Raw genomic sequence first — 570182 nt, forward strand, 5'->3', positions numbered from 1 at the left:
CTTCTGTCACAACTCTATTCCATCTCACAGAAGCCCATTCGGGGAGCTTACCTAGTAGTTTTTGATTTTCAGAACAGTCGTTAAGGATACTCAAACTAGGAATGTGCATCATGGCTTCTTTGCAGCCTTGTAGGAAGTCTGCAAAGTTTCGTAGAGCTGTGGGATCTCTATTAGAGATTTTTGGCCAATTCTCAAGTTTTTTGCGGAATGCTTGTTGTAAAACAAACGTGTTTCCATACCGTTCATCCAACACCTTACGTGCATTCACAAATGCTGCCTCACTGCCACTATATAGGAATCCTTCAAGGGCTTGTCTGGCTGGACCACTTACATACTTTTTCAAGTAAAATATTTTCTCTTGAGGGGGAATCCCTTTGCGATCTATTAACATTTCAAAGGCGGTTTTCCATTCCATATATTCTATGGGGTCTCCGGTAAAGATACTTGGCTCGGGTATAGGAAGTCGACCAAGGCCAACAGTGTTTGCCAGTGTATCTGCCAAAAATTTAGCATCGTTGTTAGATTGAGGTAGTATGTTTGTAATGTTAGGTTGGAATGTTGGAGCGTTTGATGACAACCTAGTATCAGACACTGTGGTAGAAGAAGTAACAGGCACAGAACTTCGAGTTGAGAACATGCTGGTATACGGGTAGGTAGATGGACGGTGCGAAGAAATATATGGTCCAGCAGTGAGTGGTGCATTTCCTGATACTTCCGTGTTGATAGTTGGCTCAAGGGTTGCAGAAAATGGTGAGGTATATAGGAAAGGCGTTGACGGTGGTGATGAGATAACTGGTTTCGTGCACAAAGAGGAATATGAATTAATAGGTGCCTCAGAGACTGGTATTTCTGGTTCCTCCTTTATTGCCTTGGTATATGCCTTCAGACGCGCTTCAGCGACCTCAATCCTCCGTTTTGATTCTAAGTGTTTGAGGTCGGTCTGCAGCCTTTCCTCAATAGGATTAAAATGTTCTGCTGCCCTTAAGGCTTCTAAATCTGCCGCGGCCTCTGCTATTTTCACAGACAGTCTGGATCTTGAAGAGGTAGATGAGCTTACACTACTGGATGACTCTGATTCACCGAATACAGATTTAGCGTGCCTTCGGAGGTCTGAGAGGCGTCGTGCCTCGAACACGTTATCAAATGTGTCTATGTCGCTAAGTCTTTCATTTAGTATTTTGAGTAAGTCAGCACTTACGGCAACACATGCATCGATTCTGCGCACAATGTCCTGAGCTGGGGTTGAAATGTCCTTTACAATATTAAAGTTCTTTAATACACTTGCCTCAAGAGCCTTAATTTTATCAATCATTTGGCCTAAGTCATTTTCAGAACATTCTGTTTTTAAGTTTGTTCTTATCTCTTTAGCATGAATTTGCCATTTTCCATATGTAGATCGGAGCTTGGCCAAGCGTTTCTCAAGTTCTGTCTCCTGATATGCTGCCATTTTTTCTGTTAGTTTGCGATTTCTTTCCGATGTTCTGATCTCTGTTTGTATGCTGTTTGTCGACTCAGATGTCCCACTTGAGTTTGTTGTAGTACCCTTAACCTCAGTTTCGTCCTTTGTTGTTGTGTCACCGTGGTCGTTTCTTTCATCTGTATCTGAAGATCCCTTATCTTTATCCATGATGATGATGGTTTCGTTAATGGGTTAAGTTTCTACTGTAGCTGGCTTGGTTGTGTATAAATAAAGTTCAAGAACTGATATATGGAATTCTGTTTATTGCGTTTCCCTTTTTCCATACCTCCATATAACGTAGAAACTGAAAATACAAATAACTATATTTTAACTACATTATTAGCAAAGTACATGTACATATATTTGATACCGATTACTAAGTAACCTTAATATACTCCGTTATAAGTACATATACAATTTTAGAATACCTTTATATAATTACAAACCTCAAAAGTGTAACAACTGAGATAAGCGTTAAATTTGTTACACATAATGTTAAATTTGTAATACAAAGCTAGCATGAATATTGTGAAATATGTAAACATAAACATTGACAATTCCAAGAAGTAAAGTGAAACCGGAAGTAGTTCCGAGAAACAGTTGAAATCGAAAGTATAATTTTCCGAGAAAATTATTATACTACATGATCTTATAAATGACCAGAATTAACACTTATATGGCCAGAATTAACACTATCTCAATAAATCCATGCATATGTGAAAAACTAAACATATTTTAGTTACATCATTTAACATCAAATGAAATCTATGCAGAGAAATATCATAACCTTAGCTAAAATGTTGAAATGTTATTATAAACTATCTATGGAGGAGGGGACGTAACTCTTAGACACACATGTTATATGCGCGGGAACGAACGTCAATCCCTTCAACAATAATATAATCAAATATGATAGATACTGAGGAACATACAGGTTCTTTAGATGCGTAAACATTACATCATAATATCTCAAAATAAAATACACATATGTACCTTATTCCCTTACAACCAGCAGCTATTATTTAAGTATAATTCGTTGTGTTTCACTTCTATAGTGCACATGGCCATCTTCTTGTTCCGGAAGTTACAACAGAGCATGCGTGGACAAACTAATATAAAAAGGCATACTATCAAATATCCGGAAAATGAAATTTGCAATAAAAAATATTGAGTGCAATTTCTACAAATAAAAAAAAAAAAAAAAAAAAACAAAAACATGCTATGACTTTATGACTTCGTAAATGACAAAAGTACATGTGAAACTGTATGGGGCATGTCTTCAGAAGAAAGAATGACTGCTAGTCTAAGCTGCCTTTCAAATGTTTCTCAAAATAACTCCACACAAGCGATTAGAAATTCAAATAATCCGTCTATATATCTGTACATGTATGTATATTATCAAAGTGTATCTCAAATGGAACGCGACGTACCAGCAGAGCTGTACCGGTATATGTGGTTCGTTTTCAGTAGAGTACCATTTAGATCCAAGATGGTGAACTCGATATTTTTCGTTTGTCATCGAAATGTTTTCTTTGTTGAAAACAAAATAGAGAGTATCTATATCCGATGTATTTTTAGTTTCAATATATGCCGAAACCATTTTGGTTTTAGTTTTTTATCCATTTATTGTTATCACAGAAAATGGTTTTTTTTTTATTCGAAGCGTATATGTCAAATGGGTGGCACCGTCATGGAAAAATCAAAACGCGTTCCATTAGACGGTGCCTTATCAATTCAGTACTGACCAGTACGAATCTGCAAAATAAGCTCGTGCGAGTTATCTTTCTTTGGTTGCGCTTGGTTCGTCGTCTCGGTCATGCCGATTTTCAGGCCGGTATGGCATTAACTTGATAAAATAAACGTTTAATGAATTATTCTGGTAGCCATTTCATTGAAATGTCTGATATTTCGTTTATTTACAATATTTCCGTCATTTATGCTGAAGCCAACGTCCTCTATTAGACAACGTGACGGCCGCGCGTGTATATGACCACCTAGCTGTCTCAGATTACTTATCGGTTGTCGAAACGAGCAGACCCAATTTCACACGTGCTCCTGGTGTATGTTGAAGTGTTTTGTTGGTGTTTTTACTTCGTACTGTATCCAAATATAGCTGATTATGTTTTACATATGTTTTACTTACACGAAAAATGTGTGTGATATGTAATTAAAATATTCGGAATGAATGTATTATCCAATTCAACTTTATTGCTTCCTTACATCCATACAAAAGGGAACGATAGCAAAACATACATGTACATAACACACAGTAGATCAAAACAACAACTTAAACCTTTATCAAGCCAGCTTTCCTCAGTTCAAATGACTTTTTAACAAAGAGGCCTAAATCCTGCAGACGTTTTAGATCGTTAGAAAACAAGAGTCGTATCAAACTTTCAAAATCTGTTAGATGGTGGTTAATTACATCTTTATGAGTTGTTAAGATGTACCGACATATTACCACATGCCCTCCACCTCTGGGTCATGAGTTCGAATCCCATGTGGGGTAGTTGCCAGGTACTGGCCGCTGGTCGGTAGGTTTTCTCCGGGTACTCCGGCTTTCCTCCACCATCAAACCTGGCACGCCCTTAAATGACTTTGGCTGTTAAGAGGACGTTAAAACTAATCAAATCAAATTATTGAATATTTTATTACAGTGATTGGTTATCTAAAACGACAGGAAAACGTTATTGTATATTATTATCTTCAATATCTGGTTTCTTATTTCGTATGGTATGTATGACTCGCCTGTTTGTTACACAAAGATAAAATCAACGACAAAATGTGTGTAAAGCTCAATGCAAGATTAACATACGATCTGTCTTCTCGTGTCTATCGAACCTGAACTTTAAAGCGAAATAGGGTTTAAAGTTGAAACAAATACAAAAGACATTATACATGCTTCACTTAACGCTAAATTGTATTATAACGGTATGTATGAAACTCATCAAAACTGTCAGAAGGGGTTCCAATATGCGGGTGACCTTTGTGGCAACTTTAGGAGATGGCTGTCACTGTATTATTCACGTGTATAATATCCGATCGGAAAGAAACGCTTAAAACAAAATGCGTACGTAACTCTGAATGTTTAATATAGGAAAAAAGAAAATCGCGGTTATGTTGAATTTTAAAAATAAAACATGAAATATGACTTTAATTGAAATTATCTATTTTTCATTATCAATGTTCAAAAGAAACTTGTTAGGTCAATTGGTTAGCTTTCCACTCCTAATAATAATGCTCCAACGTTCATAGTTCAAAGAATCTAAATTACTTTATCAAATAATTTCTTTTCAGCTTGTGTTAAAATTCTAAAATCCCTGCCTTGATCCTTTATAAAACTACTGAAATAAGTCAATGTATGGCTAATTTCGCCCCGAACTTGACACTCTTGGATTTCCTGAGCTCTACTTTCCCTTCTCTCCCATAACTGTTGAATGTTTCTGGCGTTTAAACCATGCGTAATACGGTTACACTCAATATGGAAAATCTGCATGTAGCCATCCCTTTTATCAAGAGCGTAAATAAAATCATCGATGTCCCTGACCTTCATACCGAGTCTATATAAAACCATACCTAAGAATGCATCCTCAAGTCTGAATGGTATTGTTTGCAGCATATCGTAGTATATTTTTCGAGCAGTATGCATAGTCATTACATAGCCCGTACCTAAACAATATGGAGGGTGTATTCCGAAAGGATCTTCCTCCGTCGTTGTGAAATACTTGGGAGTAATCCTAGATAATATTGAATCTTGTTGACAGGTACCACTTATTACGTCATCTAAAAGATACGATTCATCCTGAAGTTCGTACAGAAAATTCAGATCAAGATACACATCATCGTTGATTTTGAAAACCAGCCGCGGCCCATAGCAATAGTTGGTAGCCCAGTTGAATGCTCCAATTAATTTGTCGGTCAGACTATAAAGATTCTCCTCTATGTCAACTTGTACAATGTCTGCATTTTCATCGTTTATTTCATCACTTATTTTAACGTTGTTGTCTAATCCTAATATGAAATAAATACAGAAATAGTATTTTCTTTGCATGTCAGGATGACCCCATGTCTGCCTGATGGCGTTCCGGCGATCTCTGTTTGAGGCTTGGCTTATCACTGTTATAATGATATTTCCGGCACAGTCTATTCCACATGTTTTTTTGGGATGGGTCAGAATTCCTTTGGGTAATTGTTTTCTCTGCTGGGTTAATTTTACTACAGCTGAAAAAGTTTTTTTGTTGTACCCTTCTCCGGTTAATTGGAAGTATACAATAGCTATAACACCAAGAATTAGAAGACTCGTGCGGCGATTTCGTCGTACATTGATGGACGAAAGTCTCTACGATAAAAAAAAAGATAAATGCACATTAAAAATGATTTTTTTTTTCGTTAATAACTATCTAAATAGAAAATGTATGTTTACTTGTTTTGTTTTTTTTATGTAACCTCTTCATAGACAGTCATTATAATATAGCTTACAATTACTCGTGTTAGGTGTTAGACAAAAATTTTCACTGCTAATGCAATATTTGGCAATACATGTTCTATTATCCTACATAGTTATAACACTTACCAGACTCCGCCAAATTGTTATATGTAGCCTCATGCTTCCGCCCACATGTTCTTTCGCATGGACTTAGTTTCCACTGGTATATTGTACAATCTAGTCACGACATGTTCATGATTTGAACTTTATGACTTTACAAGCATTCGTTAAGTTACTCAACTGTAGCTTGAATTCTTTAACACGCTTAAAAGTCTATATTGTCCGTGTCTATATGGCCTGAACAAATTAGTGCTACCTCCATAAGTCTTCATTCATTGATTCTCCGCTGATTGTTAGTTAAAGATGCTCCACCGCCGACAGAGCATAAATGATATTAATCACTTGAACAATAATTGGTGTTTAATCGTGTATATATATATGTCTAATTAACACAAAAAAATAATATAAAATAATTTATTTTGCCCTCAGTGCATGCGCAAATTCAATCAGTACTTAATTCCATATAGGATATAGTGCCACGGAATTTTTTCGAGATGCAATAAATTATTTTTTGTAACTTTAATTTGAAGTAAAATTAGAAGCTCAAACTTTTCAATGGTGTGAAGTAAGTAACTTTTTTAACTGAAGAAAAATACTAAATCGTCTGCTCGTGTTTTTGATAGTGAAAAAATATCATTTGTCAGCGGTGGAGCATCTCTAAACTTCTCGCTTTATTAGAATAATTCGCCTCCTTAAAATGAATTATGATAAAAATGAAATGTATTCTTGGTTTTCCTATGCTTCTAACATCATAAAGGAAAATAAGATTTCCTAAAACTTTGAAAATGCCAATCCTAGTAGGAAGTTTAAACGTGATCTGAAACTATTATTCAAGAAATCGATACAAGGTACATTCAAAGCCATTTTACAACTAAGATAAATAAGTCAGATAATAACAGTAAAACTTTTTGTATAGTAAATTTAAACAAAGCTTTAAGGAAGAAACATATCTTTCCATTAAGGAATTTAAATTAAGAAAATTGCTCACAAAACTGCAAATTAGCAACCGCAGTTTAATACTGAAAAGTCGGCATATGCAGTGATTCATCGGCACAATATTTTCATGAGTCAATACATGGTATATGAAGATATTTTTGATTGCTAAAATTTTAGGGTACTCGGGGTTTGTCACTGTTATCAAAAGAATTAATAAAAAAACTAATGAAATGAAATTGCTCTATTTTCATGAAAAATTAAGAGCAAAAGTGGAAATTGCAAGAAAACCCCACTAGATCGTTAAAAAGAAAATACGAAATGCTATGTTATTACACCAAAATAATTTATCTTTGGGTTTTGTATGCCTAAATATGATATACCAAAGGCGCACAAGTAGGAATCGGAAGTAAAACTTACAAAAGGTGGCGCTGTAGTCGCATGATTAATCTATTCATGGAATAAGTACTGTTCCGATACGTATTATGTGCCGATTGATGTATTCGCACCAAAAAATTAAAAATCGATCGTGGGCGGCCATGCAACACCTCCTTTGTAATGAAATTGAGGATGAAACCCACTTCATTTTTAAGTGTTCCGTTAACTCTACAATGAGAACAATTTTCTTTAAAGGGACATGAACCTTATTATATATATAAATAATCCATGTAAATTTGAGTAAAATACATATTTAGGACGTGTCAGATACCTTACTAAGTAATATATATCAATTATTGTGCAAATGTGTCAAACAAAATAATTATAATGGAAATTCCATCTTTCTGTATTTTGAACCGACGCCATTTTTTCCTTTATGGGCTGATAAAGTAAATTTTTAAGCCAATGAAAATGCTCGTAACAAGCAAAAATGAATTATATGCATGTAAACAAAATGGTGGGTCAAAAACGTGGGTGAAGCGAACACGAATTCCGATAGAAAACAGTGTACGTCAAGAGTCCGTAACGTGCGCGATTGGGAAAGTAGGTAAATAGAAATGGATCGCTGTAATGCAAGAGACGGGAACAACTCCCCACTTTATACTTGCGTGATGTACATATCTATGCAATAAGTCAGGAACCTCCCTTTGCGGTGCCCTGTCATGATCGAATGAAAAGTCGCGTTTGACTTTTGACTTATCATTCTTACGCTAAATACAAATTGTTTTATAACAAATTTGGCTTAAACTTCGTTTGTCAACCATCGTAAATTAGAAAATAATTTTAAAATGTGGAAAACTAATATTCCTTGTCACGTCAGAAAGGTTGTTGTTTATTATAATCACGCTTTCGGCCAGCTTTCGTTTTGCGTTCCAAAAATAGAATATGACAGTCTATTTTTATCAGTTTTTAGGTAGGTATTCCCTACGTTTTCCTGTCGTTTTAGATAACCAATAAAATATTCAATAAACATCTGAAAAACATATCTTAGCATACAGAACAAACTATTTAAGGTATAAACTTGCTTAATATAGATTTATGACAGGGTTTCTTTGTTTTATCCAAAACGGGTTAAAGGTACTAAATCATTAGATTTACATAGATTTCTTAGGGCTTTTGACTTCCTACAAACGTTCTTATTCCTGAAATTAGAAAGTTTTCAAAATTACAACAATTTATTTGAAATATTGGCAATGTTTATCAACGTTAAAATATCGCAAAACACAGCAGGAAACTGTATCCGTCAGCATTGGCTGTTTATAACGGAAAGAACCGAGTGCATCTTTGAGTTCAAAATCGGGATCGCTAAAATCTCATCCGGCTAATGGATATATATAGATGTTATAACACCACTATAAGAGGCCACTTATATTTTATCGGTTATATTGGTCTGATTCAGTGTAATAGCCGATAAAAACATTGACAAGTAAAACTATGACAAGAAGTGAGAGGTATTTTCACCCGACCGTTAATTATGTATATATTATACATGTATACAGGTGTACATGTACTTTATTAAGAAACCATATACATTTTACATAGGTCTACAATGTATATCAAAGGTATATTTTTACTTTGAATACATTTGATACACATAAAATTTAGATATATAGTTTGGTAATTTTTTTTTAAAGATGCTCCACCGCTGACAAATGTTGTTTTTTTTTTTCAAAAACAGAAGCAGACGATTTAGTAAATTTCTCCAGTTATAAAAGTTACTTACTTAACACTATTATCACCAATTACTTCTAATTTTACTTCAAGTTAAAAATATGAATTAATTAATTGCATCCCGAAAAAATTCCGTGGCACTATATCCTATATGGAATTAAGTACTGATTACGCATGCACCAAAGGCAAAAGAAATTATTTTATACTATTTTTTGTGTTAATTAGACATATGTACACGATTAAACACCAATTATTGTTCAAATGATGAATATCATTTATGCTCTGTCGGCGGTGGAGCATCTGAAGTAAATCAAATGGAAAAAAAAGTTATATAACAAGTGACATGTAGCTACGGGAATGTCCATTAGACGGACAGACATTATACACGTAACTAGGTATATTTATTACATAATTTGTGTACACCAATTTATATTTGAGGAAATATAATATTTTCAATGCACGTCTCGAGATGTTATATTGCACGGCTTTAGGAACACCCCGCTGTTGTATAGTTTTGTAGAAATCTTCCGAGGAACAGCGCGTAACAGTGAGTTACGTTATTATGACGTCACAAAGGTTCACGCTCAATTTCGCGCTAGCTTTACAGATATCGGATCAAGCACGTCATGTAGACGTTTATCGAGAAATATTTACATTTCCGTTTTCACTTTCCTATATAACCTTACTAACCGGGCAATCGTTTACACTTGCGTAAACGCAGAGGGGTTGCTGCGCAATAACACAAACCGAAACACTGACTTCCGCCCTTATGTGAATGCGCATCCGGTTAGGCAAAAATATATGCCATGACAAAGGTTCCATATCAACATCAGTTTGAATGCAATGGAAAGCATTGTGTTAATATTGAAAAATAAAAAAAATGAAAACATATGAAATAAATGGATTAAAAACGATAAAGTTATCTTGGAACTATATTTTACTCACTCCCGGAACTTGACACATTTTCCCGCCAAATTGGAGCCAGCTGTTTCGCGATTACTCAGCTGTTCAACCAATCGTATAACGTTGAAAGAACAAAGGTTTATTTCACCGGAACACTTTATTTAAATGAAATTGTCGATCGAAATGTAAATATAAGTAATGTTTTTATTTTTTTGGTGTTTACTGGTGTGTAAACTGCATTTATTGTACAGATATTTCAACATGACGCGCTGACGCGTGTCATTTAAAATATATGTACAAAAAATACAGTTTACACACCAGTAAACAACAAAAAATAAAAATCATTCCTTAAGAGGACGGACACGGCGAATGTATTAGATTAAAAGGCTGCATACTGGTCTAATAATGTTAAAGAGGACCATAAGACATTCAAACCGAAGATACAACGTGACATACGTGGTTAATTGGGGTGACATCGACAACTAAGGTCATTTAGGGCCAAACTACAAGGCAGGCATTAGTATTAGGATATAAACTGTATCTAAAAGATCAGGATAAGAAAAAGGCAAGTAAAAACAAAAACAAAGTTGTAGATGTTGATTTAATAAAAAGAGTTACATAGGATAAAAATAGTTTTGGCTAAAACACACGAGAAAACTCATGCACAATGTTGACGAAACGATTGATATGAATGTAAGATGCGATTAGAAAACGATCAAATTTTGTTGAAAATGCCGATCTCTTTGATATAATTGAAAATACGATTATGTCTCACGGCATGAAATAAAGTGTACATGTCAGAGACATCGTAGTATTTATCTCGCCGCAACATTACCACCATCTTTTGATCCATCAGTGTAGATCTGAACATGGTCAGGGAAAGCCCTAATGCACTCCCGAAAGGAGGATTGGTGTACTTCGGGTAATGCACTGGATTTTGCTCTCTCATGTAGAGATAAATTGAAATCAGGTGTTTGAATGAGCCATGGTGGTACATCCGATACGGTATACTCGTCAATGGTTTCGAAATTTATATTTAGTTCCAGCAAAAATTTTGAAATTCTGATGCCAAATGTTGGTATGAGCTTTTGATTTTGTGTAGATATTTCTTGATGTTGTGGATTGAATACAAGGTTAAAAGCGGGATTTTTGGTGTTGGATTTCAGTTGAGCAGCATACTGTAAGGATAATTTCTTTCGTCGATCGTCTAGAGATGGCTCATTAGCTTCCACATGGAGACTCTTCACAGGTGTTGTTCGAAAAGCTCCAAGTGCGAGACGCATCCCTGATTCTGTATAGGGTCAAGCATCTGTAGATAGGAGCTGCGAGCCGATCCATAGACAATAGAGCCGTAATCAAGTTTTGATCTAATAAGTGCCTAATAGATACGTAGAAGCATTTCACGGTCTGCACTCCATTCAGAATGGGAAAGAACTCGTAGAATGTTCAGCGCCTTCGAGCACTTATCTTTCAGATGTTTGATATGTGGAATAAAGGACAGTTTCGAATCAAATATTAGTCCAAGAAATTTAGTTTGTTCAACTACTGGAATTTTAATTCCATTGAGTGTGAGTTCAGGATCATTGTGTGGTTTTCGTTTTTGACAGAGGTGAATCTAAAGCCATTTTCGTCAGCCCAATTTTGTAATTTGCCTAAACATTGTTGTAGTTGTCGTTCTATAGTGTGCATGTTTTTTTTTATCTGTAACAGATCAAAAAATCATCCACAAATAGAGACCCTTCCGTAGATTGGCCAAGACATTTATTTATGCTGTTAATTTTTAATGCAAAAAGTGTGACGGACAGGATACCACCCTAAGGGACGCTCATCTCCTGTGTTTCTGTTTCTGAATAAGTTGAACCCGTTCGAACTTTGAAATGCCTGTCAGATATAAAGTTTGAAATAAACTTTGGCAAATTACCACGTATACCAATATCATGGAGATCGTTCATGATTCCATATTGCCAAGTTGTGTCGTATGCCTTTTCAAGGTCAAAGAATACAGCCACAAGATGTTCTTTCTTGGCAAATGCTTCTCGTATAAATGTTTCTAGTCTAACTAAGTGGTCTACCGTTCCCCTGCGGTTACTAAAGCCGCTTTGCAAAGGACTTAAAATATTGTTTTATTCCAGGAACCAAACTAATCTAGAGTTTTACAAATATAACTCGTCAATGAAATAGGACGAAAGTTATTGGCATCAGTAGCATCTTTCCCGGGCTTCGGAAGGGGAATAATAGTAGATTCCTTCTAAGACTCGGGAATTTTGCCAGAAGAGTAAACTTGATTAAATATAGTTAAAAGACATTTTAGTGAAGAGTCTGGTAATTGTTTTAAAAACATATATGGAATTTCGTCTGGTCCAGCTGCTGAGTCCTTTGATTTCTCAAGAGAGTCTAGCAATTCTGGTATCTCGAAAGGCCTATTGTAACTTTCACTATTGGAGGATTTAAAATTAAGACGTCTCTTTTCCTTTTCTTTTTTAAATTTTTGATTTTTTTTGGAATGATTTTTGACGGATGAATTGTTAGCAAAATTTTTGGCAAAGGCGTCAGCTATTTCGGATTTTGAAGAATTTTTTTTTGTTAATCAGGTGGGATAATGGTGTTGCTTCTCTTTTCCCACTGATTTTACCAATCATTTCCCAAACTTTCTTCGAAGATGTATTGGAATTAATTTTTGAGACGTACTCTTTCCAAGTACTTTTCTTGTCGGATTTGATAGACCTTCGAGCTTTTGCTCTCCAAATTTTAAAATTGTTATAGTTTGAGACGGATGGCGAAGCCAAGTACCGCCTCAGAGCTGAATTTCTACCAGATCTATTGATAAATGAATCATTTGAGAGAAGAAACTTTGTAGGTTTTGGCACGGATTTCGGTATGGTTTTTGTAGCGATAGAAGTGAGCGCTTCTGTGAAAATTTTTATGGGGTCATCCAGGTTCAAAAATTTATCCTCGATGGGCTCCTCTGCGCTCAAGGTTTTAAATTGAACCCAGTCCGCCTTATGTAGATTCCAACGAGGAATAGGCTCCTCAAGTTTTGGTAACCCTATGTTTTTTAGTATAATTGGAAAGTGATCGCTCCCACAAAGATCATCGTTGACCATCCAATCATAATTCAGAAGAATTGATGGATGGCACAACGATATATCAATGTGAGTAAGCGAGCCAGAGGCAGAGTGTAAATATGTTGGGGCATTGGTGTTATAACGACATAAGCTGTTTTTATTAATAAACTCTTCGATAACTCTACCTCTATCGTCAGTGCGTGGGGAGCCCCAGAGGCTATTATGACCGTTAAAGTCACCTATGATAATATATGGCACTGGTAGTTGTGATACGATGTTACTCAATTCATCACAACTAAATGGAGTATTTGGAGGTAAATATATAGTACAGACTGTTATTTTACGGTAAAGAGTTGCGCTTATGGCAACAGCTTGTTAGGTGGTATTTAGCTGAATGTGTCTGTGAGGGACGTTTTTATGCACCGCCACCGCCACACCACCTGATGCGCGGCCACCTGTTGTTGGAGTTTTTGTGTATACTGTAAATTGTCTGAGATTGATGGTGTCTTTTAGCATTATTTCTTGAATGCAGATTATGGATGGGTTCTTTGTTTGTATAAGATGTTTTAATTCTTCTATGTTCGCTTTAAATCCGCGTTTATTCCATTGTATGATAGTGTTTGTCTCTATGTTGCTCCCTGAGGATAGTTTGTCGACCGACAGGACTACACTTGAAGTAGGTTATTTGGTGGCGATAAATGTGTTGTCACCAAACTCGCTGTCGTCCGATAGAACATCATAGATGTTACGTCCAAGGATAGGGTCATCTGATCCCTTACTGGGTTTGTTGTTTAGTGCAGGGAGCCTCGCCAGCTTTACCTTGGTGGTTTTGGTCTGGCGTTGCTCCTGCGGTGGTGTTTTTGGAGGTCGCTTGGCTTTATCAGGGAGTTTTTTAACGTCACAAGACGGTGGAGATAAAGCACGTCTATGACGAGCGGCGGTAACTTTTTTTCTTTTTCTTATGTTCGGTGTTTGAATTTGGTGCTGTGTAAGTCCTGGAGACGCCGGTGGGATTGGCGTTTTAGCTCCAGGTGGCCCAGCAGGTGGTTTTTGATGTGGTTTGTGTTGTGGGTAAGATGGACCGGACTTGAACCTGTTCGGGTCCCCCATGATTACTTTGCAGGCCTTAGCATCAGCCATATCTGGGACATCATTGTCCCAGTTAGGCTTGTCAACCAAGGCCTGGACCGACGCATGTTTGACGGTGACACTGTCAACAGGTGTCTTTGCTCGAGTGATCTGAGCATAGGTTGCCACATTCAGGTCTGAACACTCGACTATCCTCCTAGCTTCGGGGAAAGAGACACCTCGGGTATATTTGACCCGTAATATATCCCTCTCCCGAGTCCAGGCAGGACAGGTGCGAGCAGACGCAGCATGGTCACCCCCGCAATTGACGCAGTGACGGTTGACAATGTCACATTCGTCTTTTTCACGGCCACAGTACTGACATACCATTTTCCGTCTACAATTGCTCTCATGATGGCCGTATCTCTGGCAGTTCCGGCACCTCAATGGATTTGGTATGTAGACGGTAACAGCATAACGCTGGTAACCAACAGTTACGCTCTGTGGTAACGTTGGTGTTGCGAACGTCAATATAAAAGTGTGTGTTGGGACCAAGTTCCCACTCTTTCTGGTCATGATTCTTTTCACGTACGTGACCGGAATGCACTCCTCTTGGAAGTATGACAGTATGTCGGTCTCATTGTCATTGCGCAAGGCTAGGCACCTGATTACCCCCTTGCTGCAATTCAATGATGCGTGTGGTTTTACACACACAGTGAGGCCGGCAAAACTGGTGGTTCCAAGGAGGTTCTCCGCTTGTTGTTTGCGGAAAACCTCTATTAGGAGATCACCCGATCCCAAAGGCTTAACAGATTTGACATCGCCGGCAATGCCTTTAATGCCCTTTCGCAATATTAAGGGCGATAAACCTGCAGTGGTCTTGCCACTCTGTTTAGAGGACATGACCAGAAATGGTGGGAATATGTTTGTTGTACCTCTTTTTGTTTGTTGATTTGTGGTTGATTCCTTTTGGGAAGATTTTGGTTGTAGTTCATTTTGTTTGTTTTTGGAAGCCATCTTTTAGAGTTTATTACAATTCGCTAGCTGTGCCCCCACCCACCTCGGAGCCCAACAGGGGGACACTCATGATGACATGGATATCCAATGTCAAAGTGTCATGGATAAACAGGTAGTATACTCGGAAGAATATTTTGAACGAACATAATTCAAGTCAAGCTTGCGACAGCACACTCGCGAGATTAATAATAAATATTAGTCCGGTGTAAGTACACCCGCAAGATCGATCAGAATCAAGACAATCCAAATTAAACTCACGATTGACCCTAAGCCACCGCCTTCTTGGAAATCTACGCACCAAGGGCTCGGCATGACCAGCCGATTGATAATACAGGGCCCATATTACCCCTCGTCTAACCGGAGGCTGCAAAAACCTGTAATATATATGAATATTTACATTTAGAAACTCTTCACAAAACTTCTGCATACGTTTCAACTTAATTAGATTTAACACAGTAACCAGGAACTTGTAGTCGATAAATTGGTGTTTTATGTCGATAGCCGATATGTCCATTAGACAGATGAGATTTCCTTCTGTGAATGTTCCCGCATCGCGCATGCAGACATGGATTGTTTACACTCGCCGAAAGATAATAATATGAAATAGTGACTTGGTCGTTTCTATTTCTTTTCATTTTTTCTCCATTTTGAACAAAATGGTTATACAAACTTTTGAATTTTGTTATTAACACAAAGTACACAACTTTTACAATTATTTTCAGTTCTATAATTCGTTTTATCTTTTATTACATGATTTATTAACGATTTAGTCCCTTTAAAACAGGTTTTGTTGTTAAGTTGTCTGATTTTCTCGCGAGAATAACTACATATTATGAAAATATTAATATTTTAAGTGTAATTTGCACCAAAAATATTTTGTTAAGTTGAAAGTTTATATGGCAAGGTCTTAAGTAAAGCGACATGATTAAATGAGTGTGCTTGTTTTAGATAATTAAACCTTGATGTAACGTAGCCAACAATTATATCTAATTCAATGTCAAATTGTAAAACTTTATATGATTTCAAATAGATTTTTTTAGTGATATTTTGTTAAAAATGTGATTTTTACATGATTAAAATTACAAATCATTTGGATATTTTAAGATCAATATAAACTGTTGTGTAAACATCTCCTATTCTAATAATTTATTTATTTGTAATTATAGAGTCCATTTACAGTGATGAAATTATGTGGTTTGAGAGCGAAGAGTTATCAAGCTCAAGGGATACTGTATAAGCTCGTTGGCCTGTTATATGGATTTCATAAGTAATGGAAGTAGGCCTCATGACCGTATATATTGAACAGTGTCTGCGATATTGGAAATCTTAATATATTGCATGTTTTTATGTACAGTAGTCTTTTAAATTGAGAAATATTTCCTTTGGAGTACTTTATGGTTTAGTATCAGCCGTGAGATGTCTAAGCCCACCTGCTTTAGACTATATACCGTAATCGACCCAATAAGCGCCCATGTCACAATAAGCATCCGTCCCCTCTTTACGGCCTCAATTTCAATTGCCCGGACATAAATAAAGACCAAAACTGTAAAGTTTAGCACTATTTTTGTCTTATTAAGCACCTTTTTATTCTTGTCATTTTTAAATGTCCTTGGGGCTTATTGGGTCGAATAAGGTAATTATGAAATTCACATCTTTGGTATATACAAGATGCTAACAATACATCTGGAGCTAACATTAATCAATTGTGCTAAATCCGGATCTAAAACTCTTAATGATATAAGTTATTTACCATCGGTTCAGGCATGGAGTGTCATTGGCCTTAACGATTTGCTTCAATTGATTATTCTGCGTCGGCGCGTTAGTGTGGAACCCAGCACTCACGTGCAAACTTACTTAAAAATTAAAAGCTGTTTGATATATATCTATCGAAAACAAACTCGCTGCGGATGAAAACTGCGCTAGGCCATGATTGTTACTCTCTTGGTGGGATATTTTACCAACTGTATTCTTGCAGGCAAGTATTTATTCGTTTATCATGATATGTGGATACATAATTGTAGATCTACCCGATGCCTAGAAAAAGGTGCACTAGCCTGCATCTATGAGCATATATTATGATATACTATGATATTTTTTCTCTACGTGTATGTTTGTATTGCGTTTAATCACTATATGCGTAGAATTCATATGTGATTAGATATATTATGACTTATAGACGCTTTACACAATAGTATCAACGGCATCTAGATGAATCTATTAATTACCCTCCGGAAGCATATGACGTCATGCGTAACTCAGAGGACTTGCATGTTACTACATTTGGTCGTAATCTTCTACAGTTATGTAAGTCATTTGGTGTTAAAATTCTTAATGGGCGGACAACAGTTGACTTAGATGATAAATTAACATCTTGTAATTATAATGATACTAGCGTTATAGACAATGTATTAACAGATAAAACATCAATGTCATGCATTAAATCGCTGAATCGCTGTGGTCGGATCGATGTAAGCTAATTCTAGCTTGTGAAGATCCATCGTGGTAATTTAATTACTGGTTACAGTTTCAACTGTCAAAATGTTTCGAAGTAGGTTGTTTCAATGAATATTCTGGTCATTCGCCAATATATTTATCATAAGATTATTTGCAAATGCATTGAACTTTCAAAAGTATAATTTTATAGCTAATGTATATTGTGTATATATTTTTATCAGTGTGTGTAACACATTTCATTTAGATATTGATATGAGAAAAATGTGTCGGCTTATCAATTAGCCATCAATATATTTGAAGTCAATTAATCGTTCTGACCGACACGTATGAATTCAAAAGGGAGATTAACTTCCGGATGTTTCGGTCATCTTGAAATGGCAATCACCAAGGAGTATCACCTGTAGCCATCCAGTGTCAATATAAGAGTAGAGGCTTAAATGGTCAATACCAATAAGCATCTAAACCTTATTGATGGCTTGACTATTATTACAGGTACGAAATTCTATGTTATTGTATACATTTGTGTGTGACCTATTTTTACTTTTTGATTACTTATTAACTGTATATCTTCAAATTGTAAAATGTATTTCAAACTCGATATGTAGTTTATAAATACAATAAGTAAAAAAATGGAATTGATGTTTATTAATTTCATTATCGGCCAAAGTTACTTATATGTTAGAAATCTATCTTAATTATGGAAGTCGATAATATAATTGAAATTAGCCATCTTTGATAAACGGAAACCGCCATATTGTATTTAAACCTATTGAGTACGTCCCTTTACATTGCGTAATGTGTAACGTTAACTTTACAAGTAAATTATAATGGTTTATCTTTGTAAAAAACATACAATCGAAATTAATAAATCATAATTTACATTGTAGTAGTTCAAATACAAGTTATTTTCTTAATATTGAAGTGATTACAATATTGAATAAACAATTCTTTTGCTTTGTGGGGAAATACTCATAAAACTGGGGGAAATAATTATTTTACGGTAGAGTACATCAATAAGGTTCAGAGGTTTATCGGTATTGACCATTTAAGCCTCTACTCTTATATAGACTACAGGTGATACCCATTGGTGATTGCCATTTCAAGATGACCGAAACATCCGGAAGTTAATCTCCCTTTTGAATTCATACGTGTTGGTCAGAATGTTTTATTGACTTCAAATATATTGATGGCTAATTGATAAGCCGACACATTTTTCTCATATCAATATCTAAATGAAATGTGTTACACACACTGATAAAAGTATATACACAATATACCTTAGCTATAAAATTATACTTTTGAAAGTTCAATGCATTTACAAATAATCTTTGGTTTCATAAGGGTAAAATATTCCTTATGATATATCTAACAATGAACTGTCTACCGACAGAAAACGCACAGTGGGATTGTTGTTCTGTTAATGATAAGTATGATACAGTAACCGCAGTGTGGTTTGGTGAGGTTAGTATGAATGTAACGAATAACAAAGCTAAAGTTAAATCCTTGATTGAAAGTTTTGTTGATTCGCTTTCTGACTCGAAAGAAAGTATTGATACCTGTTAAAACAAATTTGTACGATGTATTCGTTCTTTGTTTGATAAATTCTGTCTTTCATGTAGAAAGGTATTGAATTGTTCATGTTCTTGTCGTACAGTTATCTCTGTAAACAGAGAACCGGACAAGCCTCGGTTTGATAACAATTGTAGATCATTGTATAAAAATATAAACGCGCGTTATCAGTGTTTAATGGTGAACGGTCACTGGCCAATAGATTATGTCTTATGCAAACTAAAAAAACAGCATAAAACTTGTGGAAGAAAACTGAAGCGACAGTATCTAAGTATGGAAGGTAATATGCTAGATCTGTAAGAACGTAACAGGCCTAAAGATTTTTTTCGAAATATTTCGAATCGTAAAATAACCAAGACATGTGACATATCATTAACTGACTTTTTTCAATCATTCCAAAGATCTGGCAGGTGAAGCGTATGACATTGAAATTATGAAGGATGAAAACACTGAGTGTACATATCCGGAGTTAGTAGATGTAGATTTTGAAGCTAATGAACTTTTGGATATAATCAAAGGTCTTCCCAGAGGCAAGTCTGCTGGTGTTGATATGTTGCTTAACGAATACTTTATTGAATATATGGAAATATTTTCAACGGTGTTGTTAAGGTTATTTAACAATATGTTACAAATAGGTTATTTCCCAGAGTCACGGGCTCAGGGCGTTATCATTCCCTTGCACATAAATGGTGATAAAAATAATGTAAATAATAATAGGGGGATTACATTGATAAGCCATTTAGCAAAAATGTTTACATTGTTGTTAAATAAACGGCTATTTAAATGGAGCACACGTGAAAATATTATATCCGAAGTTCAGTTCGGTTTTAAACCTGGTTTACGTACCAGAGACAGGTTCATCATATTAAACGCGAACTTTGTAATTAGGGTTTTAGATATATTTGGACTAGGCAATATGTATTCAATGAAAATAATGTTTTGCAAATGTATGCTCAATGTGTCCATGATGTATTCATTCAAGAATTACTCAGTGCCTTTGATGTTTCATCGAAATTTAATTATATAAGCATATAGTTGATGCAATTTGTATCCAGTATTATTTAACTTATGAACTATTATGAAATATACTTATTATTATTTCATTACGTCACATATGTGGTGACGTCACAAAATAATTAAGAACTTGGTAACGAACCTACATAACAATGGATTCTTTATATATTTATGTGTATGGGATTGTCCTCAGCCATCTTGTATATTACATGTGAATTTTGATTATATTTATTTATGTATATTGCTGCCTATATGCTGTATCGTATTTGGTTATGATAAAGACTTGTAAAACTTGATCTATGCGTGTGTATGTTAACACTAGTCATGTATATCCTAGCTATGTAGATGTATTATTCAAATTTCATTAGTTATACAAATATTATTCTATTGTGGTCCTTTCCAGAGGGAACTGTTCTCCTATAGTGTTTTCTGGCGAGGTATAGTCCCCGAGTCGAAGACGTACGTCACATGGCATTCATTATGAGATTATATATTTGGTCGCGTGCTCAATCCGGGGGGGGGGGGGGGGGGGGGGGGGCTATAGTTTAGTATATTTCCCATAGTCAGGTATATTCTACCGTTGTCAAGAAGGACAGGGAACTGTCACAAAATAGGCCATGGCTGTTATGCAATCGCATTTCTAATAATTATCATGTGATGTACTAAAATTTACATAAAAAACCGAACCAGTAACGTTATATCGCTGTTTGAGCTTTAATTTAAAAGCAATCTTTAATAAATTTAATAATGTCAAACCAGGTATCGGTATTAAATTTTAACTCGACCGCGAAACTTACGAAAATAAATCGCACGCGGACGTTAGTTGGTTTACAACACGCCAGTTTATGTGTTTGTAAGCAAGAGTATTTTTATAAGATCGTATGTTTGGTATTTGGTCATCCGCTCCGTTGATACATATTGATGTAGAGATGCGTGTACATGTACCGATAGAAATAACATGTGAAGAACAAACGTGTGATATATGTTTTATCTTAAAACACATGTGTTCACGTCGTTTTGATTTATGAAGGGAGAGCATGAAAGAATGATTGAAAGTTGTAACACTTATATGACACTGTTTGTTGTCTATCCCTGAAGCCTGACTCCAAGGCTCCAGCCTTGGCAGCCATCGAATATTGACATGTTTCGAGGGAAATAAATCAACACCAAAAGCCAACATAAACATCCATTGTCAACTACACTACAGTTATTTTTTATTGTTTTCTTTACTTCGCTCATCGTCCAAACAACCAATAAAAACGATTATTTCCATGGTTTCAACTAAAAACGATAAAAGTAAAATTTAGCGGTTTCTAATTTTCACGATCTGAATGAAAAATTTCTATATGATTCAACTGGTACCGTATGTCCTGCATGGTAGTTGTCTGGGGAAATTATTACTCAATATTTCCCGGATTACGGTTATAGCAATATCACACGACTTTGTCTAAACATTATTATGCAACCGTAACCGACACGGTTATGTGTCTCCCTGATATAACACAGAAAAAAAATCTACTACTTTCAATTGTAGTAAATGGGCTATAAATTAGGCAACAAATGTAACATCAACGCTGCACTTTTAAGTTGAGTGTATTTCCCATGAGACGAAACAACTTCACAAACATTGACTATAGAATAATAACTTGGAATTACATTAATACATAACCGCGCATTAGTTTGTTTGTCTCTGTTTAATCAATAAAATACAATCGTAAGGTCTAACTTAGCCACAGACTAAAACAGGTTCTTTACATATTTCATACCTTTTAGTTAACTATAATTGGTTATTATCTCTAATACACAAAATAATTGTTCCCATCTTCCACCATGCATTGAACGAAACATTGGATTGCTTCATGTTGTTAAATGTAATACATTTTAGCTCCGAAAACTTATTCTATTCATGTTATGAGATACTACAGGATTGTCAATTGTATATGACATTTTATGAAACGAGATCAAGAAGCATTCACGTTTACAATACTTTGCGAATCAACCATATTCAAGCTCTTTTTAATGGAAGACAAAAAGTAGCATCATCCTCTGTCCCAGGTGTACGTCGCACTATAGCTTACTAAAACCCTGGGATCATACACAGTCATTGTTGCTGTTTTTTATAAATATTCATAAAATTCTCCACCAAAGCGTGTATACAAATCTATAGGATTACCCTTGTGTAATAGAAATAAAATATATCAGGCATAATATAATGACGTTGGTCGATCTAGAGATATCTACCCTAGTTGTAAAGTGTGAGAAGTGTTAAGATAATTAAACCGCATTGTGGCTTGACCCCTTCCTCTTGTTTATCAATGATTGCGTTCACCGAAATAAAATGACAGGTACTGTAAATTTAGTAATTTCTCATAATGGAAACAGGGTAAACCTTGTTTGATAGGATATTTTACATGAATCTTTCTATCACAAGGCCGTTCCAACGAACTACAATTTCACATTTAGCCAAACAAAGTCGTGTACCATGTCAATGGTGCTGTTTGATTTTTCACGCAAAACATTTTTATTTAAGTGAGGACAGTTATTAACTCTTGCATTGTTTAGAAACTGCAATCAGTTTGTCACTGAAACGCAATATCTACAAGAGTGTTGCATGAAGCATAGAAGAGACATGAATGATTTCCCAGTCACTGTTGACACTCGAAGCGGGTGTTCTGACGCCATATTTGCTTCGCATACCAAATTACACCTTCGCATACCAAGACACGTCCGACCCCCTGGTACATGAATTCAGTTATCATTCGCATGTGTTTACTGCACCAAATCGGAAATATTTATATGAGATTATCATAAATTACACTATAGCAACATGTTTTCGTCAGCAAAATATGTACTGACAAATCTTGTGTTTAAAACCAGCAGTAGATTTGTATGAACATGAAATGTGTACATGAAAAAACGTGTTGTTTGTAAATCTGATGAATCAATAAACCAATTAATATTTTTAAACTTCGGTGTTTAATCCTTATATGGTCATAAGGTGACTTTACCTGATAAGGACATGCCATCAAAAGCAAAATGCGATGAGTGAGTCATAATATATAAGACGTCTACAGAACAAACCCATTTAGACTTATTCTAGTGCCAATCTTAGAACTACATGGGTCTGGAGTAATCCGGATTACCTGGCGAGGTATAGTCCCCGAGTCGAAGACAAGAGGACTATAGCTCGCAAGAAAACACTTTAGGAGAACTGTTCACGAGGGAAAGGGACATAATATACATTGTATTTGGTCGCGTGCTCGATCCCGGGGGGACTATACTTTATAACAAACCCATTTAGACTTATTCTAGTGCCAATCTTAGAACTACATGGGTCTGGAGTAATCCGGATTACCTGGCGAGGTATAGTCCCCGAGTCGAAGACAAGAGGACTATAGCTCGCAAGAAAACACTTTAGGAGAACTGTTCACGAGGGAAAGGGACATAATAGATTTAGTACGTCACATGACATTCATAATGACATCATATACATTGTATTTGGTCGCGTGCTCGATCCCGGGGGGACTATACTTTATAACAAACCCATTTAGACTTATTCTAGTGCCAATCTTAGAACTACATGGGTCTGGAGTAATCCGGATTACCTGGCGAGGTATAGTCCCCGAGTCGAAGACAAGAGGACTATAGCTCGCAAGAAAACACTTTAGGAGAACTGTTCACGAGGGAAAGGGACATAATATACATTGTATTTGGTCGCGTGCTCGATCCCGGGGGGACTATACTTTATAACAAACCCATTTAGACTTATTCTAGTGCCAATCTTAGAACTACATGGGTCTGGAGTAATCCGGATTACCTGGCGAGGTATAGTCCCCGAGTCGAAGACAAGAGGACTATAGCTCGCAAGAAAACACTTTAGGAGAACTGTTCACGAGGGAAAGGGACATAATAGATTTAGTACGTCACATGACATTCATAATGACATCATATACATTGTATTTGGTCGCGTGCTCGATCCCGGGGGGACTATACTTTATAACAAACCCATTTAGACTTATTCTAGTGCCAATCTTAGAACTACATGGGTCTAAAGTAATCCGGATTGCCTTAAGAATTATGTTTAAAATGTATTAGTAAAACACAAGAATTTGAAAACAGCAACAACATTATGATGAAAGGAACCTTAAAACAGCTACGGCATTACAAAGCCTTTATCAGGTAAAGTCGACATGGGACAGTGTAACGATCAATCACAAGACAAAGGAATATTAATTGGTATACGGATTCAGTAGGTTTTCACTAACAGCACATTTTTACATGTACTCATTTCAAGTACAGAAAAAAAATGCTACTATCATAACACTAGTTATTCGTCAACAAAGTATGTACAAATATTGTTAAAGAAAAACCACTACTATATCATACTTATTAATAGCTTTTTGGTTTTTGACACAAAATTTGTACGTATTATACATATTTTTCTGACGAAAACGTGTTACTAGTAAAACACAAATCTGTCAGGCCATTGTCCGCTTCTGATTTGTACCTGATTATTTTTGTTTAAAGGGACTAAATCGCTAAAAAATCATGTAATAAAAGATAAAAAGAATTATAGGACTAAAATTAATTGTAAAAGTTGTGTACTTTGTGTTAATAATAGGATTTAAAAGTTTGTATAACAATTTTGTTCAAAATGGAGAAAAACTGAAAATAAATAGGACCGACCTAGTCACTATTTCATATTATTATCTTTCGGCGAGTGTAAACAACCCCTATGTGCATGCGCGACGCGTGAACATTCCAAACATCCGATCGAAGGAAATCTCATCTGTCTAATGGACATATCCACTATCGACTGAAAACACAAATTTATCGACTACAGGTTCCTGATTACTGTGTTAATCTAATAAATGTTGAAACGTATGCAAAAGTTTTGTGAAGAGTTTCTAAGTGTAAATAATCCTATACTGTACAGGTTTTTGTAGCCATAAAGAAGGGTTTTCACTATATTATATGGTTTTATACTTGCTTCTACCATTATTTTATTTTCATTTGTCATGATATTATGTACTATTCCGCTAAACCTGCAAATATTATTAGGCTTTAAAAAAATGGCCTAATATATAGACTTTATAATAAGGAAAAAATGGCGAAAAACTAATAATATACATGTAGGCATGTTTAACGGACTAAGTAAACACGTGTATTTCTTTTATCATTATATCAATATTTGACATTCCGTATACATTGTATATCCTTAGTTATAATGTCTGTCCGTCTAATGGCCATTCCCTATATATCTCTAGTTATAGTCTTTATCCGTCTAATGGACTTTCCTTATATAGCCCTAGCTATAACATATATCCGCCTAATGGAAATTCCCTATATATCCTTAGTTATAGTGTCTATCCGTCTAATGGACATTCCCTATATATACCTAGTTGTAGTCTCTATCCGTCTAATGGACATTCCCCTTTATGTCACTAGTTATATAACTTTTTTTACATCTGATTTACTTTAAAAAATCAGCCTAACTCTATATCTAAATTTTATGTGTACTTTTATGTATTCAAAGCAAAAATATACCTTACATATACATTGTAGACCTATGTATATGTATGTTTGCTTAATAATGTACATGTACATAATTAACGGGTGAAAATACCTCTCACTTCTTGTCATATTTCCATCAAATACTCTAAAGCTTCATAGAACTATGCTGTTTTACTTGGCAATGTAGATACAGGGGCGTAGGAAGCGGGTGTGGGAGGTGGGGGTCGGGGTTGGAGGGGGTCAGGTGGGGGGCAATTGCCTCCCCGTTTCCCAGGACGAGGGCAAACATTTCTTGTTGCCCCCCCCTCCATTTTTGCCGACTGAAATGTTCTAAAATTGCATATTTGATCGAAAAAAGGGTCCTCCTGCACATTTTCGTGAACTAGACTTAAAATGTCAATCAGGGGATTCTACGTACTATTTTAAAAAATGTCTCTTAAAAGATTCATCTGTTTATATGACTTAGCAAAACAATTAATTCATAATTATTTTGTGTTAAACAACAATGTACCGATGGTGTGAAGCCGGTATGTTCAGATCGAGTTGCATAGATATGACGGCATTCACAATTACCAATTCTTAAAGCAGGTAACTTTAAATAAAAAAAGTGTTATGTTAAGAACGCTTTAAAATCATTAAAATATATCGTAAAACTCATCACAGCCATTCTAAATCTAATATTTTTACCCGGGGGAGACCCTCGGACCTCCTCAAACACCCAAATCTCGCGCCTTCCGGCGCTCCCACATTCATCAAAATGCATCGTAAAATTCTAAATCGTAATGTATTTCCCGGGGGAGACCCCCGGACCCCTCAAACACCAAATTCTCGCGTCTTCGGCGCTCGCAAATTCATCAAAATGCATCGTTAAACTCATCTTAGCCATTCTAAATCGTAATATTTTTTTTTCTCGTAGGAGATTGTCGCCCCCCCCCCCCCCCAAACACCAAAATATCGCACCTTTGGCGCTAGCATGGCAATTTGGCCACCCCCCTCCCCTATTACGTTTCTTTCTACGCCACTGAGATACGCTGTAAATGTATCGGCTATTACGCTTAATCAGGCCAATGTAACCGATAAAATATAAGTTGCCTCTTAGTGGTGTTATTACATCTATATCCATTAGCCGGATGAGATTTTCAGCGACCTCGATTCCGAACTCGAAGATGCACTCGGTACTTTCCGTTGTAAACATTCGATGCCGACAGATACAATTTCTTGTTGTGTTTGGCGATATTTTAACGTTGATAAACATTGCCAATAGTTCAAATTAAATGTTGTAATTTTGAAAACTTTCTAATTTCAGGTATAAGAACGTTTGTAGGAAGTCAAAACCCCTAAGAAATCTATGTAAATCTAATGATTTAGTAACTTTAATAAGAATATTCGACAGTTTGGTCTTCGCTTAATATCGGCGTCTAACGGAAATAAGTCAGAATGTTGTCGGGTATGTTAATCGAAGTGCACTTTTCTGCCATACAGATTTGTTTACGTTAGATGACGGGCCTTTCCCACTTGACAACCGTTGCTAGGGTAGGCGTGGTTAACGTCTGTCTGGCGATCCATCAATTACATCTAACCCCAAGATCATGAAACATTCATTAGTCGTAAACAGTCTTAAGTTCAGACTTAGCAAATCACAGTTGACATTACAAATGTTACATCATTTTTGATTGGCTAAACATAAACTCAAGTCTAAGTCTGTCACCAAAAAGTCATGTCATTATGTTTAATAGTGTATAGAGCATCTAGTAGGAGCGCTAGTTAGACCAGATTCGACCTTACAGAGACGTACATATTGGGTACTCTAGTAAACATAATGAAATCGTTATTAAACGACAAAATATGTACTTAACTCTGTGGACTTACTAAAATGATTTTTTGTGCTCGAAATGTCCTAGAATCAATGTTGCGGTAGCCATTTTTTAGGACTAAAATTTAATTTTGATAGTCAATCAGAATCGTCGAATTACATAGCTGTATGATTATATAATTAGCTGTTAACATTAACTTCAAAGATAACTAAACATTGATTCTAGGACATCCCGAACATAACTAGGGATATGGTATCTTTAATGTAATGAGTTTGGATGTAGCATATACTAAAGTGAGTGCCAAATGTTTTCTTGTATCTGTCAACACACCTTTGACCCCAAAATAAATCTACAGTTCTACAATTGTCGGCTTTGCAAGAGCAGTAGGCAGCTAACCATTAACAGGCGATCAGTCAGAGCTTTGAGTCTCCTATTATGGTTAGTGGTAGCGGTGTCCTAGACTTGGTCATAATTAGTACGCGGGCACTAAACCCCTAATTAAGCAATCAGAGTTGTTTCCCTTTTCCAGAGTGGCCACACCACTGTTCGGAATACCTCGTTTCCGGTCTGCACGGTGTAGAAGATTCAGCTCTGACTGCCAGTGGGTCACACAAGGATGACATACCAGGCGCCGACTTTTATCCGAAAAACGCCAGGCTCTATGGCGATAAGTCTGCCGGCTGGGAGTCGTCCGCCGCATGGTGTAGCAATGCATTAGACACGAATCAGTTTCTTCAGGTAAGTATGCATACAATATTATAAAGGAAGAACAAATTTTGTTCTTGTTTCAGAATTACAAATATACATAAAATTGAGGGTTTTTTTTATAAATAATAAATAGCTACGGCCCATAACAGGATTAATCACAAAAGATAGAATAAAAAAAAAATGCCGGATAATTTCAGAAAGCACAACCCACCTTCTAATTATGACATCCGTATCGCATATTCTTTACCGTCGTCATTTATTAAAAGGTTATTAAAACTTATTTTTTTTAAAATATATAAATTTGTGTTTTTGCTGCAGTGCATGGCAGCTCGTTTAATATGTCTCTCTGTGTCATTGATGTTAAAAAGGTATTGATGTGGAAAGCAATGGAAAACTCAATTTAATGCTTATTATATTATATTGCTGAATATTCTAATATTTAAGGTAGCTCCATACTTTTGGACAAACCCATATCATTTTTTTCGAACAGGTCTTATTTTCTTGCATTTTTCATGTAGATTTCAAATCTGTAAAGATAAATGGGTGTTCTCGAACTACTTTTTGAGATATTTGAGCTTGAAATATACCATCCATGCAAATTTGCTGGCCGAAAACAGAAAAAATCATAAAATTATGTTTTCTGTAATATTAGGGTGAATGTAGTCTCGATCCTGTTGATTTTTTGTCCTAAATTTCTAACGATAGAACGATATACAAAAATCTTGTATTTTTACAAATGCTAACTATTTTTTGTTATTTTCCAGGACCGTTTCTATACGTAATTATCATGTTTTGCCATATTTTCGCCCGTAAAAAAATCAATGAATAGGCCAAAAAGGAAATAAATACCCATGTCAATTTCACAATATTTGTATATGATATGCCCAAGATAATATATGTTTTAAATATCATATAAAAACATGGGGTCCTCGATCAAAATTTCACAATTTTGTAAGCTTGAAGTTTGTAACTCACAACCCTACCCCCATTTCATCCAGTGCTAAGATGGGTCATATTTGACTATTTTTTTAAAATCATGCCGCAAAAAACATTCCACATCAGTTCATATGTTTTTGTGATAGTATATCTGGTTTATGTCTGTTTGTTTTTATAATTTTCTCCAAATCCGTATGCGATTTTTTTAGAATTCCGGAATTTCGGTTCGGCCGGGTCCCCTCTTATCATTTATAGCGACAAACGGCACTTCCGGTGTTTGAAAATCCATTCCCATTTACGACAGTGAACGCAAAAACCTCAGAGATAGCATATGATTTTCACTTCACTGCTTCTATTTGATTTATTTAATGATTTTAAACATTCAATATAATATGTAGACAATTTTCACCTATTGAAAAAATATCCAAGTGTGATGTCGTGGCGTATCGGAAACCATTCTGGAATTCAAAGCAACCTCCGCAACTTCCGGTATAGCGTCATATGAATTGGCGCGATTTTCAAAAGTATGGACCTACCTTAAAGGGAAAATTCACTCTGGCCAATTCTTTTATATAACCAAGAAACAAAATATGGCATAAATGAATTGTTCTACATTTCTTATGAAAAATGTAACTTAAAATATTGACAAATTCAACGTCATTGTTTAGTATTTTAATTAATATCGTTGAAATATCAAATCGTTGATCAATACGATTAAACAGGTACAATATGGACGCTGTACCCATACCCAAGCCAAAGACACGCACGTTAAACAAATAAACTACATAACCACTGAGAAGGTGATAAAATTATTTTTAGGCAAGACAATTCACCTAATAAGTTAAACACACTACTGTCAGAGCGATTTGAGCAGTTCTAGACAAAAGTTGTTGCATTACTCTACGAGCAAGGGATAGGGTTCGGCATACAAGAAGTTCGACCACAGTGTGTAATGGAGGACAGCGAGCGAGTTTGAACATCTACACACATGTCACAACCATGGGCTTTTCAGGAATATCATAGTAAAACCGACTGGTCTAATTTCCATTAGAACTGGGTTTTTTTTCGATATATCTACAAATTGTAATGTTCTCTTAGACTGAATTGTCCCTTTAATTAATCAGGACTTAAACAATGAAAATGTGAATTTTTACTCTTTTTTACTATGAGCACAGAAATAATCGGATTAATTAACATACAACATGCAGCTGACCCCAAGATACATGTACCTCCATGCAAAATATTTTACTTGTCACTGAGTGGCCGTAAAACGGCCAAAGTGATACCCCTCCTTTGACTTTTCATGCAATGTCCCCTGTTTCTGTGTGGTAAATTACATACTCAATTGAAATGTAATGAATTTCTGTGTAAAAATCATATGTAAATACACACAAGCCCTTGGTTCCTCTAAATAGTTACCCTCTGAAACTTATCATTCAGCCCACTGCTCCTTTTGATTCTTGGCTGTATTAATGTCACCCTATGACCCATCGAAAGCTTCGTCCATCTTTGACCGAACTATTTTCTTTTAATTTGCAAGATTAATTTGCCATGCTAATTAAGAAATGAAATTAAATGAAAATATATACGAATAAGAACTTTTTAGAGAAGTGAGGGCAAACAATTTATAAAAAAAAAATATTAAAAAAAATTTGAAGAAGAAAAAAATATAAATCATTAAAAAATTATGATTTTTTTTTTAATTTATGAAAATATTTAATCTGAGCATCGAAAGAACAATACTTGTGAAAGCATTCATTTATAACACGTTTAAGGAGGGTTAGCCTTCTCTGTGCAGAAAATGGTTTATATGAAAGATACAACAGTACAACCGACAAGCCGATATTGACAATATATAAGGATGATTACGTTCGTAATTAAATATTAACAAATATTAGTGTGAGTTGTACTACAATAAATCAAAGCCCTTATCAGTTATTTACAACTGCATTGATTTTGATTTTCATTAATCCTCCTGGTCCGCTTGTGTCAATATACATAATTTTGTTTAACAAAATTATATTATCAATGCAAGCGTACTCTCTCATTATTGTTTTGTGAATATTTACAGTCGTGATATATACAAATAAATATATGATTTATACAAATATACAGTAACAGCCTATAGAATGAGTTTTTATTGTAGCCCTGTTCGATATAAGGCACTCAGCAGAAATCATTAAAAGTTTTGTAATACATGTATAATGTATTATTCAATATCTGAATCATTGACGTCCTTTTAACGTTAGATGAATTCTCAATCTGATTGAAATACAGATCCTTATAACCACTCCGTTCACTATAGGATCTGACTATATCCGATATGGGGTCACGTTCGGTTGACCTTTTACCACGTGTACTCCAGATCAAATACATTTTCTACACATTTCTACGTGAATTGTTAACGCCATTTCGTCCTAGTAAGCATACACATTTAGCATTGTTGTGCACTTTTGGGTGAGATGACTACGTACAAAATTGTACACGAAAATAATTCGGACAGCTTTTTCAAACTAGTTCGTCCCCAGTCAAGATTCTGGCAGTGGCAATTTGACTGGCCGTTTCCAAAGGTCATCCTGACGTGACCCGTAATGGGATGTTGTCAGATCCTCATATCAAACGTAGTGATAATAAGGAGCTGTATTTTAATTAGATTGAATGAATTCTGTAGATATCTGCAATCATGAACGCCCATTGTAGAGAACAATACCGGTAATGAACTCCGATTTGACTAATTAACCCCGATAAAATGTTAGTTACTTTGTATCCGTATTAATCAAATGAAAGTACATTTGTGATTTGTAAGACCATCTCTAACACAGGGGTACCAATATACGTCATTTTCAGCTTAAAATGTGAGAAGTGTAAAGATATTGGATATTGGTGTTGATAGACCAAATCTATACGTATGATCTGATTTCGTTCACACAATGCACGATTACCTCACCAATATCACACATTTGTCCTCGTCTGGCCCTATTAATGTTTATACAAGAACAAATTCTTGAATTAAAAAAATGATACATTTCCCTAATGATCCAATATTTATATTTATAAAATATCAGTATATGAAAAATATTATCTAGAATTGATATTTAATTCCTGACATGGAATGCTTTTCAGATCGAGTTTCCACAACTGACAGTGATTACTGCTGTGATGATACAAGGCCGTGGTGATGGGTTTGACCATTTTGTCAAAACATTCCATCTACTTCACAGTTCGAACGGTGCAACCTGGACAACGGTCACGGGACCTGACGGAAATGCCAAGGTAATTTTCTTTCTTACTTGTGTATATTTAGGCTTTAATTTCGTTTATTTAGTAATTAAGGGGTATTACTGTGATATTTATAACCAGCCTGATTTAAATACACATTCTTATTTTGTGTTTCAAAGACAACTTTAATGGATGCTTCTTACAAAATATGAGCAATATCCATTCATGATTTTCCGTTTAGAAAAATATGATCAAATTTTGATTCGCCGAACTATTTGTACAATGTTGTGAACTACACTGGAAGACATAAAAATAGATAAAAATAGATAAAAGATAAGTCACCTTCAACAAATTTTGGTTGGTCGATTCAACACAAACATACAATTCTGACATAAGTAAGTACCCACAACGCACATAACCTACTAAGAACCGGAACGTCTGAAAGAACATTTAGTCTAGTCAAACATCAAACCATTCGCTCTTTCATAATATCTTATTACACAATATTTACTTTATTATATTGGATTTATTCTGCAATACGCTCTTTATGACAAAAACTGTTGAGGGGGTATTGAGCATTACATCAACGCATCATGTACATTCTGTACTTATTTTATGGGATTGTTTCTGCAATACACTCTCTATGAAAAAGTATGCTGAGGGGATACAGATGTATTAAGCACTGCATCAATGGATCATTTAGTTTCAAAAATATCGTTTCACTAGTTTAAGAAAACAATTGTGTTAATTAGATATATAAAAATAGTTAATTTGTTGTAAGAGATACTTTCAGTAACATGTTTCCTTGTCCTGTAGGTGTTCCCCGGGAGTCCTCACGACGATATGGATGCAGTCGTAAGGACAAGCGTCACACCAAGTATAACAGCAAAGTTCATCCGCGTCAATCCCAGGAACTGGAACTTCCATATTTGTCTGCGATTCGACGTCAGTGGGTGCTACGTGCCTTTTAAAGGTATAACTATGGAAACATTTTAAGATCAATAAGAATGTACTCCAAAACCCTGAAGAAGAGCAAGAATATGTATTATAGTACGCCATCGTTTTCACCAGGGCTTCCCCTGCATTGTGATTTTTTTCAACTTTTAAGGCTAAAAGTATTGATGAATGGGGTGACTAAAGTAGAACATACCGTAAGTATGACTGATAGGTGAACAATAGGACTGATATGTCATGTGTCGTGGTGTGTGCTATCCATCTCAAGTGACCGAAAAAATCTTGTCCAATAGCGGATCTTTGAATTCTACGAGTGTGTTACGGATGTGCGTCTAAAGCGTCCGTGTATAAATCCATTCTTACCTCATGGTTTGACGTCAGTGGCTAATAACATAACGTCAGGATTATAGGAAGCATTAAAAAAGGGATTTTTTTTACACATTATGACGTTAATATTTTTCGAGATGTAGATTGTTGTAGTTATGTAATAAAAAGTAGCCAAGACTCGTAAACTAAAAAAAGGTGAATCGTGTCATAAAAAGTCTAATAGCTATGAACTGAATGGTTATTCTATATTCTATTTGTATCAGATATTGATATCATTTTAGGATACCGTCGCAGCAAACGATTCAGAATGGCATCTATTAGCAACACAGGGGCGTTGGCGCCATATCGTATCCTGCAGGCGGGCGTGTCAACTTTTGTCGATTGTGCACGTGCATGTACAGAGAACGACAGATGTGTGTCCTTTATCTGTCTCGGGATCACCTGTAATGGTTACAATCAGTATATCAACAGGTCGTTTGTCAGTCAGGAAACACCGTATTACTATAGTACAAGTAAGTATCGGTTGTAAATAAAAAAAATACTTTTACATTAGGTCTCATTATTAATGACATCAGTTTTCACATTCCAAATGGAAGTCGATTTTTAGAATATTGGCTCGTATCAAACTTACAATATAATCATCTGACTTATAACATTCCATGACAACTACATTCCAAGAAAACACATACGATATAGCTACCTCGCATGAACCATTGAACTTTAGGATGACTTCTACGAACATCAGGTGGTTACTTTTTTAGATTGCCGATTACAAATGTTTTCAATGTCCATATTTGAAGAGAAAAGATATGAGTGTTACTTTAATAATTTCTGCATTGGCATGGTTCCCATCCTGCTGAAGCGCTGTTCCTAAGATTACACGATAAAAATAGCATCGAATATATTATGAAAAGTATATCTCTCTTTTAAAGCACTGTTGATTCTGGATTACAATCAGCACTTTTTCTGCTTATATATTGAAAAAAAATGCCAAGACTAAAGTCTAAACAGCCATTTCATAGTAGAATCATACATTGGTAAAAGAGAATAAAATAACGATAAAATCAAATTAGATAAAATCAAATAGCAACAATAAAAGAAAATGATTTAATGATAAGACCATATAAACCAATGATAAATGTAAATCAAATATAAATGTCACCTGATCAAATAATGATGAAATCGATTGATATAATGATGATAGAAAATGATACCGTGACAAATGAAAATATAATAATGGTAGAAGCAAATGATACCATGACAAATGGAAATATAATAATGGTAAAAGCAAATGATATATTGGTCAAATCAAATCAAATATTGATAAAATGATACCACACATTGAAATGATCAAATCATATAATTATAACACCATATAATGAATTGCAAACATACATTTAAGTAATTTGTTTGAACCATACAGACAGCTATGGCGTTCTCTACTATTGACTCTAAAAGTGTCAATTTACATTAGTGCAAAAGCAAAGAGTTTGAAAATTGTATTTTAAAAGTACAACTACCCAAACTACATATGATAGTTTTGAATTGACAATCTACATGTAGTAGGCCCAATGTGTAACAGTTTTATACTGACGAAGTCATTTTCTTTTAAGTAAATACGGATAGGTTAATGTACGAATCGGATCATGATAGAAAAGGCATATACAAGGTGAACGAGATGCGACAAAACCGATCCAGCGCAGCGCAAGGATGTGAGCAGCAGTTTACCAGCCTGATCAAGATGTCTGCACCCCAAATGTCTTTTCTGCAGGCAGTTATTTCCAGCAATAAAGTCATGAGTGAGTCCTACATACCGAAATGCTGGTTATTTTCACGAGTCAAAATTTTCGCATTTTAGTCTAAAACGGAAAACAAAATTTTAGTGGTTTTAATACCTCATGGTTTATATTGTCGCGATCAAAGCATTGCTTCGCAAAATCATGAAAATAATCCTTCCAACGACGGTTATATGGCATTCGTTTGGTAGACATTTACACTGTAATCCTTATGAATCTTGTGCTAGTTGGTTCTCATTGCGGTTTGTTATGTTCTGAAAATCGTTTGGTTGAACCATGTACACTGTAAGCCTAACGAATCGCTTGCTAATTAATCAAATATTTACTCAAAGCGAAGTGTAGATCATCTGATCTATAGTCATCGAGCTTCGTTCGTCGTCGTCCGCCTTCCACATACTTACTTCTTCTTTTTAAAGTTTCCCCTATCGGATTTATCTGAAATAGTTCTGTGTTACTCTATTACTTTTGAAATCGTCGATGGCTGTCACGACAGCCGTCTTGAAAACACATTTTGAACTTTTTATAAAGTCATACTAGTGCAATTTAGCTGCATGATTCTAATATATCCTGATCCGTTATTGTTGGGGAAATCAAAGATGGCCACCATGAGCGACATCTTAAACACACTTTAACACGTGTCTAGCAGATGACCGGTCAAGTTACCCTTTTGTCGTGTTGTTTTACATTTAATGGGAATGAAAACTGGGTACATGAAACAAGAAGGTAAATTAAAACGGGAATATGTCGTTCAAATAAATAGTTCTAATCGTTTTTCAATCCTTTCCTTGCAGTACAAGACTACCGCTTCTACGTATCCGGCCATTACGAGACTGATTGGCGATATGACGACGGAACAGAAATCAGCGACCTCTCACTGTGGTCTCCCAGTCAGCCTGACCCCTCGGATGGCGCATGCGTCATGATGACACAGTCAGGACTATCCAGTGTTGACTGTTCGGAACTTCTCTTCTTCATATGTCATCACTGAGAGAATACAAAAGAAATCTGTTGAAATCCTTTTCCGTACAGAGAACAACCAACTAAATAATTTTACATAGACAACAATGTTAAATTTTGTTGAAGTTTTGTACTGTATTATTAAAACAAGAGATATTAGTCAGCTATTGTGTTCTATAATTAAAGTCTAGGTTATCATATGACACTAGATAGAAAAAAAAGTTTGGGTCCTTCTGCTCAAACTCTAACCAGGGTAGCTTCATTGAAATCAGGCGCATTTTGCACTAAAAAATCCTGAAATTCTAATATTTTTACCTTTTCATTATCAAAATTGAAATTTTGATAATAAATCTCAATATGAATTTCCAAATTCATATCATGGTTATCTAGGAATAATTACCTGTCAAACAATTTTACTATTGAAATTCATAATTAGCCAGCCAATCAGCGGCCGGGTTAAAATTCTATCCTGGACTCAATCTTGTATACACAAGGGCCATTTCGAAGGTCTTTTTATTTAGTTGGTTGTTCCCTACAATACCCTCAGTTTGATATTATGATAGACTGGTGTTCTTGATATCGCAAAGCCATGGTTTTTCTCCCAGCAAATAACTCGGAATTTGATTGGCTGAGAAGGATACAACATATTCTTTACTGGAAATAGTAGTTTTGATATGAGGCGTCCGCACGGAGATTCTGACGATGTCGTCATGGTTGATTGGGACGTTACTTTTAGCATGGCATAATCATACATGTCTGAAATAATAGATTCTAAATGGCCACACAGTTGTGAGGTGAATGTATAATGAATATGTTTCTCTGTACGCGTGTTATTTTTGGGAATGTCAATCAGAAGTTTCATTATGGGCGATATGGGTAAAGTACAAATAGATTGCATGGCGTTTCCCTCGTTGAGTATAAATACAGCCAGTAAACGAGAAGTGGAACTGGTCGTCTGTCTTGTAATATCTTTCTATCGATTGGCGACTCTTAAAGACATAAGTTTCCGAATGAACATCGCTCGGTGATGTGCCAAAGTACATCCATTGAATAGCCATCGTGTTTTGAGCAACGCGAACAAGCAGAAAGCCCAAAATTACAGACCCGTGAGTTTAACCAGTATTGTCGTAAAAATTTTGGAATCAATTTGCCGAAATCATATTATGGACTTTTTGGAAAATAATAAACTTCTATGTGAGGAACAGGTTGGTTTTCGATCAAAAAAATCTACATCATTGCAACTACTTGAAGTTCTAGATGATATCATAAGGGAACTAGACGAAGGCAACAATGTGGACATTGTATATTTAGACTTTCGAAAAGCATTTGACACTGTTCCACACAAACGTCTGCTGTCAAAAATTAAAGCTCTGGGAATTAATGGTAAAATGAACGCATGGATAAAGGCGTTTCTATCAGATAGAAAACAACGGGTTGTTTTAAACGGAACAACATCATCCTGGATGGAGTATCCCAAGGTAGCGTGCTCGGACCTGTTTTATTTTTTATATTTATCAACGACCTTCCAGAAACAACGTATTCCATAACGAAACTTTTCGCGGATGATACCAAAGTATATGGGAAAGCCAATAACATCGACGATTCGGAAAAAATACAAAGAGATCTCAATATTGGACGACTGGTCACAGAAATGGCAATTGAAATTTAATGCTGACAAATGTAAAGTTATGCATTTTGGAAATAACAACACAGAAACCGAGTACAGTATGTTGGGGAATAACGGACAAAGTATATTAAGTATTACACGCGAAGAAAAGGATTTAGGTGTGATATTTGATCCAACTCTCAAATTTAGCACACACGTATCAACTTGTGTCAAGAAAGCAAATCGACTTCTGGGGATGATTAGGAGAACGTTTGGTCCACTCGACAAAGACATGTTTCTGCCATTATATAAATCTCTCATTCGGCCACAGTTTGGAGTCCACTGCTACTTAAGGATATTCAGCAACTAGAAAATGTGCAACGTCGGGCCACCAAACTAGTAAAAGGACTTTCCGACTTAACCTATTCAAACCGATTACGTCAACTTGGATTATCATCTCTAGAGTACAGACGTAAAAGAGCTGATGTTTTACAAGTATTCAGAATTATTAATGAAATTGACATAATCAGTGATAGAGGCCGAAGCATGCTGACCAAACAAGACCATTACAGAACAAGGGGACACAATAAAAGATTACTGAAACCTCATACGAGACTTAACATTCGGAAACATTCATTTGCAATAAAAGTGATCAACGACTGGAACTCATTACCTTCAGAAATTGTGAATTCCGAGTCGGTGAACATATTCAAGACCCTCATAAACACTTATTGGAAGAACTACGACATGAAGTTTTACCCTAGCTGTTATTGAAGACATTACTATAAGCAGGCTAAAACAAGGGACATATAGTGTATATATTGTATATAAGGTATAGAACTAGATGTGCTCAATATTTCATTAGTTAAAGCTTTTGAATTTTTGCGCAAATATAATTATGATTATGTACAGACTATAGATTTAGGTGGTCAAGAAGCTTTGCTTAAAATAGACCGAAATCTGGTGTATATCTGGTATATAATGCGGCTGCTACCGGTTACTTGGTATGTAGGGTAAATTGGTGAGTCGTTGACACGATCACGACCGAAGACCTTGAGCTTTGATTGCAAGTAACAGCATGGAGTTGGGAAAAGCATAACGGCAGACGATCATATGTGGTGTTGTTGTAGGGTAGTTTGTTCAGTGTGCGTGTCGCAGAGGGCCGTGACTAGCACTGGATGTGTTTTGTCCTAATATATCAGTTATTAGCTTCCCGAAAAGCAAAGAAGGCTATCATACAGCATTATCCATTAGGAAGCAATAATAAGAAAGCTTGACACATTGTTCTGTTCACAATTAGCTGCCATAGTTCTTATGACAATTCTTCAAATTTTGAAGAATGATAAATTAAATGCTTTTTTTTAAATTTTTTTAAACATAAAAAGTTTATTCAGAATAGGCATGTAATCATTATACATGTAGTGTCCTCTCACAGGAGGAGATCCATTCATCATTTCCACTTTCATATATAGCTAGGCCTAGAACCTACAGATTGATGTCGTGATACCTTATATTAAGGGAGGTAACTCTTAATACCACCCGGAAGTCAGTAATTTCACGCGAAACACAGTATCCACATGTTGGCGTCTACACGTGGTCCACTTAGCTAGCTATAGTCTACACTTAGGTGGTAAAGATAAACAGTTGTCTACCATTTCAGGTATGTGAACTGCATAATTTATATTATTATAAAAAGACCCTTTTTCCAAAATACATTTTTGTATTGTTATTACCATTTCTAGCACAGGGTCCTGGGAGTCTAGTAAGCTTACACTCTAGCCCTGGCTGCTCTCTACATGTAAATACATCCTTCATACACCAGCAGTCTAAGATACAAACTACCGTTAAATTGTAATTAAAATAATTTCTACGTTAATATCCAAAGTTCCTGTACATTTTTTACCAATTAATATAAACAAAAGTATTTCACAGTGCAACTAAATGTAGTTCATATGCAATAATACAAAATTACATTCAGTTTAAATTAAATGTAATTGACACTATAATTATTTTGATTCATAAAAGTTAAATGTTTTCGCATTCAATGTAAAAGATTATCAACTTCATGATATTCATGAAAGGGCCACTAGGCTACCTTTCTAAAACAAGAAAAATAAAGATTCTTTAAAACAATTATAACATAATATGGCCAAAGATGAGGTTACAACACCACACAAGTTGAAGTTTTGCCGTCTGGCGCAGAAATATTGTCAACTAACGCGTTGTAATTATGACGACGTCGTGAAACATAATACGACCTGCGTTATGAAAATGAACGTTTTGTTTATTTTAAAAAAGTTGTTCAGAAGGTGCAGTGGGCATTTCCTTAATGCATGCAAGTTTTCCGTTTAATAGTACTGTACTGATATGCATGTACATGTACTTGGACAAGTTGGTGTAATACATATCGTACGCATAGAAACAAGCATAATATTTCGGTTAAAACTGCAATTTACTTTAGCGCATAAGGTTCCACAAATATCCCCTTAGTAAAGCCTAACTTTGTTTCATCATCTCCCATATACGAACACTTTTACAAGTACGGTCATGATCATCTAGCTTACAGTACTAGTTAGGCTATATATAGATGCTCCACGCGCTCCCGACAATGTAAACAACCGTCAATTTCTTCGAGGGGATCCAATGCGAACTTATGTTCTATTCAGTACGTGAAGCGCCGCCTTGTGTGATTTCTGAGAATAATGTCCGACAACCAGAAAAAAACATTCGGACTTCTCTGGGTTTATCAAATGATAATTTGTTTGCAATAATTTCCCCACTGGTACCCCTTACACACATGAAATCTTCAACAACAAGTAACCAATCAACACACGTAAATCGTTTTGGCCAGCCAATCAAAGTGAACAGACTCTTTATAACCATGTGAAATCCAAACAACAAGGCGGGCAAAACGACCGATTAAAATAGCTACCAACCTGGGATGGTAGCAATAAGGGTTGTCTCCCTTTGCCTATGTTGTCTTTCTATGAAGTACTGTTGTACATATAACTTTGCATAGTGTTACTGGTACAACGTAGTAAACTACCTTATTTGTATATGCATATTTGTCTGCTGTAATGTAGTGAGTGATTCATAATCAAGTATTGCTTGGTACGAAACCACTGCTCAGCACGTTCCAATAGTCTTTAAAATTGGTAGTTTCTACCCCAGCTTAGCGTTCGACATGATGACGACTGGTTTGATGGGGTGTGCTTGTTCGGTGTCTTCTGTGACATGCCTCATGTATAACATATGTACTTCACTGTACGTGCGCTGCCATCGTTAACATCAGTCAGACGATCTATTTTAGTGACTTAGAGTATTTATCACCTCATATCCATTAGTTTCAGTGACTTAGAGTATTTATCACCTCACATCCATTAGTTTCAGTGACTTAGAGTATTTATCACCTCACATCCATTAGTTTCAGTGACTTAGAGTATTTAGCACCTCACATCCATTAGTTTCAGTGATTTAGAGTATTTATCACCTCACATCCATTAATTTCAGTGACTTAGAGTATTTATCACCTCACATCCATTAGTTTCAGTGACTTAGAGTATTTATCACCTCACATCCATTAGTTTCAGTGACTTAGAGTATTTATCACCTCGCATCCATTAGTTTCAGTGACTTAGAGTATTTATCACATCACATCCATTAGAGTTTACAGCCAAGGTGTTCCGAGATGATTGTCGCTAGTCGCGCTCTTTTCTTTTCAAATATAAAATGCAGTGAGTGATCTGCCGGATTTCTGTGTCTCCTGCAACGCAGGGGCGACATATAGGTATCACTATGTCGGTAAAGTCGGCGTCCGGGAAAAGTTTAACTTTACTATTTACTGTCCGATTTCGATCAAATTTGGTATATTGTTTTGTATAAAGGAGATCTCGGATAGATTTGACGCTGGTCAAAATCCGTCAAACTTGCAAGAGTTACGAGACTTTAAAGTTGTCAAAACAGATAATTTCTAATTTTTGAACTGCTGTGCAGTCGACAATCAATTTCCGTGGAATACCTGTTCCTTTTTAGACCCAGACCGTCGAACTATTCTTAACATCAACATATAACTCAAAATTGGCACTGAAAGACAGAAGATGCTGAATAAGTGTTTCCGTGATCAGTGCCATACCAAGTGACGAGAACAAATTCAAAATGAAAAAAGCACACTAGTCAATATTTTTAGTCTGAGCAATTATGTTATCGATCACATGCAATAACATATTACTTTCCAGGCATGTGAATGATGACATGTGTCGCCGAAGGTGTTAGATGTAGCAATAAATACGAGCCATTGTGACATTTAGTATCGTTGACACGACTGTGTTTTATTAAACAGACAAGTTGTTTATCAACATTTTAAACACACAGAAATAAAATCGATGTACTTTAACATAGATCTACACTACTGGTCTATAAAAACAGAGAAGATTGTTTATCGACGTTTTAAATAGATAATAAGTTAATGTACTGCAATATGCTCAGTTTTGTTATTTTGTGTATACCATAAACCCATTGTGACGTCGTGACTGAAACAATTAAGCGGGTTAAATAAAATGAAGTGACGTCAGACTTTTCGAGATGGGCAGGGTTTTTGCGATTATGAAAAAATTCTAACTTAAATTTGTATTCATTTCATATGAGATTTTGTGAATCGGGTATTGCAAGTTATCAGACTCGATTAATAAAATTTTATATGGAATGAATACTAATTTAAGTTATTTTTGTATAGTTGTGATCATGTGTTGCGTGTATGGATGTCTGTAAGATTTTGGAGGCTGCGGTATATTACTATTTTGTCTCCTTGTAATAGCGTATCACTTGTCTTTTTATAGTACAATCACACTGAAGCATCGTGTACAGCACGCTGCCACATTATACCGACATGATTTTGCATTTAACTCTTTTATTCTATCCTTACCGCCTTATTGTGGGCGTTCAGCGGAACATTCGTCTGTGGTTAAGGCCACACTATAGTATATTATAAGACTCTTTCATATGTAGATATGAAGGATAGGTATATTCTACCCGAGGGTCACAAAATGTAATAAAATTCGAGGCTTGCCGGGGGTCTTACAAAATTTTGTGATTCCGAGGGTAGTATATCCCTATCCTTCATATCCACTTATGAAAGAGTATTTTTCTTTCATACCTCAACGTTTTATTGCAATTTTACATCTATAATATCCCAACATTTTGAAATAAAATTCGAAGAAATCCATGACTGAGAGTCAATTGTCCATACATGAAAAATTGTGTGGTATTTTCAACAAGAATTCCGTTGTTTGCATCTTTTATAGTAAAATGAGTCAAAATTGTGGGGAAAAAGTTAAAAATTTACCGAGAAAATAGAAATTTTGTTGACGCCGTAACGTCACGAAGCCTCAGGCGACATGAGTGTATTGCCCTAGACCAGCCAGTATTACACCCTTAGGTATGAAAGAAAAAGGTTTCTGCACCTGATCAACGTTTAGCAAATATAAAGTGAGGTGATTAAGTTGCCCATTTTCAATGTAATCGGTATCTTTAGCAGTATGTTTCAATGAGGAACACTACAATATTAGCTGGAGTTTCACTGTTACAAAGAGGAAAGGTACGTACTGACGGCTCGATTCAACCAACGAACAAACCGAAAGTATGAAATGGAAGTTATTGCCGGAAAAAAAGAGCTGGAATTAAAATTATGTTGCTAATGGGATTTCTACATTGTGGATGTTTAATAACAACAAATGTTGTCAACAAAAGTCTCTGTAGTCTCGGTAAAGCACAGTGTAGTGATTTTATGAATATCGCCTGTCGCGGTTTGTGATCGGATTAGATTATCACTTCTCGACCAAATATAAATTGTACTTTGTGCTTCCAAATACTATAGCCAGTGTTTCCTTTTCAATTTGGGCATATCTTTGTTGAGTTTCAGTCAAAGCACGCGAGGAATAGGCAATTGGCTGCCCATCTTGGATTAACGCTGCACCAAGGCCTGTAGAACTAGCATCAACTGTAAGTGTAAGCTCTTTACTTGGGTCGTAGTATCTGAGAACTGGTGTTTCGGTCACAAGGCGTTTTAGTCCCTGAAAACTATTCTCCTGATCTTTTTTCCCAAACCCACTCTGTGTCTTTGACGTGTAGTTTTCGAATTGGTGAACTCTCCTCCGACAAGTTAGGCAGAAATTTACCCAGGTAAGTTACAAACCCTAGGAATGTTTGTAGTTATTTTCGGTTTGCTGGTGTTTTCATTTCTTTTACGGCGCGTACTTTTTCGTCATCAGGATTGACACTTTCGTCAGTTAACTTGTGTCCAACATAGCTGATTTCTTTTTGACGAAATTTACATTTGTCTGCGCTCAGTTTCAAGTTGCACTCTCGTACTCGGTCAAGAACTTTCTTTAGTCGAGCATCATGCTGCTGTATACTTTCTCCCCATATCAGCAAGTTGTCAACGATCGCATCACAACCTTCCAGGTCTTCTACCATTTTCGAAATCGCTCTTTGGTATACTTCAGGTGTTGATTTTATTCGTAATGGCAATCTTTGAAAGCTGTACCTCCCAAATGGGCTGTTGAATGTGCATAATTTAGTACTTTCTTCATCAAGTTTTAGCTGCCAAAAGCCTGATGTTGCGTCCAGTTTTGTGAATACTTTTGCGTGTGGCATGTTGGCTATTACATCTTCAACATTTTTCATGGGAAAGTGTTCTCTCATAATTGCATTGTTCAAGTTCTTTGGATCTACGCAAATCCTGATCTTACCATTAGGTTTCACTACTGTAACCATTGAGTTTAACGATTGAGTTCTTCCTGTTTTACGATAACACCTTCTTGCTCCATAAGGTCAAGTTCTTTTTTTTACTCCGTCTTTTAAGGCATACGGAACCTTCCGTGGTGCGTCGACAACTGGCGTTATGGCACTATCAGTCTGGATAGTATGAGTACCTGGCATGCATCCTAAACCTCGGAATAAATCTCCATATTCCTTTATTATGTCCTCTGGAATTGATGTTTGTGAAATCTCATTCACATTTCTGTGTACCAAGCTCATGTCTGAGCATGATTGAGCTCCCAATGTTGGTCTGACATTACCCCTCACAACTTCAAATATTTTAATAGACATCTTTCATTTTGCCCGACACGGAGTACGGACACCGACACGGACTTCCAAAATTCGGGGGTTGTATCAAAAAACAAATTTTCATTCTTTCATTTTTTTTCCAGAATCAACGACTCCTTGTTCTAACTTCACATGTTTATTAGACAACAAATCATAGTCACACAAACACTCACATGACCTATGTAATACTAATTACCGACATGTAGATTATCACTAACAATAACTGACTAGAAATACATACACGACATCTTAAGTAATCTTCAAAGGGCGCATCTCTTCGTGCCCGAAGCGCACAAAGTGGCACATACGCGACACTGACATATCAAGTTTTCGATGGTCATTTTGAATGCTATAGAGAGGATTCGGGGTATAATCACCATGGATTTGATTCTTTGCAGTAAGCTCATTATATTGCCAACCGGTTTAAATGCTCTTGTGTTGTCGATGAACGTAGATATGACTCTCATTTCCAAACGTTCAAGTGATTTAGAAGAGATACGGGAATTTGATTTCATTTTATTGGCATATATATTTTACATTCCTTTATATAATACGATAATCCTTGTCATCGATCGCGATTGATTCAAATCCATATTAATCACCAAAAATATTTGTTTCAGTATTTTTCAACATTTTCGTAAATATATATATATTTGTTGGTGTTATTCAAATAATACACTCCCCCTACCAGCTTTCGGTATATTTTTTACGGAAATGATATTTCTTTCCGGAGCAAAACATAAAGGTTTCTTAATAACCTTAATAACGTCAGAAAATATAAATCGATGGCCTAAGATGAGGTTACAACACCAAACATATGCAAGATTTCCTGCGTACTATATGACAAGAGTGGAGAGTCATTTGGTTTTTTCCGTCTGGTGCAGTGATAGTCAACTACTGCGCGGTATTTAGGACGAAGGCGAGAAACATAACACGACCTGCGTTTTGAAAATTAACATTTTATTTATATTAATAAAATTGTTCAGAAGATGAAAATACGTGTAGTATTAACGGTAAGTTAATAACTTTTCCGACTCTACAAAATTAACAATCTCGTTTTACATTCCCATTTTAAAAATGAAAAGCCGTTTCGGAAAGATAGTGGGCCTTAAATTGGAGAAATACATTTACACACTTAATCTCATTATTTTTGTTTAAAAAATCTTTTTGGTGATGTTCAAATTCCAATCAACTCCCAGTTTAATCAAAAAACGAAATAATTGTTACGGAAAACTTTTTCTTTCTCCTCACATGGGGTGTGGGAAGAAAGATTAAGTGTAAAAGCAATACACGAGTGACAAAGTCGGCTCCAGTAGCTGCATAAAATCCACTTTTTGTCATTTTGAATAATTTTTGTCAATTTTTATTCAGTTACTAAAATTCTGACTGCGCCCTCCAACATTGTCCTCAATCATATTAGCCGTTTACATTACATATATCGATCAGTATAAAGTGTGGATGAAAGCATTTCCCTCCTGTCAATATTTACGTTGTTTCCATACGGGAACCTATGGCGTGGACCGTTCAAAGATGAAAGACAGATCGTGTGGTCATTGTTGACATTTAGACACGCTTAGGGAAAACTCAACACCAAAGCTTCCTATCCGGAATATTCTAATTAATAAAGTACATAATTTATAACGAGCATTGTTACTTTAAAGAGCGCAGCTTGAACGGACCTAAAGCCCGCTCGGAATAATAGCTCTATACATATAAGTTTCAGTAGCGTTACTGTACAAAATGTCGATTTAAGCTTTCTCAGACAGAGTACATTCACATTTACGAGTGATTACAAAAGATTAACTTTGAAATTCATTTCAGCATTAGTATTGCTATTTTTTTAATTTCATCGGGGTATGAAATATTTTTGTTTGAAAACGGTGTGAATCATCGTAGCGGATTCTCACAAAAATTTGTAAACAATTTTTTTCATATCCGATGAAATTAAAAAATATTGCTATCAGTGCTTATAATTATTTTTCTGATCTATTTGATCAAATTAAGTATGTTTAAATGTATTATTCTAGTAGTATTTAAAACAGTATTGGTAAACCAAAAAGCCAGATTTAGTATGAAAACAATGAAAAATAATTGTTATGAAAATATTCTATAAAGGTACCTTCAACACAACATCGTTTATAATGTCACTCTAATGCTTCGGAAAGTTTCGTCTGGTATAGAAAGGGGACATGGGGATATATGTAGCCGCAGTAACGTATTTTCTATGCTATACGCTCCACGTGACAGGTTATTAGCCAATGGAAATGGTGGAAAATCAGAGCATATCTAATATAAATATTTCTTGTTTAAGAAAGATTTATTTATAATTGCAGACACAATAAACATGATAAAAAAGGATACTTTGCAAAATGTCTTTTTTTATTTTAAGTATAAAGCGTTTCCTTTCTATGTGTGCATTTAAATATCACTTATGTTATACAAGGTAGAAAGTAATCTAGACGCACTATCTTAAAAAGGAATACCTACACTAGGTTTTGACTCGGTGTACAAGAAAACAACGACTGTTCCAGGCATTCTTGTGGATAACCAGAGGTTTGAAAAAAAGTTATTACTTCATAACAAATTAATCATATATATTACATGCATGTCTCCTTTCGATGTAAGATATAAGCTCTTTCAGAAGGAAGACCTGCCCGATAATTTAAAATCGATGACGCCTTTAAGACTAGGATAACTGAGACACACAGGTAAATTGTCTTGTGTTTAGAGTTATATATCTGATTACCGCTAACACTGGAAGAACGGTATGAGTTTGCTCGAGAACAGCGAAAACCGATTGGATATAAAGCCTATGGGGCTGTGGTGATGGGCATTTCACTCATCAGCTGAGTGGACGCTGAGGGACTTTCCTCGTGATTGTTTCCACAATGTAAACTAAAAACTACCTGATATGTAATTACATGATTATTTCCTAGTCGTCAATTAATAATTAATGATTAAGCAGACTCAATGTTTACATATCTACATCGGGTAGGACTGGCGTTGACTACGGCGCATTCGACCCAGTAACATGGAGGAGAAGGGCTCGACGGCCGTGTTACTTGGTCTTACTGTAGTGTTTGGATGGTTCAACCACTTATCAGCCTTAAACTCATCAACTACGGAATATGTTATGAATATAGGTAAGTTTATTATAAATATTTCAATTTATCAGTTTTGAAAACACGACTAGAATTCCGAATGCATGTACATGTATGTTCTCATATCTTACATGTTTGACTTGTCTAAATTCTAAATAAAACAGGTTAAGGAGGGAACATTGTCTTTAAATATATATTTCAAAATATTGTTCTCCACATGGAAAATATTTAATTTAAGCAATACCAGTGTCTCTTCTTTTACAAATATTTAGCCTCTCGGCCATCCTTAGAGAACACAATAACAAAACAAAATTATAATTATAATTATAATAACCCGCTATGTAGAATCCATCTTGAATTTCTTGATATGATCATAGCTGATTTTTGTTTCCATGTACCTGAGGATGACCACTTTATATAAGAAGAGGCATTTGTTTCGTATATTGTACGAAAGATGATAACACTGTGTTGTAAAACTATATCATTACACCCCATGTTCATAAAAGTGTTTGGGATTAGTTGAAGCACATCACATGACAGGGAAATAAAACGTCGTATTTCCATGGTAATCGACCGCCTTTCACACGCAGTTATCTCCCCTTCCGATTGAACAACAATTACAGAAGAAGCGTAAAACGCCATTATTTACTAATTATCACGAATTTAAGTAATATTCAACCCAGAGGAGCGAATCTCGAATTTTCGGTTTAATAAACAATTTATGTCCCCGGTGACGGTGTGATATGAATGTTTCTCTCATACCTACTTGTGTAATACTGACTGGTCTATCTAGGGCAATAAACTCATGTCGCCTAAAGTTGTATTGCATGGCTACCTATGTAATAAAGCCTCGTGACGTCACAGCGTTAACAAAATTACTTCTTTCTCCTTACAATTTTAACATTTTTTCAGAAACTATGCTGTAATTATATTAAAATACAAACAATAGAATCTGCGTTGAAAATATCACGCAATTATCATGCATTGAAATATGATTTATATTCACAGATTTTTTTCGTATTCAATTTAAAATGGCGGAGAGTCGCAGCTGTAAAATTGCAATTAAACGTCGTGACCTTCATGTAGAATATCCCTATCCTTCATATCCACATATGAAAAAGTCTTATATTATTTATCCTCGGACGCAAGCTCTCTTGAAATAGCACACCTTCGACTAAATAAACCTTCATATCACACTGCCAACGGGGCCATTAATGCACAGTTATAATTGTACTGTGTTTCTACTAATGACCGGTAAACCACATCTTGTTATAGCATGTTTGTGTAAAATATGTGAAAATAAAAGCATATCGGCGTAGAATAGAATATTTATAGATAATAGCATAATTTATGTAAAAAAATAGTAGCATATTGGTGTAAAATATCTCAAAAGTCATTTTGATGCCAATACTTCTTTCTAAAAGTATCAAAATAAGGACTTTGCTTTCGCTAAAATGTATGTAGTACGTTTTTCCAACTTAGCGACCTATATTTTTTTCCAGTGTACACATTTTCAATTTGGTTTAACACTTTTGATAGAAATCTGTTCGTCAAAATGACCAAATTCCGTCTTTACACATTAAAGACTAGGTATCGATTGTAATGCCATTACTTCCTGAACAAAAATGACGTCGCTTTCACTGAAAAATTGTTTTCGTAATAATCCAATATGGTGATACTATAATAGGTGTGTTGACGGGATGCATGAACATTTCACGGGGAGCAGCTGATAAAGTCCAAACTATTCATATTAACAACGTGACCTTGACCTTGAACATGATTTGGATAAACATAACTACGTTAGAAACATATGACGTCATACAAACAAGTAAGTGCATTCACGGGTCGATCACTCAAGACAATTCAGGACTTGTTTTCCAAAAGATTGGCTAATACGGTAGAACACCATTGATAAAACTAGACGTAACAGTTTAAGCTATAGACACTTTTTTTTATATATTTACTACTATAAACATTTGTTATTTCAAGCTAGTATATCCTTTTCGAAGATGTAAGTGTTGGTATTAAAGCAATCATAATAAAATTATTGTAATCCCAGGGCCATAGACTAACAAGGCCTTGAATGGGAGTTAATAGTTATATTTTGTCTCTCGAGCAGGCCTGTGCCCAATTATTTTTTATACATGTGACATACTGTCTTCATGTACATTAATTATTTTCGTTTAAATTGACAGAAATACCATTTTAGGTTATTGCACAAATACATATCGATGAAGCAACAGAAACTAAAGGAGATTTAGAATATAATGGATGTGGATGTGGAGTGTTCTTTAAGGTGAAGGTGACTTAGGACACTGCAGTATACTCATGCTGTGTCTCCCACCGCTTTCCCTTGTGGGATGCACTACGATAGTCAACTGAATTAATGTTTAACATAGACAAAATATAGATTTAAAGTGTGATTCATACAGAAAAAGTCTAAACTGACTATACTGGGACACAAACACAAAAATATAGATACATTGTGAGTGCAAACGACTCCTGAAAACTACATCAGTGGTCTAATTCAACGAGAAAGAATTCTGATTAACGAGCTTGAATGAAACAGAATAACGAGCAAGTTCATTATCTGAATACGAAACCTATTTACCATTGTTTACAAATGTCTAATTAATTGGGAAAATCCCCTAGTGTATCGTTTATCATTACTGGGGTCGCCATTGAGTACATACGGTATTTCAATTAATTGGTGCTTATGCGATGATTGAGTTATGGAATATTGGTAATGTCCAAATGTGATCAAATTTTATTATTAAATAAACAACCTTGTAATTATAATGTTAGTTTATCCGAAGGAAAATAGCCAATTAAATGTTATTATAACGAAATACAACGTATAAAAACTGGGAATAATATGCAGTTGGTGACTTATATCGTATAGTTGATAAACCGTACAGGATGAAGCAAACATTTTCAGTTCGGATATGTATGTCGATATGTACATGCATTTAAGGAAAATTGAGTACTAATTCCAAAAAATTATATCTTTTCAAATGACTTTCTTTTATTGCCATTTCTATTGCAATAGTTGAAAAGGCTCTATTTCATATAACTATGTTGTTACAAATAAACTATGTTATTTATTCCATCTATCCTCGTTAGTGATTTACGCGTTATTTGTCCATGAGAACTAACGCTTACTCCTGGAAAACCTTGTACTAAGATCCATTTGCTGGTCTGCAAATATTCCGTACATATAATATTTCAATGATATTTTCACCTTTCCTTTAATCGAATTTAGTTATGGTTTCATTACGATCTGAGTATTCACTTCCTCGGCTCATTACCTGTCGTATTATAAAGTGTAAACAGTGTTGTATCGAGGTGCTAAAGAAATGTTGCATACCTTCATTTTAAAATTGTTTCGTATTCAGACAGCGATCCATAACTAATTGAGTCGTCTATAGGGAAACATTCACACGCGCAGACAGGCTTTAATTATAAAAAATTTTCAGTTATCAGTGCAAGTTGTTTTTCTGGTCTTAATATATAAAATAATACTACAAAGGTATACTTCGACACCACCTCGCCTTTGGAATAGTTTCCATTGTTAATTTATAATTCAAATAAATGTGGCGTAAATTCACGAATGAATTTATTCGAGTTTTATTGAGAGTTATTTGATTAGTTCAACTGATGTAAACCACGTTGATCAAGGAATCATAATACAATTATTTACAAAATTGATTTTAAGTAAGTAAATAAAATGTTTGTTAAATTACTGTACTCATAGGGGGACAAAGAAAATTCTGGGAATAAACACAAATGTTCTCCTTATTTAGTTAGTATAGTAGATCATAAAGTCACGAGATTTTCCAACATGGCGATTTCACACCAAACTTTAAACATGTTAAAACGAACAAATTGTTTCTGTGCAAACATTGTCTTTAACGTGGCCTTCATCAGAAACTGGATGATGGCATTGCGGCGTCCTGTGGGTATTTCAAATATTCAAGATTGCGGATAAGATATTTCTATTCGAATTATTCAATCCATCTTCTTACTAAATATTTTTCAATTGTCTTGTTTTCAAATCGGCATATATTTCAATTTGCTCTATTTTTTAGTATTTATATTGTATTCCTACATTTCGTCATTATTTTATGTGTAACCTGAAAGTATATCGTTATATGAATGACAATATTAAGCCAATGGAGTATAATGTTCTGAAATCTTTGCATCATTGCTACTAACGTACCAGTTAGTGATATCCGAAATTGCAAATATCTGCGGTTTCTCGGGTAAAAAATGGTTTTATAACATTGTGCAGATATATTTTATGACGAAAAATGTATTTCTGACCAATTTTTACTTTTCCTGTATATGCAGCATGTGTGCAATATAGACTCTCCTCTCATTGTCTTTTTCTTCTTTAACACCTTATCACGGGGATGAATGGTCAACAGCGGTCAATACTTTAAGAAATCTTGCAAAAGCATTTAATAAATCGGATAGATAAAATTTTCAATCTATCAAATTTTTGAAATTTTCGGAATGAACATTTTTACTTTTTGTAATCCGCCGAAATGATCAATGATTATGGTGGGAGGGTTCGATTAATCTAAGTATCGATGTATTGAGCTAAAAACTATTATTGGATAAAAGATTGGGTATAATTTATTTGTATTCTATAGTTGAACGTACTCGATCAGCCGTTGATCTGTACTTGGTGATGCAGATCCCCTCACCCGCCTCCCAGACGATCCGGGTCCTTCAGAATCTAGGGATACCCTATGTACGGATGTGTGTTCTGATGACGTCAGAAGATCCTCAGACAATCTGTCTTCCAAAATATGGCGATAACCCGAATTTCCGGTGGAACAGTCAATATGTGTTATCCCATCAAATTGCCGATAAAACTGAGACAGACTGTCACGTGATGGGATGTAACGGAAGTGACGATATTGTTTATCCAATCAACCATGATTCGACCAACCACCTGTCACGTATTGTGATGTCATTAATGTCCGCGGCGAAATGGAATAATGTCTTGATATTTCATGAATCTGTATTTGGTGAGTGTATTAAGTTAATTCCTGTGTATTTAATTTTACTTGTATATTACAGAGACAATTCACTCAGGTTAATTCTTTTACATAACCAAGAAGCAAGCTATGGCATAAATGTATTGTTCTACATTTCTTATGAAGCATATAATATAAGATATTGACAAATTCCACGTCAATGTTTAGCATTTTAATTGATACCGTTGTAATTACAAATCGTTAATCAAAACGATTAAGCAGGTACAATATGTACGCTTTACTCATACCCGAGCCAAAGTCACGCGCATTAAACAAATGAACTACATAACCACTGAGGAGGTGATAAAATGATTTTTAGGCAAGATAATTCACCTAATAAGGTAAACACACTACTGTCAGAGCGATTTGAGCAGTTCTAGACAAAAGTTGCATTACTCTACGAGCAAGGGACAGGGTTCGGCATACAAGATGTTCGACCACAATGTGTAATGGCGGACAGCGAGCGAGTTTGAACATTTCACACGCATTTCACCACCATGGGCTTTTCTGGCATATCACAGTAAAACCGACTGATCTAATTTCCATATATATAAAATAATACTACAAAGGTATACTTCGACACCACCTCGCCTTTGGAATAGTTTCCATTGTTAATTTATAATTCAAATAAATGTGGCGTAAATTCACGAATGAATTTATTCGAGTTTTATTGAGAGTTATTTGATTAGTTCATCTGATGTAAACCACGTTGATCAAGGAATCATAATACAATTATTTACAAAATTGATTTTAAGTAAGTAAATAAAATGTTTGTTAAATTACTGTACTCATAGGGGGACAAAGAAAATTCTGGGAATAAACACAAATGTTCTCCTTATTTAGTTAGTATAGTAGATCATAAAGTCACGAGATTTTCCAAAATGGCGATTTCACACCAAAATTCCACGTCAATGTTTAGCATTTTAATTGATACCGTTGTAATTACAAATCGTTAATCAAAACGATTAAGCAGGTACAATATGTACGCTTAACTCATACCCGAGCCAAAGTCACGCGCATTAAACAAATGAACTACATAACCACTGAGGAGGTGATAAAATGATTTTTAGGCAAGATAATTCACCTAATAAGGTAAACACACTACTGTCAGAGCGATTTGAGCAGTTCTAGACAAAAGTTGCATTACTCTACGAGCAAGGGACAGGGTTCGGCATACAAGATGTTCGACCACAATGTGTAATGGCGGACAGCGAGCGAGTTTGAACATTTCACACGCATTTCACCACCATGGGCTTTTCTGGCATATCACAGTAAAACCGACTGATCTAATTTCCATTAGAACTGGGGTTTTTTCGATATATTTTCAAATTCTAATGTTTTACTGAATTGTCCCTTTAAGTCTTCTTTTGGCAAAGTAAGAAATTTGCGAAATTGCAGTAGCGATCTGTTTGAAAACTTGATGAAAAAGTAAGGAAAATTTTTATTTCATGATATAACTAACTTTTCTTTTTCATGTGAGTTTATTCTTGTAATTATATGCCATCGTAATGTCATAACGCAACGTACAAAAATTGAATTAGCTATACAAAACACTGAAAACTGTTCCTATTTTTTTAGCAAAGTTTAGCTGCGAAATTAGCTAAAACTCTTATGCAATCATATCCTCGATACTCCAGGGGTTCCGATCACTTACGATATTTTCACCCCTGGAATATTTCATAGTAAACTTTTAGCAGCTCAGAGGGAAAAAAACTGAACCAATCACAGGCCTGCAAAGATTTCCTTTTGAAGACTACAGAGATATATACCCAACTTAAAGCCATAGAGTCAACCAAAATGTACCGTTATATGACTATTTTGATGTATATCAAATGACAAAATTGCCTCTTCTGTTCTGTTGCCTTGAGTTTTACTATGAGAAAGTCCGAGGGTGTAGAGATTGTTAGTGAATGGAACCCCTAGATAATTTGATGATGCAATCAATGAGGTTAAAATCTTTTATTAAACGACGTATTTTTTTGTTCTCAAACAAATGAAGCAATATTTTCTATTAAATAATGAATTTAAAGAAAATCAAAGACTACTTTCATAATATCTCACGAAACACTCCATCAATCTGAAAATGTTTATCGCTGTGTCTGTTTCTATCTAGAGAAGAATATTGGATCCTTATTTGATGGTATGGCAGAGATTGGATTCGTGGTGATGGGAACTCACATCATAGATTCGATAGGGAAGCAAGAATACCAGGATATATTGGATAGAGCGTCTAGCGTCGGTGACTCGTTACAATTAACCGTGTTGTGTAAGGTCATGTGTGCGGAAGTCCTTCAAGCAGTATGTAGTCGTTTTCTCAACATCCTTTAATCAGAGTTTTACAACATTTTGTGATCCCGCGGGTAGAATATCCCAATCCTTCATATTAACATATCAAAGAGTATTTTTCTCTTTTAAATCGATGTTTTCTTGCAATTTAACAATTAAGATAGCCCGTCCTTTTGAAATAAGTTCTAAGACAACCGCGGCTGCAAGTCAGTTTTTTCTATACATGGGCATTGCGTGATAGTTTTAACATAAATTCCGTTCTTTTCATTTTTATAGTATAACCAATGTAGCATCTGAAGTAAAAACTAGTCTGTATTGGAATTTCATGAGTCGCCATATAATGCCGCCTCAGACGACATGGGATAAATCAGTGTTACATCCATGGGTATGGGAGAATTACATTTTATCCTTTCATGGTCAAATTCGTTTGATCATTAATCTAAGCGTATTTTTGGTGTGTTTTTTTCTTTTCCTTCTTCATCTTTTTGAACGATTTTTTTGACATACAACCAATATCCTGAAGGGCATATTAATAGTATCTGGATTTTGTTCATCCGCTTATCGATATCATGTCGATGTTTTTGTTTCATCATGCTGATATCTAACTTTTTTTCCGCTCTTTTTACTTTATAGATTAAAAAGTATGATAATCATCAGAAGGCGGCCAAGGCGGTATACTATTTTGCGGAGATATTAGTAGTGAACACGGGAACATCAGAAATATTTCTTCACGAACTGAGGACGTCAACGTTCCTTAACATAGCTGTTGTCACACTCCCCCCGTGGGTGTCGGGCCACGATGAAGTTACGGTCAACTGTGTAGAGGTAAAACTAAACACGTCATTCGTAATAATGTGAACAATATTACAATCTTTGATGTGTAACATACATGTATCGAGGTCTTACTTGCCCGCCGCTCTGCAGGCTGAGCTATATGGAACTTCTCCGCCAGCGCGAAGCTTGTACAGTTAAAATCTGCGCTGCAACACTTCCCTCTCCCCTCTAAACAAAAGATGTGCCCCAAACATATACCAACACAGTTTATTTCACGCTGAGTTGTCTATATCACCAAATGTAACAAGGCGAAAGTAGCGTGCCATCAGGGCTCGGATCCGCGAACCCAGGCTTACTGCTCCGCCGCTCTACCGCAAAAACAAAATCGAAAATGGGACCCACTAGCTGAACTCAAAACCTGCTAGAGATGTTCAGTCTCAACTGAACATTTATTTTTTTCCATTAACATTTATTTTATTGCATTTTTAACATGATCAATCAAAAAAATTGTTGACTGGGATAAAAAGTATATATAAACGATTGAACACCATTAACGCGCCCCAAAGAATATATTCTTAGAGGAATTGTTCCATACAAGCATGGGTAATATAAAAGCGGAATTCAATCCCTATATGTTACGTCATAATGTGTCTTACGATATCTATGACATGACCGTATATGATATAGCTGGACGGGCCAGTTATATAATAAAATTAGTTTTCTGGACCAAATGAAAACGTATCAGTTAACTCAAAATGAAAACCGATTTGTATATTGAAAATATTGCAACCCCATTTCCAAGTAAAATTCAAGATATTATCAAAACGTTCAAGATGGATTTCACCTAGCTTTTCTTGTGTTTCTATGTACCTGACGATGGCCAAGAGGCCGAAAATTTGTGGAAGGGATATCTATACTGTGTTTATATATATTCTCCCTCTGGAGAACTAGTATTTGAAAGTTTTTATGTTTTTGGCTAGTGATAATTTTTATTCAACTTAGTTTAACAAGCAAATCCAATTTCCTCTTCACAGGAATATTCATCATTGACACAACAGATACATATAGCATCAGAAACGACTATCGGAAACAACAGTGAAGTAACGGCACTTCCAAAAGTTTTTCAGGATCATCTGGAAAAGGTAGACATATTTTTTTTCGGAATACAGCTAGGTTGACCACCACCCTTCCTGTGTATGAATCTTTTTTGGCTCTTTTCTTCTAAAATATTTTTTAATGTTATATATGTTTTATGTGCCAGCACCAGGCTTCGGCCGCGTTGCTATGGTTCCCAGTTAAGACGCTGATGTGGGATAAGAAAGGACGTTCTCTACAAAGAGTTGGACAGATCCACCTGAGTGCGGGTCAAAAGTTGACAGGACCACTGTTTCCCAACAAACAGTTTGGATTTAATGGTCGTCAGCTCTTGGTCTCAACACTTGCGGTAATCATTTATCTAGTTTCTCTCACCAGTTTCCCATCAGTCTAACATCAATGGAAAGCTTTGCGGCTTGAAGGGTGAAATATTATTATATTTACATTAACGTTAAAAAGCTAGAAACTCGTAATTGTTTAAATTCCTTTATAGTAATATCCTAGGTTGGTATATAGGATTTATTCATGATCACACTTATGTCATTATTTCGGGCATTAATATATGGGATATTAAAAGACAAAATAGCTTCATAGTATAACAGGATTTTAAAATTTACATCAAAATTTATGTGCCGTTAATTTTCATACTCACGAATCGAGAAGAGCTTTTAACATGCTATACACAACCAAATACTGCAAACATTTTGTAAGTAATAGTACTTACAATGCAAAGTAATTTTACAATGTCAAATAAAAAAATATTTCAAAATAAAATTTGGAAGTCATGATATTTAAGTCTGCACTGTAAAGTGAAAACATATGTCATACCAAAAAGCCTTGTTGTGGTCTACCATATTATTACACATTTTTCATCGGTATCAGTAAACATGAAGTGACTTCTTCAGAAATTATTTTATCTTAACATAAATAGTACATAATGAATAAAAACCAAGAACTTTTTACTATAATCATACATAATTTCTATGTTGTAAATTGAGGATCTTACAAAATTTTTATCAAACGAGTTCAATAACTTGCCACGAGCCTTTAGATTTTGATAAATTTAATTTTTCATAGTCTCGAGTGTAAAATTCTATTTATCACATAACTTTTATCAATAGAAAATGTAAGTGAAACTTTTAATTTTTTCTCTCAATAAAACAGTAGAAATCAGGCTCCGATGTGACGTTTCCGTCTACTGAAACAATCATGCGACGTCATATATAGATTATGACGTCAAAACTACCTGTGACGTCACAATAGTGTTATTACACATGTGTCTTACCATATTAATGACATGACCGTATGACATGGCTGGACGGGCTAGTTATGTGATCGATAATGTCTATCCTTTTAATGATTTTCACAGCATAATCCATCAAATATTATGGCTTTCAAAAGTTTTCTAAAGCTAAAATAGCATGTCAATTTCGCTCAGCTATTGCACATATTACTTTAAAGTGAAATGAAATTTACATTCAATGTCATCTGTCATTCTTCTTTTTTTCTATTTCATAGTATTACCCATTTGTAGAAAACCTTAGTAACGGTTCCTATGACGGGCTATGTTTTGATATACTTCGGCAGTTGGCTAAGGATATGAACTTCACGTGAGTTTTAATGGTCAAAGTTTGTATTATTATCCGTGCCTCCCATTTGCGTGCCCGTGCCAATTGAACTGATTATCACTTACTGGAACACGCTTTGTTTTTTTCCAATATGTTGGCATCCATTTGAAAGATACGCTTCGGATTCAAAAACTTATTTTCTATTGCTAGAACATGGGTGGGGGTGGTAATCGAAGAAAGTTGAACTGGGCTTACATCATTGGACATTTGAAAAGAATCTGGATATTTCACTTTAGAGACATACCCCACGCTTAGCCCATGAATTTTTCATTTGCACCGATGTCATTCCATGTAAAAACAAAGTGGCTGCATTTTGTTTCACCCAAAACACGAATATACGATATTAGGTATTTCTCTTTTTTGTAGTTTAATATTGACGTTTTAGCATATACTAAGTATGAACTCATTTTAGCCAAGACAATTTCAAATGCGAAAACCTGCAAATTATAATTTATTAGCGATGATATAAGTTAACGCAATTTTGTGGCTTAAAGTTATATGTGCCGTATTTATCATACTCACGAATCAAGATGAGCTTTTGATATGTTATTCAGCACCAAAAATGACCAACTTTTTGAAAATTACAGTGCTTTCAATGCATAGGTTTTAATTTTACATGTACAAATAAGAGCAGTACTGCCAAAAATCATTTATTTACATCAATAGTGAAGTGAAATGAGTACATACGGTAAGACCATGAAGCCAAATTGTGGTCTACAATTTTATTACACATTTTTACAATGTTTTTAGTAATTGTAAAGTGACTTCTGCAGGTATGTTTTCATTTAAACATATTTAGGGCATAAAACAACAATTTTACAGTACAAAATTTCTGTGTTATAACTAACATTTATAAGTCATCTGAAGCCATTTGAATGATTTCTACAGCTTTATTCACCAAACCTTATGGTTTTTAATAATTAATGATGAATAAATAACATGTAAAAATTATCGCCCAGTTACGGCACATATAACTTTAATACTTGAAAAACAGTATTACAAAATTTAGCGCTGTACATATAAGTTTTACTACCTCTAAAATTAGTACGTTTCTAGTATACCATGAAATGTTTTTCGTAATGTTGGAATAGAGTTTCAGGGCTACAACCAATGATATTTGTGTTATAGGTACCAGTTGACCACTTCTCCTGATCTAGAGTGGGGAGTGACCGACGCCAGAGGCAATTGGTCAGGGCTTATAGGGCAACTCCAACGGAACGTAAGTATTGTAGAGATGATTCTTTATTTGTATATAACAGAGTTATCTGCCTTGTTCGTAAGAAGTGACTGTGACGTCATATGTTTGTGAGTGTAACGTCATAGAGTAGTTTACAGTATAAACAAGGTACCTGCCTGCATGGGAGGCAACTCTGTCATACGCAAACACAGAATAATGAGTTCAAGGATTGTCTTTATATAGATTAATCAACAAGATTTTAATCTCTGTAAAATATATGTTTCTAATAAAGATAGAATATCTTGATTGTGACCTTTTACTTGGCCATAAGTTAATCCTAGAACGTTTAGGTTATCGACATGAAATTTTGAAATATATATCAATTACAACCCCGGTACAATACCAACGGTTCGCACCTATTTTGACGTCATATACTGTTCATCAATACACGAACACTTGAAATATCGAATTAAGAAGAATATTTACTATAACAGTGATAATTTATCTAACATTATTTTACAATATTGAAGTACATAAAGTGCATATTTGGTAGGGAGCGTTCGTACGCGTAACAAACGTACATGTAACATCAAATTACTTTAGACGATACAGACAATTGTTAATTTGATTGATAAATATACAACCAGAGGTAAACTAACCGCGAGTTGGGAGTCATGGACGTCAATACGCTGTTCTCTTAGTAACAGAGTTATCTGCCCTTACGGGTAGGTATTGATTGGGACGTCATGTGTTTGCGAGCGTAACGTCATACTTTTCGGAGAAACGACATGAATTACGCTCACCTACCTGTAGGGAATCTAACTCTGTAATATGATAAGACGAAATATCTCTCTTTACTATTTTAACAGGATGTTGATCTGGTTGCCTCGGCTCTGACCGTTTTAAGTGTGAGGGAGATCGTTATGGATTTTACACATCCGTTCTTTTACGATGCCACCGTTCTCCTGATGACAAAAGAAGATCCGAGTATAAAGAAATGGCGGACTTACATTGATCCATTCCATTGGATTCTACTCACCTCCATCGGTGGCTGTTTACTCGTGGTGTCCATACTCGCTTTCCTCTTAGACAGGATAAGCCCCTACCGCATCAAAGTCGGTCTACAGCCATGGTCATATTTAGATGTTCTCTGGTATATGTACGGCGCATTGATTGGACGCGGTAGGTTTTAATGTCAGTAATGTTAATCTTTCTAAATATTAGCTGTAAGGAAGTGTTGTGTATCATTTTATGTTTAAATGAGTAAAATATACAAGAGTAAATCTGAATATTTTAGCGTCGAGAAGTTTCGGCATTTTCTCGTAACAAAATTGGGTGGTTAAATTTTGGTGTGCAACCAAACAAGTTTGACTTTTTACTATTGACAGGCGGTGGTCGACTCAGGGATACACAGGTAGCGCGGATCCTGGTTGGAAGCTGGTGGATATTCTGTGTAGTTCTAATCGCTACCTACACGGGTAACCTTGTGGCCTTTCTCACCGTTACCAAGGATTTCCTACCATTCCAAGGCGTGGAAGGAATGATCCAGCAAGACCTGTATACATGGGGTGTGGTTGGGGGTACATCGTGGGTTACAATGTTCCAGGTAATATCTTCTACTACATTGTCCTTCGATATATTTCAACCGATAAATATATTGTGAGAAACACTAGTAAAAGATATGAGTTTCGATTTCCATTAAAAAAATAGAATTCTTTGTATTTTCTAACAATTTTTTCCCGATGGGCATCTGACACATAGTCAAAGCACACCCATGTTTTTACTATGACAAGACATCGACACTAAAACTGCGTTTTCGGCCTCAAATTCCTTAATTAACACATTGTGCTGTTATTCGGAAGATGTGGAAAAACCTCTCGTTTTGTTATGATAAATATTCTCCTTGATTCAGTTCCAGGAACCCGTGACTTTTGGTGCATGCTACTATGTATTCTATTTGATCATGCATACGAATTTTCCTATTTTGTATCGGCTTTAGAAGCCATTATTTTAAAGTATTCATGAAGATGCCGTGATCTTTATGACACTTACTTCTCATGCCATCTGTCTTAATTATCTCCCTTGACGTCTCGTTGACCTACAATAATATCGTCATGACGACTACCATTGATCATTGATGGAATCAGTTATACATTGTGAATGATCCTCTACTTTATGAAGAGTCCCCCCCTTATTTCACCCCTCCTTTTGTGAATGGTCCCCTACTTTGTGAATGGTCCCCTTCTTCGTGAATCGTCCCCTCCTTTGTGAATGGTCCCCTTCTTTGTGAATGGTCCCCTCCTTTGTGAATGGTCCCCTACTTTGTGAATGGCCCCTTACTTTGTAAATGGCTTTCTCCTTTGTGAATGTTCCCCTCCTCTGTGAATGATCCTCCTTTGTGAATGGACCCCTACTCTTTGAATGGTCCCCCTATTTTGTGAATGGTCCCCTTCCTTTGTGAATGGTTCCCCTCCTTTGTAAATGCTTCCCCTCCTTTTTGAAACGTTCCCCTCCTTTGTGAATATTCCCCTCCTTTCTAAATGGCTCCCCTATTTTGTGAATGGTTCCTCTCCTTTGTGAATGAATCCCCACCTTTGTGAATGGTCTCCTCCATTGTGAATAGCCACCTCCTTTATGAATGGCTCCCTCCTTTGTGAATGGCAACCTCCTTTGTGAATGGTCCCTTCCTTTGTGAATGGTCCCCTCCTTTGTGAATGGTAACCTTCTTTTTTGAATGGTATCCTCCTTTGTGAATGCTTCCCCTCCTACATATGTATATGCTTCCCCTCCTACATATGTATATGAATGGTCCCCTCCTTTGTGAATGGTTCCCCTCCTATGTGAAAAGTCCCCTCGTTTGTGAATGGTCCCCTACTTTGTGAATGATCCCCTCGTTTGTGAATGGTCCCCTTCTTTGTGAATGGTCCCCTACTTTGTGAATGATCCCCTACTTTGTGAATGGTCCCCTTCTTTGTGAATGGTTTCCTACTTTGTAAATTGTTCCCCTTCTTTATGAATGGTTTCCCTTATTTGTGAAAGGTTTTCCTCCTTTGTGAAAGGTTTCCCTCCTTTTTGAATGGTTCTCCTTCTTTGTGAAAGATTTCCCTCCTTTGTGAATGGTTCTCCTTCTTTGTGAAAGATTTCCCTCCTTTGTGAATGGTTCTCCTTCTTTGTGAAAGATTTCCCTCCTTTGTGAATGGTTCCCCGCCTTTGTGAATGGCTCCTCTCCTTTGTGAACGGTTCCCCTCCTTTGTGAATAGTTTCCCTCCTTTGTGAATGGTTCCCCTTCTATGTGAATGATTCCCTCCTTAATGAAAGGTTCCCCTTCTTTGTGAATGGTTCCCTCCTTTGTGAATGGTTCCCTACTTTGTGAATGGTTTCCCTCCTTTGTGAACTGCTTACTTGATTGGTTAGGCTTAAGACCCTATTAACAGGGTCGCGGGAACCTATATTAGTATGGATAAGATTGTGATTTGTCTCGGTGTCACTGAGAACAATGAGCTGTCAGGTGCGTAGCTGCCATGTAAGCACAAAAGCCTGTGTATACACATCATTTTACTTAGTGCATGTATGTGTATCAAAATCGAGATTTTCCAATATTGAAGGGAAGTTTGGAATGTACATGTCACTAACTTTGGAGTTTTATGTGTATGTTTTTGTGTAGTTCACTAAACCTGCACATATCATTAGACTTTTTTTTAATTTGCATGTCTCAAACCACAAAGAAAAGTACTCACGAATATGATGTTATTCTGTAGATCTAGGAACTTGATATTTATCGACAATTTGATTAAAACACAGGTCTTCATTATACTCTATACCATTGATTATCATCATGAAAATTATCGAACCAAAGAAAAATGTTTTTTCAGATGTCGTCACTTCCTGTCTTTCAAGCGGTATATGCAGGAATGGTTCAGTTTAACAGATCCGACCCGGATGTTCTCAGCATGGACCAAGACGTCCATATAAAAAAGGTTCTGCGGGGGAACTACGTTCATATTGGAGATAGGAGCCAGATACAAGTTAAGATGGCCAACGAATGTTCGCTTTACACTGGATCCTCTGAAATACTACCTGTACAATACAGTTTTGGATTACCCAATGGTTCACCTTTAACTAAACTCTTCAGTCAAAAGTAAACACTTTTTTATTAATTAATCCTTTTATTATTCTATTTTGTCTTTTTATGACCCTTTAAATATCTGGTGTCATTTAAGGTCATCCCTCTATTCAATATATGCTATGTATGTTTTGGGAGGCTGTGGTATATCTATCTTCATACAATAGTGGATATTTTGGATGTTTATATTACAACGTTTTTTTGTTTGTTTTGTTTGGGGTTTTTTGGTTTTTTTGTATTTTTATTATTTTTTTTAATTCCCAATACATTTGTGTTCCTACCAAAACTTATTTTCTGGTCAGTTTCCAATAGCTAATTGAACTAAACATGGACTTACCCTAGCGACAATGCTTCTACTCGCATCGTTTATAAATTTCTAATCCAAATGACTGTTTCTTCTTATATCAATTTGATAGTCAAACAAGTTTGGTTCGGTTTGTTTTTGTTTTACTTTAAGTACCTTTAATTAATTAAACTTTTAGAGAGAGTCTCCTCTAGATCTGCGTGCGATCTGTTGTGTATAGTGAATTTTGAGAGAAAGTGTAAAAATATATTACTTTATTATATGCAGCGAAGTTTTTCATAATATCTGGTTTGTTCCAGAATAATGGCGATGCACGAGAATGGCCTGATATCGTATTGGAAGCGATGGCGTTGGCCGAAGAGAGACTTCTGTCCAGAGAGTTTACAGACGTATACAAAAATTATCTCCCTTGCCGACATCCAAAGTGCATTCTACCTCTTAGGTGTAGGATGTGTACTAGCACTTTTAAGTATTTTGTTTGAAGTAGGTTTTTCTGTTGTGAAAGCCTATAAACTCAAAAACGGAAATAACAATATTACTATGTGACAATTCAAAAATCCAGTACAGAAAGAACATTGAACCTCACCATTGTTTCCGAAGAGATGTAAATTACTTTTTCAGAGGGAGACACGACGTTTTTTTTTTAAATTGATGACACGAATTTATGAAGCAATAAAATTTGTTTATTTAGTGACTTGATAAAATGAGGAGTAATTAAAGATCTATATTTTTTATTTTATTTCTCTCTTCCTTTTGTTGTTTATCGCTTTATTACAAAAATTGGTATGACGTGCAAGTATGTAAATGCCAGTGTATGTACCACATAATCGATATATGTTTAGTGTACTGATGAAGCTGGCGTTTCTGGCCATATTGGAACTACATTGTACTTTTAATACTAACAACAATAGAATATAAATACGCAGGGTATGAATAACATCAAGAATCGGACAAACGATTATCCGGATAGAAATATATCACAGATATCTAGATTTCTTACGTGATTGACCTAATCAGGAAGTGACAATTGTGGCACACGTCTATGATTACAGGAAAAGTTCCATGGTTCATTTTTTTAGCTATTCTAAGTATATGATTTTCAAATAGTGCCGAAAACTTAACAAAGGTGGTTGATTTGATAAAGAAACTAGGAACAGGCTGGTGTTGTTTATAATGTCTTTATTGAGATATAATCACGTACAAACGTAGACCAAAGGAGCTCAGACGTAAAGCTATTTATCTGAAAGAAAACAGTATTTGGAGGAGACTAGAGAATCCTACATTAAGTGCAGGCTTCACGCATCAATGCCTTCGTATACAATGTGTTACATGATAACCTTGTTAGTACGGACATTGTCTGTCATTCGATCCATTTGATCATAACGTCAACAAAATTGTTCAAGCGATATAAAACCAATGTACAATATAAATAATATATTATCGAATATATTTCATAAGTTTTGTGATCCTGTAATTTTTGGCGTACAAACATATCGAGATCAAAACAAAAACTAAAAAATGTGTGGACGCTAAAACATAACTTCAGTTAGTTGAAATAAGTAAAATTATAATTCTCGATATTCGTCAAAATATGTTACCTATAAATACATAATTAAGGATAATGGGAACTTATTAATTGATTTTGATAATGAAATACTTGAATACAGTTTTTGTCTAAAGAAATAGATCACTTTCAATATCCGTACTATCAAGGTTTTCGTAATCAATACTTTGAAAAGTGTTCTTCTTCAAATCAATCATAGGCATGCGTACTTATATATCATGAACATTAAATACAAAACTGATCTACTGTTGGCGAAAAGCGGAAATAGAAATAGGTCATAATGATACAAATTGATAACAGTGCATTATCGATACTGCACGTATGTTAATTAGTAATTAAAATAGACATAACATTAGCAAGGTAAAGTTGGACAGTTACTCGTTATTCGAATAACGAATAACAAATAACTTTCCAACTTTTCCTTGCTCATTACATTGCACGGTCACCATAATATAGGCAAGTTTTCCTTTATCGCCTCTACAACAGACGTTGGTCAATACGAGTAGTTAATATTTTGTTATATTTCGCTAAAATAACATTAGATATAAAAAAATGTGTTAAGTACAGTTTGATTTTCACGAAACAAAACAGGAATTAAAAAAAACAAAGACAATGACATTTCATTTTGTTAAACCTTAAAAAGCAGTTATTACTTCAGAAATTAACTTGGCACTAAATAAAAGAGCATTGATTGGCTTAAATTAGAAAACAGATCAGGGAAGATAACAAACACAAACAAACACAAAAATATGTTTAGGGCCATGACTAGGGGAGTTACCACATAATAAATTTCCCCAATTTGTTTCAGAAATCAGTACAGTACATATAACAACACATCGGAACCCAAAACATTAATAAAACATGACGAAAATCAATCTCAAAAGCGAAACTATTAGAATCCTCGTAAGTGAACGAAAACATTAAAAGACCAATAACGGACAGTTCTACAAGATGTCTCAACGAATCAGATGATATCTTACAACTCTAATAGCGTCTAAACACGATTGTCACAACCAATGCGTTTGAACATTGAACAGTAGATGTGAATTATTACAGATATGAAGATGAATATATCCACGTCTCCTCGGGATTTCATTAATTTGGATTGGCTAAACAATACTTTCTGTTTCATATCATATTTGGCAGCTTTGAACACTGAATAAAGTGGCCAGGTTTTGTGATGACGAAAAGCCACAAAAAGCCGCAGAAACTAAGCTACTATTCCAGTCTAAACGCGAATCTAACGTAACAGACATGTAAACTCGGTCATTCTACAGCTTGATCAATTAACAGTCATTGAACACTTTCAAACACTTCATGGGTTTTTTTAATTACCTTTGTCTAATACTGACTTAGAATTAGGTATATAGAGAAAGTAAATTATTTTTTGGTCTTTTGGACCAGATGAGCTAAAAACAGAAAATATGCAATTTTTACAAGTGTATCACAACGTATTTTAAAAGTTATACTATAGTATATCTAGGGTTTATATCGTAATGACGTACACAATTTGTAAGTTTATATGTCAATGAATTGCATATATCTTGGACTAGGAAGTATATAAAACAATGTAATACTGTAACATTGTCATGACTAGAAAGTTTACATTGCAATGTAATAATAGTGAAAGAAATTTTTCGTATAACAGATTACTAAGATATTATTAGATAAAATGAGTTACTATGTCACTTATTTATCGCAAGCGAACATCTTTTAATCAGGGATTACTAAACTACATTCAATACCCGTCAACAGAAATATTAAATGCATTATTGTACATATATACAGGCATTAAATGCCAACATTTCAAACATAATATAAAAATATGCTAACGTCTTACAATGAAATAATATGATAAAATGGCTCTTCTACTTAACTAGTTGTAATGTTCAGTAATGTAAATATTCTACTACTAGGTAGTTATTTGTCTCCAGTTGTTATTTTGCACTAAAATAAATTCAATTCATGATTTGTCTTCAAAGCTGCTTGAATTAAAAGGCAATAGAAGGCTTCGCTTACCTACATAACATCTATGTGATAACGATAGCTATGAAGTTTTTAATCAATAAAATTTAATCAATGTTTACCTTGTAAATGTGTTCAGTTCTATACCTTCACAGTCGGGTGGGAAACAAACAAAACTTCACACTCAAAAAAAGTCACATTTACTTGTATAAACAATTTGTTTGATGTAAGGAGGGAAAATAATATGAATGTATACACTATTTATATAACATGAATAGTATAGATAATATACAAACCACATTCAACCAAGATAATATGCACTGTATGAAACATAGACACCACCGGAAGAAATCTTTTACTAGAATACTTTTGGTTTTATTAGTTTAACTCCTATTCACAGTCAGGGTCAATATCTGAGGTTAATACTAGAATACGAGATGATTTTTAAAAGTTTCTCGACTAGTGAATAGAAAAGTGAAATTCGATATTACAGGAAAATGAATTTCTTAAAAAAAGAAAATGCCAATAAGATCTGATACCAAAGTATGCTTGCGTACATCCTGACAATTCTCGCAATATCCATCGCAAACCTAGACCACAAGTTAATAGAGTGGGACTAATATGATCTAATGCAAGGAGTAAATTGGACGTTTGATTTGATACTTATATTGCAACGGAGTTGTCAAAATTTTCACTACAGCTTTTCAATCAATCTACATCTCAATATATGTTTGCTCTTTATTAAAGTAATTTATCAATAGAAATTATAAATAGGTGATGTCTGATGTGTGAAAGAAACGAAAATGATAACTGGATTTCCAAAAAGTTACTTCCTGCTCAAGATCAAAATTGGATTCTTATCAACATTCAATATACATATGTAATAATATCACATGACATGGCCTTCGAAACAAGCATTTAAAAGCAGTTTTAACAAATACACAACGCGGCAACGTCTAGTAGATAAATATCGACCTCCTGGGTGGGAGTCAACTGAACACATCCTTGCATATCCATATAGTACAGTACAGATTCAACAAAACTATCACACTCAATGGTCAAAAACATATTCTACTTCAAGGCATCAACAAATCCACGTGTTAATTAACTTTATAGACTTGTATTTTGTTTGATTTTTTCTAACATTATGACTTTCTTAACTAGATTTTCACATCAAATTGAAGAAAGTCTTGCTGAAAGCTTCTAAGCATGAGGAATAATATCATGCTTGATATGTTTCCAATTCTCTTGAATTTCATTTGATTTAAAAAGGGAAAAAAAGACAAGTTTATTTGTCTCTACGGTATAAACCTTTGCTTAAAATAGTAACGATATTTCTTATGCCAATATGTCACTTGCATATGCTGGTAACTTTTGGTGAATTATGCAAAGCATTTACAAGAAACATAACAATATACGAATCAAAAGTAACACCTAAGGTTGGCCAGATACCTTGGGGCTAATAACGTTTTCACTTATTTAATGCTAACAACCCATGGAATGCCGTGTAGGACAGAAATGCTAAGAATTCGCTCAGCAATTTATCTATAGTGAACTTAAATCTCAATCACGGACACTTTGAACACAATTGTGTTTGACCATATACACGATTTTGGTGGTACAACAAGGAATAAACAGACTATTGAATTGTTAAACAATTGCCACAATACGAATTCGACACGTTAATTATTGTTAATGAACACGTGGCTTGAAATCCAAAAGAAAATATGGTTTGGACATTTGACATCGAATGTCGATGCATACATGCATAATCACATCATCGAGCACATAAACAAATACAACACAGCATTGCGTGGAAAGTTTGTGAGGCTCCGATCAGCCCAAACCAGCTATTGGCTGGTTTAAAATGGCATACATTATGTGACGTCATGAGGCCACGCCTACTTTAGCCTCGATGTGGACCTAACACTTTCTCAAACGTGAACATATCTACAATGTGTTGTCCTATCAACATGAACACCCGCCACCTTCCTGTTCTGCGGAATCCAGGGCCTCAACTTTAGGTCGGAGTTCGATATCTGAAGCAGCTGTTAAGGCTCAGATTATTTGAATGATTAACATTTGTACATTAATATCATGTATCACAAACCAGCGCATTAATATTTTGACATGTATATGTATTTCTTGAAAATTGCGATATTTTGAGTATTTTGATATATTGATTTCAAATAAGTTATCCACAGGTTTAAAGCGTATCAATATTAAGGGATGGATATAAAACAAACTTAATATTTAACGAAACCATGTCATTAGGAGAAAAGGGAAAACAGTTGGGTTTTTTTTTATAATGAACATGATTTACATTTGTACATATTAATATCATGTATTACAAACCTTTGTACCAATATCTTGACATGTATATGTATTTCTTGAAAATTGCGATATTTTGAGCACTTTGATATATTGATTTCGTAAACATTTTTCAAATGTGTAAAACGTACAAATATTATATAGATTCACAAGATGTGTAGATAAATCACTCGTTTTTAGTTGTCAGAAAAAAATCACTTCACGTCTCTATTCAACCATCATAAATAATAGCACGCACGTGTTTCACACCATGTTCGATACTTCAGAGGTTACTTTTAGTGACGTTATATCCACCCCTAGACTACATTGTATCTCAGAGTGAATCTGAAGGCAGTTCAGAAGGATAAATCTAGCCAATCATAGACCTTCCAAGACTTCCTTTGAAGACTAAAGAGAGAGACAGAGAGAACGACGCCCAATTTCAAGTCACACAGTCAACACAATGTTTCGTTATTCGGCTCTTTAGATGTACATCACAAAATCATGTTCTTTTTCTGCCGTTGCCTTCAGTTTTACCAGAGATAGTCCAGGGGTGGATATAACGTCAGTAATAGGTACTCCTTGAGTATCGAGGATGGTTTCTCACATAAAATTGGAATATAAGCAATACAATTTCTTAAAATGCGATATCCACATCAAACTATATTTTAGGTATTACTACTACAACAAATGTGTCGCCCGAATATCTCTAAGAAGCAATAAGACATTCTCCTTCTCCTCTATCATCGCTATAACTATCAATAGAGCAATGGAGCGAACCACAAAGCAGTGTATTGTATATTATCAGTCAGACAGTATATTATCAGTCAGACACTTAGGATTACTTACCTGACAAATGCTAAAGACCACCAAATACGAGCGTCTTGTTAAACACTAACAAAGGGATACTTTTTCTTATATATATATATGTATGTATATTATACTTTGTTTTGAGAAATACCAGTCGATATTTTAATTCGTGTTGGCCGGAACTTTGATGTTAGAACTAGAGATCCATGCATATAACTTCCTTTATCTTTTGTTATTTACAAAACTGTTGACATTTCAAAAATAATTAATTGCATCCAGAAAAAAATCCGTGTCACTATATCCTATATGGAATGAAGTACTAATTGCGTGTGCACCAAAGGCGAAATAAGTTATTTTATATTATTTTTGTGTTAATTAGACATATATATACACGATAAAACACCAATTATTGTTTAAATGATGAATATCATTTATGCTCTGTCGGCGTTGGAGCATCTTTAACCGTAGCACCATTGACCAATAGTAACTTTATCAGAATCATTGCCCTCTGTGTGGTACTAAAGAACGGATATAAAGTTACCTTACTGACTACTTCCAGAAGATAAATCGTGATCGTAGATCGAATTGAGGTTAGGTGGCAATTTCAAAACATACCTGGGCCCATTTCAACAAACATTTCTTAATTTCCAAGGAATTTAACATCTCAACTTAAAATTATCCATAGGAAAGCATTACAAATTTAAAGAAGGGCTACTTAACTTAAGATTTTCTTTAATTTCTGCAATGCTTTCTTATGGAGTATTTTATATTAAGGAATCCCCTAAAGTTAAGGAATGTTTGTGAAACTGTGCCCTTGCTGTGACCTCACCACGACTGTACTTGACGAATAACCGACTTACCAAGGTAGAATGAAAGCTGTTGAGAATTTCAAAGTATCGGATTGGTAAAAAGGAAAAATAATTTTTGAAAGGAATCTTTGTCATAATGTAACGTAGCAAACCATGATGCAGCAGGTTCACCACTGCCGAAGACCAAGCATGTAAGGTAAGAATTGTGTCTTCTCGTTAAACCAAGTTTATATCTAGGCGCGATAACCATCGTTAGACAAAATCCCGGGATTTCAATAATCTTACGACTTAGTTTATAGACTTAAATGATGATTTTTGTAACATAACTTGTGGATGGCTAAGTCAAAACATACGTTTCCTGTAATAAAGCTGAAGTGGTACAAATCAAAACGAAATGTCAACACAAACGATATAACAGTTAAATAAAATGGTTTTATTTATGTTTTCATTTTACAAATGAAACCTTCCACAAACATTTCTCACTTTTAAACCCCAACATTTAGTAGGTAACTAAAATATTTGTTCATGCTTTCAAGTCGTTAGACTTATGAAAGCCTTACAAAATGTTATATATACACGGTCATATCTGTACATTTACTTTTTATATGCTAATACAAATTTATGAGGAAATAACAAAAACCTAATTTCAACAAACAGAAGTATATATCTGCATAAATAAGAAAATTATTTACAAAATAAATAAAATTTGCCTACAATCTAAATAAACAGTTGAAAAGTATTAATTTTGCAAATCTTAAATGATGAATTATTGATATCACAATTGCTATATAACCTACTCAATGTTTGTTTCCTTTAGTAATATCATTTAGAGCTGGGGTTTTTTTTAATTAAAAGAATTTAAAAATATATTCTAAGGCATATCGCAACACATGGAAACGTATCTCGTTTTATTTGTGACAAACATCGGTGTTTTTCGTAGTGGAAAAATCATCTATTATTGTATCTTTTTCTTGTATATAACTTATATTTCCTGTGCTAATTACTTTTTGTCAATTTGTGAAAGTCTTTCATCACGAAATCAATTTTTTCGTGTTTTTATTTCTTTTTGATATGACATGGATGTTTTAACGGATTAAATTGCCATCAAATGTTCCACGTAGCACATTAGAATATCTAAGAAATACAATCTGTTTTAGCGGTAATAATATCTTATCGATGTTTACACTGAAATACTGCACTACATTTTATTTGTAAATGTTTTTCTCCTTTTACCAGAATATCGTTACTTTGTGTTTCTAAGAATTTTTAAAAACAAATTACCGATTGTTTCCCACCCATGAATATATAGTGCAAGTTTAACACATACAATTATATTGTCCTACCTATAGCACCACAATGACCTACATAATGATTCATTTTGGCAGCATACGATATTAAGCAAACGTTTACAGAACAATGGGGTAAATATTTAGGAAATGATAAATGATTTGGGGAGAGTATAGATGAGCACTTGGGTTTGTCGGCACGTTTATACAACGACGCTAGAGATTCAAATCCACAAACAAACCTTACATTTTGGGGAGCAAAATCTAAATAACCTTCAACATCAAGCCGTGATTTTCCTAGCATCCCTCTGAATTATTTATCGTGCCCATTTTGAAATATTAGAATGGCGCGCTATAATTTGTATGCAAAGTGAAACCTACAAAAGGAAAGATTCATATGAATTTGATAATGAATGTTAAGCTTTATCTATACAATATTTCAGTACTGTTGTTACCATCTTAACAACAGTACATTCAAAGTGTAAAGTAATTATTTCAATCACTCGACTTATTGATCGATGAAATTTTGATTATGTAAAATCTGGCACATGCATCTACGGTGCAGAAGGTGTAAAAAGGAAAGGGATTCTATTGTTTTACAAAACTAAAAACATTCAGAAATATGCAATAAACTTGAAATGAAAATATCAATACATAGCAAGACAATATATCATGCTTAACTTCAAAATCATGAGTGCAATTACAACATCTTAGGACATTCAGTGAAAGTACATACATATGCTTTTGTCATAGATCTTCTGTGTACCGAGTCATCAAGCCCTGCTACAAAAGTATGCACGCGTAACAAACATGTGTATTTAGATTTCTTATACAAGACAAGTAACATGTTTTCATGACTCGATGCAATATATTTCTAAGAAGTCGATTGTGTTGTATTAAACTTTTTTTCTCGTATAGATTTTTGCAAATAAAAGTTCGCATCATAGAAGAGAATCAAAGAAAAATGCTTTGAGTTGAAACTTAAAAACATGACTAGAGGCAGTATATACTTTCAAAATTTTAAGTACATTTCTTACAATCAAAATGATTAAATCTTATAATTTTACAGTTTAAAACATTTTTTTATTATTATTTCTTTCAGACATCAATGTTATGCACAATCTTGAGATCTTATCACACAAAAAGGCAATTTTGATCTTATTGTGGTAAGTTAAAATCTAAGCATGGTACCTGTCTGAATTCTAAATCATTATGATCAAATGTTGATCCATGGAAAACAAAATTGTGGCTTAAAATACAGGACAAGACTATAAAAAAAATCTGCAAGTGAATTCTACATATATATGAATAGAACATTTACTTTTCAGGTTTACGCCAAATAATCATTTACACGACATTGTACAATCTGAGCAATATAAAGTCATAACCAAAGATCTGCAAAAACCAAATACTACCTATGTCAAAATAATAGTCTAGACCTGTATATCTATAAAATAATTATTTTTACTTCAGACACATTTATGCTAACAGCGTTGATTCTTCAAATTTCAGAATCCTCAAAAAATCTCAAAATGAAAGGAAAAAACATGAAATACAACAATGTTATTGCATAGTTAAACCAATCACGACACACAAAATCCAGAGACATAGGATTAGACTTTTTATCCTTCAATGTAAATAAAAAAAATCAAGACATTTTATTGTTTATTTTATAATACATAAAATTAATTTTCCCATCCCAGAAAACATATTAAGTGATGTTGGATGTATACAATTAACTTTTATTTTATTTCTAAAAATGTGTTTGCAGGGTTAATAAAAAAATCTATTTTCTTCCTCAAGTAAATTTTAAAATTAAAAAAAAATCTATTGCTACAAAACACTATGTTACAATGGCACTTTGTAAACCATGTAAACCATATTAAATGCAATCCAATCAAAATGTGCAATTGAACATGACGATGAAAGCATGAACTATCTTTCATATTAATTTAAGTTGTCAGTATTATATTATTTAGTACTTTTTTTACTTCGTTAACATATTGAAAGGCCAGCTATTTTTGATAGTAAAAATTGAAATTTCCAATTTAAATGAAAAAATAAAAGTTTTATCAAAACAAACTATCGAAATGAGATTTAATAGTTAAAATTGTATGACCATGTCAACATTCTGCATAATTTCTGCTCTGCGAAAATAATCAGCGATACGGCTTACATAGTTACATTCTTCACTTTTTCATGAATTGTATATATATATATATACAGTTATTAAGATAGCTACATTACATCGACCCCCAATAATATTAAAGTTTACTTTTGGCAATTTACTTTCATACCATATGTAATTAAAAGCTACAGCAGTATGACATTATCAAGTTCAGAAATCTGAATTTCTGTGTTTCCTCTGCATTTTGCTCTTTTTCTCTAAATAAATACCCCTTGCTTCATTCACAGAGGTTTACTTTTGGCTATATCAAATTAGAGAGATACTGACTTTGAAGGATTACAATATTTGAAAACGTCTGCTGAACAAGTCCAAACAATTCAATATGCAACTTTAATGATGTAACATTGAATTTGATTACGTCACACAACTGCATCTTTAAAATAAAATATTCTATGATTTATATAATTTATATACATGAAGACAAGTTTTACACACATTATTATATATTTCCAAACAAAAATTTAAACATCGTCACATAGTTGGACTATGATGAACTGAATTCACATGTGCTCCTGGCATATCACAAACATATCATTATTAAAATGAACAGCATGCCAATATTATCTACAGAATGATTTGTATGCAATTTTACACAGAGATGAAACACAGAGGACAGCACTGGACAAAGGCCATATACAGACACAACACAGACAAAAGACAGACAGACAGACGGATTAACTAACATGAACATCCTCCTTCCTTAGCTTCCGGCTCGGTCGGTGTGTCCTTTAACTTTACCTCGGTCACTGTAGAAATCAAAGTTAAGGAAACCAAAAACAAACAAAATAAAACTAACAACATCCATTAGGAAATGAAAATATCAAAAGCAGTAACAGAAGAATTGAAAATTGAAAAAGTGTTGTTTGCCTATTGTAACTCTGATATGAGTTAAGATTCATCTTTTATATTACCGTTTTTAAAACCATGTTGGTTTGCCTAACTTCATGTATTAAATGCAACAACTTGTTTGTTAAATCCTTAGTAGAATTATACAAGTATACAATATTCAACCTTCACCAATGCATCAATAGTGTTCAAGAGAATATAACTTTCTTAAAGCTGACAATGCAAGTTAAAAAATGATTTTTTTTAAAATTAGTTTTCGAGACAGCCGCATGTGTTTCTAAGGACAGGCAGTCACCATTTTGTTTGAACTCTGCTTGGATACAATATGCCCACCGACCCCTATATAAAGTGCATGAATCGACACATGTACGCTCAGTCATGTACATATCCACCTAGCACTTGTCCACTATCACCTACTAATACATAAGCAAACCCCTTACCTGTAAATATGTGTAGGGCTTACTTTTGCAAGCAAACATGTCAACTCTTCCAAGCTGTCATTAAGATATTTCACAAATTGAACTTTCCACACAAATGAATAGAAACTCTAATAAATATCCATCCACATATCTCCACGTATACTATCGTACCCGATATACTCGACTGGCCATGCGCATGTGACCACCTGTCCTGAACAAGTGACGCTTCCATATATAAACTACCGAAGGCACACACGTGTACATGTGCGTGTAATATCTAATGTATATTGAAGTGTTTTATTAGCTCGTATTTGACATATTTTAGGATCTAGCTGACAATATTACTTCAATGAAACCTTGTCAGGTGAGTGCAGAGTTTATTTTTAGTTTGATAATGTTATCTAGGTACTTTTGGAATTTTCGAGTTTGTTTACGTTATATTCAAAATGGATCTCGCACAATACAGTAGATCTAGAGCTGGTCAGGTATTAGTTGCTCCACCTTGAACAGTGAGTGTTCGGCTGAATGCACATGTGTGTTGTTCACGGGTCGGTACCAGGTGTTGTATCTAAGCAGAGTTAAAACAAAATGGCGACTGTCTGTCCTTAGAAACGCAAGGGGTTGTCTCAGAAACGAATTTTGAAAAAAAAAAATATTGAATTTTTCTTTTTTTTTTGTAAATCTCAAATGCATACTTTTTAACTTGCATTGTCAGCTTTAATACTGCAGAAAAGATTGGTGATGATTTGGAAGACAGTTTTTCATTTGAACAAGACTGGGAATGTTCTTTTAAGTTAAATGATGTTCACAAGCAGCTATATTGTATCTCCATGATAAAAGAATTGATAAGTTTATTATGTGACCTAAACTATCTTGTATTGAGTGTAAGAGTTTGATCATTTCAGTATATTTGGAAGTCGTTATATTTAAATCAACAAAACTGTGGCAAACCTGAAGTTATGAACATTAAATTTTACAGAGCCTTTTGAGTAATAGAATAGAATATGGAATTGAATAGCATATTCACAACCATCAATAAAACTAAAAAAAATTATGTTATATTTTGATCGTGATAAACAATCTAATAAAATCATGGTTTTGTTGAAAACTCTCAGAGTAACAGAGTCAGCTGTTTTTAATCAATGAAACCTATGATTATTTCCAGGAAAAACAGTCACTGATATATCAAAATTTTGTCAGTCGCTGTTTGTCCCATCCCTCTCAAAGAATTGTTTTACACTTTTCTGTCATTCCATTAGGAATCTATACTTAAATAAGTGTTGGTAGAATTTCTCAGAATAGATAGTTTGATTTAATGCTTGTATAACACTATAAATGGAAAAAACTAGGGAGATACCACGAACAGATAATTTTCCTAGTACACATAACACTTGTCAGACACAGTCAACACGGCCATCCTTAAATAACCTGGGCTGTTTACAGGACATTTGGCAATGATAAATTCAGTACGAAACCCTATCAGACAACAAAAGAGTACAGTCATCAAGTTGACTGTAATTACACTGATATAAACTAATTAGTGGTCAGAAACTTTTCAAAACATTGTACTTATACAAGCAGCTAACTGGCAACCGAAATCCATTTTGATCAATTCATTAAAAAAAAATCCCTATATGTAGTGCACAGCCTATAGCATATATCTAATACAGTGCATACACTACACATTCCAATCAGGGCAGTATAACACTCAGCTAGTGTTTATTAAGCAGACATTTAATGAAATAAAATTTCATGCTAAATACATGTGTAAAGGGAGGTAACTTAGGGAAGATACTATCACTTATGGAAGACACAATGCAGGTAAAAGTACAAAAATTATGAAATGATAAAAAGCAGTGCATCAGCAAAATGCAGATAAATAGCATCCTAAGCAAGCAATACAGAGCTTTGGCAAGGCAAATCATGCATTTACCTGAATGTTACATAGATAGGGTAGAAGAAATTGTACAATTATGAAGAAGCATCAATTCATTTTATTTTACACTTATGCGTGACTACATTATTTTTATTTATTTAATTCTTGTTTACTTGATCAGTGTTTCCCCATATGGCTCATTTCCTATTTATTTACAGCAGTGGTTCACAGTATATAGTGAATCTGTATTTCAACATTCAGTCGAAAGTCATTTATTTGGTGTTTGTATTATCATGGCAAAACTTGGTAATAATCAATTAAGTCGAAAGTCGTTTATTTGGTGTTTGTATTATCATATCAAAACTTAATAATAATCAAGTTGAACAAATTCTTATCCAAAAGTGTTACCAAAACAATCATGTATGGCGCACTTAACTCACGGTTATAATGTCTACCCATTCATCCAAGAAATTCCATAATGATATAATAAAATTGGATGGGTGGAATCTTTTTTAAACAGTAACTAGGAGTCCAAATTTTCTACATTTTAAGAATTTAAAAAGAAACATGGGAATTTTTTTCAAAAGTTCTTAATTTCCCTTTCCTATAGATTTCATAAATCAAAGAACATATATGAAAGTGTTGAGGTATTTGTATTTGCAAATTACAGAGTTATCTGCCCTTGCGGATTGTGAGGTCATGATCATGTATTCACGAGCGTAACGTTATGCATTTCAGAGAAAACAACATGAATTTCACTCACAAAATGATGACATCACAATGCATACTTATCAACAAGGGAGGTAACTCTATAATGTGCCACAACGGGATATGAAAGCGTTGAGTTGTGAAACTTTCACAGATTATAGCTCAGTACAGTATACACAGATCACACAAGCTAACTACAAGCCTCTACCACCTACCTTGTGAGTTATCTCCCTTGTCCTTCCCAATCTACAGCCGGTTAGTAAACCACATGTGTTGTTTATATTATACGGATTCCTTGTTACTAGCATATTATACTATTTGGTTAAAATATCACCTCAAAATCATGAAAGTCTTTTCAGTGGACAATTATCAGTCTAAGCTTAATTTCCTTGTGATAAAAAGTTATAGGCTAAACTCTAGTGGACAATCAACAGTTTAAGCCAGACGTACTTGGGATAAATATGATATTTGGGCTGATGGAAGCGCATTGTGTTGGGAATAATAACTTGAGAGAAATCTAAAGACTACCTTAAAAGGCTGGGGACAGTTCTTGAATCTTAAAAGACAGTGATCTGTATCATTTCAATACAGATTATTTTGTTTATGATTTCTTATCCTGAACCTCAAAACAAGCAGCTTTCTGTTCAAAATTAATACATATTAATATAATTAAGAGATACTGCTTTCAATTTTAGAAGTGTAAATCTATAATAATTTCAGTCATTTTAAATTTTCAGTTACTGTTCATTAAATACTTATTAGTGATTTCTATAACATTTAAATATAAACTCCCATAGCCTGTATTGTCTTATCTTTTTCACAGCTGTCATATAAACGCTGCACAGTAGTTGACTATCTGCGACTCTTGTTTGATGCTAAATCTTCACCTTATCACTACTGAATTCACTATCAATAACTATTACCTATCATATGAATTGTATTAATGTTTATTTTGAAGTGTTCCTATAGAATAACTAACTTAACGAGGTCTAGTTATCATGGAATGATTACAACTACAGCAATAACTACTTTAACTCATTCATCCCTGAAGACACATTTAGACTCTTCTAAATCTAAGACTAGATCAGTCCATTATGGATTTTCAGGGGTGAATGAGTTAGACTAAGGATTAAAATGATTTCTCTAACATAAACCATCCTGTTTTCCTCACACATGTGGAATAACTTTGATATGTTGTTTACCCTGGAGTATATAAAATACTAAGTATAAAAAGGATACTTTCTCCTTTTTTCGGTTCTGTCGTTTCCATTCCAGGTAGTGCTGCAGCAACTCGTCTGAATAACTGTAAAAAAAACATCATCATTACTCCCCTGTCAAAACTGCATTCCAGAAAATATTTCTTCATCATGATTCCAACGAAATTTTTTTTTTTATAAAAATACATCAATTCACGTTAAAGAAGTTCCAAAATTAGGAAGATATATTTATATTTGAATTTTATCACGTCAAGTAGATATTTAAGTAAGATGTTGATCGTAAAATTTCAATTGGGCAATGAAGGAAATGAGATAGAAAACACAGATTGTAAGACATAGTCTCCACCTGGACAGGGGTGGACAAGAAATCTGTATTCTATATTAGCATATTTAATATCACAAAGTTATCTGCCCTTAAGGATAGGCACTGATTTTGTGACATACTTGGTAATGTTTTGCAAGCGTAATGTTACACGTTTCAAGAAAGAATTTCACTAACAAAATAATGAAGTCACAATTAACACCAACCTGCAAGGGAGGTAAGTCTGCAATATGGAAAGACATAATATGGCCCTATCCATCTGTTTTTAAATCTGATTTTGTGTCGGAGGCTTTAATTTGGGAAAATCAAAGCATCTTGCACAATAATCCAGTTCAGACTTCCATGCTTTTGTTGTGTTTTTAACTCTTGTCAAGTAGTTTACAACTTAACAGATTTAAGGATTCCTGAGATGCTTGTCCTGTTTTACAACTCACCTGTTTAACGTTGTAGCCTGCTTTAGCACTGGTTTCTATAAACATCACATTTAGTTCTTTTGCTTTCCTCTCTCCATCTTCTGTGGTCACTTGTCTGGAAACACAAATTTTCAAAATCTCTTTATTCTAAAGAGGCACAGTGAAGATCAAAGGTCATCTTACATACTATAAAAAGATTTCTTTTTACTTTAACAAAGTAGTTATATAAGAAATAAAAAGTGTTTTTGCAGACAATGTGATTTTTATCATAAAACAGAATTTTGATTAAGATGATATGCTTATACACTGTTTTCTTCATATAATCTTGCACATAGATTAATTAAGAAAATTATGGGTTGTTTTTTCACATATCGATACAAATACTGGAACTTTTAAAACGGATGTATTAGTATTTTTTTAAAAAGTAGCAATACTCTATTGATATCGGCATCCAATTTTATTTAAGAGAATTCTCTTTAACATCGTAGTTGTAGGAAATATTACTAACCAGATTTTGTACAAGCTCTGCTGTCATACGTACCTCTTGTCCGATAGATCTGTTTTATTTCCTACTAACATGATTATAACGTCACTGCCACGCTCTGTCCGTACATCGTCTATCCACTTAGACGTCTGTTGAAAGGAATTAGCATCTGGAAAAATAAACATTGAAATATTGTAAATAATATACAAATTCTAGTCTTCAAAGAGTCACATCAAAACAACCCAAATTTTGATGTCATTATTGCTACCAGTAAATCATTTGGATCAACTCAAAGTACGCAGCTCAAATATGAATACAACTAAGAAGTGATGTTACAAAGGTATGACTATTTGAAATTATCAGAGATCAAGGTTACAAGTAGGAATAAATATAAGTTAAAATATCTCATTATCAATATGTTCTTCATATTAAAAGCAAGTCTAAATGCTAAAATGGGCCATATAGCACAGTTTAAACAAAAATGGTTCTGTTAACTCATTTACCTCTAAAACCCATTTAAGCTCTTCTAAATAAGACTATAGACCAGTCCATTATGAAATTTCAGGGGTGACTGAGTTAACGATTTGAGTTATGTTTAGGACTTACTTGTTATATCATAGACTACCACGGCTACAGAGGAATCCCTAATGTAACTTGGTATTAAACTTCGGAACCTCTCTTGGCCAGCTGTATCCCATAACTGTAGTCGGATCTGTAAGTAAGAAAATTGAAATTATGCTAAATTATATCACTAGTTCTAAACTTTACCAAATAAATATTTCTCATGCCAACGTATATCAAATTACAGAAAGTGATGTAAAATACTAAATTCTTAAAGAATAGCAAAATAAAAATGGCACATTATCTTTTTTTTTAACTCCTTCACTCCTGAAGACACACTTATACTCTTCTTAATTAAATACTTGACAAGTTCAGGAGTGAATGAATTAAGTTTGCATGAGAGGAGTTACCAGATATTGGTAGTGCCAAACTGATGTACACCCTGGTTCAGTATCCCATAGCTTTACAATCCTAAATCTGGGGTTTATTAATCCTACATCACATTATTATGCTGTGGTACTGATGATATTCTCAAACTTATATTCAAATTTACTGAATACATGAGACTGGTAGTTCTTGACAAACTGGTACAATGTATTTCTATCGATGATACAATGGACAGAAATGTCCAGTTCTAATACGAAACAGCAGGAAAGACTATAAGATGAAAATAACAACAGTTTAGAAAGACATGTATATACGTACCGTTCGGTCTTCTAGATACATAGTTTTTGATAGAAAATCAATTCCAATTGTTGCCTGAAAGAAAAGATGAGAATTACAAGAATCACAATCGATTTATCTAGGTAGCCCAAATATTCTCTGAAAATACACTTGGTCAAAACTTGCTATACAGTATGTAATAACATGTATCATATGGAAACAGGTTCGTTTTAATTTCTTCATCATTAAACTTTGGACATCTAAGCAAATCACGACAATAAGCTGAAAAAGTAGTTGGTGTTTCTTGCAGAAAATCCAAAGAAAATGTTCATGAGCAACTGCATACAATTACCAGGTAGGTAACGGGTAGGTTTTTATGACTTACACACTTCAACTTAAAGCAACTGAATAAGCCCTCAGACATTGATTTGAGTGACTGATAACTTTGTGATTAGTTGTTTTAAGTTCCATTAGTTTAATGTCATATTAACAGCCAGTGATCAAAGGACATGCAAGGTTTTGTTGGTGGAGGAAATGCCCCACATGGGATTCAAACTCGCAACCCAATATCAGTCACAAAAATTTAAAATCTTAAGACTCAGCTTCATGAAGCCTTATTACTGCAGCCTCTGCAATTGTTTTTTTTATCAATTTACTTACTGGTATATAATAATAAATTATATAATTATTAAAACATAATTCACTGAAATTACCTGATATGTGTTGTCAAAACTGTCATACATGAAACGTGTGATCAATGATGTTTTGCCAACTGAAATAAAAAGAAAATATTTTTGAAATAATCAGACTTAGACAGACATAAACATCCACTGATGATATAAATAGAATGTCTAGATATTAATCTAGGTATAAATTAATACACAAGTGGTGAATATTCGGTAATTAGTTTCAGGGCTGGGTATCTATCAAAAAATAAGTCTGATATATAATGGCACTTAAACAATACACAATACATATATATATGGATGTTATGTAAATTGTACAAACCTGCAGAATTACTCAACTGAATGAACTTTACAATTATATGCATAATGAATATTATAAATATATATTCTAAACTCAGCTGTACATGTCATAGCACACTGATTACAGACATGCATGTTGGTATACCATAGGTTAATGAGTTTGCCTCGGTCCATTCTATTTTTAGATGTAATCCAAATATAGTTGAATCGGCTAGTCCAAGCAATCCAAAAAAAATAATTAATATTACAATTACTTGAATTGGGCAAACAAAAGGTGAAACTCTTCACTCGAGATCAACGTTTCTGGATCTGATCGATTGCCATGTAGCTCAATAAGTAGACCATCTTTTCAGATATCCAGGGTTCGTACTCCAGGCTGGCTGTTCATTCTCTTACTCCTCTTACAATTTGATACATGCGATCAAATATTGTTTCAACAAAATGAAGTGAATGCCAGACGGAGAGATACCTGGATGAGACTACAGTCTGTCTCACTCTGAGGGAGGGAGTGTACTCATGGTTCTGGATTGGGCAATCGACAAAAACACAACCTGCTGGTTAACATGTTCAAAATACTGTTCAGGGTTTACCCCGGGCAGTCTTCATGCTACGCGACTAGATACACAGGGGTTTCAATATCAGGTAGTTCTGAGTACCCAGTACTTTTTGCTGGTTAAACCTAGTTGTAGTACCGGGAAGTTTCTAGTATAGCGGACCCCGGAAGTTTAGAAACATAATAATCAGTGCGCATGTCAGAGGTTGCTACGGATCATGTAAATATGTCGCCATTTTGAATCACCGCTTCGAAGAGCCGACGGGGGTTCGGGGGTGAAACCCCCGAGAAAAAAAAAAAAAAAACTCAATTTTACATCTTGAACTCATCTTAACTGTTTTTGTAGCATTTTCAATATTTAAAAAACAATTCTAGGACGTTTGAAAGGAACTTTGGCCTCAATGTGATCTTCGATAATGTTTGGACCATGGCCAGCACATGTGAACACCGATTCGCTGTCTTTTCCATGCCAAATTTTCCTCTGTTGAGCAATATTTACCTGACAAACTGAATAATGATCCAATTTCAATAAGCCAGTGGATGGATATTGCCACGTTTTCATTATTTCTGTCATATATCCTTCATTCGAATCGTCACCATCGTAAACTACATGTGTACTTGTGTTTACAAATAAAATCAAAGTCCGTAAAATCACTCATTGCGCATGTTCAGCGCGTGCTCGGCTGACAACCCAAAACGAAATCCCGAATTTTTTTCTCGTACAGTCTACAATGTTTTCTGCATGATCCTTAGTTAAAAACTTTGTTGAAAACTTTTTTAACAAAAAAGGACACGGTAAGCTCAAATTTTAACATTTTTTTGCATAAAAACCCATATTTTTAATTTTTGACCGCCCGCTCACGCGGTCTCTATATATACAGGTCGCCGTCAATAAACTCGTGATATTTCGTGGAAAAAACGGGGTCCGCTATACTAGATGACATACCCCCTGACATTGCAATTGTACTGCCTCTGAAAGATAAATAACCCCTGGATATGTATATAAGAAAACTATACCATTTAGCTCTCCAAAGGTAGCAAGTCTCACTGGACACCTGGTTACAAATTCTGACATGTCAATGGCCTGTAGTTAAATCAATTATCCAATACTCTTTTTCGGCGTGTTTTACATTTCTTCATATATCACAAATCATGAAATGTAGCCAATATAATTTATCTCCAGTCTCTGTCTCAAATGAAATCGCACTATATGTTCCTGTTTGAACAATCTGTGTATTCCTAAAGTGTTGTCACGATGCGTCAAATCTATTTATGACCCCCAAAAAGTGGTGATACAAAAATATACACGTCAGGCCGGGTGTACGATGTTTTACCCGTGACTCACGGTAGGGACGTCGAGATCAGCTGTCAAAATACAATTCCTGCAGACATATTTTATGTCAAAGACGAAACTCGTATTAGCTAGAGGAATATATGATCTTGTAAACACAGCCGTTGTAGTATAAAGGTGTACAGTATGTTTATGATTTACGTATAAAAATTCATTGATTCAATGTTTTCAGATTTGGAATCATCGATTCTGACATTTCCATGTAAACTTACCACTTTGCTCCCCAAGAAAAACTAATTTAAACTTCCTCAAGGGGTTTCCGAATTCTCCAGACGAACCCATTATCTTTCCTTGATGAAACAGTCACCTCTTTACCGGATTAAATGTGTTTATAAATGGAATGACTCCGTCTAAATATTTAATTATAATTATCTTGTCTATACTGACGTCGCCACGTTCGGAGCCTCCTTTCTAATTGCGCATGCTCACTCCAAATAAACGGAAGTACATGTATCATCACTACAACGTTTGAAAATTATATCAGTAAAACGCTTGTATTCCAATGGATTTGTATCTCGACCCAACAAAGGGCCGCACCTGATCGGATAATCTAAGATTGGTAATTTGTATTAGGCCCACTCCGTTTCAGAAAAAAAGTGTATTTAAAACTTAAAACGTTCAAGTGAACACCAAACGTTCACGTGAACACCAAACAAATGACTTAATATGATGACGACGGGAATCAAAGACAACCCGACAGCAATTAGGAAAATTAATATTTAATTAATTTTCATTAATCTAAATCTTTGGTGCTGGTATTATTAACGGTAAGCCAAGGATTTATAATGGAGACTCATATACGTCATTGGTTAAGCAAATATCTTTTGCGACACTACAGAAATTATCAATCTTGTTTCTCTACATGCCTACAGTGTATCCCCATTAAAAAAATGTGTGGTCCCGACATATCTATAATCCGGAATCCCTCTACACTGAAAACCGGAGTTATCTTGGTAATCTTACTATACCTTTCTAACTAATACTCATCAAAATAAACCTGAGTCCACTGTCATCACAAAACGCTCCGCGGATAATTTACACTCAGATTTTTGAGTTATTCATTTGTAGTATTTTGTATATTCACAACATAAACAATCTATTCAACTAAATCCTTAATTAAAAGTACATAAAGTCCGTTGTGACGAGCCTCGTATATTTAGGTTCCTAAAAGTGGAAGTTTCTGCTCCTGTTTAATTATAACATCTACAAGTTAGTGTACATTATATATAACAATATACGCTATTTTTCTTAGTAAATCTAGGGCCGCGGTCGCCGAGTGGTTAAGATGTCCCGACATATTACCACAAGCCCTCCACCTCTGGGATGCGGGTTCGAATCCTATGTGGGGCAGTTGCCAGGTACTGACCGCTGCACGGTGGTTTTTCTCCGGGTACTACGGCTTTCCTCCACCAACAAACCTGGCACGTCCTTAAATGACCCTGGCTGTTAATAGGACGTAAAACTAAAACAAACCAAATCTTAGTAAATACATCTCTATACATAAATAAGACATTTTCACTGCGAAAGTAACAAAGATTAATTAATATTCATTAGGTATATGTGACTGTCTGTTTAATTTTATATCATTAGTTTTCATTCCATATCTAGAATATATTGCGTTTTCAAAAGTCAATATTTTATGGATAAATTGAATTAAATATATATATATATCATTTACACGAAATACAAGCAATTTCACCAGTCAAAAATAACTTTGAATTGCAGCAAAAACCAGTCCTGTTGTGCTTTTGAGACACTTTTTATTTATATAAAAAGCTATCAGTAATACAATCATATCCATTGTAATACATAGCTTTTAAATAAAAAGATTTGATTCATATCAATCTATACACTTATATATTATTGTTCTTTGCTGTTTTAAGTTCTAAAAGTAGTGTACGTAAAAATAGCTTGATTATCCCTTATTAAAACAGATTGCTTATGAAAGATCATGCAGAATTAAATCCAATCAAACTATGTGACATCTTCCACTTATTGCAGGCTAGTCTGCCTAAGTACCCAATTTAGCTTGTTTTTATTTTTTATTACCGGTAAACACAATATTTCTTGACCGTATATTGCGTCATGGTCCAATAATTATAACTTGTCAAACAAGCAGGTAAGCCACTGTATCCAGCTAACAGGTACCTCAAGGTGACCATCGATAGATGGCCAGAGCGCAGAATGGTTGCCTTCTGTATTTCACGGCTTTACGAGAATGGGGGCGGTACCTTTGTAGGAAGTTAGTTAAGACAAATACTTTGCCGTTTAAAGATCATATATAGTTATATGAATTTGAAACACATAAATACCATTCTTATTAGATACATGTACATGCATGTTGGGGAGCCTGAGTAAACATGTACATCGTATCCTGGGGGCAAGGATTTATAAGTGGGGGTAGATTGGGATGAGGTAAAACATAGTCAGTGATGCTGATTACACCTCAATTATATTGTCATGACAGGCAGCCGTAAAGTGGAGCTGACGGGAGCTGGATGCGTAAGTCAAGCATACCTGTCACAACCATGCATTTACCAATAATACATGTATATATATATATACACATATAAATGATCAAAATCAATTTAGGTACTTATTCAACATCATATGGTAGGCAGAATAATCAGGTTTCTGATATATGTATAAAGCCAGTGTCAAGAAAATATAATAATAAAATTAACAAAGAGCAATTGGGTGAAATTTAGATGTTCCAATAATCTAGAAACAAATATTTTTGTTAATTATACACCTGGTATTTTTTTTTAATTTCAGTATACAAAGCTTCATTTTCAAATTAATCAAAATGCAACAACCAGTTAAAATACATATCACTACTGACTTGCATTGTTGCTTATTGTACGTATTTGTGTGATGAGTACAATGTACATATATGTAGAGAGGCTACAACTTAATAAGTACAGCATGCTAAATGGACCTCCTGGGGTCGGGATAAGGTACGTATACAGGTGTTGATAGTCTGTGATACACCTGACTGAACACATTGAAAGGGGCCCAATGAAGGCCCCAGGCTCCAGTACTAGTCTGACCAATGTTAGGTAATTTACATTATCATACCTGTGTAGTTGATCGAACAGTATGAAGTCCAAGTGACCATGGCAACTGCAGTCCTAGATTAGCGATCTACCTTTCGAGCAGGCTTATTGTACAGTAGTCGATCAAAATATTTCATTACACCAAGTATTTATAAGTGAGACTCTCAGATTCAGATTCAGATTCTTTTATTTCCTTGTTTTTTTACAACATCGGAGAGAGTTGACATAAACATATACAATTACAATGCAGACAGTGCTGGACAAACATATAACTACATTTTTCATAGCAAAACAGATACATTGTATGATTAATTATGTATATATACCATTTCATAAAACATAAGATCAATGATTTATAATGCACATTTCAAAACCTTGGAATATTAATTAACTTAAATTAGAAATTAAATTATCTCGTAGCTTTAAAGCCAAATCTATATATTTTCCTAACCTGTTTAATTCCCCTATATTCTGGGTTGATAATAAAAGTAAATCTCTATACCTGTATACTGCAGTAACTAAACCGCGTGGTCAACCGAGACTAATGAGGGGGCTACCCAGATTACGAAAGAAAGGTGTTTAGTGACCTGTCACGCTTTGTTGATTAGCTCGCGTCAGCTGTCAAAAGTAAGATCACAGGTAAGTTAGCGATGGACAATCATGTAATTGTTGTATAATGTAATATTTGTTTACACTTAAAAATCCCTGGTTTACAGTAAAATATACCGTTCTAACATAACATATAACAACTGTATCAATTACTAGATGTACAGTATATGTTTCAGAAAGACTCATTATACATTTGTCTTGTTTATATGTTCTGGTTACACGTAAAGTGTATTTGTCTTGTTTATATGTTCTGGTTACACGTAAATGTATTTTTATAACAAAAACTACAAAATTATTTAAAAATGGCATGTCGAGAAAGAACAATAAAAATATAATGCTCCAATGTCAGAATTTTTATATTTCTGACAGTTGCTAGATTTCGGATATCCATTTTTTACTCCCCTCCTAATTTATGTCTATGATATCTACGTGTATTGAACTATGAAATACATTTAAAACATTTTCTTTTTCGTTATGTTGGTTCTTGAAATCAGAAACATACATACATATATATTTCTGTTGAAATCCATAGGCCTAGAGAGAATTTTTATTTATACAGACACATATTCAAATGAATAATTATATAACCATCATTTTTCTAATTCGTCTCTTTTTAGATCACATTATGAAAATGGAATATTCCCGAGGTTTGAGAATTTAGAAAGTTGTTAAAACAGAGATAAGATCTCTAGTTAAATGTGTTAAATAACGTATACATGTTTCCGCTTATCTAGATATGTATTTAGCCTGATTTCAGTTGTAATATTTCCTATTATATATATAATTAAATCGTCAACATAACTGTATACTGTATATATATTTGTAAAATTCTCGTAAACCCATTTCAGGAATACATATATGTCCCCCTTTTTGCTATAACCCCACTATCAAACACCTCACTGCCGTTGTCCTCGTAACGTCACATCCGGTTATTCCTCAAATCAGCAGTCGATATACAGGTAAAAATCGAGCACTTCGGATGGCTGTATCTCAGTACTGAAGCGGCCGATTTTGATGCGGTTTTCAACATTCTTGTCAGGAGATCAAACAGAATAACATATCTAAATATTATTTTCCGTTTCGTGTACACTTTAAACACACTAGGACGTCTATAATAAATTTTTTTTAAGGTTTCAAAATTGATTTTATTCCCCAGCAAATTAGAGGGATGCCAGGGTTGGGACCCTGGGTTCATCCCTCTTACAACATATAGCCTCTCACAGGAGGTCTCTTTCACTCCTTTTACTCGACCGCTTTCATTCATCACATTTGATTTGCTCCATTCATTCTACAAACTCATTCATACAAATATAGATGTATAACTTTAAATTAAGTGAAAGGGTTTTTCTTGTATTCATACATGTAATCATATATATTATTTATGTTATGTCATCTGTTTGTTAATTATGACATCATATTTTTTTTAATTCTTGTGGCATAAAGTTGAGCACAAATATATATCTACAAATTTAAAATAAGTGAGAGGGTTTCTCTTTTATTCATACATGTAATCATTTATATATATGCTATGTCACATATTCCTTGATTTTGATATCACAATTTTTAAAATTTTAGTGACATAGAACTGAACACTGAAAAAGAATCAGACAAGTCTGTAACATTTGTAGATAGGATCAATTGATATAACAGCTTACATGTATGTGTACAAGAGATAATTAACTTACATTATATATAATAATAATAATAAAAATACTGTAAGAGGTATCTTCATAATTCCAATTGTTCTGAAATCAGAACGATTTTTTAAGTGTTCCAGCAAAATTAATGTAGTGTAACTTACTTACTTTTTGAGAAAATCGTCTTTTTGTGTCCCTATTTCCCTGATGCAAATTTTCACTTGGAAGGTCTTTATCACTACGGTGTTTATTCACGTTGAAAACAAGCGTTCTGACGCCCTTCGCGGGTTAAGTTCATTTTACGAATTTAAAGTCAACAGAAGAAGCGGAATAATATCAAGAAACAATGCATTTTCAGCTCTAATATCGACATTAGTCGGGCACAAAACCCAATATCGGATAATAAGAATTTCCTGTAATAGTTGCAATAGGAAAATATATTACGATGTCAGTAAATAAATGTTTAATTTCTTTCGTTTGATTCAATTTCTAAAATTGTTGACTTGATCCCGAACATTCCAGTGACGTCACTTTTAGTAGGAATGAATGAAACGGCAGTCAATCCCGCCAAACAGTGACGTCACAATCACCGGAATGAACATTCTGTGTAAATAACAGGCAATTTGCTTTCGTTTTGATTACCATCTTCTGTATGTATAATGAAAAAGTTGCAGGATAAACAGAATACCCGGTCGCTATATATCTTACAATACAAGTTTTATTTTGGTGTCGACAGGGAAAACAGAGATGACTCTGCAAAACCTCCTCATCTCATCTCATCGAACAAACGATAGCAGAAGCGATATTAATTATAGCAAAATAAAAATGTCCAACGTTGGAAATATTGCAAGTACATTCATTATTTACATAAACCAGTAATTAGAATAATCATTTATTTCATCTAGACTAAATAATTTGCGAGTCCCATACACGCCTGCAAGGAGACGACCTTGGCATATCGCTACCCACGATGCTCTCGATCGTGGTCTTATATTATGTAACTTTTCCTGGGATATTAATTCTAGATATATCTGTTTTCGACAGTTAAATTTCTTTGAACATGTGTAAAACAAGCAGTCTCAACTGCTTTTCCGAGACCGTAAAATTCAATCTTGATCACCTCAACCAAAACACAGGGGCACGCAAATTATGACAGAAACATTTACAAGTAATTTGATACGTATGTCATTTGAAAGTATTGGAGACCTTTTGATATGCACGTGTATATCATGATGTTTCAAGTGGATGCCCGTATTATTTTTTTATGAAAAATGAATTATATATATTATATATATATATTATAAAATTCGGTTAGCTTTTTTATTGTCATTATTGTTATATACACTGTATGTGATATTTAAACGAAAACACATATTTTACCTAAGAAGCCAATCATATATATAATGTAAGTATCGGTTAGCTTGTAATAATTAACTTACATTATATATAAAAATAATAATAAAAATACTGTAAGAGGTATCTTCATAATTCCAATTGTTCTGAAATCAGAACGATTTTTTAAGCCGCATGATCCGTATCTTTCGGGGTCCGTAAAACAAACAATGACAAGATATGGTGTAATAGCCCTAAAAAGTTATGAACTTTCCCAAAATTACAAGTCTAGAAAGTTAAGAGGTCCAAAGATATAAATATACAAAATTTCATTTTAGACTTATGCGCGGTCCGACAGAAAGTCAAAAGTTAACGCCTCCAAAGCTTAGAAATGCTACTTTGCGCATGTCCGGAAATAAAAGTTGTTTACCGCAATGGAGCGAGCTTTGCAGTGAAAGCTCGCTGGCTTAGCATCAACTGTTGATTCGAAGTGAATAAGGAAGTTATTTAAACTAAGAAATGTCGTGAATTGCTGAGAATATTATATGGAAACGAATTCGAGCTATGACAACAACTATGATTTGTGAATGATCTACCAAAACCACATGAACTGACTTCTCTTCGTCTCTATAAGGTGAGTGGGGCCCCAAAGGGGTAACAGTTATATTATATAAGTGTTTGGTCGCTTTTTGGAATTGGTACCGTAGTAAAATAGAGATTAGAAATCAGAAAAAGTGTTGATAAATTGGGAAACATAGCATTAATAGAGTCGTATTATACGCGTTTCCTTAAAAGATGATCGCATACATGTAGCTACTGTTACAGGCTTACAGCGCCAGGAGTGTGATATCTTTTCTGATATCTATTTGTGTGTTTAGGTATATCAGTGATATATATCCTTTTACTGTATGCTATGGATATTACTGTATTAAAGAAGCCACTTTCAAACTTACTTCATTAGTGCTCGTGTGTGTAAGATTGTATTTTTTTAGACTTACAGTCACTTAGTCACGTACTCGTTATCCTTTCTGCTGGTCTTAATTATATAAAATTCACACCAATACATCATAAGTGGGTTAAGTAAAGAATAGTAATTGACTTTTTTAAAATATGTATTATATATTATGTCCAATACATTTAGGCTACATAAATTCTGGCACTAATTAGTACCATTATTCTTCACATGAAAATGCCTAGACCTCCGTAATTCAAGAAATGACTAACCTAGTATCTAGTGAGGTTTGATTTTGATAAACGTGTTCAAAAAATGTGTAATTGTTATAAATTTGTGTTTGACAGAAAGCAATTGGAACTATTTTGTTTTACATGTAGGCTTACACTGAAAGATTATGTACATGCATGTATACATTATTTATCTATGTACATAACTGACATTTACTCCATATTTTCTTTATAGAATGTATGGGACCTTCATCAAGATGACAGAAGTGCAAGATGTGATGGCAGCTCGCCCAAAAATAAAAGGAAAAAACAACTACATGTTTCTCTGAGATCAAAGCTGACAGTAAAAAATAAAGCCTGTTTGTAATGTACCCATTATGAACCAGAAAGAAATTATTGTCAAGAAGGAAGGACAGAACAAACCTAGCATAATTCTTTACTATTATCACCAGGATATTTTCAAATTATTTATTTCTTCACACAAACGAAAAAAGGAATAATAATGATTATTGCATGTTTACATACCTAGTATGTATAGCTTTTGAATAATTTATATGGAACAAGGATGTAATTCCAATTTATGAAAGATTAAACCAATTAAAATAATATATGTCATTTATCTGAGTTGTTTAATTATGTTGTGTTCATTTTAGAAATGTTCAAATACAGAAAATAAATAGCAAACAAGACTGGAGCTAGATCAAAGGTTATTTGGGTCAAAAGTCAGTGTCAAATCACAAGATTTTGGCTCTATAGATATACATATATCCCTATGTGTAATAAAAAAAAATCTTCTTGTTGTGTAATACACAGACTGCACATATATATAAGGATATCCATATATCTGTAGAGACAATAGCCTGTGATGCATGTTGTTAAATTGCATTATTCATTATTGACTATTTTAAGTTGCAAAGTTTTGATTGAATTAGAAAGGAATAGACTGACAATAACTTCTAATTAGTCCAGGTCAATCAAGGTCTACATGTACAAGCTCTTAGCAACTTCACTTAGTGTTTGGAGCAAGATCACACTAAAGGAATTAGGATTGCTTGAATATAAAACAATAAACTAACAAAATACAACTAATAAAGTTAGATTTTCCACTAGGTTAGACTATATACATACTAAAAAATGAATTTTACTGCAATTACTCTGATGACATGAGAATCACATGCTATGGTCAGCTTATTTACTACTGGATGCTATTTTGAACTCCAGTCATTTTTTATTGACTTCAAATTCAATCAATGTACAATATGTGTACATGTACACTATACAATGTATATGAATGTGCTATTTGTGCATGAATATGATTGTATAAGAAAACACCTAGGTCTTTCATTATACATGTTTCTGATTCATTTGATTCAGAGGCAAATTCACGGCTGGACATCATATTATATGGTTCATTAACAAGCTATCATGTACATGTATATGTACATCACAAATTTAACTAAGGGAGCTGTCTTCATTATCTACACAGAAAATATATACATAATTGCATGTTAGACATTCAGAACTTTTAACACACATTAAACCGCCTTATTGCAACCTCAACCCCATTCTTTCTTTTTTTTTTTTTTAAATTTCTGTAATCCTTGAAATCATATAACCAAATGTTTATAGTTTCACCAGAAATTTATCATCATGTTTTTAACGAACATGGAGCTTTTCCAACATAAATATCAGAAATATACATACAATAACATGTATTAAGTTTTATACTCGTTTATGGCGGTACATGGTGATTTTTTAACTAATAGATATGTATACATGTATACACATATGATATTGAACAAAAATGCATATTATGTCAAGTTTGCTCTCCGTGCATATTTTACTTGATTTATTATTATATTTCATTTGGACCTTTATAAAACAAGTTATATGGTTATCCAAGGCAAGTCAAATATCGTCTGAGATATTTATTTTAAAAAATATCACCAGAGATTTCCATGTAGATAACAATTTTTGTCTCTATCTAGTACGATGTGTCTTGTCTATTTCATTATTTATCAATACCATTATCTGTATATCTGGTACATTTTTGTACAATTTATTATCTTGTCTAGTACGATGTATGGTATCGCAACACGTATTTTATACGAAGTTTAAATACCATTCCCACAAAAATCCCTCCGGTGGCCCCCGGAAATTAGGCAAAGCATAGTCAACCGATCGCCGTATTGTAAACACTCAAAATGACCGAATGGAAGTATTGTTTACACGACGATAATATATATATATATTGTTCTGGGGGACTCTTTAACTTCATCACATAACAAAACATTCACTTGTTCATGATAAGTAACAAGTTCTTCCGTAGAAGTTCCTGCTAACATGAGCGACACACTTTTGACTGGGCAAGCCATTTCGTTTGGTCTGGAAAGTCACGTGATCGTCTACGATTGAAAATGAATATTCAAACACTCTGGATATCGAACTTTTAATCATTCATTTCTTTTGAACTCGGGACTTTTTGGGTGTGTAATTAGGGGAAAGTTGATAACTTTTTATAATATATGTACCCTAATTTTCTTTTGTTGATTTACGGACACTGAAAGATACGGATTATGCGGCTTTAAAGCCGCATGATCCGTATCTTTCAGGGTCTGTAAAACAAAAAATGACAAGATATGGTGTAATAGCCCTAAAAAGTTATGAACTTTCCCCAAATTACAAGTCTAGAAAGTTAAGAGGTCCAAAGATATAAATATACAAAATTTTATTTTAGACTTACGCGCGGTCCGACAGAAAGTCAAAAGTTAACGCCTCCAAAGCTTAGAAATGCTACTTTGCGCATGTCCGGAAATAAAAGTTGTTTACCGCAATGGAGCGAGCTTTGCAGTGAAAGCTCGCCGGCTTAGAATCAACTGCTGATTCGAAGTGAATAAGGAAATTATATCAACTAAAAATGTTCTGAATTGCTTAGAATATTATATGGAAACGAATTCGAGCTATGACAACAACTATGATTTGTGAATGATCTACCAAAACCACATAAACTGACTTCTCTTCGTCTCTATAAGGTGAGTGTGGGCCCCGAAGGGGTACGGGTTATATTCTGTAAGTGTTTGGTCGCTTTTTGGAATTGGTACCATAGTAAAATAGAGATTAGAAACCAGGAAAAGTGTTGATAAATTTGGGAACATATAACAGATTTAATCATGGATTACAACAGAAGCATTAATAGAGTCATATTATACAAAAAAATGTACGTGTTTCCTTAAAAGATGATCACATTCTTCAGTGTTATACATATACGATATACATGTAATGTTAGCTACTGTTTACAGGCTTACAGCGTCAGGAGTGTGATATCTTTTCTGATATCTATTTGTGTATTGATGTATATTGGTGAAATATATCCTTTTACTGCATGCTATGGATATTATTGTATTAAAGAAGCCACTTTCAAACTTAATTCATCAGTGTTCGTGTGTATAAGATTGTATTTTTTTAGACTTACAGTCACTTAGTCACGTACTCGTTATCCTATCTGCTGGTCTTAATTATATAAAATTCACACCAATACATCATAAGTGGTGTGAGTAAAGAATAGTAATTGACTTTTTAAAATATGTATTATATATTATGTCCAATATATTTAGGCTACATAAATTCTGGCACTAATTAGAACCATTACTCTTCACATGAAAATGCCTAGACCTCTGTAATTCAATAAATGACTAACTTAGTATCTAGTGAGGTTTGATTTGATGATAAATGTGTTCAAAAACTGTGTAATTGTTATAAATTGTGTGTTTGACAGAAAACAATTGGAACTAGTTTGATTTACATGTAGACTTACACTGAAAGAATATGTACATGCATGTATACAGTATTTATCTATGTACATAACTGACATTTACTCCACATTTTCTTTATAGAATATATGGGACCTTCAACCAGATGACAAGAGTGCAAAGATGTGATGGCAGCTCGCCCAAAAATAAAAGGGAAAAACAACTACATGTATCTCTGAGATCAAAACTGACAGTAAAAAATAAAGCCTGTTTGTAATGTACCCATTATGAACCAGAAAGAAATTATTTTCAAGAAGGAAGGACAGAACAAACCTAGCATAATTCTTTACTATTATCACCAGGATATTTTCAAATTATACATTTCTTCACACAAATGAAAAAAGGAATAATAATGATTATTGCATGTTTACACACCTAGTGTGTATAACTTTTGAATAATTTATATGGGACAAGGATGTAATTCTAATTTATGAACAATAAACCAATTAAAATAATATATGTCATTTGTCTGAGTTGTTTAATTATGTAGTGTTCATTTCAGAAGTGTTCAAATACAGAAAATAAATAGCAAACAAGACTGGAGCTAGATCAAAGGTTATTTGGGTCAAAAGTCAGTGTCAAATCTCAAGATTTTGGCTCTATAGATATACATATATCCCTATGTGTAATAAAAAAAAATCTTGTTGTGTAATACACAGATTGCACATATATATAAGAATATCCATATATCTGTAGAGACAATAGCCTGTGATGCATGTTGTTAAATTGCATTATTCATTTTTGACTATTTTAAGTTGCAAAGTTTTGATTGATTTAGAAAGGAATAGACTGACAATAACTTCTAATTAGTCCAGGTCAATCAAGGTCTAATACATGTACAAGCTCTTAGCAACTTCACATAATTAGTGTTTGGAGCAAGATCACACTAAAGGAATTAGGATTGCTTAAATATATAAAGATAAACTATCAAAATACAACTAATAAAGTTAGATTTTCCACCAGGTTAGACTACATACATCCTAAAAAATGAATTTTACTGCAATTACTCTGATGACATTATAATCACATGCTATGGTCAGCTTATTTGCTACTGGATGCTATTTTGAACTCCAGTCATTTTTCTATTGACTTAGAATTCAATGCACAAATATGTGTACATGACACTACTACAATGCATATGAATGTGCTATTTGTGCATGAATATGATTGTATAAGAAAACATCTAGGTCTTTTATTATGCATGTCTCTGATTAATTTGATTCAGAGGCAAATTCACGGCTGGACATCATATATGGTAGCTATATGTACATCACAAATTTAACTAAGGGATCTGTCTTCATTATCTACACAGAAAATATATACATAATTGCATGTTAGACATTCAGAACTTTTAACACACATTAAACCGCCTTATTGCAACCTCAACCCCATTTTTTTTTTTTTTAATTTTCTGTAATCCTTGAAATCATATAACCAAATGTTTATAGTTTCACCATAAATTTATCATCATGTTTTTAACGAACATGGAGCTTTTCCAACATAAATATCAGAAATATACATAAAATAACATGTATTAAGTTTTAATACTGGTTTATGGCGGTACATGGTGATTATTTAACTAATAGATATGTATACACATATGACATTGAACAAAAATGCATATTATGTCAAGTTTGCTCTCCGTGCTTATTTTACTTGATTTATTATTATATTTCATTTGGACCTTTATAAAACAAGTTATATGGTTATCCAAGGCAAGTCAAATATCGTCTGAGATATTTATTTTAAAAAAAAATATCACCAGAGTAGAAAAACCATTTTCGTCTCTATATAGTACGATGTGTCTTGTCTATTTCATTATTTATCAACACCATTATTTATATATCTGGTACATTTTTGTACAATTTATTATCTTGTCTAGTACGTTGTATGGTATCGCAACACGTATTTTATACGAAGTTTTAAATACCGTTCCCACAAAAATCCCTCCGGTGGCCCCCGGAAATTAGGCAAAGCATAGTCAACCGATCGCCGTATAGTAAACACTCAAAATGACCGAATGGAAGTATTGTTTACACGACGTTAATGTATATATATTGTTCTGAGGGACTCTTTAACTTCATCACATAACAAAACATTCACTTGTTCATGATAAGTAACAAGTTCTTCCGTAGAAGTTCCTGCTAACATGAACGACACACTTTTGACTGGGCACGCCATTTCGTTTGGTCTGGAAAGTCACGTGATCGTCTACGATTGAAAATGCATATTCAAACACTCTGGATATCGAATTTCTAATCATTAATTTCTTTTGAACTCGGGACTTTTTGGATGTGTAATTAGGGGAAAGTTGATAACTTTTTATAATATATGTACCCTAATTTTCTTTTGTTGATTTACGGACTCTGAAAGATACGGATTATGCGGCTTTAAGTACTGACTGGTAAATGAACAGTTCTTATAATGGTGGAGGAATATTTCCGTACACGTGCACCATCTATTCCACTTTCCTTTCCCTGATAATTACACTGATACATGTTACAGGTGTGCTAAGATTGAGCCAGGTAGCATCAATTGTGTGGCCATTGACGATGAACCTCATAGCCCTCACTCCAGGTTGATGATTGCAACCTTTGTTGGACTGAATCCTGGAGGATCCACCATGATGGCTCGCGACACCACTGTCATGCCTTTGATACCAGGATTGCCCTCACTCATCGCCCTACTGTTCACACCTATCGCAGAATTCAGGTAGTCCACCTATACATTAGGATGGAAAGCTTTGTATTTTCTCCCATACTTCACAGGGATATCCCATGGTTGCTAGGGAAAAGATATCTCTATCTTACACAGGGGGGTGTAAGACAGCTCACACGCGCTAGACAATAATGTGAGGTCATCAATACATGCGGCGCACATTGTAGATGACGTCATCAATTTTGACACATAACGACGTTTCTGCGATAATGGCACGATGAAAAAGCTGGAAACCAAGTGGAATTTCATCATTTTTCTGCTATGTATGGGAGAAAAAGAATCTTACATAGGTCTGTGAAGTGGAAAGGGTTATTTCAACCCGAGTGAAAGATTTTGGCCGTCAACCCTTGGCAAGCCTCGGGTTGACCAGCAAAAAACTTACACTCGGGTCAAGATATCCCTGTCCACTTCACAGACCCATGTAAGATTCCATTAGTCCATCTGTCTAGATTTATCTGTATGTCTGTATATATCTATCTGTATGTCTGTATATATCTATCTGTATGTCTGTCTATATCTATCTGTATGTCTGTCTATATCTATCTGTATGTCTGTCTCTATCTATCTGTATGTCTGTCTCTATCTATCTGTATGTCTGTCTCTATCTATCTGTATGTCTGTCTCTATCTATCTGTATGTCTGTCTCTATCTATCTGTATGTCTGTCTATATCTATCTGTATGTCTGTCTCTATCTATCTGTATGTCTGTCTCTATCTATCTGTATGTCTGTCTATATCTATCTGTATGTCTGTCTCTATCTATCTGTATGTCTGTCTATATCTATCTGTATGTCTGTCTATATCTATCTGTATGTCTGTCTATATCTATCTCTGTCTATATCTATCTGTATGTCTGTCTATATCTATCTGTATGTCTGTCTATATCTATCTGTATGTCTGTCTCTATCTATCTGTATGTCTGTCTATATCTATCTGTATGTCTGTCTATATCTATCTGTATGTCTGTCTCTATCTATCTGTATGTCTGTCTATATCTATCTGTATGTCTGTCTCTATCTATCTGTATGTCTGTCTCTATCTATCTGTATGTCTGTCTCTATCTATCTGTATGTCTGTCTATATCTATCTGTATGTCTGTCTCTATCTATCTGTATGTCTGTCTATATCTATCTGTATGTCTGTCTCTATCTATCTGTATGTCTGTCTCTATCTATCTGTATGTCTGTCTCTATCTATCTATCTCTTATGTCTGTCTCTATCTATCTATCTGTATGTCTGTCTGTATCTATCTCTGTATGTCTGTCTGTCTATATGTATGTATCTATCTATGTCTGTCTATATATCTATTCTGTATGTCTGTCTCTATCTATCTGTATGTCTGTCTGTCTGTCTGTCTATATCTATCTGTATGTCTGTCTCTATATCTATCTGTATGTCTGTCTCTATCTATCTGTATGTCTGTCTATATCTATCTGTATGTCTGTCTATATCTATCTGTATGTCTGTCTCTATCTATCTGTATGTCTGTCTCTATCTATCTGTATGTCTGTCTATATCTATCTGTGTCTATATATATATGTATGTCTGTCTATATCTATCTGTATGTCTGTCTCTATCTATCTGTATGTCTGTCTATATCTATCTGTATGTCTGTCTATATATCTATCTGTATGTCTGTCTATATCTATCTGTATGTGTCTATATATCTATCTGTATGTCTGTCTATATCTATCTGTGTCTATCTATCTGTATGTCTGTCTCTATCTATCTGTATGTCTGTCTATATCTATCTGTATGTCTGTCTATATATCTATCTGTATGTCTGTCTATATCTATCTGTATGTCTGTCTATATATCTATCTGTATGTCTGTCTCTATCTATCTGTATGTCTGTCTCTATCTATCTGTATGTCTGTCTCTATCTATCTGTATGTCTGTCTCTATATCTCTGTATGTCTGTCTGTATCTATCTGTATGTCTGTCTCTATCTTGAATCTGTCTCTGTCTATATCTATCTGTCAAGTCTATATCTATCTGTATGTCTGTCTATATATCTATCTGTATGTCTGTCTATATCTATCTGTATGTCTGTCTATATCTATATGTACATCTCTATCTATCTGTATGTCTGTCTCTATATCTATCTGTATGTCTGTGAAATCTATGTGTCTATATATCTATCTGTATGTCTGTCTTATCTATATCTGTATGTCTGTATCTAATCTGTATGTCTGTCTATATCTATCTGTATGTCTTATATCTGTATATCTGTCTCTTATCTATTCTATTTCTGTCTATACTATCTGTATGTCTGTCAAACTATCTATCTGTATGTCTGTCTCTATCTATCTGTATGTCTGTCTCTATCTATCTGTATATGCTATCATTCTGTGTCTGTCTGTCTATCTGTATGTCTGTCAAATCTTTCTGTATTAGTCAATATCTATAATTATATATCATAACCCTATATAGATCTATAGTCTGTCTGTATCTATCTGTATGTCTGTCTATATATCTATCTGTATGTCTGTCTATATCTATTGTATGTCTGTCTAATCTATCTGTATGTCTGTCTCTAGTTATCTGTATGCTTCTGTCTAATATCATATCTGTCATGTCTGTTATCATCTTTGTCTGTCTCTTCTATCTGTAAGTCTATAATGTCTCTATCCATGTTGTCTGTCTATAATCTGTATCTAGTAAGCTGTATGTGCTATATCTATCTGTATGTCTGTCTATCATCTAATGTCTGTTTCTATCTTCTGTATTCTGTCTATCTATCTATCTGTATGTCTGTCATCTTCCAGCGTCTATCTATCTGATGTCTTTTCATCAAAGGCTGTATGTCTCTCAATGTCATCTATTGTATGTCTGTCTGTCTATCTGATGGTCTCTATCATGTATGTCTGTCTATATCTATCTGTATCTGTCTAATATCTGATCTGTATGTCTGTCTATAATCTCTTCGTATGTCACATGTCTGTCATAAAGTTCTCATTATCGATATGTCTGTCTATATCTATCTGAAATCGCTGTCTCTATAACTCTATGCTGTCTCTATCTATCTGTATGTCTGTCTATACATCTCGTATGTCTGTCTCATCTATCTGTATGTCTGTCTGTCTTCTGTATGTCTGTCTTTTCACTATCTGTATGTCTGTCTATATCTATCTGATGGTCTCTATCTATTGTATGTCCCGGCTCTATCTATCTGTATGTGTCTGTCTTAACTATCTGTCTGTCTTTCTATCTGTCCATGTGTCTGTCTGAATCTATCTGTATGTCTGTCAAGGATCTGTATGTCTGTCTATATTTCTGTATGTCTGTCTATATCTATCTGTAGTCTGTCACTATCTATCTGTATGTCTGTCTCATCATATGGACCATCTGTAAAATATCTATCTAAAGATGTCTGTCTATATCTATCTGTATGTCTGTCTATATCTATCTGTATGTCTGTCTATATGTATGTCTGTCTATATCTATCTGTATGTCTGTCTATATATCTTTATATCTATCTATCTGTATGTCTATCTAAAATCTATCTGTATGTCTGTCTAATATATCTATCTGTATATGTCTGTCTATCTATCTGTTTCTATGTCTGTCTCTATCTATCTGTATGTTGTCTATATCTATCTGTATGTCTGTCTATATGTATCTGTATGTCTGTCTCTGATCTATCTGTATGTCTGTCCATCTATCTGTATGTCTGTCTATATCTATCTGTATGTCTGTCTCTAGGCTAAATTTATGTCTGTCTCTATCTATCTGTATGTCTGTCTCATATCTATAGATGGGTGGGATCTATGGTGTATGTCTGTCTATAAATATCTGTATGTCTGTCTCTTATCTGTCTGTCATCTGTCTATATTCATCTGTATGTCTGTCTTATCTATCTGTATGTCTGTCTCAAATCTGTATGTCTGTCTCTATCATCCAATGTCTGTCTTATCTGATCTGTATGTCTGTCTCTATCATCTGTATGTAATGTCTCTATCTCCGTTTTCTGTCTAATTATTGTTATGTCACCTAGGCTTCTGTATATAGTTTATATTCAAAACGGGTCATGGCAAATGTTTGACTTTCATTTGAACATTATACACGTTAGTTACAAACATTTGGAACGACAACTGAATCGATGAAAACGAAAACGGATTCCACATGGCTTCATATTATCGGAAAAAAAAGGAAAACCAAAATTACACTTGCTGGTTTGGTGTTTTAATGACAGGGACGTTTTAATTATATTCAAATTATGAAAATTATGATACTATGAGAAAAATATATCGTTTAAAAAAAACCGGGAGGGTTGGTACAGGTTAAACTGTATCGCGGGTACAATATTTTTTGGTTGGTGTATTGCGAATACCCCAATATACCGGTGTGTGAAAATGATACCGCGGCAAAGCCCCTACTGTCTATATATATCTGTATGTCTTGTTCTCGATATATATGTATGTCTCTGGTCTCTTAACTATCTGTAATGTCAGTATCTAACTATCTGTAATTGCTGGTTCTTATATATCTGTAATTAACGTCTTTCTATAACTCTATCTGTAATGTCTGTCTCTATCTATCTGTAGGTCTGTCTATATCTTCTGTATGTTGTCAAGTATCTCTATCTATAGTCTGTCTATAATCTATCTCCTATATGTCTGTCACTATCTATTCTGTTAGGTCTGTCTCTAATCTATCTGTAGTTTCTGTCCATATCTAATCGGATGTATGTCTGTCGTATATTTTCTATCTGTATGTCCTGTCTGAATATATCTATCTGTATGTCTGTCCAAAATCTATTTCTCATATGTCTTGTCTCTATCTATCTATATGTTGTCTCTATGTATCTGTATGTGAGTCTATATTTCATTTCTGTTATGTCTGGATCTATATCTCTGTCTGTTATGTCTATCTCTATACTGTTTGTAGCTGTAGTATATCACTGTGTCTGTCTGTTCCTATAATCTATCCTTTATGTTCTGTCTATATCTACCTGTATGTCTGTCCTATTCTATCTGTATGTGTCTGTCCAATATCTATCTGTATGTCTCGTCTATATCTATTTGGGGGTCTCTATCTATCTGTATGTCTCTTGTTTCTTTATTCTATCTGTATGTCTGTCTATGCTATCTGTATGTCTATCTTATCTTTCTGTATGTTTGTCTATAGGTATCTGTATGTCTGTCTATATCTACTCTGTAAATTGTCTATAAATCATATCCCTATATGTCTGTCTCAATTATCTATATGTCTGTTCTCTATCTATCTGTGTGTCTGTTTCTATAATCTCTTTGTATGTCTGTCTATATCTATCTGTATGTTCTGTCATATATCTATCTGTAAGTGTCTGTCTATATCTATCTGTACGAGTCTGTTCTATAATCTATCTGTATGTCAGTCCTCTATCTATCTGTATGTCTCTATCTGTATATCTGTATGTCTGTCAAGATCCATCTGGATATCTGTCTATATCTGTCTGAATCCATCTGTCTATATCTATCTGTATGTCTGTCTATATCTATCTGTATGTCTGTCTATATCTATCTGTAATTCTGTATATCTATCTGTCTCTATCTATCTTGTACAGTCTGTCTAATATCTATCTGTATGTCTGTCTCTATCTATCTGTATTCTGTCTATATCTATCTATGTATGTCTGTCTCTATCTATCTGTATGTCGTCTGTCTCTATCTATCTGTATGTCTGTCTATATCTATCTGTATGTCTGTCTATATCTCTCTGTATCTCCTAGTTCTTATCTATATTGTCTGTCTGTCTATCTATCTGTATGTCTGTCTATATCTAGTCTGTATGTCTGGTCTCTATCTATCTGTATGTCTGTCACTCTATAATCCATCTGTATGTCTGTCTCTATCTATATGTATGTCTGTCTCTATCTATCTGTTATGTCTGTCTCATATCTATCTGTATGTCTGTCTCTATCTATCTGTATGTCTGTCTAATTATCTGTATGTCTGTCTGTCTTATTATATCTGTTATGTCTTGTCTCAATCTATCTGTATTCATGTGTGTCTATATCTAATCTGTATCTTCTGTCTATATCTATCATTATGTCTGATCTCTATCTATCCTGTATGTCTGTCTATATCTATCTGTATGGTCTGGTCTCTATCTATCTGGAATGTCAGTTCTATATCCACTTCTGTATCATCCATGTCTATATCTATATGGTATGTCTGTCTATATCTATCTGTATGTCTGTCTAATCTCCATCAGTATTTCTGTATCAATCTATCTTTATGTCTTGTCTCTATCTATCTGTATGTCTGTCTCTATCTATCTGCTATGTCTGTCTATTTCTATCTCGTATGTCTGTCTATATCTATCTGTATGTCTGTCTATATCTATCTGTATGTTCTGTCTCTATCTATCTAGTAAGTCTGTTCTCTATATATCTAGTATTATGTCTGTCACTATCATAAGTCTGTATGTCTGTCGATAATATCTATCGGTATGTCTGTCCTCTATCTATCTGTATGTCTGTCTATATCTAGTCCGTATGTCTGGTCCATATCTTCGTCTGTAGGTCTCTCTATCTATCTGTATGTCTGTCTATATCTATCTTTTTGTCTGTTCTCTATCTATCTAATATGTCTGTCTCTCTTCTATCTGTATGTCTGTATATATCTATCTGTATGTTCTGTCTATATATCTATGTCTGTATGTCTGTCTATATAAATCTGTATGACTTCTATATCTATCGGTATGTCTCTGTTCATCTCTCGAATCTGTATGTCTGTTCTATCTTATCTATGACTGTATGTCTGTCTGTTCTATCTATCTGTATGTCTGTCTATATCTATCTGTATGTCTGTCTCTATCTATCTGTATGTCTGTCTCTATCTCTATCTGTAGGTCTGTCTCTATCTATCTGTATGCTGTCTCGATATCTATCTGTAATGTCTGTCTATATCTACTGTCTCCTCTGTATGTCTTTGTCTAAAATCTATCTGTATGTCTGTCTATATCTATCTGTTATGTCTGACCTATAACTATCTGTATGGTCCTGACTATATCTATCTGTATGTCTGTCTTATTTCTATCTGTATGTCTGTCTATATCTATCTGTTATGGTCTGTCTCTTATATCTATCTGTATGTCTGTCTCTATCTATCTGTATCGATGTCTGTCTCCTATCTATCTGTATGTCTGTCTCTAGTCTATCTGTATGTCTTGTCTCTATCTATCTGTGTCTATATGTAACTGAATTTCTCTATATCTAATCTGTATGTCTGTCTATATCTCTCTGTAAGATTTTCCTATTTCTCTCTGTATGTCTGTTATATATCTTATCTGTGTCTATATCTATCTGTTATCTATCTGTATCTCTTGAAAATCTCTCTGTAGGTCTGTCTCTATCTCTATCTGTATATTCCTTGTCTCTTTCTTATCTGTAACGTCTGTCTCTATCTATCTTGTTCTGTCTGTTCTCTCTCAATCTTTATATCTAACTCTATCTATCTTCACTTCTGTCTCTATCTATCTGTATGTCTGTCTCTAGCTATCTGATTCTGTCTTTCTATCTTATAACTCTCTATATCAATCTGTGTCTCAATCGATATATCTATGTAACGTCTGTCCTATATCCCTAACTGTACTGTCTGTCTATATCCTATTCTGTATGTCTGTCCTCTAACTCTCTGTATGTCTGTCTCTATCCTATCTGTATGTCTGTCTATAATCTATGCTGATTGATGTCTCTATCTATCTGTAATGTCTGTCTTTATATATCTGTATTCTTCCCTCTGCTTTATCGTAGTCCTGTCTATATATCTGTATGTCTCTCTAGTATATCTGTATGTCTGTCTCTATCTATCTGTTTGTCTGTCTATAACTATCTGTATGTCTATTTATATTAAATGCTGTATGTCTGTTTCTATCTATCTGTATGTCCCTGCTATCTCTATCTGTGTTTATCTATCAGGTATGTATCTGTCTATTTATCTATCTGTATGTCTGTCTCTTACCATATCCTGTATGTCCTGTCTCTTAATATCTGTATGTCTGCTACTGTCTCCTATCTATCTGTATAGTCTGTCTATATCTATCTGTTATGTCTCGTTCTTTCTCTATCTGTATTTCTGTCTCTACTATATTTATGTCTGTCTCTATATCTAGCTGTAAGTCTCTGTTCTATCTACACTGTATGTCTGACTCGATATATCTGTATTCTGTCTCCATCTATCTATCTAGATCTGATCTGTATGTCTGTCTCTATCTAGCTCTGTATGTCTGTATGCTTCGAAATAGTCTATCGATCCTTCACTTGCTTACAGTTTGTCACTGTTTCTAACAGTTATGGAAAACTCTTCCATTTTAACCAAATCTATGAAGCATGGCTGCATGTCCTTTGTTACATTACGTAAACAGTTTCAATCATGCTGAGTGCATCTTCAGCGATATGGTGCATTTTCACAAAGGCCTTTGTTCCTCAATGTCACTTGTCACTGTCAGATTGATGGTCAAATCATGGCTGAACACTCTCAGCAGATCTGTATCCAGGCTTTGTCTGTAATCAGTTGTGTTCGGTGTCACATGTACGTGTAAAGTTCATTATCGATATGTACAAATTCACGAAATTCTCGTATGTACTCAAATAACTAACTGAAAGTTTCATGGCTGCCAACTGGCACATCGTCGTCGGCATCATCAATCTATCTGTATCACTGTGGTTTTCGTTATGTTTTCATAATATCATTATGATGTCCATGAAGGTCTAATTTTGAACTATTTCCTGGTCTTTGCAAATATGACTTACAATTGTCCTGACTTTCTACTTCATACCATGAATTGCTGAACCATATATGGCGTCAAATAATGGTGATTTTTTTCAGGATGTCTGACCCACAGATAGTCGTATGGTCTTTATAACTTCCTTCACCATATGTTCCATCTGTAAATCGTATCCAAAAAAAAAATATAAAATGATTAGGCTATTATAATTTCTATGATTTATAAAGGCTAAATGTGTTGACAATATATTATCTGTAGTTGGTCTATTCAATAATATCAAAATATCAATGTTATGATTATTTTATAATGGCGTTTCCTGAATTTCAATTTGTCTGCACTGAATGATTCCTCTATCTGTGTCCATCTGGCTGTAGTTAAGGAAGTTATATTATCTCTGGCAGAAATAAATTACTGTCAACATTGCTCAAATCTATCAACTGTATGGGATATGCATTGTCTATAAATAACAGAATCTTCCTTTTCTGTTCCATTAACTGTATCTGTTCAATTTAGACCAGTCAATTTGTAAAACTTGCATGGTCGAAGTGACCAATAATTAAGCTTATGCCATACCGTTTTCCGTAAGGTAACGTCTCCGTACAGTCCCGTCGTATGTCCGTCCTGTCATAATGGTCGTCCGTCGTCCCGAACAGTCCGAATAACAGTCCGTTTTTCTTCCATCGTTAAAATTGACTTCTTCTCCAAACCGCTGGTCCATTTCAACAAAATTTGGCTTTTAGCATCCTTATCCTTAGGGGACTAACTGAAAATTGTACAAATGATGGGGCTGACCCCCCAGGGGCCTGAGGGGCGGGGCCAAAAGGGGGTCAATTTGGCTATTTCCATATAAACGACTTCTTCTCTGAAACCAATCATGGGATAGCACCCATAATGCAATGGTAGCATCCTTATAGGGTGGGGATTCAAAATTGTACAAATGATGGGGCTTGACCCCCCGGGGCCTGAGGGGCGGGGTCAAATGGGTCAATTTGGCTATTTTCCATATAAACGACTTCTTCTCTGAACCAAGCATGGGATAGCACCCATAATGCAATGGTAGCATCCTTTATACAATAGGGTGGGGATTCAAAAAATGTACAAATGATGGGGCTGACCCCCCCGGGGGCCTGAGGGGCGGGGTCAAATGGGGTCCATTTGGCTATTTCCATATAAAACGACTTCTTCTCTGAAACCAAGCATGGGATAGCACCCATAATGCAATGGTAGCATCCTTATAGGGTGGGGATTCAAAAATTGTACAAATGATGTGGCTGACCCCCCGGGGGCCTGAGGGGCGGGGTCAAAAGGGGTCAATTTGGCTATTTCCATATAAACGACTTCTTCTCTGAAACCAAGCATGGGATAGCACCCATAATGCAATGGTAGCATCCTTATAGGGTGGGGATTCAAAATTGTACAAATGATGGGGCTGACCCCCGGGGGCCTGAGGGGCGGGGTCAAATGGGGTCAATTTGGCTATTTCCATATAAACGACTTCTTCTCTGAAACTAAGCATGAGATAGCACTCATAATGCAATGGTAGTATCGTTATAGGTTGGGGATTCAAAATTGTACAAATGATGTGGCTGACCCCCGGGGGGCCTGAGGGGCGGGGTCAAAAGGGTTCAATTTGGCTATTTCCATATAAACGACTTCTTCTCTGAAACCAAGCATGGGATAGCACCCATAATGCAATGGTAGCATCCTTATAGGATGGGGATTCAAAATTGTACAAATGATGGGGCTGACCCCCAGGGGGCCTGAGGGGCGGGGTCAAAAGGGGCCAATTTGGCTATTTCCATATAAACGACTTCTTCTCTGAAACTAAGCACGTTATAGCACCCATAATACAATGGTAGTATCCTTATAGTGTGGGAATTCAAAATTGTGCAAATGATAGGGCTGACCCCCCGGGGGCCTGAGGGGCGGGGTCAAAAGTGGTCAATTTCCATATAAATGACTTTTTCTCTGCAACTTAACATGGGATTACGCTCATAATGCAATGGTTACATCCTTATAGGGTTTGGATTCAAAATTTTGCAAATGATGGGGCTGACCCCCCGGGGGCCTGAAGGGTGGGGTCAAAAGGGGTCAATTTAGCTATTTCCATATAAACGACTTCTTCTCTGCAACTAAGAATGGAAGAGCACTTATAATGCAATGGTAGCATCCTTATAGGGTTGGGATTTGAAATTGTACAAATGATAGGGCTGACCCCCGGGGCCTTAGACGGCAATAGATGCGAGGTCAAAAGGTCAATTAGGCTACTATTTTCATATAAATTACTTTGTTATCTTCATAATTCCAATTGTTCTGAAATCAGAACGATTTTTTTAATGTTCCAGCAAAATTAATGTAGTGTAACTTACTTACTTTTGGAGAAAATCGTCTTTTTGTGTCCCTATTTCCCTGATGCAAATTTTCACTTGAAAGGTCTTTATCACTACGGTGTTTATTCACGTTGAAAACAAGCGTTCTGACGCCCTTCGCGGGTTAAGTTCATTTTACGAATTTAAAATAAACAAAAGGAGCGGAATAATATCAAGAAACAATGCATTTTCAGCTGTAATATCGACATTAGTCGGGCACAAAACCCAATATCGGATAATAAGAATTTCCTGTAATAGTTGCAATAGGAAAATATTACGATGTCAGTAAATAAATGTTTAATTTCTTTCGTTTGAATCATTTCTAAAATTGTTGACTTGATCCCGAACATTCCAGTGACGTCACTTTTAGTAGGAATGAATGAAACGGCAGTCAATCCCGCCAAACAGTGACGTCACAATCACCGGAATGAACATTCTGTGTAAATAATAGGCAATTTGCTTTCGTTTTGATTACCATCTTCTGTATGTATAATGAAAAAGTTGCAGGATAAACAGAATACCCGGTCGCTATCTTACAATACAAGATTTATTTTGGTGTCGACAGGGAAAACAGAGATGACTCTGAAAAACCTCCTCATCTCATCTCATCTCATCTCATTGCACAAACGATAGCAGCAGCGATATTAATTATAGCAAAATAAAAATGTCCAACGTTGGAAATATTGCAAGTACATTCATTATTTACATAAACCAGTAATTAGAATAATCATTTATTTCATCTAGACTAAATAATTTGCGAGTCCCGTACACGCCTGCAAGGAGACGACCTTGGCATATCGCTACCCACGATGCTCTCGATCGTGGTCTTATATTATGTAACTTTTCCTGGGATATTAATTCTAGATATATCTGTTTTCGACAGTTAAATTTCTTTGAACATGTGTAAAACAAGCAGTCTCAACTGCTATTCCGAGACCGTAAAATTCAATCTTGATCACCTCAGCCAAAACACAGGGGCACGCAAATTATGACAGAAACGTTTACAAGTAATTTGATACGTATGTCATTTGAAAGTATTGGAGACCTTTTGATATGCACGTGTATATCATGATGTTTCAAGTGGATGCCCGTATTATTTTTTGTGAAAAATGAATTATATATATTATATACATGTTATAAAATTCGGTTAGCTTTTTTTATTGTCATTATTGTTATATACACTGTATGTGATATTTAAACGAAAACACATATTTTACCTAAGAAGCCAATCATATATATAATGTAAGTATCGGTTAGCTTGTAATAAATAATAATAATATGATTTAATATATTTTTTTCTTAAATCAGAGTAACAATTATATAGAAGTATAAAGTGAAATTCATCTTCAATGTCATTAGCATTACATACCTCACACAATCTTTGAATTCTCTGACGATTCCTATACCTCCCTTGTTCAATATTTAAATTGATATGTCTATAAAGAAACCCCTTTGATATCGTTTGCACATTTGAAATTAGTTCTTGTCTATAAACATCGTAAAATCTATTCTCAATAATTTTATAAGTAACTTTATCATCTACTGTCGTATTATTCCAGAGATATGTTAATCCTAATTTATTTAATTCCCCTCGTATATTTAAAATCCAACTGTCATCAGATCGTATTCTATCTTCGTAGCAAGCTCTTAATACACAATTATTTGAGTTACGAATTTTAAGCCAGTACTGAATTATACGTAATTTTCTTAATGTTGACAATGGCAATCTTCCGAGTTCACATTATACTAAATTATTACAAGTGCTCTTTTTTACCCCTCTCATATACGTCTTTGATTACTGTACACGTACTACATCTCAGTATATCCATGTATTGATCACACGTTTACAGCTGATTTTGTTACCACGTAACTCACGCGGTTTGTAATAGAATGTCAGAATCGGATATTGTCAAATAATCAGAGTTTGTAAAATAAAAATTATTGCGACAAATACAGAATCTAATCAACAACTATATATGTATCTACAGTTTCAATTGGCAGATGTTGGATTTATTTTGACTCTGTCTGTTTAATTTATCAGGCATGTAACATGACATTTTAGCGGTCGGTCCTTTGATCAGTGTTGATGCTCGCGAGCAACCATATGCCCGATACTAAATTATTTCTTGCTTAAACCAGTGCTTAGAGGTTCCTCAATCGGTCGACACAATAAAATGTAATTTCTAATACCGACCTTTAATGTCTGTGGACGATTTCTCATATTTCCAATGCTTTGCAACGCGCCAGGTTCCATGTAGCAAAAGTATACATTTGACTGTATTTCACGCACCTTGCCGTTTTGAAAACTATATTCCATACATATAGTTAAGCATTTTATGAAGCACTTAATCTGTTTATGTTTATATGTCCATGCAATTATTATGCCCATCAATATATCTTTTTTAATCAAAATATTTTGCTGATCAAAATATCTCTTGGGCGACGATTTGCCAACACTGAAAATCTCCGACTTCACATTAGTTCATTACTTTATGTGTTCGAACAAGAATTTCATTTACGTCCTTAGTTCGAACTATCCATAGTGAGATTTATTAGATAAAAAGTCAATATTTTAACTATATATCCAGAAATATTATATGTATATATGTTTCTGATATATCACAAGCTAAGAAAAATAGTTTTTAAAGGAAAAATGCGGGTTGAACTATCCATGATAGTGATGAGACATAACCAGCAGTGGTTTACCGTAATTACCTGTATGCAGTTAATTTGCTTTTATATTATTTATAACTTCTATCAAATGTCCTCATTTATAAATTAAATTATATGAGAATGTACTGATACATTTTACTTAAGTCTATATAGACTACAGAATAAATATATCTTTTCTCATATCTCCTAATACATCATGAACCTTGTGCACTCCGTGTCTACCTGTAGTCTAAACCTCGTGCACTTCGTGTCTACCTGTAGTCTAAACCTCGTGCACTCCGTGTCCACTCGTAGTTCACACCGTGTGCACATTGTGTAACCTTTAGTCTACTACCAACTGTATACTTTATTAAGAAGGTTAACACAAAACCACTAAATACATAATGTAAATGACCAATTACAAAGAATATTGATATGAAATTGCAGACTGCGACATTTGAAATAGCCAAAGGTGAAATGTTGATATTTCGTTCGAACGCAATAATTATTTCGTTCCCAATTTTTTGTTCGAACGCAATAATTTTATTTATTTCATGTCCGCCCCCAGCCACCGTTGTGATATATATCCTTTGATTCTTTTTTCAATTAGTCCAAAAAGAACCGAAGTTTAGTATTCATGGAATTGAAAATGAAATTATCCGCCTTCGCAAAATATCTGTTATGAAAGTAAGATTTTTCTTAGTTTAGAACGTTGTACAAAAAGGTGAAGAATATCCTCAGATCGTTCTTTAATAACAGAACACAGATCAATAGTACACATATTGTAAAGTGTATCTCTGGTGAATATGACATTGTGAGAAACTTTGAAATGTACCTCGACACAATTGCTTGGGTAATAGAGTATGTATGATTTGAAAAGCGCGCTTTAAATCAAAATTAGGAAAATTTGTAGATTTCACGTGTAGAGGATGGAACAAACTTCGTATATATATGTACCTGATCATGAGTCGTTTTTCATGAGAGTTGTATACCGTTATTCGAAATTGGATTACATGGTTTCTCGACAGTTTTAATCCATGATTGTAGCACACTGTATTTATGGTTGAATAAAGGGTCAGAAATTCCCCTCTCTAAATATTTGGCCTAAAATCAGTGATGGCAGATTTGGACAGGAATCCCGGAACACATTCGTAAGTGAAATGTTTTAACTGTATTAATCCTGTATTTATTAAGATTTTGTTATATTTCAGCTACCAAGCTGAAGGGATTGCAAAAGGAAAACACGGATGGCAATAAGTTTGTCGAACATTAAAATCAAAATATAAGAAATCACGGCACTCTGACCATGAAGACAGCATTTCTTTATAAAACATGGAAATAGTTGATAATTACTGTACAGGCCGAAAGTACCAAGTTTCATGCCATCTTTATCAAATATGAAATATTTACATGTATCAATCCAAAGCATATTTTCATTTTCATTAATATACAATAATCTGAAAACAAATTTTATTATAAAGGCTTTTTGCTTTAAGTCTATATCGGGGATCTGCAAACCACCAATTCGTTTAATGCAAATGACTGTTTTATATCACACGAGATGTGATTTATATCCCCACAAAAATTCAATACACATATTCTTTAGTTTAGATTTGATAACATCTACCAACAGTTTATAACATTACGACCACTGTCGCCCTACCATGAATCGTCAAATTTCTTTGAGACCATAACTGTAAAATTTCCAATTTAGTTCATTACACAATAATTTATTATGACCCGGATGTACAACAAGAACTACTATAAAATCTTCAAACAATTTATTATAATAAAACTGATACAGTCCTACCTTCCGGTGATGTCATCTTTTGTTAAAAGTCATGCCACGTGCCAGGTCTCTGTGACTCATGCCACATTAAAGTAAATTTTCTTTTTATTTCATTTTTTGGCATTTTTTATGTATTTTGCTTCCATCTAGATTTAGCTAGGTATGTAATTAACACATGATGATTATATAATGACTAAATTATTGATGATCAAACTACTTCATACTATTTATGATATGTTTGATGCAGATGATGATGATGATGATGATTTATCCTTTTTCATTTTGTAGATGGAATCACACATTGGATGATCGGGCAAGACGACCGGAGCCTTATTTCTCGCTCGGCCATAATTGTTGGCTTTATCTGTTTTATTCGTTTATATTAAAGGAACTGATTACCAAAAAAAAAAAAAGATGTTCAAATTTCGCTGTTCTCATATGTTGCGGACCCTTTATACGCAACAGTCTTTCCAATAACTAAAATTATAAGTTGTACATGTGAAACCTTCAAATTTCAAAATCCGAGATGGCTTTTCTTTACCATTCAATAAAGATTACAATTTCGAATTTCACAAGGAAAGAAGGGGACACTGAAGAAACTTACGATTGACACAAACGAAAACAAGTGTGAACTGTGTGGTGGTGCTCGCTACGTTCAACGAATCCAAGAGGGTCCATGTGGTAGAGATATCTTCTGAAAAATTCAGGATCATGTTGTACAAATGTGAATTTTATTCAAAATAGCGGTCACGTTAACAAAATCTCTATCACTGCTGATACCATTACGTAACGGTATGCAAGTGCCGTTAGCGGTCACGTTAACACACTTCTATCACTGGTGGTACCGTTAGGTAACGGTATACAGATGCCGTTAGCGGCCACGTTAACACACCTCTATCACTGGTGGTACCGTTAGATAACGGTATACAGGTGTCGTTCGCGTTCACGTTAACAACACCTCTATCACATCTGGTATCGTTAGGTAACGGTATACAGATGTCGTTTGCGGTCACGTTAACAACACCTCTATCACTTGTAGTATCGTTAGGTGAAGGTATACAGGTGCCGTTAGCGGTCACGTTAACAACACTCTTTCACCATAGGTAACGTTAGGTAAAGGTATAAAGATAACGTTAGTTTTCATGTTTACAACACCTCTTTCACTGGTGGTAACGTAAGGTAACGGTATACAGGTGTCGTTAGCGGTCACGTTAACAACACCTCTATCACTGGTGGTACCATTAGGTTACGCTATACAAGTGCCGGTAGCGGTCACGTCAACAACACCCCTATCACTGGTGGTACCGTTAGGTAACGTATACATGTACCGTTAGCGGTCACGTTAACAACACCTCTATCACTGGTGGTACCGTTAGGTAACGATATACAGGTGCCGTTAGCGGTCACGTTAACAACACCTCTTTCACTGGTGGTATCGTTAGATTAAGGTATACAGGTGCCGTTAGCGGTCACGTTAACAACAGCTATATCAATGGTGGTACCGTTAGGTAACGGTATACAGGTGCCGTTAACGGTCACGTTAACAGCACCTCTATCACTGGTGGTACCGTTAGGTAATGATATACAGGTGCCGTTAGCGGTCACGCTAACAACAGCTATATCGCTGGTGGTACCGTTAGGTAACGGTATACAGATGCCGTTTAAGGTCACGTTAACAACACCCCTATCACTGGTGGTACCGTTAGGTAACGGTATACAGATGCCGTTAACGGTCACGTTAACAACACCTCTATCACTGGTGGTACCGTTAGGTAACGGTATACAGGTGCCAGTAGCGGTCACGTTAACAACACCTGTATCACTGGCGGTAACGTTAGGTAACGGTATACAGGTGTCGTTAGCGGTAACGTTAACAACACCTCTATCACTGGTGGTACCGTTAGGTAACGATATACAGATGTCGTTATCGGTCACGTTAACAACACCCCTATCACTGGTGGTACCGTTAGGTAACGGTATACAGGTGCCGGTAGCGGTCACGTTAACAACACCTCTATTACTGCTGGTAACGTTAGGTAACGGTATACAGGTGTCGTTAGCGGTGACGTTAACAACACCACTATCACTGGTGGTACCGTTAGGTAACGGTATACAGGTGCCGTTATCGGTCACGTTAACAACACCTCTATCAGAGCTGGTACCATTAGGTAACGGTATAAGGTGTCGTTAGCGATCAGGTATCGTTAGGTTACGGTATATATGTGCCGTTCTGTTTGTTCTGTTGGAAGCTATTTTATAATTTGTGAGCTTTTGTTAGTGCTAGGTACATGTACTACCGGCTACAGGCTGTAGTCAAGTCTAGTACAGACGAACAGTTTAAAAACGAATAAAAAAGGGTTTTATGCAGAGAAAAAAACACCAAAGTAAATATGAACTTTTCTCATATGTTTCTGTGCTTTTCTATATTTCGTTTTTATATATAATTCACGCCATCTTACTGTAGCTCTACAAGTTTAGATGATAGCGACAAAAAAACTACGTGTACCAAATTGACAAAACTGACCCCCGGGGGCCTGAGGGCGGGGCCAAGAGAGGTCAAATTAGCTATTTTTTTTTATATCAATGTCTTCTTCTCTGAAACTAAGCATGTGATAGCACTCAAAATGCAATGGTAGCATCCTTATAGGGAAGGGATTCAAAATTGTACAAATGATGGATCTGACTCCCGGGGGCCTTAGGGTGGGACCAAACGAGATCAAATAAGCTATTTTCATATAAACGACTTCTTCTCTGAAACTTAGCCTTGACTAACACTCATAGTCATATAATATTGATAGCAACATTATATGGTTGGGATTCAAAATCAAACTTATCGCTTGGTCAATTTAGCTGTTTCTGATTGTAAGTGTTTTTGCAATAATTAATAAAATCAAAGTGCCAAGGCCATTCATTGAAGGATTCAAACCAAATAATACAGAAATTGGTGTTTCATTTAAATATTGATATTTAGTATACTTTAAGTGTGCAGTGTTGAATTTCGGAGTTTAACAAAATATATTTACGGTATACCGTATTTATGATATTTAAAGTTTTTCAAGAACAATAAGTTGAATAACTTATTTTCCTGAAATAACTGTAATAAATTTTATATCTAATTTATTTCTAAAATAACGATTTCGACACCAATGAAACCGTTCAGAATCTGAGTATCATTTTTATAACAACTTTTAATTTTCATCGCGGAGTGCTTTCATTGTTTTGATGTGCACAGGCTCTCCGAGCGTACCTAAGAATGCTGTTTCACAGCATCAAAGATCCTAATCAACAGTCCAAATTATGTCTGTGGTCATAATTGTGCGAGTGCCTATCATTTTTTCTGCTAATGTAATAAGTATGTGAATGGCAGAATTATTATACTAGATAACTTAAAAAACTCGAAAGTTTTACTATGTGGCAGCGAGCTATTTGCTGATCATATAAACCAAATTATTTTCAGACACGTGCATCAATTTATAAAGTCCAGCAAAAGAATTTGATTTTATAAAAATGCAAATTTTGTATTTAATGTTATTAATATTGTCTAGGTCTGTTGTCTCTTGTCTTGTCATTGTATGTTAGGAGAAGGCTTTTATAAGTTGTAATAACTTTTGTCTGATCCTTTTGTTTTTTGTTTTGACAATAGAATATATTTAAAATAAATCAATCTATTATTTTTAAGTAAAAACATAATAAGACAAGTCACGTGCTTATACTTCATTCATGCTATCAGCCGAAATATAGAAATGTATTAAAGATAACTAGTGATCACGTAATTGTGTGTTTACTTCCAAATATAGTGATAGTTTGCTTGCCATTTCTTCGGAATAATTGATTTATTTGAAAAAATTTAGACTCCAAAATGTTGTTATATAACATTGCATGCATATTTTTTGACTTGCACATATGTAATGTTTTACTATAAATAATGGACTGGAATGAGTAATTAAGCTGTCATTTCTACGTTTTATCTATAAATGATATAATGCAAATTGACATATCCAATCGGACTAACCGTCAAATCTAGGATCAGCGAAGATCGGCTACTCCCGGTTAAATTCATAGAATTCTAAATTGATATATATAAAAATAATATATAACAAAGAATATACATGTATACTAAATATCAGGTCAGAGAAAGCACTAAGCAATATTATCGTATCCTTGTTTAATATCAATATTCTTTCCAAGTAAATAGTTAAGTTTCCGCGTAGACCAATTAGTATTTTGGGAAGCTAATACTTGTCAGTATGTCTTTGATTGACAAGTTAGTGCATTTGAGAAGAACGATAGTGCTTCATGAACGATACATAACATAAGTGTATTGGGTTGTTTGATATGGTTTAATGAAGAGATCTACAAACAAAACAAAAACATTGTTTAACAATTATTTGACTAGAATAGCGTTAGCTCATGATGGTTTCAAATTGAGAAATTACACCTGGGTCTTATCAACTGCTGGTCCATCGCTTACTTTCTGAAAAATAAAATAAAATAATTCAAATTTAACTGAAAATGAGCAAAACTTTTTTTATTTATAAATTTTCATCTAAACATTGTCATTACTACTTTGTTAAAGTATTCATAAGCTTGTTCTCGCTTCATTTAAAAGGGTGCATGGCCCACATCATGCTCGATAATCCAGGGGTTCCGATCACTTACGATCTCTTCACCCCTGGACTATCACATAGTGAAACTAAAGACAACAGAACAGAACAGGTAATTTAGCCCTTTGATTTACATCAAAAGAGCCGTATAATGGTACACTGTGGTTGAATGTGTGGCTTTGAAGAGGGCTCTCTCTCTCTCTCTCTCTCTCTCTCTCTCTCTGTAGTCTTCTAAGGAATTTTGCAAGCTTGTGATTGGTTAAGATGTTTTCCGCTGAGCTGCCTTCAGTTTTACTATGAAATACAATGTAGCCAAGGGTGAAGAAATCGTAAGTGTTCGGAACCCCGAGGAGTATCGTGGATAGGCATACATCTCATTATGCATATATTATTAGACTTTATTATTTTTTCGCCTATACATAAGGCAAAAAAGCCTAATAATATAGGCAGGTTTAGCGGGCTAAATAATCGGATTTAACCCCCTCCTCCTCCTCTTACGTTTCCTAGTTATTATGTGAACTACTAAAAAATATTTCTTCATATCCTTCTGATGCTGGCGACAGAAGAGAAACGTAATTAAGAAGAAAGCACCACATTGATAGGAGAAAGATACCAAAGCACTGGATGTGATGAACTTTAAGTAAAGTAGCGAGACAAGAACAGCGATTAGTACAACTTCGGTCGTCAGCATTGGGAGTGATTAAAAATACATGTACATACATATCAATAAATTCAGTAATTATATATATATGTTAAAATAAACTCTCTCTCTCTCTGTCTGTCTGTCTCTCTCTCTAAAATCTTGTAAATATGTAAATGTATATTTTTGCCATTTTTGTGTTCTTTGTCATATAATTAATTTTAATTCTGTATGGAACCGTGTGCCCAATCCCATGGTATGTAAAATTACGACGTAATTAAGATCAAAACGTATTTTGTTCCGAGTTTAGAATAAATATGGATAATCAGATACTCGTAATACTTTAAAATACTGACCGTTATATTTTGTTTTGTTTGTTTTTTATATGTATGTTTTGGCGTTGAAATTCAATAATATTTTACAACAGATTTACACTTACTAATTTTGTCTATACAACAGACGAATCCATACTTACTTATTTTGTCTATACAACAGGCGAATCCATACTTACTTATTTTGTCTATACAACAGACTTATCCATACTTACTCATTTTGTCTGTACAACAGACGAATCCATACTTACTTATTTTGTCTGTACAACAGACGAATCCATACTTACTTATTTTGTCTATACAACAGACGAATCCATACTTACTTATTTTGTCTGTACAACAGACGAATCCATACTTAATTATTTTGTCTATACAACAGACGAATCCATACTTACTTATTTTGTCTATACAACAGACGAATCCATACTTACTTATTTTGTCTATACAACAGACTTATCCATACTTACTCATTTTGTCTGTACAACAGACGAATCCATACTTACTCATTTTGTCTATACAACAGACGAATCCATACTTACTTATTTTGTCTTTACAACAGACGAATCCATACTTACTTATTTTGTCTATACAACAGACGAATCCATACTTACTTATTTTGTCTATACAACAGACGAATCCATACTTACTCATTTTGTCTGTACAACAGACGAATCCATACTTACTTATTTTGTCTATACAACAGACGAATCCATACTTACTTATTTTGTCTATACAACAGACATATCCATACTTACTTATTTTGTCTATACAACAGACGAATCCATACTTACTCATTTTGTCTATACAACAGACGAATCCATACTTACTTATTTTGTCTATACAACAGGCGATGATGACGAGGAGAATCCCCAGTCCCACCACAGATGGCGCAATGATTACCCTATAGATAAACAATACAAATGATGATAAACATACTGTGAACCAATTTTCTTTCGCGTGCGATTTATTTTCGCAAATGCATATATATTTACATTCAATTCCAAATGGGCGAAATTTATTTTCGCGAAAATATTTTGAAACGAAAATCTCGAAATTTGGTTTACACAGTACCTGAGTATGAAACAACTTGTGTTCTAAGTGGTGGTACGGTTACAGTTCGTATTCACATCATCAATAGGGTTTTTATCTACTGTACAATAAACCTTTAAATGCTAATGCTCAATGCGGATTAATTAGGCTAGGATTAGTATGTGCCATTGTTCTCTCGTGTTTATATAATTTCTTTGATTCCCAAAATGCGACAGAAAGGAGAACAACCACAATCATCCGTAATCAGCTGGCATCACCAAATACAATACTATAACAACATGGTGTCAGCATCAAACATTCAGAACTGCTACTTTCAAGTCTACACGACTTTTTTACACTTAAATATGATGACGCGTTGCAGAAAAAGTACGGACTCATAAAAGCAATGCTACTCATATGATAAAGTTCGGGTTTATATTTGTGATTGACAACTGAAAGTATTAATCCAGAAAACTGCGGTACCTACCAGACGGAGAGACAGGACTCATTGAAGCAGACGTGGTCCTTTGGACAGCAGTAAGTCGTGCAACAAATATCCAGCACGGGGCAGTAATCCGGCTCGCCATTGATGGTACACGGCTCCGGATCTACGGCTGTAATAACACAAAATAATGACTCTGTTGTGACAAGCGTACATGTACTTGAGGTTTTTTGGAGTAAATGTTTGAATTTGAAATGTATTTAGATTATGATATACTGCAAACAACCCTGTTTTAGTGGTTGTTTTATTTTAGCACTATTAGCGCTGTCTTTCATGCGCTGATTTTGAGCCGCTAATTTATGAACAGCGCTAAATTTAGGATATTCCCTTATTTCGGGTATAGAACCATCACTAAGTTTTATCCGCGCTAATATATCATAATTTATAGTTTTTCTATTTGCGCTAAGATTTTACTGCGTTAAAAAAATAATTAAGAATATAATAAATAATCAATTGAAAATATCTAAAAAAAGATGGAGATGACCAAGAAGCCGAAAATTTGTAAAAGATGCATATGGGCAAGAAGCCGAAAATTTGTAAAAGGTGCAGATGGCCAAGAGGCCGAAAATTTGTAAAAGGTGCAGATGGCCATGAGGCCGAAAATTTGTAAAAGGTGCAGATGGCCAAGAGGCCGAAAATTTGTAAAAGAGGCCATGAGCCGAAAATTTGTAAAAGGTGCAGATGGCCAAGAGGCCGAAAATTTTTGTGGCAAGAAAATTTGGTGCAGATGGCCAAGAGGCCGAAAATTTGTAAAAGGTGCAGATGGCCATGAGGCCGAAAATTTGTAAAAGGTGCAGATGGGCAAGAGGCCGAAAATTTGTAAAAGGTGCAGATGGCCAAGAGGCCGAAAATTTGTAAAAGGTGCAGATGGCCATGAGGCCGAAAATTTGTAAAAGGTGCAGATGGGCAAGAGGCCGAAAATTTGTAAAAGGTGGAGATGGCCAAGAGGCCGAAAATTTGTAAAAGATGCAGATGGCCAAGAGGCCGAAAATTTGTAAAAGGTGCAGATGGGCAAGAAGCCGAAAATTTGTAAAAGGTGCAGATGGGCAAGAGGCCGAAAATTTGTAAAAGGTGCAGATGGCCAAGAGGCCGAAAATTTGTAAAAGGTGCAGATGGCCAAGAGGCCGAAAATTTGTAAAAGGTGCAGATGGCCAAGAGGCCGAAAATTTGTAAAAGGTGCAGATGGCCAAGAGGCCGAAAATTTGTAAAAGGTGCAGATGGCCAAGAGGCCGAAAATTTGTAAAAGGTGCAGATGGCCAAGAGGCCGAAAATTTGTAAAAGGTGCAGATGGCCAAGAGGCCGAAAATTTGTAAAAGGTGCAGATGGCCAAGAGGCCGAAAATTTGTAAAAGGTGCAGATGGCCAAGAGGCCGAAAATTTGTAAAAGGTGCAGATGGCCAAGAGGCCGAAAATTTGTAAAAGGTGCAGATGGCAAGAGGCCGAAAATTTGTGTGCGAAAATAAAAGGTGCAGAGGCAAGAGGCCGAAAATTTGTAAAAGGTGCAGTGCATGGCCAAGAGGCCGAAAATTTGTAAAAGGTGCAGATGGCCAAGAGGCCGAAAATTTGTAAAAGGTGCAGATGGCCAAGAGGCCGAAAATTTGTAAAAGGTGCAGATGGCCAAGAGGCCGAAAATTTGTAAAAGGTGCAGATGGCCAAGAGGCCGAAAATTTGTAAAAGGTGCAGATGGCCAAGAGGCCGAAAATTTGTAAAAGGTGCAGATGGCCAAGAGGCCGAAAATTTGTAAAAGGTGCAGATGGCCAAGAGGCCGAAAATTTGTAAAAGGTGCAGATGGCCAAGAGGCCGAAAATTTGTAAAAGGTGCAGATGGGCAAGAGGCCGAAAATTTGTAAAAGGTGCAGATGGCCAAGAGGCCGAAAATTTGTAAAAGGTGCAGAAGGCAAGAGGCCGAAAATTTGTAAAAGGTGCAGAATGGCCAAGAGGCCGAAAATTTGTAAAAGGTGCAGATGGCAAAGAGGCCGAAAATTTGTAAAAGGTGCAGATGGCCAAGAGGCCGAAAATTTGTAAAAGGTGCAGATGGCAAAGAGGCCGAAAATTTGTAAAAGGTGCAGATGGCCAAGAGGCCGAAAATTTGTAAAAGGTGCAGATGGCCAAGAGGCCGAAAATTTGTAAAAGGTGCAGATGGCCAAGAGGCCGAAAATTTGTAAAAGGTGCAGATGGCCAAGAAGCCGAAAATTTGTAAAAGGTGCAGATGGCCAAGAGGCCGAAAATTTGTAAAAGGTGCAGATGGCCAAGAGGCCGAAAATTTGTAAAAGGTGCAGAGATGGCCAAGAGGCCGAAAATTTGTAAAAGGTGCAGATGGCCAAGAAGCCGAAAATTTGTAAAAGGTGCAGATGGCCAAGAAGCCGAAAATTTGTAAAAGGTGCAGATGGCCAAGAAGCCGAAAATTTGTAAAAGGTGCAGAAGGCAAAGAAGCCGAAAATTTGTAAAAGGTGCAGATGGCCAAGAGGCCGAAAATTTGTAAAAGGTGCAGATGGCCAAGAGGCCGAAAATTTGTAAAAGGTGCAGAAGGCCAAGAGGCCGAAAATTTGTAAAAGGTGCAGATGGCCAAGAAGCCGAAAATTTGTAAAAGGTGCAGATGGCCAAGAAGCCGAAAATTTGTAAAAGGTGCAGATGGCCAAGAGGCCGAAAATTTGTAAAAGGTGCAGATGGCCAAGAAGCCGAAAATTTGTAAAAGGTGCAGATGGCCAAGAAGCCGAAAATTTGTAAAAGGTGCAGATGGCCAAGAAGCCGAAAATTTGTAAAAGGTGCAGATGGCCAAGAGGCCGAAAATTTGTAAAAGGTGCAGATGGCCAAGAAGCCGAAAATTTGTAAAAGGTGCAGATGGCCAAGAGGCCGAAAATTTGTAAAAGGTGCAGATGGCCAAGAGGCCGAAAATTTGTAAAAGGTGCAGATGGCCAAGAGGCCGAAAATTTGTAAAAGAGACGATTGTAATGTTTGAGCAAAAACAATACACTATTGCGTTGTTCAAGGATCATCGGCATTATTATACGATGTTTATATATAACAAATGCGATCTTCAAGAATTGAATGTCATACCCAACCAGATGTTAATATCAATTGTCTGTTCACAACAATACCAAAGTTATCGTAGACTTATTGGACAACACATATGTGCATTCTATATACAAACTTACCGGTATATTGCACACAGTTATGTTTAGAGTTATCAGCGCCTGACAATGTATGACAAAAGACGCGAGGATTTCCTATCAAACGGGTTTTACCAATTAATTTAACATCATTTATATATAGTAATTCAAATATAAATGAACTCCATATCACAGTTAATAGGATGATAATTCAAACGTTTTTTAATGGAACGTTCTTTTCAATTCACAATAGGAAAAGGGCATAGCTTTAGATTGAAGTTTTAACATAGAAGGTCACCGTACGAAGCGTTACAGATATTTCACATTACTAAGATACGTAACATAGAGTGTTATCTACTTGTATAGAACTACAGTGCTACAACTGAACGTAGTTAAAGACACCAATATCAAAATCTTACTCGTATATAAGTATAACGTGATTAAAAAGAGTTTTTCAGAATACAGAAATATCTATTGAATATGGGTCAAAATTCTGATAGATATTAACTTTAAAAAAATTAAAAATTGTTCGGATATTACATAATTTGAAACTAAAATCTTATTTACAAATTATATAAAAAAAATCCGGATAGATTTGTTAAAGTATCCTAATAAATGTATGAAATCATTAAATTACAAAAGTTTGGAAAATCTTTATTACACCTGAAAACGTTGAAGCTCATTTTATTAAAAAAATGATATAAATTATTTAAAGTATTGATTATAACACATAACTATGATATCACGAATGCTATTAGAACTGCAGATCGTGGGTTAATATACTTACGCACTCCTCTTGTCTCCTGTAACAGAATCAAGGTCAGTACCACAAACAGGGCATGATGGACAATCTCCATCTGTCAATTCTTAACGAATTCTTTCAAAACGCTTATGCTAGTAAATACCACATGTATGATAAAATCTTAAATCACAAGGATACCCAGTTCACATTTGTGTGTCTATGTGTAAAATATATTTATGTGCGCGTCCGAAACGAGTATCAATGAGATGTAACAATAATACTTGGTTCAACATCTAGATTTAGTCTGTCACAATCCGAGATATACGCCTTCTATGGTGTAGAAGATAGCTCTTAATTCAATATCTGATAGGTGAAAGATAAATCACACGTTGTATCTTCTATCGTTCCAATACGATTTAAAGATCTTTAACTTTCCTATTACACTCTAATATCGTTCCAAAACGATTTAAAGATGTTTAACTTTCCTATTGCCCTCTGATATCGTTCCAATACGATTTAAAGATGTTTAACTTTCCTATTGCCCTCTGATATCGTTCCGATACGATAAAAAGATGTTCAGTTTTCCTATTGTCCTCTGACTTCTGGTATAGGTTCCAATACGATTTAAAGATGTTAAAGTTTCCTATTCCCTCTGATATCGTTCCAATACGATTTAAAGATGTTTAGCTTTTCTGTTGTCTTCTGACTTCTGGTATAGGTTCCAATACGATTAAAAGATGTTTAATTTTCCTGTTGTACTCTGTATTGAGTAACAATAAGGAGCATATTGATACCTTAATCACAGGTGTTATAGGTATGTCACACTTCTGACGGATATATATATATAGGAGGGTAGATATATCGCGTACCTTATACTTTGGTGTGTCAGATAGATAGAACATCCAGGTATGGTAAGTTTTACGTATCTAAATAAGGGACAAATAATTTATAAACCACTGGAACACACGCATCAATGACCTGTAACAATGTTAAGTTTAATTTCATGTCGCAGATAATATGTGTGCTTTCAAATTTAGTATCTTATTATTTTGTAGATCTGACTACATTTAAGGTAAGCTGTTAAAACAGAAACACACAGGTGTGGGTATTTTACAAGTCCTCTACAGATGACGTAGCTGGTCTTTTTTGTAATCAGCAAAAACAAAGATGCTCAGTGAGGCGTGAAGATCGGATATGGGTAGTTTATTATTCTTTTAAACGCCTCCATTGTCTTTATATAGATTATATATAGATCCTGATTCTTATCGAGATAGATCAGAAGAACTAGACCAGAAGTTTCATTCAATGTTTTGTATGTTTGACGAACCTCTTACGAGATGTATACGATATTATGAAGTCCCCTAGTTCTTATTTTTGTTCAATTTCAAGTTCATGTTCTGGTTAGCATATCCGACCTCTGTTATCTTGTTAAAACATAGTTTCATATGAAAAGGTTTTTAAGGATTGGTGTATTGGTGCACTAACTGAGGGAGCATATTAGGGGGTCTCTCCAAATTAAATAATGTAAGAAAACAATTCGCTTTCCATCGGCCTGGAAATGCTATTTTGATAGCACAGTTTCTATAATAGATTTGCTTGAGAAAACAAACTGAAGGAAATATGTCATTTATCGTCATAAAGATCCTGTCTACCTCCCATATATAAAACAAAAGAAAACTTTTAAAAAATGTATTGTAAACTAGAAAACATTGAAGATGCTCCACCGCCGACAGAGCATAAACGAGACCCATTATCAGAACAATAACTGATGTGCAATCGAGTTTATATCTGTCAAACTAACACAAATATATTCATATAATAATTCAATTTGTTTTTGGTGCATGCACACTCAGTATTTGATTCTATATAGGACAACGTGCCATGGATTTTTCCGGGACGAAATCATTTATTTTAAATATTTTTATCATGAGTTAAGATAAGAAGCTCAAACTTTTCCATGATGGTAATGGTGTAAAGTAAGTAACTTTTTTAACTGAAAAAATACTCCTTTTAATTAAAAATAATACTATTTGTCAGTAGTGGAGCATCTTCATTTTTAAGTGCTGAATACAAATTAAAAGAATATTTTGTCTGATTTATATACGGTACGTAACTCAAAAAAAGAAATTCATTTTCGATGTCGAAAATGTCAGATGATTCTGCAAGGTTGGCTTCTTGAATTTATACTTATATGAAGGAGCATATAACGCTATTCTCAGTAACCCTTTGAGTATACATTACGCCAATCAATGGGAATACGTACACGTGTACACTGAAAAAGAAATAAACTAAAAGAAATTTGGTATTTCATTTAGGTATATTTTATCCTATGTATTGAAAAGGGAAAACTCCTTGTCGAAATAATAGGAAATATACCTGTACAGCATATATATAATCTTTGCATGGGTTCTACATGCATGGTAATTTATGTCTTTAACAACAGGTCTGGTTTCCCGCTTGTATACGCTATTTTTCGTATATTTAATAACTTGCAGCAGAAGTAATTGCCCTTTAACTTTTCCTCGGTGTAGGACGCAAGAAAAAAGTATACAAGTTCTTGTTATCGAGATTGGGATTTTCTTTCCGTCGTTTATCTTTTACCATCCACGTTTGGCCACGGGATGAGCAAGGAGGTAAATTAGGATGTTTTGGATGTGGTCATATTTTGGCTCTATGGAATGGGTAAGTACTTCAGAATTACAATGCGATACAACCATAAATTAGGATGTTTTGGATGTGGTCATATTTTGGCTCTATGGAATGGATAAGTACTTCGGAATTACAATGGGATACAACCGTAAATTAGGATGTTTTGGATGTGGTCATAATTTGACTCATTTGACGTTTGACACAAAAGACACCTACATGTAAGTGTCGATATGGCTTCAAATCAAATCAATTAGTTAGTTTTTCATTGTTGACCGAGAGAACTGTTCTACCAATGAAGCAAGTAAATTTTCATAATTTGTTTTTCTCGATTATGTGAGAGTTATGTAATGCGCAAATTAAAAAATCACAGGCAAAGGTTTACACACACTTAAACTTATCCATCCTATTTTCAAACCAAAACGCCAAAATTTTCCGACGCCAATATATTTCAATTTACGGTAATATATTGCAGACCATAGCTGTTTGAAATAAAATGCAAATGCTTTATTTAGTCCTTGTGTTATATAGGGATCTTCCAAGTTATATAAATTATATGTCACGTCTGATACAGAAAATAAAACAAAGACTATCACATACAAAAGAAATCACTTTATTCAAGTAGTAGGACACTGTATTCGACCAAGTAACTATGTACCTGTCAGCTACTCAGCTACAACACCTTATATATACCTGTAGAGATGTAAGGAGACTCGCGGTGGATCATATAGTTACCTGATTAAATATAAGTCATTGGAATAGCTACTTGGCTCAACAGATACACAGGTATATGATTTATTGTCTTCCAATATTGAAAAAAAAATGTTTTCAATATACACCATTTATCATGCTCTTTTTTTTATTTTCGTTTTTTTTCCTTTTTCAATACATATATTTTGATTCATTTTTGCTTTGTATTTCTGTTTTTACAATTTATTAAAAGTTTTGGTTACCAACTTGGGAGTCATTGGAAAGATATAAGGCTTAATCTAGAGCTTTAGAAGTACTTCTTCCTATAAAAAAATGTGAAGAAAATGAACATCAACGTATTCTTTTTGCTTAACACATTTCTTCAAAATATATATTTGCTAGACTCCCAACATTTTTGGCCTTACACTACTATCAAAATTAAGGTCTAAGCAATTACATTGATCTTGTCAAGAAGCAAAATGTTGTCAAAACAAAAAAAGTAATACAAGAGCACATATAAGTTCAATCAAAATTCCTATCTCAAAATTCCAAGTTCTCAAAAACGTACCAAAACATTTGCAACTGATGCCCCAATAGAAATTCTGGATTAATATTTTTCAATAGTGTTTAAATTATAAGAAGAAAATAAGTTTTAAATTTTTCTTAAAGATACCAGCCAAATGCAATAGACTTGTAATGCATATTTATATATATCATACATAAAGTATACAATATATGTCTATATATTAATTTTAGCGAGTGACAAACACATCAAAACATGTTCATTAACAAATGCATAATACAGACACAAGTCAGTTAACTTGCTTAACTTAACGAACATATATATACAAGTACCAGAACCTGGTCAGGTCCTAGCATCTAATGTGTCTAGTATTGTGTTTATATATCATCTAAAAACAACCTCAAACAATATCATGATTAATTCTGTCTTTTCATATTACAGTAACCTCCCTTGCAGATAGATATAGATTATGACTTCATTATTTTGTAAGCGGTAAGTATGACGTTACACTCCCTAACACATGAATTCACAATCAATACCTACTCGGAATGGCAAATAACAATGTCATATGCAAATATAGATACAACTGATACAGTGATATCGAATATGAAGTTTTTGCTTTAAGCGCGAAATATATTAATCACAACAAAGCAATTTCTAATTTAGTCCCAACTACGAAACGTAGCTATATTATAATGCTTTGTTTTATGTCATATGATAACAGCAATGAATGTTACTTGGCATCGTGTCCTTATCCTGGAAAATTGATTGAATATCACCTTAGAACCTAAGCTTAGCCATATCGTCATCTTGGCCAGTGACATACCAGGTTAGCTTGGTCACATCATCATCTTGGCCAGTGACATACCAGGTTAGCTTAGTCACATCGTCATCTTGGCCAGTGACATACCAGGTTAGCTTAGTCACATCGTCATCTTGGCCAGTGACATACCAGGTTAGCTTAGTCACATCGTCATCTTGGCCAGTGACATACCAGGTTAGCTTAGTCACATCGTCATCTTGGCCAGTGACATACCAGGTTAGCTTAGTCACATCGTCATCTTGGCCAGTGACATACCAGGTTAGCTTAGTCACATCGTCATCTTGGCCAGTGACATACCAGGTTAGCTTAGTCACATCGTCATCTTGGCCAGTGACATACCAGGTTAGCTTAGTCACATCGTCATCTTGGCCAGTGACATACCAGGTTAGCTTAGTCACATCGTCATCTTGGCCAGTGACATACCAGGTTAGCTTAGTCACATCGTCATCTTGGCCAGTGACATACCAGGTTAGCTTAGTCACATCGTCATCTTGGCCAGTGACATACCAGGTTAGCTTGGTCACATCGTCATCTTGGCCAGTGACATACCAGGTAACATTTTGTCTCTATTATTTCTTTGAGTATTATAAACAAACGAGCACGCATCAGAAAACTGTCTAGAAAATGAAAAAGTTTTCTAAATTATTAATGTGATATTATGATGCATTAAAATGCGATGAATATTATGCCTGAAAAAAGAAATATTTGTCTTTTCAAATATTTGATACTAGCCTTACTTTGCCTTAAACTCTATCTCCTTAAATAAGGACACTGTAAATCTACAATATGAGATAAAACTTTGCTTATTTCACAGGAAACTAATTCTAATTGATGTTTGAAACACATTCACAGTAGTCTAAATCGCTCGATTAAATCCTTATGAAAAAATATTACACACAGTGTACAATCTTATTTAATTAAAACATCGCAAAAATAAGTTTGTTTACTGAATCTAGGTGATTGAATTAAACAGCTGAATTTGACAGTTGTCGAAGCTAAATCATTCTTATTCTGTTGTTGGTCCCAATCTAACACACTTATTCTTAATATGTTCTATGACATTAACAAAGCATGGATATATACTATTTAGCATCTGGTATTTTGAAATTGATACATGAATTAAAAATACCAAGACTAATGACCCATTAAATGCACAAAAAAATGCTGCTTTAGTGAAATACTTTAATTGATTGGCAGCCTCTACCACTGTCCTCCAAAAGTTCTCTTAGGAAGTCATATACCGTAAGTACAGAAATATGTAAATCTTGTTATTAAAATCCTCAGTATTATTTAACCAACTTTAACAGCTTATTCAACTGATTGATATTCTGAGATATTTTTGGAGACAATATCTCAGCAAAATTGAGATAATTTTAAGAAACAGTGGATTATGTATGATTTGGCTCCCAAATCCATCAAATTTTTAAAACTGACCTCGTGATTAAATTGTTGTATTTTAAATATTTAGTACACCTCTAATTCAACTGTAATGCCTTTTTCTAATTTTGAAAGCTTTAGTTGCTACAGTTACTATCAAAAATATGCATAAATTAAGAAAAAGTTACAATGGCAACTGAAGCTGCACAATTAGAAAACTTTCATAACAAAAATATATGGGATGTACTGAATAGGTATATTCTAACAATTTAAATACTAAATAAGTTTTGAAAATTTGACGGATTTAGGGGCCAAAGGGTCCCAAATTGATTTCTTTAATATTCTGTTAATAACTGTTAATAACCAGGTTTATTTGATGATGTCATAGATACCGCTAACTAGCTGCAGTCAGTACCTTGGAACTGACGCAGAAACACACAGAATGTGACGGGAACCTTTGGAGGGCAGTGCATAGTATGAAGCACTTAAATGAGAACTCCCACAATCCTGATAAATTATTGTATATGTATTTTCACAATTTATAGTACATATCATCAATAATGACTAGCATACAAGTAGAAATTATGACCAGTGTATGAATTTGAAGCTTTAAGTATGATTTGGCTTCAATCACTTTGTAATTGGTATCAAGATGGACATTAATTCACAGATACAATGTATCACTCCTGATCAAGTTCCACTAATTGTGTCAACTAAAGATGGAATAATGTCATAAAATTAATACTGTGAATACATGTTATGTCATACAATTTCAACAAAACTTAAAAAAAACCTCATTAAAACAAAAATAGAAATCATTCTTGTCGAAATATCACAAGTACAAAAACTGCAAATCTGTGCGAATTCAGCACAAAAATCAACAAATCTCTGTGAATTCAGCACAAAAATCAGCAAATCTCTGTGAACTCATCACAAAAATAAATTTGTCTTCTTTGCTGAACCAATCCCTGTTGTCAACCTCGCTGCAAGTAGGTTATGTTTCGGAGAGGTACACAAAAACTATGCATTTGGTTCACGAAGATGATCGTCCATATCACCGACCACGCCACTCTCGCAGCTCTCAATCCACGAATTACTACGATATATATCTTTATTCGCATTGTTGGCACTGTTTCCTTTCCAACAGTCGTTGGCATTGGACACTAGGAACATGAACACTCTGGGTAGTCTGCTTGTCTTCTTCAGGTATAACAACACAACTCGGATAAAAATGTGACACACCAGCATGAGACACGCATAGGCGAACAGTATGTAACATGTGTTGAACAGGAGCTGGCGGAGAATGCTGACCAGGGGCAATAACTCTGCATGCAGGTATTCCATAAATTTCACGTCATTGAAATCTATAAAAAAAAAGTAAGAATATATTGTCAATTAACATTTGAAAAACAAGAGATCCCAGAGGGATCTTGGCGCCCACCAAAGAATGATCTATGTCTGACAACAGAAAGAGGGATCTTTTCCCTGCTTTTCAAACTTTTACTACATACTATATATGAACCTTGAGAAAGATCCTTTCAGTACTTTCTGAGATATGTAGCAGTAACAAACTTCAATTATCAAAATTCAAGATGGCTACCTGTCGATCATCTTGCTGACCGATCTGTCCCAAAATGCAATATGCACAACTAGGGTCGTAGGGGAACCTACATATGAAATTTGAGAAAGATTCCTTCAGTACTTTCTGGGAAATAGTGTTAACAAACTTTAACTATCAAAATCCAAGATGGCCGCCGGTCGGCTATCTTGTTGACCGATCACTCCCAAAATGCAATATGCACAACTAGGGTTCAAGGGGAACATGCATATGAAATTTGAGAGAGATCCCTTCAGTACTTTCTGAGAAATAGCGGTAACAAACTTTAACTATCAAAATCCAAGATGGCCGTCAGTTGGTCGGCCATCTTGTTGACTGATTGGTCCCAAAATGCAATATGCACAACTAGGGCCCTAGGGGAACCTATATATAAAATTTGAGAAAGATCCCTTCAGTACTTTCTGGGAAATAGCGGTAACAAACTTTAACTATCAAAATCCAAGATGGCCGCCGGTCGGCCATCATTGTTGACCGATTGGTCCCAAAATGCAATATGCACAACTAGGGCCCTAGGGAAACCTACATATGATATTTGAGAAAGATCCCTTAAGTACTTTCTGAGAAATAGCGGTAACAAACTTTAACTATCAAAATCCAAGATGGCCGCCAGTAGGCCATCTTGTTGACTGATTGGTCCCAAAATGCAATATGCACAACTAGGGCCCTAGGAGAACCAACATATGAAATTGGAGAAAGATCCCTTCAAAACTTTCTGAGAAATAGCGGTAACAAACTTTAACTATCAAAATCCAAGATGGCCGCCAGTCGGCCATCTTGTTGACCGATTGGTCCCAAAATGCAATATGCACAACTAGGGCCCTAGGAGAACCAACATATGAAATTTGAGAAAGATCCCTTCAAAACTTTCTGAGAAATAGCGGTAACAAACTTTAACTATCAAAATCCAAGATGGCCGCCTGTCGGCCATCTTGTTGACCGATTGGTCCCAAAATGCAATATGCACAACTAGGGCCCTAGGGAAACCTACATGTGAAATTTGAGACAGATCCCTTCAGTACTTTCTGAGAAATAGCGGTAACAAACTTTAACTATCGAAATCCAAGATGGCCGCCAGTCGGCCATCTTGTTGACCGATTGGTCCCAAAATGCAATATGCACAACTAGGGCCCTAGGGGAACCTACATGTGAAATTTGAGAACGATCCCTTCTGTACTTTCTGAGAAATAGCGGTAACAAGAATTGTTAACGGACGGACAGACGGACGGAAGGACGGACGGACGAAGGACGGACCACGGACGAAAGGCGATTTGAATAGCCCACCATCTGATGATGGTGGGCTAAAAACCAGTTTGCTAAAGTTCATGCTAAACTGTTAGGTCACCAATGCAATCATGTTTTGTTAACAACCATCTTTTTGAATGCAATTGAATTTCTCGAAAATTAAATGCTGCAAACAACTCGGAAGTAAAATTGTGTCAAAGAATAGAAGGCATAAAAAGGTTCACTGTGACAGATAACTGATACACCATGAGAACAGACACAGATAAAATATAGCTGACTTCATGGTTTTTGTTTGCCATTGGCACTAACTGCGGCAAACATGGTATATTGAACAGACATTTATTTACTCACACATCCTTAAGACAGCTCAGATTTACTTCTGGATTACAAACATTTGAAGTACTGTACATCCTTTCTCACACTGTGTCTGGGTTACCTACCTTTGAAGTACTGTACATCCTTTTTCACACTGTGTCTGGGTTACCTACCTTTGAAGTACTGAACACCCACTGGGAGGAAGTTACAGCCCAGCAGTGTATCGGCTAGGTGGACGTCGGGAAAGGGCGTGGCACACAGGGTATAGTTGGTTGTACACAGCTGACTCAGGACTGACTCTAGGGCAGTTTTCTGTACGTAGAGAAACACTATTAGAATGTCCATTATGCTTATACAAAATTTATGTTTTTTTTTTTAAATAATAGCATATGAAATATAGATGAAATCAGGAAAGAATAAAATTGCCTAGCTTCTGTCCATGATTTGTCCAAATTCAAAAAAAAAAATGTAATCTTTCTGATGTAATGAAAAATTTACGGATCTTCTTTTTAGCTTTAAGTAAAAGATTAACTCATTCACCCCTGAGTATTCATAATGGACTGGTCTCGTCTTTGATAAAGAAGAGTCTAAATGCGTCTTCAGGGGTGAGTGAGTTAACATATTACTGGACTTACCTGTTGGCTAGCTATATCCTTTAGTAATTGATTACCAAATTTAACCTCTAAATCCACCATAGATTGAAAATCCTGAATAAAATCATTAGTGTACAGATGAAGGTCTGACAATAGGTTATTTGTCACCTCTATCTGTCTATGAAACTGAGGCAAGGTTGACCTTGTGTCCATAAGAAAAGTCGCAGTCTCCAAGGTCACAAGGTCATTTGAGGCTTTGATTACTATACAAATAATCAACACAAATGCTCCCACTAGGACGAACCTCCAGAGAATGGGCGATATCAAATGTTTATATAACAATTTTATAAATCTAATTAAACTGAACACAAAAAAACAATCTTCGTCACTGGTCGCGGTGCCGGTTTGCTTTTGACGCTTTTTGTGATTCCAAATTTCAAGTAAAATATCTTCTTTAGATTTCGGTGATGCTCTACAAAATTTCTGATAAAGATCGTTTTTGCCGTTCCATATATCTTCTTTGTTTTCTATGTAGTAATGGTACGGATTGTCCAACGGATCATATGGATGAGTGGATTCATGACCAGTTAACATAAAGTGAATTTTTTTCGCAACAGAATCGGTCGGAATTTTTTCTTCAGCTCCTAGTTTTGCCTTCTGAAACATCTGTCGTAACCATGTAAACCTGTACAACAACAGAAAAATATCCATGACGACGAAAACGCATATAAAAACGGGGAGTAGGATTCCCTTCATCCCAGACATCAGGTTCGCTTTAGACACCACATGCTCGTTTATGACATTCCGTGTGTTCAAGCTTCCGTTGGTTAAATCTGTTCCTCTTCTGTAAAATACTTGTTGTCGAAGTACAATGTGTTTCTGGTAGACTTGGGATTTTATAGTTGACCAATCAGATGGAGACTTGGCTATCACGCCCACATCTTTGTCCAATGGAATGTCGATCTGTACATTTGGAAGTGATCTCTGAAGCCTAATATAAAACACAAAGAGTATCAGCATTAATTCGGTATTAACATATAATTTCTTCGTGTTTAGCTTATAGTAGCAATTACTGTGCACGTGGGACAAGAATATTGAAGTGTCTTTACCCATTGGTTTTGCTGAACACCTCATTTAAATTAAATTCACTTTACAACAACTAGAGTGACTGACAAAACTTTGATCCCGGCCATCAGTAGATTATATACACTCTATGGCCAGACCAAGAAATTTCAATCTGTTAAATGTATAGTTTTCTAGATTTAAATGAATGAACGTCATCTGCAATACATTTTCAACTAAATATATTTTGATAAGATATACTATTTAAAAAAATAGATTAGAGTGAAATTATGTAACAAAAATTATTGATTACAGTACTTTTTAATATTTCAATAAATAAATATCAACATTACCTAGCAACAAGGCGTTCCTTGACCTCTAACACACTGGTGACCTTCTCTACTTCTAGCCACTCCAGAAATTCTGTGACGTCTTCCGTCAGAGAAAGCCGAGTATCAAATATCCCTTCCTGGTCCATGAATAACGTCCTAGGATTATTGAGCCACGCAATGTTGGTCACATCTCTCAGAAAGTCTATATACTTATCTAAATAATGTTCAAAGTAGGTCTGAATGGCTTTGTTACAGTTCTCAAAATAGACGTCTATTTTCACACGCACAGTTTTCGATCTTTCTTCCAATATTCCGACCAGTAAGTTGTGAAGAGTTCCATTTTGGCTATACATTGCTGTGATTTCTTCTTCAATAGTTTTGTAAACGTCATGAAAGATCTTTTCTGCATTTTCCTTTAAGTGATGAGAGCAAGCTTGAAGCCGATCATGTGTTTGGTTGAACATACCAGTGATTTGTTCAGTTTCAAAATCCTCCATTTCTCGAAAATGTTTTCCAACGGCTTCTTGAATTTTTGCACTTGTATTGGATACAATTGTTAAATTGCTCACCAGGGGGCTCTGTACCATGTAAAATACGCCGAGTAACATAGAAAAAGTAAACACAATGGCATATAGGGCATACAGGAATACTAATACAATCATCACTATTTTAGATATGTTGTGTCCCTGGACACCTGAATTACCATCCGGTTTTAGTCTATCCTCTTCACGAGGTACGATCAAAAACGTGTATTTTGACATGAAGCTCTCGTTTTCATCACTTTGTCTGTTAATTACAAACGCTACCACCAAAAATCCTAACAATATCATAAAAGTCATCACAAGCGTTACAATGATTGGTGTCCATGGAAACTGGCTGGCATGGCGATTTGCTTGATCTAACGTTTCCTGATCTGACGCGACGACTATGGGGCTGTCGATAACGGAAACAGTAAGTCTGTGACATGTTACTGAATCGTTGATATTTACAATAAAAATGTCCGGTATAACACTCGGTGTTTTTGGAAGTTGAACAGTGATGTCAAAATTTTCTGGTGGCATGACGAAGACGTCGTATAATCCAAGGTATGATGTCATAAACTTGTCAAAAACATCCATAGTCAGGTGTGCTGGACAGTTGGTCAGAGAACCTAGAAAACAAACGAACAACTATAATGATTCTATCACTTTTACTGACATGTCTTTTCCATACAATTTAAAATTGCAATATAAATCTGTATGTTTAATCATCATGCATAATGAATCTTCAAGTTATTATAAACACAAGGATGGTATCATGAAAGATATTTGTAAATTCATTTAAATACCTTACATTCAAAAATAAAAGTTACCGAAAATTAAATGACACAAATTAAAGAATTATTATAAATGATCACCATATAGATGTATCATTGATGGTTTTCAACACAGTGGAAAATTCAACATAACATATTACATGAATTGATTTTAAATGATGAAAGAATAAATCAATTCAATATACTAATAGGGTTGCCACCTCTCGCGTCCTTGCTGGGATGCTCACAATATTAAACAATTTCTCCCATTAAGACTTATACCATGCGACTTGAGTGGAAAACTTTTTATGATAATTCCTCACACCAACCAAAAAAATCAGCAACTAATTGAAATAATTTATCTTATGAAATATCTTTAATAATCTATTTCCTACCTTTGATGGTAATGTTCCATTTCTGTGTCCACTGGTCCCAAATCACAGATGCTGTCAGACTTCCGTTTTTAATTGTGGTTTTTAATTCATCGTAATAGTTCAGAACCGATTGGTTTCCACCCAGAGAAAATCGTATATAAGGTGCTCTCGATGTTGGTGCAACCTGGTATTCAAACGTATCCTTGACCTTGATAATGGTTGGCTCCACATCGATTCCACCAGACTTATACATAGGCTGGGGAGCATAGATCTTAGAGAAGTTCTTTGCTAGGCAACCTCCTTGACTCCAACCAGAAGAACTATACAGAAATGGCCTCTCTAACTGTACATGAGTAGAGTAGACGTTATGAGGGAGCAAGTCAGAGCGATGATTCCGTACATTGAATTTCTTTTTCCTGAAATCTTTTGGCTCCTTCAGCTTGTGAAATTTGAATTTTTTTGGTCTACCATCCTGGGAATCTGTTGCCAATGACGATGACCTCATCGTTAATGTCTGACACAGCATCATGGAAAAATGAAAGGTAATCAGCGGTGTTGTGGCCAAACTGGTGGTATGTCTTGTTTTTAGCTCTAATGACCTTGGTCCTGACGGGAGAAGAGAAATTCATGTGTGGTATTGTGACAAAGTATTCCACCTTGTAGAGTTTCTTTGGTGTTTTGTACTGAAGATGGCACATGAAGCGTTTCTCAATGGAGTCAAACCTTGGCTCTATGGAGAACAGGTAGAGATCTCCTGTAAAAGAGGACAACAAATATATACAAGATGGGAAATATCTCCAATACATCAACACCAACCCTTCCATATAAGCAGGTATATTTGGTTACAGCTAGAAGTGTAGACTAGTCAAGGACCATTTGACTCCCTTGTTGGGAATCCCTTTTTCCAAAAATTATCCATGTTTAACATTAAAGAGAAGAGTTGATAGAAAGGGAACAATCACATGTTCAATCTTAGGTTTTTTATCTCTTTTTACTACTATAATTTGGTCTGAAATACTACCCAAGGGTTATAATGGCATTAAGTTTGCTTATATGCTTCAGTTGGGAGAAAGAGAAATTACATGAACTATGCAATCATGAAATATTTATTTGAGTCATGAGATCACATAGATTAGGCATGGATATGTTATTTCAGGTTATAAATGAGTCTTACCTGAAGCACATTTGACCGGTTGAGGTGGGCAAGCCGAGCTGAAAGCCTGGAGACAGGCGTACTTGTTAAAGCAGGACACACTACAGCAAGCATTACCCTGACCTGTAATTCAAAATCAGTTGTTACATCATCAGTATTAACTAGAGCTGTCGCCAGAGTGGACGACTAATACCCCGCTGCACAATTTAGTAATAACTCAATTAGTAGGATTTTGCAGAACCCGATATAGGTTACTCAACTCCCCTTTATGTCAGGGTTCTGTGAACCAAATTTTATCAATATCTGTCAAGCAGTTTAGGAGGAGTTTGTCAGACAAAGTTGTGTCTACAGACAGACAGACAGAAAGACAGACAGACAGACAGACAGACAATTCCAGTATACCCATTATAATACAAAGATATCATCTGTTTCACCAACGATGTACCTGAGCCTGGATTACACGAGTTGTTGTGCACACAACGCTGACATTCCTCCTGGTAACCTTTACACTCGGGGGACGGAAAACTTAGCGGGGTCACATCCGCTGCCACCAAACCGAAAGTCTCCCTCAACAGAACAGTGTCCTCGGAACAGTAGATAATGTTAGGAGCCTGGCGAAGCTGGGAGAAATTTCCAGGCTGGAAATCAAACCAGATATATATTGGATAAATAATTTCGTAAAAAGCACATTGCAGAAATTGCACTACAAATTGTACCATAAGACATACATTAGAATCATGACGGAACAGAAACGCTATATATCTTATGGTAGCTAGGTGCAATGAGAATATACTTCAAGAAAATCAATTTTATATTTTAATAAATTGAATGGGAAATAACTCGTATAAGAAATATGTATACAAGGTAATGCAGTAAGTTTAGATTTTAATATAGTTGCAAACTTTGAAAACTCATGAAAATTGATGAATCTATAAAATATACACTATACAAATGTTCTGATGACCAGTAGATTTACCATATCTGGACATGGTGTTGTAAATGACCGCTCCAAGTACTGGTCATCCTTAAAGTAGTCGGGTGGACACTGGGGTGGGTCAGTGTCCTTAGATGGACAACTGACCACTCGGGCGGCTGAAGTGAAGTCATGAAACCGCTCCAGCATCATTTTGTAGTGATCTGGCATGGGATGTCTGTAATGAAAAAAACACCAATAGTTTGACTTAAATCGTGTCAATTAAAGGAACTTTTTTTATTACTTATTATTCATTACCTGACTTTTTTGGTTAATAACTTTCTAGGTGCATTTATTTTCACAAATTATGCAATTGAATTTTTTATCTAGGAATAAACATTAACCAGATATTGATTGAAAGGCAAATTTTCATTCCAAAAAAAACAACAAGAAGAAAATTTTCATTATTCTCAGAGATGATCATGAACTTTAATGCTTTGAAACAGAAATCAGGAAGTCACTGTATAATTCATATAGTCCATGTTATACTTGGCAGTTAATTAATCCTTAATATAGAGCATCAGAGTGTGTTTATATGTGTTTGTATATGTCTCAAACCATTTATGTGGAAAACCAAGACAACAGTTAGAAAACATTTCAACAAATTCAAACATTAAATACTACCTGTATATATTTGGTCTTTAAACATCACAGAGTTATCTGCCCTTGCGCAAGTATTGATTGTTATGTCATGATGTCACAATACAATGCGGTAGCAAGGGCAGATAACTCTACAACATACAAATACTACATTTCAGTTATCTGCCCTTGTGTACAGGTATTGATTGTTATGTCATGATGTCACAATACAATGCGGTAGCAAGGGCAGATAACTCTACAACATACAAATACTACATTTCAGTTATCTGCCCTTGTGTACAGGTATTGATTGTTATGTCATGTTGTTACAATCACTACTTGGCAGCAAGGGCAGATAACTCTACAACATACAAATACTACATTTCAGTTATCTGCCCTTGTGTACAGGTATTGATTGTTATGTCATGATGTCACAATACAATGCGGTAGCAAGGGCAGATAACTCTACAACATACAAATACTACATTTCAGTTATCTGCCCTTGTGTACAGGTATTGATTGTTATGTCATGATGTCACAATACAATGCACTACTTGGCAGCAAGGGCAGATAACTCTACAACATACAAATACTACATTTCAGTTATCTGCCCTTGTGTACAGGTATTGATTGTTATGTCATGTTGTTACAATCACTACTTGGCAGCAAGGGCAGATAACTCTATACATATACAAATACTACATTTCAGTTATCTGCCCTTGTGTACAGGTATTGATTGTTATGTCATGATGTCACAATACAATGCGGTAGCAAGGGCAGATAACTCTATACATATACAAATACTACATTTCAGTTATCTGCCCTTGTGTACAGGTATTGATTGTTATGTCATGTTGTTACAATCACTACTTGGCAGCAAGGGCAGATAACTCTATACATATACAAATACTACATTTCAGTTATCTGCCCTTGTGTACAGGTATTGATTGTTATGTCATGTTGTTACAATCACTACTTGGCAGCAAGGGCAGATAACTCTATACATATACAAATACTACATTTCAGTTATCTGCCCTTGTGTACAGGTATTGATTGTTATGTCATGTTGTTACAATCACTACTTGGCAGCAAGGGCAGATAACTCTACAACATACAAATACTACATTTCAGTTATCTGCCCTTGTGTACAGGTATTGATTGTTATGTCATGTTGTTACAATCACTACTTGGCAGCAAGGGCAGATAACTCTACAACATACAAATACTACATTTCAGTTATCTGCCCTTGTGTACAGGTATTGATTGTTTGTCATGTTGTTACTACTTGGCAGCAAGGGCAGATAACTCTACAACATACAAATATACATTTCAGTTACTTGTGTACAGGTATTGATTGTTATGTCATGTTGTTACAATCACTACTTGGCAGCAAGGGCAGATAACTCTATACATATACAAATACTGTTTTTCCCCACTAACCTGCAGTAGTACTTCTGGATGTTTAGAAAGTGGGCAGATAACTGATTGGTTTGGTAAACATCGGTGAGGAAGAAGTTACTGTCGTCGGTATGATCCAAGTCTACATATTCTGGGACGAGGAATATATCCGACACTCTGACCTTGACCTGTAACCCTGAGTCACGTGGAAATGTGAACTGCATTGACTGTTGATTGTTGGCTATATATACTGGTGTATCCACGTCTTTCATTCCGCTGATCTTCTCCACAAATACATTCTTGGATGCATGGACCTCCGGCGTAAAGTTACCTTTAAAATAACATGTAAATATCATTTCTGGAAATAACTATGAAAGTTACAAATCAGAAGACTATGTTTAACAGATTTTATCCTGTTTTTTGTTTTTGTTTTTGTCGCTCTTTAAAACCAAAGAATAAAAGGCAATGAAAATCTTACATAAATAAACAATATTTCCATATATACTTATTATCATTTGATCAATTAAATGACCTTACAATTTTTTCAATATATATTCCAGTAAATCAATCTTGAATATATGGATATAAGATTTAACACGGCTTTGACTGGCCTGATTTAAGATAGGTATATATTCAATAAATCAAACTAGAATATTTGGATAAAAGATTTTTTTTTTACTGACCTGTTTTTATGTTGGATGAATTCCACTTTAAATGATCCAATGGAAAGGCCACATCTGTAAGATAAACATTAAATACTTGTACAGCCTGTCATAACAACCACCTCTATATAAGGACCATCTGATTGATAATCAAATTGTTATAATAAATAGGTTATTTTAACCCAATCTGACGTGTAAAATAAATACCACTTAACTATAGAGGCCATTATTTCTTTGATTGTTTGGTTTATACAGGTAAACATATTCTAACAATAAAAGGTAAACACTTATATCACTTTCTAAAATTTAAATATTTTCAGAAATCTGTAATGTAACAATCTCTATGACAACTGAATTCAATTTCAAAGAAATTTTATTTCAAGAATTGGAAAAAGACATTGAACAACGGGCAAAATCTATTTTAAGTTGTGTACAAGAAAAGAATATTTTGATTCAATCAAATGTACAGGTATATATCACTTTCATTCAAAGAGGTAATAAACAGTTCATCTGTGAAACTGCCAAGAAGTTCTAACTATAAATTATTTCCTAATCTTTGAACTCACATTACTTTGAACATCATAAGTTAAATAAACAATCGTAAAAAAAGAAAAATAATCCGAATTCTATCTTTCTTGACATTTAAAAATAAATTCAAAGATGAAAGGTATACAAATATCTAATAAAATCAATGACCTTTTGTCTTCATGACCTTTCACCCCAACCTTAAAATCAATAATCTTTGTTCTTAATGACCTTGCACTCTCAACTTAATAATCATTTACTTTTTTTCTCTTTATACATGTCTTTTTTCCCCTGACATTATAATCATGACCTTTGTCCTTCATGACCTTTCACCCCTGACATTAGAATTAATTATCTTTGTCCTTTATGACCTTGCACCCCGACCCAATAATCATTTACTTTTGTTCTTTATGCATGACATTTCACCCTTGACTTTATAATCATGACCTTTGTCCTTTCAGACCTTTATGCCTGACCTTATAATCAATGACCATTTGTCTTCATGACCCTTCACCACTGACCTTACATATCGATGACCTTTCATCCTTTATGACCTGTCACCTCTGACCTTACCTAGACACATGGTGTTCTGTGTTGTAGTACAGGCGGCCACTTGGTATTCTGACCCTTTACATTTAGAACATTCTGAAAAATAAAATTTATCATGTTCAAAATGTTAATGTTACATCTAAACCCCGGAAACAAAATTTTGTTTTAAAATCCCTTTATGATATTAACATTTTGTAGAATTTTTTTCTTCTTTGCTGAATCAATATCTACAGTGAAAAAAATATTATTTTATGTTGCCTTTTTCAGAAATTTTTTCAATATTCAATTCTTGTAAACTATCTTTATTTTTATGTATTTTACAGTTTTCTTCACATTCTTGACATAACTATTATAAGGGGTACCATTTTTCCGAAAGTTTTGCAAAATTAATGCTAAGTACTTCGGAAATGAATATGGTCAGAGAAAAAATCCTTTTCGTCCCCCATTCCTGTAATTTCTGTGATACTGACCTCTGAATACGACATCACTATCAGCTGTACAGCTTTCCTTCATATAGAAACCTTCAGGTACGGAGGTCGTACAGGCTAAAGGTATCAAACACATTCAGTCCATTATGAACAATCATTATATTATATACATCGATCTGTTTTTTGTATACATATTATATACAACGATTCACAATAAATATTAATTTCCTACAATAATCACTGAAGTATTTTACACATATGCCTTAATTACTTCCTTTGTTGTCTTTAAAACGAAAAATGACAATTTTTACAAAATATAAAGTTATGAAAGCTCTGGAATTATCTCTTAAATAAAGGATTACTGTATATATCGATAAATGAATGACTATTCTGTATATGCATATTACAGAGTTATCTGCCCTTGTGGGTAAAGGTACATATTGTAAAGTCATATTTTTCTGAGAAAATGACACATTTTTTGCTCAAACTATTATGACATTAAAATTCAATACCTCCCTCTAAGGAAGATAACTCTATAATAAGCAAAGACAGAGTAGGGATGTTGAGAAACACTTACGTTGGCAGGTATTTCCCTGGATGTAATATCCTCGCTGACACCGACATTTGAGGGAGCCAAAACCAGCTTCACACAGAGCATAAGTATCACAGGCAGTCAGGTTCTTTTTACACGGCTCTCTCAAATCTGGAAAACATGTACAGCAAGAGTTATTGCTCTTTGGTCATTCACACAAAATAAGCTTTAGTGCATTTCCCAAGGTGTGTAAACCATGTAAAGGTAAAAAAATAAAAGCAAATATGTTCATTAAAGCAGATTGAGAGTGGTAACTTAAAATGCTTGAGAATTTTTTTTCAATTTTGCTTATTTTCATTTGAGTTTTGTTTCATATGATATATTTTCTATTTAATACTTATACAAATTTTGTTGCTAATTATTCTTTCTACTAAATAAGAAAAAGCAATAATGACAAAACATTTTCACGATCAATTTTAATAGAGAAATACAATAAACACTAACTTTCAAATATAATCAAATAATCAGCCCAATTATCATCAAGACAAAAGAAACCTAAATCGGAATCCAATATACAGCATTCAGACTGCATGCTTTAGACATTGATGGATCAGAGATTTGACCAATGTCCAGCACACTTGGCTTCTACTTACCCATGAGCCGGACATGAGTGACCAGGGACAGGCTGGACGTGTTGATGGATAAGCTTGATAAGTCAGGATCATCACTGTAAGACCGCACCCTCCCTAAGGAAATCACAAACACAAAGGATAAAGCCAAATATAGGTACAAGTAAATGTAATCGTTCAAGCATGTCCGTCAAAGATACGCAGAAGAGCGCTCGAGATGATTTTGTTGAATAAGAAGATGAAACAATAATTAAACTCTGTTGGGCACTCACGCCTTGGTTTACGATTACATGTCAAACGGAGAGACATATCAGTATTAAAATAATAACAAGAGACTCATGACTGGGCAGGACCGCGGTTCCCTAGACAGCTGGAAGTCAGAAAGTTGGAACAAATTTGTTCTCTGTTTCATAACTTATCTATAAAATCGCTATCATTATCTCTAGCTGCTATTTGTACAATGACACGGCCGACATAATCTCATTGTTACGCTTGTAACCTGCATTATTCTAATAATGTTTTGACGTATCTTACCAAATTGAAGTAGAAAAGCTTGAGACATAAGATTGAGACGATCTAAACGTCCTCAGATCTAACTTAACAAAGAACAACACCTGTACATTAAGGTGATAACAACAAGGGTATACCCAATGATAAAATAAATTTCATAAGAAAATAAAACCTGGTATCAAACTGGTTTTCTCTGAATGCATGAGTGACCTCCCTTTGTACATTGTATCAACTGTTTTAAGAGCTTTGTCAATTACTCATTTGTTTGAATCCATATAAAAGCAATATTTAAGTCAAATTAATCTGAATTCTTTGAGCCATAATTAAGATGTATTAAAACTAATGAATTTTCATTTTTCATAAACACACTGACTATAACTGTTGGCTTATCAAAACATTATCTTGAGCAATTTTAATCACTTTGCTGTAGTCGCAATGTGGAAAGTTTAATGTATGTAAAATCAAGCCACTACGCATAAATAGTTTATTTAAATGCTTGAGAATGTGAAAGAAAATGCCTGATGATTCAAAATGGAATGTGAGTAAATCACCAGAACTGGTCTTCAGTAGTTACAATATACACCCATCAAATAATCAACATATCAGTTAATTGCTAATTGTATTTCTTCTTTGGAAATATGGTCATGGCTCCAAGTGGGCACTAATCATAACAATTACATGTGAAAAGCTGGTGGTAGAATGTCACACACCTTAACCATTCAGCAACTGTAACTCATATGTGGAGGGCTAGTGGTAGAAAGTCAGGCACCTTAACCACTAAGCTACTGTAACTCAAAGGTAGAGAACTAGTGGTAGAATGTCAGACATCTTAACCACGCAGCCACTGTAACCCAGAGGTGGAGGGCTAGTGATAGAATGTCAGACATCTTAACTTCTCTAACCTACTGTAACCCAGAGGTGGAGGGCTAGTGGTAGATGTCAGACACCTTAACCACTCAGCAACTGTAACCTAGAAGTGGGAGGCCAGTGGTAGAATGTCAGACACCTTAACCACTCAGCCACTGTAACCTAGAGGTGGGAAGCTAGTGGTAGAATGTCAGACACCTTAACCACTCAGCCACTGTAACCCAGAAAGAGAAGGGCTAGTGGTAGAATTTCAGACACCTTAACCACACAGCCACTGTAACCCAGAGGTGGAGGGCTAGCCATAGAATGTCAGACACCTTAACCACTCAGTCACTGTAACCCAGATATGAAGGGCTAGTGGTAGAATGTCAGACATCTTAACCAATAAGCCACTGTAACCCAGAGGTGGAAGGCTAGTGGTAGAATGTCAGACACCTTAACCACTCAGCCACTGTAACCCAGAGGAGAAGGGCTAGTGGTAGAATGTCAGACACCTTAACCACACAGCCATTGTAACCCAGACGTGGAGGGCTAGTCATAGAATGTCAGACACCTTAACCACTCAGCCATTGCGACCCACATGTGGACGGGGAGAGGGCTAGTGGTAAAATGTTAGACACCTTAACAATATGTTCAGTTTACAACTTTTAAAAGATACTATCTACCATTTTTTAATGTTTTAATGTCAAATACCTGTCAGATCAGTACATTCTTGAATTAGCTGTCAACCTCCAGACAGTCTGAAGTGTAATAAACCAACAACACATGCAGACGAACCGTATTTTGTGTATAAATGTCACTCAATGTTGATTTAGGTGCAAGGGAAATCGAATAAAACACAGCTTTTTTCATTCTTCATATCAAAGGTGTGACAGTCTACCTAAGTAAGATGGACACTAAACTATGTCCGACTACAATTGAGGACACAAATCGGAACACTTAATGTTCCTTTAGTCGGAAACATTGGAAACAATAAATGTTTTAAGATGGAAGAATTCTAAATCTCAGACAATGGAAGTAAGAAATCGAAGATTATGTCTTGTTCCATGGAACGATTTAAAGGAGGCGTACATATTTCAATGGTATGTGTGTGTAAATTGGGTCTCATTCAAAGTAGAAAGAATTATTTGGACCCTTTCTTATCAATCTTAATTCAAGAACAAATGCACCTTTAGTTAGTAATGCATTCAGGTGTTGCAAATTTCATACAAGATGAGAGACGGTAGATTTGTCTCTTGAAAATCACCCTGCAAGGCTAGTGGTAGAATGTTGATACCAGACCCAGAGGTGGAGGACTAGTGTTAGAATGTTGATACCAGACCAAGAGATGGAGGGCTAGTGATACCAGACCCAGAGAGTGGAGGGACTAGTGGTAGAATGTTGATACCAGACCCAGAGGTGGAGGACTAGTGGTAGAATGTTGATACCAGATCCAGAGGTGGAGGACTAGTGGTAGAATGTTGATACCAGATCCAGAGGTGGAGGACTAGTGGTAGAATGTTGATACCAGACCCAGAGGTGGAGGACTAGTGGTAGAATGTTGATACCAGACCCAGAGGTGGAGGACTAGTGGTAGAATGTTGATACCAGACCCAGAGGTGGAGGACTAGTGGTAGAATGTTGATACCAGACCCAGAGGTGGAGGACTAGTGGTAGAATGTTGATACCAGACCCAGAGGTGGAGGACTAGTGGTAGAATGTTGATACCAGATCCAGAGGTGGAGGACTAGTAGTAGAATGTTGATACCAGACCCAGAGGTGGAGGACTAGTAGTAGAATGTTGATACCAGACCAGAGGTGGAGGACTAGTGGTAGAATGTTGATACCAGATCCAGAGGTGGAGGACTAGTGGTAGAATGTTGGATACCAGATCCAGAGGTGGAGTGCTAGTGGTAATATGTTGATACCAGACCAAGGTGGAGGACTAATAGTAGAATGTTGATACCAGACCCAGAGGTGGAGGACTAGTGGTAGAATGTGATACCAGATCCAGAGGTGGAGGACTAGTGGTAGAATGTTGATACCAGACCCAGAAGTGGAGGACTAGTGGTAGAATGTTGATACCAGACCCAGAGTGGAGGACTAGTGGTAGAATGTTGATACCAGACCCAGAGGTGGAGGACTAGTGGTAGAATGTTGATACCAGACCCAGAGGTGGAGGGCTTGTGGTAGAATGTTGATACCAGATCCAGAGGTGGAGGGCTAGTGGTAGAATGTTGATACCAGACCCAGAGGTGGAGGGCTAGTGGTAGAATGTTGATACCAGACCCAGAGGTGGAGGACTAGTGGTAGAATGTTGATACCAGACCCAGAGGTGGAGGACTAGTGGTAGAATGTTGATACCAGATCCAGAGGTGGAGGACTAGTGGTAGAATGTCAATACCAGACCCAGAGGTGGAGGGCTAGTGGTAGAATGTCAATACCAGATCCAGAGGTGGAGGACTAGTGGTAGAATGTTGATACCAGATTCAAAGGTGGAGGGCTAGTGGTAGAATGTTCAATACTAGATCCAAAGGTGGAGGGCTATGTGGTAGAATGTTGATACCAGATCCAGAGGTGGAGGACTAGTAGTAGAATGTTGATACCAGACCCAGAGGTGGAGGACTAGTAGTAGAATGTTGATACCAGACCCAGAGGTGGAGGACTAGTGGTAGAATGTTGATACCAGATCCAGAGGTGGAGGACTAGTGGTAGAATGTTGATACCAGACCCAGAGGTGGAGGACTAGTGGTAGAATGTCAATACCAGACCCAGAGGTGGAGGGCTAGTGGTAGAATGTCAATACCAGATCCAGAGGTGGAGGGCTAGTGGTAGAATGTTGATGCCAGATCCAGAGGTGAAGGACTACTGGTAAAATATCAATACTAGATCCAAAGGTGGAGGGCTAGTGGTAGAATGTTGATACCAGATCCAGAGGTGGAGGACTAGTAGTAGAATGTTGATACCAGACCCAGAGGTGGAGGACTAGTGGTAGAATGTCAATACCAGATCTAGAGGTGGAGGGCTAGTGGTAGAATGTTGATGCCAGATCCAGAGGTGAAGGACTACTGGTAAAATATCAATACTAGATCCAAAGGTGGAGGGCTAGTGGTAGAATGTTGATGCCAGATCCAGAGGTGGAGGACTAGTAGTAGAATGTTGATACCAGACCCAGAGGTGGAGGACTAGTGGTAGAATGTTGATAACAGATCCAGAGGTGGAGGGCTAGTGGTAGAATGTTGATACCAGACCCAGAGGTGGAGGACTAGTGGTAGAATGTTGATACCAGATCCAGAGGTGGAGGACTAGTGGTAGAATGTTGATACCAGACCCAGAGGTGGAGGGCTAGTGGTAGAATGTCGATACCAGATCCAGAGGTGGAGGACTAGTAGTAGAATGTTGATACCAGACCCAGAGGTGGAGGGCTAGTGGTAGAATGTCAATACCAGATCCAGAGGTGGAGGACTAGTGGTAGAATGTTTAGTGCTAGAATGTCAGGACATCAGACCCAGAGGTGGATGGTGAGTGATAGAATATTTTGATATGTTTACAGTGACCATGATCTTTGGTGTGTTGTCAGACCTCAGACTGACGTTGTCATGGATACCTACAGTATTGTCATGGATACCTACAGTATATCAATTACACCTAGACAATTTTTGTCTATCTCCGTCTGTCAGGCTGACAATGGTTTTAAACAAACCAAAATTGTCTTCAATCACAGATAATATTGTTACAAGTCTGACTATGGAAGTGGTCCTGGCAGATAAAGTCTTTAAACTACATCTCAAAATTATTAAATGATTTTTTTTTAAAAAGTATACTCGTTGTTCAAGAATCGTTTATGAGACATTCCCCGGTTGAGGACAGCCATTTTTGTTTTACATTCCGACGACTTGCCGACCCCTATATAAAGCGCGTGAATCGACACACGTGCGCTCATTCATGTACCTATACACCTAGCATTCCACAGTATATATCACCTACAAATAGGTAAACAAAACCCTCACCTGTAAAACTATATGGGACCTTTTTTTAGCAATTAACATGTCAACTCCTCTAAGTTGTCATTTAGATGTTTCTCAAAATAAAATTTCAACGCAAGTGAATAGAAATCCAAACAATAATCCGTCCACATATCTCCACGTATGTCATCGTACCCGATGCACTCAACTGACCGTATACACGTGACTACGTACCTGACCCGAACGAGCGACAACTATCACACACACGTGTCGATGTACGTGTAAAACATCGTGTATATTGAAGTGTTTTATTAGCTCGTATTGGACATATGTTGGGATATAGCTGACAACACATTCATCTATTACTTCAATGAAATATTGGCAGGTTAGTGCAATGTTTATTTTCAATTTGACATTGTTATTTCCAATATCGGGGCATGTGTATCTGAGACAAGACATGTTTAGAATGACACACGTGTGTCAAGTGTCCCGTGCTTTATATAGGGGGTTGGCCAGTGAAGGTTACTAAGCAGAGCAAAAGAAAAATGGCTGCCACTTCCTTAGATACCACACTGTCATAACTAGGGGATGTCTCAGAAACAATTTTTGAAAAAAATATTTCGTTAATAATTTTTTTTTTTAATTTCAAATGCATGTTTTTAACTTGCATTGTCAGCTTTAAACTACATCTCAAAATGAATGTGATGGTTGGTGAGTCAATGCCAAATACTATAATGCTGTGTCCCTGTTATTTATAGGACTTTAACAGCCAGTATAAACATTTAAATCTTTCACCCCTAAAGACACATTTAGACTCTTCTAAATCAAAGGCTAGACCAGTTCATTATGAAATTTCAGGGGTGAATCAGTTAACTTATGTATTCATTGAGGTGTTAATGTTGATTTTGTGACTAGTCCTTTGTCACACTTGCCCTAACTTTCCATCTCTAGGCCGAGACAATCTTGTGGCCGAAATCACCTGAGGTCAACATTTCAAGCTCATGTCTAACACAAGTTGCCGGTTCCCTTAAATTTCTCTGCATTAATGTACAATATAGCCAGTTATTTCATGGGTCAAAATGATTGCCATTTGAAATAAAAGTGATTAAATCAAATGTTAGTAGTTTAAAAATTGAGCTGTCTGACTTAAAGGATATACATGACTAAACTATTACTCATTAAATAGTGCATCAAATTTTCATGATCATAGCAATGACCCGCAATATCGCAGAAATGTTATCCTCACAAATAAAACTCCAGCTAAAGTCATATCAACCAAGCCTATTGTAAGGACCTAATTATTCAGTGTATTGATGGTTCTTCATCTGTGTTGTTTTCTTTAATTCTGAATTCACCATTTTTTCAAAATCATGCTTGTTGAATATTTAATGGTGAGGATAGCTACTGGCTATCTATTAGCAAAATGACTGATCAGGATTGCTGAAGAAAAATTCCCTGAAACATTTTTTTTTAACTAAACAAATTAATAGCAATAATTACTGAGTGTAAAAGTGTTCATAAATATTCAAAATGATGAGAAGTATTTTTAGATAATAACATCAATTTCTTAATGGAAGTCTGGCAATTTAGAGGTCTTTAAGAGGTTGTTAGCCGAAGTTGAATCATCAATTAAAATAGGGTTACTGAGTTTGTTAACGTTTGTGTGTAGGTGCTGAAATTATCATCACTGTGTAGGTGCTGAAATGATCGTCACTGTAGCTACAGTGTCTATAGCTTGGTCAGTCATGTGTGTCCAGTCAATGTCTGAGTGATTGTAAAAATGTAGAGATGCACTCTTCGTTGCAGTTTGTTAGTGACATAATATGAAAAAAATATTAGGTCTAAAAGAAACTTGTATCGGGCGAGAAGTTTTTCTTTTGAAAGTGACCATCAGTGTTATCATGCACACAGTTATAATATATTTTCATTTCTCCAACTGTCTAATCAGCACAAAGCACCACTTGACCGCCATTTAGTTGTTTAAGACATTAGGGGAATAGAACGTTAACTCTTATTGTCCTAACCTAATAAGATATTCTACTTACCTAATACGACTTTGATATCACATGATGTCATTTCAACCAATAGGTATGTAAGATAGCTGCCTGAGGCAAGATAAAATGTGTAGTTCCATATAGTACCAACAGGATAGTTTGATCGACATACGACGAATTGTCAGACATCAAATTTAATGAAAGGGGACATAACTATGTACAATTGTGCACGTCTTAAAGGAATGAGAGAATAGGATATATATATGGACTTAGAAACACAACACGGGTGATTGGGTGGTGTAGTGGTTAAGCCGATTGCCTTTCATCTAGCCGGCCGAGGTTCGATTCCTTGGCAGGGATGTGAAAAGGTAAGGTGTCACCTGTCCGATCATGTACGTGGATTTTCTCCATGCAGGTATAGTTTTCTTCCATTTTAAGACATACCTGACTGTTTTGGTGGAAGGATGTAAATTTTCTAGGAGAGATCATTCATAAATTTCTGATATAAAGGGGTGTATATTTGTTCTCAATTTGAGAGAAGCAAAATGGCTAATTCTGTTGTGAAATGTTCATGTCAGAATTTTTTGTCATGTTGTTTAAAAATATGAAATAAAACTTACGAATTAATGAGGTTTGTGGAAGGCTAACTTTGAGGATGTGCTTTGAAGGTGTCCCCTGATGTACAGCATAAACCATAGCCATTGAAAACATCACACAGAAACAAAAAAGGCCGGGTTTGGACAGTCTGCCATGGTTGTTGAAGAGAACTTTCTGGCCGGAACAAACATGATGAAATAACCAGGAGGAGAGCACCTGGGCAGACATCTTGGTCCTTTCTATGGCAACTGAGTTGACAGCAGGATGGTAGTGGCTCTGTGATAGCACCTGGTGGTCATTCTGTGTATGGTCAGACGATTTTCCATTCTGTAAACACATAAACAAGATACATATAATTTAATCGGTATTGGTGTCTCTTATTTTACAAGTTTAAAGATTTGGTGACCTTGCGTTTGCAGATTTGGTGACCTTGAGTTTACAGATTTGGTGACCTTAAATTTATAGATTTGGTGACCTCGATTTTGTGACCTTGAGTTTACAGATTTTGTGACCTTGAGTTTATAGATTTTGTGACCTTGAGTTTACAGATTTGGTGACCTTGAGTTTATAGATTTTGTGACCTTGAGTTTACAGATTTGGTGACCTTGAGTTTACAGATTTGGTGACCTTAAATTTATAGATTTGGTGACCTCGATTTTGTGACCTTGAGTTTACAGATTTTGTGACCTTGAGTTTATAGATTTTGTGACCTTGAGTTTACAGATTTGGTGACCTTGAGTTTATAGATTTTGTGACCTTGAGTTTACAGATTTGGTGACCTTGAGTTTACAGATTTGGTGACCTTGAGTTTATAGATTTGGTGACCTTGAGTTTATAGATTTTGTGACCTTGAGTTTACAGATTTGGTGACATTGAGTTTACAGATTTGGTGACCTTGAGTTTATAGATTTTGTGACCTTGAGTTTACAGATTTGGTGACCTTGAGTTTACAGATTTGGTGACCTTGAGTTTACAGATTTGGTGACCTTGAGTTTATAGATTTGGTGACCTTGAGTTTATAGATTTGGTGACCTTCAATTTGCAAATTTGGTGACCTTGAGTTTGCAAATTTAGTGACCCTGTGTTTACAGATTTAATGACCTTGAGTTTATACATTTAACAACCTTGAGTTTACAGAATTTGTGACCCTGAGTCACCTATTTATAATATTATATAGTTATAGCTAGTCAGTTTTGACTACACTAAGAGACCTTGGAAACTTAAAAACCTGTGTTTAAAGAGGTCTAGAAATTTCGTGGATTGTATCGCATCTAAGTCTGTAAACCATGTAAGACAACATTATTAAAGCATATTTTTGGGAATTATTATTCAAATGTATCAAAAAGATAACACCTTAAATTTCACAATTCTTTCTCACCAATTCCAATAAATACTACCTACAATGGATGATCTGTGACACTCAAAATCAGGATTTAAATGTTTGTTTTAGAAAGAATGACTGACAGCAATTACCTTTTGCGTAAAATGTCACTGAGTTCTGGAAGCCAAAATTGCCCAATAACAGACTCCCTTTGAAGACAAACGCCTATCAGACCATGCTAAGACCTTTAAAGATTTGACTGATTCACACAATGAATCTAAAAGTTCTACAGAATCAGGTTGTCTGCTGAATAATCTTATCTCTCCTTCATAGCCATCTTGTGCAGTCACAGCTTTAATGTTGCTAACAATTTTATAGGGATTTTGTCTGATCAAATGACAGCTACAACCATTTGTCAAAATAATTAAATAACTATACAGAGTGCAGACTAACGAACATAGAACACTAAAATTATTCCAAAGTACGTGGTGACATTCCTGAACTCTGAAGTGACTATTCTGTCTCTATGGATGTAATGATATATATGAGATCTAAATTAGACTTACACTCAGAGCATGTAATTATCTTTTTTTTCATGTGACATCAAAACCAAAAACCTGAAACATTTTTCCCAAAAGCGCCCTAAATGCATTTCAATGTGTCTGGATTTTCTTTAATCTCTTTAACATTCTATTTGATTGAGATGTTAGTACCATATAGAGGGAGTTAGGTATACTTCAATTGGTCACTATGTACTAAACTGTGTAAAGGAAGACAATTAGTGTAAGGGGAGACAATTAGTGTAAGGGGAGACAATTAGTATAAAGGGAGACAATTAATTCCATATGAGATTAAATTACAGTTTTAAGGAATATTTTGTATCAGATCAATTTAAAGTGAATAGTCGGGCAAAGAAGCAAGTTTAAATATATTTGTCAACAAGGACATAGCCAGTAATGTTTTAGGATTCCTATAACATAAATCAATTTCTTGGTAAGACAATTTTGATGGGAGGGAAATTTCATTTTTCTATTTCATAAGGAAATATAATTTACTGGATATATTAACACCATTTTTACTGACTTTAGCCTTCCTTTGCTAGACTATTCACTTTCATGGAATATATTTTTTGATCTGTCCATTTTAATGGAATATATTAATGGAATATTTCTTATTGGTCTAACAAACCTAGATGGAAAATTTGTCATTTATCTTCAAGTACTATATAAAAACAAAACAAATAACTCTATTTCATTTTTATTTAAAATTTTCAAGGCTATTGCAAATCAAGCATTTTTCTACCTGCTATTCCCTGAAGGAAGCATTCATTCACATTTATGGAAAACAGAAGGCTCAGTTAAACTATTATTTCTGCCTAAACTATTTTCTCAAATCCAGTCTGTGTTCACAAAGGAAACATTGACCTTCTGTTTGCACACCAATGTATTTTAAGAACCCATTAAACTGTTATAATCCCTTATTGCTTGTTCCCCATCAATCGTTAACTTTTTTCACATGTAACAGAAATTGTTTTTGAGTACATTACCAAATTTCTGTAAAGTTCAAACTTGTAATACTGCTATAAAAATTTGACAATTTTATTCCATATTCCCTTCAAGATTCATTGATAGAATTCTTAAATTACATATTTTTCTTGAAGCTTAAAGGAGATTTGATCCAGTGTAATAATTTTATGTTTGTGGTTTTGTTGTTCATAAAAAACCTCCGTTTACATCGACCTACTAAAAATGTCCATGTTACTTTAAAGTTAGGTATCACGTCGTATCAGACTTTTGATCACCTCCTATAACAATGAAATCCCCTATCAGCGTCCCAGAGGCTGAATGAACACCTTGAAACAAAGTTATGGTCTCCAGTTTTCAAAGTATCCATGAATTCATTGCACTTTTAGACTGCTATCGAGCACAACAAATTTTATGAACTTCAAATTTCTAATGATTAATGGCTATCTCGAATTCAGCATTAAAAGCGAGTTTGTTTGAAGTCATGTATCATGTATTTGATAACATTCAGTTATCACATCGTACTTATAGCCTCACGGAACAAATATGGTCTTCTAAAACTCGATTTCAAAATCTGATTTTTTTTATATCAAATTGTGTTGCAGAAAATCCAACCAATCAGATACTTTTAAACTGGCTGAAAATTTTGTATTTGATAATCGTTACAATATGACATATTGTACTTTCCTTAGAAAACAAACTTAAGATGTTTATGGATATTTTAACCACTATCTATCTCTCTCTCTTGTTTTATAAGTTTGTTTTGTATAAAACATTTTCTTGACATCACATATATTCCACTTTTTAGACTAAGCGCATTAGGATACGGCAATTATTTTTGTGTCTTTAAGAGTTTATGGTTCAATCAACACCTATAGATGGAAATAATTAAAGTAATAAAAACTCAAAATATCTACCAATATTCGTCTTCATGTAAGCAAGTGTATGTAGATACGATACCACAGAACCCGTAAACAGTGTGATGTCATCAGAATGCGTCAATTTCAATATTGTTGGTTGATTTATTACTTAACTAATACCCTCATGAGCAACAAAATGAAACACAACATGAACCAACATACATGCATGTGTTTTTGATTAATTTGACTCTAGCTCTTAATTATAGTTTCATTATTTTATAGAAACGTCCTTTGTCATTTAGTGTATCAGGCATTCTGATAGATGAGAGAAAATTCAAAATCCTATTTTTGAATTCTGTAATTTAAAAAAAACCCAATATATTTAGCAGAATCGTTTTATAAACTTATCACAATATATGGCAGGATACACTTTTAGATTTGATATATACGTAATTATATGTGAAGTTTAATGCATTTATTCACAAGAAAATAATTGATTTTTCATTTCAATGTTAGCCATAAAGATCAATATACATCTAGAAATATTACCACAAGCTTTTTTTTGTTTTCAGATGACTCGATTGTTTTCATATCGTTTATTTACACAGAAGCACTCATTCTACTCTGGCCTTGCTAACGGTTAAACTGTTTTATTGTTAATTTGGGTACATCCAAACATAATATAAATTCCTGTGAGTGTCCTACAGTATCTATATTAGCATTTTATTGCCCTATATAGTTGAGTGAACCAGATGTTACCTGAGGAATAAAAGCTCTCCCAGCAATGGTTCTGATAAACTCCATATCTATATCAGTAAATCCAATGTTTGGAGCGGAGTCTAAAAGACTTTGTTCTCCTAATCAAATACTCAGCTACATCTGGCTAAAGAAGTGACAGAGCTATGATGTATCAAATGTATATACAGAACAATTACCAACATCGAATGGGGAAAGTGTCTGTCACTTTATTACTTCCCTTGAGACCTCAAGTGTCACCAGTTATTTGATTTGATGTATTTGAAGTAAACCCTCTTAAGGTCCCTAAGGATGTGCGATTGGTTTATGTAATATCATTTCCTGTCGTAGAAACTGGTGAATGAGGTAGAAGCCTATTCTACAATTTGATACCAGGCAATAATAATTTTGATTCTGTAAAGAAATATACAGGGCCGCTAAGAGAAGAAGGCTGACTTCTTTAACATTATTTTAGTGGTTCATTTAAAAAGCAATACTGTATGGTGGTTAGTTTTGTTCGAGCTAAATCAAATTACACATCCTAAGAGAGCTAGAACATATTTATCCTAAGAGTTATTTATAAGCTGAGTTCTGGAGAAAATTCAGTAAATCCCTGAGGAGGTCCTCTTTTATACATGACCATTAAGGGGGTGGCTTATGTGGTATGATTAGTAACGTGGCTCTTTAATTCAGTACTATAATTGTATAATTTGTGGCAGAGTTTGGGTGCTTTGGTATGAAAGTTAAAAACCTGAGTTCTGGAGAGAAAGAGCTCCCTCTGACCAACAGTAAATCCCTGAGGAGGTCCTCTTCATTGACTACATGACCATTAGAAGGGTGGCTTATGGTATGATAGAATAGTAACGTGGCTCTTTAATTCAGTACTATATTGTATAATTTGGTGGCAGAGGTTGGGTGGCTTATGGTATGATAGAATAGTAACGTGGCTCCTTAATTCAGTACTATATTGTATAATTTGGTGGCAGAGGTTGGGTGGCTTATGGTATGATAGAATAGAAAAGTAGCTCCTTAATTCAGTACTATATTGTATAATTTGGTGGCAGAGGGTTGGGTGGCTTATGGTATGATAGAATAGTAACGTGGCTCCTTATTCAGTACTTATATTGTATAAATTTGGTGGCAGAGGTTGGGTGGCTTATGGTATGATAGAATAGTAACATGGCTCCTTAATTCAGTACTATATTGTATAATTTGGTGGCAGAGGGTTGGGTGGCTTATGGTATGATAGAATAGAAAAGTAGCTCCTTAATTCAGTACTATATTGTATAATTTGGTGGCAGAGGGTTGGTGGCTTAATGGTATGATAGAAAGTATAACATGGCTCCTTAATTCAGTACTATATTGTATAATTTGGTGGCAGAGGTTGGGTGGCTTATGGTATGATAGAATAGTAACGTGGCTCCTTAATTCAGTACTATATTGTATAATTTGGTGGCAGAGGTTGGGTGGCTTATGGTATGATAGAATAGTAACGTGGCTCCTTAATTCAGTACTATATTGTATAATTTGGTGGCAGAGGTTGGGTGGCTTATGGTATGATAGAATAGTAACGTGGCTCCTTAATTCAGTACTATATTGTATAATTTGGTGGCAGAGGTTGGGTGGCTTATGGTATGATAGAATAGTAACGTGGCTCCTTAATTCAGTACTATATTGTATAATTTGGTGGCAGAGGTTAAGTGGCTTATGGTATGATAGAATAGTAACGTGGCTCCTTAATTCAGTACTATATTGTATAATTTGGTGGCAGAGGTTGGGGGGCTTAATTAATTATTCCTTTTCAATGCTGGATGAGACTTGAATCATCAATAAACAAGATTAAATAAGAAATGAGATATCCTTTAAAATTTGATAAAATGAGATATCCTTCAAATTTGATAAAATCAGATTATCTAAATCTAAAAGCCTTTATTGTGTGACAAAAAGTTTGGCATTTTATCATCTAAAATCACTTCTAATGCAAATCCACAAAAACTTCACCTATTCCTGCCTTCTTAACATGAAGTGCATAAAATAAAACCAGAAGTCAAGTTCTAAGTTTACGAACTACGCCAATGACCTAGGGCCTTACATTTATGCATGCAACTATAGATGGTGCACACGGGTATAAATATACATATAAAAGGAAGTCTCTATATATGTTACACAGAGGTAAATCAATAAGTTTATCACCCATATGGTGGGTCTTGTGTTACTCTGAATATACATCTGGCTAATCTACTATGCTCGATTATTAAAACCATACTTATTTAAGCATAAACTCGCAAGATAGAGGATGCTGAACTAAATGCCATATCTGTAGTTGGTATAAATACCACTTAAGTACCCCATTGTATCCAGTTATAATACACTTAATCTGCAAACGACCTCGGACACAAAAGTCGTAAAATAAAAATAAATGTCACCTTGCGATAAAACCTTTTAAACACATGAATGAATTGTAATATAAAAGAAATGATCCCCAATATGAATATGATTGTATAGACTTGAGAACAAATTCAAACATTATATTTTTGAAAGCTCAGAAATGCCAATCTATTGAAAAAACCAACATCTACATAAGCCAAAACATCAGATTTCAAAGATGTTTTTTCCCTATAACTATAGACATATCTGTAAGACGATTAATGCCCCTAAGTAGCCTCAATTTGAAATCTGAACAGGGACTTAATATTATGAGAATGACATGAGGGAAACGGGATGAAACGGATGTCCAGATACCACGGTCGCCAATTGATTAATTTTTCATATATTTGCTGTTAAAACTATACTGTGGACATAAGAAGCAACTTTTGAACCATCAAAAAAATTTGATTTGAAATCCGAATATAAAATTTGATAGGACATTTGACATATATCTACAATGACTATAACTGAAATCATTATGTGACTAAAGATATGAAATAAATGTATGCAATAGTATTGCTGGATAAGTATTGTTTTAAATGAATACCAGGTAATTTAATTGACAAATACTGATTGATAAAATTGCATTTTAAGCTACAGAGGGATTGGAAGTGAATTGCATAAAGTTTAGAAATTGTCTGTTGTAGTTTGTAGCTGTACAGGGAAAAATTATAGAAATTAGAAATACTTCAAACAAAACTAGAAAATATCTGATCATTTTTAAGGGTTGAACCTTGAGATTGATAGCAGCTGTAGCTTTATGTAGAAATAGTCTATAATCTCTAGGTACTTCACGAAAAAGGTACACAAATCTTAAGTTTTACACATTCTCATGGATTTATTCAAAGATAACAATCCACCCCCGTTAAAACAGAGGTGTTTTGTGATAAAATTCCGCCACGAAACGACATATCTTTAAAATGTCTTCCTGTCAAAGATTCTTAATACGCCAGACAGATATGTGAGCATTTAATATTGACAGAATTAGCTGTCAGATAAAACTCGAATGCTTGTTTGTTACTGATGCATGCCACTAACATGGAAGGAGCATTATGGTTTTATTTCCGTAACAAGCAGTCGTAATAATTACAGATCAAATCAAAGGATTTAAATATGAAAACAGCAAGAGGCTTTTAAAAGCGATGTTTTCATTTGCATCTGACATCCTAATTTTAACCTTGTGTAACCCAGCTATAACCAAATTCCTCCTTGATCAATTAATTATCTCTGTAGTCGAACAATCCTCTCTATCTAAACTAATCCTTCAATCCGTGGTAATCGTTTCATTCCTAAGATTATCCTTTTATATTCTTCCTGAGTATCATTCCTGAGTCTTCAGTAACGGTCACAAAGCATTGTCATTGTGAAAGTCTATGTTTGCAGACCTAAATTTCTGCAGCCAAAAAAAACAATATTTTTTTTTCCACATGTAATGCTTTACCTGAATTCTGTTGCCACGAATTTCTCATTGATTGAACCTCATTTATAATGCCTCAAAGCCATTTAAAAAGGGAGATAACCACATTGGTGGGATGACAATCCAAGAGAGATAACCACACTGCTGGGATGACAACTCAAGGGAGATAACCATACTACTGGGATGACAACTCGAGGAAGATAACCAAACTACTGGGATGACAACTCGAGGAAGAAAACCGCATTGGTGAGATGACAACTCAAGAGAGATAGCCACACTGGTGGATGACAACTCAAGGGAGATAGCCACACTGGGGGGATGACAACTCAAGGGAGATAACCACATTGGTGAGATGACAACTCAAGGGAGATAACCTCACTGGTGGATGACAACTCAAGGGAGATAGCTACACTGGTGGATGACAACTCAAGGGAGATAGCCACATTGGTGGATGACAACTCAAGGGAGATAACCACATTGGTGAGATGACAACTCAAGGGAGATAGCCACACTGGTGGATGACAACTCAAGGGAGATAGCCACACTGGTGGATGACAACTCAAGAGAGATAGCCACACTGGTGGATGACAACTCAAGGGAGATAGCCACACTGGTGGATGACAACTCAAGGGAGATAGCCACATGGTGTGGTGACAACTCAAGGGAGATACCACACCACAACTCAAGGGAGATAGCTGAACTCAGAGAACCACGGTGGATGACAACTCAAGAGAGATAGCCACACTGGTGGATGACAACTCAAGGGAGATAGCCACATTGGTGGATGACAACTCAAGGGAGATAGCCACACTGGTGGATGACAACTCAAGGGAGATAGACACTGGTGGATGACAACTCAAGGAGATAGCCACACTGGTGGATGACAACTCAAGGGAGATAGCCACACTGGTGGATGACAACTCAAGGGAGATAGCCACACTGTGGATGACAACTCAAGGAGATAGCCACACTGGTGGATGACAACTCAACTAAGGGGAGATAGCCACACTGGTGGATGACAACTCAAGGGAGATAGCCACACTGGTGGATGACAACTCAAGGGAGATAGCCACACTGGTGGATGACAACTCAAGGGAGATAGCCACACTGGTGGATGACAACTCAAGGGAGATACCACACTGGTGGATGACAACTCAAGGAGATAGCCACACTGGTGGATGACAACTCAAGGAGATAGCCACACTGGTGGATGACAACTCAAGGGAGATAACCACACTGGTGGATGACAACTCAAGGGAGATAGCCACACTGGTGGATGACAACTCAAGGAGATAGCCACACTGGTGGATGACAACTCAAGGGAGATAGCCACACTGGTGGATGACAACTCAGGGAGATAGCCACACTGGTGGATGACAACTCAAGGGAGATAGCCACACTGGTGGATGACAACTCAAGGGAGATAGCCACACTGGTGGATGACAACTCAAGGGAGATAACCACACTGGTGGATGACAACTCAAGGGAGATAGCCACACTGGTGGATGACAACTCAAGGGAGATAGCCACACTGGTGGATGACAACTCAAGGGAGATAGCCACACTGGTGGATGACAACTCAAGGGAGATAGCCACACTGGTGGATGACAACTCAAGGGAGATAGCCACACTGGTGGATGACAACTCAAGGGAGATAGCCACACTGGTGGATGACAACTCAAGGGAGATAGCCACACTGGTGGATGACAACTCAAGGGAGATAGCCACACTGGTGGATGACAACTCAGGGAGATACCCATGGTAGAAACTCACATACAATGTGGATGACAACTCAAGGGAGATAGCCACACTGGTGGATGACAACTCAAGGGAGAAACCACATGGTGGATGACAACTCAAGGGAGATAGCCACACTGGTGGATGACAACTCAAGGGAGATAGCCACACTGGTGGATGACAACTCAAGGGAGATAGCCACACTGGTGGATGACAACTCAAGGGAGATACCACACTGGTGGATGACAACTCAAGGGAGATAGCCACACACTGGTGGATGACAACTCAAGGGAGATAGCCACACTGGTGGATGACAACTCAAGGGAGATAGCCACACTGGTGGATGACAACTCAAGGGAGATAGCCACACTGGTGGATGACAACTCAAGGGAGATAACCACACTGGTGGATGACAACTCAAGGGAGATAGCCACAGTGGATGACAACTCAAGGGAGATAGCCACACTGGTGGATGACATCTCAAGGGTAAAAACCACACTGGTGGATGACATCTCAAGGGAGATAGCCACACTGGTGGATGACAACTCAAGGGAGATAGCCACACTGGTGGATGACAACTCAAGGGAGATAGCCACACTGGTGGATGACAACTCAAGGGAGATAGCCACACTGGTGGATGACAACTCAAGGGAGATAGCCACACTGGTGGATGACAACTCAAGGGAGATAGCCACACTGGTGGATGACAACTCAAGGGAGATAGCCACACTGGTGGATGACAACTCAAGGGAGATAGCCACACTGGTGGATGACAACTCAAGGGAGATAGCCACACTGGTGGATGACAACTCAAGGGAGATAGCCACACTGGTGGATGACAACTCAAGGGAGATAGCCACACTGGTGGATGACATCTCAAGGGGAGATAGCCACACTGTTGGATGACAATTCAAGGGAGATAGCCACACTGGTGGATGACAACTCAAGGGAGATAGCCACACTGGTGGATGACAACTCAAGGGAGATAGCCACACTGGTGGATGACAACTCAAGGGAGATAGCCACACTGGTGGATGACAACTCAAGGGAGATAGCCACACTGGTGGATGACATCTCAAGGGTGAAAACCACATTGGTGGATGACATCTCAAGGGAGATAGCCACACTGGTGGATGACAACTCAAGGGAGATAGCCACACTGGTGGATTACAATTCAGGGGAGATAGCCACACTGGTGGATGACAACTCAAGGGAGATAGCCACACTGGTGGATGACAACTCAAGGGAGATAGCCACACTGGGGGGATGACAACTCAAGGGAGATAGCCACACTGGTGGAAGACATCTCAAGGGAGATTAGCCACACTGGTGGATGACAACTCAAGGGAGATAGCCACACTGGTGGATGACAACTCAAGGGAGATAGCCACACTGGTGGATGACAACTCAAGGGAGATAGCCACACTGGTGGATGACAACTCAAGGGAGATAGCCACACTGGTGGATGACAACTCAAGGGAGATAGCCACACTGGTGGATGACAACTCAAGGGAGATAGCCACACTGGTGGATGACAACTCAAGGGAGATAGCCACACTGGTGGATGACATCTCAAGGGAGATAGCCACACTGGTGGATGACAACTCAAGGGAGATAGCCACACTGGTGGATGACAACTCAAGGGAGATAGCCACATTGGTGGATGACAACTCAAGGGAGATAGCCACACTGGTGGATGACAACTCAAGGGAGATAGCCACACTGGTGGATGACAACTCAAGGGAGATAACCACACTGGTGGATGACAACTCAAGGGAGATAGCCACACTGGTGGATGACAACTCAAGGGAGATAGCCACACTGGTGGATGACAACTCAAGGGAGATAGCCACACTGGTGGATGACATCTCAAGGGAGATAGCCACACTGGTGGATGACAACTCAAGGGAGATAGCCACACTGGTGGATGACAACTCAAGGGAGATAACCACACTGGTGGATGACAACTCAAGGGAGATAGCCACACTGGTGGATGACAACTCAAGGGAGATAGCCACACTGGTGGATGACAACTCAAGGGAGATAGCCACACTGGTGGATGACAACTCAAGGGAGATAGCCACACTGGTGGATGACAACTCAAGGGAGATAGCCACACTGGTGGATGACAACTCAAGGGAGATAATCACACTGGTGGAAGACATCTCAAGGGAGATTAGCCACACTGGTGGATGACAACTCAAGGGAGATAGCCACACTGGTGGATGACAACTCAAGGGAGATAGCCACACTGGTGGATGACAACTCAAGGGAGATAGCCACACTGGTGGATGACAACTCAAGGGAGATAGCCACACTGGTGGGTGACAACTAAAGGGAGATAGCCACACTGGTGGATGACAACTCAAGGGAGATAACCACACTGGTGGAAGACAACTCAAGGGAGATAGCCACACTGGTGGAAGACAACTCAAGGGAGATAACCACATTGGTGGGATCACAGTTGTAAATAAACAAAAAAAAATCCACAAGTACAATTAAAGACATTAATGTCATGTCTAAATAAACAAGAACTGATATAATGGGACAAGTAAAAATAAGCTTGAATTGAAACAATGACATTTATTCATTTTAATTTAATTTAAAGGAGTTTTAGTACCCTGACGATATATGTCGTTCTACGCAGGAGTTTGACATTTTAATTCTCACCTTATATACACAATCTACCATTTCTCAACCTCTCTCCCATGGGGAACAGGTGTCACATTCGACAAGGAATGAAGAGATTCCACAACAATTGAGAAATTACCTCACGACTCCTGGAGCTTGACTGATTCACTTGGACAGACAGTATGTAAAAGACAACATAACCAGCCACAATCGGAAAGTCAGTGCTGCGATCTACGGTGTCTGGGGGCCAGGAACAGTAACACAGATTGGATAAATACTGTGACTATGATGGACAGGAGCGGAACAATCAGACATAAACAAAGACAAAATTACGTGATTGTAAAGACAAATGACCACTACTTGTTACGTCAACGATATAAATGGTCACCAGATAGATACAAAGAAATGTGTAGGGCGTTTGTGATAGAAGTCCTTGTGAATAAACATTTGAATTACGAGAAAAAACAAGCGGCTAATGAGTAAACCGAAGCATTACAACATAGTAAATATAGAGAATCTTACATATGTGACTATATATAATGTGAAATTCATTAAACAAGTTGAATAATTTGATATGCCACAAGCCTTTAGATGGATGGCTTATCAAATTATATAACAAGTTTGTTTTATTAAATGTTCTAAATATATACTGTTTTTTATTTATTTATACTATTTCAATAGAAATGTAAATGAAACTTTGAATTACGTCTCTATCAAAACAGAAGAAATCTGGCTTGAATGTGACGTTTCTGTCTAAGTAGACAATCAAGTGGCGTCATTTACATGATAAGTGCCATTATAACATGGCTTCCCATGCAATACACCCTCCTGACATCATCTACTTTTTTTCTCAGTAAAATTGAAATTTTAGTAAATCAACTTTAAGACATCTAGGTTGAATGGGGTTATAGTGGACCTGACACATCAGAATGGGTATGCATGAGATTCACACTTCTATTTTATATTAGAGACATAAAAATAAAACATGAGAGGAGAAATATGGCGTCAAGACTAGGGCTCGACCACCAGACCTCCAATTGAATGCTCTACTAATCAAGCTACTTGGTCATTAATGACAACTCAAGGGAGATAACCACACTGGTCAGATGGCAACTCAAGGGAGATAACCACACTGGTGGGATGACCTGGTCACTGATGGTCGACCCACCGAGTCGAATCCCGCTTGACTTATATATCAATACCGTTGTTAACATTGACACCTCCAAACACATTTATAGATCAGGATACTGAGTCACAGCATGATTATGTGGCAAAGTTAATTATCAAATAGGGCGACATTAACACACAACGCATATGTTAATGAACTAATGACTGGATCATCCTCAGTCTACTGGTCACATGACTCAGTACCACCCATGTTTAAATTGGCAAAACGATCACATTTCACATGATCACGTAACTACATGTCACCAATGACAAAGTACAGGCCGATGCAATACAGTTTACGTTGTACAGGTCGCGATGTTATATTGGAAATGTCTTACATGACGGTGGCATGGTTTGGCAAGCTATTTAACAGATTCGGCTCATACATCAACGTGCACACAAACCTTTTACTCAACGTGTTCAATTTCACCATTAAGATAATAATAATATGAACTATGAGTGTGTCATTGTTTATGTAATTAGGTCGTAACAACTGGAGCCTCATTAATTCACTATTAGATGCCAAATTTACAGACTGAGTAATCTAGTTGCATTTCCTAAAAATGTTTTAGTACACTTATCAGTTAAGAAGAGCATCATTTCCAATATGAATATTTTATTAACACTCTAAATGGAGCACCCAAACATCAATAATACAAAGACTTGTGCTTTAAAGTAAAAGCCATTTGTTGCAATTGGTTCCAAATCAGGTTCAAATTAACCAAACTGAAAGAGTTACCACTCTCCATTCAATGTTTGAGATTATGAGGTTACATTTTATATATTACATATTAATGTCTGCTAATTGATACTGTGTTAATTGATTTCTAAATTGCTTCCTTAAGAATATCTTCAATAACCTGACAATTAAAAGCATGTTTCTTTGTCAGCTTTTCAATATTATCAATAAAATCATTTTTAATGAAGAATTTCACTCTTGATCACATATTAAGGTGCAATGATTTGCAAAGGAAAATTGAGTTTTGCAAAATTTTACAGAGCTATAATGATAATTGCGTTTAGTCAAGCACACAAAATAGGCCTCAATGTCTAATCTGTTTCCAATGAAGTTGTGACTTGAAGCATACTCAGATATTTTTGTAGCACCAAAAACTAAAATTAATGTTATTTTCTTTGTAATTAAAATCTGTCATCTTGGAATAAAGCTATCTAATTTCCCGTTGGCACTATGAAAACACAAATCAGCACCACTAATTCCCTTCAAACAGATTACTGACAGATCGGGGCAAAAGTTGAATACAAACAACAGTATACTTTCAAACAGGAAAAACAAAAGTTAGAAGCATGCAGTCATGCTACACATAGTTTTTGGAAGGGTGGGTTATTGTACTTGCACTTTTGAAAAAGGATCCGTCTAGGTTCAACTCTGCAAACTGCTGTGCAAACCCAAAACTTAACAGAGATATGTTGGAAAAAGTTCCGTAATTGATGACAAGCTAGCAATTATTGTGCAAATATCTACCTCAAACAAGAGCACAGTTGATGCAGACTCTCAAGCATGACTGGAATTCTTCTTTACTTTTCTTGTGAATTCTTCCGATTTTTCCTTTGATTTTGTTTCTGGAGGTAACCGCTCATAATAATTGCATTGTGTATTTACCAAAGTCTTGCGGTAATTAGTACTTGTTCATGCCATTTTTAGGTCAGTAATTGACAAATTTTGTTGGGTATTTTACCCATGTATGCATCTTAACTGGAGCACTGGACCATGTGCACTGAATTTGATTCCAACTCTTCAACCTTTCCCTCATTTTCCTCACTTCCTTGCCTTAATTATCTCTTTAAAAGTCTTTCTTAAGTATTGGAACATATGGAAAGTAATAAAATGTACTAATAGATATTAAGACTAATTAATGAAGAACCTATAAATAGAGGTTAATAAGTGTAATAGCGACCAACTGTTGCTATATATATATATCCCATGATACCTGCACTTTATTTTAAAATTCATATGGAATTGAATAAATAAAAGTAATTTCCTACTGAACCTTTAATTAACAAGATGTAAAATAATTATCCATCAAATCTCGTTAATGGAACATTTCACCGCCTAATTTTACCTAGCGTTGACATGAAATAGCTGAATATCATGAAAGCAGACCACAACGTTTCCTAGTAACCAACACTTTAATTAAACTTTCAAACATTTTTATAATGAAAGTATAAAAATGCAAATTTGAACATTTGATGGCACCTTGATGTTTTCTATACCAAACAGTACTTTTAAATTCCAACCACTATATCCTTTGACATGTCTTTGGACTCTTTTGGTTCAAAGTCAGGAAGAGTCCATTAATGAGATGGGGGGGGGGGCATCCAGTACTAAAGTGACAGTCATATGATAAGGCCTTTATAATTACAATAACGCAGTGATTAAATGTTGGATCACCGGAGAGAATCGGCCTGGGAAATCAGAACATTTGGTTATGACCATATCAGACATTAATATTTTACGGACATGTAGTATGATGATGGGTAGAAAGCATGGTCACATTACCAGATATGCCTGTACAGAATAGTTCTGCATTGCCCATGGGCTTTCATTTTAGAATCTCCATTGCATTGAGAATTTTTTTAAGTACTGCAATCCTGACATGCTTACTAGTTAAGAGGGTTCAATCTTGCGTTACTTCAATAGTGTCCCCTTCAAGGGACACTATTAAATTAGTACCCATGTGTATGGGGAGGGTCACTTATTGGGTCGAATACGGTAATTACAATTACACTAATTAACACCGAGGGAATCTATCACCGTCTACACTATAATATATTACATACCGACGGACTTTACTTATATTACAAAGTCTTCTATATACAGAAGCTATCTGTAAGTAAATGTGTCATTACCACCCAGCCGTCTCTCAATTGATTTTAAATCTGTCCCTCCGTAGGGGTCTAAGGGTCTCAGACCGAAATCTTGGCATTCTTTCCCAGGAGTTACACGTCCTGAACGCTAACGAAAAATGTGCAATACATCATAATTCAAACAGACTAATCCCCAGGAATGTTACTCCATCAAACAAGGGAGACTGGTGATTTGGAAATGAGTCAAAAAAATATTCACCTCTTCCTGTTCCAGGTAGGAGAGATTTCATCACCTTATAGTCATGGTGATAGTTCAGGACCATACACACAAATTCTATAATGATATCAACTCATTTTTTTTTTTTTTTTTTTTAAATTCCACAGATTTATATCTTTCAAAATATCTACATATTAAAAATTACAGCCCATGAAAGTGTATTAACTTAAATTGCTTTTGTATCTACAATTTCAAACCTCCAGCAAAAAAATAAAATGGCGTTTAGATGATCATATTCTTAACCTATCTAAAAATCTGTGCTGTTTCAAATAAGTAAAGAAAATCTGGTATATCTGTCAGTTTTACGTCGAAGCGAGTTAAATATAAAATCAAATTATAAACCCTGATTTTATATTACTCAGCTTTTATGGTATCTCTGATGTTTTGAATCGTATCTTTTATATACTATAGTATCGAATAATCTAATACATATACTTTTATATACTTTCATATTTAATTAGAGATTTTGTCTACTTTCTAACGAGATTTGGTCGCATAAGTAGGTGGCATATACGTGTAATATCAGAAGAAAATACCATATACTACGGTAGGATGCATTTAAAATCTCTCTGGTTATTGCCGACATGTGAATAATTATAAAATAGAAAATGTCTATGGTACTTTTAAAAAGAAAACCATCAATAGATTTTCTATTTCAGACCTTTTCTGTATGACTATTCTGGGTTACAAATAATATAAGTTAAATTTAGTTGAAGTAAGTCACTCTGAATTCAGGTACACATTGTATCTGAGTATCAGGTAGACCTAAAAGTATCCACTCTATATCTCTGACGGTATAAGTATGATGTTTGAGATGGGTCACTTCCCTGTCAAGTTAAAATTGAATTAACACAATGTGTCTGTTTACCTTGTTACTGAAGACTTTGTAACACAATGTGTCTGTTTACCTTGTTACTGAAGACTTTGTAACACAATGTGTCTGTTTACCTTGTTACTGAAGACTTTGTAACACAATGTGTCTGTTTACCTTGTTACTGAAGACTTTGTAACACAATGTTACTGAAGACTTTGTAACACAATGTTACTGAAGACTTTGTAACCTTGTTACTGAAGACTTTGTAACACAATGTGTCTGTTTACCTTGTTACTGAAGACTTTGTAACACAATGTGTCTGTTTACCTTGTTACTGAAGACTTTGTAACACAATGTGTCTGTTTACCTTGTTACTGAAGACTTTGTAACACAATGTGTCTGTTTACCTTGTTACTGAAGACTTTGTAACACAATGTGTCTGTTTACCTTGTTACTGAAGACTTTGTAACACAATGTGTCTGTTTACCTTGTTACTGAAGACTTTGTAACACAATGTGTCTGTTTACCTTGTTACTGAAGACTTTGTAACACAATGTGTCTGTTTACCTTGTTACTGAAGACTTTGTAACACAATGTGTCTGTTTACCTTGTTACTGAAGACTTTGTAACACAATGTGTCTGTTTACCTTGTTACTGAAGACTTTGTAACACAATGTTACTGAAGACTTTGTAACACAATGTGTCTGTTTACCTTGTTACTGAAGACTTTGTAACACAATGTGTCTGTTTACCTTGTTACTGAAGACTTTGTAACACAATGTGTCTGTTTACCTTGTTACTGAAGACTTTGTAACACAATGTGTCTGTTTACCTTGTTACTGAAGACTTTGTAACACAATGTGTCTGTTTACCTTGTTACTGAAGACTTTGTAACACAATGTGTCTGTTTACCTTGTTACTGAAGACTTTGTAACACAATGTGTCTGTTTACCTTGTTACTGAAGACTTTGTAACACAATGTGTCTGTTTACCTTGTTACTGAAGACTTTGTAACACAATGTTACTGAAGACTTTGTAACACAATGTGTCTGTTTACCTTGTTACTGAAGACTTTGTAACACAATGTGTCTGTTTACCTTGTTACTGAAGACTTTGTAACACAATGTTACTGAAGACTTTGTAACACAATGTGTCTGTTTACCTTGTTACTGAAGACTTTGTAACACAATGTGTCTGTTTACCTTGTTACTGAAGACTTTGTAACACAATGTTACTGAAGACTTTGTAACACAATGTTACTGAAGACTTTGTAACACAATGTGTCTGTTTACCTTGTTACTGAAGACTTTGTAACACAATGTGTCTGTTTACCTTGTTACTGAAGACTTTGTAACACAATGTTACTGAAGACTTTGTAACACAATGTGTCTGTTTACCTTGTTACTGAAGACTTTGTAACACAATGTGTCTGTTTACCTTGTTACTGAAGACTTTGTAACACAATGTTACTGAAGACTTTGTAACACAATGTGTCTGTTTACCTTGTTACTGAAGACTTTGTAACACAATGTGTCTGTTTACCTTGTTACTGAAGACTTTGTAACACAATGTTACTGAAGACTTTGTAACACAATGTGTCTGTTTACCTTGTTACTGAAGACTTTGTAACACAATGTGTCTGTTTACCTTGTTACTGAAGACTTTGTAACACAATGTGTCTGTTTACCTTGATACTGAAGACTTTGCAACACAATGTGTCTGTTTACCTTGATACTGAAGACTTTGTAACACAATGTGTCTATTTACCTTGTTACTGAAGACTTTGTAACACAATGTGTCTGTTTACCTTGTTACTGAAGACTTTGTAACACAATGTGTCTGTTTACCTTGTTACTGAAGACTTTGTAACACAATGTGTCTGTTTACCTTGTTACTGAAGACTTTGTAACACAATGTGTCTGTTTACCTTGATACTGAAGACTTTGTAACACAATGTTACTGAAGACTTTGTAACACAATGTGTCTGTTTACCTTGATACTGAAGACTTTGTAACACAATGTGTCTGTTTACCTTGTTACTGAAGACTTTGTAACACAATGTGTCTGTTTACCTTGTTACTGAAGACTTTGTAACACAATGTTACTGAAGACTTTGTAACACAATGTTACTGAAGACTTTGTAACACAATGTTACTGAAGACTTTGTAACACAATGTGTCTGTTTACCTTGTTACTGAAGACTTTGTAACACAATGTGTCTGTTTACCTTGTTACTGAAGACTTTGTAACACAATGTGTCTGTTTACCTTGTTACTGAAGACTTTGTAACACAATGTGTCTGTTTACCTTGTTACTGAAGACTTTGTAACACAATGTGTCTGTTTACCTTGTTACTGAAGACTTTGTAACACAATGTGTCTGTTTACCTTGTTACTGAAGACTTTGTAACACAATGTGTCTGTTTACCTTGTTACTTAAGACTTTGTAACACAATGTGTCTGTTTACCTTGTTACTTACGACTTTGTAACACAATGTGTCTGTTTTACCTTGTTACTGGAAGACTTTGTAACACAATGTGTCTGTTTACACTTGTTACTGAAGACTTTGTAACACAATGTGTCTGTTTACCTTGTTACTGAAGACTTTGTAACACAATGTGTCTGTTTACCTTGTTACTGAAGACTTTGTAACACAAACCTTGTTACTGAAGACTTTGTAACACAATGTGTCTGTTTACCTTGTTACTGAAGACTTTGTAACACAATGTGTCTGTTTACCTTGTTACTGAAGACTTTGTAACACAATGTGTCTGTTTACCTTGTTACTGAAGACTTTGTAACACAATGTGTCTGTTTACCTTGTTACTGAAGACTTTGTAACACAATGTGTCTGTTTACCTTGTTACTGAAGACTTGTTTAACACAATGTTACTGAAGACTTTGTGACACAATGTGTCTGTTTACCTTGTTACTGAAGACTTTGTAACACAATGTGTCTGTTTACCTTGTTACTGAAGACTTTGTAACACAATGTGTCTGTTTACCTTGTTACTGAAGACTTTGTAACACAATGTGTCTGTTTACCTTGATACTGAAGACTTTGCAACACAATGTGTCTGTTTACCTTGTTACTGAAGACTTTGTAACACAATGTGTCTGTTTACCTTGTTACTAAAGACTTTTTTAACACAATGTGTCTGTTTACCTTGTTACTGAAGACTTTGTAACACAATGTGTCTGTTTACCTTGTTACTGAAGACTTTGTAACACAATGTATCTGTTTACCTTGTTAATGAAGACTTTGTAACACAATGTTACTGAAAGACTTTGTAACAAATGTGTCTGTTTACCTTGATACTGAAGACTTTGTAACACAATGTGTCTGTTTTACCTTGTTACTGAAGACTTTGTAACACAATGTGTCTGTTTACCTTGATACTGAAGACTTTGCAACACAATGTGTCTGTTTACCTTGATACTGAAGACTTTGCAACACAATGTGTCTATTTACCTTGTTACTGAAGACTTTGTAACACAATGTGTCTGTTTACCTTGTTACTAAAGACTTTTTAAACACAATGTGTCTGTTTACCTTTGTTACTGAAGACTTTGTAACACTAATGTGTCTGTTTACCTTGTTACTGAAGACTTTGTAACACAATGTGTGTCTGTTTACCTTGATACTGAAGACTTTGTAACACAATGTTACTGAAGACTTTGTAAACACAATGTGTCTGTTTACCTTGATACTGAAGACTTTGTAACACAATGTGTCTGTTTACCTTGTTACTGAAGACTTTGTAACACAATGTGTCTGTTTACCTTGTTACTGAAGACTTTGTAAACACAATGTTACTGAAGACTTTGTAACACAATTGTTACTGAAGACTTTGTAACACAATGTTACTGAAGACTTTGTAAACACAATGTTACTGAAGACTTTGTAACACAATGTGTCTGTTTACCTTGTTACTGGAGACTTTGTAACACAATGTGTCTGTTTACCTTGTTACTGAAGACTTTGTAACACAATGTGTCTGTTTTTACCTTGTTACTGAAGACTTTGTAACACAATGTGTCTGTTTACCTTGTTACTGAAGACTTTGTAACACAATGTGTCTGTTTTACCTTGTTACTAAAGACTTTTTAACACAATGTGTCTGTTTACCTTGTTTACTTAAGACTTTGTAACACAATGTGTCTGTTTACCTTGTTACTTAAGACTTTGTAACACAATGTGTCTGTTTACCTTGTTACTGGAGACTGTGTAACACAATGTGTCTGTTTACCTTGTTACTGAAGACTTTGTAACACAATGTGTCTGTTTACCTTGTTACTGAAGACTTTGTAACACAATGTTACTGAAGACTTTGTAACACAATGTTACTGAAGACTTTGTAACACAATGTGTCTGTTTACCTTGTTACTGAAGACTTTGTAACACAATGTGTCTGTTTACCTTGTTACTGAAGACTTTGTAACACAATGTTACTGAAGACTTTGTAACACAATGTGTCTGTTTACCTTGATACTGAAGACTTTGTAACACAATGTGTCTGTTTACCTTGTTACTGAAGACTTTGTAACACAATGTGTCTGTTTACCTTGTTACTGAAGACTTTGTAACACAATGTGTCTGGTTACCTTGTTACTGAAGACTTTGTAACACAATGTGTCTGTTTACCTTGTTACTAAAGACTTTTTAATAACACAATGTGTCTGTTTACCTTGTTACTGAAGACTTTGTAACACAATGTGTCTGTTTACCTTGTTACTGAAGACTTTGTAACACAATGTGTCTGTTTACCTTGTTACTGAAGACTTTTTTAACACAATGTGTCTGTTTACCTTGATACTGAAGACTTTGTAACACAATGTGTCTGTTTACCTTGTTACTGAAGACTTTGTAACACAATGTGTCTGTTTACCTTGTTACTTAAGACTTTGTAACACAATGTTACTGAAGACTTTGTAACACAATGTGTCTGTTTACCTTGTTACTGAAGACTTTGTAACACAATGTGTCTGTTTACCTTGTTACTGAAGACTTTGTAACACAATGTGTCTGTTTACCTTGTTACTAAAGACTTTGTAACACAATGTGTCTGTTTACCTTGTTACTGAAGACTTTGTAACACAATGTTACTGAAGACTTTGTAACACAATGTGTCTGTTTACCTTGTTACTGAAGACTTTGTAACACAATGTGTCTGTTTACCTTGTTACTGAAGACTTTGTAACACAATGTGTCTGTTTACCTTGTTACTGAAGACTTTGTTACACAATGTGTCTGTTTACCTTGTTACTGAAGACTTTGTAACACAATGTGTCTGTTTACCTTGTTACTGAAGACTTTGCAACACAATGTTTACTGAAGACTTCGCAACACAATGTGTCTGTTTAATTACGAGGTACACCGTCCCTGCTAATGACCAGTTAAGTGTTAGCAAATCGTTCTGATTACAACTATTCACCTATACCTCTCTGTTACACTCAAACGGTCCAGTTACACATTACTCAACCTCTCTCTCACCCTTATAAACTATAAAACAATCAATACGTCAGCTGTTGTAGAATTTAAGTGTGTATTAAGTTACAGAGAGTTTTTTATGATTTGTTGTTGCCTTATTAAGCTACGCCTCTATGCGAAGCACATGCACATGTACCTATTTAATGTTGTAGAAAATGTTGTAGTCTTACACTCAACAAAATGCAAAAAATCCCATGCTATATGATTGACAGTTTATCTGTTGTCAACTTTGTGCACTTTTCTGGTTATGGTAAACCTCCGGTTAATTTGAACCGTCGGATAGTTCTAACACACAATTTTTTCCAGAAAAATGGTAATTTTTTAGCTAGTGATAGTTCGAACACTGACTTTTTATAATCAATCCTATTTCGGATAGTTTGAACACTTCAAATTATGAACGTAAAAGTAAGATTTTTGTCGGCAAACCGGCGCAATGGGGTCCCTAAAAATGGTGATATATTTTGCATATTGCAACAGTTTTGATGTTTGGAATAAAGATTGTATAAATGATCATTATAATGACCATACGACAGATAAGTAATGAACATTTTAAGCCATAAATAAAAATTATTTATGCCGATATATCTTACACAAAGCAGCAAGGCCAAATGTTTAATCTTAGACCCCGACAATGTATATTTATATTCGCTGTACCTGATGGAAACACGTGGAAGAAATCGCCAATGTTTGTTAAGTCCAATCTAGATACGGATATCAGATTAAGTCGACATTAAAATATGCATTCAATTTATCTTTAATCAGTCAATCAAGGTGTTAAATTACCTGTAAACACGTGCCTCACGCTGGCTTGGACAGGCCAGTTACGAGGTGCACACGTGTCACAGCGAGCATCAAAAGCCAGCCGCTAAGTCACAGCAAGTGGGTGTGATAATACATATTCAGCTCCAGCCAAAACAATCCACGTGTTGGGTAATTGAACAATAGATACGTAGCTTTTCATCAGGTTAAAAACTAGTTACATAATTTTAGAAGCAGACAATATGCAATCAGATTTTGGACAATCTGACAGTCACAGTGCGCTTGTGACCTAATTTTAAGAAATGAATATACCGGTAAACAAATATTTTCAACAGCAGTTTTGTAAATGCAACCAGATTTTCTTTAACTAAAAAAGTAAATAAATAAATTTAAGTTTGTTACAAAATATAACAAAGATCTAACTAGATTTTCTGTGGTTTAAATAAAGTTTCTATCTCAGTTAACGGGTCCACGTGCACATATGCATGCGGCTTCTGCTACGCAATTAATTATAAATTCACCAATTAAATGCTCATGTTTACGAGAAAATGGTTGAATATAATATCTTCAGGAAACTAAATACTTTCCCTATAGATTTTCTGCCTTACATTGCTTATGCCAGGTACATCGGTACAAAACTGGTTTTTACCGATTTCAACTCTGGGATAGTTCGAAATCACGATTTTTTTTCCTGAAGCTTAATTTCGGATAATTTGAACTGGTCCGTCAAAATTTATTTAATTTTGTTCGAACTAACCGAAAGTTTACCGTATTAAACTGACAGAACAGATGTAAAAAATAAAACCCCATCAACTAACAACAAAATTGTATTGAGATCAAGGAACTAAAAGAGATTTCAAAAACAACTTTTTTAGCATAATCTAAATAAGAAATTCTTCAATATAGATCTGTTGTATGTTAAGAATCCTTTCTTACAGTCAAACAGAAAATGTACTGACTTCAGATCTGCACCATTAAAATCCAACATCTTTTGTCATTTTTCTAGAAATCAAGATTTGATTAGAATGGCTTACATATTTATAGGTACGCTTCAATGAAATTGGCCAGAACTAACGTGATGTATGTTACGTTTGTATAAGGTTTAGATTGATGGGAATTCGCAGAGACATGCATACATTTATGGTAAAAACACAATTAATGCAGAGTTATTGTTTTTCCACCAATGAGAACTGAGATACTGTCTCACTCCAAATCCATCAGACAATCTGACTACAACTGTAACGTTGTCATGTTCCAACAAATTTCTTTGTAATATCAAACTCTATCAGTGATAGACCCAAACATGACTTTACATTCAATGTATTATAGTAAAGTACATTTGACCATGCATGCAATGACAAGATACATACTAAAAGCTTCAGGAGTATCCATTCAAAAAATGTTCATATGTGCTTAGTATCCATTCATTCATTGTTGAAATAGTCACTCAAATCACAATGGAACATTCTTCAGTAGTGACATGATAATAGAAATGCTTTCATACTACTTCAATGATAGTCATAGATTCTATATTTATTTTTGCTCAATGGTCTTATAAGGACATGATGCAGTCACATATATAAGGGCTCGTGAAATGATATTTGGTCTCCAGTGACGGAGGACGGAGGACGGGATCGTAAATCTATATACAATCACACTACTTTGGTAAAATTACGGAAAGTAATGGAAATGGTACTAGTACCAAAGAGAGCTATTTATGTCCATAAGACCTGCTATATATGTGTAATCATGGCCTGATTGATATGGAAGTTACCATAATGATATACAATTAGATCAGGCCATCAGTGCAGACATTATGCTGGTCATCTCCAATACTGACCACCAGCTTGTACTATAACTTAATATACCAGTCGATTATGTGTAATTTAATAACGTGAAAGCTTGGATGTGATTGATATTGGCAGGCAAAAATAAATTAACCATGAGAGTTCTTCTCACTAATACATAAGGGATGGGGGGGTCTACCTAAAACAAATTCTGAAAGTACCGTATTGGACCCAATAATTGCCCATGTCCCTATAAGCGCCCCTCCCCCTTTTTAGTGCCTCAATTTCAATTTCCCAGGCATAAATAAAGACCAAAACTACACAAAACTATATTTGCAATAATTTTGTCTTGTTAGCACCTTTTCATTTTTTCTAACGTCCTGGGTACTTATTGGGTTGAACACTGTAATATGCCTTTTTGATTTGTAAAAACATGATGATATTTCCAACAGAATGTTACATTCAGTATTAGAAAAGATGATACTTTTTTATATATAGATATAAAGGATGCAGAAATTCTACACCGATGGTCACAAAATGGTGTGCAACCATTAGGCTTAAGTGACAACTTTCTATTGCAAGGATACTGAATCAATTTCTTTCTAGTTTGCAGCTATAATGATAACATATATTTCCACTTTGTAAATGATGACAAGCATTTCACTGTGACAAACTGACACTATAGGTTTTTTATTTTAGTGGTACCCGAGATTCTTTATCCATGGCTTTGTTTATAGCGAATATTGTAATTCTTGTGTTGGATTTTATATATGAACCGAATCTTCAAAATCATACTCTATTTACCAATTATCCCACCTCAAGATTGGAATATGTCAAGTAAACACTCAGAAAGTTTAGTGTCAATGAGACTGATGAAAGAAGAGTTATAAAAGATGGAAAAAAGGAAAAAAAGAAATTTTTGCAGGGATCCAGAAAACAAAGACAAATGTATGACGTCACAGAAGGGATGGTGTACGTTAATTAATGTTGACCTAATTTAATGGCATTCTAATGAGAAAAAGTGCAGGCATAAATCTCCTGTACAACATAACGGGTAAAAAGAAAGGAACACTTATAATCATTAGAAAAGCTAAAAATACCTTCATCACGTCTAATGGAGCACAAATTACAAAATAAACAAGTAATGATTGTAATAGAGGACCATTACAGATGTCCCCTAACAAACTGTGCAGTAGGAAATGATCACAAAGATCAGGTTGTGTAATATATGAACAAATAAGATTTTATGGCAATGAATACTTTTGATTGCTGTCAGAGCAAATCTTTTCAAAGATGGCAGCTTAATCTTCCTGATATTCAGCTCAATCTGTAAGCTTTAAAATTTTGAGCAATCCTACGCATCCATTTCGTTACGATGGTAAAAGAGCTTAGCAACACAGCTATTCAAAATGATGCCATGTTGTTCATCATACCTCATAACCATTGTGTTTTGCTTAAAGTGTACACGGAATGGTTTGGTATATAAGGCTTGATAAATGCGTCTTAGGATAAAATTTAGAATGGAGAAAGTATGAGTTTCATAGCGATTGATTAGAGATAATGCGTTTTAGAGAGGCGATTTTTGGTGTCTGCCATCTAAAAACTATCTGTTTGTAAATATCAATTTTGAAGACACAAATACCTGCTGTTCATGTCCGATACCTATTAAATATTATCCTTAATCACAGATATGAGTTTGAAAAACGCTTTGAAAACAGGGATTTATGCTTATAACCTGTCTTAGATAAATGAACATCTCTATACAATTACTGCATAATTTTACACAATAAAATGTTCATAATAATCCACGTACGTTGTATATCTGCGGTGGTTGGAACCACATATATGTGAATATTATATCAAGGATTCTTGATTATGTTATCCAAAGCCCGACTCGGGTCTTTGAATGTCTACTGGTCAAACCCGCTTAACAGATTTCTGACTTTTTTTTTTTATAAAACCTGCCCATACGATTAAGTTATGATTCCAAACAGAATTTTTTGCATATATGTAAATGCATCTACATCTGAAATCGATCTATTTGTTTTTTGACGAAATATATTCAGCTTACATATAAATACAGTACACTCGACGACTTGTTGATATTTCGCTCAAGTTCATTCATTATGTCTTTAATTGAAAAATAAATCATGCACGGGTCAGACGAAAACAATGAGACTGAAGATGTCTATGTGACAATTAAGTCTAATCCAAGAAGCAGATATCAAATACAGAACAAAAACAGAACTGTCATTCCGAATAGGCAATGTCGTGCTGCGTTAATCTCTATACCTGTATACTGCAGTAACTAAAACCGCGTGGTCAACCGAGACTTAATGAGGGGGCTAACCAGATTACGTAAGAAAGGTGTTTAGTGACCTGTCACGCTTTGTTGATTAGCTCGCGTCAGGTGTCAAAAGTAAGATCACAGGTAAGTTAGCGATGGACCATCATGTAATTGTTGTATAATGTAATATTGTTTACACTTAAAAATCCCTGGTTTACAGTAAAATATACCGTTCTAACATAACATATAACAAGTGTATCATTTACTAGATGTACATTATATATTTCAGAAAGACTCATTATACATTTGTCTTGTTTATATGTTGCTGGTTACACATCGTAAATGTATTTTTATAACAAAAACTACAAAATTTATCTACAAATGGCATGTCGAGAAAGAACAATACAAATATAATGCTCAATGTCAGAATTTTGATATTTCTGATAGTAGCTAGATTTCGGATATCCTTTTTTTTACTCCCCTCCTAATTTATGTCTATGATATATACGTGTATTGAACTAAAACTATGAAATACATTTAAAACATTCTCTTTTCCAATGATTGTAATAGAGGACCATTACAAACTGTGCAGTAGGAAATGATCACAAAGATCAGGTTGTGTAATAATATGAACAAATAAGATTTTATGGCAATGAATACTTTTGATTGCTGTCAGAGCAAATCTTTTCAAAGATGGCAGCTTAATCTTCCTGATATTCAGCTCAATCTGTAAGCTTTAAAATTTTGAGCAATCCTACGCATCCATTTCGTTACGATGGTAAAAGAGCTTAGCAACACAGCTATTCAAAATGATGCCATGTTGTTCATCATACCTCATAACCATTGTGTTTTGCTTAATCTAACAAAATCTAAATTTCAACCAATCAGATGCCTCCATTAGGTAACCATGACAGCACAGCTTTTCAAAACTGATTCCATGTTGATAAGCATACCTCAAAACCCCCAAGTACCAATGTTTAGCTTATTCTGACAACATCTAAATTTCGACTAATCAGAGGCCTTTATTTCGTTACCATGGCAACTAAACTTTTTGAAAACGCTGCCAACTTATTCGGCATACCCTTTAACCCCCCGTGTACTAATTTTCAGCTTAATCGGACAAAATGTAAATTTCAACCAATCAGATGTTATTCGGTGTCCCAAATAACCACTATATACTAATTTTCATCGAAATCCAACTCCAAATTCTCAAAACAGGAAATGGGCTCTGGCGGCCATCTTGGACTTCCGATTGGGAAAAAGAAACCTTTATGCACAATCCCACACCCTAATGAGTAAGTATGTGAAGGTTCCTGATAATCGACCCAGTAGTTTCTGAGAAAAGCTGGGGAAACCAGCGCGGCGGAAGAAAGTAGAAGAAATAAGAATTAAAAAAATAATAATAATAATAAGAAGAAGAAGAAACGGAGCAAAAACAATATGTCCCCCCAACTTCGTTTTGGGGACATAATTATTTTATTGTCCTTTTATACAATTTACATTGGTGCAATAAGTAATGTGGGGATCCCCTAGGTTGATCAATATTGATCTCGAAGACACCAGATCTGAATGATTTAAGATTTATCTTTGTCTTTTTCATCAGTGAAAACTTCAAATTATTTATTAATACCATAAAAGTCTGACACTAAACATTGATCATTTATTCTTATCATAAAATTGAAGCATTCTTGTTTCACCAATTACTTAAAATAGTAATCTACCATAAAAAGTAGAGTACAATATATATGATCAGGTAGTAACATGTACAAGCCTAAAGCGGCATGTTTTTGTGAATAGTTGTCTAATCATAGTGCCATGGAAAAGTACATCGCTGCATCAATATTTGATGATAGGCACTCATAAACAGTTGATCGCTTCATTGAAATGGTGGCCAAACTCTCTTGATATTGCCCATAGTCTGAATAGCTGCCTGAACTCTGGACCTATAGTATCAAACACAAAGTACAGACTCATATAGACAGCCTTGTAGCAGTACCGATACAGCTTCTGGCTCAAATCTCCGCCACATAGCTGTCCCAATGTACTACTCACGAGTAGACGCACGATGGTACCAAAATATGGCCAATGGATGTGTTGGTTTCATCATATTTTCCTTAAATTAAATCACCTGGAGGTTTTAATTCTACCTGGAGCTATAATCATCTTTATGACATTATCAAACGATAAATAACTATTTTCGTGGCATTTAAAGAACTTTAAAATCAATTAAGAAAGGCCAAATTCTGTTAAGATGTTACTAGCTGAACTATTTCGTCATGTGACTGCGTAATAAAAAAATAATTCATTTACAGGAGTTTGTGGTACTTGATACTAATTCCAAAATGGTTATACTTAACAGAGAATTATGTGAATTAACATTTAATCAATTGTTTCATGGAGTTTTAAGGTTTTTCTTAAACACAGTCAACAGATTATACCAGCTTTATAGAAATTCTACTAGAATCAATAAATAAGTCATTTAAAAGATAATATGTTTGAGTAGCACTTAAGAATTGCACCTGTAATCTAAATTCAAAGATGACAAATATTATGTTCTTTCAAAGAAGGATTATAAATGCCTCGGAAACATTTTTTCATTAATCAGCAACTGAAAAATCACATGAAACCAAGACGGATATGACACTATTTTTTCAATGATTATTTTAATGAATATAGTTGCTGCAATGGTCACATGACCGTATGATGTCACATGACCATGTGAGGATAGGAGCAGCAGCTAAGACAATGTCCTGATTGGAATCGTTAAATATCCAATAATGGTATTCATATGTGAAAATAGGTAGAATTGTCTGAAAGATAGTTATGACCACCGTATTTATCTAGTAACATTAATAAGTGTTTTTTGTTATTTTAAGTGGAAAAAGCAACAATAGGTCACATACATGTTTCTGCGCAGACACATTGTAAGTAATGTATATCTAACAGAAATTATTGATTTACTCTGACAACTCATATATATTAGCTTCACTTCTCCATAATATGATGAAATTTTTCTAATTCCTGCAGAGAATTATATAACATCTGAGCTTGTGAATACATAACTGTAAGACCTGTAAATAGAAACCTTGACTATGGAAATGATTTAATCTTGGGGACTTCTGTAAGTCAAGCTTGGTCTGGGAACACTTCGAATGTGATACTTCGAATGTTAGAATCTGAAGTATCTCCTTCTGCATAGCAGTACAATATAACATATATAGGTCTGATTTTTAATATTAATAATAAAATATTGTAAGCCATTGGAACCTTATCTGTGCCTTTCATAACATTGTAGGCCCTGACCTTCTATTTTCTATTAGCAAAGACCTTGAACTTTTGTCCCCTTTCCCATCCCTTCCCAGTAGAACCTCTAAATGTGGGCAATGTAAACCTTAAAATTGCAGGGCTTGACCAATTGAAATGCTCATACCACACATATTCTATTATATAAACTGTATGTCGTTACAAAAAGTCTAAGAAGGCAATTAACGCATTGACAATGTAAAATACTGAAAACTTCAGGTTATATTCCAAACCCTAACCTAGGTAATTCTTTAATCTAGCTTTGACCTTATTAATATTCGAAAGCCTGACCTTGAAATATATGGCCTTGACCTTCTAAGCTGTACGATTCTGTAATGATATTTGTAAGGCCCTGGTATTGAGAATGATAAACTAGCATCAATTCCATTGCAATCATGCAACACCTTACGTGTCAAATTACCAGTTATGACCTTGGCAATACTGCATGTCCACTGCAAATGGTTCCTTATATTTTAATTAAAATCAGACATAATTTGCTCGAAGTCTCCCTTATGACCATTATTCAATGTCTCTGTAATAAATCCTTTAGTCTCACATCCGCCTGGCCCGATTTGCACACAGAATCACAATAAGATACTTTAATGGGGATATTTTATTACCGCTAAACCTAATCGTTACCGAGCAATGACATAATGAGATCAGTATCGCCTTTTTACTGATTGATAGAGCATGAAGTGAATGATGGTTTTGAACTATTTTTATTAACTCACTGTACATCTAGTGTTGTAATCCCCCCATACCATAATTCTGTTAAGAGTACAGTACAATAGCTAACACGTTTTTCTCTACAAATCCATTCATTTCCTGTCCAATAATATGTTTACTATGACTCACTTTCGATGATGATGCTGCTGATGATGGTTTCGATTTTTATATCTGAAACTAGTCTTAATGATTGAATGACCATTAACACAAATCCCCGTACAAGAATGTATCTGACCAAACTTTTTGTATGCACAGGACAAAGCAAGCATGACAATGAGCGCTACAAAAGAATTATCCATTATTATTGTCAATATCATCACCAACTTATACCATTTCTATTCTAGAATTATTTTATCAGGATCTTTCTGACAGTTTTGAAAAATAGAGAGAAAATAAATGTAAAAGTAATGTTAGCATAGGAAGAATTGATAAAATCTGTAACAGGAAAAAGGGCATGGTGTGAGTTGGTGTGAAGGACGATGTGACAGTCATTATCAATTACACATTTACATGTGTACATGACAAGAGATAATTATTACATGTCATTTACTGTTAAAGAAAAACTTTCAGAATTCAAAAATAAAGTTGTTCATCAATTAGCTACGGGCCGTTACAAACATTTCCAGTAATTATTAAGACAGAAAACATGTCTGAAGCATATTTTTTTTTTTTTAAATCATCCTTCATGGTTTCAATCAAGAACATCGCTTTCAATATTGATTTTAAACAGATTTTTGTGTAAACTACTAAACTGTATTTAATTCAATACACTTTCTCAATTTGTCATCATTATCTGGATTTTTTTTACCTGGTAGAAAAGTTATTTATTTAAGTGAACCTTTTAGAGTTGTCCTTTCAAATTCCTTGAAATATTAACGAATGTCTCAGTAATTAATATTTGTGCACATTTTGAATCTATCATCATCAACACTTCAGTACCTTTCAAATCAGTTTTGAAAAGTTAAAAAGAAATCTTCAAATTAATATGTCACGATAATTTTTCTGTACTTGGAATTGTAAGTCTTACTTAAGATTCATAATGTGTATTTATAAATCATCTTTTTTGTATCATCAAAAACCAAGTTCACCGGAAAAGTCTAAAGCTAATCCCATGATACCTTTGTTTTACTTAATTCATTTGTTGTAAATGAGAAAGAATTGTAACAGATAAAGGTAGCATACAGCCTTAAGTCTCTTGTAACAATCTGAACTCTTCAAACAGAAGGTAGCATACAGCCTTAAGTCTCTAGTATCAATCCGAACTTTTCAAACAGTAATAGCATACAGCCTTAAGTCTCTAGTATCAATCCGAACTTAGCATACAGCCTTAACATCACTATACTAAACAATAATAAAGCCTTAATCATGTTTTCAATGAATGGATGTTATGTTAGCAAATTGCAAAACTTATACAGTCTGCTGACCATGGGAGACAGAATCTTGGCAAATGTAGCATTATACATCGCTTGAAATCTCCAATCCTTATTCAAGAACTCAAGCCTGTGATATATGAAATTGCACTCAGTTGTAGCGTAAAAGACATCCACAAGTCTGTATGCTTCGAGTTACTTAGGTTACCATGGCAATTAGCATCTACTTAGCCAATGGTTGTCAAATGCAACAAACAACTAGGAACCACTTGAATTATTAGACTAAACCTTTATGTCAAAGCCATGTACACAATATACCTACTTTATTTGTAAGGATCCTAATTCAGTGAGAAGTCGTCTGGATTAAGAGCTGCATTCATGTAAATTAAACTGATTCACTTTGGCTTCTTTAACAACCATGTGGAAGTGTTTGTTGGCAAAACACCTTGATTATAGAACAGGACCTACAGACAATGTGGCATCAGCTTAAACATAAGGCTAAAACTCTCCTGAATAATTCACATCAGGGGAGTCCTAACTTAGCACTGTGATCTACATCAAAGGTGGAAAGTGTTAAAAATTTCCAATCTGAGAAGCTATTGTTTAGTAGAGAAGTGAGGAGTTTACATATCAGGGTGGGAAAATATTGGGGGGTGGGGGCTTGTGTGAACACCATACCTGGCTGGGTGGGGTAACTTCAAGGTAACTTTAATTAACTAAGATGGTTATTGGTGGGGAGAATGGAAGGGTGGAAAAAGTGATAAGAGTCACAGACTTAGCCAAGGTCAAAGGTTATAGGGAATGGATTGATCTGGTAAAGGTGATAGGTAAGATGCTTATTTGGTAAAAGTGATCGAGGGTTTCAAATTGAAAGGTGGATAAGCTGTCTTGTTTAGATCATTGCAGGGTGAGTTAGAGCAGAGATGTGGAAATGGGGAGGGGCATGTCTGCCCAAGTGGACTGAATTGAGGGTCATGTTCGGGACTGGAAGAATGACAGGGGCAGAGAGGGATGAGAGAATACAAGACAGGGGGAGCTGGGGTGGGGATATGGGAGGACTGTGGGGCAGGGCAGATACAGGGAATGAGCAGTAATATGGATACTGACCTCGGGATCATGAAACAGAGTTAAGTCCAAAATTGTCTTCATTTTACACTTATAGCCAATCAAAGTTGTCTTCATTTTACGCTTATAGCCAATCAAAGTTGTCTTCATTTTACACTTAGCCAATCAAAATTGTCTTCATTTTACACATAGCCAATCAAAATTGTCTTCATTTTACACTGATAGCCAATCAAAATTGTCTTCATTTTACACTTATAGCCAATCAAAGTTGTCTTCATTTTACACTTAGAGCCAATCAAAGTTGTCTTCATTTTACACTTAGCCAATCAAAATTGTCTTCATTTTACACTTATAGGCAATCACTTAGCCAATCAAAATTGTCTTCATTTTACACTTATAGCCAATCAAAATTGTCTTCAATTTACATTCATAGCCAATCAAAGCAATCAAAGTTGTCTTCATTTTACACTTATAGCCAATCAAAGCTGTCTTCAATTTACACTTATAGCCAATCAAAGCTGTCTTCATTTTACACTTAGCCAATCAAAGTTGTCTTCATTTTACACCTAGCCCATCAAAGTTGTCTTCAATTTACACTTATAGCCAATCAAAGCTGTCTTCATTTTACACTTATCCAAACAAAATTGTCTTCATTTTACACTTAGCCAATCAAAGTGTCTTCATTTTACACTTATCCAACAAAATTGTCTTCATTTTCTTAGCCAATTAGTCTTCAATTTACACTTATAGCCAATCAAAGCTGTCTTCATTTTACACTTATCCAAACAAAATTGTCTTCATTTTACAATAGCCAATCAAAATTGTCTTCATTTTACACTTAGCCAATCAAAATTGATGTTACAAAATGTTACATCATTGATGACTGGCTTTAAAGTCTAAACTTAAGTCTAAGATTCTTTGATGAACCTGAAGCCTGGTATCTAATGTGTATTTGGATGGAACAGTACAGAGATTTAAACCTAACTTATCTTCTTTTTTTCTCAACTCTGTGAGGGGCATTTAACCCTAGCACATTCATTTTTACCGCAAAACTAATGTGATTGAAGGTTTATAACTTACAGCAGGCACAACACACACTAGACAATTACTGCTTTAAAAGACAAAGGGAATGAAGTACAATACAGCTAGCTATGATACATCAAATAGTATGTATCATTTCACATGGGAACAGTTCACCAAAGAACTTTATTTCGCACTAGTCAGTAGTTTTATTGATATGCCTTCACCTTAACTTACTGTAACCAATTTTCGTTCAAATATTTATGCGTCGATTCAGATAAATAAGACTTCAAATGCAATTTCTCTGCTGAATTTATAGTTATTTTTTTGTATCATTTTAAAGGTGTGTGGAGTACAATGCAACTCCTATGTAGAGCTAATAACTATAAAGGAAATCTTGTGTATCGGGGATACCTAATGAGTGCGAGAATAAACCTATTGCTCTTCACACCCTGTAATTATCTACATGCTATCTCATCACTGATCTATCGATTTCAACCGTGAATACTTTAATGAATCCTTAATAGGCAGTGTAGTGTTATAAACAACACAAGGAGTACAAATCTTGAATTATTGGACAATATGACACTGGATTTAAATTGTACAAATCTGATTTGCAATGCTGTGGAGATTAGAACTGATTTGATCATATTCTCAGCACTATCCTGTACATATTTTATAAAATACCAACGGTTACTATTTACCTAGCCTTCTGAATTCTTTTATTGGTCGACCCACACACTGCCAGCTCCTCTAGCACCATATTCAGTGCCTTGTGAATATTACTTTGTAAAATCTATTTAAGCATTAAACTGTCTTCCTATGGAATCTATGGTCTATATAGATGCAAGAGCTTTGCAGACAATCTTCATAATGCACTAGCACATTTTGAGATGATTGTCTGCAAAGCTCTTGCATCTTTATATACCATGGATTTCATAGGAAGATATAATACTTATATTTACTGTCCTTAAATCATTTTCGGGTATTGGTATTAACATTGTTTAAGTTAGACCAGGAAAACAGTTTATCGAGGACAATTTAATACAAATTAGATAGAACAGCCATTTTGACGGTGACCAGTTGACGTTACCATGTCAACATTAGTGACATCATAATGGTCACGTTTTGGGTGTCTGAGTTATATCCCAGTAGACTTCACTTTGTCTTGGTTAGTTTATATAGAAGAACTTGCGAATGAATATAAATATGACTTTGTAAAATCTAAAATCCTTATGTGCCCTTTTAGGTACAATTTATGCTATGATATGAATATATTTACTTACAGTGTTTGTGACTTGAGCTGTAGTCTGTTCATGTGTCTGAAATGACAGGAAAAAACATCATAAGATGGCTTTTTCAATCTTTTGTTATACATTAGATAAATAATATCTATAACAGTATTTAAATCTTACTTCTGAAACAAAAGTTTAATCAGGTTCCTAAGTGTTTCAGGTAAAAGACAAAACAAACCAACAAACTATAGATAGACCAAAGAAAATAAAATGCTTCAATCACACCAAATATATGTCACAAAACAAAAACAAACATAAATTTGGACTTTAGACCCCATTAGGAGATGTCAGTAAGTGTTAAAATTTCACACGACAGCTAAAACATCAGTTTTTATTATCCCAAGGTAACTGCTGAATACATGGACAAACATTTATGCTAACAAGGAAATATTCACTTAGTTCGACAGGGGAGATAATCTAAATTGTACATTTTAACAAATTCCTGCAATTATTAATATCATTCATTTATTTTCCATTCATATGTAATCATTATATGTTTCAAGCAGAAGAAGTTCCAGAGCAAAGTGAAATCTACTTTATTTTCTTGAGCTAGATATTTGGTATAGACCAAAAGTTCCAAATGGTTTGTTCTTTGAGCAAGGTGGACCAATTATTGTCAGTTTTCTGAGAAATACGGACCAAATATTGTTGGTTGTCTAAGCAATATGGATCCAATGTTCTTGGGGACATAATGAACCAGAAATAAGACAGAAGTTATACATGTAGCCCTGGTGTGTTAGTTGTTAGGGAATATGGTCTCAGAAATCAGAGATAAATGTATTACAGCTGCCATTCCAATAACGACACAGGAAATGGGAGGATCTTTAATTTGAAAATCTTTTTTTTAAACAATTAATAAAAAAATCTATTTAAAATGAACCAAAATAATGTGGAAATTGCCATAATTTTTTTTTGATTATTTTGTAGCCCATTGTGCCTGCAATAAATTACTATTAGATCTAGGAGTGACCGCAATGACTGCCAAATTCTACTGCCTTGAAAACACCCACTAAATGGTTCATCAAGTTCATAAAGATTTATACCGACAGCTTTTCTCAATGAAACTGTGATATTGAGTTAATTTAGACTAGGGTTTGTAACGATGGATAGCATGTGTACTCCATTAAAGGGAGATAACTACGACAGAAAGGCCATCCTACACGAAATATATACACCGATTTGACAGCTGATGGAGAAACAATTAGGAAAATCTAATCACCCACATTTAACAAATTAACAAGTTCAAAAATTTATGGCGGCATGTTTTTGCTCCCATCCTTTACCACCGGGTGGCGCCACAGGAAGCTATCGGCCAGGGTAAGGTTTTTATCGTGTTTCTGGTTCATTTTTCCATATTAACATGCCGACATGTTTACGAGACCCACTGTTCTGTTGTAACGTGTTGATATATTTATGTAAGTCGTTACTATCCATCATGTACCCATCCTCCACTAAATATTTCTAACATATGTTTTTATTTTTAAAAGGTAAGTCAAAGGTCATGGCCACACATTCTTCGTGATCTCTATCAACCAATTCCAATGTTTATACAAGTACAGACATGACAGTGCATTAAAGGCACATTAAAATACTGGTAATGTTGAATAAAACAGCTCAGAACAAAGTTTGACACCTTAACCACTTGGTCACCACATCCAAAAGCAAGAAGACTTGAGGTAGAATGTCAGACACTTTAACTAATCAGATACTTCAACCCCAGGAATACTGGTAGAATGAGCCCAGGAATACTGGTAGAATGTGCACAGGAGTACTAGTAGAATGTACCCAGGAATACTGGTAGAATGTGCCCAGGAATACTGGTAGAATGAGTCTAGGAATACTGGTAGAATGTGCGGGGGATACTGGTAGAATGAGCCCAGGAATACAGGTAGAATGTGCCCAAGAATACTGGTAGTATGTGCCCAGGAATACTGGTAGAATGTGCCCAGGAATACTGGTAGAATGAGTCTAGGAATACTGGTAGAATGTGCGGGGGATACTGGTAGAATGAGCCCAGGAATACAGGTAGAATGTGCCCAAGAATACTGGTAGTATGTGCCCAGGAATACTGGTAGAATGTGCCCAGGAATACTGGTAGAAGTCTAGTTAGTAGAGATACTGGTAGAATGTGCGGGGAATACTGGTAGAATGAGCCCAGGAATACAGGTAGAATGTGCCCAGGAATACTGGTAGAATTAGCCCAGGAATACTGGTAGAATTAGCCCAGGAATACTGGTAGAATGTGCCCGGGAATACTGGTAGAATGAGCCCGGGACTTATGGTAGAATGAGCCAAGAAATACTGGTAGAATGTGCCCAGGAATACTGGTAGAATGGGCCCAGGAGTACTGGTAGAATGGGCCCAGGAATACTGGTAGAATGGGCCCAGGAGTACTGGTAGAATGGGCCCAGGAGTACTGGTAGAATGGGCCCAGGAATACTGGTAGAATGGGCCCAGGAGTACTGGTAGAATGGGCCCAGGAATACTGGTAGAATGAGCCCAGGAATACTGGTGGAATATGAGCTATACACAATGCTATAGTTTGTCACTTTTTACTTTGGAACCTTTAGTACAGTACTATGGACTGCATGGGCTTCATTTTATTTTTATCTTCACAGTCAATCAAGCTTATAAAACATTCTAAAGACAATATTTCTTTTTTTTTCATTTCAATTTCAAGCATAAGTCAACCTACACATCTGCAAAATGCGCACCAATATTGCATTCCTATGAAATCAATATTCTAAGCATGTTCTTGCATGTCTAAACACATAATATTTCCTGCTAATAATTTAATATAAAGTTAACTTTGGGAAAAACTTGAGTTTGTATACTTGATTATAGACAAAAGTATTTTCTTATTTATAGCAGAATGACAATATAAATCTACACAAGAAATAATAAATCAGAGACAAAGATTTGATATTCAAATGCAATTCCACCAAGTGGATATAAATGTAGCCATTAATGTCCCTGTAAATACTGCTGCAAATGTTTCTAGAATCATGACTAGAATTCCAATCTGTCTTACAATCATTTGCAGTTTTTAACAAAACATTCAATTTATAAAGTTGTCTACAAATTATACAGGAAAATGGGTTTTCTGCATCTTTTTCGAAGGCTGCATTATATCTACTTGGGAATTCATCAGGGCGCCACAATGGCCAAAGTGTCTAGATACATCAAACCCTCCATCTCTGGTCCCCTGTACCTGAAGTGAGTGGGGAGTGGTAGGATGTCAGATACCTTAACTACTGACCCACCACAACCCAGAGGTGAGGGTGTAGTTGTAGGGTGTCAGACAAATTAACCATTGATCCACCACAACCCAGAGGTGAGGGTGTAGTTGTAGGGTGTCAGACACCTTAACTACTGATCCACCACAACCCAGAGGTGAGGTTGTAGTTGTAGGGTGTCAGACACCTTAACCACTGACCCACTACAACCCAGAGGTGAGGGTGTAGTTGTAGGGTGTCAGACACCTTAACTACTGACCCACCACAACCCAGAGGTGAGGGTGTAGTTGTAGGGTGTCAGACAAATTAACCACTGATCCACCACAACCCAGAGGTGAGGGTGTAGTTGTAGGGTGTCAGACACCTTAACCACTGACCCACCACAACCCAGAGGTGAGGGTGTAGTTGTAGGGTGTCAGACACCTTAACTACTGATCCACCACAACCCAGAGGTGAGGTTGTAGTTGTAGGGTGTCAGACACCTTAACTACTGACCCACTACAACCCAGAGGTGAGGGTGTAGTTGTAGGGTGTCAGACACCTTAACTACTGATCCACCACAACCCAGAGGTGAGGGTGTAGTTGTAGGGTGTCAGACACCTTAACCACTGACCCACTACAACCCAGAGGTGAGGGTGTAGTTGTAGGGTGTCAGATACCTTAACTACTGACCCACTACAACCCAGAGGTGAGGGTGTAGTTGTAGGGTGTCGGACACCTTAACCACTGACCCACTACAACCCGGAGGTGAGGGTGTAGTTGTAGGGTGTCAGACACCTTAACCACTGACCCACCAGGAGCCAGAGGTGAGGGCGTAGTTGTAGGGTGTCAGACACCTTAACCACTGACCCACCACGACCCAGAGATAAGGGTGTAGTTGCAGGGTGTCAGACACCTTAACCACTGACCCACCACAACCCAGAGGTGAGGATGTAGTTGTAGGGTGTCAGACACCTTAACCACTGACCAACCATGACCCAGAGATAAGGGTGTAGTTGTAGGGTGTCAGACACCTTAACCACTGACCCACCACAACCCAGAGATAAGGGTGTAGTTGTAGGGTGTCAGACACCTTAACCACTGATCCACTACAACCCAGAGATTAAGGGTAGTAGTAGTTGTAGGGTGTCAGACACCTTAACCACTGACCCCCACAACCGAGGTGAGTAAGGGTGTAGTTGTAGGGTGTGTCAGACACCTTAACCACTGACCCACCACAACCCAGAGATAAGGGTGTAGTTGTAGGGTGTCAGACACCTTAACCACTGACCACACACAACCCAGAGATAAGGGTGTAGTTGTAGGGTGTCAGACACCTTAACCACTGATCCACCACAACCCAGAGATAAGGGTGTAGTTGTAGGGTGTCAGACACCTTAACCACTGACCCACCACAACCCAGAGATAAGGTGTAGTTGTAGGGTGTCAGACACCTTAACTACTGACCCACCACAACCCAGAGATAAGGGTGTAGTTGTAGGGTGTTAGACACCTTAACTACTGACCCACCACAACCCAGAGATAAGGGTGTAGTTGTAGGGTGTCAGACACCTTAACCACTGACCCACCACAACCCAGAGATAAGGGTGTAGTTGTAGGGTGTCAGACACCTTAACTACTGACCCACCACAACCCAGAGATAAGGGTGTAGTTGTAGGGTGTGCAGACACATAAACCACTGACCCACCATTGACAGAGATCAGGGTGTAGTTGTAGGGGTGTCAGACACGCTTAACCACCTGACACACGCATGACCCAGAGATAAAGGGTGTAGTTTGTAGGGTGTCAGACACCTTAACCACTGACACACCATGACCCAGAGATAAGGGTGTAGTTGTAGGGTGTCAGACACCTTAACCACTGACACACCATGACCCAGAGATAAGGGTGTAGTTGTAGGGTGTCAGACACCTTAACCACTGACCCACCATGACCCAGAGATAAGGGTGTAGTTGTAGGGTGTCAGACACCTTAACCACTGACCCACCACAACCCAGAGATAAGGGTGTAGTTGTAGGGTGTCAGACACCTTAACTACTGACCCACCACAACCCAGAGATAAGGGTGTAGTTGTAGGGTGTTAGACACATTAACTACACCACAACCCAGAGATAAGGGTGTAGTTGTAGGGTGTCAGACACCTTAACCACTGACACACCATGCACCCAGAGATAAGGGTGTAGTTGTAGGGTGTCAGTGACACACCATGACCAGAGATAAGGGTGTAGTTGAAGGGTGTTAGACACATTAACTACACCACAACCAATAGGTTAGAAGAAGTGGTAGAGGTTTCTGTTCACATATTTTTTAGCTTGATACATTTGCATTATGTTATGTTTATGATGTCCATGACAAGAGTCATGTCAAGTCAACATTATTCGAAGACACCAACTGTATGAAAACCCAGACACATGCAAGTGAAGTCACAAGACGAAGGCCAGATGTACAATGTAAACTTTCAAGGCCAGAAATGATGTCTCAATTGGGAAATAAAGAAGTGAAAATATCACATGATTTTGTAAGCTTACATGCTACCACATGTTTAAAACTGACAGCAATTGGTACGATTATGGGGTCTGAGCGTCTCTTTAAATACTCTCCCGACATATGGAATGTACCAAATGGGCCTAAGAATTAAATTTTAATTGTGTTAGGAAAGGAGAGATGATAGAATTGCAGGCGTCATTGAATCGCTGGAGTATGGCAAACTGTCATATGCTCACATGATAAGCAAAACGTATGTAATTACATCTTAAAACGTGCATGTTGTAACTGCGAGTATCAGACAAAAGGATCTACAGTTATGTCACATTACAAAACATTGATCAAGTGAAGACATTCAATCAAAAGTAAAATTGGAAAGATTATGCATTTTTTTTTATCATTTTCTGATTTTCAAATCTTTGTGGAAATCTTCATATTCAAATTTTACTACTAAATAGTTATAGGATGAAAGTAATTTGAGTATAAAACATCTAATTCAAAGCCTTAAAATTTTAATCTTTTCCTTGAATTAAATTTTATTATATTGAATTTTATTGAATCTTAAATTAAAATTTCAGAGTAGATTTCAGAAAGAATAAACAAAAGTCATTTCATGAAAGTTTGTAAAAAGGCAACTGACAAAAAAACTCAATAATAAATATAGATTTAATTTCTGATCAAAGAATTGATCGTTGGAATAGTTTTTGTACCATCAAACTATTTCACTTTTCAAACCTACCGTATTTGACCCAATAAGCGCCCAGGGCACTTAAATCAAAGTACTCAAAGTACTGCAAATACAACGCAACAGAAACAGAAAAATAAAATGAAATCAAATGAATTTCCAAAATCAAAATATATAAACTATATTATAAAGACTTTAACATCAATTATTTCAAGAACATTCAACTGATCACAGAAAATACATATGTTTTGTTTGGCATATTTCTTAATTAAAGTTCCTACATGACCCATAAAATGACCTTAATTGTCGATGGGCGTAAAAAAACTCAAACAAACAAACAAACAAACAAAAACAAAGAAAACAAGTCTTCATTAAAATGAGTTTTTATCCTTATATACTCTTGTTTCTTATGTTGCACATACACTTATTTTGGTAAAACGATGCACATTATGAGGGCAGCCTTATAAGTTATTTTGCCTTAATAGAAACAAATTTGGACTTGCCTTTCATAAATGTATTCTACAAAGTAAGCCAAAAATCAATTGCAAAAAAAAATTGGTAAGAAAACCAACAAAGTCTTCATATTTTCTGTCTGCATTTAATTCAAAGTAAGTGAAACTGAAGCCTAAGAAAAGCGGAGGGGTTCTTTTCTATGGGATGTGGGCACTTATTGGGTCGAATACGGTATTTAGACTGACAACCAGGCATTTCAATTTGATACTATTTACTCAGATAATTTTATGACCTACTTCTTTCAAAACCAAGATATTGTAGGAATAATTCCAATCAAAAAGCATTGATCTATAAGTAGTGTGCCTACAATAGCTTGAAAGTTATGGAGCACAGCTTACAAATAATGGAAATGAAGAAGACAGTTATACAATTCCTATACTTTTACTTAATCCTTAACTTTGGTGAACCCCAAAGAAATGAATGTTGATTAATAAGGTTTTAGAGCAAATCCTTGTGGCAGTACTCATTTGTTTTGGTCGAAATAATAGTTTGAGAATATCTATTTTATAAGATTTGACGTCATTCAAAGATAATCTAAACCTTGAACAATTTTTTTCCTTCATCTTCTCTAAAACTTAAAGACTCAAAGATTATTTCTTACACTAAATCAATATTGAAGGGTTTGGTTTCACATTTCTTTTAAACATTGATTGCCTTTTAAAGACAAACATTAGATAAGTTAGTGAAGGGAAGCCAGAATTCCAGGAGAAAAACCATCAACCAAAGATCTGCACCCTACATTCACTTAACATGAAAGTCAAACTTGCAATGAGGGAGGGCAGAAAGTCAGACCAGTAAGCCATTTTTTTAATGTGACAAAGGGCAGAAAGTCAGACCATTAGGCCATTTTGTTCATGTGATAAAGATTGCATGGTAGCAAAGAATCTCTCAGTCAATCAATTAGCCTCTGCACCAATCTTGAAAAGACATAATTTTCTTAACTGGCTAAATATATATTGGCAGTCATCATTTAAAGCCTTTGTCAGACTGGTTTTGATTTGATTTCCTTAAAGTTTGATCAAAATTTTCTTCACCAGACAGAAATCTTTCGAAAACTGCAGAGCAATTGTTAAAATCTAAGCAGATTTAAAACTTGTCTGCACTACATAGAAGGAATGCGCTGTTTGATGAGATATGACAGTAGGTATTAATGAACAAATCTCAATGTTGCTCATTGCATGCTGATTTCATTACAGAACCACCATGACAGATAAACCATTTTTCAACAAAATAAAGTTTAACAGTACTTACAGCAATAGGAAACATTATAGATGTCAACAACCCTTAAAATACAGTATTCATCTTTTCTTGAAACATCTTAATTTTGACCAATTAGAAATCAGCCAAACAGAATTCTCCATTTTGTTATCAAGGCATTAAACCAATCGTTTTGAAATCATTTTCTTGTTGTTTGGCATCCATAAGTAAACCCTTAAGTAATTTAGGAGAGTCTAAATGTGTCTTTAGGGTTGAATGAGTTAGAGAATTTGATTGACATTTCATTTGCATGAAAGTGAAAATATTGATGACAATATCTTCAGAGATTGTGCAAATTTCAGAGAGATTTTTACAAAAAATGGTTAGTGACAGGATAGCAGATTGATAGTCATACTGTACGCTATTGCATCATTCTACACGCATTAATTAAAGCCATCATTAGGTGGCGTTACTGCTGAACTGAACGCACTTTGTCCTTTGAGCAATGTTAAATAAACACTACGTAACATGCATTATCTAATTTACCACAAATATCATCCGGGTCATGCAATGTGGGAAATATTATATCTAGCTGACTAAAATGTCAAGAAACACATACCACATATTTCTGCTAAATCTATCTTGCCATTGCTTTCTTTTGTTTTTGTTTTTTATTATTCTTGTTATTCCAAAAGAAATTGTTTCAACTGCGATACAATCTTTTCAACCAACTTTGTTAAAATTAAAACAAAATTAATTTGACATAACCAACTTCATTGGTTATGATGATATTTGGTCTGTATGAGCATTCTAATTTCTAGACTGTTTTATGCATCAATTGTCTGCAAACGCTATCACACGGCAAATTAAATTTGTATTCCAAATTTTTGGTGTGTTCATGTTATGTTAACGGTTCCTACACATACACAGTCATCTACATGCACCAGTAAACTTGTGCTCGTTAGACTGGAAGCCTAATTAGCTAGCTGTTTATGGGCCATCCTGTGGAACCATTACACATATAACAGTGCCAGAGACCCAATTTGTAAATGGTTCTAAAACTTCCAGGTGCGGCAGTGCCAGTAGCCCATCAAATAATTTGCACACTTTCAGTGTCAGAATTTCAGGTTTTGTGCAGTGCAGCTACCGGTGGCTAGTTCTAAATGAACATGACACACATGTATTCTGTAAAGTGCTGTGCATTGATCATGAGAAGCAGAAGTAAATTAAGAGTGTCTTTTTCAGATATTGGTTGTATGTGTAGTAACTGGTTACCTAACTGGTTACCTCTGGCACTGGGGCAATCGAAATATGTCACATTCATTTAGTTTTTGAAATCTGAATTCCTGTCTATCTAAAATACATGGCAGGAGAATATAGTTTTATTTGAGTCTGTATGAGTTTGGGTTTTATTAGTTAAATGTCCTATTAACAGCCAGGGTCATGTAAGGACATGCCAAGTTTGTTGGTGGAGGAAAACTGTAGTACCCAGAGAAAAACCACCAACCAGCAGTCAGTACCTGGCAACTGCCCCACATGGGATTCAAACTCAAGACCCAGCTAGAGGATAAGGGTTTTTGGAAATATGACGAGACATCTTTAAACCACTCTACCACCATGGCCCCTTTAGAGTCTGTATGAGGTATAAAACTGATATTAGCTTGATCATCATTGGCTTACTCTTATTGGTATGGTAAAAAGATAGAGAATTGCCTGATCTTTCAAGCACACAACAAAAACATAATCTATGTTCCATTGCTAGTTCTACTGAAAATTAACCAGTTATAGGAAGAAATGCAATCACATTAGTGAAACCTTCTTCTTCTCTTGCACAATGCTGATTTCATCAAAGTTTCTCCTAAAAGTTATACCTAATACATCATCATAAAGAAGCATATACACTCTTCCTATTGCACATTTTTTCATCCAAATTAAAATTTTCCCCATATGTTGTTGTGGTTAATAGATTTGAAACATATAGAGTTTTAATTCTGATTTTGGCATTCTTTTTCCCACCACATGCTTTTTCTCCCTTGCAGGTAGGTAAAGATTGTGACGTCATCATTTTGTGAGCAAAATCTACATTATTTTCTCTGACTTTACTATCACAAAAGCATGACATCAAAATCAATTCCTGCTCACAAAGGCAGATAACTCTGTAGTATGCAAATACAGAATATCTGAACAGACTTACAATGGCAAAAGGTTATCCCCTTTACATTAACATCTACATTTATATTGATAGTGATTTCCATTCAAATTTTAAATTCGCGAATGTTAATTTTGCGAACAATGCGGACTGCTTACATAAATGACTGGTTCTGATTTACCCCACAACATGTTGTTTTTACATGTAACAGTTGTAAAGCATGAGTGATAGACATATTTGTTCAGGTAGCATCGGTGGCTTATACATTAGTCTCATTAGCGAGAATGGTTTTCAGGAGAAAGAGAAACTGGATGTATATATATGATGTGAGTGTTAGGCTATAAAGTAGGCGCTAATTCTGTAACAGGTCAGCTTCATTTTAAAATACAATAAGGGCATATTACCCTCATGTGCATAAAGTGATTATGATTGTTGAATATTTGGTTCCAGCTTTAATTGGAGGTAGATGAAAGAAAATGAAGGTGTTAGCAGAAAAAACCCACTGACCAATGGTTTTGAACTTTGACCTACAGGACTATAAGAGGTCAGTCTTTTCTGCTAACAATGGTAATGTTGTAAAACTTCTCAAGAACGGATCAGAAAGGAGGATTTTTTAGGCTCAATTCAGGCCAAGAGTTTCAATCTTAACTTTTATCGAATAGCCATGTCTGTATTTTTTCTTTTGTGCCAACTTTTTGCGGAAAGGACGAAGTATATATTATATTACAGAAGATTTATGACAACACAATGCTGTGTGAAATCTCCCTACCTCTACGAATCTAAAGGTACATTGTTTTTCTCTCAATGATATCTTTTACAAAATGCATGCTTGCCAAAAGTTGCCTGAAAGCTTTATGTAGCTACGTTCATCCATCAAGTCTAATTGCAGGGGAATGCAAGTCCTTTTCCAAGAATTGCAAAAACAAGTTAATTGTTTTTAAGCAGAACTACGTACACCACGGGCAGAAACAGGAACTTTTGTTGTGAAGGAAAAGCAAAAACCTTCATGTGGAAGAACAGGGGAAAAAAGACCATGAGACACCTAACATCCTTTATACTTCCTAGCCATTTCCTTAATGCAGATATCCTGAAGGCAATTTAAATGGCAGTCGGTTCCTGAGAATTTATTCCAGATGTAGAGCCTAGTCTATGGAAGGTATCGAAGCCATCGAATGCAAACTGATGAAAGGTTCTTTTCTAATCATCCTACTCTATTTACCACAACATGTAACATGATATATAGCTAGACCAAAACTGTTAACGACAATCATAATTTACATCTTTTGAAAGCATCTAAAAACAGATAGTTGTACTTTTGTCTACCTTTGAGAACACTCAATAACAAACAGAAATTAAAAGATTATTTGAATTTTATCAATAGAAAATGAAGTCTTCTACAGCAGGTATAAGATAAAGATGTAAAATACTAAAATCTCATGTTTATGTCCTATGCTTGACAGGAGATATTTCCCTCAATGTCACACCTTGTCGTTCATGTTACAACTAACTCAGCTGAATCTCAGCAACTCACACCTTGTATGCAGTAAAAACCAGTAGCATTAATTATTGGAATTTTGATAAACACAGCCCTGTGAATGATGGCTATATATTGGAGTGCAAAATGTTGATTCTAAATGTATTTTTATCTATATCCATTCCATGCAAGGATACTTTCTGAAATCTGAGTTTCTACGGATAAAGTTGCGTGTCAAACTTTGTCTCATAGATAAAAAGAAACTTCAAGAAATAAAGCTGAGAATAAAAGTTTTGAGGAAAAATATCTGATAAAAGGAAAATGAGAACATGAATTACATAGCTGGTGGTTATAGTATTAAAATGATGGCCCTGGGGATGAAACAATTGTTTTCAAAGAATTCTAAAGACCCATTCTATATAACAAAACACTAAATAATACCATTGTTGAATGCCGTTGCAATTAAGATTTTTTATGTCTATTCTAATTTACAATCTTAATAAAAATGACAAAATATCATTGGCACTTCAAGATTTCTCGACAGTCATTCAGAGACACCCCATATTTGTGAATTGAGCAAATATATTGGTTTCATTACACCTTGCCTTCCGAATACATTTTTTTTTTAAACAAACTAAAAAGTTCATTTGCTCAAGTAAAAACATATAACGTGCCAGGAGAAATCAAATCAAGACCCCATTGAGTATTCTAGGAAATCATTGCCTTGTACAAAACGTTTGTTCATTTAACGCATCTTCACAAAAAAGTCACAGCCGAAGGTTGCAATGAGGAAAAAAATTCTCAATTTCAAAGACAGCTGCATGGCTCCCGTTTGAAAATGGCAAATAAACTTTGAGAAGAACGAGGGTTGAATTGACTTGGAAACATGTCTTTATCGTGAGCGTTGAAGCTAATACCCCAGACAGCGGCCGTCCTAACAGCAGTTTTATTGGTTCTTTTTAAACAATAATCAAGGATAAATGTAGCAACGGCACCACATGCTCTGTAACAATAATTCTCAATAACTCTTGTACAGAATACAGCTGGTGCAGGCTATTACAAGCTTTCTCAACACATTGACTGTTCACATTCAAACGGAATGGTAACTTTAGATTGGAACTCTTTATTGTTATGTATTTCTTTCTCAGATCACAAGTTATACTCAACGTTTCATGCATATGACAACATTCCACTTCCAAATGAGATTAGATCTTTTTTTTTTTATTTAGAGAGCATTTGGCAAACAGGATGAAAATTTAAGGTTTTTAACAAAGCTAATTTATTAGAATAGGATGTTTCTTTTGCCATATTTTAGATTTTTTGTTTCTTTACAGAGATCTAATACGGTGCTACTTTAGGATACAGCATTAATGTTATTGCTATATATTTGTAGCAATTTCAAGACACTTTAATGGGAATTGCATTTAAAACTTTAATTCTAGAAATAATTTTTTTAAGCCTAAAAGACAATCTAAAATCAATCTAAGACAAAATGTCTCAGCCGTTGTGACCTAGAGGTGGAGGACTAGTGGTAGAATGTCACACACTTTAACCATTCAGCCACTGTAACCCAATGGTGAAAGGTTAGTGATAGAATGTCAGACACCTTAACCACTCAGCCACTACAGCCCAGAGGTGGAGGTCTGGTGGTAGAATGTCAGAAACCTTAACCTCTCAGCCATTGTAACCCAGAGGTGGAGGACTAGTGATAGAATGTTTGACACTTTAAGCATTTCCCTACCATGTACGTATTATACATGTACATGTATTTGTTGGCGAATTATGGAATTGAAGTAGAAGATTAGAACAATTCCCAAATGAGCAAAACAATTTCGAGACTTAAACTCTTAACAGCACCCTCAAGTCATATTTTGTCCCCTGTATTACCTATACGAGAGTTTGATTGTCACATCCAGCCTTTCGAAATTCCCATTAACTGTCCTGCCAGGGACACATTGTCCTCTTCATTAGAGCCTCTGATAATCTCTCACCGTATTATTGGTTTCTATAACTGCTGCGCCAGCTAGCAAACCTAGATCCAATATCTCTGAATGGCCATACACATTCCTCACCCACCAGCGATTGCCCTAAACCAAAGCTCAGGAAATTATGGTTCATTCTCCACGATGGACTAGAATAGGTTTTTGTACAAATTAGGTGCTCATATAAACTACAAGGGCATAAAGCCAATGCGGAGAAAAGACGCTGAGATTTGTAGACAGTGAGAAATTAAGTTTCTACAACCACTCACTAATTGATGATACCATGACGGTAAAGTCATATCTACAACAGGAATGGAAGGAGAAGTAGAGAAATGTTCTGGCACGATCCTCTGACAGTAGAATCACATTGTGAAAATTGCTATATGACATCTCAAAATGAGTTCTATTACCAGAGGCCCTGAAGGCCTGTACCTGAATTCACCTGAGGTCATTTTTGGTATCATGTACTTCTAATTTTCAATTTGAGATAATTCACAACAAATTGTTCCTTTATGCACAAAATCCTTCATTAAATTCAATTTGGTTTCCATTCCATCCATTTTATAATGCTTCAGAGTATCTAGCTATTAAAAATTAAAGCTTCAGTTTTAATGAAACCAAAGTTGTAAGATAAAAGCGTCATATTGTTGCTTATACAAGTTTAGTTGAGCCAGTTTGTACAATTCACAATGGCAGACGGACATTAGCCAAATAAGATATTTTTGTTATTGTCCACTCACTATTTGAGTATGTAAGCAGTATACAATCTTCAGCAATAGCAGCTCCCACTGGTCCCATGGATATAGGTATTTTGATGTATAGTAATAAGAAAGGTCTCGGAGATAAGCACATAAAAAGAAGCTAAAATGAACTTTAGTATTCAATGGGTTACAGATCTAGATAAATAAATGGAAATGTGTCTACTTTGGAAAAAAATTACATTATTTTTAGTTCTGACTATTGTCAACAGATGTTTTCCATAGCCTATACGGTTTGGCAGCCATTTCTATCCTTTTTTCATACTTCAAAACCTGAACTCCAAAGACTTCACCGAGAACACATCTACATGGAGTAGCAACATGCTATCACCCATTAACATCAATCTTCAGCTTTTTCAATCTGTCTTTTCCTTTTTTCCATACTTTTTGTCCAGCCTAATGAAGACAAACAGTTGGAGAAGAACAACATTCTGAAGAACATACAATTTCTCATAACTGTCAAGCGATTGTGGAATTTTTAGGCCAACACTACAAGGACATCCTTTGTTAAGTTTTGATTCAGACGAACGCTCGGAGATTTCATCGCCAGTAAAAGAACATTGCTTGAGCAACATATGCTATTTAAAGCACACATTGTCAATTTTTTTTCCTGTGATAAAAAAAAATACAAATGTAGTTTTAGGGGGCAACAAGGACACATACATCCTTTGTTCACTATAGACTACAAACAAACCCTAGACTTCACTGAGGGCGAAGAGGGCATGCTATAGAGCAACATGTGATCACTCTTTACTGTCCATTGTCAATATTTTTCTTAACCCCAACCCCTCCCCAACACACAAAACAAAACAATTGTGCCGGTTGTGTGGAATCAAAAAGTAAAATGTGTTTGATATGCAGTTTCCAGAGTTGACATGTCAGCCATTTTTAGTGCCTGGCTATTGATAGAAATACAGTTATACAATGACTGAGTTCAGTAATAGAAAAATATCTCTTCTTATTATAAGCAACATGCCCAAAACATTATACATTTCTCTGAATAATGACCAATGAAAATCAAAGAAATCAAAGTCAAGGCTGCTCATAGATGCTGTGAATGAAGGACTCAAACAAAGGAGTAAAGGAATTGTTTTTTCATTTCAATATTGAATTTAGTATACTAAGTGTGCAGTGTTGCATTTCCGAGTTTAACAAAATATATTTATAGTATACCGTATTTATGATATTTAAAGTTGTTACAAGAACAATAAGTTAAATAACTTATTATCCTGAAATAACTGTAATAGATTTTATATCAAAATTATTTCTGAAATAAGGATTTCAACACAAATGAAACCATTCAGAATCACAGTATCATTTTTCATAATTCTTTATTAATTACTAAATTATCAATTTCATCAATGTCTCTTCAAAGACAAAAAATAATAAGTTCACATATCTGTATCGTAATATCCACTTAACATTTAAGAATATTTTCGGAAAAATATAACATTAGAAATATTACCATTTCCGGGTATGTTTAGGTTTCCTTTTAAAAAAACTAACATGGGTTGCTTTGACAACTTTTGACTTATAAATCATGGCAAGATACTTTTGCCAAATAAAAGGTACATTATTTCATTACGTATATCACTAGGATTTCTTTTAAATCCACAAGAATGCTAACGTTAACATCAAGAAAAATTCATGTAATGTATCGTGATTTTTGCTTCACCGACTTTTAACTAATAATAAATCATGGTCATGTACTTTTGTCAAATAAAATGTACGTTATTTGGTTATTTATAACACTCAAATTTCTTTTGAATTCATAAGAAGGCTAACACCAAGAAAACTTCATGTAATGCATCAGACTTTAGCAAGTCTTCATAAGGCTACCGTATATTATATAGCAATATAAGTTCATTTGTCACTTTAAGTTGCTCGTACATATATAGATCTATACCGTGGAACCTCCCGAAACCGATCATGGTCGGTGCATATAATTTCGGCCGGTTTAGAGAGGGTTCAGTTTGGAGAAGTGAACCGAATACTGATCATTATGATCCGGATTTAATCGATCAGAACTCGTTTTTTACACTAGTGTACCGCATGACCGATATTGATTGTTAATGTGAATTTTATCACAAAAGAGAGAATCATACGTTTAAAAGGAATGGATTACAACAATCTTGACTTTGTTACCGCTTATAAACGTAGTTTAGTTAGTTAGTTGCGTGAATGTTCTTGGGGATGTTCTCGTCTGCACTATATAGGCAGCCGATCACTTCCTGTTAACAGTAAAATCAAGAATCAAATTATATGGTCTAATTACACGATGATCAGTCGATGCCGGTCATTATATGACATAGTCATTTTCTAAAACAAGAAGCTTCGGCTTCTTCATACAGATAATTTACGTTATCCGACAACTACATATGTAAATAAAAAAAAACCGTGTGATTTGAATACGAAACTTTCTCTTTATTACTGGCTCTGCTTGTTTTCTTACAGTAAACAAACCGTGTGCACCTGGTAGACCTTCGTTAAATATCTAAACAATAGACATGATTAAATAATAACACCACCATCTCGGGTATAATTACCGTGTACCTATAGCCTTCACATCTGTATACATGCCCCAGGACATGGCATGCGACAACTATGGTACAGCTACGTGTGTATTTCACGGTCGATTGATCAGACCTCAATGCAATCTATCGTTGTCGCTCAGGTAAGGCTGGTTTTCAGAAGTGTATTTTAGTTACATTAGACTATTCCGATCTCAAAATCGGTCCAGTATTCGGAATTGGGAGGGATCGGTTTTGGGAAGTTTTATATACTATTAATAAAGAGGAATTCATGACATGACATCCATGTTCGGTTTCTAGAGGTGACCGGTTTTGAGAAGGTTCAGTTTTGGGAAGTTACACTGTATTATCATTTTATTTTGTAAGTTTATGTTGATAAATTTTGTACTTTTTCGCTTTCAACATAACGCAGTTGTCGATAAACAAAAGGAACAACTCCCAGTGACAGATCAAGGGAGGAAACTCGATCGTACTCAAAACTATTAACTTTTACTGCGCAATAATATCATCAGATATAGTTCGTCAATGCAACCAACACAAAAACGTTATAAGCTTTATAAGAACTTTTTTTGCATTTACCTCCCTAACATTTGATTACATTAATTGATCAGTAGCATCAATTACGTAAAATTTAAATAAACATACACAATCCAAAATCCACCGAAAATCTTTCACGGAGGAAGACAGCGAAGATGGCGTTGTTCGTGATTTTCGGGAGACTATTGATCTTGGAGTAATACAAATATCATAGAGTCCCAATTGAACACTTAAAACACTCCATCTATGGTGTATATGTATGTACAAATTCAATGTCTGTGGTTTTGAATATTGGGGTTTTATTTTTTCATACCATCAAGTATTACGTGAAATGAACAAAACAACTTTTAATTTTCAGGGCGGAGTGGTTTCATTGTGTTGATGTGCACAGGCTCGCCGAGTTTACCTCAGAATGCTGTTTCACGGCATCAAAAATAAACAGCATGTCCAGAACATTTCACATTTCTGAAAACATCATTTGAAAAAGACCAAAGAAAATTTAAGTTTTAGAAAAGATGCACTTTGATCTTGTCATTATAAAATGTATTTAATATTCTTTCCTTTAATAAATGTATTTTATTTTATAAAAAAAATAACTAGAAATGTCTTAAGATCTTGTATGACCTCCCACCCACCAATGTAATACAACAGGACGATATATAGGTAACGATATATGTCACTTCACCCCACCCACATTTCATGGTGGTGTTGATTTTTTTGTAAAAATCGTAGTCAGAGTGGATGAAATAGTAATCAATATAAACCCATGATACTTTCCTTACTTTGTGATATTTTGCTCTGTTTGCTTCAAGTCTGATACTAAAACTGTGAATGAGAAGTTTTTCTACAATCACTTTATGACACTAAAGATTGATTTTAACACCAAACTTCACGCATTTATCACCTAAATTTTTAGAAATAAAATGTTGTAAATAGAGAATGTAATGTAAGCCCTTTGTCTAAGGCCATCCTAGTATTTCTAGTCCTACATGAGACTGACTTTTACGGTTTGATATTCAATAGTTGAGACTGACAGCTTTTTATTGTTCTTTTTTACTCCTAACCTGCGAATTGATACATTTTTAAGTCATATCAGATAGCAAGCTTCAAAACATCATTTTTTTGTGTGAAACATACCAGGCATGAATTTGTTTAGAAATGCAAATTTGACTTTACAGACAAGCTTTCATTGAACCATGCTGTTGTTCTGAAACTCTGGCACACATTTGAGGAAGATTTAATGTGTGGGATTGTAAGTGAAATGGCCTTAGATATTGGGGACAATCTGAGAATGGAACCTACACCAGTCTGTGTCTAATCTCTGGGAATCAATGAGAAGCTAACAGAATCAATGATATGCTTCACTGAGACACTAACAGAGTAAATAAAAAGCTTCAATGAGACGCTAACAGAGTCAATAAAAAGCTTCAATGAGACGCTAACAGAGTCAATAAAAAGCTTCAATGAGATGCTTACAGAGTCAATAAAAAGCTTCAATGGGATGCTAACAGGGTCAATAAAAAGCTTCAATGAGACGCTTACAGAGTCAATAAAAAGCTTCAATGAGACACTACCAGAATCAATAAATAGCTTCCATGAGACGCTAACAGAGTCAATAAAAAGCTTCAATGAGAAGCAGAAGCAATGAGACTCTAAGTCAGAATCAATGAGAAGCTTAAGAATTTAGCTGTAATAGAGTAACTTGAGGGGCAGATCTTAAGGCTGGAATGAGACTCTTTTAGCAGTTATACTAAACAATCTATATACACTTGATGCTGATACAAAATCACAAGGCAGAAGTATGTCAATCATGAGATTAAAACTAGGAGCCAGTCAAACTATTGATCACCAGAGATCTTATAGCAACTTACATCAATATTTATCTTAACCATGGCCATGAAGGAAAAAACTTCAGAAATTGCAGACACTACAATGTTCAGGGTTATATATATGTTCTGATGCTGTCCAAAATCATAAATATCTATTTCATCAGTTACACAGGACTTCAGTAATACCTTACAAAACAGCATACTGTAATTCATGCAAATTTGACTTGCAAATTGCTCTTTTTTTTAAATGAATTTTTGGATGATTTTTAATAATATATATTTTGCCAGCTTGCAGTTTACATGGAGAGTCATAAACTTGGTCATCCTATATCAAGTTTGACATCCATTTCTATCGAGAATTGTGCTGGTATTAAACTAGAAATAGGAGATTACAAGTCTCAGTAGACCCCAACTTATCATGATTTTGGATATATCCTATCCTGAGAGACAATTCAAATTTAGAATTATTTCCCATAAAATGTTATCGCATAGTTCTTGTAATGTAATATATATATAAAGCAATGGTAAAAGGTAGTGTTGTAAACCATGATATTTGAAAATGACTACAAATAAAACGGTATCACCGTCTCCAAAACATGGTTGAGATGAATAAAATTCAAACTGTATATATAAGCCTACGTAACCTAGTTATTAATCTCCTTCCGGTGGGAAAAAACAGATTTCAAATCCATCCTTCTTTTAAACATAAACCATTGTTTAAAATTGAAATTTATTCATAGCTGATAAAATCCTCCACGTCTGAAATATTTGGAGAATTTAGTTAAAATTTTCATTATTAATAATAAAAATCAAAGTGCCAAGGCCACTCACAGATGCTGTGAATGAAGGACTCAAACAAAGGAATGAAGAATTGGTTTTTCTTTTAAATATTGAATTTAGTATACTAATTAAGTATGCAGTGTTGAATTTTGGAGTTAAATAAAATATATTTACGGTATACAGTATTTATTTCACGATTTTTAAAGTTGATTCAAGAACAATAAGTTGCATAACTCATTTTCCTGAAATAAATTTCATATTAAAATTATTTCTGAAATAACGATTTCAACACCAATAAAACCGGTCAGAATCTGAGTTTCATTTTTTATAATTCTTTATTAATTACTAACATCATAAATTTCATCATCTCTTCAAACCCCCCCAAAAAAACATAAGTTAACATAGCCGTATCTTCATATCCATTTAACATTTAAGAATATTTTCGGAAAAATATAACATTAGAAATATTACGATTTCCGGATAGATTTTGGATTCCTGTTAAGAAAATAACATGGGTTGCTTTGACGACTTTTGACTAATAAATCATGGCCAGATACTTTTGCCAGACAAGAGGCCCATGGGCCTTAACGGTCATCTGACTATTAGTACAATACAACATAGTCGTTTAAAGATTTTAGCCTATTTGACCTCTGTGACCTTGATTGAAGGTCAAGGTAATTCATTTGAACAAACTTGGGAGCCCTTCATCCCAGCATGCTACATGCTCAATATCAGTACCCTGGGCCTTCTGGTTCTTGAGAAGAAGTCATTTAAAAATTTTAGTCTATTTGCCGCCCGTGACCTTAAATGAAGATCAAGGTCATTCATTTGAATAAACTTGATAGCCCTTCATCCAAGCATGCTACATGCCCAATATCAGTACCCTTGGCCTTCTAGTTCTTGAGAAGAAGTCATTTAAAGATTTTAGCCTATTTGACCCCTGTGACCTTGAATGAAGATCAAGGTCATTCATTTGAACAAACTTGGTAGCCCTTTATCCCAGCATGCCACAGGCCTAATATCAGGTCTCTAGGCCTCTTAGTTATTCACAAGAATTTGTTTAAATGATTTTAGCCTATTTGACCCCTGTGACCTTGAATGAAGATCAAGGTCATTCATTTGAACAAACTTGGTAGCCCTTTATCCCAGCATGCCACAGGCCTAATATCAGGTCTCTAGGCCTCTTAGTTATTCACAAGAATTTGTTTAAAGGATTTTAGCCTATTTGACCCCTGTGACCTTGAATGAAGGTCAAGGTCATTTATTTGAACAAACTTGGTAGCCCTTCATCCAAGCATGTCACAGGCCCAATATCAGTACCCTGGGCCTTCTGATTCTTGAGAAGAAGTCGTTTAAAGATTTTAGCCTATTTGACCCTCGTGACCTTGAATGAAGGTCAAGGTCATTTATTTGAACAAACTTGGTAGCCCTTCATCCCAGCATCCGACAGGGCAAATATCAGTACCCTTGGCCTTCTGGTTCTTGAGAAGAAGTTGTTTAAAGATTTTAGCCTTTTTGACCCCTGTGACCTTGAATGAAAAAAAAACTTCATGTAATGCATCAGACTTTAGCAAGTCTTCGTAAGAGCTCTACTGGTTGGCGACATATTATCGTGATTTTTGCTTTGTCGGCTTTTGAATAATAATAAATCATGGCCAGATATTTTTGCCAAATAAAAGGTACATTATTTGGTTACTTATAACACTCAAATTTCTTTTGAATTTATAAGAACGATAATATCAAGAAAACTTCGGACTTCAGCAAGTCTTCGTAAGGCTACCGTACATTACACGCCAATATAAGTTCATTTGTCACTCTTAGTAGCTCGTATATATACATAGATCTATATTATCATTATATTTTTAAAGTTTATATTGATAAACTTGTACTTTTTCCCTTTCAATATAACGCAAAAGGCACAACTAGCTCCCAGTGACAGAACAAGGGAGGAACCTCATAACCATTAACTTTTACTGCGCAATAATAACATCAGATATAGTTATATATATAGTCACTGCAACCGAAGGAGGAAGACATCAAAGAAGGCGTTGTTCGTGATTTTTGGGACCACACATGACGTGTAGGTATACATAAATCATAGAGTCCCTACTGAACAATTAAAACATACTATCTATGGTGCATATGTATGTACAAATTCAATGTTTGTGTTTTTGAATAGTGAGGTTTGATTTATTCATACTATCAAGTAATATGTAAAATGAACAAAACAACATTAAATTTCCATCATGGAGTGGTTTTATTGCTTAGATATGCACAGGCTCTCTGAGCGTACCTAAGAATGCTGTTTCACAGCATCAAAAAATTCAAGAAGGATCACATTTTTTTTAGATGTAGTTATAATTTCCATAGAATCTTAATGGTCACATGAATAAATTGGTCAATCTTGACGTTAGAAGTTTTATGAATATTCCTAAACCAAGGACATTTTCTATATTAAAAAAGTGTTTTTGGAAAGCAAAACAACAAATTAAGCATGGCTTAGTTTATCTTTTATGTATAGAAAACAACATTATTCCAATGTATATATATGTGGAAATGCAATCACCCTTGTAAAAATCCATGCAAAAATCAATAAGCCAACACACATAATTTTAAAGAAGTACCAAATTCTGATCTTCTTTAAGATATTAGGAAATAAAATGATGAGAAAACTGCCAAGACAAAGGTCATAAAGGTCAAAACAGTACAGTTGTTCTTCATCGTCTTCTGTTAGCTAAAAATAGGTCTAGAATTATTGGTTTTTATAATGTAATAATGAAGTATATAGGTAATAAAATAATCATAAAACTATATAAAGCCAAACCATTTTGATAACATCCGTTGTGGATTTTCTTAAACAAAACAATATCATGCCACACTGAACATCTTCACACCTGGTTGTCAATTCCTGGCACAAACCTGATACTACCATTTTACCCAGGGCCCCTTGGGAGCTAGATAAAGTGTCTTTTGTCTAGACTTGGGGCTGAAAATAAGCTGTCCCCAACTAGATCATACATCACTGTAAACAGATAACAAATAGAAATCCAATCTAAGGCGAGAGTCTAAGTCTGTGCTAACTAAAACTATCTCTACAGATGAAGAAACATGGTCAAGCATCAAACTCAAAATTCTGGCTGATACATGCAGTCCTCTATGTACAAGTTTTCTATACTGTCTTTATAGTGAAAAACACAGGAAATTATCGTATTCGCCGTAGTTACCACCCCTCTCTCTATAAGCTCCCCTCCCATTTTCTGAAAAAGGAGTTTAAGTTGTATAAACACATATATCTGGATTTAACGATGTTTTACAAGTGTCATGCCTCTAACAACAGCATTGTATCCCATATGAACTTGTGAGTCTTTTACATGTGAATATCATGACATAAACAATGTGTCTCAAGGTTAAAAGGCATATATATATACATGTTTAATGTAACAGATTAATGTATCATGAGTACAAAAAGATTTAAAAAATAGATCACTTTTTTTCACCCACAAACTTACAATTTGGTTCACTAATAAGTGTCCAAATAATTGTTATAATTTTTTATGTGTGCCCTGGGCACTATAATTACGGCGAATAAGTTATATATGCAGGTATAGGTTTCAGTATTATAACCTTGACATAACGACTACAACTTTCATTTCACAAATTGCCACTGCAGTCATGGTGCAAGGTTTTCGACAAATCTTTCAATTTCTTGCTCCATAAAAGAAACATTTTCATATGTTTTCATTTGCCATCGTGACAGAACTAATGCTTTCATGTGAAACACAAATTTTTACATGATCATGTCTCGAATCTCTTAACGATTTGTTCAGAATGGCAGGTTTGAAACAACCAATTTTGTGAAAGCTTTTAATAACAGAGAGCATTTTAATTGGCATGTCATGTTACAATCAATTAAACCACGGATTATAACATCATGACAAATTTGATTTGTCTTCAGTCATGACCTTGACATTTGACTTGATCAATAGAAAATGGGTTGATGACAGATGGGGGAATCACTGTCAGACTCAGGTCAGAGACAAAAACGTAAAAAAAACAACACTCTTCACTTCCATCCCATTGGTGTAATAGTCAGATCTAGTAAAAGCTGATTGGTTTATCAATTCAGACACACAGCTGATTGGCTAATGAGCAGTGGTGACGTAACTTGTCACATGAAATCCTTCCATGAATGTCAACTTTAATTTTTAAGCATTTTGATGACCATATGGATTTGTGTTACCTCCTAATAACAATCATGTTATTTAAGAGCATGCCAACTACCTAGCTAAGATGGAGAAGGAAATTCATATTACACAGAGTAAAACCACAGACCTAACGGTCAGTACCCAGCCACTAATACACCACTACACTACCATTAAAAGAACAGAAGTTTGAATCTCACTAGGAAAATGTTGCACAAAGTTCACTTTTTTCTCTTCATCTGTTTTCATTACTATAACATATTTGCTGTAATTAGCGCCCAGGGTGATTAAGACAATTCATAACAAAAAGGGGTGCTTAGGTAAACAAAAATGTCAGTTACAGACAAATTTTTTTTTCTAGAAAAGTCAGCCATATTTGAACTCTTTCACATACTCATAGCACATTAATCTGTCTTGCAGTTAACATGCATAAAACATACATATATGCTATCTAATGATCTAATTGTTGAGAAAATCTGAAAAATGGGATGGGAGGGGGGGCGTTTTACTTCATTGTCAACGCTTTCAGCAGAGGGGAAGGGGCATTCGACTATGGATGGGAATATGGTAACGTATCTAATACAACCTTCACTGTTGTGACAGGATTACATGAAAAGAATGCAGTTTCCTGAAAAAAACCCTTACAGATACTAATTGAGGACGGACAATAAAATGTCCACACAATCTCTTAATATACCTGCTGCACACAAATCAAAAGGAAAATGGCAATAAAGTTATATTTATATAAAATTTATAATGGTGACATAAAATTGAATTTCATATTAAAAGCATTAACCGAAAAGCTATGTCAGGAATGCAGTAATTGTTTTCCATGATTAGACGCTTTTATTCTGATGCCTCCCTTAGGAAATAGCACACAATGAATTTAGCAGGACACAGATAAACAAGAAATTCAATTTAAACTATTGGTCTCAGAGGATACGAACTGATCGGTTTTAAACACTTCGACTTTCCTGATAAAACATGTGCATTGCCCACGCAAAGATTAGTTTCGTACGAGGCCCATATCCCTGGGTATGAAAGTGCAGATCAAGTCTTTTTTATTCACCAGTCTGCACTGACCAATCGGTCAATAGGCAGATTTGGGGGATAAATCTGTACATTAATTGCTGATATGCAAACACATTGTTCAGAGCAAATTGGTCTTGAAACTCTTTTTTTAAATACTTCAACAAAGTACCTCTGATGGAATCAATTCAGTTGTCAGAAGATGACCATGTCTTGGGTTTGGTGGTGACCATGCTGTGCTACTAGCACATGTTTAAGTAAAGGATTGCAACTTCTTTGGACTGTGTTATAAAGGCCACTTAAAGGCCCCAGAGGGATCAATTTTAGAGAATTTGACTGTGTATAAAGGGCACTTAAAGGCCCACAGAGTGATCAATTTTAGTGAATTTGACCTGTGTATAAAGGCCACTTATATCAGGACACCCTCCACTGGAGTGATCAATTTTTTAATGTAATTTGACCTGCTGTGATAAAGGCCACTTAAAGGCCCACTGAGTGATCAATTAGAGAATTTGAACCTGTATACAAGGCACTTAATGGCACCACAGAGTGATTCTAATTTTAAGTGAATTTGACCTGTGTATAAAGGCCTCCCTTAAAGGCCCACAGAGTGATCAATTTTAGAGATTTGGACACTGTGTATAAAGGCCACTTAATAGGCCCACAGACCGTGATCAATTTTAGATCGACATGTGACCTGTGTTTAAAAGGCCACTTAAAGGCCCACAGAGCTGATCAATTTTAGAGATTTTGACCTGTGTATAAAAGGTCACTTAAAGGCCCCACAGAGTGATCAATTTTAGAGAATTTGACCTGTGTATAAAGGCCACTTACAAAGGCCCCACAGAGTGATCAATTCATGTGTTATAAAGGCCACTTAAAGGCCCACAGAGCGTGTCAATTTTAGGTGATATTCTGACCTGTGTTAAAGGCCCACTTTTAAAGGCCATCACAGACTGTGATCAATTTTAGAGGCCAATTTGCTGTAACTTGTGTGATTTAAAGGCCACTTCATAAGGCCAACAGAGTGATCAATTTTTAGTGAATTTGACCCTGTGTATAAAGGCCAAAAATGTCAGTTAAAGGCCTCAGAGTGACCAATTTTTAGAAAGTATCAGCCATTTGAAGTTTCACTGTGTAGCACATTTATCTGGCCCACAGAGTGATCAATTCATGCATAAGGCCATTGCACATTCATGAGCATACACGAATGGGGGCGTACTTAAATGCCCACATGTTGATCAATTTTAGTAGAATTTGACCTGTGTTTAAAGGCCACACATTCAAAGGCCCACCAGAGTGATCCTCAATGTTGAATAGAGGCCATTTGATCTGTGTATCAAAGGCCACGTTATGAAAGGCCCACAGAACTTGATACAACAACCTTGACTTTGTGTTACAAGGCACACTTAAAGTGCTACAAGAGTGATCAATTCCTTTTGAAGAGTAGGCCATTAAAGGCCCACAGAGTGTGTATATAATGTGCCACTTACTTAAGGGCCTACAGAGTGATCAATTTTGAGTCACCAATTCTTTAGAGAATCTTGCTGACATGTGTATAAAGGCACACTTAAAGGCCCCACCAGAGTGATTTCAATTCATGTGTGATAAAGGCCACTTAAAGGCCCACAGATGCTGATCAAATGTTTAAGTGCCACTTAAAGGCCCACAGAGTGATTCATTTAAGAAAAGCCACAGAGGAATGCAATTTTTTCTGTGTATAAAGGCCACTTAAAGGCCCCACATGAGTGATCAATTCATGTGACACTTAAAAAATAAAGTGCAACTTAAAGGCTAATGGTCCATCAATTTTGATCAATTCATGTGGGCCCACAGAGTGATCAATTTTTTAGAGTGATCAATTTTAGAGAATTTGACCTGTGTATAAAGGCCACTTAAAGGCCCACAGAGTGATCAATTTTAGAGAATTTGACCTGTGTATAAAGGCCACTTAAAGGCCCACAGAGTGATCAATTTTAGAGAATTTGACCTGTGTATAAAGGCCACTTAAAGGCCCACAGAGTGATCAATTTTAGAGAATTTGACCTGTGTATAAAGGCCACTTAAAGGCCCACAGAGTGATCAATTTTAGAGAATTTGACCTGTGTATAAAGGCCACTTAAAGGCCCACAGAGTGATCAAATGTGTATAAAGGCCACTTAAAGGCCACGAGTGATCAATTTAGAGAATTTGACCTGTGTATAAAGGCCACTTAAAGGCCCACAGAGTGATCAATTTTAGAGAATTTGACCTGTGTATAAAGGCCACTTAAAGGCCCACAGAGTGATCAATTTTAGAGAATTTGACCTGTGTATAAAGGCCACTTAAAGGCCCACAGAGTGATCAATTTTAGAGAATTTGACCTGTGTATAAAGCCACTTAAAGGCCCACAGAGTGATCAATTTTGGAGAATTTGACCTGTGTATAAAGGCCACTTAAAGGCCCACAGAGTGATCAATTTTAGAGAATTTGACCTGTGTATAAAGGCTTAAAGGCCCACAGAGTGATCAATTTTAGAGAATTTGACCTGTGTATAAAGGCCACTTAAAGGCCCACAGAGTGATCAATTTTAGAGAATTTGACCTGTGTATAAAGGCCACTTAAAGTTCCCTTATCCTCTGAGTGGTCTTATACAGATGTTTGATAAATATATGATTGGTTGTTTTGTATGTTCTAAGTCACATAGAGATATGTAATGAGGAATGTATGCGTTTTTGGAGAAGAAAGTTCCAGAGGTCTTAAAGAAAAGCACTTGAGGCCCTAGTACAGTACAGCTGAACCACATGGTTTCCAATATACAAGTTTATAAAGCTATCAGCAGTGAAAACAATCAAATAACAAAGACCAACTTGGTCTTCAATCAAATAGAAATAAAGTAATAAGAAAAAGAAAAAAACATCAAATAATTTCACTTGCTGATATTCACCTGTTAGGAAACATCCAAAACTACAAAACATTGAAGTGTTTAAACCCTCAATTTATAAATACTGAACCCTCAGATTTTTATTAAATCGAAAGGCTTCAAAGGTATTTTAGAGAAAACGGTTATTTACAAAAACTGTAAACATATAAAAGGATACTGAAGACATTTGTTTTTGAAGAAAAAGATGAGACATTTGTATTGTTAATAAATCATATAATTTTCTCCCTTATGATATCATTTAATTAAAGAATGTTGACTATTGCCATAATTAATAAGAACCATTGTCTAAACCATTAAGATATAAACTTTCACTGCTGATAATCTAATCCATATTCTCGCCTCTCAGTCTAGTGAGACGGATGAAATGTGATAAATAGTTAAATTTCATCCTAGTTAGCTAACTGAGTTTGTGTTCTTTATATATATACAGGGTCATGTGACCTCTCATCAGTAGTAAAAGAAAACCCCCGATTGGCTAATCTAGCCTCACTGCCGGAGAAATCCTCGGAATTGATTTATCAGATTACTGTGAGTTAAACGCTACAATAATTTCTGTAGGTCTGTTATATATCCCAGTATGTGTATTTTTTTCTTTAAAAAACGTTTTACCATTTGCTTCATTAAATTGAACTGTATCAGTTAGCTCCCAGTGTAAAATTATGTGAAACCTTGTCAGTACGATATAACGTAATTGGCCCTGCAGGAAAACTTTGCCTATTATCTTTAATCGCTCACAGCAACTTACAAATTACTCCACACTCTGGCGCATCATCAGTAAGGAGGCCTTTCTGTCAGCTGTTTGTAGTTTTGTCATGATATTTTTTAACACTGAGAAGCTTTGCTAATGTTCATTTTCCCAAATTTCAGGATATCATATGAAAGGTATTTGTCTTAGCAGATCAAACAAGTTTTAAGATGTGTATGGCTTACATCATTTTTTCCAAACCTTTTTTTTTAGTAAACTTATAATTTCACAGGTACAAAAGGGTTACTTACATTTTTTATCCGAGTTTTGTATGTACATTTTTTATCCGAGTTTTGTATGTACATTTTTTATCCGAGTTTTGTATGTACTTTTCAACATCATGTATATAACACAATTTAATCAAGTGAATCTTTAGATTGCTTTCTTTAATACCCTTTTTTTTTAACTTTTTTTTCAGATGTTTGGCAGTGCAGTATAAAAAGTGGCACAAATATTGTTAGTAACATTGCCATATAATTTTATGTAATTCTTGACTCCATGATGATTTCAATCAGTAAAAATTAGCAAAATTATTCTGGGCATTAGTTAAAAGGAAGGGTAAACACTACCATATATAATTTTATGTAATTCTTGACTCCATGATGATTTCAATCAGTTAAAATTAACCAAAATATTCTGGGCATTAGTTAAAAGGAAGGGTAAACACTACCATATGATTTTATGTAATTCTTGATAATGACTCATAAACTCATACATAGATAGTAAACAAATAAGAGAAATAGCTGTGCTACTGGAATATGTTTCAAAGCTTCAACCAAATGCAAGGACTTAGAGCATTAACACCTTCACCCCTATAGACACATTTAGACTCTCCTAAAACAAAAACTAGAACAGTCCATGATGAAATTTCAGGGGTGAATGACTTATTGCTTCAGAATATGGCAAGCAATTACGTTCATTAGACTCATCATTATAAAACAGAATGGAGATCGCAGACTTGAGCGGACATAAACCACCGCTAGATTCCTAGCCAATCAGTGGTTAGAGGTGGAAGGTCAGAGGTTAACTGCCTGAAGAACATTAAATGTCGAACACTTACCACTGTAAGTAGGTATATATGTTCATTGATCTGTGGACCTAATCATGCAAGGGAGAGGAAGATTACAGGTCAAAGGTCAACCCTTCCGAACATTAAATGTCTGTTGGAATTGATCCAACATGCAAATTTCCTAATTTAACTTCTTCTCCCATGGACAAATTTCCTAGTTACTTCTCTCATGGACAAATTTCCTAGTTTAACTTCTCCCTGGACAAATTTCCTAGTTACTTCTCTCATGGACAAATTTTCTAGTTTCAAATAAATGGACCTAACAGCGAAACGAAATAGACACAATGCAATTGCCGTCCGAGCTGTGTAGCGCCATAAAGGAAAGAGGAAGGGAGACCACTCTATGTTACTCTCGTCGAGTACGAGATGAGGTACGGTAGGGAGACGGGATTCTCAAATCTTATGTTTGTTGGGGCTACAAAGATGGGTGTAGGTAGCGTATTTGCATACTAAAGTTATGGTAACGTATTACTGAAATGAAATTTCTAGTTGGACAAATCTCCTCGTTACTTCTCCCATGGACAAATTTTCTAGTTACTTCTCACGGACAAATTTTCTAGTTTCTTCTCTCATGGACAAATTTCCTAGTTACTTCTCTCATGAACAAATTTCCAAGTTACTTCTTTCATGAACAAATTGCTTCAATTGGTATGATGACAATTAGCACATTGGAGCCAAAGTCAAGAAATGGTCAGCAATATTGTATCATCAATATGCTCAGCAAAATTGTATCATAAACACGGTCAAACAACATAGTATCACAATAGATTCAATCTAATGAGAAATTTCCTGTTTATTTCATATCAATTGAAATTCGAATTCAATAATGACCAGACCCTGAGATTATGGGAATTTTTTGTGGGAAGGTAAAAATGTCCACCAAGGCGTAAATCGGGAATCTGGACGGAACATGACAAGGAAGATATAGATCTCTTTGTGCTCCCTTATTCCATTATTGGGGGCAAAACTAGATCTTCAAGTGAACCAGATTTTGTAGTACTACCTAAAACGTTATATAGAACTAAATGCTTTCATCCTGAGTTTCAAAACCATATTAACAACCTTTATTTTAATTTCCACCATTTTCTTTTGGAACATATGGCATATATACATTTGTATAGAGCACTGCTTTCTGTGTATCTTCAGGATCAGTCATGTCAAAATTCATTTCTATTCTTATTCCAATTATATCTGAAGACCAGGTTCAGTCAAAAATTGAATTGCTGGTATGTTCTTTTTCTACCACGAGGATTGTCCATAATTTTTGCACAAATCATGGTCTATTTCATTTTACCATTATTGAAATGAAAGTTGAAACAACCCTGCTGTTAGGAGAAATAAGAAGCTTTGATTATACTTAAATCAAATTTGAACTGGAAGACCTTTTAGTCAGCGCATGGAAACTAGAAACGGCTCATCCGATGGGAATCCTATACAACCTAAGTCCTCCGACAGCCAGATGAGGGTCTCATCAATATAGACAATTTGATGTACTAAACTCAGAGATACTTTAGTGTACAGAAGTTAATCACAAACATGTAACAAATTAGAAACAGTGAACAGTCTGGACACCAGTTATCATTGAAAGACGGTGTGAATGTTGCCCCCTGCGGCGTGATAATCTCAGTTGAAATGAGACATCGATGTATGGTTAAGCCATGACTGTAGGTCTCACCAGAGTTATGTAGACAGGCAAACTATATCTGAAATCACTCCCGGAGCTGAACCAAAATTCCTTGGAAAGTGAATTGGTAAAAAGTCTAGCTTCTGATGTAGACAATTAAGTCTTGAAAGTTAAACTACATACAAGTGATTTGTACCCCTGTGGACTTTCCCTGTGTTTTATTTAGGTGTTGCGTTTCTACACTGTAGAGGGAGTGTTTGTATGGGAGTTAAACAAGTATATTAGGAGACACAGAATATTTAACAAGACCTACATTTTATTTATTTTGTTAGCTCTAACCACAGACCACTGCAGGAGATCTACATGTAAGCATCCCTAACCCTTTTGAGTCATTAAACTTTTTTTCCAGCACAGCCAGTTGATACAATGTACCTTGCGAACTACAAACAGAAGAAAATTTAAGCTCAATAGATCTGAACCGCATTACATTTCCACCATCTGAATAAGGAATTTCGAGATCCTAAAAAGACACTGATTAGTTCCATAAATACACTTTCCCCAGTTTAAATATGTCATTACAAAAATCACATACAAATAAGAGGTTGCAATAGCCTGAATATGAGACTAATCAATGATAAGTTCTACTTTACCCATGGCATTTTGGGATCTTGAAACTCCTGTATTGCTTTGTCTATAGTTTTGCCTTTTTTAACATTTATAATGTTTATGACCTAAGCTATGATCATTTAAGATTGACTTTTCATAGCCCAATGCAGTTTCTGATACATTCAGTTTGATATTGAACACATCAATCCAAGTTGGAAATCTAATTAGGTTATGTTGGCATCACAGTTTTAATTTCTTTACGGGGTTTATCCTTAGAGGAAAGAACCAAGTATTAAGCACATCACACAATGATTATCCACTCCTCTTGATTCTTGAGACAAAGCTCTGTGTCAGCTCCATGTTACTGCATGTATCAATTATGAACACTTACCTTCAAAAATGAAGATATTTCTTCTTCTTTGTTATCATTTTCCTGTAACATAAAAGAAAAGAAAATTCATTCAATAATGGAAATCGCAATACCAGACTATAGCCTTCTGAAAATTAGTGTTTTCTTGACTAAAAAGCAAGTTCACACATAAATATAATGTAACACCTCAGAGCGGCATGCAGATGGCATTTGGTCTGAATGTTTCCCAGACCTGGAGCAAGCAGCTATCATTTTGTGCTTCGTTGGACATATCACAGGTTTTGTGGAAGGAATTTACCTCAGAGGTTTTGTGGAAGGAATTTACCTCAGAGGTTTTGTGGAAGGAATTTGCCTCAGAGGTTTTGTGGAAGGAATTTACCTCAGAGTTCCCAAAGAAAAATCACCAACCTATTCCACCAATTATCTTACTCCCCATTGTGTCAAACTTATAGAGTCTAGAGGGTAATCTATTTTAACACATGTGTTCTTAATTTTTTACAGAAACCATCACAGCAATATAAACAGAATCATCAACAACACCATATTCTGCTTTTTGATACCTTAAAATGTTAAAACCATGCGACCATTTTGTCCTCCAAGTATGACATTTGAAACCTTAGGACATAGTCAGACAAGTGTACCTTATATAGAACAAGGTTATACCAATCTTTGTTGTTGTGGTCCATGCTTTTATATACGTATAGCTATATACATAAACCTATTGTATACTTATAGTTTATAATTATATTGAGGGCGTCCAACATGTCATCTTTTACAGTAAGTTTCTATACAAATATTTCCTGAATTATTGTGCGATTAGTTTTTACAGTCTGTATTAATATGCAAACAAAATTAGTTTCATTTGTTCAGTTTAAGGATCTATTTACAAGATCATTTAAGGGCACGTCTGAGTTTTAAGAGATGGAGGAAAGCCAGAGCACCCAGAAGAAAGCCACCAACTTATCGTCAAAGCCTGGCAACTGCCCCACGTGGTATTTGAACTTGAAACCAAGAGGAAGAGAATTTGTGGTAATGCTGTCGCGACATCTTGCTTTAGGCACTATGGCCCCTTGTGACCAAGAGGTGGAGGGCTTGTGGTCAACGTCAACTTGATCACTTGGGCACCACTCCCCCCTATTGCAGGTAAGTATTGGTTGTGATGTTGTGAGTTTTCAAACAGAACACTTTAATTATTTAGAAAATGATGTAAGTTGTTTATCATGGTCAGGGTCAACAAGGCAATATAAAAGAAAAGTAAACATCATTTATAGACCAGGTTGAATATAACTAAACAACCTATATAAGCTTTATTAGTCTCCAGACACAGTACACAGTATGGAGGGACCAAGGAAGTCTGTTCAAACCCCAGACATTCTCAGGATATTGTATCAATATGTCACATGTCATAACTTATCTATATATAACACCATGTGGGCTGGAAGAAAACACAATATCATAATAACACACTTCAAGACCTTCCCCTGGCGAGACCTCCTCCTGGCGAGACCTCCTCCTGGCGAGACCTCCTCCCGGCGAGGCCTCCTCCCGGCGAGGCCTCCTCCCGGCGAGGCCTCCTCCTGGCAAGACCTCCTCCCATAGTATATTGAAATGTCATAGTGACACCCCATGAGACCTCCTCCCGTAATGACACACCCTGAGACCTCCTCACAGCAAGACCTCCTCCCTACGAAAACTCCTCCCGGCGAAACCTCCTCCTATAATGACACACCACGAGACCTCCTCCCAGCGAGGCCTCCTCCCAGCGAGACCTCCTCCCTACGAAAACTCCTCCCGGCGAAACCTCCTCCTATAATGACACACCACGAGACCTCCTCCCAGCGAGCCCTCCTCCCAGCGAGACCTCCTCCAAACAAGACCTCCTCCAAGCGAGACCTCCTCCCATATAGTATATTGATATGTATAACTATGCAAGTGGTAGAAGCTGAAAATATCTTCTAACAATATCTGTTGGGAAGCTGGGATACACATCATAACAATAACAACAAAACACATGGTAAGTTACCTGGTCACAGGGATTGTCTTTACATCAACTATGATTATTATTATTCATGCAATTCCTCATAAAAACCCTCTTTCTTTTTTATTTCATACTGGTGAAACAGGTAAGCAGCAAGTTAAGTGTCACTAATTGGGTTATCACAGTGTAATATAGTCCGGATGAGGAGTGGGATGGTACTAACATATCCTTTATAGGTATAGGTACTGCCACCTCCTGTTGTATAATTATAGATGTATACATACAGAATTCACCATCTTCCTTTGTCATGGCTGTGACGATACCAACATGTACATTTGACCTTTCCTGACATTTTAATACAAAGTTGTGGAGAATCAATGGAGGAAATCTGAATTCGGTAATCAACAGCCTTATAACAATAATAGCTATCGGTCTTAAATTCACAGAGTCAAACATTCATGAAAAGTGACCAAAGGCATTACAACAAGGTATTTACCTTAGAATCATCTGAAACCCAAGGTTAAAAAACATGGTTTTGTGATAACATTCACAATAACAATAATATCGATCATCTTCGACTCACTTCTCCAAACCGCACCCTCTCTAAACCAGCCAAATTATATGCACCGACCATGATCAGCTTAGCAAAGCTCCACTAAATGATTTGACCTGTTTTTGAGGAAGGAAAAAATGCTAAAACACAAAAGCTGAGTTTAATTATATAGTCTGCCATACATTAACATGGAGGATGATTAGGGATAATCAAAACTTAAGGATATAAATCACAGATTTTAGATATCAACACTCAGCATTGTTAAACAAGATTATGCTGAATCAGAAGATTCATTAGAGAGACTGTGCCAAGTTAAGCCAGTATCATACCAACAGTATAAAGGTACAGCTCTTCAGTTAATTGGGATTTCATGAGATTGACACCTCTGATCCCAAGTCATGGATGAGTCGGGTTGTGTCATTAGGACCAGCTTAGCTTCTCCTGATGGACCTCATTTGTTTTCAATTTCTCAAACACACTTGTCAAGTAATACCATGGAACTAAATTATCGGCAATTATCTAAAACTTACATCACATAAATTCTTATCATGAATGGTTTTCCAAAACTACCATTTGGTACTTTGAAGATAAAAAGAACAAAGTTTTGAATTCATGAAATACAATAAGTTTCATGACAAACAATTAAAGTCTCATTTTCAAACTCATTTAGCTGAAGAATCAATGATTAAATTTTTGAAGATAAATTAGCTATAATGAGTAATTAAGGAATATTAATGAACTAAAATCCCCTTCACCTCAGTAGAGTCATGATAGTCAGATCTTCTCAGATGAAACAAGATGTACTAGCACTTAGACTATCAGATATCTACAGCTATTGATCTGAATGTACAGCTTCAGATTAATGTACCAAGTCTGCTGTCATAAAATCCAAAAAGGGGATGCAGTTTGGCAGTAAGTTCTAAAGTATATAGGACATTGATTTTGATAAAAACTGTAGTATATGTTTTGTATTTATTGTGAAATTTTACCACCCCAATTTCCGGTGCTGTTAGAGTTGGAACTGTTTGAATAATTACTACTGTGATAAAGCAGGCTGATTTGTTATGTCAACATAATCCTTGTCCAGTGTCAGTGGTGATAAATAGGACCAGAACAGCCAACAAAAGATCAATGGACTGATAGCTTCACTGGCGCAGCTACAACATCTCCCTGGCACCACCAGTTATACTACAGGAACTGTAATATTGTAATACAGTATGGAACCAAAACCTTGTACTAGAGTTAGGCACCAAAACCTTGTATCAGAGTTATAGGCATCAAGTCATTGTACCAGAGTTAGGCACCAAAACCTTGTATCAGAGTTAGGCACCAAAACCTTGTACCAGAGTTAGGCATCAAGTCATTGTACCAGAGTTAGGCACCAAAACCTTGTACCAGAGTTAGGCATCAAGTCATTGTACCAGAGTTAGGCACCAAAACCTTGTATCAGAGTTAGGCACCAAAACCTTGTACCAGAGTTAGGCATCAAGTCATTGTACCAGAGTTAGGCACCAAAACCTTGTACCAGAGTTAGGCACCAAAACCTTGTACCAGAGTTAGGCACCAAAACCTTGTACCAGAGTTAGGCACCAAAACCTTGTACCAGAGTTAGGCACCAAAACCTTGTACCAGAGTTAGGCACCAAAACCTTGTACCAGAGTTAGGCACCAAAACCTTGTACCAGAGTTAGGCACCAAAACCTTGTACCAGTCAGTTCTAAACTAATGTTAATAAAGCATTAAAGACAAGAATATATATATAGTTACAATGACACACATTTTAACCCCTGAATATTGAAATATGATTAATTCATAACAATCGTGTTTTTTGAGCAAAAGTGAAATTCCATCCTTTGTAAATGGGTGCTAGTCTTGGTTAATCCACAGATGTCAGAAATTAATACCATAAATCGCCTGTTGGTAGCTATAATACATTGTATGTAAACATGCCACAGAGGGATAGGACTATTAGCGTCTACGGAGATCGTATTTCATAAGTGTCCATCCTAATTGTCTCTGCCATATTGGTTTTCATGGAGCTGCTTGTCATGTCATTACACTGTCATGGGTTATTTTAGGATTAACGTCAGTTAGTCACAAACTGACGTCACTTCACCGAGGGTGTAATTCATTTTCAATACATGATGAAATGTCTGCAGAACAGCATGTTTCATGTTTATATGTTTGAGGGAAGAGGTGGTTCCTTTTCCCCATTGGTCTGTAAGCACTCATGTGATTACCATTCTTTTTACTATAGTGAAGATATATACTACTGTATATAACAGCTTAAATGATAAACATTATAGAACTCTAAAATTTCTAACTAATATGAAGTCTTCTCTGGAATGTGAGGACAAAAAATTCTCCAATGAGAAAACCTCTTTAGGCAAGCTGGCTAAATTTCATATCCTTATAATCCCGCTGTTCAATAGACAATCTGACAACATCCCATAAGGGGTCATATGTTCTGGTGACCTTTCTACCACCTGTAATCAATGCATTTTCTACACTTTGCTTCATTCATTAAAAAAACAAAAATATCAATGATATATGACATATCCTTTCAGATAACTTTTTTCTGGTATCAGCAAAAATCTGATACCTAACAAATATCCAATACCGCATAGGTTAGTTGGAAAATTCTACAAAAAACATACAAATTGGTTAAAGGAATTTACCTTGGAATTTCATTAGTAAAATCCATTAAGTCTTTTAATGTAACCTTGCCTTGTTTTGGATATCTGAGATATTTTGTGAGTCTTCAGTAGATGGTACACAGAGTCACACAATGATGGGCTCACTGTCTTCTTTTCATATAGTATCTTCCGTGTATCTTTACAAATATTTATTTACGTTGACAAGTCATGAAATCTCTGATACATACACAGACGACTCATCACATTTCCCTAATGAATGTGAAAATACCATTTTTCTTCCAAAAACTTGAAACCTTAGATAATTATGTGAAACTTCTAATACAGCCTTCGCTTTTTTCAAAGTTTTGTCTTTTAAGATTCCAAATAAACACATTCAAAAGTCTCTCTTACAAGTAAATTAAATTAGAATTTGAGATAGAAATTGACACAATGCCTCCGAATTTTTTTCTGTTCAGTGAATATTAAATGTTCCCATCCCCAATCTAACAATTACAGGGGAGGTCAGATTTCAGAGATGATAAATTCCCTGTAAAAAAAGGAAGGCATTATTCTTTTTTTTTCTTTTTACAATTCTAGACTAATGACATCTTTAGAAAGATAAGACTACCTCAGGCCTGTGCTGATTGGCAGAAAAAAAATTGACCCAACCAATGAAAATCCTGTACAATTACAAATGCTGCTTGTTTTCATACAATTGTTTTTTCATCAATGATTCAAATGATTCTTTGTTTCTTCTGTACCACACTTTCAAACTTTTAAGTGGAAGATAGTTTGTAATTTTCTAGGAGAATACCAAGTAGAAAGATGCTTCTTAAGTAAGACCTCATTAGCACATTTGTTTCTTTGATCCAAGGTTTTTGTTTGAATGTTTTATATAACTTACATTACCTTTTTTTCTGATCTGAAACTAGTTTGATACTTAAAGGAACTTTAAATTAATTAGATAATTGATGACAGCTTATGTAGAAGTACAGTCAATTTTTGTTTATTTATAAATTCCAGATATTAACACTAATTAACATCATCAATACTCTCTTTGTAAAGTTCAAATGGACTGGTACTCAACTAAAATGTTCACTTAATAACAATAACAAACTACTCTCATTAACAAACCACTTTTCTATGTCTTTTCTGTATTTCTCTGGTAACAAATGTCTCCTTTAACAACTTGTGTCTCCAATGCATCCATCCACATAAGTATTTCCTATTACCAGGATCAAGACAAAATCACCAAATATTTCTTCTTTTAATTAATAATACCCATAGTTATGGCATTCCTCAGTAATTAGCCGGTTTTACAATAATTTAGAGACTTGTATAGAGATAGAATATAGTTCATCTCACACTGGAGGATATTGTACCACAAAGTGGCTTTATCAAACCCTGATTCTTCCTTCTGTTCATCTTGGATTCAGATTTGTAACAATCCAGATATCTATATAAAACAATTAACATAAATTTCATTCAAAGGAAGACCAGTTAGCTAAAAGCTGTTGTAGAGATAAGGTTATCTTGCATTAAGATCATAGTACTTATGATCAGAGAACTGCAATCAACATGGCGGCAGGGTCATCATTCAGGGGAGATAACTTCGTAAGTACTTAATATCTCTGAAGTGGCAGACAGGAGTGGAGCCTACTTTCATCACAAATCTGCTACTGTTTTAAAACGGTTTCAAACCATAAGCTTAAAACATTTGGCATTCTGATTATGTATAAGACCACTTTCTTGGAATCTAAAATGACCGATTTGGCATCTAGAATTACTGATTTGACCGCTGTATAAAGTAGATGGTTTCTAAAGATAGGCTTGATGAGCATCTACCTAAAACTCATGATTATATAAAGATGGAACTGCTGCCGTCGACAATTACAAGTTTTCAGTAATAAATGTGTAATTCCTAATCAAATTCCCTACTTTATTTAATAGCAATGTTGTTCACGTCACTTAACACCTTCCATTTCCATTCCAAAGTGATTGAAATGATTGATTGATTTAATTATTTATTCTTTTAACTTTTAGTATAAATATATGAGATTTTAAACATCTAGAAAGAAAATCCTTCAATTTTAATTGTATTGCTAAATTTCTAAATTGTTTCTTAATTTCTAAATTGTGAACTTAATTTCAGAGTTGAGAAACAATCAAGGGAGATAATTAAACTGAAGAGTAAGAATGAAAGAGTTTAGCAGTAATTCCAAAACCTATTAAGACAACGTAATTTTCAAAAGCTGTCTTCACCAGGAGATGGAATTGTTTCCATTGAAATCAATTATCATATAATATTCTCTTTCTTTAAGTCTATGTGAGCTGCGTGGCTGTTTCCTGCGTAAACAACTTTGGGTATAGATATCTACTGTATGACTGTGTTTTCTAGTGACTGAAGACTATTTTAGGTATAGAAACCTATTGAATGAATTAAACTAGTATTAGTATGTCACATGGCATTAAACTGGATTCTGATTGGTTACACACATGGGTACTATTGGTGATAGTGCCCTCTCGACCAGTCAATGATAGATAATTTTATTTCCCTGTTTTTGATTAATTCAATATGAAATATGTGTTCTATAAGTTATGTAATGGTCGACCTGATAAACATTCTTAGATCTACAAACAGGATAGGCTAAAATTAACCTTCCCATGTGTAGCACATTGTGTAATTGAAACCTTTGACATTTCGAAAGTAATATTTTGACGGGTGTACGTAAGCGATCAACGATTATAGCCATGACTTTTGGCACATTGTGTCGATATTCATATTGAAACTTTTGGCTTCCCTTGCCAAAGCAAACAAAGAATTCACCATGGCACTTGTCATTTTTACAAACCACATATTGTTACCCTTAACACTAAAATCCATATAGACAGATTTCTGCAGCTGTGGATCTTTTGAAACAATTCAAGCTTTGAGAATATTTCGAGTGGAGAACATCTTGATCTTCACAGTTCTAGCCTAATCACAAATATTTACACAGCTCTAACATCTGGTTTACAGTATAGAATCAAGTGTAGTACTTTTACCTTACATACATCACCAACTATCTACTTCAAAATCTAAACTTTAAAACAAATGAAATTATTTTGGTTTGAATGACAGTTTGAACATATTCATGCAGGCTTCCACAAGGTTTTTTTCAACACTTTTATTCTTGCCTGAAACATTAATTTTACCTTAAATTAATTAGACAGATGAATCTGAGATAATTCATATAGCTTGAATTTAAGTGTATTTGATAGTTCCTACTACCCTATATATTAAAGTACATTTTTGATTGTATACAGTGAAGATGTAAACCTGGTCCCATGGACTTCCATTCAACATTGGTTTTTTGTCTGTAGTTTGAATACAGAACACAACTTTTGTGTGTGTTTTTAGTTATCATTGTTTAAGGTTTATACATCTGGTACATTACTTTTTTCATCTTTACTACCTTTTCATTACATATCATATCTTTTAAACACTTTTATGGAGATGTTTTTGATGTAAAGCTTTACTAAACTGGCCAGTAAAAAGATTTTCACAAGTGAATCATGATGTAATAATGCAAAAAAATTGTCTGATTTTGGTTTTTTATCCATGTCTAAGTTGCACTGGTGTATAGGTTGCACTCTCGATTTTCGTGACTTTTAATATACCCTGGAAAATAATGGTATCTCTATGGACCGTAACAATACCAGAATATCCAACACAACACCTAACTTCATGAAATCTGTACCATAATCTTGTAATATTTTAACTTCTAGAGGTGCTAATATGTTACCTTAGACAATGACCCAAAGTGTTACTACTGTGAATCCAACAAACTCTGCCTTACCAATCAGTAATTGTCTCGACCTCAACACACCAGCTAATCTCTACAGCTAATTCCAGATTTTGGGGCCGCGGTTGCTGAGTGGTTTAGATGTACCGACATATAACCACATGCCCTCCACCTCTGGGTCGCGAGTTCGAATCCTATGTGGGGCAGTTGTCAGGTACTGACCGCTGGTCGGTGGTTTTTCTCCGGGTACTCCGGCTTTCCTCCACCAACAAACCTGACACGTCCTTAAATGACCCTGGCTGTTAATAGGACGTTAAACTAATCAAACCAAAAAATCCAGATTTTGGTGTCAAGAAAAACTCAGAATGATAAAAAAATATTTTGAGTGAAGAGGAAGACACATTCAGCCTGCATGGTGCTTCACATTTCTCCAAATGTCTAATAATTGATTCCATGCTGGTTTAGATTGAATACGTTGACGTCTCAGCAAATGACACATTATTTTAAGAAGCTGTGAAGTTTGAGTATCATGTGTCCCAAAGCTAAGGTATCAATTTCTACAACTTGGCCTTAACTTGTAACTTATGGTAACAAAGACGTCTATCACAACACCACTCTTGGTTACATTTACCTAAATCCCCTATCACTACATTCTCTTGGTTACATTTACCTAAATGCCCCTATCACTACGCCATCTCTTGGTTACATTTACCTAAATGCTCTATCACTACCCTTCTCTTGGTTACATTTACCTAAATCCCAATACGCCATCTCTTGGTTACGTTTACCTAAATGCTCTATCACTACGCCTTCTCTTGGTTACATTTACCTAAATCCCCAATCACGCCATCTCTTGGTTACGTTTACCTAAATCCCCTATCACTAAGCAATCTCTTGGTTACGTTTACCTAAATCCCCTATCACTACGCATTCTCTTGGTTACATTTACCTAAATGCTCCATCACTACGCCATTCTTGGTTACGTTTACCTAAATGCTCTATCGCTACGCCATCTCTTGGTTACATTTACCTAAATCCCCAATCACGCCATCTCTTGGTTACGTTTACCTAAATCCCCAATCACGCCATCTCTTGGTTACGTTTACCTAAATCCCCAATCACGCCATCTCTTGGTTACATTTACCTAAATCCCCTATCACTATGGTTCTCTTGGTTACATTTACCTAAATGCCTATCACTAAGCAATCTATTGGTTACGTTTACCTAAATCCCCAATCACTAGCCTTCTCTTGGTTACATTTACCTAAACCCCAAATCACTACGTTCTCTTGGTTATGTTTACCTAATCCCCAATCACTTATCCTTGTTATGTTTACCTAAATCCCTATCACTACGCCTTCTCTTGGTTACGTTTACCTAAACCCCCAATCACTACGCCCCTCTTGGTTATGTTTACCTAAATCCCCAATCACTACGCCATCTCTTGGTTATCGTTTACCTAAATCCCCAATCACTACGCCATCTCTTGGTTATGTTTACCTAAATCCCCAATCACTACGCCATCTCTTGGTTACGTTTACCTAAACCCCCAATCACTACGCCCCTCTTGGTTATGTTTACCTAAATCCCCAATCACTACGCCATCTCTTTGTTACGTTTACCTAAATCCCCAATCACTACGCCCCTCTTGGTTACGTTTACCTAAATCCCCAATCACTACGCCATCTCTTTGTTATGTTTACCTAAACCCCCAATCACTACGCCCCTCTTGGTTACCTTTACCTAAATCCCCAATCACTACGCCATCTCTTTGTTATGTTTACCTAAATCCCCAATCACTACGCCCCTCTTGGTTACCTTTACCTAAATCCCCAATCACTACGCCATCTCTTTGTTATGTTTACCTAAATCCCCTATCACTACGCCTTCTCTTGGTTATGTTTACCTAAATCCCCAATCACTACGCCATCTCTTGGTTATGTTTACCTAAATCCCCAATCACGCCATCTCTTGGTTATGTTTACCTAAATCCCCAATCACGCCATCTCTTGGTTATGTTTACCTAAATCCCCAATCACTACGCCTTCTCTTGGTTATGTTTACCTAAATCCCCAATCACGCCTTCTCTTGGTTATGTTTACCTAAATCCCCAATCACGCCATCTCTTGGTTATGTTTACCTAAATCCCCAATCACGCCATCTCTTTGTTATGTTTACCTAAATCCCCAATCACGCCATCTCTTGGTTATGTTTACCTAAATCCCCAATCACTACGCCTTCTCTTGGTTACGTTTACCTAAATCCCCAATCACGCCTTCTCTTGGTTATGTTTACCTAAATCCCCAATCACGCCATCTCTTGGTTATGTTTACCTAAATCCCCAATCACGCCATCTCTTTGTTATGTTTACCTAAATCCCCAATCACGCCATCTCTTGGTTATGTTTACCTAAATCCCCAATCACGCCATCTCTTGGTTACGTTTACCTAAATCCCCAATCACGCCATCTCTTGGTTATGTTTACCTAAATCCCCAATCACGCCATCTCTTGGTTATGTTTACCTAAATCCCCAATCACTACGCCTTCTCTTGGTTACGTTTACCTAAATCCCCAATCACGCCTTCTCTTGGTTATGTTTACCTAAATCCCCAATCACGCCATCTCTTGGTTATGTTTACCTAAATCCCCAATCACTACGCCTTCTCTTGGTTACGTTTACCTAAATCCCCAATCACGCCTTCTCTTGGTTATGTTTACCTAAATCCCCAATCACACGCCATCTCTTGGTTATGTTTACCTAAATCCCCAATCACGCCATCTCTTTGTTATGTTTACCTAAATCCCCAATCACACCTTCTCTTGGTTATGTTTACCTAAATCCCCAATCACTACGCCCCTCTTGGTTACCTTTACCTAAATCCCCAATAACTACGCCATCTCTTTGTTATGTTTACCTAAATCCCCAATCACGCCTTCTCTTGGTTATGTTTACCTAAATCCCCAATCACTACGCCTTCTCTTGGTTATGTTTACCTAAATCCCCAATCACTACGCCTTCTCTTGGTTACGTTTACCTAAATGCTCTATCATGCCATTTACCTAAATCCCCAATCACGCCATCTCTTAGTTATGTTTACCTAAATCCCCAATCACGCCATCTCTTGGTTATGTTTACCTAAATCCCCAATCACGCCTTCTCTTGGTTATGTTTACCTAAATCCCCAATCACGCCATCTCTTGGTTATGTTTACCTAAATCCCCAATCACGCCATCTCTTGGTTATGTTTACCTAAATCCCCAATCACGCCATCTCTTGGTTATGTTTACCTAAATCCCCAATCACGCCATCTCTTGGTTATGTTTACCTAAATCCCCAATCACGCCATCTCTTGGTTATGTTTACCTAAATCCCCAATCACGCCATCTCTTGGTTATGTTTACCTAAATCCCCAATCACGCCATCTCTTGGTTATGTTTACCTAAATCCCCAATCACGCCTTCTCTTGGTTATGTTTACCTAAATCCCCAATCACTAGCCATCTCTTGGTTATGTTTACCTAAATCCCCAATCACTGCCTTCTCTTGGTTACGTTTACCTAAATCCCCAATCACTACGCCATCTCTTGGTTACGTTTACCTAAATCCCCAATCACTACGCCTTCTCTTGGTTACGTTTACCTAAATCCCCAATCACTACGCCTCTCTTGGTTACGTTTACCTAAATCCCCAATCACTACGCATCTCTTGGTTATGTTTACCTAAATCCCCAATCACTACGCCATCTCTTGGTTACGTTTACCTAAACCCCCAATCACTACGCCATCTCTTTGTTACGTTTACCTAAATCCCCAATCACTACGCCATCTCTTGGTTACGTTTACCTAAATCCCCAATCACTACGCCATCTCTTGGTTACGTTTACCTAAATCCCCAATCACTACGCCCCTCTTGGTTACGTTTACCTAAATCCCCTATCACTACGCCCCTCTTGGTTACGTTTACCTAAATCCCCTATCACTACGCCCCTCTTGGTTACGTTTACCTAAATCCCCTATCACTACGCCCCTCTTGGTTATGTTTACCTAATCACTCGCCCCTCTTGGTTAGTTTACCTAATCCCCATCACTACGCCCTCTTGGTTATGTTTACCTAAATCCCCAATCACTACGCCCCTCTTGGTTATGTTTACCTAAATCCCCAATCACGCCATCTCTTTGTTATGTTTACCTAAATCCCCAATCACGCCATCTCTTGGTTATGTTTACCTAAATCCCCCAATCACGCCATCTCTTGGTTATGTTTACCTAAATCCCCAATCACGCCATCTCTTGGTTATGTTTACCTAAATCCCCAATCACGCCATCTCTTGGTTATGTTTACCTAAATCCCCAATCACTACGCCATCTCTTGGTTATGTTTACCTAAATCCCCAATCACGCCATCTCTTGGTTATGATTTTTACCTAAAAATCCCGCCATCTCACTCACGCCATCTCTTGGTTATGTTTACCTAAATCCCCAATCACGCCATCTCTTGGTTATGTTTACCTAAATCCCCAATCACGCCATCTCTTGGTTATGTTTACCTAAATCCCCAATCACGCCATCTCTTGGTTATGTTTACCTAAATCCCCAATCACGCCATCTCTTGGTTATGTTTACCTAAATCCCCAATCACGCCATCTCTTGGTTATGTTTACCTAAATCCCCAATCACTACGCCATCTCTTGGTTACGTTTACCTAAATCCCCAATCACGCCATCTCTTGGTTATGTTTACCTAAATCCCCAATCACTACGCCATCTCTTGGTTACGTTTACCTAAATCCCCAATCACGCCATCTCTTTGTTATGTTTACCTAAATCCCAATCACGCCATCTCTTGGTTATGTTTACCTAAATCCCCAATCACGCCATCTCTTGGTTATGTTTACCTAAATCCCCAATCACGCCATCTCTTGGTTATGTTTACCTAAATCCCCAATCACGCCATCTCTTGGTTATGTTTACCTAAATCCCCAATCACGCCATCTCTTGGTTATGTTTACCTAAATCCCCCAATCACGCCATCTCTTGGTTATGTTTACCTAAATCCCCAATCAAATCTCTTGGTTAATTTACCTAAATCCAATCACTAAGCCATCTCTTGGTTACGTTTACCTAAATCCCCAATCACGCCTTCTCTTGGTTACATTTACCTAAATGCCCTATCACTACGCCAATCTCTTGGTTACGTTTACCTAAATCCCAAATCACGCCATCTCTTTGTTACGTTTACCTAAATCCCCTATCACTACGCCTTCTCTTGGTTACGTTTACCTAAATCCCCAATCACGCCATCTCTTTGTTACGTTTACCTAAATCCCCTATCACTACGCCTTCTCTTGGTTACGTTTACCTAAATCCCCAATCACGCCATCTCTTTGTTACGTTTACCTAAATCCCCAATCACGCCATTTACCTAAATCCCCTATCGCTATGCCTTCACTTGGTTACGTTTACCTAAATCCCAATCACGCCATCTCTTTGTTACGTTTACCTAAATCCCCTATCACTACGCCTTCTCTTGGTTACGTTTACCTAAATCCCCAATCACGCCATCTCTTTGTTACGTTTACCTAAATCCCCTATCACTACGCCATCTCTTGGTTACGTTTACCTAAATCCCCTATCACTACGCCTTCTCTTGGTTACATTTACCTAAATGCTCAATTTGAGCAGGTGTTATGAGCAGGTGTTATGTAAGTGTCTATAGGTCATTCATAAATTTGTTCATTTTCTTCTATCTTCCCCTAATGATATTGTCTTTGATATTGTACTTATTTCCATGTGATTGTATATATATATATATATGTGTGTGTATTTTGTTTTGTTTAAGTTGTAAACTTAAAGAAAATAAAAGAATTGAATTGAATGACCTTGAAAATTTGACCCATCATAGGCAGATGACAATATACATCTCAATAAAGTTGAGAAATATTTGTAAGTTGCAGTCTGATGATTGTAGCCTTGTCTTTTTGTTGCATACTACTTGTAACAGGTAACACATACCAACAGTGCATAGTGAAACAACAAGACTAGGATTTCCATAAAACAGTTTTTACAGAATCAAGTTTTTTATACATTAAAGAGTTCCACATTTGACCAGAATCGAAAACCATTAAAACCCAATAAAGTTTGGTGTACTTCACATCCCATATTTCTCTTTATATACTTGGCACAAGACAAAAATGGTGGTGATAGCGTGCTAACTGCTTTAAAGTGCTCTACTTTCAACTGGAAACAAAGAATCAAATGAAATAAATCCCTATAAAATTTGCATGCTGTGTTTCAAATGACAAAGCACAGAAATGCAATTTCCCTCATTTGCAGTAGCTTAAATCCTTATATGGCTATCTTTCATGTCGATAAGCGTCTGGCAGTAATAGCGTAAACTGGTAAACGCCGCAAATACACATATCGGTAATCTGTCAATAAACATGTTTTCCGACCACCAAACAAGGATCCACCATTGACACAGCTCGTTTCTTTTTTCTTCCCTGTTATCTTAGCGTACATTATCTTCAGAATCCTTCAACAGATTACATCAGTCGCTATCGCCAGCTTTTTATGCTGACTGCAGAAAACGCCATACTTACACAATTTGCTGTCAGCGTTTGGGAAGCATGTGACAATATGAACAGTTTACTTGTAGTGTCGGCGACCATTAGAACCATGATATAAATCCAAGCGATTTTTCTGAAGAGTTTTTTTTATCTGACAAGTAGTACTGCTATACCAACCATTTTATGCTGTAGGTATGAAATAGCTACAAATGGTACACCAATTAATAATATGAGTGACCAAAAAAAATGTAATTTTCTCTTTAATAGATATTGTTTTGAATTATGCTTTTGCCCTAATGACCTTTAACATTTGTTCATAATATCAACATGAACAAAATTTGCTAATTTTCTTCTGTCTTTCCCTAATGACTATGAATATTTGTCTATAATATCAACATGACCCTAGATTGCTCGCTTTCTTTCAGAAATACCTTATTTTATCCCCCCTTCATTTCTTGACCATACATTATCTGCTAGACGTAATCTGCTAGACGTATAATTGATGTAACAGTTATAAAACAGACCTTTTCTTGCTCATTTGAGTAATTAACTTATAGAAAATGAAAAAGGAAGTGTTTAAGACATCAAATAGATTAGCTGTCTCTATATATATATGGCCAGGACAGAGGTAAAACATATGTAAAATTATAAATGTTCCAATTTCATTGCATAATTTGAAAGTGATGCTAATTCTTGGGTGTCAAAAACTTGTTCTTAAAAGGAAAATCTTTAAAGTTGTATAACCACAACACACGCATAAAAATAATAAAAATAGGAATGCTGTTGTAATATTATGCTTCCACAGCGAGTAATTTCCAAATATAGCCCCTGAAAAGTGGCTTGTTTTTTAAGCCAGAATGAAGCATTGCATTTCCCACAAGTGTTGAGTTATGTGTGAACTCTTCAATCTTTCCCTACCAGAAGTATATATATAAAGCAAGGCAAAATGCCTACAAGAGCTAGTTTGAAACATTGTCTAAGACAAAGGGTTTTGAGAAAACCCAATAGCCATTCAACAGTTTTTCTGAATGGAAGTTTTGAAAATTTACTTACACAAAACTCAGTCTTTATACAATTAATATGATGGCAGTTTATGATGTATAAGTATCCATGATTTTGTTTGTTTTACATCCTGAAATATGGTGTCAGGCTTAGAAGGTGGAGGGAAGCCAGAGTACCCAGTTAAAAACCACTAACCTACTGTCAGTTGGAGGGTACCACATGCAGCTTTTAAGGAAATAATGTTGGTAGGCTGCATGTGCAGCTTTAAAGGATCTAAAGTTGGTAGGCTGCCCATGCAGGTTTAAAGGATCTAAAGTTAGTAGGCTGCACACGCAGGTATTAAGGAACTTAAGTTGGTAGGCTGCATTTGCAGTTTTAAAGGAACTAAAGTTTGAAGGTTGCACTGCGGCTTTAAAGGAACTTAAGTTGGTAGGCTGCATGTGTTGCTTTAAAGGAACTAAATAATAAAATATAAACTTTATTTATTTTACATCGATTACGAAACAAGATATACAACTTATGTAAATCACTCTCGATGACCCAGATGAAAGCGTGCGAGGGATCTTAAAGGAACTAAAGATGGCAGGCTGCATTTGCAGTTTTAAAGGAACTAAAGTTTGAAGGCTGCATGTGCAGCTTTAAAGGGACTAAGTTGATAGGCTGCACAGGCAGCGTTAAAGGAACTAAAGTTGGTAGGCTGCATGTGCAGCTTCAAAGCAACTAAAGTTGGTAGGCTGCATGTGCAGCTTTAAAGGAACTAAAGTTGGTAGGCTACACACGCAGCTTCAAAGGAAATAAAGTTGGTAGGCTGCACACGCAGCTTCAAAGGAACTAAAGTTGGTAGGCTGCATGTGCAGCTTCAAAGCAACTAAAGTTGGTAGGCTGCATGTGCAGCTTTAAAGGAACTAAAGTTGGTAGGCTACACATGCAGCTTCAAAGGAACTAAAGTTGGTAGGCTGCACACGCAGCTTCAAAGGAACTAAAGTTGGTAGGCTGCATGTGCAGCTTCAAAGGAACTAAAGTTGGTAGGCTGCACACGCAGCTTTAAAGGAACTGAAGTTGGCAGGCTGCACATGCAGCTTTAAAGGAACTAAAGCTGGTAGGCTGCACATGCAGCTTTAAAAGAACTAAAGTTGGTAGGCTGCACACGCAGCTTTAAAGGAAGTAAAATTGGTAGGCGGCACGTGCAGCTTTAAAGGAACTAAAGTTGATAGGCTGCACACGCAGCTTTAAAGGAACTTAAGTTGGTAGGTTGCACATGCAGCTTTTAAGGAACTCAAGTTGGTAGGCTGCACATGCAGCTTTAAAGGACCTAAAGTTGGTAGGCTACACACGCAGCTTTAAAGGAACTAAAATTGGTAGGCGGCACATGCAGCTTTAAAGGAACTAAAGTTGATAGGCTGCACACGCAGCTTTAAAGGAACTAAAGTTGGTAGGTTGCACATGCAGCTTTTAAGGAACTAAAGTTGGTAGGCTACACACGCAGCTTTAAAGGAACTAAAGTTGGTAGGCTGCACACGCAGCTTTAAAGGAACTAAAGTTGGTAGGTTGCACGTGCAGCTTTAAAGGAACTAAAGTTGGTAGACTGCTTAAATAAAATGTACATAGGAAACCTGCAATTGTCATTCAGGAAATGAAAGTGGATCTGATTTGAACCTAAAATAGACAGGAGATTGGTAGCAGTGAGTTTAAGCGGGTAAACAAGTCTGGTGCAATCGGTGCAACTGTACCGTATCAGTAAAATTACTTTCTGTATAATCGAAGATAACCGCCTAAAATTCAATTTCCTTGCCGATTTCACAGTTTGGTTTCTCTGATGAAGATGGTATAAACACGTATGTATTTGAGATTTGTATCAAGCATAAGCAATCATATTTTTGTTGAGTATATACTGTTTTCTTCATCTTCAACAAACATATCAGAAAATGGTGACTGCCCCCTTGAGAAAAGGAGTAGGGTTAAAAATGCAAGACAATGGTTTCCACATCAAAGAAGAATTGAAATTCTAATATCTACTTAATGTGCCATAGAGAAATATGAAATTTATCAAATTGTACAGATAAAGATCCATAATGTCTTGAAATGATACCACATCTTTGTTGTAGCAAGCACATCAGAAATAGTCTGATCGACTTTTACAACATCTTTTTGTTTTTATGGTTTTGCTGTAAGATCATTGCAAAACCACTTACTTATCATCCAAACAAAAGTTGAACACATTCTCCATCAAAATTCCCTATGTTTTTTGTTAAGTTGAAAATTCTCAAAGAACTTAAATTGATTTTCCGTTACGATGTACGTATGATTATAAATGCAGCTGCCTTATCATTCGGACCACACAAGGATTAAAGTGAAGTTTTCTTGATTGTTAAGCTTAACAACATAAGTATTTAAAATTTTCCAAACCACTTCAGGTATCAGATATGTGTTGGACTAACTGATTCTTCATGATCAAAAACATCTCTATATTGCATTTAATTTGAGTTATGCATAAGTGAACTGGTTTACAACTAAAGATGATCCTAAGCTGACAAATGGTATTTTTTCTCTATCAACAATAGGAGCAGACGAATTACCGGGTAGTATTTTTCTTCTGTTAAAAACTTTGCTAACTTTACACCATTAACATCATAACCTGTCTGTAGAACTCCCAAAGAAATAACACTTGTAGTACAGATAAAGAACCCCTTGCCTGTAGAAATTGTAGAACTGAAGACTCAGACAGACTGACAACCTTTCTGGGATTTATTGTACATCACTACCTGATTTAACTGCTCTATAAATTGCCAAAGTTGTCAATATCATGCTATCACAGAATAAAATCTGGTTTCTGTAACCACATGTATAAGTGCAATTGCCATTTAGAGAAAAACTTTATTTCTTTTTTTTTCTCTCTAAAATTGAATGATACAAAAATTAAACAGAGAACAATACGATTTCATGGAAAACCCATTGGAAAATGGTCAAACTACTTACTAGTGGAGATCACTCATTATTTTGAATCTTTACTTTTGAACTAAATTCAATACTGTAAGTATACTTTAAAGATGACCTTGAGGCTAATCTTCATAAACAAAAGCAGTTTAATTGACACAGTTTATAGCATTAAATGTATTAGTTCATCCTAATGAAGCATTAAATATGCAATTGTGTAAAAGCTTAAATTAATATCATAATTTAATGTTTTTGAATTAATCTTTTTTAATCTATATCAAGCCTAAAAAGTATATCAAGATTATGAAATATAAAATTAAATATTGAATAAGAAAAATATTTGTCTTAGATAACTAATGTTGTATTTATAAAAGGCAAAATATTGACATTATATATTAGGAAACTACGCATAAGAAAGACTTCTCTAAAATTCAACAAACTAATGGTTTCCTTAGACATCAATGCTTTAATGTATTTCTGAAATACACCCAGCAGATTCTTCCATCCACAGCTATCACCCAAAGCTCTAAAAACCTGACAAACTTCAATTCTATATCAAATTCCCAACACAAAAACTTGCCTTGCACATCTTGTAGACTCCACTGCATGTTAAAGCTCATTAGCACAAATTCCAGTTGTAGATCAGACAAGTAGATCGAGCTCTGTCAGGCTCACTGGGACCAGGCTCTGTCAGGCTCACAGAGACCGAGCTCTGTCAGGCTCACTGGGACCAGGCTCTGTCAGGCTCACTGAGACCGAGCTCTGTCAGGCTCACAGGGACCAGGCTCTGTCAGGCTCACAGAGACTGAGCTCTGTCAGGCTCACTGGGACCAGGCTCTGTCAGGCTCACAGAGACCGAGTTCTGTCAGGCTCACTGGGACCAGGCTCTGTCAGGCTTACAGAGACTGAGCTCTGTCAGGCTCACAGGGACCAGGCTCTGTCAGACTCACTGAGACCGAGCTCTGTCAGGCTCACAGGGACCAGGCTCTGTCAGGCTCACAGAGACCGAGCTCTGTCAGGCTCACAGGGACCAGGCTCTGTCAGACTCACAGGGACCGAGCTCTGTCAGACTCACAGAGACCGAGCTCTGTCAGGCTCACAGAGACCAGGCTCTGTCAGACTCACTGAGACCGAGCTCTGTCAGGCTTACAGGGACCAGGCTCTGTCAGACTCACAGAGACCAGGCTCTGTCAGGCTCACAGGGACCAGGCTCTGTCAGACTCGCTGAGACCGAGCTCTGTCAGGCTCACAGAAACTGAGCTCAGTCAGGCTCACAGAATCAAGCTCTGTCAGGCTCACAGAGACCAAACTCTCTCAGGCTCACAGGGACCAAGTTCCGTCAGGCTCATAGAGACCGAGCTCTGTCAGGCTCAGAGAAAACAAGTTCTGTTGGGCTCACAGACCAGGCTCTGTCAGGCTAATAGAGACCAAGCTCTTCTGGCTCAGAGAGACTGAGCTCTGTCAGGCTCACAGAGATCAAGCTCTGTCAGGCTTACAAAGACCGAGCTCAGTCAGGCTCACAGAGACCGAGTCTTTGGGCTCAGAGAGACTGAACTCGGTCAGGCTCACAAATGTTTTAGATTCTCTTTCAATTTTTACAGGACCAAGAACACTTTAACATGATCTGAATGCAAGGATGCAAATCTACAGAAAACAATATGAATCCATAATGTAATCAACACAGAACCCATTGTTCTCTAGACCTCTGCTGGTTTTCTCTTTATCAAGACAGTGGTAGGTTGTTTGTTTATCACCAAATGATGTCAATGTTCAGTCTGGTACAACTCAAGTAAACATCTCTGTTACTATATCATAAACAGTAGCATGTTTCCTTACAGAATTACAAGTTTTATTTTCCCTACTTTCCGAATAAGGTTGTTTTGCATCTATCAAAGAACATGATAAAACATGAATTGTCAATCCTGGTGACCTTCAGATATTGACCTTTCAAGGTCAGCAGTCATCCTATACCATAAGGTCAAACTAACTATAAATACCACGGACCTATAAATAGTGACATACTGAGATTTATCAACCTAAAGTTCAAGGACAAGTGACAGAGTGGAAAACTGTTTCTAATCAATTTGTTCACGTTGATTTGAGCTCGGGATTAAGATTCATATGGTGCTAAGGTCATTGAGCGCCATCATTGTTACTTGTCCCATTAAATGTCAATAGTTCTTCTAATAGTTCTACCATGAGGATACCTTATATTGAATACACAGACATCATGAAAACCTTTTAAGGCTATATGCTATTTTGCCTCATAGATGACAGAGTTACTCCTCTTTATTAAAATCAAATTACATTTTTTCTTTACTTTAGTAATATGTTGCCAACTACACCAATATTAGAACCCCACCAAACACAAGATTTATAGAGATAAATCCTGTCGCTCTACCATCAGTCATCTTTCAATTGACAAGAGTGGTCTCCCTTCCGCTTTCCTTCATTGAGCTTTGTAATACATGTATTTGATCTACATTCTAACATCTACCGTAGTCGACCCAATAAACACCTAAAAGATTGGAAACATGAAAAGGCACTTTGCAAAAGAAATCAAACAGAGAAAGCTACAGTTTTCATAGTTTGAGTCTGTATTTAAGCCAAGTATGTAAGTGAAATTGCGGCCTTAAAAAGGGGGAGGGACGTGGGCGCCTTTTCGTCGAATACGGTATATATATTTAATTTACCAATTAAGTCTAATAGATCTTCTGATATAAGACTATTACTTACAGGTCACAGAAATTGTTATGAACAAAATTCTATGAATTCTCTAAAGAAATCGTATAAAATGGATTCTTCAAAGTTGAAGCTTGTCTTTCTTCCTGGTTCATAATGTGGACTGTATTTGAAAATTTCATTAATTTATTTTCTATTCTAATATCTCTGGTAAATGTCAATATCTCATAAGAAAATATTTCTAATTCTTCTAATGTATGATTTTTGTTGATTAATGCCAATCTATCAGCTGTCAATTCAACATAGCAAATCATTGTTCATCGGAGCTGCACAACATTAAAAGTCCCTTGAATTACAACATTAGGAAATTATTGGAAGAGTTTCGATAACCAAGGGAGATAATAGTTGCTAACAAGCAGCAGACAATTATACTTGTTTTATTGGTGTCATGCTCTCCCATTTCTTGTGTATTTTTTAATACATGGAGAATTTATTACTTTAATTAAGGCTACAAATCAACATCAATGTGACTAACATTTATACCAACACTGTGATAGGTGCCCCAGTTAAACTCAATGCCACCACTGCACCTAGTGGCAGCAACACTCCCTGGGACGGAAGGGAGATTTAAGTTTATAGGAATGACAATCAAAGATTTACATCCCACCATGGGAAAGTACACAAGTCAAAACATACTTATCAATTTTTTATAAAGCTCACTAGTTCTCATTTTTAGTTAAATTCTTTATCAAAATCAAGAATAAACAATTGGAATGACATTTACCATTGAAAAATGAGATATAAAAGAGACATTTTCAAGATGTTAACTAAACAAGAGATTGAATCTTTTCCGAATTCGAAGTCTGATAGTCCAAAATCCAGGCATCTGGTTTTATATTCTGATAATTCGAATAAAAAAACATTTTCATCATCAATACCAACTTTTTCAATTTATCTGGACAATTTAACTCAAGTTAGATCTTTCACAGTAAACAAAACAATGGGCTGTATAAATATCAGAACAGTTTTTTCTTCAAACTTTTTAACAATCCAACTTTGAGAATATTTACCATAGCTAAGGTACCACCAGAATATGTGGTAAATATGAACGAGCAAGTTAACAAATAAAGGACTGGCTGCTAGTCTAAGGCACCTACTTAACACCAGATTTTACAACATAATTCAAGATAAAAACGTCAGCTTTGATCTTTATCTCAAACGGCTCTCAAACCAGCCTAAGGCAAAAAAGGCAATAACTGAAAAATTCCTCGTCTTTTAGTTACGCAACAAGTGGCAATAACTCTGGAGATATTTACTCTAAGATAGAGATGTGTGGAGTCAGGATAAAATTTATAATGGACAGTCGTTAAATAGCAGGACACCATCTTTATCTGTTAAACCTCCCACATCATCCTGACAACAGACTGATGCTTATATACAGGTTTCTTATAGACATGTTTTAATGCAGAATACATTTATATTGAATTTAATGTAGAGAAATAAATAAACTGATCAGTCTTTGATGCTTCAGTTTGATTTTCGGTATATTGTTAAATAGAATCAGAATTGATTCCATACTATTAATTTTATATCAAATCTAGACATATTTTTAAAACAACATTAATTGGTGGCAATTAATGTGATGATGGAATTACATTAGGTACCTATGCCTGACCTATAAGAGACCATATCTATATCAATCCCTCTATACAAATTTACTTAACCTTTATATTTTTCTGAAGAAAACTTTAACCTATACTAAATCTAAGTTCACATGTAATGGAAGGATCGCTATTTTGAAAATAAAGCAGTATTGAGACCCACAATTTCATAAAATCCTAAAATAATAAACAATTAAAGAATCTTATATGCATGGTATATTTCAAATTTATTAAATTAAACAATTTCAATAATTTTATAAAAAAATTCAATTAATCAAAGGCTTAAAAATTTCTGAACTTGAACACCGTATTCGACCCAATAAGCGCCTAGGGCTCTTAAAAAATAGATAAAAATGAAAAGGTGCTAATAAGTCGAAATTATTGCAAATCTATACCATTTTATGCAATTTTGGTCCTTATTTATGCATGGGCAATTGAAATTGAGGCCTCAAAAAGGGGGAGGGGCGCTTATAGGGACATGGGCGCTTATTGGGTCGAATACGGTAGGCCAGTTATGGAGTAAAATCATTAAGTAAAAAAACTATTATATATTAGTCCATTGTAAGATATATCTGAGGGTGGATTGTAATAGGATCCAAAAAATTCAATACCAAACACAATCCCATGGCCATGTATCAAATCCCCAGGAACAGATCCTGACTATCATAGTCAACACTTCACTGGGCCACAGTAACACCTATTGGACAGCTGACCTTTAGTGGTATTAGTTTAGACCTAATTACAGTCACAAGGACTTATATTACAGTCCAGCTGATGTAACTGAACACTTCTCTGGACAATTGTCTCCTCTAAACTCTGTTAATATGATAGCACTGGTCTTTGATGGTCAATCTCATATCATATAATGTGCCAGGGTCAATTTGTTAGGCCTCCAGTGGAAGTCAAGCAGGGCATATTAGGAATTGGGGTATATGGTCCAGGAAATGTAGGTCAGCTACCTGCCATATTGTACTGGTAAGGGGAGGTAATTCAGTCCCAATAAAGATTAGTAATAAACTAAATATATAGTCAATTCAGGAAATGTAATAGAAAGGTAGGTCAGGATATCCAGACTGTAGGCCATATTGTAAGTTAGGGGAGATAACTCAGTAAATAAAGGGGATAAACCTGCATTGCATGATAAGGTTTAGCACAAGGGAGATAATCTAAAATTCAGGGGAGATTATTCAGTTTCAATAAAGCAGAATAAACTTGCATTGTATGATAAAAAGGGATTTATTCAGTTCAGCACAAGGGAGATAATTTGAAATATCATAAATATTCATGGAAAATGATTCAGTATAATGATGAGAGATTTCAAGGATAGAAGAAAATGTGACAAGATGTCATTGTTTCAATTTCCATCAACTGTATTCAAAACTACAGAAACTGTAATAATAATCGAAAGTCATGATATAAATCAAGGAGAGGCTACAGAGTGGAATTCTGAAAGGGAGCACGACCCAGCAATATGACATGGAGGGTGGAAGCAGACTGGAGGGGTCGCAGGGTCAAGGTCAAGGTCATAAATAGAGGGAAGGGACAAAATGGACATAAGGGTGGACATGGGCCCATATCACTCCATCAAATTTGAAGGATATTTGATGAATCATCTACTCTGATAAAATATGTAAACTCCTGACAGAAACTGCTGTATAAAGAAAACATGGCAATTGTCTATGATAGATCACATGTGATGGCCTCCAGCTGATGGCTGACCAATACCATTACAGATATGCACTGCTAATAGGCCATTTTGTCTGACCAGACCGCACCAATGGGAGGCACTCCGGCTGACAATTCTGTGGTAATACGATGCTATAGGAGATAAATATCCCTGTATTGATGATACCTTTGGGAATCATGCTATATAGAGCAGTCCTATGATCAGGCCGGGAACATTTTCCCATAGGATTGGTCCCTTAAAGGGGTCATCTGTCAATATTAGGGGCTGTCAGATTAAAACAGATTCATTTCTTGATTTGCATTTTCATCATGATTGCTATTATACTAGATCTATTATTGAATCTAATGATTTTTTTTTCTAATTTGAGTCTGAATAAAATTCCATGAATTAATTAAAACTTGTGAAGTAATGAACCATATAAATCGGGGGATTCTAAGATATGACTAAACCAGTTGGTCAAAAATAGTTCCCATGCCAAATGGGATAGAAGTAGACGGGGTTGGGAGTTTCCATGGATGTGTTGCTTTCAAATACATAGAGAAATGGGTCGGATGATTGTTGGATTATGGGGAGAAAATACCCAGTCAATTAATTCTTTTACCCTTAAAGACACATTTATACTCTTTTAAATCAAAGACTAGACCAGTCCATCATGAAATCTCAGGGGTGAATGAATGAAGTCTATTGTCACTTGAATCATCTTGCTTAAATATTAAACAAACACACAATCTGTACATTGTTTGTTGCATGAATGTGCAAAAAAGTTTTTCAAATCAATTTGTCTTATCACCTGCTTCTTAAAATTTCCAAATCATCACATGGATTTCAAAATATACAATTTTGAGTATTTTTTATTTTTTAATGTTTTAAACCACATACTTTTTTCACCAAAGCATATGGTATCAACATTTGGTAAATCCTAACTCGACAGTCTAATTGATACATTTCATATCAGACCATCCCCTTGAAATGCGATATATTTTTCTAAAATAATTTTGACATGAGCAGACATGTCAATTTCTGGTGTGATTTAAACAAGATTTCAGCCTTTCATTTATCATTTTATACATTAAGTTCATCACATAGTTTATCATTATTTGTAAAAACCTGAGGTGGCAGCCCCAGAGATTCTAACACTAGAAACGCCCAATACACAAAAGCCTATCATACAAAATCTAAATATCTTCATTATCAGTCACATCTCCGTATCATTTCAAATGACCCTGCAAATAAAACTGACGAGAAGAATTTTTGCAACTGGGCGGAATACAACGTAGAATTTTTCCAACCATTAATGAATATTTATGTCAAATAGATTCATTTACATGTACCAAACGACCTTTACCATTTTTTAACGGCCCAGAAGTTCTATGTCAGCTGGCTCTATATCCTACATAGAGAGATAAAACACGATATTGGTTCATCCCGACTGTTGTATTGAGTTTGACAGATAATTAGGATTTATATACCTGCATCAATGTTTCATAGACATACTGCACTTTCTAATGCAATACAGCAGATTTTATGGTTGTCTAATTGAATCCATGGAAATGTTTGAGTGCAGTCTACAATACCAGTTATATCTCACAATTAGGCCTTATTCTCCAGTTTCTTGGTAGAAACGTCTGTACCACACAAAATGGCCTCGTGTCTACTAAGGCAATCAGGACAAGGGTCAACTGGATGCCATGTAACAGTTTAGACTTTGGTCAAAAGGACAGGGTTTGGCGAGACGCGCGGCGTAACAGTTAAACTTTGGTCGATTGACCACACATGCCCTACCACTTTGGGTCAAAATAAAAGCTACAAGAAAGACAGATATGGAATGATTTACAAGATGATCTCATTGTGAATGAATTGATTGATAAACAAACAATTGTCACTTTAGGATTCAGTGCTGATATAACTGAAAACTTGTTTTAATACTAAAACATTTTTGTGGTCATATTTCATAATAATTTCATCTTATCCCATTTATTCAAAATTGAAAAAATCTTGCAATGAATACACTGTTTATTTCTGGGAAGAAACAAGCTATGAATAAATATTTTAAAATTATTGCCTTCAATGAATTTTTGGCAATGCATATACGTAACTGCATTAAAGATACCTGTTTCAATGTCTGGAAATTTGGAGAGAGATGAAATGCCAATTGAGAAAAAGTCAAGTCAGATAAGGTCGACCACTAATAACATGTCATCTTGACAGAAATATTTTAAAGAACCTAGAATGACTTTCCATCCTCTTTCAATCAGACCAAATGGAAACTTGCAGACACTGCAGAAGGAATGTATTTATCAAGATTACAGATCGTGTAAATAACAAAAGAAAACCAATCAACAGCAAGCTCTTCATGCGAGTCTAAGACAGCAGACGGTCAAGGTAAATCAAAGTTTACACGAGTGTTTCTACCTACATCAGCCATCATCTGATCACTGCCGACTCCGATCCTTATTAATGATCCCGGAGAAACCCTACCATAGTTAGTCTTTTGTGCTTCAGAAATACTCAAAGGGCTTAAACCTTCCGATTTAAAGAGGTTTTATCTGAATGTAAATGCCACTGTCCATTTCATGAATAATCATCAGTTTAAATGTGAATCTGTGACCTTGATGTTTTCTAGGAGCGTTGACCTTGAGACAATCCTCTAAGCAGGATGGCAGCGATGAAGAGGCCTATTAGCAGAGAAGGTACAATACAGGGTACAGACTCCTGATACATTATGTATGCCACACTATACAACAAGCAGGGTTCATAAATCTAGGTTTGATATGGTCATGTTTAATTAACAGGTTCAGTAGCTCAACAGGTAGTTACAATGGTAAGAAGTACATGCTTTAGTAATACCAGATTAATGCATTATACAAGTACTTACACAACACCAGATCTAAGCCTTACACTTCCGCATGTAGGCCCTAACCTAACTATTAAACTGGCAACCAGTCTCTTTAAGAATATTAAAAACGTCACTAAAATTTGACTTGATAATTTTTGCCTCAGTGACAATGTCTAAATAAAGGGGAGATAATTTAGTATTAGAATTCTGGTGAGAAATTTGTACCTCAATAATTTTGGGTCTGGGGACTAGTGTTGTTTAAAGTCTAGCTTATATAAACTCATTTTTGTACTGACTTCCTTTTTGCTTCAAAGCTTGACATCTTTTTATGGATTTTTTTTATTTCTAGATTTAAAGCTAACAGAACATTATGATTGAAAGTATATAAACATTTTTTTAGTCTGTTGTCCAAACTGGAATGTATCTTTCATAGCCAAACATCAATAAAATGACAGTTTTACAACTATGAATAAAATATGTCACTCAATTAGATGTGAACTGGTGATATTCTAACTTCAAACAATTACTTCATACAATTCACTGGCCATTTGACATAATTTCATCACTGATCTTTTATTTTTCATGGTGTACTATACATACTGCCATATAACAGATGAAAACATGCTGAAATCAATTTGTCTCTGATAAAAAAATGAAATTGGCATATAAATGAATTAAGGAATATTCCCTCTAATAGACAGCTGTCCAGTAATCCCTTCCCAGATTCATTCACTCATATAGACATATTTGAGCTCTTCTAGATCAAAGGATGGAACAGTCCATTATGCTTTTTTAGGGGTGACTAAGTTAAGGTGTGATAACTTGCAGTATATTGTTCTGAAAGAGCCTTTACTCCCTTCATTTATGGTAAAGAAGACAAATCATATCAAAATGTAGCTATATTTTGTACAGGTGAAACCTTCCACAATGTTCACTTTTTGAAAAAAAAAAATCAATTCATTTGTAACGAAATTTAACAATTTGAAATCATCAAAAGTAATTATTTGATGAATAAAATTTTCACTACCATGTACAATATCACACGTTAACTGGTTAATAAAGATATTCACTATCTGGCAAGTTTTTGCAAAATACAACAGACAGATGAAACAACTAATGAAGTAAGATTGGCACAAGTACATCAGCATGGTTTTATTCTGAAATGGGACCATTCCTGCTTCTCAATGATTCACACAAATAGTACAATTCAATTTAATGTGGAGTGCATCGCTATTTAGATGTTAACTTTCACCTGCCAAAATAAATACTCTGAACATCACATAAAGTGTTTTAAAGCTTTAATCTGATTGAAAGATCTTTACCTCGAAGATAATTAATGCAATATTCGTTTATTTTTACAATTTACTGGATGGGTAATTCCAATGACAACTATATTTTCTTTTCCTCTATAACAGTAAGAAAACTTCACCAATGATTTCACATCATCTTAAAATTTGTAACGTTGTCAATTTTTCTAAAATAGCACTTTTGCAAACTATCTTTCTTTTGCATGTGATTTACTTTCGTGAATTTCACGTTGTAAATAAATTCGCAAAAGTTTATATTTGTGAACTTTTAAACATCTATTTCATTTATATTGAAAGGAATTAACAGCATTTTTTCAAAAATCTGGCGAAGGTAATCTTGGAGAACTTGAAATGTAAATTGCGAAATGAAGCAGACACAAAAGATATTTGGTTAACAGTATCAGTTGTATATTCCTCGTTGGCTTTCATTATAATTCCATCTAATACGTTTTTATTTGATATGCTATCGGAGCTACTGCTTGCCTTAGAGCCCCTATTTTTCACTTCCTGCAGTAATCCTGTACTACACTAGCAGACAACCCCACTGCAGTTAGAGTAAATGACATACATGCACTTTTGAATAATGAAACTCAAACGATACCAATTCCATGGTACATGTACTTAAGCCTGTACATAACTTTTGTCTTTATTAATACAGTATTGTTACAGCTATTTTCACATTATATAGGACAAATAATGACCTTCTAGGAGCCAGATTTTGTTGAGAAAATTTAGAACAAGTAAACATAAACCCAGATGTGGAAGGCAAGGAATAAAATGTCCAGATACTGTAAGACCGAAGGTGGAAGGTTATATGTAGAATGTCAGAGAAAATAATCTTATGAAACGAAAACTAGCTAATAGAATGTCAGACACCTTAACCACTCAGCCAGTGTGACCCAAAGGTGGAGGGTTAGTGGTAAAATTTCAGACACCTTAACCACTCAGACACTGTGACCCAGAGGTGGAGGGCTAGTGGTAAAATATCAGACACATTAACCACTCAGCCACTGTGACCCAGAGGTGGAGGGCTTGTGGTAGAATCTCAGACACATTAACCACTAAGCCAATGTAACCCAGAGGGATGAGGGCTTGTGGTAGAATCTTGGACACCTTAACCACTTAGCCACTGTGACCCAAAAGTGGAAGGCTAGGGGTAAAATGTCAACCACTTTCACCACTCAGCCATTTCAGAGAAATTGAAGAAACGTTAGAATAGCCATATGATTACCTGATAAACACCTACACAACTTTGTAAGATATAAGACAATTAAAACACACTGAGAGACAGTAACATTGACATCACAGTCATAGTCCCTGATGTTTTTGAGTCACATTGGAAAGACATATCAATAACTCAAAGAATCAAGCTATGGTCACGATAGAATTACCTTTACTGTGTGGAAATCACATTACTATCTTCCCATAGGACAAATAATTTGATAGAGGATTTCCGGGAGCTTAGGAGGTAGATGTCATTCCACAAGCTCAGGAGACAAAAAGACAGATATTTTTACCTGTGTCAACTTTACATGAAGATAAATGTTGAACATGTGCTCTAGTGGCTATAAGTCAGCGACAGATACAGTTTTTGGTTCATTGGTATTGACACGAGTATTACGACAGGTATTACTAACTTAGAGCTATGTCTATAAGACAAACCCGCACCTCCATACACAATGAAGACAGCACACTGTCTGTGACATGATAGGATATAAGACATTGTAATGGTGAGGGCATAAAAAGTTGATTTTTTTCTTTTCACTATTTGTAATATCTTTCTCACAACCTATCTCTATAAGAAACTGTTTACTATCTAAGCTCCCTCGCATTATTTCGTCCCCCCCCCCCCCCAAGAAAAAAATGAAAATATCTAATTATTGAACTCTAATTAGATAAGTAGATATTATATATATTCAACTCTAATTTCATCTCTCTTATATAAAAATGAAATTGATAGTTTAGTCTGTACCTAAAAAACTAGAATGAAATATCTTACACATGTTGTTGTATAATTTGAAATTTGTTTTATATAATATCATTCACTACTCGCCTAATGGCTCATATGGCAAATCAAATTACTGAACTCGTTTAAGGAAATTCATATAACTACTTAGCTTCTCAAATATAATATCCTCTATGTAGGACTTTATTTAACTCATTCACCCCTTCAGACACATTTAGACTCTTCTAAATCAAAGACTGGACCAGTCCATTATAAAAGCTCAGGGATGAATGATTTAACCAGCTACCTCTTTTTAGCAGTCAATTTTTCTTTGCCTGCCTACTTAATACAAGTTGGACAATATCATATATTTTCTCTCAATAAAATTGTTCATTTTCAGTTTTTAGAATGCATGATTTTCTTTTTATATACATCTGTATAATGGCAATGCAATACTGTCAGTTATATGGACTATGCACCTTAGGATTAAATGTAAAGAAACCAATGTAAATTGTCCCATTCTTCAAAGATAATGGCCAAAAAATTGAGCTAAGTGGTTCAACAAATAAAAACAAATTGAAGGCATTATGTGGTTATATTGTTGGTGAAATACCGTAGACAGATGTAAGGGAGAAAATCAAATCCATCTTAATGTCAACAGATATCACAGAGTCTGGGCTATCGTTTAGAGAGTAGAGACTTCTCCATAGAAGTGTGTGACCAAACGTTGATAGAAGATTCTAGTCCGATGGTGATCACTGCTGACAGGTCACGGTATTCTCTATCAAACGTTTTATTAACCACAAATTATGTTCTCAACGAGAATACTTTAAGAATATTATTAGCTATGTATATGTAATGGGACAGTCTGGGTCAATCTTCAGTGACATTAAGTAACTTAACTACAGAGGTTTTTATTGAGTTCATAAAGTCCACGTTTCAAAATCCCTGTTTGCTTTTATTGTCCATCCCAGTTATATGAGAAAAATATGAATGTTGCTAAAATAATTTGATATGAGAAGCATAAACTCTCAGTTTGTCAACCTCCAATCTTCATTGTTCACAAGTCTTTCAATTGATTGCAGAATACACTATGATAGAAAGACATGACCACAAGCTGCTCACTCAATGGAGGAATGATGATTCAAACAACTACTCCTCTATACAGTTCTATAGGCCACTGGCTCTCATTTCTCTACATTGCATAATTGCAATTTATTAAGCATTGAACTGCATTCTGTTGGCAATTATGGGAGGATGAATGCCAACTGGACATGGCTGCAAATTTAATGAACTGCCCTATAAACCAAATGACAGAGTGGGTACAATAACATACTTTTGTATTGACTTGGTACTAGTCAGTGTCCTGAAATCAAGCTGAATGAAGTTTCTATCCTTCTGTAGAACAGACAATTCCAGGACTCTTCAAACCAATTCATTGCCACTGTGAGACATTGCATTATATAGAGCAGTGCTATGGTGAAACATGTAATCAAGACCTGCAGAGAGTTGATCGTCTGCTGCTGTTAGTCTGTGTTAGGTTTGTTGGAGAATTCAGTTCAGATTTACTGGTATTGCACTGTATAGGACCAGTGGATTGCAAGAATCTTTAAATAAACCACTTACACGACAATTCCAGGAAAACATGCAGACAACTCTAACTCAAGCAACAAGTTGCTATCATCTAGCTTTTAGAGATCTATAGTGCAGGATTACAACACACACTTATAAACTAAACGTCAGCTCTTTTTTATATGTCCTAATCCAAACTAAATGTCAGAACTTTTTTATGTAATTTTTAACTTTGGCCAAACTAAGTTAAATGTTGATACTTTTTTATTTTTATATAATGTCAATCTTTGCCCTAATCCAAACTAACAAAGTAATCTATCATAATTTCACTGTTTCTTCGCATGTTTGTTTTAGACTTGTTCGCCATCAACTTCAGAAAAATTCTACTCCTGACATAAAGGTCATTTAGATAAATCTATAGTATTATCGCACCAAAATGTCACCATCTAGATGTGACACAAATGTTCATAAAGAACTGTAACGCTATCATCCTAGTCACAGCAAAGGTCCTTTGAGGGTCTTGTAGTTAAAATATTGAAGAAAATCCAGCTTTTCAGAATGAAACCATCCACCAATATCACATGATCTTCCAAGGCACTAATCAGCCCATACATAGATTCCATATTCATGACGGCTATAAGGTAAAGAAATGTAAATGTTCATTTGATTATTTGATATTCAGAATAACTATACGTTTCTCATGGCAAAGGAAATAAATATTCTATGGCATAAATACAAGATCAAGTTTGATTTTGACGTACCTTTAAATTTCTAATAACTGTTACTGACATTGAACCATATTCTTCGATACCGAAATTCCGTTTTCTGTTGACATCAAATGATCCTAATTCCAAGTGTTTTAGTCCCTTTGCCATGAGAAACGTATATTTATTCTGAATATCAAATAATCAAATGAACATTTCCATTTCTTTTTGTAAAATAGAAACTGACTCTCAGAGTTTTTGCTGAATTTCTATGCAGTCACAATGTTTAGATTTATTGGCAGAAAATTCAGAATTCTGTTCAATTTTAATGCGTTTTAAGCACTCAGACATTGACTGAGAACACTTCAGCTGTCCGCAATACAATAGTAGCATGCAAATCAATGTGCCTAGCAGGATATCTGCTTTTCTAATTCCATCTTCAGGAATACAAATTATCTCGGCAGTAGATTTGGTATCATTGTGACGGAGAGTTATTGTTACGACTAAAACCTCCTACATCTTCAACACAACATCCGGGTCAGGAAAAAGCTTGGCAGGCTGGCCAAAATCAAGTTCCTTCCAATTGCTTTCAGCATACACAAAACATTTTGTCTCCCCATCTTACACCTCTCGGAACAGAATTTGTCGACAGGACTTGGCAGGGTTTTTGACGTCTCTAGCCACGCTCGTGGGGTTGTAGTTTTTGGGATTAAGGTTGTTCAAGTCTTTCACCCACAGGCCTATAACTACACACATGTTCATGACGTAACAGTAATTCCGTACAAGGATGTTGAAATATGCACATGACCTATATATCTGAAAATCTTGACTTGTTTCTTCACTCTGTGTCTATAATTTTTATGACTGTTACACAGGGGTAAATAGAATGGATAAACTAACACATTGTTTGTTTTTTTTTTTTTTTTTTTTGGGGGGGGGGGAGGAAATAACATATAACTGAGGTTATATGGAAGTACAGATGAAATAAGTCTATTATTTGTTAGAAATACTGCATATCGGTTAGCTTCTTGTTCTTACCCTGCACAGCAATTATAGCTGCTATATGCAGTGGCATTTATATGTTACGGACAAATAGTAGTTCATTATTACGTCAAGCGAAGCTAAATATAGACAACAAAAATAGAACAACAATATAAATCAAAACAACATGCTAATAATATCTTCCTCATAACGTCTAGATATAATAATCACATTCAGACATAGGCATACTGATATATATATATGGTACATTCAGTTTGATGCCACACGTTTCTCTTTGATCGTGATTTTGATTAAGACTGATGCATAATTTCAATATTCTCCTAAGACATGCATTTACTGACTGCATCAATAGGCTACTAAATTTAAGTAAGACTTTACCATACACCTTGAAAACTTATTCTACTAAATCTGAATTACACATCTTCACAAGAAATGACGTCATTTAAAATTTAAAGCCTGGAGATAATTGCAATTACGGTTTCCCTACCAGTCGATTTGATTGTGGATTTCTTTAGTGTTTAATTGTTTTTTGAAAGCTACCACATGTCTTGTATTCAAGTATTACAAGAAATAAACGTCAGAGCTGGTAAAACTCGCGTCACTGCTTGTTCAAACTCAAATTCTCGAATTTCCCCTAAAAGCCTAATAATAATTGCTGTCTGATTTTTTCTGCAAAGGCATAGAGCGTTGTCCTTGATAATGAATTGAATAAACTGATAACCTGATATTTGCATACACATTTTTATCAATAATTGATCATAATATGGCCATGATACAAATGTGGAAGCCTATGAAAAACCAATACAATTTCCATTTTGAAAATAAATTCCTGCGGCGATGCACAATGCAATTGAGCCGGCGGGCCAGGTGCCACGAAATCAGCCTCAGGGAGCCGCCCTGTTTGTTTTGCATAATCCCAAGGTAGGGCCTATACCAATAAAACATTTGAGTGATCATGATTTTCACATTTGACACGCTACAATAAGGTTTTTGATACTGGAGAATATGGAACATCTACACATAATAAATACACTCCTGGGGAATATACTGAATGGGGCCGCATCTTTATTTTCTCCGTATTTTTTGGCAAATTGTCACTTGACAGGAGAGTACACTCTTGACTAACTTATACCTCACACCATATTGAAATATTAATTAAAATGACTTGATGGATTTTTTCCTTGTGTAACCCTTCCCCAATCATGTCAATCTGCCGGATGGTTCCAAATCCCTTGTGGCTCTTTGTTACGACATTTTAGCCATGGGAGAATTCAGTTCATTTTATTGATATTGATGAAGGTTTATTACTACCGACGGCTTACAGGAATAATTAAAGCGTACATGCAATATCCTAGAGTTTTGTAATGTACATATAACCACCTGACCAAACATTCAATAATGACTTTCATGAAGGACTATGAATACATGGTTTGGGTCCTTTTAGGCCTGAAAATTAGTCAAATTTTCAAACCTGTCATAATGTGATAAATTATTCAATTTCAAATATCAAATACATCCCTGATACAATTCAATATGATATTTATATATTATTGCTGATGTAGTTGCCACAGAAACCAAATGAAATAAGCATAAATGGAGCAATTTGAAAAAATAATTGTCATTTTTGGCCCATTTTTGTTCCAAGAATCATAGAGCACATCTTTACACAACTTTTTATTTACTATTATGACGTAACATTTTCTATTTATTATTCTGATGTATCGTAAATGCTTATATGTTCTCAGTTAATGTTGAGTTAAAACCCAAACTAGTATAACGTGAAGAATACTCATGCAAGTAAGTTGAAGACGCATTGTAGTTCCACTGAGTAAAACTAAAGGAGCTGCATTGGCTGAATCCATTGAAAGGTCACCATTTATAAGTCCTATTAATATGGGTACATAATCATCAGTTGTGTCATTAAAGGTTGGCTGTTTTTCTCTTAGTACTCAGGTTTTAAAGAAGACATTTGACTTTAAACAAGGATCTTTGGAATGTTATTAGCCAATATTGTCTGTTCAGCTTCACAATAAATCAGAAACAATGCGTTGAACATCTAAGGTGAAGGACGCAAATGAAAATGTATAATATAACGTGCAATATGAGACAAATGTAGGATATATTAGATTCTCATACTTCTTCACAGAGACCTAGAGATTTGTTGGGACAAGCTAGCAAATAAAGGTAACTGAATCTTCTCATACCGCTTCATTAACTCAGGGACCTAGAGATTTGTTGGGACGATGATCAGTAAGTATTCTACAAATACAGTTATGTTAGTAACAAATTATCTATCTATACGCTGAAATTCTACAGGGAAAAAATTATCTTCAAATCTCCATTGTTCAAAAAAGGCAGAAATAGAAAACAAAATTTATAGGAAAACTGAAATCTAAATATAAAACAGGACTTGAATATGCAAATGGTATTAATATGTTTATTTTTGTTGAATTTATTAATTAATTTTGAAAATGTTCTGACATTAATTGATAAGACATATTAGTGCTAATTAGGCTATAATGTCACTGACGTGGGTGAAATATCTGTGTTTTCCTACAGAGAAGAAGCTTAATCTAATGAGGCACTAATTTACTTCTAACCATAATTTGTCAAACGATCTTCTAACCATAATTTGTCAAACTATCAAGCAAGGTTTGTCCAAACTATGTCAGAATCCAAACTTCTGAGCCTTCCAACTTCAAAAATCAGTCATAATGTAAAACTCCTTATATCTTCAAATACAGAATATCACTCAGTAATCATGTAGACTTAGTTTTTATTCCATATAGAATGAACTTGTCAACTGTTTCAAACATTGAGCACATCTCCGATACAATTAGTATATGATATCATTCCAGATGTAGTTGTCATGGTAACCACAACATGGATAGATTTTAAAAATTGCTTCCAGAAACCATAACCAAACTTAACATTTTTATAAAAGACGCATCTTAAGTACATGAATAATCACAACAAATGATGAGTTTGTTCAATATTGCATTCTATTGTTTCGTGCAGAAAAACTTTTAAAAATTAAATCAAGAATGGCAAAAATTTCAAATTCATCTGTAATTTATGCATACTTTGGATGTCAATTTGAACTGTAATGATAGAAAAATACCATCATAGGTGCATCAGGGATGAACTAAATTTGTCATATACAATAGCTTAAAAACTTACCACTTAGTTGACAAAAAATGATAAGGTTTAATTTGTATAGCTTGAGGTCCTATTAACACTACAGTCATTTAAGGTTAAAGAAGGTAAAGCCAGAGCACTCACAGAAAAAGCACCAACCATCATGATTGTCTGGCAACCGCCTTGCTCCACATTGGGATTCAAACTCACGACCCAGAAGTAGAGGGTTTGTGGTGATATGTTGGATTATCTTAACCGCTTAGCCGTTAAAAGATTATTTTGTCTTTTATTCTATGATTTGATAATATTACCAGGTATACACCAGCTGAGAAGTGAGGCAATTTTCTGTATAGGACACAAGTTTGTCCTGTTTCAAAGAAAGATTCAATTGACTTAGATTTATCTAGAAATAAACAGAAAGAAATTAACCAATTCCATTAAGTGAAGTTTCGTTTTAGGTAAGGATTGAATAAATACTAAGGATACTATTTACCATTTCTATTGAATGGGAAGACATATCTAAAGTCTACAAAAATTGCAAAACAATACCTCTATAATATACCAGCTACACAAGCACAGAACTTTATTGGGAAACTAATACTCTCCAGGAAATAAAACAGATGCTCTTATCCAATAAAAAGAAAGTTGAGAAATCCAAATTGCACATGAACCTCCTCCCTTCAGGAGGTGTACACAGAGCATTGTAAGCCTTGCACGAGTCCTCATTTAAGGAGCAATGAAAAGATCAAGGAAAGGTTCAGTTCAGAATTGAAAATAACATTTATAGTAATGTTTGGAATCGAAACCTTCGAGCATTAAACACCAGCTTAGTGTATCCCACACAGAAAAGGCCTTATCAGGCAGACATTGGACTGAACTCTGAGAGCTCCTCAAGTCAAAAATGTCAGAGCCATATACCACAGCCTTCATAGACGACAAAAGTCCCAAAGGGCCTGCCATGCTCACAGTCTTCTTGAATCTTGAGTCTTCAAGTAAGGACAGAAAAAGCTGAGATTCTTCATCATGCAATAGACATTGTCTGATTCACAAGATTTTGCGTTCATAGCGGAATAAAGGTCATAATGTTTAATGCAGTGTTTCATATTCGGAGTTGTGATTTATTTAACCATATTTGCTAGAATACAGGTGACCTGGGGCAGGTATATTACATTCCGATGGTTCCCAAGTGGTATACACTGAGCAATCCTAAAATAAAAACTGAATTATGTTACGTACAATACCCTGTGGTCTATCAGATATGTCTACCATCTACTATTGTCCAGCTAGTGTCTTGTGTGGACAAGAAAAGTCACATAGGGCCTGTCATTATATTTAACTGCATCATCATATACCAACTATAGACCTTGTTTGTGGAGAAAAAGTTCAAAAGGGCCTGTAGCGATGCCCATGCAACTTCATTTTATAATACAAGGGTTTCGAGATCCCAAAACAACATGTACAAAGCACGAGTTACCGTTGATTAGTCCCACCTTCTGGTAAATATGATGTCACAAAATCACGTCAAATCATGACGTCATAATCACCAGATGTGGAACTAATACACGGTAAATCATCCACAACGTTTTGGTAAACTTAAAACCCTTGTATTAAAGCTTATTATATATTTGTCTCCCTTGATAAAAAACAGGTCCCTAAGGGCCTGTAAATTGTTTTCAGACTTCCCATGTTAATTACACTCTCTAAAACAAATACAGCAGCAAGCATGTCTTTATTTGATATTTAGAAGAATCAAACAAAAAAGTTGATTTTTTTTAAAATAAGAATGTTTGAGAACAAAGATCTTGGTTCAGCCTTGATTTCCAGAGTTCATCATATCTAGTCACAAATCAATATGATATCTAAAAAGTTCTATGTTTCGCAAAGAAACCTAAACTGCTTTTTGTGATAACACTTCACAACCTATAGAAAAAATCTTATACAAGTTACAAGTATGGGGAAAATTACAGTCTCCTGATCGGAGCATCAGATCAAATTTAAATCAAAAAACTTGTTTTTAAATCTGAAACAAAGTCCACAGTAGGAGAAAGAGTAGCAGTGACGAGGTCGTTTGGTGCACATCAACATGATGGACACCGAGTGGGAACAGACAAAGATTAACTGCCTATAACATGTGTATAATTCATTGTTAAATCAATTACAGCTCAAATGAAAGTATTCTAGTGAACTTTGCTGGTCTATGAGGAGCCAATGGTTTCTAAGGCTCAAAGGTACAACGACAGACATTGCCAGATTTAAGTACCAGATTTAAGTACCACCTCTGGTTACAGATCTATGTTTTTGTTGCTATTGTCCTCCATACTTGTGCCAGAGTCACTTAGAGGTTCATTTAACTATAAGCCTTCAACCTCCAAATATTGGTGACTGAGTGGTTAAGGTGTCTGACATTCTACCACTAGCCCTCCACTTCTGGGCTGTGTTGGCTGAGTGGTTAAGGTGTCTGACATTCTACAACTAGCCCTCCACCTCTGGGTTGTGTTGGCTGAGTGGTTAAGGTGTCTGACATTCTACCACTAGCCCTCCACCTCTGGGTTGTGGCAGCTGAGTGGTTAAGGTGTCTGACATTCTACCCCACTAGCCCTCCACTTCTCTGGTTGTGTTGGCTGAGTGGTTAAGATGTCTGACATTCTACCTCTAGCCCTCCACCTCTGGGTTGTGGCAGCTGAGTGGTTAAGGTATCTGACATTCTACCACTAGCCCTCCACCTCTGGGTTGTGTTGGCTGAGTGGTTAAGGTGTCTGACATTCTACCACTAGCCCTTTGCCTCTTTGTCTCAGTTACTGAGTGGTTAAGGTGGCTGTCATTCTTCCACTAGCCCTCCACCTCTTGGTTGTGTTGGCTGAGTGGTTAAGGTGTCTGACATTCTACCACTAGCCCTTTGCCTCTGTGTCTCAGTTACTGAGTGGTTAAGGTGGCTGACATTCTATAACTAGCCCTCCATCTCTGGGTTGTGGTGGCCGAGTGGTTAAGGTGTCTGACATTCTACCACTGGTACTTCACCTCTGTGTCTCAGTGACTGAGTGGTTAAGGTTTCTGACATTCTACAACTTGTCCTCTAACCCAAGGTGTTGAAGAAATGATGCATTAATGACCCATTGATCAGAGTATTGGCTATGGTCAGTGTACTTTCAGTAGACAACTACAAATTGTTTTACAGTTGTAAAATGAAAATACAAAATATTATAGAATAAAACAAAAATCAAAATGTTTTTTAAATTGTCTTTCCTCACCCCTAAAATTTCATATAGCTGGTCTAAGTCTTTAATTTAGAAAAGCCTAAATGTGTCTTCAGGGGTGAATGTCTTAACTCATCTGTACATTATGTAATGCAATGATGTTGTCACAGAACTTTACATCTGTTTTCTTACATCCTCACCTTTTTTAATCGAGAAAGTATCGAAATTAAAAATAAGACAAAGTTATTTTTACAATTGTTTGCTTACACAGAGTGCCACCAGAATCCCACATCCTGAATGTCTGCTTTTATTTGTGCTGTGGGATGAAATTTGCCTAACTCTTGCAAAAATGATTAAAAAAGTCGATGTAGAAAGTATTACTAGTAAAGTTATATGAGCTCTACAATATATATCCCCAGTACTTGTAAGGATATATCAATACACACTGCATCATCTATCTTGTCTGCAGAAGATCTGTAATCGGGTAAATGAAAATAGGTGCAGACCAATTCAATTACCAGTACTAGGAAATCAGCATCTGTAACTCATGTTAAATGATTCCAACTGTACTAAACCCTATGAGCCCAAATTATATGATCATGGAGAAATTGACATCTGCCCGGAGTAAAACACATTAAAGTTTAAGTGTTGAAATTTACACAAACTGACATTCAAAACTGCAAGCAAGCCATATGAAAGCAATAAAACCAAAAAAAGCGTGGATTGATTTTGATTGACATCTCAGTAACACCCAATGATGCAAGCAAGTATGAGAGGTTTTGGGGGTGGAGGAATGTCGGAGTACCTAGAACAAAACCACTGACTTGGCAACTGGTCCCCATAACTCGGAGGGAGAGAAGGGGCTGGTCGAAGGCGGGGCATGGCAGGGCGGGGCAGGGAGGGCAGGGCGGGGCAGGGCAGGGCATGGCATGGAATGGCGGGGCGGGGCAGGGCATGGTGGGGCGAGGCGGGGCAAAAGCGGGGGGTAATGGTAGAATAGTATAGGGATGCCAAATTGAACTCCATTGTAATTGCTCTTTAGCCTAAAAGACAATGAAAATTTCGTTTGACCTCAGAGAAAAGTTTGCCCTTTGACCTACCCTAAAAGACAATGAAAAGTCATCTGACCTTAGAAAAATTTTTGCCCTTTGAGCCTATACAAAAAGACGATGAAAAGTCTTCTGCACTCAGAAAAATTTTTGCCCTTTGACCTATACAAAAAGACAATGAAAAGTCTTCTGCACTCAGAAAAATTTTTGCCCTTTGACCTATACAAAAAGACAATGAAAATTTTGCGCTTTGACCTACAAGAAACAACTTAAGTCTCTCAACATTATAGATAATCTAAAAAACAAAAAATGATCAAACACTTAAACAATCTGTTCCAACTTAAAATCTTTAATTTACAATCACCTCCAAGTCAATGGAATCTCATTCTTTTCAATGATATTTGCTTTTTAACTTCCAAAATAATCAGCATCCAACTTCAATGTCATATATATCTATTCCTAGGTGCCTAAAGGCATGTATTTCTGAGGCTCCATGCATATTTACTACAAATTTCTATTTACAATAAATACAAAATTCACTAGTTTGAAAGCAAACAATTCTTTAACCATTTTTTCCAGAAACAAAAGTGAATTTATATTGCCATGCAAACTCAAAACACTGTATAATTCCTGATCAGTTCAATGTAAAATAAGCACAAGAATTCTAATAGAAAATGTTTCAATATGCACAATCGTACCAACCATGGGCATGTTCTCAAATCAACTTGGCTAATTTACATATTGTATAATTCTTACACAGACCTTGAACACATGCAATCTATACAAAACATGTGACATCTTCTCTTTGTTTTAATCCTACAGAGACAAACATCCTCAGAGAAAATCGTTAATATGATTTATTCTAAACACATGACAAGACTCGTCAACAAAACTATCAAATACCCAATACAGATAACTGTTTTTCAAAAATGAAACAACAGCTAGAATTTGTCTGAAATTACTTTTCAGTCCAATTTTGAAGGGAAAGATCAAGGTTATTTCTAGACTTATACATATAGTACAATTAAAGGACAAATATGTGTCTTACAACTAGAACTTCCACCAGAATGGCTAACTCAGATAGCTGCAACATTTAGTAATAACTCCATTAGTAGGGGAATTGCAGAACCCTATATAATTTACTCATTTCCCATTTATGTCAGAGTTCTGTGTACCAAATTTTATCCAAAAAGTAATTTAGGAGGAGTTTGCTGGATAAAGTTTTGTCTTCATTATTTCACCTATACTCCCCCCCACCCCCCTTAAATTTGCTTAAGTTGACTAATTTGTCTACTTTGAACTACTAAACCATATTTTGCGTATTTCGGGTCAATTATACACTTACGATTGAATACACACTTTATATTATTCAATCTGAATCATTGTAGGCACTCTTTAAGAATCACTGATGAGATATCTGATAAAATTCACAGAATAAGTGACAGATTATATGAAATTCACAAAACAAGTGACAGATTTTGTAAAATTCCCAAAAGCAAGAAGTGACAGACACTATCACCAGGCTAAACAGTTTTATAGCCACATTTTTACTATACATCTTACATTAGGGCTTTTGTAGAATAAGTATATTTTTGTCTCTGTAAATGATATAAGAATTTTCCAGACTGGACAAAAAATGAAACATAAACATTAGTTCAACATAAAATGTAGGTCACAGTGACTTGATTATGATGAAATCAAATGTTATAACCAGGATTTGGTATGTGACACAATCGTGTGCAAGTAAAATGATGATGACCTTTGACTGACACCCTAACCCCCCATCCTAAATCCCAATCCTAACCCCCGGCCGGAGTATGGCATTTATACATTTTGAAACAGTCTTTAATTTTTTTTTTCTTCTAAATTTTCTCGATTATTCCAGCTGATTACGAAACACATGCATTATAAATCAGGATAAACATTTCACTGTCAATAACAAATATGAACATGTTGTAACATGGGTATCTAATTCAATAATTCAGGTACATCTTTTTTTTTTCATTTTGAGCGTTAGTAAAAATTAATATGTGCTATAAAATATAATTACTGTTTGATATTACATAAGATTGTGTCCATGTTTTCATACATCAGATAAAACATCATCATCTGGTACAAATTGTTTAAAGAACATCATGAAACTTATATAATACATATATTTTTCAAGTTATTTCAAATTGCCTATAAAAAACGCTTATCATAAAAATTCCCTACTATTATGCACGCACATACTCTTTACAGATAAGGGTGAGAGTTATAATTAAGACATAATCTTACCTGTGTGTCACCTGTACTGATCTCGTCACGGGGTGTGTCTATATCCCTGGGGTGAGGCTCTGACCCCCAGAGCGGGGCTAACATGACAGAGTTAGGTGTCGTTTGGTCAGAGAGTTGATCACAGGCTGGTAGCTCTCCCACTAGAAAACACAGATGTTAAATCTCCATGAAACAATTATCACCTAGTCTCCAATATACACAGAAACTAAACCAGCCGATCCCCGAAACCTGGATGTCCTAATGTCCTAAACATCCAGAATATATATCACAAATTCCTGATTTTTTATTCAGAAGTAAGGTCTGTCATAGTACTACGATCCCTCACTTCACACTAATGTATCCAATGTTTCCACGGGGCAAAACTTGGCTGTGGCATCGGGCTACTGTACAGCCTCCTTACACAGGAGTTTCCTAAAGAGCCGGTGTGTCTATGATATTCAGAAACCTGGGGCTTTCTCCACCAGGCTGGGGACATCCACGATACCAACACAATGTACAGTATGGTGTATCGGATGTGTACTCTTTAATACCCAATGTGATTAATACCATTTCACCAGTCCATCACGACTAAACAGGTAGGTCGATTTGTATACATTCACCATCTTCCTTTTCAGAGATTTTTTTTCTCGCCTTTAATTTTTTCTGTTTGCTTATTCACATAATTTATGAATGGTAGAGGGGGAATGGGTATTGATATGAGGCTCCTACCATTGAAGATACTCTCTCCAAAGTCAATAGTGTTCTCTTTATATGTAGTGCAAATACACCACCCACTTAAACATACAGAGGTATTTTACTTTCGTGTAAACGAAAGTGAAATCCAATATCAACTTAACAGGAAAAAATATCACTTACAATGTGATATCTATAAAGAAGTGTGAACATTCAGGTCTAGAATGAAAATAATACGGGTCAGGTGTGATGTTTGTCCTTCCTAACGAAGTTACAGGTATGGTATCTACCTGTGCTAAACCCTAAACATGCAGGAGCATAAAAATGTATGTAATAATAGACTTGAATATTTATGATATATATTTGATCACCTTTATTCAGCAGGAGCTGATCATAACATGAGATTTAGGCTCTGTGATTTATGAATGATAATTCTCAGTTAGTTACTGGAGACAAACTATGTTGTGGTGCCTGTAAAAGCCTGCGGGATGTTGTATATACATATACCTGGTATATGTTCTGTGTTGTAGAATCCCTCATTCTCCGGAGATTTTATCTCCGACAACAAGCTCTGGAACTTTTTCCAGGACACAGACCCAGGGTGTAATAAGACCAGCTCTACAAAGTACATCTGATATCAGATGTAATTTTCATGGACATCATGATGTGCTGCTAGATACCATGCCTCTATATTTATCCACCCGCTTGTTTCAGTATATTTTATACAACCCATTGTAATAATTTCTAAAATCAACATTTTCTATTAGGTTAACACAACACCAGGTAAAGTAAAACTTGTCTTACTTACCACCTGTGTAAAGTGACCACCTGCTTAATAAGACCATTTACTTTACACCTATAACAACTCATTTCAAATGACCTGTGTAAAGTGACCACCTGCTTAATAAGACCATTTACTTTACACCTATAACAACTCATTTCAAATGACCTGTGTAAAGTGACCACCTGCTCAATAAGACCACCCAAAACAGCCCATTCCAAAAACTTGTACACAGGACCACCTGTCTATAAAGACCATTTTCCCTTTATACCATGAGTGACCTTTATCAGCAGGTCTGAATGCCTATAAAAGTAATACGCCCTCCAATAATTAACATGAGTCTGTTCTCTGTTGATTGGTCCATTATAGATATTAATGAAGGCTGATCGTTTTAATTACCGTTTTCTCTGTAATTAGCGCCCCTCACCTTATATGAGTCCTCCCCACTTCTGGAGGAGGAAGCATATTTAAGCATTAAACTGTCTTCATATGGCATCTATGGTCTGTTAAATGCCAGAGCTTTGCAGACAATCTTCATAATGCATGCTAGATGCTGTATGCTTTATATAGACCATAGATGCCATTGGAAGATAGTTATATACTTATATTTACATTATTAACTCATTTTGGAATCTTTGTATCAATAATGCTTAAGTTATAACAGGAAAACACTGTTTATGAACGATTATATGCAATTATAGAAAGAGTTCAAATAAGGTAATTTGATTCGTCTACGTCAACTTGTATTTTGGTTCCTTAATAAGCGCTCCCTTAATTACATATTTTTTGTAAGCTATGGACGCTAATTTAAAAGTTAATATTTCAGACAGGGGTAGACACTAACTTTTTCACCTTAGCTGACCAGAGGGCTGCCATGTTGTTATCCTTGACAGCCAGGATTCTGTTGTGGGGGCCCGCGGATATGTGTGCCGAAGACGCAATATAATAATGTAAGGGGTCTGAGGAATTCACACCCAGGGAAAATTTCAATTTCTGTATTCAATTTTCTGCATTCTAGTGAATTTCGGTACTGAATTTGCAGATCTTAAAGCGAACATTTTTCCTTCCTTAACTAAACATGTACATGTTCGAAATATAACAGGCAGCCTGCAGGGCTACCGCACTTTGATAGTCTGGCAGCCCAGTTTTTTTTTTGATGTTTTGTGCCAAACTACTCTTTTGACTTATCGTTAGATTTATATGGTGCTACTACACCTAGGCTTGACCTATTTTCATGGTAGTTAATTTTGCACAATCTTTATTTCTATGGTGAAATATGTGAAATTTATTCACATGTATTCAGGTAGAAATGATTGCATTATGCTGAAGAAACATCCCTGAATTAGCAGGTAAAATAATAGTAGTTCTGATACACTATCCTTTACAATATTGGCATGGTACATATACTAGATAATCCCACGTGGTAGGACTGACCTTTCAATAGAGTGTGAAATCAATACTGTAACTGACAATCGACACGCAACGTGATCATTATTACCTTAGATATTTCACCTTATAATGCTAATGTTGATTACCTGGTATTTGGACCCCCATCAGAACCTCTCCTTACAATGCATGAAGGATAATGTCTTATCTTTCTGAATATGCTTCAGTCAGATAGCACTATAATTCAATGAGCTTAAATGTAAGAGTGTATATCCTGGGCCAGAGGGATAAGCATTGAAAGTTTAGACATCTTGATCACTAAATTACCATGAACCAGAATTTTATCGAGGGCTTGTAGTAGAATTCCACTGACCTTCACCAGACAGACTATATAATACTGAATCACATCATTTTATTAAACCTCAAAAGTTTCAAAGTGGGTTTTTTTGTGTAACCTCCAAAAGTTTCAAAATCTCTCTCAAATGTAAAATACTACCACAATCAAATGGTGATTTGTCATATTGATTTGTAAGAAATGTAGAAGCTAAAACACGAGCCCATTTGAGAGCAGACTTGAATGTTTTATGTGTAATTGTCTGACTACCAATCATAACTGTAGTATGTTATACAAATGAATACAAACTGCCATTTCTGTACAAAACAACCAATTTATTCTAACATAAAGAAAAAGACCTGTTATTTTTCTATGTAACTATGACACAATAAGTAATCTGAAAACACACTGAGCACACATGAAATGGCCATTATAGCGATAAGTAAGATTGGATATACCATAACATTAAACAACCAACTCTCTAATGGGAGTCTACTTCAAGGAACACAAAAACAAACACCAGTGTCGGTCATCTTTCTTGTATTCAAATAAAATATTTTTTTTTAACAAACAAATATTTTTAATTTTGTTCAAAAACCTCTTTATTTTCAAATATTGATCCATTATACATTTTTAAATGTCTGTTATCTCATTGATGCTGATTTTAGAGATCTTTGGAATTTTTTAAATACCCAAGGTGAAAAGACTAAATTAATGCCTTTATTTAATTAATTACTTTCCTCATTTGAAAGAATTATTGCTCTTTGTAGCAATGAATTATCTTTTTCATAGAATTATCTTTTTAGGTTCATTGAGTTTAGAGTTATCTTTGGTTGGTCTATGGAGATATCTTTCTTTGTTTCAGTGAGTTTTCTTTCTTTGTCTCAGTGAATTATCTTTCTTTGTTTTAGTGAGTTATCTTTCTTTGTTTCAGTGAGTTATCTTTCTTTGTTTCATTGAGTTATCTTTCTTTGTTTCATGAGTTATCTTTCTTTGTTACTGAGTTACTTTCTTTGTTTCTTGAGTTATCTTTCTTTGTTTCAGTGAGTTTTCTTTCTTTGTTTTCAGTGATTATCTTTCTTTGTTTTAGTGAGTTATCTTTCTTTGTTTCAGTGAGTTATCTTTCTTTGTTTCATTGAGTTATCTTTCTTTGTTTCATTGAGTTATCTTTTTTTGTTTTAGTGAGTTATCTTTCTTTGTTTTAGTGAGTTATCTTTCTTTGTTTCAGTGAGTTGAGCTATCTTTCTTTGATTCAGTGAGTTATCTTTCTTTGATTCAGTGAGTTTTCTTTCTTAGATTCATCGAATTATCTTTCTTTGTTTCATTGAGTTATCTTTTTTTTATTTAAATGAGTTATCTTTCTTTGCTTCATAGAGTTATCTTTCTTTGTTTCAGAGTGAGTTATCTTTCTTAGTTTCATTGATTATCTTTCTTTCATTGAGTTTTCTTTCTTTAGATTAGTTTCTTCTTTGTTCATTGAGTTATCTTTCTTTGTTTCATTGAGTTATCTTTTTTTGTTTTAGTGAGTTATCTTTCTTTGTTTCAGTGAGTTATCTTTCTTTGTTTCATTGAGTTATCTTTCTTTGTTTCATTGAGTTATCTTTCTTTGTTTTAGTGAGTTATCTTTCTTTGTTTCAGTGAGTTATCTTTCTTTGATTCATTGAGTTATCTTTTTTTTTATTGAGTTATCTTTCTTTGTTTCATTGAGTTATCTTTTTTTTTTTGTTTCAGTGAGTTATCTTTCTTTGTTTCATTGAGTTATCTTTCTTTGTTTCAGTGAGTTATCTTTCTTTGTTTATTGAGTTATCTTTCTTTGTTTCAGTGAGTTATCTTTCTTTGATTCAGTGAGTTATCTTTCTTTGTTTCATTGAGTTATCTTTCTTTGTTCATGATTTTCATTGTGAGTTATCTTTCTTTGATTCATTGAGTTATCTTTCTTGTTCATGAGTTATCTTTCTTTGTTTCATGTTATCTTTCTTTTTTTCATTGAGTTATCTTTCTTTGTTCATGAGTTATCTTTCTTTATTCATGAGTTATCTTTCTTTGTTTCAGTGAGTTATCTTTTCTTTTTTCAGTTGTTCATGATTATCTTTCTTGTTTTCATTTTATCTTTCTTTAGATTCATTGATTATCTTTTTTGATTCAGTGAGTTTTCTTTCTTAGATTCATTGAGTTATCTTTCTTTGTTTCATTGAGTTATCTTTCTTTATTTGAGTTATCTTTCTTTGTTCATGAGTTATCTTTCTTTGTTTCAGTGAGTTATCTTTCTTAGATTCATTGACTTATTTTTTGGTTTTCTTGATTTTCTTTCTTAGATTCATTGAGTTATCTTTCTTTGTTTCATTGATTTTCTTTTTTATTAATTGAGTTATCTTTTTTCATATTTCTTTCTGATTCATTGAGTTATCTTTCTTTGTTTCAGTGAGTTATCTTTCTTTGATTCATTGATTATCTTTTTTTTCATGATTATCTTTTTGTTATGAGTTATCTTTCTTTATTTCAGTGAGTTTTCTTTCTTTGATTCATTGAGTTATCTTTCTTTGTTTCATTGATTTATCTTTCTTTGTTTAATTGAGTTATCTTTCTTTGTTTCATTGAGTTATCTTTCTTTGTTTCAGTGAGTTTTCTTTCTTAGATTCATTGAGTTATCTTTCTTTGTTTCATTGAGTTATCTTTCTTTGTTTCATTGAGTTATCTTTCTTTGTTTCATTGAGTTATCTTTCTTTGTTTCAGTGTGTTATCTTTCTTTGTTTCAGTGAGTTATCTTTCTTAGATTCATTGAATTATCTTTCTTTGATTCAGTGAGTTTTCTTTCTTAGATTCATTGAGTTATCTTTCTTTGTTCATTGATTTTATCTTTCTTTTGTTTCTTTTCTTTTTTATGAGTTATCTTCTTTGAGTTGTTATCTTCTTTTTTTTTAATTGAGTTATCTTTCTTTGTTCAGTGATATTATCTTTCTTTGATTCAGTGAGTTTTCTTTCTTAGATTCATTGAGTTATCTTTCTTTGTTTCATTGAGTTATTTTCTTTATTTAATTGATATCTTTCTTTGTTTCTCTTGTTTAGGTGTTATCTTTCTTTATTTATTGAGTTATCTTTCTTTGTTCAGTGAGTTATTTCTTTGATTTTGTTTCAGATTGATTTCTTTTTTCATTATTATCTTTTTTAGATTCATTGAGTATCTTTCTTTTTCGTGAGTTTAGTGAGTTATTTTTCTTTGATTCAGTGTGAGTTTATCTTTCTTAGATTCATTGAACTATCTTTCTTTGGTTCATTGATTTATCTTTCTTTATTTAATTTTGTTATCTTTCTTTGTTTTCATTATTTTTCTTTGTTTCAGTTAGTTATCTTTCTTTTATTGAGAGGCTGTAAAAACTGTGATCATTGGAATATTTGATTTCCAACAATTTATAATCATACAACCATGTTGGCACAGTGAACTTGGGAATGGTGAACAGTATTAATTTCTATGACTATTGAGAAAATTGTGTTGCCTGAGCTATCTTTTCTTGTCCACCACACTTTAAGCCCGATTGTGAGATCAAGGCAGTTGAACGTCCCTGAGCTCTGAGAATCCGTACCCAGTTTAAGTCCCCAGTTGGATATCATCAGTACAATACCTAAGAAACAAACTTAATTAAAGTCACCAAGGTATACTTAGAACCTTGTAAACTCTATTAGGATCAGTGAATTACAAATCACATGGAACACTGGTAGATATACAAATTCCCAGACCGGAAGGATAATTGCCTTTTGAGTTGTTAATTAGGTGAAAGAACAATTACATAAAACACGTAGTAGTACAACGTAAACTCTTTAAAGACTATTGTGAATTTGGTTATATATTTATCACTTTGTTCAGAAGAGAAGAGTTTTAATTGTCTTACTTGATCATAGAATTCATTTAGGATTATAAGTTACCAGCATTAGTTTTAATGCAAGATCGGGGACCAAACTGTGGATGTTTTGGTGAGAGACAAGTACTTAACCTTACTTAATGGGCGGATACAATCCTCAGATCTCAATACAGCATGATATAACTACATCAGACCAATAGATACATGTCAGACACACTACCTCTAAGCCTTCTTGACCTCATTGGGTAGGCATTTCCAGTCCCTTTGTGACAGCAAATTAGCCGGTCGTTAGCAATATGACGCTAGTTCTCTCTTTTTTTTTTTAATAATTTTCTTTTTTGGTTTTGATTGAGATATAACATGCCCATGCATGCCACACACCTCCCTTACAAGAACATACACCTCCCTTACTAGAACAGAACCACTGTTCATCAATACATAAAAGTCATCTCTCTGATATAGTTCAGTACAGGTGAACTTTGTATCAGTGCTTTTTGAAGAGGAATATTGAGGGCAAATGCGTGACAAATTTATTCCAAAGTTGACCATAGGAGGTCTCTACACATTAACACTCAACCAATATTGGTTGAACTTTCTTAAAGGACAATATAATTTCTGGTGAGAGTTCCAAAAAAAGTGCAAACTCAAGCCACAGTGGCCAAACAGTAAAGCTTTGACAAATTTTAGTTCTTAGAAAGCAGCCATCTTTGTATTTTGCAGTATTTATACCGTTGGTGTACCTGAATCAGACATTGAGTTGGTAAAGCTCTCAAGCCCTTCTCTGTATGCATCATTCTACTGCAGCAAAATTTGTGTCATGGTGATCAAGAGTTAAAGATGGTTGACATTCTATTCTACCATTTAAAAAACATTGCATCCAAACCTTGTGAAACGTAAAACATTTCTGATATTCTTCTTGTTTCCATAGCTTTGATGGTGACTTTAAATGTGAGATTATACTGCCTGGCTGTAGGTCTGAGATTTTTCTCCAGGATGGTTGAACTGAACCATATTTAGATTCTGATCCCTCTTGAGTACAACTAACCCTTAGGTTTGACCTAATTAGTGACCTTGATAAATATTTTAGCATGCTTATGACCTTGACCTCATTTCAAATTTGGACCCTTCTAACTATGACAATTAGACATGGGACTGCACCTATTCCAATCAATACAATGCACCAAGAAAGCCAATCCTACACTCAACATGCAGATCAGTTCCCGGTGTTTGCAATTCTGCCCAACTTGTCCTTGGACCGCAGTGAAATGTTGGCTTTGATACCTGACCACTGTATATAGACAACAGCAGATTATATCTCTAACAGACATCAAGTTTTTTTCCTTTCTATGGACATGAACATCCAACTTATTCCTCAACTATTGTTAATGTCCAATTCTGTTCATTTTTATTAAAGGTTTTTTGTGCTATATTTCAGTGCTACTAATCATTAATTGCAAATATGTTACCTAGAAATAGAAATCGATAAGAAATTTGATAAAATATATCTATCTGAATCATGCATCCAGTAGTTTTAAATTTAATCCGTATAGTTTTGTGACCATTCCATAGAATTCTGACTTTTCTGGTATGACTTTTTTACCTAAAGGAACCACTCCTTGAATGTTTTAATGGTTAATTAATTGAAACATAACATAAACTTCACTAATGGCTACCAGGGAATGCCAATGAGTTCAGGTTTTTTAATTGGAAATTAATAGGTTTAAAGTTGCTCCAGCGCTTACAAATGATGTTTTTTCTGTATCAAAAACAGGAGCAGTTAGAAACGTTACTTACTTTACACTATTACTACCACAGAAAAATTTGAGCCTCTAATTTTACTTCAAAATAAAAATATTAAAAATGATTAATTGCATCTCGAAAAAAATAACTGGCACTATGTCCTATATGGAAAGAATACTGATTGAGCTTGCACCCAAAGTAAAATAAATTATCTTATATTATCTTTTGTGTTAATTAGACATATATATACACGATTAAACACCAATTATTGTTAAAATGATGAGTATTGTTTATGCTCTGTCGGCGATGGAGCATCTTTAAAGAAGTGTTTCGTTAAAGTTGAATATGTTTGCTTGATTGTTGATCTGTGCGATTCTGTTTGATGCATCTGTAAAGTTGATTTACTAAATACACAGACAAACTCCAAGGTTAAATATAGCCTGAATCCCTAAGATGTCTAAGCAGGAAAGAAATCATCAAAAATTCAGTAACTTGTTTGGCCAGCGAATCTTTTCGTCTAAAAGTCTGATACGGATGCAAACTTAGATTTGACCTCCAAAAAGGTCAAACATGATGATCGATGGACCAGCTTGACCTTGTCGACCTCTGGCGAGTTTTGGAGACTCTGATGGAGGCCTTTCCTGTCCAGACTATCAAACTCTCTGAAAACAACATCAACAAGCCACTGAGATGGAAACTTTATCAGGAAAAAAGCCATTGAGACCACATTGTGTATTAGACACTGTGTATTATATAATGTCAATTTTTGACAAATTTTGGCCAAACCCTCAAATTAAGTGTTTGAGCTACAGACAAACGGTGAATCATGCTGAATTAAAGGTCTTATATCCCCACCAATCATTTGTCTATTCTGATAACTCAGAGACAGGGCACAAAGTACATCAGGACCAGCAGTCCAGCAGCTTGGTAAAATTTATTTTGACCTACGGAAAGTGGACATGGCTGAAAGCCAAAATGTCAACTGAAGTCAGCTTCATCCAAATAGCCAATAATCTTGAGATTTGATTAAATTCTATAGGTCCGAATCCTGTTGTAGTTATGTCCAAGACAAAAACTCAACGCTAAATTCTGTTTTATCTTAAAAAGTTTTAACATGTTTATAAAAGCAATTTTGCCATACTTCTAAAACCAAAGCCACTAAAACAGTAAAACCTGCCTAAATGAACACCTCTGTATAAAGACCACTTGATTAATTAATATGAGAATTTTTCTATGGGGTCCCAAATGACTAATTTCAATTCAATTCAACCTCTTTATAAAGACCACCTGACTATAACGATCATTTTCCCTCTGTCCCTTGGGTGATCTTTATAGACAGGTTTGACTGTATGTCTTTCTGAGAAAGGAATAAAGATTATCTTTATCTTCTAAAAAAAATCCTTTTGTAAAAGGAATATGTTATCCTCATAACACGTTCAGACATTGTGGTTACCACTGAAATATTCACTGTCATTTGAAATTTCAAATCTTTGTTTTGAGGTACTAAGATTTTACTTTTGTCAAATTAAGGTTCATAAATTCATTTTAAAAGATTTGAACATTAACTTGCACCAAATGAAATTTCTCTTTGGCATTTTTAATTCAGTCTGCAATTATAAAATGACAACATTGAACTGAATTCACTCCCTTGAGCAATAATTGGTTTGTTCCTCAAACAAAGGTTGGCCAGTATGATGAATGTCTGACACAATATCGTAACTCTGTTTACACTATATCCACACAAGTGCTGGCAGTGATACAACATATATATACTGTCCAGTAGAAGACTAAGTCATGTCGAGCACGATTAAACTCAATCACCATTATCTACACCTTGCTATCCACAAGGTATTCACGGCACTGTCTGAAATATTCATAACAACATAACAAGCATGAATGAGTCGGACCCCTACTGGCAAACAATCTGCTGGCTCCTATTGTTTATTCAGCCAAATACACCAGTCAAGCATTGTATTTGTTTTTAATGACAAAGCCAGCTTTGGTATTTATGTAGATTGTGGAGTTTTCTTTTAATTAATTTCTAGAAATTCCCACTGATATATTTTCACGCCTCATTAAACATTCAAACAGGATCAAAAGTGGCTATAGGCTATGGTAGTGTCATGTTACCTCAACTTTGAGTTCTGTCAGATCTCATATGTCTTAATGTATACTCGTCTATCCACAAATCAGTAGGTAGGATGACGATTCACTATAGCATATACTATAGTATATTAGGACAATGGTATGTGAACTATTAATTACTTCATTCATTACTTGAATTTAAAAGCAAGTAAAGGCCATTTAGGACATGTCAGGTATAGAGGGTGAGAACAATAGTGTTTGAGAATGAGAAATATCACTAAAAAATCAGATACCTCAACCATTAAGCCATTTGGTATGTGGCCGAATACTGATTTATTACACTCACAGGTAGATGAAATTCTCATTGCTTCAAAACGTCATGGATTTGTCTACATGCAATAACCCATACCAAAATTAGATATAAAAAATTATTTTTTTAAAGGTACAAAGAAGTCATAACTTTTACTGCTAGAATGGAACCACTGACTTAACTTGATTCCAAACTTATATCAAAAGTTATGACTTTTACAACTTTTTGTGCCTTAGTTTTCAGTATTTGATTTAAAAGGTATATGAAATGACCATGCAGATCAATGTAGGACAATGTCCATCAAACTCTACAAGACACGCTAGCCATTGCATGGAGTCTGGCAGGCTCAACCCAGATTGGTTAAGCTTGGTGCTTTATAGGTATAACTATAAGTTGTATTTTCATCCAATGTTGACACCTAAGTACCACAACCCCTATCTATCATTAAATGTAACATCTATTTTAAATGATATGGTATGAATGAGAAAAGCCAGCGTAAATTGAAATATCTTAGACGTGATTATATCAACTGAAGAGACCCCTAAAGTACACTGACCCTGGTTCAGGATACAACATGGTCCACATTCCATTAAGGCAGCAACATGTCTGACTGATCTCAGGTAAAATATTTACAGGTAAGCATGTCACACATCTGTCACCTTACCTGTAAGGTCATCCAGTCTCATCAACAAAACCTGGCTCCGATTTCTCAAAACTAAAATTTTTGACATAAATGAGAAAATATCATGACTTATGTCAAGTTTTTTATTAATAAGATTCTTTTGAGAAATCAGGGCTTAGTCCTTTATGTGTGGTGAGAATAACTGGCACTATACTATCAACTGAAGACACTATTGAAACAAAAGAGTTCTGGTCCCAATCAAATCTTTTTCAGTTTTAATATGGAGCTTCAGTGGCAGAATGGTTTAAAGATGTCCTAATATATTAACTTAAGCCCTCCACCCCTGGGTCGTGAGTTTGAATCACATGTGGGGCAGTTGCTAGGTATATACCGTCTGGCCGTTGGTTTTCCTCCAGGTACTCTGACCTTCCTCTCACCTCCTAAACCTAGCATATCTCCTTAATTGACTCTGCTGTTTACAGGACGTTAAAATCAGAATTCATTTTTTATACACAGCTGTTGGTGTACCTGATGAATTCAAGGACAATTCAATCCTCAGTAATAGTCAACAACATTTTCAAAACACATTGTTCAATCAATTTAAATTATTTCCTTATTGTTTTAGCTTTAATTGTCTGCTATTTTTATTTTTAAATCATGATTACCGTGTAAAAAAATAAAGACTGCAAATTTCATTGTTTTACTTACATTCAATGATTTCCTTTATCATTTGTGAATTTTGTTCTTGGGTGATGTCCCTTCATACAAAGGTGTATAATTTGGGGTGACACAGCGGCATTGTCTGTAATGTCAAGACTCAGGGAGCAGAGAGACAAATGAAGTAATGTATGTAGCAATTAGTAGGTGTCTGAGCTAGCTAACATTCGACCTTTCATCGTACCACAATGATTCAGTATAACCATGACCTTTACCATCTCGTAACATCCTCCCTTGTATATATATAACCTCATTTTCATCACTTTTTTTCATTTATCTAGCCAGACACAATCAATCCACACAAAGTTCACAAGCTGAGTTATAAATTGATTGAATTTCTTAACTGTTCTTATTTCTTTTTAACCATTAAATTGCGGCGACATTTTTATAGCATTTCGTTTTTATCGTTTTTGATACCTACCAAAGGGAGATAAATAGAACCTTACATGGATTTGTCAAGTGGACAGGGATCAACTCGAGGCAACGATTTTGGCTGGTCAACATGGGGGTTGAGATATCCCTGTCCACTTAACAGATCCATGTAAGATTCTTTTTCTCCCATACTTTACCAAGAAATAGTGATGACAGCGTAAGAAAATGTGTTTAAACAACTGAATTTCACATGTCACATATCTAGCATGTGTGAGCTGTCTATTCTCTACACTGGTATAACCCTGTCAAGTATGGTAGAAAATATGAAGGTTACTTAAAGAGACTAGGATAGACTGTCAACAGAATATAAAGAAAGATTCCTTTTGAAATAAAGCAAGAGGTGAGGAAAGGATGGGGGTTAGGATAGAGGAAAGTGGAGCTAGGGGTTGGGGAAAGGTAGGGGTTGGGGGTGTGGGAAAGGTAGGGGTTTGGGGGTTGAAAAGGGTGGATTGTGGGATGTGGTATTGTGGTTAAAGGTGAGGGGTCTGAATTGTACAGCATATGATGAAAGTAATTTTAAAAGATACTAGTAAAAATGTCCTTACATCATAATGTAGCATCATCCTACAGCATTCCCGAAAGACATTTTTTTTTGAAAATTTCATCTAATTACACATACTGTTTTCTTATAACAATATTATATTTCTGTGAATGTTGGCATTTTCTATGAATGGTTTCTATCACCAAAATGAATTGATCTTATAGTAAAGGGCACAGTTATACAAACTAAATGGTGGCACATTTAAAAGAAAACCTACGAGAATCTCATGATAGAATTACATTGGGTTTCAAGCAGAATTCCAAAAACTGTATTGTTAGCAAAAAATCAAAATGGTGGAAGATGTCTGTAAGTCATAAAATGGCTTAATCTTTCTTTAATTTAAACAAGATCCGCCATTGTCAGGAAGCAGACGTCTTAGATGCTTGATCCAGTAAAAACATAACAAGACTATAAGCTCGACAGATGATGAGTGTGGTAAGACTCCAGATGAACATGGACACCTTTATTGCATGGGCATTAAAATCACTGGAAATTTTAAACCATACTTGATATAAGGATAGGCGCCATTTTTTCGTAGCGACATGCATAAAGGCAGTCATTGGGCGAGTGACTAAGATGTTCAGTCAATACAAGTTTTAAACCAATGCACACATGTGTGGCAGTTTTCAGGACTGCAGGTAGGTGGTTTTCCTCCTGGTACTTCAGCTAAATTCCACCTCACCTTAACCTGGCATGACCATAAATAACCCTGGCTGTCAATGGGATGTTAAACAAATTAAACTCCAACCATTTCATGTGCTATGTTTTTGTCGCTGTAGGTCACATGATTTTTAAATCTGGTGGATAAGAAATAGAAACAACAGCAATAGACGGCCAGACCACCCTGGTGTCAGCGTACACAATAATGGAGTAAAAACATTACTCTGTTAACAACGTGTTTACATTAAACCTGCTCTTTGTCGTATTTCTAGTAGGTGTTGTGTGTTTATTTAAGCACATCTTTTCGTGTTAACAGGAAGTTTTCAGCAGTATATATCTTGATTACAAGTACATAACAAAACAGGAGTGCTAATCTATGGTCAAGTTACAATCCATAAATACCAGAATTCCTCAAGGTTTTTTGCTGGACATCTCCTTCCCTACTTTAATCTAATTAGTTATCCCTTATTTTAGACCATAATTCACAACACTTAGTAGGGCTTATAATTCCACCTGGTTTTAAAAGACGAATGTAAAAGTGAACAATAAATGAACACTTCAAAAAATGGCAAAGGGGGATAACTGCAGTCGATTTAATTCAATGTATGATCTCAGGGGAAGCTATAATAGGATTTATCCAGATAATAACTGCAACTTCAAGGTGAAATATATTATAATAAGATTTGTTTGGGATGGATCAGTCAATAGGGATTTATCTGCCAACTATAGCCGTTTTTATAAATTCAACATCTGGGAAAATATTTCTATCATGTGAAATTTGAGACTTCAGACAATTGTCACCACATGTGAGTTGTATTTTCTCGACCAGAAGTAGGATGGAAATTGATCCACTTTTTAAACGAAACATATTGCAATTGATTGCAAAATATTGGAAATCAATAAAAAAAATTATAACATAATAGAATTATTCAACATTTGAGAAAATGCTATTTCTATGTGAAATTCTAGATGGTGGATGGTTTTCATATCAATTGATCGTAAGTCATCAGTGCCCTAGAATAGAATGGAACTTCGGCGGTTATTGTTAATCCATTTCTCTCAAAACAAATATGCTACTATTGATTGAAATATTGGAAATCACTGGGAAAAATCTCTAATCTATTAACATTAAGTTAGAGTATATAAAGCAGTCTGTCATGTCAATTCTGATCATATGTAATAGTGATAAATCTTGTACCACAAAAAAAACTCCCTGAGAATAAATCTTCTCAAGAGGTTGTGATGGCTGAACAAATATCCGAAAAGGCAAACCCAGGTTATGGTTCAATAAAATTTTATAGAGTTAATATTAGCATATCTCTGTACACAATAAATAAATCTTTGTCATTGCACAGATTTGTTATGTTGTGTTAAGACGGTCAGATTCTGCCCCGGCCCAAGGATCAAAATGAAACAGATTTACCGCTAGACTGAAGTTTTTGCTTAGCCAATCAAATATGATGTAAATTTTTTTAACATCATCTGTGATTGGCTTAGAGTCTTAAAACTGAAGACTGTTTTAGACTGAAGACTGTTTCATGATCATGAGGCTTGAATTAAAAATGTGATGGTCCTTATTATGGCAGCACCTTGGTGAATACCCCTAAAGATCTTATTGACAATCAAGTAAATTTAAAGTTACTGCTGACATGGAAAAACAGCACATTTTCTAAAATTAATTAAAAACAAGTGAATAATTACTTCAAAGATCTTTAAATAATTCACCTCTGTGTATGCTGGAGTCAAAATGAGTTCATCATAACAGGTGTGCAAAAAGTGAATTTGCTTTAGTACTTTTGGAGACCATGTTGAAAAGGTGTGCAAAATTTAAGCAATTTTGCTTCAGTAGTTTTGGAGACAATATTGAAAACGTAAATTGTTTATGGCATACATAATGGATGCCGACAGAAAAAAGGCAATAAGAACAGGTCACAATATGGACCATCCTCTCAGGTGATCGACCTTAGAAATGACAGTCTGCACAAGATATTATTTGAATATTGAGAACCAGAATCTATTAGAATTCTAAATATAACATAATCTCCTTCAATTCTAGGAAGAGACATAAAAATCACAGACAAAATCCACAGAGCAGCAATTAAGACTATACAGCTATCATCAGTATCATCTGTCCAACACATTTCACAAACTTTATCAGCCAAAGTGCTTTTGCCACATATCTTACCCCATCAAAGATCTTACATGTAAAGAATGCCACAATATTGTATTTACGAGGTCATATTTTATTGGCCTTTTTACTGCAAGAGTGAGGAACCCACCACAAACTAGCTATCAATTATACATACAAATCTACACAATCGTACGCTAAAGCCAATGTCTTCTGAGAAAATCAGACCATATTGACCAGTTGAGTTGTGACTTAGAGCCAATTCAATCTGAGTAGGATCATGCCTTGTGTGTTGTAGCTATATAGACATTATACTACATCTGTTTGGCTATGGTATGAGAAGAAAATCAATCAAAACCTGTTGGATTATGAAGCAGAACTCCAAATACTATGAGTATATTCTATAGAATCTTGTTCCTGGTCTGACTCTATTATTTGGTAAAATACTACCAAATCCTTTCTGTGTAGTTACCACAACTAATGGTGAATCTATACTGGACAAGCATTTTCATTCTTCTTTCAGCAGTTTTTAAAAAGCAACGGGATACTCTTCTTCATTTTAACCCAAGAGAAAATTTCACCAGGAAACGCAGCGGTATCTGATCTCAATTTGTATTAATTGCAAAGCTTTGCCAATTTGTTGTTTCATCAGAAAATTCAAAAACATTATACTTTTTATGTGAAAGTTACTTTATATTCAAACTTTGAATTATAGAATTTCCAACATGAGGATTCGTTTTGAAATTTACTATAGCTTTGCCGCCAACAAGAGGCCAAAGCAAATGCCCGACTTTGGCCTGAACGCTCATTTGACAACCTTGGCACCATTTGTCAAGGACATTGAATTAATAATAGAACTGACTGTTTTTCAATATAGTGACCTTGATATCCATATTGGATTTCGGACAGAGCAACGTTTTTTGTGAAGGTCTAAAAATAACTACCTTACACTTTTTTGGCTGCTCATCCTTTGAATTCAAATAAACGTTCATGCAGCACCAATAACTGTAGAAGAATTTTTGAAAATGTTTTCAAGATGGCAGCTGTCTTGGATTTCGAATTGATCAAAACATAACAACACTTGGTCGGGACTAAGATCAGGATTATTTCAGGCAAGTTTCAGATAAATCCCACTAGTAGAAAATTCGAAAAGTTTACGGACAGCACCTTTACACAAGATTTTAAATTGATGTACGATATCAGTAACAAAGTCATACATTATTTAAGGGAGATAACTCATATAGGAAAATAAAAAATTTAAAATACATATATCAAATTTTTTTTCCCACAAACATATGTTCTGCATCGTCTCTTTTGTGACTTTATCCTGAACAAGTTTTTACCGACCATGTTATAAATCACTCTCTACAAACACACTCATAACATTATTAATTGATCCCTGATGTGTGGTCGATATGGACTTAACATGGAGATTTATAGATTAAATCCACAGAAATATGGTGGAGCGTTTTGGGTTAGGCTTTTTAAAATCCACACTTAACAATTCATCATATTCTCCAACAACTAAAATATCATTTGGCATACTGCAATATAAAATATTTTGGCATGCTATCAATTTTTTTTTAAGTCAGTTTGAAAATGGGTTGATGAATTGTAGCACACATGAAATTGACCAAAAAATAATTCTAGAAATCAAATTTCTATAAAAAAAATTCACATCAAAAGAAAAAGTAAAAAGTTTGGAAAAATGATTAATTTGAGGTGTCATGCCAGTGAAAAGAAATTCTACACAAAATAAAAGAGATTGTAATATCGATCTTCCCTCAAAAATAAAATATATACAGGAGACAATTGTCCATTTCTGTAGAATACCTTCAGTATATAAAGCTGAAGAGCTGTAGAATCTATAAATCGTTGATGTTAACAGCTACTTCACGTTACATTATCCTTGATTGATTACAATTATCCCGACAGAGTCTGAGCCTGATCTTTTCTGTAATAACATCCAATAGCCCTACATGACCCCATCAGATCCCATTGACAAGACTAAATGATAAGAATATACCAATAACTTCTCCAATTAGCACTTCATTTAACCCAGAAATGGTATCTGTAATACCCTTCAGATATGATCTGTAGTGGAATTCATTATAACTACACTGTTTCACACTGAACAGTTGAAGGTGGCATTCATATCGATGTACATTGCCATAGGTGTTAATTTCCTATCCTTACATTGTATGATATTGTCTATGATATTAGGCTTGGTGTAAACAAATGCACATAATATGAATAAAATCAAAGTAAAATTCAACATCATTTTTCTTAAAACATTTCATTTTTGACAACAAAATATATTTTTATTGTGAAATTGATTCCTATTAAATGGTGCATATAATATGGAAAAATCTTTTAAATTTGACCCAAAATCCTATATTTCAAAATCTTATATTTACATTTTCACTGCAACACACCACATTGCCCTTGTCTAGTTAGCATTCATACTCCCATAATTATCAACTGAATGCAGATCAATGCTTAAATAACAAATAAAAATAACAAAACTCTTTTAAATCATTAAAAACATTGACTTCTACAGTATAATTTGTGTTATTTCAATATTTTCTGGTTCAGCTTCAGGTTCTGTAGCTGTGAGCAATATTAATGACCTTTAGTAATTATTGTGGGAACAATTTAGTGATCACCATTTTTGGGAATGTTCCATCAAACAGCAATAAAAGAAGCTTCATCACTGGACAGAGCTCTGGAATCTAGATGTTGAGATAAAGATTAGTGCACTTCAGAGCGTGGTTGATCACGGTGCAGGATCATCTCCAAAAACTTTAATGTCTCATTGATTTAACTAATCACTGACGATGTTTCACACACAAATAAAAGCATATGCATGTTAAACAAATACATTTATTTTGTAAATTTCAATATTAATTTTTATCTATTTCATTTCTGCTTTCTATTTACACCGACAAAAACAAGTCCTATGTGTGTTTATCAACATTGTAATTTATTTGTTTCATCTGCCTTTGTTTATCTGTTGTGTAATTTTCATTAAATGTGTGTATACTTGTAATGTTTCAATTATTTATGTCATTTTTGATTATTGTATGAAAATCTTAGCCATGCAAGTTAAGTCAGTCCTAAATTATTCACCTGATTCCAAAACTTGTTGTGAACAAGAGTTATCTGCCCATCATTCGTTCCCCTCTGCTATTACATAGTTAGAAGATGATAGTAAAGGCTATGCCCAATCAAAATTCAATCTTTTGATTCAATAAAATATGAATTGAAAAAGATTTCTATTCTAGCAATAAAGACCAAAGTGCATCCAGCGATGTTACTAGAATTGTACCACCAACATTGAAGAGCTCTACTTACCCAACATTGAGGATATATTAGTATACCATTATCAATGGCAAAAACACAAGGATTTACACCACACACTTTTGTCGGTGATAATGTATTTTTTGGAAACTGCTACTGTCTTCAAAATTCCTTCACTGAGGTAGACTTGTAAGCTGATGGAACATATTAAATCAGTACAGACAGTGTACCCTACGTAATATTGTAATAATCTAAATAGTTCATGTTGGAACTCATCTAACAATACTTGACCTAAATCAGGAAAAAAAATATTTTCTATTTTTTTTTTTATTATTTTTCAAACGTTTTCAGTATGAAAAAGTTCAAAATCAGAAGGTATTACCACATCAATAAGGCTTATATAAGGATCACAAATTACTTATGGTTTTAAGGATTTTTTAAAGTTTATGTTTCATCTCGTATATTCAAAGATTCTAGGAAAAACATCCGCTAACCATAAAGGCAAAAGTAAAAGTATCATAATATTTGGTGTCTGCTATTTAAGGAGCATCCTTTGTCAGTTGAGTGACAGAGATACTATTTTAGGCCCTGTAAAAACCTGAATACATGACCTAATACTTGTTTTTTAAGAAAATAATATTTGTGCTACCCTAGTATCTTATAAATGATTAAGGTAATGTGATTTCAAATAGACCTATCTGTAAAATATATATAGTATACTCAAATTTATGCTGAGCATGATGGGTTTAGGATCGCGATCGGCTCATTCTTAGACAAGTCTATTTCTAGTTATTAATTAGAATTCTCAGACAGTTGACATACAAATCATCAGTAAGCTGTGAAGAAAACATAAATTCCGCTCATCATACCTAGCTAATGATACAGAACACTGGTTCATTTATTGTTAAGGAGGCCCGACAGCTAAAAATCAGGGGAGTTAACTCTGGACAAACAACTGTCCTTTGTTATACTCCTCTTCTAATCCTAAATATTTAGCAATGTTTGTCAAAGCAAGTTAAAAGTGGCTTAATATTCCTTCAAAGTTTTATAAATCACTTTTTTCCCTTAATTTTTACAGAATTTGTCATGGTGTATCATGAGAGACCACTTCACTAAAGACCATAATTGCTTTGTTCTTTACTTCCAACACCGCAGTCGGTCATTACATTAGGTGAGCTTTATTAAGCTAATGTAGATATATAGTATAGTATCCCTCATAGGAAAACGTCAGGTGCATTGTCAAATGCTAGATTTGTAAAATATTAAAAAAGAAGCTATTTTCCAGAAATCCTGATTTTATATTGTATAAGCCGGATTTAAGTTATCTGAAAATTTTACCTATGAATGATATAGAAATGTAAAGGTCATGGCGTAATATCCAGCATGTAATATCTATATGTGGGTATAAAATTAAGGAGCACGATGCCGGCACCTTGTAATTACTGTCTTCATGAGCGATCAAGTGATTGTCGTACTGGTGATGAATTTACCAAGTTCATGACGACATTAATCAGGGGATTCAAGCCCCTCGAGACAAATCAGTAACTTAATTAGCGACACTTGTCATATCGAGTGTGAGATCCGATTCGGCTTTTGATGAATGTATATAAGATTTCTTGTTCGTATAGCTACTATGACGGTGCTTTGCCCGGGACCACCACTATTGGCCGGCCCACTAAAAAATAATCTCCTTAAGAAATGAAATTATCATACTTAAGACGGCCTGCAGACATTTCATCTATCAATACAGTGACTTTAAGCTGAACATGCAATATCTTTAAGAAACTCTTTGCTCGTGATCAGTATTACGTGATGATCAGAGAATATTACTACAGCTGTCACTGAAAAAAATCAGTTTAAAACTACAATTTCTAATTTAAAAATACTTAGTTACGTTATCTGGATTATTATCATGTGGTACTAACCATATATGGAATTTTATCACACTAACTGGATTAGCATTATAACAGAAAATATCTGCATGTACATTATCCAGGACAAAGAAAATAGCGAATAAAATACAAAATGGGTAAAGTTCTCAAAACATAAAAGCTAAAGGGCAGAACATGCACGCAGTATTACATTTGGATGTGGAAAGGCAATCAAATCTAAGGTATCTGTTGCTTCACTCAAACATCCTTAACAACATTGAGGCTGCTGTGCACAGAATCCAGCCACCCAATCAATGACCTCACTATATAGAGGTCACACAAATCTAACCAATCACAATGATATGACCTTTGACCTCTATATAGCGCTTTAACCCTCCCACATGCTGCCATATACACTAAACGTATTGTACCCCTAATCAAATAAGTCACGGATGAGGACAGCAAGAGACGGAGCATCGCTTGATGATGCAGAAAGGTCACAGAAAATATAATTAGGATATCGTAAAGACTGCCAACTAATCTGGTATGTTCAATTGGCCATATTTATAGTAAATTTATTTTGATTTGTATGGACTTTCCAAATACCTTACTGAATGGTCAGTAATATACAGTCCTGCACTGGCCACTGTTATTGGTCCGAGCAATATGGTCAGTTCTCCTCGAGGCACTGCTGACCATTGATCAGTACAAACAGTAAAACACTTGATTCTATAATCTGTAGCTTAGAAAGCCTTGAATTGTTGATAGAAGTGAGACTACAATAGTCTAATTTTGGGCCGCATAAAATGATGTTAACGCTTAAATATTCCTGAAAATACATAATGTAATTAGAACTACATAAGAACAAATTACAAATAGAAGTCTTAAACCTCTAAAAGTTATTTTGATTTATTGTGAAACATGATTGACATGTATCCCTAAATCTTGTCAATGTTAATTACTATGAGAGAGTTTCTGCTGGGACATTCAGTACACATGAAAACAATTACTAACGTGGAGTTAATCTGGGACATTCAGTACACATGAAAACAATTACTAACGTGGAGTTAATAAAAGTCTTTAAAATGACTTTAAGACTGCAGCTAAACAGGAAACAGTAAAAAGTCATTTCTAACTTTAGAACCATCTACAAAATAAACATACTGGCATGACGTCAAGTGTATGTGTTGTCTTGACGACAAGTTATTTTAGACTGGACATTTATTAGTAAACAAATAGTTATTTTATTTATACCTTAGAAAAGTACAAGTGAAATCTTTAACATTGTTTACTTTACATTGTAACATGAATAAACAAACAGGTACGACACCCAAAGTTTTAGTAATGTTCCCAGAAATAGATTTTATTCTGTTTCCTATTTTAAACTGGGTATTGAAGGCAATTAGATCAATTTTAGACTGTTTCTAGAGACAAAGACAGAAAAATATTCACTTCATCAACGTCAGCAACAAAACCTTTCCCACAAAGAAAGTAATGTTTTATTAATAAAAATAATTTAATTTAAGTACGATTAAATCAATTCATTTTGATGATGAGATAACTCCATTTTTTTAAATGATAATATAACCTAGCTATACTAATACAAAACTTTTTTTGGAAATGTACCAGATATATTTTCGTGTTAGTCATTAAGCTAATTGAGCTCTGAACAATAGAGTAATTAGATTATGAAACCCTAACTATTGTTAGCTGGAAGAATCTCATGGGATGAAAGCCTTAATTTGATTGTTCTAACATACTTATATTTAGAGCCAAAGTTTGGCTTTAAGTTCACACCCCAGTAAAAATTATACCTCAAACTTGTGTCCTTGCTCTGCACTACATTTACATTTATTTGGCTATAATGGCAATCTTTGATATTTTTTTACATGGCGGATTGAGCCCATATAATAATTGTGACATCAGGAAAATTGACGACAATCTTTGATATTTCATATCGTGCTGGTTTAACATGATAAAAGAGTCAAGCAATGTGACAAAAGATATTTTCAACAACAAACGGATACTCCAACTTATCATTTGAATGGTAATGGTTCACACCATCTGATATAACAACAAGCTGTTATCCAATAACAAGGCATACAGGTTGCCATGACAACAACGTCCAAGGTCTTGTTTCCTTATGGTATTTCCACACTTTCAAATTACACAGCAAGATCATGAGAAATTAACACTATATCCTGTTCAATGTAAAATCTTTAAAACAATTCAAAATCTGAGAAAAAGAAACTGTATCTTATTGGGTAAAAAGAATGGTTTTACAGAGTGAAAAGTTGAAATTGCACAGAGATAAGGAGTTGTCTCATAACCTAGAACGATTTTTTGAATTCTTTGTTTGACTGCACCATATTTGTTGGCTGCCTTTGAATTGTTCCCCAAAGAGAAATGTCACCCCATGAGATCTGATGCCCACTGTCACTATTTTTACCTCTGCAGTGTCAGTGTATAATTTAAATCCCCCAAAGGTCCATTTATCGGTGTCCAATACTAACATTAACTGAAAATTTCCACGTTATATTCTGCAGTTGTAATAATGAAACCTCTTTACAAAACTCTTCAAACAAAACAAAAAAACAAAGAAAAAAAATCAAATTAAATTAATGGATTTCCTGATGGCTTTGTCTGATCACTTGATTTGGTGACAGTACTGGTGCCTTCCTCTTTGATTTTAGAACTTCAAGTTATGTGGAGCATTGAAAGCTCGAATAGAAGAGAAAAGCTAATGCAAATTTGTCTAACCTGATAGCCTCTACTTCCAGCATCAACTAATTCACAGATTCTTCAAACCCAAATTCTTTAAATGTGTATGTACTGTAAGAAAACTATCTATAGTATGACGAATATCATAATCCATTCTTTTTCTCTTTTCATTGATAAGTATGCATTTTACAGTTTCACACTTAATTACTTTATAATTGATTTCCAGAAAAAACCTATTCAAAATTCTTCATGTGACTGTTAGCAGACATGAACATGTATTTTCTGAAAAGAAGCCATAGAAATCTGAAATTGATTTAACAACATTGCCAATAGAAACATTCATTATAAAGCTTATCTGCAATTTACTGCCAAATTGAATAGGCAATCATTGTTGCCACGTATCTCAACTGAGTTTCTGACGGTAAACGGCCGACGAATAACAGAAATCAACAGCATCTGAAAAATTATCTCGTACTTAACGTAGAATATTAATACAAATTCACAGAATAGTTCTGTAGAAAGTCAAGTCGTTACATCATGCGATCAAATCTACTGTGTTACTTGCACTATTAACAGTCTATGAATTGTCGAGATATGCCGAGGCGACATATTGTATGTCAATATCGGCTCCAGGAAAATTACACATTTTCTATAATTTCACTTCAAAAACTACAAAATATGTCATTATGTGACAACAGGAGAATTTGATTATGACAATAATGATATTTTTTTTCATTATATACACTGACATTGCATTAAACAGATAGGATGGCCCATTTACTAGGTTAGTTCCGTGTAAATACAATAAATCTGTAACAGATCTAAATAGCTCCCATATCACTTAAGCTGTTACGATATTACAAAAGACATCAATTTAAAGATTTAATTATGATCTTTGTAGACTCCAGAACACAGGCAGGGCAGAAAAATTTTTTAAGCAATATTTCCTGTATGACATCAAGGCATATCAAAGAAGGAATGAAACACTATGGGATTAACTTAAGTTTGATTGGTGCATCTGTTTGGAATGCATAACATCTTATAGTCATTTAGGCGGGTCTTTGAAAGAGAGAAAAGCCAGAGTATTCAATGGAAAACCATCGAATGAAGGTCTGGCAAACATCTTAACCATTCAGCTAGCACTGCTCAAAGATGGAGAGCTTTTGGTAAAATAGTTAAAACTTAAAACCCAAAATCTTCTGGTCCCACAGTTGACAGCTAGACAGACGGACAGATGGACGGACAACCCGATTCCACTATACCCCCCCCCCCCTCCCATTTAACTTTGTTCCTTCTGAAACTCTGTAACATTGTTCTGATCAAGAAACATATGAATCAGTCGATCATCATGCATGAAATTATAAATTTTATCACTTTAAATAATCAGAAGTTAAATCTATGATCTAGAACTGCTACGATTATTCTCATAGCAGGATTTTTTTTTCTGTGATTACATCTTTTCAAAAAGCCTTGAAAATATATGCCAAACTAAGTTGTTATATACTGTGAAGTAATATTATCTCTGTCATGGCCGCCATTTAAAGTTCTCCATCAAAGAGCACATCATCCCTTTGTCGTCAGCAGACAGGAAGAGACTTCATCTGTTAATTCTGTAATTCACTACAGTATAGATAACATGTATTATGATCTCATCATTAAAACCTATCATGATCATAATCAGACTACTAATGGTACAAATTGTCCTCTACATATCTGGTCTGTGATTCAGAAAATTGACAAGCTGCAAAAGGATTGGTCATAAAAGTATGTAACACTTACTGATGCCTTGATTTGAATCTCTTTCACTGCGGAGTAGAATTAATCTCTATGGCCAATAGTCTAGACCCCCTAATGACCAATACTAAATCTTGACTATCATCATAACTGGGCCACATCAGATTTTCTGTCTGATTGGTTGCTAAATATATCATAATTTCAAACCTGATAATTCCCGAAAAAAAATCATGTTGGAAACCCAAAACATACTTACATGGTATTTATTTTTCCCTATTTTAACATTTAATTTTTTTTTTCAATGATTACTTTTGACAAACATCCAATTGGTATTAATAAGAACGCTTACTGAAGAGATAAAAATCTTTTTTTTTTGTTGATGAATGTGAAGATAGCTGGCAAAAATTGACATTTATATAAGACAACAAATAGGCACATCATACCCCTGTTATGGGTGAGACAACATCAGAGTCATTATAGTAACAATCATCAATAATTAGAGCTTTAAATAGACTGCATAATTGCCTCTCCTACCAGTCACTCATTTCCTCATTTTCTGTAATTATCGCAATTTTCTACACCAATATGGCTGCAGTATCTATGTGATAAAATGTCTGAGTAATTATTCTCAATATTTTCTCTGTTGGACAGTACATATGATAGACGATCTTTCCTTTCTTTCTTATCTTTGTTGCGACACTTGCAATGTTTCTAGCATATTTTATTAACTTACATGAAAATCACTATTGTTTTCATCTTGTATCTACATTTAATATAAAAGCTAAAATAAAATCATACAAAATTTCAAGGTTATCCCTTCCTATCTCATCACTTTCTTAATTACAACTATAACCTAAGTCTAAAAAAACTAAAATTTCAATGATTTAAGATTTTCTAGAAAAGGCTGCTTAATTACAACATTCATGTAAGAATTTAATTATTTCATTACAAATTGAATTTTCAGGAACCTTATTGAATACAACTTCATAATTGCTACATATATCAACTAAAAACACATACGATATTCATCACCATACAATTTCAGGAAGAAAGCACAAAAATAAGAAACAAAACAAAATACAATTCCTCATCAGAAATTGCAGTCATGCATTCGGCACCCCTAGTTGGTACACTGAATTAAATTGACATTTCATTCTATTTCATCCTTAATTATACGGATGTTTCCCTTCTATAATTTTCAACATATCATGGCTTCAATAGGAAGGCACATACATTTGGCACGCATCACGGATTTAACCATATAACCAATGGTACCTTTCTGAACAATAGAGCGTTTCCCCATGAGACTATTACAGTAAGAAGAAACCCTTCAAAAGTTTCTCCCTGCATAATTTATCATTTTCAAAAGTGTCAAAACAGTAACACACAAAAATAACTACCCATAACACATGGTCAGAATTATGCCAGTTCCCATCTGCTGATAACATTCTTTTCGCTGGGTCTAAATGTCAAGAAGCACAGGTATCTAGGTTGAAGCCAAGTGGTTAGATTTGCACTAGTCCTCAATGTATATAACTTTTGAAAACAAAAACTGGTCTTCATTCTAAATACGATGGTCAAAGGATTGCTAATGGTCAAAGGGGAGGTTGGCATGAATTCTTAAGACAATTGTTAAAGGATAGCCAATGGTCAAAGTTTAGGCTAATTAGTTCTTAAGCCATTGATAAAAGGATGGTCAATGGTTAAAGGAGATGGCCTGGCCTAAATTTCTAGAGACATTTGGTCAAAGGATAGCCAATGGTCAAAGGGGCGACTGGCCTAAATTCTAAAAGCCAATGGTCAAAGGGGAAGCTGGCCTAAGTTCTAAAAACCAATGGTCAAAGGATAGCCAATGGTCAAAGGGGAGGCTGGCCTAGGTTCTAAAAACCATTGGTCAAAGGATAGCCAATGGTCATAAGTTCTGAAGACATTGGTTAAAGGATATAGCCAATGGTCAAAGGAGAGGCTGGCAGACTAAGTTCTAAGGACAATGCTCAAAGGAAAGCCAATGACCAAAGGTCGTACAAATGTTAAATGTTAAAGAATATTAAAGTCAACACTTAAATTTATCAAAAGGTTTGGGTTACTGAAAGAAGCCGAGAATCTGCAATGAAGGCAATAGGGGTTATGGAAAGTACTTTTCCCGCAATAAACTGAAGTCTCAATTTTTACCAAGGAGAAATACTTAAGTCTGCACTTTTGATTGGAGAAATCTGAGCTGATAAGTGTTGTTTGAAGATTCATTAGTAGTAAATGTTTTGTTTTTTTTAGAATTAACTAGGTCAAGGGAACTTCGACCTACAATAAAAAGACTTATAAGATGAATATGGCTCACTTCAATGTCGTCAAAGTGAGCAAGGGAACAATGACCTGTATACTTAAGACTTACTGCTACAAACAAACATTGAAATCTCAGAGCTGAGTAGCTGTAATTGCTGTTTTAATTCACATCTTGGCAATGCCAGCCTGATCTTCCCATTTTTGGCCAATTTAGGGATGAATTACAAAACGTTTCCCACAGATTTTAAATCCCCGGTTTCCACAGTAAAATTCAGTTGGTACATTTTGTCTAGCTAGAATTTGTGTTGGGACCCTGGGTAATTTATAATAAGTCTGCTACTGGAGTGTGGTATAGGCAGTCAAGATACTGATTTGTGTTGGGACCCTGGGTAATCTATAATAAGTCTGCTACTGGAGTGTGGTGTAGGCAGTCAAGATACTGATTTGTGTTGGGACCCTGGGTAATCTATAATAAGTCTGCTACTGGAGTGTGAAATAGGCAGTCAAGATACTGATTTGTGTTGGGACCCTGGGTAATCTATAATGTGTCTGCTACTGGAGTGTGAAATAGGCAGTCAAGGTACTGATTTGTGTTGGGACCCTGGGTAATCTATAATGTGTCTGCTACTGGAGTGTGAAATAGGCAGTCAAGGTACTGATTTGTGTTGGGACCCTGGGTAATCTATAATGTTCTGCTACTGGAGTGTGGTGTAGGCAGTCAAGGTACTGATTTGTGTTGGGACCCTGGGTAATCTATAATAAGTCTGCTACTGGAGTGTGGTATAGGCAGTCAAGGTACTGATTTGTGTTGGGACCCTGGGTAATCTATAATAAGTCTGCTATTGGAGTGTGGTATAGGCAGTCAAGGTACTGATTTGTGTTGGGACCCTGGGTAATCTATAATGTGTCTGCTACTGGAGTGTGAAATAGGCAGTCAAGGTACTGATTTGTGTTGGGACCCTGGGTAATCTATAATAAGTCTGCTACTGGAGTGTGGTGTAGGCAGTCAAGGTACTGATTTGTGTTGGGACCCTGGGTAATCTTAATGTGTCTGCTACTGGAGTGTGGTATAGGCAGTCAAGGTACTGATTTGTGTTGGGACCCTGGGTAATCTATAATGTGTCTGCTACTGGAGTGTGGTATAGGCAGTCAAGGTACTGATTTGTGTTGGGACCCTGGGTAATCTATAATAAGTCTGCTACTGGAGTGTGGTGTAGGCAGTCAAGGTACTGATTTGTGTTGGGACCCTGGGTAATCTATAATAAGTCTGCTACTGGAGTGTGAAATAGGCAGTCAAGGTACTGATTTGTGTTGGGACCCTGGGTAATCTATAATGTGTCTGCTACTGGAGTGTGGTATAGGCAGTCAAGGTACTGATTTGTGTTGGGACCCTGGGTAATCTATAATGTGTCTGCTACTGGAGTGTGAAATAGGCAGTCAAGGTACTGATTTGTGTTGGGACCCTGGGTAATCTATAATGTGTCTGCTACTGGAGTGTGGTGTAGGCAGTCAAGGTACTGATTTGTGTTGGGACCCTGGGTAATCTATAATGTGTCTGCTACTGGAGTGTGAAATAGGCAGTCAAGGTACTGATTTGTGTTGGGACCCTGGGTAATCTATAATAAGTCTGCTACTGGAGAGTGTGGTGTAGGCAGTCAAGGTACTGATTTGTGTTGGGACCCTGGGTAATCTATAATAAGTCTGCTACTGGAGTGTGAAATAGGCAGTCAAGGTACTGATTTGTGTTGGGACCCTGGGTAATCTATAATGTGTCTGCTACTGGAGTGTGGTGTAGGCAGTCAAGGTACTGATTTGTGTTGGGACCCTGGGTAATCTATAATGTGTCTGCTACTGGAGTGTGGTATAGGCAGTCAAGGTACTGATTTGTGTTGGGACCCTGGGTAATCTATAATAAGTCTGCTACTGGAGTGTGGTGTAGGCAGTCAAGGTACTGATTTGTGTTGGGACCCTGGGTAATCTATAATAAGTCTGCTACTGGAGTGTGGTATAGGCAGTCAAGGTACTGATTTGTGTTGGGACCCTGGGTAATCTATAATGTGTCTGCTACTGGAGTGTGAAATAGGCAGTCAAGGTACTGATTTGTGTTGGGACCCTGGGTAATCTATAATAAGTCTGCTACTGGAGTGTGGTGTAGGCAGTCAAGGTACTGATTTGTGTTGGGACCCTGGGTAATCTATAATGTGTCTGCTACTGGAGTGTGAAATAGGCAGTCAAGGTACTGATTTGTGTTGGGACCCTGGGTAATCTATAATAAGTCTGCTACTGGAGTGTGGTGTAGGCAGTCAAGGTACTGATTTGTGTTGGGACCCTGGGTAATCTATAATGTGTCTGCTACTGGAGTGTGGTATAGGCAGTCAAGGTACTGATTTGTGTTGGGACCCTGGGTAATCTATAATAAGTCTGCTACTGGAGTGTGGTATAGGCAGTCAAGGTACTGATTTGTGTTGGGACCCTGGGTAATCTATAATGTGTCTGCTATTGGAGTGTGGTATAGGCAGTCAAGGTACTGATTTGTGTTGGGACCCTGGGTAATCTATAATGTGTCTGCTACTGGAGTGTGAAATAGGCAGTCAAGGTACTGATTTGTGTTGGGACCCTGGGTAATCTATAATAAGTCTGCTACTGGAGTGTGGTATAGGCCACAGGGACTTGTAACGTAGGTTGTGAGAAAGTCTGTTGTGTATACATGTGTACTAGGCCTATATACTATATAAAAGGACAAGGGAACCAACGGCTCGCTTGGAAGAGGTACACCTGCCTCTACAAAAGTCGCCTGTATTCCGTCAAACATGGATAAATATGTACATATATAATACCAATACATTCTTAAATAAATTGAAAATGGAAAACACAACTTTAATCACGAATTAATATATTAACATACCTTTATTTCACTATGAACGTGGAAAATGCAGTCAGATTTCATTGCTGTCGTTTTGCTTGTCCACTGAAATCTAGGTTAAACATGTTTGAGTGGATATTGTGTACCCCATACCCGGACCCGAACTGGAAACCCCATATACACAGTGCCTGTATACTAAAAGCTACAATATTAATGTGGTAACGGTAAAGTAAAACATTAGAGTCTCGACTTAAGTTAGATTCTTCAATTAATGATACGTGTATTTCAAATAAAGGTACTTCTAAGAACCTTAACCATGAAACATAATTTATACAGAGTCTGGGTACAGAATTTCAGTGCAGTATCGGGTAAGGGCGAGCACACTAAAAAGGTACCCATCATCAATTACAATATGGCGGATTATACGAACAAGAGTCAAGTGCTGGATAAAAAAAAGTGTGATTCCTCGCTTATTTGTTGGATTGGATTAATGAAAGCGTTATCGGAGATAGCCTATTTGTATTTGCAATGGGAAAATATCACCAGAAAGTGAAATGAATGCATACAAAATTTGTTACAAGGGAATATGAGTGCCTTTGACCTAGATTTCACTGGACAGGCATAACGACAGTGAGGATATCTGACTGCATTTTCCACGTTCATAATGAAATAAAGGTATGTTAATATATCAATTCGTGTCTGAAGTTGTGTTATCCGTATCGCAAATTTATTTAAGAATATATTAGTATTAAATATATACATATCTATCCATGTTTGACGGAATATGGGCGACTTTTGTAGAGGCAGGTGTACCTCTTCCAAGTGAGCCGTTGGTTCCCTTGTCCTTTTATATAGTATATAGGCCTAGTACACATGTATACACAACAGACTTTCTCACAACCTACGTTACAAGTCCCTGTGGTATAGGCAGTCAAGGTACCGATTTGTGTTGGGACCCTGGGTAATCTATAATGTGTCTGCTACTGGAGTGTGGTATAGGCAGTCAAGGTACTGATAAGGTCTTATCCTCTCCAGTACCCTGTCTTATAAAGTGCATTTTATTCCTCAATAGAAAATCAATATCACAGATTTCTTCCCTCAATAAAAGTAAAAGATGATATAAAAGATTCCTGTCATGACATTGTTTGCCTGTAGACCTATGTAGGGTTCAATACCCAAAGATCACTGATACATTATCAAATTAACTTCTTTTTAACACCATTTTCCCAAGCTTAATCAGAGGCACCTGGTCAATGATTATCTTGGTCACTCTAAAGCTATGTGGCTTTGTTATGTCACAAGAAGTGTCATCTTATCCCAAAAGGCAAAATGATAATTACCTTTAAAAGCGGCTCCACCGACGACATAGCATAAACAGTACTCATTATTTGAACAATAATTGGTGTTTAATCATGTATATATATGTCTAATTAACACACAAAAAGTTATATGAAATAATTGCCTTTGGTGCATGCGCAATCAGTACTTCATTCCATATAGGACATAATACCACAGAATTTTTTCGAGATACAATAAATTATTTTCAATATCTTTATCTTGAAATTAAATTAGAAGCTCAAACTTTTCAATGGTGGTAATTGTGTAAAGTATGTAACTTTTCTAACTGAAGAAAATACTGAATCGTCAGCTCATAATTTTGATAGAGAAAAAATACCATTTGTCAGCGGTGGAGCATCTTTAATGGATATCAGAACACTTTTATTTCACATTATATCATCTCGCTGTAAAATAAGGCAGACTTGTCAGTCTAGTTTTATCATAGCAAAGATGCTTTTTTCTAAAAAAAAACTCACCATATTAATTAGTTTTGTATCAGTTTCAATACCTTGATCCTGGTCACAGCACTATTTTTTCTTTCAATTTTGTGGAAACTTTTTATTTTCTATGAAAAGAAGAAAACAATCCCAATTGATCAGAAGTGTATGTGCCTTTTGTCCACTATTGATAATTTTATTTTAAACAATAAGTGTGAAGTGAAACTAAAATGTATACAAAAATCATAAAATGAATGAATGATAATCTATCAATTACTATGATTTTATCTAAAACTGAAGACTCAATGGCTACACATACATATCAAAGGATCTATGTTCAAATTTGCAGAAAGGTCATCTCAAAGGTGAAATATCTGTTTGTCAGAGGGGGGGGTTTTCAACTCAAAATTTATGTTCGCTTCAAATACACATAAGATTGGAGATTGGAGATCTTTAACTTATATAAAGTCTTAGATATACCAATTGAAATGCTATCCTAAGCATTAAACGATGCTAGTGAAAATACCAGCCAAACTACACACCAGTAGCACTTTACAGCCCTGAATTTTTCTGAGACATCTGTGAAAAATGTACGACAGCTATAAAGTTTCTTCAGCCTCAGATCTATGACATGTTAATGTGTAATCCTCCCACTGGTGACATTTGATTTTTTTACTACAATAGCATCTTTAATGCCGAGTAGCTTCATGGCTTCGAAGACATACTAGGCTTAGGATGCACATTGTAAACAAAAATGCAAAAAGCTTATTATATATATATATGATTGCATATCATAACTTTAACATAAGGCCAACAAAAATATTTGTGTGTTTAGGGTTATAACATTGGCATAAAAAGTAGGGTCGGTAGGTCAGGTTTTTTTTTTTTTTTTTTAGGTGTCTCTTGCTCTAAAATAATGGCCAGAACCAGAGTCTGAGAACGAAATCCAGTGGGAAAAAATAATTAGGGTCGGGGTTAAAAATTAGGGTCGGTTGGGTAACCTTAAACAGATTTTTTTTTGGCCTAATGTACATGTGTACAGTAATTTTCCGTTTATATTGTTGTGAGAAGAAAAAAATGCCAGCGAAAATCTCTAGATAATGAACAGGTCAAATTTACATGAACAGAACTTATGATTGTATGTGATTCAACAACTAAAATATCAACTAAATCTCAACTCAACTTAAACTAAACAGTATGATTAATTCTCCCCATCGGACCCCTTAATCAGTTTTACCAAAGTTATATGAGCTTCAGCGATGAACTTCACCCTTCACAAAATCAGATTACTTTATTATTATACATATAGTACCTGTACCCATCTTTGAACATTAACAAATTTCCCTCTGAGATGAGTTGTAAATGTAAAACCTTCTATGTCACTATAAAATCTTCAGTACCAATAACACTTACAGTAGCGCTCCCAGACTGTGCTAAAAATAGCCCACGATCCACATACAATGCGTTTTGGGTGTCAGTTTGAGTTAGACAAAAAGAAAATCAGCACACACTGACAATAGGTATACTACTCTGTTAGCTTAACAAATCTGGCCAAAACAAAACACTCCTGATTAGATATTTTACATTTGGAATATCAACTTAAAAATAATTCAAAAGCAAATGTAGAGTGGTAAAATGTTAGACGCCTCAACCACTCAGCCACTGTAACCCTGAGGCGGAGGGCTAGTGGTAAAATGTTAGACACTTTAACCACTCAGCCACTGTAACCCTGAGGTGGAGGGCTAGTGGTAGAATGTCAGACACCTTAACCACTCAGCCACTGTAAACCTGAGTGGATGGCTAGTGGTAGAATGTCAGACACCTTAACCACTCAGTCACTGTGACCAAGAGGTGGAGGTCTAGTAGTAGAATGTCAGACACATGAACCACTCAGTCACTGTAACACAGAGGTGGAGGGCTAGTGGTAGATTGTCAGACACCTTAACCACTCAGTCACTGTGAACAAAAGGTGGAGGGCTAGTAGTAGAATGTCAGACATCTTACTCACTCAATCACTGTTACCCAAAAGTGGAGGGCTAGCGGTAGACTGTCAGACACCTTAACCACTTAGCCACTGTATCCCAGAGGTGGAGGGCTAGTGGTAGAATGTCAGACACCTTAACCACTCAGCCACTGTATCCCAGAGGTGGAGGGCTAGTGGTAGAATGTCAGACACCTTAACCACTTAGCCACTGTATCCCAGAGGTGGAGGGCTAGTGGAAGACTGTCAGACACCTTAACCACTCAGCCACTGTATCCCAGAGATGGAGGGCTAGTGGTAGAATTTCTGACACCTTAACTTCTCAGCCACTTTAGCCCAGCCACAGGGCTATGCTGGTAGGCCACTTGGCTAGGATAGCCTCTAAAGCCTATAAAGTAATATGAAGAAAGGCAAGCCACTTTAACTGATTAAGTCTACCACTAAATACAAAATGAAGAATGTGTAAAAGCCAGAAAGATTTTGATCTCTTTTTTTGAGTCATGAGAAGCCAGACATTCCTTGAAGCTAAAACTCTTACTTTTCAAGGCACAAGGCATTCATCTTAAACAACTTGCTGCACAGTTGAGGTTTGTGATGAGGTGTGAAAAATCAATTGTTAGTTCTGCATTAATTTACCCGGGGCAATACAGGAGGGTAGGAAAGGACACATCAAGTTAATAAAGGGGGAGGGGAGAAAGAACAGGAGGGTGGGGAAGGGACACCAACTTAATATAGAGGGGAGGAGAAAACAGGAGGATGGGGAAGGGAAGAGAAAGGAAACAGGAGGGCAGGGAGATAGAAGAATACCAATGATAAAGGTTGCTGTAAGGGAGGGGGGGGGTTAGGAATGCACACCACTGGATGTGCTAGAACTCCCAATGTATATTACACACCAATGCATGTCAAAAATATGACAACCAATGCTTAAATAATCCTTCACACAGCTAATATTTTAACCATTTTATTATATCATAAAGATAATTACCTTATTTTAAAGAACAAAAACCTGCTATTTCTGTCATGTTTTGGAATCAATGGAATTCTACACTTAAGAAACGAAGTACTAAATGTTGATGAAAATTTCAGATTACAGTTAGAACAGTGCGTAAATTTTTCGAATACTTGACAGATTCACATGTTTTTGATTAGGTCTGTTGTATGATAGCCATTATATATATGTGTGTGTGTCTGATGCGGAATGTTATCATCGCTGTGCACCGATTTTCATTGCCAAGGGGAGGTAACTCTTGGGTGATGATCAGCCAACAGGTAGGAAAACCACTTGGCGTGTGAACAAAGATTGTTACGTAGACAATAACGAACCTGCTTCAATGTGTTATCAGTTTATACCTACAATCTACACCTAAACAACAATTCTATGATTAATGAATGATGTACATTTATATATATTAATGAGATTGGTAGCTGACAAATTTACAAAACATAATTGGAGAATATTTTTCTTTAACACATGAACTTGTGAGTCTTTCACATGTGAATCATGATGTAATATTGTGTATCAAAACAAAGAAGACACATGCATGTTTACTTCCACAGATTAATGTGCAATGAGTACGGAAAGAGTTAAATTATATGGTTGACTTTTATCCACAGCTCACTTTTTGGCTTACATTTCGGCAACCTTTTCTATAATTTTTCAAGCACCCTGGGTGCTGATTACGATAAATTCAGTATATAATGTATACATATAAGTATTTTAGATAATGTTCCCTTTGGAGCAGTTGAGCGAGATATCAATTCCTATAGACAGTTTTGATTTTATTTGATGGAAAACCTGCTAGAGGCAATCACTATAAAGCTTCAATAGCACCACCAATGGTAAATAAAAATATATACCAACTTATGATCTTATCATTTCTGATGTTATTGCAAAAATATAAAGTTAAAAATGTAGTGTTACCCGTGTGAGCAACATAAATCTTATCCTATTACTATATCTATCAACAAAGACAAATCATCGTAAGCAACGAAATGATGTCGTCTATAAAGTAACGTTACCATACCCCCCAGACAGTACAGGTCAAGAAGTCAAGGCAAACTCTTATCCACACGGACTACTTATATCATATCATTTTTGGCCTGATATCGTGTAGTAAAAGTAAATTTGGAGAAAATTTCTCTCAGATTTTATGATGTATGAAAAAATAAAAGTAAATTTGATGAAATGTCTCTCAGATTTTGATTTATCTATGTATAGTGTTTTTGATCACCACCAGTTTTGATATGTAATGATAAGTCCAACTACAGTTTAAGTACAGTAAAACACGGTTATAACAAGTACGAGCTACATATGCATACAGTAAAACACGGTTATAACGAGCATCTGAGGATCGATGAAATCACTTCGTTATAAACATAATTCGTTATATATACACATTATAGACATCTTACAAGAACATCTTTGATGGAGAATGAAAATTATTATGTTATAACCAAAGAACCGTTGTAAGCGTGTTCATTATAAGTTCGTTATAAAAATGTTTCACTGTAACACTACATATGTTTTACTGTAACACTATATATGCATCTTTAATATCTCTAAATGTGTTCTGTATGGCTTTTCACAGGTATACACTTACATTTTCATATCTAAATACGTAAGATTATAATGTGCAAAGGATATCAACATTTTAAGTAATTTTATATATAGATTTCACTTAAAAAACCTAATGATTAATCTCTGCATTGTCGATGCCTGTCAACATCTCTCATGTCGATGCCTGTCAACATCTCTCATGTCGATGCCTGTCAACATCTCTCATGTTGATGCCTATCAACATCTCTCAAACGTATCTGTGGTCAAAGGTTATACAAAGCCTGTATTATAAGTTATAGTTATACCCATATATGGAGTGTGGCATCAACAATGAATTCTTTTGGTATTCCCCTTTCTTTATTACAAACCTGATAAATTCTGTACTTTTCATTAATTTATCTTGTTGTTAACTTATCAATTATATCATTTGGCAAAAAATATGATACTTTTTTATGATTAGCAATATTACAATAACAGAATTGGACTTTATTAGTTTGAGATGTATAGTAATTAATGGATATATATAAGGCAAGGCAGTCATGATTTTAATAGTTTTTAGGCCAGAAACATAAAATATAATAACGCTAAATGTCTTTCTGAAAGCCTTTGATAAGCAATTATTGAGAATGTGAATTCATCAATGCCACTATCAATTCTCTGCTTAAAGTTGACTGTACCAAAATAAGTCTATCCATTTGTCGAGTATCATTGGGTTGTCAAGCACTTTTAAGCTACATGGCCCCATTTAGCTTTAGGACTTCAAGTTCTGATTAACAAATCATTTTACTCATTATTAATTACAAGTAATTGTAACAAATCTAATGTACTTTTCATTTGGTTCAAAACATGCTGGTATGAAGTTATCAAGTCTGTTAGAGTTACCTCCCATCCATCATGTTGTAAAATTTATTTTCTCACCTTCAGGGTACACACTGATAACAAACAACCACAAATTAAAATTTGGCAGGTTTTCAAGTGAAACCTGGATAATTACTTGAGTAGGAATTGAGCATCAACATCATTAGAAGCTACTCACATGATAATAGTGTACTTAAAAGCCATACTTAACATACCTTAATTCCTTATTGGCCCCAGGGTAAGCCTTTGATTTGAAAAAATCCCAATGATGTGGATGAAACATGTGATAGAATAGCTATGTATAAAGATAGATTGTTTATAATTGCTATGTCAGCATCCATTGGCCTCGGAGGTAAAGGTGACACTACACATAGATTAAGGATACACTCATCTGACACATTAAATGGACAGCAGACATCAGCTCACACTTGTATTTCCTGTAGGAATCTACTGTAACTTTATAAACCACATTTAACTCATCCGCAACATTTTAAATAATAACAGAGAAGATATATAAAATGTCTAATAAATAAATGTCCCCAACTCACAATAGAAATAGGATTGGGACATGATGGGACAGACATAGACTGGGACAGTCACTGGAAACCATGTCCCCGCCGTAATCTGGCTCTCATAATTCTAAAGCTAAGTCACCTAATCATTATTTTTGTAAGGATTTATTTCAGCAAGTCATGAATTTAAAATTCTTAACTTTCACAATTTTTAGTGTGTTCTCAAAATTTGAATGTGTTCCAAAGAAAAAGAACATTCATTTTTTAAAAGAGTTCAAAATACAATGTATATGATGCAGTTGAATTGATTTTTTCTAATCTAATGTGAGATAATATATATCTCATCCTTGCTTTAATAGTTTGCAATATAAATATCATATCAAAGGTGGATATTTAAAATCTATTTGATTTAAAATTAATCATATACTGTACTGCTATTTATCAATTATCTAAAAACAAGATGAATTGACATCAAGTTGAAGTTTTAACAGGTTATTGGTCAAAGGGAAGTAACTCCAACATCACTACATGCGCTGACAGTAAATTGATGGATTTAGATCTCAACATTCTTTGACAACATTAGTCAGGCTAATAACAAATACTAATATGCAATTACGTACTCAAAAAGTACAGACATCAAAAGATATACATACTATGTATATAAACTTGCATGTGTGTATCTTTTGTATATTCTTTACTGTTTCATATGGAGAACTCATTCTTGTATTTTTTCAATATTTTCCTTATCCCATTTTAACAAAACACATATGCTGTTTAAAAATATTGTCTGTTCTTTCTTTCTTTTTAATCTCGATCGTGAATGTTTTATCACGAATACCTTTATTAAATCTTTCATTTATGAATTTTTTATCAATCTTTGTTTTCAATCTCTTACAAAGCCTTCATTTTAACTTCCTAGACAAATTGTATCACCATCTTTGTCTTCTTTTGTTTTTTCTATACTTTTTCTGTCTTTTTTAACTTTCTAGACTATTTTACTTCCATGAATCAAAACTTAACACCATGACTCTGTACTTTTATTTAATTTGACACAGAATCTAGATATCTCTTACACCTTAGTCGACTTGCCCTCTGGTCTATCTGTTTGACTAGACACCATTACAAACTTCAATATCTCGTTCACATCTCCTCCCATTCGCTTCCAATTCTTATTTACACTACAAAGTACCTGTAGCCTTATATAAACAAAATTTAATATGTAGATTCTTCATCCATTTTTATTCTTAAATTAATTTTCCAGATGAATGATGGCTGTCCATACCTGATGACGTTCGATACTGACCACGGTCGTTTACCTGAGGGGCGGTACACCTGATACCCTCTTACCTGTGTTGATTATCTGTTCCACACCTGAGATGTTTTGTAAGTAAACATTTGGCTGCCTGGCTGCATGGCTAGACCTAATGTGGTACTATCCGTTAAAGTATCACATCAAACGTTCCAAGTTCACCATGGCAACTTGTATTTTTATCCCACTCCGTCAAAAAAATTTATTTCCTTTTTTTTCCCCTTTACTTTATAGTCAGGTTGGGGATAAATCTTTGATTTCATCTCCTTACTGTAAACATCGGTATTTTTGGTGTGTGTTTAATATCGCGATTCGCATAGGTAAACATTTTCACTATGTTATTAATTTCGCGGTTAATACACCTGTTAACACTTTGCTACAAAGTTTCATACATATACTATATATCATGTTAAGGATCAAGTGTTGTATGGAAAACAACCATTGGTATTACTTCATTGACTAATATACCAAATCTTGTGGGCAGGAGGAATTTTCACGCTAAAACATCCTTCTCATAATTAGAGTAAATTTCCCCCTCCAATATTTTTTCATGTTCAATATCAGTTATAAACATTCTTACTATAACTTCACACCCAAACAATGCTATTCAGAGTTATACAGCCGTTATAATAGAAGCTGTATCTCTTGTACTTTTTATATGGATTCCTATTTTCTTAACTAGCTTCACTATCAAACATAAATAAATTAAGGAATAAGTTATTTGGTTTTTATAGCCATGCTGAAGGTTGTCAAAATACAAAAGTGGCTAAATATAGGTTTAACAACCTTACAGAGCAGAGAATCACTTGTATTTATTATCTTCAATGTTCATAATAAAACTACAAGACTAGTAGATAAGGCTTCCATGGATAAAACTTCTATCCAAATGTAGAGATCAGAATATACTGGACCAGGAAGCTCAAAAGATAGAGTGTCCTGCTTGTGTTTTGAGAATCCAGGCCTGAACTGGTCTGCACATGCATTTTACTGCATGTCTGTAAAATCTAATCAAAGATACAACTTACCTATGGTACATCTTTTCCGTTTCTTCTTTCGATGTTGTATTCTCTCCCCTTGACAGAACAGGGCTATACATAGTAGAATGATTACCACAGTAACAAGTCCTTGGGTAACCCCCGGAAACTGAGGATGGCTAAAAGTGGAACCCTGCAGACCACCAATAAATAATTGAATGTGTATAAATGTTACATTAAACTCATGATAAATCAAGGAGTATGTTTCATTCCTAATTTGATATGCAATAAAAAGAAGATTACAGTCAAATGATATTGTAACTTCTGTGTAGAACGATGGGATATTTGATAGTTATGGCTCAAAGACACGTAACTTTCAATTTTAAACGGGATTTGATCCATGTTTAAGTCTCGCTACACCTGTCCCAAAGACTTCTCTTAACCCTACCTACAGACATCAGTAACTTGTAACACAAACCCACAGGTAAATCAACTACTATTTCAATTAGTTACACAAGACAAAATTTCAGGTAACATGTTGGAACTTACATAGCAGTAAGTAATTCATCCAGATTTAGTTTCTTGAAAACTACTTTTTGTTTTCAATTTTGAAATTTCAACAAAATTTTGGTCCAGTTTAAAATGTCTTAAAATACACATCAGTCACATTCATACAATGATCTAGAATTTTACATTTATATTTTTCAAAAATAAATAAGTAATAATGTGTTCGACCCAGGGAGCTTGAACAATTGGAGCAAATCAGGGGGCGCTTAATAGAAACAAATTTGGACTTGCCTTTTATAAAACTAATCCACAAAGTAAGCCATAAATTAATTGTCAAAAGAAATCATTAAGAAAACCAATAAAGATTTCATATTTTCAGTCTCCCTTTAATTTAAAGTAAATGAAACTGGAGTCTGAAAAATGGGAGGGGCACATATAAGGATGTGGGCGCTAATTGGATCGAATACGGTAAGTAGTTCACATTCAACATCTGCTATAGCATGACCTAACCAAATACAAATTGACACTTAGAGGATATGTTACAGAACGAATGAAGTGTTTGTGGGGCATAACCTGTGGTAATTTACTGGAAAGGGGAGGTTTTTTATACTAGGTAAAAATAACAATAGAAAAGGGTAATACAAATCCCAAATGGATCTAATGGCGCCACCATACAATGATCTATGACGGTTATTGGAAAGAAGAACTATTGAATATACGGGAACTTCCCAAAAAGTCTATATAGCTGAACAGCACAATTCAATCATAAAATTAAAAAATATGGCCACTGTCTGTCATGTTGTGCTTGTATTTGTACCAAAATGAACATGTAAAACAAAGGACCAAGGCCTACAAGTTTAATTTGATGAAGATTTCTTAAGTACTAACTATTAGACATGCTGTTTTCACAAATTGCAACTGGCAGAGCTTAGGTGATAATGTAAAAGGAGCATACATCTGATATCTTAGATAGATCGGTCAGTCAATACTTTCTGAGAAATAGCGATAACAAAATTCAATGGTCAAAATCCAAGATGGCTATATGCTACCTGTCAGCCATTTTGTTTGATCTGTCCTATCATGCAGTATGCATAACTAGAGGCTTAGTGGATGAGGATATCCAAATACCTTTAGATCACAAAAACTTCATTTCACGCAATGGGAATAATTCACGTACCATGTGATACCTGATAACATTTGTGCATGACAATTGTTTATATTGGTGATTGAATGAACACTAAAAAGCGATATACTGCGGTAATGTCATTTTAGCGGGTAATTTACGAAGAGTTACAGTTACATTACCATGGCAGATAATAGTCCCGAACAAACATTATCAGGTATCACATGGTACACAAATTATTCCCACTGGTCCTTTTTCTCATGACAATCTCTACATTGTTTGTTATAATTAAATTGTTCATACCACTTGTAAGGTGATGTGTTGTGCCCTGCCTGTTTCTGAGACAACATGAGACATCTTCACATCTGGTTCCGCGGCCCCAGCATAGGGGGAGTAGGTAAATAGTTCAAACTGGACATGGTCTTCTGGCCACTCCTCAACTAGTAACTCCACCTAGCAGACAAAAAATACACATTAAAATTCACATTAATGACCACGAAACAGGTTAATATGAGTTTGAAGGTAATATCCTTATTGCCAAAATGAAGGCCAATTTGAAGGATAAATGTGAAGGTTATTTTAAGGGTAAAATTGACACTAATTCTAAAAGATCAACATTAAGGTCATTATGACGGGTCAATGTGAAGGTCATTCTAAATAAATGATCAATGGTGATGGTCCTTCTGAAGGGTCAATTTAAGGGCCAATCTGTCATGGGCAGTGTAACGGGAAGGGCCATTACAAACAGTTCAATGTGATGTAGTGAACAGTCACTGTGAAGGTCATTGTAAAGTGTCAATGTGAAGGTCATTGTAAAGTGTCAATGTGAAGGTCATTGTAAAGTGTCAATGTGAAGGTCATTGTAAAGTGTCAATGTGAAGGTCATTGTAAAGTGTCAATGTGAAGGTCATTGTAAAGTGTCAATGTGAAGGTCATTATAAAGAGTCACTGTGAAAGTCATTGTAAAGTGTCCATATAAAGGTCATTGTAAAGTGTCAATGTGAAGGTCATTGTAAAGTGTCAATGTGAAGGTCATTATAAAGAGTCAATGTGAAGGTCATTGTAAAGAGTCAATGTGAAGGTCATTGTAAAGAGTCAATATGAAGGTCATTGTAAAGAGTCAATGTGATTCTTACGTCAATGTAAAGAATCATTATGAAGGTCGTTCAGTAGAGTCATTGTGAAGGCCATTGTGAAGAGTCAATGTGAAGGCCATTCACGATATTATTGATAAGGTTATGCTGAAGGTAATTCATTCTGACAATCGATCTACAGGTCATATTATTCTTCATAATATCCTTTTTACCTCTTCCAAAATAGTGCTCAATTTTAAACATGTGCAACGAATACAAATTTTCAGTTAGAAAACTGATTTGACATATCTAAAACCAGGACAATCTGTAAATACATGTAATGATATCTAACAATGTGGTTGTATACAGAGATAACACATAACCATCTGCCAGGCAGAAAATGTCACTGTGACAGAGCAACAATTTAATGATACATAATTGTGACAATTACAAACATTATTAAATACTCGAGATTCCAGAGTTATCCACACCCAGAGAAATATCAAACATTATCAAAGTAAATCTTTCTAAATATTGTATTTCTGCTTTTACCTAGCTGCATCTATTTCACTTGGAGTTTCTTGGTGACCTAATTTATGATCCACTGTGCCTCAAAACTGCAGAAGTGTAAGAATATTTTGTGTATGAAGTTACAAATAATGGCTTAGTTATGTATTGTAACTCATATGCAACACTATTTTTAGCCATTTTTTTTACACAATATCTAAAAATTGTAATAAAAGGAGCAAGGGTCAATATCAAAAAGATAGATAGAATATCTGACTGTCGGTTACTTATACCCCAAATATACACAAATTCTGTAACAAATCAAATATTTTGTGTTTTCATATTTACTGTTTAAGATGAGTTTACATTATATGAAATAAGATTTTAATAGTACATTAAATGTTCTTATCTCTCCATACAAAAACTAGTGTATGGTTTAATTCTATGATAATATGTAAGATAATTACTTTTTTCTCCAAATCTTCATAATATTTTGGAGTATATATATTTGATGACACTTATATGGTAATGAACACTGATAGAACGCCTTCACGGCAGGAGAGGGGTATATGTACAAGTGGAGTGGTAAATATTAAAATTAATTTTAATTTAATTGAACATGTATTATCCATTAAATTTAGTGTAGTGGGTGAAATCAATTACCTGAAATTGACGATAAAACTCTGATCTATCTTGTCAACAATACCTGTAGTGTATTATCACTAGTGAATTATATGTTAATACACCCTGAAGGTCACCTAAAGGTCGCCACTGTTGTGAGTGACAGTGATATATACGCAGGCTTTGTGTGTCTATATAAATTGGTTCAGAGACAACTTTGAAAAAGATTAAACCACAACACAAACCAAACAGACTGAGCTATCATAAGTAAGCCATTGTGTGTCAAGTAGCTCTGTCCATGATCAGCTACAGAAAACAAAATCTCCTAATAGTATATATTCAATTTGCCTGCTTTGTATATGCATGGGTAGCTCTTCTAGTATAGTCCAAGCTCCCCCATGGCTTGTTAGGACAAAATAACTCCCAAACTTCACCATGTCGGGCCAAATGACAAGCCCAAATGACAAGCCCTAACGATTTCAAAAGACAAACCCTAACAGTGTTCAGGTCAAAGACCAAATCTAACAGTGTCAGGTCAAAGTACAAACTCTAACAGTGTCAGGTCAAAGGACAAACTCTAACAGTGTCAGGTCAAAGGACAAACCTAACAGTGTCAGGTCAAAGGACAAACTCTAACAGTGTCAGGTCTCTAACAGTGTCAGGTCAAAGTACAAACTCTAACAGTGTCAGGTCAAAGGACAAACTCTAACAGTGTCAGGTCAAAGGACAAACTCTAACAGTGTCAGGTCAAAGGACAAACTCTAACAGTGTCAGGTCAAAGGACAAACTCTAACAGTGTCAGGTCAAAGTACAAACTCTAACAGTGTCAGGTCAAAGGACAAACTCTAACAGTGTCAGGTCAAAGGACAAACTCTAACAGTGTCAGGTCAAAGGACAAACTCTAACAGTGTCAGGTCAAAGGACAAACTCTAACAGTGTCAGGTCAAAGGACAAACCCTAACAGTGTCAGGTCAAAGACAAACTCTAACAGTGTCAGGTCAAAGGACAAACTCTAACAGTGTCAGGTCAAAGGACAAACTCTAACAGTGTCAGGTCAAAGGACAAACTCTAATAGTGTCACGTCAAAGTACAAACTCTAACAGTGTCAGGTCAAAGGACAAACTCTAACAGTGTCAGGTCAAAGGACAAACTCTAACAGTGTCAGACCAAAAGGACCTATACCCATCTAAAATCTGTAAATGTGAGGCGAAAATGCACTGAATATACCTTGCCCTAAATGTACTCCTGTTTATACAGCAAAATGTACTTTTGTTTGTAAATGTTGTAACATGTACTTTTATCCTAAAATGACATTTCCCCCAATATAATATGATAGTGTCAAGATGGTTAGAAAATCAATTAAAGTTTACTTATAGCCATCAATACATCCCCCTGCCAAGTTTTTTATTGACAGGTGATAAAAAATCATCATTAGAAATCAAATATAGGTATAGCCAAAACATTACGATAATAACGATTTATCAAATGTCAACATGTAGGCCTCAGACCATTCCATCCCGCTGATCCCTAAGTAGCCTATAAAATCTACTTAGGCCAACTTATAGGTAAGCATAAAACACACATATATGATAATATGTCTTTCAGGTAGACGTATAAGTCTGTAAGTATTAAAATATGATTATATGACCCACGACACACACCACCAATTTAAATACGATGTCTCGTCATTCAAAGTTAAACCCACTATGGGGTCAAAATTTCATCCCTTAAAGCCTTGTCAACTTACCAAATAGAAATGACAAGAGCAATTAAGCCCATCTCGATTGAAATTAAATCTAATATTGAAATCAAATTTCTTCCAAAACCGCTTGTCAACTTTTGTAATAGACACAGCAATAAATCATTTATTTATCAAATATATAAATCCGTTGAGGTCTGTTTTTAACCAAAATGGATTAATTCGAGTTATAGCATTAAACGTCTGAGAGGTTATACACTTAAGTTAAATAATATTTACCAAATAAAATGGATCCCTCTTGGATTTTTATTAAGTAATGTTTTTTTCTTTCCTTCTATTAACTTGATTTGTCCATATTGTTGACAGATGACTAAGATCTAGTTAAACCTGTAATATGGCTCTAATTTATTACTTCATAAAGGGTACTTTTTATATCATAATACCTGGAACCATCGTTTTCCTTCTTTTTTTTTCTTTTTGATATCAATTCTTACATATGACCAGTGGGAGACATTATAGAAGTCCTTTATCAATAGACATCACAGTAAAATGGGAATCACAAGTGAAAAGCGATAATGATGATCAACCATTTATACCTATCAAGTATGCTAAGTGATTCAAGGAGTCGGCACACGACGTCACGCTTGGCTTGTCCGCGATCATTCTATTGTATAGTACAATGGATATAATGGATTCGAAATTAAACTCCTATTACAATGAAAGTTCACAGGTACGCCAAATCTTTTCTATCAGATCAAAACCGCTTCAGTGAAATTGCATAAAAACATTATCAAATGTCCTGATCATTTCTACAATTTTCTACACGATACAAATTAATAAACGATGTATATTCAATTGAATCTAATTAGGTGAATCATCTAACGATCAAAAGTGTCCAGGTGAACTGTACAGGTAGTGTGTATACACCTTCACATCAATAAGATGAAATTGACGAGTTGTTATCGTCAATACACAACCATGTATATCGCCATCACAAAACATCTTTACCGACAGGCTTTTGCGACACCAGACGTGTACAACGCCGTGTTTGAATCGTAATTTCTACATGTGTAGTGTTTTGTAGATGGTATACAATTGATCTAATATTGCCTTGAGGCTTTTACACAAACTCTCTGCGACCTGATATATGCACCAGTATAAAATTGATGGACGTATATTGTCTGTAATTTGCTTGTTCAGCAGGATTTAACTTTAAAAAGAAACATGCACATACCGAGTGACCTCAATGATATGATTCTTTAAAGGTTACGTCAATTTGAAATTTCAGGAATTTTTACGTGTTTTCTTTGGTGCTAAAAATGTTTGAATAGAATGGTCCAAGACATAAGTGTTTAAAGACTGTGATATATGTTCAGTAAATTTGACTCATTTCAATAATGAATTTTATTTTAACAAAAACCTGAAATACATATGTAAGGTAAACTATATTTGTCACAATTTGCGAGAGAAAAACAAATTTCTACTTCAGTAAAACTTGTCTATAAAGGTTATCCAATCAATCAATCAATCAATCAATCAATCAATCAATCAATATCAATCAATCAATCAATCAATCAATCAATCAATCAATCAATCCATCCATCAAAAAGAAAATAATTTAGCCATGTGTATATAAATAAAATGCTAGTCAAATTATGCCGGGTCTTAAGGCCTTTGTCTTACATTTAATACTTGAAAAACATCCAGGGGGCAAGACTTCTACTTTGGGGACGATATCCCCAAAGAATACATTAAGTATGGAAAGAGCTTAAAGAAATGTTACAGTGCAGTGATAGACACTCAAACATTAACATATAAACAGCTATTATCACTATTATTTTAACCCTTAAATAAATCTTTATTTTGAATAATCCAATCTGATACCTCATTATCTTATCAACTTACTAAGCACACAGTTTTTTTCATATCTAAATGAACTAAATGAAGATGTAATCTTTGAAATATATTCTTAATGATGACATGCAAAATATTAACGAGCATAAACAAAACTGTGCCAAATAAAACCGTCGTAAATATTGTCGAATCAAAGTGATAAAATCACCTGTAAGCATTTAAGTGATCAAGATTCTTTGGTCTCGGACAATACAACTTCAGGTGTAATGGGACCTTATGGTCTTGTCTGAAATAACAGTTTTATACAAGTACTAGCTACGATCTCACGATAACATAGCCTAATAATAACGGTCAGGACCTCTACCCAACACTGTCCGACTGTTGTTCGTCAGTAAATATAAATCCCGGGTATTTAATCTACCTATTTAGATAATCCGTTTATAGCACCCCAAACAATATCGTCTGATTAAACATAAAGATTTAAAATCAAGGCGTCGATGAACTTAAACACAATGATGATCGATCAAACAATGGATTTACGTAAAACGCTGATCACGATGACATCTTAGATAAGTGTGGAACTCACAACGTGCCTGAAGTACGAGACAGACTTTTTTGTTTGACCGCATTGACGTATAATTAGTATCTGTAATGGAGAAGAGGGTTTGATTTATTTTTATTTACATTCCATTTGAAGTATTTGTCTACTCAGCTAGGACTTTTTCTGCAGTCGATAACGGACCCCATGGCATTAACAATCGAAAATATTTCAAATTTTAGAAAAAATTCCCAAAATACGCAGGTTACTCCAGTGAATTCCTTTCCCAATTCATAGTTTTATTCCCGAAATAAAGTGAAAAGGTACTTTTCCCATTCAGTGAGAACTAGTCCTGTGACAGCAGGAAATTTGCCAAAGTAAAACTCTTATGATATTGTGATGAAATCTACACTTAAGGAAAAAAAATTATACAACTGAAGACAATGTGATCAACAAATGGAAAAATATCCACAAGAATGAATCAATTGTCTCCCCTCTAAAACAGGATAATAAAAAAAAAATAAACGACATCCACAAGAATAAAGTTTGTCCCCTCTAAAATCATGATATCGGCTTTCTGTCCGTTCTTTATAACTTCCTGCACTGTGAAGAAAAATGACAGCAGCGCAATTTTTTTAACTCTAAAAAAATGTTGAATCTCAAACTAAAATTTCCAATCCTTCAACATGTCAATAGACAGACCTTGATATATGGGATTCATGTGGCTATACCCAGGAATAAATCAGCTCTCCAATAATCCTGACAAATAGAAAATGTCCCGGTATTTCGGTATAATGATGTATTACGTACTCTCTATTTACCTTTCTGTAAAACTGTTGAAAATTCTCGTAAAATACCATGAAGTGAAATTGTTCAAACTCCTTATAAAAGTCTATCAAATTTGTAGCCACTTAAAGAATCTTTAACAGTGCTTTCAAACGTCTTAAACACTTGAAGATCTTAAAAATATTGTCTCCATTCAAAGTTTTTAGAGAGTGATTGTTCTATGCAATGTGTGATATCTGAACACAAGGAGTGCCAGGGTGACAAATTTCTCAAATCCTTTTGTCAAGCAATTAAATTTCTAATTCCACTTAATTAGAGGGACTTGTTTAATGGCAGTCAGTAAAACCAAGGCATAATGCTACCATGAGATCAATTTAAACAATCCTCATTCCTAATCCGTTTTTTTCTCCTAATACAAAACACTGGGTCTTTGAGGAAAATCAAATTAACATTCTTGGTTGAAACTGTTGTCGGTTACAGTAAAACATATTTTATAACGAGTCTCTGTGAACCAATAAAATCACTTTGTAATAAGTATAGTTTGTTATACACATATTACAGTCATCAGAACCTTAATGGACAAGGCATTACGATATTATATCCATGAGTTTGTTTGAAGTGTGTTCATTTTTGTGAATCTACACATGTTTAGCCAAAAATACTTCAAAAACTAAGAGAGAGTAAAGATGTCTAACAGCGTTGTTTTGGTCGCCCAGAGAGAGTAAAGATGTCTAACAGCGTTGTTTTGGTCGCCCAGAGAGAGTAAAGATGTCTAACAGCGTTGTTTTGGTCGCCCAGAGAGAGTAAAGATGTCTAACAGCGTTGTTTTGGTCGCCCAGAGAGAGTAAAGATGTCTAACAGCGTTGTTTTGGTCGCCCAGAGAGAGTAAAGATGTCTAACAGCGTTGTTTTGGTCGCCCAGAGAGAGTAAAGATGTCTAACAGCGTTGTTTTGGTCGCCCAGAGAGAGTAAAGATGTCTAACAGCGTTGTTTTGGTCGCCCAGAGAGAGTAAAGATGTCTAACAGCGTTGTTTTGGTCGCCCAGAGAGAGCAAAAGATGTCTAACAGCGTTGTTTTGGTCGCCCAGAGAGAGTAAAGATGTCTAACAGCGTTGTTTTGGTCGCCCAGAGAGAGTAAAGATGTCTAACAGCGTTGTTTTGGTCGCCCAGAGAGAGTAAAGATGTCTAACAGCGTTGTTTTGGTCGCCCAGAGAGAGTAAAGATGTCTAACAGCGTTGTTTTGGTCGCCCAGAGAGAGTAAAGATGTCTAACAGCGTTGTTTTGGTCGCCCAGAGAGAGTAAAGATGTCTAACAGCGTTGTTTGGTCGCCCAGAGAGAGTAAAGATGTCTAACAGCGTTGTTTTGGTCGCCCAGAGAGAGTAAAGATGTCTAACAGGTTGTTTTGGTCGCCCAGAGAGAGTAAAGATGTCTAACAGCGTTGTTTTGGTCGCCAGAGAGAGTAAAGATGTCTAACAGTCGCCAGAGAGAGTAAAGATGTCTAACAGCGTTGTTTTGGTCGCCCAGAGAGAGTAAAGATGTCTAACAGCGTTGTTTTGGTCGCCCAGAGAGAGTAAAGATGTCTAACAGCGTTGTTTTGGTCGCCCAGAGAGAGTAAAGATGTCTAACAGCGTTGTTTTGGTCGCCCAGAAGAGTAAAGATGTCTAACAGCGTTGTTTTGGTCGCCCAGAGAGAGTAAAGATGTCTAACAGTTGTTTTGGTCGCCCAGAGAGAGTAAAGATGTACAGGTGTTTGGTCGCCCAGAGAGAGTAAAGATGTCTAACAGCGTTGTTTTTGGTCGCCCAGAGAGAGTAAAGATGTCTAACAGCGTTGTTTTGGTCGCCCAGAGAGAGTAAAGATGTCTAACAGCGTTGTTTTGGTCGCCCAGAGAGAGTAAAGATGTCTAACAGCGTTGTTTTGGTCGCCCCCAGCCCAGAGAGAGTAAAGATGTCTAACAGCGTTGTTTTGGTCGCCCAGAGAGAGTAAAGATGTCTAACAGCGTTGTTTTGGTCGCCCAGAGAGAGTAAAGATGTCTAACAGCGTTGTTTTGGTCGCCCAAACATGGTAACATTCTGACAATTTTTTCTTAATCTTGACAGCAATATCCACACTTCCTTTGTCAGTATAAGCTATTACTATGTGATGGATGCAAGGCAAGACAGCCTGTAGCCACAGAACAATTATATGACGTCATGATATCAATACTATATGACATCAGTACCATGACGTCATAACATCAATGACATCATTTCATCAATACCATTACGTCAAGACAATATCATTCCAATGCACGACGTCAACGTCGTAGATGCAATGCGAGCATTAAATTCATTAAAAAGCAAATGCGGAAAAAAAAATCATTCATCCCAATGAGACAAGGAAAATATCAACTATTGGAGTGAAAACAAGGCATGCCTCTTGTGTGACAGTTTGATATTGGTACCCATCAGGTGGAGATTTGTTGGTTTCATCCTCAAGGGGATGAAAGATTCTACTACCCATCAGCTACAATGTATATAGTTCTGCATCTCTGAGATGTCATTAAGGAACTCTTCCCATATTTAGTTGAGTTTTTCTGTGGAATGTCTCGCTGTTTTCCACTAAACCCAGGTGCTGGTGTACTATAAAATGGCTATAGGTCTTGAAAGACTAAACAAAACACACTCAGAAAGTTTACATATGATAAAGGTAAGTTATGTGACTGTAGACTTAAGGTTAAAGAACTGTACACAAACCCCTCTATTATCAGTAACATGTCCGACTTTACCATTGGCAGGGATAGCCAAAGAATTTTCCCAGGATTTGATCTTTTTAAAGTTTTTTCTACAAAAACTATTGAAACTATTGAACAACACTTTGATAGACATGCAAGGTATTGTATTTAACCTTCAAATAACGTTTTCACTCCGACTTCATAAATTATGTTTAAAAGGGCCAAATTAACACACTATGTGGCATAGAAGTTAAATGTCTGACTTTTATTTCCACAGTTCAAAGTCAATACCTATAGCAGTTTATCAGATCTTATGTCACAACTGGGTTTTTTTTTCTTTTCTTTTTTTTCACATGAAGAAACTTTGGCTAATAAGTACAAGAAACCAGCTATCTTGGCAGGACTGTTAAACCTGGGTACAGTATAACCAAACTTCTATGATCGGCAGTTTTAATGTTCCTGAAAACTGTCAAAGTAATTGAAGGAATCAAAGTGAAAAATAAGACTGGCGAATGGAACTTAAATACAATTCATATATATTTCTTTTTAATTAGGTAAAATACTCATATCTATTCATGTAAAATACATGTACATGTATTTCAAAAGTGTTTAAACAATTGAAACAAATAAAAGAAAGCTAATAATTGAACTACTAGTCTACGTTTAGACTAGCCTTTCGTAATGAATTTGGACTAGCCTTTCATATAAGGATTTCACAAAGAAGGCCATTAATCATTTTGCAACAAATTTCAATTAAATACACAGGTATTATATTTTCAATGAAACTGATACATAAAAACAAGAGAGAGGGGCTTATTGGATCAAATACAATAATTTTACAATTGGATATCCACTTTTATATTTACCAACAAAAGACTCTAAAGGTCATTTATGGGTGTAAAAATATTTGGCATTGGAAGAAAACGATGAGGTGTATGGGGTGGGGGGTGGTGGGTGTTGTTTGTGTACTATCACAATGAGACACACTATGATATATCAGTCTCCCAAAACACAATATCACAAGGAGACACAATACTAACATACCACAGCCTCCCAAAACACACTATCACAAGGAGATACAACACTAACATACCACAGCCTCCCATAACACACTACCACAAGGAGATACAACACTAACATACCACAGTCTCCCAAAACATAACATCACAAGGAGATACAACATTAACATACCACAGTCTCCCAAAACATTATATCACAAGGAGACTCACTGTGACATGCCAAAGTCTCCCAAAACACACTGTCACAAGTAGACACAACATTAACATACCACAGTCTCCAAAATCACACTATCACAAAGAGACTCACCATGATGTGTCATAGTCTCCCAAAACATACATGTCCACAATACACACATACACATCCCAGGCCCTCTCTATGTTATCTTGGCTCTTAATAGGATCTAAATAATATAAATCTAATTTATAGAATGTACACCTATATAGACATTAGGCTGTATATTATATCTAGTGTACGGTATTTGTATTGTCAAGTAGAACAATGAATCACAGGGATAATACCTTATTACACCTGTATCGTTGTTCAAATATGATATCTGCAGTATCCTAATCCTAGAATAAACAAATCCGATTAGACCAAGTAATCGAGGAACACCTGCATCTGTAAGACAGTCACATGTATACACATCTATCTTATCTAATCAAACAATTTGCTTACAGTGTTAAAGCTGAAGAATAATTAGATACTTGTTGGGAACACAAAATAATTAAATTATTCCTATGTAGAAAAATTCAAAATTTTTCTGCTTTACTGCAAAATAGTCCCATGGTCAGTCGGTAATTGTTTTCAGTTTAACAGCAAATTTTGTAGCATGGAAAATTTATAATGCAAAAACAAAGTCACATGCAGTATTTTACATAATTTGGATGATCAAAAGCTGGAGAACTGTTGAAAGATTTAGGTGCATATCAGATTTTGGCTACGCTTGTCAATACTGTCATGTCAAAGATGCACCAGACTTTGGAGGTTGAGGAAATCCAGAGTTCTAGAGTAAAACCTCAAATCCTGACCAAATGTACAACCTCTCAACTGTGCTACATATGACCCTGAAGTAGTATATATATACATACTGTAGGTATAACTCAGGGTGCCACATTGTCTCATCTCTCTTTCATTCATATCTATAAATGAAATTATTCAAATGACAATATTTTTTTTTATTTTTTTGGCTCTCCTGTAATATTTGACTGTGTATATACCTGTAGATAAACCTAATAATGTAAACTTGACCTGGGTCAAGGTCAAGGTAGGATGCTGGACACTTACCTGAGGATATCACAGGTAAATGGACAGGTGTGATGAGGTAACGAACACACCTGACCTATCTAATACACAATGTTTATCTTAAATACCACTTGTAATAGATAGCAAACATCTTATCACCAGATGTTGGTGCAGAATTGCCTTGACAAAGGAGGGGACATCAGTTTTATATATCTAATAATACAATGTTTGGAGATAAAAACAGCTGACATAACTAAATATCCCTGCTTCCATATGAAATTACCCAGTGGGCACATAACGTCCGGACAACGTTTTGGCAACGTTTTATTTAGGTTGCGACGTCGGGGACATTCTGACAATGTTGTGAGAACGTTTTTCTCCTAACGTCCTCACGACATTAGCATGTGACGTCCCGAGAATGTTTTTATATGGTTAGGAAAAAAACTTTGACAATAATTTAATATATTTCAAAAAGTATTATTGTTGGAAACAACTTTTAAAGGAAAGCGAATGAATCTATTCAAATAGTGATACATACAAGTAGGCCTTATATTTTTTCAATAATTATTAACTAATTAAAAAATAATTAATCATTTTTTGTACTTGTAAATAGTTTTATTTTTTGAATTACAGATACTATAGGTATTAATTGAATAGATGAAAACAAAACAAAAAGTATAATTATGAATACCAAGTTTACATACCGATTATTACGTCAAATATGTAAACTACCGAGTTATGATAAAAGAGTTGTGTTACCTCCCTTTCATTTTAAAATTTATCCGCTAGGGGTCGGTATTAACTATTTAAAACAAAAAATTAAAATCATTATAATAAAGCGTCTTTTTATACCAATAAATTGGGATTTTATTTATATGATATTTTACAAATTTACCCGCACACTACAGAAACTAGGAGTGGAAACTCGTAAAGATTTGTTTGGTGTTTGCGCGGTTATTTTCACTTCCGGTTCTTTATTCATTCAAACTTTAAATTGTGTACACATGTGCTTCACACGGATAACATTTCTTAGGCTCGACAGCATATAAACAAGCTAACTTCCAGATATCGACAGATATTTCAAGGTAAGTCTTTGTTGATTCCTATACAAACTTGTTTTTAAAAGAATGTGTTTATTATATTATATCGCGTTAAGTTATTTTATCTATGTGTGTAGTCAGTATTATGAGTATGTATACACATATACATGTAACTTATACAATTCCCTGATGTGCCTGTATCCTATTTATGTTTTTATTTATGTAATAACGTACCGGTTTATGAAAAATATATCGTCTAAATCATTATATAGACGTTTAATATTTTATTCTGTTTTTCTTTTACAGATGAAAATGCTTACATAAGTACACACGGAAGTACGTGAAATGGCTCCTACACAAACAGTCTGGGTGGAAGTTGATGCGCCTAATTCATGCAGGATGAGCAGAAGACATTAAAATATCATATAAACACTATATTTTGTTGTTATTGTACTTCTAAATACTAGAATAATGAAAATAAACAACGTAACATACAAACGTTGTGAAAACATTATATGAAAACATTCGGCGGACGTTGTCAAAAAACGTTCCCCAAACTTTCATTTGCAACCTTTTTGCAACCTAAATGCAACGTTGCGATCGGACCTAATAAAAACGTCCTCCGGATGTTGTGTGCCCACTGGGACCGGTGCAACACAATGAAATAAGACAGACTGATAATGCAAACTCATTCACCCATAAAACACATTTAGGCTCTTCTTAATCAAACACTAGACCAGTCCATTATGAAATTTTAGGGGTGGATGAGTTAATTATCACTACACGCAATCCTTACCCATTTCTTGATATAGACTTACAAGTCATTTACACAATCATAATAATACTATTTGTGATAACATACATGTTTACATAGATCAGCTTTCACTACTAATCTTGAAATCTTAATCATCAATGAAAATGAAAAGAAAACATAATTTCTACATTTTGACCATTTTTCAGTCCAATATTTGTAGATAGATATTTCCCCCTAAAATCTTTGTCCACTTTGATATAAATCGTGTGTTGGCTGACACTGACCACACCCAGTCAGATGTTGTGATATTTATCAAATTGCCTAACCATGTATACGTGCATGTAAAGGTGACATTTTCCAGTAACTGTCCCAAGAGAGGTTTACTGACTCATGAGCTGCCAATCTGATTTCTGAAGCAATACTGGAATGTTGCAGGGACAGCCTAGAAGTAATGCATCTTTGGAAATGTATAGAATCTATACAGGGTGGAGCACAGTAACAACACATTCCTTCACACGTTAATTATGCTATCTTATAGTATTACTGTAGTGATATTTATTTAATACCAAAGAAATTTTAGGAAGACTGATACCAAGATTTAGCCAGATTTTTCAGGGTCATGTAAGGACGGTCTTCCATGTAAGCGGTGTGTAGCATGTGTGAAGTGTGAGGTGCGTGTTTTGGGAGACTGTGGTATTTTAGTGTTGTGTCTTCTTGTATAGTGGAACTTTTGCCTTTTTTATAGTGCTATATTACTGAAGCATGTGGCTGAAGACACCAAGACACGGGTGAAATTAAGGCTATATGCTACCTTACATACTGTATAGCAATTAATTTTTGCAGGCCAATCATATTTTAAAAATTTTAAATTTTCTCAATCTGGCTTAGGCATTGACAAAGGTATATGTCATTCAAACATTTTTCAATATTTTGCTGATCAAATTTTCGCGGCCATAGCAATGTCTGTGATATTTTGATAATAATAATTCAAACCTGCGAAAAAATGACTTTACAGATTCCTACCTGAGACTTGAACCCTAGGTACTACTGTATTTACAGGCTGTGTGCTTCTCTAGAACGGTCTTGAGCTACATATACAATAAAACTCCACATGATATAACAGGGAGACCTTTAATTGTCTTCTTTTTAGCACATTGCTGAGACACAAGAGATGAGAGCAATAGCATAAAGCCTTGAAGCTATTTATTTATCTTTCTTCAAATTGCATTAATAATGATCTCACCCATTTAAACATTCAATATCAAAAAGTACCAAACATGAAAAAAAGGAAAAAAATCATTAAGGTAATTTCTTTCATGTCAATGAGATCAAAAGACAGCCTTAAAAGGCCAAAAATAAGATTGATGTAGACAGGAACATCACGCTGACTCCAGCAGGGATTTGGTCTTGACTCTAAGTGATCCACCTTCAAACAAAGAAACTGATAGCAAACTTCAACCCCTCTTTCATTTTCTTTGTCTTTTTTTTCAAATACTTATTATTAATTATCATTGCATGAGGTAAGACTTATCATGCTATTGCATGACTTAACGCACTGCTCTAAGTCTGAACTCAATGCCCTACTTCCTGCATGTAAAATAGTTTCTTAACCAGAGAGCTATAACCCTCCTCCAATAGAGCCTCACCTATTCGATGATTCCACTAAAGAATCTAGTACTTACTGCTATAACCCTCCCCAATAGAGCCTCACCTGTCACATTATAATTTACTAGAACCAACAGGGACTTAAGCATTCATCTTTTGCATATGATGATGTTTGTACTGAGCTAACCTCCCAGGGCCGTCACATCCCTGACAACATGGCAGGCCATGTCATACACATCAACACAAGGTCCATATAATATTACAGTTGTTTTTATACACCAAAACATCAACACAACGTCCATACAATATTACTGTTGTTTTTATACACCAAAACATCAACACAACGTCCATACAATATTGCTGTTGTTTTTATACACCAAAACATCAACACAACGTCCATACAATATTGCTGTTGTTTTTATACACCAAAACATCAACACAACGTCCATACAATATTACTGTTGTTTTTATACACCAAAACATCAACACAACGTCCATACAATATTACTGTTGTTTTTATACACCAAAACATCAACACAACGTCCATACAATATTACTGTTGTTTTTATACACCAAAACATCAACACAACGTCCATACAATATTACTGTTGTTTTTATACACCAAAACATCAACACAACGTCCATACAATATTACTGTTGTTTTTATACACCAAAACATCAACACAACGTCCATACAATATTACTGTTGTTTTTATACACCAAAACATCAACACAACGTCCATACAATATTACTGTTGTTTTTATACACCAAAACATCAACACAACGTCCATACAATATTACTGTTGTTTTTATACACCAAAACATCAACACAACGTCCATACAATATTACTGTTGTTTTTTTAGCCGATTTGTTTGTTTCTTTAATTTGTATATATAATTGGACATGCTTAATAGCACAGGTAAAATTTAATCAACTGTTTCACTGTATAACCAACAATGTCTGAACTCCTAATTGACTAAAACCATTTGTGAGATGTTAATGATTTGTGTCTGAAGCATGATGATGACCCTTCTGCATGGCAAGAGATTGACCCTACAATTTAAACTTTGGCACGTTCCACAGCACAAACAAAATTTGAATTATTAACTGTGCCCATAGCATCTATCAATTAAAATTATATCAAACTTTTATATCTTTTTTACAATAATTAGAGTTTCATTGTTCTTCACTTGACCTGGATCTTTGAAAGTGAGGGATTTGCCTTGGTCAGTATTTTTTCTGACATATTTTTTCTGGGTTTTTTTCTTCTAGTATATAATAACTATATATGCCACATTAACTGTAGATATTTACAAGAAAACCTAAAAACACGATAAGGGAAAATGATGAATATCATATCAGATTTCTTGAGCAAAATTAGTAAAACTCTCACAACATTGTATGCTAATATAGAGAGGTAACGGTAGTTTTTAAGCCATTTCCATCACTCTGAATAAACAAATCTCATTCCAGACTCGAGATTTGATCGCAGATGTGTTACAAAATTCTGATGTGTAAGCTTTTTTTTTGTTATTGTACTGTCAGTACGTTTGTATTTTTATTTAAATGACATAATATGGATAAAAGGTTGATGTACAAGCACACATCGCTTTCACGAAAACTGCCTTTTAAAAAAAACTTTTATTCATTTGTCTGTGCATCAATGTGAATAATCTGAGCTAGTGTGACCTTCGCACGAGCCAGAATGATGAACATTTACACGATCCTTTTATCCGGTCCATTGTCAGAGCCAAAATTATATGTGTAAATGTAAAATACGACCAATATGCTGCATTCAACCTTTTTACATCTGATCTTATCTTGATCCAAAAAGCTACATTGTAAAATAACATTTCATGCCTTATTGAAGTTTGTGTATGATTGCCTTGTTAATACTGTCACCAGGGTTGAGATTTAGCTATACAGGGGAGAGTAGAGTTTGAGCCATACAGGATCAAGTTTTAGTCATAATGGGCCGAGTTTTAGCCAAGTTTCAGCCATACAAAGTCAAGTTTGAGCCATACAGGTCAAGTTTTAGCCATACAGGTCAAGTTTGAGCCATACAGGTCGAGTTTGAGCTAAACAGGTGCGAGTTTTAGCGATACAGGTCAAGTTTTAGCCATACAAAGTCAAGTTTGAGACATACAGGTAGAGTTTTAGCCATACAGGTCGAGTTTGAGCCATACAGGAGCAAGTTTAAGCCAATCAGGGTCAAGTTTCATACAGGGTGGTTACTACCTGTCAATAGCAGAACCTGGCTAACATGAATAAACCTGTCTTTACTGAACCTTTAGGAAAATATCTATGGTGTATCACTCTTCTAGTATTTTACAGGAATCACCAAGGACTACTTGCAGGTATTTTAACCTTGACCCAATTACTTCATGGATGTTAACAGTTATCAAACATCTAGAAGTATATATATACCGTATTTAACCAAATAAGCACCACTTCCTGCCCTTTTGAGATCTCAAATTCACTTACCTCAAATTATGTAGGATTCTTTACCTGGTTACAAATTGATTTATTGCTTATATTTACTGAGCGATTATTCTTTTTATAAAAGCTGAATCCTATTAAGTGTCTCGTCATTTTTTAAGCACCTGCATGGGCGCTTATTAGATTGAATAGGTAGGTACAGGTTATGCCTAGGTCATCAATATTCAAGGTTAGATGTAATCCTTTTAAGTTGGGGGACTTTCGGACTATTTTTATATTGTGGATCAGTTTACCAAATAATTTATACTACTTGTTATTCATACTATATATAAATCACCCACCGAGAGAAGTACTGATGCATAAAAATTGCACCTGAAATAAAATCTGTCCCCTCAAAAGTTGATTTAATGTTTGTGACGGAAGTCAGTAGCTGTAATTCACCATTTCATTTTGTTATTTAAAACTGAAAGTCAGTCCCAGACAGTAGACTATTTATATATTCGTAATAACCTCATGACCTTTCGGGTGACAAAGGTTGATTTCCGTCATCTAAACAACTAAACTAGTTTAATATCAGTTACAGGGATGATTAAAATGAAATCCAACTCGTCATTAAAACCTATCTAATACTCACAACTGTCAATCAAAGTTGACATAAACAAATCTTTTAAAATCTATAAATTTAATGAGATGAAAAGTATCCATTCTCATTATGTCTGAAACACGAAAGAAAGTAGCTGTTTTTAAAAGTTCATTTTACTACAAAGTTGTGCTTACAATTTGCATTAACAATTATATCAACCATGAATGTATTATTAGTGTTAGGAGATGAAACCAGAGTTCCTAGATAACAATCAGAAACCTACACTCGTATTTTAACTTATAGCCATACATATGTCTCTAGTTTGGGTTGACAAATTTAGGTACCACTAAGCAGGAGATCCTTTGTATATCACCTTTATAAGTTCACTTTATATCACCACTTTCAGATGTTTATGTATCAGTGGAAGACATTATGCTCAGTTTTATCAGAGATTTAATCCTGATAATTCACACTAATATTCAAGTTTCCATATCCAACTCAATCAACACCCCTATTTTTATCTCCTTTTTTGGGCCTCATTTTCACTGATCTCCTATTAAATAAAGATTGAAAATATAAAAAAAAAACGTGAAGATTTCTTTATTTGATTTCTTTTGCAAATTGATTCATGACTTACTTTGTGCGTTAATCTTATGAAAAGTTCCAAATTGGGTTCTATGTAGTGCCCCCTTATTTTTTCATTTTTCAACCGTGGGCACTTACTCAGGTTTCAGAACCTGCAGTACCAGGTATGTCACTGGTTACAGTCTTGTAACATGCATTATAAAAGGATAGGCAGACTACCACGTCAACCTCAAATCTGACCACATGGAGTGGTGAGAAAACACGTTTTTACATGCAACAGGATTCTATCCATAAAAAATATTATTATAGGATACAAAACAGCCACATGCATCTACGGTCAAATTTCATATTTTTGCGATTTCTATATGACGTTCGTACTTCCGCTGTTACCTGGTATTTACATATGTTTTTACCTGCCTACGACGATATATTATACCTACCTATAAAATGTCTTCAGATATGCAGTATCATACACCACAAAATTTTGTACTGATAGGGCGTTCTATATTACGGTTAGAGACTTAAGTAAAAAATTTCCGTAAAAAAAACTTTCAAAAACTCACAGGTTTTCTCAGGTAACCTGTATTAACTGTGTTAGGAAAAATATTAATCCATCACAGTAGATGTATGTATATCTCTTTATTTCATGCCTTTGATATTCATCAAGAATATTAAGGTTTTGTAAGTTTAATGTCCTATTAACAACAAGGGTAATTTAAGGACATGCCAGGTTTGTTGGTGGAGGAAAGCCAGAGTACCCAGAAAAAAACCCACGCTTAAGTGGTCATTTAACCTGACAACTGTCCTACATGGGATTTGAACTCGCGACCAAGAGGTGGAGGGCCTTTGGTAATTATAATATGTTGGGACATCTTAACCACTTGGCCACTGAGGCCCATTTTTTGTTAAGAAATTTGAGGAAGAGTCCTTATGTAGTAGTTGGTGGCTACACAAGGTAAAGTCATGGGTCTATTTTGATCACATAAATTGTGTTTATGTAGCATACTTTGGGGGTGAAACTCGTGAATCTTATAAAAAAAAAAAAAACAAGAAACAATATAAACCGAAAGGTTAAGCTAAAGTACTCTTTATCAACTACTCAACTGAAAAAGGCAAATCTTACTGAAAAATTGGAAAGAAAAACTAATAATAATACACTGTGGATTGAATGATTTTTTTTTTGTTTCTTTTAACTAAATTCTGAACGTGATTCTTTTTGATGGATTAGAATGTTGTAGCTTTCCCCAGACATTACAGGGTTGATGATGCTAGAAACAATTACATGTGTGAAATGTCAGGTAGCACAGCCTAATCCCCATAGGAGTTGTACTGGGGAAAGCAGAGGCAAATTTCCACCAAGTGAACATCATATATACAGGGAACACTTTTACATAAATACTGGGTATCCGATTTCTATGTATGGTTGAATATCTGTCTTTCTTTCCCTATAAAGGTTTCGTATGAAATCCTATCTATCTTGGGCGTGTTATGATGTCAAAACGTAATTTACGGCTGACATCTCATTTAAATAAAATATTGGTAAGCAAAAAAAAGTCAGCTTTTGTATTTAGGTTCAGCCTAGGTCATTTAAATGATACAAGTATATCCAACGTTGTCAATTCAAAATCAGGCTACAACTGTCATAGGACACTAAACAATATAGGCAACTTGATGCATAAAGACATTTGTACACTAGATTTTTTTTCTTTCTCTTTAATCATGGCTGGCAGGTGAAATTCATCATCCTTTTGATAAATGCTTCATATTCTCATATTCTGATAACTTTATTTCACATAAAATTCAATGACCAACCATATTGATGTAAACATCATCATTGTTCTGGACATCAAAAAGTTGACAGGAGGATAATAGCAAAAAAGAAAATGAGTTTCTACTAAAACAACAACTTCATTCGTTGTCGTCTCAATTTGGTATCCAATGAGTCCCGAATGGTGTGAAACGAAATGTCAACATCAACAATGATGTTTTTTCAGTAGCAGCAGCAGGTTGTTCCTTGTAATGTTTTGATTTATACCGTGGTAAATTACATTGTGTGAATTAGCCATGATAGAACTGTCTTAGTGTTAGAAATTTGTACTCAACAGGCAATATGTTATAGGAGTTCACATAGACACTCAAACCCATAGCTAGCCAACAGCTTATTACCAGACATGGGCTTATAACCAGACATCGGCATATCACCAGGCTTGTGCTTATTGATAGACATTGGCTTATTACCAAACATGGGCTTATTGACAGACATGCGCTTATTACCAGACATGTGCTTATTGACAGTCATAAGCTTATTGGACATGGATTATAAACTATCTAGATTTCATTTTCTAGATATCTTAACTTTCATTTAACTATTTAAACTGTTATAATGTAATGTAACACATTTTAGCTACATTTACAAGACCTCAATAAAATATATTCTGTCAATTCATTGACATATAATATACCTATATATATGCATAAAAGTGAATATATATATATATATCTCATTGCATTTTATTTTATTTTCCATCAAATGAGTTTGAAAATCATAATAACTTAAAGCACCATGATTTGTTTCCCTGATTTTTCTCTTTAAGTCTCTGTTTAACAATCTCTGTTTTTAACGTTCCTATATGTAGCTTCTCCATGCCATTCCCTTACACTCCCTCAAACTTTTCACCTTTCACCTTTTTAAACGACCAATCAGATTTGATTTTAAACTGTCCACTAGATAGTAAATCAACACTTAATATCCATGTACTTACAAAAAAAAGTAGAATCACAAACCGTAAACAAATTCACCCATGTGGAAAATAATGCAAATTTATCAAGTAGTAGGTGACCTTTAAATGTTAGTAAGGTTTTCAATCATTGGCAGACAATACAAGCTCCCTGGACATGACAAAGGAAAAAAATACCAATTGTATTTTAAACTACTTATGAAACTGAATATAGATTTTATCAAAAACAATTATGGTAAATTTGACATCTAATTGATGAAAGAAAACATTAATCCAGGTAATTTAATTGTGATAATATATTTTTTTCACATGAATTCCTCAGGACAGATCATGATAATTTAACTGTTAAAAAAATTGTTTATGACAGGAAAAAACAATCGATAGCAATTATAGTGATTTGAAGCAAATGCGGACTCCGGTATGAACACTAACTAAGGTTTAACAGTTGAATTAAATGATGAATTTATCTTAAACACATGTACAGGTCACTTTAGCACTGCATCTGTATCCCACTTGAAATTCTTCAGGTGATAGAATTTGACCTTGATTTCAGAAAAGTTTGACACTTAAAATTTTGTGCCAGTATATATTCTATCAGTATTTGTTAAAACAAATAAGGTTACCCCTAAAGATGGCCCCTGAGGGTTCCACATGGAGTTGAATACCCCTAAAGATGGCCCCTTGGGTTCCACAGGGAGTTGAAATCCAAACAGTGACCCATAAAGATATATGAAGATAGAGTTCCGTGAAATCTGTCTTCTGATTTCTTCCACTTCAACAACTTCAGACATTTCTACTTTTGACCCTTAAAGTTGGGGTCATTTAAGGGAGTTATGACCCCTGAAAGTGATCTCGAATAGCAGTAGTTGAATTTAGGTCAGAAACTACAGCCTTACAACATATTGTATACCAAACACCCTTTAAAACGATCAACCCTGACAACAGTAACGACTCTTCAAAATATCAAGTAACTTTGACCCGAAAATGGGCCCTTAAATAAGGGGTCAAATATAATCGCACCCTGTCTAACCTCCAGAAGTCATTTCATAGGTAGGAATGAATCCCTAAAAAGGGGCCACTCCTTTGGGAGTCAGTAGACCTTGCTATCCAGACAGATAGTAAAGATACTTGAACCCTGAAACTTTATCTCTCAACAAACTCAAATATCTACTGTAGTTATGCTAAAGACACCCCTGAAACTTTATCTCTCAACAAACTCAAATATCTAATGTAGCTATTATAATTATGCTAAAGACGCCTTTAAAATGATCAGAAACCAATTGGAAATCAATCCTTTATATTGAAATTGGGAATTTTACATAAATTCTTTTTAATTGTCACAAATAGAAGCAAAAAAATATTGCAAAGAAAATTGAAAATTATTGCAGATCTTCTTTAGTTTTTTAAACAAATAAGGAATCCATTTGTGAGGAATTGAAGCCTTTTGGATGTATCATTTTCGTTGATGTGGTCTAAAGAGGACTTTTTGCACTTTTCTAGGAAGATCTCGATCTTTGACCATATGGCAGATAATTGGTAATTGAAAGACATCACCTGGTATATAGTACCAGGTTTATCACACCCTAGAATCCCATACCTATAATAGCCAGAAAACAATACCTAGTATCGAGGGGAACTTCTGTGACAGATCACGTGTTCCCCTGATGGAGGGCGCTCACATTCATAAATCTATAACAAACAGAATTATTTTTGACATTTGTTTTCATCAATGGTCACATTAAACATTCAGAGATATCCTATTTTGGAGTCCAATAGTAACGACCTTCCTGACATATAGTTAACACATTTCTCTAATGACATCTGATAGCTGGTATATTTGTTACAGTTATATATAGTAACCATGGTTTGTTAGGTTTAATGCCCTATTAACTGCCTGGGTCATGTGACTTTTACCAAATTACAATCTCTGTATCTGTAAATGTTTAATAAATATATATATTTGTATAAAAATGTTTTGGTTATACTTCTAAAATTGTTGTAAATCATGAGAGAAATTTATGATATGAATATTCATATATTCTATATGTAAAAGAAAGTATAATTTGAAAACATGTATTTTACGATATAAATATATATAATTGTTTTAAAAAGTTTTTGTAAGTTTCTACAATGGTTGTAAATCATCAATGAAATTTTAAACATGAATGTTTATGTATATTCTATATGTAAAACGAAAGTATAATTTGAAAATATGTTTCATATGACATCAATATCACTTAAAACTTTGTGTTTATATCTATTTTTGAGATAAGTCTCAACCTACTGATTAGATCTATCATGATGTTTCGTTACCAAAGGAAATTTGAAATATTAGGACAGAAGTTTTACTTTAAATGTGTACAATGTTTAAACATATATCTACATATGTATAGTATATAAAAATGAATGAGAAACCCACAAATATATATAAGTATTAGCAATAATTTCATGATTCCTAAAACTGTCTAGAAACATGGAATATGTTAAATTATCTATGACAATGATATTGTACATATATATCAATTCAGTTATAATTTTAACACTTCATCATGTCAAACATATGAACAAACTTTATTAAGATAAACTGCTGCACTAAATGCTAGCTCAGTCCCTCCAAAATTTTGTTTCTTATATATCCAACAGTTTGTTTAAAGATTATTCAATATGATCCCTCACAGGTATCTGATCGTTAAGAAATAAATTCTTCATGAACTAAATGTATCTTCTTGCAATTATAATTCTATAATAATCATAATACCTATGTGAGTCTGGTCTTTGCTGTGTTGGTTGTGCTCTTAAAGACATTTTTTCCAAAACAGGAGTTTTCTAGATGGCATAATGAAGGTTTTCCCATATTTTGTTTAGTCAGTTACTAAGTCCAAGGTGCTTCGAACAAATACTACTAAATATATGATTATAAACTAGCAGGTGATCATGTTTTTGAGTACTTTAAGTATAAACCACTTATGTTTATTTAGAATTTCTCAGGAAACCAAAATTGTTGTGTCAGAATATTTTTCTTGACGATATTTTTTTTATTTTTCAGATAATTCGGTCACTTCAGCAGGAGAGTAGCAATCAAAGTATCAACTTGAGTAATCTGATTTATCTAGGATCTTAGAGAAGGTAGGTATTGACTTCAACAAACCATTTGGGATCCACCAATCAGCTTGGGTTTAACGTCATATGCCCGTATAGCTGACGAATGAAGTTACAATTTGAAAAAAAAATTGAAGCCTAATTAGGTGTGGTTTAACGATATAGGACATGTAAAGTTGTGGGAGTCACAAGAAATAAATCATATATCACTCTTAGTTATCAATACTAGATGCCCAATATATAAATGTATTACACTAAAAGGGTGACCACAATTTTTCTTATACGTTATTCACAGTAAAGAATTAATGAGTAAGCAGACTAATACGATTGGGGAAATGATGTCACACCATTTTTTACATGGCCTAAGGGGCTATCTAAATTTTTAGTTCAAAATACATGCGACAGGTTATTCAATTGTCATGCAATATACCTGTATCAGTAATACATATGCAGGTTTCTCTGCTGTTTTTTTATAATAGGTGTATATCATATTGAGTAAACAAAACGGAATAAATCCAAAGTTTATATAATCAAGATATTAAAATGTGAGGAATATAGATCACCTATGGCTGTCAAATAATCCAAAAGTCAAATACCCTCACGACACACAGATGGAAACAAGCGTTAATATGGACTTGACAGTTCATCTAAAAACAAACTGACTTGATACTAAAACTTGACTCTTATCAACTACATCTGGCGCAGGAATCACAGCTTGGAGCTTTATGGAGTTAATAACGGTACTGCATTAAAATTAAGTTTCACTTTTTTTACAACACATTAACGAAAGTGAATTTCAGCCATCTAAAACTGAAGGAAGACTCCTTGAGGATCCATTATAATCTGTTCAAGAGAAATGCAATAAAAATGGTTTGATAATTTATTGAAGTCCAAGACCTTGACAACGTGCATTAATTTCTGGTGATAGTAACAATAAAATGTTTTATAAAGTTCTATAGGACCATGTCAACAATTAGTGAGACTTAATTAGCATGCGAGATTAAATGTGTAAAAATATTACAACAAGTCACTGTAATAATTTCACTAGTGGTTGCTGGATCCTCTTTGCTTGGGGGAGATAACCAAGTCATTAAAATATCCCAACATACTATAACAAGCCCTAGTCCACCACTGGGTTGTGATCCCATGGAAGTCAGTGGTTTTTCTCTGGGTACTCCCGTTTTCCTCCACAAACAAACCTGCCCCGACTTTAAATGACCCGGTGGCTTTTGATAGGACGTTAAACTAACAAAACCAGAAAATTTTAGCTGCTACAAAACATTTAAGACGGAATGATTCAACTTGTGCAGTACACTAGGTGTATACATTTATATCTGTGACACCCTCGAAGATTTTGTTGACATTTTTTATCGATTATTTACACAGTAAAACTCTAGCTGACTCACTCTTTGTCCAGATTGTACACCAGTTATATATCATAGAATGCAGTGTCATTGCACAAGGGTGTACATGATACTCAGCGAAAATGCTGCATAAACTTAAAGAATGGTCATAAAAACGTACTACACAAAAGACATCCCATTTCAGGCCGTTTATAGATGTTAGCTATCTTCTGACTTCCAAATAACGCATCACTTTCAGTATATAATGTGCAATTATCTTTAATTTTGTCAACTAAACAGAACACTTATATGGAGACGAGAGAGTTACATTGGTGCATAATGCTGACGAAAAGATATATTTCAGCAGCAGAATAGCTAGTTCTAATTTCTTTACAACGATGAATAAGTATCATTAAAACCATTACAAAGCTTTGTTAAAGTTCACACCATAGTTAATTCCTGCCAATTTTCTCCAACCACCCATGTCAGAGAGAGTTGGAATGGTAAATTTCATCAACTGGTGTTAGACCTGAAATGCAGGATTTCTCAAAAAACATTAAATACCAATTTGGATGGTGTTGAGGAACTGTCGAACAGGATTTAATGAAGATTAATGATTTTTGCTCAAAAAGTACATTTTACAACCTCTTAGAACACGTGTAACATACTGAAATGTAGCGACAAATAGGGGTCCAGAAATAATACAAAGCCTAACTTGAAATATGGGTTCATAAGATGATATTTTGTGTTAAAAGTTTTGTTTTTTGTCAAAGAACACCGTAAACTAACTTACTATACCTACAGCAATACCTGATATCATTAGGGGACACTTCACCCCACCTATCAAAAGTCATGTCTAACTAAGTTAACTTGGGTTTCCGGTTGAAATAATCAATTTTAGAGTACATGTATGACAACTCTGCGACCAAATTCCTTTTCCTAAATATCAAAATGTCATGATTAACCATGCTAACTTGGGCTTCCTGTCGTAATAATCAATTCTATAGTATGTGTATGACAACTCTATGCACTTTTACACCAAATCAAAGACCAGCAGCCAAAGACATGCATTCCTGTACTTGTAAGTCCTCTGCAAAACTGCCAAAATATATAGGACTTATCAAAATACTGACCTGTATTGCACAGGCTTTATTACTGGGCCACTGTAAGAAACTTGTATATCAGAACTAATAAGTACCATCCTAAACAACAAGGACACTGATATGTTAGCCCTAAGTATCTCCAACATCTCCAAGCACCTGCCAGTACTAGAACAATAGATTAGGTAAATATGTGGTACTAGTTCTATTAAATAGCCTATTTTAGCTTGGTTTCCAATTATTTTCCTATCAAACGTTTCCATAGTCGACCAGGTGGCCGTTTTATATATCAATATTACTCACAATTCTGGTTTGTTTAATAACCATACATCACTTTGTGAAGATATTTTCAGATTGAAATATTCTAGGTTAAATTTCTAACAAGATTTGAGACAAATTTAGAGTTATTTCCTTGATCATATGGCTGTCTTTTTACAAGGCTGTCATTTCATGTAATCATATCTTTGAATTAAATTTCTTGATGAAATACTAGAGATTATTAAGAATGTTCTAAAAATTCATAATATTAAGTTAATTAAGAGTAGTAAATGTAAAATAAGTTTTCTACACTCTCACAAGGTAAATCCACAAATTGTCTATTTTTGCGTTATTCGTAATATGTGTCACATATATATGACAAACACCCAGGATTAAAATTTACATGCGACAGCAAAACATGGTAATAACAAACTGCTGGGGGGACCCAAAAAATCACTTTGTTAGCATTGTTTCTTATACACGCATCACAGACATCTTATAAGAACATTGGAATGGAATGAAAATTACTAAGTTATAAATATAACCATGAATTCACTGTAATTGTGTTTGTTATAAATAGATTTTACTGTATTAACAGTTACTTAAGGATTAACTTGAATAGATTTTTTATGTTATGGAGATATAACACAAAAATCTGAATGTACTCTAAATAAACTGCGAAGCGGTTTATGATGAGAGAACACTAAGATTTTTGTGTTATATCTCCATAACATAAAAAAATCCTTATACAGAGGACTCCACATAATCGAATAACGGTTATTCGAATATTTCGGTTATTTGCATAAAATTCTGCGGTCCCGATTTTTTCCTTCTTTATCTTTGTTTTTCAACTCCGTGTATTTGCATAGACTTTTACATGACCTCCGGTTATTTGAATAAAATATTTGGGAAATTCTAAAAATAAAATCGAATATTTTTCAATTTTGCAATATATTTTTAACGAAATTCGCCGATATATGTTTCAAGATACTTCGCTTTTACTAGAAATCATCCTGGTAACAGATTAACGTTATAGTATGGCTTGTTATTTTATGCATGAATCTGCAAAGGTATTCGACGCTGTTACGATTTACATCAGCAGCGGTTGATCATAACTTTAGTATATTCACTGACTCAAACATCTAATTAAAGCATTTGCACATTCAAATATGTTTATTCATTAACGTAACGTACCTTAGTTCGCGATCGGTTGGAGAAACCATGCTTCCTTACAACAATCGCCATTCATGAGTAGTCTCGTTCAACCAGAGTCTTGTTGACTACGACAGACATGTGCGTATCAAGCGTCTCGTTGAACGAGACATAAAAGCATGCAAAGTCGGCGTGCAATGACTACCGCAAGTTTCGTACAGTATGTAAGCTTAGGATACAAAAGATACTTGCTACGTTAATTGTTTCATTGCTACTTGAATATGCATTAATTTCTGAAATGTTATCAAGCTATTCGCCGCATAGATCAACAATACAGGGAGAATTCTCAAAAGACATTTAGGTCGAGTGAACGCATGGCTTCATCACCTGCCGCCATTTTCGAATTCATATGCACATGTGTAAAAGCAACACTACTAGTTGATCGGCACTTTGAAGTTTAATCACGATCGTAAGTTCATTTTGCCAGGCAAATGTACGTAAATTTGTTTATTATTTAGGTTTAGAATTGTAGACACAAATCCAATCCTGTTTAGTAGAATCTAATTGCATTTGATATCGATCGTTTAGCTGTTTCTCAAATATTCACGTGTCGATCTAACGTAAACAAGAATCTAATATTGGAATATTTTTTGTTATTAAACAATTAAAATCGATTTACAACTTCGAAAATAATTACTTGTGGTTCGTTTTAAGTGTAAATAATTTACGTATTTATCAAGTAAACGAAACGATATCTATTTGCCTATTCACATACATATGTGTGGAGTCAAACGGAGGTGCAAAATGTCATCTCCGCCTATTCGAATACTCCGGTTATTTGCATATTTTCCTCTGGAAAATGACCTATGCAAATAAGCGGAATCCTCTGTAATTCAATTTACTAAAGATAATCTCTTCAATATTCAAAATTCATTTTGAGACTCTTTTGTCTATGAAATCATTAGTCGTCATCTCAGCCAATCAGAAGCAACATTACAAACAGCGACAGCATTTTTTCCTTTTGGGCTGATAAAGTAAATTTTTAAGCCAATGAATATGCTCGTAACAAGCAAAATTGAATTATAGTAATCTAATCACTTGCTCATATTCAAAATGTTATATCTGAAGTTTCCAAGAAAACTCACCAACTAACAGCCAATACCTAATAGCACAACCATAGACACTTAATAGAACGATACATGTACTAAAAGCTCATTCGCTTTGTCACCATGACTCTGAACTTAATGTACTAAAATTATTGAAAAGTACGCATAAGAAATGTAAAATCTGAATACTGTTACAGACCGATCAATATAGTAATAAAGTAAGAAGACTGTAGCGGTGTTTTGATTGATAGATCACATGACAATTATCTACTACCATTGATCAATGTAACACTACATCATCTCGCAACAATGAGGGCTGAAGGCGACACCCTTGTCTTACACCTTGCAGAAAAATTAAATACATAGTAATTAATATACATTAAGATTAATTATCATAATCTTGTAAAATTCAATAACATGCCATAATTTCCTTCACTGTAGATGATTTTGTACGAACTGACATGGACTTGTATATGATAAATATGATATATATATACATTAATTATAATGTAAGTGAGCGAAGAGACAAATAAGGTGTATACACAAGGCATTCAGGAGCTTTGACATCAGCGGAGTATGTAATACTGTATAACAATATGATCTGTATATGCACCAAATCAACCACAAATTAAACATGTTTCCTCATTAAAGGTAAATTATATTTGAATTAACCAGAAAAAAACCCAACTGATTATTTGTTTTGTTCTAACAAAAATGAAATCAAAATCATCAAACTGAATAACAGTATCATTTGATTTCAATGTTATTCAAATTTTTACTTAATTATAATGAGTGAAGAGTGGATCTAATGTATGTAAGCTTATGACATGGAACATTTAGAACACAGCAATTTTTTTTTAAATTATCAATTTTGAATTTTTCTCAACTCCTTATTCACTCACTAGGAAAATATTCAATCCTCTTTGTGGGGAGGAGGTTTACAGAAAACTAAATCCCCATTATAGAATGAACAGAGAAGCTAATCCTGGCGTCTTGGCAGGTGGTAAAATGAAACAAGTTGTCATGTTTGCATTTCCCTTCTTATACCAACTGCTAAGAAAATAATTTATCTTAAAATCTTTCAAAGCAAAAAATGTGCATTTTTATAAGTTTTTAGAGCTCTCGTCATACAATCACCCATTCATTGTACATGGACGATAGCTTAACCATATACATGCTTAAATTTTTTTTATTGTAACTCAAAAAGGTTTTTCGAGGGTTTGATAAATGGCGTCCCACTGATAATGCCTTAAGCAGACCTCCTACCACTAAACAAAACGTGACTTTCTCCAGAATGGTGCTAATGTAAGGATTTTAGTCTGATGTATTAATGTATGCATAAAAACAGTTTTCATATCAACATATCAACTTTGTTCTTCCTTCCCTTTTTAATGTTATATTTCAAAACAGTTATATAGTTAGAATTGTAAACGGTCATACAATTGCAAAATTTTGAAATCCGATTTAGAGGATCACAAAATACAACATTTACTCTGAACAATGTACCTTTAGTCAGGTGGTATTTATAAACAGGGCTGTTGTATTAACCCTGGCCAAAAAGTGGTCTTATCAAACAGGTGGTCTTTATACAGAGGGGGTCACTAAGGCAGGTTTTACTGTACTTGTATCAAAGACAATTGAATCACATTGAATTTGAGAATTGTATACCTTGAAGACCTAATTTAGATAATGCTTTAAGAAACCATTTAGTTGGATATCTTAAGTTGTACAAATATCCATTGGGCTCTTTGATAATAGGGTTGGAAATAAGACAATCTCCTGTTCTTCAAAAATTTTAATGATTAAACAATTATTTAACTTGACATTTTTATCTTTAACTGCCTAAGATTTCTCTAAATGGTTGATTTCTTACAATTTGAATTTGATGGTCACCTTGATGACTAAATAACAATTAATATGATATAAAGTAATAATCAATTTCTAAGATCTCAGGGTGTGAAGACACAAACCAACCATTATGAACATCTCTTACATCAAGTTCTATAACTTTTCAACTTTTGAATGTAAAAAGCAACATAACGAAATGAAAAAAAAATCCTTGGTCAAGTTAACCAAACTTGGAAACTCAAAGTAAATTTATGAACAGTGCTTTCCCATGGTTCTGCTAAATTTCGAGCCTGATAGCACCGATAAATACCATCCAAAAGGGTATCTCTGGTTTCTCTCACCTCCACGATATAAGTCACTACCTACAACACTACTCTCCACTGACTCCACCAGTCCATTTATCCCAGACGGGGACTGACAGGGGCGACATGGTTATCCCTTGGATTGGGGAGGAATCCAAAAAAGAAATACCCAGTAATCAGTTCCTAGATTCTGTGTGGTGCAATTTAGGGTTAAGGGACAAAAACTGGGACTTTTTCCTTTCAATTAATTTCTAGCAAAAACATGTCCGAATTCCGCTTAAAAATATCAAATTAAAAATTGAAAAGATCCCTTTCCTAATCAGAGACAAAATAAGCCCTGGAAACTGTCCATGTTTTGAAAATCAGATTCAAGCAAAGCATTAAAACCTTACATCGTAGAATGTTTGGAGGGAATGAAGAATGAAATGAGAAGTGGAAGTTTATCGATCTAACTGACCCTTATAATTGAGGGTTGGGACTCAACTCATGTCTTGAATTCCTTAAACGCTTCGCAAGTGAAGTTTCTGTGTTTGAGTGCATGTGCACCGGACTTTAACATCTTTATAATTAAGAAATGAACCAGATCTTGGTCAAGTCCATGTAGCTTATCCCTGATAACCATTAATTTACATGTGACATTTAAATTCACTGTTTTATTTTAAAGTTTAACTTATCATTTCTATAAACCGATTTTCTTTCACGGCTACTAAATTTTGTGATTTCCGATTCAAAAGATTTTAGCGGGGATTAGGTTTCGCTGTTTTAATTGAAAATTAAATTGAGATATCTTTTAATTGGATTTGATTGTGCAAGAATGGTCTAAGATATAATTTCATGGACATAAACATTCTGGAATTAACCTTGATCGCGAAATTCACGAAAATAGATGGCACAAGAAACATTACTTAAAATATAATTAAGTTTGGTATAGGTGAATCGGTCAATCAATCGAAGTATTTCATCTACCAAAACAATTTACTTACGTTAACCTCTCTCTTCACAGATTGATATTAACATTCACCCCTGAAATTTCATAACTGACTGATTTGATTTATAAGAGTTTATATGTGTCTTCAGAATTTTGAATGAGCTAAACTCAATTTTTATATCCACTTGACCAGTTGGTCATGACTGTGCCCTATATCATATCCTGTAAAGTCATGACTATGCTCTAATATCCTATCCTGTAAAGACATGACTGTGCCCTATATCCTATCCTGTAAAGACATGACTGTGCCCTATATCCTATCCTGTAAAGACATGACTGTGCCCTATATCCTACCTGTAAAGACATGACTGTGCCCTATATCCTATCCTGTAAAGTCATGACTGTGCCCTATATCCTATCCTGTAAAGTCATGACTGTGCCCTATATCCTATCCTGTAAAGTCATGACTGTGCCCTATATCCTATCCTGTAAAGTCATGACTATGCCCTATATCCTATCCTGTAAGTCATGACTGTGTCCTGTAAATGACTGTGCCCTATATCCTATCCTGTAGAGTCCTGATTATGTTCTAATACCTACCCGTAAAGTCATGACTGTGCCCTATATCCTATCCTGTAAAGACTGACTGTGCCCTATATCCTATCCTGTAAAGACATGACTTTGCCCTATATCCTATCCTGTAAAGTCATGACTATGCCCTATATCCTATCCTGTAAAGTCATGACTGTGCCCTATATCCTATCCTGTAAAGACATGACTGTGCCCTATATCCTATCCTGTAAAGTCATGACTATGCCCTATATCCTATCCTGTAAAGTCATGACTGTGCCCTATATCCTATCCTGTAGAGTCATGACTATGCTCTAATATCTATCCTGTAAAGACATGACTGTGCCCTATATCCTATCCTGTAAAGACATGACTGTGCCCTATATCCTATCCTGTAAAGTCATGACTATGCCCTATATCCTATCCTATAAAGTCATGACTGTGCCCTATATCCTATCCTGTAAAGTCATGACTATGCCCTATATCCTTATAATCCTGTAAAGTCATGACTGTGCCTTATATCCTATCCTGTAAAGTCATGACTGTGCCCTATATCCTATCCTGTAAAGACATGACTGTGCCCTATATCCTATCCTGTAAAGACATGACTGTGCCCTATATCCTATCCTGTAAAGTCATGACTGTGCCCTATATCCTATCCTGTAAAGACATGACTGTGCCCTATATCCTATCCTGTAAAGACATGACTGTGCCCTATATCCTATCCTGTAAAGACATGACTGTGCCCTATATCCTATCCTGTAAAGACATGACTGTGCCCTATATCCTATCCTGTAGAGTCCTGACTATGCTCTAATATCCTATCCTGTAAAGACATGACTGTGCCCTATATCCTATCCTGTAAAGACATGACTGTGCCCTATATCCTATCCTGTAAAGACATGACTGTGCCCTATATATCCTATCCTGTAAAGACCTGACTATGCTCTAATATCCTATCCTGTAAAGACATGACTGTGCCCTATATCCTATCCTGTAAAGACATGACTGTGCCCTATATCCTATCCTGTAGAGTTCTCATCAATGTTATTCAATAAGATCCCTAATTACGCTGTAAATTACACTATTAAAGGCCTACCACCCAGAACTATCAACCTTATATGGTATAAACTCCCTTTGAAGGTCTTTGCTTTCATTGGTTGGATTTACTGGTTCTGTGACAGGATACAAAGCTAATCCTTATTTTCAAAGTCAAGCCTAGATTTTATAACCAGATCTAGGACTTCATTGAAACTCCATAGAAAGGCTTAGGTCTATCTGCTTTATTTATTGGTGTTGTAAAGATCATTACAAGGTCAATCTCAAGGTCAAACTTCTTACCCCTACCGAGAAATCACATTATCTTGTTAAAACCGATCAGGATCTACATACAGGCTTTCTCAAATTGAATTTAAATATTCCCAACAGGAAGTCGAGTTGAGGTGCTCCTGAAATTGGATACATTTTATTACTGTTTTCTGGAAGAAATTCCCACAGTTGCAGTAAAAAGTGAAATTTCGGAAAGTTTAAAGTGGGTTCAGAGGTCAGACATTTGGGCTGATAAAGGCCTTAAATAGGGCCATTGTAAAGGACTTTGTACCACACAACCAGTTTGTAACAGATATAGCAGAAGGAAACAGCCCCGGATCTACACCAACAAATAGTTGTTACAAGTTTTATTTGAGCAAAATAATTCCATTTATCTTTCTATGTAATCTTCAAAAAGCAAAGGTATCCTGTATTTTTCTAACTTAAGCAAAATGATTCAGTATTCTTCAAATCTAAGCAAAGAAGTTCTATATTCTTCTAATTTAAGCCAAATCATTATAATCTGTAATCTAATATTTTAAGCCAAATGATTATCATCTGTAATCTTCTAATTTAATCAAAATGATTCAGAAATACCAGTGTTCTTTTAATTTAAGCAAAGAAGTTTTCTATTCTTCTAATTCATCTCTATTCTTTTAATCTTAAAGCAAAGAGGTTCTCTATCTTCTTCAGATATAAGCTAATGAGTTTAACAGATCAAACTTGATTTCAATTTTATTTCTAGTCCACTCAGTGATAACAATGCACATTACAGTACATCTGTCGTGAGATTCTTTTCCAAGGTATTCAAGGAAGCCATTCAACATGATACAGAAATGCTCATTAAGCATTAATAAAAAAAATCTGCTTTTGGATTTCTATTTTCAATATGAAACATTGTTTAAATTGGAAGCGAAATTAAATCAAAGAAATCACCCTAAAGTACATGTGTCAAAATCAGATGATTCTTAACCTGGAGATTTTATGGTAAAAACAAATACCAGGAAGTTGATTTCTTCAGAAATCTGATAGAGCTGTTGTTTTATCCATTAAAACGTTGCATAAACCACAACAAAACATAAATGGAACGCTGTGTAAAACTGCACCCTTGTGGTGTTGGTGCTACATACAGCCACAAAAAGATTTCCCCAATATCTGCCATATCCTGAAGTTCTTCCCATAACTAGTTTTCATTAATCAACTGTAAAGCCATCTGACATTTCCCATTTTTTTTTTTTTTTTTGTTGGAAAAGGAAAATAGCGTGGGTGATGTTGTTATCATGCACTGCTAAGGTTAGGGCAGGTAAACTTGATGTACATACAAGCGGTTTGGTGAAAGGAGTAAAAAGAAGCAGACAAAACGTCGTATGTCTACATCTTTTGTTAAAGAGGTCTCCCTTTTAATCAGACAACATTCTATTCGTTACACCTCAGTTGTTAAATCACTCATGCACGTCATTTCGTTGAAAAGTATCACTTTCGTGGTGGTTTTTACAAGCTCACTCAAGCATGTAACCTGCCTCAATATATAAAAACAGCATTTTCGACTTCAATCATTTTAATTTATCAACCATGGCTTTCAAAGAAATCAGCTTCCATTTTATGGGCAAAATCATAACAATTTCGAAATTGTAAAGGTGAACGCCATAAAAGCTTTGTTACAATATTTCTACACGCTACGAGTATTAAGTTTGGTAATTTGTGTAATGATGTAGATGGCGTCCTTATGAAATATATTGTAGGTTACAGCTACTGCCGAAACATATCAGTTTAACGTTATTTATAAGATGTCTTTCCATCTTTTCTCTATTTAGTACATGGATGCTCTATGTGGTAACAGTAAAATAGATAGGTATGGTCCTCGTATAAACCAGTATGGTTTCCCACTCAGGTAATCATGGAGAGAACTCATCATTTTGTTATTTCTCCAGATACATTTATGAGTCACTAAAGCCATGGTTTGTAACAATACAGTAATCAGTATAAAATGGAACATTTTCTACACTTTAATACTCAATATAGAAGACAATATTCAAACAAACTCAAAAAATAAAGTACAATATGTAGTACTCGATTGCTTCCTCACTTAACTTTCAGGAACTTTCCCATTTATAAATTTTGAGCTAAACTATGGCAGCTCTAATAAAATTTTGCCTTTATCAAATTTTCGCTATGTCGTTCGTACAGTAATTCACAAATCCAACATGGCATTGCAATTTTCACTTTTATCATATTTATCCATGTATGGTAAAGATGGCACCAAAATGAAATATATATGTTTACAACAGTATAAAACTAGATAAATTGCTATGCTCAAGCTACAACAGTACAGCCAGATCCATTTCTCATCCATTCAATCATCGAGTAACATTTTTTTTTTAAATTTTGATTTTGATTTGAAAATATTTTATTGCAATATTTTGTATACACTGGGATTGGGCACAAGTTTTCCAACTTATATGAAGCCCTCTCCCAGTAAACGATAAAAGTTGATTTTAAGAAGAGCCAGATTCAGCAACTAGTAAATGATTCATATTGGTAAACTCTGATCTGATGAAGTAAATAAATAAATACAAGCTTTACTCATTTTGCATCGATTGCAAAACAAGTTATACAACATACACAAATCAATTTCGATGACTTGGATGTAAATGTGCAAGGGGTTTTAGGAGTCAATAGCTGAAGCTGATATTAATCTTGATTTGTAAATTGCAAAGAAAAACAATCAGATTTAAAAGTGAGATTAGAGCTTGAAAACCTTGAAAGCAAAATGAGAAACAAACATAAGAAATCTAAATTTCAAGCTTAGAGCTATAAAACAGTGTAATCTGCTGAACGATTGAAGATTTAAGACAAACGACACAGTTGACACCAAACTTTCCCCAGATTTAAACATTTTAGAAGTTTTTAAATCAGACTGTTACACATCTAGCTATTCAACAAATCCACAAAATTCACACAAAAAATTTAGTTGTTGCCATGTTTGAAAATTGTAGCCAAAATATTGACATTTTATTGAAATCAACCATATGTTTATCAATTTCTTCAAAAGGCACTGAGGTTAGCATATCTAAACACAAATACCCATTCTATTAAATTCACAAAGCTGTTCAAATCTTCAGACCAAACTCTCAATGTTTAATACAAACAAATCTTTTCTGAAATCCCAAATGGGCTGTCCCATCTATTGAAAAACAGATCTTGTGTCTGGGCAAAGTGCATCCAAGAAAAGAATCTCCAAAGAAAACATCGCCCAACAAGACGTTGATGCCTTTATTCGAAGCAGATCAACCAATATATGATATGATCACATAACTATCAATTAGATTAAACCCGTTCTGCATCACTGAACACACAATAAGTCTGTCACATTCACCTTTTATACCCTTCATTGCGGTTTCGCTACCTTTTCACTTTTTTTTCCAGATCAAATTTCAAATTGAACACCAGACAGATTTGACTGTTTGATTTTTAACTTATTTAATCCACTTACAAATATAACTATTTGATTTGCTAGAATATAAAAGAAATTTATTTTGGTTGCAATATGGAAACAGCATATATGACAATGTACCTCAGTTTTTCGATAGCAAAGATATAACATTCACTTCCAACAGGTGTCAATAGTACATGTTTATTCCTTGCCATGATGATATTGCATATAATGATAGATAATGCCAAAACAAAATATGAAGAGATCAAATTTTCTAAACATCCCTCAAGTTGCAAACTTTTCATGATAAAGTAAAGTGAATCTGATCTGATGAGAATAACATTTTCTAAAAAATCATTACCCTTTTTTAAGAGTAAATATAGTTACTTTCTCCCTATTAAAAAAAACTCTTTCACTAAAGTGAGAAAACAGAGGATTATATGGATTTTGTCTTTATTTGCAAGCTTAAAACTTTACAGAATCTAAGCCGAGTCAACCTTTAAAACTAGGACAGCGTGACCAAAACTGATAATTTTTTTCCACTAACGGCTACAAAAACATCAGACTCAATCTCCTGGTGTCATTTTGAACGAAGTTGATATCCTTCTCATAATGGTCGTTCTCCCCGAGTGGTCCTCCAGTGTTTCACATAAAGGTTCCCCCGTATGTTTTAAAGTTTAAAGGGCCGATTTTAAAAACGACCTGATGTTTACGATTTATCTCCTTTTCTTGATGTAACACCTTAGATCCATTTCACATAAAGATATATATTTCCTATACGATGACACACAATTAATTAGCGTCAGTATAGGTTTCCATATCAACCCTCTACCTGTACATGTGACAGTAATTTGCGGTTACCCAGGGCAGATAATATTACTTAAAGCCCTGGTGAAATAACCACGAGGAACATTGGGTGGCGATAGTTTATCTACTGAAGAAATTGTTAGATATTCTGCCTTGTGGCAAAAATCCAATCCCTATATTATCTGTTGACATTTTGTCCTGAATGCACTTCTGACTGCCTCAGTGGGTTTTCTTTTTTATCATTTTTTGTACAAAACAAAGCTAAGATCTTCAGAAGAATGCAGAGATCCAAACAACGCTATGAGCTTAAAAAATACAGAGATCTTGTATCAATGATCCAATGATTTAAATCCATCTCCAAGTACAATCACCTGGTAATACTGTACTAACCCCTTCACACATGAAGTTTCGTCATGAACTGTACCAGCTTTAGTTTTAGGTGAGTTCAACTGTGTCTACAGGGGTCAATGAATCAATAAGGCACCATTCAGAATTAACAGGTATATAGTCACAAAACTCCCTAAAATCATCCTTAAAATCTATTAGCGAAGATTTATATTTAACCTCCCCCCCCTTTCAAATTTTACTGCAAGATGATTAAAGTTACGACATACATGCTACTAGGTTCATATGAAATGGAGAGTGTGCCCAAGGTGATGGGATTGAAATTGTCATGGGTAACAAAATCATTTTATATGGTATGCCCCACCCCCTCCCATCGATCCCCAACACCTTCCACTGATTCCCATCCACTCCAATCAATCCCCACCCACTTCATCAATCCCAATCCACTCCCATCAATCCCCACCCCACAGATTTGTTACCAAAAGTGTATACTCATTGTATGAATGTTGTACTAAAATTGTCTCCATATTAAATGTGCAAGAGAAATCCTAGAAATCAAACAAGTGTATACTTTAGTAAATTCCAACAATATATTTAGTTAAGTTACTGGTTTATCGCCTGTATGACTACACCTATTACTAGGCTGTGTCTTCACCTTGTAAGTTAGCACAGCATGTGACATGGACTAAATGTCCTGAGTGTAGCAAATAGACATTTAATGCTACCTGTTTATTAGGCGGCATTAACACTGCAATCAAACTGATGTCCTTCATGGCATTACAGTATGTGTACAATGTCCTTACAGAGAGCATCAGTTAGTTCACTTGTAATGGAACATCTCCGATGTGCTTTCACAAAATAAACAGGAATAAATTGTTTACTATAGTTACGGAGTTTATCACCTTGTAAACAACATATCTTGTCACATCTCAAAATCTCCCTTTACACAGTGATGAATGGAAGTTTTGAAAATCTTTACATTAAAAGTAGATTTATAGATGATGATCTTTATCGTAACATGAAATGTATTCTTCTTAGACAGGTAAGTGTTCACAGGTGCTCGACCTTAATTGACTGAAGCAGTACAGTATGATGTTGTCCTAGGTTGGCCTATCACCTTGATTTAGCTACGTAGGTCTGTTTGTAGCAACTGGTGGCTACATCACTGAGTGTCACATAGAAACAGCTCACCACCTAAGATCCAGGATAAGAGTAAGGTTCAGAGACACAACTATGTCAGCACAGACCAGACTGTTACTCAATTTACCAAGAAACATCTAACAGTAGCTGATCTAGTTACTAGTTACTGTTTGTAAGCTGTCTATATATAGATCTACGAGTTCTGTCTACTAAAGTGATGTATGCAAGGAGGTTGTTAAAATTGTCGATAACTTTTCAAGTTTTTCAAATTTGAATTATCAGAGTTTTTTAAACAAATTTAAGAAAAAAAAAAGGAATTTGGCCGGAACCAGCAAAGTACTTTGTATTAAGCCAGTTTGTGGAATTTGGAGTTTGGAGTTCATATCAGCCAAGTTAAACTGTAACTGATCACAGATCAATTGATGGGCCGTAGATCCGTAAAGGTTTTTTCTTGGTAACTCTGGTTTTCCATCACCTGGTACAACCTAAACTGACATTGACTGTTAGTACGACGTAAAATAAACACCCCCTCCCCTCTACAATCAATAGACAAGAAATATCATTACTGATCAGTAGAAACTACCATTGTAGGTAATATATATTACATATATACATGTAATAAGTCATTACCTAACCTACAACGACATAAAGATGTCATCGGATGACAGTCAGTGGGAAATTGAATTTCACTCAACAAAAAACAAATATGATACATACTTTTCTTCTCTCTTATGTAACTCCAAAATTATTGGAATTTTCACAGGAAAGACTCAAGATATATTGAGACAAGTTAGATAGTTTGCGCAGACATAATATCAAAAGCTATTAAATATGCATCCAAGGAAACCGTAGGTACGAAGTTGTGAATACATGTACTAATTCCATATATTATACGCAGCCAGGCCAACGTGCCTCAGATAACCTCTTCCTTTTACTTACTTTTGCTTCTGGAAAATAAATAATACATTATTGGCAATCCAAAATCATTTCAAGTGTTTGATGTTCACTGATCTGTGGAATTTCAATGTACAGAGGACTCCACATAATCGAATAACGGTTATTTGAATATTTCGGTTATTTGCATAAAATTCTACGGTCCCGATTTTTTCCTTGTTTTTGCATAGACTTTTACATGACCTCCGTGTATTTGCATAGACTTTTACATGACCTCCGGTTATTTGAATAAAATATTTGGGAAATTCTAAAAATAAAATCGAATATTTTTCAATTTTGCAATATATTTTTAGCGAAATTCGCCGATATATATGTTTCAAGACACTTCGCTTTTACTAGAAATCATCATGGTGACAGATTAACGTTATTGTATGGCTTGTTATTTTATGCATGAATCTGCAAAGGTATTCGACGCTGTTACGATTTACATCAGCAGCGGTTGATCATAACTTTAGTATAATCACTGACTCAAACATCTAATTAAAGCATTTGCACTTTCAAATATGTTTATTTATTAACGTAACGTACCTTAGTTCGCGATCGGTTGGAGATACCATGCTTCCTTACAACAATCGCCATTCATGAGTAGTCTCGTTCAACCAGAGTCTTGTTGACTACGACAGACATGTGCGTATCAAGCGTCTCGTTGAACGAGACATAAAAGCATGCAAAGTCGGCGTGCAATGACTACCGCAAGTTTCGTACAGTATGTAGGATACAAAAGATACTTGCTACGTTGTTTCATTGCTACTTGAATATGCATTAATTTCTGAAATGTTATCAAGCTATTCGCTGTATAGGTCAACAATACAGGGAGAATTCTCAAAACACATTTAGGTCCAGTGAACGCATGGCTTCACCTGCCGCCATTTTCGAATTCATACACATGATCGGCACTTTGAAGTTTAATCACGTTCGTAAGTGCATTTTGCAAGGCAAATGTATGTAAATTTGTTTATTATTTAGGTTCAGAATTGTAGACACAAATTCGATCCTGTTTGGTTATTGCATTTGATATCGATCGTTTAGCTGTTTCTCAAATATTCACGTGTCGATCTAACGTTAACAAGAATCTAATATTGGAATATTTTTTATTATTAAACAATTAAAATCGATTTACAACTTCGAAAATAATTACTTGTTGTTCGTTTTAAGTGTAAATAATTTCCGTATTTATCAAGTAAATGAAACAATATCTATTTGCCTGTTCACATACATATTTGTGAGGTCAAACGAAGGTGCAAAATAGTCATCTCCGCCTATTCGAATACTCCAGTTATTTGCATATTTTCTTCTGGAAAATGACTTATTTAAATGCTGTTTAAGAGAACAAGTCTCCATACGAAATATGCTGTTGGTGATAAGTTATTAAAATTATTCTAAACTATTACCAGCCAGTTTTGGTTTACTTAAGCATTGAACTGCATTCAGATGGCAATTATGGGAGTATGAATGCCAACTGGACAGCAGTATCTTTAATAAAGCGCATTAATTATCACTATACATGTTAAATTTGATGTTGTCAAGTTGGCATCCTTAATTCCACATTTGCGAAACTGAATGCAGTTCAATGCTTTTATTTACATTTGATAACAATCTTATGATGAAATCTCAAGAGATTTTGCATCTATAATAAATAAAGAATATATATTGTCAAAGATGGAAGAGCCATTTGAATCTTCTGTGATCACTCGCACAACAATTATGACATCACAATGATAATAAGCGGATGGCAGTTCATTGACTTATGAATGCCAATAATTGTGCTTGGTAAGGTTACATTAGTGAGACTGCAGTGAAAATGTAAATATATATCTGAATGATTAAAGAAAGCTTTCGTGTAAAACTGTTTTAGGTCATTGTAAATATCTCAGAAATAAACAAACACTAATTAAAGGCTGGTGTTGTATGTAAGTTGTACTGGTCTAGAATTATGTATATCACAGCTATTCTGTATAGAAGCCTGACTCATGATCTCAGCCACAAGGACAGCTTAAAGATTAGTATGGCTTTACAAGGACTATAGGTAGTATACCTGTGATTGTAAAGTCACTGGATTAAGTCTGATTTTCTTTATTTACTTGTGGGTTCTAGTGGCCATACCCATTAAAGGCTGTACGTAATATCATTGTGGTTCTGTTGGATTCAACAATCAGTTTTTAAATACGCCAAAACAAAAACAAAATATTTAAATGTTTTAAACAGGTCTTTAACCATTATGCCAATATACATACAGAACTTGTTTCTGTAGGCATGCACTCTCCATCACTTAAAATCCTTACCCCCCTACCCCCATTATTTAATTTCTTTTCCTTTGTTACTCTCTACCACAACCCACCCCCACCCCCCACCTATAGTATTCTGAAGACATCCTCCCATCTGTACTTACCCCTCCCCCCAATTTAAGTTGTGTACATTCCCCCCACCTTCCTTACCCTTTCCCTCCCTCAATCAAGTGATGTCCCCTCCCCTCCTATTCTGCAGGCCCTACACCTGTATAAGCATTACCAACCACATATTTGTACAACACCTGAGCGGGACATATTTGTTCGTTATTATCCTGCCCCAATTATGATCCACTACCTGTCCAGACCTCGTTAGTGAGGCCAGAACACCTGTGTACAGGTACATCACCGTAAGTACATCACCCCACCTGGTTAGGACTACTATCTATTATATGAATGAGACACCTTCAGCCTATTTACTGAGATTTTTTATCTCTATACCGTATACACATGTAAGCTACAGAAACAGTACAGTTAAACTGCTACTGTATTAAACCACAAAGTTTTTTATCAGTTGCCATAGATACAGGGATATACAATTAATTGAGATGTAACGTCATTTCATTTACCTCTCAGCATAATTTGTGTTTCACAGGAAGCCGAGAATATGAAGATTTTTTTTTTGCTGAATCTGGATACAGCCATTGGTCTTATAACAAGAACACGACAACCAACTACCGTATTCGCCATAATTAACACCCAGGGCACTTCAAAAATTTTAACAACGGGAGGGGGGGGGGGGTTGCTTATAATTATGAGTGAACCAAAATATAAGTTGTGGACAGAAAAAGTCAGCCATATTTAAAATCTTTTTGATAGCACATTAATCAGTTACAGTAAACAAGCATATATTATATGCTTTTTATCTTTTGAGACACATTATTATGCCTTGGTTCACATATAAAAAACTCATATGCTCATGTCATATGGAATACAATGCTGATGTTGTATCTACACATGTTGTAAAACATAGTTATACAAACTCTGTCTGCAGATAGGCCAAGGGGAGAATTACGGCAAATACAGTACTACCAACTGCCATTTCATTAATATTGTGCACCTTGCCATAATTGTAGGTGAACACTGCATGATAAATCAAAACTTCCTTAGTACGATAAAAGTTCATTCTAAACTGGTAAACTTATAACTGTTCAACTTGAACAGCAAACGTTACCGTTGATATAGTTGTAATGACGAATGGAAAACCCGTTTATCATTCTATCTGGCTCAAATGTGGAATCGGAATCTCATCACATTTTTCTTCTGAATCAAAAGTTATAGCTTTATAACTGCCGATGACAGCTAATCAGTAGCTCTGGAAATGATACTCTTGTTTCCAAACAGCCCCATATGGAAACAATAATATTTCTTCTATTTGAAATTGTTAGGAATTACGAAAGGAGGGGACTTGGAATAAAACCGAGTATAATGAGATAAAAAAATGGAATTAAGGAAAAGGGCTCTTCTCTGAAGAAAATGAGACGCAGCTAACAGAATAAGAAGGCAAGCGTGCATGAATTATAGCATTAATGAAGAATCATGTAGCCAATATGGACCATAAAGGATATTTACTAGACATGAGACATATCACCACAGTACAGGGATATCATGTGATGTAATATCGTCGTACACACGACATACAGGTCCTTGTGTCAGATTGAGCAACCAAATATGGTTTTCTACAGATTCAGCCCCAGCTCTAGCTTACTATTAGTTTACATTGTCTGTTATATAATATCTTGAAAGACCTCCTAACAGCATACAGAACAAACTTCATCCCAGAGGGAAGTTTATAATGAACTGTTACAGTTTTGGGTTGGAAGAGTTGAATATATAGCTTTAGAGGTAAATGATTAAAATACACAGGAAATCGTAGAAACTCATAGATATCAATAGGAATGTCTAAATTGTTTTGTTTAAATGTGAAATTCGAAATTTATTTTGCTTATCTCTCAATTGTGAGAGAAAAGTCTGGTAATTTCAACAGCAGCTTGAATGAACTGCTATTCTGACCTTTCAGCTATAGTCATCGACTTGGGTTTGATATACCCAAAACTGGCATTAAAACAGGTTAGGGGTCGAAAAGTCCTGCCCTCTATCCCCCCAGGTTTTCCCAACACTAAGTTCCAGCTAAGTCAATTGAAAGTGATTTCTTTATCTAAGTTGAACCACCGCCGACAGAGCATAAATAATATTCATCATTTGAACAATAATCAGTTTTTAATTGTGTTTATATGTGTCTATAATTAACACACACAAAAAATAATATAAAATAATATATTTTTCCTTTGTTGTATGCGCAATCAGTACTATAAAATAATATATTTTTCCTTTGTTGTATGCGCAATCAGTACTTCATTTCATATAGGATATAGTGCCACAGAATTTTTTTTCGGGATGCAATTAATTATTTTTTACATTTTCAACTTGAAGTAAAATTAGAAGCTCAAACTTTTCAATTGTGGTAATGTTTGAAAATAAGTAATTTTTGTAACAGAAGTAAAATACTGAATCGTTTGCTCCTGTTTTTAATAATATATGAAAATATACCATTTGTCAGTGGTGTAGCATCTTTAAAATAAATAAAGTTTGATGTTCATTGTATTGTATTTTATAGTCTCTACTTTAGCTTTAATAATTTTTTTTAAACCCTGTATTATATATATGACAAGGCCCTTGCCAGGGATGTGTCCTGTCTCATTTTGTTTTATACATGTACTATAAATAGATTCCACTGCAGATATTGATACCATTATGAAAAAAATACAATTAAAATTTTACTTATATTATATATTTACACTTGCTAGGCTTGTTCACTATACGTAAGTACTAGTCGATTTTGTTTACCATAACTGCATGGTAACATTGAACTTTGAACTTGCGTATGAAAATGTTCTATGCAACGTAAAGGGGCTACTTTTTTTTAAAAGAAACACATGGCTTTGTTTACATTTTGACGTAACATTACGTGTATATTGCTGTTTTTCATAGAATTTGGGGAAAATGTAAACAATACATATATGTTTTATATTTATATATGATACAAACATTTTTGAAATGAACAATTGTATAAAGAAACGGGAAAAAATATCCCGACCGGGGCGACGTGCAGCGCTTTCATTTTTGTTAAAAATGATGGATGTCAAATGTAAACATTACCTCTGTGTCTGTGTCCTACGATCGAGTCTTTGGGGTTGACGGGCGTGGGACCCTCTGACAGAGCTAGGTCAGTTATAAACATATTCTCTTGTATTTGTTCTTTGAGAATTTAATCATGTGTATTATAAAACATGCACCGCTAGTAATCCACGTGTTGACAGTCACACGTCACCACAAATACAATGTATCCATCGAACACAAGTGAAGTTGTTCCATCTATAGATGGCGATGGATCTAAGCGTAGATTATATAATCACATGGCTTCGAAGGATGTAATATCGTCAAGTCAGACGACAATCTCAAACAAATTTAGCTACTTGAACATCGGTGTTTTGACAACTTCGGAAAACTCCAGTGTGTAAGCGCGCGTCAGCCTCGCCTCAGTGCACAATTACGGTCACCGAGTTCACACATGTGGCCGCCGTACAAATACTTTATGTTATTACGCTATATATTAACTTTTAGCAAAATTGAATACCTATTCAAAGTTCTGATATGATTAAATAAAATTATCTCTGAAATTTACTTTGTTTGTCATGTTTATTTTACACTAAAATATTGATCTTTTTTTTCCGTCGCGGATGAATAATTCTATCTTACGTGAAGAGTCATCATTCGCTGTTCAATTGAGTAAGCTCCTCCCACTTTTGACCGACTTTTATTGAATAATTACGTCACTTTCAAATGACGATTTTATTGCATAAAATGTAAATAAAAAGTTGTGTGAGTGTAAATATAGGGATTGGATTTCGTTTTTATGTTAACCATGCTTGTATGGAGCAATTCCTCTAAGAATATATTCAATATGGGGCACTAACGCGCCCCATAGAATATATTCTTAGAGGAATAGCTCCATACAAGCATGGTTAACATAAAAACGAAATCCAATCCCTATATGGTCTTAATATATATATATATATATATATATATATAATTGGTTTTATTTCATTTCACTTAATAACAAGTAATTTTTCATATCATTATCTTAAATATTATGGGGTTATCATTATATGATCAAATAGACTTATTAAAATTTCAACTGATTTCTAAAATTTGTATTAATTAAAAGACAAGGTTATTTTCATAATGAGTGGCGTAGTGATACCTCTTATATTACAACTTAACCTTTGACCTTTAAAAAGGATTATTATTATAACGAAGAGATTTAATATGTATACATTTATACTTCAGACATAGAACTAAACCTACCCAAGGCATCTGACTTCATATTAACAGAACAAAGGAGAGATTTTTTTCATGAGCAGTCAAGGTTGAAAGAAAACTATACCTGGAGCAATTTTACTGCTTAGAGGAGCGTAGCTAATTCAGTAATTTTTTATGACTTAAATCGGATTGTTTGAAGGAAAAAAATGTATGCTACAGGCTATTATGTAAAGTCCAGACGAAAAAGCTACTAAAATTGTTTAAATATGTATCACTGATGTCATTTGCATATTATCATACGACTGTGTTATAAGGATTTTAATACAGAAATAAAAATCTAACATTACATAGATAATAAAAAAAAATAAAAATGACAAGAGATTATGACTAAGGAAACCTCTGCAATTTTTTTTTCAAATTTTATCTGCACTATCATAAATTTATACATGTCATTTTCCGAGAAGGTTTTCACACACAAAATACATAAACTATACAAATATCTACATGTTTGTATGTTAACACCGAGGATTTGGCCTACACTAAAACAGCACAAAAACACTTTAAAAGATACTCAAATGTTTACTTTAAAAGTTATCTCCTAAAAATCTATGATATATGATATGTACAGTCACACATAGGTAGAGATAAACGGGCCACCTGTTTCTGTGACCAAGTAAAAATGTCGAGCTCATGCATATGGATCATATTATAGGTCACTTCTACTGATCCAAATAGCAAATACAAGAAATCTAAGCAATAAAGGCTTTGAAATATAATCTGGTATCATAGTATACTTTTACGTCACCTTTGCCTGAAGAATGCACCAGAAACATTACTATCAAGAATAGGCGAAATGCATCTGTAACGACTGCCTGGGTGAGATTAATGTATGGAGAACTCAGACTCTTAATCAAATCTGTCTCAATTTCATAAGAAATATATATTATTATTCATGAGGATGACTTCAGAAATTCTTCCTCGTTCAGTTTTTATGAGGATGTCTACCCACATTGCACATGACAATTACCACAGTTGAAATCTTGATCAGTACTTCTGATACCATGATCCCTTGTTTTAAGCTGGAAATGTTTACCTCTATATATAAGAATAGGACAGGGCATTTTGATGATGATAGAGCATTTTTAAGGTCTTCATGTTGAAGAGATCTGGTTCTGTTGTAAAATTAAATTTTTATAGGAAAATTTCCAATATATGGTATGATATAACAATATACAACTGTAAGTCATGAGCATTTTAGCAGCTCACCATGGCTGTATTCATTGGCTTTAGCCATAGTTGACCAGGGTTGATTTGACTAAATAAAGCCTTAGTTGACAAGGACTGAAATGGCTTTAGCCATAGTTGACCAGGGTTGAATTGGCTTTAGCCTTAGTTGACAAGGACTGAATTCGCTTTAGCCACAATTGACCAGGGTTGAATTGGTTTTAGCCGTAGTTGACATGGGTTGAATTGGCTTTAGTCACAGCTACCATTATTGCTATACAGGCTGGCTTTAGTCGTAGTTGACCATTATGAAATAGCCTATTACCTATACTTAATGAAAATGTAACAGAATCAAAGTAAGCAGATTTTCAAACTACACTTCAAACCTAGAGTGTTTTGTCTCAATCCTCTGTCAAGTTCTGTTCAGTAAGAAGTGCCACTGCAGTAGTTTAACAAACAAGGTTTGATAGAGATGTTTATTCCTGCTCTGTGCATCTGTAGAAATAGATTCACTCCTGAGGTCTCATTATATAAAGTCATTTCTTTGAGAGAATTGATACTGGAGAAGCTGAAATGAACTAGGAAAATTCAAATGTATGTACTGTGCCTGTTAATTCCTGGCAGCAGCTAGGAGAATCTCCGACCTTGCTATTGTTTACATAAAACCATTACAATGAGTTTAAAACAATGGATGTTATAGCCGAGGTCGTTGTTTTATACCTATCACATTAATTTTGTTTTACTGTACCTAAATAGGAGTCAAGGCCTGTAGCATCTGTCATGGAACTCAGCAAGAGCTACTATTGTCAGTAGATATTTAACCCATGGATTTCATTTGAATCCTAGTGCAGTTTGATGCACTCAACCATTTCTGCCCAAAAAGTTCCAAAAAGACAAAACCTTGCCAAAAAGCATTGTATTAAATATTATCAGAGCCCAGGTAAATCCAGTTTAATATGTTCAAACATGTTTGAACCAATTTTTAATGAGGAGAAATGTTTTGGGCATGAAACTAACCAAGATGTATTATGTAAGCCACTTGAACATGATCCAATACTATAGACAGAGATACCTGGGAAATCCTATAATCAGTCAGGAGGGGACAACAATGAAACAATGACAAGAAATTTAACCTCTGACCTCTGCAGACAGACTTCATAACCAAATATGGCAGCACAGACAGCTAAATGACCAGCACAGCTCGATATTATCCTTATATTTCTAACAATCACCATGTCTTCGTCTCAAGAGTAACCTTTGTTCCCGCCGAATATGACAGGATTATTAGTTACAGTGGAGTCTGGCTGTATCAGAAATACTCAAAATAACGAAATAAGCTGCCTTTTATTCCATGTTTTGAAAATCACAGAGCTATAAGTCATTGATCTATACCTTATTATATTGTCACTGTGACAACAATGTCACTTTTCCGTGGAAGAGTGTGATGTTACGTTAGGTAGCAAACTTTTCAGGAGAAGACTAAGATAGGATATATGTCTGATATGTCAGATCCTATTGACAATTTAACATCTTTTTGTCAATAAAATATTAGGCAATAGAAAATTGATTTTTTTCAAAAGTATAGACATTTAGTCATATGATATAATATTGCAGAGTACAGAAGTAAGTTGCTTTTTTCATTTTTTAATACGGAAATGTTGGTAATAAACACTATATGGTAAAAGGAATAAGGTCTTTTTTCTCTCCTTGTGATATGGGCACTTGCAGATTATTATATAATATAGCTGTTATAGATATTACCCTTGGAGTACAACCCTGGCTACTGGTTAAAAAGATGATTCTATAAAGTAACCAGTAGCCAGTGGCATACTCCAGAGGTAAAACCTATAACGCTTTATTTTAAACAAAAATCTTTAAGTGCCTGTGCTTGTGACCTAGCTGTTCTGCCTACCTCCAGTACATTACCGAGCCTTTCACTGTCATATCCATGGCACTGTGGCTGATATCATAACTAATATCCATGGCACTGTGGCTGATATTATAACTACAATTCTGGGCTGCTTGATGCTACCAGCTGGTAACCTTATAATTGACACACAAAGATTTTTATATTGTGTGAAAATACCAAAATTTGTCTGACATACAGCTGTTGCATCACATCCAACAGTCTCCCTCTATAACCCTACCCACCCATTCCAATTCTCAGCCAGTCTACACATATGGTAGTTGCTAAATTTGGCATGGCCCTTGTTGTCAAAGAAACATTTCTTTATAGCATCATAAACCACAAAACTTTCAAAAGTTTGTAAACAAATAGCATTTTAAGTTGGGTTTCAAAGCTTTCTGTTGCTGCTTTAAAACATGAGTTCTATCGTTTTCCCTGCTTTTTTGATAGAATGATTAATAGTTGAATAGGAATAACAGACAGAACTGGAGGTAAGGTTCACACTTCTGTTGTTTCATCTCCACAATATCCTCCCTGTATGTAACAGCTGGTGCTGATGGTCCATTCCATCGTTACAACACTACAACAACCTGTGACCAGGCTTCAAACTGCTACCCTGGCAGGAGAACACACAAAACTCTTCACTACATTGATGATAAAACCATTTGTTTCCTTCAGCAATTGTCAATTCAGCTTATAAAGCAGAATTTTGGATTATCTGAACTCATTAAGTGCTCTCAACCTCAGAGACACCTGTTCCAAGCATTTGTCAGGTGTAACTGACCTTGAATTAGCTAAGGTCATCTATTGACAGTCCCCCCATCATCACTACTCCTCCCCCTTCCCCCATGCATGCCATGAATTTTGTATAATGTGTGCGTTTTGGGAGACTGCTGTATGTTTCTGTCATGTCTTCTTGCTATATATAGTAATTACCTTAGGTTTTTCTCTGAGCACTCAGGTTTTTGGCCACCACTAAAATCTGTTATGCTCCTTAATGACTCTACCTATTTGATATGACATATGCCTGATACCATTGATCTATTATGATTGCTTTCTTCACACTTTGATATATAACTGATGACAACTCAAACAAGCTGATAACAAAATGTCAATATTTCATTATTCCACAAACTAGATTCAATGCCTAGGATTCACAATGAAAGACTAAGACAATTGTTATTCAACAGACACCAATAGCATACATCTATATATGGTAGAGTATAGCTATTCTTGTGACAATGAAGTAATCTAACTCAATCACCCCTGAAGACACATTTGAGCTCTTCTGGTTCAAAGTGTAGAACAGTTCATTTTAAATTTTCAGAGGTGAATCAAAGTTAAAGGACAACAACAGGAAATGGCAAGGAGTAACACCTTAGCTCAGATCCTGTTAGATCTGACAAATTATTAATTATGTGGAGGTGTAAATTGTTCCCCAAGACTGACCACTAAAACAAACGCCATACTGTCTTGACAGACATATTCAGGCCTCAAAGTAGCACTTGGGAATGACTGGCCAAGTGGCTAGTGACCTCTAAATTTTACTCGCCAAATGTTGTCAAGAGAAATTTATAAGTTTCACATATTGATTTGATGTGTTAAGAGCTTTATTGAGACACCTTACACTATTGAGCAAGCAGATACACACATGTACAAGTATTAAAAACATGAAAAACATAATTTTGTGTTGGTTTAAACTCTTTTTATTCAACAACTGCAATGTCCCACTAAACAGCCTTTGTACTTCAGATTCGTTTTTGTTTTAAACCATTTTTCAATCTGTTTACATTTCTATATACGGTAATATAAGTAATTTATATATAAATGTATAGTAGTTATCAATATATCTCGAATTTATTCAGTTACTAACTCATATCGCACTGATTAGGGTTTTTTATATTTGATTTTAAATTGAATAAATTGGGCCTAATACCTCAGGCAGTCATGTAAACGCTTCCAATAGTCCGTTTTTCGTTGCATATGTCTACCAGCGGCTTGGAATTTAGTTCTGGCTTGGCTATTCTATACATGTATGCATTGACGAACTTTATGTGCATATCTTGCAATGTTTTTGCATCACAATGTTTGCGTTGTTTGAAAGTTGTGTCCGACTGTACTTTCGTTTGAACTTGAAGCGATAACATTTTCATGAATGTCTTACTGTCTGTCTGTGTCACACAAGGGTCTGTCTCTTTCGTAACAATCAGTAGTTTGACACAAAGTCTGTTTTGCCGGCCATTGATCAATTAATAATCTGTTCACACATCTTTCAAAACATCGTACCTTTGTCATGTCTTAATCACAACATTTGTTCAGCCATGTCAAAGCGTTTGCTTCCTGTCGATGTATTGGCTTCAGTCCCTTTTTTTCACATGAATCCCGAGTCAAATCTTCCATTTTTCTCTGTTTATTTTGACTTTTTAAAGCCAAAACAAGTCAGGGGGATTTGCCCCGGCCTTTTTGCCGCCATATTGCTACTGATACATGAGGTAGGGTCATCAAGACGCTTTACAGCAGGCAGTGATTATGCTTTTAAGCGCTTTTCTTACACAGATTAGATATGTGTTATTACTAAAAGAACGGAACACAAAATATTAAGGAATTTTTTACTCGCCGTTTGGCGATATATCGTTAATTTTAACTCGCCTTTGGCAAAATTTACTCGCATATGCGAGTAAACAAACGCCATACTGTCTTGACAGACATATTGCTAATTTGACACACTCTAAAACCACATCAGTCTCCGATTATTGCTTGCACACCTATATACCTATAACATAGGGCACAATTGGGGCTGAATAGTTAGGCTTACATACCCATAGGAACAGAAATTTAGAATTTTCTCCCCTTGTGAACAGAAATTTAAATGTACCTGCTTGTATCAACATGAATTTAAAGTGCTCTCCTCTTGTACCTGTGAACAGGAATTAAAAGTTATATTCCCTTGTGAACATATAATTTAGAATTATCTCCCTTTGTGAATAGAAATTTAGAGTTATCTCCCTTTGAGAAAGAAATTTAGATATATGAACAGGAATTTAAAGTGATCGCCTGTTGTACTTGTGAGCAGGAATTTAGAGTAATCTCCCTATGCATTATCTGTCCTTGTGAACAGTTCTTATGGGTAATTGCTCTTGTTGGTAACAAGGATTAGGAGTTATATCCTCTTCCCTTATTATCAAGAGAATTAGAATTCACTTCTCTTAATGAGAAGAAATAAAGTTTTCTGCTCTTGTCAACAGGTATCGATTTAACTTTGTCTTTCGTTTGTGAGTACAACATCTTCAAAATTGGTAGAGAAAATGACTTCTCCATTAATGACTTAAAGAATCTAATTCAAATAGAAAACAATAAAAGTCTCACCAGCTCATATGGGTTGTCTTCATGGGAAGGTTCAGAATTGAACAAACAAATTGAGCAAGATGACAGCAACAATACATAGTTCTATGCAATCTAAAGGAAGATTTCTCTCAGGGCTTTATCCAAGTGACTTTATATATGTTGTAGATCAGCTATTGGTATGCCAGTAATTCTGCTATAGGTTTGCAGCAATTTTATCTTATTAAGCACCCTTTCATTTTTTTTTCAATTTTTTAAACGCCTTGATTGCTTATTGAGTCAAATACAGTACATGCATCAAGAGTTATCTTACTCAAAATAGGCACAAGAATGAAAACAGTAGAATGTGTTAGAAACATTAAGTATCACCGATACATGTGTGTGTGTGTGTAAGACAGTCATGTCACTTATAGACCCTCAAATCACAATAATGATCGTCTTACCTGTGTCAATTGTACAGGAATGGTCAAGGTAATTAGCATATTGTCTGGACATACACCTACTCTTTGTATACCTTTCATGAGTTAGCAGAGACATCATTCAGAAGCAGTGAAGAATGGTAGAATGTTAGAATGATAACCATCTGATAAAAGACACTCTGTCACTGTAACCCAGAGGTGGGGGGCTAGTGGTAGAATGTCAAACACCTTGACCCCTCAGCCACTGTAACACAGCTAGAGGTGGAGGGCTAGTGGTAGAATGTCAGACACCTTAACCACTCAGCCACTGTGACCCAGAGGTGGAGGTCTAGTGGTAGAATGTCAGACACCTTAACCACTCTGTCACTGTAACACAGAGGTGGAGGTCTAGTGGTAGAATGTCAGACATCTTAACCACTCTGTCACTGTAACCCTAAGGTGGAGGTCTAGTGGTAGAATGTCAGACAACTTAACCCCTCAGCCACTGTAACACAGAGGTGGAGGTCTAGTGGTAGAATGTCAGACATCTTAACCACTCTGTCACTGTAACCCTAAGGTGGAGGTCTAGTGGTAGAATGTCAGACACCTTAACCCCTCAGCCACTGTAACACAGAGGTGGAGGTCTAGTGGTAGAATGTCAGACGCCTTAACCACTCAGTCACTGTGACCCAGAGGTGGAGGTCTAGTGGTAGAATGTCAGACGCCTTAACCACTCAGTCACTGTGACCCAGAGGTGGAGGTCTAGTGGTAGAATGTCAGACACCTTAACCACTCTGTCACTGTAATAACACAGAGGTGGAGGGCTAGTGGTAGAATGTCAGACGCCTTAACCACTCAGTCACTGTAACCCAGAGGTGGAGGTCTAGTGGTAGAATGTCAGACACCTTAACCACTCTGTCACTGTAACACAGAGGTGGAGGTCTAGTGGTAGAATGTCAGACACCTTAACCACTCTGTCACGTACTGTAACCCAGAGGTGGAGGACTAGTGGTAGAATGTCATACACCTTAACCACTCAGCCACTGTGACCAAGAGGTGGAGGGCTAATGGTAAAATGTCAGACACCTTAACCACTCAGCCACTGTAACCCAGAGACAGTAAGCTAGCTATAGAATGTCAGACAAGTTTGTAAGTCGTGGTTTGACACTAGTCGTGGTCTGACACTTTAACCAATCAGCCACTCTGACTGAAAGGTTAAAGCACCAATATTAAAATTTTACATTAAAATTAATGAAATAGCATCAAAGATAAATACTACCTACAGTTTGAACTTCTTAGCAGGGAAACGTTTGGATCTTTTGACACATGATTCTTAAATACACAGCCATGCTCTGTTTCTGGTTTAAGTCTGCATCAAGAAAACGAATTTCACATGTTGTTAATGTTAAGAAAACGGAGCGATATTTGGCGTTTCATTACCATCAAATTAACAATAAATTAAGACGAATCAAGTCATTTCTCAAAATGATGGTGGTATTTTCTCATACTTAGCATTCAGCTACCAGCATAAGGGGACCGATTCTCTAAATACAGTAAATTAAATACTCAACCCAACATCGGGCTCTATATTATGTGAATTCAATTGACTTGCCCAATACCATTTTTTATCCATTCAAACGTAAAATTCTCTAACTGTAGCTGAAGTTCAGCAATGCTTGTTAAATAATCATATCTAAATGCATTTTAAATGGTGTTTTATAAATCGTCCACAGTTTTCCAATTACAGCGAGAAGCAGCAGAAGATTAGAAATTTGTTTATGGTTGCAAAATCCTAAATCGGAGAAAAAACTATTGAATTTACTCTAAAGATTAATCTACCTATTTATATTCAATAACCAAAAACATAACTCACAGCTAATTTTACTCAATGGAAGGAATAATTCTTCCACTATAAAGATACAATGTTTTCCACAAGATCAAGGAATATGTTTTTACATGGATCAACCAATGCCTATAGCATCAGCAACTTGCCCAATCATTACCAGTTTTTTTTTGCTTTTTTTCAGGTAATAAAATCCTTGAACAAGTAATTGATTACAAATTAATTGATACAAATAAGGCATTTATATAACTGACCAATCAAGGCATCAAAAATCTGACCAATCAATATAAAACATCAAAACTTCTGACCAATCAATGAAAAGCATCACAACTTCTGACAAATCAATGCAAGGCATCAAAACCTCTGACCAATCAATGCAAGGAAACAAAACTTCTGACCAATCAACAACTAAGTTCATTTACGTTCACAATGAAACACGTAGGTTTTAACCAATCTTGTATTAAGCCTCTGATCACCAATGACATAGCCCACACTCATCAAAGGCACACCCATCAGATGTCACCATTTTCAGCATCTTATGTCAGCTCAAAGATAAGTTAATTACACCTTAGAAACATTACATTGTTCACCAACATGCTGTATGTATAATCAACTCAGAAGATCGACATCCAATACGATTGATTCCAGTCTATGTTCCTTATACATGTACTAACACCTCATAAGTAATTAACAAATTGTAACTCATTTACCCCTAAAGACACATTTAGACTCTTCTAAACCAAAGACTAAAACAGTCCATTGTAAAATTTCAGGGGTGAAGGAATTAATTTAAATGCATATATGGCATTTTTACAGCAGCATATATGCATCCTGTCTCTTATATGTTAGCAAGGATATATATATATTGCAAGCATTTTTCAGTTTTATTTTATCTGAAGGCATATTTCATGCAGATTAAAACAAATGCTAGCATATTCTAGTTTTGATACAAAAGTTCCATCATATCTAAAGCCAGCATATTTTCAGACAGTAGCTTTCTGGGGATCTACCAGTAATACAGAAACCTGCATATAACTTTCAGTCATGATTTCAATCTCAGCTTTAAGGACACCTTGACTTTCCTCAGTATAAAGAGACAGCAGAGAACCTGCTACCTCAATTTATATTAAAGGTTTGTATCTGTCAGTGTAGTCTAGCTGACAAGGTTGGAAATGTCCACAAATCTTTATCATTATACCATATTCCACCCAATAAGTTTATCATTATACCATATTCCACCCAATAAGCACCCATGGTACTAAAAAATTAAAACAAATAAGGGGATGGGAATAAGAAATAGGTCTAGTCTAGTTTTTATAAAATTACTGGACAAAGTAAGACATCAATCAATTTGCAAAAGAAATCAATTAAGACACTTTAATTGAAATTTAGGGCTAATAAAGGAGGAGTGCTTATAGGGGGCGCTTAATGTGTCGGATATGGTAATTAGTTAGGGAGGGCTATGTTAGATATGGTGGGCGAGTTTGTGTGTGAATTGGTCTTCAGTCACATGTATTTTGTAACCCTAGTCTGCTTTATATTCACTTTCAGACGTCTACATACACTCCCTATCAACTAATAATATGATTCATAACTGTTATTACCTATATACTGTACTGTGTTAATGAATTATCATAATACGAGAAAGCTTTGAATATCATTACAAAAATATATATATACAGTGCATGTCAATGTGTGTAATGGTTGGGCTATACAATCTGAGAAGATCACTGTCGATTCATGTGAATAAGCCATTTTCAAAAATACAAAACATTTTTTTCTAATTTAAACAGTACTTGCCAAAATATTAATTAATATTTAATAGTTCAATTTATTTTCAACCTTTTTGTGTTAAAGTGTCAAAATTTAAAGGGAAAAATAATTTCAATTCTATAGCTATTTCATATTACATGCATGAATAGTCCTTTTGTGAAAATAGAATCGAAAATCAGATTTTAAAGTTGTCCATTTGTATGCTGCAATGAAATGTAAACAAAACCAGCATAATTTAATAATAAACAATTTAATAGTGTTTACTCCTATGTAGCACAGGTAGAAGGAATAATGCAACATTTCTGTTTAAAATGCACACATCATGCAATAACAAATCCATTTTTTCACAATCATGACTTTCTGTTACGTTTAAATTATAAGTTGGCTACAACTTCTAGATCAACTTGATCAAATAGAGTAAACACTAAAAGTTCATTACCAGTTCCAAAGTAAACATGCATGATTATAATTAATTATACAATCATTTTGACTTTTTACACCAAATATCCTTGGGAATAATGCTGTCATGTAATATACAATAAAATATATTTTAAATTTCCTTTCTTGCTCCGACTCGAATCTCAGTTGGGCGCAGTGTGTCACAGTATAAAATGTTTATCGCATATGCAAAATAAGTTGGGGTCTCGTCGAGAGAGACACACATAAATGAACATGTACGTAAAGATTCAAAATAAAATTGTAATTTAATTTAAACACGCTTACCTTGGTATTTAATTCAAGGTTGATATCAAGCTCCATGGACGATTTTGACGGCACATTTAAGATTTGGTAGTGTCGATACATTTCCATAGCACGTTCGTAATCTTCATGTAGACGATTCCCCATGTAAGGTTTCAATATCGTACTCCCGAACTTTAAACCGTCGTTGTTGGTGATAGGGTGCAACTTTGCCGTCGAAATACTTTTTTCCGTGAATGTCAACTGTACACAAATACTCGAATAAATCCACAATATAATTCCAAGTCGACTAGTGGTATCCATGTTTCCAAACTTTGGTTTTTGAGGTGGGAATTTTGCCAAACTGTTATAACGATACAGCGGACTAGTGACACTAGCATGGGCCGTCACAGAACATGTTTTAGCCCTGTGTAAGCGTATATTTGACCCAGAAGGGTACAACACGGCTGTGCCTTCTACCGAGCTCACTCCTTCCACCTGTCTATATATAGCCTTCTTGATCAATTAAGTATCCAAATTATTTATCGCGAATTGTCTAGAAATAATCTTATAGATAAAATGAGTATAAACAGAGCGGAAATTATGCTTCATATGCAAAGACAAATGAAGATATTTTAAAGGTTTGTCGCTCGACGAAGGAGGGAGTTCAATTGATTTAACTATCATGTTACAAGTTCTGACTGCTGTCTCCAATCCCCGAAAAATTTAGCGGCTGCTAGAATTCTGACGAAGGTCATCGTTTCTTGTCATGTAGACGAGCTCAGATGTGTTGTCATCGATGGAGACGAGTAAAAAGTTGCTGGATTTTATTTCGGATAAAGGGTAAGATGTTTAGAATCGAAGGTAAATTTTATCTACACCGATATTTTATTTATCTAACATAGACTAATATATACCATAAACCACAGCGACTCGTGTCGGTCGCATGTTCACGAAAACCTTAAGATCATAGATCCGAATAATTTGTATGTATGTGAATTTAGCGTGTGTAGATACGTCTTGTCAAAAGTAGAAAATGACACTGTAATTCTCGTCTCATCTAAACCGACATTTCGTAGACTAGATAAGATTTATTTTGTCGGAACGTCGAATTTGAGGGTGCAGAGGGAATCATTATACGTGAAACAGTTGAAACATTATTGCAACATTTTATGTCAGTATATTAGCTAAATGTATTAGTTTGTTTTCCGTAACATTGTTTAGTTTTTACACAGGGATTAGACGGGATAAACATTGTTATACAATGTTACAAAGTTTAAAGCACCTTGCTGGTGTATTGGTGTATTTAGAACCTAATTAATTTAAATGAAGACTTACTCAAGTGAAGAGGATTTATGTGTGGTAGTTAAATGTTGACCAGTGGTTTTGTTGAGAAGTGACATAATAGTACGTTTACTGTTTAACCACAGGTGATCAGTGGCTATTTCTATTCAATAAGGATCTCGATTAACATGAGACCAGTATTGTTATTTACACTGTATTCAGGTGTGTAGCCACTTGAGTACAGAGGGGGGAGGGACTGATTTGTTTAGGGGCTGCCCCAGGGGGTCAGTAGGGGCTGTATCAGTGATCATACACACTAAGGAGATAAATAGATCCCTTGACCCCATATATAACTGGGTTCAAAGGTCACTGAGCTCTTTGAAGTTTAAGGTGCCAATCATGAGGTGTGGGAAGACAGCCTAATACAATGTATACTGCCAGACAGGTGAAATTGATAGGTGTGCAGTAATCAACAGGTAAACAGAGGCAGCAGTTGTTCATGATAAGGTGTGTGTATGGTGGGGAGGGGGGGGGGTTGTATACTCACTGATAAAGTTGGAAAGGGGTGGATGAAAAGTAATGTCGAGGTAAAAGATGAACCTATATAGTATTCACATTGAACACAAGCACAATATTTCACATTAATTAATACATTAGATATTTACCTACTTTATAAAATTAAAATGCCTTTGTAAATTGACTAAATTTAAATACAAACGCAGAATGATTGTTGTCATATGTACAGTTTCATATTTAATGCTTAGTATTGTGTTCATTGTTTGATTTTCTTTTAATTTTTACCATAATGCACTTGCATGTAGCAAAATACTAAATGTATAAGATGTTTATAAAGTTAATAATTGGTCCAATAATTATGTTTTAATTAATAATTAATACTACAATTAATTACCTATCTTAATGTGACACACACTTCTTGACTATTTTGTATTCTAAATTCTTTCTTGAACTGTTATAAATGCATTTTAGATAAAATTTTAAATATTATATTTCAAGAATAGTTATCCTAGCAGTACATTTGAATTCGAGGTTTTGAATCAATCTTGATTGCATTTAGATAGGATTAAGATTTTAACTAATCAAATTGGATAACAAGTATTGATCGACATTTGTTGGGTTTTTTCTTAACAATTGAAAATCATGTGCTGGTAGTCAAAGAATAATTTAAGTATTGTAACACTATTATTTATTATCCCAATATTGCTGAAATTGAAACTGGAAATTGTTAAATTTGAAAGACAAGCAATTATCATTCTTTGTTTCAAGCTTGTAGTTTTTTTTAAGTTTTCAAAAAAAAAAATATTTTAATCCATAAATTTCATCATCACCATCATTATCATTAAGAGAGAATCAAATATATTTAGTACCGTATTTGACCCAATAAGCGCGTATGTTCATATAAGTGTCCGTCTGCCATTTGAGGCCTCAATTTCAATTGCCTGGACATAAATAAAGACCAAAATTGTATAAGTTTGCAATAATTTTGTCTATATTTTAAGCACTTTTTCATTTTTTTTCAATTTTTTAAATGCCCTGACCATGGACGCTTATTGGGTCAAATACGGTATAAGTATCAGAAGAGAAGCGAGATGTGAGAGCAGGGCCTTTTGTTTAGAGAGTGTAAAGAATCAAGAGTGTTTAAGATTCTAAAAATAAAACAAAAGTGGAAACATTCACTCTGACAGTAATTTATGGAAGCAGGTACAGATTGTATACAAAAATTCTTCTCCTCTTTAACATCCTGTAGAAGTGTTCAAGAATGGAACATGCCTGCATGCCAGCTATATCATTTTGTCAACATGAATACCAAAAAGTCTTTCTAAATTAAATCTTAAAGAATGATGAAGTTGGCAGTAAAAAAAAAATACTGATTGGCCTTCCTCAAAGGGGAGAGCATTCGACTTATGGCCAAATGAGGCAATGTCAAGCCATTCAAAAGCAGAGAAAACATCTGATCTTTAGTCACCTTTTAGGATCACGCAGTGGGACAGCATGTGCATGAATGACCGGTCTGTAAGCATTATCAGATGATTTAGAATTCTTTCCATCTCCATAAAACAATTTGTTTCCCAATCCAAATCATCATATGTGTTCTTTCTATTTCAAGGCAATTATAGCAGAACAGATCAAAGATCATACTGTTAAATTCAATTAAAATTAGTGTAATAAAACAAAAAGTGATTTGAAGATGTTTTCTTACAAACTAATTATTTGAGTGCTGGATATTATGCTGGTCTGAGACCGTGATCTCCCTTTAGTCTATTGGGTAAAGTGATCTCCATGTAGTCATTTGAGTAGAGTGATCTCCCTTTAGTATATATATTTTCAATAAAGTGATCTCCCTTAAGTCATTTTAGTAGAGTGATCTCCCTTTAGTCATTCGGATAGTGTAATCTCCCCTAAGTCATTTGAGAAGAGTTATCTCCCTTCAGACATTTGACTAGAATGATCTCCCTTTAGTCATTTGGGTAGAGTGATATGCCTTAAGACATTTGGGTAGAGGGATCCCCCTATAGTGATTGGGTAGAGTGGTATCCCTTTAATCATTTGGGTAGAGGGATCTCCCTATAGTGATTTGGGTAGAGTGGTATCCCTTTAATCATTTGGGTAGAGGGATCCCCCTATAGTGATTTGGGTAGAGTGGTATCCCTTTAATCATTTGGGTAGAGGGATCCCCCTATAGTGATTTGGGTAGAGTGGTATCCCTTTTATCATTTGGGTAGAGGGATCCCCCTATAGTGATTTGGGTAGAGGGATCCGCCTATAGTGATTTGGGTAGAGTGGTATCCCTTTAATCATTTGGGTAGAGGGATCTCCCGATAGGCATTTGGGTAGAGTGATCTCCCTTTAGTCATTTGGGAAGAGTGATCTCTCTTTAGACATTTGTTATTAATTTCTATTACGGAACATAAATATTATTGATTTCTTATTGTAAATCTGAAATCAGAATTTGCATTGATCAGATTTGTTTCAAGTACTTCTAAATTAATCTGATGCTGACAAGAGTGGAACCTGGAAACTTCTATACACACTATGGTCGTCCTTTATACATGTAGCTTATATACACTGAAGGCTGTGTTAAGTTCCAATATACATTATATCTACTTTGGCTATAGATGGTGTGTTTCCATTCAATACGTTATATTATCAGTTATAGATGGTCATCCCTCAACTTCATGGTTGATTGATTTTGCTTTGTCATGCTTGTCCTTACCAGACCACCTGTTTGCTGACCTTACCTGTGATTCTGATACATGTTAACGACACTTGTTAACGACACCTGTACTGTGTCCACAGGTGTTTGTATCGTAAAACAACAATGAATGTTATCATGTCCTGAATGTACATCAAATTGATAACAATATGTCAATGGATCAGATAATTTTTCTTTTTTATGCTGCATCAATGAATGTACTCTAATTCTACACAGTTTGGCTTTCCAGAGTTGTCTGCCCTTGTTTTTGCTTGACTTTGAATTATTCAATGAATCTGAAGTAAATAATATCATTAGAAAAGTTTCAAGTATGGTGTCTTAGATATGTTGAGACTGATAGCGAGCTAGCTAAAATATATAGCTATTTCCATTCATTTGATATTTATATCCACATATTAATGTAGACCGTCCCTTCTGTGACGTCATACGTTTGTAACATCGCTTTCCAGATCCCGGCAAACACATTTTATTCCTTCGTACTCACCAATTATTTCCCATTAAAATCGCTCTGCATTCAAAGAAATTAATTTTTATCACAGGAATCCTACAACATACTCCCGGGATAAATTCATTGTTCAAAATTGGACAACATCAGTAGAACTTGACCATCGTTTTGATATGTAAGGACTTTTGGATGACCAATAACTGCATTTAAACTGGTTTTCTTTGCCGACTGTTCACTTTAAGTTTCAGAGGAAACAGTTTGAGTTGAAGGTACATATACACTGAATATGTGTTTTGGAAACCAATCATGAGCCAGCTAGATGTCTGTAACATCTCTATTCGTATGGGAATCAAATGCCATGATGACACCAAATGTATTAGTCATAAAACTGTCATGGAATCTATGTTAAATCAACATGATAACAAAATTCAACAAAAATGTCAGTTGGTAAGGACTTCAGGGATATGTTTCCATAGCTGAAAGCTTCAGACCTGATTTATAGCCTTGTTAATGCTGCCATTACTAGGATATGGTACCCGCAGGTAAAAACACACACCAGCATATATCTATTTATCTGCAATTAACAGTCTTCAATGTTTCAAGATTTAGAATTTAAATCTCTTTGAAATCTCATGATATTTCACTATCGTCATAATAATGGTTTTTTTTTGTAGACAATATCTTACAAAAAAAAAAAAGTTTTTTGAGAAATGTTGTATTCAGTGGCACAAGGAAATGTTACTTAATAGATTTCTGTTAATTTTCTTGTAAAATGCAGGTAAGGTGTTAAAATTATACCTGCTGCCACCATTGCATGGTCATAAAAGGCAACTAAATTTAGGATCCTAGGAGTCACAACACTAACATACCACAGCCTCCCAAAAATACTATCACAAGGAGACACAACACGAATATACCGCAGCCTCCCAAAACATACTATCACAAGGAGATACAACACTAACACACCACAGCCTCCTAAAACACATAATCACAAGGAGACACAAATATACCGCAGCCTCCCAAAACATACATGCCCTTGTTTTACTACTCTAATCAAATATGAAGATACAGATTTATAAGTTATAATATTATGTGTATTTTAAGTTTTATATAGCTTCCATTGAAATGCAAGAAACAGTCAGCAATGGAGACTTCTACTATCACAAATTCTGATTCAATTTAAAATCTCCAGGAATAAAGATCAGAACACCAGAATAAATCTCTATATGGGGAAAGGCCAGAAGATTTCAATCTCTAAGTTGATTTCATCATGGCACCAGCTCAACAGAATTGTGACTGTTGAAAGTGCATGTACTATAATTCACGCCTAGTTTCCGTACAGTACAGTTTTCAAATCTTCTTTATGCGACAAATCTGACAAAATGTAGCAATACGTAATACATTTACATCCAGATCTTGCGGATTTTGTCGTAAACTCTGAATGACTGTAGTGGAAAGACATGGTTTTAATTGGAAAGAGATTTGTGGCCCAGTCGATCTGCATTGTGTCATGTACATAGGAAATATATCTTATAGAGCTTGTCAGCAATGCATGTATAAGAAAGCCTTTTGATCCGCAGCCTCCCAAAACATACTATCACAAGGAGATACAACACTAACACACCACAGCCTCCTAAAACACATAATCACAAGGAGACACAATACAAATATACAGCAGCCTCCCAAAACATACATGCCCTTGTTTTACTACTCTAATCAAATATGAAGATAGATTTATAAGTTATAATATTATGTGTATTTTAAGTTTTATATAGCTTCCATTGAAATGCAAGAAACAGTCAGCAATGGAGACTTCTACTATCACAAATTCTGATTCAATTTAAAATCTCCAGGAATAAAGATCAGAACACCAGAATAAATCTCTATATGGGGAAAGGCCAGAAGATTTCAATCTCTAAGTTGATTTCATCATGGCACCAGCTCAACAGAATCGTGACTGTTGAAAGTGCATGTACTATAATTCACGCCTAGTTTCCGTACAGTACAGTTTTCAAATCTTCTTTATGCGACAAATCTGACAAAATGTAGCAATACGTAATACATTTACATCCAGATCTTGCGGATTTTGTCGTAAACTCTGAATGACTGTAGTGGAAAGACATGGTTTTAATTGGAAAGAGATTTGTGGCCCAGTCGATCTGCATTGTGTCATGTACATAGGAAATATATCTTATAGAGCTTGTCAGCAATGCATGTATAAGAAAGCCATCTGATATAGATCCGATAGCATTTATTGACAGGATTTAGAATGGATTTGGAGAAGGAAGTGGTGGAAAAAATAATTTTTGATATAAATTATTTATGCATTGGTTAAAGATGCTCCACCGCAGACAGAGTATAAATAATACCCATCATTTGAACAATAACTGATGTTTTATCATGTATAACTATCTGTCTAATTAACACAAACGCAATAATTTATATTGCTTTTGGTACATGTGCAATCAGTACTTCATTCCATATAGGGCATAGTGCCATGGATGTATTTTTGGGACAAAATTAATTATTTTAAATATTTTTATCTTTAAGTAAAATAAGAAGTTCAAACTTTTCAATGATGGTAATGGTCACATGTAAAGTAAGTAACTTTTGTCTGCTCCTGTTTTTGATAGAAAAAAAATACCATTCTACAGCGATGGAGCATCTTTAAATATGAATACTAAGTAATAATGCAGAAGAAACATATAATTGATACCATTTCAAAGTGAAAGTTGACTTACTTTCAGAAAAATATCTCGGCCTATATATTATAAATGGAGCACATAGATAATTTTGAATAAAGGAGAATAAACCATATGTGAAGGTAAAGAAGAACCGGGGATTTATACAATATAGCATTCACGCTGTGTAGGAAGGGGTTCATGGTGTCATGAACACACCTTGGAGCAACAGCTATTACTGGGTCCAATGGCCGATTAATCACTTACAGTTTTCCAGAAGGTAAACAAAGACGCAGAGAGTCAACACTCACGTCTGTATATAGGTAATACAAGGGGCTTTCCTTCTCAGATTTATCAATTTCATATTCCTCTTTCATTCACTGGTCAGGCCAACAATGTCTAATCACTTAATCTTGGGGAGATTCAATGGGTCGAGGGCAGCTCTGACTTTAAACGCCAATTATAACAGATAAATACCTGTCTCTTACAACAGGTTGTCTTCAGGATTGAAGTGCGATTGAGCTGTTCAAAGCTCTAATTGTAAGGTTGTAGGTAGTTTCCTGTCTCGTAGTAGTCCCGAAGCATGTCGAGATGTTAATCAGCGTTGAAATAATTCATAAGTGTATACATTTAAAGCCTTATTCATTGATTATAATTCATCTAAGGAAAAATCATATGTATTACAACTGCTTTATTAAACAAATCAAACACGCTTCATTATGTCTGTAATAGTGTATGTTTGAAATTGAGCCAGTACAATCGTCCCGAGGTTTGTTTCCCTGTTCCGTTATACGTACAAACTCACAAAGAGTCAAAATGTGACTTAAAAGGTGACAAATTTCCGTCTATTTCCTGATACGGGAGTCAAAGAGGATGAAGCGTGCATAGCGCAGTATGTGTACATTGTCTCATACCAGACAAGGCATGCTTTGTAAGCCAAACTTGGGACAAAGTTAGTCATTTACGACAAAGTAGTATATTGGGTGTAACTTTCTGGAACTTTGTCTACACATCATCAGTATTTCCTCCTCTGACACAAATTGATGAACTATATATCACCAGCTCCTGTAGACAAACTATAACACTGTAAAGACTACCCAAAGGACCTAGAAAAATTGTCTTTATAGCCATTTTGGGACTATACATGCCAGGTCATATTGTGTTGAAATTTACTTTCTGAGTCCAGAGTCCAAGAATGTGGACTAATTAGCCAGGTGGTCGGTATTTATAGGTTGTCACAGATTTTTTTGTATCCCAATATCGGAAATAAAGCTTGCTAAGAGTTCTGACATGGGGGTAAAGACTTAGATCGTTAATAATAGGTGAATTTAAGGATTGAAGCTAAACCTGATTTTGATAATCATAATATACATTGACCAATAGGTTTTGTTCCACCATCATTCAAGGAGGTCACTAAAACCTATCTAGGGATTATCACATGTATATTAAGTAATACAACAATACAATTGTTTGTCTGTTTCCATGGATATCCAGACAACAATACAATTGTTTGTCTGTTTCCATGGAGATCCAGACAACAATACAATTGTTTGTCTGTTTCCATGGAGATCCAGACAACAATACAATTGTTTGTCTGTTTCCATGGAGATCCAGACAACAATACAATTGTTTGTCTGTTTCCATGGAGATCCAGACAACAATACAATTGTTTGTCTGTTTCCATGGAGATCCAGAAAACAATACAATTGTTTGTCTGTTTCCATGGAGATCCAGACAACAATACAATTGTTTGTCTGTTTCCATGGAGATCCAGAATTCCTGATGTTTAATCTGATATTTCCACCTCCTCCATTCTTAAAAGCAAAGTTGTTCTTTATATATAGTATCTCCAATTTTGCTTTATGCTTTATTTTACAACACTAAAGAAACCTATCTAAATCAGCTAGGTTCACATTGCACTTTAACTGGCTTAATATAGTATCAAAGGTGAGACAGTAAATTATGTCGGAAACCTCAAAGTGAGACTGTTATGCTATGGTGATATCTTTGACCACACAAACCACAATATTGACCATTTTTAGAAGGACGCCTTCCATATTGAAGTGGTCACCTGTGTAACGATTTACCTGTGCATTGATACACCTGTAAATTACAATTAAGACAGGTGAAAAAGGGGGGAGCACTGTGGATCCTGTTTGAAGGTGGATCTGCATTGTGTGTGCCCTGCGGTGAGGGACTGTAAATCTAACCTGCTAAACTGTTTGTCCAGATAAACTCCAAGTGTTTGATCAACAATATGATCTGTGTGTTACAGTCGTCTACCGTAAGGCCACAAACACTCCTCGCCAATATTTGTTTGATACAAGTTCAAGTAGTTGATTATCTATCAGCCTTGACATATATATAACAATGTCAAAGAACTTAACTTAAATGCCATCTAGTTCATCAAACATTTTTGATCTGGTGTTAACTGATTATATATCTATATCAACATGAATTAGAGCCCCTACATCTTGGCCCGCATGGAGATGAAGGTGTCCTATAAGGCAAAAAAAATAATATGTCTGTTTAGGATTACCCGACTTACCCCAATTTTTTACCCCGACCCTAATCTTTTTTCCTCTTTTCTACGAAAAAAATTTAAAAGTAAGGATTTCGATCTCAGACTCCAGTTCTGGCCATTATTGTACAGTGAAAGACACACACACAAAAAAAATCCTCCTGACCCTATTTTTTTTTGCCAATGTAACCCTAAACAAACTTTTTCTTTTTGGCCTTAGTACATTTGTAATTAGGTGGTTTTTCGGTCTGTCCATCTCACTGTGTCTGTTGTTTATTCTTTTGTATAAATACGATAGAATGAAGTTGAGGATTCCACATGGTGTCTGGATCTGTTGTGTAACTTTGACTTACTGGTTGGTCAATCACTTGGTAGGGCATGAACATTAATTCCTGACTTGTCTGTATTCTTAACATTCTATCAATACAAGCTTTCATTCTCTCAGTTGGTCAGGCGTTCCTTCTCTCAGTGTCTCATTAAGCCTTCATCCATTCAGTCTATCAATACAAGCTTTCATTCTCTTAGTTGGTCAGGCGTTCCTTCTCTCAGTGTCTCATCAAGTCTTTATTCTTTCAGTCTCAATCAAGCCTTCATCTACCCAGTCTCTAAAGCCTTCATGCTCTCAGACTCCCAAGATTTCATTCTTTCATTATCTCTCAAGTTTTCATCCTCTCAGTTGCTCAAGCCTTCTTTCTCTATAATACTCTCAGATGTTCAAGCCTTCTTTGACTCTCAGATGCTCAAGCCTTCTTTGACTCTCAGATGCTCAAGCCTTCTTTGACTCTCAGATGTTCAAGCCTTCTTTGACTCTCAGATGCTCAAGCCTTCTTTGACTCTCAGATGCTCAAGCCTTCTTTGACTCTCAGATGTTCAAGCCTTCTTTGACTCTCAGATGCTCAAGCCTTCTTTGACTCTCAGATGTTCAAGCCTTCTTTGACTCTCAGATGCTCAAGCCTTCTTTGACTTTCAGATACTCAAGCCTTCTTTGACTTTCAGATGCTCAAGCCTTCTTTTACTCTCAGATGTTCAAGCCTTCTTTGACTCTCAGATGTTCAAGCCTTCTTTGACTTTCAGATGTTCAAGCCTTCTTTGACTCTCAGATGCTCAAGCCTTCTTTGACTCTCAGATGCTCAAGCCTTCTTTGACTCTCAGTTGCTCAAGCCTTCTTTGACTCTCAGTTGCTCAAGCCTTCTTTCTCTATGATACTCAAGCCTTCTTTGACTCTCAGATGCTCAAGCCTTCTTTGACTCTCAGTTGCTCAAGCCTTCTTTGACACTCAGTTGCTCAAGCCTTCTTTCTCTATGATACTCAAGCCTTCTTTGACTCTCAGATGTTCAAGCCTTCTTTGACTCTCAGATGTTCAAGCCTTCTTTCTCTATGATACTCAAGCCTTCTTTGACTCTCAGATGCTATAGCCTTCTTTGACACTCAGTTGCTCAAGCCTTCTTTCTCTATGATACTCAAGCCTTCTTTGACTCTCAGATGCTCAAGCCTTCTTTGACTCTCAGATGCTCAAGCTTTCTTTGACTCTCAGATGTTCAAGCCTTCTTTGACTCTCAGATGTTCAAGCCTTCTTTGACTCTCAGATGCTCAAGCCTTCTTTGACTCTCAGATGTTCAAGCCTTCTTTGACTCTCAGTTGTTCAAGCTTTCTTTGACTCTCAGATGCTCAAGCCTTCTTTGACTCTCAGATGTTCAAGCCTTCTTTGACTCTCAGATGTTCAAGCCTTCTTTGACTCTCAGATGTTCAAGCTTTCTTTGACTCTCAGATGTTCAAGTCTTCTTTGACTCTCAGATGCTCAAGCCTTCTTTGACTCTCAAATGCTCAAGCCTTCTTTGACTCTCAGATGTTCAAGCCTTCTTTGACTCTCAGATGCTCAAGCCTCTTTGACTCTCAGATGCTCAAGCCTTCTTTGACTCTCAGATGCTCAAGCCTTCTTTGACTCTCAGATGCTCAAGCCTTCTTTGACTTTCAGATGCTCAAGCCTTCTTTGACTCTCAGATGCTCAAGCCTTCTTTGACTCTCAAATGCTCAAGCCTTCTTTGACTCTCAGACGCTCAAGCCTTCTTTGACTTTCAGATGCTCTAGCCTTCTTTGACACTCAGTTGCTCAAGCCTTCTTTCTCTATGATACTCAAGCCTTCTTTGACTCTCAGATGTTCAAGCCTTCTTTGACTCTCAGATGCTCAAGCTTTCTTTGACTCTCAGATGCTCAAGCCTTCTTTGACTCTCAGATGTTCAAGCCTTCTTTGACTCTCAGATGTTCAAGCCTTCTTTGACTCTCAGATGCTCAAGCCTTCTTTGACTCTCAGATGTTCAAGCCTTCTTTGACTCTCAGATGTTCAAGCCTTCTTTGACTCTCAGATGCTCAAGCCTTCTTTGACTCTCAGATGTTCAAGCCTTCTTTGACTCTCAGATGCTCAAGCCTTCTTTGACTCTCAGATGCTCAAGCCTTCTTTGACTCTCAGATGTTCAAGCCTTCTTTGACTCTCAGATGTTCAAGCCTTCTTTGACTCTCAGATGTTCAAGCCTTCTTTGATTCTCAGATGCTCAAGACTTCTTTGACTCTCAGATGCTCAAGCCTTCTTTCTCTTAGACGCTCAAGTCTTCATTCTCTCTAGCCTTCTTTTTCTCTTTCTACAGACTAGAAGACTTATTTTGAACATCAAGTATGTCTCTAAGATTTTGGACCCTTTCCTTAGAATTGTTAATGTTTGTTGTAAAATCTCAAAATCATATTTTTGACTCATACTATATTTGAAGATAGGTGAATTCATTGTTTGGTGTAATTTAAATTGATTCTTCACTGAAAGTTGTGGACAGCTAGACGACTTTATAGAGGTTTTGTTCATTAGGAGTCTTAAAGGTCTACATAGCCAGTAGTGCATTGTAATGATTTACATAAGCGTAAAATATTGGATCTAGATTATACTGACAGTCACAATCATCGTCTATATCAGTATGATATCTCTAACTGAGGAATGTATGGCCAGTCAACATGGCTCCTCTTCCCAAAATTAACATGTACCCGCTGCCACTTAAGAACAATGGCCGCCACTTTTGGTGACATGTCGTAGCTAAAAACCTCCTTAACACTCTTAAGTACATTGTAGACGACTATGTGTAATACAGGTCATATCTTTTGTAGCTATCTGTGTTAGTATTATCAATCTTAGACAAGGCAAATTATCTCATCATCACTTCAGGTATTTAGAACTTATGTATGTTATTTTGTGTTATTGAATAAAACTCTAAAATGACTATATATATCATCAAATCCTGGCCTAAATCTTGAAAACCTGTTCCATATAATTTTGGATACATTACGATGCATATTTCTTACAAGTACAAGAATACACCATATTGGTCCATTGTGAAAAGACTTGATCGGGTCACAGGATATAATGACAGGTAACATATATATAGATACCCTTGTTGTACAAGTACCCATCTCACCATGTTTCTGTACTCCATCTATTGAAATTGCTGGTAAATATAGTCACTCCCTTATTTAGGTCATTATGTAGGGAAACTGGTCGATGAATAGAAGGAGTGATAACGTATGCTAATTACACGGCCCACTGTATGCCATATCTGGGATGAAGATCAGACTTGTGTGTATCTCGAGCGGTCACCCATGGCTGGCTTTATTGAGTGGACAGAAGGATGATACTTCAGTTCTGCAAGCACCTGTAATATTTGTAAATAGAGTCTCTTAGAGGCTCCTTAACATCTATCACAAAGGTGAACATAAAGAAAAACTCCAGAAGGAGAAATTCTCAAGAACCAAATCTATCACACAAAGGGTTTAGCATAAACATCACTCTCTGTGACTGTTTAAAGTTTCCTTGGAAAGCTGAGAAATGAACTGGTCTTTGTTGATGTGGTTGCATTGGACTTTTCAAAGTGCAAGGCAAAGTTTCCTGGGAAAGTTGAGAAATTAATTTGTTTTGCTGATGTGGTTGCATTGCACTTTTCAATGGGCAAGGTAAAGTTTCCGTAGGAAGTTGAGAAATGGACCTGATCTTTGTTGATGTGGTTATGACAAGTGTAACCTTGCATGAGTGAGACCTAGTTTCCTTGGAAAGTTGAGAAATGGACCTGGTCTTTCCTGATGTGGTTATGACAAGTGTAACCTTGCATGAGTGAGACCTAGTTTCCTTGGAAAGTTGAGAAATGGACCTGGTCTTTGCTGATGTGGTTATGACAAGTGTAACCTTGCATGAGTGAGACCTATTTTCCTTGGAAAGTTAAGAAATGGACCTGGTCTTTGCTGATGTGGTTATGACAAGTGTAACCTTGCATGGATGAGACCTAGTTTCCTTGGAAAGTTGAGAAATGGGCTTAGTCTTCACTGGTATACAGTATTCTTATTTCATTTTATGATCTGAATTTGAAATGTCTGTAGCACCAATAATGTACGTTAATACTCTTACACAATATACTGCTTTACCTCAGCAATAAGGTGCTGTACAATAACAATATAACTATATAATCTTGAATGTTCATTTTGGGATTTTGTTTTCCTCAAATGGGCTGTTATCATTGGTGTGCAATCCAAGAATGATCGATGCCATCTTGGTACATTTCTGTTTAATTAAATTAAAGAAAAGTTCAGTCTATAATTAGAAAGAGTAGTGAAAACCACCTTCCACTGTTTGAAGCTACTCTTAATTTTTTGTGTGACTTCTTATACAGTGTTTTTCCTCTTAAGACACCAATCAGCCAGACTTGATATAATGACACGGAAGCTATTCAACCATATTCTCATATAAGTTCACCAAAACTCAATCTAATTAAAATTAGACTTGTAATTCCACTCCACTATGATACTTTACGTTACGCTCCAATACAAGATCTAACACAACTTTCCGTTCATCAGGTCACCTCAGTATGACCTCTGGCTTAGAAACAGAAAATCTCGGGACGTACTCTTAGCCGTTTACACTTCCGAATGAATCAATCACACCGAAGATTCTGTAGGCGACACGCTGATTGGCTAACCGTAGGGGTCATGCTGAGTCTAATTTTAATTAGGTTGACCAAAACTATAACGGATTGCAGTCTGACCGAGATTCATGTGGGTACCTACAGTTATTACAGTAATTATAAATTTAGTTATAAAAGGCTCTACAGCTGAGCTCATCGAACTGATCAGTTCCACTAAATATATAGATTTCATTGACATACATACTATTTATGCGATAGAAAGAATCTTGCAGTATGTGGTGGCCATTTCATATATTGAATACCGGGTAAATTATGTATAATATTGCTAACTGAATTTCTTTAATCAAATCTTTGATTGACACTTGCCTATGATCAATTTCTCCTTGACACATGTTTGAGATTCTGTTTCTCATACTAAATCATGTGAGTGGGTTAATGCTGAAAGAAAGAATGTTCTTCACCTCCACAAAATCTTATGAATGCCAACTCAAAGTCAAGATTGATAAAAAAAAAAGTGCATGAAAAACCGTTAACCCACAAAAATTACAACCTCAATCCATTTGAATCCTTTTAAAATATAGTGTTGTGTTTTTTAAAATCGATCAAGATCATTACAGATATATTTTTGTCAGAATTTTGTCCTGTGTAAATCTATATAGATCTATATCGGGTCAGTATTGCAAACATATACCAGGTTAATAAATGTGTAAACCTGATCAAGCAGCTAGGTCAGCATGTGTAATATAAACTATTATAAATCTATCCTGCTATATCATAATCTTTTTATACTGCCACTCTAATAATAAACAGCAATATAGACAGATGGAAATCACCAGAAGGATAGGTATATGATCCCCAAGACAGCAGTACCAAAATATCATGACATTTGTTCCAATGCTTCTGATAAGACATAGTTTCAAAATGTCAAAAATCGCCACATACACTAGTACTGTAACCATCATTGAAATGAACCATCAGATGATTGTACATGTATTTCATCACAAATAAGCCTGAACCTTTAGCATGCCTAAAAACTCCTTCTTAAGGTAGTTTTCATAGAGTTTGTGTTGTATATGTTTGAATAGGTAATGTGAGTCCTTAGCCTTTCTATGGGCACAAGGTTGAGGTCATCTTGGGACAGTGTGCCAGGTTCTGGATATAAGTCAATGGTTTTGCTCTCAGTACTAGCTCTGGCTATATTATTTGCCACCAAAAAGAGGGCCCAGTTTCTCAACAATTAAGATTTCTCAACATGGTTAAAAAAGAAAATGATCAAACTTTTTCTAAGTCAATGTTCATAGATCAAATGTTCTTAGCCTACCAACTTTGCAAAAATTCCAAAATTATTGGCTATTCAAGATTGGATTATAATGTAACAAAACTATTGCTTTTTCAGGAATGGTCTAAGATGACGCTGTTCCCCCTTTTTCTGAGGGTGGTTGCCACGGTGACGTGGCTGTGTATCCATGGCTACAATGGTGAAGAGAACCCTCCCATCCATCACCTGGTTTTACTGGAGAATCTTCCATCGGAATTCAACCACACCTCCAACCCTGAAATCGTCATCCGTACCAACTACAGCGTAAGTTTTGGGGGTTTTAAATAAGATCAAAACTGTTTCATGCTCAGCTTTAAGGAAGTGAGAGGACTGGTTGTCTATTGTCAGTATGTGCTTGATTTGTGTTTTCAGCGATATGCTTCAGTGGGATAGCACTATAAGAAGGGCAAGAGATCCTCTATCACAAGAAGGCACAACATGAATATACCACAGCCTCCCAAACACAATACACCACATACATTGGAGGCCGTCCTTAAATCACCCTGGCTGTTAATAGGATATACTTTAAAGATGCTCCACCAATGACGAATTATACTTTTCCTAAATAAAAAAATAGGAACTTTTTTTAAGTTACAAAAGTTCCATACTATACACCATTACCACCATTGAAAATTATTAGCTTCTCATTTTATTCCAAGATAAATATATTAAAAACAGTTGCGTCCCGAATAACATCTATGGCACTATGTTCTATAAATGGAATGAAGTAATGATTGTGCATGGACCAAAAGCGAAATAAATTATGTTATATTGTTTTTGTGTTAATTCAAACAAATATATATATGATTTAACACCAATTAATGTTCAGATGATGAGAATCGTTTAAGCTCTGTCAGCAGTGGAGCATCTTTAATAAAAATAAAACAGACCAAAACTGCTTTCTTTTCCTTCATTCAGAGAATATTTTGTCAACCCTTTCTATTTCCATGACTGATTAGGACACATTGTTAAACTTTGGTCTCTCTTGAAAGATATTTATTTTACCAATTAAGGAACAGAATGAAAAGAAATATGATTTAAGACTTTTAATTCAATATATAAAAAGTAACAGACTCCATTAAATAAAAAAAAATCTATATCCTGCCGTCTGCTAAAACATGCACCACATTGTAGATGGAATTCGCTGTACAGCTGGTCTTATAGGTGAACCCAAAGTTACCAAGTTTTACTACTGTCTCCCAAGACTCAAAATCCAAGATCGTGTTTTATATCTGTACCGGGGCATTTCTTTAGTAGCTGAAAAGTTATAAAAATGTTCTGTGATGAAACAAGATTCAGTTATGTCACTAGTTATTAAAACTAATCGTATCAAAGAGAAAGGATTGCAAAGTATTTCTAAGGCCCACAATCTACAGTAAGGAAGCATTAATGGAAAAACTTGAGATAACCTTGTGAAAAATATTTTCAGTAATCCGATTCTTACCCACTTTTAAGACCCAAAGGTTAATAAGAGATTTTCCATTGTCTTTCATGGTCGCACTCCAACATTTCTTATTTAATTTTCGTTCTTAAACCCTTTCTATTTGTCGTGTGATATCATTCATGTTTTAAATTGTTCCTAAATGGTTGGTCGTGGGATGTGTTGTTAAGACTAAATGTAGTTATCTATTTCAGTAATTTGTGAGCTGGAAGACGTCTGTAAGAAGCATGATTTGTGTTCTGGAATCCATCATTATATAAAGAGTAACAGTGAAAGTTTGTCAGAATGATGAAATAGAGAAGAAAAAAAAACAGCAATAAATTGGCTTGTGTTGAGATGGATATTTAAAGAATTTGTCATAGTTTAAGACTATATTTATTTGAATTTATTCTTGTAAGCGGTGTCTATGAAATTTAAAGAAATTGTCATAGTTTAAGACAATTTTTTTTCGAATTATTCTGCTAAGCGGTGTCTAAATAATTGACAAGATGTATGTTCCGATTGAAATCGTCAGTGTTCCTTTTACAGCTATGTAAGAGTTAGACAGAGGGAAGGCATCGGTTACCATGGCGACGGACAATTACTTGGTCCGGATGATTCCTCAGGCACTACTTACCATGTGATGTCTATAAACACTCTGTAGCATTGTCTTCAACAGACAAACAAATCACTCGATAAATGCTAAAAAATCACCCTGTAAAAGATTCACTGTTACAGCCACTTTACACTGTTAAACAATCTCGTGACTGAACTCGTGTTCGGCTGGGGGGGGGGGCATCTGAGATCCAGATTTGATCTGTTAACTTTGACACTCATTGTCTGTTTTACATGGAGTTTTACTTAAAAGCTTCTTCTCAAACACTAACAGACCTTGAATCGTTATATCTTCTATAAGGTTTATCGGATCTGGTAGTCTAATGTCATTGACTCGCATGGAATCTGTAACTGGTAATACTTTAACCTTGTTACTAAGGATGAATGTCAATGCCCAGGATGAATTTACTGAGAGGACTTTGAATTCAGCAATTCAAATAAGTTAATTCATAAAACTAATGGAAACAAAACTTCATCTTGAAAATATTATCTTTAAGACATTGAGAAAAAAATCCCTACTGTATATCATGCAGAATAGGACTAAATTGAAGTCAAGATGGATAGTAAATTACGATACGGAAAATTTTAATTAAAATCAAAATAAATATTAAATATGGCTAAGTGGATCCCATTTTTCAAAAAAGCTGAAGTTTGAAACATGGTGACTGAGAACACTATGTAACTACCATAACTATGTAACATCATTCCGAAGTCTTCCAAGAACGACTTTCTGACTTCCGTTCATCAACAATCATAATTTGTTCTCTTCTTAGAGCGACTTTTTGACTTCCATTCAGCAACAATCGTAACTTCTATGGCAACCAGTTTAAAATGAAGGCATGTTTAATTTACAAGCATTGACTATCAACAACTGCTGTACCAAAGTTAATAAGAAATCATTATAAATAATTTAATTTCAACTATATCTGCAAATACATTGTACTAACAATATCAGAGTCAAATCTAACTTGACTTTTGCTGCTAGTTATGTATAATAGTGTGACTTTAATACCAAATTGACATGGTATGTGATTTTCATTATAATTAAAACATACACTCTTCTATTGCCTCATTTGATTCATCAGCTGTAATATTTTGTAAAACTATTTGATTTTGATATAAAGTTGTAGAATATGGCATAATTTCCAGCCACAAATCTTCTGTAAAATATTGTACTGAATTCTCCCATATCCACAAACTAGCCATGCAGCTTTTAAATGTACGTCACAGATATGAAAAGCAAGTTGATTCCTATTTACATATGTAGGTTTCTTTTCTATATGACCTGATCAGGACAAGAATATCTTGTATGTGATGTTAGCTTTGGACCACTTTAACTCCAGCCATTTGTAGGCACTAGGACTTACTCAGCTAACTTTATACTGAATTAGTACTGCCTGAAAGCAATTCCTGCTGTGACCCAGTCTATGAATTTAACTGGAGTGACAGATTTAAGGCACATTTATATATTATAATAGTTCTTTTAATTCGTTTATATGATATTTTTGTCTTACCTGCAGAAAAATATAAAAAAAATTGAAACACAATTTTGGTATAATGGTCTTTGTTAGAAATGGAAATCTAAAGTAGCTTTTTACCTGTGCTAATATAGTTCTATTATTTTCTTATTTACCTGAGAATTTACCTGTTAGTTTGCAAATATTTATTTTACATCCATTGTACGGTGTAGAGGTTAGCCACAATGAAAGTATACCCTGTACATGGGCTGAGCTCGCACTGACTTGTCTGTGTATATTTGTTAAGACCTTCGGAGATTTCACTCAATTATCTTTATAGAATTCTTATTTAATTTAAAAGATTTCTGTGGTAAAATAAACACCAGATTCTGTTTAGGTAGTTCCTCTATGGCAAGTGTATGTTAAATACATAATACATACAACATAATGGGCCTACTTTTGTACGAAATTTTGGGTGAGGAAGGATCTTGAACTATACTTCAAAGTAATGCTAAGGAAAGCAGGTTCTTGTGTAGTTTGTCAAACGACCAGATATTTTTATATATAATTACCTTCACATAATGTTATAACTTAGGATAACAGTTCAAGCCTGATTACGAATCTATGGTAAATAAAATTAAAACATTATGAATGATATTTTGGTTAATTCTGGGCCATGTTTCACAAAATTCCCTAAATTTAAGAAATCTCTTAGTTTAAAATTCCTCATAGGAAAGCATTACAGACGTTAAAGAAACAATATGAAGTTAAGGAGCCTTCCTCTGGTATGCTTTCCTATTTTTTAAGTTAAAGAATTCTTTAAAGACAAAGTTAAGGCATGTTCATGAAACTGACACCATAGAATTTTACAAGCATTTTTGGCAAGATTATTCTCATTGTTAGGTTTTCTTTTGATTGAGAAAAGCGATATCTAGTATGTATGACATTTTAACATATATCCTACTTAACATCTTAGATCTCGAGCTTTACCACCAAAATGTGTTCAGTTGGTTTTCTCAGATATATTTTTGCAATTTATTGGAAATCAACATGGCTGCAAACATTATATCCATAAAACAATAAATATTCTTGTTGAAAAATAACAAAATTTCATATTCCTGAAAAAAGTTTACCTGCAAAAATTGAAAATTATGAATTTAATTGTTAACCCACAGAAATGAAACTGACGAAATGGTAATATGTTCCTAAAGTTATATCGAATCAAGAAGAGCTTTTGATATGTTATTCAACTCCAAAAGTTACCAACATTTTGAGAATTACAATACTTTCAATGCATAGGTTTTAATTTTACAAGTACAAAAAGGACTGAAAATGATTTTTGGCAGTACTGCCAAAAATCATTATATTAGCATCGTCAGTGTAATGAAATGAGTACATACGGTCAGACCATGAAGCCATCATGTACAGTATTATCAGTGTAATTGTAAAGTGGTTTCTGAAGGTATATTTCCATCTAAACATGTATAAGGCATAAAAAACAAGAATTTCACAGTGCATAACCAGTGTGTTCCAACTAATGTTTATAAGGCATTATATATGTTTGTCTGTCCATTTGAATGATTTTCACAGCTTTATTCATTAAAACTTATGGTTTTAAATTGATAATTGAAGAAAAAATAACATGTCCAAATTTTCAACCAGTTACGGCACATATAACTTTAACACTTACAAGTGTGATTTAAAAGTTGAAATGTCAATATTTGATGTTTTTTCTTATGGCAGCTAAATGATATTTCTCCTATGAATGGTCAAAGCTGAAATTTTGCGCTTGAGGCAGAATAAAGGCAATCTGGATCTGCCTCTAAATACCACACCCCAGAGTTTCAGTAGTTTAGACTGTACAAAATAGCTATAATCATCATAAAAACTCCATCACTTCAACTGGCCAGTAGTTTAAAAGGCCATTCAGGATTGTTTGGATAATCATTAAGCTAACTGTAGATAAACACTGAACCATTCAATCTGTTACTTTTATTATCATTTTAACAAGCACCTGCTGGCTCCAATCCTTCTGATGCTGCATCACGAGTGAAAGCTTTGCAAGGCTTCGAAATGTGCAAACAAACTGTTTTAAAATCATTTATAATTTTAACTATAATTTCAATGTATAAATCTTAGCTCTATTTAGAATAATTCAAAAGGTTGTACATGATTTATATATTTTTGGGGACTTGAGACATTTTCGAAGATTTTGAGAAATTTGGATTAAGCTAACAATCCTTTTTAATGAAATTTTTTCCTGTGTCTATTTCCGTCCCAGCTGAGAACTAAACTCGTCACTTTCCCTTGTTATATTAAGGGGCTTTAACCACCAAAACGTTACCTGAAACTGATATTTTTCCATAAATTGAGCAATTATCACTGGAATACTGAAATCCAGGGACAATTTGGAAACTTTGCTGTACAGAATGATGCTTGAACTTTTGGGACTTTTATTGGTGAGCTGACTTTCACAAAGCACGTCTTGCCCTGATGATGGCTGCATTATTATTTCACTGTTAGCTTAACCGTCTTTTCAGGGTATTTTAGCATGCTGATGACAAATATGTAGCCAGACAAAAAAAAGGAAATCAACAATTCCAAAACGGTTATGAGGTTTAAAAACATTTTCTTCTCAATTCTTTTATCATAATTTAAACTTCTGATTCTATGAAACTACAAATATTTGTTTCCAATCGTAGATCAAAATGTTCATTAGGAAAACTTTCAATCCAGTGACATTACAATAATCAAGTGTTATGTATTGAGACATCATTCTATCCCAAGATACGGCCTCACTGCGGTATGACCTTTCTCTTCCTAATTGACTTGAAACTTGTACTTTCAAATCGACTAAAAATAGTGGAACTAAGAATCTTAAATTTCATTGCATGTCTGGAGCACCGGAAACTTTCAATTTTCCCTGATGATGGTCAACTAAGTGCACAATACGAACTCCAAAGATTCAAATATTTTGGTCTTTTTTTCAAATAAAATACATTTATTTTTCAATAATTAAATTTTATATGTTACACTTATTTACATCGGTTAGAAGTTTGAGGTTATTTTTGCATGCATAGACTGAAAGGATTCTACATCATAGAGAATGTCCTTTCATATATTGTCTATGACTTCATAACCCCATAATATATTGAGAATAATACAAAGCCGAGTGAGATTATTGCACACTATGTATTTCATAGAAACGAGTTAAAACATCGGTATTGAAATAGCTGCGAAAGGTGTATCAAATACATACCAAATGAATGAAATTGAAAAAGTAGATTGAATTTCGTTAATATGGTAAACAATTAAGAAAATCTATACAAGTAAGTAACACGCAGAGTAGGTATATAGATATTTAATCAGGCGCACCATCTTCACGTTAATTAGTCTTTGAAATATTTAACACTGTTGATTAGTTCTGTAGCCTTAATTAGCCGTAATACTTTTCCCTATTAACTCTAACTTTCCACAGATGGTATTTTTATCTCATTTTGCTATCGTTTATAATTAAATTAAAACTTTGTCTTCTGTGGTTTATGTATATCATTAAAAGTTATAGGAATAGCAAGTTGAATTCAGAATATTTACCAAATTGTTTGTCCTTTCGTTGCCTCTACAGGGCGACTAGTGGTGACTACATCAAATTTGTGCTCAGAAGCTCCAGCTGTGAAAATTCTCATTTGTCTTTCACTCTAAGATTGCGCGATATGATTGCAGTATTTCTGTCGCAGTCATTATAAGCTGACTGGGTTGTTTTATATTTACCAAACCTTGTGGAAGTGGAAAAACCCTGCTGGTACTGAAAGTGTTACACCACAAGAGCACATGTCAGCCTAAGTCAAAGATCTGTTATCAAACAACATCTTGTGCAAATTAATTTTATATCTTAGCAAGCAGCATGAAGCAAATGCTATAGTTTTCATGTAAAAATAATAAGTTCTAAAATTAAAACTCTGAGGGGAAAAAAGGCTTCAAGTGAGGAATTGTCAGACATGTTGAAAGATCATGTTGTACTTCAATGCAATCCTAATTATAAGCACATTCGTAGCTTAGTGATAGAATATCCTGTGTGATAGATTTAAGGCTTCAATTTATTTCTTGGATTTCTTATGTACAGCATTAGATTGGAATAGGCTAATTACTGAGTCTGGGTTTGAATTTTATTAATTCAAAACATATCCTATTAACAGCCAAGGTTATGTAAGGATGTGCCAGGTTTGTTGGTGGAGGAAAGCCATAGTACCCAGAGAAAAAAAAACACCGACCAGCAGTACATGGGATTTGAACTCGAGACCCAGAGGTGGAGGGCTTATGGAAATGACACGTCTTAACCTCTTGGCCATGGTGGCTACCAAATAGGCTTATACTGAGAGTGACAGTAAATTTGGTAGATTGACTTTTAAAAAACTGAAAGCTTTTTAAGTGTGATACCCACACTAGAAAGACGTATTGATTAAATATATATAATAATTAGGGAAATAAGCAAACCTATTAAGATTCAAAGGCAACAATTTTTAAAAGAGAAATTAAATAATTGCATCTTTTAGTGTAGACATATTCACATTTTACTTTACATAATTTTAATTAGGTTTTGCCATAATTTATATCAAAAAGTGTATTGGATCAGTATTGTATTCTCTAATAGCTTCTTTCGGCCATTTTGAAATGATCTTCGACTAATTTAGAAAGCTTGTGTGCTTAACAACATGTCATCATCCATATATGGATTTCTGCTAAGGAAGCAGAGAAACTTGTAAAAGGCAATATAACAGATAATTGGAATCACACGTTGAGGAATTCGGGGAAAGTTTGACACACAAAAGTTGAATCACCGAGAGAGTGTTAATAGAGACTTCAATTATCAGTGAAAAATTCCAGTCAATTAACCATGTGACTGGTGTGAAGACATTTGCCAAATGTTACGAATGATAACGCATATCATTCCAGATTACACCATTCCATATGGAACATGTGTTAGAGGAACAAGTAACCTCAAATTTCATCCTTTCATTTTCTCACCAGGTTTTCAGTGTTTTAGATAAGACTGAAATTGTAAAAATCAGGTGACCTTGGTTAGGCTGTTTATATTCTATGAACAATTCTATTGTGTAAACCAACTTAAATTTGTGTGCTATTAAATTTTAATTTGTGTATTGCAGAGATGCAATTAAGCAAACAAGTTTTTTGTAAACATACTTTGTAATACTTCAACTATTTCCTAAGAAAAGTATGAATATGTTTTGTCTTTTGTCATATTATCGTAATATGATTTGAAAGAAAGGTAATTTTGTATGATTTTTAGAAAATAGTTTTTAAATAGGAAATAAAAATTGACTTGTATGAATGTGTGTGCATGTGTGAATATTTAAAGTGAATAGTCGGGCAAAGAAAACCAGTCTAAATGCGTTCATTGGCCTTCCAAAAGTTCTCACATATTAATACGACGGCCAAGTTCTGCTTAGTTTCCCAGTTCTGACCATTAAAGTAAAGAAAAGTTGAAAGCATTGAAAGCGAGGCTGCGTGGAAATGTAACCACAGACATAGTGAGCCGGGAGGACGTTTTTGAATTTACATACTTTAAATTAATTTCTTCGTACGCAGACAGATTTTGACGAGAGATTTTATTTTTCCATTTCATAAGAAATTATACTGGATACATTCAAACCATTTTTACCGACTTTAGCCATCCTTGCCCGACTGTTCACTTTAAATATTATGTATGTTTTGAAAATCTCAATTTTTTGTTTGTTGGGGTGGGGGGGGATTTGAAAAAGTGAAATACATGTAAATTAAAATAATAAAATGGCGTGATTTTCCACTTGGAAACTAATATTAGTATTTAAGTCTAATTTCCGAATAATCTTGTGTTTAATGGATTTTTACAGAGATTCGTGTGGTTCTTGATATCCTGTCTGTTAATTGTGCCATTAGCTATTCTGTAACGCATACATCATCAAATTTTCTTAACTTGCTGCTTTAGCGGCAAATTGAAGCTGATCTAGAACCAAAACTCTTTGACTCAGACTCATTTAGATAGGTCAGATGTCAAGTGTATTCTCGTGAGGAAAATACAGTCAAGATAGAAAAAAAATTAGCTGGTGCTTTAGATATTCCCAAGATTTTATTAAAGACTGCTGCATAACTCCCATATGCTATATTATCCATCCTAATTATTAGATAACTACTTGAATTTCCCAACTTTGCTCAGAAATTTTCAAATGTCATAGGTGGCCTACTACTATGGAGTTGTTTATGTGGTTTGATCATTCTAGGAGATGGAGTAATATATATAGGACCTTAAATGATTCTTGGCTGAGAAACAGACTGGGCAGTGCTGCTGATGTTGATCTCAATGGTTTTTGACCTTCCTGTATGTTTTTGCTAGCAATGTAGCCTAACGATTCAAGGACTCATTCTGAAACTTTTTATTTCTTTTTAATGAAATAATTCAATTTGACATAACTTCATTAGATCCACTGTTATAATACTATATTGATGTAATCTTACCTTGGCATTTAACCCTATAGATAGGTTTTTAATTCTAATTATTTTCTTTTTGCTGATCATAATGGTCTCCACTTACAGAGATTTACGATAGTGTTTGTATTGTAAAGATATATACACCTCCATATCTCTTACAATTGTAAATCCTCATAACAAAGCATTATAGAAAAGGCTAACAATAATACTTTTTACACATTTTGGCTTTAAATTCTTAATAAGCTTTTTAAAGACATAATTTCCGTATATTGAAGTTTTATGAAAAAGAAAAATGAAACTAGCATTTAACCTAAATGGCTTTTGTGCAATCGGAACTAAACTTTTAAACTTTATAAAAAGTTAATTGTTCCGTACTATTCTTTTATGAATGGTACATATATATATCGCAAGGGTGTCCAATTAGTGAAACTAATCTATCCACCCTGTAAAGCATAATAGAACAATCCATATCAAGGTTATAGACTAGTCCATATGTCACAGTTAGGGGAGATGAAAGTACTTTAAAAGGAAAATTAATCGCTTGATCAAAGTTAATGATTAATACAAACTTCAGAATTGATAGCCGATAGGGCACAACGGGCTTGGTGTCCAACAGAGCGTGACATCTTTGAATGACTCTTGATAAAATGTATTATAATTTGACGGGTGTCTAATACTATTTATCCCTATTAGGGTTCGAGACTAAGGGTATCACTGACATTGTGTAATTAGGATTATTGGCTGTGTGATGTATTACACTACACAGGATTTACCGACACTCCACCGACACCCCACGTAGCACGGAAATGGCTCCTGATAGCTGCCAAAGTTTTTCTTCCCCGGTGTAGCTGACAGTCTAACAGCTCAATTTGTCTTTTAAATGACTTACTATGTCTAAAAGTGTCTGCTACGGTCTTCTTGGTGAATCTGTAAAACAAACTTAATGATAACATTTGGTAAAATCATTGAATGTTAGTGCAGGTTTTGATTGCTTGGAAATTGTGAGAGATACCGAGCAGTATCAAGACGATATAGTTACTTCTACGAATGACTATTGATAATTCAAACATTTGGTGTCAATAGATTTTTCAGAGTCTGTAAAGACATTAGGTGTCAATGAGGCTACATTGGTTGAGTGGTTAAGACGTTTTTACCCTTGATCCATGTCTTTGCCCCAAGTTTGAACCCCATGCAGGGTATTTAGCTGTTATAATTACTCTCAAGTTATTTTCATGTGTCAATACTTAAAAACAAGATAATTAATTTTTGGCAAATTGAAGTTTCACAATCTAGCTACACTCATATATAATTCATCTATTTCTAATATTTAATGAATAATATATTTTGCAACCATAACAATGTCCAGAAAAATGGCTAAAAATATCATCTCTGCAAAAATACCAGGGCGTAAGGTACGTTGTTAGGTATTTTGTTCATTACATTACCAAATACTGGCATATATTTACATTTACTTGTCACTTCTACTATCTACCGGTATATAAACTAACCAAGGCAAAGTGAAGTGTATGTGGGTATAACTGACACCCAAAACATGACTATTATGACGTCACTAATGTTGACATGGTGACGTCAACTGATCACCGTCAAAATGGCTGTTCCATTTCAAGGATTAAATCGTCGTTGATAAACGGTTTTCCTAGTCTAGCTTAAACAATGTCAATGCCGAGACCTCAAAATGAGTTGATAATGTAAATATGAGCTTTTAACTATCTTCCTATGGCATCTATGGTCTATACAGATGCCAGAGCTTTGCAGACAATCATCTCATAATGCGCTAGAGGTCTATTACTGCCAAGCTGGTGTCCGTAACTCATTCACTCCTGAATTCACATTTAGACTCTTCTAAATCAAAGACTAGACCAGTCCATTATGAAATATCAGGGGTGAATAATTCAATATTAAAGTCAAGATAACTGTTATTAGATTGTATTGTTCTTTATGTGTAATTACTGGAAGAACTTTATACAATGGTAAAGGTCATATTGAAAAGGAAAATATGCGGGTGCAAATTTTGAAATGCCTCTCTAAAGGCTGAAAAGAAAGAGTTATCTTTTCCTTCTCAAGAGTTCTTTTGAGTACATTAGTATATGTTATTAAAACAGCATTGTTTTCTTAATTTCAAAATATTGTTTCCCTCCATATAGATCCAAAATATGAATACCTTTCCAAAATCTAATATTTGAAAGTGTTTTTTGTTGATAAGAGCGATATAGTTTTTGTGAAATATTCAGTATGGTTATGGTAGGAACATGTTCTGTTTGATTATTATTGTTTAGTTTTTAGAAGGCAAGTTAATTCTGTCACAAATAAAGGTGTCCTAAATTCTCAAAAGGTAGATAGGTGTTCATGTATTGTATGATTTGAGAAAGTGTGTTCAAGCAAGCATCATGTTTCTCTGGGTTGTTTACAAAGTCTGATTTCGCAGTTGACAACTGGGCAGTATCTTCTGCCAATTTAACAAAAACAAAAGCACAGTCTGAGTTGTCTAGTCATTGTTGTCTTAGGGAGACATCTCCAACTCTTACACCATAACATCCATTGTCTATATTATTGTACTCAAACATTTCTTAGATTCCATACTCTGTATTTTCTAGTTATGATCATTTTACAAGATATGCTAAAAAAAGAACTTCATAGAATTGAATTTTTTGTGTTGCATTTTTTGACCTGGTTTAAGTTCAACTGTACTTCCCATACCTATTCTTTATGAATGTGTGCATTATTAGAATTACCGTGTTTGTACCAATAAGCACACTGCAATAATCACCCAGAGCACTTAAAATTGAAGGGAAAAAAAGAGAGGATGCTTCATCGGACCACATTTAGACTAAACATTCACAAAATATTGCACAAAAAAAGTTATTTTTCAATTTGCAAAATAAATATCAAAGCTAAATTAGGCCTGAAAAAGGAGGAAGGGTGCTTATTTGGGTGTGGGCGCTTATTGGCAAGAGTGTGCTTATTTAGTCGACTATGGAATATCAGGCAGCTTAAGTCACCATATCACAAGGCTTAGACATTGACTATAATAGAATGTACACACAATTAAATGAGATTGATGGTGATGAACAACTTTATTTACTGCAATTATAGGCTTGTGAACTCCATGTCAATATTTTACAATTTCAGGGCTGTTCTTAAAATAAGGTGTAAAGCTTGATCCTCAACACATTGCTGCAGAGGAATGGATTAATACTACAGTATTAATTGATTTTATATTTACTGGCCTAATATTCTGTAGAACTTCGACACTTCCACTGGCATCACTGGTTAATTGTTATATTCCCGTTTGTTTTCAAAAGAGATGATGTTTATTTCGATTTTATATTACCATAGCAAACTAAATATAGCAACAGTGCTTTTGGAATGGAAGAAGGCTGTGAATTTGAAATGTCAAGTTTTGTCAGGGAACATGATGTAAAGCTGTATCAGAAAGAAAATGTCACAATTATAGGTTAATTACATCCTGTCTATCATACAGGTGTCAATGTTCTAGTCACTTTAGACCTGTTGTCTTTTGTAGGACAGATGTGGCCATCTTTAGTCAGTCTTTTGTGTCAATCTTTGGTCAGTTTTTGTGTCAATCTTTGGTCTGGTGTATCCATCTTTAGTCAGTCTGATGTGTTCATCTTTAGTCAGTCTGATGTGTTCATCTTTAGTCAGTTGGTTTATCCATCTTTAGTCAGTCTGTATATCCATCTTTTGTCAGTCTGATGTGTCCATCTTTAGTCAGTCTGTTTATCCATCTTTAGTCAGTCTGTTTATCCATCTTTAGTCAGCCTGATGTGTCCATCTTTAGTCAGTCTGATGTGTCCATCTTTAGTCAGTCTGTTTATCCATCTTTAGTCAGTCTGTTTATCCATCTTTAGTCAGTCTGTTTATCCATCTTTAGTCAGTCTGATGATCTTTAGTCAGTCTGTTGTGTCCATCTTTTGTAGGACAGCTGTGTCCATCTTTAGTCAGTCTGTTTATCCATCTTTAGTCAGTCTGATGTGTCAATCTTTAGTCAGTCTGATGTGTACATCTTTAGACAGTCTGTTGTGTCCATCTTTAGTCAGTCGGTTTATCCATCTTTAGTCAGTCTGTATCCATCTTTAGTCAGTCGGTTTATCCATCTTTAGTCAGTCTGTATCCATCTTTAGTCAGTCTGTTTATCCATCTTTAGTCAGTCTGATGTGTCAATCTTTAGTCAGTCTGATGTGTACATCTTTAGACAGTCTGTTGTGTCCATCTTTTGTCCGATGTGTCCATCTTTAGGCAGTTGAATGTCTATGAGTCAGACATGACTGTCCTTGTTCACTCTGTGTTGTTCAGGACAGAGTATTAACAGATATTTATCACCATATAGAAGGTTGTTTGTGCCATTTGTCAATACTGTCTGTAGTCTACCTATCCGTACTCCATGTCTGCTAATGTCTTCCGTGCCAAGTTTAGTTTTGCTTTGAATCGTGATAAATAACATGAAATTAATTCAATAACCTGTCTTCAATAGATATTTAAGAAAAACATTTTATGAAAGGTATGACAATTTCACATGATCGGGATCTGAATAGCTATAACCTAACATTGATCACAAACCATTGCAGACAGCCAAGTCTAACATAGCACTAGACTCTAACGGACAAGGACTGAGTTTTCAAAATACCATTATAGTTCAATGTGTTCAGGTTTTGATCCAGTGTCTGCACTAGGAAGTTATAAAGTTATGTAATAGGTCTATTATCTTCATACAAATCTACTGAAAATAGCAAGTTGATGAACTAATACAGAAGTTGAACTCTTAAATCATCATTATAATGTTATGAGGAATAACTGCCTTCGTATGCCTGTGTTATGAATAAAAAACAACAAAACAATGGTGTTTTATTTTGTTAATTGTTTATGATAGAATGTATTTCCATTGTTATACCGTTCTGAAATCTTCTTACCTATGACAGAAGTGGTGTGGAGTGCCAGAGAAGGATAAAGCTTTTTTATTTCTCTACTCAAATTAAAACTCAAATCACCTTTCTAACATATACACATATCTGATTCTGGGGATTATGCAAATTTTTCTGCTTTGGTAAATTTGACCAAAATTTAAAAAAAAATAAGACTAAAACCCTGTTTTTCAGTTCAATATCTGTTCATTATACAATTGTGGGTTAACTTGATATTGTAGATTGAACAGATACCCAGGCTCAGTGCACCGAGTAACTTCGAGCTTCTACATTCACAGACTGCAGTTCCAACGCAAGGGTGAAGGTCATCCGAGATTTTAACCAGGATAAAGTTACTATCAGGGGATCAATTTACAATGACTCAAGCGTCAGTTTGAAATGTGAAACTTGATTAGACGGCTATTATGTTCCAATCTTGATACATTTCAATAGTGATTGGCATAATTAATGATCAATCTTAATCAGAAACCTAACCTTTTTCCCTGTACAGGTTTCTGGCAGTTTTGTTCTATTACGATTAATCAAAATAAAGGGTTTTTTTTAATGTTTTATAGGGACTGGTCCACTTTAAGGAATCTGACGATTTTAAAGTTCTGCTCAATATTACGGCACCAACTATTGACAAGGCCTATGGTGTTCACTCGCAGATGGTCGCAGATAAGGGGAGACTACTCATTCAAGTGGTAGGAAGTGTTCCAATCCATGGTCTTGTTTATCAATAAAATTCATGAAACCCTATAACTTATTCACCCTTAAAAACACCTTTAGACTCTTCTAAATCAATGATTAGATCAGTCCATTGTGAAATTTCTGGGATGAATTAGAATAGTACCACAAAAATATCATCCCAGAAAATTATTACAATATTACTCATTCACCTTGAAGACACATTTAGACTCTTTTAAATCAAAGACTAGATAAGTCCATTATGAAATTTCAGGGCTGAATAAGTAATAAGTTTTGGAGTTAAGGATAAAGCATTATTCTTACGCATGTCTCTCCATTTTAGACTATAATCTCACCAAATATGTCACATCCCAAATAATTCATTTAATTTACATGTATAATTCTGTTTTGACCTTATCATAGCTTACCACATTCTTATCCTGTTATTTTCAAACCTCTTATAACATCTTAGATAGACAGAGTGATGTCTCATCGATTTTGACCAAACTCAAATCTTATTAATGTGTCCCGTTGAAATTTTTCATTTTAGGTCAAAATAAGACCTTTTTATTGACATATATAAGGTAATAAAAGAATTGAATTGAATTTATTCAATTCTAAACTTGTTTAATTATGAAGATAAGAATGTTAGTTATTGTATACATTATGTCCTTATAGTATGAAGAACCTTCAGTGGCACGGCCCATAAGTCTAGGATGGATATTCCTCTTGGTTGGCGTGGCGACTTGTATCGTGGCTTCCTTGGCGATCCTATACGCAGTTTGGTGGTACTGTAGTAAGAAGTACATCGATATAGAACAAGACAAGTTCAGCCATGGAAATGTCATGTACCGGGCCAGAAACAGCATGCATCTCTCGGCGGCACAGGCCGAGGAGATTATGTTGTCTCGAGGTGATGACGACCATGACACCTTTCCGAACGACGATCCTTTAAGAGGCGTTCCAGAACTTCCGGAACAGGAGGAAGCTGAGGCCATGGAAATGGTCAGTATATCATTCAAAGTATTCATAAGAATGTTATACAATTTCTGTCTTAACTATCACACGGTTTTTTTAATGCTAACTTTATTTTGATATAAAAAAATATTGACTTAAATTTGCTTTTTCAGTTTGAACTTTTAATAATATGTATAAGTTCATGACAAATTACTTGTTCATACATTTTTGTGTCATTAAGATATATATGTTAATAATTTTAAACATCCTGATGCCATTCTATTCAAATCCTAATTTCTCTTCTCATTCATCTGATATTTTTTCTTCTATTATACATTTGACAGGAGGAACTACAGGCCACAGAAAAACACGGTATTGATGGCGACAGTGACAATGATTATGAGAAAAGAGTTGCTAAAAAACGCCTGCAGGCCCAAGCTAGAAAAATCCACAAAGATTATTATAAGAGAGATATTGCCAGACGGAAGAGACATCCATCCTTGAATGACCCTCCTTCATACGATGCTGTGATGGAATATCCCAACGAATCAAGTGATGACTCGGATGATGCTAATGATCACGATACTAGTAACCGACGGCTCCTACCAACCATCGAAGGCTCCGATACTTCACTAGGAGACAGAACATACCAGAATGTGTACAGAGATGGAGCCATCACTACATTCCGAACGTTAGACACACACATTCCTGTGGCACATTCAGATGGCGATCTCACTTTGGCTAACTTAGCCAGCCGTAGAGGGCGACACTTACCTCGACTTGCTAAAGGCATGGTAACGCCTCCCGTAGCTATGTCTGAAGAATTAACGCGGGGACCGTCCTTCCCGAAAACTGACAGTATTGGTATGGGTAGGGACAGCAAGGAAACTGTGGTAAATCGGGAAGATAGTAACGCATCTCCGTTTAGGGTGACGGCGGTTGTACACCAAACCACTCCACAGTCTCCAGAACATGCTGGCTCTCGCCCAGGGAGTACAACGGGATCACGACCTACAAGTGTGACAGGGTCAAGGCCAGGGAGTGGTAAGGGGTCGCGACCTGGCAGCAGTACAAGTTCAAGGGTCGGGAGTAACTCCCAGCTAAGGCCAGCCTACGCTACAATAAGCCAAGCACATCCCGTGTCCACCATGGACTCAGGGATCTATACCCTGGAAAAAAATCCCATGGACATACCGCTGACAAGCTTTAAAAGGGGACCACCCCCGCCTATCCCTGTCAAACCCCCAGTTGTGCCCACGCACAGGAGCACACCAGGTACACATTATTTATAGCATGTTATAGTGGCAGCTACAGACTTGATAACGGACCCATTATGAAATATATCATAATATAAAATTTCAGCTCTAAAAATAAAAAGTAAAAATTCTAGAAATAACCTTTCCAATTTACAAATATTTTCCTAAAATGAGCTGAAAGCGTCCTTTTCAATTTAGACGAAAAAAAAGTCGCAATGAAATGCCACTGGTTAAAGACAAACCATTATTTAAGCAGCATTTGCCAGTTAGGTTGATTATGACAAACATTTGACATATCTACATGTGTTTTATTTTAAATTGTTACAAAAATTTCCTTTTTTCCCCCGAGCTCACCTGGCCCAAAGGGCCGGTGAGCTTATATCATGGCGCGGCGTCCGTCGTCCGTCCGTCCGTCCGTCCGTCCGTCCGTCCGTCCGTCAATATTTCCTTTAAATCACTACTAGTCATAGAGTTCTGCATGGATTGTAACCAAATTTGGCCACAAACATCCTTGGGGGAAGGGGAACAGAACTTGTATAAATTTTGACTCTGATCCCCCGGGGGCAGGAGGGGCGGGGCCCAATAGGGGAAATAAGGTAAATCCTATAAAATCGCTACTTGTCCTAGAGTTCTGCATGGATTGTAACCAAATTTGACCACAAACATCCTTGGGGGAAGGGGAACAGAACTTGTATAAATTTTGGCTCTGACCCCCCGGGGGCAGGAGGGGCGGGGCTCAATAGGGGAAAATAGAGGTAAATCCTTTAAATCGCTACATGTCCTAGAGTTCTGCATGGATTGTAACCAAATTCGACCACAAACATCCTTGGGGGAAGGGGAACAGAACTTGTATAAATTTTGGCTCTGACCTCTGGGGGGCAGGAGGGGCGGGGCCCAATAGGGGAATTCGAGGTAAATATTAAAATTCCTACAGAAAAGAAATAATGAACCTGTATTCAAAACATTACTTGGCATCACAAACCAGGTGAGAGATACAGGCCCTCTGGGCCTCTTGTTCCCCGGAGTTATACAACTTGCATAGATTTGAGTTACCTAACTCACAGCTAGCAAAAGTTTAATCAATTAAATTATTTTTGCATATTTTAGATTATATACATATATATCAAGATAAATTTCTTATTTATAAATTACAATAATTTGTCTGATTTGTCTATACTGGTAAATTATGGCCACTTTACTGCAATTTCAAATATGTTTTATTAGTTTCAGGTACTAGAAGCCCACAAGCAACTGAAGCACAGGACTTATACCAATACGGGAAATTGGAGAATTCTGGTAACCCTTATCCTCCGTCACTGATGACATCTGATAACTTAATGAGTCCGGGTGGTCATCGTTTCAGTCTGATGAGCGAAAAAACATTCTCTCTTTATGGTAGCAGTGAGATATTTGATGCTAACCAACAACAGCGTGACAAGGACTTTGATGAAAATGATAGTGAATCCGATATCGAGGTAGAAATTCCACCGCTGGGAGACTCTGACGCGGATATCCTTTCTGATGCTAGTCTACCCCTCCCCAGTCCCCCAGCATTCATCCGACCACAGGGATCTAATTACACGTTTGACGGAAGTCCGATTAGTCCTGCTGCCAGGAAGTTCCTGTATGGTGACAGTCTCCATGGCATCTCGGCCATGTCTCCCGGATTTGATGATTGGGACGACATGAGGGGTAGGATAAAGACTGATTCTTGTAATGAATGCAAATTCAAGTTGTAAACAAGACACAAAAACCTGATTTTCTGCTTATTTTATTGTGGATAGGTTTTGTTTTCAAAACTATGATTATTCAAGCCTTGTGTTCACTGAAATATAATGTTTAATGTCTATACTGTACCTGTAATTGTATAATGTGCACTGATTAAAGAGGATTATGGTGCATCAAAAGAAATCAATAGAAGGGAAACAATATTTGATTCAAAATTTATAACACCCAAATTCTTCAGATGACCAATCATATGACTTGTTACTTTTGACCTTTTTTCTTTTTCACACTTTGACAATCATATGACTTTGTTAATATGCTGTCTCCACACATCGACCAATCATATGACTCGTTACTATGATCTTTTCTCTTTTTCACACATTGACCAATCATATGACTTGTAACAGTGCTGTCTCCACACATTGACCAATCATATGACTTGTTACGGTGCTGTCTCCACACATTGACCAATCATATGACTTGTTACGGTGCTGTCTCCACACATTGACCAATCATATGACTTGTTACGGTGCTGTCTCCACACATTGACCAATCATATGACTTGTTACGGTGCTGTCTCCACACATTGGCCAATCATATGACTTGTTACTATGATCTTTTCTCTTTTTCACATATTGACCAATCATATGACCTGTTACTGTGCTGTCTCCACACATTGATCAATTATATGACTTGTTACTGTGCTGTGTCCACACATTGACCAGTCACATGCTTTGTTACAGGTGGTCGCCTGATAGCTGCTACGGCCTCCCCAACAAACACATTAGACAAACACTTTGTGTTCCCACCTCCTCAACAGTCTCAGGATTCTGGGATGTCTGACGGACCAGACATGGCCACATTTAACGATAACAATGGATTGTCTACTCCTCCCCCGCCTCTCCCTCCTCCGAATCCGGTCGGTATACAGGTCACGTAGGTGACAGCTATATCTGTTTAAAAATGCTTCACTGCGCACAAAGCATAAATGATACCCATCATGTGAACAATAAATGATGTTTAATCTTGTATATATTTGTCAAATTAACACAATCAGTAGTTCATTCTGTATAGGCCATAGTGCCATGGATTTTTTTCGTGACGCAATTAATTAATTTTGGTAATTTTATCTTGAAGTAAAATAAGAAGCTTTTCAATGATGGTAATTGTGTAAAGTAAGTAACTTTTGTAACTGAAGAAAAATATGACTTTGTCTGTTCCTGTTCTTGATAGAGAAAAAATAGCAGCGGCGGAGCATCTTTAATTGACAGTATATACTTCAAAGTAATTCAGCCTTCTGTGTCATTGATGTTCACCTTTTCTGTCAATCACTTCCTAAAAAAATTTTACTAAGAGCAAAATTTTCGTTTTAGAAGTGCGAAGTATCCAAGAATTAATAGTTATTTAACAATTTGTTCTTACAGGTTCAAAGAAGTATATCGGATATACAAGGGAATCACATTAACTTACAGGCCCCGCCCACCAAAGCCTACCACTCTCCTCACCGATACTCCACATCCCGGGAGGAAGGACGGTCACCGCATCATCTTCATCCTGATGGGAGGGAGTACGCAGAACAGAACGGCCACCGAGAACGACAGCGTCAACTGTCAGGAGGAAAGCAAGGCCGAGGGAGGGGAGGCAAGCCATTGATGGGACCTAAAGTGTAGGTATAGTAGGAAGCTCAAAAGCTAGAGAGTAATTGTCTAAGTTTACTTTGTTTCAAGCTCTATTAACATTTAGGGTTATTTAGCGACTTGTAAAGGCTAGAAGGTAGAGAGATACTGAAGTACTCGGAGAAAAATATCAGACCCACAGTCAGTACCTGGCCATTAGCCCAGAACTCACAACCCAGAGGCAACTGATTATAAATTTGACTTAAAAACATGGATATTAGAGTTGACAGAAAACATATTTTGTGTTACAGTTTACACCTGACCATCTTGTCGACGTTCTGTATACTGAGTGTGCTGGGTGGAGTCTACGCCAAAATGTCGGAGCCGGAAACGGAGGTTTATATGACTGTATACGCCCCACGAAACTTCCTGGCTGCTCATCGCATCAACGTCTTCTTCAACCAGGACAAGAAAGCGGATATTGAAGCGTCCCCATTCGATGTGCAACCCTATGGTAAACACAAACACAACATGAGTATGGGGTCCTAAGTCCTACTGGGATCACTACAAAGACAGGATTTGATATCACTGTTGGTTTTTACCGTCTCACAGAATACTCACAGGTTTACTAGTGAGACAATGGATCCCAGTTATACCAGGCTAACCAGTCCCAGTGGGTCACAAATGTGTCACCTTTCTTGCTTTGATACAGTTAATTCAAGATTAAAGTTGAGGAGCACATTGTTTTGTTCAATAGTTCATCATCTTTGTGGATAAATATCACTCTTTGAAAGAATTAAAACTAACATATGTTATCAAAGTCATTTTATTAAAAGAAAAAAATCATTGATTTCATTCTTAGCTATGTGCATGTACTGTCTTCATTATGTAAATGTCTTGGTTGATTAACCAAAGAATTGTTTCTTGTTGTAGTGGCTTCTGATCCTATTCTGTGGCGTATGAATTCTACCTTGTGTACAAGAAACCAGTGTGCCCAGGGCTGCGACGAGAACACTGGACGCTGTATATGTAAAAAGGGCTACAAACTGGACAAAGATGGAATCTGTAAAGGTTAATATCAAACAAACAATAAAGCTAGGCGGTATGATCACGGGGATTGATCTGAGGGAGTAGGGGGGATGAACTACTTTTAGGACTTAACTGAGAAAGTCTTATCAAAATCTGACTGTCTCATGAGCAATTTCTTTACTGATATATGTAAAAATAATCTAAACTCAGTTTTATAGTATAAACATCCTTGCCATCTTCAGGTACAAAGAAACACAAGAAAAGCTAGGTGAAATCCATCTTGAACGTTCAAGAGGCCGAAAATTTGTGGAAGGGATATTTATACTATTTAATGTTTATATATTCTCCCTCTGGAGAATTAGTATTTGAAAGTTAAACTCAGTTTCATCAACATTTCTTCACTTTAAGAAATTTCTTAACTTCAGTTTGTTCCTTCACTTTAAGAAAGATCTTAACTTAAAGATGCTCCACCGCTGACAAATGGTATTTTTGCATTATCAAAAACAGGAGCAGACGAATTAGTATTTTTCTTCAGTTACAAAAGTTACTTACTTTACACCATTATCATTATTGAAAAGTTTGAGCTTCTAATTTTACTTCAAGTTAAAAATATGAAAAATAATTAATTGCATCCTGAAAAAATTCCATGGCACTATATTCTATATGAAATGAAGAACTGGTTTCGCATGCATCAAAGGCAAACCAAATTATTTCCTATTATTTTTTGTGTTAATTAGGCATATGTTTACTCGATTAAATACCAATTATTGTTCAAATGATGAATATCATTTATGGTCTGTCGGCGGTGGAACATCTTTAAGATGTTTGCCTTAACTTTATGAAATTCCTTAACTTAAGATGTTTTCATTAACTTTAAGAAATTCCTTAACTTAAGATGTTTTCATTAACTTCTATAATGTTTTTGGGTGGAGAATGTTAATCAAGGAACGCCTTAATGTTTGGGACTGTTTATGACACACTGGGGCCTGACAATATTTTCAGTCTCTGGTGAAGTCATCTAATCAAATCTTCTATTACTTCCGCTATAGCTTTGTACTGTCAATTCTGTAAAAAAACTTGGAAATCATAATCACTGGAACAGAATATTAAACAGTTATCTCCCTTAGATCAGAGATATTAAGATGCTTCCTTATAAACCCCTTAACTCCCAAGAAATTTTAGCAAAGTTCTCGAAAATCTGACATTTTCTTTCAAAGTGATTTTTCACCCTTTTGCAGCAATATTTTTGGTTATCAACCCATATATTTTTGGAAACTTAAGATCACGACCTTTTCAAATTTTGTTAGAAAAATAATGTTTTCACATTAATTACGTTACCATAGCAACCGAAATTTTGGACTTTTACAAAAAAGTTAATGTTTCATACATTGATAAATCTTAAGACAATGAAAGTCATTTAGATGTCAATTTATCAACCTCACAATCAAGTATATTATTGCAGAAAGGTTAAAGACTTTCATTGTATCTATAAGTTATGTCAGGTTGGTGAGAAAAAAATGGTTAAAACTGACCATATATTGCTATGTATCGCGTAAAACCACACATCACACATACTTTTTAGATGAAATCTTTGTTTTTGAAAAATAATTTGCAGATATTGCAAGATAAATATAAAATTCGGATACTAAGTTATCAACAGTATGAAGTTCAAGCATTGCTTTTCAGTACTTTTTGATTAGCAAGGGATTCCATATCGGGTCCGTGCACTGAATGTTACGCCGACAGAAAGACGACGTCATCATTTTTTAAATGTTCCATTTTTCAGTCTGCATCTTTTTTAAACTCAAAAAAACATCATGAAGACATTGTTAAATGAAAATTTTATAGAACACAAAATATTACTTGTTATCTCTAGTTTTAGCAGATATAATCAGTATCTCGATAGCTCCTGAAATAAGGGAGTTATGACGATTTGTTCAACACCGACACGTTATTGGCGTAGTTTGGCGTATCTGGGAGTTAAAGGGTTAAAATATTTTCCCTGTATTTTCACAATAGACTGTTTCAGTGTTTGGATTATAAGAGTTCGACTTTATTATCAAGGGTGATGAGTTAATATTGAGACAAAGTTCTCCTGTTTTATTATCAAGGGTGATGAGTTATTATTGACACAAAGTTCTCCTGTTTTATTATCAAGGGTGATGAGTTATTATTGACACAAAGTTCTCCTGTTTTATTATCAAGGGTGATGAGTTAATATTGACACAAAGTTCTCCTGTTTTATTATCAAGGGTGATGAGCTAATATTGACACAAAGTTCTCCTGTTTTATTATCAAGGTGATGAGTTAATATTGACACAAAGTTCTCCTGTTTTATTATCAAGGGTGATGAGTTATTATTGACACAAAGTTCTCCTGTTTTATTATCAAGGGTGATGAGTTTAATATTGACACAAAGTTCTCCTGTTTTATTATCAAGGGTGATGAGTTAATATTGACACAAAGTTCTCCTGTTTTATTATCAAGGGTGATGAGTTATTATTGACACAAAGTTCTCCTGTTTTATTATCAAGGGTGATGAGTTAATATTGACACAAAGTTCTCCTGTTTTATTATCAAGGGTGATGAGTTAATATTGACACAAAGTTCTCCTGTTTTATTATCAAGGGTGATGAGTTAATATTGACACAAAGTTCTCCTGTTTTATTATCAAGGGTGATGAGTTATTATTGACACAAAGTTCTCCTGTTTTATTATCAAGGGTGATGAGTTAATATTGACACAAAGTTCTCCTGTTTTATTATCAAGGGTGATGAGTTAATATTGACACAAAGTTCTCCTGTTTTATTATCAAGGGTGATGAGTTAATATTGACACAAAGTTCTCCTGTTTTATTATCAAGGGTGATGAGTTAATATTGACACAAAGTTCTCCTGTTTTATTATCAAGGGTGATGAGTTAATATTGACACAAAGTTCTCCTGTTTTATTATCAAGGGTGATGAGTTAATATTGACACAAAGTTCTCCTGTTTTATTATCAAGGGTGATGAGTTAATATTGACACAAAGTTCTCCTGTTTTATTATCAAGGGTGATGAGCTAATATTGACACAAAGTTCTCCTGTTTTATTATCAAGGGTGATGAGTTAATATTGACACAAAGTTCTCCTGTTTTATTATCAAGGGTGATGAGTTAATATTGACACAAAGTTCTCCTGTTTTATTATCAAGGGTGATGAGTTAATATTGACACAAAGTTCTCCTGTTTTATTATCAAGGTGGTGAACAAAGTTCCTGTTTTATATCAAGGTGATGAGTTATATTGACACAAAGTTCTCCTGTTTTATTATCAAGGGTATGAGTTAATATTGACACAAAGTTCTCCTGTTTTATTATCAAGGGTGATGAGTTAATATTTTATACACAAAGTTCTCCTGTTTTATTATCAAGGGTGATGAGTTAATATTGACACAAAGTTCTCCTGTTTTATTATCAAGGGTGATGAGTATATTATTGACAAAGTTCTCCTGTTTTATTATCAAGGGTGATGAGTTATATTGACACAAAGTTCTCCTGTTTTATATCAAGGGTGATGAGTTTATTGACACAAAGTTCTCCTGTTTTATTATCAAGGGTGATGAGTTAATATTGACACAAAGTTCTCCTGTTTTATTATCAAGGGTGATGAGTTAATATTGAACAAAGTTCTCCTGTTTTATTATCAAGGGTGATGAGTTAATATTGACACAAAGTTCTCCTGTTTTATTATCAAGGGTGATGAGTTAATATTGACACAAAGTTCTCCTGTTTTATTATCAAGGGTGATGAGCTAATATTGACACAAAGTTCTCCTGTTTTATTATCAAGGGTGATGAGTTAATATTGACACAAAGTTCTCCTGTTTTATTATCAAGGGTGATGAGTTAATATTGACACAAAGTTCTCCTGTTTTATTATCAAGGGTGATGAGCTAATATTGACACAAAGTTCTCCTGTTTTATTTAGATGTGAACGAGTGTCATGAGATGACCTTCAGATGCCACAAGGATGCAGGTTGTCTGAATAGTAAAGGGTCCTACGACTGTCGCTGTAGTTATCCATTCTTTGGCGATGGGAAATATTGTGAAGGTAGGTCAAGTAAGGTTAAAGGTCAAGTAAGGTTAAAGTAAAGTCTGTTACAGTGGTTAATGTTTCTGACATTCCACCACTGTAGCCCTCTGGCACACACTCCAACAAAAGGCCCACTTGTAATAGTTGCCAGATGGCAGTGGATTTTCTCTGAAACTCCGAATTTCCTTCACCAATAAGTAAATCAAATGAAAAGAAGTACAGCATTAGATATTATAAGACTCTTTCATATGTGGATATGATAGGGATATTCTACCCGAGGGACATAAAATGCTGTAAAACCCGAGGCTTTCAGGCGACATGAGTGTATTGCCCTGGAACAGCCGGTATTTCACATGGAGGTATGAGAGAAAAATTTCCCTGCAGCCTATCATTAACTGACATAAGAGTAAAGACGGTTAGTAACATGGTACAGGTCTCTACACTTCTGATAGATGTTAGAACTACCTGAACTTGATGTCATTTAGTCAGGCATATCTTTTATTATGACAGAAATTAGGTGAAATAGCTTGAAGATACTCAACTGAAACAAGGAGATGTAAACAATTTGTAAATACCAATCCGTCAAATGAATCCATTTTTTATCATTTATCTTCATTTATTGCATGTTCTTTCAAATGTATTTTCAGAATGTACGAAGGGTTGTCCAAAGAATATGTGGGAAGTGCAGGGTTGTACGAACAAACAACCAAAGATTTGTCGGGGTGAGTGTATATATATTCTCTAGTTATATGTGTAGATGTCTTGTGTTGTGTGTTCGTGTTTGTCCTCAGGAATGATATGTTGCATTTTCCTGTCATCATTGTTTGAAATAGGTGTCATTGTTTTATGTATTAAAACTTTTCTACTCCAAATAATGTGCTAATGTAACCATTTGTCGGATCAGAAAATACTGTAGGCTACTTGAAATGCTGTATTTAGGAGACAAATTTTTAAAAAAGTGAAAAGTAATAATGTATTTAGAGTCAATTCATCGTATGAAATTCTAAATTACTCATACATAAGTTTTGTTATGTACGAGTCCATCAAGATGAAATGTAAATTTTCACTGTGGCCAAGATATTTCAACATCCATGCACAGGCTCTCTATAAGCCTTAATTTACATTATATATGTAGGGCAGTTGCAAGGTCCTGACCATAGCTTCATGGTTTTTCTCCGAGTACTGCGACTTTCCATCCTAGGGTCATGATGGCTGAGAAACTTCCATAACTTTCCCACAAACAGTCCTTCCTTGAGGAATACAGTTTTCATTCGCCTCAAAAACCTGGCATATCTGTAAAGGACTCAAAATAACCTAGTTAAACAATAGCTTTATCAACCCATTATTTTGTCAAAATCATTTGTTGTGTCCTGTATTATCATTGTCATTTGTATTGTTGTCATCAATACTATCATTTTATGGTTGAGTATTTTAATTAAACATCATCAAGATTTTTTTTATCAAGTGTGACATGAATTTATATAACAATATTAACAATTTGTTTCAATAAGAGTCAAATATATTTTTACAAATTTTTAAATTATTCATATCTGTTACTGAAATTTAAGTGTAGAAGATTTGCATGTGATAATTTAGTTTTATAATTCATTGTGATCTTTTACATTGACTTTAGTATGGATCAGACAATTTGTTACACAACAGGGTTTCCATGACAACATCATTCATGTACAAAACATATCTGATATGTGGCAACAGTTTTCCCTAAAGTAGTTTTAATACATCTGTGATTTTTCAATGAAATACTTAATTATCTACTTTTAATTATTGGAAAAAAACGTTTCAGCATGGCTATAGATATTACTCACTATCATGTAAGCATGGCAACGCTAATTTCATTTGTTTATCACTTTTTAAGTGACAAAATAAATTACTATGTCTAGTGTTTAATGCATATAAAAAATAATTTTGATGATATATCTGAAATGTTTCAAGATAAATTAATTTGAAATCACTGATGCTATAATATTTTGCAAACATATATCTTGTTTGAAGTTTTATAAAGAGATGGTTTGGAGGTTGTGTTGTTGTATCCAGTGTCTGATACCAAATCCAGCCTAGTGATCAGCACTTATCATTTAAGCTTAACTTTTTATTTTGTTTTTGTATTTCCCTTAGCCTGCACTAAAGTGTGTGTCGATGGCTTCTACTTGCTGAGTCCCTGCCAATCAAACAATGACATCAGCTGTAGGAGTAAGTAACAAGGGGATAACTCCAATAAAGGAAAGATAACTCTCCTCATTCTTTATTATCAAAAGGGAGATAATTCTTTTCTCATTGCAAACCATTTGCATAGACTCATTCTTGTCTTTTGTTTTGTGTAAATTACCTCATTATATTTATGTATATGAGATTTTGGAGGTAATTCATTTACTAAAATAAACTCTCCTATTCATAAGCTCTTTCTATACATACACTTGATAATATTTGACTTCTCTTCATCTCTTCACATGATAATTTCATCTAAAAGAAGAATCATTCTCACTTTTATCTGCCTTAATTGCTCTGCATGATCTGTTGTCAAATGTGCATAGAATCCTTTCATTTTCTTTAATTTAGAAATCCTGTTTTTCTTTAAAAGATTAAATATATATTTTTCAATTTTATTATCAGAGAATTATTGTATGATTTGAAGTTGCTAAGGGGAAGTAATTAAAAGTAAGTCAGTAGTATTCTATGAGACATTGTTCATGTTATTATAGCCACACATATTTTCATAACAAGATGTTTTTACATCAAGTTTAATTCTAATATTCTCGGGAAATATGTTCCGTATTTATCAGGACTGCATGATATCTACCATATCTCTCATTAGTTACGATTACATCCTTTTGATATGGTTAATATATGGTTTTGATAACCTTACAAAGGATATTGACATAGGAATGCTTCAGTGGAGTTTCAAGTTAATAAAACACTGTATCAACTTCAACCAAAATAGGTCTATAATGAAAAACCAATTAATTTTAGATATTTTATAATATCAATAGCATGTTATTGTTTTAGCATGCCAGTTATTTTCTGAGCTTTTAGATTCGAGATCTGGCTCTGATATTATAATTATTGTATTTCTTAGCATCTTATTGATCAAATTTGGCAGCCATAACTATAGCGTATGAAATGTGGCAGACATCCCCTGTGCTCAATAATAATTGGCTATATAGTATGTTAATACAAAGCTAAATGTGTTGTGTAAACTTACAGTGTGTCACCAGAAGTGTGCCCAAGGTCGATACGAGTACAAGCAGTGCACCCGCAGGCAGAACCGAGAATGTAGAGGTAACATTTCATTTCATCCAACGCCTACAGAGCATAAACGATTCTCATCATTTGAACAATAACTGATGTTTAATCGTGTATATATATATATATATATATGTCTAATTAACAATCAAAAAAAATATAAAATAACTAGTTTTTGCTTTTGGTGCAGTACTTCATTCCATATAGGGCATAGTAACGTGGACTTTTTTCGGGACGCAATTAATCATTTTTAATATTTTTATCTTGAAATAAAATAAGAAGTTCAATTTTTTTGATGATGGTAATGGTGTAAAGTAAGTAACATTTGTAACTGAAGAAAAATACTTATTCGTCTTCTCCTGTATTTCGTAGAGGAAGAATACCATTCGTTGATGGTGGATCATCTTTAACACACATCTAATTCATTGTATAATATGTGATAAAATTGCTGCACTTTTTATGCATTGCTTGGTCGAATCAAAGGTCAAGGTCAAGGTCAGACCTTAGCTTAAGAGTCAAGGTCAAGGTGACATGTGTTAACCACCATACATACCATACAGACCTTAAGAGTTATGAGTCAATGGACATAAAAATTCAACATTCAACAAATCTCAATGAATCAGTTTTATTAAAAAATAGTTGTAAGGCCATTCCAATTTGATTTCTTTTTCTTCAGGTTTTGGAATTTTAAAATAGCAGTTAGTGAGCGAAATTGTTTTAATTCTAAAAATATTTTGAAAGCGGAAAAAATTGTAGCGAGCGAATATTTTCGCAGGACTTTTATGTTTATTCATGAAATTACACTTTATAACCAAGTTTTTATGTTAAAATATTAGTTTTGCTGTTTTCAACTGTATCAAAGATGTAAAAAAACAGGAAGTCTAGTATTTGTGCAGCTACTGAAAAATATGCTATTACACAAAATGCTTTAATGCATGGTATATTTCAATTTTATGACAAATTATAACAATTTTAACACTGAATAGCAATGTTTAATACTTAAAAGGAAATAGTCAAGAAAGCTTTTCTTATTGTCAATAATTTCAATGATTATTTTGCTGAGTTATCAGCAAAACTAACAAACTAATAGAAACAATCAGCGATTAGCATAAATGGAAAATCTTATAACCCAATATAACCTCATTCCACATGTGCATTCTTTTTTAGTTGTCACATAATGACTGACTATTTTTTATTTAGCATTTTACTTATTTAGCTTCTCATACTCAAAATGAGATAATGTGTATACATGTAACTACCAAAAATATAAACACAAAAATTATTCATCTTAATTACATTCCTTCATTGTCTTTAAAAAAAATATTTGTATAATATGGACAGTATGGCTAAATGTGTCACCACATGTAAATCAGCATTCATAAAAGAAATATTCTAAATTCATTTTTTTATGATTTTCTCATGAAACGCTTCGGGTAAATAAAAATATGAAGGCAAATGTATGTTATATTGTTGTAGAAGTCAGAATGAATCATAAGTAACACTAAGTTTGGATTTGGATCCCAGTAAAGTGTGTAATTTACTCAATTTATACCGATATTTGACTGAATAGCAGACGAATCATCACCGAGCTGTTACCAAGCCAAGCAGGCAAAACATGTTGGCAAATACAAGCTATGTGGACAACTACACAGTGTCAAAATACACACTGACAGGGTCTTAAGATATAAAGTAAATGAGGGGATAATTAATTAGCGATTGTCATCAAATAATTGACATGCCTGATTACTGTTTTTCGTTGGTAAGTCGGCCAGTCAAATCACCTGTCACGGCCGCATTTTTTTGAAAGAGTTGCGACATCGGCAAAAACAGACTGAAATTGGGACATGTCCTATTAAAAAGTAAGCGTCCCTCAGTCTCTATCTCTAAGTGCCACTCTGTCTGCACTTGGTTGCGGAAAAACTTGACATTTAGGTATGTTGTTTTAAAGGTTTGTAAGATGTTTGCGTATTCGAAAAGACAATGCACGAATATTTCAAACATCTGAGTGACCAGGAAATGGTGACTAGCGAAAATTAACCCTATAAAAATTTGCCGGAGTTCGTCAGATTCATTTTCGGAAAATAGGAGCGGGAAATCCGACATGAGAAATCAAATTGGAATGGCCTTATTTCATAGACTTTTAACCTCAAGTGCATACCCTGTTTTAACTAATCTGGAACAGCCATCTTGATTTCAAGGTGGTTATTCATTGAAACAATGTGACATATTTTATTTAAGTCTTCAATTTTCTACCAATATCCGTATGTTTTTAAACATAGAACGGTCAGAATTGCATGAGCCCTCGACCAGTGCGAATGTTGTGTTTGAGAACCAGCTGGAAGTTGCAGACGAGGAAGCCAAGATGCCATACACTCAGTCTGACTTAAGTGAAGTTCGTAGGCTCTCCTTCCAGAGAGGTCAGTATATAGGTCAAGGTCATAAATATGTAAATTAAGACTGTTTCTGTAATTCTTTGAGAATTTAAAGACGATTGGAGTTAGTTAAGCAGGAATAACCGACAGAAACATTTAGAACCTTGAGCACAAGGTATACTGGAATCGGGTTGTCCATCCGTCCGTCTACTTTTGTCTGTCTGTCTGTCTGACTTTGTCCGGCGAACTCCTCCTAAACTACTTGACAGATTTTGATACAATTTGGTACACAGAACCCTGACATAAAGGGGAGTTGAGTAAACTGTATAGGGTTCTGCAATGTCCCCTGTTAATGGAGTTATTACTAAATTTGTGCAGCTGGGGGTATTAGTCGTCCACTCTGGCGACAGATCTAATTTATTTTAGTCCATTTTTTGCAAGGTTGGCAATATTATGATGTGAAATGTTTCTACAACAGGATCTGGATTCTACATCAAAATGGCCATCAAACATCTAAATCCAATGTTTGTGTTTGAACCTGTGGATCATGGCGACAACAATGACTTGAGGTCGTTTCCAGGGAAACAGATGATTACTCGACAATACTGTCCCTATCCCGTACCAGCTCATTACGAACTCTTCTATCTGAAACATCAGGTATTAAAGGAAGAAGTTTTATAAAAGATTTAATGTTTAAACCTTCAATTGTTTATCTGAAACATCTGGTATGAAATAGATGTTCATAGCAAAAAACTTAAACCTGTTAAAATTGAATTAAAAATATCTGCATATGAAATGAAATGTAGAAATAATGCAAATATTGCAATGCATTTATATGTGAACACACATGTTTAATATGATGTGTTATAGAATGAAAACAAAAAATGCATATCTCAAAATAGGATAAGTTATTGGGACAATTAAGGTTACTGTATTTGACCCAGTAAGCGCCTAAGGCAGTAAAACATTAAAAAACGAAGAAAAATGAAGGATTGTATGAGGCCAAAAAAAATATGTCTGTTTAGGGTCATATGAGGCCAAATAGAGTAGGAAGGTCGGATTATTTTTTTTTTTTTTTTTATTTTATATAATTTTCATGTCACAGATTTATTGCCTGATATGTGTACTTGCATGATATTTTAAAATATATGCATTAAAAAGTCAATTCATATTGTTCACCATACTTTAACATGCTGCTATACATTGTCTCTTTCTCTTTTACAAATAATTGTCTTTTAATTTTTCTTTTTTTTCTTGTTTCAATTTTGCAATATATGTTAAATTCTACTGAATCTTTAATCTTTAATAATGGAAATACTTGCCTTTTTCATTTTCGCTTTATAGACTTGTAGATATACAGAATAATCTACACGCAGACTGCATATTGTCAAAGAAGTTTGAAATATAATAAATATGTACACAAACTTTGTATTGAAACAAAATATTTAATTTACAAGCGATATTTAACCCAGACAAAACCTCAACATTTAGCGCTGTCACTCATCGGCACTGCAGCACTGACACAACACGCTAGCCATACCATGCTGAAAGTGGGCCACATGCCAAAAATACCCACTGACAGGACCTAGAATATTGTGCCTGAGGTGTTAATTAATTGGTGGTTACCATTCATAATCCAGTTGTCATGTCTGCTTGGCGTTTTGCGTCTGTACCTCGGTTAGTTTGCCTGCGCTTGGCCAGCCGGCTCATCTGTCATGGCCGCCATTTTTCAGGTGCAATCCATTTCAAAGTCCCAAAAGTTTGGGGACTTCGCCACGGACGCAAACGAAAATGTTGCATCACAAGATTTTCAATTTTTATCAATAAAAAGTTTATGGTCGGGGGGTAAAATCTAGATAGGGTCGGAGGACCCTAAACAGACATTCTTTTTTTTTGGCCTGATAGGATCAAATTTTGGCTAACATTTCACAAAATTATTGCAGTCTGTAGGTCATTAATCAATTTTGAAAAAATTGCATGAAGAAATCTTCACACTTTTCATAGTTTCTTTCTGTATTTAAGTCGATTTAAGTGCAATGGAGGCCTCAAAAAGGGGAAAGGGCGCTTATTGTTTCAAATACAATAATTTAATACATTCTGTATTTGCATATTACAGAGTTATCTGCCCTTGCAGGTAGGTATTGATTGTGACATCATGTGGCGAGCGTAACGTCATACTTTTTGGAATAAAGGATGTGAATTGCGCTCAGAAAATAATGACGTAACAGTCAATACCAACCAGCAAGGGAGCTTACTCTAAACATACAAAAGACGGAATACCTAATGCATGGACCTGCTAAGATGATATAACAGCACATGAATATTTCTTTAACAACAGAACCAGAAGTACAGAACCTATATGACAAAGACAGGCACAGTGATTGAGCCGTGCGATACCTACATGCGACATGGATCGTATCCTGATCTGAGTCACCGTGACTCAGGCTCAATCTTATGCTCAGAGCCAGGACCCGTCAGTAGTGTGTACGCCATCCAGCGCGAGTTCGGTACCAGCAAAGATACTTGGGTGGAAAAATCGGTCGAGTACGTATTAGATTTGAATTCTCTTATTAAATGTTTGAACCACATACCATATACTATAGTTTTTTTCGTGTGGTGATTTAATTTTGCGATTAAAATAAATTTACAAAAATTTGTCTCCACAAATATACACATACCTTTACTTAAAAAAATAGGTAAACTTTCCATTTTTGAATAGGCAAAAGTTGATCGCAAACTTGCTCGTGAAAATAAGTAGCCATGAAAAATAGTTTAGGTTTACAGTATCGGATATTAATGGTAGAATGAGTGGTACTTCTCAGGTTTTTTGGTGGAGGAAAGCCAGAGTACCTGGAGAAAAACCACCAACAAGTGGTCAGTATACAACTTTAAGTGGATCAATTTCAGAGTATAAGATAACTCTAATGAATACAATCAAACTCTGTTTTGTCATGAAATAAAAAAGGGGGTAAGAACACTTATAGGGATAGCTATACTGGTGCAATGAAATAAATATGATAACTGTTTTCCAGTAATTGTATTATATTTGTAGAATCTGCTTGTTTTTATGTTCTAGTTGTCACCACGGTAATGAGGCTTGTCTCAATTGTACGCTGCGATGTACGCGCCAGATGATGAAAGACCAGGGCCAATGTAGTGTGCGAGAGTCTGACGGTGACGGAGGTTCTCCACGGTTACCAACATGCTTTGCCTGCTGTATACAACAAAATTGTACAGACTTATGTCGGAACTACCATGATAGGGGATGTCAGACAGTCAGGTAGCTAGACTATATCATCTATGTGGTTTGAAACTAAAGATTTCCTAAATTGAGTACAGATGGATATTTCAGATATGTCTGAGGGATATCTGTATAGGAATTGATTGAAGGTTTTCCTCAAACATGTAACATTTGCTTATTTTACAGAAAAAAAAATGCTAAAAAATCACCATGGTTAGTTAACATCTATGGGGAATTCCTGTCTAGATCAAAAGCAAGAAAACAGATATAAAAGTTAACAAATGCAATGTTCAGACACCTCTAATTAGGGACTAAGAAATGAAATAGCCTGTGTTTGTATTACGGTAGCATTATGCTTTAAACATTGTCCTAAAATGACCTGGGAAGTTTTAAATATATTTTATCCAACTATGAGATTGTACAAATTTTCACTAAGATGTCAAGAAGGCAACCTGATTGAATTTCGTCTCCGGCCGGTTTATAACAATGGCGAAGATTACCTGTGCCATGTGAGTCCAGTAACCAATCAGAACCTGATCGAGTTGGAGTACACCATCATGCATTTTCACAAGGAGTTATACCGCAGCAACATTAGTCTCTATGGTAACGATGAGTGGATGACAACCGGCAAGACACATCACAGGTAGGGGTCTAACAGTACTACCATTCATTTGGGGATTTTTATTTCTATATCGAGACAAGTACACTTTGTAGTTGTAGCAGATTCAAAACATTTAAAATTTGAATGCCAATCAATATAAGTAAAGTGTATACGTAAATGTATTTTCTGAGATAAACTCTTGCGAATTTACTTTTATTTGATTATGAAATTCACGGAAGTAAATCGTCCAAGAAAGAAAGTTGTTCACAGTACTGCTATGCTGTAAACAATTAAAACTTTACCTTGAAAACAATTTGTTTTCTTCTTTCAGTTCGTAAAGATGCAAGTTATTTGTTTTTGGTTTTCAGGGTTATTTGGGTTTTTTGTTTCTTTTTCGTGATCGGGGGAGTGGACAGAACTTCCTCTCATTCTAAAAAACGGCTTAGATAAATTTGAAATTTTAGCCAAATATAATTACCTTTTAACAGCATCAATTTTATAAATTTATGAATAATGTCAAATGCCTTTGTTACAGGGATCAAATTGTTAATATAGAAATTGACTCCAAACTCGGCAAGATGCCCAACTTTATCCAAGGGACTCCGAGTACCGGTACAATGAAAGTGGGAGTGTATAAAGAGGCAGGGTCAAAGGTCAAACACGCCCACATTACAGGATCATCAGCATTAGCTCGGCCTGTGTGGCCGTTCAAAGTGACATCGTCTATATTTGGTAGGTTTTGCTCTTACTTCACCATGTTTCTGTTAGAGAATTCATACTTACACCATTGTAGCAGAGTGAAAATTGACTTTGTGACCACATGTGTATAAAGATCACTTTTCTTGAGTTCCAAATGGACAATTTCAACACAATACAACCTGTGTATAAAGACCACCTGGCTATAAAGACTATTTTCCTCTGTTCATTGGGTGGTCTTTATAGACAGGTTTGACTGTATAAAACAAACACACCTTCAAATTGAGTTATCGCTATTCTATGAAAATTACACTTCCATCTTTAATCCAAATTTGATCATTTTTCCTAAATTACAGGTTAAAATAAATGCTTGCACCAGAAGGCTTACATTACAAGTCCTACATGTTATTCACACATATATACGTGATCCTAACATTGTTTATATCTTCTGGTTCTGGTAATCACAGGAAGTAAATCGTGTATAGATACGTGATCCTAACATTGTTGATATTTTCTGGTTCTGGTAATCACAGGAAGTAAATCGTGTATAGATACGTGATCCTAACATTGTTGATATTTTCTGGTTCTGGTAATCACAGGAAGTAAATCGTGTATAGATACGTGATCCTAACATTGTTGATATTTTCTGGTTCTGGTAATCACAGGAAGTAAATCGTGTATAGATACGTGATCCTAACATTGTTTATGTTTTCTGGTTCTGGTAATCACAGGAAGTAAATCATGTGAGGACGAAGCTCTTGATGATCTTGTCCTGGCGACAGGGTCAGAGGATCCTTATGACCCGATAACAGATCTACATGGGAAATACCTGGGAAACATGAGCTACCTCATTACCAACTTCACGACGCATCCACGTGTCCGGATAGCTGTCGATAAACATGTGTCTCTTCTTAGTGTCCTCTACCCAAGCACTGAGCTCATCTTCAGTCATCTCCATGGCAACATTACCCATAATTCTTCACATTGGCTGGTAGAGGTGTATGGAGCTATTAAAACATGCCCAGGTGAAAACGATTATTACCTAAATGTCTATCAAAAATATTACAAAGGATGTCTGTTTGTGGTATAAATTATCTTTAAATCTTTTAGATTATTTGTAAATTTTTTTTTTTTCTAAAAAAGTTTGTGTTTCTGTAGATTTCTTTATATAACATGATAATTCTGTTCTTGCAAACTGAAAACTAGAGTCTTTTTATTAGCCCACTATCATCAGATGGTGGGCTATTCAAATCACTTTTTGTCCGTCCGCCGTCCGTCCGTCCGTCCGTTAACAATTCATGTTACTGCTATTTCTCAGAAATTACTGAAGGGATCTTTCTCAAATTTCACATGTAGGTTCCCCTAGGGGTCTAGTTGTGCATATTGTATTTTGGGACCAATCGGTCAACAAGATGGCCGACAGGCCGCCATCTTGGATTTTGACAATTGAAGTTTGTTACCGCTATTTCTGAAAAAGTACTAAAGGGATCTGTGTCAATTTGCATGTGCAGGTTCCCCTAGGGGTCTAGTTGTGCATATTGCATTTTGGGACCAATCGGTCAACAAGATGGCTGACAGGCCACCATCTTGGATTTTGATTGTTAAAGTTTGTTACTGCTATTTCTCAGAAAGTGCTGAAGGGATTCTTCTCAAATTTCACATGTAGGTTCCCCTAGGGCTCTAGTTATGCATATTGAATTTTGGTACCGATCGGTCAACAAGATGGCCGACAGGCCGCCATCTTGGATTTTAATAGTTAAAGTTTGTTACCGCTATTTCTCAGAACGTCTTGAAGGGATTCTTCTCAAATTTCACATGTAGGTTTCCCTAGGGCCCTAGTTGTGCATATTGCATTTTTGGACTGATCGCTCAACAATATGGCCGACAGGCCGCCATCTTGGATTTTGACAATTGATGTTTGTTACCGCTATTTCTCAAAAAGTACTGAAGGGAGTTGTCTCAAATTTTATGTGCAGGTTCCCCTAGGTCCCTGGTTATGCATATTGCATATTGGTACCGATCGATGAACAAGATGGCCGACAGGCTGCCATCTTGAATTTGGGTAGTTGAAGCTTGTTACCGCTATTTCTCAGAAAGTACTGAAGTGATATGTCTCAAATTTTATATGTAAGTTCCACTAGGACCTTAGTTGTGCATATTGCATTTTCGGACTGATCGTCAAAAAGATGGCCGACAGGTAGCCATCATGGATTTTGATAATTGAAGTTTGTTACTGTTATGTATCTCAGAGTGTACTCAAAGGATCTTTCTCCATATGTAGTAATATGTAGTAAAAGTTTGAAAAGCAGAGAAAAAATTCCTCTTTCGTTTGTCAGACATAGATCATTCTTTGGTGGGCGCCAAGATCCCTCTGGGATCTCTTGTTGATCATTATATCCAAAAACAAATTAGTTAATTCGTTAATTTTTGTTTTTCATTTCTTTATTATGCATGAAATAGGACAAAATACAAAGAATGAGAACATGTATAGCCATATGACTTAGCTATAGCATCCATATATGTAACAATCTCGAAGAAACAAAATTGAATACAAATTCTTTAACTATTATTGCTATTTTTCATCAACAGGTTTCTTAAAGTTAAACATCTCCGATGCAGACTATTCCAGTGATCCTTTATTTCAATATGAGCTTGGAATCAAATGCCCCAAAACATTTAACATTTCCTTCTCTGTTCCAAATGGGGACAAGCCTTACTTTGAGAAAGATTTTATTGTCACTGTCAAGGACCGAATAACAACCTACCATCTCAATATCTACAAACCAAGGTCAAAGGTCACGCAGGTTCCAACTAAAGGTAAGGTCGGTCTAAGTCATTGCAAAGCTTGCCATTTAATCTATTATCTAAGCATTCAAGTGTTTAATCATTTTCTGTGCATTGTTGAAGCGTTATTTTTTTTATTCAAGAAAATATTGATGTGAAAGCTAATTCATGATAGTTCAGTGTTTTTTACGAAAAAGTTAAATGTAAAATATCAGCAATGCATCACTGTTTCTTAAAACACCTAAACTTTAATGTTTTCAACCTAGTGTTTGTCAAGCCTAACAAGTTGTCTGCAGGTTCTCAGTTATAAAATGACATAAGTATAACACTGAGTCTAAGATTTAACAAAAACTTGTTTTTTAACAGGAAAGACGCGCGGCCAGCTTCTGAGTCTATCCTCAACAGAGGATGTCACGCCTCCACACTTCTCGATTCCATTCATAGCCTCAGTGTGCGGAGGAACTCTCCTCCTTATCTTCATTGCAACCTTCGGCATTTGTGTCAAATTCAGTAAGTATCTGATATTCCGTATTTACATATTATAGCATTACCTCCCTTGTGGGTATAGGAATCTATTATGAAGTTATAATTTTTTTAGCAAGACTCACATCATTTTCTCTGAGAGGTATAAAGTTGTGCTGCCAACTTGGTGACTTCGCAATCAGTACCAACCCACAAGGGCAGATAACTCTGTAATATGCAAATACAGAATACTCATGAATTATTTATTCACAAATTAAAAAGTTACAATTAAAAATATTGGTATGTTTTTGTCATTAAAATTATAAGACGCTCTATGACATAATTCAGACTTGGTGTAAATAGATGATAGAAAGGAGAAATAGAACTTGACAGATCCGGGTTTGAACCCAGGGCCCTCTGAACTATAGACAATTAGACTGACCTTGTCTTTATTCTCGGTGTTATAGTCAAGATAAATGCACAAAGGCCAGTTTTTGTTTTGATTGCTGCTTTAATTGCTTATTAAAGGCAAAACTTATTCATTTACGTAAGTGTATATGCTGATCATGATAACATCTTACCTTCCCCAGACCAGCCGCGGTCGGACGTACTTCGATTCCACTGGTGTCACCTCGTACTGATGGTCGGTTACATCGTGTTCCAATTTGTGTTCGCTGTGCTTGCGTCCATGACTGTGTTTGTTCTCATCATCATGGCGGTCAACAGGTATGACTCACCCCTTAACACTCCTTTGAACTCTTCTGATATCAAGAGTGGAATGGTTCATCCTGGAATTACAGGGGTAAATTAAAGTTAATAGTTGGGATTATACAATCATACTGCCCATGTGAGCATGCATTTGTCATTGTAAGGATAGTTTGTCAGTCGAGGTCAAAATTTTTTCTTTAACTTTCATTATTGGTAAATGTAACTCATTTTACGTCTTTGTTCAAATCGATTCTCATAAAAATAGGGAGTGGAAAATCAAAATTTTTTACTAATTTATACTAATTTCCTCATTAAATTGTGCACTCTATTTGACCCAATATGTGCCCAGGTCACTTAAAAATTCTACAGAATATCTTTCTTTATCTACTAGTGATACGACGGCCTTCCTACAGAATTACCAACAACAGCGGTCAGTGAAATCCGCCTATAGTCACCTGGAGCTTGACCACATGGAACGACACCTAATGACTGAGATAGCCCGACAAAATCAACTTGCGAATACTTCAAAAGCTATGTGTGAACAACAAATGCACAAGATCACAGACGATTTCGCTAAGGTGTGTTAAGATTGTGTTTTGTTTCAAAAAACTTTTTTTTTAAGCTCAATGCACCATACAAAGAATATTTCTTAGTGTTATATCCTATACTGAACTTTTATAATGTTAACAGCTAAAGAGAGATATGGAGAGTGAAGTGAAGACTAGGATGGAACAAGAAAATCTAAACAACCTCCTGGCAGATCATACACAACAGTTGTTACAGAGCTTCACCAATAGTCTTGCTATCTTCAGGTACGTCCTCAGGTCTCAGGTACATTTATGTGTTGACAAGATGGCTGATTCCCTAAAGATTTAGGAGATTCGCATCTGTTATGTTTAGCATCCTTTTGTTTATTTGTTTGTTTGAGTTTTACGTTCTATCAACAACTAAGGTCATTTAGGGCCAAACTACAAGGCAGGCATTAGTATTAGGATATAAACTGTATCTAAAAGATCAGGATAAGAAAAAGGCAAGTAAAAACTAAAACAAAATTGTAAATGTTGATTTAATAAAAGGAGTTGCACAAAACTGTGTATGAAATGTAAATTCATTGTACAGAAAAACTACCATGTATATAATCATCTATTTGATTTTATTTACAGTAAGCAACATGCAAAAAATGAACCGGTGGTAGGGGGTACATTTTAAGCATGATGCAAAAAATGAACCGGTGGTAGGGGGTACATTTTAAGCATGACACCGATCAGATTATGCATTTTTAGCCAAATTTGACATATAAATACCCCCTTTAGGGATAATTCTATGCTTGTTTTTGTTTATTTTTAGCTATCGGTACAATAACTACCTGAAGTACACAAGGCAGGTTTTTACGTCGGATATCCGTGACACCTACGACAGCGTAGAGAAAAACAAGTGGCTATCAGGAGCAAATTTCCTGCGACGTAAAGTGAAGATTCTACGTGACATGATGAATCTACCAACCAAACCATTCATCGATTGGATGGGATTGAAGAACGACCTTATTCACACTACTACAGGTAGATAGGCATGTTTATTATCCCCCATTAATACAATGACAACAATACTTTACTGACGTCATACAAATAGAGAGTGAAACAAGGTAAATCGCATGCCCCAAGGTAATTTCTTAAACAGTCAAACAGTCAGCTAGCCTAAACATCGGATGGTGGGACTAATCTACAGTATATTGTACTTTACCCATGTCGTTTTGGGATCTCAAAACCTCTGTATTCACTAGTCCAGTAATCAAGGAAAATCAAAGAAAGAAGTCTCTCCTAATTTAAAAAAAAAAAAATTAAAAAAATAGATTTTGTTGAGGGTAAATGATTTTGATGCTTCCTCTCTGACAGATTCACAGATCCCGACCCCCGACTTACCGAGGTTTAGTATGGCTGACACAGTGATGGGTGGAAACAGTGACCCGTCGCCACGGATACAGACAACAATCAACACAGAGAAAACTCTTGAGAGTCATAACTACTGGATCTACAACAACAAGCCTCAGGGCTACAACAAACCTCTATACGAACAAAACACTACAGAGACCCAGAACGATGGTCACCAGATCTCCGAGTCCACTTATAATGGATACTATGTGTTTTTCGGTGTGATGCTATTTATAGACTTAATTTGGTTCCTACATCGAATGTTGAAGGCCTTAGGTGTGAGCCAGCTTCTGTTGTTTGGTTATCCCATCTATCTGGACATACGGGACAAAACAGGTAAGTCAAAATAATCAATGATATTAATGCCTATGACATTGTCAGTGTGTTTACGCTCTGTCCAATTTCTTATGAAAACATGGTCATTTACATCTGACAGTTTTTTTCACATTTCAAAATTGTCTCAACTTGGACAAAAAACAAGGAAACTTAAATATTAGCAAATCAAAATTTTACTATTTGGCTTCAAGGGCATATATATAAATCAATCGATTCCTATTATTTCAAAATTTTGGGATCATGTTTATGACCCGCAAAAATATCATTTCAGCGAAAATAAGCTTCGATGTGGTAAATTTTTATTTCGATTGTATATTGTTGTTTTTTCCAATTCTAAAATAAATACAGTCATTTTATCAGACATGTAATTTATTATTTTGCAGTGATACACCCTTAAAGCTATGCTTCATACACTTTACTACAAATTTTAGTAACAGATGATTACAAGTAACAACATTTTCCTGATGAAAATATTTTTTCCGATTTGTTAAACATGATTGATTTTGTTGGTTAACAGCTAGATCTCGTCACCCAAGTGAAAGTGAGGCCTATATGAAGAAGAGGAAGAAATGGTTCAAACAAGGATTCTTTCATACCATGAAAGAGTTCTTCTTTAAAGTAAACATGAATATTCTATTTACGTATATCATTATTGTTCTATTTATATCATTATTGTTCTATTTATATCATTATTGTTCTATTTATTTATATCATTATTGTTCTATTTATATCATTAATATTCTATTTATATCATTATTGTTATAATTACTGCTATTAAATGTGATCAACTTTCTAGTATTCTGTCTTGGTATATTACAGAGTAAGCTGCATTATAGTTGAAGTCATTGTTTGAGAGCGAATCTTGCCTCTTTTTCACTGAAGAGTATACTGTTACACTCACAAACACATGATGTCAAAATCAATTCATACCCACAAGGACCAATAACTCTGTAATATGGATAGATGCAATTGATGATTGATGTTTTTAGCCCACCATCAGCTATTCAAATCGCCTTTCGTCCGTGGTCCGTCGTCCGTCCGTCCGTCCGTCCGTCCTTCCTTCCGTCCGTCCTTCCGTCCGTCCTTCCGTCCGTCCGTCCGCCCGTCCGTCCGTTAACAATTCTTGTTACCGCTATTTCTCAGAAAGTACAGAAGGGGTCTTTCTCAAATTTCACATGTAGGTTCCCCTAGGGCCCTAGTTGTGCATATTGCATTTTGGGACCAATCAGTCAACAAGATGGCCGACTGGCGGCCATCTTGGATTTTGATAGTTAAAGTTTGTTACCGCTATTTCTCAGAAAGGTTTGAAGGGATCTTTCTCAAATTTCACATGTAGGTTCCCCTAGGGCCCTAGTTGTGCATATTGCATTTTGGGACCAATCGGTCAACAAGATGGCCGACTGGCGGCCATCTTGGATTTTGATAGTTAAAGTTTGTTACCGCTATTTCTCAGAAAGTTATGAAGGGATCTTTCTCAAATTTCACATGTAGGTTCCCCTAGGGCCCTAATTGTGCATATTGCATTTTGGGACCAATCGGTCAACAAGATGGCCGACTGGCGGCCATCTTGGATTTTGATAGTTAAAGTTTGTTACCGCTATTTCTCAGAAAGTACTGAAGGGATCTTTCTCAAATTTCACATGTAGGTTCCCCTAGGGCCCTAGTTGTGCATATTGCATTTTGGGACCAATCGGTCAACAAGATGGCCGACTGGCGGCCATCTTGGATTTTGATAGTTAAAGTTTGTTACCGCTATTTCTCAGAAAGTTTTGAAGGGATCTTTCTCAAATTTCATATGTTGGTTCTCCTAGGGCCCTAGTTGTGCATATTGCATTTTGGGACCAATCGGTCAACAAGATGGCCGGCTGGCGGCCATCTTGGATTTTGATAGTTAAAGTTTGTTACCGCTATTTATCAGAAAGTACTTAAGGGATCTTTCTCAAATTTCATATGTAGGTTTCCCTAGGGCCATAGTTGTGCATATTGCATTTTGGGACCAATCGGTCAACAATGATGGCCGACCGGCGGCCATCTTGGATTTTGATAGTTAAAGTTTGTTACCGCTATTTCCCAGAAAGTACTGAAGGGATCTTTCTCAAATTTCATATATAGGTTCCCCTAGGGCCCTAGTTGTGCATATTGCATTTTGGGACCAATCAGTCAACAAGATGGCTGACCGACTGACGGCCATCTTGGATTTTGATAGTTAAAGTTTGTTACCGCTATTTCTCAGAAAGTACTTAAGGAATCTTTCTCAAATTTCATATGTAGGTTCCCCTACGACCCTAGTTGTGCATATTGCATTTTGGGACAGATCGGTCAGCAAGATGATCGACAGGTAGCCATCTTGAATTTTGATAATTGAAGTTTGTTACTGCTACATATCTCAGAAAGTACTGAAAGGATCTTTCTCAAGGTTCATATATAGTATGTAGTAAAAGTTTGAAAAGCAGGGAAAAGATCCCTCTTTCTGTTGTCAGACATAGATCATTCTTTGGTGGGCGCCAAGATCCCTCTGGGATCTCTTGTTACTATCTTCCTGAACAAAACAATGGCCCAATAACATTTAATTCTAATATCTATAAATTATTTTGCAGATTTTGTCGAGCATGTTTATACCAAAAGTAATAGCCGCCGTCCTGGTGTGTCTCATCATGTATGTGTTGTCCGTGGCAACGTTACACTTTGTCAACCGAGAAACATTTAGTTACCTTGGTTACTACAACAACATCGTAAGTACAGCATTTCAGTCCTGGTGACCTCATTTGTCAAAGGATTTTAATTTTCCACAGTAAATATTTAAAATGGACCGAAGACTTTTCAGATAAACTTATCAATATAAGATATCAAATCATAAGTTGAATGTGTATGATTTGCAGTCAAACCTCATTGTAAGGCAATCCTCATGATAGGAGTCATGACTTTTGAATTTAAAAGTTTGACTATTAAAGAATATTGTGTGAAGGACAAGGATAAATAAATAAAATGTATAGGGTCTTTGAGTGACTTGTGTTAACAAAATTCACAGCGATAATTTCTTATTATCTTTACTTACTGAAGAAAATTTTATCGCTTACATTTCTTGTGATCTACTGGAAGTGAATGAAGCCTTCATAAATAATTATTTAAAGAGCCTTTTGATGCAAATTATAACACTTATCGACTTTATATATCTTGTGTCAAGATGACTCGTAAGAGATGATGAAGCCTTCATCAATAATCATTTTAGGACCCATATGATGTATATTAACATTTATTGACTATAAAGTGGAACTTGGTTGATACGAACTCGGATAATTTGACAACCAGACTTAATACGAAGTACTTTGCCGGTCCCTGCCGAATTCTTTGTTTAAAGAACTCGGATAATTCGAATTTGGAAAACTCGAAGATCTTGGATAATTAGAAGTAAATTTTGGTTTCTGAATGACAAAAATCATACATAAAATGTTCTTATAACTCGAAATGAGATTTTTTGGACAACGAGATCGCTAAAAATGTTGATTTCTTTTTCATAAATCTGTTGTAGAACAGCATTTCAATATATACATCTCAGTTTCATTGCTATAATTTTGCAACTACCATCGGCGATATTGACATCTCTCTTGCACACATTGTTTTACGACATGGAAATTGTCTATATATACCAAGTAAAGAGGTCGTCAGTAGACATGAGAACTCGCTTAATTCGAACTCTCGGATAACTCAAAGTTCTATCTCGGTCTCTTCGAGTTCGTATTAACGGAGTTCCACTGTACCGGGGTATATCTTTTGTCAGGATGACTTGTTAGAGATGATGGCGCCTTCATCAATAATCATTTTAAGAACCATATGATGTGTATTATAACACTTATCGACTATATATATCTTTTGTCAGGATGACTTGTTAGAGATGAACGAGGCCTTCATCAATAACCGTATTAAGACCCACGCGATGCGTATCAACATGATGGAGTATCCGACGTACCAGGAGCTGGTGAATCTACACATACAGCGTCATCACTACGTTTATAAAATGGTAGAGAGACAGTGGCAGGTGCTAGGAGACACCCACGCCCAGTTGTACTGTCAGTACCTCCAACAACTCGATGTCAAGGCCCAGTGTAATAAACCACTCAGTATGAGATTTAGTGATCTGCAGATCTCAGCTTGTCACTTCCAACAGGTCGAACCCGAGTTGTATGAGGGGTAAGTCACATCCTTATCATGCTCCGTCTAATTCACACAAGATATCCTCCATACTTGACAGAGATTATTATAACTCCTGCAACGATGTTAAGGGGGTATACTGGAATCAGATTGTCCGTCTGTCTGTAGACACAACTTTGTCCGGCGAACTCCTCCTAAACTACCCAACAGATTTGGATAAAATTTGGTATACAGAACCCTGACATAAAGGGGAGTTGAGTAAACTGTATAGGGTTCTGCAATGTCCCCTATTAATGGAGTTATTACTAAATTTGTGCTGCGTGGGGTATTAGTTGTCGACTCTAGAGACAGTTCTAGTTTCTCTATGTTACTCTAGGAAAGACTCTGTAGCCAACATAATTTCATGTTTTCAGACATCATAATTTTTCATGGCGATTTTCTTTCGCACTTTAGCATTTAAAACTATGTTCTTTATAATCGTCTTTGTAGAGATTTATTTTTCTTAATTCTCATTGCCCAAAAAATATGCAAATTTTAATCACTCTCGAAAATACATTAGCTTCCAGTATCTTACAAAGGAGATAGTAAGTTAGCTGACATCAATTTTGATGGATAACCACAAGCTTGTGATGATGTAACCATTGTGGAAGAGTTTGGCAGGTCAGCATTCGACAAGCCTTCTGCTGACTAGTCAAGCGTTTTCACTTCAGTCATGATATCTATCTATTTGACTGACACCTTTAAGATTTTATCATACCTAACATTGATTATCATGGGTCAGAGTAAATTAAATTTAGTTTGAATACATGTATGAATCTATTTATGTCAGACAGCCAGATTCCTTGTATACCTGTAAACATTTTTAACTATTTTTACTAGACATTCGGGTCCAGAGTCAACTGTAGCCGAGATACAAATGGATGCCTTCCTGAAAAGCATTCGACAGATGATCTCTGACACTAGTTACATTGTCCTCATCTACTTGTCTGTCATCATTGTTAAGGAGTTACTGGGCACAGTTCTCTGGCTTTACATGAAAAGGTGGGTATAACACCAAACTGGCTTATGTTTTAATCTTCTGTAGAACTTTTCTTTCATATAGAATCAGACACTCTTTCTAAATATGTTTTATCATTCCAGATTCTTAAAAATCTTTTGAGATTGCAGCTTGTTTACAAAAAAACCTTCATGGTAGCAAGAGTTGTCTCCCTGCCTCCCTATTCCACTTCTACAATAACGAACCACTTCTCTATTGCAGGTCTGGTTTTATGAACCTGCGTATAATCTATGAGGCAGATGAACCACCTCCACCAGCGTCTAGAACAACGTAGAACCCACTGGAACAATGTAGAGTCCGCTGGAAATAACGTAGAGTCCACTGGAACAAATGTAGAGTCCACTGGAACAATTTAGAGTCCGCTGAAACAATGTAGAGTTCGCTCGAACAATGTAGAGTCCACTGGAACCTTGGAGGTTAAATCAGATTAGTGCTGAATGGACAAGTCTAATATAAATAAATTTGATGTGAAGGTTACACACAAAATGTACCAAGGTCAAGGTGATTTATATTAGCATTTTTGAACGTCAAAACTTTGTGGTTGCAATATTGCTCATGATTTTCAAGAACACTTGAAGGACACCTTGTCAAGGACACTTGAAGGTCACCTAAGGTGTACTATATGTGATGTGCAGGCTTTTAGCTTTAGTTTAGGATCAACTTTCCTGAATCTCATTGTCATATGTCGAACAGAAAGCATTTTGTGATAAATGACTTCGCCTGAAAATTCAGAGTGCTGGTCTTTTACTTCTAAATAAGGAGGAAACAACTAGAGTTCAAACTTAAATGCTTTGTTGAAGCTGACGAAGAGTGTTTTCTCTGAGTAACAAAGTGAATCATCGACAAGTTTTCATTGTTTATTTTAACTGCATTCTATGAAGACATTGTTGTATGACATTGTTCCTTATTAAATATATCTGTTTGTGAGTTAGAGAGAATGTGATAATTAGTTCTCTGTGAACATGAGTTATGTCCCTGGTGAACTATGTTTGTTGTATATGAAAATCACGCTGTGTTCTGTTGCCTACTTCAATGAACTTCTGCTGTGAAAACCAGTATTCTGACAAGGGTTGTCTCCCCCTCCTAGAGGTTTCAAGGGATTGCATCTCTTGGTACATAAATCATTATGATTTTGTTTAAAAACAGAAATCCTACATCTGCTGATTATTATTACACATTGAACCCAATGGATATGGGTGGAAATTATACTGAACATACTCGAAAGAGGGTGTGCAAACATGTCATTGATGAAAAGTTGGTGTGATTGTACTGAAAGATGGGTGTGCAAACATGAAATGTCATTGATGAAAAGTTGGTGTGATTGTACTGAAAGATGGGTGTGAATAAGAGTTAATGGCTGCAATACTGATATAACCAATTTTACATTTATGACACGTTTCTAAATAAATATATCTAGTCGCAAATGTTCTTCATATATATATATATAATATATGAAATATTATAATTATATCTTGTACATTTACATTTATATCTTAAATGAGTTTGATAACTTATTTCCCCTGTTTTACTTGTTTGAACTAGACTGATGATTGTATTGGACAGTTCATTATGCCTAACACGGGAAATAAGTTCTACTGCTCTTTGTTCTAACCAAATTGATCTCATATATGATAACTCAAAAGATGGAGTTATCTCCTTCTATGTTGTAGTTACCTCCCACTCTTATGGAGTTATCTCCCTCTACATAGGAGTTATCTCCCTCTTTTTATAAACAGAAGCACAGCTTTTACAGGAAATCAGCATAGTTTTCCAAAATGCATTTACCCCAAAGAATTATATTCAAATAAAAATGATTTCTATTTTAATGAAAATCAATTGACTTTCACAGGTAGCTATAACATTTCTTTCATTTAATGATTTTTTTTTCTGATTAAAATGCCAGTACCTTAATGGTTTGCTTGATTATTTTGGGGGGAATGAAAAATTATATTAATTTTTATGTTGTCATCTTTTCAAAATGTCAATGTGTGACTTTGTATCAAAATATTCATTACTGGATAACAAAATCATGTTGATTTTATATTTCAATGTCTTATTCTTAATGTTCAAGTATAAAAGAGCAAATTGAGACTCTAAGAACAAATTTGGAAAATTTGAGCTTTGCAGATATAATTGTTGTTAAAGTACACTGTAAAAGTTGAGAGATTTTAATTTGAATGTAGCTGCAGTCAAACTGTAGCCAAATGGATAGACCAAATAAAATGTGGTAATACCAACATGTGTCTGTATTGTTTTTTATCACTACTTGAAGAGGTATGCTATCTAAAATTAAAGGATTATCTCCCTTCAATATTTTAAATCAAATTAAAAGTTGATACTGAATTAAGGAATTCTTATGTGGTAATTTCCTGTAGTACAGTAGACATACATATTATATAACGAATTATCATGTCCCTATGGTACATGCAATCTACTGAGTGTATCACTAATTATCAAGTCCCTGTGGTACAGTCAACATACAAACTATATAATTAATAATCAGGTCACTGTGGTAAAGTCAACATACAAACTATATAATTAATAATCAGGTCCCTGTGGTACAGTCAATGTACCTGTTAAAGCGGTCTAGACCAATCAGAAAACAGCAAAACTCGCAATCTTATAACAAAACTAATTATCAGGTCCCTGTGGTACAGTCAGAATATTTAGCTAATTATCGGGTACCTGTGATACAGTCAACATACAGATAATATTACTAATTATCAGGTCCCTGTGGTACAGTCAACATACAGAGTGTATAACTTATTATCAGGTCCCTGTGGCATAGTCAACATACACACTATATAACTTATTACCAGGTCTATGTGGTACAGTCAACATACAGAGTGTATAACTAATTATCAGGTCCCTGTGGTACAGTCAACATACAGAGTGTATTACTAATTATCAGGTCCCTGTGGTACAGTCAACATACAGAGTGTATAACTAATTATCAGGTCCCTGTGGTACAGTCAACATACAGAGTGTATAACTAATTATCAGGTCCCTGTGGTACAGTCAACATACAGAGTGTATAATTTATTATCAGGTCCCTGTGGTATAGTCAACATACACACTATATAACTAATTACCAAGTCCCTGTGGTACAGTTAAAATACAGAGTGTATAACTAATTATCAGGTCCCTGTGGTACAGTCAACATACAGAGTGTATTACTAATTAACAGGTCCCTGTTGTACTTTCAACATACAGAGTGTATAACTAATTAACAGGTCCCTGTGGTATTGTCAACATACAGTGTGTATAACTTATTATCAGGTTCCTGTGGTACTGTCAACATACAGAGTGTATAACTAATTAACAGGTCCCTGTGGTATTTTCAACATACAGTGTGTATAACTAATTATCAGGTCCCTGTGGTACTGTCAACATACAGAGTGTATAACTAATTATCAGGTCCCTGTGGTACTGTCAACATACAGAGTGTATAACTAATTATCAGGTCCCTGTGGTACTGTCAACATACAGAGTGTATAACTAATTATCAGGTCCCTGTGGTATTGTCAACAGGTCCCTGTGGTATTGTCAACATACAGAGTGTATAACTTATTATCAGGTCCCTGTGGTACTGTCAACATACAGAGTGTATAACTAATTATCAGGTCCCTGTGGTACTGTCAACATACAGAGTGTATAACTAATTATCAGGTCCCTGTGGTACTGTCAACATACAGAGTGTATAACTAATTATCAGGTCCCTGTGGTACTGTCAACATACAGAGTGTATAACTAATTATCAGGTCCCTGTGGTACTGTCAACATACAGAGTGTATAACTAATTAACAGGTCCCTGTTGTATTGTCAACATACAGAGTGTGTAGTCAACAATTATCAACTTCCTGTGGTACAATCAACATACAAATTTTATAACTGATTATCAGGTCCCTGTGGTACTGTCAGCATACAGAGTGTATAACTTATTATCAGAATCCTGTGGTATTGTCCAACTACAGAGTGTATAATTATTTATCAGGACCCCGTGGTACAGTCAACCTGCACAGTGTGTAACTAAGTATCAGGTCCCTGTGGTATTGTCAACATACAGAGTGTGTAACTAATTATCAGGTCCCTGTGGTATTGTCCAACTACAGATAGAGAGTGTATAATTATTTATCAGGACCCCGTGGTACAGTCAACCTGCACAGTGTGTAACTAAGTATCAGGTCCCTGTGGTATTGTCAACATACAGAGTGTGTTACTAATTATCAGGTCCCTGTTGTACTTTCAACATACAGAGTGTATAACTAATTAACAGGTCCCTCGTGTGGTAGTCCTGTTGTCAACAACAACTTTATCAGGTCCTGTGTATGTCAACACAGTGTGTTAACTTATTACAGGTTCCTGTGGTTACAGTCAACATACAGATTGTATTACTATTTAACAGGTCCCTGTGGTATTGTCAACATACAGAGTGTGTTACTAATTATCAGGTCCCTTTGGTACAGTCAACATACAGAGTGTATAACTAATTATCAGGTCCCTGTGGTACAGTCAACATACAGATTGTATTACTATTTAACAGGTCCCTGTGGTATTGTCAACATACAGAGTGTGTTACTAATTATCAGGTCCCTGTGGTACAGTCAACATACAGAGTGTATTACTAATTATCAGGTCCCTGTGGTACAGTCAACATACAGAGTGTATTACTATTTAACAGGTCCCTGTGGTACAGTCAACATACAGAGTGTATAACTAATTATCAGGTCCCTGTGGTACAGTCAACATACAGAGTGTATAACTAATTATCAGGTCCCTGTGGTACAGTCAACATACAGAGTGTATAACTAATTATCAGGTCCCTGTGGTACAGTCAACATACAGAGTGTATAACTAATTAACAGGTCCCTGTGGTATTGTCAACATACAGAGTGTGTAACTAATTATCAGGTCCCTGTGGTATTGTCAACATACAGAGTGTGTAACTAATTATCAGGTCCCTGTGGTATTGTCAACATACAGATTGTATTACTATTTAACAGGTCCCTGTGATGCAGTCAACATACAGAGTGTGTAACAATTAACTTCCTTTGGTGTAATCAACATACAAATTATATAACTGATTATCAGATCCCTTTGGAACAATCAACATACGGAGTGTATAATTAATTATAAGGTCCCTGTGGTACACTCAACCTGCAGAATGTATAACTTTAAATCAGGTCCCTTTGGTACAGTCAACATACAGAGCGTGTAACTAATTATCAGGTCCCTGTGGTACAGTCAACATACAGAGTGTATAACTATTTATCAGGTCCCTGTGGTACAGTCAACATACAGAGTGTACAACTAATTATCAGGTCCCTGTGGTACAGTCAAAATACAGAGTGTATAACTATTTATCAGGTCCCTGTGGTACAATCAACATACATTGTATATCACTAATTATCAGGTTCCTGTGGTACAGTCAACATACAGAGTGTATAACTAATTATCAGGTCCCTGTGGTACAGTCAACATACAGAGTGTATAACTAATTATCAGGTCCCTGTGGTAAATCAACATACATTGTATATCACTAATTATCAGGTCCCAGTGGTACAGTCAACCTGCAGAATGTTTAACTTATAATCAGGTCCCTTTGGTACAGTCGACATACAGAGAATATAACTTATCATCAGGTACCTGTGGTATAAACAACATTCATAGTTGATAACTATTTATCAGGTCCCTGTGGTACAGTCTACATACAGAGTGCATTACTAATTATCAGGCCCTTTGGTTCAGTCAACATACAATTGTGGACCTCTTCTTAGTTTTGTGAAATGGTGGGAAAATAAGGAAATTTTCAGTTTTTTACAAAAAAATCGATAAATGACATAATTTTCAACACATGGAAAAAATGATGGACAAAACACCTTGTAACTGTCATTTCGAATTGAACTAACCCTTGATTAAAGTAAACACATGTGTACTATAAAAAGTTAGATCGCATGCGTAAGGTGGGAAAAAGATAAAATAAAAAATAAAATAAAAACTCCAAATATTCTGGCAAAACACATTTTAACGGGTATTCTGAATTGAATTGACTCTTGTCTAAACATATGTGCATTATAAAAGTAAAAGTTTATGATTTTTAGAAGACGAAGCGAGATGGACTCTCCAACACCACCATTCATGGAGAAAAAATCACATAATTACAAAAAATACATATTCCAGGAGCCAATAGACATCTTAAGGCTAGTTCACATGTTTCATCTATAATCACAATGTTCCCAATTACAACTACAACGTGGTTAGCACCGTAATGATTTCTTTTTAGTGAAAACAACTGGAAAACAAAGAATTTTTCATAAACTATCGCCTTGTGGCAGAACGAAAAGTATCAATGAGTTCGAATTATACTCCTTGAATTTTTCGTCTTGAAGCCACGATAGCACAGCTCATTACCACAAAATTAATTCCTGTCGGTCTCACGACTGCTCCTTGGTTTTCACCAAGCTGCTGCAGGTTGGTGAAGGGTTTCTGTACTCCAGAGGAATAGATGTCCACATCTATCTCGACAATTCCGTCATGCTCCACCTAGTTCGGGAATCTTTGGCGTTGAACACCCGTCTGGTCCTAAAGCTTTTGCTCAAAGTCGACTTTATTTCTTCCAGAGAGAAGTCCGAGGTTCCCAGATATCTGACCTTCATCGGCTGGTCACACCACCAAGTGCGTTGGTATGTCAGTTTTCTGGATTATTTCAACTCCCTGGCAGATGTGGTCCCTCTAGAGAGACTTCATATCAGACCTCTCCAGATGTTCCTTCTCGCAAACTGGGTCACTCCCAGCAGGGAATGGGAGGCGTGGCTTCCTGTCAACCAGTCCGTTAAGGGGTTTTCGTGGTGGTTGATTCTGAAAGACTGTGTTCTCCAGCGGTTTCCGTTGTCCAAGCCAGCTCCCACCATGACCTTGTTCACGAATAAAAGGTAACCGTGAAACTTAATTTATACAGAGTCTGAGTACAGAATTTCAGTGTAGTATCGGTAAGGGCGAGTACACCAAAAAGGTACCCATCATCAATTACAATATGGCGGATTATACGAACAAGAGTCGAGTGCTGGATAAAAAAAAGTGTGATTCCTCGCTTAGCTGTTGGATTGGATTAATGAAAGAGTTATCAGAGATAGCCTATTTGTATTTGCAATGGGAAAATATCACCGGAAAGTGAAATGAATGCATACAAAATTTGTTACAAGGGAATATGAGTGCTTTTGACCTAGATTTCAGTGGACAGGCAAAACGACATCGGTGATATCTGACTGCATTTTCCACTTTCATAGTGAAATAAAGGTATGTTAACATATTATTTCGTGTTTGAAGTTGTGTTTTCCATGTCGAAAATTTATTTAAGAATATATTGGTATTAGATATGTACATATTTATCAATGTTTGACGGAATACGGGCGACTTTTGTAGAGGCAGGTGTACCTCTTCCAAGCGAGCCGTTGGTTCCCTTGTCCTTTTATATAGTATATAGTACACATGTATACACAGCAGACTTTCTCACAACCTACGTTACAAGTCCCTGTGGGTTGTGTGACTACGGACAACTCTACAGTTTTCGCGTATCTGGAGTGATAAGGGGAAGGTCTCACATCTTTTATGCTCTCGCCATCCGTATTATTCTTCTCTGTCAGGAAGTGCAGTTGACTCTTTTAGTCAAGCATCTTTCAGGCAGATTGAATGCTCTGGCGGATAATCTTCCCAGGCGCCGCCAGCCGGTTCTGATAGAATGGCAGATAAACTCCTCGATCTTCAAATGGCTTGGGCTGCTGGCGTTCTATCTCTAGATTGGGAGGGGATGCATGCTTATGCATTCCCTCCATTCAACCTAGCGGGAACTGTATTCTTCTTCTGATAGCACCCCTGTGACAGAGGCAACCCTTGTTTCCGGAGCTTTTGTCGTTTCTGGCGGATGTTCCTTTGCTTCTCCCACTCAGAATCAATCTCCTGCGCCAGCTTCGGTCCCGAGATCCTCCACCTTCACGCGTGGAAGCGATCTCAGGAGGCCTCTCTCAGACAGACTTTTCTTAAGACGTGTCAGCTCGCTTCGCCTGATCAATTAGGTCTTCATCACCTGCCGTCTACCAACCATGGAAGATCTTCTGAGATTGGTGTATCGACAGTAAGATCGATCCGGTCAAGGCATCTGTCCAGCTGATTGCGGATTCCCTTCTTTATTTGTTTAGGGATCGCAAACTTGCCTCTGGTACTATTGCACAGCTATTGCCAGTGAACTGTCGTTTGGTGTTAGACCAGAGTTAGGTTCTTCAACCTCTTTGTCTGTCTTGATAAGGGTGTTCAGTCTGGACAGGCCTAGGGTACGGCAGTTAGCTCAACAGTGGAACCTAGCACTTGTGTAAAATCAATGAAGGAGACTCCTTATTTGCCTATGGGCCTTTGGTGTCGGTATCCGTTAAGTTTTTGTTTTACTTTTAAGACTGTCTTCCTACTTGCTCTTGCCTCAGGCAAGGAGTGACATCCATCTGTTCACTATTCGTGCCTTCGTTGGGCTAAAGATAGCTCTGTCGTTACCCTAATCACTGATCCTGCCTTTTTGTCAAAGATTCCTTCCTTGACAGTCTCTATTGAGTTTAAGGAGAATGATCGGTTGTTTTGTCCCTGTCGGGCGCTTAGGGTTTATCTTGATAAAACTAGAGGGCGAGGTAGTATTCTTCTGGGGTCAGAAGAATTTCTCCTCACAGTCCATATCTGGATTATGAGCAAGCTATTGATCAATCTCAGGCGAAATGCAAGGTTAGGGCTTATGAGGTTGTAGTCCTTGTGGCTACGTTGGTTTTCCTTAATGGATCCTCGTTCCTGGACATCATGTATGCTGCTTTTTGGCGTGGTCAATCTACTTTCACTGACTTTTACCTCCGGTCCCTGTCCTTTCATTCTAATGGACTGTTATCCTAGGGTTCGGTTGTGGCGGCTCAGTCTGTGACTGTTCCTCCTCAGCAGACATTATATTTATCTGTAGTTTTTAACTGTATGCGAGCAGGCATCACAATGATACACCTCTTTTCACGGGGAGGTATATCCAAAAATTCAAGGAGAATGATTCGAATTCGGTGGTACTTTACGTGAAGCGATAATTTATGAAAAATTCAATATTTTCCAGTTGTTTTCACTAAAAAGAAACAAATTATTACGGTTAATGGGAACTGCCTGAATCATGCATAAAACATGTGAACTAGGCTTTGGATGTTTACTGGGTCTGGGAATATGTATTTTTTCTAATGATGTTATTTTTCTATATGAATGGTGGCGTTAGAGGGTCCATCTCGTATCTTCTTCTAAAACCATAATTTTGTTCTTTTATAATTCACATATGTGTAGACAAGAGTCAGTTCAATTCAGACTTTTACAATGTCTTTTTCCAGAATATTTGGAGTTTTAATGTATTCGATGGGGGGTGTCCCTCTCTTTTTCCCACCTTACTCATGTGATCCATCTTTTTGTAATACACAAATGTTTACACCAGGGTTAGTTCAATTCAGGATGACAGTTACAAGGTATTTTGTCCATCAATTTTTTTCTTGTTATGAAAATTATGTCTTTTATCGCTTTTTTAGTGAAAAAAAATGAAAATTTCCTTATTAAAGTTATTATAAAATCATTATTAAGATTTTATCGTGTTCAGCATGTATCAATTATATAAAAAAAATGTGTTTATTTGCCTCTGTGTGTTGTCTGGTTCTCTATCTATGCGCGTATATGCGAATGTGTGATTTTGGTCATTTTTGATAACTGAAATCCAAGATGGCCGCCATATGACCCCCATGAGACATTAGTTGTCAATGGCAACAAGCATAAATTGAAACTAGACATCATACCGGTCCTAAAGAAACATGTTTCGAAAAACTGCCAGAGGGGTACATAGGAGCCTACTTCTCCTTCCCCACTAAAATGACAAAAGTGGATGTAAGTCTAGTACCAGTCAACTGTCACAGTCCAAATTATCATCAGTGTAAAGGAGGAGCTTTGATTACACCTCAACGCACCGGTGTTTGAAAAGCACTACTTTTTATATGATCATATGAGAGACCGTCGATCTTATTAAGGACTCGTATTTTCAATAGCTTCTTACTTATTTTTTACGTATTAGGTATTTTAATACAATGGTGGGTTTTTTTGGATTGGTGAATATTCATAATAAGTAAGATTGTTTACCTTTACGTAAATATAAATATATTGTTTTAGTTAATTTTTCTGTAAGTATATTGTAGATAGCTCTATAGACATGTAAATATATGAATATGTATATTGAGAAGACGAATTAAAGTTAATCAGGTTATCTGTATAAGTATACTAATCCATGTTAATTATCGCCGTCGACAACGGCGACTGACCACACAGGTACAGGGGACTGTTTGTCTCCAGTACTGTGACAATATTACATATATAAGATGCAGAGAAAAATGTCTTTAGAGCCAAGCGACTGTGGTATAACCAATACCAATCACAGAGGAGTTTAGTGACACATATTGAATCATAATCCTTAAATTCCTCTTTCATTAAATGACTCAGTACAATTTTCTAAGCATCCTTTTTCAGCATGGGAGTCGAACAAATCTTCAATATTGACTCCATTATCTTCTGATTTTATAACAAGTAAGTTTGATGGTACGCTTCACATTTTCCAATGTTAAAGAATATATGCTAGCCTACAACATTTTGTACATGTATAACATTACAAATGTCCGTTGACAAAAGTTGTCTGTAACAGATACATTTTTGTATCAATGATCGTCATAACAAACATTCCAGACGGCTGTTGTCGAAAACCAAAAATCGACTGAATTTTTTGAATTGCGTAACTGCTACGTAAATTGTATGCTCAAGTCCCTCCCGTCAACTTTGAACTCGTCTCCCCCCTATTGACCCCTAATATAAGGGTCTAGACACAGACGTAGAACCCCAGGCGGGAATCCCGCGGTCTTTTAATTCTGGAAATATGTTGTGCCCAACTTTTATAAAGTCCAATTAACCAGAGAATGTAAAGTATGAAAATGTGGAACGAATTTACTTTTTATCTATAAGTAATGCATGTATCACAGTTTAAGATACACGTGTTTTTCGCGTGGGGTGGAATTATGTCACGTGCGGCTGGTTGTCTATAATTACCTCACAGCGGTCTGGGTCTGAGAAAGGCTTGTTACCTCACAGCAGTCTGGGTCTGTGAGAGGTTTGTGTTGAGTTTGGATAATTAGACCGAGTGATTAGGGTTAATAGGTGCATACTCCACAAACATCACTCAAAGTGGTTCTTACACGTGCAGTTTGTAAGATATTTCAGAAGTAGAAATACAACATGTTTGCCAGTGTTACAAAGTATTGTTTTTACAATTATCGCTTTACTGGAGTTTTGTAAAGTCGCAATATATCTGGAAGGTGGACCCAAACCGGAGTTTGCCGGGGTAAAACACCGACCTTTATTCGGTACCTTGCAGCTGTCCAAGGACGCTCTCAAACTTTTGTTCATGTGAAATGGATAATGGTACTATTTCATGAAGCCAGACTTTGAGACTTAAGATAGCACGACTTGAAATGACGAGACTATTGCCAGGAAATCATTAATAAAAAGATTCAGAAGCAAACAAATATAAGTACCTAAACATATTATTTTATTTCTGCATCACATTTTAAAATCAAAAGACACATAAAAACATAAGCAAACTTTTATTGCTTTGGTCCTATGGACCACTTCACAATATTACTAATTACATTATATAAAAATCACAACTTATGTCGGGGTTTTCCGAGAACTTGCAACTGATTGTCTCGGTCTTTTCCGGCATACTCCGAAACTTCACGTAAATGACCGAAGTACAACTACAACTGGCATTAAAAACATCTGGGAGAAATTTCCGGCAGTTTTCGCAAATTTCTCTGAAATGTTTCGATTGCTACAACTGACTATTCTGTTCAGAATATCTGCATTTTACAGAATTGTCTGCCACTGTGGGTAGGTAATGATAGTTATATCATGTATATGTGAAAAAGTCATATTTTTCAGAACAGCGTAATTATTCATTCACAATTTAAGAGACGTCACAATAGATACATCATACATGTATAACTACCAGTAAGGACAGAGAGGGAATATTAATTGACTGGTTTGTCATTGTTTGATTGCTTAAAACAATTTTCATAAAATTGATTACAAAAAAAAATGTCCTCACTTACTGAGAGGGTCAATGATCTAAATTTTATGACATGTAGAGATATAGAAGGGAGCCTCATTTTTAATATCTGAGTAAACGACGTAATACATTTGTCGAATTGTTCGTTTTCCTTCATATTGATGATGCTTTTTTGACCTTAACATATAATAATTGACATAATGAATCGTACACTGAAAAATAAATGTTTAAGTTTGGCAAGATCTAACAGGTTTTAAGACAAGGGTTTTTACACAACACCACTTTGTAGATTTTACACAGCACCACTTTGTAGATTTTACACAGCACCACTTTGTAGATTTTACACAGCACCACTTTGTAGATTTTACACAGCACCACTTTGTAGATTTTACACAGCACCACTTTGTAGATTTTACACAGCACCACTTTGTAGATTTTACACAGCACCACTTTGTAGATTTTACACAGCACCACTTTGTAGATTTTACACAGCACCACTTTGTAGATTTTACACAGCACCACTTTGTAGATTTTACACACCACCACTTTGTAGATTTTACACACCACCACTTTGTAGATTTTACACACCACCACTTTGTAGATTTTACACACCACCACTTTGTAGATTTTACACACCACCACTTTGTAGATTTTACACAGCACAACTTTGTAGATTTCATACAGCACCACATTGTAGATTCCATACAGTACCACTTTGTAGATTTTACACAGTACCACTTTGTAGATTTTACAAAGCATCACTTTGTAGATTTTACACAGCACCACTTTGTAGATTTTACAAAGCACGACTTTGTAGATTTCATACAGCACCACTTTGTAGATTTGTGCATTGTAAACGTTACACTTCAAGACTTTGTAATTTAAAATAAATCCATGGAAGTTTTACATCACCTATCTTACAAACAGGGACAAACACGGAAAGCAGACATTTATGATAACTGTAGTTAAGAAGTCCGTGGCAAACCCGATACTCCAGGGGTTACTATCACTGTTCTGGGAATAACGACAGTGATAGTAACCCCTGGAATATAGAGGATGTGTTAGACCTTCATGTAAATAGGTCAAGATCATGTTCCAATTTCCAACTACAAACTATCAGAGTTGCATCACTTTCATCCAGTCAGTGCTGTCGGAGTAAAACCAAGGGAAATAACTATGACGGAGTAAAGCAAAGGGAAGTAACTCTTTATCATATAAAATTACAGTCTAAGGTCTATAAATATTTAGCATATTTTCGGAATTCATGTAAAGTCATGGTAGTTTCACAAAAAAGTATGAATAAGAGATTCTGTCTTTTATGCAGGTAGTATTATAGCAAAAGGCACTGTCCATCAATATCATCAAATTAAAATATATCACAATTAGTTACGTTATAATATATTAGATTCTATAAGAAAACATGTCTGTTTATTTCAACAATTTTAACAAATATTGATAAAATATATTTTTACGTCATTAGTATGGCGTTTTATATTATGTAATTCTACTAAACCGCCATTTTCTTTATGACGTCATATAAAATTCGTAGCACCAACTGTTGAGAACATATCACTTCTACATTGAAACATCCGCCAGAAACGTCATACACATTTGAGATTATGACATCATATATGACGTCACCACCGATCGAGACAATATTCGCAGCCACATCTTAGAATATATCTATATGACGCGTACACGTGTTCATCATCTTCACATTTAAGTTTTATAGCCTTCATGATTGACAGCCGATCCCTGCAGCACGTGCAGTGATATTTGAAAGGTCTATAGAGCACAGGAGAAAACGAGACTTGAGGTTCCGTACGAGATTTCCGACAGTATCCCTCACACCTTGCGAGTAACACATTCTGTAACAGAGAAAAATTCGTTTTTTTATATAAATAGACACATACGTTTCATATAAATGAATATATTATCAGGTAATAAACGAACGATTGATTGATTGGTTAAATTCATTTAAATTGTTTGTTTACTTTTAGTTTTACGTCTTTTTAACAGCCAGGGTCATTAAATGACGTGCAAGGTTTGATGGTGGAGGAAAATCGGAGTACATTGAGAAAAAAAATACCGACCAGCAGTTAGTACCTGCTAACTACCCCCACATAGGATTCAAATTCGCGACCCAGAGGTGGAGGGTTTGTGGTAATTTATCGGGACATTTCAACCATTCAGCCACCGCGGACCCAAGAGGTCATTGCATGCAATATATAAATTACTGTGGTCGATTCACTAATTCATTTGTAATAAATGTTTTCAAACTGATCCCATGTCACCTTTCTCTCACAGTTTTTATTTGGATGATCAATGGTATGGACGAAGTAATGCCTCATACATCGGTTCTCTCTCCTGACGCCATCAACCTCCACCAGGTGGAGCATGTGTAGTGCCCACATCATAACGAGACCATCAGGCCAACCACATGGCCGCATCGTACTGAAAAATGAAAGCGTAAAAAATCGTGAATATGTTATAAAATATTATTAGCCTAAACTATTATGTAGCCGACCTAGGAAAGTCTCAGTACTTCAGTACTTTGATATGTGAAAAACGTCTGGATTGTGCACAGAACTTCAGTACTTTGATATGTAAAAAAGTCTGTAATGTGTACAGTACTTCAGTACTTTGATTTGTAAAACGCGTCTAGTATGTGTGCAGTACTTCAGTACTTTGATATGTACAGTACTTCAGTACTTTGATTTGTAAAAAAAACGTCTGTAATGGTACATGTATGTGTTACAGTACTTCAGTACTTTGATTTGTAAAAAACGTCTAGTATGTGTACAGTACTTCAGTATTTTGTTATGTCAAAACATCTGTAATGTGTACAGTACTTCAGTACTTTGATTTGTAAAAAAAACGTCTGTAATGGTATATGTATGTGTTACAGTACTTCAGTACTTTGATTTGTAAAAAAACGTCTAGTATGTGTACAGTACTTCAGTATTTTGTTATGTCAAAACATCTGTAATGCGTACAGTACTTCAGTACTTTGATATGTAAAAAACGTCTGGTACGCGTATGTGTACAGTACTTCAGTACTTTGATATGTAAAATTTGATTGCATTATGTAACCATGTCATCCCTGACAATACTACACAGGAGAGCAACCATTCCACATTTCAAAGGCCAAGGGACATAACCGAGATATACTTCTTATAGACGCCGACGCTCAAATCAAAACCGGAAGTGAGGCAAATTGTAGTAAGTTAATGGGAAGAGAACAAAAGATTTGTGCCATTGTTTCTTCTCGTCCCAAAAGGACGAAAATTAACAATTCTGTATCATGGTATTGAGGCGAAAAGACGAAAAATAAAACACGAAATGACGAAATTGATGCAAGAATAGGCGACTTTAATTTTTGCCTTTTCTAATTAAATTTTTTTATGTATGGAAATATCAATGTTACTTATTCTCACTGGAGTTCCGAAGATATGACGAAACATGAAAAAATATTATGGGACCGCTTAACGCTTCTAAATTCTCTGTACCAATGTTTGGTGTGTCGGAATAGTTCTATCGACCACATTCTTCCATAAAGACATTTAATGTTAATTTACCATTTAACAAGTCCATAAATACGCTGGAACACGCGGAATGCACATGTATTTTATTTGAGGTGTTCCGAATAAAACATGTTTTCGTTAACGTCAGTTTACGTAAAGTTTGCCTTAAACAAGTTTTATTTTCCGTAAAGAATTCGGACAGGAACATTGAGAGTGTACCAGCCCAGCCCAAATGTAAACAATATGAACGATTCAAAATATACAAATACGATTTATACAGGCATTAATGTCTCTATTGTCGGCGTGGATTTCTTCTAATCTGGGTCACAGTAAAATCCCCAGAGAGGTTTGGAGGTTTTGCACAAGGTTTTAACACCTTGTGGCAACCAGAAAAAATATAGCAACGGGTAGTCAACTGCACGTTTGTTTGTGCAATAAAATGTAGTATAATTGCGGAAATGGCAAATAATTATTTATAAAGCGTTTCTATCGTAAATTCATCAATCATGATCGATACCCAACCGGATTCCCTCGAAAAATTTCCGGCAATCTTCGGAAATATTTCCGAAGATCAACAGAAATTACTCCGAGATGTCGCGATTGAATCGATACCCTTATATGCAAGAGCAGATAACTCTTAAAATGATAGGAAGGTTTCACGACACATCTGTGTGTATATAGAAACTTAACTAATTATCAGGTGTTTCAAGTGTACCTAGTTATACAGGACAAAAAAAGCTTATAGAAATAGTTAAAATAGATTTAGCGTTGACATTTGACATCACTCGTCGAGTCTAATAACTTACATTATATGTACACATTAGAATAGACTACAATGTATGGCATTACCTTAAACCAGACAATATTTCAGTCGTTAAATGTTATTCATCCATAAATAACAAACAATTCTACTTTAGACAATAAGTGAAACTAAATAAACAATTTGTTTGCTAATACAGTCCTTAGTGACGCACGTATCGATATTGGGTCATTCGGTCTGTTTAATCACAGGCGTTTGGCTCTATAGACATTTTTCTCTCTCTGGATATGCAATACTATATATATATATAATGTTTATAGAAAAATGTCTATGGAGCCAAACGCCTGTGGTTGAATCAAGTGATAGATCCCATCGATCATTTTAAACTACTTCTAGGGAGCAAATTATATGAAATATTGGACTATTTCATGAGGGCAAACATCTGAAATATTGGACTATTTCAATAGGGGGGTTAACATTTGAAATATTCGACTATTTTTAGGGGGCAAACATCTGAAATATTGGACTATTTCTTTGGGGACAAATATCTGAAATATTGGACTACATGTATTTCTAGGGGCAAACATTAGATATATTTGATTATTTCTCATTAGATTCTCGGGTCCTTGTAATGTATCAGACCCAAGGTCACCTTCGTCCAAACAAGTGTAGTTAAATATAACAATTGGCTAGAATATACAGCGAGCCACGCCCCAATCATTACCGATACCAGTCACCTATACACACTCGCTCACCTCCGATTATCATATTAATTTCACATACTTCAACTGAGTGCTGTCAAATTATCACAAAGCACGCATACTACAAATAAAAATAGTTTTTCCTTAACCATTTCAACATTTCCCTCCTATCGACTCCTAACGACAGTTTTGCTTTGGTACAGATTAATTAACTCAGTCGTATAGGAGTCGGGGCCCGATTTCACGCACGGGGATCTGAGAAATTATGACAGTTTATATCAATATCGACCAACCAGTTCATATTGATATAAACTGTTACTAATTCTCATATCCCTGTGATTTCACGAACCATCCTTAACTTTAAAGGATTTATATAATTATCTCTACAGTGGAATGAGTAAATACAGTCAAATCATGAAGCGATGTTGTGATCTACCATTTTATTTCACAGTTTTTCCATTTATACATACATAAGGCGTCAAAACAAGAATTTCATAGTGCATAAATTCTATGTTGTAAATCATGTATATAAGGCATCATACATGTTTGTCTATTTGAATGATTTTCACAGCTTAAGTACCAAACCTAATTATTTTCAATTGATTAATGAAGAAAAAATAACATGTTTTTAACCCAGTTAAAGCACATATAATTTTTAACACCACCGACAGAGTTCTAAATACCACCCATTATTTTAACAATAACTGATGTTTAATCGTGTAAATATGTGTCTAATTAACATAAATATATATATAAATAATATATTTATGCACAATCAGTACTTAGTTCCATATAGGGCATGGTGCCATGGAATTTTTTCGGGATGCAATTAATTATTCTTGATAATTGTATCTTGAATAATTTAAAATAAGAAGGTCAAATTATTCATCGGTGGTATAGGTGTTCAGTAAGTAACTTTTATAACTAAAGAAAAACTTATTTGTCTGCTCCTGTATTTGAAAAATACCATTCGACAGCGGTGGATCTTCTTTAAGGAAAAATCATAAGTTAACGAGCTAGACATGAAGAGTGTGAGAGAAGCGTTAATATTGGAGCAAACCAATCAAGGTAGTAGGAGTAAAATTTACATAGGCCCATACCTTCAAATGTCCGATTATAGAACTCAGGCCGGTAGAGTGACCACCGGACATTAAGTAGTCGATATTCATTTAAATATTTTTATCGTTTTTCTAAAGATTTCCTTTTTTTTTGTAATTACAACGTCTCATTTTGATGGCAATCATCGGAATTTTTCCGAAATTTACCGAAAATTTTCCGGGTATGTTGTAATTAAACTGTCATAAATATATAGGTGTAGTACTTACACCATAGAATGTCTTTTCTATAAATAACCGATATGAACAATATGTGGGTTTTTTCAATCCACAAATGTGCATGCAATTGAAATACACCTAGAGAATATATAAACGACATGAATATAAAATGTTTTCTCTCAATATTATCCAAACGTTTGTTCTTTGCAAAGCCATATGAGTCAAATAGAGTTATCATTGAAACATTTGCTGAGAAAATAAAAGCCCAGCTGAGGATTTTTAAGAGTAAACAAGTTCTTCCGACTGTCTATTTATACAACATCACACGTGTAAGTGTAACAGTTACGAGATACATGGCGACTCCTTAATGGAGAATCACAAACATCTTGTGGTAAAATATCTTAATGAGAACCTTGTGTGAGGATTTCTGTAAATGTTAATAGTTTCGCTTGTCGATACCATATATTAAACAGTTCGCCATGTGACAGCTTTCTCTCTGTGCATCTAAAGAATAATCAGATCGAGATGTCATGATTTGCAATATTATTGATCTATAATATGTTCGTGTGTGTGTGAATAAATTCGCAGAGATTTAAATCTTAATGAAAGCAAAATTAGAGAAAATTTTCAAGCCTTGAATAATTCCACGTGTACAAAAATGTATAGCATATGTGTACCCTTCCTTTGACTGTTCTGAGAATTTTCAGCCCCATTCAGACGAAATGAAATGAGGGGACGTAACTCTGAAAGGCCAGATTTGAAAGAAAAAAACAACGTTTTTCTGTTGTGGTCATCCAATCGCTTTGGTAATTTTAATTAAAGAGTTCAGTCAGAACACAGAGGATTGACATGAGTTGTCTCCCTTGTCTTAAGTCAATCGCGACATCTCGGAGTAATTTCCGGCAATCTTCGGAAATATTTCCGAAGATTGCCCGAAATTTTTCCGAGGTGATCCGATTGAAGTCGAGGGAAAAACGAATATATAGGAAATACATTGCGGCCACTTTACGTACAGACATATGGACGCATCTCACATTGAACTTTCTCAGAAAAGCTGTATAACAACTGATGAGGTTGTATGTGAAATTGTTTTATTTTTCTGCATTTTTGTTTTCTTACTTGTTATCAATCTTGATGGGATTATAATAGTATAAATAATATCGACAGGAGAATGGCGCCAGTTTGTGTCTAGTCTTTATAACTCGGCCTTTCTCCTGAATGGGGCGATGAAGGTCGCAGCGCCTGATAACGTATGTCATTATAACGTCATAATAGTGTTTTATTGCGAGAAATCAGAGCAAGAAACCAAATATAAGATTGTTAATTTCTCATCTTCATACTTCTACATGATATTTGTGGTTAACTTTGAGACAGTGATGAAATTTACAGTTTACCTTAGTGGCTGAGAGCCGAATGATATCCTAATCGCTAACATAGGGACTTGAGAAGTTATACCAGTTTATATATTTAAGGAATAATTTCTATTGTTTGTTGTTTACTGGTGTGTAAACTGCATTTTTTGTACAGATATTTTAAATGACGCGCGTTAGCGTCATTTTGAGCATCGGGAATTAGTAACAAACTATCCTTATTTGAGCATTTTTAGTATAAAGACCTGTGAATTAGTAACAATCTATCCTTATTTGAGCATTTTTAGTATAAAGACCTGTGAATTAGTTACGGTCTATCGTTATTTGAGCATTTTGAGCACTATGATCTGTGAACTAGTTACAATCCATATTTGAGCATTTTTAGCACCAGGGCCTGTGAAATAGGTACGATATACCCTTATTTAACCATTTTGAGCACCGGGACCTTTTAATTAGGTACAATATATCCTGATTTTAGCATTTTGAGCATGGTGACCTGTGAATTAGCTACAAATATATCCTTATGGTACATAGCAGGTCACGGGTCAGGTGAGATCGTGAGATTGCGAGGCGAGATTGCAAGATTGGCAGCCTCGAACCTCGCGACCTGCTTCGCAACTTCGCTGCCTTGCATTGCGATCTCGCAACCTCGCGGCCTCGTCTCCTGATCCCGCATCCTCGACTAAGAAGTCGGGTTTGCGAGGTTACGAGATTGCGAGGTGGTCCTAACCGGCCACCATATGTATCTGTTATAGAAAACGTAGATATCTTACCAGCGGGTGTATAATTTACTCCATGATGTGACAACACATATTTACAGGTACAGAAAAAAGGTTATGTGGGTGCTCTTCCTGTACCACATGCAACTTTTTAACGTTTCTCGAATCCCTCTGAAATGTTAAGGAAGTGCATTAGGACTGAGAACAATAGTAAGTAGGTATTAACGTACCTTCAAGGCCGTTTCCGCTTTGTTTTCGCCCCTAAGCCACATCAATGTAGGTATTTTACTCGTGTCAAGTCAGAATGACAAACTGTGCCCCCTAACCCCTCCCTATTGAGCGTACGTCGAGTGTTTAACCAAACTTACCATAATCTGTAATTAATATTGTTAGGGGAGACAGATCTGATGGGGCCCCTCGAGTGGTGATAGGGGGCTGACACATTGGATTTAGGGACTAATGTCGCTCACGTGTTGAATCGTTAAGGCACCAAGTGTACACCTGACAAGTCTAATCCTGGGTACATGTCTTAACTAATACTACAAATCTAGTACAGGTCAAAGGTCAAACTCGCGCCCATTTATAATTCTATCTTAACGTACCCAGCATGTTACGAGCTATGTGGCTTGGAACTGCTACATGTTAACTGTTTTATGGTGTGACATATCGACAGTGAACTTAATCATTTACAAAGCATTAAAGGTTTGCCATATTGCCGACAAATCAGTCCCCTAGCTGCTTAGCATGACATTAAAACAATAGGGTAACTTGATTTGGTGTATTATAGGTATAGCGTCTCATTAACAACCAGGGTCATTTGAGGACGACCTCTCCCGTCTACAATACGTGGTCTGTGAATGCCTGGGGTATGTGGGGGAGGGGGCTGCAGTCAAAAGGATCTGAGAATTAGGTACAGTAGAAATATCAATATGGACCCACCAGAGTGTCCATAGACTATTTTAGACGTTTTAGGAGTTTAGATCAAAATTCGGTCATCTGAGTGAGCAGACGACATCTCCGTTAGGTCGTCTGCTCAGATCAGAAAGCGTGAACACAGTATATCTATGTTTAGATTTGTCACACCCGGGCCGTTTTCGGAACAACCGGTTCGACCGTTTGTAAAAGTCATTATTTCAAGTATAAATCCTGACGGACCTGCAGTTTATGATACAGGCCTGCAAACGATATAAAATCATCAGGTCCGTCTTTAAATCATAAACGAACAACTACATTGTAAGTAGTCCGCTAAACCTGCCTATATTATTAGGCTTTTTTATTTTTTTTTGCCTAATATATATTAGGCAAAAAAAAAATGCCTATATTATTAGGCTTTTTTATTTTTTTTGCCTAATATATATTAGGCAAAAAAAAATTGAAAAAGCCTAATAATATAGGCAGGTTTAGCGGACTACATTGTAAGGTCCAACCAGTTAGACCGCATAATCGAAAACGGCCCCGGAGAAAGTTATTGAAATAGGTCCCTGTGGCTGCAGTATATATTCTCGCATGTTTCTTTGTCACTAGTCTCTTATCTTTATTGTGTTTATAGATTTATTCATTTCACATAAATAACATCATTTCAATTTTAAATAATGCAATCATTACTTTCTGATAGATAATACATTTTCAGTCATAATCTATCAGACAAGCGAGAAGGTCAGATAAAAGTCGAATCACGATAATCAAGATGACGGAAAAATGATCAACGTTATGTCGTCTGCTCCGACCAGAACGCGTGAACACGGTATCGCAATGTTTAGATTTGTCACACCCGGATAATCCCCGACTTTGTCAACTTAGGGGATCTCAGGTAGACAAACATCGTCAACTATGGGCAGCTTTGCTCTTAATCTTTCCGGATACATTACATTATCATTTTCGTGCATTTTCAGATAGGCTGGGGATGTACACAAAAAAGATATACAAAAGCATTCTCTCATACCGATAAAACTATCACAATTCAAACTCTACCTTTAAGAGTTTTTTGATAAAGTAGCTATAGGTGTTACTGGAGTTTTTATACATACATCTCATGTTTATATTTACTCCATACTTTAAAGATCTGTCTTTCAATCATGTAATGCTGTTATAATAGATACCAATGTCTAATCGAAATACCCGAATGAAGTATCTAAAACAGCCATCCTAAAATTATAAATCTAGGGTTTCTAAAAATCTTCACTCAATTATTGTTTATAGATAACGGGAGCTATGGTAGGACCATAACAAAGGGTTCTGAGTTTAGTACTATGTAGAATAGCTTTTACCGATTTTTGACCTATACCTCTAAAACGTCTCAAAACGGTCTGTGGACATGGTGGTGGGTCCATATTGATATAAACTGTAACTAATTCTCAGACCCTGTGGACTATAAGTCTATAATGTACAATGTGCATACGATACCAAAGCACTGCAATGTACAAGATTTGTAGTAAAAACTTACAAAACTTTCTAACACAAATCCTGCTATTGCTTACAGTAGGTAAATTAGTGTCATCTTATAAAGTGCATTTTTAGGGAGTTGTATCAGAAACAAGCCTATTTTTCTACCATTAATCAAGACAGTTTGTCAAATGTGTATGACCCCTATGGCCAAACAGGTTAAAACAAGCATCTTTGTAACCTAGACTCGTATCCAATCGTCCTCTAGATTAAGAGTCGGAACCTAACCGGCACACAACTTCCGAAATCTTTGCCCACTCGCGTTCTATACAAAGCTTATAATGCCTGAAATACCTGAAAACCGTGTTATGAACGTTAAGAAAGGAATAAGTGCGCTTTTTAAAAGTCTTAGCAGGCGTAACATTTTACTGTTATTAAAACATTGAACTGTGCACAATGGTTTTCCATGGGCCGTAAAACTTAACCAAACAAACAAAAAAGTTTTGCTAGATACATAAGCATTGATTGTCATAATTTTGATATGCATTGGCGTGTAACATATATCGGATGTACCGACATATCCAATGGTGCGCGTTAGCGCAATGTGATAAATATCTGACAGGTTCGACTGGCAAAAGAATAGATTACCTTTGTTGGTTGTCGTTACAGACAGGTTTGACTTGAGGTAATACCCATTGAAATATCTTACCTTTGTGGGTGGTCGTTATATACAGGTTTGACTTGAGTTTATACACCTTGGGATATCTGACCTTTGTGGGTGGTCGTTATAGACATGTTTGACTTGAGTTAATACACCTTGGGATATCTGACCTCTGTGGGTGGTCGTTATAGACATGTTTGACTTGAGTTAATACACCTTGGAATATCTTACCTTTGTGGGTGGTCGTTATAGACATGTTTGACTTGAGTTAATACACCTTGGAATATCTTACCTTTGTGGGTGGTCGTTATAGACATGTTTGACTTGAGTTAATACACCTTGGGATATCTGACCTTTGTGGGTGGTCGTTATATACATGTTTGACTTGAGTTAATACACCTTGGGATATCTGACCTTTGTGGGAGGTCGTTATAGACATGTTTGACTTAAGTTAATACACCTTGGAATATCTTACCTTTGTGGGTGGTCGTTATAGACATGTTTGACTTGAGTTAATACACCTTGGAATATCTGACCTTTGTGGGTGGTCGTTATATACATGTTTGACTTAAGTTAATACACCTTGGAATATCTTACCTTTGTGGGTGGTCGTTATAGACATGTTTGACTTGAGTTAATACACCTTGGGATATCTGACCTCTGTGGCTGGTCGTTATATACATGTTTGACTTAAGTTAATACACCTTGGAATATCTTACCTTTGTGGGTGGTCGTTATATACATGTTTGACTTGAGTTAATACACCTTGGAATATCTGACCTTTGTGGGTGGTCGTTATATACATGTTTGACTTAAGTTAATACACCTTGGAATATCTTACCTTTGTGGGTGGTCGTTATAGACATGTTTGACTTGAGTTAATACACCTTGGGATATCTGACCTCTGTGGGTGGTCGTTATAGACATGTTTGACTTGAGTTAATACACCTTGGGATATCTGACCTTTGTGGGAGGTCGTTATAGACATGTTTGACTTGAGTTAATACACCTTGGAATATCTTACCTTTGTGGGTGGTCGTTATGGAGAAGTCACACTGGAGGTAATACCCAGTGGGATATCCTACCTTTGTGGTTGGTCGTTATAGACAGGACTGACTTGAGTTAATACACCTTGGGATATCTTACTTTTGTTGGTTGTCGTTATAGACAGGTTTGACTGGCAGTAATACCCAGTAGGATACCTGACCTTTGTGGGTGGTCGTTATGGAGAGGTCAGAATGGAGATAATACCCTATTGGACATCTGACCTTTGTGTGTATTCGTTATAGACAGGTTTTACCGGAAGAAATACCCCGTGGGATATCTTACCTTTCTGGGTGGTCGTTATAGACAGGTTTGACTTGAGTTATTACACCTTGGGATGTTTGACCTTTGTGTGTATTCGTTATAGACAGGTTTTACCGGAAGAAATACCCCGTGGGATATCTTATCTTTGTGGTTGGTCGTTATGGACAGGTTTGACTTAAGTTAATACACCTTGGGATATCTGACCTTTGTGGGTGGTCGTTATGGAGAGGTCAGACTGGAGGTAATACCCAGTGGAATATCTGACCTTTGTGGGAGGTCGTTAAAGACAGGTTTTACTTGAGTTAATACACCTTGGGATATATGACCTTTGTGGGTGGTCGTTATAGACAGGTTTGGCTAGAAGAAATAACACGTGGGATATCTTACATTTGTGGGTGGTCGTTATAGACAGGTTTTAATTGAGGTTTTACCCAGTGGGATATTCGACCTCTCCGACTCATTGTTGGTAATGACAATGACTGGGCTTGTGTACCTCGTTTGCTATGTGAGTGATAATAAATATGAATCTAAACATTTTTTCCCGTTCATTTTCCCTTTTATTTCAATGGAACCGGAAGTGTTAAGCATAAGACACGGAGACTGAACTATCGGATCACCTTGTCATTGTCTCCGAAACTGCCCAGAAGTTGGCGAGGTGTTTCAATTGGGGTACGGATTACCATAAAGAAATTATTAATTTTAAAAAAAACCGACAAATTCTGGATTTTCTACTTGTGGTAAAACAATACAACATACCTTACATGATATGGTTTATTTGTGGAAAAATCAGTGTATTGTGAAATCCTGAGCCGCTTGCGTTAGTGACGAGGTCTTATCCTTTCTTGGGGAAATGAAATATCGGAGAGAAGGTTCGTTCTTACATGTTTACGTAGCTGCTCAGTACATTTGAAAAAAAATATACAAGTGAAAAAATGCATGTCAGATTTAACATGCCAGGAGCATATTGGAGTAATAATGATACATATGCACAGAAATGATAAACACCACAACGATGCACCAAGAACTCCCCTTCTCTGAGTGGAGTTGGAAATTCAATTAAATCTATCGACAATTTTAACCAATTAGAGGTACTGGCTGGAGTTCAAGCTCAACCACAAATCATGCAATTAGATAAAATGCCATTTTTATGAGAGAAGTTGTAAGTCAGCCAACACGTCTGTGCGGTCCGATACCAATATAATGCTAACTCTCGCGAAATTCAGTGTCATCCAATATATTGGGTATAGCGGCCCAGACAAGGAGGATTCCTTGTTTTGACGGTCTTGAATTGATCTATGTTTACAGATTCCACATGTAGGGTTAGATCATACACGCCTAAGACTTGCACGTGCCAATTTGCATCAGACAAGGACTTGGTGACGTCACAAAAAGCCTTCTCTTCCTGTCCGACAATGTTACGTGTTTAATTGTGTCCTATGTACGCGGATACATCTCTCAAGAATTGTCAGGTTTAGTTAGCGAAGAAAAGCCGGTTTTACGTTATAGACAATCCATCGACAAACAGTCCTTTTCTTGTTTTGTTTGTTTGTTTGTTTCTTTGTTTCTTTTTTTTTTGTTCACGAAATTGCTGTATCTAATTATCAATACGATTCCATTGTTTAATCAAAATAAGATAAAAAAAAAATCAGTAGATGGATACATGTTATGAAAGGACTCGAACCACTTGACGGAGATGATCAATCAATGGTTGTATATCTGTTTAATCAATGTTTTCACAACTCTACTGGCAGGCGACCAATTCTTACCAAGTACCAATTCTCGCAATAGCATGCGTATTGATAAAGTCATATTCTGATAGAAGACGCTACCATGAAGGTTTCCACAAAACATTACTTGAAAATTGGTGTCTAATCATACAAATACACATGCGATAGCGAGAATTTGTACTTAGCGAGAATTAGTTGCTGACCAGTACGTACTTATCAACTAATTGTTGTCTCCCATCGTAATTAACCGAGTTCTGTTACAGATCACGCGCTAACAAGTAATATTACTGAAGACCATTAACTATTTGCCAACAGACACATTCTTTGTCGTTTGGATAAAAAAATGATTTTCAGCACGCCTCTAGAAGAGTGGGAGGGATTATAGAATCATCCACAGGGATCTGAGAATTAGTTACAGATTATATAATCATGGACCCACCAGAGTGCCCTAAGACCATTTTTAGACGTTAAAGAGGTCTAGATTAAAAAACGATAAAAATCATACTCTACATGGTACTATATACGAGAAGGGTGGAAAGCCTTAGACTCCAAATTTCTAAACCGCCTACCTTTAACGAAATTCAAATTGTACCAAATTAGCCAAACAATGAACGTCAACATAATTTCAACTTCGACAAATAAATATACAAAATACAAATATTTTCAAACATCGTCTACCTTTCCGAAATTTTGTAGAGTCTCAAAAGATATTAGCTAGCTTACCGTTAGTACTATACTTATCATCGCCTTCTGAATAATTTGATTAAAATAAATTAAAAAAAAAATCATTACGCGGGTCGTCTTAGGTTTCCCGCCTTCGTCCTAAATACCGCATGGTAGTTGACTATCACTGCGCCAGACGGAAAAACAACGAAATGACTCTCCACTGATAAGTTTCGTATGAAATCTTGCATGTGTTTGATGTTGAAAGCTCATCTTAGGCCATCGGTAACCGTATATATTCTCTGATGTTATTTATGCTTCTAAGAAACCTTTATGTTTTGCTCCAGAAAGGTGGTGGGCCTTTAAAAGTTTATATATAATTACAATTATTTCCTAAATTTGATACATTGTAACTCCTATGAATTTTTATGCTAAACAATTGTATCAGTTTAAGTATCGATGATTTTCTGTTATAAAACTGCTTAATTAATCGGCGCATAAGATCAATGTCAAAGTGAATGGACAATCAAAATAAAGTGAAACTCATATTGTGTATCCCTTAAATTATGCTTGCTACAAATTCTGTTTCTTCTGATCACATTGTGATGCCATTTAATTTACGAGCTAATATCCTCAACTTAGTCAACATTTGATTATGGATTTAGGAAATTTTAAAAGGCAGACTAGGCCTAAATTGCCAGGTTAGTTCAGGTTTGGGTGCGATTTGTGAAATTTAATACCCGACATGGATTTTTTGCGTTTCAGAAATGGCAATATATATGTATGATAAAGTTTTATTAAAGTTTGTCGATATATATATCAGCTTATGAATTACATTTATTTCTACCGAAATATTATATAGGACTGCTCCATTTACAGTTAGTATTAGTGTAGTTATGGTTATCGACAAATAATTTATTCTATACTAAAATCATTTAAGTTTAAATTTATAATATTGGAAATAAAAAGAGCTTCTGATTTCAACAGATTGAATTTTAGCATCCATTTTCCTGTCAATTGTTTTTCATTGTTTATTATAGTATGGAAGTTAGGATAACCGAAGATATAGTTCCGATTGTTGAATGTTATAGCTGCAGTTTGATTTGAAATATAACAATGACACCTTCCAATTATTTAAAAAAAAATAAAAATTCAATTTGAGATGTCGAGGGCCATCTACCGGATATTGACTATACATGTAGACTGGCGGTGGACGTAAAAACTCGAGACATCGTTGGCTATATACCAGATATTTAGTATAGACTGGCGTTGGATGTAAAAACTCGAGATATCGCGGGCTATCTATCAGATATTGACTTAGAACGAATAATCATACCCTGCCTCCACTCCGTTCACGACGACGATCTGTCAGGAATCTTCCGTCCGTCGTTCAGAGCTACGTCATCGCAGCTAATATTGACTATAAACCGGTGGTGGGAATAAAAAAAAATCGAGATATCGTGTGCTATCTACCGGATATTGGCTATAGAGAGGTGGTGGATATAAGTGGTCGAGATATCTTGTGCTATCTACCGAATATTGGCTATAGAATGGTGGTGGATATTAAAACTCGAGATATCGCAGGCTATCTATCAGATACTAAAAAAACTCACCAACATTATCAAAGTTTCCTCAAATGACCAATCAATGTATCAAACAATCACGGCCAGTGATGACGTCACGCCGATCCTTTCCGCATGTCGCCGCTGCGATAAGGAAGCAGACGTCCGCGAGACTCTTGTTAACATCCAGGAATTAGATTTTTACCACTCTGACTGCTAACTCAGCACGTGTTTTACGATAGAATGCACTCAAACCTTCAACCCGTGAAGTTTTACGACGTCGAGGGCACACAGGTCAAAAAATCATTTGATTTAAACATTACATGTAATTGGACCTAATAAAAATCAAAAGCGTTGGGGATTGTGTCGACGTTGATTTGGGTTAAGTTAAAATGGATAGAGTTGGTGGAGTTGGTGGGCCATCGCAATCCCGCAATGATTCGATTAACACTTGATCTGTTACACTTAGGCCTAAAGTTTTGCATCATAATTTTACCAAAACCACAATGTCATTTTGATTGTAAAAGCGAAGATCATCACCCTGATTAGCCTGTATTCATTTATTTACATGTTTTGAATTAGTACTGCATTTCCGGTTTAAATCACCGACCTTGGTAAAGTTCCTCGGTCCAGAAATGTATGGCGCTAGTGTATGGTGACCAGTCATTCCTAACCAATCGGCCACCCCGGTTCGAGGCAATCTCGATCTCCCACGGTTCATTGCGGTGGAGCAGGAAACCGCAATGGACCCTGGGATATATTGGGTCCGAGGTGAATAGAATAAGTCGGACACTGTTACTCTTTGGCCATTGGAATCCGAAGACGGAGTGCTGGTGAAAACATTACATAAAACTGTATGATTATTATTCGATAAACACTCAAAATTATACCCAAATTGGGAACCATCGGCATTTTCCGTAAACGGTATTCTCGTTTACGGAAAGTGCCGAAGCTCCAGATAGAACTATACCCGTATACAATTCACAAGCAATCACCATTGTCTAATCAAATTGTTTTATCATGAGAGTAACACGTTTAATAATAGCCTGACTTCAAATAGTCCATTAATGGCGTCCTCGATATATATATACATATATATATAGATATTGTGTTTATCATTTTGTAGGTAATAGTAGATAATTTTACCGGCAGTCCGAAAGGGCACATATAAGCTCATCATCAACTGATGCTGTTCAATTAAACTTTAATTCAACACATACATGTATTTGTTGTTAGTATATAGTCAATACGAAGTCAATATTTCATAACGACAGGAACTTCTATTGTATAATACCCGATGCCTCTTCTTGGACGTCGATCAGAAGCTGATATCAGCTAATTCTGGCGCGTTTTATAGGCCCGGGTTGGATTCCCTCTGACTTTGCTGTACTCGACTTGAACTGACAAGTTCATTTGATATTCCCAGTATAACATGTTTATTTACACAGACACAACCACTATTTCTAGCTGTAATGCTGTGAGCTATGCATATAATAAACGAGACAAATTCTGTCTGACCAAAGTTTTGTCAACTTGGCTTGGATTTGGTAGAGAGAAGCAATCATTGATAATTGGAATCTTCGACACTTTCAGTAAACGAGAAAATACTTGTAGCTCATATCCATATCGTGAACGTCATTGTCAGTTTCCGATTCTAATCATTTACAATCGGGAACGTTCGACACTTTCCGTAAACTTATCCTCTTATTTGCCAACAAAGATCTAACTTTCGTTGGGTATTATCACTATTTTATGTTAAATTCCCAAAACGTAACATTTTTCATAGTTTACTTCGATAAAGTAAACGATAATTTATTTTCTATTTTTCCCCGGTTCGTTTTATTTGAGCTAACAAGAGCATGGTGGCATATACTTATCCTCATTTTAACTTAATTTTAGACAAGTCTTTTCATTATATATTACAAAAAAACTCTTTCTTCGAAAAATCTATACTGATTTTAATAAAAAAAAAACCATTTACTACGGTTACTTCAGCTGAAGCGTGATAAAAGCGAATGTCAGTAAATGATAAACTAATTAATCAAATCAGTAATGATGTAGTTGACAATTTCCATTTATACAAAAATTGATATATCACTTAAAGGATAAAAATATAATGTACATAAATTGTTTATTCGTTGTTTATTAACTTATTTTTATCACTAAAATAAATAAATAAATAAATATCATATAAGAAAAATAACAAAAAACGACGACATTTCTTGCTAGACCTATCGTCGTGTCAAAATATAAAAATATATAAAAGAATACTTAAGTAGATAGCTGTTCAAGTTTGAAAATGAAAAGTAAATTGAGAGATGCACCAACACAGACATTGTATGCTGACAATGCTTTTTATCTGTTCGCTTTACAAAAAACGTTAACAAATAATCAGGGGAGATATCATCCGCTAATTTCTCGTTCTGACACTCATCATATCCCCCAGGGACCTAATGATGATATACGGCCTACCGACGGCTCAGTCCCGATAACTTCTTCACGGGATCGTATATATACCAATCTCTCGTGTCATATATAGGAAACGCTTGTTGCAGTTTATAAGATAATTCTTATTAAACTGCTCACTATTTCATCAGTGAGAAACCACTTCCATGTGAACCATGACTTGCATGTTTTCATGACATGTCAGTTTTTTTGTGGGGAAGGAAAGTCAGAGTTCTGGAAGAGATACATCGACTGACGATCTGTAGTGACAATTATTCTGTGTGCAATTATTAAGCACAGCATCGAGAGTGAAGGCAGACCAGTAGCAGACCTTCAGACACCTTAACCACTCAGCCACTGTGAACCAGAGGTGTGAGGCTAGTAATATAATGTCAGACACCTTAACCATTCAGCCACTGTGACCCAGAGGTGGAGGGCTAGTGGTAGAATGTCAGACATCTTAACCACTCAGCCACTGTGACCAAGAGGTGGAGGTCTAGTAGTAGAATGTCAGACACCTTAATCACTCAGCCACTGTGAACCAGTGGTGTGAGGCTACTGGTAGAATGTCGATCTCTCTCTGTAGCCTTCAAAGGAAATATTTGCAGGCCTGTGATTGGTTCAGATTTTCCACCTAGGTTGCCTTCAGCTTTACTATGAGATAGTCCAGTGGTATAGAGATCGTAATTAAGTGATCGGAACCCCTGGGGGATGGAGGATGTCGTAGGGTTTACACGGCAAATGATGATTTATCTAAATGTGAAAAGTATGAATGTGAAAGAGCGGAAGATCCTATGATTCAAATTAAGATAAATCTTGCGATTTTCAATAAAAAAATTATAATCTGGTGGATATGTGTTCGATTCTTTTGAAGCATGATTTACGATATCCACAATATCCCAGTGGTTACTATAACTGACGTTATATCCCCGCTGGAGAATCTCACGGTAAAACTGAATGCATCTCGGGAGAATACATCTGAACAAACCACAGGCTATAATTATGAGATAGCCAAGGGGTGGATGTAATGTCAGCTATAGTAACCCCTGGAGTATCGAGGATGAATTAATTATGACCCTGCTAGAGTCAGCTAGACCATAAGAATAGTCAAGCATCGGTAATCTCGTGGAATTATACAAAAGCACCAAAGATTTCCGGTCTATTTTGAAATTAAATTGCTATTTCAAATCCTATCAGAATATTTACTTATTGAGTATCTAATTGCCAACAGTGTAGCGACTTCTATTGCGGTTCTGTAAATCCGTACGTTAAGATTCGGTTTACACGGATTTGTTATAATATAAACAGCACATTGAACGGAGTTTAAAGACTGAAATCGACACGGCATGAAGGGAAATATAATCATGAAGAAGAGAATCGCTACAGAAAATATTCCACTCAAATTAAGTCTCCACTTACGATCATGCAATACAGCAGACAAGCACGATAATTACAATTTTTCCATCCGCCCGAAGAAAAATCCATTTGCAACTATATATTAAGGTATTCCGGTGTAATACAGATCGTTTCATAAAGACAAAACATCGACCTACGGTAAGCACATAACAATGACCCTACGTGGATTGGATAGCCCATCCTCGTTACTCCAGGGGTTACTATCATTATCATGGATATAAGGTCAGTGATAGTGACCCCTGGAGTATCGAAGATGCGGTAGTTCGACTTATTCACTGTCGCGGTCCGAAATTTGACAAAACTACACAAATAAAGATTTCATATTATAGTTACGTAATCATTACTAATCAAACATTAATTAACTGCAACTTGTAATCAACTCACCTGTATCAGATGAATGGCACTAGGTGAAAATTTTGTCGCCTCTTCTGTTTTTCATGTTATCCATTACATTAATTATCCATCCGAAAGAATTCCACTTTAATCGTCACTGCCTTAAAATATGTAATTAACACTGATATAACACGAATCTCGCTTTGATGTTTCTTAACGTCTTAAATAAGCACAGGTGAAAATCCTCTCAACAGGCTATCTAACATGGATTTCACGTCACTCTTCTGTTGATTTCAGATTTAATTCGGCTAATTCACGAAAATATCAACAAAATTGAAAGACACCATTGTGTCTCATTTATAAAAGACACGTCCACAAGATCGAGTGCATTAAATCCAATTTTAAGTTAACGATGTTTTCAACATTTCATTTCACAATGTGAATGATCCGTACGTTACAATGTTAGAAAGCGTTATCAGTAGTTTAACAGGCAGTTTGTATTTAACACGAAACTTGTCGTCGATAAGAGCGTGGATTGTTATTGATACCAGAAGGTATCCTACTCGATCCTGTAATGTTGCTTAACTCGATAAGTTCGCCATACTTTTTAAATTGATTAAAAAAGATGGTTCAACTTTGACCTTTACCTCTCGCGCAGCCCTCGTGCGGCGCGCGTTTACAACAGAGCGTGCCTAAATGCGTTCAGATGGAGCTCTCGGAATAACATCAGAGGGATGGCTAAAGTTGTAATTTACTTAAAACGAGCAATCAGGTGGAGACTGCCAGCAGAGGGAATATCGTGATATTCTCCATAAAACATCATAATGGGTTTATACGCTCTCGCAGACGTGTTAAAAAACGTCCCGGGCACCTTGTCCAGATATTATGACGAGAAATCCGGATTTCACTGGCGCGTGCCTTTTTCTGAAAGTTTTCCGGCAATTTAATAAAATGTCTCTGATATTGCAACATACTGGTATTTTATAATTGTGTATTTGGCGAAAACGGCTATAGCTATAGATTTACAGTTAGTTTTGCGGGTCATAAATGAAATGTTTCATGTCGAACACAAGTTGGACGGTTATTAAAAGTCAGCGGGTTTCTCTTTCATGTAAATGGACATTTAAGTTAGCAGACGGACACATGTTTTCTTCCGAATTCAACTATCCATATTTTTGTTTTTAGTGTACCTTTGTGAATAAAATGCATTTCTTTCTCCGTTAAAATTATATTTTTTAATTGTCAGAACTTCTCGAAAACCGACATGTTATTATTCCTTCAGGAATGTTGAATACCATAAGTTTGATGAATAAAGTTGTGATAACCATTCAAATGGCAAACATGGTTTTCGGGTCAAATTGATCTTAAACTATTTTAACTGTGTAACTTCTGTTTCATTCAATATGTGCCATATCTTCATGTGACACCATACTTGTATCTTTGGGAATGACAATTAGAAGTTGGGAAATGATGACATCATATTGTAGTACATCATCTATACGACATCCTCGATACTCAAGGGGTTACTATTACTGTCCTAATATCTATTCTCGATACTGCAAAGGCTACTATCACTGTCGTTATATCCTAGATACTCAAGGGGTTACTATCACTGTCCTAATATCTATTCTCGATACTGCAAAGGCTACTATCACTGTCGTTATATCCTAGATACTCAAGGGGTTACTATCACTGTCCTAATATCTATTCTCGATACTGCAAAGGCTACTATCACTGTCGTTATATCCTAGATACTCAAGGGGTTACTATCACTGTCCTAATATCTATTCTCAATACTGCAAAGGCTACTATCACTGTCGTTATATCCTAGATACTCAAGGGGTTACTTTCACTGTCGTTATATCTTCAATACTCAAGGGTTTACTATCACTGTCGTTATATCCTCGATATTCCAGGAGTACCATCACTGTCGTTATATCTTCGATACTTAAGGGTTTACTATCACTGTCGTTATTCTCGATATTCCAGTGGTTACTATCACTGTCGTTATATCCTCGATAATCCAGTGGTAACTATCACTTTCGTTATTTCCTCTATACTCCAGGGGTTACTATCACTGTCGTTATATTTCGATACTCCAGAGGTAACTATCACTTTCGTTATATCTTCGATACTTAAGGGTTTACCATCACTGTCGTTATGTCTCGATACTCAAGGGGTTACTTTCACTGTCGTAATATCCTCGATACTTCAGGGGTTACTATCACTTTCGTTATATCCTCGATACTTCAGGGGTTACTATCACTTCCGTTAAATCCTCTATAGTCCAGTTGTTACTATCACAGTCGTTATGTCTCGATACTCAAGGGGTTAATTTCACTGTCATTATATCCTCGATACTTCAGGGGTTACTATCACTGTCGTTATATCTCGATACTCAAGGGTCACTATCTCTGTCGTTATATCCCGATACTCCAGGGGTTACTTTCACTGTCGTGATTCCCGATACTCCAGAGGTTACTATCACTGTCGCTATATCCTCGATACTCAAGGGTTTACTATCACTGTCGTTATGTCTCGATACTCAAAGGGATACTTTCACTGTCGTTATTTCCTCTTTACTCCAGGGGTTACTATCACTGTCGTTATTTCCTCTTTACTCCAGGGGTTACTATCACTGTCGTTATTTCCTCGATACTCAAGAGGTTACTATCACTGTCGTTATATCCTCAATACTCAAGGTTTACTATCACTGTCGTTATATTCTCGATACTCCAGGGGTTACTATCACTGTCGTTATATCCTCGAAATTCAAGGGTTTACTATCACTGTCGTTATGTCTCGATGTTCAAAGGGTTACTATCACTGTCGTTATTTCCTCTATACTCCAGGGGTTACTATCATTGTCGTTATTTCCTCTATACTCCAGGGGTTACTATCACTGTCGTTATTTCCTCTATACTCCAGGGGTTACTATCATTGTTGTTATTTCCTCGATACTCAAGGGTTACTATCACTGTCGTTATTTCCTCTATACTCCAGGGGTTACTATCATTGTTGTTATTTCCTCGATACTCAAGGGTTACTATCACTGTCGTTATTTCCTCTATACTCCAGGGGTTACTATCATTGTTGTTATTTCCTCGATACTCAAGGGTTACTATCTCTGTCGTTATATCCCGATACTCCAGGGGTTACTTACATTGTCGTGATATCCCGATACTCCAGGGGTTACTATCACTGTCGCTATATCCTCGAAATTCAAGGGTTACTATCACTGTTGTTATATTCTCGATACTCCAGGGGTTACTATCACTGTCGTTATATTCTCGATACTCCAGGGGTTACTATCACTGTCGTTATATCCTCGATACTCAAGGGGTTATAAACACAGTACTGTTTTGATTTTTAATGTATATCAAATAACCAACCTACCTACACATTTGTTGTCATAACACAGAGACTTCGGTTTTGCTCTAACATAGTCCAAGGGTGGATATCACGACAATGATAGTAACTCCTGGAATATTTGGGACGAACGCATCATAGAAGGGTCAAAATAAGACTCTGCTTATCGAAGCATTCAGATTAAGGTCTCAATGACTTGAAAACGATGTTCTTTATATATACCAGACAGATTTAGACCAGATTTGGGTGACGCAAACACACCGGATGGTAAGTCTAGATAAAATTAACGGTTTACAAAGATATACTTTACGTATCAAAACGTATAAAGACGTATCAGCAGACGGCTATATCTGCCTAGTATGGAGGCTGATTACGGCCATCTCGTGTTGTTGTGTTGTCGCCTTGTCGTGTTGTCGCCTTGTCGAGTTGTCGCGGTCTCAAACTGCGACAACCCGAGATTTAACAGTTAAAATGTCGACATGTCGCGTTTTGGAACCGCGACAAGTCGACAACACGACAAGTCGACAACACGACAAGTCGGCAACACGACAAGTCGACATTTCAAACACGCTAATTAGCGCGTACAGAAACACGACAAGGCGATAACACAACAACACGAGATGGCCGTAATCAGCCACCATAACCTAGCATGATTTGGTTCATCTATCTAAATTCCCGCACTGCGCCACCTGCTGGATCAACGCAGTTGCGCCCCTTTTGTTTACGTAATAATTAAGTAACCAATCAAAAATATCGTACCACTGATAGAGAAAATAGCAGCACTCTTTAAACAGATGCCTTGATAGACTAATGCGACTGACAGTGGTCTCCCTTAAGGAAGTTTTCCAGCTGGTCCTAAAACCAACTGACCCTAAAAGTTAGTGGTCCTGTCTGAAAGTTAAATTACTGGTCCTTACAAAGTTACAATTCATCCTTGTAGTTTATATACTAGCAAAGTAATAAATAATCCATATATCTGTTTTATCAAGGACGTATATGATTATAAATCCTTTGTTTTCGTATCGTACGCTCTCAACAAAGTTGACTGAAAACCAAAATATTACGAAAATCTGTTTTGTACAATTTGATCTTCAACCTTGCTACAATGCTACTGCTGTTTTTGTTTTGTATATCTTAAGTAGTCCATCAGAACTGGACCAAAAAGTAGCCGGTTGCATGGCAAACATTGTCTGCCTTACTATTAAGTTGCCGGTCATGGGCAGACGGAGAGGCGTCAATTACGAACGCAGGCAACCGATTCAAAATACCACAGATTCGCATACGGTGTGTTGTTTGTTTAATTGTTCGGACACCAATTTTTGTGTTTCAAAAGATCTATTTTTGCGTGTCGATCTTTGCATAATTTGTTTAATTTTGTCAAACAGAAACCACGCACGTATTTACTTTACTTACTATCTGTTTGGAGAGAAACGTTTATAATAACTTCATTCAGCTGATCTAAAATACAAAGTATTTAATAATAGACGAAATATTAAATACGACTTCGCTGCCATGGAGTTGTTGCCGACATGGCATGTCTCAATCGTTACTGCCACCACTTCTGATTCGTATTGTTGACATACAGGAAAAGCATTTTCATCGTTCAACTGAGTCTAGCTGTATCACTTTTGATGAGAGGTTTCACGGAGAGTATCATACTGGGTAACATTAGCTAGTTGTAGTTGCAGTTGCATTATTGCACTTACGTTTGAAAACATGCTCGGAATTATATCAAAGACTTAGAAAACAATGTTTTATTTATAAATGTTTACAATTCAGCAAATGAAAGAGACATGCCCTGTCAAACACCAGGAAATGTGCACGGAATTATATCAAAGACTTAGAAAACAATGTTTTATTTATAAATGTTTACAATTCAGCAAATGAAAGAGACATGCCCTGTCAAACACCAGGAAATGTGCACGGAATTATATCAAAGACTTAGAAAACAATGTTTTATTTATAAATGTTTACAATTCAGCAAATGAAAGAGACATGCCCTGTCAAACGCCAGGAAATGTGCAACAAGTTGTCCATTGCACACTATTCTGTAAAGTTACATTATCTAAACCTATAGAGAAGGCTTATAATAACTGTATTGTGACAGAACCTCAATTTAAGCATCAAGTTTAAGTGATCGCCGAGCCTGATACGTGCTTATTTTAGACCCAATATTTTCCCGTATTAGGTCACTAACAAAGTTAACGAGTTTATCGCGTAGATGACCCTTTCAATTAAATTATCGCAAAATACATCATGTATGGAAACCAAAACGACTCAAAACAATTTTCACATCATTGGTTGACTCGATTACGTTGTCATGGTCCATTTCCGATTTCGTTTTGCTCTTGAAAGTGGTCATCAGCGTTATCACACACATGTTTTGTTTCCACCTTTCCGAGTGCCGTCGTAGCAAAGCGTTACTTGACCGCCATCTTGTTCTAATGACGTTAGAGGTAAAGAAAGATAACTCTAACGTCCAGACCTAATACGATCGTCATTTTAACCAATAGGAATGCAAGATTCTATTATTGTCTGAGGCTAATCCCATCATTATCATAAGCATTCACATATATAAATACAACAATGTATGTATAAATAGGCCTGCACTGTCAATATTAAAACTAACACTGAAACAAATCGTCGGGTCTTCCCGTCAAACACCGATAATTTCCGTTGCGTTACGTATCGGTCAATCGGCAATGTCCGTATCTTCTAATGACGTTTCTTGGAATTCAAGTTTGGAGCGAAGTTTCCGGTTCTGGCGGCATGTACATGTTGTTTGATAGAAATAAGATCACATGCGATGATTCCAGTAACCATGAAGCCAAGAAACACAGCTCCCATGTAACCGAGACCAACAGCGGAAGTGCGATCGTCTTTGGCGCTGACGTATTTCCGGGTATTGGAAGAAAGCGTGGTTGTGTTAACTGAGAGCTTTTGTTTAGTATTTTTAAGTTCATTTTTTGCCTCTTCTGCTTTTTGCTCAGCGGTGATGTTCAGACGTTTTTCTTCTTCGGCCTTTTCCTTCCATTTTTGGAGTTTGTCGTAGTATTCGCATTCGCATTCACACATAACTGGATCTGGCGTGACCAAAGCTATAGAATGGAAGAACACTCACCGTCAAAACTTATAACAATATTTAAACCTCTTCATGATTAATACTTTCTTTAAAAGCCCACTACTTTTTCCTTGCAAAACATAAAGTCTTCTTATTTTTTTAAATAACATAAGAAAATACAAATCAATGGCCTTAGATGAGGTAACAGCACCAAACATATGCAAGATTTCCTGCGCAATAAATGGTAACTGTGGAGATTAATTTCGCTGTTTTGACGTTTGGCACAGTGATAGTCAACTATCGCGCGGTATTTAGAACGACGGCGGGAAACATATTAGACGACCCGCGTTATGAAAATTAACATTTTATTTATTCTAATTTTTTTTCAGTAGATGATGATGAGTGTAGTATTAATATTAACTTAATAACTTTTGCGACTCTACAAAATTATCGATCTCGTTTTATATTCCCATGTTTTAAAAAATGATAGCCGTTTCGGAAATGTAGTGTGCCTTTAAGTATTAAAATGTGATCACTTTCCGAACAACAACTAATAGCCCTACAGATTGCACCTGTTTAAAATACGTGTAACTTAAGATGAACGACAAACAAGTTGATTAGGTACTGGACGAGTATCACCAAATCTTCAACACCTGGTTCGTCTTTTAAAGAATTATTCTCTACTTAAATTTTCCATTGGAAATCTCAGGGATCCGAGTATAAATTATTTTTATATATATATATGGACAATGTCGAATTGTCAATAGTCCATGAATAGGGTTCTACATTGTAGATCAATCATTGGTAAATCTACAGGGTATATAACACATTGTCCATTTTGGGGGTTTTAGGTCCTAGTATAAAAATAAATCATACACTAGATGGATGTATGTAGATTTTTACCGACTAGACCCTTATCAATTCTAAAACTAGAACAGATATATATAATGGAACTAATTCTCGGATCCTTAAGTTTGCAACAACTGAAATATTCTTAAATTTCACACATGGTTACTTTCTTTGTTAACAATATGTTGCTTGATGACCCCATGCCAGGTAAACTATGGACCTTCAAATGTACTTCACGTGTCGCGTCCCAGTGTTTTTCTCATCACATACCTTGAACATATGTCAGTTGGAAGACGGAGCAGTAAAAGATGACTAGGACAGTCGAAGACAGACAGAAAGTGCCAACAGTTACCGTCTTCATCTTGTCAGAATGATTTCGCTACTGATGAAGATTATCAATAACAGTTGGACTGTCTCATCCAATATGCAGTGTTACCAGAACGACACCAAACACAGATAATAAAATCAATGAGAATATAAAAGTTTAATACGTTTTATTTGGAATCGTTTGTAGAGGTATACATGCTACCGTTTTCTAGGATAATGGTGTAAAATAATCGATACGTTACAAATGACATATAATGAAAAATAGCACGGTCGGTACACAATTCTATGATTGCACAGATACACGTAAGCAATCTTCCGTGAAGCAGCTATGCAACATTTATGCATACGTATTGATTTTTTAAAACAAGAAATAAGATCTATTTGAATTTTCTGTTTTATATAACAACAGTTAGTAACTACCATTAAATATTGTTTTGATATATATTTGATTTCAACCTTTATTTGAAAACGAAAATCAAAAAGTGATTTTTAAAAACTCATTATTGAGGAATCACGACGGCGGATTGCCAAAATTATTACCCGACATTCCACCACTAGAACTGCAAATCTCGTTGAACGAAATGCAGTTGTCAGTATGTTGTGGATCGGCGATTTTTTTCTTGGTTGTTTTGTTATGATATTTTCGTTAAAATCTGTCTATTCTCATTTTACACAAATGACAATCCTTGTTTTAAACCAATATTTCATTAAGTTCAAAACTGAATGCTAAAAAAATTATTACAATTCTTATTATGTGTGTTACAACATTCTTCAAGGCGTATTTTGTGAACACATGATCTTGAAACAACAAATTCATATAACATGAATGCATTCATACTAGAACCATGTGAAGTGGACAGCCTTTGGCTTGTATCTCCTTCTGTTTTTGGTAAAATACAAAATATTTGCAGATTATACTTATCATTAACGATGACTCATTTTTATTTAAGCTGCTATTACTATTTTCATGATTTACATTTTATTGCAAAATAGTTATAACATTCTTTATTTAAATAATAATCCTATCGGAGTTATCTCCCTTCATTTTGCTTTGTGTTTTGTGTGTCTGTATTTACCATGGTGTTGTTTTGTAGGTAGAAGAGATCTACATAGACAATGCCTTCTATCTTATCTCTTTGACATTCGTCAATAAAACTATTTGAAACACTCTCCGAATCAAGTCTAACTACTAAGGTGTATGATATAGACTAATTAAACATGACAACTTAATTAGTTTAGGATAAACTTGAATAGATTTTTTATGTTATGGAGATATAACATAAAAATCTGAGTGTACTCTAAAAAAACTGCGAAGCGGTTTATGATGAGAGTACACTCAGATTTTTGTGTTATATCTCCATTTTAGAGTACACTCAGATTTTTGTGTTATATCTCCATAACATAAACAATCTATTCAAGTTAATCCTTATAATTCAATTTACTAAAGATAATCTCTTCAATATTAAAAATTCATTTTGGGACTCTTTTGTCTATGAAATCATTACGCCGTCAATTCAGCCAATTAGAAGCAACGTTACAAACGGCGACGCCATTTTTTCCTTTATGGGCTGATAAAGTAAAATTTTAAGCCAATGAAAATGCTCGTAACAAGCAAAATTAAATGATTCAGATATATCGTAGTGAACGCTCTTCATTATAGAATTATTTAATAAAGACTAATGACCTGTACGAGTTCAAATCTAGCCACTGGTAGTGATCTAAGTATATATATCCTATTACAAAGTGTCCGTGGCTTTGAGAGTACAATAACTATAGCTTAGTGTGATATTGAAACAAATGAAAATTTTACTGATACGGAATTTTTCATTTGAATTTGATAATCGTTAATTTGCGGTAGTAAAATACAATACAGTGTAACATTAAGTTAATGGAAATCAGGTTAATGAACATCAGGTTAATGGACATTATGTTAATGGACATCAGGTTAATGGACATCATGTTAATGGACATCAGGTTAATGGACATCAGGTTAATGGACATCAGGTTAATGGACATCAGGTTAATGGACATCAGATCAATGGACATCAGGTTAATGGACATCAGGTTAATGGACATCAGGTTAATGGACATCAGGTTAATGGACATCAGGTTAATGGACATCATGTTAATGGACATCAGGTTAATGGACATCAGGTTAATGGACATCAGGTTAATGGACATCAGGTTAATGGACATCAGGTTAATGGACATCAGGTTAATGGACATCAGGTTAATGGACATCAGGTTAATGGACATCAGGTTAATGGACATCAGGTTAATGGACATCAGGTTAATGGACATCAGGTTAATGGACATCAGGTTAATGGACATCAGGTTAATGGACATCAGGTTAATGGACATCAGGTTAATGGAATCATCAGGTTAATGGACATCAGGTCAGTATGGACATCAGGTTAATGGACATCAGGTAATGAATGGACATCAGGTTAATGGACATCAGGTTAATGGACATCAGGTTAATGGACATCAGGTTAATGGACATCAGGTTAATGGACATCAGGTTAATGGACATCAGGTTAATGGACATCAGGTTAATGGACATCATGTTAATGGACATCAGGTTAATGGACATCAGGTTAATGGACATCAGGTTAATGGACATCAGTTAATGGACATCAGTTATGGACATCAGTTAATGGACATCAGGTTAATGGACATCAGTTAATGGACATCAGTTAATGGACATCAGGTTAATGGACATCAGGTTAATGGACATCAGGTTAATGGACATCAGTTAATGGACATCAGTTAATGGACATCAGGTTAATGGACATCAGGTTAATGGACATCAGGTTAATGGACATCAGGTTAATGGACATCAGTTAATGGACATCAGGTTAATGGACATCAGGTTAATGGACATCAGGTTAATGGACATCAGGTTAATGGACATCAGTTAATGGACATCAGGTTAATGGACATCAGGTTAATGGACATCAGGTTAATGGACATCAGGTTAATGGACATCAGGTTAATGGACATCAGTTAATGGACATCAGGTTAATGGACATCAGGTTAATGGACATCATTAATGGACATCAGTAATGGACATCAGGTTAATGGACATCAGGTTAATGGACATCAGGTTAATGGACATCAGGTTAATGGACATCAGGTTAATGGACATCAGTTAATGGACATCAGGTTAATGACATCAGGTTAATGGACATCAGGTTAATGGACATCAGGTTAATGGACATCAGGTTAATGGACATCAGGTTAATGGACATCAGGTTAATGGACATCAGGTTAATGGACATCAGGTTAATGGACATCAGGTTAATGGACATCAGGTTAATGGACATCAGGTTAATGGACATCAGGTTAATGGACATCAGGTTAATGGACATCAGGTTAATGGACATCAGGTTAATGGACATCAGGTTAATGGACATCAGGTTAATGGACATCAGGTTAATGGACATCAGGTTAATGGACATCAGGTTAATGGACATAGTTAATGGACATCAGGTTAATGGACATCAGGTTAATGGACATCAGGTTAATGGACATCAGGTTAATGGACATCAGGTTAATGGAATCAGTTAATGGACATCAGGTTAATGGACATCAGGTTAATGGACATCAGGTTAATGGACATCAGGTTAATGGACATCAGGTTAATGGACATCAGGTTAATGGACATCAGGTTAATGGACATCAGGTTAATGGACATCAGGTTAATGGACATCAGGTTAATGGACATCAGGTTAATGGACATCAGGTTAATGGACATCAGTTAATGGACATCAGGTTAATGGACATCAGGTTAATGGACATCAGGTTAATGGACATCAGGTAATGGACATCAGGTTAATGGACATCAGGTTAATGGACATCAGGTTAATGGACATCAGGTTAATGGACATCAGGTTAATGGACATCAGGTTAATGGACATCAGGTTAATGGACATCAGGTTAATGGACATCATGTTAATGGACATCAGGTTAATGGACATCAGGTTAATGGGACATCAGGTTAATGGACATCAGGTTAATGGACATCAGGTTAATGGACATCAGGTTATGATATCATAATGAATCAGTTAATGGACATCAGGTTAATGGACATCAGGTTAATGGACATCAGTTAATGGACATCAGGTTAATGGACATCAGGTTAATGGACATCAGGTTAATGGACATCAGTTAATGGACATCAGGTTAATGGACATCAGGTTAATGGACATCAGGTTAATGGACATCAGGTTAATGGACATCAGGTTAATGGACATCAAGTTAATGGACATCAGGTTAATGACCATCAGATTAATGAACATCAGGTTAATGGATATCAGGTTAATGGACATCAGGTTAATGGACATCAGGTTAATGGATATTAAGGCTAATGGACATCAGGTTAATGGACATCAGGTTAATGGACATCAGGTTAATGGACATCAGGTTAATGGACATCAGGTTAATGGACATCAGGTTAATGGACATCAGGTTAATGGACATCAGGTTAATGGACATCAGGTTAATGGACATCAGGTTAATGGACATCAAGTAAATGGAAATCAGGTTAATGGACATCAGGTTAATGGACATCAGGTTAATGGACATCAGGTTAATGGACATCAGGTTAATGGACATCAGGTTAATGGACATCAGGTTAATGGACATCAGGTTAATGGACATCAGGTTAATGGACATCAGGTTAATGGACATCAGGTTAATGGACATCAGGTTAATGGACATCAGGTTAATGGACATCAGGTTAATGGACATCAGGTTAATGGACATCAGGTTAATGGACATCAGGTTAATGGACATCAGGTTAATGGACATCAGGTTAATGGACATCAGGTTAATGGACATCAGGTTAATGGACATCAGGTTAATGGACATCATGTTAATGGACATCATGTTAATGGACATCAGGTTAATGGACATCAGGTTAATGGACATCAGGTTAATGGACATCAGGTTAATGGACATCATGTTAATGGACATCAGGTTAATGGACATCAGGTTAATGGACATCAGGTTAATGGACATCAGGTTAATGGACATCAGGTTAATGGACATCAGGTTAATGGACATCAGGTTAATGGACATCAGGTTAATGGACATCAGGTTAATGGACATCAGGTTAATGGACATCAGGTTAATGGACATCAGGTTAATGGACATCAGGTTAATGGACATCAGGTTAATGGACATCAGGTTAATGGACATCAGGTTAATGGACATCAGGTTAATGGACATCAGGTTAATGGACATCAGGTTAATGGACATCAGGTTAATGGACATCAGGTTAATGGACATCAGGTTAATGGACATCAGGTTAATGGACATCAGGTTAATGGACATCAGGTTAATGGACATCAGGTTAATGGACATCAGGTTAATGGACATCAGGTTAATGGACATCAGGTTAATGGACATCAGGTTAATGGACATCAGTAATGGACATCAGGTTAATGGACATCAGGTTAATGGACATCAGGTTAATGGACATCAGGTTAATGGACATCAGGTTAATGGACATCAGGTTAATGGACATCAGGTTAATGGACATCAGGTTAATGGACATCAGGTTAATGGACATCAGGTTAATGGACATCAGGTTAATGGACATCAGGTTAATGGACATCAGGTTAATGGACATCAGGTTAATGGACATCAGGTTAATGGACATCAGTTAATGGACATCAGGTTAATGGACATCAGGTTAATGGACATCAGGTTAATGGACATCAGGTTAATGGACATCAGGTTAATGGACATCAGTTTAATGGACATCAGGTTAATGGACATCAGGTTAATGGACATCAGGTTAATGGACATCAGGTTAATGGACATCAGGTTAATGGACATCAGGTTAATGGACATCATGTTAATGGACATCAGGTTAATGGACATCAGGTTAATGGACATCAGGTTAATGGACATCAGGTTAATGGACATCAGGTTAATGGACATCAGGTTAATGGACATCAGGTTAATGGACATCAGGTTAATGGACATCAGGTTAATGGACATCATGTTAATGGACATCAGGTTAATGGACATCATGGTTAATGGACATCAGTTAATGGACATCAGGTTAATGGACATCAGGTTAATGGACATCAGGTTAATGGACATCAGGTATAATGGGACATCATGTTAATGGACATCAGGTTAATGGACATCAGGTTAATGGACATCAGGTTAATGGACATCAGGTTAATGGACATCATGTTAATGGACATCAGGTTAATGGACATCAGGTTAATGGACATCAGGTTAATGGACATCAGGTTAATGGACATCATGTTAATGGACATCAGGTTAATGGACATCAGGTTAATGGACATCAGGTTAATGGACATCAGGTTAATGGACATCAGGTTAATGGACATCAGGTTAATGGACATCAGGTTAATGGACATCAGGTTAATGGACATCAGGTTAATGGACATCAGGTTAATGGACATCAGGTTAATGGACATCAGGTTAATGGACATCAGGTTAATGGACATCAGGTTAATGGACATCAGGTTAATGGACATCAGGTTAATGGACATCAGGTTAATGGACATCAGGTTAATGGACATCAGGTTAATGGACATCAGGTTAATGGACATCAGGTTAATGGACATCAGGTTAATGGACATCAGGTTAATGGACATCAGGTTAATGGACATCAGGTTAATGGACATCAGGTTAATGGACATCAGGTTAATGGACATCAGGTTAATGGACATCAGGTTAATGGACATCATGTTAATGGACATCAGGTTAATGGATATCAGGTTAATGGACATCAGGTTAATGGACATCATGTTAATGGACATCAGGTTAATGGACATCAGGTTAATGGACATCAGGTTAATGGACATCAGGTTAATGGACATCAGGTTAATGGACATCAGGTTAATGGACATCAGGTTAATGGACATCAGGTTAATGGACATCAGGTTAATGGACATCAGGTTAATGGACATCAGGTTAATGGACATCATGTTAATGGACATCAGGTTAATGGACATCAGGTTAATGGACATCAGGTTAATGGACATCAGGTTAATGGACATCAGGTTAATGGACATCAGGTTAATGGACATCAGGTTAATGGACATCAGGTTAATGGACATCAGGTTAATGGACATCAGGTTAATGGACATCAGGTTAATGGACATCAGGTTAATGGACATCAGGTTAATGGACATCAGGTTAATGGACATCAGGTTAATGGACATCAGGTTAATGGACATCAGGTTAATGGACATCAGTTAATGGACATCAGGTTAATGGACATCAGGTTAATGGACATCAGGTTAATGGACATCAGGTTAATGGACATCAGGTTAATGGACATCAGGTTAATGGACATCAGGTTAATGGACATCAGGTTAATGGACATCAGGTTAATGGACATCAGGTTAATGGACATCAGGTTAATGGACATCATGTTAATGGACATCAGGTTAATGGACATCAGGTTAATGGACATCAGGTTAATGGACATCATGTTAATGGACATCAGGTTAATGGACATCAGGTTAATGGACATCAGGTTAATGGACATCATGTTAATGGACATCAGGTTAATGGACATCAGGTTAATGGACATCAGGTTAATGGACATCATGTTAATGGACATCAGGTTAATGGACATCAGGTTAATGGACATCAGGTTAATGGACATCAGGTTAATGGACATCAGGTTAATGGACATCAGGTTAATGGACATCATGTTAATGGACATCAGGTTAATGGACATCAGGTTAATGGACATCAGGTTAATGGACATCAGGTTAATGGACATCAGGTTAATGGACATCAGGTTAATGGACATCAGGTTAATGGACATCAGGTTAATGGACATCAGGTTAATGGACATCAGGTTAATGGACATCAGGTTAATGGACATCAGGTTAATGGACATCAGGTTAATGGACATCAGGTTAATGGACATCAGGTTAATGGACATCAGGTTAATGGACATCAGGTTAATGGACATCATGTTAATGGACATCAGGTTAATGGACATCAGGTTAATGGACATCAGGTTAATGGACATCAGGTTAATGGACATCATGGACATCAGTTAATGGACATCAGGTTAATGGACATCAGTTAATGGACATCAGGTTAATGGACATCAGGTTAATGGACATCAGGTTAATGGACATCAGGTTAATGGACATCAGGTTAATGGACATCAGGTTAATGGACATCAGGTTAATGGACATCAGTTAATGGACATCAGTTAATGGAATGGACATCAGGTTAATGGACATCAGGTTAATGGACATCAGGTTAATGGACATCAGGTTAATGGACATCAGGTTAATGGACATCAGGTTAATGGACATCAGGTTAATGGACATCAGGTTAATGGACATCAGGTTAATGGACATCAGGTTAATGGACATCAGGTTAATGGACATCAGGTTAATGGACATCAGGTTAATGGACATCATGTTAATGGACATCAGGTTAATGGACATCAGGTTAATGGACATCATGTTAATGGACATCAGGTTAATGGACATCAGGTTAATGGACATCAGGTTAATGGACATCAGGTTAATGGACATCAGGTTAATGGACATCAGGTTAATGGACATCAGGTTAATGGACATCAGGTTAATGGACATCAGGTTAATGGACATCAGGTTAATGGAACTAATGGCATCAGTTAATGGACATCAGGTTAATGGACATCAGGTTAATGGACATCAAGTTAATGGACATCAGGTTAATGGACATCATGTTAATGGACATCAGGTTAATGGACATCAGGTTAATGGACATCAGGTTAATGGACATCAGGTTAATGGACATCAGGTTAATGGACATCAGGTTAATGGACATCAGGTTAATGGACATCAGGTTAATGGACATCAGGTTAATGGACATCAGAATGGACATCAGTTAATGGACATCAGGTTAATGGACATCAGGTTAATGGACATCAGTTAATGGACATCAGGTTAATGGACATCAGGTTAATGGACATCAGGTTAATGGACATCAGGTTAATGGACATCAGTTAAATCAGGTTAATGGACATCAGGTTAATGGACATCAGGTTAATGGACATCAGGTTAATGGACATCAGGTTAATGGACATCAGGTTAATGGACATCAGTTAATGGACATCAGGTTAATGGACATCAGGTTAATGGACATCAGGTTAATGGACATCAGGTTAATGGACATCAGTAATGGACATCAGGTTAATGGACATCAGGTTAATGGACATCAGGTTAATGGACATCAGGTTAATGGACATCAGGTTAATGGACATCAGGTTAATGGACATCAGGTTAATGGACATCAATGTTAATGGACATCAGGTTAATGGACATCAGGTTAAATGGACATCAGGTTAATGGACATCAGGTTAATGGACATCAGGTTAATGGACATCAGGTTAATGGACATCAGGTTAATGGACATCAGGTTAATGGACATCAGGTTAATGGACATCAGTTAATGGACATCAGGTTAATGGACATCAGGTTAATGGACATCAGGTTAATGGACATCAGGTTAATGGACATCAGGTTAATGGACATCAGGTTAATGGACATCAGGTTAATGGACATCAGTTAAATGGACATCAGGTTAATGGACATCAGGTTAATGGACATCAGTTAATGGACATCAGGTTAATGGACATCAGGTTAATGGACATCAGGTTAATGGACATCATGTTAATGGACATCAGGTTAATGGCATCAGTAAGTTAATGGACATCAGGTTAATGGACATCAGGTTAATGGACATCAGGTTAATGGACATCAGGTTAATGGACATCAGGTTAATGGACATCAGGTTAATGGACATCAGGTTAATGGACATCAGGTTAATGGACATCAGGTTAATGGACATCAGTTAATGGACATCAGGTTAATGGACATCAGGTTAATGGACATCAGGTTAATGGACATCAGTTAATGACATCAGGTTAATGGACATCAGGTTAATGGACATCAGGTTAATGGACATCAGGTTAATGGACATCAGGTTAATGGACATCAGGTTAATGGACATCAGGTTAATGGACATCAGGTTAATGGACATCAGGTTAATGGACATCAGGTTAATGGACATCAGGTTAATGGACATCAGTTAATGGACATCAGGTTAATGGACATCAGGTTAATGGACATCAGGTTAATCAGTATGACATCAGGTTAATGGACATCAGGTTAATGGACATCAGGTTAATGGACATCAGGTTAATGGACATCAGGTTAATGGACATCAGGTTAATGGACATCAGGTTAATGGACATCAGGTTAATGGACATCAGGTTAATGGACATCAGGTTAATGGACATCAGGTTAATGGACATCAGGTTAATGGACATCAGGTTAATGGACATCAGGTTAATGGACATCAGGTTAATGGACATCAGGTTAATGGACATCAGGTTAATGGACATCAGGTTAATGGACATCAGGTTAATGGACATCAGGTTAATGGACATCAGGTTAATGGACATCAGGTTAATGGACATCAGGTTAATGGACATCAGGTTAATGGACATCAGGTTAATGGACATCAGGTTAATGGACATCAAGTTAATGGACATCAGGTTAATGGACATCAGGTTAATGGACATCAGGTTAATGGACATCAGGTTAATGGACATCAGGTTAATGGACATCATGTTAATGGACATCAGGTTAATGGACATCAGGTTAATGGACATCAGGTTAATGGACATCAGGTTAATGGACATCAGGTTAATGGACATCAGGTTAATGGACATCAGGTTAATGGACATCATGTTAATGGACATCAGGTTAATGGACATCAGGTTAATGGACATCAGGTTAATGGACATCAGGTTAATGGACATCAGGTTAATGGACATCAGGTTAATGGACATCAGGTTAATGGACATCAGGTTAATGGACATCAGGTTAATGGACATCAGGTTAATGGACATCAGGTTAATGGACATCAGGTTAATGGACATCAGGTTAATGGACATCAGGTTAATGGACATCAGGTTAATGGACATCATGTTAATGGACATCAGGTTAATGGACATCAGGTTAATGGACATCAGGTTAATGGACATCAGGTTAATGGACATCAGGTTAATGGACATCAGGTTAATGGACATCAGGTTAATGGACATCAGGTTAATGGACATCAGGTTAATGGACATCAGGTTAATGGACATCAGGTTAATGGACATCAGGTTAATGGACATCAGGTTAATGGACATCAGTTAATGGACATCATGTTAATGGACATCAGGTTAATGGACATCAGGTTAATGGACATCAGGTTAATGGACATCAGGTTAATGGACATCAGGTTAATGGACATCAGGTTAATGGAATCAGTTAATCATAGGTTAATGGACATCAGTTAATGGACATCAGGTTAATGGACATCAGGTTAATGGACATCAGGTTAATGGACATCAGGTTAATGGACATCAGGTTAATGGACATCAGGTTAATGGACATCAGGTTAATGGACATCAAGGTTAATGGACATCAGGTTAATGGACATCAGGTTAATGGACATCAGGTTAATGGACATCAGGTTAATGGACATCAGGTTAATGGACATCAGGTTAATGGACATCAGGTTAATGGACATCAGTTAATGGACATCAGGTTAATGGACATCAGGTTAATGGACATCAGGTTAATGGACATCAGGTTAATGGACATCAGGTTAATGGACATCAGGTTAATGGACATCAGGTTAATGGACATCAGGTTAATGGACATCAGGTTAATGGACATCAGTAAGGAATTAATGGACATCAGGTTAATGGACATCAGGTTAATGGACATCAGGTTAATGGACATCAGGTTAATGGACATCAGGTTAATGGACATCAGGTTAATGGAAATCAGGTTAATGGACATCAGGTTAATGGACATCAGGTTAATGGACATCAGGTTAATGGACATCAGGTTAATGGACATCAGGTTAATGGACATCAGGTTAATGGACATCAGGTTAATGGACATCAGGTTAATGGACATCAGGTTAATGGACATCAGGTTAATGGACATCAGGTTAATGGACATCAGGTTAATGGACATCAGGTTAATGGACATCAGGTTAATGGACATCAGTTAATGGACATCAGGTTAATGGACATCAGGTTAATGGACATCAGGTTAATGGACATCAGGTTAATGGACATCAGGTTAATGGACATCAGTTAATGGACATCAGGTTAATGGACATCAGGTTAATGGACATCAGTTAATGGACATCAGGTTAATGGACATCAGGTTAATGGACATCAGGTTAATGGACATCAGGTTAATGGACATCAGGTTAATGGACATCAGGTTAATGGACATCAGGTTAATGGACATCAGGTTAATGGACATCAGGTTAATGGACATCAGGTTAATGGACATCAGGTTAATGGACATCAGTTAATGGTTAATGGACATCAGGTTAATGGACATCAGGTTAATGGACATCAGGTTAATGGACATCAGTTAATGGACATCAGGTTAATGGACATCAGGTTAATGGACATCAGGTTAATGGACATCAGGTTAATGGACATCAGGTTAATGGACATCAGTAATGGACATCAGTTAATGGACATCAGTTAATGGACATCATGTTAATGGACATCAGGTTAATGGATCATGGACATCAAGGTTAATGGACATCAGGTTAATGGACATCAGGTTAATGGACATCAGGTTAATGGACATCAGGTTAATGGACATCAGGTTAATGGACATCAGGTTAATGGACATCAAGGTTAATGGACATCAGGTTAATGGACATCAGGTTAATGGACATCAGGTTAATGGACATCAGGTTTAATGGACATCAGGTTAATGGACATCAGGTTAATGGACATCAGGTTAATGGACATCAGGTTAATGGACATCATGTTAATGGACATCAGGTTAATGGACATCAGGTTAATGGACATCAAGTTAATGGACATCAGGTTAATGGACATCAGGTTAATGGACATAATTGCTTAATGGGTTTAAAGTCCATCATGTTAATGGAATCAAGTTAATGGAACATCTGTTAATGGACATCAGGTTAATGGACGATAACATGGCTTTGTTGTTTTAATGGTCCTATTGTTGTATGTTGGTATGTCCTAATTTTTGTATGTTTTTCTTTGTTGTATGTTGGTATGTCCTATTGTTGTATGTTGGTATGTCCTATTGTTGTATGTTGGTATGTCCTATTGTTGTATGTTGGTATGTCCTATTGTTGTATGTTGGTATGTATGTCCTATTGTTGTATGTTGGTATGTCCTATTGTTGTATGTTGGTATGTCCTATTGTTGTATGTTGGTATGTCCTATTGTTGTATGTTGGTATGTCCTATTGTTGTATGTTGGTATGTCCTATTGTTGTATGTTGGTATGTCCTATTGTTGTATGTTGGTAGTTGGTTTGTCTATTGTTGTATGTTGGTATGTCCTATTGTTGTATGTTGGTATGTCCTATTGTTGTATGTTGGTATGTCCTATTGTTGTATGTTGGTATGTCCTATTGTTGTATGTTGGTATGCCCTATTGTTGTATGTTGGTATGTCCTATTGTTGTATGTTGGTATGTCCTATTGTTGTATGTTGGTATGTCCTATTGTTGTATGTTGGTATGTCCTATTGTTGTATGTTGGTATGTCCTATTGTTGTATGTTGGTATGTCCTATTGTTGTATGTTGGTATGTCCTATTGTTGTATGTTGGTATGTCCTATTGTTGTATGTCCTATTGTTGTATGTTGGTATGTCCTATTGTTGTATGTTGGTATGTCCTATTGTTGTATGTTGGTATGTCCTATTGTTGTATGTTGGTGGTATGTCCTATTGTTGTATGTTGGTATGTCCCTATTGTTGTATGTTGGTATGTCCTATTGTTGTATGTTGGTATGTTCTATTGTTGTATGTTGGTATGTCCTATTGTTGTATGTTGGTATGTCCTATTGTTGTATGTTGGTATGTCCTATTGTTGTATGTTGGTATGTTCTATTGTTGTATGTTGGTATGTCCTATTGTTGTATGTTGGTATGTCCTATTGTTGTATGTTGGTATGTCCTATTGTTGTATGTTGGTATGTCCTCTTGTTGTATGTTGGTATGTCCTATTGTTGTATGTTGGTATGTCCTATTGTTGTATGTTGGTATGTCCTATTGTTGTATGTTGGTATGTCCTATTGTTGTATGTTGGTATGTCCTATTGTTGTATGTTGGTATGTCCTATTGTTGTATGTTGGTATGTCCTATTGTTGTATGTTGGTATGTCCTATTGTTGTATGTTGGTATGTCCTATTGTTGTATGTTGGTATGTCCTATTGTTGTATGTTGGTATGTCCTATTGTTGTATGTTGGTATGTCCTATTGTTGTATGTTGGTATGTCCTATTGTTGTATGTTGGTATGTCCTATTGTTGTATGTTGGTATGTCCTATTGTTGTATGTTGGTATGTCCTATTGTTGTATGTTGGTATGTCCTATTGTTGTATGTTGGTATGTCCTATTGTTGTATGTTGGTATGTCCTATTGTTGTATGTTGGTATGTCCTATTGTTGTATGTTGGTATGTCCTATTGTTGTATGTTGGTATGTCCTATTGTTGTATGTTGGTATGTCCTATTGTTGTATGTTGGTATGTCCTATTGTTGTATGTTGGTATGTCCTATTGTTGTATGTTGGTATGTCCTATTGTTGTATGTTGGTATGTCCTATTGTTGTATGTTGGTATGTCCTATTGTTGTATGTTGGTATGCCCTATTGTTGTATGTTGGTATGTCCTATTGTTGTATGTTGGTATGTCCTATTGTTGTATGTTGGTTGTCCTATTGTTGTTGTTGGTATGTCCTATTGTTGTATGTTGGTATGTCCTATTGTTGTATTGGTGTTATTTGTTGTTATGTTGGTATGTCCTATTGTTGTATGTTGGTATGTCCTATTGTTGTATGTTGGTATGTCCTATTGTTGTATGTTGGTATGTCCTATTGTTGTATGTTGGTATGTCCTATTGTTGTATGTTGGTATGTCCTATTGTTGTATGTTGGTATGTCCTATTGTTTTATGTTGGTATGTCCTATTGTTGTATGTTGGTATGTCCTATTGTTGTATGTTGGTATGTCCTATTGTTGTATGTTGGTATGTCCTATTGTATGTTGTATGTCCTATTGTTGTATGTTGGTATGTCCTATTGTTGTATGTTGGTATGTCCTATTGTTGTATGTTGGTATGTCCTATTGTTGTATGTTGGTATGTCCTATTGTTGTATGTTGGTATGTCCTATTGTTGTATGTTGGTATGTCCTATTGTTGTATGTTGGTATGTCCTATTGTTGTATGTTGGTATGTCCTATTGTTGTATGTTGGTATGTCCTATTGTTGTATGTTGGTATGTCCTATTGTTGTATGTTGGTATGTCCTATTGTTGTATGTTGGTTGTCCTATTGTTGTATGTCCTATTGTTGTATGTTGGTATGTCCTATTGTTGTATGTTGGTATGTCCTATTGTTGTATGTTGGTATGTCCTATTGTTGTATGTTGGTATGTCCTATTGTTGTATGTTGGTATGTCCTATTGTTGTATGTTGGTATGTCCTATTGTTGTATGTTGGTATGTCCTATTGTTGTATGTTGGTATGTCCTATTGTTGTATGTTGGTATGTCCTATTGTTGTTATGTTGGTATGTCCTATTGTTGTTGTATGTTGGTATGTCCTATTGTTGTATGTTGGTATGTCCTATTGTTGTATGTTGGTATGTCCTATTGTTGTATGTTGGTATGTCCTATTGTTGTATGTTGGTATGTCCTATTGTTGTATGTTGGTATGTCCTATTGTTGTATGTTGTTGTATGTCCTATTGTTGTATGTTGGTATGTCCTATTGTTGTATGTTGGTATGTCCTATTGTTGTATGTTGGTATGTCCTATTGTTGTATGTTGGTATGTCCTATTGTTGTATGTTGGTATGTCCTATTGTTGTATGTTGGTATGTCCTATTGTTGTTGTATGTTGGTATGTCCTATTGTTGTATGTTGGTATGTCCTATTGTTGTATGTTGGTATGTCCTATTGTTGTATGTTGGTATGTCCTATTGTATGTCCTATTGTTGGTATGTCCTATTGTTGTATGTTGGTATGTCCTATTGTTGTATGTTGGTATGTCCTATTGTTGTATGTTGGTATGTCCTATTGTTGTATGTTGGTATGTCCTATTGTTGTATGTTGGTATGTCCTATTGTTGTATGTTGGTATGTCCTATTGTTGTATGTTGGTATGTCCTATTGTTGTTGTTGCTATTATGTTGTTGTATGTCCTATTGTTGTATGTTGGTATGTCCTATTGTTGTATGTTGGTATGTCCTATTGTTGTATGTTGGTATGTCCTATTGTTGTATGTTGGTATGTCCTATTGTTGTATGTTGGTATGTCCTATTGTTGTATGTTGGTATGTCCTATTGTTGTATGTTGGTATGTCCTATTGTTGTATGTTGGTATGTCCTATTGTTGTTGGTATGTCCTATTGTTGTATGTTGGTATGTCCTATTGTTGTATGTTGGTATGTCCTATTGTTGTATGTTGGTATGTCCTATTGTTGTATGTTGGTATGTCCTATTGTTGTATGTTGGTATGTCCTATTGTTGTATGTTGGTATGTCCTATTGTTGTATGTTGGTATGTCCTATTGTTGTATGTTGGTATGTCCTATTGTTGTATGTTGGTATGTCCTATTGTTGTATGTTGGTATGTCCTATTGTTGTATGTTGGTATGTCCTATTGTTGTATGTTGGTATGTCCTATTGTTGTATGTTGGTATGTCCTATTGTTGTATGTTGGTATGTCCTATTGTTGTATGTTGGTATGTCCTATTGTTGTATGTTGGTATGTCCTATTGTTGTATGTTGGTATGTCCTATTGTTGTATGTTGGTATGTCCTATTGTTGTATGTTGGTATGTCCTATTGTTGTATGTTGGTATGTCCTATTGTTGTATGTTGTATGTTGGTATGTCCTATTGTTGTATGTTGGTATGTCCTTTGTTGTATGTTGTATGTTGGTATGTCCTATTGTTGTATGTTGTATGTTCCTATTGTTGTATGTTGGTATGTCCTATTGTTGTATGTTGGTATGTCCTATTGTTGTATGTTGGTATGTCCTATTGTTGTATGTTGGTATGTCCTATTGTTGTATGTGGTATGTCCTATTGTGTTGTATGTTGGTATGTCCTATTGTTGTATGTTGGTATGTCCTATTGTTGTATGTTGGTATGTCCTATTGTTGTATGTTGGTATGTCCTATTGTTGTATGTTGGTTGTCCTATTGTTGTATGTCCTATTGTTGTATATGTTGGTATGTCCTATTGTTGTATGTTGTATGTCTATTGTCTGTATGTTGGTATGTATTGTTGTATGTGGTATGTCCTATTGTTGTATGTTGGTATGTCCTATTGTTGTATGTTGGTATGTCCTATTGTTGTATGTTGGTATGTCCTATTGTTGTATGTTGGTATGTCCTATTGTTGTATGTTGGTATGTCCTATTGTTGTATGTTGGTATGTCCTATTGTTGTATGTTGGTATGTCCTATTGTTGTATGTTGGTATGTCCTATTGTTGTATGTTGGTATGTCCTATTGTTGTATGTTGGTATGTCCTATTGTTGTATGTTGGTATGTCCTATTGTTGTATGTTGGTATGTCCTATTGTTGTATGTTGGTATGTCCTATTGTTGTATGTTGGTATGTCCTATTGTTGTATGTTGGTATGTCCTATTGTTGTATGTTGGTATGTCCTATTGTTGTATGTTGGTATGTCCTATTGTTGTATGTTGGTATGTCCTATTGTTGTATGTTGGTATGTTCCTATTGTTGTATGTTGGTATGTCCTATTGTTGTATGTTGGTATGTCCTATTGTTGTATGTTGGTATGTCCTATTGTTGTATGCTATTGTTGTATGTTGGTATGTCCTATTGTTGTATGTTGGTATTTGTCCTATTGTTGTATGTTGGTATGTCCTATTGTTGTATGTTTGGTATGTCCTATGTTGTTCCTATGTTGGTATGTATGTCCTATTGTTGTATGTTGGTATGTCCTATTGTTGTATGTTGGTATGTCCTATTGTTGTATGTTGGTATGTCCTATTGTTGTTGTATGTTGGTATGTCCTATTGTTGTATGTTGGTATGTCCTATTGTATGTTGGTATGTCCTATTGTTGTATGTTGGTATGTCCTATTGTTGTATGTTGGTATGTCCTATTGTTGTATGTTGGTATGTCCTATTGTTGTATGTTGGTATGTCCTATTGTTGTATGTTGGTATGTCCTATTGTTGTATGTTGGTATGTCCTATTGTTGTATGTTGTATGTTGGTATGTCCTATTGTTGTATGTTGGTATGTCCTATTGTTGTATATTGGTATGTTCTATTGTTGTATGTTGGTATGTCCTATTGTTGTATGTTGGTATGTCCTATTGTTGTATGTTGTATGTTGGTATGTCCTTTTGTTGTATGTTGGTATGTCCTATTGTTGTATGTTGGTATGTCCTATTGTTGTATGTTGGTATGTCCTATTGTTGTATGTTGGTATGTCCTATTGTTGTATGTTGGTATGTCCTATTGTTGTATGTTGGTATGTCCTATTGTTGTATGTTGGTATGTCCTATTGTTGTATGTCCTATTGTTGTATATTGGTATGTCCTATTGTTGTATGTTGGTATGTCCTATTGTTGTATGTTGGTATGTCCTATTGTTGTATGTTGTATGTTGGTATGTCCTATTGTTGTATGTTGGTATGTCCTATTGTTGTATGTTGTATGTTGGTATGTCCTATTGTTGTATGTTGGTATGTCCTATTTTTGTATGTTGGTATGTCCTATTGTTGTATGTTGGTATGTCCTATTGTTGTATGTTGGTATGTCCTATTGTTGTATGTTGGTATGTCCTATTGTTGTATGTTGGTATGTCCTATTGTTGTATGTTGGTATGTCCTATTGTTGTATGTTGGTATGTCCTATTGTTTGTATGTTGGTATGTCCTATTGTTGTATGTTGGTATGTCCTATTGTTGTATGTTGGTATGTCCTATTGTTGTATGTTGGTATGTCCTATTGTTGTATGTTGGTATGTCCTATTGTTGTATGTTGGTATGTCCTATTGTTGTATGTTGGTATGTCCTATTGTTGTATGTTGGTATGTCCTATTGTTGTATGTTGGTATGTCCTATTGTTGTATGTTGGTATGTCCTATTGTTGTATGTTGGTATGTCCTATTGTTGTATGTTGGTATGTCCTATTGTTGTATGTTGGTATGTCCTATTGTTGTATGTTGGTATGTCCTATTGTTGTATGTTGGTATGTCCTATTGTTGTATGTTGGTATGTCCTATTGTTGTATGTTGGTATGTCCTATTGTTGTATGTTGGTATGTCCTATTGTTGTATGTTGGTATGTCCTATTGTTGTATGTTGGTATGTCCTATTGTTGTATGTCCTATTGTTGTATGTTGGTATGTCCTATTGTTGTATGTTGGTATGTCCTATTGTTGTATGTTGGTATGTCCTATTGTTGTATGTTGGTATGTCCTATTGTTGTATGTTGGTATGTCCTATTGTTGTATGTTGGTATGTCCTATTGTTGTATGTTGGTATGTCCTATTGTTCCTATGTTGGTATGTCCTATTGTTGTATTTTGGTATGTCCTATTGTTGTATGTTGGTATGTCCTATTGTTGTATGTTGGTATGTCCTATTGTTGTATGTTGGTATGTCCTATTGTTGTATGTCCTATTGTTGTATGTTGGTATGTCCTATTGTTGTATGTTGGTATGTCCTATTGTTGTATGTTGGTATGTCCTATTGTTGTATGTTGGTATGTCCTATTGTTGTATGTTGGTATGTCCTATTGTTGTATGTCCTATTGTTGTATGTTGGTATGTCCTATTGTTTTTGTTGTATGTTGGTATGTCCTATTGTTGTATGTTGGTATGTCCTATTGTTGTATGTTGGTATGTCCTATTGTTGTATGTTGGTATGTCCTATTGTTGTATGTTGGTATGTCCTATTGTTGTATATTGGTATGTCCTATTGTTGTATGTTGGTATGTCCTATTGTTGTATGTTGGTATGTCCTATTGTTGTATGTTGGTATTGTCCTATTGTTGTATGTCCTATTGTTGTATGTTGGTATGTCCTATTGTTATTGTTGTATGTTGGTATGTCCTATTGTTGTATGTTGGTATGTCCTATTGTTGTATGTTGGTATGTCCTATTGTTGTATGTTGGTATGTCCTTTTGTTGTATGTTGGTATGTCCTATTGTTGTTGTATGTTGTATGTTGGTATGTCCTATTGTTGTATGTTGGTATGTCCTATTGTTGTATGTTGGTATGTCCTATTGTTGTATGTTGGTATGTCCTATTGTTGTATGTTGGTATGTCCTATTGTTGTATGTTGGTATGTCCTATTGTTGTATGTTGGTATGTCCTATTGTTGTATGTTGGTATGTCCTATTGTTGTATGTTGGTATGTCCTATTGTTGTATGTTGGTATGTCCTATTGTTGTATGTTGGTATGTCCTATTGTTGTATGTTGGTATGTCCTATTGTTGTATGTTGGTATGTCCTATTGTTGTATGTTGGTATGTCCTATTGTTGTATGTTGGTATGTCCTATTGTTGTATGTTGGTATGTCCTATTGTTGTATGTTGGTATGTTCTATTGTTGTATGTTGGTATGTCCTATTGTTGTATGTTGGTATGTCCTATTGTTGTATGTTGGTATGTCCTATTGTTGTATGTTGGTATGTCCTATTGTTGTATGTTGGTATGTCCTATTGTTGTATGTTGGTATGTCCTATTGTTGTATGTTGGTATGTCCTATTGTTGTATGTTGGTATGTCCTATTGTTGTATGTTGGTATGTCCTATTGTTGTATGTTGGTATGTCCTATTGTTGTATGTTGTATGTGTTGTATGTCCTATTGTTGTATGTTGGTATGTCCTATTGTTGTATGTTGGTATGTCCTATTGTTGTATGTTGGTATGTCCTATTGTTGTATGTTGGTATGTCCTATTGTTGTATGTTGGTATGTCCTATTGTTGTATGTTGGTATGTCCTATTGTTGTATGTTGGTATGTCCTATTGTTGTATGTTGGTATGTCCTATTGTTGTATGTTGGTATGTCCTATTGTTGTATGTTGGTATGTCCTATTGTTGTATGTTGGTATGTCCTATTGTTGTATGTTGGTATGTCCTATTGTTGTATGTTGGTATGTCCTATTGTTGTATGTTGGTATGTCCTATTGTTGTATGTTGGTATGTCCTATTGTTGTATGTTGGTATGTCCTATTGTTGTATGTTGGTATGTCCTATTGTTGTATGTTGGTATGTCCTATTGTTGTATGTTGGTATGTCCTATTGTTGTATATTGGTATGTCCTATTGTTGTATGTTGGTATGTCCTATTGTTGTATGTTGGTATGTCCTATTGTTGTATGTTGGTATGTCCTATTGTTGTATGTTGGTATGTCCTATTGTTGTATGTTGGTATGTCCTATTGTTGTATGTTGGTATGTCCTATTGTTGTATGTTGGTATGTCCTATTGTTGTATGTTGGTATGTCCTATTGTTGTATGTTGGTATGTCCTATTGTTGTATGTTGGTATGTCCTATTGTTGTATGTTGGTATGTCCTATTGTTGTATGTTGTATGTCCTATTGTTGTATGTTGGTATGTCCTATTGTTGTATGTTGGTATGTCCTATTGTTGTATGTTGGTATGTCCTATTGTTGTATGTTGGTATGTCCTATTGTTGTATGTTGGTATGTCCTATTGTTGTATGTTGGTATGTCTATTGTTGTATGTTGGTATGTCCTATTGTTGTATGTTGGTATGTCCTATTGTTGTATGTTGGTATGTCCTATTGTTGTATGTTGGTATGTCCTATTGTTGTATGTTGGTATGTCCTATGTTGTTGGTATGTCTATTGTTGTATGTTGGTATGTCTATTGTTGTATGTTGGTATGTCCTATTGTTGTTGTATGTTGGTATGTCCTATTGTTGTATGTTGGTATGTCCTATTGTTGTATGTTGGTATGTCCTATTGTTGTATGTTGGTATGTCCTATTGTTGTATGTTGGTATGTCCTATTGTTGTATGTTGTTATGTCCTTTGTTATTGTTGTATGTTGGTATGTCCTATTGTTGTATGTTGGTATGTCCTATTGTGTATGTTGGTATGCCTATTGTTGTATGTTATTGTTGTATGTTGGTATGTCCTATTGTTGTATGTTGGTATGTCCTATTGTTGTATGTTGGTATGTCCTATTGTTGTATGTTGGTATGTCCTATTGTTGTATGTTGGTATGTCCTATTGTTGTATGTTGGTATGTCCTATTGTTGTATGTTGGTATGTCCTATTGTTGTATGTTGGTATGTCCTATTGTTGTATGTTGGTATGTCCTATTGTTGTATGTTGGTATGTCCTATTGTTGTATATTGGTATGTCCTATTGTTGTATGTTGGTATGTCCTATTGTTGTATGTTGGTATGTCCTATTTTTGTTGTATGTTGTTGTTGGTATGCCTATTGTTGTATGTTGGTATGTCCTATTGTTGTATGTTGGTATGTCCTATTGTTGTATGTTGGTATGTCCTATTGTTGTATGTTGGTATGTCCTATTGTTGTATGTTGGTATGTCCTATTGTTGTATGTTGGTATGTCCTATTGTTGTATGTTGGTATGTCCTATTGTTGTATGTTGGTATGTCCTATTGTTGTATGTTGGTATGTCCTATTGTTGTATGTTGGTATGTCCTATTGTTGTATGTTGGTATGTCCTATTGTTGTATGTTGGTATGTCCTATTGTTGTATGTTGGTATGTCCTATTGTTGTATGTTGGTATGTCCTATTGTTGTATGTTGGTATGTCCTATTGTTGTATGTTGGTATGTCCTATTGTTGTATGTTGGTATGTCCTATTGTTGTATGTTGGTATGTCCTATTGTTGTATGTTGGTATGTCCTATTGTTGTATGTTGTATGTTGGTATGTCCTATTGTTGTATGTTGGTATGTCCTATTGTTGTATGTTGGTATGTCCTATTGTTGTATGTTGGTATGTCCTATTGTTGTATGTTGGTATGTCCTATTGTTGTATGTTGGTATGTCCTATTGTTGTATGTTGGTATGTCCTATTGTTGTATGTTTATGTCCTATGTCTATTGTTGTATGTTGGTATGTCCTATTGTTGTATGTTGGTATGTCCTATTGTTGTATGTCCTATTGTGTATGTTGGTATGTCCTATTGTTGTTGTATGTTGGTATGTCCTATTGTTGTATGTTGGTATGTCCTATTGTTGTATGTTGGTATGTCCTATTGTTGTATGTTGGTATGTCCTATTGTTGTATGTTGGTATGTCCTATTGTTGTATGTTGGTATGTCCTATTGTTGTATGTTGGTATGTCCTATTGTTGTATGTTGGTATGTCCTATTGTTGTATGTTGGTATGTCCTATTGTTGTATGTTGGTATGTCCTATTGTTGTATGTTGGTATGTCCTATTGTTGTATGTTGGTAGATGTCCTATTGTTGTATGTTGGTATGTCCTATTGTTGTATGTTGGTATGTCCTATTGTTGTATGTTGGTATGTCCTATTGTTGTATGTTGGTATGTCCTATTGTTGTATGTTGGTATGTCCTATTGTTGTATGTTGGTATGTCCTATTGTTGTATGTTGGTATGTCCTATTGTTGTATGTTGGTATGTCCTATTGTTGTATGTTGGTATGTCCTATTGTTGTATGTTGGTATGTCCTATTGTTGTATGTTGGTATGTCCTATTGTTGTATGTTGGTATGTCCTATTGTTGTATGTTGGTATGTCCTATTGTTGTATGTTGGTATGTCCTATATGTTGGTATGTCTATTGTTGTTGTTGGTATGTCCTATTGTTGTATGTTGGTATGTCCTATTGTTGTATGTTGGTATGTCCTATTGTTGTATGTTGTTGTATGTCCTATTGTTGTATGTTGGTATGTCCTATTGTTGTATGTTGGTATGTCTATTTGTATGTTGTATGTCCTATTGTTGTATGTTGGTATGTCCTATTGTTGTATGTTGGTATGTCCTATTGTTGTATGTTGGTATGTCCTATTATTGTTGTATGTTGGTATGTTCCTATTGTTGTATGTTGGTATGTCCTATTGTTGTATGTTGGTATGTCCTATTGTTGTATGTTGGTATGTCCTATTGTTGTATGTTGGTATGTCCTATTGTTGTATGTTGGTATGTCCTATTGTTGTATGTTGGTATGTCCTATTGTTGTATGTTGGTATGTCCTATTGTTGTATGTTGGTATGTCCTATTGTTGTATGTTGGTATGTCCTATTGTTGTATGTTGGTATGTCCTATTGTTGTATGTTGGTATGTCCTATTGTTGTATGTTGGTATGTCCTATTGTTGTATGTTGGTATGTCCTATTGTTGTTGTTGTATGTTGGTATGTATGTCTATTGTTTGTATGTTGGTATGTCCTATTGTTGTATGTTGGTATGTCCTATTGTTGTATGTTGGTATGTCCTATTGTTGTATGTTGGTATGTCCTATTGTTGTATGTTGGTATGTCCTATTGTTGTATGTTGGTATGTCCTATTGTTGTATGTTGGTATGTCCTATTGTTGTATGTTGGTATGTCCTATTGTTGTATGTTGGTATGTCCTATTGTTGTATGTTGGTATGTCCTATTGTTGTATGTTGGTATGTCCTATTGTTGTTGTATGTCTTTGTTGTATGTTGGTATGTCCTATTGTTGTATGTTGGTATGTCCTCTTGTTGTATGTTGGTATGTCCTCTTGTTGTATGTTGGTATGTCCTCTTGTTGTATGTTGGTATGTCCTATTGTTGTATGTTGGTATGTCCTATTGTTGTATGTTGGTTGTTCCTATTGTTGTATGTTGGTATGTCCTATTGTTGTATGTTGGTATGTCCTATTGTTGTATGTTGGTATGTCCTATTGTTGTATGTTGGTATGTCCTATTGTTGTATGTTGGTATGTCCTATTGTTGTATGTTGGTATGTTCTATTGTTGTATGTTGGTATGTCCTATTGTTGTATGTTGGTATGTCCTATTGTTGTATGTTGGTATGTCCTCTTGTTGTATGTTGGTATGTCCTATTGTTGTATGTTGGTATGTCCTATTGTTGTATGTTGGTATGTCCTATTGTTGTATGTTGGTATGTCCTATTGTTGTATATTGGTATGTCCTATTGTTGTATGTTGGTATGTCCTATTGTTGTATGTTGGTATGTCCTATTGTTGTATGTCATCAAAATTAACGACAGGCAGCCATCTTGGAATTTAACAATTGAAGTTTGTCACCGCTTTTAACTCAGAAAGTACTTGGTACCGTTTCACAAAGCTTCGTAACTTACGAATTTTAGTAACTTTTGCGTAAGTCATATTTACGAATTACTAAGCATTACACAAAACTGCACAACGTAAGTTACGTCAAAAATATTGCGTAACTTTACGCCAGCTCTACCCTGTCGTAACTTCTACGCATTTTCATGTCGGTGTTGGAGAACTCGTCATATCTCCTTCATTTGTGGATCTATCGCAATACTATATACACTTTGTAAAATAATAGATAAAAACGAAGAACTTTTGTTCGAAGAAAAATTTCATTTGGCAATGTCCACTTTCTCTTTCAGTGAGTTAAAAAAATCGTGCCAAATTAGTCACGATTCTCATAATTCTGAGCATTTTTAAATTGTTGACGTCGGGTGGTGTAATCGCCGGAGCGGAAATCACATGAAGATATTGAGTTTCGAAATATTAATAAGTAGCTAGAAATAATGCATGCTTGTATGTCACAGGTTTAGTAGTTGATTATTTCTATTTTATGTATGACCAATTACATAGAAAAAAACACTGTAAAAGTGATTTTCTCGTAAAATTAATACATGCAATAGGTACCCTGTGCACTACACATAAAACTTAAACAATTTCTAATATAAGATAACCAAAAATAGCAATTTATTATACATACCATGAAAGCCGAGAAAACACTGGTCAAAATAATTCATTTTATAATTCATTACGTACGGAAATAAGTTTTAACTTTGACGTCATCGGTACAAAATAAGAACCTGTGTGATGGAGATGGACAAAGATTTTAGCGAACATTACAAGGGATATTAATTGCTTATAGGATAATGATTTTTAAAACTTTTTTTGACATATGTAAAAAAAAAGAAAGAAAAACAAATATATCATGCTGACGGTCCAGTGATATCTATTTATAGTAGTAGGCCCAACCGGGATGCATGGATGATCACTTTCGATTTACAACACGTACGAACCATGTGTAAATGCATGCGGTATGTTTTAGCTATACAAAGTAAACTTGTTACTTAAATATGTGTGACCCACATCCTGATGTTATTTTAACAAACAATTTCGATGTGATATTGGCGTTGTAATCATACAAGCCTTCATAGTACATGTAAAACTTAGTTGTTAACCCCCACCCCCACCACCCCCCACCCTGCCAGACAGATGATACATTTTGCAGATGGGCTAGCATGTACAATGCACATTGGTTCACACAGGTATGATCCCCCTTTTTGTTTGTTTCTGTGTGTCATTTGTTGTTCTATAGAGATATTCAGGGCAATCTTATTCCTGTTGACCCTATTACTCTCTCCCAAGTGAATTATGATTAGGTATCAAACCTCTCTAACGATTTCCTGGTATTCTGAGAAACAAAGTTACAATGTACTTACCTTTATATTGCAAGTGTAATTTGCATAAAGTTGGATCTTTACACTAGTGAAGAAAACCCATTTCATTTTTCGACAATTTAATTGACACTCTAGCCGTGCTATTCAGTATTTGAAAATAGCCAAATGGACTCCTTTTAGCCCAAACTTCATGGATCAGCCATAACGTTTGTACAGGTTTGAATTCCCACCTCATAAGGATTTTTCCAATGCAATAAGTGTTTCCAATGCTTAGTCATCCATATATATTGATATAGTCTCGGCTACTTCCGACTAGTGGTTACGAAGAACTATTGTTGCTGCTCCTTTACTCTGGACCAGGCTAAATCATAGGATCAAGTGAGCTAAATACAATTGAATACAATAGAATTAAAATTTTCAATTTACGATAAGTGTCTGTCGATTTTTGTTTCGCGTTTAATAATATACAATCGTATTAAAATTCAGATCCTTATAACCACTCCGTTCAATAGAGGATCGGACAACATACCATTAGGGGGCATGTTCGGATGAAAATTACATCAACCGTAGCTTAGATCAAATGCATTTTATCCAACTGTCCAATCTACTGCCCGATAACTACTGGCGGATAAACTTGTGCTTGTAGTGTAAAGTAATTCTTTAACGAATGTTTATTATTTTTTAATATTTTCATTTTGTTTCAGTGAAATTAAACGCTGAATAGAATTACGGATACTGTTTGCGAATGTGCTTATTTATTTCCAACGGCAGTAAAAAGGAGTGCACTCTCATTCGGTTTAGTGAATGAATCCTTACCTCTGCATCAAAGAAGCGTCCCGTTTCGAGCGAAACCAAGTAAATGACTGGCAATTTGCTTTCGTTTTGAATGTAATAATAGTTGCAGGATAAACAGAATACACGGTTAGTATCTATACAAGGTTTGTTTTGGTGCGAGACTTAGGAAAGCCGAGATGACGAGTCTTTACTGAGTCATCTCGGCTTTACGTGTCCAGCATTGTAAGATACTAACCATGTATTCTCTATTTCCACACCTTCCTTCATCAATTGAAAACGTCATTTCGTCCCAATATATACATAAGTCTTTACCTTTGTTGTGCTCTGGACGAGATGACTTCAAATACATAAAATGATTATGACAGCTTTTTGGAACTATTTCGTGCCCTGAAATTCACCTTCAATACGTTGCAGGTAGCAATTTGATTGGTCATTTCCAAAGGTCACCAGAACTTGACCCCTAATGGGATGTTGTCAGATCCTCTTATCAAACGTAGATTTAACAAGAATCTGTATTTTAATTACAATAAATTATATCAAACACTTTTACATATGTGGGTATGAAGGATATGGATATTCTATCCTAAGGCCACGAAATATTTGAAAATCCCGACAACATTTGGTGATCTCGAGTGTAGAACTAATAGAATCTTACATGGGTCGGTGAAGTGGACAGGGATATCTCAACCCGAGGGAAAGATTTTGGCCGGTCAACCCGAGGCTTGCCGAGGGTTGACGGCCAAAATCTTTCACGAGGGTTGAGATATCCCTGTCCACTTCACAGACCTATGTTTGATTCTTTTTTCTCCCGTACTTAGAAGAAAAAATGACGAAATTCCACTTGTTTTCCAGCTTTTCCATCGCGCCATTATCGCAGGAACGTCGTTATGCGTCAAAATTGATGACGTCATCTTCAATGCGCGCCGCAGTTACGCCCCATGTATTGATGACGTCACGTTATTGTCCAGCGCGTGTGAGCAGTCTTACACCCCCCTGTGTAAGATAGACTGGTTCCCTTCCCTTAGTTCTCTACTCTCCGCCAGGCTGCGCTCCGCTCACTAGGGACCGGTAGCGAGTAACCATGATGATTTTTTTAATGACGTTATTTTCTCTTAACGGAAGTAGCCGTCTCCATGATGACATATCATGCGCAGAAATGATGCGCACTACTCTGGAGTTGGAATTTCCACTCAAGATGGCTACTCGCTACCGGTCCTCAGTGAAGCGTACGCAAGGGAGGTAACTGAGGCGGGAACCAGTCTATGTGTAATATAGAGATATCTTTTCCCTAGCAACCGCGGGATATCCCTGTGAAGTATGGGAGAAATTCCTATCCTTTACATCCACATATAAAACAGCACTTTTTCTATCACACTTCGACGTTGTATTACAAATATGATTTCCCACCATTTTGAAATAAGCTGCAGGTCAATCAATATATATATGAAAATTACGTCATATGTTAACGTAAAAGCCCGTTGTTTACATATTTTTTGAGAACAAAAAAGATATAAAATATTTTACAACGTTACTGGGATGTACTGCATGGGTAGCCATGTAATACAGCCTTAGATAAAACGGGTGTATCGTATGGGATAAACCAGTATTACAGTATGGAAACTATCGACCCTTTGTCACTATGTTATAACTGTAATACGGTCTTATGTGAAAACGTTTAAAAGGCGTTACTGTTAGCCAACTAGTGTTCGCGGTAACTTATTTGCGTTTTCATGATTTCTTTTCATGGTGATTCGATTTCGAGATATACTGATCTTAACCCTTTGAGTGCCACAGGAATCCTCTTAGAGAGTGCCAAGCCGTGTTTCGATCAAAATGTGATTTGAAAAAAATATGACGTAGAACAATTGAACAATAGAACCAGCGATGACGTCACGTCATTATCACGGCAAGCCTGGAATTCCTCTCGTCACAAAATGGATATTGTTGTGCACAACTGATAAAAGGACATGTTTGTGTACAGTTCCTAGCCAAATGAATCTTTACCAAATTTGACATACTAATGGGAAATTTTCTACTATTTCAGCTCATGATATTTGCATAGTTTCTCGTCACTGATTCTTTTGAGAAAAAACATATTTTATAAACAAAAAAAACCATCTTCATCGCCATGTTTAGCATAACAAGGAAAGGAAGATGTCAGCTTTGAGCACAAAACTAATGATATCTTAAAAAAATAAATATTGGAGAACTATGCAAATATAATGAGCTGAACATATAGATGAATTTGGAAAAAAATCCACTAATAAAGAGATAAAAAAATTCAAAGATAAAATGAAAATAAAACAAATATATAGGAAAATTTAACAATGCGGAAAGACTTTTGACCCGAAACTGTTGATGTAGCGTTTAAGGTCATGTGCTATATGTCTATTTTCAGATATTTTAACAGAAGTTTTTAAATAGAATTATATGAATCGTTGAAATAAAAAACAATGTATCGTCTCAAATCACATTTTATTTCAAACAGAAAACCAAACAACATTTATTCTTCGTGACGTCATCTGTACATGTATACATGTGTCTTACATGTAATGTACGGAAATGCCTTGAACGTACCGTATTCGCACATTTGTATCACTCTAAAATGTATAAAAAAAACTAAGAATGATATAGGAAAAACAGACGGTCAGCCACCGAGATACATTGTATATCCTTTCGGTAAATAAATGATAGCGGTGGATGGGGGAACGAGCGAATGGTACAGCGATACGGTATAAGCACAGGGGTTTGGCTCTATAGATATTTCTCTCTCTCTCTCTCTCTCTCTCTCTCTCTCTCTCTCTCTCTCTCTCTCTCTCTCTCTCTCTCTCTCTCTCTCTCTCTCTCTCTCCCTCTCTCCCCCCTCTCTCTCTTTATATATATTATACAAGGTAATACTGTGTCACATATATATATGTAATAGAGAGAAACATGCCTATAGAGCCTAACGCCTGTGGTATATATAACCGCAACATAGCAAACCAAGTACCCAAAACAGGGATAGTATCGTAATGGCTAGCGAGGTAGGTGTAATCGATAACTTCACTTTCACATATTTCTTTATTTTAAGATAAGGAATTCGAACAAATGATATAATTTTTTCCCCGGTGCAGACTTTCTGCATTTTCAAAATCTATTTTTTCAGAAAGATGAATAAGGCGGACGAGTCCGCATAAAATCGTATGCATGTATATGTGTTAGCTATTCACATTAATCGGAGACAAATCTGAAGAGTATTGCCAGCCGCGCGTGTACACCAAAAAGCCCGCGAAAAAATATCCTACAATCGACAAAAGTTGATTTGTTAGTTACTTATTTTTGGTGATGTCGATATGTATTGACGTACGTTTGATATGTCGGTAATTATTAACAGTCAAGCGAACGAGAGCTATTTGTCTAAGCATACATTTGTATTTATGTTTTGTGCCTGTGCTTATCTCAACAGATAAGAATGCAACTGACAATCTATGTTCTCGTATATTTATGATATTGATATATTGCGTTAATACTTGTGCATTTTATGTTGCTCTTAAGCATAAATCCCTTAAAATTTAATTATATAACGTAAATTTTATATACATAATTATCGCCTTTTGTCCGTCGTTCTTCAGCCGTCCGTAAGCATTCTTTTTACCGCTACAGGTAATTCTCGGAAAGTATTTGAGGTGATTTCTTTTCATTTATATCTCCCGCTTCCTATGAACATGCATATTGTAACTTAGGACAAAATGAGAAAACAACATGGCTGACAGGCACCAATGCACATGCACTTGGAATTTTAAGTATTTTACTGCTACGAATAGACTTCTTATGCTCAATTTCGGCTGAAACGTCTTTTCACGTGGTCAATTTTGCAATATAGATCTACCTGATTTTATTTATTCATTGATTCTAAACAAGTTGCCAAACATCCAGAAAATTATCTACTCTTACAGATCATACATCAGTAATTTTAATTGATATTGTTTTTTTAGAAAACCGTGTCCTATGAGCAAGCATTTTCACGCTATTTGTAAAAAAAAAAGAAAGTGTCATGGAGTTTTAACGGTGCAAAAATAATGATATTTTGAAAATGAAACATCGAAAGACTCAGCAAATAGTATGAACCTGAGAGAGCAGACAATTTCGTATTGTTATACTAAATTTGGTAAAAATCCGTGGATAAATAAAGCCATTGTTCTTAGGTGAAAAAAGTCGAAACCTTGGAGCAAACAATCACGTCGCCATTTTCCCGTCGAGCCGATCTTCTTGAGCGCGAAAATGACGTTGCAGAATAGTTAGATGACGTCATCGCTATTGTTAAACTGTCGAATTTCAGAGAGCCTAAAAAAAGGCCCTTTGGCACTCAACGGTAGTATCATAGAGCCTATAAATAGGCTCTGTGGCACTCTAGGGGTTAATAGCTTAAAAACAAGCACGCGGACATACAAATTTATGTTTTTCTTCCATTTTTTCTATGGCATGTACTCCTATTTCCAAAAATCTTTATAAAAAAGATTTATTCAAGAAAAATCTGACTTCTCAGAGGTGTACATACTTAAACGATTAATTAGTGTTTCTAACGAGTGCAGGAAATTATTGCCCAGGAAATGTATAACATATTCGGCTAAAACTTACCTAGATTTAAGATGATTACAGAAAACATGAGTATATTCCTTAACATATGAATAATATTTTGATCAATCAATTTTGAATTCGTGGTGAAAATTAGTCGGGGTTGTGAAAAAAAAACCAGTGTTCAAACTATGCAGATATTCAAACGGAGTTTATCTGGTTGATCAAAAATGTCAAATTAAATAATAAGGTACTGATTTATAAAAATAGAGTAGATAGTTCGCTTGATATCAATATTGAAGGAAAGATGATAGATTATGTTATTATTTACGATATATCTAAGCATTATTCTCAATATCTTATAGATTAATGAAGTCATAGACAAAAAATGGAAGGACATTCCCGTTCATGAAAGTCCGTCTGTTGATTTGTCTATGACCTTATAAACACAAAAATATTGAGAGTAATGCTTATAATTTAAATCAAATAACTCAATCAGGTACTTATTAGACATAAATTTCCGTGATTTTATTTACTTTCACAATAAAATAAATTGCGTTGTGGCGCATTGACATCTTATCCAATATTTAAATTTGGCCAATGACAGTGCCGCTTTTAAAATATCACACGAAAACGTTACGTATGTATGACGTCATTATACATGACGTACAATTAATTAGGTCTATGGAAAAATAACCTCAAAGATCTAACCAATAGAGATGAGTGTAACATATGAAATTAAATTAATATAGGATAAACGATGTTGGATTAGTGAAATAACCCAAACAAAAACAAATTCCAACGGAGAGAATTAAACAGTGAAAACTCTGCAAAACAGCAGTTAAGCATCAAGCAAAATATTTTCTGTTTTAAAACGCATACACGGTATCTTATTGAAATTTCAAGTCTAAAAATAAAGAAATAGATATGTATATGAAATAGGCATTTCATAGAAATTCATTTTCCCTACAACTTATTAATTATGGAAAAGGAGCTTCAATATTGAATATATACAGCCTTGAATAGCTCTAATGAATTTTATTTTCGGTCAACTAAAAGATAATCAACATAATTGTTTTAGATGGAAACTATATCGTTATATTATACCACCTAAAACACACTTAAAACGATGACTAATTGAGGAAAATAACCTTTGTAACGTGTATCAGGTAGAAGAAACTTCATTATTTTACTATATGCAAATATTTTGTTGATTTTTGGAAGAACATAAAAAAACCAATTAATTCATTTTGATACACTGTTATAAAGAAATCAAAATAAATCATAACTGGATGTAAAATAAGCTGATCAGTTCAGTACGAAACCAATATGGTGTTAATATCAAAAGGATATTCAACAGTTATAAGGTATTTCATACCTGTGATAAAAAAACCCAAAAATGTTAATGAAAAAATTAATTAAGAATGGACTACGATTCTTAGGTCACATTGCAAACAAATCACGCAACAAACTGTTTAAATAATTCATCTTGGGATGGAATGTCGGGATTTAGATTTATTATAACTATTAGAGATCATCGTAATTATGTCTATGTAGGGATATGATTAGTAGCTAGGTAGGGCTCACCCCAATCACTCTCTTCACTTCTCCAAGCATTTCATATCATCTAATCATTTGAATAGTTTGGAGCTAATGAGTTAAATAGTATAGTAGATCTGAAGGTGACGGGAAGACGTGTGTGAGTACGGGAGGTCTTAATCAGATGTAAAAAAGGTACGATGAATATATTGTTACTTTGGGTACTGACAATAAATATGCTGGCACTAATGATCCTCTGAATGTAAGTAAAAAAGAGAATGTACCTGTGAAACGATAAAAGTTGTGAAATAGCAATCCTTCAAACAATAAAAGTATGTGAAACTCCATGGCATGTCCATGTGTATTCTGTCCTGTCGATACTGGTGCTGTTCGTAGAACAATCGACAGACGATGGAATAGTATGACAGTAGAAGACAGTGAAATGCGAAACTTGAATCAAGTTAACATAAATTAGTTACATCGAAAGACCGACTGGAGCCAAATAGACTCAATTTGATATTTTGAAAAAAACCAACAACATTTTGTTGATAACGTCATGGAGCATGACCGAATACTTAAAACTTAATTATTCACTGAAATCGGTGGTTGGCTGGTTATTGTATTCCTAATGGTATTATTAATCTGTATGCTATAATATTAGGACGGTTTTCTCTTTATGAATTAAATTATGACGGCGTTTTCTGTATGTTATAATATAAGGACGGCATTTTCTGTAAGTTATAACATAAGGACGGCGTTTTTTGTAAGTTATAATATAAGAACGGCATTTTCTGTGAGTTATAATAATAGTGCGACGTTTTTGTGTAAGTTATAATAATTCAATTTTGCTTGTTACGAACATTTTCATGGGTTTAAAAATTTACTTTAATCAGTCCATAAAGGAAAAAATGGCGTCACCGTTTGTAACGTTGCTTCTGATTGGCTGAGATGACGGCGTAATGATTTCATAGACAAAAGAGTCCTAAAATGAATTTTGAATATTGAAGAGATTAGCTTTAGTAAATTGAATTATAAGGATTAACTTGAATAGATTTTTTATGTTATGGAGAAATAACACAAAAATCTGAGTGTACTCTAAATAAACCGCTATTTCTAAATAACATAAAAAATCTATTCAAGTTAATCCTTAAATATAAAGGACGACGTTTTCTGTAAGTTACCATAATATAAGGACGGCGTTTTCTGTATGTTATAATATAAGAACGATGTTTTCTGTAAGTTATAATATAAGAACGCATTTTTCTGTAAGTTATAATATAAGAACGATGTTTTTCTGTATGTTATAATATAAGAACGATGTTTTCTGTATGTTATAATTATAAGGACGCATAAGGACGCATTTTCTGTAAGTTATAATATAAGGACGGCGTTTTCTGTATGTTATAATATAAGGACGGCGTTTTCTGTAAGTTATAATATAAACGACGCATTTTTCTGTAAGTTATAATATAAGAACGATGTTTTCTGTATGTTATAATATAAGAACGATGTTTTCTGTATGTTATAATATAAGGACGCATTTTTCTGTAAATTATAATATAAGGACGGCGTTTTCTGTAAGTTATAATATAAGGGACGGTGTTTTCTGTAAGTTATAATATAAGGACGAGGTTTTTCTGTATGTTATAATATAAGGACGAAGTTTTCTGTATGTTATAATATAAGGACGACATTTTCTGTAAGTTATAATACAAGGACGGCGTTTTCTGAAAGTTATAATATAAGGACGGCGTTATCTGTAAGTTGTAATATAAGCACGGCCTTTTCTGTAAGTTATGATATAAGGACGACGTTTATCTGTAAGTTATAATATAAGGACGGCGTTTTCTGTAAGTTATAATATAAGGACGGCGTTTTCTGTAAGTTATAATATAAGGACGGCGTTTTCTGTAAGTTATAATATAAGAACGGCATTTTCTGTAAGTTATAATATAAGGACGACGTTTTCTGTAAGTTATAATATAAGGACGGGGTTTTTCTGTAAGATATAATATAAGGACGATGTTTTCTGTAAATTATAATATAAGGACGGCGTTTTCTGTAAGTTATAATATAAGATATGGCGTTATCTGTAAGTTATAATTATAAGGACGGCGTTTTCTGTAAGTTATAATACATTTTATAAGTACGGCGTTTTCTGTAAGTTATAATATAAGGACGCCTTTTCTGCAAGTTATAATATAAGGACGGCATTTTTCTGTAAGTTATAATATAAGAACGATGTTTTCTGTATGTTATAATATAAGGACGCATTTTCTGTAAGTTATAATATAAGGACGGCGTTTTCTGTAAGTTATAATATAAGGACGGTGTGTTTTCTGTAAGTTATAATATAAGGACGATGTTTTCTGTATGTTATAATATAAGGACGCATTTTCTGTAGGTTATAATATAAGAACGATGTTTTTCTGTATGTTATAATATAAGGACGCATTTTCTGTAAGTTATAATATAAGGACGGCGTTTTCTGTAAGTTATAATATAAGGACGGTGTTTTCTGTAAGTTATAATATAAGGACAATGTTTTCTGTATGTTATAATATAAGGACGAAGTGTTTTCTGTATATTATAATATAAGGACGGCATTTCTGTAGGACGGCGTTTTCTGTAAGTTATAATATAAGGACGGCGTTTTCTGTAAGTTATAATATAAGGACGGCGTTTTCTGTATGTTATAATATAAGGACGAGTTTTTCTGTAAGTTATAATGTAAGGACGGGTTTTTCTGTAAGATATAATATAAGGACCACATTTTCTGTAAGTTATAATATAAGGACGGGTTTTTCTGTAAGATATAATTATAAGGACGGCGTTATCTGTAAGTTATAATATAAGGACGGCGTTTTTCTGTAAGTTATAATACATTGTAAAGGACGGCGTTTTTCTGTAAGTTATAATATTAAGGACGCCTTTTCTGTAAGTTTATAATATAAGAACGGCATTTTCTGGTAAGTTATAATATAAGGACGGACGTTTTCTGTAAGTTATAATATAAGGACAGGGTTTTCTGTAAGATATAATATAAGAACGGCATTTTCTGTAAGTTATAATATAAGGAGGACGTTTTTCTGTAAGTATTTAAATATAAGGACGGGGTTTTCTGTAAGATATAATATAAGGACGCAACGTTTTCTGTCTGTTATAATATAAGGACGGCGTTTTCTGTATATTATAATATAAGGACGGCATTTTCTGTAAGTTATAATATAATGACGGCGTTTTCTGTATGTTATAATATAAGGACGGCATTCTTTGTAAGTTATAATATAAGGACGGCGTTTCTCTGTAGGTTATAAAATATAAGGACGTCGTTTTCTGTCAGTTAATAATATATAGGAGGACGGCATTTTTTCTGTATTGTTATAATATAAGGACGAGCGTTTTCTGTAAGTTATAATATAAGGAGACGGCCGTTTTTGTAAGTTATAATATTCTGTTTTCTGTAAGTTATGACATAGGTCGGCGTTACTGTAAGTTATATTAAGGACGGGAGTTTTCTGTAAGTTATAATATAAGGGACGGCGTTTTCTGTAAGTTATAATATAAGGACGGCGTTTTCTGTAAGTTATAATATAAGGACGGCGTTATCTGTAAGTTATAATATAAGGACGGCGTTTTCTGTAAGTTATAATACATTATAAAGGACGGCGTTTTCTGTAAGTTATAATATAAGGACGCCTTTTCTGTAAGTTATAATATAAGGACGGCGTTTTCTGTAAGTTATAATATAAGGACGGCGTTTTCTGTAAGTTATAATATAAGGACGGCGTTTTCTGTAAGTTATAATATAAGGACGGCGTTTTCTGTAAGTATATAATATAAGGACGGCGTTTTCTGTAAGTTATAATATAAGAACGGCGTTTTCTGTAAGTGTATAATATAAGGACGGCGTTTTCTGTAAGTATATAATATAAGGACGGACGTTTTCTGTAAGTTATAATATAAGGACGGACAGTTTTCTGTAAGTTTATAATATAAGGACGGACGGTTTTCTGTAAGTTTATAATATAAGGACGGGGGTTTTCTGTAAGTTATAATATAAGGACGGCGTTTTCTGTAAGTTATAATATAAGGACGGACGTTTTCTGTAAGATATAATATAAGGACGGCGTTTTCTGTAAGTTATAATATAAGGACGGCGTTTTCTGTAAGTTATAATATAAGGACGGGGCATTTTCTGTAAGTTATAATATAAGGACGACGTTTTCTGTTGGTTATATTTATATGGACGGCGTTTTCTGTAAGTTATAATATAAGGACGGCATTTTCTGTAAGTTATAATATAAGGACGGCGTTTTCTGTAAGTTATAATATAAGGACGGCGTTTTCTGTAAGTTATAATATAAGGACGGCGTTTTCTGTAAGTTATAATATAAGGACGGCGTTTTCTGTAAGTTATAATATAAGGACGGCGTTTTCTGTATGTTATAATATAAGGACGGCGTTTTCTGTAAGTTATAATATAAGGACGGTGGTTTTCTGTAAGATATAATTATATAAGAACGGCAATTTTCTGTAAGGTTATAAACATAAGGAAGGCGTTTTCTGTACTAAAGGAAGTTTTCTGTTTATATAATATAAGGACGGCGTTTTTCTGTATGTTTATAATATTAAGGACGGCGTTTTCTGTAAGTTATTTAATATAAGGACGGCGTTTTCTGTAAGTTATAATATAAGAAAACGGTTATATATACATATGTTATAATATAAGGACGGCCGTTTTTCTGTGTTATAATTAAGACGATGTTTTATGTTTGTTATTAAATAAGAACGTTTGTTTTCTGTAGTTATTATATAAGGACGCCTTTTTCTGTAAGTTATAATATAAGGAAGGACGGCGTTTTCTGTAAGTTAAAATTTATGGGACGGGCGTTTTCTGTAAGTTATCAATATATAAACGTGGTTTTCTGAATGTTATATTTATAAGGACGGCTATTTTTCTGTAAGTTATAATATAAGGACGGCGTTTTCTGTAAGTTATAATATTAAGGAACGGCAATTTCTGTATGTCGGGTTTTCTGTAAGTTATAATATAAGGACGGACGTTTTCTGTAAGTTATAATAATATAAGGACGGCGTTTTTCTGTAAAGCCTTTTATGTTAATATAAGGACAGGCGTTTTCTGTAAGTTATAATATAAGGACGGGGTTTTTTGTGTAAGATATTATATCGGACGACGTTTTCTGTAAGTTATATAATATAAGGACGGCGTTTTCTGTAAGTTATAATATAAGGACGGCGTTTTCTTAAGAGTTATAATTTAAGGACGGCACGTTTTCTGTAAGTTATAAATATAAGGACGGCGTTTTCTGTAAGTTATTAATATAAGGACGGCGTTTTCTGTAAGTTTATAATATAAGGACGGCGTTTTCTGTAAGTTATTTAATATAAGGACGGCGTTTTTTCTGTTAGATTATAATATAAGAACGGCATTTTCTGTAAGTTTATAATATCAAGGACGGCGACGTTTTCTGTAGAGTTTATAATATAAGGACGGCTTTTCTGTAAGTTATAATATAAGGACGAGGCGTTTTCTGTATGTTATAATATAAGGACGGCGTTTTCTGTATGTTATTATATAAGGACGACTGTTTTCTGTAAGTTTATAATATTATACGGACGGCGTTTTCTGTAAGTTATAATATAAGGACGGCCGTTTTCTGTAAGTTATATATAACGGACGAGCGTTTTCTGTAAGTATATATAAGGACGGCGTTTTCTGTAAGTTATAATATAGGACGGCGGCGTTTTTTGTAAGTTATAATATAAGGACGGCGTTTTCTGTAAGTTTTGACATTTATAGGACGGCGCGTTTTCTGTAAGTTATAATATAAGGAACGGACGGCATTTTTCTGTATGTTATAATATAAGGAACGGTCGTTTTTCTGTAAGATATAATATAAGGACGGCGTTTTCTGTAAGTTATAATATAAGAGGACGGCGTTATTCTGTAAAGTTATAATATAATTGTAAAGTTATATTTTTATGGTTTTTCTGTAAGTTTATTATATTATAATATAAGGACGATGTTTTCTGTAACGGTTATAATATAAGAACGCATTTTTCTGTAAGTTATAATAATAAAGGACGGGTTTCGTTTTCTGTAAGTTATAATATAGGGCGTTGTTTGTTCTGTAAGTTATAAGATATAGGACGAGGTTTTCTGTAAGTTATAATATAAGGACGGCATTTTCTGTAAGTTATAATATAAGGAGGACGTTTTCTGTAAGTTATAATATAAGGACGGGGTTTTCTGTAAGATATAATATAAGAACGGCATTTTCTGTAAGTTATAATATAAGGACGGCGTTTTCTGTAAGTTATAATATAAGGACGGCGTTTTCTGTAAGTTATAATGCATTATTTGTAAGGACGGCGTTTTTCTGTAAGTTATAATATAAGGACGGCGTTTTCTGTAAGTTATAATATAAGGACGACGTTTTCTGTAAGTTATTAATATAAGGACGACGTGGTGTTTTTGTGTATAATATAAAGGAACGGCGTTTTCTGTAAGTTATAATATAAGGGACGGCGTTTTCTGTAAGTTTATAATAAGGACAGGCTTTATCTGTAAGTTATAATATAAGGACGGCGTTTTCTGTAAGTTATAATACCTTTATAAGGACGGCGTTTTCTGTAAGTTTTATAATTATAAGGACGGCATTTTCTGTAAGTTATAATATAAGGACGACGTTTTCTGTAAGTTATGATTATAAAGAAACGGATATTTTCTGTAAGATATAATATAAGGAGGACGTTTTCTGTAAGTTATAATATAAGGACGGGGGTTTTCTGTAAGATATAATATAAGAGAACGGCATTTTCTATTCATTCTGTAAGTTATAATATAAGGACGACGTTTTCTGTAAGTTTTAAAATATAAGGGACGGTACGCGTTTTTCTGTAAGATTATAATATAAGGACGACGTTTTCTGTTTGAGTTATTTATAAGGACGGCGTTTTCTGTATGTTATTATTAATATAAGGACTGCATTTTCTGTAAGTTTATAATATAAGGACGGCGTTTTCTGTAAGTTATAATATAAGGGACGGCGTTTTCTGTAAGTTATAATATATAAGGACGGCGTTTGTCTGTAAGTTATAATATAAGGACAGCGTTTTCTGTAAGTTATAATATACGCGTTTCTTAAGTTATAAAAACGACGGCGTTTTCTGTATGTTATAATATAAGGACGACGTTTTCTGTAAGTTATAATATAAAAGGAACGGCATTTTCTGTAATGTTATATTATAAGGACGGCGTTTTCTGTAAGTTATAATATAAAGGACGGCGTTTTTCTGTAAGTTATAATATAAGACGATGTTTTTCTGTTTGTTATAATATAAGAACGATGTTTTCTGTATGTTATAATATAAGGACGCATTTTCTGTAAGTTATAATATAAGGACGGCGTTTTCTGTAAGTTATAATATAAGGACGGTGTTTTCTGTAAGTTATAATATAAGGACGAGGTTTTCTGTATGTTATAATATAAGGACGGCGTTTTCTGTAAGTTATAATATAAGGACGGCGTTATCTGTAAGTTATAATATAAGGACGGCGTTTTCTGTAAGTTATAATACATTGTATAAGGACGGCGTTTTCTGTAAGTTATAATATAAGGTCGCCTTTTCTGTAAGTTATAGTATAAGGACGGCGTTTTTCTGTAAGATATAATATAAGGACGGCGTTTTTCTGTAAGATATAATATATAGGGACGATCGTTTTCTGTAAGTTATTAATATAAGGACGGCCGTTTTCTGTAAGGTATAATATAAGGACGGCGTTTTCTGTAAGTTATAATATAAGACGGCGTTTTCTGTAAGGTTATAATTATATAAGGACGGACGTTTTCTGTAAGTTATATAATATAAGGACGGGTTTTCTGTAAGTTATATTATAAGGACGACGTTTTCTGTAAGTTATGATATAAGGACGGCATTTTCTGTAAGTTATAATATAAGGAGGACGTTTTCTGTAAGTTATAATATAAGGACGGGGTTTTCTGTAAGATATAATATAAGAACGGCATTTTCTGTAAGTTATAATATAAGGAGGACGTTTTCTGTAAGTTATAATATAAGGACGGCGTTTTCTGTAAGGTTATAATATAAGGGACGACGTTTTCTGTAAGTTATAAATATAAGGACGGCGTTTTTCTGTAAGTTATAAAATATAAGGACGGGCGTTTTCTGTATGTAAGTTATAATATAAGGACGGGCGTTTTCTGTAAGTTATAATATAAGGACGGCGTTTTCTGTAAGTTATAATATAAGGACGAAGCCGGTTTTTCTGTAAGTTGTATTTATAAACGGCGTTTTCTGTAAGTTATATATATAAGGACGGCGTTTTCTGTAAGTTATAATATAAAGGACGGCGTTTTCTGTAAGTTATAATATAAGGACTGCGTTTTCTGTAAGTTATAATATTGTAAAAAGGACGGTACGTTTTCTGTAAGTTATAATATAAGGACGGGGTTTTCTGTAAGTTATAATATAAGAACGGCATTTTCTGTAAGTTATAATATATGAGGACGGGCGTTTTCTGTAAGTATAACATAAGGACGGCACGTTTTCTGTAAGATATAATATAAGGACGACGTTGCTCTGTAAGTTATTTAATATATAAGGACGGGGCGTTTTCTGTATGTTATAATATATAAGGACGGCATTTTTCTGTAAGTTATTATATAAGGACGGCGTTTTCTGTAAGTTATAATATAAGGACGGCGTTCTTCTGTAAGTTATAATGATAAGGACGGCGTTTTTCTGTAAAGTTATAATATAAGGACAGCGTTTTCTGTAAGTTATTATAATATAAGGACGGCGTTTTCTGTAGTTTTTATTATATAAGGACGACGGCATTTTCTGTATGTTAATATAATATAAGAATGAGGACGCACGTTTTCTGTATGTTATAATATAAGAACGGCGTTTTCTGTAAGTTATAATATAAGGACGGCGTTTTCTGTATGTTATAATATAAGGACGGCGTTTTCTGTAAGTTATAATATAAGAACGATGTTTTCTGTATGTTATAAAATAAGAACGATGTTTTCTGTATGTTATAATATAAGGTCGCATTTTCTGTAAGTTATAATAAAAGGACGGCGTTTTCTGTAGGTTATAATATAAGGACGGTGTTTTCTGTAAGTTATAATATAAGGACGGCGTTTTCTGTATGTTATAATATAAGGACGGCATTTTCTGTAAGTTATAATATAAGGACGGCGTTTTCTGTAAGTTATAATATAAGGACGGCGTTTTCTGTAAGTTATAATATAAGGACGGCGTTTTCTGTAAGTTATAATATAAGGACGCGTTTTCTGTAAGTTATAATATAAGGACGACGTTTTCTGTAAGTTATAATATAAGAACGGGGTTTTTGTGTAAGATATTATATAAGGACGACGTTTTTTCTGTAAGTTATTATATAAGGACGGCGTTTTCTGTAAGTTATAATATAATGGACGGCGTTATCTGTAAGTTATAATATAAGGACGGCGTTTTCTGTAAGTAATAATACCTTGTATAAGAACGGCGTTTTTTTTTTTCTGTAAGTTATAATATAAGGACGGGGTTTTTGTGTAAGATATTATATAAGGACGACGTTTTCTGTAAGTTATTATATAAGGACGGCATTTTCTGTAAGTTATAATATAAGGAGGACGTTTTCTGTAAGTTATAATATATGGACGGGGTTTTCTGTAAGATATAATATAAGAACGGCATTTTCTGTAAGTTATAATATAAGGACGGGGTTTTCTGTAAGTTATAAACATAAGGACGGCGTTTTCTGTAAGATATTATATCAGGAACGACGCATTTTTCTGTTTGTGATTTATAAGGACGGCGTTTTTCTGTAGTGTTATAATATAAAGGACTTTCATTTTCTGTAAGTTATAATATAAGGACGGGGTTTTCTGTAAGTTATTAACATAAGGACGGCGTTTTCTGTATAGATATAATATAAGGACAAACGTTTTCTGTTTGTTATTTTAAAGGACGGCGTTTTCTGTAAGTTATTAATATAAGGACGTGCGTTTTCTGTAAGTTATAATATAAGGACGGCGTTTCTGTAAGTTATAATATAAGGACAAGCGTTTTCTGTAGAGTTAAGTAATACAATGTAATAAGGAACGGCATTTTCTGTATGTTATAATATAAGGACGACGTTTTCTATAAGATTATAATATAAGGACGATGTTTTCTGTAAGTTATAATATAAGAACGGCATTTTCTGTAAGTTATAATATAAGGACGACGTTTTCTGTAAGTTATAATATATGGACGGCGTTCTCTGTAAGTTATTATATAAGGACAGCGTTCTCTGTAAAGATGTAATATAAGGACGGCTTTTTCTGTAAGTTGTTTTATAAGGAGGACGTTTTCTGTAAGTTATAATATATGGACGGGGTTTTCTGTAAGATATAATATAAGAACGGCATTTTCTGTAAGTTATAATATAAGGACGGCGTTTTCTGTAAGTTATAATATAAGGACGACGTTTTCTGTTTGTTATTTTATAAGGACGGCGTTTTCTGTATGTTATAATATAAGGACGGCGTTTTCTGTATGTTATAATATAAGAACGACGTTTTCTGTAAGTTATAATATAAGAACGGCTTTTTCTGTATGTTATAATATGAGGACGGCGTTTTCTGTATGTTATAATATAAGGACGGCGTTTTCTGTATGTTATTAAAATAAGAACGATGTTTTCTGTATGGTTATTATATAAGGTTTTCGGTCGCATATTTCTGTAAGTTATAATATAACAGGACGGCGTTTTCTGTGTAGGTTAAAATATAAGGGCGGTGTTTTTCTGTTTATAATATAAGGACGAGGTTTTCTGCGTATGTTATAATATAAGGACGGCATTTTCTGTAAGTTATAATATAAGGACGGCGTTTTCTGTAAGTTATAAATATAAGGACGGCGTTATCTGTAAGTTATGAATACATTGTATAAGGACGGCGTTATTCTGTAAGTTATAATATAAGGACGCCTTTTCTGTAAGTTATAATATAAGGACGACGGTTTTCTGTAAGTTATAATATATGGACGGGGTTTTTGTGTAATATTTTTTATAAGGACGTACGTTTTCTGTAAGTTATTAAATAAGGACGGCGTTTTCTGTAAGTTACAATATAAAGGACGGCGTTATCTGTAAGTTATAATATAAGGACGGACCGCGTTTTCTGTAAGTTATAATACCTTGTATAAGAACGGCGTTTTTCTGTTAAGTTATAATATAAGGACAGCATTTTCTGTAAGTTATAATATAAGGACGACGTTTTCTGTAAGTTTATGATATAAGAACGCATTTTCTGTAAGATTTAGTAATATAAGGAGGACGTTTTCTGTAAGTTATAATATATGGACGGGGTTTTCTGTAAGATATAATATAAGAACGGCATTTTCTGTAAGTTATAATATAAGGACGATGTTTTCTGTAAGTTATCAACATAAGGACGGTGTTTTCTGTAAGATATAATATAAGGACGGACGTTTTCTGTTTGTTATTTTATAGGGACGGCGTTTTCTGTTATGTTATATATATAAGGACTGCATTTTCTGTAAGTTATAATATAAGGACGGACGTTTTCTGTAAGTTATAATATAAGGACGGCGTTCTTTGTAAGTTAATTAATATAAGGACGGCGTTCTCTGTAAGTTATAATATAAGGACAGCGTTTTCTGTAAGTTTATAATACATTGTAAAACGACGGCATTTTCTGTATGTTATAATATAAGGACGACGTTTTCTGTAAGTTATAATATAAGGACGATGTTTTCTGTAAGTTATAATTATAAGAACGGCGTTCTCTGTAAGGTATAATATAAGGACGGCGTTCTTTGTAAGTTATAATATATGATGGACGGCGTTCTCTGTAAGTTATTGTATAAGGACAGCGTTCTCTGTAAGATGTAATATAGGAGACGGCTTTTTCTGTAAGTTGTTATATAAGGAGGACGTTTTTTTGTAAGTTATAATATATGGACGGGTTTTCTGTAAGATATAATATAACAACGGCATTTTCTGTAAGTTATAATATAAGGACTGGGGGGTTTTCTGTAAGATATAATATAAGGACGACGTTTTCTGTTTGTTATTTTATAAGGACGGCGTTTTCTGTATGTTATAATATAAGGACGGCGTTTTCTGTATGTTATAATATAAGAACGACGTTTTCTGTAAGTTATAATATAAGAACGGCTTTTTCTGTATGTTATAATATGAGGACGGCGTTTTCTGTATGTTATAATATAAGGACGGCGTTTTCTGTAAGTTATAATATAAGAACGATGTTTTCTGTATGTTATAAAATAAGAACGATGTTTTCTGTATGTTATAATATAAGGTCGCATTTTCTGTAAGTTATAATAAAAGGACGGCGTTTTCTGTAGGTTAAAATATAAGGGCGGTGTTTTCTGTAAGTTATAATATAAGGACGAGGTTTTTCTGTATGTTATAATATAAGGACGGCATTTTCTGAGTAAGTTATAATATAAGGACGGCGTTTTCTGTAAGTTATAATATAAGGACGGCGTTATCTGTAAGTTATATACATTGTTTAAGGACGGCGTTTTCTGTAAGTTATAATATAAGGACGCCTTTTCTGTAAGTTATAATATAAGGACGACGTTTTCTGTAAGTTATAATATAAGGACGGGGTTTTTCTGTAAGTTATAATATAAGGACGGCGTTATCTGTGTTAAGTTATAATACATTGTATAAGGACGGCGTTTTCTGTAAGTTATAATATAAGGACGCCTTTTCTGTAAGTAATAATATAAGGACGACGTTTTCTGTATGTTATAATAAAATGGACGGCATTTTCTGTAAGTTATAATATAAGGACGGGGTTTTCTGTTAAGTTATAACATAAGGGACGGCGTTTTCTGTAAGATATAATATAAGGGACGTACGTTTTCTGTTTGTTTTATTTTATAAGGACGGCGTTTTCTGTATGTTATAATATAAGGACTGCATTTTCTGTAAGTTATAATATAAGGACTGCGTTTTTGTAAGTTATTAATATAAGGACGGCGTGTTCTTTTGTAAGTTTATAATATAAGGACGGCGTTTTCTGTAAGTTATAATATAAGGACAGCGTTTTCTGTAAGTTATAATCCATTGTATAAAGGACGGCATTTTCTGTATGTTATAATATAAGGACGGCGTTTTCTGTATGTTTATAATATAAGGACGGCGTTTTCTGTAAGTTATAATATAAGGACGGCGTTTTCTGTAAGTTATAATATAAGGACGGCGTTTTCTGTAAGTTATAATATAAGGACGGCGTTTTCTGTAAGTTATAATATAAGGACGGCGTTTTCTGTAAGTTATAATATAAGGACGGCATTTTCTGTAAGTTATAATATAAGGACGGCGTTTTCTGTAAGTTATAATATAAGGACGGCATTTTCTGTAAGTTATAATATAAGGACGACGTTTTCTGTAAGTTATAATATAAGGACGGGGTTTTCTGTAAGATATAATATAAGAACGGCATTTTCTGTAAGTTATAATATAAGGACGGACGTTTTCTGTAAGTTATAATATAAGGACGGGGTTTTCTGTAAGATATAATATAAGGACGACGTTTTCTGTTTGTTATTTTATAAGGACGGCGTTTTCTGTATGTTATAATATAAGGACGGCGTTTTCTGTATGTTATAATATAAGGACGGCGTTTTCTGTAAGTTATAATATAAGGACGGCGTTCTTTGTAAGTTATAATATAAGGACGGCGTTCTCTGTACGTTATAATATAAGGACAGCGTTTTCTGTAAGTTATAATACATTGTAAAAGGACGGCATTTTCTGTATGTTATAATATAAGGACGACGTTTTCTGTAAGTTATTAATATAAGGACGATGTTTTCTGTAAGTTATAATATAAGAACGGCGTTCTCTGTAAGTATAATATAAGGACGGGCGTTTTTGTAAGTTTTATAATATATGGACGGCGTTCTCTGTAAGTTATTAATATAAGGACAGCGTTCTCTGTAAGATGTAATATAAGGACGGCTTTTTCTGTAAGTTGTTATATAAGGAGGACGTTTTCTGTAAGTTATAATATAGGACGGGTTTTCTGTAAGATTTAATATAAGAACGGCATTTTCTGTAAGTTATAATATAAGGACGGGGTTTTCTGTAAGATATAATATAAGGACGACGTTTTCTGTTTGTTATTTTATAAGGACGGCGTTTTCTGTATGTTATAATATAAGGACGGCGTTTTCTGTATGTTATAATATAAGAACGACGTTTTCTGTAAGTTATAATATAAGAACGGCTTTTTCTGTATGTTATAATATGAGGACGGCGTTTTCTGTATGTTATAATAAAAGGACGGCGTTTTCTGTCAGTTATAATATAAGAACGATGTTTTCTGTATGTTATAAAATAAGAACGATGTTTTCTGTATGTTATAATATAAGGTCGCATTTTCTGTAAGTTATAATAAAAGGACGGCGTTTTCTGTAGGTTAAAATATAAGGGCGGTGTTTTCTGTAAGTTATAATATAAGGACGGCATTTTCTGTAAGTTATAATATAAGGACGGCGTTTTCTGTAAGTTATAATATAAGGACGGCGTTATCTGTAAGTTATAATACATTGTAAAAGGACGGCGTTTTCTGTAAGTTATAATATAAGGACGCATTTTCTGTAAGTTATAATATAAGGACGACGTTTTCTGTAAGTTATTATAATATAAGGACGGGGTTTTTCTGTAAGTTATAATATATAAGGACGGCGTTATCTGTAAGTTATAATACATTGTATAAGGACGGCGTTTTCTGTAAGTTATAATATAAGGACGGCGTTTTCTGTAAGTTATAATATAAGGACGGCGTTTTCTGTAAGTTATAATATAAGGACGGCGTTTTCTGTAAGTTATAATATAAGGACGGCGTTTTCTGTAAGTTATAATATAAGGACGGCGTTTTCTGTAAGATATAATATAAGGACGACGTTTTCTGTAAGTTATAATATAAGGACGGCGTTTTCTGTAAGTTATAATATAAGGACGGCATTTTCTGTAAGTTATAATATAAGGACGGCGTTTTCTGTATGTTATAATATAAGGACGGCGTTCTTTGTAAGTTATAATATAAGGACGGCGTTCTCTGTAGGTTATAATATAAGGACGTCGTTTTCTGTCAGTTATAATACATTGTATAAGGACGGCATTTTCTGTATGTTATAATATAAGGACGACGTTTTCTGTAAGTTATTATATAAGAACGGCGTTTTCTGTGAGTTATAATATAAGGACGGCGTTTTCTGTATGTTATAATATAAGGACGGCGTTTTCTGTAAGTTATAATATAAGGACGGCGTTTTCTCTGTAAGTTATATATATAAGGACGGCGTTCTCTGTAAGTTATAATATAAGGATGCGTTCTCGTTTTCTGTTTTTAGTTAAAATATAAGATTGGCGTTTTCTGTAATATAAGGACGGCGTTTTCTGTAGTTATAATATAAGATGCGGCGTTTTCTGTAAGTTAATATATAAGGACGGCGTTTTCTGTAAGTTATAATATAAGGACGGCGTTTTCTGTAAGTTATAATATAAGGACGGCGTTTTCTGTAAGTTATAATATAAGGACGGCGTTTTCTGTAAGTTATAATATAAGGACGGCGTTTTCTGTATGTTATAATATAAGGACGGCGTTTTCTGTAAGTTATAATATAAGGACGGCGTTTTCTGTAAGTTATAATATAAGGACGGCGTTTTCTGTAAGTTATAATATAAGGACGGCGTTTTCTGTAAGTTATAATATAAGGACGGCGTTTTCTGTATGTTATAATATAAGGACGGCGTTTTCTGTAAGTTATAATATAAGAACGATGTTTTCTGTAAGTTATAATATAAGGACGGCGTTTTCTGTAAGTTATAATATAAGGACGGCGTTTTCTGTATGGTATAATATTAAGACGGCGTTCCCGGTATGATATAATATTAGGACAGATTTCCCGGTATGGTATAATATCAAGACGGCGTTCCCGGTATGGTATAATATTAAGACGGCGTTCTCGGTATGTGATAATATAAGGACGGCGTTCCCGGTATGTTATAATATAAGGACGGCGCTCTCTGTAAGTTATGATATAAGGACAGCGTTCTCTGTAAGTTATAATATAAGGACGGCGTTCTCTGTAAGTTAAAATATAAGGATGCCGTTTTCTGTGAGTTATAATATAAGAACGGCGTTTTCTGTAGGTTTTGACATAAGGATGCGTTTTCTGTAAGTTATAATATAAGGACGGCGTTTTCTGTGAGTAATAATATAAGGACGGCGTTTTCTGTAAGTTATAATATAAGGACGGCATTTTCTGTAAGTTATAATATAAGAACGATGTTTTTCTGTAAGTTATAATATAAGGACGGCGTTTTCTGTAAGTTATAATATAAGGACGGCGTTTTCTGTATGGTATGATATCAAGACGGCGTTCCCGGTATGGTATAATATTAGGACAGAGTTCCCGGTATGTGAAAAAATCAAGACGGCGTTCCCGGTATGGTATAATATTAAGACGGCGTTCTCGGTATGTGATAATATAAAGACGGTGTTCCCGGTATGTTATAATATAAGGACGGGGCGTTCTCTGTAAGTTATGATATAAGGACAGCGTTCTCTGTAAGTTATAATAAAAGGACGGCGTTCTCTGTAAGTTAAAATATAAGGATGCTGTTTTCTGTTAGTTATAATATAAGAACGGCGTTTTCTGTAAGTTTTGACATAAGGACGGCGTTTTCTGTAAGTTATAATATAAGGACGGCGTTTTCTGTAAGTTATAATATAAGAACGGCGTTTTCTGTAAGTTATAATATAAGGACGGCGTTTTCTGTAAGTTATAATATAAGGACGGCGTTTTCTGTAAGTTATAATATAAGGATCTGCTGTTTTCTGTTAGTTATAATATAAGAACGGCGTTTTTCTGTAAGTTTTGACATAAGGACGGCGTTTTCTGTAAGTTATAATATAAGGACGGCGTTTTTCTGTAAATTATAATATAAGGACGGCGTTTTCTGTGAGTAATAATATAAGGACGGCGTTTTCTGTATGGTATAATATAAGGACGTCATTTTCTGTATGTTATAATATAAGGACGGAATTTTTCTCTAAGTTATAATATAAGGACGGCGTTTTCTGTATGTTATAATATAAGGACGGCGTTTTCTGTATGTTATAATATAAGAACGATGTTTTCTGTAAGTTATAATATAAGGACGGCGTTTTCTGTAAGTTATAATATAAGGACGGCGTTTTCTGTAAGTTATAATATAAGGACGGCGTTTTCTGTAAGTTATAATATAAGGACGGCGTTTTCTGTAAGTTATAATATAAGGACGGCGTTTTCTGTAAGTTATGATATAAGGACGGCGTTTTCTGTAAGTTATGATATAAGGACGGCGTTTTCTGTAAGTTATGATATAAGGACGGCGTTTTCTGTAAGATATAGATATAAGGATGGCGTTTTCTGTAAGTTATAATATAAGAACGCCGTTTCTGTAAGTTATAATATAAGGACGCGTTTTCTGTAAGTTATAATATAAGGACGGCGTTTTCTGTAAGTTATAATATAAGGACGGCGTTTTCTGTATGGTATAATATCAAGACGGCGTTCCCGGTATGGTATAATATTAAGACGGCGTTCTCGGTATGGTATAATAGAATGACAGCGTTCTCGGTATGTTATAATAATAGGACAGCGTTCTCGGTATGTTATAATAATAGGACAGCGTTCTCGGTATGTTATAATAATAGGACAGCGTTCTCGGTATTGTATGATATAATGACAGCGTTCTCGGTATGTTATGATATAATGACAGCGTTCACGGTATGTTATAATAATAGGACAGCGTTTTCGGTATGGTATCATATTAGGTCAGCGTTCTCTATACTTATGATATAAGGACGGCGTTCTCTGTATGTTAGTTGTTGAGACCCAGTGAACAACTTTTAGGTGTATATGTACATGTATATATTATACTCTATGCGCATGTGTGTATATATGTGCGATATATTATGACATATAATGACAAAATTATCAATATACATGTATGTATATGACCTTTACCGAACTTTATTCATGGTATATGACAGTGAACCCTCAATAGAGTGGACAACATCATTTTCAGACGTCTGGATTGTGAATTTTGCTTGTAAAACCGACACGTTTCGCCAGAATCACAGATAGTCTTTACAATACATTTGACAAAGGGGGATAATCCGTGATACCTTATGAGTTCTAGTATAGCTACTCTAATATAATTTTCATAAAGGACGATTTTCATTTAATTCACGTTATCAAAAATGTATTGCATTATCTTATAAATATTCAATCCAATGGATGTAATTAATTCAGCTGATTAGTGAGGTATATTGAACTACTTTAGCACGAGTATTATTATCATTAGTTCCGATTAGCACAATCACCATAAAACATACAATATTGCATGACTAGAATTAAAACAAACTATTCAACTTTGTAACTTTCAGATAACAGGAAAATATACACTTTAAACATAACGACTATAATTTAGACAAAAATTCGTGAAAACCCTAATCCACGTATTCTCAGTAGGTACTTTTAGCACTTCTGATAGACTTCTTCACAATATACGTAATCTTCGAACATGCTGCTACATTTGTTCCCTAACTTTCACTGTACCTGGCAATGTTGTCTGCCATGCTTGCTTATATTATTTCTATTGCCCGATCATCGGCAATGCTCTATTTTGATTGGTCAATATTGTAGGAGAGACAGAGAATTATCTGTGTCTATTTATAGCCAGGTTACCAGATTTGCAATGTCAATCTCTGAACAGGTGTTCATCGGTCTCAGGTTGACATTACATTTTGTCAAGACCTGTTCGAGCGATCTAGACCCATCTGAAAACGGCAAAAATCCAAGTCATATAACAATTACATATTTAGCCTTTTTGGTGCTTTCTCGACCTGGTTACTACTGGTCATTTGTTATAACTTTAATAGTTTGCTCGAATGTTCCGTTTTGTGTCCTTTAGTCTTCATCATTGGAATTCGGTGCAGGACTCGTGGGTACTGTTGTTTCTTGGAGATGTTTAAGGTTTCTTTTCAAAATTTCCCGTTTCCACTAGTCGTAACTGTATAGTATAGTATATAGAGAACAACGTCCTAATATTACAACATACAGAGAAGGACGTCCTAATATTACAACATACAGAAAAGGACGTCCTAATATGATAACATACAAAGAAGGACGTCCTAATATTATAACATACAAAGAACAACGTCCTAATATTACAACATACAGAGAAGGACGTCCTAATATTACAACATACAGAAAAGGACGTCCTAATATTACAACATACAGAGAAGGACGTCCTAATATTACAACATACAGAGAAGGACGTCCTAATATTACAACATACAGAAAAGGACGTCCTAATATTACAACATACAGAAAAGGACGTCCTAATATGATAACATACAAAGAACAACGTCTTAATATTACAACATACAGAGAAGGACGTCCTAATATTACAACATACAAACAGAAAAGGACGTCCTAATATTACAACATACAGAAAAGGACGTCCTAATATGATAACATACAAAGAACAACGTCTTAATATTACAACATACAGAGAAGGACGTCCTAATATTACAACATACAGAGAAGGACGTCCTAATATTACAACATACAGAGAAGGACGTCCTAATATTACAACATACAGAGAAGGACGTCCTAATATGATAACATACAGAGAAGGACGTCCTAATATTACAACATACAGAGAAGGACGTCCTAATATTACAACATACAGAGAAGGACGTCCTAATATTACAACATACAGAGAAGGACGTCCTAATATTACAACATACAGAGAAGGACGTCCTAATATTACAACATACAGAAAAGGACGTCCTAATATGATAACATACAGAGAAGGACGTCCTAATATTACAACATACAGAGAAGGACGTCCTAATATTACAACATACAGAGAAGGACGTCCTAATATGATAACATACAGAGAAGGACGTCCTAATATGATAACTTACAGAGAAGGACGTCCTAATATGATAACATACAGAGAAGGACGTCCTAATATTACAACATACAGAGAAGGACGTCCTAATATGATAACATACAGAGAAGGACGTCCTAATATTACAACATACAGAGAAGGACGTCCTAATATGATAACATACAGAGAAGGACGTCCTAATATGATAACATACAGAGAAGGACGTCCTAATATTACAACATACAGAGAAGGACGTCCTAATATTACAACATACAGAGAAGGACGTCCTAATATTACAACATACAGAGAAGGACGTCCTAATATTACAACATACAGAGAAGGACGTCCTAATATGATAACATACAGAGAAGGACGTCCTAATATGATAACTTACAGAGAAGGACGTCCTAATATTACAACATACAGAGAAGGACGTCCTAATATTACAACATACAGAGAAGGACGTCCTAATATGATGACTTACAGAGAAGGACGTCCTAATATGATAACTTACAGAGAAGGACGTCCTAATATGATAACTTACAGAGAAGGACGTCCTAATATACAACATACAGAGAAGGACGTCCTAATATGATAACATACAGAGAAGGACGTCCTAATATTACAACATACAGAGAAGGACGTCCTAATATGATAACATACAGAGAAGGACGTCCTAATATGATAACATACAGAGAAGGACGTCCTAATATGATAACTTACAGAGAAGGACGTCCTGATATGATAACATACAGAGAAGGACGTCCTAATATGATAACATACAGAGAAGGACGTCCTAATATTACAACATACAGAGAAGGACGTCCTAATATGATAACATACAGAGAAGGACGTCCTAATATGATAACATACAGAGAAGGACGTCCTAATATGATAACATACAGAGAAGGACGTCCTAATATTACAACATACAGAAAAGGACGTCCTAATATGATAACATACAAAGAATAACGTGTTAATGTTATAACTTAAAACATAGTTGTAATGTCATCTATTGTTGTTTCTGTACTTAAACTCCCGGATTATCGGACCATTACCCGTAACTGTCCTATATGTAATTTTTTAATGTCTTTTGATGTCTTATATGTGACTCCTTACTATGAATTCACCATTTAACACTTATCTACAGGATTAACTCCAATTTCCACTTTCTGAAACCCTTGTTGTTTTTGTACATTACTTTTGATTTTGAATTTTAGCAAAACGCTTTCAAACAAACGCCTAAAATGCTAGTCTAGTTTCATATGTCATTTGTTTACCACATCAGACTTTGGCAAGAAATATCCTTTTAGTAATAAAAGTCACTAAAGTCACCTTATTATATCGCTTAAATTAAGAAAGTAATATCTCTTCATCACTGTCAGTGTGTATGGTGAAAGTGAATTTACAGATAGCTGTCCAACCCAAAAGCATGCTTCATGCATTCCGTTCATGAAAGCTATTCATCACATATAACACAGTCAAAGATAATTCTATTTTACCATTGTCCATATTAGATTTGTCATGGTTGAATGCACATTGGTAGCGTTACCTGAGCTCATAGACAAAGGCCAAAAACTGGCTTATATTAGAAATAAAAGTGTACTTTATTAACACAAAGATTTGCTATTTTTTAGTTAGAGATAAGCCGAAAACTGTACAATATGTAGGAGAGACAACAGATCTCGGCCTTGACGGGCCTCGATACAGTTCTCTCTCCAACATACATGTATTGTACAGTTTTCGGCTAATTTCCATAACATACAGAAAACGCCGTCCTAATATTATAACATACAGAGAATGACGTCCTTATATTAAGGGTGTACACCCTTGAGAAGTTAAAAATTTCTTATATTAAACTTTTTTTCTCATAGAGATTTTTGGAAGTAAGAGTTCATACCATAGAATAAAATGGAATAAAAAAAAACATGTCCGTGTGCTCGTTTTTGAGCTTTTGTCACTCAAAAATACAGAGTTGACAAAATATTAGATTTTATGGGAATTTTGCCGTTTGTCCTTATACACCAGAGATTAAAGCCATAATTTCCTAATGAGGTGTTGTATATGCATGGATGTTTGCATAATTTATATCCCAGTGGTCTTCTTAAAAAATATAGCAGTTATGATTAATGAGACTATTTTTTTCTCAGAATAGCGACATATGCTACCCTTACCCCTTATTTTTGAGCTACAAAATGCACCATTGATACAGTTAAAATTGCCCCTGCAGTGATGATTTAAGTAAAAATAATTTAAGCAAAAATGTTTAAATTTGACTCTACTCAAAGCGAAAAAATGCACATTTTAAAATAGCCGCCAAATGGGTCATTTCTTAAAATCCCCGTATTTGAAAAATCTGTTAAGCATAGAAATGTGTTTTTTGACAAAATTTGCAACTGACAAATTGCTGAAGATATTGATAATTTTTATTTGCAAATCACATAACTTCTTTGATCTTTAGTATTTGTATCATTTGATAATAATTCATAAATGCTCCCTCGGTATACTTGAAATATGCATGGTATGCTCCCTGCGCAGTGAGAGTAATAAAGCAACCGGACAACAGCAATGGCTTTGTTTTATGTGTTTAAACACGACTGATTAGATTCGAATCAGAAACCATCCCAGATGGAAACACAATAAATGGCGACGAGGATGGAATCTCTAGTTTTCAAGGAACATATTTTGAATTGGCGGCGTCTGTCAATGCGGATATCGGAGGGATTCCCCAGTTTGAGTGTCATGGTGAACCAACGTCAATCGGGGCAAGATGGAAAAAATTGGCGTAAGGCATTTGAACTGTTCTTGACAGGTAAGAGGGTTACAGATCCTGAACAGAAGAAAGCGTGATTATTGCATTGCGGAGGAATGCAGATGAAGACATATTTACACGTTCCTTAATATAACTACAGGGAACACTCAAACTATTTATTCTGTGGCTTCAGCTAGACCAGTATTTCACCCCAAGTCAATTTTCCTTTTGAGAGTCATTCATTCAAAAATTATTTCACAGCATCCCTCGGAGACAATTGATCAGTTAATAACACGATTGCGTCAACGAGAAAATTCGGAATCAGGTTATGAATCAGGTTATGGTGAGCAGGTCAATAGAGTACACCAAACTAGCAAGCGTCGGAGTGATCCTGATCGCCTAACCGGAAACCGGAAGCGATGTTTTCATTGTGGAAGTAATGAACACTAGCAAAAGTCGGACTCGTGTTCTGGATAAGGTATGTTTCAAGTGTCACAAGGTAGGACATTACTCCAAAATGTGCAAGACTAAACCCGAAGTGTACAAGTCTCATTGGGTAACATCGGTAGGTCTATAAGCGCTGAGTTCACTGTATTTAAAGAAATGGTCAAGCCCTGCTGGGTTACAAGACAGCAACTGAATTGGGTGTGTTGAAAATTGGTGTCAACGATGTAAACACCGTACAACAATTGAGCCTGATGAACTTGTACAGAAATACAAATCGTGCTTAAGTGACCTTGGGAAACTGAAATCTTTTCAATAAGACATTCCTATCGATGAGACAGTTAAACCAGTAGCACAGAATATGCGGATGATACCGTTTGCACTCAGAGATAAACTAGAAGCAAAAATTGAGGAACTATAGAAAAACTTGATGTGATTGAGAAAGCTGAAGGTCCCACTCACTGGGTTTCTCGAGTCGTGGTTGTTCCGAAACGTCAGTCAGACATTCGTCCGTGTGTTGATATGAGAAGAGCAAATGAGGCGATCATCATGGAACGACACCCTATACCTACAGTAGAAGAGGTACTGTATGATTTGAACAAAAGTGTTCAGTAAGTTGGACATTAGGTAGGCATTCCATCAACTTGAACTTTGTGAAGCGTCCAGGTCGATTACTACATTTGTTACTCACCAAGGGCTTTATAGCTTTAAGAGACTCATGTTTTGGATTTCTTGTGCACCTGAAATGTACAAACGTGTCATTCAGCAGGCTCTACATAAATGTGCTGGGGTACGCAATATCTTTGATGATATTATTGTACATACTCCTACAGTTGAAGAAGAACACGATGTAAGATTAGAGGCTCTACTCCAGACAATTCAGGAAAAAGCTTTGATCTTGAATAGAGACATGTATGAGTTCCGTATGACAAAACTGATATTCATGGGACATTTGTTATCAGCCAGAGGAATTGGTCCCGACGAGAAAAAGGTCCGAGCAGTAATTGAGACTAGAGAGCCTAACAGTCCAGCCGTAGTAAGAAGTTTTCTCGGACTAGTGAACTATGTCGGAAGGTTTATCCCTGATTTGTCTACAGTGGCTGAACCACTTAGTAGGCTCACCAAGAAAGTGATCCATTTGTATGGGAAAGCGCACAGGAAACTGCGATTAGAGAGTTGAAAGCTAGATAAGTCAATATTAAGACCTTGGGGTACTTTGATTGAAAAGCCAAGGCTATTTTAGTCACTGATGCCAGTCCTGTCGGATTGGACGCTGTCCTTGTGCAGGAGAGAAATGGTGAACATCGCGTTATATGCTACATCAGTAAATGTTTGACCAACACAGAGCGTATATATTCTCAGACGGAACGAGAACTCTCTGGTCATAAACCACTGGAATGCATTTATTCTTGCTTGTAAACACATTTGGGTTCTGAGACATCAACCCTACCATTACACTGTGAAGTACATACCTGTGTCCAAAAACATAGCAGATAGCGTGTCAAGGCTGATTAGCGACAAGGGCATGGGAGACAACTCCGGTAACCTTAAGGACAGTTTCACAGCAAGTGATGATGATGAATATGTGAGATTTGTGGCCAAGACTGCAACACCTAGGGCTATTACTACTCGTGAAATAAAGGAAGCGTCTGCAGTAGATCCCAGATTGATCGATGTGATGAAATGTATAAAGAATAATCAGTGGCACAAGTTGGAGAACAAACACTTTCTACCTATCAAAGATGAGCTGTGTGTTACAGGAAAACTTGTTTTTTCGCGGCACCAGAATTTTGATTCCAACCAGTCCGTCGAATAAGATACTCGAGATCGCGCATGAGGGACACCCTGGTGTAGTTTGTAAGAAACGATTTCTCCGCACTAAGGTGTAGTGGCCAGGAAGAGACAAAGATGTGGAATTTTTTTTAAAAACATGTCATGCATGTAAATTAGATGGTATGCCTAAAGCACCTGAATCAATAAAACCAAAAGAGTTACCTACGGGCCCATGACAACACGTATCAGCAGATGTCATGTCACTCCCATCTGGAGATTACTTATTTGTGGTTGTAGACTATTACAGTCGATATTATGAGGTCTACACCATGAGGATGACAACTACGGTAAGGATCATCCGGAGCTTGAAACAAATATTCATGATTACATGGATTACCAGTCTCTATAACTGCAGACAACGGACCACAATTTATCAGTGGATTGTTTGCTGATTACCTGGCAGAACACGAGATACGCCCCTTTGGCCTCAAGCTAATGGGGAGGTAGAGATCTCTACTAAAAAGAGTAAGGACAGCCCAGATAGAGAAATGAGATTGGAGAGAGGAGATAGACAAATATTTGATGTGTTACAGAACAACACCTCATTCTGTTACTGGTGTGAGTCCAGTTGATCTGTTATTCAAATGCAAGTTGAGGGCGCGTTTACCAGGAATTGAGGAGTATTCAGGAGAGGATATCGATGTACGCGATCGCGACAGTGAACAAAAAGGAAAAAGTAAAATATATGCGGACACAACGCGAAATGCCGAAGTTAGAAGTGATGTTAACACTGGAGACACCGTTCTTCGAAAGCAGGAGAGACAAAATAAACTAACTCCAACATAATCTATGTCGGAACGAGACTTCAACGAGACAGAAACCTCAGAAGAATACATCCTTAATACATACAGAAAGAAATGTTGTCCTAATGTAATAGCATACAGGGAACGCTGTCCTAACATTGTAGGATACAGACTAATAGGGACCACAGAATCAAACCAAAAATAGATTTCTGGAAATCTCCTTTTGGGCACAAGATTTTATAGAGCGGTGAATGTTTCGGAGCCTGCTGATTGGATATTCAGGGCGCGTCAGTTTCAAATGTTTAATGTGTGGGTTGGGCAATACATGTAGATATAAAATATGTAAAGAAATCTTACAATTCTTTCAAGTGTGTGTCTGACAGGGGGAAGTAATCAAATTCATGAATATTTTGGTCAATTTTTGGTGCGAAATTCAACATAAGATGGCACCCCCACATAAAAGTCTAGCAAGATGCTAGATATTAATTTCTTTTTATTCACAGGTATGGCATTCTTCAAAATTAGTGACAGGTGAACAGACTTGAAAACTCCATTTAACCTGGACAGTGGCAAACGTTAATATATCGTGTATAGCGAAATCATTTGGTTCTGGGGTCTCAATAATACCATTAGGAATACAATAACCAGCCAACCACCGATCTATCTGGAGAACAAAACAACACGTATTAGTGAATAATTAAGTTTATAGTGTGATCATTCGGTAACGCTCCATGGCGTTATCAGTAAGATATTTTATTATTTCATTAATATACACGTACCATTGTCTGTCGATTGTTCTACGAACAGCACCAGTATCGACAGGACAGAATACACATAGACATGCCATGGAGGTTTACATACTTTTATTGTTTGAAGGATTGCTGTTTCACAACTTTTATCGTTTCACAGGTACATTCTCTTTCTTCACGTTATTGTCCTGTTCAATGATTTTGTTTGTCAAGGGGATTAAAAGGATTAAAGTGTTATAAAGTATTAAATAAATGGAGAGACTGGATTATCAACAGTTCTCAAGTAAAATCTAATAGGCCCGTTGTGTTTCCGAAACAATAAATAAATGTCCATCAATAATGATTATGTAGTGTTGTACATCAGTATTGATGGACTAAAAATGATGTTATAAATCCAAATACATGCCTGGTGTAAATCAATGTTAACAAAGAAGAATCGTTTCGTTTTTATCGTGCAGCGTAGTGATAGTAAACTACTGCGCGGTATTTAAGATGACGCTGGGCATCATAGGCATAGTTACAATTATTTCTGCTTATATATATATATCTAAATCCCGACTCTCAATCCCAAGATGAAATATCTAAGCAGTCCGTTGCGTGCGATTTTGGTAGCTTCCCAGTTATTCCAAAATATTTTTGTTTCCCTTTTTTCTGTCCAACCATAATTCTTCTGTTTGACTTTTGTTAGGTTTTAGGACAGATAATATCTTAAAACTCACCTCAACTTTCTAAAGTGACTTAGTTATGTTTTAAGAAGAGTGTAGTGTCGTCCATAAACTGGGCAATTGCAATGTTTTGTCTATTTCTAAAGTTAAATTCGCTAAATATTTTATCATTTCTTATTTTCTTATATTCTGATGAGCCACCATGTTCTATACTTAAAGTACAAGCTCTCATATAACAATAGATAGAAAAAAAGAGAGGGTCCTTCCGCTCAAACTCTCATCAGGGTAGCCATTTTGAAATGGGGTGCATTCAAGACTGAAAAATCATGAAATTCCAATATTTTTACCTATAAATTATCAAAATTGATATCTTTAACTTAAATTTTAATCTGAATTTCCAAATCCATATCATGGTTATCTAGGAATAATTACCTGTCAGAAAACATTTTAACTTTTGAAATTCATAATTAACCAGCCAATCAGAGACCGGGTCAAAATTCTATCCTGGACTCAATCTATTTTGTATACATATCGAAGGTCTCATTTTCATTCAGTTGATTGTTTCTAGGATAATCGCTAGTTAACCAGATATCCAGTGCTGAATTTGTCATGTATATCTTAATCGGTCCATAATCCTGTTAGTAGTGTGTCCCTGTTATTATGTCACGTGCTCGTGAGCCTCGTTTGGATTAATAAATGATGCTGGACCTCAGCCATGTTGGTTGTTTTAATATGCTAGATTAGGCATACATAACATGGTGTCAGAAGCGGGATTGAGGATGCCTGAAGAGTAATCCGTCATACAAAGTAGCCCGTAAATATCTACAACCATGGATTTATCCGGTGGGGCGCCATAATTTAATTGCGATAGCGCAGACCTTCCGACCACGTGGAAAAAATTCCAACAACATGCTCAGTTTATGATCGATGGCCTGTTAAAGAACGGAGGAAGAACGGTGCAACTACATAATGTTGTGGATTGGAGACAAAGGTAGGGATATATACAGTACCTGGACACTGCCGGATGCAGACAGAAAAAAAACCTTTCAGTTTTGTACGATAGATTTAAATCTTACGTGGAGTCCAAGTCAAACAAAGTATTTGCGCGCTATAAATTCCAATGCAGGATTCAGACGGAAAGTGAAGCAACCGAACAGTTTGTGACAGCTTTAAAAATTCTTGTTAAAGACTGTGGTTACGAAGGAGGTGGTGATGAGATGGTGAGAGATCGGATCGTGTTTGGAACGAGACATGTGAAGGTGAGAGAAAAACTGATAAATCAAGGTTCAGATCTTTCACTAGATAAAGCAATAGAAATTGCTAGATTGCATGAACTTTCACAAGCTCAGTTAAAGAAAATGATTCGGATTGGAATGAAACGTTTTGATAAATGAACATCCGGTCAAGGTTCAACTGGACACTGGAGCAAAGTATAACGTTATTGCATATGACGTGTTCAAGTCGTTGGACTACAAAACAATACTGAGGAAAGCAGCCTGTTCATCAAGATCATACTCAGGACATTGTATCAAACCAGTGGGGATGACAACCATACCGTGTCAGTACAATGATGTAAACTCGCGTTTACAATTCTATGTTGTGGACATCAAAGTACCGAATGTACTAGGTGGTGAAGGATGTAAACACATGAATTTGGTCAGGAGAATTAATATGATTGAATCTCCCCAAGAGATTCAAAACAAGTATGCAGACTTGTTTCAAGGAATTGGATGTTTACCAGGTAAACACAGGATCCAAATTGACCCAACAATTACTCCTGTAGTACACCCACCAAGGAAAATACCGGTCGCGCTTAAGGACCAGGTCAAGGACGAACTGAAACGTATGGAGGAAATCGGTGTTATTGTCAAGGAAACCGAACCAACGAAATGGGTAAACAGTATGGTTGTTGTCACAAAACCAAACAAAATCCGTATCTGCATAGACCCTAAGGATCTCAATCGTGCCATATTAAAGGAACATTTCCCCATGAAAACCATTGAGGAAGTTGTCGCGAACATGCCTGATGCTAAAGTGTTTTCAAAGTTGGATGCGACATCTGAATTTTGGCAGGTGAGGTTGGATGAAGCCAGCTCAAAACTATGCACACTCCCTTCGGAAGATATCGCTTCACACGAATGTCTTTCGGAATTTCATAAACTCAAGCTCATGACTACCGAAGCACCGATTCTCAGATTCTATGATGCGAAGTTACCGCTAACCCTATCGGTGGATGCTAGCTCTAAAGGGATAGGCGCAGTAATCGTTCAAGAGGAAAAACCCATAGCTTACGCGTCGCGAGCTCTCACACAATCACAGTAAAATTACGCGCAGATAGAAAAGGAAGCATTGGCGGTCGTATATGGCTGTACCAAGTTCCACCAGTATGTTTACAGTCGTAAAGTCGAGGTGGAAAGTGATCATAAACCACTACAAGCCATATTTTCAAAACCACTTTACGAGGCACCTGTGAGATTGCAAAGACTTTTACTTACCATTCAGAAGTATGACTTGAATGTACAATACAAACCTGGAAAGCTCATGTGGATTGCGGATCATTTGAGTAGATCATTTTACCGGAATCACTGAAACAGCTATTATTTGAAGTACGGGATACCTACCCATATCTCCTGGGAGATTTGTAGAGTTTCAGCGGAAAACTGACAAGGACGTGGTGCTACAAGAACTACAAAATTTAGTGTTAGATGGTTGGCCAACGACCAAAGACATTATATCTTGATAAGTACGAGAATATTGGGGATTCCGAGATGAGATTGCCTGCATAGATGGTGTCTTATACAATGGACCAAAGCTGATTGTTCCCAAAACGCTTAGACCAGCAATGATGGATATCATTCATGATTCACAGGAGTAGTCAAGTGTAAAGACAGGGCTAGAGAAGTTCTGTTTTGGCCAGGGATATCTAGCCAGATAGAGGAAAAGGTCTTAAGTTGTTCAATATGTGCGGAAGTACAACGGAACAATCCAAAGGAACCAATGATACAGGTAGAACTACCATACCGCCCATTGTCAAAAGTAGCAGCAGATATTTTTGAGCTCAACTCAAAACATTATCTACTCACAGTAGATTACTACAATCTACTCAAAGTGGCCAGAAGTACAGCTACTAGACAATCTGACAGCAAAAAACATGATTGTCCGACTGAAAAGTCTGATATCAAGATATGGAGTTCCGGATGAAATATTTTCGGACAATGGACCAAAATTTTCATGCGCGGAGTTCAAAGATTTTGCGAAAAGCTACGGATTCGTGCATAACACAAGTAGTCCATACTATGCTCAGTCGAATGGGCAAACAGAACGAGCAGTTCAGACTGTGAAAAACTTGATGAAAAAATCAAAGGATCCAAACAAAGCTCTGCTCGACTATAGGAACACTCCTCTGAACATAGATATATCTCCAGCCCAAATTTGTTTAGGACATAGACTGAAAACCATGCTACCAACTACGTCAGGCCTTTTGAAACCTCGTGGTAATGACGAGATCAGCAAACATCTACAAAAACGACAGGAGAAATACAAGTCCTACTTTGATCCGAGAGCTAGTAGGAACAGTCTCAAAAGCTTCCATCCAGGTGACACAGTCATGATTCAAACTCAACGTGATAAACCGTGGGTAAGAGGAACAGTTGAGTGTAAACATGAAAGTCCACGATCGTATGTGGTAAACACGGACAACGGTAGACGGTACCGGAGGAATCGAACAATGTTAAAACCTACTCGCGCTCCAGAACTAAAGCAATATAGTTCCCATACAGGATCTGATATGTGTCGCGAGTTCAACATAGACCCTCTAGTTCTGGTTCAACAGCCATCTGCGAACGTACCATGCACTCAGGATGATACAGGTGATCATCAGACTGTGAAGGAGCCACCAGCTACTACCGTGGAGAAGCCATTACAAAGGACAAGCGGCAGAGTCACCTCAAAGCCTGGGTATTTGAAAGACTGTGTTCAATAAATATAAGATTTTGTTTAAAGTTAAGTTTTCAAGTTAACACGCGAAAGACTTTAATTTGTTCGAGTTTGTGTTTTAAAATTTGTTAAATTCCGTTTGAACGGTTAGTGAGGAATTGCTTGGATGAACCCTAACCTGTTAAGCTCAAGGTGAATGTAAAAGCTTGTAGATAGGCTATAGATATAGTGATCGGTTACAGTAACTGTATTGATATATGGACTTGGCTAAAAGAATATTTTAAAAGTTCTTGAGAAGGGGGATGTCATGTATATCTTAATCGGTCCATAATCCGGTTAATAGTGTGTCCCTGTTATTATGTCATGTGCTGGATTAATAAATGATGCTGGACCACAGCCATGTTGGTTGTTTTAATATGCTAGATTAGGCATACATAACAGAATTCATAAAGAGTGTTTGTTGACTATTGTCTGTCATGGAAAGACCCTATTGACTTTGTTTGTAAGAAAATATCACTGATACTTAAAAACTGGATTAATTTTGATAAGATTACTATTAGTGCAAGAAGAAGCACTGTGGGTACCCGTACACGGGATATTGGTATCGACGAGGCGGTGGCCTGTCACAGCAAGGGAAAGTTTTGCAATATTTTCACAATTTTAATGTAATAGATGTATCTGTAACTATTGGTCAGTTCAAGCTTAGTATATATCGCGTCCGTATGCGATCTGTGAACCCCCAGAGTCATATAGTTATTGAGGAATATACAGGAATCCAGGGTCACATGCAGGGGGTACCGCAGTGAAAAAGGCGGTTCAAAATAAATCACTGATATTAATATTCAACGTTTTTCTGAAAACGGAATTCATTTTCTATGGCTAATTCACAACATAGGAAAGCAACTTATGCCCCGATGACAAATTTTGAGGTCATGAAGATTGCGAAATAAATCAGTGAAAATCACGTTGTGTACGGGGGCTTGCTTGTTGTTAAAAATCAAGTGTACGGGGGTTTGGATGTTAATTGTACGGCAGCATGGTTGAAGATTGTACGGCGAATTGATTGATGAGTTGAGAAACGCAGCTTTTTAAGCAAAATATTCCTTTCTAGATATAAATATATAGCGTTCTATATGATTATCAAATTGCAGATTGAAACGATACGCATTTTGATTTTGATCAATTCAGGCAAAAACTGTTGTTTTTTTTCAATTAATTTTTAAGTCTAGGCAACTTAAAGTATTAACGTATTAAAACATTATCTTCAGATAAAGATAAATAACAGCAAATGATAAACAATAAATCTGACAAATAATTTAAAAAAATCAAAATTAAAACGGAAAATGTATGAAACGGAACCATATCAGTAAAGGGTGACATCTGGACAAGTGTACATTAAACTGAAGTTCCGTGTTGTATTCTCGAATTATAGAGTTCTTTGGCACGGTATTTAAAACTGTAATTACGAGTTTTGCAGCTGCTGAGAGCCACAGACTTTCCGTCAAACATTGCACCGTAAATATCATTACATATTTCAATTAACTATGCTAAAATATACTACTCACCTTTGTTGTGTTGGAGCATGGTGGAAAATACCTGATTGGAGTTTTTCTTGTGCAAACGCGATGTCAAAACAACGCTTTGACAAATATGTATTCGTAGCCATGGTTTACAATTCAAAAGTAAAATTACTTGAATCCCACCAGATGAAGTTATATTTCTTATCGAAATCGGCGCTATATGGTTGTGTAATACAAGTACAGGAATTCCTTCCTCAAAATGATCCCCTCCGTTAAAGAATTTAACAAATTTGCCAGCAAACAAACAAACTGATCTTGTATACAGAATCTACAGACCAACCAACATTCATCATCTTCGTCTGGAAGGCCTACTATTCCACTGACATCTTTACATGAGATCTACGAAGACATAGACGTCGGAAGAAAACTTTACATCTGTCGTTTGGACAACTAGACGCTATCTGTTTTAAATATATTGTTAAGTTTGTCATTTTAATTATGCCAAACCCCCGTACTCTATTTTTATCACATAAACCAAGTCCCCGTACACCAGTTTAGCAAGCCCCCGTACAAAAGCTAAATTTTCAGTCTTCTTGTTGAAACATCCATGGCCACGACAATATGAAATTGGCCTAAACATAAACTTCCATATCATAACCCGTCTATACAACCCTAAAATGATAACCTTGAACAATCTAGTCATTCAATATCACGACAAATAGTTCACAGTCGTTTTCATTGCGGTACCCCCCTACAGGTGACCCTGGATTCCTGTCTGTTTCTCCATAAATATATGACGCTGGGGGGTTAACAGATCGCATACGGACGCGATATATACTTAGCTTGAACAGACCAATAGTTTCAGATACATTTATTACATTAAAACTGTGAAAATATTGCAAAACTTCCCCTTGCTGTGACAGGCCACCGCCTCGTCGATACCAATATCCCGTGTACGGGTATCCACAGTGAGAAGTATCGGTCTATAATTTGAAGATAACTGTCGTCATTTTGTTAATAAAGGTATGTCGATGAAAGACTCGCTACCTTTTAAGATTAAAATTTAAAGATTTCTTAAAAATCATTAATAACATCAGAAAATACATATCGATGACATCACAAAAGGTAACAACACTGTGATGTTCTTGCTGTTGTTTATAAATGAGACCAACGAACCATGCTGTCGTGCATTACTGTATTCACAGGAAGCCGCGATACATGCCCGGATGTAACATATAATAGTTATATCTAAGGATCCGGTGCCGGGTAATCCAGATACGGACATTACAAACACCAAATATATGGACGATTTCCTGCGTAATATATGATAACTGTGAGATTCATTTTGCTGTTTTGTCGTCTGGCGAAGGGATAGTCAACTACCGCGCGGTATTTAGAACGACGGCGGGAAACATAAGACCACCCGCGTTTTGAAAATTAACCTGTTGTTTATTTTTTTTTTCAGAAGATGACGATGAGTGTAGTAACGTTAAGTTAATAACTTTTGCGACTCGACAAAATTATCGACCTCGTTTTGCATTCTCGTTTTAATAAATAAAAGCCGTTTCGGAAAGATAGTAGGGCTTTAAAGCTGTTTTCCATCGATGTTAATGAAGTCGGATATTTTATCAATACCGATAGCATATTTTATGTCAATTTTTTGTATAAATTTCAGCAACGGAATCATTAAGTTAAAAAAAAGAACATTCAAAGAAAGAGCAAACATTTGCATTATGGAAATGTAAAATGAAAAAATATCATTACAACTTCAAGAAATTCTTTAACTTCAAGTTTTATATCTTGTAATTTTCACCTTCGCAAACTCTCATAAAACCTACTATGTGAATATGGATGCTAATATATAATGGTTCAGATCCATAAAAGCACCAATATACTATTGACGTAGTGGTAGATGTCGCAGGAAATATCACACGTTTTGAAAGAACCGTCACAGTCAACGCCATGTTTCAAATTTTCGGATAATATCGGAAAACCGAGTTGCATCACTTGACCGACATCGGCGATACCCGTATAGATCGGAACCTCTCGAGCCGTACCACGTGGTCAATATCGGCAATACCCGCACAGATCGAAATAGATCGGAACAGTTCGGATACTTCCGAGCTATTTTAAACGTGCACACATTTAAAAATCAATATTTTGATTTAATTGATTAATAATTTTGCGAATACGAACTTAACAAAAGTTGGTAAATATCGAAAGTTTAAACTTCGAGAGCCAGAGAAAAATATGTAGAACACTCTAGATACATTTTCTATGCCAAAACTACAACAAGTCACAGACCATACAACTTTAAATTTCCCCACAGAAAAGCATTACAAAAGTTAAGGAAAACATATAAAGTTAGAGAGCCTTACATTCAATCTGTTATGTGTTGCTATGGAGAAATTTAAGTTAATTGGTTTCTTAAATTTAATGAATGTTTGTGAACTGGGCCCAGGAATTACATCATTTGTCACATTATATGAAACACAAGTAAATAATATTACTCAACACCTTTTCACCTTCTTTATCTCCTACCTAAAGTATGGATTTTTCAACGTAACCGTAAGCGATAGACCTAAATGAATAATGACTATAAAAAAGATGAGACTACAACTTACATATTTATACTATAGTTTTGTTCAGGTCTTGTAGAAACTGTGTTTAATTATTTACACTTGCTGTTGTACAAATATAGGTCGACAGGTACATGTAAGTGATAATCAGATGACAACCTCTGTACCTGTACAACCTAATTGGTACAGTAAAGTGAACCAGTCTACTTGACCAAATGTGATTTTGTTTAATACACTCACATTTATCAAAATGTGTTTATTCTTTCAATTGAAAATGATTGTTATAATATAGTTTTGTTCTCAACATAAAGATGATGTATATACAATAATTATTTTGTATTCAGTTTTTATTTTATTTAACTTTTTTACCGATTTTTATCTAGACCCCTAAAACGCCTTAAAATGGTCTTAGGACACTCTGGTTGGTTCATAATTATATAATCTGTAATTAATTCTCAGATCCATGTGTGTAAAGTAAGAAAATTTTGTAACCGAAGAAAAAATCTTTACGTCACTATTATATGTGCACATAGTTTGATATACGTAGCTTATTTGTACTGAGTGCAGAAAATTTGAAGATATGAATATGTTTTTAAATACGATTATAGGTGGAAAATTCCTAATAGATTTAACAAATAGATACCATAACGGTCATGTGATCAGTGAAACAATTTGTTTGCAGATGCCTGTCCTGCTAACTGTAAGATAGGAGCAGTGTGTTCGGGCCCGGAGTGTCCGGAGTGTGAGCGTGCTTATTGGGGCCAATATTGCGAGAGACGTAAGTCACTACATGCATTAAAACAAAAATTTTTCTTAAACCTTTACGATTTTTCTTTTCAAATTTATTTCGCGAAAATAACTTTTAATAAATTTAATCGAACGAGACTAATCAACGAACCACGTGATACCTGATAACATTTGTGCGGGGCTAGTATCTCCAGTGGTGACGGGACGTACATGTAACTATTTGTAATGTTCCCACTGAAATGACGTTAGCGCGGGATATCATCTTTTCATTATTCCATTTTATAACACTATAACACCATCTCAGCGAAAAGCTTCAACCAATTATAATAGATCTTTTTTAAAACTGTAAATATCGAAATCAAATCGCCATGATAAGAAGTCATGAAAACGCAAATAAGTCAATGCAAAAATGGGTTGATTTACAGTAACGCCTTTTAAAAACAAATCAAGTTCAAGTTCCCACATCAGAATAAGGCCTCGTGAATTTTACATACTGACAAAGGGTCGATAGTTGTCATGCTTTACTACTGGTTTGTTTCTTGCAATACACATATTTCAACTGAGGCTGTATTACATGGCTACCCATCCAATACGTAAGGAAAAAACTGTTACCAAATGGGACATACAGTTGATCAGGAAGAAAGATATAATAGAATGGCGACCGTTAGGCAACCATACAACTGTATGTCTGGTAACAGTTTATTACAGAAGCGAATGATTGTACGATACTTTGATCAGAGTTATTTCCCTTGATTTCCGGAAGAGTATAATGATTCTTAAATTAATGATAACTAATTAATGGGCAGGGCTGGAGTGTTGATAATAATTTCTAAATTTACAATTATATGTAGGGAAGATATATGACCAAATGCGAAGATGATTACAGTTGAAATAAACAAGCATTTAATTATTGAAATTCTGTATACCAGGAATAGTCTACTGATTCTTACTTTACTATGAGCGAGTTCGATGACAAGCTATCTATTTATTTATTTAATGTTTTTTTTTTTTCAAAATTATCCATACATGCACTTTCGGCTCAACACCCTCTTTCTATAATAACTTCCTATAGTCGTCCTACTAAAATTCTCTACTCCCTCACAAAAACTAATGTCACAATATGCACAATCATACTTTAAAAACGTCGGAATGTACAGTATTATGTGTCGAAAGATAGGTATGGCAATACAGAAAGCAGAGACATTGACAAGATGAACAGTTTTTGTAAGGAATCAGTCTTGGTTTGTGTTTAAATGTAGGGACACCAACAAATTCACAAGCACACGCACGACAACCACTAACTACTAACACTTAGTCCGTCGGATGGGACTTAAAGACGGTGTCCCGTGTGAGGATGCCCAGCCTTGCACGATAAAAACCCCTCTGCGGTCTTTCGATGACGAGTAGGTGTGAAAACGCCGGCCCAGAGGTTAGGTATAGGTACAGGTCATAACTTAGATATTTTCACATAGATAAATTAGAAGGGCTTCAAAATTATAGAATCTATATACCAAATTGATAGATTAGGTTCCTTCCTTTCCCTCTGCTCTTGATGGGTAGGGCTAGTTACTGCTAGACGATGCCATGGTAGGACATTTTAGAATCTAGGAGTCGTCTTCCAAATTAATAGATATATAGGTATAGCAGACGACTCCTCACTCTATGCTTTCTCTATATACTCTGCTCTTCCTACTCCATTTCCTATCTTTTCTCGTGCCCCGAAACGTTATATTTAGCGTCACGGTACGTTAAACTCTTCATTCATTCCTGACAAGCTATAGTCACCGTAGTGAAACTAAAGTGTGATCGAACTTACTTTAGTTTCATGTTGTGCACATGTGCACAGAAACAAAAAATTGTAATGCGCATGTCTTATCGACTAGCGCTCAACCACCGATTTCCTTTAGTCGTTCAACGTTAACTAAACTTCTTTTGTGCATGCGTCATTTTTTGAAAACACGGCAGTGATTGGTTGTGGCTTACACGCATGTTTAATCTCAATAAATAGAACAGCATGACCATAGTCATTAGTCAGTGATCGAACTCGCTCTACTTTAGTAGATTTTCTAGATCGCTATGCAGGGAGGTGAGTCTAAGCTCTGGCCAGATTCGGTCAGTGATCAAACTGAATAAGTTTGGGCCCAGCTTATTAAGTTGTGTTCCACTGTCGCTATCACTTCGTGATTTACGTTACGGGGTACTGCAGTACAGGGCGACAAACTGACGGGTACAGGGTACATGGTGCCAGCTCTATACGAGGAGTTCAGTTAACAGGGTGACGTGTTGCTTGAGCAGTGTTAGAGACAAGGTTTTCCAAAACACTCGTTGCCACGTTAAAAGGGTGACTCGGTCACAGGTGTCGCGGTACCGTATACTTTGTACACAGGAAACTGACTTGCAGTTATAGTGAAGCAGTCTCTATACCTAGGTAGTATTACAGATAGTTAAGAAACATAGGATGTTCATAGTGATTCAGTGTTATATTTACCAGGTTTAAATGAAACAGAATACAGTTGTTAACATGTGATTATGAGTAAAGTAGACTAGCCATTTATTTGTATATATTGTCGGCAGCATTTAGTTTGTGCGTAACAGTGCCTGAGTTCAAGGTAGAACTTGGTAACGGACCGTACTACAGTTGCAGTTGTAGCACGTTTATAGTAGCAGCAGGCATAGTCGGTCACGCAACCGTTACATTACTTATATTTTCATTACGATCATTCAAATTCAAAACCTTACACGTATATCCTTTGAATTTCCCGCTTGTGCTAGTGTTGACGTCACCAAGTTCAATAAATGGAACAGCCATAACATCAGCTTCTGAATATAGTTCAACACTAAACGGTTTGAAACAAGCGAACAAATGAAAATTTTACGGTGATATTTTTTTAACATGCTATTTTGTCAACACGATAATACTATTAGATTTCATAGACCGCACCACTTTAAAACCACTTTTTAAATTATTTGAGCGTCATGTATAGGCGTAAGTATACATTGTATACATTGTCAGTGACGCGACGGAAACGTTAAATGTCCATACGCTTGACTAGATTGGAGTTCATACATGTAGCCTGATATTTACACTTGCTAGGCTTTGTCACTATACTCTAATACTAGTGGATTTTGTTTACCATAACTGCATGGTAACATTGAACTTTGAACTTGCGTATGAAAATGTTCTGTGCAACGTAAAAGGACTACTTTGTTTACATTTTGACACAACATTACGTGTATATTGTTGTTTTTCATAGAATTTTGGAAAAATCTAAACAATATATACATGTTTTATATTTATATATGATTCAAACAATTGTTAAATTAACAATTGTATAAAGAAACGGAAAAATATCCCGACCAGGCCGACGTGCTTTCATTTTTGTTAAAAATGATGGGTGTCAAATGTAAACATTACCTCTGTGCCTATGTTCGTCCTACGATCGAGTCTTTGGGGTGGACGGGCGCGAGACCCTCTGATAGAGGTCAGTTATAAACATACCTCTTGTCTTTGTTCTTTGAGAATTTAATCATGTGTATTATTATAAAACATGCACCGCTAGTAATCCACGTGTTGACAGTTACGCGTCACCACAAATACATACAAGTGAAGTTGTTCCATAGATGGCGATGGATCTAAGCGTAGATTATATAATCACATGGCTCCGAAGGATGTAATATCGTCAAGTCAGACGACAATCTCAAACAAATTTAGCTACTTGACCACTGGTGTTTTGACAACTTCGGAAAACTCCAGTGTGTAAGCGTGCGTCAGCCTCGCCTCGCTGCACAATAACGGTCAGCGAGTTCACACATGTGGCCGTGAACAAATACTTTATATTATTACGCTATATATGAACTTTTAGCAAAATTGAATACCTATTTAAAGTTCTGATCTGATTAAATAAAATTATCTCTGAAATTTACTTTGTTTGTCATGTTTATTTTACACTAAAATATTGAACTTTTTTGTCGTCGCGTATGAATAATTCTACCTTACTGTTCAATTGAGTAAGCTCCTCCCACTTTTGACCGACTTTTATTGAATAATTACGTCACTTTCAAATGACGCGCCCCATATTGAATATATTCTTAGAGGATTTGCTCCATACAAGCATGGTTAACATAAAAACGAAATCCAATCCCTATATATTGCCCATCTGGTTTAACATAGATCAAAAGGAAAACTCAAAGTAGAATAGAAATATGTCCTCTGGTGTCGTAAAATCTTAACGTTATATGTGCCGTAACTGGGCGAAAAAATTGACATGTTATTTTATTTTCAGTAATCAATTGAAATCAATCAGGTTTGATTAATTTAAAAGATGTGAAAATACTTGACACATGGTGATACTTACCAAAATTAACAAGATGAGTAATACAGACCCTCTGGGTCTCTTGTTATTATTAAATAGGAACTGAGTGTGTTTTTGATGAACTCGGGAGAGGATATAGAGGTACCAAAAACACTACAGCGGAAGGTTTGGATTGTCAGTACTGGTCTTCTCAATCCCCACACCAGCATGAGTTTGTGGATGAGGAGGACAATTATTGCCGTAATCCTGATGGCTACGATGAACCCTGGTGTTATACGATAAACCCAGACAAACGCTGGGCGTACTGTGGGGTGCCCATCTGTGGTAAGTAAAAAATCATTTCAACAGTAGTTATTCACCTACCACGTTATACCGGATAATGTTTGTGCGGGACTATTGTTTCTATAGGTGATGGAATGACTTTAAAAATTACAAAGAGTTACATTCCATCGTTACCGTTATCGATACTCCGGAGGTTACTATCACCGACGTGATATTTAAACAGTAAAGGGGACACAGGTTATCTGATTGTTTTATGCACATCAAAGAAACTGAGTAACAGTACACTGTCGTTGATTGTGTTAGTCTGAAGTCGGGTGTCGCTCTCTCTGTAATCTTCAAAGGAAGTCTCTACAAGCCTGTGATTCTTCAGGTTTTTTCCTCGTGAACTGCCTCCAGTTTTATTATGAGATAGTCCAGAGGTGGAAATGACATCTGTATTCAGTGATAGTAACCGCTGCAGTAGCGAGGATGCATCACTGGAGATACAAGTCTCGTAGCCCAAGATGCTCTGGCCCTGACACCAGACTTAGACATTAAGACAGATAGATATCTGGTTTAGGGCCAGAGCGCATTGCCATATCAAAACATGGAATAAGCCGACACCGTTTGGTATCGGGCCAGGTCATCTCCAATCCAGACTAACCACCGAGAAGCACCACTCACCTTAGTCTATTCAACAAGCGAATATTAGATCTACCCAAATATAGCAATCCGTCGAGATTAAAGGTGATTTGCATACTACTAGAAAATGGCGACGACGACAAGGGGAATTTAAAATCGCGGAAAAGAAACTACTGTGTTGATACAGTAGAAAGTGCATGTGTGATGAATTCATTTGTTGAAAAGACTAAAGTAAGTGGCGATTATCGGTGGTAATATTTGTAAGAAGTCTGAATCGGAGATGACCTGGCCCGATACCAAACGGTGTCGGCTTATTCCATGTTTTGATATAGACAGTGCGCTCTGGCCCTAAACCAGACATTTATCTGTCATAATGTTAAAGTCTGGTGTCAAGGTCAGAGTATCTCGGACTACTAGTCTCGCAGAAACGTTATCGGACACCACGTGGAACATGAATTATTCAGACTTAGTTGCAATCCGTACTAAATATGGTTGGATGATTCAGTGTAAAGTTCCGGTGTCAAAAATAGACCACATTTTATTGTTTGTGAATTCGTATTGATTTAATTGTATTTGTCAGTATACGCCAGTGAGGAAGCACTATAAAAAGGCATCTTTGTCGCTATCCCAAGGAGGCACAACCCGATTAAAGCATGTTTGGATATGTAAGAGTTCCACTTTAAAGTTATATGGGTCGTATTTTTTATACTCACGAATCAAGATGAGCTTTTAATATGTTATTCATCACCAAAAATTACCAACTTTTTGAAAATTACAGTGCTTTCAATGCATAGATTTTAATTTTACATGTACAAATAAGAGCTGAAAATGATTTTTGACAGTACTGCCAAAAATCATTTATTTACATCAATAGTGAAGTGAACTGAGTACATACGGTGAGACAATGTATTTAGTAATTATGAAGGGACTTCTGCAGGTATGTTTTCATTTAAACATATTTAAGGCATAAAAACAGCAATTTTTCAGTACAAAATTTCTGTATTATAACTGATGTTTTAAGTCATCTGAAGCCATTTTAATGGTTTTTACAGCTTTATTCATCAAACCTTATGGTTTTTAATAAATTAATGATGAAAAAAAGCATGTAAAAATTATCGCACAGTAACGGCACATATAACTTTAAGATTTAGTCACAGCATGAGAATACTGTATTCTGCTTCAACACGCATGCACTTCACACACGCAACACACCGCATACATGGTGATAGTGGTGTGTCGTTAAATCATCTAACCAATCATTCAACCAATAATATTATATTTATTAAAAAATGTCCAAATATTTAATTCATAATCCGTTTAAGTAACTTCACCCTTGTAATATGTGTGACCAGTGTGATATTACATCGGATGCTTTTCATTGGCTGGATATTTATCGTAACAGCCTGACTTGTCAGTGAACATTATTGTTATACCTCTATAAAATAGTTTCTGTATAAACTCTATTGACAAAATGCCAATAAATAAACTGTTTCGTCGAGCGGTCAAAAGACCTGTTAAAATCGACTGTTAAATGTGTTGTTTGACCGGGGTGACGTCACAAACCATTGCCATCGGCCTTCGGCCTCGGACAACAGTTTGTCTTCAGGTCAAACAAATCATATGTTGCCCTCAATCTCAGTCAACAACTGTATACTGTTATACTGGTGTGATAAACAGTATCTAAAGGTGTTCGTTTCATATAAGATTTTATAAAGCAAAAGACATTAGATTTCAGAGTTATACATTTGTATTACGTGGGGAAATCGATATACTATCTACGTAAGCAGATTAAATACAGTTCTTGTGAATTGAAATATCAAGGAAATACATAAAAAATCATAAATATTATGTTATATCGTTTTCCTCAGCCAGTACCACCGTTATGACAACATATTCAACGGAAGTGACGTCAGGGTCTGTCACCTCACAGCATGCTTCGTCATCATCAGGTAAATGTTAAGCAAGATTTTTTCAATTTTGATGAGAATGAATCACTTTCTCTTTCATAATGATTTCCTGTTTATTACTAACATATCCATTTTCACCACAAAATGCAAGCTTCGATCGCTCAATACCCACGTATTTAATCCGAATTATATTTTTTATAACATTTTGAAAGAACGCCATAATATAAAATTATTTTTCAAGTCAGTCCTTATTATGCAACCTACCTCACTGAAGTCTGAATATAGAACATTTTCCGTCTGATAAATCGTATTAATGTTCAAGGACGTAGGTGATCAATTTTAGACTAATGTACTAGTCCGTCAGAACAGCAGAACGAACCAATCAGAGACAGCCTAACAAACGAAAACAGTATTTTGTCTGTTATCGGTTAAAACATCATTTTAAATAAACGAAAATGCTCTTTACAAACATGAAATTGAATTATGTTTATAAACAATGAACATAGCAACTTGCCGCCAAAAAAGCATTTTGGCCTAGAATGCAATGTACATTCCTAATGATTTAAGCAAAATCGGATGTTCAAAGCGACTCATCGTCGCCAAGTCCCAATTCTCGCCATCGTATGTGTATTTGTATGATTGCAAGAATTGGTACTTAGCGAGAATTGGTACTTAGCGAGAATTGGTCGCCTGCCAGTGTATAATAGCATGTACAAATATGTTTGCATATTTTGTCAATTTATTTTCATCTCTTTGTATACCGTATATCTACAATTGTTTCTTTATGTGTAAGTACATTTTAGTGTTTCAGTAACTTAAGATATAATCATAGTTCATAATTTCCGAAACTCGTATTCATTGTTTAATCAGTTTGAAACGTCCCCTGAAACATCGACAACAATATACATTTTTTTTCTAGCCAGCAGCACTCCTACGTCATCGCATGAAGCGGAAGTGACGTCAACATCAGAAGTTCTCACATCAGCGTCAGAACAACTCTTAACACATCAGGTAATGTGTGTTTAACTGAATTTGAACAGGGTTCTACCATAACAACATACCCTCTACTTACCTTTACAAAAGCACCAGGGGATATAGGGCTAAGGTAGGTCGAGTAAGGGCGATGTAGGCCAAGGTACATGTAGGCCGAGTAAGGGCGATATAGGCCAAGGAAGGTCAAGGAAGGCCGAGGTAGTCAGAATGTCCCAAAATTTGACCACCAGTATTTCTCCTCGAAGTGTCTGACAAGTGTGAACCTCACGGTGAAAGTTACCACATAGGCTGATACATGTAGTTATCCTTTCGACATTCCCCCACCTGCACAGTCTGATAAATTGTAAAAATCACTGTTGCGGTATCTTCGATATTTCAGGGGCTTCTAGTCTTCTACATCGGATTATCCCACCCCTGGACTATGATAGCAAAAGTATCGAATAACGAATTGGGATTGATTTTTGTGATTTTGGAGTTGCGCTCTGTAATCTTCAAAAGAAGTTTCTGTTGGGCTGTGATTGATCATTTTGTTTTTCTCTTGAACTGCTTTCAGCTTTGATATGAGATACTAAGGTATGGATATGAAGGTAGTGATAGTAGCTCCTGGAATATCTAGGATGCTATTACAGATGTAGGACGTTGAACAAAATAAGCATATTTTTTAGCGTAAAAGGTGTAGTGTAAATAAGGCAATGAATATATTAATTTAGGTACTGTAGACATTCATTTAGGTACTGTAGACATTCATTTAGGTAATGTAGACATTTAGTTAGGTACTGTAGACATTCATTTAGGTAATGTAGACATTCATTTAAGTACTGTAGACATTCATTTAGGTAATGTAGACATTTAGTTAGGTACTGTAGACATTCATTTAGGTAATGTAGACATTCATTTAAGTACTGTAGACATTCATTTAGGTAATGTAGACATTTAGTTAGGTACTGTAGACATTCATTTAGGTAATGTAGACATTCATTTAAGTACTGTAGACATTCATTTAGGTAATGTAGACATTTAGTTAGGTACTGTAGACATTCATTTAGGTAATGTAGACATTCATTTAAGTACTGTAGACATTCATTTAGGTAATGTAGACATTTAGTTAGGTACTGTAGACATTCATTTAGGTAATGTAGACATTTAGTTAGGTACTGTAGACATTCATTTAGGTAATGTAGACATTTACTGAGGTATTGTAGACATTCATTTAGGTAATGTAGACATTCATTTAAGTAATGTAGACATTTAGTTAGGTACTGTAGACATTCATTTAAGTAATGTAGACATTCATTTAAGTACTGTAGACATTCATTTAAGTACTGTAGACATTCATTTAGGCAATGTAGACATTCATTTAAGTACTGTAGACATTCATTTAAGTAATGTAGACATTCATTTAGGTAATGTAGACATTTAGTTAGGTACTATAGACATTCATTTAGGTAATGTAGACATTCATTTATGTACTTTAGACATTCATTTAGGAAATGTAGACATTTATTGAGGTATTGTAGATATTCATTTAAGTACTGTAGACATTTATTTAGGTACTGTAGACATTAATTAGGTACTTTAGACATTGATTTAGGTAATATAGACATTCATTTAAGTACTGTAGACATTCATTTAGGTAATGTAGACATTCATTTAGGTAATGTAGACATTCATTTAAGTACTTTAGAAATTCATTTAGTTAATGTTGACATTTAGTTAGGCCCTGTAGACATTCATTTAGTTGATGTTGACATTTAGTTAGGTACTGTAGACATTCATTTAGGTGATGTAGACATTCATTTAAGTACTGTAGACATTCATTTAGGTAATGTAGACATTCATTTAGGTAATGTTGACATTTAGTTAGGCCCTGTAGACATTCATTTAGTTGATGTTGACATTTAGTTAGGTACTGTAGACATTCATTTAGGTGATGTAGACATTTATTTAGGTACTGTTGACATTAATTAGGTACTGTAGATATTCAATTAGGTACTGTAGACATTCATTTAAGTACTGAAGACATTCATGTAGGTAAAGTTGAAATTAATTTAGGCCCTGTAGACATTGATTTAGGTACTGTTGATAGTCGTTTAGGTAAAGTAGATATTCATTTAGGTAAAATAGAAATTCATTTAGGTACTGTAACATTCATTTACTGTAGACATAGAACTAAATTTAGCCTTAATGCTGATGAAAACGTATACCAAATTAATGTGAGTAAGAATATGAAGACTGAGACAGCTGTCTGTGTGCAATTGAAGGTTTAAATATGTGTGTTATAAAATGAGTGACATTGACTTGATAGAGTACTGAATCATCGATCTTCGATAACAGAGACCCGAGGTGAACTGGAGTTATTATTTTTTTAATGATGTTCGTCATACCATTTTAACACAGTGTTCTAACGCACTTTTACTAAACAATTCGTCACGCATACACGATTGTCACGGTTTCAATTTATATATTCATGTTTATGAAATGTGTTGTCCAAATGATATTTTATTATTCGTATCAAATGGTTTCTGTGATAAACAATCTACATTAATATCACCCAAATGGTCTCATAACGAAGCAGGAATGTCAGAGAACGCATCAATCTTTTTTTGCTATTATTAAATTATTTAGAGTTTGTGTTTGTCATCAATATATACAATAGAGCTTCTGATTATATCGACACTTTACTTGTTACCAATACGTCTAGATAATTGTAGTGGGATTGGACTGGGTCGATCATCAGTAACGTGGTAGCTAAGCGGTAGATCATTCGGAGGTCTCGGGTTCGAATCCCGGTCTGGCCGCTACATTTTCTCCTCTCCTGTAACATAAGTATTAAAGGTACATTTTCTACAAAAAGTTGATCGGACGTTTAGACTTAAAGATTAAAGATTTGACAAATGGTTTTTTCACTATTAAAAACTCGAGCAAGTATTTTTCTTGATCATTGAAAAGTTTGAGCTTCTAATTTTACTTCAAGTTAAAATATGAAAAATAATTAATTGCATCCGAAAAAATCCGTACCACTATATCCTATATTTACTGACTTAAAGATTAAACACCAAATTGTTCAAATGATGAAAAATAGCATCTTAAACAAAATAGAAAAAAAAATACTCAACACATTTAAATAGAGCGTAAGAAAGGGATAAATATATTTTGTGTAAGATATCGCTCTCATTAAGATCTTGCTTATTTTTTATTTTGTCATCATTTTGACACGTTTGATTACCATAGGATCAAGACTATATGTATGGAAATATGATTTTTAGCTAATGACACTATTACAGTTTTCCATGGCCCGGAAGTGACGTCAGTATCAGAAGCTCTCACCACAACAGCGTCAGAGCAACAGTTATCGTCGCCAGGTAACCCGCTATTTACTTCCTGTCTTAATATGCTTTGGTAGAGCAATCGAAACTCCTCGGATGTATAGCATGACCTCGGATGTAATAAGAATGTTTAAGAAAAACAAAACTTTTTTCGCCGGAAAACCTATAGTTACGCCCAAATTGCACGTAAAAATGATCATTTATGAAAATATTGAACTATTATATCCGTATTTTAATAAATTGAATGTAGTGTGACGCACAGCACACAGTATCGATGAACTGACGGTTTTTGACGAGAGGTAGTGCCATGTTGTTATGAACGTAGTCCCATAGTTTCAAAATAGCCTCAGTTAACTCCCTTGCGGTAAAAAGCAGAGCGCAGCCTGATGGAGAGTAGATGAATAAGGGGAGGAAACCAGTCTAAATTTTAAAATGGATGCTCTCGTATCACAACCGAGATAAACGAAAGTTACATCCGAGGAGCTCCGAGTGTTGGTGGAGTGCAAGACTGCCCTAATGATCTCATATTTCATCAGTAGAATTCACAAATAGTGTTTCTCGAGAACGTAACATCTACCTGTGAGTAACTAGAAGTTAGGATTATTACCAAGACATATACTTCATAAAACATATTAGCTTAACACAGTGATATAGGAGAAACACGAAAACGAATTTCTGAAATACATTTAAACAAGCTTTTATATTGATGCAGAGAATTTATGACATGATTATAAAAAATGTTTACCAAACTTGATCTATAATATAAGGTATGTGTATCATTGTCCGGTCGAAATGTCGTCTCGGCTCTAATGGGCACATCAAGAACCAAGCCAAGAGAAGCGTTCCGAAGAACAAATGAACATGGCGGTGACGGTTAAAGTAAGTGAGCTACACGATGTTTAAATGAAGTTTCTACAAAGTACGGGTCATGACACCTCCAAAGGAGATTATGGATGAACACAGTTATGGGTACTGTTTACTACCACAAGCGTAGATTTTGTGATTTTGACTTGGTTTTTGGAGTACCCATTAGAGCCGAGACGACATTTCGACCTGACAAGGAAATGTCTACCTAGCATATTTTACGTAAATTTCCCGATTCATCAAGCCATAACTTCGTCAATACTTGGCCAATTTTGTTCATCAAGCACTCAATGGAAAGATAAATTATTACTCTTTAAGGTAAGATATCCGTCAATGTTGTATAGAATCCATTTATTAAAATAATCACGGTTTTAAAAAAATAGGTCCGTTTTTCCCGACCGCCGAGTTCATACCCTTGATACTATAATATATATATGTATACTAATGGTTAAAAAATTTCGTGCCAGATCTCTGTGCTACAGATCAAGTATCCATTCTCCTAGGCCTTTCAGAACTTTTAAAAACTTTTTTGGCCCATGTGACCTTGAATGAATTTCAAGGTTATTCATATCAATACCTGTGGTAGTCCACTATATCGTATAACAGGTCTCGAGGCCTTCCGGACCTGAGAAAAAATATTATTTAATGATTTTTTTTTCGAATAATCGCAGTTTTAAACTTTGACCCGTATTTCCATCCTGAAGTTGACGTTTTTACAGAAAAGTGTTACATTAATTGTTTGTTCCATTTTTATTCTACATAACATAACAAAAAATGGAAGAAATTCGGGGAAGACGTTAACGAAATACTGTCATAAGTTTAAAACCGGAAGTGATGTCACAGCGGCCATAATGTATATCTGTACAACATAAAACTGCCGTTACGCCTTCAACTAATGCCCTACAATATTATGACACGTTCATTGGCATATCTCGTACCATTAAGGTGATCCTTTACAAATTTAGAGGCATAATAATAATAATAATAATAATACAGAATAGAAACAAAAGGTCTTTTAAGCAGTAGGTGAAAAACCCTAAATATAAAATAATAAAACTTACTTCAGAACAAAATTATCTTTTCAGGTACCAGTAACAGCGATCAAACACGTCAACACGACTGTGGCCTATGTCAATGCAGGGATCATGCCAACAAGACCATGTCTACGGAAGAGTTGAAAATGCTATTGGTAGAAACAAAAAGATCTTTAAGTGTTAATAAGGGTACTCTGTCATCAGTCGTACGGCGGAAAATAAGCGCCAGAGACGATCGAGCATCAGCAACGTTCATCGGCTATATAGGGGGCCTCGTCATCGTATCTGTTGTGCTGCTTATTGTTGGAAGTGATATTTTGTCACTGATACAATACTGCTTACACGCTAGGAAGAACAAAGTGAACAATATAAGGGATGACAGTTTTATTGAAAGGGATTAATAGAATCTTACACGGGGCTGCCAAGTGGACAGGGATCTCAACCCAAGTGAATCTTTTACGAGGGTTGAGATATCCCTGTCCACCTGTCAGACCAATGTTTAATTATCTTTCTCTCATATTGTAAAAGAAAAGTTCGGAAAAAATAATGACGTCCTCGAAAGTACTCTCCGCATATATCAATGACGTCATTCTCAAGCGCGTGTGAGCTGTCTTTTCTCTACCCCGGTAAAAAACAGAGTTATCTTTTCTCTAGCAACCTTAGAATACGTCCTAGGTCGATAATTTCTCTTTTGTTAATAAAAAATCATGTATAGACCTCATCAAAATGCTGTATTTAGATATTATTAAACATTTACAATGTCACGTTACATAACCGTATAGCCGTCACGGTTGAGTGAACCGCACCTGTTGGAAAGTGGCAACCATTAAGGCGGATCATCGTAATTTTGTATCTTAGCGTTAGGTAAACATAGACTGCAAAAAAAAAATCTGTTATCCAATATATATGTTTTAATGCCAATAATAAATTAGTGGTGTAAAAAGTAAATCTGACATACGTATATTTTAGCTAAAATTCCAGCTGTAATAACTATACCAAAAGTCATAAGGTCTCACGAGTTATTCCCTTTTTGTCAAATGTATTGTTAAGCGTCTCTCTGACTCTGACGATTAGTGAATATACTGTGTCCAGTCTGAAACCTGTCATACGAACATTACATGGTGTTAGACAATTGAAGATTGAACCCATCATGTCAGGAATTGCCTTCGATTAACTGCGTTTGATTTGGGAGCAGAGGATAAGTAGCAGGGATTTCTTCGCTTCAGACAACACACGGAGTTATGTTTCAAAGGCCAAAGGTGGATTGGCAAGATTAGGCAATTATTCAAAACTTTCACTTGGGGAAATGATGATGATAAAAATGACCGAAATAAAATCCTAGACCGGTATGATGTATGCACAATGAGGACACGATTGAATACGACTCCGGCTGTTTGTAAGTTTTCTGTCATTATATTGTGCCATTGTTCCACTGAAACTAATTACGTGATTCAGTTTTGAATTCTTGACAATCCTACACAAACTGTTATTTCAAACTCTCGCCAGAAAAGTGTTTTTGACTCGTTTTTATTTGGTGACTTCGTATATGTGTAACGTAACCACACCATAGGAGCGTGTACGTAACAAACAAACAATGTCCGAGTCGAGCAAATATTCCTGTACTGACTTCACAAGCATCAGTAAATGTTTCCAGTAACTTGAAAAAAGCATGACAAAACATTTTGAAAAATTGGAAGACAATATTTCAAGTATGAATGTCAGAGTAAATAAGGCTGAAGACCAATTGAATCATTGAACTTCTCAGTTGAAAACTTGAACGACTCGAACAAATCCATCCAAGAAGTTACAATTCCCCATGTAGAGGAAAAGGTTAATAAAGAAGCAAATGAGCGTTTGGCGCTCGAGGTGTGGGGTAGAAAGTGGAATCTTGTAGTGAGGGGGGGGGGGGGGGGGGTGAAAGGGGATACGAAGGAGAAACCTCAAGACTCCTTGATGAAAATACGCGACTTCTTTAAAGTCTATCTCAAAATAAATGATGACGTCGTCAATCTCATGGTGTTCCAAGCCGTTCATAGACTGCCCAATGGCCCCGAAGGCAAACGGAACATCATTGTAAGATTCCTGTCACTTATGGACCGCGAAATCGTTCTGAACCAAGCCCTATCGGCTCATGGATCCAAATCAGGATTTTCTGTCGTGCCCGACCTTCCACCTCCCTTGGCAAGACTAAGATATGAACTACTTGGAGAAAGAAAATAGATTAGTCCAGAAGAACGGTCAAAGCACAAACTAATATATCTAAAGGAATCACCATTTCTGAAGTTGTCCAGGAAAAGGTAAACAGTGAAAATGGAAACGGCGCAATACAAATTATAGACAACTTATAATAAAAACGCAATGTGTGGTTTTTTTTTCTCATCGAGTTGTGAAATCGATTTTTATTCATTTAAAATTTGACCCTATTGGAAAAAAATGTAATGTATTCTATATCCCACATTAATCAATTGTAGATCAAGGCGCGGAAGCTAATAAATATGCATGCAAATTTTATGGGGTTAACGATAGTATGATTGAAACTTAATACAATAATTACATATGAATGAAGATTGTTTCCACAGTGCTAACACACATGCAGGCTATGAAATGTTCATTTAGAGTCTAATCTTACGGGCACGCTCCCACAGTGTGACAAATATTTGTTCGCCTGTACTCAGGTATGTTCCTTTACAAAATACCTTTAGCCGTTCTTGTATGAAAAGCACGTGTTTTTGTTCGGGTAGCTGCTACACAATCTTATAACAAAACATAGTAAACAGGTAATTGAGATGTTTGTTGATAGTGATCAAATTCAATAAGAAGTTCAAACTCATGCTACACAAATGGCACAAACTTACAGGATACTTAGCGAACTTACTAGGCGCATGTAATATATGTTATAAATACATAAATATTTAAAAAAAAATATATAGAAGTTTATTATACACTATATTATAGAATACTAAATAAAAACATGCAAATGCCTGGTTCACCTACCAGATATAAAAAACTAGATAAATATATATAGAAAAATGAAGTATACTAGTCTATATTTCTATGGAATTGGATACATTGAAACAACATGATTTGTTCTGTCTACTTTATACTAGGTATACAACAGATATATAGAAAATTATTTACATATATAAAAATTACAAAGTGCTTGCTAAACGATATGTATATATACATTCAATGACTAAGCATTCTGCTACACATGTTAGATGGTTACCAAAATAAAAATCTGCCTTAAAAATTTTAAAAATTACTTTGCAATCTAAGTAATTGTTCAAAATTGAAAAAAGTAAATGTTATGAATTACGTTTCTTATAATGAATATACATAAAGTGACTTTGAAACTGGGAAAAACTATGATATTGATGGAATTGGTATTGGTAGAATTTTGGTATAATGATATAATGTACAATACATTTTACATAATTTGGCAGTTTTCATCTCTGGCATATTTGATATGAAAACATCCTCTAAGATACCTTCGAATTAAAGTCTTGTTTTTCCTTGAAGTTGAATTTGATAAAATGTACTTTGAATTATCAATAAAACCAATTGGAACATAGTTGGTTATTTGCTGAAGAGTTGAAATGCCAGAGTATGTAATGATTACAGAATTGTTTGTGATACGTAATATTGTTTTATATTTCTTTTTCTTCTAAATATCAACGAATGTGACGAATCAACGTCCACAGTCTGTACAGTTGAAAAGCCGTTTTGCATATATGGCGTTTGTGTAGACATCTCTATTGGTTTAATTTTATCAATTTTGTTGAAAATAAGACATTAAAAAGAAACAGATAGTTTTAATATGCCGGGGTATTGTATTTTGATGGTGTATCTCCGAAATGTATTTTGCTGTATTTATTTTAATAATTTACATACTGGTATTATACCGGTTTATTTTTAGTGAAAAGGAGACAGAAATTTGTCTTTTTTTTGCTCTTTATATGTATTAAAGCAATATTGCTTGTTCTTTTTTGGGTGGGTAACGGGGATGCATTTCATATGTAAAATAAGTCATATTCTATGTTTTTGTCATGTCAAGGAAGGAACGTTGTACATAATGTTTACATCAAACTTTTAAAACTTTGAAAAACACACGCAAATATGTATATTTTGAAAACAATACTTATAGTAATCATATTGTTGATGTTTTGCGACTGAGGGTTTGAAAATATGTAGTGTAAATTGTAGGGGTTTATCTTCAGATCCAGTAAAAAGGCGTGACATTTTCGAATGGTACGAAAATAAATATGATATATTTTTTTTAATTGATACTCATTCAAAAACAGAAGTAGAGAATAAGTGGAAATCTGAATGGGGTTATGAAGCTTGGTTCAACTCGTACACATCAATGAGCCGTGATGTTGCTATACTTTTTAATAATACATTTAGTTATAAACTTTTATCATTAACAAAAGACAGGACAGGTAATACTTTTATCTTATATATAAACATCATCTCAAGTATTAGCAATTAAACACTTGTGGCAGTTTATGGTCCGAACGACACAGATAGCGAATTCTTTAATTTTCTGTTTGATCAATTGCTTCTTCGTGAAAATACACCTATAATTTTAGGGGGTGACTGGAATGTACCACAGAGTTATACAATGGACACTAAAAATGACGTTAATAGGAATAATGAAAAAAAATCGAAAGGAAATTGTCTCAATGATTGAAAAGTTTAATTTAGTAGATATACGGAGGGAGCATAATCCAGATAAAAAATATTTACATGGCATGGTCCCCACAGAAAACAAGCTAGACTTGACTATTTTTTGATTTCATCAAATTTTATTCCCTTTGTATGTAAAACTGGTATTGGTACACGTTATAGATATGATCAATGGCCAATTTCAATAATAGTCTATTAAAGGATATTGAATATATAAATCTTGTCAAAAATTGTATTAGGGACACTGTTGAACAATATGCTATCAATCCTGAGGAAGAAGACATTAACAATGTATTATTATCAATAAGTGATCAACTTTTTTGGGAAACTTTGAAATTAATGATTGGGGGAAATCTATTGCCTACTCAACATTCAAGAAGCGTGAGATGAATAAAATAGATAATGAGATAGAGTTAAAACTAGAGAAATTACAGCAAGAGGAAAATAGAAATCAAAATGAAATTGAAGAAGTAGAAAATGAGTTGAAATTGATAAGAGAAAACAAAATTAAGGGCATTATACTGAGAGCCAAATCAAAAGGGAAAATCGAAGGCGAGAGAAGTTATAGTTTTAGAAAAAAAGGCATTATCAAGAAAAGTTAATCCCAAAGCTAATTATAGAGACAGGTGACGAACTTACAAACATACAAGAAATTTTAGAAGAGCAAAAATATTTTTATCAATCACAATATTCCAGTTCAGATGTCAGTGCTAATACTGTAAATGAAACATTTTGATGATGGAAATCCTTTCATAAATAAATAAACCAATGAACAAAGTAGTAGATTAGAGGGGGAAATAAATTACCAGAAATGTCTGAAATGTCTGAAAAATATGAAAAACAATAAGTCACCTGGAATGGATGGGTTTACTGTTGAATTTTATAAATTCTTTTGGACTGATATCAACAGGTTTTTAATTAATTCTCTTAATCAAGCTTATGACGAGGAGTACTTTCTATATCACAACGCGGGCTGATTACATGTATTCCAATAGAAGGAAAATCTAAATTATATTTTAAAAAATTGGAGGCCGATAACTTTATTGAATGTAGATTACAAAATAGTTACTTCAGTTATTTCAAATAGACTCAAAACAGTTTTAGATAGTATCATTAGTGAAACATAAAAGGGCTTCGTCAAAGATAGATATATTGGCGAATGTACAAGGTTGATATATGACATTATGACTCTTTAGAATTCAATTTTATCTATAAAACACCTATTTTTATGGCTTTGGTCCATTATTTATAAAATGGATAAAAACCTTTTATAACAATAATTCATGTTATGTATTGAATAATGGTCATTGTTCTAATTTCTTTAATGTATGTCGTGGAGTATGACACCCTATTATTCCTTATATTTTTATCATATGTGTTGAAATTCTAAGTTCAGTCGTTCAAATGAATCCGAATATCAATGGTATCAAAATAAATAACCCCGAGTACTTGATAAACCAATTTGCAGATGACACGTCTTTTACTTTATCTGATGATCCCAACTCCTTAAATAGTATACTTGAAATTTTGAATGGTTTTGGTAATATTTCTGGTCTTTAAATAAATGCTGAAATAACACAAGCATTTCTTTGCAAGCACAACCAGGATTGGGACAAAACGGGGTTGTGGCGAGGAAATCCTGCCAGAAAGAAATTTGAGTTTGTGATATTCAGGTAAATTAAAACTATTAGGAATTACTTATAACCTTCAGTCCGAAAATATTTTTGAAGATAACTTCAGACAAAAGTTAACTGCTGTCAAAACTCTTCTGCAAGATTGATCATTCAGAAACCTCACATATATAGGGAAGGTAACTATTATAAAATCGTTAGCATTTACCTATCTTTATACAAACTTTTACTGTTTTACCAGATCCACCCAAAAAATTATCAGTGAATTGCAAAAATGCTTCTTTGAATTTCTATGTAATGAAAAGACTGATAAAGTAAAGCGCACTGTTATGTATAGCGATTATAATGAAGGAGGTCTTCGAGTACCACATATTGTTTCTTTTTGCCATGCTTTAAAAATGTGTTGGATCAAAATAATACTTGATCCCTTAAATTCTTCGCTTAGGAAAACACTGTTTCTGGATAAGATTAAGCCATATGGTGGCGACAAAATTTTTCAAATGAAAAGAGAAGGTCTTTTAAAAATTTCAAAATCACTAAATATTTTCTGGAAAGAGATTCTGAACACTTGGGCAGACTATCTGGTGATAATCTCCCCACAACCCCTGACAACGTTGCATCTCAGCCAATCTGGTGTAATAATTACATAAAATTGATAATAATATAATATAATATAAACAATGGTGTGAAAATGGTGTATACTTTATTGGTGACCTTGTTGGGAATAATGAATTTTTATCATACGATAACTTTTGTGTTAAAGATAATTTGAATGTTAATTTTACTGAATTTCATGGAATTTTGAATGCAATTCCTAGATCTTGGAAACATATTTCATACCAAAATAATATACATTCAATACCTAAAAAGTCATGAAAAGGTTACCAAATTCTATTTTAATTGTTTATTAACAGAAGTTACAGAAGTACCAAAACAAAAGTCAAGATTCCTGGCAGGACATGTTACATGTCAACATTCCCAAAGAATCCTGGTCAGAGTTTTACTTAATTCCAAGATATATTACAGACGACACAATTTTGCAAAATTTCCAATTCAAACTTCTTCACAGAATAGTATATACAAATACTAAATTAATGCAAGTTAAAATGAGCGTGACGGAACGGTACACATTTTGCGAAGAGGGGAGAGAAACGTTAATACATTTGTTTTGGGAATGTTTTCATGTACAATCCTTTTTGTCATCTTTTCTATACCTATTAAGAACAAAATATCACATAGAACTGCCAAGGACCCCAATTATTATGTGTCTAGGAATTTTGGATAATAAATACAAAGATGTTATCAATTTTTTATTCCTTATGATAAAATATTATGTATACTTATGTAAATTGAAGAAGAAAATCCCTACAATTAGGGACTGGAAAACATACATGTTTTGTTATAGAAATGTAGAAATGGATGGGTTACAAACTTATTCAAATAGGAAACAAAATATTATAAATCAAAAATGAAATTCATTGAAGGTCTTTTTAGTGTTTTTGTTCAAACAAAAATCAAGTAAATTTTATAATATCATCTAATAAAAAAAGGTAGACAATGAGAGTACAAATAAGGCATATATATGTATATTATATAAAAAAAAACACTTTCTTTTTATTGTAATTCAAACTATATAAGACAAATGAATGTGACATCAAAAATTGAAGAAAAAAATCAATAAAAAATAAAATCCTAGACAACTTCGATGTGTTCATCAGGCCAAAGAGCTACACCAGAGAAAACAGACAGACACAGCAACATGTGTTAATTTTGTCAAAGATTTGAAACTTCTAGTCATTGATTATGAATACATAAACACAGACGATGTATTGATAAACCTAATAATCGCAACAGTCAAACACAAAAAGGTCCAGGAATGGTTGCTTAACCAGGGTCAGGGAATTACCCCTATACCATAATAAAGCTATAAATATTGGTCAGCAATTTGAGCTTTCACATGCACAGGTCAGATATGAGGCGAGGATATCTGAAAATATTTTTTTTCAAAACAAAAGAGGAGAAATTACACAATAGCAAAACCAAAACAAACATCCAAATCGACTACATCACGTGTACATAATGACCATAACAAAAACTACAAGGCAAAGTCTACAAGCAACACCTGTGGGAAATGTGGTTTTATTCATGACTATGGCAAATGTCCTGTAAAGGAAACCATGCCACCTGTAAGCATTGCAAAGGTCAGAATCACTGGTAAAAGATGTGTAGGCAAAATCGAGAAACAAAGTACACCGAATACAACGTAGAGGACGTGAGATGTACATCTGTATCAGAAGATGACCTGTTGACAATAGATGTGACAGACTTCGAAGTATACCGGTATGTGTTCGGGTCCTAGCCAGGAGAGTAATTACAGGATAGATGTGTATTTCTATGGTAAAATGTGTGAATGATTTATCTAAAATAGCGCGGGCTATGCTTCCACCCGTACGTCAGTTTTTTATATTCGGGCAAGCGATTGGCTATTGGAAACACAGCCTTGGACGTACAGACTATAAAAAGACAGTGTATACCTGTGCGCGTGGCACATCAAAGCGATAGGCTTCTAGTGCGTTATATGTGATTTTAGTATATCACGTGACAGAATAACGGATTCTGATTGGCTTAACGCGCGGGTACTATTTGTAATAGTGCCCGGACAAGCGGGCACTAATAACATGGCTCGAAATTGAACGCGAATCTTTTATTAAGAACATACATGTACTATGTAAATGAGGATAGCGATGCGAGGTGTTCGAAGAGTTTGTGTTACGATGAAATGAAAAGATCTCATACACATGTGATTGTGATGTACTAAACCCATTATGGCCTGATTTAGAGGGCACTATTTATCTATTTTAGCCTGATTGAAAGGGCACTTTTTATCTATTACGGCCTGGTTGAGAGGGCACTATTACCTCATAGTATTGTCGAGACAATACTGTGAGGCAATAGTGCACTCTAAAACAGGCCATAATTGCTTCAGTACATAACCATCACATTAGACCCGTTTCCATGTAACAGAAGCACGTCAAGCGACACCTCGCATCGCTGTCTTCTTTTCCACAACACGTTGTTACATTAAAAGTACAACATATTAATTGTCGCGGAAATATGTTTTTCTCTAAAACGGGATTCAGCTTCATGAAGATTAAAAGTAGATTGATATAGAACTTGAGTGAACTGTCTTCTGTAGAAAAGCAGCATTTGCTTCCATCCCAGCACACAACAGCCTGTCCACCATCTTGACGTCTTAGTCGAAGAGCAACGTTATAATGACGTCATGTAATGGTGACATCGCAATACATTCACGTTCAATTTTGCGCCATTTCAATAGTGCCCGCTTGCCCGGGAACTTTTGCAAATAGTACCTATGTGTGTAGCCATGTGTGTACACATGTCTGTCACGTGATGTACAATTGCCTAATATTATTGTCGATGGATGGAATAGTGCCCGAGCCGAGACAATACTATCACATCACGAGACAATACTATGAGGCAATAGTGCGCTCTCAACCAGGCCATAATGGGTTTAGTACATCACCCTTACATGAGACCATTTTATGTCATCGTAATAGAAACACGTCAATGGATGGAATAGTGCCCGAGCCGACATAGGTCTGTGGGTTGACCAAGCGTCGCAGGAGTGATTAGAAAGATGTGTGTTATGGATTACATTGACGGCACGTCAGATGCATGTTGAATATCTGTAGATTTATGTAACATGCATACGTATATTTGCATGTGAGAGATTGTGTATGTTTTGTTGTTTAGTATTTGTCCATAATATATTATTCATCCTGCCACACGTGTCGTTCTAATTGACAAGTACAGAAAGACGGAACCCTAGGGCCAGAACCTGCGTTACCCGACGTAACATTTATACCGTGGTGATAATATTGGTAAATGAACAGCGTTTATCATAAACGATAATGACATTATTGACTGGGTGTTGCTTCTTGTATGTGATGATGATATTGTTAAATGATTGATTAACATCACCTATGAATGCGAATTAAAACAGTCAAACCTGTTTTTAAAGGTCACACAAGGAACTTAACAACATATTAATACGGTCGCTAAGGTAGGTAGTACTGTACCCTCTGTATCACGACCGATACTGACAGGATTTATTTATCTATAAGTCTAACAGCTTTCATATAACCCTGATAACTCATAAACCCCTAATGACACAAATATGTAAGATATGCCCTCAAACGAATTAACATGAAAGGAATGGTTATCAAGACTTATTATCGGAGGAACAAAAAATATTTGTTGACCTCCCAGTCTCAAAAGGAAAAAGTTGGAGCGAAATCCACGAAAGAAAGATGGCAGAGTATGAGTTACCACTGATTCAGTGCATTAATGACAGTGGCTGGCAGAGTCATCCAGTTGAGTCTGAATGCACATGCTTCCCTACACAATTTATGTGAATAGTGCTATCTGCATAAGGATAGTCGGGCAGGACTAGAAGGACAGCAGTACAAAGGATAGTGAAGGCAGCATAACGCTCCTCGTGCTGGACAACAGTACAGAGGATGGTCAAGACAGCAGAACGCTCCTCATGCTTGACAACAGTACAGAGGATGGTCAAGGCAGCTGAACGCTCCTCATGCTTGACAACAGTACAGAGGATGGTCAAGACAGCATAACGCTCCTCATGCTTGACAACAGTACAGAGGATGGTCAAGGCAGCATAACGCTCCTCGTGCTGGACAACAGTACAGAGGATGGTCAAGACAGCAGAACGCTCCTCGTGCTTGACAACTGTACAGAGGATGGTCAAGGCAGCTGAACGCTCCTCATGCTTGACAACAGTACAGAGGATGGTCAAGGCAGCAGAACGCTCCTCATGCTGGACAACTGTACAGAGGATGGTCAAGGCAGCTGAACGCTCCTCATGCTTGACAACAGTACAGAGGATGGTAAAGGCAGCAGAACGCTCCTCATGCTGGACAACAGTACAGAGGATGGTTAAGGCAGCAGAACACTCCTCATGCTTGACAACAGTACAGAGGATGGTCAAGGCAGCAGAACGTTCCTCATGCTTGACAACAGTACAGAGGATGGTCAAGACAGCAGAACGCTCCTCGTGCTTGACAACAGT

The 570182-nt window shown here is 35.3% G+C and overlaps 7 protein-coding genes across 12 annotated transcripts in view; 3 read left to right on the forward strand and 4 right to left on the reverse strand.

Annotated features, from left to right (window-relative positions):
• Window positions 1–2671, reverse strand: part of LOC138307324 (uncharacterized) — an 8223-nt gene extending 5552 nt beyond the window's left edge. For 2 of the 3 annotated variants that reach the window (XR_011205965.1, XM_069248004.1), the window contains exons 1-2: window positions 1906–2671; window positions 1–1763 (exon numbers count right to left, since the gene is read on the reverse strand). The exon at window positions 1–1763 is cut by the window's left edge. Coding sequence is in view for 2 of the 3 variants with exons in the window: in XM_069248004.1 (XP_069104105.1) it covers window positions 1–1627 (1627 nt within the window). In the remaining variant the exon portion in view is untranslated. The remainder of the gene's footprint in view (window positions 1764–1905) is intronic. The other variant, XM_069248005.1, reaches the window with a different exon arrangement.
• Window positions 2672–33171: 30500 nt separating this feature from the next.
• On the forward strand, window positions 33172–38293 carry LOC138307137 (uncharacterized). The gene is made up of 4 exons (XM_069247766.1): window positions 33172–33301; window positions 33891–34121; window positions 35223–35408; window positions 36197–38293. Exons 1-4 carry the CDS (start codon window positions 33172–33174, stop codon window positions 36391–36393), a joined length of 744 nt encoding a protein of 247 aa, XP_069103867.1. The 3' UTR covers window positions 36394–38293.
• A 9559-nt stretch (window positions 38294–47852) lies between these two features.
• Window positions 47853–65344, forward strand: LOC138307815 (glutamate receptor ionotropic, delta-2-like). Its single transcript, XM_069248713.1, has 13 exons — window positions 47853–48215; window positions 49861–50001; window positions 52829–53209; window positions 55332–55516; window positions 56138–56329; window positions 57313–57420; window positions 57540–57722; window positions 58892–58983; window positions 60130–60220; window positions 61048–61360; window positions 61567–61784; window positions 64051–64316; window positions 64905–65344. The coding sequence occupies exons 1-13, from the start codon at window positions 48104–48106 to the stop codon at window positions 65149–65151; spliced, it is 2529 nt and encodes an 842-aa protein (XP_069104814.1). The 5' UTR covers window positions 47853–48103; the 3' UTR covers window positions 65152–65344.
• Window positions 65345–65767: 423 nt separating this feature from the next.
• On the reverse strand, window positions 65768–86362 carry LOC138307623 (ras-related protein Rab6). 3 transcript variants are annotated; one of them, XM_069248429.1, is made up of 8 exons: window positions 86149–86362; window positions 83760–83818; window positions 83089–83142; window positions 82429–82534; window positions 81880–81991; window positions 81360–81453; window positions 80626–80689; window positions 65768–70173 (listed from the first exon to the last, which is right to left on the reverse strand). In XM_069248429.1, exons 1-8 carry the CDS (start codon window positions 86216–86218, stop codon window positions 70103–70105), a joined length of 630 nt encoding a protein of 209 aa, XP_069104530.1. In that variant the 5' UTR covers window positions 86219–86362; the 3' UTR covers window positions 65768–70102. The 3 variants fall into 3 exon arrangements, with proteins under 3 accessions (XP_069104530.1, XP_069104532.1, XP_069104531.1); XM_069248431.1 differs by lacking the exon at window positions 86149–86362 and adding an exon at window positions 85603–85818; XM_069248430.1 differs by lacking the exon at window positions 65768–70173 and adding an exon at window positions 72476–76283 and having other exon boundaries at window positions 86149–86361.
• Window positions 86363–130004: 43642 nt separating this feature from the next.
• Window positions 130005–371471, reverse strand: LOC138306924 (uncharacterized). Its single transcript, XM_069247495.1, is given in 22 exon segments — window positions 130005–134184; window positions 136169–136307; window positions 136631–137579; window positions 138004–139132; window positions 139672–140132; window positions 140134–140404; window positions 140825–140926; window positions 141249–141441; window positions 141780–141954; window positions 143796–144084; window positions 144437–144490; window positions 145514–145585; window positions 145960–146034; window positions 146495–146620; window positions 147103–147195; window positions 155014–155317; window positions 191820–191855; window positions 224573–224614; window positions 269058–269197; window positions 310109–310250; window positions 311991–312140; window positions 370992–371471. Coding segments are annotated over 22 exon segments (5565 nt in total). The 5' UTR covers window positions 371271–371471; the 3' UTR covers window positions 130005–133840.
• On the forward strand, window positions 269510–437467 carry LOC138306923 (uncharacterized). 2 transcript variants are annotated; one of them, XM_069247494.1, is made up of 35 exons: window positions 269510–269632; window positions 309036–309157; window positions 336528–336607; window positions 387455–387640; window positions 402870–402998; window positions 403660–403986; window positions 404283–405213; window positions 406419–406886; window positions 407663–407838; window positions 408344–408585; window positions 408847–409049; window positions 409469–409606; window positions 413531–413653; window positions 414283–414357; window positions 415772–415846; window positions 416858–416932; window positions 419176–419313; window positions 419747–419925; window positions 421607–421812; window positions 422345–422548; window positions 422946–423152; window positions 423646–423842; window positions 424538–424831; window positions 426396–426623; window positions 426957–427100; window positions 427643–427778; window positions 428152–428338; window positions 428451–428572; window positions 429108–429319; window positions 429653–430024; window positions 430542–430642; window positions 432622–432756; window positions 433902–434212; window positions 435053–435214; window positions 435432–437467. In XM_069247494.1, exons 4-35 carry the CDS (start codon window positions 387467–387469, stop codon window positions 435502–435504), a joined length of 6744 nt encoding a protein of 2247 aa, XP_069103595.1. In that variant the 5' UTR covers window positions 269510–269632; window positions 309036–309157; window positions 336528–336607; window positions 387455–387466; the 3' UTR covers window positions 435505–437467. The 2 variants fall into 2 exon arrangements, with proteins under 2 accessions (XP_069103595.1, XP_069103594.1); XM_069247493.1 differs by lacking the exons at window positions 269510–269632; window positions 309036–309157; window positions 336528–336607 and adding an exon at window positions 371631–371789.
• Window positions 437468–473337: 35870 nt separating this feature from the next.
• Window positions 473338–475918, reverse strand: LOC138307541 (uncharacterized). Its single transcript, XM_069248343.1, has 2 exons — window positions 475779–475918; window positions 473338–474696 (listed from the first exon to the last, which is right to left on the reverse strand). Exons 1-2 carry the CDS (start codon window positions 475867–475869, stop codon window positions 474314–474316), a joined length of 474 nt encoding a protein of 157 aa, XP_069104444.1. The 5' UTR covers window positions 475870–475918; the 3' UTR covers window positions 473338–474313.
• Between the last annotated feature and the right edge of the window lie 94264 nt (window positions 475919–570182).

This window comes from Argopecten irradians, chromosome 14, assembly GCF_041381155.1.
Source record: "Argopecten irradians isolate NY chromosome 14, Ai_NY, whole genome shotgun sequence".
Lineage (NCBI taxonomy): Eukaryota > Metazoa > Mollusca > Bivalvia > Pectinida > Pectinidae > Argopecten > Argopecten irradians.

Bases quoted from the DNA above. Each gene is read 5' to 3' on its own strand.
- LOC138307137 (XM_069247766.1), top strand. From the start codon at position 33,172: ATGGATGCAGTCGTAAGGACAAGCGTCACACCAAGTATAACAGCAAAG. The intron at 34,122-35,222 runs GTAAGTATCGGT...TTTTCTTTTAAG, and splicing joins ACCGTATTACTATAGTACAA to TAAATACGGATAGGTTAATG. The intron at 35,409-36,196 runs GTGAGTCCTACA...CTTTCCTTGCAG, and splicing joins TTCCAGCAATAAAGTCATGA to TACAAGACTACCGCTTCTAC.
- LOC138307815 (XM_069248713.1), top strand. From the start codon at position 48,104: ATGGAGGAGAAGGGCTCGACGGCCGTGTTACTTGGTCTTACTGTAGTG. The intron at 58,984-60,129 runs GTGAGTTTTAAT...TTTGTGTTATAG, and splicing joins GCTAAGGATATGAACTTCAC to GTACCAGTTGACCACTTCTC. The intron at 61,785-64,050 runs GTAATATCTTCT...ATGTTTTTTCAG, and splicing joins CGTGGGTTACAATGTTCCAG to ATGTCGTCACTTCCTGTCTT.
- LOC138307623 (XM_069248429.1), bottom strand. From the start codon at position 86,218: ATGGGTTCGTCTGGAGAATTCGGAAACCCCTTGAGGAAGTTTAAATTA. The intron at 83,819-86,148 runs GTAAGTTTACAT...TTTTTATTTCAG, and splicing joins TTTTCTTGGGGAGCAAAGTG to TTGGCAAAACATCATTGATC. The intron at 81,992-82,428 runs GTAAGTCCTAAA...TTATTTTTCCAG, and splicing joins GGTAGTCTATGATATAACAA to ATGCTAATTCCTTTCAACAG.
- LOC138306923 (XM_069247494.1), top strand. From the start codon at position 387,467: ATGACGCTGTTCCCCCTTTTTCTGAGGGTGGTTGCCACGGTGACGTGG. The intron at 403,987-404,282 runs GTCAGTATATCA...TACATTTGACAG, and splicing joins AAGCTGAGGCCATGGAAATG to GAGGAACTACAGGCCACAGA. The intron at 426,624-426,956 runs GTAAGGTCGGTC...GTTTTTTAACAG, and splicing joins CACGCAGGTTCCAACTAAAG to GAAAGACGCGCGGCCAGCTT.
- LOC138307541 (XM_069248343.1), bottom strand. From the start codon at position 475,869: ATGAAGACGGTAACTGTTGGCACTTTCTGTCTGTCTTCGACTGTCCTA. The intron at 474,697-475,778 runs GTATGTGATGAG...TCCATTCTATAG, and splicing joins CCAACTGACATATGTTCAAG to CTTTGGTCACGCCAGATCCA.